Here is a 576,716-nt window from a genome sequence, read left to right as displayed (position 1 = left end):
CAAAACCATCTTAAGACAATAATTTAAATAAAATAGCTTAAAACAATCCCATGAGCTATGTGTGAATTCTACGTAAAATAGCAAACTCAATTGGACAAAAGGTAAACAAAATATCAACGGACAAAAAAACCATTGCTACTTTATATTATACTAGCGGCTGCGCCACTAGTATCTAGGGGCTGTACATTCAGAGGGCACTAAAATAGCTCAAAACCATACCCAGATTTATTTGAAAAAATCAAATAGCCTATAACCCTCTCAGAGCCTATAAGAGACTTCACTGTAAAGAAGTACCATATCGGTTCAGCGGTTAGCGAGATCCTTCGCTACAGACAAAAAAAGCTTATTACTTTATATTATAGGAGGATACTGATTTTATTTTTATATTTTGCTTAATCCTTTTTTATTTGTCATTATTTTAAAACTTTTTCCAGTATGGATTCGAAACCGATTAATATCCGCTGGGTCAGAACCTGTTCTCAGCTATACTAAAAAATCATGTATAGCGTTGTATTAGAGACAATTTTCCACGAATATTAAATTGAAATCATACAATCAATATCAGTTTTCGGGCCTTAGGCTCCTCGGGGCTAATTTAACAATTATGAGAAAAAACTTTAGCGTAGTTTTTAAAAGTGTATGAATGCATTTACAGTGTAAATATGTATATTTTGAATGTAAAATAAATTTCAACATTTGAGGATGTCAACAAATTTAAACAAATTAAAAACAAGGACAATAAAGTTTTATAGTAGCGAGTGAAGTTAATCTGATGTCTCAGTGGCAGGGGCGTCCAAGCTTTTTATTTTGGGGGGGGGTAAAAAATTTTTAGGGGGGGGGTAATTAGTGTTTGGGGGGGTAAAATGGCGCGCGAAGCGCGCCGCAAATTTTTTTTACCCCCCCCAAAATTTTTACCCCGGGGGTAAAATTTGCTTGGGGGGTAATTACCCCCCCTGAAATCTGTTGGCAGGGGTAAATTTAGTTTACCCCCCCCAAAATTTACCCCCGGGGTAAAATTTTTGGGGGGGGTAATTTAAATTTTATTAAATATATAGTATTAGAAATGCGCGCGCAGCGCGCAAAAATTTTTTTTATTAGAGATTTTTTATTTTGGGGGGGGTATTTACCCCCCCAAAATTGTTTGGGGGGGGTAAATACCCCCTCCTTAATGGTTGGGGGTGCCTACGGCACCCCCAGGGTAGGGGTAAATTTTGAATGGGGGGGGGTAAAATGAAAAAAATTTTGGGGGTGCCAATTGGCCCATTACCCCCCCCCCCCCCTTGGACGCCTATGCTCAGTGGGTTTATAATACTAATAATTGATTTTTTTTTTGGAAATTTGCTTTTGTGATTTTTTTATTGTAAGACGATTGTGCATCAGTGGGAGAGAGAGAAAAAAATAGCTTTAAACCATCCCAAAATGTAATTTATATAGCTTAAAATCATCGATTGTCTTAATTGGAAAAATTAAATAGCCTAAAACCATCACAGGGCCTTTATTACGCTTACTTAAAATAGAGAACCTAAATGGATAAGTAGTTATTGAGAGCATAAGCTTCAGACAAAAAAGGTACTACTTTATATAATACGATTTATTCTAAAAGAGTGTTTTAGATCCCTCTTTATTTTTGCTAGATACAAACCAGTTCTAAATAATAACAATCTTTATTGGTTTTAAGAAATAGCAAATACAAATTGTTGGCCCTTTGACTATTAAAAACTAGAAATGTGTATATTTATATTACGACGAAAAAGACATTTAAGAAAAAGCTATAAGGGGGGGGGGGGTTTTAATGCAACCATCTCGTAATCAGTGAGCAAATGGCACTTAGAATTTGAATATCGATCTAAACTTTTGCATGAGTAATCCTTGATAGGTCTATTTTCCCTAAATTGAACAAAAAGTTGAAAAAGTAATGGCTGGCGGCTCAGCCGTTTTTTGCCTATTTTCAGAGTAAATCCATCATCACTTACGTAGGAATCAACTTTTAAAAGCATATTTTTGGTTTAATTCATGTTAAATGATAGCAATAACCATTTTTGAAACTTCTAGCACCAACAGCTACCGTCTAGAACCGTTTAATAGAGTTTTGGAATGGAAACAAGTATTATGTAAAGATAGGTTTCGTGACTAATTTGTAAAATAGATATCCAAAAAATGGCAAAACAGCTAAGCCGCCAGCCGTTAGCCGTTACTTTTCCAACTTTTTTATTCGATTTAGGGAAAATAGACCTACCAAGGATTATTCATGCAAAATTTCAGTTGGAAATTCGAATTCTAAGTGCCATTTGCTCACTGATTACGAGATGGTTGCATTAACCCCCCCCCCCCCTCCCTTTAAAATAATTTACCTTCAACTTTTTTTTCATATATCTGTTCCTAACCCCAGTACAACTACTGTTGACAAATAGTTGACAAATTAAAAATATTTTAGATAACTTGCTTCAATTCAAACATTCATGGATTGGCCAATGGGAGAGGAAACAAACTTCCGCTTTTTAACTTAAAAAAAGAATTTGTTCTTAAAAATAGAATTGTGTAATTTTTTATCGTCCTTTGGGAGGGGAGATAATTTAGAATTAGAACCGGCTCTCAGCCATATGGAAAAATTATGTCTAGCATCGTATTATATCCAGTTTTCTACAAATATAAAAATGTAAAATCATTACATTAAAACCAGTTTTTTAACCCGTGCCTTCGGCATCTCGGGGCTAAAAAGACCTTTTTTCAATCTTATAATTGTATATTTTATTTCTGCGGAAAGCTGTTTATCATAACTATTCTCTATTTGCCTATCTCAGTTTCCCTACTTGAAATTGAAATAGATAGCTTAAATCTGGATTTTACTAGTTTTATGCTTTTTGCATTCTAAAGTGTGTAAAGGAATTTTATTTAGTTTTTAAATCTTATTTTGTTGTCATGATAGAGTAATCCAGTCGTTTTAGCTCGTAGCTCGTTTTGTATCATTTTCAAAACAAACCATGTCAAAACATTGTGTCGACAGCAGTATGTTAACTAAAGTAAGTCGTCATTATGTCAATAGTCTGTCGATATTGTGTGACCACTACTTTTAATAAAAGCATTATATTTGACGTAATTAATACCAAAACAGTTATTTTTATATCATGTTGATATTATATTAGCAACAGTCACTTTATATTAAAGATATGTCATCGACATAAACCCTTGCATAAAGATAGGATCTTAACAGTTTTGACAGGGAAGATATTTTCTATCAGTGGAGAACCTTATAAGCAGGAAGTAATACCAATCCCTATTAGAATAGTTACTAACTTACTACGTTTGTAGTCAAGTAAGTCCTCTCTGCTTTTGACATATTTATGAATTTCAATGGTTCTAAATGGAATAAAACAATAAACTTAACATTGGGTTATATGTATGTAATGTATTTTGTATCTTTTTAAAGGCGAAGCTTTTCTATAAATAGGGTCGGTCCGTCCGTCAGTACGTCCGTAACGGATAGCTTTTTCCGTTAATTTAGGCATGTTAAAATTGTCCTATCGATTTCAAATTTTGCATGGTGATTCCTTTAGTAGTTAGGTACGATTTAGAAAGCTTAGCAACTCTTTAATCATTACCAAAATGTCCGTACGTTCATTTTTTTCCTTTTTTAACAAATTTTTATGTGATCTAATCATCGGATTAATCTGATTTTTGGTATATTGATTCCTGGGACAACAAAGTATAATGTAATAAGCGAAGCAACTCTATAATCAAGTCCTAAAAATGTAAGTATGTCCATAAAAATTATCCTGTATCAAGCAGTTTTTCAACAAATTTACTTACAATTTTGCTTTGACTCTTATACATTCGCATTCTGATTATTCAGTTCTGACACTATACAAGTGTTAATGTCCGTTTGTCGTACCGTTTCAGAGCTTCGCTTTTATGGATGTTGTCATCCTTGTTTTTCATGAAAGCACTAGCTTGCTGGGTTTTTTTTTGCTGGGCTACTTTATGTTATGTGTGTTCTTGTTTTATTAAAAGGAGGAAAAAACTGTACAAATTCTTATAAAAACAATTATGCAACTTAATTAAAAGATTTTTCTCTGAATAAAATGTAAATGCTACAAGTTACACATTTTTAAATAGCGACACATTTTTGAATAAAGTCTGTAATTATATAAACAAAATCTTCTTTATATATTGGTATGATTTAAAATTTAAAAAGAAGGTTGACATTTTTATTTTAACGAATATTTCATACTTCATGATTTATTTAGGAAATCTTCCACAAAATTTTGTCTTTACACTTACTTCATCGTCTTTTAAAACATAAATTGCAAATTACTAAACTAAAATGTCGTTAGAACATCTCAGGTACATAAATATACTCGTGTTCTAAGTATTTGTACTTATTTCCATAATTATATTTAATTAGTCTATATTTTGGCTCTTTGTATTAATTTCTATTCAATTGATTTACCTTGATTGCTTTTTGTTTTATTTTGGTTGTAAAAAACAAAAAACAAAAATATTTAAATGTTATTACCTGAAGAAAAATTTGTCAAGTTGCTGATAACAAAGATACCACAAAAATAACTTTTATGTGTTATTGGTTAACATAAAATATCCTAATAAATTTAATTTATAGACTGGCTATTCTTATAAAATTGACGTCGCATACCAGAAAAATAATGAGCAAATAACATTGAGAAAAACAAGACAGTTTATCCTGTCAAGAAAAATATACAAGTATTATTCAAAACAATCTGGCAAATGTTCAAATAAAGAAATAGATTACTCTTTATAGTTCATGCTCCCTTAGCATCTATTTCTGCCCTGGTAGGGTAGGCAGAAAAAAGTGCCTCTGAAAGCCTCTAGGATCGTGGTCGCTAGTTTGTTATATTAAATTTGTTTAAAGTACTTTAAGGTCTTTTGTATCATATTTAATTCTCAGATCTAAAGAAGAGTGACAGTTAATAAGTTAGACTTAAAATTTACAGGAAATTAGCCTGGGTTTTGGTTTCTTTTACTTTTAAAAGTAATTGTCCCTATCCATGGGAAAGCAATAAACAAGATACTTAATTCTTTCACAAATAAACCATCAACATTGTTGTTCAGACTTTTTTTTGTAAATAGACGCGTGTATAGAGATTTTCATTGGGTGATAAGATAGTCACTTAATGGTAAAATAAGGGAATCTTCGATCATCTGCATTTTAAATAAATGTGATCACAGAATCAGCAGTTTTAATTTTGCTAGCTGTTTAAAACTATAATATGTTTTTTAGTTTAAAATCGAATTTAAACAATAGTTTCGACGAAAAAAAGGTGTAATTTAAACCTGAAGTACAGAAAAAAAATAATTAAATTTTAAGTACCCAATTTGGCTATCAAAGGTTTTAATTAGTGTATTATAGACTTCGACAAAGTGTTTGTTTGATAAAATAGCAAAAATTTTCTGAAATGTGTACCAATATACCTATAAACCAAAGTAACCCGCTTCATTAGCGTATCGCCTTGCTGTTATTGAGGTGTTTGGTTCAATTCTAGCCTATACTACACTGCATCACACTAGAGACTTTAAAAATGTTACCAGATACTGCTATGTCTGGCACATAAAAAGTGACTTGGATCTTGTCCCAGAAAATGGGTTGGTTGTCTGCTGGATATTATCCCGTGTGTTTGGCCAGAATAGGAGACATTGGTTCTCATAGTTACCCTGTCATTGGCAGCAGCCTTGCCCCTGGATATAATATCAAAAAAATTAAGTATACATACCCACATTTTTCATTATTTTAAAACACTTTCAAGCAATAAAAACTTGATTAAAAAAATGAATTGATAAAAAGATTAAATAGTGAATATTTAACTATGATTATTTTTCTTATAGGTTGATAAGTAACAATATTCTTAAATAAAATTGAGTTTGTTTTAATAGCATTTTTGTTTTTTAATATTTTGATATGTTACCTAAACTTTAATATTACATTATAAAAAATTTGTCGCCCATTACCATTTTTACAAATCATATAAATCATTTTTTAAAAAGAATAACATTTTTTTTATGTTTAACAGTGTAAAATTGCTTATTACAAAATAAAACAATGACTGTTCGTTTGTTGTTAACGTTTTATCTTAACTGGTTGGATTTTGTTTTTCAGGGAACATCCCATTTGGTTTTATGCTATTTCTCTTGTTAAGTGGAACTATTGATTTGTAGTTGTTATGCTAAAATTATTAACAATATCTATCCATAGTGATGGTTAAAAAGAACATAACATTTGCTAAATATGTAGGTGTAGATTTTTAGTGGCCAGGTTACTCTATAATTAATCGTGTCTGTCAGTGAAAAAAATTAACATTCACAAAACTGTATCTCTATCTTGCTCACTCTCTCTTTCTCTTTCTCTCTCTCTCTCTCTCTATCTCTCTCTCTCTCTCTCTCTCTCTCTCTCTCTTTCTCTCTCTCTCTCTCTCTCTCTTCCTTTCTCTTTCTCTTTCTCTTTCTCTTTCTCTTTCTCTAACTCGCTTAGTTTTTTCTTAATTGGATTCTATTTGATATTATCATCCTTGTTTATATTGAAATCAAATCTACTAATGTAGCTTTTTTTGTGATATTTACAACATTTTCTTTTCAGTTTAGGAAAAACGATTACGTAATTATGGATTCAACATATAGACCTTACAAAAATGTACTTTAAAAAATGATATTATCAAGATTTTTTTGATTTTTTTTTATCTTCTAGCGGTTGGCTTACGCACAACTTCACTTCCCGTTAAAAACCTACCATGGACCACTTGGGCCATTGTTGAATGTCCAACCTGCCCTTTAAAAGTTATTAAAACCTATATATATAATTATTAGATGCTGGTTTGCAACTCCAATTTAAAACTTTTAAAGGTTCACTCTTGCCCTGAAAGGGGCTTTGCTACAATAGGTTGTTATTTGATATTATTTCACCGGGGCTTCCAAGAGGGTGAAATATTGGCCTCCCTCCAAATAACCAGCGGTACACTTTTCTGAGAATGTTAAGACTATTTAGAGATCATACTGGGCACACAAACATACAACCTGCTAGGTTTTTGTATATATCATATAAGTCTAAATATATTAACAATCATTAGTTAAACATCCAATAATTAGTTTTCGTCTGTAAAAAAGAAATGTTTTGAGTAAATATTTCCTAGGCATTTTCTTAAAAATATTATATACTGTTCTCTAGGGGCACTTGAGATGGGGATGAAGAAATGGACCCCCCCCCCCCTCCATTATTTTCGATATTAGGTTTTTTTTGAGGGGGGGGGGGGGATTTTTTTAATGGGCGATTTCTCTTGGTTGGATGGTAGTACGCTTCCCAAAAATTGTTATAACCCTTTTCCAGGATCTATGAGAATCTACATTGTAGAGGAGAACCATTTTGGTTCAGTGGTTAGCAAGATTCTTCGGTACAGAGACACTCATAAACATCATTTAATTTTTATATCAGGATATATGAATTGTTGGTCTCTATGAGTAGACTTGTCCTTTATACTTAAACCTTGTAATTTCAAGCAAGCGAAGCTTTTCTATAATTAGGGTCGGTCCGTCCGTCCGTCCGTCCGTCCGTCCGTCCGTCCGTACGTCCGTCCGAGATAGATAGCTTTTATTCGTTAATTTAGGCATGTTAGAATTGTCCTATCGAATTCAAACTTTGCTTTATGATTCCTGTAGTAGTTGGGCACAGTTTAGAAAGCGTAGCAACTCTATAATCATTACAAGAATGTCCGTACGTCCATTTTAAACATGTTGATTTTTCTACTTTTTTAACAACTAATTTTTTGTGATCTAATTATCCGTTTGATCTGATTTTTGGTATATTGATTCCTGGGACAACAAAGTATAATGTAATTAGCGAAGCAACTCTATAATCAAGTCCTAAAAATGTAAGTATGTCCATAAACATTATCCTGTATCAAGCAGTTTTTCAACAAATTTACTTATAATTTTGCTCCGACTCTTTCGATACTTTTATATTCTGATTATTCAGTTCAGACACTATACAAGTGTTAATGTCCGTTTGTCCTACCGTTTCAGTGCTTCGCTTTTATGGATGTTGTCATCCTTGTAAAAATTAGAGATTTATAGTTTAATTTAAGTTCAATGTTAAGTAAATCATTACTGGACTAATTACACTAGCATAATCAATAGAATCTTTTCTTTAGTTTTTAAAACTACATATAAGTATATAAAATATTTTTTTTTTAACAAAACATATTAACCCTTTTTTACATTGATAGAAAAAATATTCTACTTAATTATGTACATAAATCTGTATAAATGATTGCTTATCTCATAGAGTATGGAGAATTTAAAAATTCCTAAAACATAAATGTTTTAATAATATTTTAATCTTTAATTGTGTAATACTAATATTTTAATAGTTATTTCTCGCATCGTATTATAAACGGCTTTCCACGGATATAGAATGTACAATTATGAGATTAAAACTGGCTAAAAAATCTGGTTTTAATCTTATGATTGTACATTTTTATATTCGTAGAAAGCTGGATATAATTCGATGCTAGACATAGTTTTTTCGTATGGATGAGAACCGGTTCCTATCCACCGGATTCGAATAAATACGAGAAATGTTTTTTTACGAAATATTCAAAATATTGTTAAATTGAGCGATATTAAAAAATCTACCAAAAATAAACATAAAATTTGAAGTCGTTTAAGCTAATGTCCTAAATCCTTATTCTGAAGGACAGACATTTTCAATTATACATTAGCTCAGCAACTAAAAATTGAAGATGAACATCCCTTGTCCCCGATACATACTAAGATAGTTCTGTTTTGACATGTTTATCCCATATTCCCATATACTATGTAAATAAATAACAAATATAATCAGTGCATCCATCTACATTTATGTATATTTATCTATCTTTTGAAATATATTAAAATTAATAACAAGCAAAGTCAATGCATTTTTCTTTCTATCTATTTATCTAACCATCTATCTATTTGTCCATCTATCTCTATTTAGTTATATATTTCTTTATCAGTGGCTGATTCTGGGGAAACTGTATTCTAAGGGGTGGGGGGGGGGGGGGATAGCTTAAAACCAACCCTAGAATTAATTCTAAAAATGAAGTCGCATTAAAACCATTCCAGGATCTTTATCAAGCCTACCGAAAATGGACGAACTCCATCGGTTAGCAAGATCTTATCTAAAAAAAAAAAAACCTTACTACTTAATTTAATAGGATTGGAGAAGGATTAATAGGAATAAGAAAATGGCCGATAAATTAATGTCCATCCCCAATGCTGATACACAAATTATAATTGTTGTTACGCTAATTTATAAAACTTTGGCGAATAGTGTAATTAACACCCCAATGTTCTTTTTCTCCCTGGATATTTGATCATAAAATATTATTTATTCAAACCCATTCAATTTTTTCCTAATATCTTTCTATAAAATAATTCAGGGCTTGTCTGCCGCCTGTTCACTTATAGGATATCAACCTTTTACAATCTTAAAAATTAGCTAAAAGTCTAAACCTGACCCAAATATGGCAATACCTCATTTAAAAAATATCAAAGCATTTTAATTTGAGGCTAAGTCACGGCTGACATAGGCCCTGAAAAACATTTTTATTATTATTACTTATGTTATTACTAATTATAGATTTCTTTTTATTACTTTCATAACACTTTCTCATCTTTTTACTAGGGTAAGGCGGGGGAAGTTTCGGTAAGGGGCTATTTTCGGTAATTTCGACCTACCTTCATTAAATGACCTTTTTCTTCATGTTCCTTTCAAATGACAGAAAAAAACATAAAAGCAAATTTGTTGCCTACAAAATGTGAGATGAATATTAAGGGTACTTATTGGATCTCAAAGTCGGACGAAAAATTTTTTTTTTCAAAAATTTTTTAGTAGGTGTGTAAAGATCGACGTACACAAAAATTGGTAAGGCCTAGAGCTGATCCGTAGAAACCTTTTGAACTAAGAATTGCCCGCTCTTTCCAAATCTGTTGAGAGCTTTAATATTGGGGTAATATTTTTCAAAAATGACCAAAGTTGGCGCTGGGGGAAATTTCGGTAATTTCAAATGAAATTAAAATTCAACTTTTAAGGTCATGTTTTCATGTTTTCTTTTGTAAAATCTATTATTCCATATGGACTTTTTAAGAATTAGGCCTAAAAATGAATAGAACAGATAAAAAACAAAAAAAAATTAATTTTATTTTTTGAAGCAAATTTTTGCGAGGAAAAAATCAAAATTTCTGGTCCTTTGAAAAAAAATATTTTTGACCTAGGAGGAATAGTCTGATCTTTATGAATTTTTTTGTGGTTAATCCCAATAACCTATACTAATTATGATATATTACGCTTGTTTGGTCGTTTGGCCTTTTTTCATCGATTATTTTAAGGTTAAAATGTAGTCAAGATTTTTTGCAAAGATGACACTTTTGCTTCAAATTCGATTATTGAGGTCAATTTTTAATCAATTTTCATGTTTTTTGGTCTAAATCTATAGTACAATGTGAGCTTTTTTAGGATCAGGCCTAAAAAGTAATAAAATACCTACGTTTTTTTCTTATATTAATTTAAGTTTTTGTAAAAAAAATTTTCGAAAAAAAAATAGAAAATTCGCGTCTTTCAAAAAAATTCATTTTTAACATAGAAGGAATAGTCCGATCATTTTGAAATTTTTAGTGGATAATCCCTATAACCTATACTAATTATGATTATTTATGTTCGACTGGCCGTTTGGCCGTTTTTCATCGATTTTTTTTAGGTTGAAAAAAATTACCGAAAATTCCCCCGCTGGTGGGGAATTTTCGGTAACTTTTTTGCGGTCAATTTCGGCAAACTTCTAAAAGTCCTAGGATAACGTCCTTTTAGGACCTGATAGTCCTTTCCATAAGCTTACTACCGGTCTTGGTTTTATTTGAAAATATTAATATTTACCCCATTTTTTTTCAAAAAAAAACGAAAAAATACCGAAATTTCCCCCCCCTTACCCTATTTGTTTGTGTATTTGTCAGAGAGGTTGAAAAATTCTGAATCATAACGAACATGGATGAAGGAATAGAAAAATAAAAAAAAATAATCCTTCTTTAATAATCATATCTGGATTTGGTAGATTAATTTAATATAATGTATTTTCTAAACTAACCTCTAGGGATATTACATAAGAGAACTACATAAGGCCTCCCTGAAAAGAAAAACAAAATTTGTTCCGTGGTTAGTGATATCTTCAACTAACTTTAAATCAGAACCATAAATATTTCCATTAGTGAAAATAAGCTTTAAAAATTCAAATTGTTTAATTTTAGAATAATTTAGAGCTCATATATTTTCCTTTTTATCTAACATAGTAAATAAATATTTATAATGAAGGGGAATAAGATGATAATAACACTTATAAGGGTTGTTATTTTGAGGGACATAGATTCAGCGGCCTGAAACTATTTTCTCGTATTCATTCGAATCCGGTGGATAGAAACCGGTTCTCATCCATACGAAAAAACTATGTCTAGCATCGTATTATATCCAGCTTTCTACGAATATAAAAATGTACAATCACAAGATTAAAACCAGTTTTTTTAGCCCGTGCCTTCGGCAGCTCGGGTCTAAAAAACTGGTTTTAATCTTATAATTGTACATTCTATATCCGCGGAAAGCCGTTTATAATACGATGAAAGAAATAAATATTCTATATATTAGAATATTGATTACGTACATAGTAATAAACAAATCATCATATCTATAGTCTTAATTGCAGTTTTAGTCTAGCTAGATTGTTCGTTTGTCTGTCGTTTTTTGTTGTTTTCGCTTTTAGGGATGTTGTCATCCTTGTGTTTTTTAAAAATGTTGTATTCATTTTTTCTAAGTTTTCAAATTTTAGATTTTTATATTCATGGTCCGCAAATATTTAAAATAAATATTTTATTTAATATTTATTATAAGGATCATTAAATACATTATTCAATAACATTTTTTGTGTATTATAGCTTTTTAAATTTAAAAACTATTTATACATTATTATACATACATTCATTATAATATTATAAAAAATTTTCTTTTTTGTTTCTGTTCTATATGTTTTGTATTTATGCCTAAAATAAAAAATGTTTACATATTTTCATCATATAATTAATACAAAAGGTCATTAATGTCAAAGCAATATAAAAATAAAATCCTATTATAAAAGTAACAGAATCTCTGTCTGTCTGTCTGTCTGTCTGTAAAGAAGAATCTCGCTAACCGCTGAACCGATATTGTCATCCTTTACAGCGTAGCTTTTCATACTGGGAAGGTTTATAGCCATTTTTGAGGACGGTACCACTTTCCCAAGAAAAATCGCCCTTAGAAAAAATACGATTCTCCTTTACAAAGTAGCTTCTCATAGGTCTGCTAGTACTTAATATTGTATGTAAAAGCAAATTCAAATTCTTTCAAAACAAACAAAATCACGAAACCTTTAAAAATAAAAAAATTATCCTCAAATTGTCAAAAATGAGTTCTTACCAAATCTTTTCTTCTTATTTCTCTAAGCCAACTTGACCTTAATATAAATCTTTGAATTAGATATACTTGCAAGTGTATATTATATGAATTAATATTGAGTGCAGGAATATAATCTTTATTGTATAGAATATGATTATATGTACATTAGCAAGTTAATAAAAATTAGATTAGAAAAGTTTCATAAGATTTTCTTTATTATTACTTTAAGTGATCATAAGTTCCTTACTCAAGTTTTTAATACCATAAAAAGTATATATATTATGATAATATTAGCTGCTGCACCCTTAACATCAAGGGGCACCTTTCCTATTTCAATTTAGAAATGAATTTAAGATAGTGGGGTGGGGACAATGGGCTGGTTGTTACAATAGTCCCCAAAATTCTATAATAACGCTTTCTTATTTGTTGGCTTAACAACTTTGGGTACTTTAGTGAATTTTGATTGGTCGGTTTAAATAATTGATTGTTTAAATGTTTTAATCACTAATTTCAATCTACAGATGGGATAATTGTATGTATCCTCAATGGAGATGTACAACAATTTATCGGCCATTGTCTTATCCCTCTAGACCCATGAATGAATTTATTGGTAATTATTGAAAATATCACCGTGCTGCACTGTAGGACGTTGTTGTCCTTATTTTCAGAAACTCTTATCATTTATAGGTTAAGTACTTATTTACTTTATTTCTTATAATTTATTACTTTTTATAAGTTGATATTTAATATGTTGATTGTTTTTAATACAGAGTGTATGCTAATGAACTTCTTAGTTTGTTGTGATTATCTTATATTACGAAAAATAAAGATTATGTATCATTTTCTAGTGCATAACCAAACTAACATACAATCAAATTCTAATGAGATGTAGACATTACACAAATTAATAGACCAAATCCTCTTAATAAGTAACACTTGAGGCTGTTACTGTAACAGGATCTGTGTGTGTCTGTGTGTCTCTCTTTCCGTACCAAAGGATCTCGCTAACCGCTGTACCGATATGGTTCTTTATTACAATGTAGCTTCTCATAGGTCAGGGGAAGGTTTAAAAATATTTGGGGGATGATACCTGCACCCTCTCAAGAGAAATCGCCCATACAAAAATGTTGTCCCACCAAAAAATATTTTTTTAAAACTCCCCCTCCCCCCCCCCTCCTTCAAGGGATACTAGAGGCCTCAAGGGACGTAGCCGTTTGTCATCAATAAAGAGTCAAATAAGTTGACAATACAAAATTTTCAAATAAATTCAGTAAAAAAAATAGTTTTAATGGGTCAAAAGAGCGTGAAAGTCGAACAATAACTTAAACACTAGTAATTATTTTTGTTGAAAAAAAGTACCTCAGGTTGTTGATATTAGATTTGATAGAAAGTGGTAGATTTCCATTCCCAGAGGTGTAGGATACAGAATTCGATGACTTCTTGGGGAATTTGCTGTGCCTATAAATTATAATATAAAAATACTAAAGTCTACGCTGCTGCCGAGCCCTGATGTATTTTAAGTGAAAACTTAGAAACTTTTGTGGTTTCCTGAGAATCTCCCCCCTCCCTTTATTTTGTTTATACGGTTTGTTTATTACTTTAAACCAGGTTAGGTTAGGTTATATTGGGTAATAGGTCAACAGTTACAGATCACGCAGGGTTGGGGCCTCCCGCATGGATAAGGCATAGGAGAACCCTCACCCCCTTTCAGTTTATTTTCCATTTATTTTAAAATTTAAAAAGCTTTTAACCATCAGAAAAAGATTGTGGGATGTATGAAGATTTATCTGTCAGTGCAATGTCATTTCAGATATCCTTACCTACCTAACTTGTACGTTGCATTTTAAACTTTGCTATTTTGGCTGAAGTAAGTACACTAATAAATTATACACATATCATCTATGATTTTGTAAATCGTTCCATCGCCCTGATTTTTCCCTCATTTACTTTCATGAACTTTATTGTTATTAGTAAAGCTAATCGTTCTTTGCAATTGGGAGAAAATTAAAATCTATGAAATACTAAATTAAAAGATTCTTCCTTTTATTTGGTGAGCTTCTTGTCTATCTTTACCTTGGAGTGGTAAATATAGGATACGCAATTTCTTCCCTTTTTCTTAGTCTGCTAGCATCAAACTTCTGGCCGCGATTCTAAAGAAAGGTAAATAAAACACAAGGTATCAAATGTTATAATATTTGTAAGCGTCCAACAAATGTTGAAGATTTGGTTTCAAATTGAAAAAAATCCTTGTTAAAATTTCCTTTTTTTTAAATTTGACAACAAACATGATTTTGGTTTCAAGTTTTAAGTTTCAGGTTTAAAATTTTTAACTATTTTTAATATTCTTAACATCAAATAAGATGAGTAATGATATAGTAATAAAGTATTGATATAGTCTGAATTTGAAATTTAAGTATTTATAAGGTTGTAGTATCATGATGAATTATCATATTATAAGACATCTTTTGACAAGAAACATTATATATTATAATCATCGTTTTTAAAATAATATTATTTCAAGATAACCTACCTGATTAATCCCAGGAAAATTTTCAAGGAAGACATGGTTGCTGATTTGAAAGGGATCATCTAAACAATGGATTTATCATCATATACTCTAATAAAGTGAAACTTGTAGCTGGCTAGAATAACAATCCCCCCCTCCATCCGCCCCATATACTCCATCCACTTCCCTCCTATTAGATGAATGAACTGACCAATAATTGATGTCCAAGTTTGCAACCTAAATTGACAACAATTTTTACCCTATCATAATATTCACGTATATTTTATATCCATTATCTAAATACAAATTATACAGTTTGTGGCGAAAGTAATGATGAAAATCAAAACTAGATTTTCACTCTGGAAGAAAAATAAAAAATAAGGCCACTTCAGAGTAGTATACAGTATACACAGTATTAAAAATTATTGTTAAAAGAGAAGCTTTTCTATAATTAGGGTTGGTCAGTCCGTCCGTCAGTAACGGATAGCTTTTTTAATAAATTTAGGCATGTTAGAATTGTCCTATCAATTTCAAACTTGTTGCTTAAGTAAAAATGAAGTGAAACTTTAAACAAAAAATTGCATAACCTTTTAAATATATCAGTGTCTTTAATAGAACGCTATTTAAGTTAAATTTAGAGTTATGAATGTTTAATCGCATTCAAGTACCTTTTTAAAAGCAAAGCTTTTCTTATAATTAGGGTAGATCCGTCCGTCCGGAACAGTTAGTTCTTTATTAATTTAGACTTGTTAGAATTGTCCTATTGATTTCAAACTTTACACGATGATTTCTGTAGTAGTTAGGTACGATTTAGAAAGCGTAGCGTACCAGAATTCTGTACGTCTATTTTAAACATGTTGATTTTTTTACTTTTTTAACAACAATTCTTTATGTGATAAAGTCATCCAATTGATCTTATTTTTGGATTACTGATTCCTATTACAATAAGGTAAAATATTTTTTGCGAAGCATCTTTATAATCAAGTCCTAAAAATGTCAGTATGTCCTTAAACAGAATTCTGTATTTAAGAAGTTTTGCAACAAATTTACATATAATTTTGTCAAAACTTATATATTCATATTTTGTATATTCAGTGCTGATTCTTTACAAGAGTTAATGTTTGGTTGTCATACAGTTTCAGAGCTTTGGTTTTATGGATGTTGTCATCCTTGTTAAGTTATATGTCACTAAGGATATCTAGTAAATATTGTGTACAAACAATTAAGTTAACCAATTCTTTCATAATTACTCCTAATTCCTTAATTAAAGATATAAAATCATACTAAGAAAAATATTAGGAGTGTTGTTGACATAAAGTGTAGCTTATCCCTCCAATTAACTTAGTTAACAAGAATAACCTGATGCAGAGATTGTTAAATGGTTTGTTTTATTTAAAATATTATCTATAATAGCCTAAGAAAATCTCTTGTAAAGTAGTAAGAATTTTTATTTTACCACTTAGTTTTGGATATTTTAGACTATAACAACATATTTTTAAATCCTTTAAAAAGGTTGGATGTGCTTTTGCTTGTTTAATATGTATGTATAATATGTAAACTTATATTGTTAATAATGATTTTCAGTTTTTTAATTCTGATTTTCAAAAACAATATTCATAGTAATAAAAGGGGGAGGGGATTAAGATCCCCACAATAGGGTTAAATGATTTGTTTAATGATTCTAATCTTCTTTAATTCCTTATCAAATATAATCTTTGTAGCATTTAATTCATTAATTAGAAATTGAAATGTTTTATTAATAGAAACAAATTTAACATAATGTATGAATATTTAATTCTAATAAATTGCTGTAAACTTTACAATTCCTTACAAAAATAAATATGTAGATAATCTAGGGTAACAAAAATAACAATTCAGCTTGAAAAAAAAGATGGTTTGTTTAGAAATATTAATATGGGAAGCAATGTATATCAATTCTTGTTCATCTACTCATCAACCTTCTCAAAGATATTTTAAATTATATTTTTGGAACTACAATTTTCTTAACACTTTTTTCTTAAGAAATTTTAAAATATCCTACAAATTTGATATTCTTTGGAAGCTTAAAAGCTTTATTTTCCAAGGGATTTGTAAAAGTAGACATTTGTTGCTTTCTAATTTTAATTAAAATTAAATTTGTATCAGTAATGTAAATTGGCTCGTTTAAAGATTTTAAAGACACATGCAAAATTGTTGCTTACCTATTAAAATGGCTTTAGGTTCATTCAAGTTGTCTTTTTGAACAATCCCTTCATTCTCAAAAACACCTATACAAAAATTATGAATTGTATTTTGATGTGTATCATCTCATAAATTCACTGAAGCCAAAAAGTAGAAATTAAGCTTAGTCTGTTTCTTTCTTCATTTTTAATGACTAATTTTTTTTTATAAATTTAAATTTCATCAATACTTGGAACAGTTTAAATCCAGTGAAAATACAATCACATTGGAGATACTGGAAAATTGAGAATTAATTGCTCAGAAAATATTTTTATCAAATAACTTAGGATAATATATATTATAATCCCAAAAATTCTATTTATTTACTTATTTGATGTATTAAATAATTGCATAAAATTTATAACATCAAAAACTCATCAAAATAGTGCAAACAAAAATGCAAAAATAGATGTACATTTCAAAGAAGACTTACCATTTGTATGTACAGGTTTTGTATCTGAATAATAGGGCATGGAAACATCTATGAATGAATTCAACAGAATATCATCAGATTCAGATTCCTAAAAGTTAAATTTGCCAATTATAGTTTTATAGTTTGTTTCAAAAAGAAATATGCATTAAGTTTGAATATTAGGTAATGTTTAAATCAACTGTATTCATGAAATATTAATTTGTGTGGAATATTTAATCAAGTGAACAATTTTTGACATGCAGAAATTTTTCAATAAAGAAATGATGATGAATAAAAAAGCAAGGTTCTTAAAAAAGATCCTAATATTTTTTAATACCAACTTAATGATAAAATGTTATATCCTTAATTTATCATAGGTAGTTTTGGTAGATATGTTAATGAAACTAATAAAAAACTTACAAAATGTGGAATAGCAATCAATGGTGTTATCAGTGCAATTGTCTGTACAAGATTAAAAAGACCAATCATTCCTGAAGAAAAAGCATTTCAGAGATTTTAATACAAATTTTAATATATTGTTTCTGTCAATATTAGAATTTATGATGTGCTATCAAAAATTATAACTTTGTTGAAGCAGCTTATGTTGCCAATTCAAATATATACTGGCCTATCATTGATCATTTGTATGAAGTCATTTTTTTATTGCCACTATAATTGCGGCTTCAACTTGCTTAAACTCAAAACAAAATACAAATAAAATTAAACAAAAAAAGTTTGAGCTACTAAATTTGAAAATAACACTACTGTGAAGTGTACACCAGCTTGTATAGAATATTAGGATATCAAAACTTGATACAAAGCCAAAAAGTTAAAGCACACTCTACACATATTACTATCCATTACAATCCTTCAAGAAGGAGTTTATTTTTTTAAAAAGAAATTTGAATAAAAATTTTTACATTGTCTAAGTCGCTGAAATACTATATATTCTGTATTTTATCATCTAAGATAATATTTCTAGCTTTAAATCTTTATAAAAAAAAAAATATTGACCAAAAAGATGTACACACTGTATATTACCTCCCAATAGAATAAGTATTAGTAAAGTGAGAATTGTAAGTTACATTTTCTCCTTAAATACACTTTACAAACTTACACACATAGTTGAGAGATTTTCTCTTACCAATGGTTTCTCTATTTATTTCTTGTACATAATAACTAACCTCTTCCTTTCCCCCCCCCCCCTCTCCTTACTTTATGTCTACCTATCTGAAAAAAGGACAGGTATTTGACACCGAAAAAAACTATTTCCCTTCCAAAATGTTTCCAAGTCAATAACATCAAATTTTATTACTGATAACAATTGTTGCATTGATGCATGTCATTGCAAACTGTAATGATATAGAAAATAAATAATTTTATTAAGTCATGTAAAAAAGAGAAAAAAAAATTACTAATACATTGATAGGCATGACTTTGATTGTACGACTTTCTTGTTTATTTACGGGGCGTTTTTTTTATTTCTGCAAAATTAATCATGAGCTATTTTAGAAGACTGGATATCTTGTGATTTCATTTGATAGCATGTCATTGCTGCGGTACTAAGCATATTAATAGTTCTTGTTTTAACTATCTGTCCATTTGTGAAATGTATAGAAATATGTTTTGGGAAAATACTAAATAATTCATAAATTGCAAATGCATTCATTTAAACTTGCAGAATCTTATTTTTATTACAAATATCTATAAAACTATGTTTGTCTGCATAAAAGACAATGGTATCCTGTCCATTGGTAGCGAAGCAATAATTGGTTTTATATTATAAATATATTAATTCGAAATCCTCATAGTAAATTAAAAGGATCTCAGTCAGTGTGGTGTGTATACCGAAGGATCTCGCTAACCGCTGTACCAATATGGTTCTCCTTTACACTGTAGCTTCTCATAGGTCCTGGGAAGATTTTTAAAAACTATTTTGGGGGAAGGTAACACCACCATACCAAGAGAAATCGCCTTAAATGTAAAAGAAATAACTAGCGCCGCTTAGCTGATGTTTTGTCATTTTTTGGTAAACCTGATAACATATTAACGAAAACCTCTAGTCAATTGTTATTGTCAATTTAATTTCTGCTACCAATTGATTTAATCTAGCAATACTATAATTTAATTTTTTAAAACAATTTTATGATTTTTTGTTTTATCCTTGTTTTAACTTTTCATGCAACTTTATCTTAAAATAATAATGAGCTATTATGAAACCATTAATTGATTGTTTTTTTTAATCATTAATAATTAATATGATTTTTCAGGTAAGCTTAAGAAATTAGCCAAATGAGTCAGACAGACAAGGTTATCTTGGAAAGTCCTGTTTAAATTGTTGATCTAATTTGTTGAAAATTTAAGTGATCTTTAATCAAATCTTTTGTTTGGGGGTGGGAGATATAAAGGAGGGATTGAATCGAGATTTGTTTAAAGAAAGGAATTTGATTTGTTTGTGAGAAAAACTGTGTCTTGGGGTTTTTGAGGACGGGAGGGGGGGGGGGGAGTAAACCCCAAACTTAAACTTTTCAGGGTAAATTTTTTTATTTGGTTGGTCATACTATTACCCCAATTTTTATTTGGGGGTGGGTGTTAAAGAGGTCTTTACCTAACCTTCCCCCATTGTACAATTATCATTGGAAAATGTATATTCAAAGAATCTTAAAAACTTGTAGCTTCACACAGGTACATGAATTAACAGAAGCTACTTTTATAATAATTTGTGTTTAAAACTGTAAATAAATTTATCGACCATTGTCCTATCCTTGTAGATCCCTGAATACATTGCTCCAATGTTGAGATATCTCAAAAAGATTACAGAATTAATATATCTGCTAAAATATGTCTCTGCGCCGGATGATTTATGCGCACTCAATATCTATAAGTTGTTCACAATTCATTCAAAAAGAAAGGGATTGCTATCCGCAGCTGCAAAAATAAAACAACATAATTATACTTTTTACAAATTTTCCAATCATCCTTTTCTGTTTACAGTCAAAATACAAATACATTTAATTTTCTATTTTTAATGTTTTTATTTTTATGTTTCCAGTCGTCTGACTTCCCTCCTGAAAAGACATGTTGTATATTTTGATTCTAAATAAGATAATAAACAAACATCCAAGTGAATAGATATGTTCTCCTACAAAATTGATTTTTTTTATTCTTTAAAATGATTTATTTCTACTTTAGGAAAAGATACCAAACATTTTACAATTAAAATCATGAACATTATACATAAACATATATTACTGTGTAATAATAATTACTATTTAATAAGACACAAAATATTAAGGAACACAGTAATAGTGTCTGACTGATTATGACGTAACAAAAAAAAATTAGCCAATGAGAGGCCATTATTGACCTATGGTAAAATTTATAGTGTCCTCTCATTGGCTATTTTTTTTTGTTACGTCATAATCAGTCAGACACTTTTACTGTGTTCAATATTAAGTAGCTAAATAGTTTTAATAATAAATTGTTATACAAGTTAATAGTTAATGACATGCATATGTCATTTAAGAAAGGATTAATACTTTCTCATTGTTTATAAATAGATAGAATTAAGAGATTAATTTTGAAGTAAAAAATTAAAAATAAGAATATAAAAATTTAAGGTATTTTTTTAACATATAAGTATCTGAATTTGTGTAAATGTCTGGGTAGTTTTAAGGCTATTTGTTGAATGTAAAAATAAAGAACCCTCCCAAAAATTGACTTTATCATTTAAAATCTTATCTATGGGAGGTTGCAAAATGCAAAAATAAAACCACTTGAAAATTGAATCATATTGGCATAAATTTTAAATTTCAATAGAAATAAATAAGAATAATAACAGAAGTTATGGTTCATTTTATAAGAAAAATAAGTGGATGTATGTTTGAATCTGTAGATCATAGTAATAACCTAGCCATTTGTATGTTTCTATTTTTTTGATAATTGTATAGGGTAGCATGTGTGACGTCATAAAAATACGTATAAAATGAAAGGTGACAGGAGCAGCGAGAAAGGAAACCTATAAAAGTGAGATGGATATAGATGAATTTTTATGACGTCACACATGACACTTTCTGTATCTCCTATGTCGATTGCCCTTACTAATCCACAAATTTTATTCTCAAATAAATAATGCACACTCTAGATTATTTGTATTGGTACTTGTTCATAAATATTCAGTGTCATGAACAATGACAAATATTCATTGATATCAATCAAAATTCAAAGGGGGGAGGCGGATGTGACACTTTTTGAAACCAAAAGTAAAACGTGCATTATCTCAGCCCATAAAAGAGTTACAGCTCTAAAATTCGGCACAGCAGTTGCTTTTGTGGAGAACAAAATGGAACTGTGAAGAAACGGCGGCGGAACAGCCGCTCCCTCCGAAAACCGCTGTTTCCTGCCGAAATTTCTTTTGCCTTGAATAAGATTTTACACTTTATGAGAAAAAAGTTTATCTCAGATGATTGAGAACTGACTAATTTGGCGAAAAAATGCAAAAAAAATCGGCGGGAGCGGCGGTTCTGCCGCCGTTTCTTCACAATTCAATATTGTTCTCCACAAAAGCAACTGCTGAGTTGAATTTTAGAGCTGTAACTCTTTTATGGGCTGAGATCATGCATGTTTTACTTTTGGTTTCAAAAAGTGGCACATCCGCCTCCCCCCTTTGTGATATATATTTTTTTTTCCTTTTTACTCATCTTTGCTCAAATTTTTCACATGGCTAATTTAGTAGGTAAAAACATTTGGTCAGGTATTGTTAGAGAATCAATATTAATTTACACATTACATACATTAGAATTATTCTTGAATGTCAATTAACAAAGATGCTATTGTCATTTTATCTAAAGTTTCGCTTTTTAGAATAGCTGTATATCTGTTCCTTTTCCATAAATTTATGACTGCATAGATTGAGAGCAAGCAGGGAATAAAGAAAATATAATGGAAGATAATTTTACACTGGTTAGTCTTAGTTAATAAAAATGTCAAAATTATTATGATATACTTAAAATTATTCTATACCTAATAATTCACTAGATCTAACTGATCTTGTTGACGTCATACCACATCGGTTTCAATTGTAGAAAAGTATCGCATATTGAAACTAAGAGGGCATAAGTTAAGTACAAGGGTAATAGAGTGGGGGGAGAGGACAGATTATCTGAATTTTAATTGAAACTAAACTAGAAATAAACAGGGAGGGAGGGGACATTGGGCTGTTTATTTCACTAATCCCTAAAACCTCACAATAACGTTTTCATATTCGTTGGCGCATGAACCTTGGGGACTTATATTGAATTTTAATTGGGTGGTTCATTTAGTTGAATGTCCAAACGTTTTAACCACTAATTTCAATCTACAGAAGGGGTCATGTGTATCATCATTAGGGATGTACATAAATTTATCGGCCATTTAGGGATCTCTTCGGACCCAAGAGAAATATATCTGGGTATACTCCTTTTCACGACATCCCTCCATATGGAGCGATGATTTTAATTGATCCCCTCTTATGACATGGGGCGATGTAATGGCTCCTTGAAAGGGGCGATTTAATAGCCCCATATAACAAGAGGCGATGTTATGACTCCTTGAAAGGAGCGATTTAATAGCCCCTTGCCCTAAGAGGCGATTAAATGATCCTTTATCGCTCCTTTATCGCCCCTTCTAAAGAGGAGATGATATGTCCTCTTATCCCAAGGGGCTATTTAATTAAATATCGCCTCTTCATGGCCCCTTCACTATTATATATATCTTAGTCCCTTGATGGCCCCTACATCGCTCCTACATCGCCCCTTCATCGCTCCTCCATCGCTCCTCCATCGCTCCTTCTCCAAATTTATATTACATTGTACTTTGATGGCCCCTACATCGCCCCTCCATCGCTCCTACATCGCCCCTTCATCGCTCCTTCTTCAAATTTATATTACATTGTACTTTGATGGCCCCTACATCGCCCCTCCATCGTTCCTACATCGCCCCTCCATCGCTCCTACATCGCCCCTTCATCGCTCCTTCAAATTTATATTACATTGTACTTTGATGGCCCCTACATCGCTCCTACATCGCCCCTTCATCGCTCCTTCTCCAAATTTATATTAAATTGCAACTTGATGGCCCCTACATCGCTGCTACATCGCTCCTTCATCGCTCCTACATCGCCCCTTCATCGCTCCTTCTACAAATTTATATTACATTGGAACTTGATGGCCCCTACATCGCTGCTACATCGCTCCTTCATCGCTCCTTCTCCAAATTTATATTACATTGCAACTTGATGGCCCCTACATCGCTCCTACATCGCTCCTACATCGCTCCTCCATCGCCCCTTCATCGCTCCTTCTCCAAATTTATATTACATTGCAACTTGATGGCCCCTACATCGCTCCTTCATCGCTCCTACATTGCCCCTTCATCGCTCCTTCTCCAAATTTATATTAAATTGTACTGTGATGGCCCCTACATTGCTCCTACATCGCTCCTTCATCGCTCCTCCATCGCCCCTTCATCGCTCCTTCTCCAAATTTATATTACATTGCAACTTGATGGCCCCTACATCGCTGCTACATCGCTCCTTCATCGCTCCTACATCGCCCCTTCATCGCTCCTTCTCCAAATTTATATTAAATTGTACTGTGATGGCCCCTACATAGCTCCTCCATCGCTCCTCCATCGCCCCTTAATAGCCCCTTACCTTAATTTATATAAAAAAGCCCCTACATAGCCTCTCCATCGCCCCTTAATAGCTCCTTACCTTAATTTATATAACATAGCCCCTACATAGCCTCTCCATCGCCCCTTAATAGCCCCTTACCTTAATTTATATAACAAAGCCCCTACATAGCCTCTCCATCGCCCCTAATAGCCCCTTACCTTTATTTATATAACAAAGCTCCTACATAGCCTCTCCATCGCCCCTTAATAGTCCCTTACCTTAATTTATATAACATAGCCCCTACATAGCCTCTCCATCGCCCCTTACCTTAATTTATATAACATAGCCCCTACATAGCCTATCCATCGCCCCTTAATAGCTCCTTACCTTAATTTATATAACATAGCCCCTACATAGCCTCTCCATCGCCCCTTAATAGCCCCTTACCTTAATTTATATAGCATAGCCCCTACATAGCCTCTCCATCGCCCTTTAATAGCCTCTTACCTTAATTTATACTAGCGGCTTCGCCCCTAGCCTCTAGGGGCTTTGCCCCAAGAGGTTTGATCAATCTAATTTTTAGTATTTTAGATTGAAAAAGAAAAAGTAAAAAAAAAAAATTTTTTGGGGGGGGGGTTAATTTTCATTTTTTTGGGGGGTTGGGGGTGTCCCACCCCCCAAAATAATAGCTTAAAATCATCACAGGACCAGTAGGTATATTCCCTGAAGAGTAGAGCCCAATCGGTTCAGTGGTTACTGATATCTTAAGCTTCAGACGGACAGACAGACGGACAGACAGACAGACAGACAGACATCGTTCTACTTTGTATTATAGATAATCCTTACCTTAATATATATAACATAGCCCCTACATAGCCTCTCCGTCGCCCCTAAATAGCCCCTTACCCTAATTTATATAACATAGCCCCTACATAGCCTCTCCATCGCCCCTTAATAGCCTCTTACCTTAATTTATATAACATAGGCCCTACAAAGCATCTCCATCGCCCCTTAATAGCCTCTTACCTTAATTATATAACATAGCCCCTACATAGCCTCTCCATCGCCCCTTAATAGCCTCTTACCTTAATTTATATAACATAGCCCCTTCATAGCCTCTTCATCGCCCCTTACCTTAATTTATACAACATAGGCCCTTTATGGCTCCTGTACAGCCTCTGTAATTGTATTGCCCCTTCATTATAGAAGGTAGGGCATTAAGGTAAGGAAGGAATGTGACCCTCTACAGTTTTAAATTTAAGTTTTAAAAGGATGACAAGGATGACAACATTTATAAAAGCAAAGCTCTGAAACGGTAGAAAAAAGTTTAATGAACATTAATAATGTAGAGTGTCAGAACTGAATAATCAGAACATAAATTTAAAATTCGAAACAAAATTGTAAGTAAATTTATTGAGAAATTGCTTACATGCAGGAAAATGCTTAAGGACGTACTCACATTTTTTGGACTTGATTATAGATATGATTCGCTTATAACATTCTATTTTGTTGTCCTAGGAATCAGTATCCCAGAAATCAGATTAATCGGATAATTTTGATACATAAAAAATTGTTGTAAGTTAATAATTAGTATGCTTAAAATGGACGTACGGATATTCTGAAAATGATTATAGACTTTCTAAATCGTACCTTTCTACTACAGGAATCACATGCCTAAATTAACGAAAATAGCTAACCGTTACGGACGTACGGACTGATCCTTAATATAGAAAAGCTTTGCTTTTAAAAAGTTAAAAAGATTTTTTGAGGGGATGGGGTAATATTTTTCTTGGGGTGAATTTTCTGGGAGGGTGGAGATACCCTCCCTTGAAATAATTATAAACCCTCTATGAACTTAAAAGAAGCTTCACTGTAAAGGAGAACCATATAGGTTCAGCGGTTAGCTTTTCTACAGACAAAAAAAGATTACTACTTTATATAATAGGTTATGAAAAAGGAAAAAAAGCAAGATAACAAGGATAACAACATTCACAAAAGCAAAGCTCTAAAATCAGGAGGTCAAACATAAATTTTGTTAAAATTGGCGTAAATCTATAATACAAAGTAGAATGATGTCTGTCCATCCGTCTGTCTGTCTGTCCGTCTGTCTGTCTGTCCGTCTGTCTGTCCGTCTGACAGTCCCTTAAGATCTCAGTAACCACTGAACCGATTATATTCTACTATTCAGGGAATATACCTACTGGTCCTGTGGTGGTTTTAGGCTATTTTCTTGGGGGGTGGGATACCCCCAACCCCCCCAAAAACAAAAAAATCCCCCCCCCATTTTTTTTTTGCTGAAGATTTTCTTGGTCCTATTACGAATTTCGCCAAAAAAAAATTTTATCACCTCTTGGGGCAAAGCCCCTAGAGGCTAGGGGCGAATCTGCTAGTATAGAATATAGTAAAAGGGCATAATTTTATTTTTAGTATTTGATTATAATACTAAACCTTGTTGTCCTAAGAAACATTACTCCAAAACCCAGATGAATGGGACAATGATATTATACAAAAAAATGGACGTACATACTTTCTAGTAATGAATATAGTATTGTACCCAACTGTTATAGAAATCATTCTGCAAAGTTTGAAATCGATAGGATATTTATAACATGTCTAAATTAAAGAAAATGTCGTCTAACCGTTTGGACGTACGGACAAACCAATCCTTACTGTAGAAAAGTTTCCCATTTAAAAAGGAAAATTATAATGAAAATATAATGAATTAATAAAATAAATATAAATAATAACATAATGAAATAAAGAAAAAAAAATAAACTAAGAGAATGAAATTTTTTAGTTAAATAGAATATTGAATAAGGATCATATAATGGACAAACAGACAAAGTAAGTTATAGAGCAGACTTTAAGAGAATATGCTATTACTCAAAGATTATCACGAAACCTAAGTCTTTTGAAGCATAATTGAGAGACAGACAAAATAATTTATAGACTGGATATACATATGTCGTGGGAATATTCACTAAAAATCTCAACAGTCTATCTTTAACAATAGCAGAGAAAACCACATGCTTAACTTAATGAGAAGAGCAATGACGAAAGGACTAACCCTAATTGTAGAAAAGTTTCTCTTTTAACAAAAAAAAGTATTTTTTTGGTCTGAAGCTTAAAAATTTCATAAACTGACTAAATTCTCCATTTAAGGGAAGCTTCACATAGGTCATGGGATGGTTTTTTGCTTTTTCATTTTCAGATTTAAGCCCCTAATTGGTTTAGGCTATTTTTCTGCCTCCTTACATTAAAATAAGCGCAGCTGCAAGTGAATAAGAAAAGAGAAATATAAAAGAAGAATACATATTATCCTATTATATAAAGTAGTAAAACATAAACAAACGTTGGAGTGGACAAACCTAGGAATGGGACAATCGTCGGAGTGGACATTGCTTATGTAAAACGCAGGAGTGTCTTTTATTTCATTTATAAGATAAAAATCTTTCAAAACAAAAACAAAAAATCTTGAATATCTTTTCTCACAGACTGAAATTTTAAAATCAGTCTGACAGTTTTCCAAAGTAGGTAAGTTCTATCGAAAGGCAAAGGTTTGAAACAGATAGAACATTTCATTAAACTAAAACATATTTTTTTCTCACATTGTTTACAACTGTCAAATATGTTTTTTTATATGCCTAACCCCTGCAGGGGGCTTATTTGTATATTTATATCTTAACCTAACCTAACCTGTGTAGAAATAACTAAACAAATGTTGTTGAAACCTAATTTTTAAGATATTATAGACACTTCTGCGTTTTACTTATATAATGTCCACTCCGACATTTGTCCGAAATATCCTGCGTTTGTCGACGTTAGTAAGGCTTTCTGTTCTGAAACTTAAGATCTCAATAACTACTAAACAGATTGGGCTTTCTATTTCAGGAAAGCTTAATATTTGTCTTGTAATGGCTTTAGGCTATTTTATTTTAAGTCGAGGGATGGTTTTAGGCTATTCTATTTTAAGTCCTGGGAAGGTTTTAGGCTTTTATTCATTCCCCTTTGAATACAGAGCCAATAGATGCTGGGGGCGTAGCCGCTAGTCAATATACAAAGTTTTTTTTGTCTGTAGCAAAGGATCTCGTTTGCTGCTAAACCGATATGATGTATGTCTGTCTGTCTATACCGTAGGATCTTGCTAACCGCTGAGTCCTGAGATGATTTTAAGATAGTTTATTTTTTTTCCTTATAATAAAATAACAGGATATTTGTCCATAAAAAGCGAAGCAATATCTTAATTTTTGTTGTTTGAACTGTTATTCAGTTGATTATACCAAGGATCTAAAGGAATAAGACAATGGCCGATAAATTTTTATCCATCCCTAATAACGATACACAAAATTGCAACACTACAACCAAAATATGACAAAAGTCCCCAAAGTTTTGAGCCAACGAATAAGAAAACTTCATTATAAAACTTTGGAGACTATTGTAAAAATTGCCTAATGTTTCCTTTCTCCCTGAGATTATACAGACTATCCTTAAACTAATATTTACATTAAAGTAACAGGATGTTTATCAGTATCAACTGAACCGATATGCTTCTCCTTTACATTGAAGCTTATTTTACTCGCAGGAAAAGTTTTCATTTTGGGGAGGGGACCAACACTTTCAGCCCCCGGAAGGTATCACTTCCCTTAAATTCTTAACCTTCCCCCTCCCCCCCCCCCCTCTCCACCACATCTATTCATTAAAGTACTCCTAGGGTCATCTATGGGATTAGCCGTTAGTGACTTATTAAAAATAATTCAAGTGCAATGATATATTTACCAAATTAATACGATAATTTTGTATACATTTTTTATGAAAAAAAATTATTTTGCCAAAGGCAGCCAAAAAATAAGCAGCAAATATTTCAAAAATGCTCTGATAATCAGAGATCTACAGGGATAAGACGATTGTCGATAAAATGATATATATACATATATACAGTGTGTTTTTTTATGAGAACTTTTTTGAAAGCAATTTTACCTTACTTATAGTTATCAGAATTTAATGATTAATGGCTTATTCTCTTCTTTTTTTATAACCTTTAATAGAAAAGCAAAAAATATTTCAGTTTTTATTCAAAAAGTACAGTAAATTAAAAAATTTAAAACTTAGGTGTCAACATCTAAAAATGGTTTTAGTGCATTTTTCTTATAATCTACATTTGCAAGAATGGCTGCAAAACGCTTCAAAGTTGAGATATAGAGCTAAAAATTTATATAGATACTATTTGTGACATGTACTAGAACATTTTAAAATTTGAAGGCCATATCTCAACCAGGAAGGGAATACTGGCCCCCCAATGTACTCCCTCCATTCTTGGAAAGGGTAGAAGATTTAAGCATAAGAAAAATGCGCCAAAACCATTTCTCGTATTCATTTGAATCCGGTGGATAGGAACCGGTTCTCATCCATACGAAAAAACTATGTCTAGCATCGTATTATATCCAGCTTTCTACGAATATAGATATGTACAATCATAAGATTAAACCCAGTTTTTTTAGCCGGTGCCTTAGGCACCTCGGGGCTAAAAAAACTAGTTTTAATCTCATAATTGTACTTTCTATATCCGCGGAAAGCCGTTTATAATACGATGCGAGAAATAACTATTTTAGATGTTGACACCCATGTTTTGAAATTTTGAATTTACTGTACTTTTTAAATAAAAACTGAAATATTTTTTTGCTTTTCTGTTAATGGTTATAAAAAACGAAGAGAATAAGCCATTAATCATTAAATTCTGATAACTATAAGTAGGGTAAAATTGCTTTCAAAAATGTTCTCATAAAAAAAACACTGTATATATATGTATGTTTATATATTAATTATTCCCATTAATGATTCACAAAATTACCCCTTCTTTAGTTTAGAATTAGTGGTTGAAACATTTAGACACTCAACTTAATGAACTAAACAATCACAAAACAATAAAAAGTCCTCAAGGTTGTTAATCTAACGAATAAGAAAACGGTATTATAAAACTTTGGAGACTAGACAGCACTCTTGGATAAGCCAACTTATAACACTTTGGGAACTATCCCAATCCTCCCTGGCTAAATGACAATGAGATTTTTTGGTAAATTTGTGGCAAACTTTATTCTTAATAAATTAGCACTTGCCAAAATTATACTGGAGAGATATTTCATTGAAGAATAAATCTTTTTTTTTGCCTAAACTTTTCGTCAGCCAATAATAACAGATAAGTTAAACATTGTAAAAATAATAAAGTAACTTAACTCGAGTTGTCAACGGCAGAAATTAGGTCCTGAGATGGTTTTAGGCCTGGAAAGGTTTATAACAATTTTATCTGTATTTCTTAAAATAAATTAACAGAATCTTTGTCTATATATGTATGAATGTCTGTCTGTACCGAAGGATCTTGCTAACCGCTGAACCAATATGGTTCTCCTTTACAGTGAAGATTCCTATAGGTCCTGAGATCGTTCTCCTTAATAGGGTAGCTTCTCATAGGTCCTGGGGAGGTTAATAACTATTTTATTTTAATTCTTATAATAAAGTAACAGGATCTTTGTCTGTATGTATGTCTGTCTGTACCTTGCTAACCACTAAACCGACATGGTTCTCCTTTACAGTGAAGCTTCCTATGGGTAATGAGATGGCTTTAGGCCATTTTATTTTTAATCCTTATAAAAAGTAACAGGATCATTGTCTGTATGTATCAAAGAAGATCGCTAACTGCAGAACCGATATGGTTCTCCTTTATAGGGTAGCTTCCAATAGATCCTGGGAAGGTGTATTAACTGTTTTGAAGGAGGATATAAGGGGCTATTAAGGGGCGATGTAGAGGCTATGTAGAGGCTATGTTATATAAATTAAGGTAAGGGGCTTTTAAGTGGCGATGGAGGGCTATTAAGGGGCGATGGAGAGGCTATGTTATATAAATTAAGGCAAGGAGCTATTAAGGGGCGAGGGAGAGGCTATGTAGCGGCTATGTTATATAAATTGGCTATTAAGGGGCGATGGAGAGGCTATATAGGGGCTATTTTATATAAATTAAGGTAAAGGACTATTAAGGGGCGATGGAGAGGCTATGTAGGGGCTATTTTATATAAATTAAGGTAAGGGGCTATTAAGGGGCGATGGAGAGGCTATTTAGGGGCTATGTTATATAAATTCGGGTAAGTGGCTATTAAGGGGCGATGGGGAGGCTATTTAGGGGCTATGTTATATAAATTCGGGTAAGGGGCTATTAAGGGGCGATGGGGAGGCTATGTAGGAGCTATGTTATATAATTAAGATAAGAGGCTATTAAGGGGCGATGGAGAGGCTATGTAGGGGCTAAGTTACATAATTAAGGTAAGAGGCTATTATGGGGCGATGGAGAGGCTATGTAGGAGCTTTGTTATATAGATTAAGGTAAGGGGCTATTAAGGGGCGATGGAGAGGCTTTGTAGGGGCTATGTTATATAGATTAGGGTAAGGGGCTATTAAGGGGCGATGGAGAGGCTATATAGGGGTTATGTTATATAAATTAAGGTAAGAGGCTATTAAGGGGCGATTGAGAAGCTATGTAGGGGCTATGTTATATAAATTAAGGTAAGGGGCTATTAAGGGGCGATGGAGAGGCTATATAGGAGCTTTGTTATATAAATTTAGGTAAGGGGCTATTAAGGGGCGATGGAGAGGCTATATAGGGGCAATGTTATATAATTAAATTAAGTGGCTATCAAGGGGCGATAAAGAGGCCATATAGGAGCTTTGTTATATAAATTAAGGTAAGGGGCTATTAAGGCGCGATGGAGGAGCGATGTAGGGGCCATCAAGTTGCAATGTAATATAAATTTGGAGAAGGAGCGATGAAGGGGCGATGTAGGAGCAATGAAGGAGCGATGGAGGAGCGATGTAGGAGCGATGTAGGGGCCATCAAGTTGCAATGTAATATAAATTTGGAGAAGGAGCGATGAAGGGGCGATGTAGGAGCGATGAAGGAGCGATGTAGGAGCGATGTAGGGGCCATCACAGTACAATTTAATATAAATTTGGAGAAGGAGCGATGAAGGGGCGATGTAGGAGCGATGAAGGAGCGATGTAGCAGCGATGTAGGGGCCATCAAGTTGCAATGTAATATAAATTTGGAGAAGGAGCGATGAAGGGGCGATGTAGGAGCGATGAAGGAGCAATGTAGGAGCGATGTAGGGGCCATCACAGTACAATTTAATATAAATTTGGAGAAGGAGCAATGAAGGAGCGATGTAGGAGCGATGGAGGGGCGATGTAGGAGCGATGGAGGGGCGATGTAGGGGCCATCAAAGTACAATGTAATATAAATTTGGAGAAGGAGCGATGAAGGGGCGATGTAGGAGCGATGAAGGAGCGATGTAGGAGCGATGTAGGGGCCATCACAGTACAATTTAATATAAATTTGGAGAAGGAGCGATGAAGGAGCGTTGTAGGAGCGATGGAGGGGCGATGTAGGAGCGATGGAGGGGCGGTGTAGGGGCCATCAAAGTATAATGTAATATAAATTTGGAGAAGGAGCGATGAAGGAGCGATGGAGGGGCGATGTAGGAGCGATGGAGGGGCGATGTAGGGGTCATCAAAGTACAATGTAATATAAATTTGGAGAAGGAGCGATGAAGGGGCGATGTAGGAGCGATGAAGGAGCGATGTAGGGGCCATCACAGTACAATTTAATATAAATTTGGAGAAGGAGCAATGTAGGAGCAATGTAGGAGCGATGTAGGAGCGATGTAGGAGCGATGAAGGAGCAATGTAGGAGCGATGTAGGGGCCATCACAGTACAATTTAATATAAATTTGGAGAAGGAGCGATGAAGGAGCGATGTAGGAGCGATGGAGGGGCGATGTAGGAGCGATGGAGGGGCGATGTAGGGGCCATCAAGTGGGTTGTTATATAAATTAAGGTAAGGGACTACGGAGGGGCGATGGAGAGGCTATAAAGGAGCCATCATGGGGCTATAGCATAGCCTCTTATCATAAGAGGCGATATGAACGCCCCTTTAAAGGAGCTATTAAGAGGCCATGAAGGAGCTATAGCATAGCCTCTTATCATAAGGGGCGATATGAACGCTCCTTAAAAGGGGCTTTCACATCGCTCCATATGATGAGAGGCTATGCTATAGCTCCTTGAAGGAGCTATAGAAAATCATCGCTCCATATGGAGGGATGTCGTGAAAAGGAGTATACCCATATATCTTTTTAGATCCTAAATCAAGATAAGAAATTTTGATGGAATAGTCAGTTGTTTTAAATAAACGGATTTATCAACCTAAATTTCTTAATGCATGTATATAATTCTGGTTGATTAAAAATTTATCTACATTGCTTATTTTGACAAGATCAACATAAACAGGGAACGATACATTGACACAGAGATTTTTATCGATTTTATTCTTGGTAGTTTTTTTTTAAATTTATTGATTATTAATTCTCTCTATAACTACAAATAGTTATTTAAGCCTTTTTGAAAAAAAAGAGTTGAAACATGTCTACATAACTCCCCCCCCCCCCCCCCTCCTCAATCGTAACAAATATTTCTTTTCAAAATAGATTTTTAGTTTAACATAACTTCATCTTAAGTAAAGGTACTATGAAATCCTAACATAAATTATGTCGATTAAAAGTCATCTTTTAAATTGTCTAAATACTCACGGTTCGTTTTTTATTACATGAATAAGTTAGGGTACAACGTTTGGCACTTTCGATATAAGTAAATGATAATAAAAAAAACCCATAGAATGCGATAATAACTTTAGAAAAATCAATGAAAATAGTTTTCATACTAAATTTTGTTTTTTTTTATTTTTTTTTGAAAAATGTAATAGCAGAAGATGAAAAATGTCATCTTAGTTTTTCTAAGGGATCTATATTCTCTGAAATCTAAATTATTAAAATATTTTTTGGTAAATGATTATACGATATATGTCAAACATTTTATCAGAAAAAAAATATTTTAAATTATAAAGTAGAAACCTTAATAATTTTTCTTGTGGAAATAGTTTTCTGCTAATGTTGATAAACATATGTCTGCTAGCATTAAGATTTTTGTACTGCCAATACATGTTGGGTTTTATATTTAAAGAATTTCTTCAAAATGTTGTCTTTTTTACCTCGTATACCAATAACGCAATATTTGCTGTCAGGAATTTAGGAACATTAAAAAAATCATATTATAAAGCATTTGAATTAACAAAGGTTATGCTAATATTTTTACCATTCAAGTTTATTTAGTGCCGAGCGCCACTTTTATGGACCGATCAAGCTGAAAATCTCAGGGAAGCTTTATAATGGTAAAAACGGAATTCCAATTTTTTTGTTTTGCTCTAGTGGCGTGCACAGGAAAGTTGCAAAAAAACCCGGTTCGGCCTGGCCATAAATACCAACCAGGCATTATTACCCGTTTTGGGCGGTTTCCGCCGGCATTAAAACCCGGTTTTGTAGTAAAAACCCGGTTATTTTGACCAAAAATTGAAAAATGCAATTTTTGAACCCCAAAGTGAGATGAACACTTTTTAGAACTTTGATACGATCCATAATTGAAAACTACACAACCTCATGTAATCTATAGAGCTACAAGTAATGTACGAAGCAATTTATTTCAAGTTTAGTGTTTCGGCTATAGGTGCCGCCTTTTTTGGGTAAAAAAACCCTGTTTTGTTGTTGTTGTCAAAAAAGATCTATTAGTAAAACTGGGTAATAAAAATTTCAGACTCCTGACTCCTGTGCCGAACCGGGCTTATATAGGGCATGAAAAAGCGATAAAAAAATCATATTAAAAATAATAATTTAAATAAAACGAATTCACAAATAGATGTAATTGTCAATAAACTTTAGATTTCACGAAAAAAGTCAGCGACTTTACTATAAAAACAAAAAAGTTAGATGGGGTATTTTGAATTTTCATGATTTTCAAACTTTGTTGAGCTATACCGGCAAACGGAAGTAAGCAAAACTGCCTGCTCCAGGGGGAAATGAAAGCCAGGGTAGTAGAGGGGGGATTCATACTGAGAATGATGCAATTATGAAGCTGGAAACCGTTTTTTTACATATTCTGGAACCGGGTTTTAATACCAGGTTCGTCACTAAAAAAAATAGCACAACCCTTCAAGTTGTGGCTACTTTTCCTGAACATATGATTTGAAGAATATGATGGATGTAATGTCATATAAGGAAATTATGATATTCATTAAAAAAATTGTTATTTTTGCATCCATGTTACATTTTACAATGTTTTGTGGCTCAAAAGAAAGACAATTAAAATTTATTTCATATTATATAGTTTAAATTACATAAGATAACCTAGAAATAGTAAAAAAATCCCTTTCTTTTTTTTGTCTCAAAAGAGAAATTAAAAAACACCTTAATGTAAAAATTAAAAAGTTTAAATATGGTCACAAAAAGATTCAATTAGTTTATTAAATGTTTCATTTTCATCAAATGACGATATATCTCTATTTCAAAGAATAAAGTGTAAAAAGATGTTCTTGTTTTAATTTTAAGTAACTTAAAATGCATTTTAATACCTTTTAATGATTTATTTTTTAAAACATCATTTTATAAAATGTTATTGATTTTTAAAGTTATATTATTATATTAGAATGTTTTAAAATTTTGTTAACATTATGTTATAAAAAATGATTATATTAAATTTTCATCACTTAAATTGCATGTTTGATGAAATTTTCAACTGATAATTCAAGAAAAATTGTTTAAGTTTTATTATATTTTACTTTGAATTGTTAAAAAAATATATTATTGTCAAAAAAGGAGAAGTTATACTTTCCTCAAAAAAAAGACCTAAAACATGAAAATTAACACATGTAATGAGATTTTTTTTCTTTCAGGCTTAATTTTAAGTAATTATTGATATTTTTTGTAAAAATTATTTTATATAAAAAGTTTTAAAACTCGATTTAAGTAGTGGTGCGAAAAAAGGTTGCAAACTTTTGCAATTTTCTTGCAAAAAAAATTTTCCTTGATTTTAAAAATAGCAAAGGGTGTTATTAGACGTACTTACAGATACAATTGCTAAGTCAATTTGGCCAAACACTAAAATAAAGTTCTTACATCTAAGGATGGAACAGTGTACTGTATATAAAGTGAACCGAATAATGATATGTCCGTAATATATAGGGATGTAAAAGGCACTACAGGATGAATTGATTTACACCTCCAATTATGATAAACAAAATTACCCATACTGTAGATTAAATTCATCTTTGAAAAACTTAAGACACCGCTAGTTTGTACCAACCAATCATGATAAGTTTCTTAAAATTGTAAAGCCAACTAATGAGATAATGTGTTTTTAGAATTTCAATTATCAGTAAACAGTCCAGTCTTAAAACATTACATCATTTATTCAATGTAATATAGTCGACAGAAACTCTTTACGTTAGTCAATAAATCCCAAACCATTATCATGCACAACTAGGACATGTTGAACAATGTTGAACAATCAAAGTGACCATTGTACAGTATTGTAGTAATCAAAGTTAAATTTTGCTGTGGTTTTCCTGACCTTCAAATTTATAAGATTTTTATGATTACATTTTTATGATCTCATTTATTAGTTCTTAAAGTTTTTTTTTATATTTATTTGTAAGACGTTAAATGTGATTATTTCAAATCTTTTGATTTTATTTATTTCCCTAATTTTAACAATACCATAGCGTTAAAATTCGTTGAATTGATTTAGGGGAGTAGATTTCACCCACCCCTCTAGCATATTATGTTATGTAAAAAAAAGCCGCTGGCCTCTGGAGGTTTGCCCCAAGAGGTGATGGACTGGGTGTGATCAGTTTCCCTGTAGCAAATCAAGTCACATTTAAAGATTTTTTGTGAATTCATTGTTTACCAAAAAGGCATTAGGAATTTACATCAGTCCTGAATTTTTATTTTGTTTTTCGCAAAAAAAACTTTAATCAAAAGTTATGAATTTAATGATGTATTTTTTATGTTGAGTGCCACAACACTAAAAAATTACGTTTTGACCCTTTTGTTGTTGAAAATTTGAGTATTAATTTTTAGAATCACTAGTGGCTTCGCTACCGAGATCTTAAGCATCAGACGGACGGACGGACAGACAGACAGACAGACAGCCAGACGGACGGACAGACACACATCAAGCTACTTTGTATTATAGATTATGAGATATTCTCTTTATTTATTATGAATCCAACATTAATTGCATATCCTCAAGACACTATCATTACACCTTTTGACATATTTATTCATCAAATAAGCTCCATAGCTGTTGATTAATTCGATCTTGTTTAATCATGAAAGCACAGCCAATCTAATAAAACTTAATAAATCAAAATTTAAATTAACTCATATGGGTGAATTTTGTATTTTATCAAATCTAATTTTTCCTAGAAATTTCTGCTTTTCACTAAATTTTTTAAATTTTCTATTAGAAAATAGTAGTTTATTTAGTATCTACTATAAAAATATTTGTACATGTCCTTCTGTCTGTTTCTCTGTCTTTCTGTAATGTAATTAAGGACATTGCTGATTTGTGTAGATAATTTACTTTTCTTTTCTCCCATATTACTTTTCCCTCCCATTTCCCATAGGGTTCGTTTATTGTCTAACTAACCCCTTACTTGCAACCTATAAATATTTATAAAGTGAAAGAAAGTTAAAGCACTAATGATTCATAATTTCAAACAGCTTTGCTACTATTGAATGCAATGTTCCTGGTTCTGAACTGTTTATCATTACAGACAATTATTAAAATAAAGAATTAAATAACATGCAAGAAATATATGATAAAATTACTATTTTAAATGGCATATAGGTTTGAAGCATATTATTGTATCCTTTGATCAGACTATTCATATTATTTCAGAGAACTATTGACCTACTTTCAAAGAGATAAGGTTTTTTATTAAATCAAAAGAAAAGCCCATTGCTAAAAAAAATTAATTGGTGATTCTATAATCAAATCTTTGCCTGTTTAGTTAAGTTCAATGCTTTTAAGTTTAAACAATATCATATTTGTTTTTAGTAGCGAAGCTACTCTATAATTCACAATGTCCGTCCGTCCGTCTGTCCGTCCGTCTGTCCGTCCGTCCGTCTGTCCGTAATTAATGAATTGGGGGAAACGTGATTTTCTCGGCTCCTATAAAAGATAGAGAGCTGAAATTTTTTGACAACATTCCCATCATTAAGGAGCACAATTAACTATAAAACATCAATGGCGGTCGGACTGCTTTATAGCAGGTTTTAGGCTATTTTTTATATTTTTCAAATTTTCCCCATATCTTTGGTGTTTATGGTCCGATTTTCAAAATTTTTTCAGTTAAAGATATCAAAATCAAATTTCCCGTCATTTGAAGAAAACAACAATGACGGTCAGACTGCCTTTTTGCAGGTTTTTGGCTATTTTTATATTTTTCACATTTTTCTCCATATCTTTGGTGTTTATGGTCCGATTTTCGAAATTTTTTCAGTTAAAGATATCAAAATTAAATTTCCTGTCGTTTGAAGAAAACAACAATGACAGTCAGACTGCCTTTTTGCAGGTTTTTGGCTATTTTTATATTTTTCACATTTTTACCCATATCTTTGGTGTTTATGGTTCAATTTTCATAAATTTTTCAGTTAAAGATATTAAAACTAAATTTCTGGCGTTTTATGAAAAGAAACAATGGCGGCCAAACTGCCTTTTAGCAGGTTTTTGGCTATTTTTATATGTTGATATATTTCCCCATATCTTTAGAATTTTTGGTCCAATTTTAAAACTTTTTTGCATTAACAGTTTCAAAATATTTTTTCCCATTGTTATGTGCATCTAGTATGTAATTTACTTTAACCATCTTCATCATACAAAATAAAACAAGGTTTCATGCTTATTTTCTCCAATAAATCTATTATTGATTTTAAATCTACTTCTACGTATTCCCATCCACAATTTTTGTGCTTCGCTACTTATGGATGTTGTCATCCTTGTTTATAATCAAAATACAATTAAATCTTTGAATGTGTATACCTGTAACCATATTTAGTACTTGTTTTTCTGGTTGTAAACAAATTTATTTGTCTCTACACTAAGTGGTAAGGGTTAGTTTCAGATTCAACAGGGAGGGATGGGCTATTGGACCCCAGATTATTCTCAACCCTAAATTTTACAAATACGTTCGAATATTGGTTGATTTAAAACCTTAGGCGTAAAGAAGTATCCAACCCCTTGGCAAAATTAAATGGGTGGGATTACTTCTTTAGGTATCCAATCCCTCTATACCCTTTCTTAAAACCTGATACACCCCCCTAAACCGGCAAGGAGGTATCTAGCTATAAAAACACCCCTCTTGTCTGCAATACAACTTTCTTTTTTTGTTAAAGGGGGGCGTCAAAATTTTCTTCTCTCTTGACAAAATCCTAAGCTCGCCACTGGTTAAATTCTTAAAGTATAAGTGTCCAAACTTCTCCATAAATAATCTTAATCTATAAACATAAGTGTTTAACTAATAACTATATCACACATTGTCCTATCCTTTTATATCCCTGAGATTCACAATCGTCAATGTTTTTTATCATGTATCCCAAATCATTCATATTGTCTACCAATAATAAAGGGGTCAGTATTTCTCTTCAAAGTAATAATAGTTATTTAGCGCAAAATTTTATGATTTTTATTTTAATATTCATGGAAAATTGTTTAATACAATGCTATATATGATTTTTCAGTATGGCTATGACCGGTTTTTATCCAGCGGATATTGGTAGGTTTCATAGCGATAGTGGAAAGTTTTTGTAAGCTATTCTTTGTCCTTATCATTAATGTTTTTTTTAAAAAAAGCTTTAGTTTTAATAGTGTCAAAACATTTGACCAATAATTTTAATCTTCATAAATGGAGAATTTGGTAATTATTTATTTTCCATTGTCTTATCCCTTAAGTTTCCCGGCTATGAGATTGTTTTTGACTTCAACAGATTATCTAGTTGACGTCACAGTTTGTTGTCTGATGGGTGTTACTTGGCCTCATAATCAATGAATATAATCATTTTTCATACGATTATTTAGGTCTTTGTTTGTAGCTATGTTTTGCCCTAGGAAAATAGGGATAGATGTTACAGCTTTTGACCTCCCTATTCTATTGACGTCATAGTTGAGGGAAAGAGAAAGGGAAGGGGGAAAAACCTAGAAAAGATATGTGACATAGAGTATTTTCTGACGTTATAGAATAGGAAGGCCAAAATCAGTGACATCTATCCCCTTTTTTTTAGGGCACTATAGACTGATACCTTTGTTTTGGTTATTGCACTGTTTCTTTATTCTTGTATTGAAAACATAATAGAGAAAATGCGTAAATAGGAATCATCTGTTTGTCTTACAATTAAAAGATTTAAGAAAATGCGTTTTTTGGTAATCTTTCTTTTAAAGATTTACGTTTTTTAACAGAGAATTATCTTCTTTTAATGCATAAAAAATTGTATTTTTTTACTTTTACCCATCAATTTAATTTAAATCAAGAGAATAAAAGAAAATGGCATATAAAGTTTCATGCACTTATTCTTGAATTGCAATGCAACATATAAGCTGAAAACATTTTTCAAAACAGTAAATTGTAATACAGATGAAATAAGAAACAAGTAAAACATGCAGACCTGTACAAAAAAGTTAAAAGAAATGCATACTCATGACATTGTGATGGTACTATATATGCGCTGTTTTAAAAGCTCTACTATCCTTGTACCATAAACTATTCTTACCTTATCCTATATTATTATCATAAATTGTTTATCGATAGTTAAATTAATGAAATACATACATACAAAAAAATAGCTCTGCTGATTGAAAAATAATATTCCAATGAAAATAATCAATAATTTACGATTTGTTTCAATTAGTTTTAAACTTTTCATATCATATACTTTTTATTAACTTCCTTTTTATAAGTAATCAAATGACTACAAAACAAACTAACAAGCATATTACTTCCACGATTATAGAAAATATTTGCTTCTATTGAAAAATCTATGAATAAATTTTTGTTGAAATCTAAAACCATTGAAAATCGTAGACAAATACCTTAGGCATGCCAGACATAGTTTTATCATGTTTAATTTTAAGATAATATAACAAACGTTAGTTTGATTTTTGAAAGATTTAAAAAAAAACTTATTCTTTAACTGCTAATACATTTATGCATTTTAAAAACTTTAAAAACTTCAGTAACATTTCATAAGAGCTCCCATGAAAACCATTAACACTATTTCAAAGTTTATATCTATTTATATCCATTAAAGCCTTCTATATCATCAAAAACTTTAGAAAATTGCAAACAAATCTTATTGGAATCCAGAACGTATCGAAAGACTTTTAAATATGTTTTATTTTACATTCTTAATTAGTGGTATAGGCAAAGTTTTTTTTAACCGTGAGGTATGTGAATCCACAATTGGGTTAAAAGGCAGGACTTACTAATTTAAATTTTAAGGGGGGGGGGGGGTAAACACCCCCATGCTCACATCTCCCTGTTGACCATGTTCTTATACAGTAGCGCAAGCCACTGGTTCTACATTTTTCTATGTATAGGAAGTATCCGTAAAAGGCAAAACTAACATTTATGTTCATTAATAACTGCAAATAATTATTTTCCACATTAGATGAGAAATGGAAGACAGTCAGACATCCTGGAACTTTTGTATTAGAATTCAAGAGTCATGTTTGAAATATTATGGACATCGCAGGATTCGGATCATGGAAAGAAAACGAAGTAGTGGGTTTCGTCGTATTTTCACAGTAGCTTTTCTCCAATTCAAGCTACTGCGCGGGGGCTCTAACCATGCGGGGCCTATTTTCTAACCCTGCGGGGCAATTATTTACATTTACCTAACCTAACCTATCAAAAGCTACTGTTAAAATGCGACTAAACCCACTACTTCGTTTTCTTATCATGATTCCACCATTCTAATGATATGATAACTTAATACTTATGTTAAATATACAATAATTTAACAGGGGCAGTAATAGCTACATATCAAATAAAAAAAGTTATGCTAAAATAAGCGCACACTTAAAATTAATGGACACCCAACACCACCACAAAGCCAACCTTCAAACTCTTTTTCGTCATTTGTACACCATTTTTTGACTTTTTATAACTTAGCATATCTAAGTCTTCTAGGGATTTTAACAAGAAGTTATTTTAATTCTCCTATAAAAAAATTAGTGCAATGTCTTCTCCCTACCTCTTGGAATCCACAGAGCAGTATAAATATTGAAAATAAAATTCAACAACCAAAAACCATTCTTATCCCACTTCCCCCTTTTTTACATTACCTATTTGTCATTCAACCATTTTTAAAAAGTGTTCAGAAAATTTTTAAAAAATTTAAAATAGCAAAATTTTAATAACAAAACTTTTAGCTACATTAGAATAGAATACACAATTATTGTTGTATAGGGAGATTAAAAAAGATTTCAATTTAAAAGACAAGTTAATATAATTAAACCTGAAAATCAAGTACTGAAACTTATTTTTCTCTTAAATTTTAGGTAAGGTTTAATTGTTTCTCAGCTGACAAAAAGGTAACCCTGTTTTATCCAATATAAATGATAATCTATTTGCCTGTATCTATATGTTTTTATATATATTTAAATTCAATTCTTTTTACAGAATTATTACATTGTGTTGTGAACAGTTTGAGTAAACGCCAATTATGTTTATTCCCTGGGAGGGAAGGGAGATTAAGCTGTTTATTACACTAGTCGTAATAACGTTTAATAACGTTTTCTTATTGGTTTACTTAACAACTCTTGGTACTTTTATTGAATTTGATTTGTTAGTACTTTAAGTAGAGTGTCCAAACGTATCAACCACTAATTATAATCTACAGAAGGGGGAATTTTGTGCGTCATCATTGAGAATGTCTTATACCTTTAGATCCCTGGTCTATTCCTACATCTCAACTATCAACCATTTCCCAATACATTTTTTAGCGTTGTTCCGCCCTAGGAGGGTGTGTTCTTCTGAATAAATAAATTGTAAATGAATGACAAGAACCCATGCTTACAAAAAGTAATCCAATAATTTGTAAAATAATTGTTTGAGTGTACTATTTTTTTTGGTTTGCTACAGTCCTAATAATTTCTGTTAATTGTCATTTCTATAGGAGTTAATAATTATTTATTTTTAAAAAGCCAATTAAACAATATTTTACTGATGCTTATAAAAAGGGGAGAGGAAGATATTCAGATTTTTAAAATCTCATCTTTGTCTTTTTTGACAGCTAAAATTATCAACTTTAAAAAGTTGGCTGTAGTTTTTTTGCATGGCGATGAAAAAAATTAAAAGTATAACTTTGAGTACCAATATCCTTGTCTAAAAAGTACAATGTTAAAAGTCTTTTTACACATTCATGTAAAAACAAGGATGACAACATCCATAAAAGCGAAGCTCTGAAACGGTAGGACAAACGAACATTAACACTTGTAGAGTGTCAGAACTTGATAATAAGAATATAAGTCAAAACAAGATATAAAGTAAATTTGTTAAAAAACTACTTAAATACAGGATAATGTTTAAGGACATACTTACATTTTTGACTCTTGATTATAGAGTTGATTCGCTTATAACATTATACTTTCTTGTCCTAGGAATTACAATTAGTATTCCAAAAATCAGATCAATCGGATAATTCTATCATAATCAACATTATTAAAATGAACGTATGGACATTCTGGTAACGATTATAGAGTTGCTGCGCTTTCTAAATTGTACCTAACTGTTCAAAAAACCATCATTCGATAGGACGAAAAGAACTAAAAGTTCCGGACGTACGGACCGACCATAATATATAAATTATTGCTTTTAAAAAGGTACTTGAATGCCATTAAACATTTGTAGCTAAAAGTTTTATTTAAATAGCATAATATTTTTGACACTGATATAATTAAAAGGTTTTATAGGTGCAAGTTTATGTAAAAGTATTACTTGATTTTTACTTAAGCAACAAAATGTACAAATATTAAAATCCAAGTTTTGGTCCTTATTTAACATTTTTAGTGACGAATCAAGTTTTATATTAAGGTGATGAATATTCAAAATATTATGTGCATACAGAACAACGAAAATGTATTTTTTTCTTGGGATTCAATTATTGTTTATTGCTTTCTTAAGAAGAATTGTAAATTTTTTTGGTTTTTTTTGTTGCTATTTTCCTGACTTTCTTTCCCCTCATCTTATAACTATGAATGAACTAACTAATTTGTATAAGAAACCATAAAACTTATTACATTGTACGAACGAATACAACTTAAATTTTATGTTTGTCATTCTTTAATTCATTTTAAGCATTTTTTGGACACTTTTGCTTAATTTGTTCAACAAGAATGTAATTTTTGATGACATAAAATTAAGGGTATATAAAAAGGACAAATATGATCGACCACAGCCAGTCATAATCTCAATAAGCTCTAGCCACCTAAAGCCACAGCCAGCCGCGACGTTGCATTTAGTTACAGCCACTCTCTGTCAGCTGTCGACAGACACGGCTGCCGATACATGTCTAGGACCATAACACCACGCCAGAAGCTAGACATTAAAAACAGTATCTTTGTAAGGTGCAAGAAAAGAGAAAATATTTGCTCTTAGCCAGACACATTACTAAAACATATAGAATTTTCAGAAAAAGATCGTGCAATTTATTGCATGCGGAGAGTAGTGTTTTTTATTTGAATTTACATAAAATAAGGTTACAACATTTTTGAGTAGCGAAGCTAAAATGTAAAGACTCTTACTATATCATCAAATTGTTTAACATTATAAACTAGATATCTAATTGTCATAGGCATCTACCTTTTTCATCACAACATAATTAAGTATGAATAAACAAAAAAGGGGGAATAGTGAACAAGATTCAAAATGGATATTGGTCATGAGAGTATTTGGAAACATTTCACGAGTATATCTTTAATAGAAGCCGAGAAAATGATGTAAGAACTTTTTTATTGTGTCTACCAGGCGTAAGAACTCCTTTCCAATATTTGTGGACACAGTTGTATTGTAAGAAATATTACACCATATAACTTTTCTTGTTCTAGTGCGGTTGTGTTGACTATTTTGTTGCCTATCATTATTTTGAAAAATTAACTTGTGTTTATAACCTGATGTTTCTAGGGCTTTTTGGTAGATATGTTTTAGAATCATACAGATGGTTGTTACATGACAGGTTACTAAGTCTCTTCCCTACCATACAGGGAAGATCTCGTTTAATGCTAGGTGGATGACACGATCTAATGTTGATATAATTTGGTTTGTTGTTGTCTTTTCTTTTTAAAAGGTTTGTATTCTTCAGTTTCTAGGTTTAAGTTAACGTCTAAAAAGTTTGTAGTTTTGATGTTCAAATATGTATATATTTATGCAATCACAAAAACTAGACTAATAATTCAAATAGAGGATACAGTATAATTTTTAAGGTTATAAGAAACATTTTAAGATTTGTACAGAGTGTTTAAACTATCTATTGTAGCTATCTCAGGTGTCTGACACGACACTTATAAGAGAGAGTCTTTAAACCAAGTAAAAATGGCCCTAATTAGAAAAATTGTGTTATTATCTAAGTTCTTGCTTATTTTTAAAGATCTACAAAGAAGGTGTATCAACTTTTTTTTTATGGCTAGCCGGTTCTTTTAGTAAGTAGTAGATGTAAAATTTTTCATAGAATTCAGATATGCAATCGGTTTTTTTGTAGACCTCTTATTTTTTAAGTAATTTAAGTTTTTTAAAAAAATAATTAAGTCGGTTTTAAGGTACTAAAACGCAACAAAATAAAAGAAGAAAATGGCCAGTAAGAACAAAAATAGTAAGATCTTTAATTTGACACCTTACTTTTAAAATTCTGTTGAGTAATTATTGAAAAAATCTATTTTTTTAACCTCGTTTTAATAAAAACTTTAGACCTAAATATTTTCTCAAACAGACATAAAAAACATGGGTTCATATATACCTTTAGAATCAGAAAAATATTACGAATCCATTGTAAGCAAAATTGTAAAAAAGTAAAAAAATAAAAATATATAAAAATGGCCAATTGTATTTTTTGTTCTGGCAACACTATCGTCCTCCCTTTTTTACCCCCTCTTTACCCCCTCTATACCCCCTTCCCATTTTTATACCCAATTCAAAAGTTAAGACGTTGCCTGTACAATATAATATGATATTTTCATATCATTCCTTTTATAGTTTATATACTATATTGTAAACTTTTTTTTCAATTTTGCTTACAATGGATTCGTAATATTTTTCTGATTCTAAAGGTATATATGAACCCATATTTTTTTACTTGTGAAATGATAAAATTGAGTTCAAAGTTTTTATTCTCGTAGGTTTAAAAAAATCGATTTTTTCAATAATTACCTGACAGAATTGAAAAAGTAAGGTGTCAAATTAAAGATCTTACTATTTTTGTTCATAATGGCTATTTTCTTTCTTTTTTTTGTTGCATTTTAGTACCTTAAAATCGACTTAATTTTTTTTTTGAAACTTAAATTACTTAAAAAATAAGAGGTCTACAAAAAAACCGATTGCATATCTGAATTCTACGAAAAATTTTACATCTACTACTTACTAAAAGGACCGGCTAGCTATAAAAAAAAAGTTGATACAACTTCTTTTATATTATTTAGTTGAGACAGATTTATCAGCTGTACAAAAGTTGGAAAACGAAAGCATGGACTATTTAGACATAAACTTAGAGTGAAATTACACTCAGACGTACAGAAGCAGAGATAAGGACAATCATTCTAAATATATTTTTATGGATAGGTCAGGGAGGATTATATAGATAAATTGACCAAAATTATTATTACCTAAACGAAGAAATCAAAGACTAATTGGTACTTCCGAAAAACAACCCCCCACCTTGTTTTATTATTTTCAATTTATTTCAAAATAAAATGGGGGGGGGGGTGTACAATTTTAAGGAGGTACATCCATGTAGAGTTTTTTGTAGAGAGGAAATATTTCATTGGCCTTTTCCAAGTGATATTGTTTTTTTTGTGTGTTTCTTTATTGTTACAGTTTTTACTTTAGCAAAATCGTTATCTGATTAAGATCATATTTTTTGTTTGTCCCAATGTATTTTTCATCCTAATTATTGCTAACGATTACCTCCTTGATTACAAGATCTTTGTCTTAAAATCAACATAATTAGCTTTTAGTTGCTCTATTAGTATTGTGCCCTTTGCTGTTTCAGGAAAACACTAATTTGTGGCAGGCTCATAAAACAAATATTGTGGCCAATAAAATTAAGTGCGTGCTTTGTATAATCATACTTACTAAAGTATCAGACTGCTTGTCTGTCTATGTGCTTTTTAAAATTACTAATGTCATAAATTTCAGTTATTCTAAGCACAAATACAATTATAAAAATATTTGAAGAAACATCAACAACAAAAATAAATATATTTTAAAAGAGCCACAGCAGAAACAAACTATGAAAAATGGAACAGTAAACTGTAAAGCCAACATTAGAGAAAATATTTTTTTATATATTAACTACTCTAAAAAAAAACATCTTATTAGCCACTTTCAAAAATAAGACGCCAAGAATCTTTTTACCTTTAGAATTTTTTAAAAAAATTTCATCTATCCTATGATTTGATTGTATTTTCTATTTTTGTAATGAAAAGTTCTTTATAAATGCAATTGCTTTATATTTAGACTATTATTTTAATAATGACACCCCTGAATTCATTTATCTCAAAGAAAATTTTTATCTTTTTAATGTTTGGTACCCTATATTTGCTAAAAATGAAATATTTTTTCAACTATCATTGCTAATTCTAATTGCCAAAGATCGCTCATTAAAAATTAGTAAAGATGAATGTTTATCAAGATGGACCATTTTAAACTGTTTCTCTCAATCATTGTTTGTTGTAAAATCTGCTTTATCAATTTTAAATAATATGGGTCTAAATTCTGATTTTCTTAATGATTTTCTTGAGTTTCTATTAAAACAAAAAAATAATATCTCATACTTCAAATGTACATGATTTATATTCCGTAATTCGTAATTTATCTATTAAAAATTATGGCGAAAATCGTAAAGGACCATAAAAATCTTCTTAAAAAAAAAAAAAAAAATTGGGGGGGGATTTTTTGATTTTTGGGGGGGTTGGGGGTGTCCCACCCCCCAAGAAAATAGCTTAAAACCACCACAGGACCAATAGGTAGATACCCTGAAGAGTAGAATCCGATCGGTTCAGTGGTTACCGAGATCTTAAGGGACAGACAGACAGACGGACAGACAGACAGACGGACAGACGGACAGACAGACATCGTTCTACTTTGTATTATAGATAAACATTTAAAAATACATAAATTCATAGTTTGTTTCATGTTTAACTCGAAATAAATTATATAAAAAAAAAAAAAAAAAAAAAAACCTTTAGAATTTTTTTAAAAAATTTCATCTATCCTATGATTTGATTGTATTTTCTATTTTTGTAATGGTAAAGGTACAGCTACGATTTTAAGAAATTATTCTAGTTCCATAATGAAAGCAACGCTACTTATGTTCATGAACACAATTATCCTTTATCCTACCTTCTTTATGGTAAAGATAAAAGATTGTAAAATGAATTAAAAAGATGATAACGGTTTTTATTATCAGATTATGAATTACAGATGAAATTTGCACAAAAAATATGGTAACCTTACAAATCATTTTGCTAATATGCATAACGTTTAAGGTACTGAAAGACTTTTAGATCTAAAGTTAATGATTGATTATTCCTTTATTTTAAAAAATACATAAGTTTTGACTTTTGAAGCAATAAAAAAAATGTATACCTTCTTTACCTCTAAAACAGTTTTTTCTAAACGTTGTATGTGTGTCTAACACATGCAGAAATTTGACAATTTTGCTAAAACTACAATTTTCAGTCGTTGTATGCAGTAATGGGATTACCATCCACCAAAGTAGTAGAATGTATATATGTGTTTGCAATATGAAATTTTACGTATCTTGTACATTTTTGTTGAAAAATTACATCAAACTTTAAAAAGCAAATGTATATTGTACACTATAGTTTCATTAAAATTATTTAATTTAAAAATATTTAAGGTAAAAAACAATATCATAATATGTTGATTTAAAGGCTTATAAAAAAGTAAATATTAGTAAAATTTGTGTAGGATCATAAAAAAAATTCTCTGTGTTTAGATCTTGCTCTGTTTGCACGCAGGGGATAGGATTAAAATTCTAAGAAAAAAATTTGGTTGATTAAAAAACTAGATTTTTGATGCATTTAACCCCCCACTTTAAATTTAAATTTTTGGGGAAGAGGGAAGGGTATTTTTTTCTGTGTCGAGCGGTTAGCAAGATCTTTTAGAACAAACTTCTACCAATTTACTTTTATCTAAAAATAATACCTAATAATTGACATTAACCCATTATTTAAAGTAGATTTTGTTTGTTTGTCTTGATCACTTACAAATTAACTGATTTAGTTTCTCTTTTTAAGGCTGCGTTACAATAACTATAGGTTATTTTTTTCCTCTCCTCCCCTCCCCACGATCCCCCTTCCAAAATAAAGCACCTAGTGTCAAAGTAAAATAAATTTCAATATTTGAATGTATGGTTTTGTCCAATTTTATTTCTTATTTGGTCACATTGTTGTCATTAACTTTAAAAAGCTTGACAACTTTTATCTTTTTTTAGCAAATATTTTATAATTTTCATCCCTTTCTTCTACATTTGCACGTTTCTATTATGCTTCATATTCAGAAGTAAAGCTGTTCGTAGATCTATTTAAATTGCTTGACAGTTTTTATAAAATGAATTTTAAGAAGCAAGACACAAAATAAATAAAAAATTATGCGGCTCGGCCGACACTTTTAAATACTGATTTATTAAAGGCTTTTTCTTAAGATTTAACATTTAATGGTTGCGGACCCGCGTTTGCTGAGCCCTCTTCTTTGATGATGTATTGCCCTTGTTTTTTTAACTACATTATTGTTATATGCCCAAATAGGTTCATAAAGTGGTTGTGCAGTTTAATTTTAGGATATATTGTGGGTGTAGGTATGTGTGTGTGTGTGTGCAGTGTCTTTTTGTGTATTTTTAGAAACACATTGTAAGAATGAAATTCTAAAGGTAAAATATTTTTTAGATTTTAATATGAAAGATTCATTTTATTTCTTCAGTTTAAGATGCCTGCTATTAATTTTCAATACCTACCTATTGTTTATACTAAAAGGTCTTCTAATCGCTTACAGATTTGGTAATCAATTTTAGGGATGCTTCTTATAGGTTCACCATTTATATGTATTTCATTTATTATTTTTATTTTATCTCAAAAATAACTTCCCTAAACTTTTAAATGTAAAATAATATCCAAAAGAATAAAATTTATCTTAATTTATAAAAAAAAATTCTTTGATAAAATACTATGAAAAAGAGGCTTACACTGAGATCCAAGTTTAGAAAAGCTGCGCTTATCAAGGAACAATGTATGATAAAGAATTTTATATGACAATAATTACTGCTCTTATAATGAAGTTTTAAATTGCCCATGTACTGTAGGCTGCGCGTATAGCCTAAATGGAGTTAGGTACGTTGTAGGGGCCTCTAGAGGAACTTGAGAGAAGAAATGTTAGTCAACCCTCCTTTTTAAATGAGCATTAATTAAAAAACCTATAATTTTTTTATTAGGTAGAACAGGATGAAATAATTATAATTCATTATTTTCATATTTTTAATTAAGGTATTAAAAATGTAAAATGAATGAAGCATGAGAACAAAAATACTTCTAAAGCGCCAAATGAACGTTAGTAAATGTTTTTTGGTGAACAGGCCTTAAGAATGCATTAGAGGTTTTAGTGTTGGGGTGTGTGAGGTAAGTGTTGTGTGTGTGTGTGTGTGTGTGTGTGTTTGTGTGTGAGTGTGTGTGTGTATGTGTAATGTTTACGCTAAGATGTTTGCGTCAAATGTTTATATAATGTAGACAATATTAAGCAGTTGTATAAGTATATAAGTTTGTATTTATTTCAAAAATCTAAAAAGTAATCAAAAGCCTGATGGCAAACAAACATGCTACATTACCGATTGACTTTTTGTCTTGTCTAAATTTAGCTATTTTTGGTTGTTATATTATAAAAACACTGAGTGCGTAAGCAGACGCTTCCTAAAAAGCCCTTACTTAATAGAGAAAGGGTCAAGTAAATTTGTTTTTATAAAATGAAATCAAAAATAGAAAAAGAATACGTATTTAATGAAAGATATTTCTTTGACTTTTGTACATGATACTAATTGCTTCACCCCAAGTGGGGATGTCAGAGAAATAGCCTAAAACCACCTCAAGACATTCAAAGCACTTCCACGAAAAGTATAACCCACTCGGTCCATCAATTTTACTATCTTTTATAAATTATCAGCGAAAGCCTCTAGGGGCTTTTTTCCCCAAGAGGTAATAAAAAAATAAGTACCTCTGGTGCTGCAACCACTTATTTTGAATTTACTGCAAAAAAATGGGGGGGGGGGGTTTTGGGGGGGTTGTGGGTGTCCCACCCCTTAAGATAAAAGCCTAAAACCACCACAGGACCAGTAGGTATATTCCCTGAAGAGTAGAATGCAATCGGTTCAGTGGTTACCGAGATCTTAAGGGACGGACAGACAGACATCAAGCTACTTTGTATTATAGATTTAATTTTAACGTCTGATTTTGAGGAGCTGCTAAAACCTTTTTCTCCAACAACCAGCGGACGTGTTGCTTTACATATTTCTACATCCCTAAAACATGTGCATGGTTTGGGCCTTTTCTTTGGTTGGCGAAGCGGGTAGCTTTTTTGCCACCCCTCTTCCCTCCAATAGTGCTTTGCATAGTTAGAGCGTAGCGTATTGCCTGGATGGGAATAAGATTTCTGAAAAAAACGAATACTCAAAAATCTCAGAATTTAACATGTTCCTTGGTTATGCTCTTTTCAGAATTGCAGCAATTCTATGTCAATAACGTCTCAGAAATTTATTTCTGTAAAGATTGTCTTTCCTCACTCTGTCTGTCTGTCCCTCTGAAATGTAAGTACCGCTGTTAATTTATTGTTACAAATTTGAATTTGATTTACGTTAATTTGATGGTTATTTATTTATTTTTCACCATGCTTGTCTCTAAGTTACAGCGCTGCTTAATTTAAGTTGAAGTAACTTATATTGATAAAGAAATATGCTGCGTCTCGGTAGCACAAAATATCTCCAAAACAGCTGAACTGACAATTATTTAACTTGACAATGGAATATTATGACAAACGTATTGACATACCTTGATTATAAGGTAGCGTATTCCTGTATTTAAATCATTTTGAAAGATTTGTTATTTATCAGCTAATGTGTTAGTTTGTCTTCCTTTATCGTTTGAATTTGGCGAGAGATATACATAAATTATTCTTTTTTTCTCTCCTATACTCTATCTCTCTCTCTCTCTCTCTCTCTCTCTCTCTCTCTCTCTCTCTCTCTCTCTCTCTCTCTCTCTCTCTTTCTCTCTCTCTCTCTCTCTCTCTCTCTCTCTCTCTCTCTCTCTCTCTCTTTCTCTCTCTTTCTCTTTCTCTCTCTCTATCTCTCAGACTCTCTCATCTCTCTCTCTCTTTGTTTCTTACTTTTTCTCTTTTGGGTATCTCTCTCTTTTTCTCTCTCTCTCCTTTTTTCTTTTATTTTATATCTCTATAACTTTATACCATAATAAATAGGTACGCTCAAAAATCTCCCCCCCCCCCTCCCCCCCTTTACCAATCATCCTTTTGACTCTCTTCTATATTTCTCTTTCTCTCTCTTGTCGTTAAAGTGTGCGTTCGCAAGTTTCTAAAATACCGCTAAAATTCCGTGTATAAAAAAATATCAAGAATTTTTTCTTAAAAGTAGGCTAAAATAATTTTGTTTTTCTGTGTGTTTTTTAAGATCTTATAAACTGCTTAGCTGCAGAAAATGTGTAAAGACTTTTATTCGATTTAGGCTCTCTATGGGCAAGAGGGTAAAATGGTATTTTTAAACATTCTTATCAAACGTGTCTAAAATATATAAATTTTGTATTAGAACACTATAAAATGTTTTTTTTTATTGTAATTCGCTAAAAGTTAAAATTTTTCTGTTTCATCATGTGGACACCGTGCGTATATATGTATGAGTTATGTGCTTACACATGCATATACGAGATATACGCTCTGTATATACATATACAGGCGCTACGTTTTGGGATGCTACGCGCCGCCTATATACGCCACCCCTATCTTTATATGTTTATATCTCAGTTCGGTTTTTATCATTGTTCCATTCAGTGTTGAAATAATCAATAAAAGGATTATTTTGTGGAATATTTGCGAAGGAAAATTATGATTTTGTTTAGTTTTAGAAATTAAGTTTTCCCTCTATTAGATTTGAGGTAATAGGTTCGAAATTATTATGAAGTGCATATTCAAAATATGGAAAGATATGGCCCTTTGAGATGGTGTGTGTAAAAAAAATTGTGTAATAAAATTGAAATAAAACCTTCCTACGTCTTTATTATCATGCATATAACAAATATTTACCCAGTAATTATTTTAAATTTTGGTTATTTATCATTTCCTTAAAACATTTAAAGCTTAAAAAGGGATAATTATAAAGTTGGGGGTCTGTTACAAAGCCCTCTTAATAATATTCACAGTACACGTCCTTACTTTTGAAATATAAAAAGCTAAAGTTCAATTGGTTCAGGCTTGGTTTTAGGTTTTAGGCTTTTTTCAGATGGGGGGTGTCTCTTTCATAGTCTATCCCCCCTCAAGGATATATTAAACACCTTTTTCTTGAGGCGAAACCACTAAAAATGATTACGATTTAAGTAACTATAATGTTTTAGACAAACCTAAATCATAAAAAAGCAATTTTCAAAACATTCAAAGCTTATTTTTATAAGTTACGTAATTTTGGTTTTATGGGGTAAATAAAATTTATCCTTTTCCAAAAAGTAAAAATAATTTCTGTCTTCTTTTTTTGTAGATTTTTAATCGTCAAGACTTTTTAATACTTTGTATAGGTTTTTTTTAATGTTCTAAAATGTTTATACAAAATCATAATTTACAAATTTAGAGTTTAAAACTAGAAAGAAATATCTTATTTATAGTGACTAAGTGATTTACACCCGCCTACATAAAACAAGATAAAAGTAATTAATCTGCTATAAACAAGTAATTAATTGGTAATAAAAGTGACAAATATTCAGTGAAGTTGGTTTAACAATTGTATATTTGAAGAAAAAACGTATTTGAGGTTTTTGTGTAAAGACTCTTTATGATTTTTATTTTTCATATCCCCTCGTTAAAAAAGAAAACTAAAAATATTTAATTAAGCTTGACAGCAGAATGCGGCACAACCGAATGAAAATGATTCTATAATTTTAATTCTAAACACCAACAACGTTTCTTGAGAATGATGTTATGGGATACAAATGAAATACTTCTTATTTTCTTCTATCCTAAAATACAATTAATGCTCTTTAAAATTGTATTGTCCCAATGTACTTTTAATTTCTTTGGTTGTTTTAAATTTGGATGATTCAAATATACCGCAAATTGTATAATCTATTTTTTAAAGTTTTTGAAAAAACATATAAATGAAAATCATAGAGTTTCTTTTCAAGTGAATTTATTGAAGTAAAAAACAAAATGGTGAATTTGGAAACTTTGGGAGTTATTCTTGAGGATATCCAGGAGGAGCATGCTCCAAGTCCAGGTATAGATTAATAGATAGATACCAGGACGTCCGGGGAGGGGGGGGGGAATGTTAGATTTATATCTCTCTCATTATTTTGGAATATAAAAGATTTTACCCCCAGTCATCCCCCAAAACAAAAATATTCCACAAAGTATGGGTGCCATCACCCAAAAAACTTCCAAGGCGTGGATACCCCCCCCCCCCTCTATGTGATGAACTTTTTTGAGAATGTAACGCATATTTCAAAAATATCAGCACGTTTTACTTACAAAAATAAAATAAACTTTTTCATTTCTTGGATAGAAAAATAGATAGATAGTCAATTAAGTATAGAGAAAAATTACAGTATGCTATCTCAACAATTAAGCCATTAAATTTAAAAAGCTCTCTTAATATTTGAAATGTAGATTATAATGTTCCAACATAGTACATATAAAATACACCTGTCATGAAAGAAAACATACGATAACTTTACCAAAATTGACATAAAAACATATTGTGCAATTTACATATCAGGGATTGTCAAAAATTAAGGGATAATTCAATAAAAGTTCAATTATTCTTTCAATTCATCTATTTATTTTTTTGCAGAAAATTATATAAATTTCTAAGTTAATATAATTAAATATTATTATTATTACCACATTTGAATATACCTATCTACTTCAAAGGTTTAACTAAATAAATAAGAGGTTACTAAACAGTATAGAAATGATTTTTAAGATAGGTATACCTACATATTTCTGAATTGTTTCCAGCTAATGATTTTTTCTCTCAACAAATTTTCATTAAAAGTATCGAAATATGTCAAACGGATAAACCCAAATCATATCTTTTTTAAATCTTAAAATTTGAGTTTTTAGAATGAAAAAATTGTTGTACATATTATAAAAACATCTACGTGAATCCCGCCAAAAATGATATTAAAAATTTTATCACTAAAAAATCTTTAATGAAATGACAAAATATTTTTTATATTATGATATTTCCTAATCAACTCTATATTATTATGTAAACGCCTAGTTTTAGGAGGTTATAGATAGTTATGAAATTTAAATTGTCAAAAATGTATATGTGTTTAATAATAGTTTATTCTTCATGATTGAACATGGTTTCATCACACGTTTAGTTTTTTTTTAATGCTTATCATCTGCTAATAAATGTAAGTTTTCAAAAGAGTAAAAATTGTATATAAAGTCACCCTGAAAAGAGAACTTAATTAACAGACAGACTATTTTCCTCTTTTTAAAAGAATTTACTTGGTTTAAAGTTATGATAGATAAGCTTCGCTTTAAATCGATTTATTTAAACAGATTTTTATCTTTTTGTCCTATTGTCAAACATTTCATTTTTTTAAAGACCTAAGATAATAATGTTTTATAAAATAGATTATCACACAGAAAATTACTAAATTTGGGCCTTTGGCAGATTTTAAAATGATTTTACTCATATATACTTCAATTTTGTATGTATATGTCTTTTATTTTGTCTCCATTTATGCTTTGTAGGCAATTTTCCGGCTTTAGGGGCAGTTATACAGATTCCTTTTACCAAAAATTAATCCCCAAAACAAAATTTGAAAGTTGACAAGTGAAAGAAATACTAAATGCTTGCGACGAATGTTAGTTCAACTATCAGTTAACAATGTATTGTTTGATAATTTTTTTGTCAAGTTAAGAAAAAGCAAACACAAGAACAAAAACAAACATTTTTAATGATTTTGTTTTCTTGAAAGTTTGATTATTTTCTTTGGTATTGTAAATCAGGGAGTAAGGGAGGGGACAATGGATCGAATATTCAACCTTTAGGAGTCTCAGACTTTGGGGACTGGCTTAAAGGGAATGTGCAAGAATTTAGCAGTTTCTGACTGAGTTTGGGGACTTGCGCAAGAAATGCCGTTACTCGCTATGTTAGTTTTGAATATATATAGTTTTGCAGACAGAGAGTAGTTCAAATATAAATACACGGCCCCCCTCCCATATTATATTTCACTCCCTTCATCCCCACCTCCTTTTTAAAAGTAGACAAGAAAGGGAAATGGAGAAGGGAGGTGGGGGAAATAAACAGGATAAAAAGGGGCAGGAAGGCATGCGGGTCATATACTTGCCCATCCAGCTACACGCCTGCCTGCCCCTTTTTTCCGTGTTTACATCACTTGCCCCCAAATCTCTTTTCTCTTTCCCTGTCTTCTGAAGAGATCCAGGGAGATATTTCTAGTAATTAATTACAGAATGGTTATGTCAGTCTGTAATACTGGTAATCTTATTTTCAAATGATTGCTTTTTTTCTTGGAACTTTTTTCTTAGTTTATGGTTTTCTAGATTTAATCAACAATCACTTTACAATTTCCACCATATTTTCGGGATTATTCTGGTTTTCATGGCCTTTCTTCAAAAACTCTTAAATTGAATTAATTGCCCATTGTCCCCTCCCTTACTCCCTGATTGTAAATAACATTGTAAAAAGTTACGATGTTTGTTTATGTCTTAGTGTAAGTTCCTGCAGTTATATTATAATGCTTTTATGGCGAAAAGATCAATTTGTATAAAAGCTACGCAACTAAAAATGTGCGTGACGTACAATATCCTTTCATGTTTTACCTACACTGGTTCATACAATACAGATAATATTGTATATTAGCAAATTTAATAGTTTGCCGTTCATGGACACCCAAGCGTTTTATTTATTGGGGGGCAAAATGAGGGATTTCAAAGGATTGAGGGGGGGTAATCTAATCTATTTTTAAAATGTTGATGGGAGTAAAATAATGGTTTAAAATGAGGGGTTTAAACAACCCTTGGATGTCTACGTTGCAATTCTTTAAGAAAACTCATATTATTCGATATCTTAATAATTTTATGATAAATGGGTTGCCTATATATGATTGTTCTAAGCTTTAGTAAGCTTTGATCTTATGGATGTAGGCATCCTTATTTATCTTTGTTGCCCTGTTATGAGAATAATTTTAATTTAAAAAATAAAGAGGAAATTGAAAATTGGAAAATTGAAGTAGAGGGGCGACATCTCCTTTCTCTTAAGTGCCCCTAGAGGTTTTAAGGGACGTATCATTTAAAAGATTGACAGATTGAGATATCTATTTTAGGGAAGCTTCACATATGTCCTTGGATAGTTTTAGAATATTTTTTTATCAAGACACAAGTTTTATGGTGGTTTTGTGAACCGCTTCTCCTTGGACTACAAAGCTCCTAGATGCTAGGGGCGCAGTCATAAGTAACAAATAAGACGATAAAATATCTGAGTTTTGAAATACTAATTACACTCATAATTGCAAGCATTTGATCAAAGTGCAATTACAATAGGATAGGTGTGTCTCAAAAGTAGCCACTTTTTGATTGATTTACATTGAGATATCTATATTATCAATTTTTAAAGCTTAGGATTTTATTTGTTTGATTACGGAATATTGAACAGACGGTCGTACGAATATACCTAAGCAAAAAGTTGCTAACCAATAAAATATTTACTTTTATATAAATTAGACATTTGAGATGTAATTTGTATGCAATTTTTTTTAATTGGCGGTTTTTGAGTTTAGCTGTTAATGTTGCGTATATATTACAATGCATGGTGAAGAAAGGGTTTTCATTACAATTACCATACCCCCCCCCCCCCTAAAACACAAGCATTTTTATAACTGTTATGTGCTAAACGATTATAGGCGGTATTTAGAGTGAGTATCACATCAAAATTAGTGTTCAGACTTGCCTGTAAAACTGAAGTTATTTTTCAAAAATACAAAAAGTAGTGCTGCAAAGATATAAATATTAGTAATGATAAATTGAATATTAATTCAAATATTTTGTTTTAGGTATGTTATTAATAACAAACTAATGCGCCACTGGAGGTCCCCCGCTTTCACTTATTTTCAAAAAAAAATTAAATTTGTTTTGTGGAGGTAGGTATTTTTTCCAGGGGCGATTTTTCAAAGATACTTTTTCTCAAAATAATTCTAAACTTTCCCTGGACACACAGACAGAAAGGTATCATGTTGCTTTAACTTATAATTTCAAGAACCTTGGTATTTTAGTAAGCTCTTTTATAATTTTACCTGTTATAGGACTTTATTTCTGTTTATTTGACGATTGATTTATTATTAATTTATTATATAGACGCCATCAATAACATTTCAGAAATAAAAAATTGTAAGAAATTGGTTATTAATTACAATAGGAAAAGAAATTTTTTTGAACTTCAATATTAGGCCCTAGCGACCCCTCTCCCTTATTTTAACCTAAGATAAGGGTAGGAGGTAGTTTTTCGTTTGTTAGTGACTTAGGTTAGGTACATTGTTTGTAGAGTAGCCTCGCAAGGTTAAGGTCCCCCGTAATGGTTATGCATAATTAAAAAATACGACTCAATTTGCTATGTTATGTTGTCTAGGTTTTTAAAAGCGAAGCTTTTCTATAATTAGGGTCGGTCCGTACGTCCGTCCGAGATAGATAGCTTTTATTCCTTAATTTAGGCATGTTAGAATTGTCCTATCGGTTTAAAACTTTGCATGATGATTCCTGTAGTAGTTGGGTACGATTTAGAAAGCGTAGCAACTCTATAATCATTACCAGAATGTCCGTACGTCCATTTTAAACATGTTGATTTTTCTACTTTTTTAACAACAAATTTTCAAGTGTTCTAATTATCCGTTTGATCTGATTTTTGGTATATTGATTCCTGGGACAACAAAGAACAATATTATAGGCGAAGCAACTCTATAATCAAGTCCAAAAATGTAAGTATGTCCATAAACATTATCCTGCTTCAAGCAGTTTTTCAACATATTTACTTACAATTTTGCTTCGACTCTTATACTTTTAAATTCTGATTATTCAGTTCAGATACTATACAAGTGTTAATGTCCGTTTATCCTACTGTTTCAGTGCTTCGCTTTTATGGATGTTGTCATCCTTGTTCATTTAAGAATTACAGCATATTATTCTAATTAAGTGTGAATTAAGACAAACGGACATATGCTTAAGAATTGTAGAATAGTCTAGCTACTAGCAACTAGAAATATGTTTTGTTCTTTAATTTTTAAACATAACGTTAGTTTTAAAATTTTGAAGATACAATAAATCAAAACATCAATCAAAACTAAATGTAGATAACGTTTATTTAAATTTTCAGTTATTTTTGTAATTGAAATGCTTTGTTTTTTTAGCTCTGACAAGTTTGTCTAAATGTGGCGCAGCAATAATTATTTGAAAATTGAACTGTAGGATTTTAATAGAAAATTAAATAAAGTATAAATTGTTATTCAAAGTAAAACTAATGAAGAAAAAACATAATTGGAATTGTTAAAACTGTTGTTTTTATTCAAGCATTAACATTGTCATTTTCTTTCTAACTAGCGGTTACGCCCCTAGATACCTCTATGGGCACTTTAGATCGTATCGCCGGAGGGTGGTATTACCCCTTCCCCCCCCCCCCCTTTAAAAAATAGTATAAAGCTTCCATGGACCTACAAGAAGCTACACTGTAAAGGTGAATCATATTGGTTTAGTGGTTAGCGAGATCCTTTGGTACAAATAGAAATAAAATTACTTTTATATATGAATGTTAATGTTAATTAAAGTGCAAAGAAAATTGATGGAAGGATGCAACTCGAATCCGCGTCATACCAAAGACGTTAAAAATGGTACCTACCTGCTCTGTACGGCACAGGACATCAAAGAGTTAGAGTAGGGGGAATGCCTTGGCCCCAAACAGGCGCAACTCATTACCATGCACAGGTAGGATCTCCAGACAAAGATCGTGCAATCAAAGTTGTCTGTAATGTACTGTACCACGGGTATGAGGTAAAGGACGAAGAGTCTGGCCTTGAGTTGACAAGTTGACTGTAAGTCCAGGTGCAACTCACCCACACAACATTAACATTTATATATGGATATTATTTGTGGAATATATTTTAAATTAAGAGGAAAAAGATATTTTAAAATGCGTTGAATAAATACATCTTAAACTTGGAAAGAATAATAATTACAAAATGTATAAAATTTAATGTTTAAGCTTAATAACCGGAGATTAAAAAGTATTTTAAAAAAATAAACAAATCTTAGAGATTAAAACTACAACTCATACTTCTAAAACTAAACGATATCTTTTTTACTGAAAATCTTATAAAATTTCCGTTAATTTCACATAAACCTATTCTAAAGTCTCAAGTTAAATCTAATGTTAGGTTTGATTTACCTTTTCCACCTTCATATTTTTCCAAATGCTATTAAAGATAGGTGGCAGTTTTTCATATAATTTATTTGGACAACAACGACTTAACACTCTAAAAATTCCTCTTTAAAAAAGCATCTATACTGTGTTTCACATAGTCCATCAGAAAATATTTTTAATTGAAAAAATTGAATATATCTAATGAACTTCTAAAATATGATAAATTCTTAAGAATAGATTTGAAAAGCCTTTGATTATGACCCTTCATCTTAGCATGACCCTTCTAATTTAAATTTTTGATATTAAGCATATTCTTTTATTCATGGAAATTCTCGTTCTTGACCTTGTTAAACTAAATAAATTATATTATTTAAAACTTGCTGCTTATAACATAAAATTAAAATTAAACTTATCAAATTTGGTGTTTCTTGACATACGCTTATTGATTTTGGTAATGTGTGATGGTACTCATTGAGTTTTGATTTTGCGAACTTATATTCATTGTTTAAGACATTTATTTCTCTTTTACATGAATAATCACGCATACAGAGAAAGTTATTAAATAACATAATTTGTTTGTCCTTTTCTTGTGCTTAAATTCCTGAAATAAAGATGTCTATTAAATCTTTTCCATGTTTTTATTGAAGAACAAGGATGACAACATCCATAAAAGCGAAGCACCTAAACGGTAAGACAAACGGACATTAACACTTATATAGTGTCAGAACTGAGTAATCAGAATATGAATGTATAAGAGTCGAAGCAAAATTGGAAGTAAATTTGTTGAAAAACTGCTACAGGATAATGTTTATGGACATACTTACATTTTTAGGACTTGATTATAGAGTTGTTTCGCTTATAAAATTCTATTTTGTTGTCACAGGAATCAATGTACCAAAAATCAGATCAATCGGAAAATTAGATCACATAAAAATTTGTTGTTAAAAAAGTAAAAAATCAACATGTTTAAGATGGACGTACGGACATTCTGGTAATGATTATAGAGTTGCTACGCTTTCTAAATCGTACTTAACTACTAAAGGAATCACTATGCAAAGTTTGAAATCTAACAATGCCTAAATTAGCGAAAAAAGCTATTTGTCACGGACGGACCGTCCCTAATTATAGAAAAGCTTCGCTTTTAAAAATATGTTTATGTTTATTTATAAATGGATACAGAGCAAAATAGTAAAGTGATGTAAAAAATTTATATGTAGATTGTAGACAGCAATCTTGCGTTAGCCCTTTTTAGTAAGATATTATGTATTAGGTTTACAGTAATTGGACATTTTTGGTAAAATTGTATGTCTACTTAAAATGATACTTTTCCGAATGAATATGGTAATACATAAAGTACTATAAGTTTGATTTATTCATAAAAATAATAGCACCAGAAGATTTACAAATTCATAATTATGTACGCTAAATACTGGGAAAATGAACTCAACAACAGTGTTGTCCGCGGTTACGTAAATTAAATTTAATTAGATTTTAAGAAACTTGAAAGTCGAATTGGTTTTGAAAAGTAATAGGGTTTTAAGACCTAAAAATCAATATTTGTCAAGATTTTGTGAATCCAATTGTTTTGAGGGGTTGTTTCAGTATTAATGACCAACTATAAACAAACATTTTGGTTGTACATTTCACTACCCCCCCCCCCCCTTTCTAAAAAAAACACATCTTTGAATAATTTAACGCATCCCATAATAATTGTACGTCCCTGATTAATACCTTGATTTTATTACCGAGAATATTAGTAAAATCCAAAAGGGTTGATACAAAAGTTTTTTTTTTAAACTCACGTATATCAAAAAGAATTTTTATTCAATAGAACATCATCTTGAAAATTTGCACAAAATAATATTTCAAAGTACAAAAAGGCCGACATCATCCTAACAGTGAGCTACAAACAATCACTTCTAAGGAAACAAAAAATATTTGTGAACTTAGTTTAGGTTACATCAGGAAAGCGCCGCTTAAGGGTTAGGAGCTTCTCTAATAGTTAAGATATAATCTTGCTAAAAGACAGGATTTTTTAAAAAGATTAAGTTATCAAGTATAAAACATGCATGGTCTCTGTATGTTGTTCCAGTGGCGTTAGTAGGGGGGGGGGGGGGGGTTGGCTAAATCTCCTCTTAAAATTTATATTGGAAGGTGTGCCTACCCCTGTTCACACCCCCCAATGGTTTCACACCTCTGATTTGTCTTTTTTACCTTATGATCCTTATTGAGACAAATTATGTAATTGTTAGAGAAAATAGAACCCTTGTTTTGAATTGATTGGGTTAAAATATTTTTTTTTCTTTCAGTGCAATATCCATGTCGTCGCTGTTTAAAAAATGAATAGTGTAAATTGAAATGAAATTTCAATTCTCAGAATTTTATTGACAACCATAATCATGCAATTTCAACAATGAAAAATTTGCTCATTTTTTTATATTTTCTACTTACGTGTCTTGTAAAGGCGGGGCTTTCGAAGCAGGTATAGTGCCTAATAAAAAAATGACGTCATACAATACAAATGACAAATTAAGGTCAGTATACATTTTGATTGACCAATGGTAAAAATGTATACTGGCCTATCATTGGTCATTTCATTGTATGGCGTCATCTTTTATTAGTCACCATAAGCTACTTCGGGACTCTCGTCGAAATTTTAACATAGTTGTAATTTCCTAGTTGGTTATCTGTTGGGTGTTACTTATCCAAATTGCATATTGTTTCCATTAATTTAAAGAAAAAATAAATTTTCAGAATCAAACTATCAAGCGGTTACTGTAAGAGATATTTAGACATTTAAATCATGTATTGTATGTTTTTAATAAATCATCATTGACATTGTTTTCGAACAATTGTCTTTTAAAAGATTTTAATTAATGAAAAAAAATTCAGAATGGTAGGAAATTATTGAAATTAGTTTAAGCTTATGAAATTGAAACAAACATTACTTGGTTCAAATCTCTGAATATCTAACCCATTATGTTTAAATCCTTTAACTATTAAGAAGACAATTACACATTTAATTTTGTTAGTTCGACTTCTTTTTAAAACCTAATTTGTTTTTCAAAGGAAACATTTTCCTCTTAATTTGAACATTACACAACATATCAACATTATTAAATTTTAGCTTAAACTTTTTTATCTCAAAGTAGTTTCTTTTGTAGCCTGTCTTATTCAAGGAGGGAGGGGACATTGGACTGTAAACAACACTGGTACCAATGATTTTTATAACCTCGTTATCAATGGTTCAAAACTTGGGGTACTTTTATTAAAATCTATTGATTAATGCATGAGGAGTGTCCAAACGTTTCAACTAAAATAATCTATCGTAGATTTTACAAAGAATTGAAGAAAGGATAATTAATATGTACTTAGATGTTCATAAGTTTTAAGAAATATTTGTTAAATATACCTATTGTCAAAAGAATCAAAACAGTAGCGAAGCTAAAAAATTATATAGATTAGATGGGCAAGGGTAATGGGAATCTTCAGCTGTCTATCTTGAATAGAAGCCGAGAAAATCACGTTTCTCCCATGGCGTTACAGACTAACTGACTGACTGACTAACGGATGGACAGCCAAAGTGAATCATAGAGTAGCTTCACTACTTAAAAGTTCACATCAAGAAAGGGTAAAACTATTACAACAAAATTTAAAACATCATCGTTTTGTTAGGTTTACAATTTCTTTAATATTGGGTACTCTTTTGTAATATGTCCTTTTTTATACCTCTAAAAATCTAAAATTAAAATTTTTTATGTTAAATATAAAATCGTAGTAACCCAACCCTTAACCCCTGTGAAATTCTTTAACTCAGTCCCTCTCCCTAATAAACCATTTTAAGGCCTTTTGCAGCAACCAACAATTACCCAAATTGTATAATCAGGAATTTAAAGATAAAAAAGTAGTAAATGTTAAAATATTTATTTTAATGATTGATTACTTTGTTATTGTAAAAATCATATATAATCATTATCTAAGGTTAGTTTATTGTCATGCAGCTGTTGACAAACTTTTCTTCTCAAATGCCTGAATTTACGAGTCTCCAGTAAGATCTTGTGAACAGCTGTACTACAATTTTCATAAAGGGGAGGTTCTGAGCTATTTGTCAGCCGAGTGAGTAGAATTTACTGAAACAAAATTTTCTATCTCTAATTATTCTTCTGATATTAAACCAATATACCTATCTTTGTATCCTTTAGTAAAAAAAAGGCTCATATGAGTATGGGTTTGTGTGTGTCTGTGTGTTGGTATAAGTGCTTATATTGCCTTAAAGGCAGTTGTGTTTTTTTTTCTCGGGGGTAAGGAAAATTAAAGAATAAGGGAGAGGATACTTAAACAGTGTTTTTACAAAAAAAAAGATAAAAATCAATTTCAAAATCGTCCAAATGGATGACGCCAACCATGTTAAATGGCAAACAAATTTAATCTATACTCTAATGTTTACTAAGGTACACACATCTAATTTTATTTTTATTCGAACCAAATTTTTTATGATCTTAAGTATGTTATCATGTTAAACAACAATTTGGTTACTTCTTATTTGTGCTGGCTAGGTTCTCGGCTATTTTTGGTAAGGAAGACCAACTTTCAAAGCAATAAAATACTAAAATCACCCCCATCCTCGGACATTTAGGAAAAATAAACTTGACTGGCTACAAGGAAGGAACACCCAGATAGATAACGGCCTTACGAGATTGAAATGCAATTACGGCTCTGGACCCAATTCAATATAGTTTGGGAAGCTAGGCTACTCTATATTATCAATTACGGCTCTGGACCCAATTCAATATAGTTTGGGAAGCTAGGCTACTCTATATTATCAATTACGGCTCTGGACCCAATTCAATATAGTTTGGGAAGCGAGGCTACTCTATATTATCAATTACGGCTCTGGACCCAATTCAATATAGTTTGGGAAGCTAGGCTACTCTATATTATCAATTACGGCTCTGGACCCAATTCAATATAGTTTGGGAAGCTAGGCTACTCTATATTATCAATTACGGCTCTGGACCCAATTCAATATAGTTTGGGAAGCTAGGCTACTCTATATTATCAATTACGGCTCTGGACCCAATTCAATATAGTTTGGGAAGCGGGGCTACTCTATATTATTAATTACGGCTCTGGACCCAATTCAATATAGTTTGGGAAGCTAGGCTACTCTATATTATCAATTACGGCTCTGGACCCAATTCAATATAGTTTGGGAAGCGGGGCTACTCTATATTATTAATTACGGCTCTGGACCCAATTCAATATAGTTTGGGAAGCGAGGCTACTCAATATTACTAATTACGGCTCTGGACCCAATTCAATATAGTTTGGGAAGCCAGGCTACTCTATACTAAAAAAATATATTATTAATCTAAAAATTGTTTATAAGAAAATGCTCAATTAAAGGACAAAGACAAAATAGCTACTATTTTTGTAGAATAATTAATAATGTTTAAATGTAAAAACCTTTAAAAATCTCAAAGGGAAACAATTTGTAAAATAATTTTAGTACCAAACTTAGTAAATTTGAAGAGGAAAAAATGACAATAATGTGCATCAATAACAAGCTAGATAACAAGCTAAATAAAAAAGAGAATATTTTATGATGTTTATTTGATAGCCTAAATATTAAACAATTTATGTTTTCAGAAAAAAAGGTTAAGAGTAGCTTTGCTACATAAAAGCTGCATAGCAACGGGTAGCTTTAAAACTTCCCCTTGGACTTTTTCATCCTTGTTTTACAATATAAAAGCGTTTTGCCATTTTTTCCGTCGCCCAAAACCACAGAATAAATGATAAAATAATTATGGATAAATAATTATAACATCATTTATTCTTTGTTAATTATGGTTAATAAGATATTTGGATAATAGTTGAATTAATTACAATACCTGCCATAATCAAGGGTCAATTAAGGGTTACAAGTAGCTCAGCAACAACTGAAATCTTCATTTTATTTGGTAAAGATGAGTAAAGTATTATACAGTAAAATAATTTCATTTGATTCTTTATTAAAATTTGTATGAATATTGATGTTTTTTTATCAGTTTTGTATTTTGGGACAATTTTAGTTTTTTAAGGTGTATTCACCATTTAAGAATTCCAATATCTATAAACAAAGATTTTTTTTTGTTTTGCTTGAATTTAAAATTGATTTAATATGCCTTTATATGGGCGGGTTAGTAAAAGTTCTGTAGTTATTTGCAATAGAAGAGTTACAGCTTAGTTTTAGGATAATTTTATTTAAAAACTTAGTGTGATTATACAACATTTCATTGTCTTGCATATTACCTTTAGTTTAATATCCTTTTGTTTGGACATTTTAGATTTGGAAGATAAAATATCCTTTCAAAGTTATGAAAGAGGGTACTCACAATAAATCAATTGGGACTGAAAAAGGGTAGATTCACAAAATTTATTTAAATTTAGTGATCCATAATTCTTTTCTTGTTCGGTGATATAATTTACATTTGTAAGGCATATAATAGTTATTTATAGCATCGTAACAGCTTTCCGCGGGAATTTAAATGAATTATAAAAGCAAAATTAGTTTTGTTATTCCCTGGGAATTAAAAAAATCTTTTTCAGTATGGCTAAGATCTAGTTCTAATCTAGCGGATAGTAATCGGTTTCAAAGCCACACTGGAGTATTTATTGAGGCATTCATTAACTTCGGCCATGCAGGATAATGTGAAAGAATAATAATGAATAATGAAATGCAATGTGTTTTAACAATATTAACGCTGTAGACAATTACATATTCTTTAAACTATTTTAGTCTACCTTTATATAAAACAATGTCCAATAAATGGTGTTGTGCCTTTTAAGGATAATGTAATGAATATGTTTTAAACATATGTGGTTTAATTGAAATTGCCATGATTAAATTTTCTATTTGTCAGATTGGCTATTTTGTAATAGCCATATCAGGAATACTACATAATTGTTGTTGTAGTTTCATGAAAAAGACTAAAAAGATAAATAGAAATTGTGATTAAAAGCTATTTTTTTTCTAAATTTAGGTCCGTCCGTTCGTAAAGGTTAGCTCTTATCTTTAATTTAGGCATGTTCGAATTGTCCTCTCGACTTTGAAAGGATAATTCAAGGTTTGTAGAGGTATATCGATTTTAAGCTTGATTTTTTAACGTTTTGAAAAAGCATTGTTTTAACTCCAATGTACCAATCCATCCTTTCAGTAGTTTTAAAATATATTTACTCTGAAAATTACACAAACTTCTAAATAATGTTAGATATTGTGTTGTTATTCTATATCTGTTTATGTTTGTTTGTCCAATGACAAACTTCTATGGATGTCGTCACCCTTGTTAATAATGCTTTTAATTAAGTTTATTTTAATCACACAGCTATGTTCTTAGCAATGTTGGGTGTGATAAGCCTCCTATTTGAAAGTCATATGCAATTAAAACTGTAATATAATAAAAAGAGTTCTCTGAATTAAATATCTTTTTGACCTTTCTGTCTATAAATCTAAATACATGAGATAGACAAGTACTATAAAAGTTATTTATTTCATCGTATTATAGACATGTTTCCACGGATATTAAAGGAATAATTATAATATAATTGGTTTCAATCTTATGGTTTTTATTTTATAATTCGTGGAAAATTTCTGTAATACAATGCTATACAATCATATGTTTTCAGTTTGGATGAGAACCGATTTAAATCCAGCGGTTATAAATCGCTTTCGAAGCCATAATGGAAAAAGATTTATTAGTCAAGACAAGCAATAAAAACAACATAGTTTTAACAATTATAAAAAGATAAATTCTAAAAAGTATTCATAATGTTCTTAAATTCTAATCAAGGCTTTGTATAACCTATCTCCTTCTCTGTCCCTATCTGATTCTTTTCAGGGAGGAAGGTTCATTAATCTGATACCCAAACTTTTATAGCCATGTTATCTTAATTGTTGGCTTAAAAACTTTTGGTTCTTGCATTGAATTTTGATTAGTTAGTTTCAGACTAGTAGTGTCAAAGCAATAATTTTAATCTATAGAAGGTTATAACTTGTTTATCATCATTGGGGATGGATATAAATTTATTATCCATTGGCATATCCCTTTAGATCACTAGATTCTTTTACTTAAAGAATTTTAATTTCATCTGCACGAAAATTACCAGACAAGAATGAAAATATGCATAACACTACAAAAAAAGAGCTGTATTTCACAAAATGTTACAAAATCTTTTAAAATTTACTTTAGTTGTCTAAAATTATTTAATCAAAAGGAATTGTATCAGTAAAGTTAGGTTACTTATTTAGTAGAAATGGGTGGACGTAAGGACACGCCAAAGTAAGAGAGTAGCTGCACAATTTAGAAACGAAAATCATCTAATAATAATGACAAACAGACAGACAAACATCAGTGATTTGCATAGAAGCCCGGCATCTAAAAAAATGTAAAGTTTATACACCTCTTAATCAGTGGCGTGCGAACCGAAGGGGGCATTTGGGGCAATCGCCCCCCCCTAGCGACATATCAGGTTAATTTTTGGTAAATTATTTCCAAAATGAGTGTTTTTATCTCCCCCCCCAAAAAATTTTTTTTTAATGGGGTTATTCATCCTTCCTGCTGAGATTTTATAACATCCCCTTCCACCCATAAAAAAATGTTTTGTGGTGGGGGGGGGGGGGGGGGGAAGGTTAAATTATCTAAGGTACTTTTTTTTCAAAGATGCTTTCTAGCTCCCTTCCATTCGGTCATTGCAGGGTGGGGAGAAGGGATAGGGGAGAAGAGATTGGGGATATAAATGGGAAATAGGGATGGGGGAAGGTATGGGGAAGAAGGGATAAGGACTAGAAGGCCCATAATCAAATAATCCCATCCTTAAAACGCCCTTTTTTAAAATTAGTATATATAATCAAAATGCCCCCCCTAGACAAAGTGCTTTGCACGCCATTGCTCTTAATCCTAATTTTCTGCTAGGTTAACCTTAACCTAAAAGTATTCCAATAAAACAACTGAATAAAACAGATTTTAGTCGCAGATACTCTTTGAGTTGGTCATGTCTGTACGTCCATTCATTCGTGATACACTGGCTATGTAAATTACAATAAATAACAATATATTTATTTGTTTCCTGGCGTTTGTTAAAATTAAAATTAGTGATTATTGATTGGCAGTACTTGCCCTATGATACTGTATAATTCTTAATTCGTCCATTTTTATGAGAAAAAAAATGTATACTTATTTATAATGCGCTACTTATAGACATTATTAACCTTGTTAATTGATTTCTTTGTATCTTAAAATCTTTATAAATAAGTTGTTAAATATTCAAAGAAAACTATTTTTGTTGTATTGTCAAAGCATATACAATGTATCTAAATCTTAGTGTTTTGATTCAAAACACTTAAACATGCGTGGTTTTTAAGGATATCTTACACAAATGAATTACAGTATATTTCCATTTAAGATACTGCTTTTGTGATGTTGAACAAATAATTCATACCTTTTTAGTAGCGAAGCTACTCTATAATTCCAAACTTCCGTCCATCTGTTCCTATTACAACAAGGTACAATGTTATAAGAAAAGCATCTCTATGATCAAGTCCTAAATTTTAAGTATGTCCCTAAACAATGTCCCGTATTTAAGCAGTTTTGTAATAAATATTTACAATTTTGTTTCGACAATTTTTCATTTATTATCTGCTTATTCAGTTCTGAGACTCTACAGGTGTTAATTTTCATTTGTCATACCGTTTCAGAGCTTAACTGTTTTACTGAGAATGGGGAAATAGCGAAGTATGAATAGTATTTTCTTTATTAAGAATCCAACTTTAAAGGTTGAACCTTTTTAAAGCAATATTTTTTAAGTATCTGACTTTTTTTTCTAGAATCAAAAAGGTATCTATTACAACTATATTTGAAGAATCACCATATTTGTCTAAGTTATATGGATACGCGAACATTTTTTGTTATTTTTTACAAGGATTGAGGAAAAGTAAAAAACATGAAAATTCTATGACTTACAAACTACATCTTATTTAACGCTTTGAGTCAATTGAAGTTTCTGTTTAGTACAGCATAATGAACATTAATGGCACAACTTTTATCTATAGGTCGCAAAACTTAATTAGATAATCATTTTAAATAACTTTACTGTTCATTTTTTCTTCGTATTTACATTTCATTAAACCTCTAAGTAACGCCAGCCATTTTTTGTTATTCCGTATTTGATTTTTTATCCTTATACGACTAAAAATGACTGTAATATGTCAGCTTGTAAAATTTGTAAGGCACAGTTAATCTGAAAATTTGGACTTTTATTCGGCGATTTTAAATTTTGTATTTGTTTTATAATATTTCTTTCTGAGATAAGATATTTTGAAATAATAATACTAACCTCTTAAGTTTAAGTTTCAAAACAGTAATAAAAACTACAAAAACAAAAATCTTCAGAATATTTTTGAGATACTTTTAACACTCAAGTGTTTCTTTTTGTTTTTTTTTACTTGCACTAGTCTTTTGTGTAATTTAATGTTATGTTAACATTTGTGTAATTTAAAATAAACTTTAATATTAAATAGTGACTTGTATTTTTGTCTAAATTTTCTATTTATTTTGCATTTTATTTGCATCTCTGAGAAAATCATATTAAATGTGTTTCAATTAAAAAAAAGATATACAAAAAATAGATTCTAGCGTTTAATTATTCTTAAATATGAAAAGTAAGGGGGGGGGGGAGATTAATCTAGCGTAAAAGCATCTCTGAATATTAATTTAAAAATTTTATATCAAAAAAAGGAAACGGGTATTTTTTCCCTATGCCTTCGATGTCTTTACCCCGTTGTGCTTCCCATCATCTTATGATAATATAACTTATCCTAACATGACATAAAGTTATTTTATGTGCTCGACTAGGCACTATGAAGGAAACCATCGTTAAGGTCGAAAATCTATTAAAAAGATCAAGCTTATGAAAGTCATTATGACACTTATTAACTAAGGTCTAATTGAATAAAATACATATCTAAATGTTAAACCCTTTTGTATTCCAAACATGCTTGTTTTTATAGCTGTATTAGATGTTTTGCAAAAAAATATGACTTGGGGTTGTCACAATATTAAATTTACGAAAAAAAGGGGATGAGTTTAAGTTTTGAGGTGTTGTTTAACGGGAGGGCGTAATTTCTTTGCCGATTTAGGGGTTTACGTCGTTTGTTCAATATAAATCTACGTGAAATATTTTTTAACATCTTTATGATACCATCGTTATAATTATCATTACTAAACACTAAACAGCTTTAAAGTTGGACAGTTTCATAATACTTCTTTATCTCTTCGTATTGAAGTCAATTTTTCGCGGAATGTAAAATAAAAAATATACGATGAATTAAAGGTTAGATGGCCGAGAGGTCCAAACCAACAAAACCAGGTATTGATCCAATAATTTCTATTTTATTTTATATTGAAAATTCTCTACAAAATGCTAAGATACATGGTTTTTAAGCACAGTTTAGAACTATTTTCAATCCAGGGGATGGATTCTTTTAGAGTCACACTGGAATAGTTATTTATCGCATCGCAAAATAGACAACTTTCCGCGGATATTAAGGTGAAAAATTTCGACCCCTCGGGTATGGGGACAAAGTGTCTCAAAAATCAGCCAAGTGACGTCATAAAAATGAGGGATATGAGAAGAGAAGTTGAAAAGAATACCCCTAAAAAAGAGATGGATAATCCCTCATTGTTATGACGTAACTTGGCTGATTTTTTAGACAACTTGTCCCCCTATGCTCCTTGGGGTTAACAAAACTGTTTTATCTATTGATGTTAATATTAGTACGGTGCTATAAATGATTTTTAGAACATTTTTAATCACGCGGATATAAACTGGTTACGAAGCTATACCGGAATAAATGTTATTAGATTCTGTGTGTATCAATTGCATATAACAGTATGAAGTCGCAATTAAGAATCATAAATATCAGTTTTACAAAAGTCATTACAAATCACGGTAGATTTTTTATTAAATGAATAAGTTAGGGTACAATGTTTGGCACTTTCAATATAAGTAAATGATAATAACAAAGCCACAGAATACGATAATACCTTCAGAAAAATCGATGAAAATAGTTTTCATACTAAATTTTGTTTTTTTTTATATTTTTTCTAAAATGTCATGACAGAAGATGTAAAATGTCGTCTTAGTTTTTTGAAAGGATTAATCTTCTCTGAAATCTAAATTATCAAAATATTTTTTTTGGTAAATGATTATACGATATATGTCAAACATTTTATCAAAAAGAAATATTTAAAATTGTGAGGTAGAAACCTGAATAATTTTTCTTGTGGAAATAGCTTTCTGCAAATGTTGATAAACATATGTCTGCTAGCATTAAGATGTTTGTACTGCCAATACACGTTGGGTTTTATTTAAATAATTTTTTTAAAATGTTCTTTTTTTTACCTCGTATACTAATAACGAAAATCTGATTCACTTATAGTCGGAAATTCATTATGAAACAGGGGACATGCACAAAATTTTTGAGCCCTGATCGAATAGGAGCTGAGATAATAGGGGGGCAGGCGCCCGACTGATAAGTGTTAAATAGAAGTTGATTGAATATTGGTTGGAAAAGGTGATCATTAACCACCCCCACCCCCCCCCCCCCCCCACCCCCCCAATCGACTAAGACTCGCCTACGGCCCGATCTTTTAGGATTGCTTTGTAATTCACATTTTTGAAAGTCTTTCAACAGTATACACAGCAAATTCTCTCTTTTTTAACTAACTTTCCGAATAATATACCTAAAGCATTTGAATTAACAAAGGCTATGCTAATATTTTTACCATTCAAGTTTATTTAATATTCTAATAAATAGCGCAACCCTCCAAGTTTATGACTACTTTTCATGAACATATGATCTAAAGAATAAGCTCTGACGCAATGTCATGTAAGGATATTATAATATTCATTAAAAAAATTGTTATTTTTGCATATATGTTACATTTTACAGTGTTTTGTGGCTCAAAAGAAAGACAATTAAAATTTATTTCATATTATATAGTTTAAATTGCATAAGATAACCTAGAAATAGTAAAAAAGTCCCTTTCTTTTTTTGTCGTAAAACAGAAATTAACAAAGATTTTTATTAAAAAACACCTTAGTGTAAAAATTAAAAATTCTAAATATGGTCACAAAAAGATTCAATTAGTTTATTAAATGTTTCATTTTCAGCAAATGACGATTAATCTCTATTACAAAGAATAAAGTGTAAAAAGATATTCTCGTTTTAATTTTAAGCAACTTAAAATGCATTTTAATACCTTTTAATGATTTATTTTTTAAAACATCATTTTATAAAATGTTATTGATTTTTAAAGTTTTATATTAGAATGTTTTTAAATTTTGTTAACATTTTGTTTTAAATGTAGAAAATTGGTAATTCTAAACATTCAAAAAATGATTTTATTAAATTTTCATCACTTAAATTGCATGTTTGATGAAATTTTCAACTGATAATACAAGAAAAATCGTTTAAGTTTTATTATATTTTACTTTGAAATGTTAAAAAATATAATTATTGTCAAAAATGTGGAAGTTATACTTTCCTCAAAAAAAGACCTAAAACATGCAAATTAACACGTGTAATGAGATTTTTTTTCTTTCAGGTTTAATTTTAAGTAATTATTGATATTTTTTGTAAAAAGGATTTTATATAAAAAGTTTTAAAACTCGAGTTATGTAGTGGTTCTAAAAAAGGTTGCGAATTTATGCAATTTTCTTGCAAAAAAAATTTTCTAGGATTTTAAAAATAGCATAGGGTGTTATTAGACGTACTTACAGATACAATTGCTAAGTCATTTTGGCCAAACACTAAAATAAAGTTTTGACATCTGAGGGACCATACGTGAAATACAAAAAGACACTGTCAAAACTACAAAAATCCGCAGGACTAGAACCAGTTCTCAGCCATATGCGACGATACCGATGCAATGAGCGTGTCATTCACAGAATGATAAATAAGAAACTTCTCAAAAAGCTTGGTAACATAAAACATTCGTTTGAGATTTCATATAAATAAAAAAATAAACTAAATTTTATTTTTTATTAAAGGTTTTTTTTCTAATTGTTTGTCATAGACACTTGTAAAATAATTTCTATTTATAAATTTGATAAAAAAAGTGTATACATAAAAATATTCAAAATATTATTGATAAATTTTTATTCATTCTAAAAGTACGTGTATGTATATATTTATAAAAACATTTATTGATTCTATTTTGAGGACAGAAAAATATTTGTTTTCTTAGATATTATCAGATTATTTATTTAAAATTTTTTGTATCAATTTGCAGAAGTTTTTTACACTAAATTACGCGAAGCAATTGTATAGCTACACGATTAGCATTTTCATTTTATTTTGCTAATTTAGTAATGATTTCTGTATTGTACAAACATACGCTGTAATCTAAGTTTTAATTATTAAACATGACACAAACAGTTAATAGAATTCAATTACTCAACATTTATTGACTCGTTAAAATATAAATAGTTATTTTTGTTTCAATTTTTGATAATTTTAAATGGAATATGCATTGTATATCAGGATTTAAAATATGTGCTACCCAGTACTCATCGATATTATTGTTCTTGTTCATCTACTAATAATTAATCATATTCTTTTTAATTTCAGGTATGATAAGTTTTCAGATATGGTGCACAGATTTGCACAGGGTAATTAGTGCATAATAAGCTACCTGGCTAATTATCAGCAATGTTGTTATCCTATTAAAAACGTAACACATTAACAAAAGCTGATCAATAAGCATTGACTATAGCACAACACGTAGCGCATGTCATTGGCGATGTTATGTGTTTTGATCAAGGCCAAAATCATAACAATAGACGTAAAAGGTTTTACTTACTGCTGCAATGTCAGAAAGATGAGCATTAGAAGTATGAGTACGGGGAATGCATTGATCCAAAATAGGCACAACTTATTACTATGCAAAGTTAGACAGTCCTGACAAAGGTCGTGTAATCGAAGGGTTAGATGTCTGAAAAAACTGAGGCCTGGCTATACGTTGTGATCAACCCCCCCCCCCCCCAAATAAAAAGGTATTAATCAGGTAATTTTATGTGTAATAGTAAATGTAAGATTTCTTTCTGTTATAAAGTACATTTTATAATCTACACAAAATTGAAAATTTATTTTGGTGCTTAAAATCAATCCAAAGCAAACAAGGAAAATTTTGAAGTTTTACGTAATGAACAAATTTTATAAATGGTTAAGATACTTTCCTTTTACTAATATATACTCATTGTTTGAAAACATCTTGGCGGCCATAGGAACGTCTGAAACACCAACATTTTTTTACAAAGCATTTTACAAGCAAATACCTAGCTCATGAAGTGTCAAAAAGTGTGTTATTTATATCTTCAAATAAAAAGTGTCTTTTTCCATTTGTTCCAAAAACAAGTTTCTATTTGATCAAAGAACTATATTCTTTAAACTTTGCATATATCATGGATATTTATAAAAAAAAAAGTTAGACGGTTGAATTGTATTCTGTCAAACATATCAGTAAATGTATAAAAATTATTTGTTTTGCAAGGCTAAATTTTGTATAAACATATTTTTCTCTTGAAATTAATCGCTTCTCAGGAACAACTTAAAAACACATTCATCCAATCTAAAATTAAACTTATGTAAAGATGAATAAATTGATACAATGCTGTTATTAAATGAATACTCAAAGCTCACCGAAAAAATGTTTCTAGAGTGACGAGAAAAAAATATCTTGTAGTTTAATATAAAATAAACACCACCTGAATTTTTTTTTCATTCAAAAATGTATATGGTATGACAGTTTAAAGTTAGCAGGACGATCCAGGTACTTCTGGTGCCAGGTATACCTGTTATTACTTTGGTCAAAAAGGCATTTAATAAGCTTATAATCAATGTTACTTTTAAACATACCTGGATTTTGGATGCCTTCTGCGGCCTTAAGGATTGAAAACAATTTCAAGGAAAGTTGCATAAAAGTAAGAAGATTTTGTACTTTTATCTTTTGTACTATTAAAATGAGAAGAAAAAAATTTTGGTTGGTAGGGGGCTATAACGCCCACCCTCCCTTAATTGGGTTAAAAAGAACTTAAAAACAAGGGAAGCAAAATTTGTGTTATCAAACAGGGGAACAAGAACAAAATTTGTAGCCTTCTCGCTATATCAACATCCTTACTACTCCCCTGAACCAATAAAAGTCTGGAAGGATTAAGGTTTAACAAACATTAAATGTAATTTTCATAAATAAGTTAAAATCCCTGAATATCTGTCCATGATTTAAATGGAGGGAGGGTAAAATCAAATAATAATCCTAAATTCCCCCCAGTTAAAGAATGCATATAAACAAAATGGATAAACTGTTAAGTATAATGGCTATTTAAGAAATAATTTAATCTTATTTAGTAGTCCAGATTCAGAAATAAATATGTTACAGTTTTTCATAGACTAAATTAGGGAAGATAAAATATAACTGATGGATTTCGAACATTTGAAAACATAAATTTGAAGAAATATGACAAAAAATTAGCCTTCATTAACATTAAACATCTAGTTTGCTTTTTAGATCAATGATTCTAACTTTTAATAATATGTATAACTTTATAAATTATCCTGTTATTCGTGAATAAAAGTGCATTACTTTATTTTATTTGCATTTCTCGATGAATTTGACTTGAAGGGACAAGGGAGAGAGAGAGGAAAGCAAAAAGAGACGAAGAAAAAGAATGAGAGAGATGAAAATAGAGAGATAAAATGAATAAAGGGTGCGGAGTAAAAATCTTTGTAACGGTTATGAGGATAGAATACCACAATTTCATAGATAAAATACCATAGCAAGTTTCATAGACAAACAAATTAAAACATTTTACCCTTTTAGGGGCAAACATTTTAAATCTTTTGAAATATATAAAACTTGTAAAATGGCAATTTTGAGTTTTTCTGATATTCTCTTTTTATGAATATTTTTGTATATATTTTAGCTTAGCTTATGTCATAATATCTATGGAGAAGCACATAAGTAAATAGCTTCAAAAATACTTATAATTCATACCGTCAACATAACTGTGGACATTATTAAAAAGAAAATATGTAAAAGTATGATGTCTATGACAACAAAGTAATGATATTTTTTTTTTGGGGGGGGGGGGAACAAAAGATAATAAATCATTATGTGAATTGGTGAATTATTAGCAAGATTTTGTAATGCTAAAAAATAAATCAATTGACGTATTTACCATCCCGTTTAATTATAGATTAGCTACGCTGACTTTTAATTATGCAGCATCATTAAAACAATCTTTCAGCGAAGTTTGATAAATATAGGAAGATTTTATCATATAATTATGAACAGACATAGAGACATTCCCCTTTTGAGTTTAAAAAAATAACCTACCTACCTTTTTATCCCTAAAAAAAAATTCGTAGTCCCAAAAATATGTATTTACATAGCGTAGTCTTGTTAAACGTTGTTGTAAGCCAATCCCATCAGTTCCAGGGATAATGACATATTTTAATGAAAATAAAAGTATAGTTATTTATCTCATCGTATAATAGTCAGCTTTCCGTGGATATTAAAATCAAAAATAATAAAATTTAAACCATTTTTAGCCCCGCGTGGCTGAAGGCCCGGACTAAAAAAATTGGTTTTAATTTTGTGATTTTTATTTTAATATTCGTGAAAATTATCTGTAATACGACGCTATACATAAATTTTCAGTATGAATGAGAACCGGTTCTAATCCATCGGATATTAATAGGTTTCGAAGCCATATTAGAAAAAAAACTTTACACCCTCCTATAATGAAAATTTGAGGGGTAGGAAGTTTCAAACCATTCTTTTAGGTAATTTGTCTTTAGTAACTAGAGGAGAAAGATACCGAAAATTGCATAAATCATTATAGTTCAAAAGCTCATTATATGTTATTTCTTCTTCTTAATTCAGAGATATTAAGTAACAGATGAGCAATAAGAAGCGAAAACATACAACTTGTTTACTGCTTAGTAAATAGTATTCTTGATGTTCAATTTATTTTTATGAATAATTCTCTATTTTCTTCTTGTTTGTAATTTATTTTTGACAAATGTAAGGTTGCATTATGCTCCCACAATACATCAAATATATCAAACCAGTTAGCTAATAACATTAGGATATAAATACTAAGTTTTACAATTTTAGTTGAACAATTAATTGTTTGATTTTGACAATTTTAGAGTGGTTTCTCTTTGGTGGGAAGAACCTTTAGTGTAAAGGAGAATCATATGAGCCAAGCAGTTAGCAAGAACTTTTGCTACAAACATACATCCTGTCATTTTAATATATTTAAGGATAGTTAATTAGTAATCAATAAGTCACAACAATATAACATCACTACAAAAATAAAAAAATGAAACAGTTCTAAATATCTTGTTGAAATGTTTGTATGTATGTCGTGCTATAGCAACCCAAAGATCCAACCCTAAAATTCAACAATTTAACTATGTTTTAAAGAAATTCAAACCTTTACAAGACAATTGTGATTTTTAAAGAAATTTCTTTTATTATTTCTGCACTACTTTTCTACAGAAGATGGATTAACACTTGATAAAAAGAATCGATTTTTTTATGTGTTATGTTCTTTAGATTAATAGAAAATTTACCTTTATTGATTTAAATCTTGTAATAGCCTTATTGGTTTTGATTATTTTCAGATTTTATCTTTTAACTAATTAACTGTTTCATTTTTCATGATAAGAAGTTGGGAGGTTAAAATTTATCTCTTCTCATTAAGATTTGCTTTCCTTTTTGGATGATTGCTGGTTTACTTCTTATCCTTCTAGAACTAACTACAAGTTTATAATATTACATACAATATGTTTGTCCGTTAAGATCTCGCTAACCTTTGAACCGGTAATTTCTTTATTTTAGGGAAGCCTCGCATAGGTCTTAAGATGGTTTAAAGTCTTTAGGGCTGTTTTAAATTTTTTGTTGTCCCATCAAAGAGCTAAGGTGCATCCACTAATTTATATTTTATCACCAAATATACAAAGGGTGGCTCAATTTTATTTTATTTTCGAATGGAAGGAAAACACAAATTATATTAGAGAACAAAATAATTTCCATATCCCAACTTTTAAAGTACACTGTGGTTAATAATTAATTAATGATGATAAACAAATTTTACCATCACTTTTTATTAAAGTAAACAGTAAATTAAGTCATTTTTTAAACAAAGAAATTATTGTGGATTTTTTAAAACAGAGCAAAGTTTTTCTATAGATTTTTCCTTTTCGAACATTTTGATGAATTTAATTATTTACATTCATTCACTTTGGTCTAAATAATAAATATATGCATTACATTTTTATCTAAGTAAATTTTAAATGCAAAATAATTGCAACTATGACAGTAAAAACATGCGTCATTTTAAAAAGTTTAGGGTCGTTCAAGGGGGAAGAGAACGGGTGTTTAACAAACAAAACAAACAAATAGCTAGTACGTTCTTGAACACTGGTTATGGATGTTGTCATTCTTGTTAGCGTGTATAAAAAGATTACATTGTTAAATGAAGTATGAAATTATTTAAGAATTGATCCCATTCAATTTAAATTATGTAATTGGTTTTTATCTTGTAAATATTATTTCGACAGCGGTTATTTAAAAGTTTTATCTGGTTTTTATCAAGTTTTTTTTAAATAACTGAAAATTATAAAAGATTTAAGTTCTATGAATATGACGTCTTAATAGCGGGTCTACTCTACAAATAACACACCCGTAAACAGAAAAATTCAATTAGCATCCAATTTTTGTACCTATATGTTAAAGTTTCAAAATATATCCAACGTGTTTTTTGTTGTATAATAATACAGTTTTTTCAAGTATTCCATATAGATTCCTTGATCTTTATTCGGGTATAGGTTAATTATTGTAGTATTTAATTGTATGCAATGTTTTTTGTAACAAGAAGTTGTATTCATATAAATGATCTAAGATGCGTTTTTTACGTTACCCCTTAGATTATTTTAGATATTGATTGGTAGATTATAGCTAGGATCAAATCAACTAAACAATGATTTCAACATCCACAAGGCTGATTTATTAGAATATAAATAACATGCAAAAAAATAAAGTTGAAATTTATCAAACCTATCTATCTCAAAGAAGCATATCTTATTCAATTTTCTGTAAAAACAAGGATGACAACATCCATAAAAGCGAAGCACTGAAACGGTAGGACAAACGGACATTAACACTTGTATAGTGTCTGAACTGAATAATCAGAATATAAAAGTATCGAAAGAGTCGAATCAAAATTGTAAGTAAATTTGTTGAAAAACTGCTTGATACAGGATAATGTTTTGGACATACTTACATTTTTAGGACTTGATTATAGAGTTGCTTTGCTTTTACTATTGTTCTTTGTTGTCCCAGGAATCAATGTACCAAAAATCAGATCAAACGGATAATTAGATCACATAAAAATTTGTTGTTAAAAATGGACATACGGACATTCTGGTAATGATTATAGAGTTGCTACGCTTTCTAAATCGTACCTAACTACTACAGGAATCATCATGCAAAGTTTGAAATCGATAGGACAATTCTAACGTGCCTAAATTAACGAATAAAAGCTATCTTTCTCGGACGGACGGACGGACGGACCGACCCTAATTATAGAAAAGCTTCACTTTTAAATATGACTTTGAAAAATCTATGAAATACTTAAAATCTTATTGTTATTAAAAGGTAGTGTAGGTACCAAATGCAATTAAAATATTTGATGTTACGCGGTATGGTAAAGCAAATCTACCAATTTAATTTTATTTTAGTTCTTAAATTTTTCAAAATGTCAATTTTGGAATCTTTAAATTTCCTATTCAGCTTAATTCTTCTTTGAATCACTATTTTAGGTGAAATAGGAATGGCTTAGCATAAAAAATTGTTTGGCTATTTCAAGTTTTTAGTTATATTGTAAGAACATAAGGATGATTCTAATAAGCGCTTTAAAATAATAATGTTTATGCTTTCCAACTAGTGGTATGCTCTGAAATTTTTTGTTAAGATACATTATATTTAACGAGCAAGAATAATACTTTTGTATACATAAATATTGGAGTTGCTTAGAATTGTATATTACTTATAAGCTGTGGGTGAAGATTTATGGCGTTAATTGTCAAAAATTAAGTCGACTATGGCCGGTCAAACTAAACACTGTTGTTGAAAATTATCTTTTATATTTTTAGCGCGTTTCACATTTCGTTTTATATTCTTTCCTATCAAATGAAGTAGTACGATTTTTTTTGTCTGTAGCTTAAGATTTTGATAAATATTCAACCGATTGAGTTCTCTTTTTAAGGGATGCTAACATTGGTCTCGGGATGGGATTAATCTTTTATTTTTATATTTAAGTCTTGTGTGGATTTAGGCTATTTTTCTGTCATTTTCTACCCCATCTAATACAAAGCCACTAGATACTAGTGGCACAATAATTTAGTAACCCATGATTTTGTAAGTATTGAATAAACATAAGCAAGGGCTATAAGGTTGAACATCCAACTATTAATCATTATGTGCTTATGTCTTCAAATCATTATAATTCCTTGCATTCAAGGGTTTTTATCAGGGAGGGAGGGAACATTGGGCTGTTTATTACACTAGTCCTCAAAATCATATAGTTTTCTTATTCGTTGTCCTAACAACCTTTGGGACTTATATTGAATTTTGATTTGTTGGTTCTTTGTGTTGAGTGTCCAAACGATTCAACCACTAAATGTAATATATAGAAGGGGTAATTTTGTGTATAGCAATTTATCAATTTATTGGCCATTGTCTTATCCCTTTAGATCCCTCGATTTTATACCTATCACGTAAGCGATGCTTTTATATATGAAAAGTATGTGTATTATTGTCTTATGTTTAAAATTGATTCAAAATGTAATAATAGTTATTTCTCGTATCGTATTATAAACGGCTTTTCGCGGATATAGAATGTACAATTATAAGATTAAAACTAGTTTTTTTTAGCCCCGAGGTCTCTTTACGTGTATGTTGTCATATACGTATTACTGTCACGTGTCTTGTCTGACATAGCAGCAGTAGATAACATTTGAATTTCTTTGGATCTAAACCATTCACCTCCAACCTAAACACATATGTAAAATTCTTTCTGTTATTATATGAACAAATATCCTTTTAAGCTTCAGGCAATTTGAGTATTGTTATTAGATTTGAATTATTTTTCAGTTAAAATTCCAAGGATTAATTTGTAATATTATCACACTTCCAGTATTAAATACTGTGCAATTTTAGTTTAAATTGAAATATATTTTTTATAGTTTTACTATTTATAATACATGTCATTTCATTGGTTAAAAACGCAGTAATCAAAAACCCCAAAGTTAATTTAACGCCTTAATTCTAATAAATAGGGCATTGTTTTTAGTAGCGAGGCTACTATTTAATTGATGCATTACAGTCTGTACGTAGGTATGTATTTCTGTTACATGCAATATCATCTACGGATGAGAGCTTTCTTTGATATCGAAGATTTAACATTTTCCCTTTTGTATAATTGTGTTCAGAGCTGGATCTTTAAATCATTTAAGTGGTGAGCCAGATCGGGGTGAGCCGAATTTCAGCCAATCACATCGCGGAATTTCATAAAATGCTGTGCTCTCATTAGTGGAAAGTTGGCTCACCCCGATCTGGCTCACCACTAAAATAATTTAAAGATCCAGCTCAGTTTATTAATTTTAAAAATGCGCTACTTATGGACGTAATTATCCTGATAATGAAGGAATTTGGCGATGTCATTATAAACGGGTTTTTTTTCTTCAAATTAATTACTCATAATAAAATTTTATCATAGGTGCGATACAATTTTAATTTCTATTGTTTGGACCTCTAACTTTGATTATTTTAAACCTACCTATGACCAATATAAAGCTTTCTAGAAAGTTTTGACATCTCGGTTCAATTGTTTTCAAGCTGTTGAATGTATTGCAGCCACAAGATTATTGTTTTTCTCCAGATTATAAATACAAATAAGTTGCGATAGATTAATTTTACTAACTCAAAATCCCTTTGAGTAAATTTCTTTATTGGCAGCTATTGTCTCGCGACTGACGTTGGGTAAGTGATGGGTTCTAAACTCGGCCCAAGCCGCATCATAACTAAAGACGTTGAAATTGTACCTGTTGCTATTTCAGATACGCGATATTGTTAGTTAGAGTGGGGGGAATGCTTTGGCCCAAAACAGCTAACTCATTAGCATTCACAGTTAGGACTTCAAAGTTCGTGCAATTAAAGATGGTTATCTGCAATAGTTTAAATGTTAGTGACTTTGAACCTACTCTTAAGGTCTGGCACTAAGTTGTTGGTAACCATCCCCAGAGATATTAATCAGCTATTGTCCTGTCCCTGCCTGGTTTTATCTAAAATAGATAACGATATGCAATAAAAAATATCTCATACATATATGTGAACAAAATTGATTTCAAAACCTACACAACTTTATTAGGATCGGTTTTTAAGAAAATTTTACATATTTTTAAATGCCAAGTTGATAGGTAGGAGAACAAGGACAGTTAAGTTCATAAAAACGGCAGCAAATAACATAAGACAATTTCAATTCCTTTGTAAATATACTAGACTTCCCTTCCCCAAAACCACAACAAAAGATATTAACTGTTAAAATTCAAATCAGTTGAATTTTTTATACCAACGTGTAGCCTACAAATAAAAAGCTTGAACATCCTTGAGTACATTAAAATAAATCCCAGTGCAATGGTAGGCAGGTAAACGTGAAGTGTATTCTGTTCCCCAAATATAAGGAAGCTATGCTACAAAAAGAAATATTGATAATATATTAATTAAATATATTTTTTTCAGGTAAATAAAGTTATCTCAAACTAAAAGTTGGAATCTGGAGTAAAAGGTAACATAATAAATTCACCATCTTATAATTTTGAAAACATTTTTAAAAACTGGATGCCTTTGAAGGAAGATAGATTTTAAGCAACAAATCAATTGTGTTTTAATATGGGAGCCCACCCAAATTCAATTATAGGTAGGCGTCAATACAATGCAGTCAAAATCTTTTAATTTAAAAAGTATGTGAATGTCTGTTTATGTGTTTCCTTGCTGACATTAAGATCTCATAAACTGCGCATCAGTCAATATTTAAAAAGTTACCCCAACCCCACATTAAAAAAAATACAGAGGTATTCGCTTATCTTCTTAAAACTTTACTTTATAAAATAAACATCTTATGATCATATGAATGTGTTAGATTATCCTATTATTCAACACTAACAAGGATGATAACATCTATAAAAACGAAGCTCAAAAAACTAGACGGACAGTTACACCAACAATAACAAATATAGAGTAACAATATAGATAGTACTAGCGGCTTCGCCCATAGTCTCTAGGGTCTTTGCCCCAAGATGTTTAATGAAACCAATTTTTCGTATTTTAGATTTAAAAGAAAATTTTTAAAAAATTGGGGGGGGAATTTTTTTTTGGGGGGGGGGATAGTCGACCCCACTTTTTAAATTTTAGTTTTGAAAAGAAAAAGAAAATTTGGTGGGGTATTTTTCATTTTTTGGTGGGGTTGGGTGTGTATAACTATTTTCTTGAGGAGTGGGTGTCCCACCCCTCAAGAAAATAGTTATAAACCTTCCCGGGACCTATGAGAAGCTACCCTGTAAAGGAGAACCCGATCGGTTCAGCGGTTAGCGAGATCCTTCGCTACAAACAAACAGACAGAGAAACAGACAAACAAACATCGTTCTACTTTGTATTATAGATATATAATTTCAATGTAAAAAAATGTATTCAAAAAATTCATCATACTAAAATGGACATATAGACTTTCTTGTAATGAATATAGAGTTGATAAGATTTCTAAATTGTATAATTGTACCTAACTGTTACAGGAATTATTATGCCATGTTTGAAAATTTCCTAGAATAATTCTAACATGCCTAAATTAGCTATCCGTTCCGGACAGCCCTACCCTAGATTCAGAAAAGATTTGCTCATAAAAATTTGGGGTATGTAAGGGATAAGTGTGTGAGTGTGTGTGTGTGTGTGTGTATGTAAGTTGTATAAGCGTGGGTGGGTGTGAGAATATTTAGCTACAGTTAAAGCAGGGGTAAAGTAATAGCTGTAAATAAATTCATTAAAAATTTGCCTCCTATTGCGATTATACTTGTCAGTTTTCTAATGTTTTGTCTCTTAAATCTTTATCCATATCCTATTCTATAAAGCAGTCTGGAGCTTAAGATTTCAATACCTACCGAAAGATTAAGTTCTCCTTTTCAGCAACCTACACAAAGGTCTCAGGATGGTTTTAGGCTAATGTTTTGTTCCCTTCTTACCACTTTAAATACAGATCCCCCAGAGGCTAGGGGTGTAGCCGCTTGTATTCCTTTAAGGGAGGAACCCTCATTAGTTGTCATTCTTGAATGTGTAATGATATATAGATACATCTAATAGAATTGTAGGCATTTACTTTTAAAAATAAATACTTAAAGGGGTTATTTATTAGGCTGTTGATACATGGACAAGGGAATAATAATCTTGCATTTTAAACTTATTTGTGTACTAAGAAAACGAAGTCTTTAAACATGAAATAATTAATTATTTTAATTAATAATTCTAAGCTATAATCGTAAGTTTAATAAAGTCGTCATAAGAGGATTCAAGGTTCAAAATGAAATGTATTATCAAATTTCAGTAAAATTCACTAAATATCTGTAAAAGCAAAGCTTTTCCACAATTAGAAATTCAAGTCTTCATGTAAAAATGTAATTTTTTATTAGAATAGTTATTTACGGTATCGTATCATAGACAGCTTTCCGGGGATATCAAAATGAAAAATTATAATATCCTTGGGTTTTAATTTTATGATTTTTATTTCATTATTCGTGGAAAATTGTCTTTATGCGATGCTTTACATGATTTTTTAGTATTGCTGTCTATTACTTTTGCACCATAAAAGAAATATTTTCTTTAAATCACTTTGCTTTTCATGTCTATTATCATCCTTGATTAAAAAGATTTTTAAAACTCTTAGAATTAAGACATAAAATGTAGCTTATACTGCCAGAAATACCAGATTTATGTCAAAAATTTTAAGATTTCCCACTTTTTAAAACAAAATTATATTTGCAAATATTTAGAGTTGTGGTAAAATAACTTTTGACACTAGTGTGGTAGACCCTCCCCACTACTTTCAAATTTTATGTTATCTTCAAATATTTTTATGCCTTTTTAGACCTAACCCTGCTTACTTTGCCTGCCCTATCTCAAAATAAATTGTTAAATCATAATAAGGATTTCATTTAATTTATTATGACTGATTGTAAGATATGTTAAAAATAGTAAAGTATATAATATATTTTCCTATTTGTTAGTAGCTTAGTTATGCATTTGTATTGCTCCCTAAGTAAATTGAAAGAAACAGTACATGCAAAAAGAATCAACATTAAAAAATCGAAAACTTTTAAAACCTAGTTTTTGTGCACTCAGGGAGTCAAGAGACAACATTGAAACAAAGTTTTGTAATCAAGCTCTCTCATTCCTTAAAACATGTGCACTTTAATTAGATCTTGACTGGGTGGTTCAAACTAGCAGCGTCCAAACTTTTCAACCAATATGATTTAATTCTTCAGATCATATATTATTGTATCGACCATTTTCTAACTCCTCTGTTCTGATTGAACATTTAATACTTAACAGCAAATAATAGGCATTTTTACATTTGATAAATCAATGAAAAAATAATAAAAGATTTATAATGAAAGGCCTTCTAAATGTTACATCACTTTGTATGTGATTATTTTTTGACCGATAATTTCAATTCACATGGCTTTTGTTTTAGGCCATTTTTTGCCTATCCTATACTCTTATCTGTTGCGTATCTTATTGGGCTAGGGGCGCTGACTTTGTTACAGTTATAACATTTAATAAATTAAAATGTTTTTAAGTTTAAAGATAAAATAAATTATTTTCCATGACGATTGACTTTGTATGTGTATTGAATTAACGCTACAAACATGTTTTTACACCCTCATACTGAAGTAAAATTTATTAGAACTTCTAAATATAATTTATTTTCAAAATCCTCCAAAAACGCTATATGTAAATATTTACTGACAAACCGACGGACTTTCTATTATAGGAAAAAGCTTCCTATTTGAGAAACTTTAATGTTAATATTCAATGTTTAACTTTTTGTGGTTGTTGAAAGTTGAAGGTTTTAACATGAGTTATGTTTCTGAATATTTCATGAATGGTTTTACAAGTTAAATACGTAAATATATTTAGAGGCGTGCACAGAAATTTGTCCAGGAAGGATAGGTTTAATATTAGTTGTCAGAATGGGTTTTGTAATTGTAATCTACAGAAGAGGTAGTTTTGTTGATCATCATTGGGGAAGTACACCAATTTATCAGCTATTGTCTTATCGCTTTAGATCTCGTTAAATCTGACTTTTGTAGCATTTATCTTTTTTATAAGTATAAGGATAAGAGCAATGGAAATTGGTAACAAGAGTTATATCCTATTATATAAAGTAGTAAGCTTTTTTGTCTGTAACGAAGGATCTCTCTAACCGCTGAACTGGCATGGTTCTTTTTTACGGTAAAGCTTCTTACAGGTCCTGAGATGGTTTAAGGCTATTCTTTTTATAAAAAAAAGTCTGGGTATGGATTTAGGCTTTTTATCTACCTTTGTATCTACATTATATTAAGGATCCCCTAGATGTCAGGGGCACAGCCACGGCCCACTAGTAACATTTAGAAACATAATTGCATGATTTTAATTTATTAAAAATGCTGTATAAATGTCCCTGTTCGATATGACACATATCCTTGTAGACGTATCTTAACATGTCACCACCTTTAGAAAGTTGACGGAAAATAAAGGGTAAATTCTTAAACAATAGATAGGTTTAGCTTCAAATTTTGATAACTTTCGAGCAACTCTTCTCTGAATCAATCATTTAAATCAATCTACAGCCCTTCCCCCCCCCAAAAAAAAAAAAAAATACTAAAAGATAATAAAGGTATTAGTAGTATATGTACATATATTATTTGGGGGGGGGGGGGAATATTTTATTTCTGTCAGATCAAAGAGTAAAAAAATATGTTTACGGAAACGTAAAGATGAATCAAACTGACGTATCTAAATATAAATTATGTAACTAAACCTTTTAAAATATTTATGATCTTACTTGTCATAATACGAAGATGGTTTTAGAGCTAGTTGTCAATTTTACATATTAGAGAATTGGGAATTGGATAGGTATTTAGCCTTTTTTTATATCAATTTGAGCCCATTTTTTTTATTATCATATACTTACTCTTTGGCTTTAAAAATGTTCAAAATAGTCAAAGAGTAAAATTTCAAATAAAACAAGCTTTAAATAGAATTAAAAACTTTTTTTTCCTTAAATAATATATTCTGCTTCAAGAGCTGATGTTACAAACAATAAAATAAACAATTTAACCAATATAAGATAAAACAATCTAATTTAATTAGCTGAGCCCTGTTATTTGAAGAAAAACATAGAGGGAAGAAAAAGGCATTAAAATAACTTATAATTCACATAATAGGATAACAACCAAAGCCTTTTGTTGATATAATAACAAGATGAAGGTTTAACAGGGTATAGTTGTCAACTCTGCATGAGGATTCCTGCTGGGATGTGTCGCATCTCTTTATACCCTGCCAGGCATTTGGAAATTTACAAGGAGGTAAGGGACAATGGATCTTAAATTATAGTGGTTTCAAAAAATTCATAAACATTTTCTATTATCAGTTGGCTTAATTTAAAACTTTGTAAACTTTTATCATATCTAGATTGTTTAGTACAATTTTCTAGGAGGTTTGAGTCAGTTTTTAAGATGCATATACTTCTCATTAGGAAGATAGATAATCGAAGGTTTTTAAATTTAGGTTTGGCTTGTTTTTATTTAAATTTTTAAGAACGATGCCATGTATGAATTTCGAACTGATTGTAAAAGGTTGATTTCCTTGAAAATCTCCTCTGGTCAGATTTATCGGCGTTTCCCTAAGAGTGCCTTATTGAGCAATGAAACCATTCCTCTTAAAAATAAAGGGAAGGGGGATAGTTTTCCGTCTGTATATTATTTGCGTTAAGTTAGGTTATATTGGATTAGGGGTGAGGGGAGAAAGTCGCTCAAAAAATCAACGTGTCATGTCATAAAAATGAGGGATTATCCATCCGTTTTTTATTGTTTTTTTCCTACTCATCCTATCCTCATCCTTTATTTTTATGATGTCAGAATTTTTTCAAGAGAGACTTTCTCCTCTTACGTATTGGGGCATCTCGCATGGGTTAGGCATGAGGTTGAATAACCTGTCTACAGGCGCTATATGGAAAAGAACCGATGTATCTTGATGTGTAGCCGTTTAATTTGAAGAAAACATTGTCCTCTCCCTGTCTTTTCTTTTGTATATCCTTACTTTCTCATGGCACTCAAATCTTAACTTTAATTGTGTCCCTTTAAAACAGCGAATTTTATTTGCATTAAAGAGAAAGTATTTTAACTTACATTTTTAATTTAAATGAAGAGTTTAAAACCAGTGCAGGAATCTAATAGTATAATACTATGGCCGATAAATTGACAACATTTCACTTCTGTAGCTTACAATTAGTGGTTGAAATGTTTAACCATACTTAATGAAACAATTAATTAAAATTCAGTAAAAGTTTCCAATGTGGTTTAGCCAAGTAATAAGAAAACGTTATAACGTTATTATAAAATTTCATATTTATATTGAATCTTCTCTTCATGGAATGTGAAATTGCAAAAACACCCCCCAAGGTTAATCTAGTTTTGGCACTCTTATAACACAATAGTATATTAGTACGATGGATTAAAATGGGCAAAAATATAAGTCTTTAATTAGGTTACTTATTAAAGCATGATGTCATATCAACACAAAGGACAGAAATGTCGAAAAGTGAATATTGTAAATGATAAATTTGTACAACAATTTATAAAGATGAATAAGGCTGATTTAAACGAGAATATTCACATTTTAAGAGAATATAGAGATGTATCGCTACTGATATGGTTCTCTAGGATTATATTCATAACAGACGGACCAACTCTAATTTTAATAATGCTTCGCATGGAAAAAATACAACTGCAGTTTTTTTTGTAAACGTTAGGTTGATTGTGAATCATGGGGTGAAAAGTGTGATATAAAGAGATGATAACTCATGATAAAAACTCATGAACTTCGCTACGCTTTTTTTAATGGCATTTGTACATTTCAACACATAACATTTGTTTGCAGTTTCAGAGATCTACTAAAAAACCCTCATCATTTAGTTTGTAAAAAGTATTTTATTTCTGAACATTTCTTTAAACTCAAATTAACTGTGTGCATTTGCAATTTTTTATAAAAAAAAACTTTTAAAACACAGTTAACATTTCAAAGAATTAAGCTTCTTTGATATTCAGGTTATCCTTAAACACAAATCAATTGTTTGCATCATCAAATTATACTTCCAAAATTCTCAAATATGTCAACATTTTACACCATGTAGTTTTCATTTCATGTTTCATCAAAAAAATGTACACATTTTTTCACTTTTTTGGTTAATTCAAAAGAACACCAATTCTTCCTCCATCCTAAAACCTAAACAAAGCAGGATATCATAAAGATTAAAATTTTTCCCATCTCAGGAATAACTCCACCCATTTTTTTAACAGTTTTCAAAATCCTAATCTCCACCCATGAACAACCAAGGACAAAGATAAATTCACAACCTTTTCATAAACCCCCCCCCCCCCACTCCTCCCACTTTTTTGTCTCCTCCCAGTTTCTTTCTGTCTCCGCCTTCAACCAAACTCACCATCCAAAACTCCGCCTATTTCCTAACCATCAAAAAAATTCCTTTAATAAAAACTATGCCCCGCCCCATAACTCAAACAAGGCCAAGAATTATTCCCTACTCCTCCTTTTTAAAAAAACTAATGTTTTAATCTTTTATTTCAAACTTTTTCAGTAGTCATCTGTATTCTATTGTGATACCTAAGATTCAAAATAATTTGTGACATTGTTCTATATAAATGTATGTTTAATATCTTTGATCATATTTGCTGTTATCTAATGTCTCATGCCTATATTTTTTTAGACAAAATGAATTGAAAATGATTGCTAAAATCGAAATATATCTTCATGTCTTAGAATAGTGTAATTTTTCTAAAATAGGTTGAAAAACATACTAACTTTAAAATATTTGTACATTATATATATTAAATATTTCATATACTTACATTAGAAGATCTGAAAAATGTTATATATAAATTAAAAATAAATCTTCTGAATTAAATGTATTTCTCCCCCCCCCCCCACTTTGATTCATCAGATAGGACGTTCTATATAAAAACAACTATTTTGTTAAACGACCTTTATTGTGTAGTTCTAAATTTGCAGGGTAATGGGTTACGTCTGTTTTTTTTATCCACTTTATTAGACTTAGATCTTTACTGTTTACTAAACAAAAATGTTTAGATCTCCAACCCATAAAAGTAAAATTCCGATCATACTTTGGGCTTGTGATATTAGACATAAAAAAATAGACTGATCGAGAACTTTTTGGCTTTATGGTTATGTTTTATTTTTCATATAAACTAAAATATTCTGAAGTGGATGTGCAAATGAAACTATGACTTTAAAGTTTTTTTTAACCAAATTATTATTGCTTAACTCTATTATGAAAATTTGTGATTTAAATTGATTAGATTTATTAAGCTATTTTATTGCTAAGAACCTTTTCAATACGATTGAAAGGGTGCTAATAAGGGAGAGGGACAAAAAAGGACATTAGTTTAAACTTGACTAAAATTGCTACTCAATAATCAGAAATCCGCCTAACGAAAATTAACAAACATATAAATATGTAAATTGAGCTCCTAGAGGCATCTAGGGGCAATTAAGGTGGGGGAGATGGCGACCCCTTCCTCTCCCATTTTCAAATTTACTTTTAAAAGGAAAGAAAATTTACCAATGAGAAGCTACATTGTTAAGGAAAACCATATGAGTTCAGCGGTTAGCAAGATTCTTCAGTACACACAGACAGACATCATGTTACTTTTATAAAGATGCTTCGCTCAAAAATCATGGATTGAAATCATAGAATCTTTAAATTAAAACTTTAAATATTATACAATTTGTTACACGGGTAGACATCAAAAGTAAAAACTTTAAATCAATTTGATTCATTTTTAGTGGCGCGAATATTTTTTAAAAATGAGATTTTGTCTGTCAGGGCTTTGACGGTTAGTTAAACAATAGATTTATATCTTACTTTAATATTTTTCTTGTTTATTGACAGATTTCAGTGATAAAATTAAATATACTATCGTAAGAAAAAAAATTTTTATTGACATAACCTGCCAAAATTCAATTTGCTTTGAATTTAATGAGATCTTAATTGATGCTTTTGTACAAAGTTAAAAATTTAAGTGCTAATTTATTATTAAAGAAAGAAGTGGCATTATTTAGTTTTCACTGATTCACACTGGAAAAAAAGCTTTAAACTAAATATTCATGGACATTTGTTAACCTGAATCTAATTTTTATATCATGCAAAAAAATGTGCCAAATGACGTCAATATTCGATGTAGGTTGCCATATATTTTACAGGCATTACCCTAGAGTAATTTACATTGAACACATTAACGTGGGATCAAAAAGCAGCTTTGAGTGCCTGACGTCAAGAAAACTTTTATTAAATGTAAATTTTATCCTCAAAATCACTCCTGGACTTACATAAAGCAACTCTACCTAGCCATTATTTTAATTTTTTTTTCTCGTATTCATTCGAATCCAGTGGATAGGAACCGGTTCTCATCCATACGAAAAAACTATGTCTAGCATCGTATTATATCCAGTTTTCTACGAATATAGAAATGTACAATTATAAGATTAAAACTAGTTTTTTTTGCCGGTGCCTTCGGCACGGGGCTAAAAAACTAGTTTTAATCTTATAATTGTACATTCTATATCCGCGGAAAGCCGTTTATAATACGATACGAGAAATAACTATTATTACTTTATGTCATAACTAGCGGCTTCGCCCCTAGCCTCTAGGGGCTTTGCCCCAAGAGGTTTGATCAAACCAATTTTTCGTATTTTAGATTTAAAATTTTAGTTTTAAAAGAAAAGAAAAAATTTTTTTTGGGGGGGGTATTTTTCATTTTTGGGGGGTTGGGGGTGTCCCACCCCCCTAGAAAATAGTTATAAACCTTCCCGGGACCTATGAGAAGCTACCCTGTAAAGGAGAACCCGATCGGTTCAGTGGTTAGCGAGATCCTTTGCTACAAACAAACAGACACACAGACAAACAGACAGACATCGTTCTACTTTGTATTATAGATTATAATTTTCAAACCTGTTCTCTATTTTTTTTCTTCATTTTTTTGCAGTGTGTTTACCCTTTTACTCATTTCCCTGTTGTTCTTTCTGCTTTCTAGGGCTCGTCAGCCGCGTGCAAACCGCTACCTAGCTTCAAATTTTAACGTGTTTTGATGCTTTGAATTTTTTTTTTTTAAAGGAATTGCCAATTTGGTTCAGTTCTAGATTCAAGTAATCTTTAAAATCGGAAAGGATTACTTTTTTCTTACAGGTTTCTAGGCGGCTGACGCCCAGATGCCGAGCCCTGCTACTTTCTTATTTGATTATTTGACATCCTGTGTAAACTTTTACCATCTTTGATAGGCAAAAGAAACAAAAAAGAAAATAGAATAAAGTTTTTTTAAACTAAAAACTCAATTATAATATTTTAAATGTCGTATTCCTTTAACTAAGATTTGTAAATGGATAATGATATATTACACCTGGATATTCTGTGAGATTCTCGAATACCATGATATAATATTTCTCACAGCTGAATACCCGCCCCCCCCTTATTTCTACCTCATCCCCTCCCCTTAACACAAGGAAACGTATCGACCAATATCTGAGGACTAAATTAGCAACCTTAATTGATGACAAAAATTCTCCTGTCACAATATCAACGTATTCTATACCTATCTTATGATTTCTAAAAACTAAAATAAGATATGTTTTTCAATGTTTTCAAACACAAAAATTAGTTTGTAACTTAGGATTTAAAAACAGCACTCTCATGCTGTCTCTCATGTTACTTTGCTTTTAAGGAAAGCAGGCATTGTATTATTTCTTTAAGATTAACTAACACTTGCAAAGATAAATTGTCTGAAATTATAATCTTTGCCCCCAAACTTCCTTTACTTTTATTTGCATATTTTATTAATATTTCTGCAATACTGCGAACTCTTATGAATTAGCCAGATGAATGATTCGATAATTTTAGAAGATTTAAGTAAAATACAGACTACTAAACGAGCTTAATGCTCTTAATATTTTTTTTCAGATTTAAAGTCCTTCAAAAATATTTTTAAAATAAGTTAGAAATAAAATTAACTAAAAAAATGGTATGGTATTCTTTTCATAACAAAACAGCTTTATTCTTAGAATCTTTCAATCATTAAGAAAGCAATTTTTTTAACAATAATGATTTTTTGGACTTATTAAATTGTTGGTCCTCTCCGATCAGTATATGTATGACCAATGACCCTTCACCTATAGCGCATTTGAAAATATTTAATTAATAATAAATAACCTACCTCTTCAATGCAAATAAACCATATAAATATTCAATCCTTTTATATTTTGCTAATCTAAAAATTGAGGAAAAATGGGTAATCTCATTTTTTTTATTTTCCTAGAGATGATTCCTGTAGTTGTTTGGACTAGTAATGTTACAGTAAAAACTTGCTTGGCAACGATACTACTATTATGTGACATCTCTGTAAGGGAAGGATAGAAGGAACAACACAAAATTGTTGCATTTTTTCGTTGTTTGTTTCCGTTGTTCAAATTTGCCATTAATTTAACCTTTTTTTACCCCGCCACACCCATTACGCAGAGACAAGAATTCAATAATTTTAATAATATAATTTTTAAAAGCAAAGCTTTTCTATAATTAGGGTCGGTCCGTCCGTACGTCCGTCCGTCCGTCACGGATAGCTTTTTTCGTTAATTTAGACATGTTAGAATTGTCCTATCGATTTCAAATTTTGCATGGTGATTCCTTTAGTAGTTAGGTACGATTTAGAAAGCGTAGCAACTCTATAATCATTACCAAAATGTCCGTACGTCCATTTTAAACATGTTGATTTTTTTACTTTTTTTAAATAGCTTTTTCGTTAATTTAGGCATGTTAGAATTGTCCTATTGATTTCAAATTTTGCATGGTGATTCCTAATTTCCTGTAATAGTTAGGTACGAGTTAGAAAGCGTAGCAACTCTATAATCATTACCAGAATGTCCGTACGTCCATTTTAAACATGTTGATTTTTTTTTACATTTTTAACAACAAATTTGCATGTGATCTAATTATCCGATTGGTCTGATTTTTGGTATACTGATTCCTAGGACAACAAAGTACAATATTATAAGCGAAGCAACTCTATAATCAAGTCCTAAAAAAGTAAGTATGTCCATAATCATTATCCTGTATCAAGCAGTTTTTCAACAAATTTACTTACAATTTTGCTTTAACTCTTTTACATTCACATTCTGATTATTCAGTTCTGACATTATACAAGTGTTAATGTCCGTTTGTCCTACCGTTTCAGTGCTTCGCTTTTATGGATGTTGTCATCCTTGTTTTTATAAGATTTATAGGGAATAGTTCCTTTCGTGGCAATGCCAATTAAGGGACGATTCGTCGTATTTTTAAATGGCTTTTGATAGGCTATTTTAGGTTAGGTTAGGTTATATTGGGTTAGGTAATTGCCCCACAGGGTTAGGCAATTGGCCCGGCAGTTTTAGAGCCCTCCGCAGAAGCTAGAAATAGGAGAAAAGCTACTGTGAAAAAAAACGAAGAAACGGCCCTTAAGGAGCGTTGCCACGAAAGGGACTATACCCGATTTGTGATATGTAGCTTGATATGATAGATTATTCTTAAAATGGAAGCAACTGGATCAAAACTAAAAATCCACCAAAACATTTTGAGAAAATTAATTAAAATCGTTGTATGGCAAAAATATTTTTCATAATGTTTGCCTTTTTTTCTTGACACGCCCAAAGGTTTTCCTTTTATCACAAAAAAAGTATTGGTAAATATAAAAATGTGATATAAATGTTCATCGTTCATTGTCTAAAACTGTAAACTTTTTTTAAATTTCTGAACTAAACACTTCAAACATATTATAAACTAAAACTTTTTTTTGTAAAACAATGAATAACCCTTTTAATTAAACACATACTCACTATTTTGAGAATTAACCCCTTCTTACATAGTTTTTTGTGCTTTGAGATACATTGTGCATATTTTAGGACCTTAACATACAAGGCATAAGCATTTCAAAAATGGTTTTAAAAATTTCCTACCTCAACCAGGGAACCAGAACCAGCTGGCTACTTTAATAGCCGATATGGAGAACTATGCTTCTTGGTATCACTTTTTAGCCAAAAAAATAGCCACTTATGTAAATGCTTAATAGGGGGAATTCCGGTCAATTTTTTTCTTCTTCCTAAAAAAAACATACTTCTAATAACTTTTTTACAGAATATTTTCGTTGCTAATTACACTTATGGCATTGAGGTTGATGCCTGTCTTGGTCCCATTAAGATCTTGCAACTAGAAGTTGGTCAAAAATCGGTCTAAAGAGAGGTGGGTGGCATAGACCGAAATTACCCCACTCTGGTCATTTGACTTTGGGGGGATGCTTCACCCCCTTAAAATAATTTTTATCAATATTTTAAACTATAAATGGAAAGCTTAGGTCATAAGCTTTCTAACAGTACTAGACGCATGCAGATCAGACAATTTTTTGACCGGTTTTTCCCCATTTGAAAAAAGTTGGTCAAATCACAAAAAAACTTAATTTTTTTTCAGGCAAACTTTTTTTAAAAATCATACATGAATATGTTTTTTTTAAGCTTTATACATATATTATAGGCAATTGCCAATTCACAGGTCTTGGATTTTTTTGAAAAAAGTGAAAACAGAATAAAAATGCATTATCAATTACTGAAAATTCAATAGCAGTATTTACATAAGTGGCTAATAAAGTGGTAAGGGAAAAAGTGTGTTCTCCATTAATGGCTATTTTTGTGAAAATTTGTGTTTGAGTAGATATAACTAAAAAAGTATTCACTGTATAAAAAAAACGAATCTATATACATAAAGAGCATCTAGTTATGATTATGTTTATTGTATTAACAATTCACTATTATGTATTTTTATCACTTTTTTAAGCATTTTTTTCAAGTTGGGTGAAAACACAATTTTACACCTTGCCTTCTTCAGACCACATAAATGACTGTAAATATTCCCCTTACACAGCTGAGCTCATACATATGATTAATTAACACATGGGCCAATACTCACATTGTTTAAAAACACTAAAAATGTGATAATAAGTGTACACTTTTCTGTAAGGAAAATTTTCTCTCGACCCTGGCTATTTTAATAGCCATAATGTAAGAAAGGGTTAATTACATATTAATAGATCTGCACAATGTACATGATTTAGGCTGCGACTGTAGCTGAGGCTTTTTTGCTCCATTGCTTATTATATGGATATTATTGTACCCTTTTAAAAACCCAACTTTTTTGGGATTAAATATTAATTTTGCAAAGCAGATTTGTTAGGCTTCTTTAAATATTGTTTATCTAACTATTTGAGTGCACAGATACTCTGATACTCTATATACACTAGTAAAATATAGGTTTTTTAGCCAAAAAGATGAATACTCTGGAAATTCGACCAGATATCATTTATTTAAGCCTATATAAAGAGCCCCACGTCTTTATTTAAATCATAAGTGCATGGCCTAATTTTTTTCATATTTTACAATAAAACCCTCTATTTTCCATAGATCTAACATCATTTCAACAAGTTTTACTCATTTATTTTATATTAAGTTCTTTTAAATCCACAATAAAATTAGTTTTTTTTGTATAGAAATACATTAATTAACTAAGATGGCATTCAAAATTTAAAATAAATTTCAAAGTTTATAAAGATTTTGAAAAGATTATTATAGCAATTCAGATTCTCATACTGGAATAGGTCACTAGGACGAACGAACATTAACACTTATAGAATAATCAAAATATATGTTCTAAATGTCAAAACAAAATTGGAGTAAATTTGTTGAAAAACTGAGTACGGACATTCTTGTAACGATTATACATTTGCCACGTTTTCTAAATCATAAATACTTAACTACTACAGGAATCACCATGCAAAGTTTAAAATCAATAAGACAAAACATGCCCAAGTTAACGGAAAAAACTATCTGGACGGACGAACGGACTGACACTATTTTCAGAAAAGTTTTGCTTTTAATAGACACATCACTTTGAATTTACAATTCATAATTAAAAATATGTTTATAATTATGTTTTACAAGTATTACAAAGACCTGTTAGTTCCTTAATTTGCACAAGATTTACAAGAACGAACAACGTTTCATTTTTCTCAATAACTTGGCAATTCTTGCCTTTTCTTTCACAAGCAACACAATTACTTTAAATGATCTATTGCAAACTATGGCATGTTTGTCATTTAAGAAACAATCACACAAAGAATTAATTTTATTACTAAAAAGCTTCACGGATTTTTAATTTTTCAACTTGCGGATTTTTTTTAATGAATTTTATAGTTTAAAAACATAATTTTACAGCTTTTTTTCAAGAAAAAAATACACTCAAGTTCAAATGCAATTTATTCTTTAGGCCATGCACTTATGATTTAAATAAAAACGTGGGGCTCTCTATATAGGTATAAATAAATGATATCTGGTCGAATTTCTAGAGTATTCATCTTTTTGGCTAAAAAACCTATATTTTACTAGTGATATATGAAGTATTGCCTTCAATATGTATTGGACAAGAACTTCAAAGATTTTTTTTTATTGTAATTTTTCAACATAATTACATATTTTATAATCCGATATCTAACAAAAATGTAATTTTTCTTGATATGTATATTGTATATGTCTGGTAAGCCGAGCGTTCTCGGCCCACAGGGTAACGAGTTCGAGTTCAACGAGCCCTAGCCTTTAATTATTCTACCAAAACAAACAAGCAGGATTCAATCATACAGAAATTATATATTTAAACTGAATAATATTTACAAGCAATGTTTACTATATATATACAACAGATTATAACAATGGTTAGGTTTGAAGGGGGTGTGGGACGCTAGGGCTTAGCTCCCGGCGGTAGACAGGCTGTGGGGGCAGCGGTGGTAAAAGGGGAGGCAGCGCCTCCCAGTTATATAAGCGCGTGAGGGACGCGTGATAGTTGCATGTTTGAGTCCCCTCCCCACATTTAGGCAGGCCAGTTTGACCGCTGGGTTGCGGGGTCAACAGCGGTCATGAGATAGATGGTGATATAATAAGATTAGTGCAGGGGGTTTGTTATCATAAGTCACAGCGAAGCAACTCTGTAAACTGCCTGTCCGTCTGGGTGTCGTATTACCACAACCTCCCCTTCAAGGGTTGCGTGGCTCCCGAGCCACCAGGCCTTGAACCTGGGGATACGACAGCCTATGCCTGCGCAGGACAGGCTCTTCTTGGGGCACAGCTCGATGGAGGACAGCTCGGGCTACACAGGCTCCCCGGGACACTCGTTGCTCGGTCTGACTGTGGTTGGATATCAGCATTGTCAGCTCCTGGTTGGCTTCTAGGCGTGGGTTGGCGACGGCCAAGCCCCGCCGCTGGAAATTTTGCCTCGTCTGCAGGATTAGCTCTGCCTCAGCTGGTAACTGGACACGGAGGCCTAGGCTGACTCTGGTGGTTCCTAAGGGGGGAATGACGATGGCAGAGGGCGCATAGAACTCCATGGGGGCGCCTGCTTGATTCAGGTTGCTTGGTCTCCTAGCTTCTACCCGGATGGGGATGGCTGTCATCAACAGGGGGCACATGGCTTCAGCTTCGTCTTCTGGGGCGGCCTCTTCCATCGCAGTGGCTGGTTCTTCTCCTACAGGCTCGCTGCTGGCTGGCAGGTTCTCCATGTCCGCGTCAGGATTCCAGATGGCATCTCTGGGTGGCTCTGGAGCGGGCGGCGGCGGCGGTGGTTCGTTGGGCTGCTCCTGCAGGTTCTCCTCTACTGGGTCACGATCCTGGCCGCTAGGCTGTGGGGCGGCTGCGGCTGGCTGGTGCACTGGGAGCTGTCCTGGGTCGCTAGCTGCGGGCGCCGCCGCTCCAACTGGCAGCTCGGTGGCATCCTCGTCGCCGTCCATATCAACTTGGATGTCTGCTGGGATCTGGTGGGCAGTCACATCTCCAGTGTATTTGCGCAGTCGGCCTACATGCGCGGTAACTTCTGAGATCCTGGCTACTGGAGAGGCAGGTTTGATGACATAATGTACTTCTGTAGCTTGCCTTACTACTTTCCAGGGGCCAGTCCATCTCTTGGTAATCTTGGCTGCCTTCCCTGGCACCAGGCGGGGGGCCAGGTACCAGACCAAGTCTCCAACCTCATACTTGGCCGTGCCTTCGTAAGCTGCCGCGCTCCTCCGGATGGCTCCCTCCTCCTTCTGCTGGATGGCATCATACACCGCATAGTAGCGCTGCAAGAGAGCTTGGACGTTGGCTGGAACTGAAGCATATTCAGTCTCTGGCAGCCGCAGTACCATGTCCACCGGAAGTTTGGCCTCTCTCCCAAAGAAGGCCAGGAACGGGGTCACGCCAGTGGATCTGCAGGCCTTGGTGTTGTAGGCGAAGGCAATGGCAGGCAAGTGGGGCTCCCAGTTGTTATCGTCTCTGTCTAGGAACAGACGCATGCCTGTATTGAGCGTCCGATGGAACCTCTCCACTCGGTTGGACTGCGGGTTGTAGGGTGGTGGATGTGTCAGGCCAATCTCAAGCCTGGAGGCCAGTTCCTGGAATACCTGGCCGGTAAACTCCATTCCATTGTCGGAATGGATCTTCAGGGGGCATCCGAACGTGGCCAGGTGGCGGTGCAGCAGGGTCTCAGCCACCGTGAGGGTGCGCTTGTTGGGGATGGCGTAGAGGCTGACAAACCGGCTGAACCCATCTTGACAGGTGAGGATATAGCGGTTCCCAGCTGGGGTCTCTGGCAGTGGCCCCACCAGGTCGATAAATAGGACTTGCTGTGGATACCCCTGGCGGGAGGGCACGTGTATCCCTTGCTTCAGTCTCTCCTTGGTAACCTTCTGGACACACTCAGGGCAAGTCTGAACCATCAGACGGACGTCACGGGCCAGGTTGGGCCACCAGAAGTGCATGGCCACGCGGGCGATAGTCGCGTCCATCCCAAAGTGCCCAGCCATGGGGGTCCCATGGGCTAGAAAGAACACGTCCTTCTGGAGGGCCGAAGGCAGCAGGTATCTTGTCCTCTCCCCTGTCAGGGTCTGGTCAGTGGTGGTGAGGCAGCCATGCTCGTCAAGCCCCAAGGCTGGGAAGCGGCTGGCGTACTGCTGCTCGTCTCGTTCCTTGCCACGCAGCTCAGCCTTAGTTGGGGCTTTGCCATCAGCCACCCATTGGCGGACACGGAGCAGGAGGGGGTCCTGTGTCTGGGCCTCCAATACTCTAGCTGGGTCCAATCGGGCGGCAGGGGGCCGGCTAGCTGTGGACTCCCCTAGCTGGCAAAGGTTGTGGATATACTCAGCCTGCTCTGCTAATTCTTCGGCGCTAGCCGTTGGCATGTTGGCGTCTTCCCGGCGGCTGAGGGCGTCGGCGTTGGTATTCTGGGTGCCGCTAGCTCCTCCTGCCAGCGGGCCACCATCCCTGTTGATGTGTTCAGTGATTTCATTTGCAGCAAGGCTGAGGAATCAGTGTTGATCTGGAAGCTGCGGTAGGACAAGATGCCGTGGAATTTTCGGATCCCATACATAATGGCGGCCATCTCTCCCTTCCAGGACGGGTAGCGCGTCTCAGGGTCGGTTGTCTTGCGCCCCACGGCGGCAATCAGCCTCTCCTTGCCATCCTGGCATTGACTCAGTATGGCAGAGATGGCGCGGCTGCTGAAATCTGTGGTGAGCTGGAATACCGCTGGCAAATCAAACCTGGGCGGCGCTCGGATGGGGGCCTTGCGGAACTTGTCCTTGAGTTGCAGCAGCTGGGCTTCCATCTCAGGCGTCCAGGTTAGGGTCTTGGCCGTCTTCTGCCGATTCATCTCGTAGGTGAGGTCTGCATACTCTGGGATGAACAGGCGGTAGTATCCAAAGAACCCCAGCAGCGCCAGCAAATCCTTGGGGGTGCTGGGGGCTGGCCAGTCCAGGATACGGTCAATATAGTCCTCCTGCATGGCTATCCCCTCACGGCTGAGGGTGTGGCCCAGATAATCCACCTTGGATCCAAACAGCTTGGTCTTGGCTGGCTTGAGGCGGATTCCTCCCCTGCGGTGGGCTTCCAAGACCTCTCGGAGCCTGGCCAGGTGGGCCCAGGTATCCTGGTGGAAGGTCAGGACGTCGTCAAGGTATGACTGGAGGTTGGCTGTGCCTAGTGGATTTAGGACCCCTGCAATAAACCTGGAATAGACAGACGGTGCCGTAGCCAGGCCAAAGGGCATCCTTTTCCATTGATACAAGCCCCTGGGGGTGGTGAAGGCGGTGCAGGGCCGGCTGTCCTCGGACACACGGATGGTGTAGTATGCGGCTACCGCGTCTAAGGCACTGTAGACACGGTGCCCTCCAGCTCGTTCTACCAACTGCTGGATCCTAGGCAGGGGGTAGCTGTCCAGCTCCAGGCACTTGTTGAGGGCTCTGTAGTCGACGGCCCAGCGGGTGCTCCCGTCCTTCTTCTTGATGTGCACCAGGGGGCTGCTCCAGGCGGAGTCTGACGGCTCTATAACTCCCTCCTGTAGCCAGGTGTCCAGTTGTTTCTCCAGTTCAGCCTCTTGCCGCGGGTTCAGATCCCTGAATCTCTGGCGGATCGGCTGGGTCCCTGGCTTGAGGCGCAGCTGCAGCTCGACCACGTCTGTGCAGCCGGGGGTAGAATTGGAGAAGACATCTCTGTATTCTGATAACATAGTCCAGACCTCCTTCTTGAGCAAGGGGTCCTTGCGCAGGAACTCGTTGTCTTCCATCTCCAGGGCCTCCCACAACTCCTGCATTTCTGGGGGCTCAGCAGGCTCTTGGAACGAGTGGAGGCGCGGGGGAGGCGTATCAGAGACCTCTAGTATGTCAGGCTTGACCAGCTCCCCAGCCACTGGGAGGCCAGCGTCCAGCAGGAGGGGCACCTCCCCTTCATTTACTACCAATACTCGAAACACAGTGGCGGAGCCAGGCCTGTGGGCAAACAGGCCTTCTGGGATGACAAGATCCTCCCCAAACCTCTGTTCTGGGGCAGCTAGTTGGATGGCATCCTTGGTGCGATGGCCTACTAGCTCAACAGGGACTGCCATGACCCCACGGCCAGGCAGGACCACCCGCTTGGCTGTGCGGAGCTGGGGTGGCTGGCCATCAGTTGGAGTGACAGCGCTTAGCCTATACGTGGCTGGTGCGGGGTCAGCTTTGGCTCCGGGGCCCACCGGCCGCGACTTGACGGGCTCGGCTTCTGGAGGGGCTGACGTGTCGGAGCCAGGGGTGGCTCCGAGGGCGTCCGGCCATGACTTGACGGGCTCGGTACTGGGAGAGGCCGAGGTGCTGGGTCCAGCCTTGGCTCCGTGGGCGTCCGGCCGCGACTTGACGGGCTCGGCGCCGGGAGAGGCTGAGGTGCTGGGTCCAGCCTTGGCTCCGTGGGCGTCCGGCCGCGACTTGACGGGCTCGGCGCCGGGAGAGGCTGATGCCTGGGAGTTGAGTGTGGCTCCGGGTGCCGCAGACCGCGACTTGACGGGTCTGGGCTCAGGCTGGGCTGGCTGACGGGCCGGGGGCCCCAGGTAGAGGGGGCCAGGTGGACACGGCTGGCCGTTGATAAAAGTGTCGGCGGAGAAGATGGGCTCTGGAGGGCTGGCAATCTCAGGGAACGTTGTTGGCAGGCTCTCCCTCGGCACCTTGGGCACTGGAGGCAACCCCATGGCTAGCAGGTTGGCCCCCTTGTGTGCGTTGAGCTCAGTGTCCACCCAGTGCGTGCCTTTCTCAACCACACGCGGCTGCTCTGGCAGGGGGCCTGGCAGAGGCCCCTCATAACTTAGCTCTCTCTCGGCTGTCTCCCGGTCAATGGGGACGCCACGGAGTGGGATAAACTCCCCACGCACCCACAAGCAAGGTGGTTGCATGTCGAAACAGAGCCTAGTTCCGAACTCCTTGAGAAAATACCCTCCTAGGTTCAGAGGGTGTGAGAGGTTCCGGACCACAGTCACGTGGTATAGATGGAGTATAAGGGTGTGTGAGACTGCCATATATAACTCTTTTAATTTTCCTATTACCTGGAGGGGCTGGCCTTCCTCGTTAGCAGTCAGGATTTGGGTGTTGTCCGGAATTAACATGCGTTGCACGCCCATCGCGTGCATGAGGTGTTCAGAAATTACAGCAGACCCTGGTACACGGTTGCCAGAATCGATCATGGCATCAACCTGTACATGCTGGGCAGGGTCAGGAGTAGGAAACCTCACCCTGACATGGCAGGGGAAGTGGAGGTCCTGCCCTTGAGACAAGGGGGCCTCTCGTTCGGCTGGGGTTGGCAGAAACTTCGGTGGTGGCCGAACCGCAGCTATGGTGGTATCGCTTACCATGGTGGCTTAGACTGTAGCTTCGAATCACTAGAGCTTATTAATTATCACTGGGTCAACAATTTTATATTTATTTTTATCACTTGGTTGACATTTATACACACTTATGTGTTGTTATCACTAGGAGCTCTAGGTGTGATTCTGGAAGCACTGGCAGCAGGGAATGTCCGTCCTGCAAGGTTCAGAGGGGTGACGGCGGTAGGGAATGACCCGTCCTACAGCGCCGCTGGTTCGAATCCCGAAAATGGCGGCAGGGAATGGCCCGTCCTGCAGCGCCTCGGGTTCGAATCCTGGAAGGCAGCGGCAGGGAATGTCCCGTCCTGCCGTGCCTGTGGCTCAAAATCTGCTATCCGTCGCAGTGGTAGGGCTTACTTGTGTGCTGAAGCTTCGCAGCCACACATTGCCTTCTTAGGGAGACCAGCACCCAGCTGTCTGTCTCGTAGGTTTGGCCTGGGTGTCCTGGGGCTTGTCCCAGCTACACTTGCCAATTTAGACTCAGTTCTGTAGCCGTCTGAGCTAAATTATCCGATTGCCGTGGCTGCGCATCTAGCGCTACTCCTACACGGCACGGAAAAAGCGTCTTAACTGGCGCTTTTAGCAGGCTAAATCTGCTTGCCGTAGGCCAGAGGCCCACATATTGCGTTCAAAATGATGGAAATTCGACCTAAAAAGGCCGTCTCACGGGTCAGTTGGCTTCTCAGTTGGCGGCTGATTGTCCCCTTACTTGCCAAAGGGTCCAATCAGAGGTAGAATAGGCTAGTTTCTGTAAGGCTCGATTGAAACACGCTGACACCAAGTTCTGGTAAGCCGAGCGTTCTCGGCCCACAGGGTAACGAGTTCGAGTTCAACGAGCCCTAGCCTTTAATTATTCTACCAAAACAAACAAGCAGGATTCAATCATACAGAAATTATATATTTAAACTGAATAATATTTACAAGCAATGTTTACTATATATATACAACAGATTATAACAATGGTTAGGTTTGAAGGGGGTGTGGGACGCTAGGGCTTAGCTCCCGGCGGTAGACAGGCTGTGGGGGCAGCGGTGGTAAAAGGGGAGGCAGCGCCTCCCGGTTATATAAGCGCGTGAGGGACGCGTGATAGTTGCATGTTTGAGTCCCCTCCCCACATTTAGGCAGGCCAGTTTGACCGCTGGGTTGCGGGGTCAACAGCGGTCATGAGATAGATGGTGATATAATAAGATTAGTGCAGGGGGTTTGTTATCATAAGTCACAGCGAAGCAACTCTGTAAACTGCCTGTCCGTCTGGGTGTCGTATTACCACATATGCACTTTTTGATATTTTTAGAAATAATAATTTAAATATTTTAGGTAAGTTACAGATATTTTTAACTTTAGATAAAAAGATTAAATAAAAAGGTTTGTTTAATTTTATATCCAATGTTAGAAGAATTTTTTATATTGTATTTATTATTTGTATTTCCTTATTTATGAATTATTATTATATATTATTAAGTAAATCTTAAATGAAAATATGTATAATACTCCTATTTTTTAAACAATATTTTTATTATTTTTAGTAATGTCCAAATATGTTTTTTATTGGCCTAAAATTGAGGTAGTAATACTACAAATTGTGACCTTAAATGAAAAGAAAAAAGTTGTCTGTCTGCATGTCTGTCTGTATGTCTGTCTGTGTCTGTTTGTGTGTCTGTTTGACTGACTGTAAGTGTGTCTGTATCGATAAACTCTAAGAAAGACCGATGGCTTTTCTTTCAGGTGAAGCAATTTATAGTCTATGACAAGTTTTTCCCTTTTGAAAGTGCACATAAGACTTCTAGGGTCTGTAGCCGTTAGTAGCTTCTAAGGCTAATAAGTCCTGCCGTTTTAGTGATTTTAAGAAGCACAAAATTAAACCACATAAAACCAATAACTTTTTTTGTTTCAAATTGGTTAATTTTACAATTTGTCCTTCACATACAGGTGTTCTATATAAAGTAATATTTTATGCATACCAAAATACCACAAACCTTGCCCACTTGCAGTGTTCATACAAAATAGTTTAAATCTTAAATTGTAATAGTGTTTTATATTAGTTTTAGTTTATATAATAAGTTTTTTTCTCATCTGCTGTTTCCGTCCATAACAATTTATTCTGTTGTTATCTTATCAACGTATTACGTTAGATTACATGTCCTAAAGTCCTAAAAAATATATTATACTAATATATTTAGTAGCAAGCTTTTCTTAAAAGCTTAAGATCTCAGTGACTACTGAATCAATTGGATTATCTACTTTGGGTAAGCCTCACATGGGCCCTAGGATGGTTTTAGGCTATTTTATTTTCTAATTTATGTCTTGAGATGGTTTGAAGCTTTTTTTGTAGTCCCTATCTGCCCTCTCGAATACAGAGCCCCTAAATGCTAGGGGCGTAACCGCGGGTGTTTAAGAAAAGTATTTAGTGTTGTGTAATAACAGCAAGTTTTAAGGATCTTACTCTTTTTGATTTTGTTCATAAATTAGTGGACTCAATTTTGCCTTAACTTGAATATACTAATTTTAAGAGAGATAGATATATATATATAACACTACTTACAAATAACTAGAGTAATATTACTATTTTTTGAATTAAAAATTTAAAAAGGAAAACTTTCACAATTATGTTTGAAAAAAACAATTATATTTTTTTTTCCAATGCTTTTTCGAGGTTAAATTAAAAAGAGAGCGAAATTGAAAGAGATTTTATTAGAGTGGGTGAGAGATAGAGAGAGAGAGAGAGAGAGAGAGACAGACAGAGAGAGAGAGAGAGAGAGAGAGAGAGAGAGAGAGAGAGAGAGAGAGAGAGAGAGAGAGAGAGAGAGAGAGAGAGAGAGAGAGAGAGAGAGAGAGAGAGAGAGAGAGAGAGAGAGAGAGAGAGAGAGAGACAGAAGGTAGGTTATCGGAGTAAATGTTATAGCTCCGTAATTGTTCATACAACATAGATAATATTACAAAATAGCAACGATAACTTCATCTATTATATAAAGTAACAGGATGTTTGTGTGTACTAAAGGATCTCGCTAACCGCTGAACCGATATGCTTTTCCTTAAGGTCCCATTCAAAAAAAAATAGGGGGGATTGTACTTTTTCTTTTTAACACTAAAACTAGGGGAGGTCATATTAAATTCACCCCCACATTAAGTGCCTCTAGAGGAGTCTAGAGGCGTAGCCGCTAGTAAAAAATAAAGAAACACTAATGGATAAGATTAAAATATTATGAAAATTAAACTCATTCATCCCCTACAACCTTAAATAAACAATGATGACAACATCCATAAAAGCGAAGCTCTGAAACGGTAGGACAAACGGACATTAACACTTGTATAATGTCAGAACTGAATAATCAGAATGCGAATGTATAAGAGTCAAAGCAAAATTGTAAGTAAATTTGTTGAAAACTGCTTGATGCAGGATAATGATTATGGACACACTTACATTTTTAGGACTTGATTATAGAGTTGCTTCGCTTATAATATTGTACTTTGTTGTCCCAGGAATCAGTATACCAAAAATCAGACCAATCGGATAATTAGGTCACATACAAATTTGTTGTTAAAAATGTAAAAAAAAATCAACATGTTTATAATGAACGTACGGGCATTCTGGTAATGATTATAGAGTACCTAACTATTACAGGAATCACCATGCAAAATTTGAACTCGATAGGACAATTCTAACATGCCTAAATTAACGAAAAAAGCTATTTAAAAAAGTAAAAAAATCAATATGTTTAAAATGGACTTACGGATATTTTGATAATAATTATAGAGTTGCTACGCTTTCTAAATCGTACCTAACTACTAAAGGAATCACCATGCAAAATTTAAAATCGATAGGACAATTCTAACATGTCTAAATTAACGAAAAAAGCTATCCGTGACGGACGTACGGACGGACGGACGAACGTACGGACAGACCGACCCTAATTATAGAAAAGCTTCGCTTTTAAAAAGTTTGTCGTAATAAATTCGTACGAAAGCAAAACAATCTTTAGAAAAAATTTTCTTTGTTCTGGTATAATTTAGAAATTCTGTAAACATACGGTTAATCATCATTTAAAGTTTGCTAGATAGCAGAAACACCTCTATAGCTCGCTGTTTCTACGGAGGTGGTTAAAAATATTCGGCCTTCTTTCGTCCATATATTTGAATTCATATATGTATTTATCATTTAGTTGGTTAGTTGGTAATTCCTTAGAGGGCTTTCTAAAGATAGGACCAACTAAAAGACCACCAGTAGGAGTAGAATCACAGAAGAGTTTAAGTCTAACCAACCTCAATATCATATTGTTATGTCTATTAATTTACAGACTTTAAACCCATTGATATTAAAACCCACATATATAAATACACTTGCTCTTTAGTATACACGCTAATTTTAAAGGTTAATATTGTTGTTTCAATAAATATGTTGTAATGTTAATTTAAATTTGTACTTTCACAATTTTTTGTTTTATTACATGTCAAGCTTTTTTCGGGTATAGTCCTTTCCACGACATCCCTCCATAAGGAGCGATTCTTTGTATTTTTAAAATGTCTTTTAATAGGTTATTTAGGTTAGGTTAGGTTATATTGTGTTAGGTGATTGCCCCACAGGGTTAGGTAATTGGCCCCGCAGGGTTAGAGCCCCCCGCAGGGGCTAGAAATAGGAGTAAAGCTACTGTGAAAAATACGAAGAATCGCTCCTTATGGAGGGATGTCGTGGAAAGGACTATACCCCTTTTTTCTTAAAATTATTAAGATAGGAACTAGATTCTTGGAGCATAGATATTTTATTGACCTTCACATCTCAGGCCAAAAATTTTAATTTTTTTATATTATATTTCATTTTAAGATAAGATTTAAATGGTCGAAATGTCATTATAGGGTAAAATAGGGTTCAAATATATTTTTTTAAATATATATAAAATTAAATATACTAGGACAATCTCGATAGCGCCCAACGTAGAACAGGAAAGTACATGAAGGAGGGGGGGGGGGGGTGCTACCAAAAAGGATTGTTATACCCTCAAAAAATTAGATACCCACCAAAAATTATTGTTTAAAGTTTATAGTTTTTATGAATCGGGTTAATTTGACATTTCATCCACCAAAATGAGGCTCACCCCCACTCTAATTTGAATTTTACCCCCATATTATATATTTTGGATGGTAGGGTAAAAAATTACCGACCCATTTTAATATAGGAATGTTTGAACATTAATTGATTTAGATTAACTAACATATTTGATTTTTGTAATTTGATAGGTAATATGTTTAAATTTCAGAAAAATTGTTCAGCTGTGAGGTTGGAAGGGTTTGGTACTAAGGTTTCGGTCTACATGGTCCAATATACATTTCTATCTTTCTATCTCTACTTGGTCCATTTTTCAATCTTTACTATTTCATTTTTAAAAGCATCTATCCCTTGTTCCTGGCAAAGGGGAAGCGCTAGAAAGTGTCATGTGTGACGTCATAAAATACGGCTAAATCCATCTCTTTATATGGGTTTCCTTACCCACTTCCCCTTATATCCTTTGTTTTTAGACGTATTTTTATGACGTCACACATGACACTTTCCAGCACTTCAGCAAAGGAACAGGGGAGAAACAATAATGATAGAACAGGCAGACAAAGATTTTAGTACAAATTCTATAATAATTATTTATCGCATCGTATTATAAACAGCTTTCCGCGGATATAAAAAAGAAAATATTAAACATTTTTATATTCTTAGAAAATTAGATATAATACGATGCTGTACATAATTTTTCATTGGGGCTGAGAACCAGTTCTAATCCACCGGATATTAATTGGTTTCGTAGCTGGAAAATGTTATTATTCTTGATTCTTATATATTACTTCTACATACAATCTTTTCTTCAACTTTAAATAAAAAATAATGAAATAATTCTCTGCCATGTTCTGTTATTATTTCATGATTTGTAGACCTTTCCCTGATTTCTACATGTTCTATTTTTGCCATGCATGCCCGTGCATATTTGGGATAGTCTTAGTTATGCTTTGTTTTTGTACATTTTATACTTGAAGTTTTCTTTTTGAATTAACTATTGAATTAGCTATGCTGAAACAAATTTTGGCTAAATTAAAAATATGATAGGAATTAACACTTAAAATAGCAGAAAATATCTCGGTAATAGCTTGTAAGTGGCCGGTTGAGCAATAACAGACATCCCCTACCTCTTTTTTTTAATTTGGTGAAAAAATTGAGAGGAGTAGTTTTCTTTCTAAACCCAATATGACCTAACCTAACATGAAAAGGCTCAGTGCTCAAGAGGGCAATTTGTGTTATTGCCTCACCTGCCTAATTATTTGTATTTTGTACAAAATCACATAACCCTAACAAATACAATATTCAATTTGGCTTTTGTTGTTTGAAAAGCTTTTAAAATTGTTCAGGCGTACAGTGAATATAAGCTACCATCTATAGTCCTACTAAAAGAAGTACAAAATGTACAATCACCAAAAATAAACAAAGTCTATCCTATATCACTGTTGTATATCTTAACAAAATCTTGATAACCTAGAATTACATTTTCTAAACTTAGCCGCAAGATATTATGTGCCTTTTTTAAGCAGTGTACCTACTCTATGGTTTAAATTTCTTTTAATGCAAGTATTCTAAATATTTTCTTTCAAAAAGAATTTATATTGAGCTAAAGTTAAATGAAAAAGAAAACAGTTTTAACATAGTAATTATGTTTGCAACGCTATTTATGAATTTTGTAATTCTTGATTATTTTTGCCTTGTACTGCTGTAGTTTCAAAAACTAAACATGCACATAAACATTATTAAATATAGGTATATTATTCTGAAAAATAAACTGTAGCACAGGACAATCAATTTTCGTATGAAATATAACACAAAATTATTTAGTAAACTTCTTTTATTATTTCCTCTATGCGTAATATAACAATTAACGCAGTATAGTTATTTATCGCATCGTTTACCGCAGATATTAAAATTTAAAACTATAAGATTAGAATTAGTTTTGCTGGCTGAAGGCCTGGACTAATAAAACTGGTATTAATTTTAAGAATTTCATTTTGATATTCGTGGGAAATTGTCTATAATACGATGCTATACATGATTTTTTGGGCTGAGAACAGGTTCTAATCCAGCGTATATTAATCGGTTTCAAGGCCATACTGGAAAATATTTTCCCCCTTAATGAAATGTGTGAAAATCTATCTTTGGACGTTGGTAATTTCTTTTGGAAGACGTTTTCTGGCATTTTCCGAACCTTATTTTTTTCTGTCCTATCTACAATTTTTTATAGAAATTTTGTACCTATCTCAACACAATTTACATGCAAAAAAAACATGCAAAATTTATGTTTAGTAAAATGCACCTTAAATTATGCTTTTAAAATCCATTCTTATCTTTAGAAAAAAGGAATGTTGCATATATAGATAAAAAGGACTTTTAAAATAGAATATTATCTATAAAAAAAATACTTGGCTTTTAATATATAAACAAATTCGTATTTTAGAGATTTTAGTGGGTAACATACTTTAAGTACAAAAATCCATTGCAGTCAATAGTCCATTGCCTGCTTTCAAATCAATTATTGGGCCTAATAATTCAAAAGTCTATTAAATTTTGATTGTTTAAAGAAAATGAACAATTTTACTAAAGTTTTATCTAAAATAGAACAGATTATATAAGTTATATTGCTAAGAAAAAAAGTTTTTTATGATAATACAAAAAAGCTAAATTAACTATATAAGATAAATCATGTATTTATGAACAGTTGTCCGTTTATAAGAAAATATGGCCCATTCTTATAATCTTTCTTTGGTTAGCCTAGAATTCGGGTTACCGATAATGCAAACCATTAAATTCGCTAATGTGTAATATTGTACCAACACCAGATTTCAAATATCAGCATGCAAAAAATTAAATGTCATATTCGCCAATGTAAGTGATGTTTATATAATCTAGACAATTAAAGGTATTACACTTAAACAAAATCAAATACAGTGGATAAGTAGATTTTCTTCCACTCCACACTGACTTGAAACCAACCCGCACACACGCTCGCAGTAGATAAGACTTCTAATTTAAACTAAAATTTTGTTCTTTGATTTCGAATATTTTTAGTTACTTTTGAAAAATATCTTGCGATAATACTTCGATAAATCTATTATTTAATTTTAACAAAAAATTGTTTAAAAATAGATTTGAAGAATTTGATAAAAAGTGTTTTTGTAAATTCGCTTTTAGACTTAGCAATGAAGCTATATTTACTTTAAACCTCTTTTAAAAGAAGTCTTGTACAATAAATAGATAGGTGTATAAATCTAAATCTAATAAATTTAACTCTTGTTGTGTTTTTTAAAGAAAATTTAATACATACTAAAAGGCTTCATTCATAACAGACTTTTTTGAGATGTAAAATATACTTTGTTAAACATACATGCTAATTTTCATCTACTTCAATGGTGTTCACATATTTACTTTTGTAATATGTACAATTTATTTCATTGTACCAGATTTTATAATACATTACTTTATAACATTGGACCAAATTATAAAGTTATTTGAAGTGAAATTATTCTTTTATTAAGATGAGTTCTGAGACAACTCCGTATATTTTATTCACCATCCAAATAGTGAAGAACTTAAGTATTCGTAGGCATCAGTATTCAGCAAAGATTTGTATTTTATTTAGTAGCACACAAAAATTCTTTATAATTATTTTTATATACTATTTCTCGGAGCTGTTTTCGAGATCATACTATACAAATATTTCTACCATCTTATGACTGAATATACTGAGTATTAGTATTATGAAAGTAGAATTATTGACATCCTTCTTATATTACTAGGTATTAAAATTTGCAAAATTTTCTCCTGTCAAAATATAACTTAGAATTTTAACTTAAATCTTAAGTGCCTCTTTATCCTAATATATATTTGGATATTTCCTATTATTTTTTTTTACCTCTCAGACAATTCTAGGTACATTAGCGCACCTTGTATAAAATATTTAACTTGGATATGTTTTCTCTGTAGTGGGATTTAAATATAAGCTTACCCATCTCATTTTTTGGTACTTGAACTTGGACTTTTTTTTCAACGAATATTTTTTTCCTAAGAAAAATAAATGTTATTTCAAAGGCTTAATTAAACTTAGAATAATTTGACTTTTCCTTTTCTTTCTTTTTGTGCACATATGTTTTCTTACAACAATTAACATAACAGCATAAAAGCTATTTTTAAATTCATAATTTTCATAAAAAAAAATTAATCTTTACTTTGCACAAAAGTAGAAATATTTCATAACTTATTAAAACTTAAAGGCATTAAAAGATTACTTAAATCATGCAAAGATATAAAAAAATGATTAAATATGATAGAAAAGTTTCTATATTGAATATCATTCTTCATGATAATAGCAGAAAGGAAAAGTTTTTGAACACTTAAGCTGCATAAGTTTAAATATATATAATGTAATTTTTTTATAAATATAGACCAGGATCATATTAGATTAAGAATTAATCTTATTTCTAAGAACTAAAGATAGACATTTTAAATGGGGAGTACTTGAATTATCTTATATAAACATATCTCTGTCTGTGGATTGAGACAGATTTTATTTTCTTTACTTCTGTGCAGACAGATGCAAACTTTCTCAGAAGGTAATGTTTCATGATAAAAGAATTTTTATATTTCACAGGAATATAGACAAATATTATATAATATTCTTCAATAGAGCCCTCAAATTGTTAATAAACATTTCACACATAATTTGGTTAAGGGGCTTCTTTTAGGTTAGGTTAAGTAAGTTATCCCAGTCCAATTTCTCTACAGTTTTGTTCAGTAATAGCTGAAAAGGCCATATCAAAAACTTTAATAGTAAGGTATGGTTGTTTTTATTGGTAAATTGCCAAATTAACTATGTTTACTAAACTTTTTGAGTTATGCTTAATGTTTAATCTTTTGGAATCTCTGTCCCTGCCATTAAGAAAAGTTATAAGCTTTTTATGTCTGAATATTCACAAGCCATTACCAAAAATATCTTAAATTCTAGGTAAAGATTATTTCATTTTCTTAAATATAATTTTCAATTTACATCTAATATTTCTTATTAAAATGACAGATGTAGTTTGAAAAAGAAGGTGTATCAACTATTTTTTTTATAGCTAGCCGGTTCTTTTAGTAAGTAGTAGATGTAAAATTTTTCATAGAATTCAGATATGCAATCGGTTTTTTTGTAGACCTCTTATTTTTTAAGTAATTTAAGTTTAAAAAAAAAAATTAAGTCGATTTTAAGGTACTAAAATGCAACAAAAAAAAGAAAGAAAATGGTCATTATGAACAAAAATAGTAAGATCTTTAATTTGACACCTTACTTTTTCAATTCTGTCAGGTAATTATTGAAAAAATCGATTTTTTTAAACCCACGAGAATAAAAACTTTGAACTTAATTTTATTATTTCACAAATAAAAAAATATGGGTTCATATATACCATTAGAATCAGAAAAATATTACGAATCCATTGTAAGCAAAATTGAAAAAAAAAGTTTACAATATAGTATATAAACTACAATAAAAGGAATTATATGAAAATATCATATTATGTTGTACAGGCAACGTCTTAATTCTTCAATTGAGTATAAAAATTGGAAGGGGGTAAAGAGGGGGTAAAGAGGGGGTAAAAAAGGGAAGACAATAGTGTTGTCTGAACAAAAAAAATAATTGGCCATTTCTGTAATTTTTTAATTTTTTAATTTTTTTCAATTTTGCTTACAATGGATTCGTAATATTTTTCTGATTCTAATGGTATATATGAACCCATGTTTTTTATGTCTGTTTGAGAAAATATTTAGGTCTAAAGTTTTTATTATACCGAGGTTAAAAAAATAGATTTTTTCAATAATTACTCAACAGAATTTTAAAAGTAAGGTGTCAAATTAAAGATCTTACTATTTTTGTTCTTACTGACCATTTTCTTCTTTTATTTTGTTGCGTTTTAGTACCTTAAAACCGACTTAATTATTTTTTTTAAAAACTTAAATTACTTTAAAAATAAGAGGTCTACAAAAAAACCGATTGCATATTTGAATTCTATGAAAAATTTTACATCTACTACTTACTAAAAGAACCGGCTAGCTATAAAAAAAAAAGTTGATACAACTTCTTTGGAAATTTTTGTTAATCTCTGTGGCAACCTTGTTAATTACTGAACATATATTGTGACTGTTAATCTACTTTATTTACCAGAATGAAGAGACTTAGTTTGCATGGAATCATACAATCATTAGTTCAGTTCGCATTTGCATGATCTGTTCATATGTTGTTCACATTATAATATATTAAGTATTATAGTTAGAACTAGAGACCTTTAGTAAGATAACCTAGAATCAAGAGTATTTGAGTATTTAATTTGAACTAATTACCATCATAAATTATTGTAAATTTTAGTGTTCACCTAGTGTACATTTTTGTTTCATGTGTTATTGTTCAACTATCAGTTCCTAAATGTTAACACACTTCTAATACTTGATGCTAGGTTATCTTACTTTACTAGAGACCAGACCCTAGTCCTTACATATTTATTTATTTGAAACAAAGTCCTTGATACACCTTCCTTCACCAGCATTGTCCTTGCTGACATCTGTGAGTGTGTCCTGCACCCACCTCATCAGCGCAACCCATCACTCACTCAAGACCTGTTTTCAAAGTCTTGTTGATTCTACAGCAGATAATAGGCTAGTAAAGGGATGTGTCTGCCATTTACATTTCGTGTTTTTTCTTACAACATAAAATATGCACTTTATTCAAATAATAATTCTACTTTAGTTGTTTAACACTTTTTTACATAACAGCACATCCCTTTTATGATAGGATTTAGAATGGACATGTTTACCATAAATTTGTGCATAGAAGAACCGCTGCATCCAAAGTGTAGCAGCATAATTGGTCATGGGAACAGAGCCTGCTGATCTTACAAGGGAGACTAAATATTCCTTGGTTAAGAATATCATCCCCGCTGCACTTAGTCCAACTAAAGTTTACAATGGAGATGCTATTGCCAGCCAATTTGAGTATGCTACTTTGATAACTGATGGAAGTACTCTTAATCTTATAACAAATCCTATTAGAGCAAAATCTGGAAGAGCCTCCTCACCAGCAAGTGAGTCAAGTCCAAGGCCAGATTCCTCTCTGACACCAGGAAGTGCTAGATCAAGAAATAGTCTTTCCTCTCACTTAGAACCCTCTGAAACTGAAAGCATCAGAAATTTTGGAGAAGAGGAAGAAAAAGATGAAAAATTGAGCATTACTTCTGCTAATGATGATGATGATGTGGTAATTGATGCTGAACCACTAGAGAGACCGGATTCTGTTACATCCTCTAAGTCAGAAAAAGAACTGGAAAATCTGTCTAGAACAAGTCCTGATAATCAGGAGGGTAGATCTAGACCTGGGTCTGGTATATCAAATAGAAGCCCTACCAGATATGTTTCAATTCCATCAATCAATTCAGGTGATATAGTTGAAGGACCTCAATTAAGGCCAGCTTCATATCAGACCGACCAATCTAGACCTAATTCATCTAATTCTAACAAATCAGGGGAAAAAGAATCGGAATCCAGACCTGACTCAGCTGGTTCAGCCCACTCTAAACAATCTGGTGAAATTTCAGATAACTCAAGGCCTGCATCTGCCAACTCTGACAAGTCAGATAAAGATTCAAAAGTATCAAGACCAGAGTCAGCTGCATCTAACAATCCAGAAAAAGAATCAACAGCAGGATCAAGACCAGATTCAGCTAAATCTAACAAATCTGGTGGTGAAACAGAAGGTTCAGCTGCCAACTCAAGACAACCATCAGCTAAATCAAGCTCTTCAGAAAAACAGGAAGAGTCAGAGAAAGAAGAAACTCCTCCTGCTTCTCCTGCTAAATCAAGTGCAAGTGGTGATCAAGGATCTAGGCCTGTATCAGCAAAATCCAATTCAAGCCAACAATCAAAAGCAAGTCAAGCTTCAAAGCCTGAATCTGCAAGTAAATCAGGACAAGAAACAGAAAGGTCTTTAAGTCATAAATCTGTTTCAAGACAAAACTCTAACATGTCTGATAAATCAGCTCCTGATACTGCTAGAAGTAATGCAAGTGATAAGAAAGATGAGGATGAAAATTCCAGAGCACAATCAGCTGACAGAGAAGGGTCAGATCATGAAGAAAAGGATGATGGTAGTGAGAAATCAGGTTCAAAGCATTCCTCAAGAGCAGGATCAGCAAAGTCTGGAAGCAACAATGGATCAAAACACTCCTCAAGAGCTGGATCTGCTAAGTCAGGTAGTGACAAGGGTTCTAAGGTATCTTCAAGAGCAGGTTCTGCCAAGTCTGGCAGTGACAAAGGTTCCAAGGAAAGTTCTCGTCCTGGGTCAGCTGCAAGCAACAAGTCTAGTGATGAAAAAGGAGAAGACAATGGCTCTAGTGCTGGTCAGGATTCTGCAAGATCTGTTGAAGGATCTGGTGCATCAAATAGAAGAGATTCTGAAGATAACTCTAGACCTGGTTCTGCTAAATCTGGGAAATCTGGAAATGATGATGACAAAGAAGAGTCAAGAAATGAATCTAGACAATCCAATGGATCTGGATCTCAAAAAGAAAATGGTTCTGCTCAAGGATCTAGAGTGTCCTCTGCTAAATCAAGAGTATCTTCAGCAAAGTCAGATAATAAGTCAAGACCAGGTTCATCAGTGTCCAATAAAGAAGCAGACTCTAAGCATACTAGCCCCTCTAGAAAAAGTAATGCATCAAACTCTAGAGCAGGTTCAGCTGTGTCTAATGCTAGTCATAAAGCTGGTTCAAAAAAGACCTCACGTCATTCTTCAGCTAAAACTATTTCAAGAAGAGTGTCTGTTGAGGTGTTGAGTGAAGTTGGAACACCCAGGGTAAATGAGGCAGATGATCATGAAAGTGATGAGGAGGATACTGTAAGGCCAGCATCTGCAGATCCTGCTCCTTCAGATAAGCAAAGTGAGAAGGATGAAAATGAAAGTAATAAATATGAATCTGATCATGAAGATGGCTCTGACAAAGAAAATAATGAGGAAGACCAAGCTAGCTCTAAACATTCATCAAGGAAATCTAGTGCAAAATCTTCAAGAGCTTCAAGCGCCAAGTCAAAAGCAGAATCTAGAGCATCTAGTGCTAAAAGTGGAACAAAAGCAGGTAGCACAAGAAATGCTTCAAGACAATCAACAAATAAAGAAGATGAATCTGAAAAAAATAGTCCCCGAGCAGACTCTGATAGTGGAACTAAGGAAGCCAGTGATAGGGAAGATGATAAGGAATCTGATAAGAATGATTCTGACAAAGAGGAGGCTGAGAATGATTCTAATGATGTTTCAACTATAGCACTAGGAAGCACTGCTGCTGCGTCAGTGATAGCTGCAGGAGGAACTGTTATTGCTACATCAAAAAAGAAGAGTAAGCTAATTTTTTTATTATTTTTTATTAAAATAACTTTTTTGAGTAGTGCAGCTACTTCATAACTAAGTCAAAAAAAAACCATGAATTTCATTTTACTTTTAAACAACAATTCTTTATCATAATTTGGCTTCACATTTTAAATATTTAAAATAGTAATTTATCTAATTTTGTTCTGGCCTACATTTGGAAACCTTAAAATAGTATTTCAAAAAGGTCGCAAGATGCCAGCACACCTAAAGAACGTGAGATCTAAGCTGTACAAGACTTTTCACGAGAATGAGAGATACCACATCACACTGAACAACAAAGGTGAATCAGATAAAGGTAACCCTGTTGTGTCCAGACCAAATTGTACCAACTGCTGCACCAAAATATCACAGTGTGAATGACTCAGAACCATGTTTCTTGAGCAGTTTTGGTTTGTAAACAATCACAACAAGGTTTGATCAGGGAGATAAAGTATATTCTGAAAACTAAAGTATTACTACCATTGAATTCAACTTTCTTACGGATCTTTTCTGTCCTGTTATTACAGATGTTCTTATTTTCAGAATATTTTTCATATCCCATAATTTTGAGCACTGAAAATACTTGCATGCTTCCTCTTTTTTTAACCTAGGGATAGATAAGGGCCAGGATCAATCTATAAAAATATGTGTTTAATTGTTATGTTTATATACTAAAAATTAAATAATAGTAAAATAAAGCTATCTCTTTTTAGTAGCAAATTTTATATACTATAGGTTTAACAATTAAAATAAATTGTGTATCAATTAAAAAGGGGTTAATAAACTTTTACCTAGTCACTCAATGTCAAAAAAACTATATATGATAAGATAATTGCCTTAAAGTTAATTAATATATGAACATAGATAACGATCATTAAAAGCTACTTTGTAAATATTTTGTAAGTGGTGGGATGATATTTGTCTGATGAAACGTAATGGCCCTCCTTTACAGTGAAGCTTTTTGTGTATCCTGGGAATTCTCTTTTTTTATCTATTTTGCAGGGAAGTAACCAAAGGTAGATCGAAACAAAAAAATTTTAAAAAATAGTTATTTAAATGAAAAGAACAAAAATTTTGAAATAAGTAACTTTTTTCTACAGTTGATTTCTATTTTGAGAATAAAGGTGCCTTTCCCCTAAATAGGTAAAAACAATCTGCAAGGCCTATTTCAAATCCTACTGAATATAAAGACTCATATTATCTAACTTTTAAACACTTTTTTCTGCTATGTTCTATCTCTATGATGTAAAATAATACTATTCTTGTGATTTTACTTATTTATTCATCACACAATCAAAATTCTTTAAATATTCTGCAGCTCTATAAATCACTCTGTCCGTCAGGCATAGATTTAAACCATTTTTATCTTAAAGATATTAGTCCTACAAACTATTAAAATAAAATACAACAGGCTATTCTGATAATATATTGTATAAGTCCTTTTGCCTTTCATGAGCTCGCAAACAGCTTGATCTAGGGAAATCCCAGAACGTTACCAATCCTCCAAAACGTTATTTTTAAAGAAACTATAATTAGAAATTATATTTAGCTTGGCTATGTTACTTACTACTTAATGTATATAATCATCCTTGTTTTCAATGATAATCGGGTAAATTCAAGTTTTTTCTAACATATTATTATAAAAAATTCATGAAAAAAACCATTAAATTTTCAACAAGGTCGAAAATCCGATGAAAAATTTTGAAGTAAAAAATAATTAAGTTTTGAATTTTTCATTCCTATATTAATAACTAGCGGCTACGGATCTAGAGGCCTCTAGGAGCCATGAGGTAGGAGGGGAGGAAGGGAAGGTAGGCCCACCATTTTTAGAAAAAAAATGTAAAAATTGCGAATTCTCTGGATGGCCGTACCCTCTTTTAAGATATTTATAAACCTTCCCAGGACCCATGAGAAGGTACACTGTAAAGGAGAAGCATATCAGTTCATCGGTTAGCAAAATTTCCTCGGTACAATCAGACAAAGAAACAAACATACTTTTACTTTATTATAAGTATTTTGATACTTTTATTATTAAAGTTTGTCGTGAAAGAAAACACTTACATACCTACATATATGAAATGCATGGAGTTTTTTTTTATTAGAATTAATTATTTATGCATAAATTTTACAAAACATTTTAGTTATTTTCTGCATATACTAAATTATTGTTAGAAAAAAATACAATATCAAATATTTTAAAATTCAAAAATAAGGATTACATGCAGGATTTGAAAATGGCTATAAAATATCATAAAATAAACCTTTGAAATGGATTGCTTAATTGTTGAATAACTTATACTGTTTTGTGGTCCATACTATTTGACTTTCCACTTAAAATTGGAAATTTGTGTTGTCAAAGTAGCAATGATAAACTTGTATAATACAACATACCTTTACATTGCAATTTTGTCAACAAGGATAGGGAATGTTATCCTGCCGCTTTAATCATGTCACACTACAGACTTGCTAAGGTTTTTATCGACAATTAGGCATTCAAAATTGGTATTAGTTAGGGGCCATATTGTCTGTAAATTACATTGACATTATATCCAATGTCAAACATTAATTAATACCATTTAACCATGATATAGCCTTATATATAAAAAAAAAAAACATCTAGCGGCTACACCCCTTAAGGCCTTTATGGACATTTTTCCTAGGGGTGATTTCTTTTGGGAGGGTGGAGATACCCTTACATAAATAATACAAACCTTCCCTGGACCTCTCGCTGAAGTTTCGCTGTAAAGGATAACCATATCAGTTCGGCAGTTAGCGAGATCCTTTGCTACAGACAAATATATAATATAACAGGATATGGCTTTATGTTGATAAATTTTTACACAAGAAAATTTGTTGAACAGATTATGTAAAGTGCATGAAATTTAAATGGAACTGATTACTATACACAAAGTTAAAAAGTCGGAGGGTTGTGTGTCTGATGGGTGTTTTAAGATTAAAATTCTTGCAATATTGATAGAAAAATATTTAGTAAAGGGAAAGCTAAGCTATGCTAAAAATAGAACATGACATTCAAAATAAATCAATATTATGAAGAAAAAATATTTTTTACATATATTTACAATTGCATTATTTTACGTATTAATATAAAAATGTTTCGTGGATTTTTGCATGGATTCTTTTTCCATATGGTCCAGATTTTTGTCTTAGGCTATTCAATTAAGGAAAGGGTAATCGTACCTGAAAAAAACTATTGTACAACTTATTAGCTACTCAAAACTAAAAAGATAACCTAATTTAATATATTATAAAATTGTACCAAAAAATGCAAAGAAGCAACATGATCAAAGTTTTAAAAAGCACTATTTTCATTCAATATCCTTATACCGTTCCGTGTATTAGACACATGGAAAAGAGACACTAAAGAAAAGATTTTCTTCTGTAATTTCTCGTATCGTATTATAAACAGTTTTCCGCGGATATAGAATGAACAATTATATGATTTAAACCAGTTTTTTTAGCCCCGAGGTGCCGAAGGCAACGGCTAAAAAAATGGTTTGAATCTTATGATTGTACATTTTTATATTCGTAGAAAGCTAGATATAATACGATGCTAGACATAGTTTTTTCGTATGGATGAGAACCGGTTCCTATCCGCCGGATTCGAATAAATACGAGAAAAAATGTTAATAACTTATCAATTGCGTGTTGTTACAAAAAAAATTATTTCTCAAATTTGGGGATAAATATTTTTTCGTCAAGTGGCATATCCCTTGTCCCTGACTAGACACTTGTTAAACAAACATAATTTCTAATTAATTACATTAATTATATAGTGCGAAAAATGTCAATTATTAAAAACAGCAAAAACTATTTTATGAAATAGCAGTTTTTATATTTGAGCCTAAACTGTTTGATTTAATGTAAAGTTCTTCTTTAGATTACAATCAATGGTTAAAACGTTTGGACACTCAACTTAATGAACCAAACTTTTAAATTCAATAAACGCCCCCAAATTCTTATAAAACTTTGGGGACTGAAGTTATAAACCAATTTCTCCTACCTACCTACATGAACAAAATTATATAGTTATTTATCCATTCTTTAATGAAAATCAAATTATAGGATAAATAGAATAAAACTTTGTCTATTTATTTTTATAACTGTTTTATATGATAACTAAAAGTAAATAAATTGATTTATTGGCTGTTATATAAAAATATATGATTATTAAGAATGAAAAATAACTTAAAATTGGATTTTTCTATTTTAAAGTATGTGTTTTATTTGTACATTATTATTAAAATATTTATAATTAATATGCAATACTTAATAATTTTTACTGTACAATATATATAAAGTATAATAGTTAGTGTTTATTAGAAAGCTTATTTTTCATATAAAAACATGTATATAACTTCATTGTATCACCATTATATATTTCTTTTATTGATTGTTAAGAACCTTTAGTAAAATATTGATCTTTACTTTTTCAACAACAACAAAATAATATTTCGTCTCTTTATTTTGTATGCATATTAAGAGCATTTTTATTCAAATTAGAAAAAAAAGTAATATTGAATAAAAATATTTTCTGGTGAAAAACTTAGAGACAAAAAAGTACTTCTACTGATAAATTTTACCTTAAAAAGATTCAAGTATTTTTCTTTAAATAAATGTTAAGACAAAGGCACACTGTAGCTTTAAATCTGCATGTATTAAAGTATATTATTTCAAAATTTAACAAGAACACTGTTATTCTAGATGGGGATGCTGATAGCGGAGTTGATGAGACTACACAGGGCAAGGATCCGGAGGCAGCTGTCAGAAAGGGAAGCAGGTAAATTTATGATCATTTCTTGTTGTAACTAAAACGGACAGTTAATGAAATGGTTTAAAACCAGGAAGGGAGGGAACATGGGACTGTAAATTAAACAGGAACCATATGTTTTATAGCCACGTTGTCTTATTTGTTGGCCAAAAAACTTTGAGTACTTTTATTGAATTCTGATTGATTTTGATCTAAAAAAAGTGGTAATTTTGTGGATGTATATAAAGGTATCGTCGTTTGTCCTATCCCTCAAGATACATTAAACTATTTTATAAGCACGTTAACTTTAGAGACACCCCAACATACTTGACTTATACAATAGCTTTGTTACTAAAAATGCAGAAGAAAAAACTGACAAATATGCGTATAGTATTTATTTGACCGTAATGCTGTTTTTCTGCATTTTTCTTAATTCTGAACAACTCATACAATCTTCACTGAAAAGTACAACATAAACTAAAAATTTCATTTTAATTATAATCCAGAGATAGTTTTATAAACATATTTTCATCTTTGTTGGCTAAAAAATGTTTGTTGCAATAACTATATATTGCTACAAGCTAGAAGTGTCGTAACTTTTAAACTTGTTTTAATCTACACAAGGGGTAATTTTGTTTTTCATAATTGGGTGTGTACATCAATTTTCTGCTAAGTTATAGCTTCGGCTAAAGTTTTTTTTTCAACAGCTGATTTACTGAGTTTACTTGAAGGGATTAAATGGCCGATCAATTAATATACATTTCCAATAATTTTACACAAGACTATCCCTTCTAAAGATTACAATAAGTGGTTGAAACTTTTGGACACTCAATTAAATGAACCAACCACTCGAAATCCAATAATAGTCCCCAAGGTTGATTAATCAACGATTAAGAAAACGTTATTACAAGACTTTGGGGACTAGTGTAATAAACAGACTAATACCCCGGCCACCCCCCCTCCCTCCCTAGGTTACTGGCTGCAGCTGAATATTTTCAAAATAAATTATAATGCTTTTGGCAGCCTTTTCTTAGCCAGTGTGTAATTAGAAATTTTGTATGATGTTAGTTATTAGTAAAATTTTTGTGTTATTCTCCAATTATTTCCATAAATCTACGCACTTTTTATTACGCAAATTTTACGCGAGATTAATCTTCAAACATTTAAAATGAAATGTAAGTTCTATAAGAAAATATGCAAATCCATTTGATCTATAGAATTTTTAAACAATATAAAAAGACTATTTATTTATGAAACGTCTATATGTCATTTCATTTATATCGTAATATGTTTGGCTGATGTGTTAAAAGCTTAAAAATTCTGGTCAGATCGAAAGTTCTTATTTAAAATTACCCAACTTCTATTAATAAAATTTTATGATTTTCTTGAAGCTATTGGTGTAATCATTCTTTTATTATAAGTATTAGTTTGAAAAAGGATGGCTTTCCATAAATTCCGCAAAATCTTTCAAATTATTGAGCAAATTATCACATATTTTTAAAACAGCACAAACTTTCTTTCCTAGTTGCTTTTATTTTTAGCGATTTAAAACTCTTGCTATTGTGTCGTTTTGCGAAATTGAAATAATTTGCAGATACATCAATATAAGGAGGTAATGACTCACCTATAAGTACACGATGGGTTGTAAATTCGGGATCCGATTTTGTACATATTTTATTTTTTGGAATTTTACAAGTATCACCTAAAAAGTTTCTTACTAAATTGCAAAAAAAATAGGTTTTTCAAAACAAATATTAAGCAATTTTTACAAGCGTTAGTTTAGTAATTTATGTCATTGTTCTTAAACTTGTACATAAACTTGGTCTACTGGGTGCCTTTCATTGAGAACACCTATGTTAGAAGCACGATTCATACATTATTAAACATATTAAAAGTCCACTCTAGAATTCAGTTTTATCAGATTTATTTTTCTTTATAAATCAACATGAAGTGTAATACTTTACATAAGAATATAGTTAGATGGTAGATATGGGTTTCCTATAGTAAATACTTGTGTATTTTTAGTTCAAGCATTAAATTAAAATCAATTTAAATACGGGACTATCCGATTAAAATAGCACAATTGTACAAGTATATTAGTAAGAGAGACAAATATTAGAAACAATGAAACAATTAGGGATCTAAAGGGATAAGACAATGGGCGATAAATTGATGTACATCCCCAAGTTGATGAGCCAATAACAAATAGTGTAATAAACAGCGCGATGTCTCTTTTTTCAACCTTCCCTGAAAGACAATACCTACATTTAATTTTAATAAAGAATTGTTGAAATAGAAATATTTGTAGTAACTAAAGAATTCATACTTTTAGCTTAAATTTTAAACATACCTACATTTTTATCAAACTATTCATTTTCCAAAATACTCTTCCCTTTGATTGGGAGCTCAAATTGAGTATATAGCATTTAAGTCGTAAAAGTATGGGCACTTGATGAAATATTACTTTTTCTATGCCTTTAAATTTATACTAATTTTATTCATATTCGCTTATAACACGCAAAAATATGTTCTAAGATAATCATACAATTTAAATAAAGTAATGGTATGTCTGATCAGTACTTAGAATTTGATAGGCTTTAACAGGAAGCTTCTTACTGGTTCTTTGGTAATTCAAAGCCTTGTTTAAAGGCAATAATTAAATTTAAATTTTCAAAATGTGATCTACTGTTAATCATTAAGTAAGATTATAGGTGTGTCTACATTAACATTACCTACTACCTTTAAATTTTATATTTCAGGGGGTCGTTAATGTTTTCTGTTCACATCCCCTGTAGGATCATATTTGAAATTATTTGAAAAAAGTAAGGGGGATAGTATTTTGTTTATTTGTTTATTATTTTAGGTCAGGTTAGGTTAGGTTATTTTGAGTACTGATTAGCCATGCAGGGTTTTGGCACCGCGGGGTTTAGGTGTAGGGGAAAAATGTTACCCCCCCACCTGCCCTCTTATTTTCAAGTTATATAAAAAAAGGGTTGGGGATTCAGTATCCGATAAACACTGTAAGTAAAAGCTCCCTTAACTGTTTTTGAATTTTAGAATCCCGAAGAAGACACCACCTGAATCTCCCCTGAAAAGATCTCGCCAGCTGAACCCACTCGACACAAGGAGAATGCCAAGGTACAAAACTTCATTTTTATAACTATTTTGCCTGCAACTTTTCCACAAGTGAAAATATCAGCGTTTAGTTCAATGTTATCACTAAAGTGAGTAATTACAGATGCAACTATCCTTTTCCTGGATAAAAATGTTGCAGGCAAAATAGTTTTCCTCAGATAAAACGTTCCTTCTTGTATTTAAAACCAATATTTTTTTAACTTAATCAAAAATACCAATAGTATTAAATAAAATCTAAAACCAATTTTAGGTGCTTTCCCTCATAGCTCTTAGCGAGCACAGAACCCCCCTCACTGATTTTAATTGAAATTATTCGGGGGGGGGGGGGGGGGGTTACTTTTTTATCATTATGCATATCCTATGTGAGGCTACCCTGTATCCAATATTCTAACCTAACCTAAAGTAATACACGAAGAACTAACACACTACTAATTTATTTTTTTTTTTAAGAGGGAAGGGGTCTATTATCGACTAGGCACTTTGATGGAAAGCACTAATTTTCTTATCAATAGTCTTGATTTGTTGTTTTTTTTCTAACCTCAATAAATAATTAAATAATGAAAATAATTTAAATATTTGTAAAACTAATACTAACAAAATTAAATTCTATAATATTTGAAGACATTTTAGGTCTAAGTCAGTGCCGAAGCCTCCATTCACAACTTTCTCGACGCCCCCTTCATCTACAGAAAGTACTAAGAAAGGTATATACAGCTAAATCCTGACACAAAAGTAACAGTATGTCTATCTATGTGTGTGATTCTGTCTGGTTTTCCTTTACAATGAAGCTTCCATATATATATTGAAATATATTGAAAGTGGGGGATTGACTTACCTCCCCCCCCCCCTACCCCCTATGAGGGCTATAGGGGCGTAGCCGCTAGAAGAGACTGACAGACAAGTAGTAGATAGATAGAGAAATAAAGATACAAAAAAAAACAGAAACGATGTTTTAAATTATATTCTTTCAATTGTCTACATATAAATAATACTTTTTATCAAAATATTTTTTTTTCATTTAGTAAATCAAATTTTAATTTCAAATAATCAAATATATGCATAAATTAAAATGAATCTTAAACTATTTACAACCTCCACTTGAATACATATCAGTAATGTAAAAAAGGTTTTAAGTACGTTCACATGTATAAATACCCTTAATACATATAATGGTTATAAATGTGTTTGCCAGGGCTCGGCAGCTGCGCGTCATCCGTCTCAGCCTCAGAGAAATCAACCTTTTACAATTTTAAAAATCAGCTTGAAGTCTAAACCTGAACCAAATATAGCATTACATCTTTTTAAAACTAAAATTTGAGCTTAGTTGTGGCTGCCGAGCCCTTGTTTTCGCTCGCACCCTTTAGTGTACATATCTGTCTATATATCTAGCTTTCATGTTCCAATTTCAAAGGTATTAATCAAATTGATTGATGATTATTTGATTTTCATTTAAATACCTTCACTTGACCATTATTTTAAACAGGAATATAAGAGACATCAAAAAAGGCCATCTTACAGTCTAAATTGACAAAAAAAATCTAAAGAAACCCAACTTAATTTTTCGCGATAAAATTCAAAATTAAAATCTCTTGATGCAGCTTATAGTGCCTAATAAAAATGACGTTATTAGGCAATGTAAGATGCTTCGTATCTCAATATTGATAAGTTTTTTCTTTTAATTATGAATTTGTATTTTTTTATACTATGATCCCTTTAATTTTGGTAATGATATATACAAAGAAAAATTAGTTAAATAATTGATGAAAAATCAATACCTAGTTTGCTGTCCATATTTTCAGACAACCTAATTTAAACATGCATTTATCGTACTTTGGGGGCGAAACTTGTCTTTTAATTTAACAAACCTTGGCTGGGTTTTAATTAAGAATAAGGATAATTACAAAATTGACTGCCCAAAAGGTTGTTTTAATTTAATCTGGGTATTTATATATAGTATCCATGGAGATTGATTTGGCTGTGTAAAAGATAGTTGTAACGGCGTCAGAAATAAAGTCTCATAATTATCTTAAGAAATTAAATTAAATCTTTTAATCTGGGCTTAAAAATGACGTAGGAATACAAAATGTTAAATACTATAGTTAATAATAGCTAATAACAATGTATTCATTAATTATAATTACCATTTTGTTGTTATATTAATAGATTTTTAATAAGTTAATGTCTGATTTACAACCTTATACCTAATTAATTATATAAGAAACATAATATTTAAAATTCTTACAAAACTTTGTACATTCAATACTAACTATTATTTATTTCAGTGCCCATGAACAAAATAGTGGTGGGTGCAACACCCTCTCCCAACCTGAAAGCGGTCAGATCAAAAATTGGGTCTATGTCGAACGCAAATCACCGGGTAAGAACTTTTATTTAAATGGGAATTAAATCAGAATTAAACAAGGAAGACATCATCCATAAAGCTATGCTGTAAAATCTGAAGGAAGGACAAACGAACAATAACTCTAGTAAAGTGTCAGTCTTAATAAGCAGAACATTAATATGAAAGTCTAAAGAAAATGTACATAGATTTGTTGTAAAATTAGGTAATTAGATACCGTAAAAGGACATACTTTCATTTGTAGGATTTGATTATTGAGTTGCTTCGAATATAATGTTTTTAGTTAAACTTAAGGACTTTCTGTTAAAAATTATACACATGCTACGCTTCCTAAATTATACCTAACTTTTATTGGAATCATCAAGCAAAGTTTAAAATCGATAGGACATTTCTAAAATGTCTAAATTGTAAAAGGAGCTACCCGTTATGGACGCTTATTTTAGAAAAAACTTCGCTTTAATAACCAACAAAAGGATATTGGTATAAAAGGCCACACAATTAGACCGACATCCTCTTACTTTTATAAAAAAAAGATTATAACTTTAATAAAAAAATATGAATATATGATGTAAGTAAGTGATTATATGACAACCTCTTTATCCCCCAGTGCGGGGTTAATTACCTAATTAATTTTAGATTACCACAATAAATATTTACTAATATATAATATAAAATGCCTTTTTAGTATATGTCACCTGAATGAAAACTTTTTTGAGATTTATATAGTTCTTTCAAATATTGACGTCAAATGTATCATAGAAAATGTATATGGCCTTTAATTGGTTAATTTAGGCTGTGTATTGGCCTATCATTAATCATTTGTATTGTATGACATCATTTTTATAGGCACTAGAAAGAGCTTCCGTTTTATTGATCAAAACTTATTTTATTGAGACAGAATTTATTCTTTTTCAGCCATTTTTAATACGATAACATGAACCAAATAGAAAAATAAGAAATATAGGATTTGGAAAATATGGAATTTTTATTGATATTTAAATAAAACTCCTGTAGGAGAAAGAAGTAAAGTAATCTTCTGATTTCATTACAATTCTATTCAAGTCTTATGACATTTTACTTTACAGAAGATTAGTTGAACAAAAAAGTAAAATAAAATGTTATGGATCTAATTTGTCGGTACAAGCAAAGGATTTTTCTTCTCATTTTTTGACAACTAATTCTACTTTTTAAGTAGCGCAACATCTATAATATTCAGCATAATTCAGAAAAATATAAATAATATTTTATTTTTGTACTGTACAGCAATATGACATTTATTTTATTGGTATTAAACATATATGTAGGTCATTTGTATATTTAACTTCTTTTATTTTCTTTAACCCTTTTGCGAGAGGGGGGGGGCCACTGATAATACTTATTTATGTGGGTGGTATTTTATTTAACCACCACCCCCTTGTCATCTAGAACACCATTTCAAATCAAATAAATTTTAAAAGGGTGCATAATTTGATAATCTTATCTTAATATCCTCAACTAACCAGCTTTAAAGTAGTTTTAAATATTATGTAAAAAAACGGCGGTTTGACATCGCCAAAGACGGGAAATCGGCTGACTAAATAACTGTTTTTCTTTCTGGATTTTTTATGTTATTTTCATGTATTTTCCTCAAAATAAAAAATTTGAATAAAATACTAATTTCAAAGAAAGCAAAACATATTTACTTGAAAAGCAAAAAATAATCGATAGAATAAAAGACAAACATACTTAATAAAATAAAATATATTGCTGAAAGGGAGGCTTGGTAGCCACCTGTAAGCCGCGATTCAGCTATTTGTTAGCTGCAGCGATAACGACGTTTCATGTATAAACTTAAAAACTATCTGGATGCCTATTTCTAATTTTGTAATCAGTTTCGTTCAGTAAAGTTACGTCCCTAAAATGGTTTTGATTGGCGGCTTCAAAGCCCTACTAAAAAGGCTATTGGTAAAGTGCAACGTTATTAATAGCAAACATACACGAAAAAAAAGTTTCATCCGCTAAAAAATAGTTATAACCAAAACGGCATAGCAATTTTTAGACAAAAGTACATTACTCTCTAAACAAATTATCCGTAAGTAGCACAGCAAATACCAGAATAAAACGTCTGATGAATAAAAACAGTAAATTTTTACACATAAACATTAGGAAAGGAAAGTTCAAGTGCATAATTGCTTCGTTTTTTCGGGTAGTGACAGTTAGACATACATACAGACAAACCCTAATTTCAAAGAAGCTGTGCTTCTGAGAACCTTTTTTCATAATTTATAGGAACTCTTTATTATAAAATTGCTTGATATTGGAAAACTTTAATTTTTGTCATTACAATGTTATTATTGCAATAATAACACAATAAATTAAATACTAGAGTATATATTAGTGAGTTTATATGTTATACTGCGTTGTATCAGTAAGTTTAACCATCTGTATATTAAAATTATTGGTTGAAACGTGTGGAACAACCGCTTAAAATTCAATAAAATTACACAAAGTTTTTTAAACCAACGAATAGGGTAACGTCGTTATAAAACTTTGGGTACCACTGTAGCTTACTTGCCAATACCCTCCCTCTTCTTGGATTTAATATTAGTTTTTAGATCTATTCGTATGCATTCAACCATTCTGTAAATTTCTTTGCTATGAAAGACATGGGATTTAATTGGCTTCCATTACAGATATTTGATATTTCATAAGGTTTTTTTTTAAAACAATCGTTATAAAATTTTGAAATTATTTTGTCTGGGTGTAGTTTAGATTTTCTTAGAATTTTTAAATTCTAGTGCTTCCCTTTTTTTATAGATTTTGTCATACCTATGCCCAATGATTATAGGGTGGCTTGGATTCTAAATACCTTTAAGGTGAGTAAATAAAGCATTGCTGTGTATGTTTTCAAAGTTATGGGTAAATCCAAACCACACATTGGTATGTCAATAGGTTTGACATTTTTACCGTGAAAAAAAGGTTGTCAATATCAGAGAATTTCGGATAAGGTTTATAACAACCAACCTCAACCTAACTTAAATCCAAACTAAAAAAAAATTATTTATAATGCATTAAGCGAAAACAAACTCTAAACCACTACCAACCTTTTTTTCTATTTAAAACAGAAATTTAAACTCATTGTAGGATAACTTGAAAGCTATGCGGTGAAGTGTCATAAATTTTTAAATATCAAATGATTTTCCAATAATTAGAATCTATTTACTTTATAATGCCACTACACACTAGTAGAGAAAAATGTGTCAAATTTTATTATTCATAGGTACGTGTTTTTCAAACTAGTCATGTTTATGTTATGTTGTTTAGCGCAGCTACTCTATCATTTAACTAGTATGGAAACATTTAAAGCCTAGATATAACATGAATAAGGATAGTTAAAGGGAAGATAAGTTGATCTTCCAAACATTTCAAAATTAACCTAGGCCTTTATTAATGAAAAAAATGCATTTGTTTTCAGTTTGCCTTAACCCCACAGGGCTACCCAGTAACTTTACTATAACCTCACCTTAACTCATCTAAAGTAATAAACAAACGAAAAAAAGTCGTATCCCTCCACTTATTTCCAATTTATTATAAATATAAAAGGTGTTCAGCAAGGTGTTTGACCAATAAGACAGTTCAAAATTCTTGTTAAGATTTCTAGTTTTTTAGGCATCTATTCTATATTCCTGTTTGGCTGTCCGTCTGTCTTTAACGCCATTGCGATAATGGTCTTCCTATGAAGAGAATTATAGCTACCATTGATGGATGGTCTTCTAGAATTTTATGTTCTTTGTCTACCTAAAATTTCAATAACCTTTTTTTAATTTATTAGTATCTGTCAAATAGCATACTGTGCTTCTTATCGACATAATTATAAATGTCAGTTAATACATAAGGAAAAAATTCAGGTTAACAGGGATAGATTAATAGCGTTCAAATAAAATTAATATATAAAAGGATGTTTAGTGTATAGTTTTCTTCATTGATAAATCAGGTTTTTGTTATAATTCTTTTATAATTGACTTTTCAAATTAAACAATTTATAAAAGAATTTTTTTTAAGTTTTATTTGTTGTAAAAAAATCTGAAAAAAATATTAAGTAATCCGTTAATCCATTTTAATCCAGCTATTTTAGAACTTTTCCATTATACAAAAAAAATACAAACTAATTTAATGATTTTATTATTTATTATATTAATAAATAAAAAAATTTAAAATAATTATTGCTCATTAAATAAAGTTTAATTAAAAATATTGACAAACCTATTTAAACCTCTTGAAAAAAGTCATTTTGTTTTTCCAGGCATGGTAAAATGCATATATATCCTTGAAAAATAAGTGTTTATATAATGTACACAATATATAATTCAAATTTAAAATAAATGTAGTATTTAAGTATATTAGAAGCTAAATAAATTAATCTGTCCTGATTACACACACCAGGAGATCAGGTTTCAGGCTATATAAAAGAGAACACTTTTGTGGAGAAAAAAAAATATTTATTCTGATGATAATTTGTTGGTTTTGTAAACTATTTTATGAAATATTTGACTGTAAAAAAAGAAAGCAGGTCTTTTATACATATATGCACGTGGTATACCTATCTATTTATATTTATATTACAGGGTTGTTTTCAATTTCATTCTTTAAAAAAAATTAAGGAAAGAAATGTTATTAAATTACTAAAGACACACATTTTTTGTTAGTTAATGCGTTTGATAAAAATGATCACGGCTGACACATATAATTTTCTTGTGTATAAGATGTTTACTTTGATAATAATACGATACTATGGACGATTTCACTTTGGAGGGTGGTGTTATCCTCTCCCAAAATAGTTATAAACCTTCCCAGGACCTAAGAAGAAGCTACCCTGTAAAGGAGACCCATATCGATTAGCGGTTAGCGAATCCTTTGGTACAAACAAACAGACAAATAGACAGACAATCATAGTTCTACTTTGTATTATAGATTGCTATAATACTTGACAACAACTGTTTAAATATGCCATTTAGTTTATTCTAACTCTTCTGTTTACAAGCACAAATAGGATTAATTTTTCTCAAAGTTACCAGTGAATTTTAAATTCTTTAGAGAAAATTAGCCCTGTATTTATGATATATGATACACGCTTATTAAATATAGAAATTTACTAACACTGTAAAAAGTAAATTGAAAAAAAATAAATGCAAATAAATAATTTTTTTATGCTACCTGTAAAGCATAAATTTTGTACAAAGTACGAAAAGTTTAACTTAAATGTTTTATTATTTTCATAGAAATAAAATAAAATTTTTCTCATGAAATAAATTGTTTTGTAATTTAGAATTTTTTACAGTGCCTATTTTTATATTTAATTTTTTATACGTCTGAAATTATGCACTTATACTACATAGAATAAAATACCAATAAAATGCCAACTTTCTGTTTTAGAATTAAGTGTAGCTAAGCAATAATTTTCCTTGGAAGTCGAACCAATTTAAATCTAAACTTTTGTGTTTATAATCTGAAGCAGCCTATAGTGCCTATAAGAAAATGACAATTGTCATACAATACAAATTAATAAGCAATGATGGGCCAGTATTTTACCATTGGTCAATTAAAATGTATACTGGACTATCACTGGTAATTTGTATTGTATAGCTTCATTTATTATAGGCACTATAAGCCGCTTCCTATAACCTTGCCAAGTAAATCTGAATTGGAATGCAACACCAAATTATTGTTTTATTTTATGATTAATTAATATGAAAATATTTGTCATTATCATAAAAGGTTTGTCTACAATTATAATAAACCATGATTTTTGATATTTTTGAAAAGATACTAATAAGTAAAATTAACCCACGATCGTGGCTCAACACGTAGCGCATCAGCTCGACACCGCGTTCTAGCTAAAGACGTTAAGAATAGTTCCTACTGCTGCTATGTCAGGAAAGAGTAGGTTGAATGCCTTGGACCATAAACAGACGCAACTCATTACCATACACAGTTAGGACTTCTCAGACAAAGGTCGTGCAATCAAAGGGTAGGTTGTCTTATAAATGTTACTTAACCTAATATCCTTGGGTGTTAGAGTATCGCATCCAATTACACGCGGATGATGCTCTGGATTCTCTAGATGAACACTTAAATCGAAGGAGAATCCCGCCCTTTCGAGGTAATGGTAAAATAAGTAAAATTAAAAGTAGCAAGGCACCTAATCAATTGGATACTAGAAGTTAAAATTTTGAACTTTAATTGGTTTTAATTTTGCTTTATGTGTAAATTAGTTTTAAGTTCAGTACGGATAAAAATGAAAGGAGAGTTATTGTCATTTAAAACATTTTTATCGTTTTAAACTGATTAAACTGTTAAAAATGACGATAAAGTTTAATAGTTTTAAAGCTGTTTAAAATTTAGGTAAGCTATAAATTCCAACTTAAGGAGAGTAAGATAAAGATGAAAGTCTGCTACTGTAAAAATAAAAAAAATGGGATCTCCACAACATTACAGATAGACAGAAGGACAGACAGACAAGATCACTTACAGATTAGCTTATATATAATTCCTATTTTAGCCTGGAGGAGGTGATGTTAAGATAGAGAGTAGAAAATTGGACTGGAAAACAACTGCCAGGTAAAAACTATTTATAAACCCTTGCTTGAACTATTTTCAATTTTAAACTGTTTAAAATTTTCAGAAGATAAATGGCAGATTGGTTTACATTTTATTTAAAATATTGTGCTGTAATTATTAATAAGAATCTCTATTAGTATAATAAAAACCTGTTTTAAACTGGTGTCTTTTTAAGGCACAAGTCATATAAATTAAAAGTTTGAATGACCATGATAAATTTTGTTTCAGAACCAACAATATAAATGACGGGTATGCTCCTGGAGGCGGAGATAAAAAGGTAGTAATGCTTGTAGTAAAAATGATAAAATATTCAAAATACATAACCATATTTGGAAAGCAAAATAAAATTATAAATTTTATATATGTATAAATAAAAAAAATATACTAGAGGTCATTGAACTAAATTATAATAATATTTTGCTGTTAAAAAAAATCACCTTACGTAAGATTTAATGATTATAAACTATTTTTGCAAAATGTATATTTTAGAGAAATATTTGATAACTATTTTTATCTTTAAATGTATGTTATATAAGACTCGTGTTCTGAAATGTACTTTTACTTTAAATGTCACTTGATTTGTTTAAAAATAACCTTTACTAACATAATAAGATTTTGCTTTTATAGAAACAATTGTTTAAAATTATCAGTTATGATTAAGCTCGAATTTGATAAAACACCATGCCTTTAGAGACGCTACTCACATTGCAGAATATTTGCTTTAAGAACATTTAGTAGTTTTTTGTTATGATTTTATTTTTGAATAATATTAACATCTAAAGGGAATTATTAGCTTATATTAAAAAGGTACACTAACATTAGACCTTTAATTATTTTCAACGACATTTTCTTTTTAATAATATTACCATGTGTAAAGTGCCATTTTAAAATGAGCTAACAATTCCTTTTATGTTTTAGACGCCGGTAAGTAACACATGGAGGGGTCTTGATCTGCTATATATCAGATAAAATATTAAAACTTTGGTAGTCATACAAAATAAGGGCTCAAATCTTCCAAAATATTTTATAAAATCAACCAAAAATTATATATGAAATTTTCAAATTTATATACTTACAAGCATGCAGTTTTCCCCTAAAGGTTTTATATCTTTGATTTATATAAAAACTTAATTGTATGACTATCAAACAAACCTTATTTTTGAGCAAAAAAAGATCATGAATTGTAAAACATATTTATAAGAACTTTCATCAATATAATCTTTTTTTTCTCAAAAACAAGTTAAAATGAATCAAAATAAAACTATTGAAAAAATTTTATGTATCTATATTGGAAATAATATTTAAAATATCAGCTAAATTATGAAAAAGGATACATAGAGTTTATTCATTTGCTTATTCTTATTTTAGTTTATTGTACAAAATGTTGTATTTGCAAAAGATATAAATTATCATTAAACTCCCCAGGCCAATTATATTTATGAATGATGTTAAGGTTTGGTTGGTTAAAAAACCACCCTGTATATGTAAGCGAAGATTTATATTGAAAATTTTAAATGCAATTGCTAGAAAAGAAAGGGGTATTTATTAATTTATATTTTATCAAATGTTATTCCAAAGTCTAACTGTATTCAATCGAGTTTTATAAAAAAAAATCTTATATTCTATATTTGATTAAAAGAGGTATTTTAAAATCGTTCTATCGATTTTTATCTTTGCTAAATCTGTAACAATTATTCATGATTTAGAAAGACTAACAACTATCTAATTATTATCGGAAAGTCCAAAAGTCTAGTCTCAACATGTTGACTTTAAAGATGTCTTTACAATAACTTTTATATGAATTAATGTCCTATTGCCTTATTGGAATTATTATTCGCAAAGCATATCTATAGACATTCTGGTTTAAGCTATTTTTCTACCATCGCGTTCGTTCCATGTTTGTTTTTTCTGTCTAATCTATTGAGCTACCCGTTTATGAATATTATTATCCTTGTTATCATTAAACTCTTCAATTGCTACACCATTTGAAACGCGAATTACCTAACCCTGTTTAAACTTGTGAATAAACAAACAAAAAAGTAAATAAATCAAATATAAAATTTGAAAATAAAAAGGATGTAATATTTAGTTACCATGGCGTATGAGAGATGAAAAATCGATATCTCCTTGACTGCTTGATATTATACATAAATTTTACATCCTCTAATTTATTGTTAAAATATAAATATGCTATTTTCCTAGTTTATTTCATTTGACTTAATTTATAATAAACCTTATCATATATTTTAACTTATATATTGAAGAATATGTAAACTTTTTAACTATTTTATTCAAAATAACGGCAACAAGGGTTCTCTCATAAAAGAGACAGTCAACGCAAACTCATAAAATAAAAGTTTTAGAGAAAAAAAAGCAACTTGTATAATAACGTTAGGAGACAGGCAAACACATATACATCTTTTTTCTATACCTAGTCAAAAATAAATCTAAAATAAAATTATTGGGGAAGATGAAAGGTCGTATAAGTTTTGGCCCCCAACAACAGCTGAAATAACGTATAGTTTTCATGCATTTTTTCGAATTAAATTCGTTGTTGGTATAAGCTGCCTAGTCATGTTTATTGTTTATATTAAAAGAAATTGGAAATTGGTCAGACTATTTTTACCAAATGATGTTATTTTTTTTGATTTGGGAGGGAGGGGTTAAAATAAGTCTTATTTCAGTTCCAAGGGAAACTTACAGAATTTTCAATTTGATGATGAGTAAGAATTAAACTCTGAAGTGTACTTAGCTATATTCATTTTATCAATAAAGTTGACCTTTATAAAATTGGATTATCATGTTGCTTTTTAAAATATTTATATATTCGAGTAGTAGTGTAGCAATAACAAACTAACATGACTATAGAAAAAAAATAAAAACAACTGTTTTTTAATGATATTATAAAAAGGTTGCATGATTAGCAAATTTAATTTTAAATGAAATTACATAGATAGAACTAATATCGTTTCCTTAATTTTCCTTTTAAACTAATATCACTTTTTTTTGTCTAACACAATCTTTTGCTGACTAAAATATAAACTACACATAGAGTAGCTGCATTACTGAAAACAATAATATGAAATTATCTGTCAACTATTATTACTTTATACTTCGTTATAGCATCGTGTTACAGACAATTTTCCACTAATATTGGATTAAACATAATAAAATTTATACCAGTTTTGTTAGCCCGGACATTTGGCCCGTCGGGACTAACAAGACTGGTTTTATTCTAACAATTGTGTTATTTAAAATCTTCGAAAAGCTGTCTATGATACGATGCTTTAAATTACTATTATTTCTTTTGCATGTTAATTTCTTTTAAGTTGCTTTATTTAATATGTATCTAAAATCAATTTTTCAATTATATACGTATCATGTACGTAAATGGCTATATATTTTTGCATTTTTCTTATTAGATTGAGGTAAAGAAATTGTCATGGAACGCTACTTCTAAAGTTGGATCTCTTGATAAAGTTACACATAAGCCAGGTGAGTTTAAGAGATTTTAAGTAGCGAAGCTACTCTACAAGTTAGGTATCGGCCAGTAATTTGGTTCTTGTATAGTTTTACTTTTTACTTAGTTGAATGGCCACCTTCGTCTTTTATACACACTAGATATAAATCCCCTAGAGGCTTAGAGTGGAGCTACTATTCTAATAAAATTAAGAATTATGATTTAATTTTAACATTAATAAAAAAAAGTGATGTAGCCGGACAAAGTGTCTAAAAAATCAGTCATGTGACGTCATAAAAATGAAGGAGATGAGAGGAGAAATGGGAAAGAAAACCCTTAGAAAAGAGATGGAAAATCCCTCATTTTATGACGTCACATGCCTGATTTTTTAGACACTTTGTCAAGTTATGTCAAATCACCTAGATGCTAAGAGTGATCCTCTACTTAAATAAAATAAAGTTATATTATGATTTAATTTTATTCCAATAAAAGAATCATTAATATATATTCATAACCTTTAGGCGGAGGAACAAGAAAAATAGAAAGCAGAAAGTTAGAATGGAATACAGACAGCAAGGTAATTTTTTTAGAAACATAGTTACTCTCTCTATTTAAAGTGATAAGACCATGGATGATAAATTGATAAACGACCCCGATGATAACAAATAAAAATTATTCCTTCTGTAGATTAACTACTAGTTTGGAAAATCATTCCAAAAACTCAAAGTTTTTGAGTCAATGAATAAAATAACGTTATTTTAAAACTTTGGGTACCATTGTAATTCTTAGTTCAATGTCCTCTCCCTGTTGGTTTATCTCTGTTGGTTTATCAGTAAAATAATTTGTTTTTCACTCTATATTGTATGCTCACTTTTAAAAGATACCTATTATATCACCATAAGTACATAAATATGTAGTCATTAGAACATTATATCAGTAATGGTCACTTAATAAAAAGCCATAGTGTCGACATTAACCATTTGCTTATAATATTACTAGCTTAATTTGAACTTTATTAATTTTTTTTTGTTTTTAAATTTTCATAGATATCAGTAAAGACATTATTAACACGTCATTTGCAAGTGTAAAAAAGGTTAACAATTAGATTTAAGAAAATTTTTAAATATTTTTACAATTCATATCAAACTGAAAAACTCATCAAATAGAAATTAATCATAAATTAGTTGCAAGCAATTTCAATCAATTTCTTGTATTTTTTAAAATTAATTGATTTTTCCAAGGACGATAAAATGATATGGGTTTTTAGTGTTCATACGAAAAAGTCATTTTGTGAAATCTACATTAGAAATCAAATAATAAAGCCTCTCTAAGTATTTTATATTAAACTTTGAGTACTCGTATGGAGGTTCCTTGTCCCTTCCCTTCAAGTGCAAGACTGTTGTTGTCTATGACACTATAATGTAAGATCAAATAGTCAACTTCATTGACAACAAATGGTAGAAGAGGCTCTTTTTCTGTCAAAACACAAGGATATTTGGCACAGTTTATACAATGACACCCAATAGACAACACATTCTTTGATTTTATTAATTTTTGTGTTATCCTGACAGTGTAAAGTTTTGAGTAGAGTGTATCTATCCTTATACTAAAGTAACAGGATGTTTGTCTGTTTGTCTGTGTGTACCGAAGGATCTTGCTAACCGCTGAACCGATCAAGTTCTCCTTAACAGGGTAGATTCTCATATGTCCCGGGAAGGTTTTTAACTATTTTGGGGGAGGGTACCACCACCCTCCCAAGAGAAATGACAAAAAAATGAAAATTTTCTTAATATCTGGGAGACTTCAACGTAACATAAAGAGGTATCCGTAACATAAAGAATTATCGTAAAGACTTTAACAAACAAACACATTTAAAGTGCCACTAGAGGCCTCTAGGGGCGTAGCCGCTAGTTGTTTATAAAGCAACACATTTCCCATCCTCTTATTATTGATTTAACGTACCGGCCATAGCAGCATTAAAATAATATCTATCATACAAAGTAGATTGATTTCTTTCCGTCCGTCCGTCTGAAGCTTAAGATCTCGGTAACTGCTTAACCGATTTGGCTTTACTCTTCGGTTTAAGTTTAAGTTTAAGTTTGTGCTATAAATTTTCACCTTCAAGACACATTTTACTTTAAAGTAAAAAAAAAAAAAAAAATTTATCGCAACTATTTAAAAACATATCAATTTGGGTTGAATTTGAAAAAAAAAACTGCCTTTGATATGATTTATAAACTATTTTAATAATTAATGAACCAAATACCTAAATTGTTAAATAGGCCATGAAGAGTAAAAGATAAATAGATAAGTACTTTAATTTAACTTTTGAGGAGATATAAAACTTAACTAATGCCTTAATCTTAACTTTTGAAGGGGTAGGTTTCTTCTGAGAGATTTCATTTTCATAAAGTTTAAGTTAAACTTCATATTATTTAGAATTTCTTCATATTTCTTCAATGAAAATATTCAAAGCCAGAAAAAGAGGGCTTAGAAATAGCCTAAACCCACCTAAATTTAAAATAGCTTAAAACCATCAAGTCATTATTTATCGAAATATTAAGCTTCAGACAAAACAAACTTACTTCTTTATATGAAAGTTTAGATTATATAAAAATGGATATGATAAAAAATAAAATATATATACCTCCGTCTATTCCTGTGAAAAATTATAATTTCATCCTATTAATATATTATCAGTAATTTTTCAACATTCCAAAGTAGGGGAGAGTATCCATTAAAACCAACTTAAGCATAGTATCTTCTCTTAAATTCGGCCCCTCGAGGCTAACAAAACTGGTTTTATCTTATGATTTTTTATTTTCCGCGGAAAGCTGTCCATAATACGACGGGATAAATTGCTATTATTACAATATAAAAAATCTAAGGTTAGCTATTTATCCCGTCGTATTATGGACAGCTTTCCGCGGAAAATGAAAAATCATAAGATAAAACCAGTTTTGTTAGCCTCGAGGGGTTTAATTGGTGAAAGAAGTAAAAACAATAAGATTTTTGTAAAAAGGCATAGCAAAAATTCAAACCAAATTTTATTTTGAAAACATGATTGTTTTAAAACTCAAAAATTTTTATATGAATTTAAAAGAAAAATAGCTAGTATAATAACAAAATTTTATTTCAGGTTGGCTCTAAGGACAACCTTAAACACAAACCAGGAGGCGGAAATGTACAGGTACACTATTCTATTTTACTATTTATATATCCATAAATGACGATAACGTCCAATAGCAGCGAAGTTTTAGTGAAAACCAAAGTTGATATATTAATTTAATATTTTTCAATATAATCCAATAATGGAGATGTCAAAAATTCATTTTTTAATTATAAACATTTTATATAATAATATGATATCAAATTGAAACCTGCAAATGACGAACAATAACACTTAGCAATATACACAAGGAGGGACTATCCAATATTTATACCAAACTATATATATACCTAAAATTAAAATTTATGCAACCTTCCGCCCCACTCTCTAGACTTGGACAGCCGAAACAAAACCTACATACAAAAACTGACAGCTTTTACCTAAAACAATTTGAATAAAAAGTGATTTAAATGTTAAATTTTAACCATAACTTTTCTAGCCGGGTTTAGCTGAGAGAGTAAGCGAGATTTGAAAAATGCATGAAATCAAAATAGTCAAATATGTTGTTTTAAAACTGATCATTATAAACTTATATTTTGAAACATTTCATAAGAAATAAAAATCAGAGATAATGAGATAATTTTATAATGATCAGTTTTGCAATATGAAAAGCACAATTGTTTTAAGCACTACGACATTTAAATTATTGACAAAAAAAGAATATTTTTGTCTAATTTTGTGTTAATAAGCACCTTTGTTAAATATATGACAAATATTGTATGACGAAAAAATTACAAGATTAAAAAAAACAATCTGAAGATTACTTTAAGATTAAATTATTTTTAAAATCTTGTACATTTTTTCAGTCTTATATAAATGTACATTTTTCCTAATTAGAAAAAAAGATTATTACGAAGGGAAAAATATACCTCTATATTATGCGCACACCATTGGCAGTAGCGCAGAAACTTTATAATTAACCCCTGATGACATGAGTCTCGTAATTGTACAGATCCACAGCCAGAAAGTAAAGATATCAACAGGAAGCCGGATAGGATCACTGCAGAATATTAAACATAAACCTGGCGGTGGCACTAAGAAGATTTTTGATGATAAGGTGAGGTTTTACTTTAGCTAAGCTATAATTTACTTTGTCTGTTAGTACGAATAATGAGGATGATGATATTCGAGATAGACAGTTGCTTTTTTGTGAAGATATACCTTATTATTTTACACAATTATCTTAGTCCGTCGGTCTGTAGGTTATGCTACAAAGATATACAGGTATTTCTTATTTTTTAAAAAAGTTATGGTATTATTATATCCTCCTCTCTCTTTCTTTTTTTATGATCAAAATCATTTTCTCTATTACTCGGTTTGTCCGTTTTTCTATCCATGATTTTTGCTTCACTTGTCATCCTTGTTTAAATTCATACAACTAACAGACAGACACAGAAAATTATCACCAAACGCGTTGTTGAAGTCAAACTGTATAATATTTTATGCAAAATAATTGCCTTATATTCAATGCAGAAATAAACCCATCTCTGTAATGATTCCTGAGAGGGTTTTAGGGGCGTAGTCACAAGTCTATAATGCAGAATAAAACTGTGTCTATCCTTGGTTTTAAGTTGTTTTATTGGAGGTTGTAACCCCTTGCATTGAAATTCAAATTCAAAACAAAATACATGCAATCTATTTTGAATATAATTGTAAGTAGCTCATTTGAAAAGATATACATTTTGTTTAGGATTATATGAGACAAGTGAGTGAGGGACAGAGTGGACCCGCCAGCCTTAATGGGTCCGTTGCAGGATCCAGCTCACAGGTACAAATACAGAACACATATCAATTTTCGGATCATGGAAAGAAAACGAAGTAGCGGGTTTAGTCGTATTTTCGCAGTAACCTTTCTTCTATTTCCAGCCCCTGCGGGCTAATTTCCTAATCCTTTAATCATTAACATTTACCTAACCTAATATAACCTATCAAAAACTATTGTGAAAATACGACGAAACCCGCTACTTTGTTTTCTTTCCATGATTTTCTTTAGTTTGTCCATTTTTTGTTAACGTTTATTTATTTTGTTTTTTGTTTTTGCATGTTTTATTTTTTGTTTTTATCTTTTTTTTATTTATATATTTTTTTTGTTAAAATGAAGTTAAGTGAAATGAGCGAGAGAAAATCGAGTTTGAAGATGAAAAAGCCACCTGTATCAGAGAACAATTATTCAAGTCAAATCATAAGAAAATTGGTAACATTCCCCCCACCACTTTTTTTAATTTTAGATTTTTAAGTAAAAATAAATCAAACTTTAAAGATTTCAAATCCTATTATATATAGGATTCAGAGCCCTAAGATGCTACTGGCGCATCATCCAGTATTTAAAAAAATGCTTACAATATTTATTAAGCTTCTTCTATCAAATATGATTTTTAATAAAGTACATTTTTTGTCTAAAATATTTTTATTTAATTTTTTTTTTAAATTTATTTATTTATTTTATTTTTTCTCTAAATTTTAGTCACCTATGAGCAGTGGATTCTAGAAAAACAAAAAATCAACATTTTATTTATTTTTAGTTATTTGGTAAGATTTTTTTATTCTGCATGCTTTTATCATTTTTTGTTTTGTTTTGTGTTATAATTTTGTACACTTATTTAAAATCAATATTTTAATGCTTAAGGTTAAGTGTCTATATTCGTTTCAGCCCAATTTCACTCCAAATTAATAACCCTCTTTAAATATAATTGGAAAAAAGAAAAAGATTATTTTTACAACAAATTTTGTAGAAGGGTAGCTACTGTATAACTTGATGTGTCTGTTCTTCCATTATAGTAACTTATAATGGCCTATAACTTTAGCTGCACCCTTTATCAATTGGATGATTATTGCATTAGATTTTAGAAATTGAAAATGTGTATACTAAATTGATATTACTATTTCTATTTCAGACCCCAGAACCACAAAGAATAACAGAACTTGGAGATATTTAATTTTTCCGCCAAATAGTCTGAGAACAAAGCTGCAGCCATCTGATTCTGCATGCCGCACTCAATTTTTTGCGCATCACAATTTTTACCACATTTTACAGTTACTGTACATTTCAACTCAGTGTGTTCTTTTTTATATATCTATAGAAGTTGTTTCATCACTTGATAATTCCACTCACAGTTTGTTATATTACTATATATACTAGATTATCTTATGATGTTTATAAAAAGGCATTTTATTAGTAATTTATCATATATTTATTAGCATATTAATGTTTATTATTAACCATCAATATTTATGTAAAAAGATATAGTACCAATTAACAATATTAAACAATGTGTTCATGGGTTTAGTTATATTTTTACAAAGTTTATAATCTTAAAGAGTTTAAAGAAAATTAGAAATTAGCAACTGAAGAAAAGTTTATAAAAGAATTTTAATCTAACATAGCTTTCACTTAGTCCTAGAATCCAAATGCCTAAAAATAAACGCAAATTTTCATCATTTCTACCTTTACAATTTAATTACTTGATAATGAAAGTTTTTATATTATTTAATTGTAATTAAATCACTAAATGTGCCAAATTATCCTTGTGATTTGCCCACCATGTGTCAAGAATGATATTTCTGCAGCTTATTGCACTGCTTTGCACTTGTCTATCCCTGTGCAAAATAACCTTTATATCTGTATACTTTTTTACATCTCAAACTGGGTGTAAAAAGTAGCTTTTAAATGCACTTTATACTGAAGAAAACATATTTTAGAGAAAAATTCTATTCTAGACCAGAGTAAATCATAAAAGCAAAATAATTTATTTTGAAATTTGTCCATAACAAAAAAGAGGCCTGTCTTTTAATGCTAAATTTGAAATTTTACAAATCTACTCCAAAATTTTGACTGTTATACTTCTATTTTTACGCTTTGGCAATAATTTCATAAGAAAAAACAAATTTGCAATTATTAGACTCGAGGCCGACGGTCATATGACAAACCCTGGAGGCGCACTACTTCAAAATCCTCAGCAAAATCTGGCGACGAAGCTGACAAATCGGGGGACAGCAGCAAAAAATCAACAGCAGAGGTCAGCCGACAAATTTCACAAAATGACGACGATGACAAAAAATCCACCAACAACGACAATCCAGAAGAAAATGGCGCCGACGAATCCGAAAATGGCGGGAAAAGTGGCCGGGAATCTGATGCTGGCAGTCCTGACAGAGAAAATGCGCCGTCGGCACCGCCCAGAGAGATTCTAGGTGATATTGATACAGACATACTGGGCGCAGATGATATTAGATCTATTTATGAATCATACAATAGCACGGCACAAGAGCAACAAGCAAACTAAGCACCTTAGCAGTTTTTAATGTTTTTTTAGCAACTTAAAGTATTTTTAAATTCAAATAAATGCCCTACTAAATATTAACAGAAAGTTTTTCTGTAATTTTGCATCAATAGTATTTAAAAATTATATGGTTTTAAAATATAATTACCTTTTACTTAAAATCATAATTGTTGCTTCTTTCTACGTATAAAACTTGAATATTTACTTAAATGAATTAAATAATTATGATGAAAATATCAATTATGAAAATACTTTCTATAAACTGGTGGTTAAATTAAATGTTCCTATATCAAATATAATCAAATGTTCAAAATTGAAACATAAAAGTTAGTCGTTTTTGTAAAACTTTAAAATAAGTCATTTTTTAGCTTTTTGATATTAAAAGAAGGTATTACAAAATATAATGTTAAAAAGTACCAGAAAACTTATTTTTCCCCCAAAAAAATATTATGTTCAATAATTTTTTCTGCATGGCTTTCAAATTGATTGATATCCGCTGGATTAAGACCGGTTCCAAGCCATTCTGAAAAATCTGGTATAGCATCGTATTACAGACAATTTTCTAGGAATATCAAATTAAGAATAATAATAATTAATATCAGTTTTGTTAGCCCGGGCCTTCGGCACCTCAGTGCCACATAAAATTGGTTTCAATTTTATAACTCTTCATTTTAATACCTGTGGTAAACTGTCTATAATAAGATGCGATAAATAACTAATCTTCTACAATTATTACCTACATATTTACACAATTTTCTTCATAAAATGATACAACAGTTAAGCACTTTTATATGAATAAAGTAATGTTTTGAATACATTATATAATGTACCATAAAAGGCAATCCCTAATTTGTACCCCTTGTAATTTCATATCAAAAAATCTTCCTAAAAAATATCATTAAAAATATGATGATGTAAAATTGTAAATTTATATAAACTTTTTCCTAGTCATAATAATTAAGCTTTTATATCTTTGTAAAAATAAAAATAATTATACCATTTTATTATTAAAGTATTTTAAATTCTAAACAAGAGTATTTAAATCCAAAGAAAGATAAACCCCCACCAATTAATTTCCATAGATTAAATTTATTTATTAAATGTATAATATATTAATAATTTAAATAAAACAATAAAGGATATATATATGATCATATTTTTGTATGAAAATCATTTATATTGTAATCACTTTTATTCATTAAAAATTTACCATAATGGTTTATCATTTTTATACAAAAATATGATCATCAGTTTATACCTAACTAAAAATAAATTGTTAAAATTGACAAAAAAAAATTTGTCGATTTTACTGGTTTATTTTTTTGTAGTCAACGCACATGAGTTCGATGTTTAATGATTTTGTAAATAAAAAGTTTGAAAAATACAGACTTACATTTTTTATAATTTTTTGTACTATTCCTTTTGTGGACATTGTAATCTAGAATACTTTTGCGCACGTTATCATTTAATGCACCCTCTTTTTTAGATCTTTTGGACAAGTTTTTTTTCTAAACCCTTAATCTGAAAACTTCCTTCCAAAAATGAGAAAATATTTTGAAAATTTAAACCATCTAAATCGAGATTAATATATAAATAAAAATTATTCTCCATTTTTGGGGGTTGGTGCAGTAAATTTGCTGTATAAATAGTCCTTAACGTTTGTCTGTCCTGGTTTATTTTCAAAGTAAACCTCAATTTCTTTTCTCCCTCTTTTATTAAATTATCTTGTTCAAAAGATCTACAGTCATGAATTTTAGGATGTTATAGTTTAGCATTTGTTTTCATATTTTTACATTTTTTCATTAGAAGTTTTTTTTCCTCAAAACAGCACATGTATATTTTTGTCAAATAACACTGCTTGAGCATTTATACATTTTATTTTTTTGTAAAAATGTTTTAAAAATGACGACATTTGCTATTATCATCCATAAGTTGCAGATTTTTATGTTGATAAATAATATAAAAAAAACATTATTCAAAGATATCATTATAGAAACAATATTCAATACTTTTTGTCAATTATTTAGGGAGGGTGAAAAATAAACATCATGTTTGTAAATGTATGTGTTGCCAACTTAAATACCTGCAACTTATAGATGGCTGGAGTAGGGACTAGGATAAATAATTTAGTTAGTTGTAAAACAAAAAAGAAAAATTCATGTACAGAATCAGATTTTTGATAACCATAGGTGAATTAAATATGGATATAAAGGGATATAATAATGGAGGATTATTTGATGTATAGTGTATAACCCAATAATGAAGAACAAAATTACCCCTTTTGTAGATTTAACGTATTTGGTAATATTTTGAACCCCGCTAGTTTGAACCAATCAATAAAGCTTTATGAAAGTTTTAAGCAAACAAATTATAAAAAATTTGGTAGTATTATGGTTAATTTCACCCTGTCTGAATCTTTAAAAAATAATTGTCTAGCATGTTCTACAACTATCAAAAATATTATTCCATGTTTCTACTGTGAGCCGCTAGCATCCTAAATATTCAGGTGGCTGCACGGAGGGCGGCGTATAAGCGAGCCTGGGCAGAACCCACCCCCAAGAAAAAGGACAAATCCCCCCAAGGAAAGTTATTAAATTATATAATGTCCACATTAAAAACTATAATATACAAAGTAGAAGGATGTTTGTATGCTGTTTCAGTTAAAAATTAATGATTAAAACTAAAATTTGATTAAACCAAGATTTGAAGGAGTTTAAGCGGAAATTTGAGCCATTAACCTAATTTGAAACAAGGATGACAACATCCATAAAAACGGTAGGACAAACAAATATATACACTTGTAGAGTGTCAGAACTAAATAATCAGAACATAAATGTATAAAAGTCGAAACAAAATTGTAAGTAAATTTGTTGAGAAACTGATTACATACAGCATAATGTCTATGGACATACTTACATTTTTAGGACTCGATTATAGAGTTGATTCGCTTATAACATTGTACTTTGTTGTTCTAGGAATCAGTATTCCAAAAATCAGATCAATCGGATAATTTTATCATATGAAAACTTATAGTTAAAAAAAGCCAAAAATCGTGATGTTTAAAACTACATAACTTTTCTGTCACTTTTGAGGAAGACGATTCCCTTTTCTACCATCTCTTTTGAAGAGATTATCTTCTCCCTTCCCTTTTTCTTTTCACTTTATATGACGTCATATAGGAATCGTCTTCCTCAAAAGTGACACAAAAGTTATGTAGTTTAGTCTTTCTCCATTCTGGTAATGATTATACAGTTGCTACGCTTTCTAAATCGCACCTAACTACTACAAGATTAACCATGCAACCATGCAAAGTTTAAAATCGTTAGGACAATTCTAACATGCCTAAATTAACGAAAAACGCTATCCGTTCCGGACGATGGACGGACCTACCCTAATTATAAAAAAGTTTTCGCTTTTAAAAAAAAACCTATGATATTTTGTGTTAATTAATGAAATCAAAAAATCAAGCAATAGTAAAACATATAATACTCGAATATCAAAAATAAAATCGTTTAAAGGAAGAAAATATTAAAATACAGTTGATACCATAGTTAACCCGCAACTGTGCCGTAATACGTAGTGTATCCGCTAGTTGTCGGTAAGGTGATAGGTTCGAATGTCGGCCTGACACTGCGTCATAACTAAAGATGTTATTTTCTTACTGCTACTATGGCAGGTGTGTAGTTAGAGTAGTAGTAGGGGGAATGCCTTGGCACAAAACAGGCGCAATTTATTACCTTGCACAGTTAGGACTTGTAGACAAAGGTCGTAAAATCAAAAAGGCGGTTGTCTAATGGGTGCAACTGCAATTCAAAACGTAGAGTATGTTCAAGGTGGAGGACTTGTACCCGAAGAGTCACCCTTGCTCTAATACAGGATACTGTTTAAGGACATACTTACATTATTATGATTTCTTTTATAAAGATGCTTTGCCATTGATATTGTTCTAAAAATCATTATTTCAAAAATTAGATAATTAGGAGAATTATATCATACAAACAATTGTCAAAATGTTCAAAATCAGCATGTTTAAATGTAAATACTGACTTTATGATGACGGTCACAGAGTTGCTACGCTTTGTAGTTACAAAAATCATCATACAAAGTTTTAAATAAATGTCTAAATTACCGATAAGCGCAGCTATCCGTCACAGACGGATGTACATTCGAACTGACACTAATTATAATAGAGCTTCGCCTTTTCACGTATAGAATCTTCTATTTGATAACTATCCTAAAATTAGATGAGGCTGCAGAAGAGAATGATGAATCTGGAGCAGGTGCAGGTAAAATTTAGTTTTAGGGGGGAGGGCTTTCACCCACAAAACAAAACCCTATTACGACAAACAAAATTTACCCTTTTGGAAACTGCAAGATCGACCAATAAAGATTTAATAAGCTAGATTTAATAAGCTAGGTACTAATCCTTATAATTAAGTAAACGGATCCCTCTCTGTCTTTCTATGTGTGTGTATCGAAGGATCTCGCTAACCACTGAACCGAAATAGTTCTCATTTACAGGGTAGATTCTCACAGGCCCTGGGAAAGTTATAACTATTTTGGGGGAGGGTACCACAACCCTACACATATAACATAGTAAATAATTAAAACGTTTTAATAAATAAAATGTAAGTAATATAAAGGAAATTCCATGGAAAGGATTCATCAAATAGAATTTAATATTAAAACAAGGACAAACACATCACAGTTGTTATTCATATTTCTACTTAAAATACAACCTTTTCATAAAACTAACTTATATCGCTATGATTTATTTTACGAAAGCAATAATTTTATTAAAAATTAATTTAAAAATTAATCATAATTACAAGACAAGTGCGAAAAAATGCAGAAAACTCAGACAAATAGAAGAGTGGCTATCCTACTAAAAAACAGCATGACGTAAATAGGTGAAAGGAAGGCTTTAAAACACTTGTTCAAATTAACATGCGTAATTAAAACATTAAGTATAAGGTGTGTTTAAAATTACAAGCTTCAAGGTAGCTTCTTTCTTAATGTTATATTGTTGTATAGAAGCCCCAGACGAGAATGCTTCTGAAAAAGATGATGCCAGTGATAATAATGATGGTAAAGGTATTGTTGACGAATATTATATTAATTGCTATATGAACAGACATTTCCTAATAAAAAAAAACTGCTATTTATATCAAGTTGAAAGAGATAATACCTTTCGAAAAAGCTAATTTGTCCTGAAAAATTACTTAATATCCCTAAAACTTCTTTATTTCCTATTTTTAAGCTTCTGAGCAGGTTTGACATGTTGATGTTTGCTTGGAAATTTTACCTGTAAAGATATCTTACCAGGGATCTAAAAGGATATGACAATTGCTGATTTATTGAAGTACATCCCCCATAATGATACACAAATTTATCCCATAAGTGGATGAAACGTTTGGACACCAACCAATAAAAATTCATTAACAGTCCTAAAGGTGTGTAACCAACGAAAAAGAAAACGTTATTATAAAACGTTGTGGGTTAGTGTAATAAACAGCCCAATTTTTCTTCCCTCCATGGGTATCTCCTCAATAACTCACTGTGTTTGTTTATCTGTCAATATCAGAAGGAGGAAGTGAAAAAATAAGATTTTCTTGTCTATTTTTTTTTAATTTCCTGTGAAAAATTCCCATGATGTTATGTTATATCCTATTATGTGAATCAGAAAGGTTGTTTTAAAATTTAAGTAAACACCGAACCGATTGATTGCTCCATTTTAGGAAAGCTTCACATAAATCAGGGCTAGTTTTAGGCTATTTTGTCTTTTCCTAGAGAGCTCTACAGCATTTTAAGTTTAAGATTTAAGTCTTTGTATAGTTTAATGCTATTTCTTGTCCTTTGAATGCAAATCCCCTAAATGCTAGGGCACAGCCGCTAGTATTCTATAAATTGACTTAATTGAAATTTGTAGACAAAAGTGATAATGAAGATAACCAAGAGGAAAACGAAGGGTCAGAAAAAGATGAGGAGGAAAAAAGTGAAAAAGATGATAAGGAAAAGATGTTTATATTAAAAAAAATAATATTTTATTTTCGAGGTTGCCTAATTCTTTTGTTTGACAATACCCTAATTTTTCAAAATTGAATACATTTTTTTTGTCTCAATTTTACGGTGTCTAATTTTAAGAATTTTAACATTTTCTTCTTACCAAAGTCTCCTTGTTCATAACCTAAATTCAAATTGGCAAAACTTAATTTTTTTCTCACCATTTTGATTTTCATATTAATTGCTTATGTTGCTACAGAAAATAAAAATAATGCATGAATTTAACCAGCATACACTAACAATAAAATTAATTCAAAAAGAATCACAAAACCTATACGTTTTTTTCAGCTGTCATCAGAAGAGAACACTAGAATTGACAAACCTTTTATCTGCCCCCCAAATATTATTTTATTTTATTCATTATTTACCCCAAATATTATTTTATATTTATTTTGCTTGTTGGTTATACCTTATTCCAGGATTTTAACATTATTCTCATCAATATTAGATGACAATTAAAGAATTATTTGCATATAAAAAACTGGTTAAACAAATAGATTTAAAAACTATAGAGAAATTTTTTATTCAAGCAATAAACATCTTGATGTGCAGAGTGAAAATGGTGAAGATGAGGAGGGGGAGGAGGAGGGGAATGAAGGGGATGACGAAGCCACTAAGGAAGAACACTCTTTTATTCTAACTTTCTCTCTGTACATTATTACCAATTGAAAAGATTGTCTGATGGTTGGTACCAAAAGATCTCACAAAGAGCATACGTTTTTAGAAAAGCTTCATATAGGTTCTTGAGATATTTTTATCTTTTTTGATTGTAGCTTGTCAAATTATTCCTTAATGTTCCCTTTTCAGAGATTTTTTTAAGTCAAACAAATATCAATTTTTGGATTCAACATCTTTTGAAGGGGAAAGTCCAAAGTCCAAATAAATAGGCTGGAATTCTGGTCGTTCTTAACAAACAGCCGAGAAATATTGAATTACAGGTTCTGTTTCTGTATGTACCGAAGGATTTCTGTAACCGCTGAACCGATATGGTTCTTCTTTCAATGTAGCTTCTCAAAGGTCCTAGAAGTGTCTATTTTGGAGAAGTGTATCAATACCCTCCTCAGAAAAATCGCCCCTACAAAAATCCCAAAAAAATGCTTTTTTTTTAAATTTTTTAAACTACAATTAAAATAGGGGGTCGACTCTCCCCCACCCCCTTTCTACACCAAGGGCCCCTAGAGGCTAAGCCGCTAGTAACAGAAAAAAAAATAACAATTGTATTGTACTTTAGCATTGCTATTAAAGAAAAAAGAATATTATCCCCCAAAGGATGCATCCGAGCATTCTGAACACAATTCTGACAATGAAGAGAAAGAATCCACCAAAGATGAATCAGAAAAAGAAGGTTCTGAAAAAGCAGAATCTGAAAAAGCAGAGTCTGAAAAACCAGGCAAAGTGATAGAAAAAAATAATAAGCAGATTTATTATAGGATTTCTGTTTGTCTATGGATTACCGAATAATTAAACTAACTTTAAAGTTGTTTTGGAGCTTCTTACAGGTCCATGGAAGGCAGGGGAGGATATCTCAACTATCACAAGAATAAATCGCTCTTAGAAAAAAATTGGGGTATAGTCCTTTCCACGACATCCCTCCATAAGGAGCGATTCTTCGTATTTTTCACAGTAGCTTTTCTCCTATTTCTAGCCCCTGCGGGGGGCTCTAACCCTGTGGGGCAATCACCTAACACAATATAACCTAACCTAACCTAAAATAACCTATAAAAAGCCATTTTGAAAATACGAAGAATCGCTCCTTAAAAAAAACTAATAAATTAAAAGAGTTTTAAAATTTTTATATTTTTTTTTTTAAAATAAAGAATCTGAGAAAGATGGATCTGAAAAAGAAAATTCTGATGCTGAAAGTCAGGGTGACAAGGTAAATACTTACATTTTATATAACAAATACTTATACAATACATATATTAAGAACCTTTAGCCTTGAGGACGGGATACGCCATAAGATCTTATTTTAGCCAAACTTTGTTTAATATGTGCATGGTTAAATGGTCATAAGTCCTTTAGACAGCAAGCCCTTTGATTGCACTACCTTTGTCTGAGAAGTCCTAACAGTTCTTGGTGATGAGTTGTACCTGTTTTGGGCCAAGGCATTTACACATCCCTATTAATGTCGCACATCTTATAAAGCAGCAGTAGGAACCATTTGAACGTCTTTAGTTATGACACGGTGTCGGGCTGAGATTCGAACCTATCACCTTCCCGACAAAAGTTTACTCAAGGTCCCATATCACAATATTTTCAAATGAAAAATGTAAAACATGTCATAATCTTTTAATAATCTTTTAATAATTTTGTAATTTAAGGAAAGTGAAAAAGGTGAAGAAAGCGAAAAAGAAACTGAGAGTGAAAAGGCGGAGGTAATTTGATTATTTTTTTCCAATGTGGCTCCAAATCCAAATAATTTTTCCTGGATTAGAACTGATTTTAAGAAACACTGAAAAATCATGTATAGCATCGTATTACAGACTATTTTCTACGCATATTAAAATAAAAGTCATAAAATAAAACTAGTTTTGTTAGCCTAACCTTTGGCCCCTTGGGGTAAAGAAAACTAGTTTTAATCTTATAATTTTCATTTCAATATCCGCAGAAAGCTGTCTATAATACAATGCGATAAAAATATATTTATGACACTTTGAACTTGACAAAGCGTTTGATATGATATTTTAGTTTCCACCCAAAATATGTATGTAATTTGAATGAAAGTAAATTAAAACAGTTTATATGACCGTATTTAAGCCTTTGTACAATTATATCCGTCCTTTGTAAAAAAAAAATAGCTTATTACTTAATTAGAGAAAGTTAGAATAGTCCTGTCGATTTCAAATTTTGCATTATGATTTGTGTAAAATTTTGAAAGCGTAACAAATCTTTGATAATTACAAAAAGTCCGTATTTTGTTCACGCCAATATTTCTAAAAATGATTCTTGTAATGATTAGACATAATCTTATCCATATTCTGTGCTTGGCAGCAATGTTCTTAACTCTAAAGTCTCAGCTACTAATAAATGTAATATTTATTGTTAAGGAGAATGAAGATGAGAACGAAGGGGAATCTGCTAGGAACAGTGTCACCCCATCCGCCCCACCAGCCGAATTAGTACAGGTTTATAAGCCCAGTTTTTTTTATACAGGATATATCCCCGTATTTGCTTGTTTTTTTAATGTAATTTTTTTATAACAATTACTTTAAAAACACTGACCTGCTGTTTTGTAAGTAAAACATAAAAAAAAATATGGAGAGAGACGGGGGGGGGGTTGGAGTAAATTTGTTCTCCCAACAAACTAGCTCAAAACGAATACGGGACTAGTAGGTATATTTATTAAAGGAATAGACAGGCCGTCAAATATCGTTATACTTTGTATTGAAAATATTTTTTATAATTTACTGTTCTTTCATAAAATAAGTAGCTGCGCCACTTAGGAACATACTGATTTTTGTTAGTTATTTAGAATTATTGTAGGACATTGAGGAGAACGACGGGGAGGAAGCACGCGCCATAGAAAAATTAGATGAGGATTCAGTCAGAGTTTTCATAAGGGGGAAACCTATTGTCCTACAGATTCCTAAACATTTGCAAGATTCTTACAGGTATACTCTAGCCTCTCAATTACATCTCTCAATATGTAGCAACAGAGCTTTAAAACAGCCAGACGGAAGGATTTCTACTTGCTAGAACTGTAATTAAGATCTTCTCTGAAATCATAAATAACAAAGCTCGTAGTTACAAAGGTACAACGCCTGTAGAAGGAAATCTATATTGTAGCCGTTGTCCTTTGTAGGGTCTTGTAACCCATATTAATTTATTGGAACTTCTTGCTTTCACCTTTTAAACAACCAACCCTTATTTCAGTAGCTGGCTTTGTAGTAGTGGAGCATATATTTAAAGTCTCTAGTCTATTACAACAAGCGACTTAAACCAATTACGCTAAGGGAAGGGAACCTTGCCTTATTCAATCTTATGATTTCCAAAAGGTCCCTAAATTGTTCAAACTGTAGAATATTAATTTTTAGCAATAATTTGGTGGGTCATCTGCAGAAATTCTAATGGGTAAAACTAACAAAAATCATTATAAAGTAATTATAGAATAGTTATTTCTCGCATCGTATTATTAACAGCTTTTTATGGATATAAAAGTTTTTCGTCCCCGAAGGCACGGGCTAATAAAACTGGTTTTAATTTATTGTTGTACATTATTATATTCGTAGAAAACTGGATATTATACAATTTTATTTTTTCGAATAAATGATAACAGGTTCTAATCCACCGGATATTAATCAGTTTCGAATGAATACGAGAATTGTTTTTAGAATTGAAGATGAGCAGGAAGCACCTGCTATTAAATCATCTCTCAACTGGGTTTATGGATACAGGGGCAAAGATACAAGGTAAAACATCATAAAGTATTGGGATGAATGTTTGTCGGTCTGTAAGCACAAGAACAGCTAAATGTTATGTGAATAATATTTGTATTTGTTCAGGTTATGTCGTCCTGGTGTCGTTTTCTTTTATAGAAAATTACCAACAGAGAAATTAATTAATCACATTTTGAATATTAACATTTTTGATAATAAATATATTTTACAATATGATGAATATCATATTTTCATCATTAATTTTGAATGCATAATGGGAATGTTATGCTTTTTTGGAGAAGTTTAGAGACACCCTAGAGTAATTTTTTTAATATCTACCGTTTTTCGTCATTATTCAAGTTATTTAATTCCTTTTTACGCAACGACTTACAACTAATCTTATAATGTAGGTCTAACCTGTGGCTACTACCTGGAACCGGAGAGCTGCTGTACTACACAGCCAGTGTAGTTGTCCTGTATGGTCCAGAATCACATGCACAGAGGCACTACAGGGGGCATACAGATGATATAGGTAAATATTTATTGTAATATGACTTGGTTAATTAAATAAAGCACAGAGAACCTTACAACCCTCCTTTTTGTTTTTGTACACTAGCCCTGTGGGACTCACTTATCTCCAACTTAATGTGACCTAATATAAGCAACAAAAATATGTTTTTAAAAAAACAAATTGTAAACCAAATTCAGTTTTAAATAATATTTACATCTAATTCAGCAAAATAACAGTTCATTTAATTTTGATAATCTGTATAATTTCTTGAGATTTTTGTCTAATTCGGTTAAAAAATAAGATCAGAGAATAATTAATGATTACCTTAAAACAATTGAATTCTACTTATTTTACCAAAAGTAATTTATTTTTATCCACCTAAATTGAAATACATTTAAAATTCTACATTTTCAGAGTGTATTGCTGTACATCCTCAGCTGTCACTGGTGGCCAGTGGACAAGCTAAGGGTAATGATGATGAGGTCGATGACAGTCATGTTCAGGTGATACCTCAAATCCTTATGAAACAAGGATTAAAACATTCTGGAAAATCAGACGGTAGGACAAGTCTAAACTGAATTTTGTATGTAAATGTGTTGCAAAATGCGTAAATGCATGATATAAGGACATATTTACTTTTTTTAGGAATTGATCATAGAAATGCATTGCCCTTATTGTCCTAGAAATCATTGTTCCAAAAATTAGGATAATTATATCATACCAAAATATGTTTTGTTAAGTTAAAAATCAGCATGTGCATGTTTAAAATGGACAATATGCCTAAATTAACGACAAGAGCTTTCCATCACATGCTGACGTATTAGAATTTAAATAAATGATAAAATTTTATTTTTCAGGTCTGGGATTATGAGACATTGGACCTAATCCACATCCTTGGTCTTGGGGAGTTCAATACTAGGGTAAATGATCATATTTCACTTGTTACCTGATTACAGATACCCTGTTAACAGAGAATATATGCAAATAACGAAGCTAGTAAAACAAGCTGACTCAGATCATGACGTCAAAAAAAATTAACCAATGAGAGGCCACTATAAATTTTACTATTGGTTAATTACAGTGTATACCAGACTATCATTGGTTAATTTTTTTGACATCATAATCTGAGTCAGCCACTTTTACTAGCTTCCAAATAACTAATACAACACTGCTACTGCTACGTGAAATTTATATTTCTGTATGATCTAGTATATAACTGTTTAAGCTTGAGTCCTCTAGGGGCGTAGACGCTAGTTAAATATATAATAACAAATTCTCAAAACTTAGGTTGCATGTTTGTCCTTCTCTGTGTTGAACTCAGATGGTAAATCCAAGCTGGCTGTTGTAGATGCTGCACAACAACCTAATATTACAGGTAAATTCAAGCTGGTTGTTGTAGATGCTACACAACAACCTAATATTACAGGTAAATTCAAGTTGGTTGTTGTAGATGCTGCACAACAACCTCATATTACAGGTAAATTCAAGTTGGTTGTTGTAGATGCTGCACAACAACCTAATATTACAGGTAAATTCAAGCTGGTTGTTGTAGATGCTACACAACAACCTAATATTACAGGTAAATTCAAGTTGGTTGTTGTAGATGCTGCACAACAACCTAATATTACAGGTAAATCCAAGCTGGCTGTTGCAGATGCTGCTCAACAACCTAATATTACAGGTAAATCCAAGCGGGTTGTTGTAAATGCTGCTCAACAACCTATACAGGTAAATACAAGCTGGTTGTTGTAGATACTGCACAACAACCTGATATTACGGGTAAATCCAGACACCTGATCTAACCAGTGGTGTGCACAGAGGATGTTAAGCCTTACGATGGTGAAAAAATAGGAGGGTAGTCCTAGAATCTTGTTTTAGGGGGGGGGGGGTATCTTGACAACTATATATTTTGGGAAGTAATGACTTAATGTTTAAGGAATTTATTTTGATAATATCAATCATATCTGCTGGTTGAGGACTGGTTCTGATCAGTACTAAAAAATCATGTATCGTAACAAATTACAGACAATTTTCTACGAATAATAAGATAAAATCATCATATGAATACCAGTTTTGTTAGGCCCCTACGATGCATTTCCATTAGATTTTACACGTTATTGGAGATATTAATCTAATGTTTCTCATGTTTTTTTTTCCCCAAAAAAGGTCAATAAAACTGATAAATGTATTTCTTTTAGTTTGGTCTGGATTTGAGACAACTGATGACACTCCAAAAAAGATTACTTCTTCCACAGCTTCCTCTGAAAAGGTAAAGTCAACTAAATATATTTGTTTTTTATTATGATCTTACTGTCATTTGTTTTCATAAAAAAAACCAAGAATGTAAACAAAGTTCTTATAAATAAGGGACTATGAACAAGTAAATGTGCACTATATACGTAAAAATTAAATGAATCAAATATTTCGAAAACTTTTTAAAAGTAGAGTACACTTAAATACATAAATTTACTTTAAAAAAAGTAAACTGTATAAGAACAAAGTTTTTACAGTGGAAAATGATTTTCTGATTAGACAACTTATCCAACATAAGTATTATACAGTAATTTTATTGATAAAGAAATCATTAACAAATCTTAACTCTCAACTTCTTTTAAAAAATAAAGAATCTTTGTTAATCAAATATTTTATCAAAAAAAAAGAATAAATCTATTGTTAATAAAACTATTTAGGTTTTAAGTGTAAAATTCTACGACAAACGATTAAATATTTTGGTCACTTCTGGAAAATCTCACTTGAATATTTGGTCTATAGAAGGTAAATATGAATAGGTAGAGGGACAAAGTGACTCGAAAATCAGCCATGTGACGTCATAGAATTGAGTGAGTTGGAGAAGTTGGAAAGAAAACCCCTAAAAAAGATATGGATAATCACTTAATTTTATGACGTCACATAGCTGAATTTGAGTCACATTGTCCCTTTATGAATTTAGTTTATAAAAATATCATTCGGGGCTCGGCAATTGGAATTTTGGGTGCTTGAATTAACCGTGAGCTTGGTATATTAGAAACAGGTTTAAACATCCAGCTGATTATTTTATCTATTGTATTTCAATATGACCCAAAAGTCAATATCTTTGCTGCTAATTTTAAAGATATTAAGGACGGTAATATACATACATTCTCTTTTTACGCCTCATCAAGGCCCACCCCCCCCCCCTCCCTATAGTAAATTCCTGTGCACGCTACTGTATACATAAAAGTCAATTGAATGTTGATGCTTAAATAATTCTTGTTAGACGATGAACTCCAATTTAGTTTCCGAAAGTGTACCTAGCGTCCGCGTCCTATCTCGAAATTTGCTATTAGCTAAAAAAGCTTCAAACTTCCAAAAAAAAATTAAAATTCTAAACATTAAAATTTTGAATGTATCCTTATACTAAAGTAACAGGATGTTTGTGTGTCTGTATGTGTGTTTGTTTGTACCGAAGGATCTCGCTAACCGCTGAACCGATCGGGTTCTCCTTAACAGGGTAGCTTCTCATAGGTCCCGGGAAGGTTTATAGCTATTTTCTTGGGGGGTGGGACACCCCCAACCCCCCCAAAAAATGAAAAATCCTCCCCGAAATTTTTTTTTTATTTTTTTAACTAAAATTAAAAATGAGGGGGGAGGCACCCCCCGCAAAAAAAAAATTTCGCCCCCCCCCCCAAATTTTTTTTTACTTTTTCTTTTAAAATCTAAAATAAGAAATTGGGTTATTAAATTCGACTCTCTCCTCCTCAAGTGCCCCTAGATGCCTCTAGGGGCGTAGCCGCTAGTATTGTATAAATCGCTTTGTTTTCACAAATTTCCGGAGTAGCTGAAAAAAAGGGTCTGCAATAATTGGGTTATCTGCTGTACACTTTAGGAAACTAGGGCTAGAATAGAAAATCCATTTGGAGCTGATCTGTTAGACATATTTATCAAGGATCTAAATGGATAAGACAATGGCCGATAAATTTATGTCATCCAATTGATGATACACAAAATATAACATTCTGTAGAGTACAATTAGTGGTTGAAACGTTTGATCACTTAACTAAATGAACCAACCAATCAAAATTCAATAAAAGTTCCCAAGCTTGTTAAGCCAGCGAATAAGAAAACCTTATTATAAGACTTTGGGGACTAGTTTAATAAACAGCCTAATGTCCACTCCCTCTCTGCATATTTATAGATAGACCATTGTATGTGTGTTTTTACAATATAGCAAGAAACATTTGCCCAATTATAACGATACTTATTAACAATTATAACCTAATTTTGGCTTGAATATGGAAAGTATCCACAATTTAATATCTTTTAATAATTCTTTTGTAATGTTTATATAGACTAGAACCATATTCCACTACGATTGTGCTAACAACTTACCTAAGAAAATTAAAAATTAATAGGAAACAACACAATTTTGGGGCTTTCCCTTAAGTGATTAACATGCACAGAACTCCCCCCCCCCCCACCTCTTTATTTTGATATGATTATTATCCTTTTCTAAAGTTAAAAAAAATCACGACCCCCCCCCTTCCCCTACACCCTTTTTTTATTTTATTTTTTCAATATAGGGGTAGAGAGTTTGCGCTATACTAGGCATTTTTTTTTAAATCGCCCAATTTTCTTTTAAAAGTTTTATTTTGTTTTGTTTGTATTAACATATAATTTAAAATTTTAGGAGACATACTTATGCGAAGACAAGGACTATTTACAAAGGAAACGAATCATATTTACAATTGTTTGATGTTTATTCTAAATATGTCTAGCATTTTTGGAAATGTTTATTTATAATTCAATTATTTTTCTTTTAAACGAAATTCTTTTAAAAGTAAAAAAAGAGCAGGTTTTATTCTTGTCCTAAGACGTGTTAAAACTAAAGATGTTAAAATATTTCTTCTGTTACCGTATGTAATTATTATTCCTTATCAAAAAATTATATCCTACAAAATAAAGTTATATGGTTTTTTGTCTGAAGCTAAAGATATCAAAACTTGCTGGTCCGAATGGATTGTACTTTTCAGAGAAGCTTTTTAAATGTCTTAGGGTGATTTAGACTAGCCTAGCTATTGTGACAATCAATTCTACAAAAAATCACGAAACCTTTGGAAGTTAGCTGTGGGTATATCTTGTTTTTTTATAAAACTTAAGAGGGGTGGGTAAGAAGGGGAGGAAAAGGGGAATGGGGTGTCAGGAAATTTTCCTTTAAAATTGTTTGTCAGTATATCATTCCCTTTTCCCTGGGGGCGAAGTAAGTAGAAGTAAATAAAACAGAAATGATTTCTTGGTTTGTGCAGAAGATAGAGAGACCAAAATATGTGATATGTGTTGGTTTTGCTTTATCAGGTAATAGAATAAATAGTTACCTAGATAGTTAATACTAAGATAGTCAATACTTAAAAAGTCAATACTTAGATAGTCAATACTTAGATAGCCAATACTTAGATAGTCAATACTTAGATAGTCAATACTTAGATAGTCAATACTTAGATAGTCATTATTTTCAAGTGTTTTAGTGTCCATATGACAACATTAAAGTAGAAAGTATATTTTAGGTGTTGGCTTTGCTTTATCTTGTAACATAATAATTAAATAAATAGTTAGTTAGATAGTCAATAATTAGATAGTAGTTTGGTGGCCATATGACAACATTAAAGTAGAAATTATGTTTTAGTTGTTGGTTTTGCTTTATCTTGTGACATAATAATTAAATAAATAGTTAGTTAGATAGTCAATATTTAGATAGTAGTTTGGTGGCCATATGACAAAATTAAAGTAGAAATTATGTTTTAGTTGTTGGTTTTGCTTTATCTTGTGACATAATAATTAAATAAATAGTTAGTTACATAGTCAATATTTAGATAGTAGTTTGGTGGCCATATGACAAAATTAAAGTAGAAATTATGTTTTAGTTGTTGGTTTTGCTTTATCTTGTGACATAATAATTAAATAAATAGTTAGTTACATAGTCAATATTTAGATAGTAGTTTGGTGGCCATATGACAACATTAAAGTAGAAAGTATGTTTTAGTTGTTGGTTTTGCTTTATCTTGTGACATAATAATTAAATAAATAGTTAGTTACATAGTCAATATTTAGATAGTAGTTTGGTGGCCATATGACAAAATTAAAGTAGAAATTATGTTTTAGTTGTTGGTTTTGCTTTATCTTGTAACATAATAAATAGTTAGTTAGATAGTCAATAATTAGATAGTAGTTTGGTGGCCATATGACAACATTAAAGTAGAAAGTATGTTTTAGTTGTTGGTTTTACTTTATTTTGTGACATAATGATTAAATAAATAGTTAGTTACATAGTCAATATCTAGAAGGTATTTTAAATGCTCAACAACCACATTAGAATAATAGAAATATGTTTAAGTTGTCTGTTTTACTTTATCTTGTAACATTTGAAAATAGCTAATTAGATAGTCAATATTTTATAATTATATTTTGGCCAAATAAACCAATAAGAGTTAAGAAAATAGTTAGGTTGATTAAACTTTTATTCACATGATAATAAGCTATTGAGAATATAAGAATAATGGCTACATATCAGTTTTAGCATTTCAAAAATTAACAGAATATCTATTTCATTACAAATACAAAAGAGGGTTTATATGTTTGTTCATTAGTATCTTCAAAATCAAACCATATCAGCCATGGTAAGAAAAAGATAAATAGGTAGTAAACCATAAATTAATATATATAATTGGCGCGATTAAGGTTGAAGTAGAGAGGAGATCAACATCCCCCCTAAAATCATAATTTTTTCAATCCCAAATGGTTTCTCAACCCCTGATGAATCACTGTGTACACCACTGATTGAACATCTATTAGTTATACTCGCTCAATTATATAAAAGCAATGATATGAATAGATCAACTGAATATGATTAACATATCAAGTAAAAGTAACTTATTTTATCACCATATAATATGTATATTTTATACTATTACTATGTATATATTGTATATAGAGCGTGTGTTTGCACAAATAAAGATATAGATTACGTTTTTTAAAGTAAGGAATCTACTCTATATTTCAATTTGTTGGTCGGTCTGTCTGTATTACCCTCTTGGATATAAATGCCTTGTTCTGTATTAAAGGGATCTTATGGGATCAGACAACTGACGAATGTTTTGTTCACCCCTAACTATGATAAGCTACCTAATTACCCCTTCTGTTAATGAAATTTATTAGAGGCAAGGATACTGCTATTATGTACCACCCAATTAAGATTTAATAGAAGTTCCAAAAGTTTTTAAGCCAACAAAGAATTGATCACGTTTATAAACATTTGGGACCAATAAGGGTTATAAGGGTTTGTATACAGAATATATAGTTTAATGCAAGAAATCATGTATGAAATTATTTTACTTTTCTTAAAATAGCCATTTACATGATATTTACGCTTACATTATGCCACATTTACTACAAATAACTTTTGTGTTTATTTTGATAATTGTGTTGTTAACCAGCTAATAATTTTCTTCAATGATTTTTGTTTAATGATTGGATATGGTTTCAAATATAGACCTATTTTTGCATTATTTACTTAAATATCCTTTTACCCCTAGAAATAGAGAGAGAAAGTGAGAGAAAATAGAAAATATTAGTTTATGTAATGATATATCATATTTAGAAAGAATGTTTTTTTCACAAAAACTATTGCAACATGATACTTGTTATTTTTAATTGTCTTTATTTTTTACTTGTAAAAATATGTTTTAGAATTATATTTATTTCACCCTTCAAATTCATTTTTTTAGTGCCTAAACAGTAAATATTGGAGAAATATAATGGAATGGAGGAATACTAATACTATTATTATAGGAGAAATACTAAGTGGTGATACTGAGGGAAATATAATAGTATAGAGGAATACTAATACTATTATTATAGGAGAAATACTAAGTGGTGATACTGAGGGAAATATAATAGTATAGAGGAATAATAATACTATTATTATAGGAGAAATACTAAGTGGTGATACTGAGGGAAATATAATAGTATAGAGGAATAATAAAACTATTATTATGGGAGAAATACTAAGTGGTGATACTGAGGGAAATATAATGGTATGGAGGAATAATAATACTATTATTATAGGAGAAATACTAAGTGGTGATACTGAGGGAAATATAATAGTATAGAGGAATAATAATACTATTATTATAGGAGAAATACTAAGTGGTGATACTGAGGGAAATATAATAGTATAGAGGAATAATAATACTATTATTATAGGAGAAATACTAAGTGGTGATACTGAGGGAAATATAATAGTATAGAGGAATACTAATACTATTATTATAGGAGAAATACTAAGTGGTGATACTGAGGGAAATATAATAGTATAGAGGAATAATAATACTATTATTATAGGAGAAATACTAAGTGGTGATACTGAGGGAAATATAATAGTATAGAGGAATAATAATACTATTATTATAGGAGAAATACTAAGTGGTGATACTGAGGGAAATATAATGGTATGGAGGAATAATAATACTATTATTATAGGAGAAATACTAAGTGGTGATACTGAGGGAAATATAATAGTATAGAGGAATAATAATACTATTATTATAGGAGAAATACTAAGTGGTGATACTGAGGAAAATATAATGGTATGGAGGAATAATAATACTATTATTATAGGAGAAATACTAAGTGGTGATACTGAGGGAAATATAATGGTATGGAGGAATAATAATACTATTATTATAGGAGAAATACTAAGTGGTGATACTGAGGGAAATATAATAGTATAGAGGAATACTAATACTATTATTATAGGAGAAATACTAAGTGGTGATACTGAGGGAAATATAATAGTATAGAGGAATAATAATACTATTATTATAGGAGAAATACTAAGTGGTGATACTGAGGGAAATATAATGGTATGGAGGAATACTAAAGTAGCAAGAGTATTAAAGGTAATTTTCATAAGTAGCACAGTTACTCAATAATTAGGGTTTATTCAAATGTCTGACTTATTTTCGACAGCCCAACTGAACTGAACATTAAAGACTTTGCTACTTAAGATGGTTTAGTTTCGTCTTTAGGAAAAGCCAATTTTAATAAAAAAGTCTTGATATTTTTTTATCATTTACTAGTCACTATGCACTTTAATATGTTAAAACATTATAAGATATGAAGAATTATTAATGTATATACAACTTTTATAAAACTTCTCTTATTCCCAGAGCAAAGTCTAATACTTTAAAAAATCAGCATTTAAATGTTGTCAACAATGTTATACTTTTGGATCTAAACCTTTGCTTCTATTATTTTTAATACAGATGTTATTTTTCATTGCACGTCTTTTAACAAACAAACAAAAAACCATTGTACATCTTCAGATGCAAATACAAAATAAAAAAAAAGTTTTTATCGATATTTTAAAAAGATTTTTGAATGTATTTTTTTTAGAGAAAAACTGTTGGCATGGCCAACCCCACGTAGGATGAATGTGCTCCCCGTAGAAATTAGGTTCAAATAGAAGGTCTATCTTCCCCCTAATTAGATTAGATTTTGTACCCCCAAAAATTGTAGTCATCCTTGTTGTCTTTGATAATTTTAAGGAATGTTGAAAATGTTTCCCAGAATGAGTTGTGTAAAATTTGTTAGTTGCCTGAACCAGATATAAAAATTAAGAAGCAGTTGCTAAAAAAAATTCTTCAAAAAAGAAACAACAGAATCCTAATTGTTTAAAATGGGGTATTCCTATTAAGTTTTTTGTTAAGAAATGAATATTTTTTGCCCGAGGGAATAAATGATGGAGCGATAGCTCATCATTTATTCACGATTTTTCATTAAATAGAGATATACTAACTTTTTTCGGGGGGGGGGGGGGAGAGGTTTTATGAGGGGTTTTAAAGTTTGAAGGGGGTAAACACCACTTAACTCCCCCCTTCCAACTTGGACGTCTATGGGACTAGCTAGTAACCATACCAGGTGTTTTCCAATTATTTACAACCCAAATAATTTCAAATAAATTGGTAAGAGAATAATAAAAAAAATTTGCAGACAATTATATAATGTCGTTTAAAACATTATCAGTTTTGATAACAAGCTTTCCTCCTATCATCCGTCTACTTCCGAGAACTTATTGGACAAGTACACATACAAGTTATACATAATTGTGGATGATATCCATGTTTTAAAGTTCTAATGTTGTAACTTAGCAGACAAAAAAAAGTTATAAAACAGCATTGAACTCATTTTACAATTATATACACACTTTTAGTAAACTTTAAATTCCAAAATTTAAATGAAAATTTTTCTATTAAGATAAACAATTTCTTTCACATTCTCAGTAGCGAAGTTAAACTGATATTATACTGTTTTGTCCGTCTGTTTATACTATAGAATTCCACTGACCAAGAAGAAACTACCCTATGACTCACTTTAAATTAAAGTTTTCATAATTATTGACTTTTAAATGATATTATAATCCAATCAATCTTATTTTTGGAAGAACAATTCCTAGAACCATAAGGTTTAATATTAACAATCAAAATCTAAGTGTATTCATTAACACTCAATATTACTCTACAGTGGTTAATTTTGGTTTGTCTCGCTTCGCTTTAATATTTGTATTCATCCTTGTTTGTATATTTAGGGAGCCCACACAGGACCTGTGTCTGATATTTGTGTCCTGGAGGATGGATCCTTTATATCTGGAGGACTCTCTGATGGAGCTATTTGTGTTTTTGATCAGAGCTACGCACTCATAGGTAAACATTGTTCTTGTAAAAATTATAAGGGTATCAGTCCATTTGTATATAATTGGACTCACTTTCCTTAAAATATAAGTTTATTAGAACACTAAAAGATTTTGTAAATGCTTTCAGATTTTTAAAATATTTTTTGTTTTCAGAAATAATAAAAAATATGAAGAAAAAAAATTGTGCGGTGGTGTACAACTCCCCTCACATCCCTAAAGCTCTTTCATAAAATAGTCTAAAACCGCTACTGAACAAGTAGTTATATTACCTTAGAAGCAAATCATAATCGGTTCAGCGAGATATTAAACTTACAAACAGACGTACTTAGATGGTACTTCTTAGGGTCGGTCAGTCCGTCCGTCCGTCAGTCCGTAACGGATAGCTTTTTTCGGTAATTTAGGCATATTAGAATTGTCCTCTCGATTTCAAACTTTGTATGGTGATCCCTGTAGTAGTTAGGTACAATTAGAAAGCGTAGCAACTCTATAATCGTTACTAGAATGTCCGTACGTCCATTTTAAACATGTTGATTTTTTTTTACTTTTTTAACAACAATTTTTGATGTGATAAAATCATCCAATTGATCTGATTTTTGGATTACTGATTCCTATTACAATAAGGTACAATGTTTTGAGCGAAGCATTTCTGTAATCAAGTCCTAAAAATTTCAGTATGTCCTTACATAGAATTCTGTATTTAAAAAGTTTTGCCAGAAATTTACGTATAATTTTAAGTATATTCATATTTTGTATATTCAGTTCTGACACTCTACTATTAATATTCGTCTGTCGTACAGTTTCAGAGCTTCGCTTTTATGGATGTTGTCATCCTTGTTTTTTATACAAATTATAATGTATATATCTAGGGACATATGTCTTACTGTCTTACTGTTAAGAATATAATCTAGGTTGTCATTAACATCATTAATTTTTCAGGGGCAGGAGCTACTTTGCCAGAAAATTTTGGAGGGGTAAGGAGAATTGTAAAGAAATCCTTCAAGAAGTCCCAGGGAGTTAGAACACTCCATTTATACATTGGAACTACAACTAATTCAATTGTTGAGGTAATCTTTATAAGAGTAACAGGATGTCTCTCTATTTATACCGAAGTTATAACCGCTTAACCTATATGGTTTCCTTTAACAATGTAGCTTTTCATATGTCCTGGGAAGGTCTATAACTATTTTTGGAGATAGTACCTCCCGCCTTCCAGGAGAAATCAGTCCAAGAAAAAAATATCTCCCCACCCCCCTATTTTATTATCATTTTTTCTTATAAATCAAAATTGAAATTGGGTTAGGCAACTCCTCAACAACACCCCCCCCTCCCCCAAAAAAAACTTCAGTGCCCCAAGAGGCCTCTAAGGGAAAACCTCTTCTACATTTCAGTCTGTGCATTTCCTAGGGTTAATTCTATGGTTATTTTTTTTCAACAGAATGCATTGTCGAATAAAATACAAACTTTATTGTGATGACAATAAAGATTTGTTGCAGAAAAAAGTTACATATAAACTAATGTATAAAGAAAGTTAGAAAAGAGGTTGTAATAACGAGACAGCGTAAAGTGCCTCCAAAAATGAGGTCATACGATAAAATTGACCAATGAGAGGCCAGTATAAATTTTACCATTGTTCAATTACTGTGTATACTGGCCTCTCATTGGTCAATTTTATCGTATCGTCATTTTTGGAGGCACTTTACGCTGTCTCTGTAATAACTTATACTAATAAATCAATAAATAATGTTGATGAAAAAATATTCAAAAACCCTAAGATATAACCATGCTTTTGTGATAGAGTAGTAAGGCTACCAAGAACAAATTTAGTATTTGACATATATTGGCAGGCAACCTTCCGACTGGAAGAGGGTGACTCGGGCATCCAGGATTGGGAGGTGGAACGTGTTGTTCTGGGACACTATCAAGATGTTTGGGGACTTGCTGCACATCCCTTCAGGTTCAACATTAAATTAATGGTCCACCCACGACTGTAGTGTAACAGCCGCAAGTTGTCGGGTAGTTGATTGGTTCTAATCTTAGCCAAACCCATATAAAAGATGTTTATCATAATACAGATATGATACAGAAAAAAACAAAAATTATGGTCTATTCATTAAATGTAAAAGATTGAAGATGGTAATCTCTTCTGAGAACGTTTTTAGTAAGTAAGTGTGAAGAAAAATTTAGAGAGGCTGTATAATGAATTGAATATATGTTTGGTTACGATGGCATACAGACTAACAAAGGACTCAACTTAGTTATAGAGTAGCTACGCTGCTTGATAAATTTATTATATGTACAGGGATGAGTTTCTTACCTGTGGTTATGACGGGTATGTGATCATGTGGGACGCGGTGGCTCATATTGATCTCTGGGCTGTTCATCTCAATGGCCAGGTAAATAAAATCAAGGTCAGAATCTACCCAAAACATAAGTACTTACCTCCGTGGGAAAAAAAATTTAAACAAGAAAAAAATAATGCTATGATTTTCATTTTGTATTCATTTTCTGCTGTACAACTGAAAGAATTGTTTTCCTTGGAGATTGCCATTGCCCAAAAGCTATAATGTAATTGTAATCGTCTGACTGTTCATTGAGAAGTGCCAATTGAATTTACTATATTGTTCTATAATGTGTAAACTTTTTGAAGAAAAAAAGGATTATTTTGCTTATATTAGCTTTAGTAGTGATTAAAAGTACGGCAGGTATGGGGCTCCATACTAAATTTGACTAAAATAAAGTTCGTTTTATCAAACATCTTATAATGTTTAGGGCATTAATTTAAAAAGCCCTAAATTTTGTTTTATTAAGGCCCAATGTGTTGATATATCAGCTGACGGAGAACTATATGCAGTAGGTACTACAGGTGGTGTCCTACATCTAGCTAAAGTTGAAACTAAGGTAGGACTTAATGATAAAGGTTCTAGTTATTAAATAGGTATAAAACAGGCATCTTTTATAATATTCTTATTTTGCCAATATTGCTTATTGTTGTTTGTAACCCCGACACTGCGTCATATCTAAAGACGTTAAACATGGCTCTATTGCTGCTATGTCAGGAGCGAAACATAAATATTTTAGATTGTAGGGAATGCCTTGGCCCAAAACATGCGCAAACCATTACCATGCACAGTTGGTACTTCTCAGACAAAGGTCGTTCAATTAAAGGGTTGGTTGTCTTGATGAAGTAAGGTTTAGTTCAGTAATGTCATTTGAAAACCATAAATTGTTTAACTGTTTGTCGACACAGCGTTTATCGCCATATTTTACAGGTAATATATTTTGATATTGAGATGATGTTGCAACCTTTGCACATTGTTAAACTATTCATATATATGTGCATATGTAATTTAAAGGACACACCAAAAACACTGTGTATTTTGGTGCTCTGTTGTTACTAATATGATATTTTAGGGCAGTTTCCCTTAAAGTTTCTAGTCCCAACTATACTAAAAATAAGGATGACAACATCCATAAGTAGCGAAGCACAAAAAAACGTGTATGGGAATATGTACAAGTAGATTTAAAGTGTATTTGTTAAATTTTAGAATATAATTATTGGAGAAAATAAACACAAAACCTTAATTTATTTTGTATGATAAGTGATAGACCGACGGTCAAAGTAAATTACATACTGGGTGCTAAGAAAAATGGGAATATTTTGTCATCCCAAAAAAAGTTTGAAATTCTGACCAAAAAACACCAAAGATATAGAAAAATATGTAAAAAAAAATGAAAATAGCCAAAAATCTGCTAAAAGACAGAATTACCGCAATGGATTTTTTTCATAAAAACGATGCCTTTAGTAGCGTAGCCACTCATTACCATGCACAGTTAGGACTGCCAGACAAGGACGTTTAATAAAAGGTTGGTTGTCTTTAGGACGTTTAGCCGAGTAATCAAAGACTTTTGTATCCCGTCCTCTATAGGTTACCAAGGCTAAAATAACAAGTGTAAATATAAGAGCATACCTTTAGAATTAAGTATAAAGTACATGATATCGGTAAATGAGAGAGTCAGTACTGAAATTTATTAATGCTCCAAGAAAGTTTTAATAGTAGAGATACAATATGATATTATATAGAGTATTCTCACTTAAGGGACGGACAGACAGACAGACGGACGGACAGAAATCAAGCTAATTTGTTTTATAGATATAGAGTATTCTCACTTAATACCAAATCGATTAAGTTCTTTTCTTATTTGTGTCTTTATATTGGTCCTGATTTGGTTTTAGGCTTAAATTGAAGTCTTGGTTTGGCTTTATGGCTAGCTGAGAGCCATAGACGTCCAAGAGGGGGGGGGAGGTAAAGGGGTGATTATCCCACCCCCCAAAAAAAATTTTGGACTTTCAATTTTTACCCCCCCCCCCCCCCCCAAATAAAAAAATGCCTCTATGAAATAAAGATTACCCCCCCCCCCCCAAATTTTTATTTTCAAAATTTTACCCCCCCCCCCCCAAAATAAAAAAGCTTGGACGCCCCTGCTGAGAGCTTTTAAATATGGAAAAACATAATATTTTTTGTTGTGGATTTTTTTTTATTTTGTAAAACCTTCTGAAAAGTTTACTTGGCTTTGAACCTTGTTGGCTTGCATACAATACTTTAAATTATCTTTCTATTATGATAGATAGAAATATAGATTTACAGATAGAAATATAGATGAATATAGCTTTTTAAAAGCGAAGCTTTTCTATAATTAGGGTCGGTCCGTCCGTACGTCCGTCCGAGATAGATAGCTTTTTTTCGTTAATTTAGGCATGTTAGAATTTTCCTATCGATTTCAAACTTTGCATGGTCATTCCTGTAGTAGTTTGGTGCGATTTAGAAAGCATAGCAACTCTATAATCATTACCAGAATGTCCGTACATCCATTTTAAACATGTTGATTTTTTCTACTTTTTTAACAACAAATTTTTATGTGATCTAATTATCCGTTTGATCTGATTTTTGGTATATAGATTCCTGGGACAACAAAGTACAATATTATAAGCGAAGCAACTCTATAATTAAGTTTAAAAATGTAAGTATGTCCTTAAACATTATTCTGTATCAAGCAGTTTTTCAACAAATTTACTTACAATTTTGCTTCGACTCTTATACTTTTATATTCTGATTATTCAGTTCTGACACTATACAAGTGTTAATGTCCGTTTGTCCTACCGTTTCAGTGCTTCGCTTTTATGGATGTTGTCATCCTTGTTATCTTTTAAGTTTACTTGAATATACAATCCTTATAATAAAGTAATAGGATGTCTGTTTGTCTGTACCAAAGGATCTCGCTAACCGGGTTCTCCTTAAAACAGGGTAGCTTAACATAGGTCCCGGGGAGGTTTATAACTATTTAGGGGTCTAAATTAAAATATAGGTATTGGGATTCAACTCCCCCCTTGCTAGTTTTATATATAGAGAGAGAAAAATAGATATAAACAAAGATAAATAGAAAAAACATATCTAAATATATAGATAAATGGTTAGATAGGAAAGTAGATAAATAGAAAGTTAGATAGATATATATGCAGATACCTAGTACCTACCTATCTTCCACCTCATGGAAGGATCTCCAGACAGCTCAAAATGCCGCCCTCCGTGTTGCTACTGGCTGTCATCTAATGACAGACATAGACCATCTTCATCACGAGACCAAAATAATGCGAGTACAGCCACACTGTGAGATGCTTAGTCAGCAATTTTTACTGTCTACACAGCAACCCAGCCACCCCAACAGAATAAACCTATCTGCCCCCCCACCCCCCCGCCAAATGAAAAATACACTGTCTTCAAAATTTGGCGAGAAAATCCAACAGATATCATACCCTGAATTGCCTCCTGATATCTACAAAAAACAGCTGAAGAATATCCATACCAGTTGCGTCCGAGAAGAAATAACCAGCATGGCAAAAAATAAGGTCCTAAATGCCACCCCCCCCCCCCCCCCCAAAGATCTCAGACTCTGCAAAGGCCCTACCCAGAGAAACAAGATCCACACTTGCCCAACTGAGATCTGGCTACAGTAATTATTTAAATAGTTACAAGGCCCGTATTAGCCAGAATCAACCTACACCAATACAAGATGTTTGTCCTCATTGCAATGACGCATCACACACCACTAAGCACCTTTTCAACTGTCGAGGCAATCCCACAACACTAAATGTCAGAGACCTCTGGTCTAAACCCTTGGAAGCAGCCAGGTTTTTAAACCTGGTCCGAAATGATGATGATCCAGGTTGGGATGACGAGGGCTAAACAAACAAACAAACCTACCTATCTATTAATTTATCTATGGTTATTGGCAAGCTGCGTATACAGGAAATATTGAAATTTCATGCATTTTCCAGTTTTTTCTCTCCTTTCTTTCTATCCTTTCCTCTCTCATTCTTCTATATATAGTTTAAATAGCTGCTGCGCCCTAGCATATAGGATTTTTGTAATTTTAATCTTCAGACCAAAAAACCATACTACTTTATATAATATTTTTTGTTTTGGTTATGAAGTAAATTCCATATTTCTATTTAAGAGGAAGATAGAATACTAACTCATAAACAGGCAGACACAAATTTCCCATGTGTATGTTATGCATTAATATTTCATATTTTAGGAAAAACTTTATACAGCACGAGTAATTAGATATAAAACCAAAAATAAGAGAAGTAGAAATTTTTTTTAGATGATATATTAGGCATTATATTATACGACTACGGTTTAATGTGTAATTCTGTATGGATGTACATTCAGAAGTTTTTAATAAAAATCCTTTACTAAAATAAAATAAAAACATTACATAACATTCATTCAATCTTAGCATCGTTAAATACATAGAATGATAATTTTCAATTGTAACACAAAAGTAAGGAATTACAAAGTCAACTAGGACCGTACAAATGCGTAAAACCTACCTATTTTCTTTTAAACATCAGATGTTACAGATGTTAAAAGTTGTAGGTAAAGAAAGAAAGAAAGAAAAAGAAAAGGATTATTTCATTATTATGCTATTTTATTTTAGGATCACGCAGTCCAGAAGCACGCAGAAGGAATTCAAACACTCAAGTTTAGTCCTAATAATCAGATGTTGGCAGTAGGTAAGGATTAATACATAGGGAATTTACTTAATTGATAGTTAATTATGCCGACATTAATATTCGTTAAATTTATAAATTGTTATTTATCGTATCGCAAGATAGACAGCTTTTTGCGGATAAAAAAAATTAATAGATTAGATTCGAGGGGACGATGGCCCTGGCTTACATGTTAAAAATGTTATTGATTTACTTATTTTTTTCTCAATATTCGTGGAAAATTGTCTGCAAATAAATTACCTGGTTCCAAAGACTTACTGGTTATATATTAAAAATATTCAAAAACATAAAAAGTAAGGTAGTCCTGTTAAAATCTCTTAATTTGTGTTTGTTTGACTTGAACATGGCCTTTGATAACATACCTTACTATAAGATACTTAGTAAATACCAGTGAAAATTAACACAGGATAGTTATTCGTCGATCTAATCAAATAGAAAATGTAAACTAAGATTTTTATTAAAAACGCATTCAATATTGTACCTTGCCTATTGTGTAAAAATGACCAAAAAATTGGATTGATTATTTGATTTTTTTCTGATAATTTAAATTATCTAGGTTGTCATGATCAGAAGATCTATGTATATACAGTTAATTCTGAACATCATGAAAATTATCAAAAGGTAACTTAATTTTTTTTGTCAATGATTTTAATGAATCGGTTTAAAAGAATCTCTAAGAATTTTCAGCAATCAAAAAGAATTATCCTTACAATGCTTAGAAGTATTAGAAGGGTTTGTGTCTGTGTGTCTGTACCGAAGTATCTCGCTAACCACTCAAGCAATATGGTTATCCTTTACAGGAGAGCTTCTCATAGGTTCTATAAAGGTTTATAACTGATATTTTGGGGAAGGATACCACTACCCTCCCAAGAAATAACGTCAAAAAATTACTAGGCAGAACAAGTGTCGTAAAAACATGAATAAGAAACAGCTGATCTTAACATAGATATTAGACATATTATTTCTCAAATTAGAAATTGAACTATACAGTAAATCTTATTTTTCCCTCCCCCAGGCCAATGTAAAAATTAGGTTAATATCCCAATTAATATTCGGAATTTTGTGATTATATTAATTTATATATGGAGCATTTGAGAAAGACAGGGCTGTTAAAAATGGTAATAATTTCATTTTTGATATACTTTCTCCCCTCTTTTTCGTATAAAAGGAGAGTAAGGAACATATATTCTGAAATATGAATCATGGAATAAAATGCGACGCTCTTAAAAAGAAAACATTAATTTGTAAGTCTAAACAAAAATTTCCATAAATTTGTTGCAAAATTACGTAAATAAATAGTATGGTAAAAGGACATGCTTTTATTTTTAGGATTTGATTATAGAGAAGCCTAGGTTATAATACTGTACCTTGTTGTCCTAGGAATAGGACCTATTAAAAAATCAGTTGGATAGGATAATTACAAAATTAAATGGACATGCGTTATTTCTGTTTATGGAGTTGCAACGCTTCATGAATCGTATATAACTGTTGTAGAAACCATTATGCAAAGTTTGAAATTAATAGGACAATTATAAAAGGTCCAAATGGTAATTTGATCACCATAAATCCCTATTTCTTGTGCTGTGTCATTTAAAACCAAGTTTTATCGCGGAGCACAATCCCTGATCTCTGTAAAAAATAAAGAGGAAAAATAAAATAAAGTTTGAATTTGACTACTTTGTAGTAGATCAAAGAATATTTATATCATAACGGCTTTGAATCCGATTCAAACATGCTGAATAAGAAACAAATCCTGAACCGTGAGGAGAACATAAAAAGAAACAAAACTGTCATTTTTATTTCCCAATCCGCAGACAACTGACTATAAAACCATAGATAATAAAATATCTTATTTTTTTATTAACTTTATCCTTTAATATAAAGTAGTAAGGTTTTTTATGTTTGAAGCTTAAGATTTCAATAGCTGCTGGACTGATTGAGTTCTCCTTTATAGAGAAGAATTACATAGGTTCCAGATTGTTTGTTTTTGGCAATTATTTTCTAACATTTAGACCTTGGGGTGGTTTTAGGCTATATATTTGCCTCATTCTTACCATGTTGAATAAGCTAGGGGGGGGGGGGGGGCAGCAGCTAGCTAGTTATATAGTAGTTAAGCAAATATTTACATTTTCCACCCCCTTTTGATAAAACTTAATGTATTTTCTGCATGTTATAAGTAAATGGGTTTTGAAAACTATCAATGAGAACTTATTTTCATTCATTGGTGGAATAGTGGGAGGCAAAATACTTTTTTTAAATACTTCAAAATCAAAATTTTTATTTTAGATTTCTGAGTGTACTGGACATTCAAGCTACATCAGATTTCTGGATTGGTCAGCTGATTCTTCAGTTATAAGGTAGTATTTAAAAGTAGAAATTTTCAAAGCAACAGGTCGTCTGTTTAATTATATGTAATCTGCTATTTCCAGAAAAGCTGTGAAAATAAAGATTTATTCTTTTATATAAAGCAGTCAAAGTTTTTTGTCTGAAGCTTATGATTTTAATAACTACTTAACTGATAGGGTTCTCTATTTAAGGTAAGCTTCACATAGGTCCCATATTGATTTAAGGCTTTTTCATTTTAATATTTAATTCTTGGGATGGTTTTAGGCTATTTTTCTAGCCCCTTTCTGCCCCCATGATTACAGAAACCATAGATGATATGGGCACAGCCTCTAGTGTTTTATGAAGGGCTGTTGTAGAAATGTTTCATAGTTAATCAAAACTCTGAAATCAAAAATAAATATTTAATGAAACATTTCCAACAGCCTTAATCCTTATAATAAAGTAACAGGATGTTTGTGTGTTTGTCTTTTTGTGTTTGTCTGTTAATCTGTTTGTGTGTTTGTCTGTTTGTGTGTTTGTATGTTTGTACCGAAGGATCTCGCTAACCGCTGAACCGATCGGGTTCTCCTTAACAAGGTAGCTTCTCATAGGTCCCGGGAAGGTTTATAACTATTTTCTTGGGGGGTGGGACACCCCAAACCCCCCCCCCAAAAAAAAATGAGGGGGGGGGGATACAAAATCTAAAATAAGAAATTGAATTTTTCTGTCTTTCTTTATCCAAAGACAAATAACATGTTTAAATTTTTATCTAAAGTTATTTTTGTAAAGTTGTTTTTGTCTCTTTGTCTACATGAATTTCACTATAAAATCATTGTAAGTCATAAATCATTTTGAATTTAGATCTAATTCTGGTGATCATGAATTGCTGTACTGGAAAGCAGAAACTGGCGATCAGATAGTTGAGCCGGAAACAGCTGACTTGGATTGGGCCTCGCAATCCTGTCCTGTCACATTCCAGAGTTTAGGTAATAGATAGATAAATACGCTGATATAGATTGGGCCTCGCAATCCTGTCCTGATACATTCCAGAGTTAGGTAATAGATAGATAAATACGCTGATATAGATTGGTCCTCGCAATCCTGTCCTGTTACATTCCAGAGTTTAGGTACTAGACAGATAATTACAGCTTACATAGGCCTCGAAATTCTGTCCTGTTACATTTTAGAGTTTGATATAGTGTTGGCATACAAATCACATATCGATTAATACTTATATCTAGGTGTCTGGTCTAACAGAGATGGAGACGGGACTGATGTGAATGCGTGTGCCAGGTCAGGCCAGGGCCAGGCTGCTCTTCTGGCCGCTGGAGATGACTTCGGTAAAGTTCAGGTAAAATTTACTTTTTAATATTTCCACTACAAAAAAAATACATAAAACAAAAATTAAAAGTTTAGGTAAAGTTTACAAATAGGACAAAGGCATAGGTAATATTGTAAATAGTTTTTGGGTATTATTTATTCAATTTAAAATGTTTATTTTTTAATTTGAAGGTGTATGAGTATCCAGCCATTCAGATGAAAATAGAAAGTGTGGAGCTAACCGGACACTCGTCTCATGTAACTAATGTTGCATTCACACAAGACGGGAACCTTATTTCCGTGGGTAAGTAAAAGGTCCAACCTTCCAGCCAACCATAAGGGAAAGATCATTTTACTATCCTTTGATCTGTTTAGCTTTGTATTATTTCTATCTTTCACACAGTTAAAAGAGGCTATAAAGTTTAGCGGGCATTCTACGACCCAACCACTTACCTCCCCGGGAATAGATTTAGCTAGAGAAACATTAATTATATTATTTGCTTTAGGTGGAAGAGAGGCGACGGTGCTACAATGGGAATTGTAGAATAGAACCTAGTAGATGAAATATTTATGGCTTAGAGCATATTATTTTGTTATATTCTAAATGTCAAAAATATTATAAAACACATTTTATTGATGATTTCAAATATAGAAACACAAAGAAATTAATAATTAGAATTTTTGGGTATAGTCCCTTTCGTGACAACGCCTCTTAAAGTGTGTTTCGTCGTACTTTCACAGTAGCATGTGATTTAGTTTAGGGTAGGTTAGGCTGTGTTAGGTTAGATGATTGTCCCGCAGGGTTAGAGCCCCACGCAGGGGCTAGAAATAGGAGAAAAACTACTGTAAAAGAACGACGAATTGCCCTTAAAAGGTGTTGACACGAAAGGTACTATACCCGAATTTTTTGTTCTTTCTTTCGGCCTAAGAGCCAGAAAATGTAAGGAAAATATAAAATTAAAATAGGTTTTCCAAATGTCAAGTCGAATACCCCCTCTTTTGAAATAAACTGAAATTGTTGTTGGTTATTCTTGTGTTTGTTTTTTACTTCAGGTTAGGTTAGGTTAGGTTATATTGGTTACAGGCAAATAAAATAAACTAGCCCAACCCCTTAATTTTAAAATCTTAAAAAATAGGTAGGGGGGGGGGGGGGGGGTACTGTGCTCGCTAGACGCTTTAGAGGAAAGCAAAGAAGAATTTTAAAAAAGTGATAATTTTTTTTGCTGTAGATTATGAAAATAGAATTTTAAAATTGTTTTAGATCTGTTTATTAACTCATTGGTGATAATTGTTTGATTTTTTTAATAAATATTTTAGCACTGTTTTACTTTGATTTAAACATGACTATGTTATAGCAGTAAATCTTTGCTTTCATCCCATTATACTAAGATAGATCATCGATTCATCCATCTAACCCCCTGCACCTCCTCCTAAATTATATTTTTTTAAAGAAAATGCACCGAAAATTAAGATAAAAAATATACCAAAATTTATAAGGCCTTCTTTAATTAACAATTTAAAATCTTAATCCCAACCCACCCTAATCCTACTGGTTGAACAAACTGACCCCAGTCATAATATCCACGTATATTTTACAGTCATTTGTACAACATAAGTTTGAAGGAAAATCTGAGGTTAAGAACTCATTTAAAGAAGTAAAAAGTAAAAAGATTCTTTTAAATTGGACTGGAATGGCTGAAAATTTAGTTGATATTGTTTGTTTTCCAATATAAACTGATCACAACATTATCACAGAAAAATTGCAGGCTAAAGTAAGAACTAGTTACTGTAACTTTGAGACATATTTATGACTTTTGAATTCCAATATTGTTTGGTATCCAAAGGTTTTGTTCTGTAAAGTTTTCAGTCTCAAATCTTAGATGAGATTTTCAACTGATGATGGTAGCCTTTGTTGTCAACTTAAGATTGTACAATTTGTACTTTTTTATTTTCTATACAACCATTATGAAGTTTGTTAAGAAGCATGATTTGCCAGAATCACAGTTCCTTGTCAAAATATGAAAAATAACAAAAATAACACCATCCATAAAAGCAAAGCTCTAAATTCAGACTAAAGAACAACTTAACATTAACACTTGAGTGTCAATAGGACAATATAAATTTATTCTTTTATGTGTAAATTTGTTGCAAAATTGCCTAAATTCAGGATACTCTTAAATGACATACTAGCATTTTAATACTTAATTAATGATTATAGATATGCGTCGCCTATAACAATGTACCTAGTTGTATTATTCCAAAAATAAATCAGATGAATATGATAAAAATCATTTCTTTAAGTTTTCAAAGATTTGAAAATTAGTTTTGAATGAACCAACGGACGTACATGTATTAATTATAGAGTTGCTCTGCTTTAAAGTTGTACCTAACGGTGAAGTGTCATTTTATATAATGCGATTTCGTATAATTTATTTCTTATAATTACAGTTCCTATCGTTACATTTTATCTAAGTCATGGACTAAAGACAGAAAAAGAAGAGCAACGGAGGTAATGGAACTGATGAATGCAAGAATATAATATTAGCTTCAGGTTACCATCACAGACCAAACAACTATATAATTGCAATTCTCAAAATTAGACAATAAAGATCAAGTATTACACCTATCCGAAAATCAAGATTTCTGTCTATAAGGAATCTGTGTTTTGCCAACTCACAATAGATTTATTGCCCTAGATGGGTTGTAAAACACAATAAACAGTGGTTAGCGAGATCTTTTGGTATAGACAGACATACACAAAAACATCATATTACTTTATTATGAGGATTTTAATAATAAAAACGAAATTTCTGTACAATATAATTATTAAAAAAATTAAACTATTTATATACGGATGAAAATAAGAGGGGGGGAAAGGGTAAGTTTTTTGTTTGTTTATTACGTTAGTTCAGGTTAGATCATGTAAATTAGGGCATTAAGGTAAAGCCCCGCAGGGTTAGAGCCTCCGCAGTAGTAAGGCATTGAAAAAAAAACCTGCCCTTTATTTCTAATTTATTTCAAAAGTAATGCTTGGGTTGAGTGCTTCATAGGCACTTCAAGGGAAAGCTCTGTTCTATTCCATTGACTACTACAAGGAAATGTGTATTTGTAGTTGAACCTGTTTAATAAATCACAAGTTTCTTTGGCAGTTAACTTTACTGCTCACAAGCTCAGGAACACAAAACATCAAATTTAAATACTTTAGATCAATATTAACATTTCACATTCTAAATTTTTCAAGATAAGGACAATTATGACCTTTAGTAGTGATGCATAAAACACTATATACCTAGTGCTTTTTATTGATAAAGAAACATTGTTGTATTATACGAATGTATATGTAATCGTTGATATATCGACAGAGGAAAAGTTGTCGTCAGTTTAGGTTGCTAATATGGACAGGACGCCATTTATTGGTTTTGGCTGGTTTTGTCATCAGATAACATTTAATATAACATTTTTTATGGATAGATTACTTAATGTTCAACAATTTACTTTTTAAAATGTACAACGAATAAGATTTAAATGAGATTCTTAAACATTTAAACATACATAGATTCAATTTTGAAAAAGCTATATGGATGCTTCACTCACAGATGCATGAAAATCATGTCAATTAGTGGCGCACCAACAAACAAAAAAAGGTGACAATAAATAGTATTAGATAACCCAGTGATCTAAAGGAAATAAGACAATTGCAAATATGTTTATGTAAATCCTAAATGATGATACACAAATTCACCCTTCTGTAGATTGCAATTAGTGGTTTAAACGTTTGGGACACTCAACTTTATAAACCAACCAATGAAAATTCAATAATAGTCACAAAAGTTTAAAAGGCAACGAATAAGAAAACATTATTATAAATCTTTGTTGGGGACTAGTGTAATAAACACCCCAATGTCCCCTCCCTCCCTTGAAAAACCTCACTAATTTACGAAAATAATAACAGAAAACAAATTTAGAAGCATAATTAAAAAGCAACAGAAGCAAGTAAGTAGACTTAAACATTATATTACTTGGTTTTTTTAATTGAAGCCCTTTAATTAAAATAGTTTAATTCAAGATTAGAATATTAATATTCAAGAGAGAACTATAATATTTTTATCTATCTAGGTTTACTACATAAATGGATTTATTATTACTTGGATCTTACACCTGATTATTATGTACTCTAATACAATGAAACTTGTAGCTGGCTAAAATAACGATCTAAACTTCAACCCATTTACCCAATCCCCTCTCCCCTTCTGCTGAATGAAACGTTACCAAGAAGTGATGTCTATATTAGCAGCCTAAATTGACGACAATTTTTCTCCTGTCATAATATCCACATACATTCTATATCCATTACTATGTACTGTACATACTCATACAAGAAGTATTTACTTATTTTAATCAACTTGTGTCAAATTTAACTTTAGAAAATGATACTAAAAAGGTTTTCGTGGAAGCGTAGAATAATATGTATATATACAGGGTGGGGCACATAAATCCGGACTTTTTTAAAACGGCCATAGCGTCAAAACTACTTGACCAATCAGGACGTTTGACCCCACTATAAAAAGCTTAGGTAATGACCTTTCAGCACAAAAAAAATATTTGGACGATTGGGGACGTGTACTCCGAGCTGGCCGCGAATATGTTCAACAAGGCAGATTCGAAATGCGCTGGTGGTTTAATCTTGATTCACGACTAGGGTCCACTATATCTGACCTCAGCCCAGCTGTAGGTGAGGTAGGGTTATAAAACTTGCTGGAGATACTTTTAGATACATAAGTAAGACACTAGAAAAGACTAGAGCTCTCTATCTGAAATGGCTTGGCCGTAGTACTCCAGCAAAGTGAAACGTGTCAGATTTTAAGATGTCAAAAACGTCAAAAATCGTGAAAAATTGTTAATATTTCTCGGTTCTCGATTTCAGCGACCCATATGGAACTTTAAAACTCATTTTAGACTATTGATTGCGCTGACAATCGTAGCTAAATTGTCATGCCATTTCTAAAAAGGTAAAGAACATCGTTCTAGCTCAACTGTGGTCCAAATAAGAGCCTCCGTGTCTAAGGGTAGCTTGAAAGTTGGGTTAATTTGGATCCTGCGGTTACTCACGATCCTAAGGAAATGTTGCCTCCCAGCAGCCTGATCTTAATTCAATGGAGTTTTGGACCTAAAGCTACTTTAAAGCATGCACCAATAGACGTGCCCATATCACAAAGACCTCCCGCATTGCCACTATCAAGGAGAACTTTGCCAGCTTAGACAGGTACATTTTGACCTGGGCCTGCCGGCGGTTGAGGAGGCGGGTAGGGGCGGCGAATGAGACTGGCGGCCATTTTTTTAATAATCTAATAGTCATATACCTATTTTGCCTCCCAGTTTTTAAAATTCAAAAAAATCTTTAAAATTGACGATTTTATGTTCATTTGTTTAAAAATTTGAAAAAGTCCGGATTTATGTGCCCCACCCTGTATTTAGATTCCATATTGTAAAATTTAAATAAATAAAATTTAAGTACATACACACAATTATGATTAACAAAATTATTCCTTATGTAGACTGACATTATTTGTAGAAAAGTTTGGACATTTCTGATGTGTACAACCAAATATAAGTTTATAAAAAGTCCCCAAAGATTTTAAGCAAATAATGAGATATCACGATTATAACACTTTCGGGACCTGAGCTGGATCTTTAAATCATTTCAATGGTGCGCCGAATTTCAGCCAATCACAGCGCGGCATTTCGTAAAATGCTATGCTCTCATTGGTGGAAGTTTGGCTCACCCCGATTTGGCGCACCATTGAAATGATTTAAAGATCCAGCTCAGTATAATTTGCAGTCTAATTCCCTCCATGTTTTGAAACATTTTTTACTTTCTCCTTATTTAAAGTTTATGAGGCGTTTTATGCTAATAATTATTATATTTTTGCATCAGTAGGTAGTTTTTGCCAGGGAGGGAGGGGACATAGTATGTTAATCATACTGGTACCTAAAGTTTTTTAACCATTTTATCTTATTCGCGGCTCAAAAACTGTATGTACCTTTATTGAATTTGGTTGAATCTAACTAGTTTTGTACCAACTTTTCAACCATTTACTTTAATCTACTGAAGGGTAATTTAGTTTATCATAATTGGGCATGTATATGAATTATTTTCCATTATCTTATCCCCTAAGATCCCTGAGTTTTGGCGGTTTAAAAAGTCCGTACAATACAGTTTTCATCATGAGAACTCCTTATCATAACTTTCTAAACCATGCATTGGTTAGCCTGCAAAACAACGAAATATTTTGTGTAAGAAAATAGTAACAATGTACTAAATGTAGATAATATTTATTTGTGAAGAAGTTAGGACCTTTATAGACTGTGAAAATCAATACATCAAATGTTTTAATTTAACGGACGAGAAAACGTTTTTTTTAAACTTGGGGACCAGTAGAATTTACACTAGATTTTTGGACCATAACATGTTTTATTATTAATTACAAATTTTTATGCAACTACAAATTCTGCGAAAGCGCCTAACTATTTTGACAAAATGGAAAATAGGCAACTTTGCGGGAACACCTTTTAATATTTACAATCCCATATAAAAGTCTGGCTAAAATGCAAAATATTATAACTAATGGGGAGTTTAAAGTCCCTAGATGCAAAAGAGAAAATGTAAAATACGCACAATGCGAATGACGTCATTCAAAAATAAAAATTTCTAACAAGTACAATACTGTTTAAAAGCTTCGCTTCTACAATAGCACCCAAAAAAAGTAAGAAAAACCAAATCATATCATGGGTAATGTTACTTATTTTTTGAGATAAACAACGACGAATTTTATTAAATAGTAGCGAAGCTGAAATTATACAAGCAAAATATGCGTTCAATTTAAAAAAAAAATAGATCAACAACCCTATCCCCCATCCAAGTGCCTCTAGAAGCCTCTAGGGGCATAGCCGCAAGTATGGGAATAAAATGGGATAATTAAAACCCTTCTGCACGCCCTTATATATATTGCAACAAATGGCAACGTCGCGACAGGAGCCAGTGAGATAAAAATTTTGATGTTTATTTTGGTTGAGTCACCTTGATTAAATAAATTTTACTACAATATCTACAAAGCTACTCTTATGCCTTGCGTTTATTTTGTCAATATATCAAGGCCTCGCTAACCACTGAACCGATTGGTTTCTCTATTTAAGGAAGATTCACATAGTTTCCGAATTAGAGCCCTTAAATGCTAAGATTGCAGTCGCTAGATAACATTAGGAAAATCGATATATTATTACTTGGATATTAGAGTAAAACACTAGAGCGAGAAAGAGTTAAATAAATGTATCGCATCAACCTTGTTCCACCTTTCTATTGGGTCATTGAAAATCAACCAATGGAGTCGCTTATATTAACACAGCTAAGTAGCCGAAAATAACTTAGAAGCAGACGAAAAAGGTCATTGAAAAATAAAGGGAGGTAGTTGTCTGTATATACTAAGAGATATAAGTTTTCCGGAATTTTAATGTAGGGAGTAGATTTGAAATCTGCATCAAATTTTAAGGATTTTTTATAAAATTCGTTTTTTGTAAAATTCTTTATCTAAAAGCGAAAATACATTTTAAGTTAATTAATTTTGACCAATAGGATAGGTGGATTTTAAACTACCTGCGCTCTAATTGGTTGAATGATGTACGACATCCAATCAGAGCGCAGATTTTTTAAATCCACCAATCACAGATGCCAAAATTAATTAACTTAATTTGTATTTCCGCTTTTAGATAAAGAATTATACAAAAAACCAATTTTATAAAAAATCCTTAAAATTTGATGCAGATTTCAAATCTACTCCCTACATTACAATTCCGGAAAACTTATATCTCTTAGTATATACATCTATACTATAGATCTGTTATTGAATGGTGCACCAAATTTCCATGTACCCTAATACTCCTACTGGATGAACTAACTGACCAATATATTAGCAACCAAAGCCATTCTGTTATATAAAAGATAGACTGCTAAAATTTTGTGTAAATGTTCATATTACTATTACTGTCTTTGAAGCCCCCAATTTCCGATCATTTGCTTAGTTGTTTCTTTTCATGGAAGAGCTTCGCTAATTTTAGATGTTGACATCCTTGTTTCAATAATTACTTTTAAAGATATAAGGCGAATTTTTATAAGACGATTTTAATGACATTAAAGCATATACTCTATATCTCACTTTGTCCGTATATATGTCAATAATGCCATTGAGTAGCTTTTAATGCTGTAGGAAAATGTTATTTTTCGCCTTTTTTATTGAATTGGATTATGAAATTTATTGTAAAAATCATAAGAATCTGGTTTTTTTTCTTTCTTGATATTTTGCTTAATGGTTTTATTTATCTGTGTTTCGCTACTTCGATGTTGTCATTCTTGTTTATTACGTTCTAAGATCGTTGGTCTGCCTTTAATTCTTTAAAATTGGTTTCCTCTCCATCTACTTATCAACTTACTTTTATGGCCTGTCTGTTTGGTTTTACGGACATGTTGTTATAATCAAATTATTTTAAAACTATGTTTTCTTAGATTTACTATATTATGAATTTAAATTTTCTGTTTTATAAATAGAAATTAAATACTTCAATTATAATTCAAATAGCAACATGATATAAAAGAAATTAATTTATTCTTCATGAAGTAAAATAATCATATAACGGGTCTTATTGTTCTGGCCAATGAGAGTTTATTATGGATTAGTGGAGCATCATGAGTTTTAAGCACTTGTCATTTGGAAAACTTGAGCTCATTTATAGACATTTATTTCCTATATAGATTAGGGTGGGTCGATTTTTGACATTTTTTTTCTGAGACCTAAGCCGGGATCTGCAAACGATTCTTATGATTATAATACACCTCTGTATGATTTGAAATTTATCTTAAGTCTTAAAACTGCTGACGACCAGACATACAATTGTATAGCTATTTGTAAATGGGAGTCAAAAATTTATTGAATCAGAACTATGGCTTCATTGTGCTCACAGGAAAGGCATTGAGTAGTAGAATCAGAAACTTTTGACCGTTTTAAAAAATCTTGTTCCTAGCCTGAGAAAATCTCGAAAAACCTCTACAAATTGGACAATTCTCAATAAACCTGGAAAAATGGTGGTTTTTTTTTAATTTCTAAGGCTAGGAACGAGATATTTTGAAACTGACAAAAGTTCCTGATTCTACTCCTCAATGCCTTTTCTGGAAGCACCATGAAGCCATAGTTCTGATTCAATTTTTTTTAATGTCGTCTTTGCATATCAATAAGTAATGAAATACATTTTTAAGTGGTAGCATTTTAAATATCAATTTTTTAAAATTCTTTTTCCGTCAGAATTTTTTTTAAAGTTAATTTTATCTGTTGCATATCCCCTCTTTGTCTAATTCCCATATGAACCCGCCCTAATATAGATCTATCATGGATCTTGAAGCAATTAAACAGGCCGTTCTGTAAATGTTAAAATTGGAAGATTCTATAAAACAAAAGTTGTTGCAAATATAAGAATTAAATAAATAATAACGACATAAATAAAAATGTTTAAAATTACGATACTTTTTATGCTAAAGTAGTGTTACGGACGGACGTACAGACTTACCCTAGTTATAGAGTAGCTGAGCTACTAAAGATTGTTAAGTTGAGATTGTAAATTACCAGAGAAGTGGCCCGGGTATAAATATGGGTCAAGTACTGCACAGCTATCAGTTGAACACTGACTGTCGGCAAGAAAACACACACACACAAGTAGAATCAAAATGGTTCCATGTAGGATCATCTTACTGATTTCAGCTTTTATTGCTGGGAGTCTGAGGTAATCTTTTTAATCCATTATATGATACTAGCGGCAAGGCCCCTAGAGGGCACTAGGGGATTTTAAGGGAGGGGGAGTCATTTTTTAGGGGCGATTTCTTATGGGAGGGTGTTGGTACTCTCCCATAAATAAACATTTCCACGACCTATGAGAAGCTACTTTGTAAAGGAAAACAATATAAGCTTGGACGCCCTTGTCCTGACCTCCTTCGCCCTCCCCTGGCGCCTAGGGACGAATCAACTAGTTACCATACCTATTTTTTTAAATAACTATTTTAGACTTACGATATGATTATTTTTAGTATTCCTTCTTGCAAGACTACTTCTGGTAAAAAATGTATCTTCCCATTTAAATACAATGGAACAACATACAAGTAAGTATTCATTTTAATTTAACAATAAATCTTTATTTTCTTTTTCATATCATGGAAAGAAAACTAAGTAACCCTTGCCATATTTTCACAGTAGCTTTTCTCCTATTTCCAGCCCCTACGGGGCCAATTTCCTACTCTCTGCGGGACAATAATTAAAATTAACCTAACCTAAAATAATCAAAAGCTCCTTTAAAAATACGACGGAACCTGCTACTTAATTTTCTTTCCATGATCCTCAGGACATTATATAAAATTGAAGTCTTGCTTTATCCTAAAGTTAAGATAAAGAAAAAAATTTACTTTTGCAGTAATGCTAGGCCGTAATAAGAAATCAAAGTATAAACCTAAGGCCCTTATAATAATAAATTTCCTTTTATGCTAGGTTAGGTTAGGTTTAGAAGAACTCTGTATGGATAAAACCCCGCATTTTATTTTTCAAATATAAGTATGATTGGTTTGGTGGTCAATTTATACGTTTGTGTAAAATTTGGTTGCTAACTTAGCACAATTCTATACAAGCAGCCGTATAATTCATATCAGCTGATGCTCAGATAGAATAATCTGCGTAGCTGTCCATAGTGCCCCAGAAAAATGGGGATAGCTGCCACTGCTTTTGGCCTACCTATTCTATTGACGTCATAAAATACCCCCTACCCATATATTTTCTATGGGGTTTCTTTCCCCCTTCCCTTTCTCTTTCCCTCTACTATGACTAGAATAGGTAGGCCAAAAGCTGTGACATCTATCCCTATTTTCCTAAGGCACTAAACACAGCTTCAAAATCTGCACTAGAAAGAAAATTTTTTAGATGTTTTATTCTGGTTAAAATATTTTAAACCCTTTTGGGTAGAATTTTAAATATTAATCATAATAAATTAAAAACTTGAAAAAGCAGGATAATATTAGAAAATTATATAAAAAAAATAATAATTGAATCAATGTTTTTTTCTTAGTTCCTGCACGATAGCTGACAGTCCTACTCATGTTGCCTGGTGTGCTTATCAGGTGTCTTCTGATAGAACTGCTATACCTGGCAAATGGGAGGGATGTAACACCAGAGGTATAATTAGATCAATATTATTCTAAATTTGACATTTGTATGTTGATTTTAATGTCCAAATATTAATACATCGAATTATATATAAATTTGATGTTTCTAACAACATTTTTTGTTAAATTGAAGTATCCATTTTATTGGTTTCAATACAACCTAATTTTGAGCTTCTCCACAAAGTGCCTGCTGAGCATTGAAACCTCTTTCTCTTTTTTTTGAAATGAATAGAAAATAATGCGATAGGGATAGTTTATTTCAGTACCTCTAACCCTGCGGTATATATACCTGCGGGACAACCAAGTACCCAATATAACCAAGCCTGACCTGTCCTAAAGTAAAAATGCATGTGTGTGTGTAGCCATAGTTTCTTAGTGTTTGGACCTAAGTAGTCATGGAGTAGGACGAGACACTTTTGTATGCTAGCAACAGGGCACCTGTCCTAAAGCAAAAATCAAACAAACAATAACTAAGCCCTCAATCCCCCCCGCTTAATTTCAATTTATTTTAAAAATGTAAGGGTAGGGGGGACGGAGTTTTATGCTCAACGGACACACACGCCCCAAATTTTTATTTTAATTTTGTTATACTCCATTAAAATAAGTTGGTAATGATCACTCCATTTTTCCAGCTCAAATAGTTGGAAATCTATTGAAAATGAGTAAAAATAATGTTCTTATAAATGATAATCAAATTTATATTAGTTTGTGCTGTCAACGAAAGAAATTCACGGCTGTTCAATGCATGTGAAACAGAATCCGGACCATCGGCTGGCAAACCATGTGTTTTTCCTTTCAAGTAAGAAAATAAAGTTATATTATTACTTTGAAACCAATTGATATCCGCTGTACTAGTACCGGTTCTCAGCTACAGAAAAATCATGTATAGTATTGTATATTTTCCACAATTATTGAAATTGTTATTCATTATATCCACGGAAAGTTTATCATACGATGTGACAAAACTATTATAATTACAAATATTCTAGCATTTCATGAATCCTTACTTTCAATAACTATGTATGCTTACTCTAATTGAGCTCCTGTAAGATCTGAAATGATTTAATATGATCATTTGACTTTTTTTAAATTAGGTTACTTTATGACTCTTTAAAAAAACCAAATAAATTCATACTAAATTTTAATATTTAAGGTTCGAAGGAAAAACTCATACATCCTGTACAAGATGGGAAAAGCATTTTGGTTTTTTTGATGAACACCATGGTAAGTTATTTAGTTTAGATTTTAAGTCACAAGATTTTTAGAAGATTAAATAGAAAAGGATTATATTCCTTGTCCAAATTGTTTTAGTAAACTGCAATATCATGACAACATTTATCAGTAGCAATGCACAAAAAAATCATGCATGGACAATGATTTTAAAAGCAGATGTTTAAATCAAGAACATGTTTGAAAAATCAAAAAAAAAACCTATACATGAAATATTTTTTAAAAATATTTATGTTTATTATTTGCCTGACAGACCGACAAAGCAAGTGTATTACAATCTTCATAAAATCACATTTCTCCCATGGTGTTACTAACTGACGGAGGGACGTAAAGACAGACTTAATTATAGAAGGGATTCACTACTAAGAAATAGTAAAGGATGCCGTCATTGATTTCAAATTTTTGGCACAATTGTAACAAATAAGCATACTTGCAATGCGCACCACACATCTTTCATTCTAAAAAATTTAGTTAATCCAAATAATTTTCAATCCTTTCATAATCATACATTTTTAAAGGAAAATTCTGGTGTTCAACCAAAGTGGACAGGTGGGGAAATCATATCAGTGGCAGGGGAAATTATGGATTCTGTGGATACTGTGACCAGAAGGCCTGTGGCTGCCACTGTGAAAACAATGAGAAAGCATCTGATGTGCCAGACATTGAGGCTTATGATCCTCTCAAATAATAAATTTCTCGTATTCATTCGAAACCGATTAATATCCGGTGGATTAGAACCGGTTCTCATCCATACGATAAACTATGTCTAGCATTGTATTACATCTAGTTTTCTACAAATATAAAAATGTACAATCATAAGATTGAAACCAGTTTTTTAGCATGTGCTTTTGGCCTCTCGGGGATGAAAATTATTTTAAACTTATAATTGTACACTTTATTTTTTGGAAAGCTGTTTATAAAACGATGCGAGAAATAACGATTTCAGTTTAATCACAAAAATAAGTTTAGAACATCTTAGTTCTTACTGATATAAATTTTGTTTTAGCTTTTGACTATAGAAAATCAACTTTTATTTTTGTTTTTGCTTGAATATTATATTATTCTGTTAATTTTTATGGTACATTTTTAATTTACAGTATAAAATTCCTGTTAAAATATTTGTATCTATTATAGTTGATTAATTGTACCTTAAAACTTATTGACTAGCAATGCAATATTAAAGTATATTTTTCTTTAATATTACATTTATATGGGTTAATTTGTTAGTAACTATTAATAAATCTAATCATTTCCAGTTTCTTTATAATTGTCTGTATTTAATGAATAAAGTTTGTGAGTGACAAATTTTATTCAAATTTCTTTTACATAAAGTATTCCAAATTAGAGTTAGTTTTGACAAAATTCTTCTAAACAGATTTGATTATAAATTATGATAAAAAATACAGAAACAAGTAAATAAACTATCAAACGAAAAAATACATGTACATTACAACCCTCATTATGATTAACATATCATTATTGAACTTAAGTTTTTGAAGACCATTTAAGTTCTCTTTTTTAGGCCGGTAAGCTTGGCATAGGTCCTGGTAAGGTTTTAGGCTGTTTCTTTGTTACAAAATTACATAATCCAAATATATTTATAATTGTTGAATGTCTCTATCTCTGTTCCAACTGAAAGAATGAATATTGGTGACAATCATTTTCCTCTTAGCAGCTCCTCAGGGAAAGAGAAAGTTTAGATTTTTTATCATCCATTAAAGAAAGCCTGCAATAAATACACAGCTTTAACTGCTGAAAGACTGTTACAAGTAGAACCATTACCTAAAATTTGAACCCTCCAGCTTCAATAATAAAAAAATTAAGGGCTGAAGGCTTCAAATTTTGGGTATTGGGTCTACTTGTGGCAGTCTTTCAGCAATTAGAGCGGTGTATTTCTTGCAGGCTTCCTATAATGTGGCCTAAGATGCGGCCACTTAAAAAGGTTCAAACTAAAAAAGATTTATACAATCAAAACATTATTATTAAATAAAATCATGTTACTTCTAAACTATTTAAATTGCAAATTTAGGACTTTCACACAAAAAATGGTTGTCTGATGGGCTATTTTTTAAGTAATCCAGTATAGGTTATGGAATGGATAGGAGTTAAGGAAGAATATCCCTAGTCCTATTATCTGTGCCCTTTGCCAGCTTTAGTTTTAAACCAGGTGTTTATACAAAATAGGCATTTCTTTTTTTTCTTGAAAAATACTTAAAATATAACAAGATCATTATTTTACCGTATCTAGTCCAAAGGCGTGTCAGATGGAAATCAATATATTATTACTTGGATGTTGCACCAGATTTTCATGTATTCTAGTAAAGTGAAGCTCGCAGCTAGCTAAAATAATTATACCCACATCCATCCCATTTACCCCATACCCTACCCTGCTACTGAATGAATGAACTTACCATTAAATGAGGTTCATATTAACAACCTAAATTGACGACAAATGTTCCCCTGTCAATATATCCATGATTTTATATCCATTGGGATGGAATGAATCATTTTTCATAATTTTGCTAAAATGAATATTGTTAATAATGTATAAAGATATATTAGAGTACCTTACTTCTTGGTAAAGCCTTTCAATCTATGTGTCCAAGCTCATTTTGGTACGTCGGTTCTAATCTTTGTAGCAAAGCTACTCTACAGGTTTTAGACTGATGGTATATTGATATCAGAGATATCAGATAGAGTGATAGAGATAAATAAGGAACTTATAACTGTGTAAGGCTCTTTATAGTGCCTACAAAAAAAATGACGTCATACAGTACAAATGACCAATAATAGGCCAATACACAGACTACATAACCAATGATAGGCCAATACATAGACTAAATTACCAATGGCAGGCCAGTATACATTATAATTGAACAATAGTAGGCTAGTATGACGTCATATTTTATAGGCACTACAAAAGTATATGTGAAGGGTATCTGGGTAATAAAAGTTAACAACCACTGGCGTGCACAGGGTTTTGCCGGGGGGTTGTATTTTTTTAATGAGCGAATAAAGGGGAGTTTTTCAATTTTCAGGAGAGTTTTTACACCATAATACACCCCCTTTCCGCAAGCTTATGGGTACAACCAAGATGAAAGGGAAGGGTTAAATTGCATGTAATTCCTGTAAGCGTTTCAGACTTACAGAGTTGCATCTCTACAAAAATTTACAGTGTATTTTTGAGCAAGCGCAGGGAGATCGATTATACATAGATAAATCATTCATTTTACTATTGTGTAAAAAACTGCATTTAGTAGCAAAAAATCATTTTGCGCGTCCTAGCAGGACTAATATCACACTATGAACCTTGCCATTTTATTCAATGTCACTTCCATGGTTGAATTTCTACTGAAAAGTGTGATTTTATATGACAGTTATATCAGAAAGATGTAAATATTCTTGGATGATTTCTTGGTGGCCCACTTTCTGTCCAATTTAATGTATATCTATCTATCTATCTTTAAAAAAAAACTATAGTACTTGGTATTTGAAACAAGGAAAACAACATCCATAAGTAGTGAAGCACTAAAAATTCATGGAAGGACAAACAGACAAAATGAATTAAAAAGAAGATGTTCAGTTGATAAATGTTCTATAATTATTAGAAATCACGAAACCTTTCTAAAATATTAATAAAGCATATTTTCAATGTCTATATCTATGACCGACAGACTGAAGGACAAAGTATATTAAACACTAGATGAACATTGATACAGGAAATCTAAAATTTACTAAAAATTTAAGTAGTCTATCTTCAATAGCAGCCGAGAGAATCGCATTTAGAGTTACGGACGGACAGACAAAATTAATTATAGAGTAGCTTCGCTACTAAAAAAATGTAAACAGATATTTATAAAACTATAAATAAATTACTTATATTCATAACATACACACATCTACAATAAAAGTTTTGACATTATGTCTTGTTTATCTAATTTTTTGTTTTATTTTCTACTTGATATTATTAAAAGTGCCGCTGCTTTTATTCACTAAAGTCTGTCTGTTCTTTCTAACCTTAAGATACTTACAAATAAATAAGTTATTTGATCTAGAAACTTTAATATGACTTCACAATTATAGTTTAACAAGTCATTACAAAATTATTTCTCCATCTGTTTTTTTTTGTTTATAAAAAACATATTTTAAACTTATTTCAGGTGCTGCGATACCAATGGACTAAATTGAATTTATTTATAGTGGCGAAGCTAATCTTTAATTTACTTTGTCTGTTCGTCCGACAACCCGTAACAGTGTTGAGTCGGTAGAAAATGATTCTAATCAAGATTGACTACAGATTTTTTGTGAAGATAACTCATATAAAAGAGCATCCAGTATACAACTTTCTTGGTCCGTCGGTCCATTAATCATGCTACAAAAAAAATATATATTCTTTTATGTAAAAAAGTTCTGTATTTTAAAATTGAATATCATATCAATCTTTCTTGCTTTTTATGGCCACTGAACATCTCCTGTATAACTTATTTTGGCCGTTTGTCTATTCATTACTTTTGTGCTTCGCTGCTTATTGGATGTTGTTATCCTTGTTTAGATATCATTCGAAATCTGAAAACTTTTCTGTATTTTGCTTCATTAGTTTCATTAACAAACAAAAAGATTTAAGATGAGGATGACAATATCCAAGGTACAGTTTCTAATAATAAAAAATAATTGAATTGACCTGCCGTTTTTCCATTATAACTAATATTAAGTATTGTATAAAAGTAATTAAATATTTGAAGGGTCATGGTGGAAAGACGAACTTACAGAAACCCTTTCTGTAGTGCAGTGGCGCTACTAAAAATTATTTCTTATTTCAGTATGCCTTACTTGTACCCATATGACAAATATAATTAGTATTGTAGCTATTGTCTAGGGTTGGGCCGGATAGTTTTTTGGCCGGATACCGGATACCGGATATCCGGTATCCGGCCGGATATCCGGCAAACGCCGGATATCCGGCAAACTACCGGATATCCGGCCAAATTGCCGGATATCCGGCCGGATAACCGGCCAAATTACTGGCATCTTATTATATAAAACTGGCGGCTACGCCCTTAGAGGCCTCTAGGGGCACTTGAGGGGGGGGGGGGTTGAATTTGATAACCATTTTTATTATTTCAGATTTAAGAAAGAAAGAAAAAATTTGGGGGGGTGGAATGTTTTTAGGGGGAGGGGCTGACGCCCCCTTATTTTTATATTTAGTTGAAAAATTAAATAAAAATATTTTTTTTTGAGGGGATATTTTTTTCTAGGGGCGATTTTTCTTGGGAGAGTGGTGGTACCCTCCCCCAAAATAGTTATAAACCTTCCCAGGGCCTATGAGAAGCTACCCTGTAAAGGAGTACCCAATCGGTTCAGCGGTTAGCAAGATCCTTCAGTACAGACAAACAGATAGACAGACATCCTATTACTTTATTATAAGGATTCAGGTTAAAACTTAAAAATTATGTAACTATTAAATGATCTTTCTTCTAAGCAATTAATCTAATAAACTATTACTACCCTCAATCTGTAATATTAACCCCTGTTGGAGGATGGGCGGGGAGGTGGCATTGTACGCATGACCCCCCCCCCCCCCCCCCCTGTGCATTGTGTATAAAAGGTCGAGGGCTATAACTAAGTGACTTTCGAAATATGGGTATGACACATAACAGAGAGTTGGAATTTTTTGAATACCTCATAGGCACATTTTTTTTACTTAAACAAAGCATTTCATGTTATCAAATACTTAAATATTCTAAAGTCGTACATCCTCATATGAAATATAGGTGTTCAAGTCGATTTCAGGTTCCAGGTATAGCCCTGCAAGTCCTGAACCTCCATATCTCCAGAAATCTTTAAATAGTTCCTGTGACAGCAATTATTGACTTGGAGACTTCAAATGTTAAACTTAGGCTTTTTATATGTCTTCATGACATATTACAATTTCATAAAATCAGTTGCTGTTTACCTGCCGACCGCCAGTTTGCAGCTGGCAGCTGCCAAGTACTGCTGCCCCCGCCAAAATTTATGTTTTGAGATTTCTAATAAAAAATTTACATAAAGATAAAACTATTCAGAAAAAATTGTTCTTCTAGCTTCAATAATGAAAAAATTACAGCCATTTATAATTAAAAAAGCAGAAATTTTGGATCATGTTACTTGTCGATGCAGCGCTGCACTTACAAGTAACATGTTTAACTTTGCTGCACTTACAAGTAACATGTTAAAGGGAGATAAGAAAAGGGACATAGGCAGACAATGTTAGTTATATTTTTATTGAAAATAAGCTTTAACCAACACACAGGCCATTGAGTCCTACTGGAATACCAAGAAGACTCATATAAAAGCAATGAGAGGTTGTCACAGAACCTTCTTACAACGTTATTTGGATGAATACATGTAGAGGGATCGCTATAATGATAATGTATTTTACAATTTGTGCAACCAGATTGCTATTCAATATCATGTGTAATTATTTAATAATATTTTTGCATATATTCAAAACCATTACTAATAAATGTTTAGCTAACAAATTAATTATAATTGTTTCTATTTATAATTATATTAGTATCTCTATAGGAAATGGAGGGGGGATATTGCTGCATCTACAAGTAACATGTATGAGTTTGCTGCATCTACAAGTAACATGTGATAAGCGCTGCATCGACAAGTAACATGATCCGAAATTTTTGTTGTAAAATATAAAATATTATATTGCCGGATATCCGGCCGGATAGTTTCAATATCCGGTATCCGGCCGGATATTCTAAATGGCCGGATATCCGGCCGGATATCCGGCCTCACCGGATATCCGGCCCAACCCTACTTTACAATAAGAGTATTCCTTCCGTCTGACGGTCAAAAAATGGTCTGAATGTTTGTTATTTTGCTTGACGGATCTTTAAATTAAATGTTCTTTTACAAGTAAGTCATTAAGTAATTTTGTACTTATATTTACTTCCAAGGGAAAATAGTGACAGAATAATTATGAAAAACTAATTACTTCAATATATATACACGTACTTATGTTTCTCATAACCAACTTGTACAAAGTTTTCTCCAATGCAATGGGTAGTTTTTCTATATTTAGATGTGTCCATCCCTATACTTCCTTAATGAAAACCTCTGACCTTGAATCTAGGTTAGAAAAGTACCAATCATGAGGATTAAGTAACAATAAACGATATTAAAGATATGAGCAGCATTATTATTATTACCAAAAAGCCTCTGTAGTAAATCTATCAGTATTGTATAAACACTTAAATTAACCTTGGAATATATAGGAAGTATAATATTATATTTTTTAGATTTTAAGAAAAAGGGTTTCTTATTAGCCAGACAGATTTTTTTTATTTCAATAACCTTTAAGATTGGATCTCAGTTTTGATTAAGCAATTGGGCTTTACTATAGAACCGCCCCTACACTGTAAAAACATTCTAACCCTGTAGTCTTACCCCATGAACTGTAGAATAACCCTACAGCTGAAATATCAGCCCACCACACTGTAGAACCTCTGCAACTTTAGAGTGATCTTACAGTAAAGCCACTAATTGTAAAATATGCTACATAAAATATTCCATCAGTGGCGTCCACAGCAATTCACCAGTGGGATGTCAAAGCTTGAGAGGTGGAAAAAATGGGAAGACTGTTCTTCCTAAAACCTTTTTCATTTGGGTTTCGACAAGCTACTACACCCACATCCCCACTCAGTTCCATCAAAGCTTTTATACAAATTATAGACAAATCCTCAGGTTCATATAAATCTATATCTTAAATTATTGTTTTAATTTCAGATGTTCGTATGTTCATAACTCTATATGAGTGTCGTTATTTTCTCGGCTACTATTAATGATAGGTGTAAAGATTTCATTTTTAAATAAAAAGATTTTTGTATTCATCAAGTATACTCTAAAGCAAACCTTGTCCGTCCCTCCGCTTTTCCTGTTATTTAAAAATATTAATATATTTGAGCTTCGCTATTAATATGATTTATTCATTGAATTTGTTATAAAACTATTATTTTTTAATGAACTAAAAAATCAAGAAAATACCCTAAAACATTTAGGACAAAAGGATATTTTCTGAAAAGCAGAACACGATAAAACAAGCATTTTATCCGGTTATAGACAGACCTTCAAACATACGTATAATAGACAAGAAAATGACCCATGAGTCAGAGTGTAATGATTCTATAAATTGTCATTGACGTTTGCTGCTTTTAAATATTTCATCAGATATAAGTTTTTTGAAGTAATATATTTTTAGGTTATTCATTATTTGCGCAAAGCATGACGGAATTTTTTTGAATTTATTATAGTCAGCTTTTTATATTCTTGAAAAATTCATTTCCTTTGAGTTTGAAATTTTTGTTCTTTAAAAAAAACTTTATTATATTTATTAGTTACAAAAGCTAGCTCTAGTATTTTTGTTAAAAAATATTCGCCTTTGTTTATAGTGTGACATGACGTCATAGTATGGCCTTACCAACTCGTTCTCTCATTGGCTATCGTGTCTATGACGCAAATATTCGCTTTTCTGATTGGTCCTGCGCTAACACAAGTTTAGCAGACAGTGTAAATAGGGTAGATTGAAAGATTCGTCATAATAATAGAATTTAGGAGTGTTTTCTAGTAATTCTTACTAGGCTAGTAGTGGGCTTGTTTGTGAACTTTAGGCGGATTTTGCACTGCTTTGCTATAAAGATAAGGTAATACAGGAAAACCGGCTTTAGTTATTCATTGCGTTTGTTAGTGTTATATTGAATTCCTTATTGCTAAATAACTAAAGATTTTTTTTAAACTTAAGAGTGAAATATTTGAATTAAAATGGCAGAAAGCAACCCAAGCCCTTATGCCGGCCTTGCAAGCCAAGTCCACAGTGAATTGGACAATTTAGCGGCCGACACCTCAAAGTACATTCCTAATAAGCCGGCCACCGAGCTGTTCCGGCTGGACGACAGTGTTCAGATATTTTTTGTGACGGCTGACGGTCATGTCAGCACCTTTTCTGCGCCGGAATCCTTGAGAATTTTTAAGTTTGACAATCTGGGAGAGGATGAAGAAGGAGCCGCCGTCTTTTTACAGGTAAATTAAAAAACTATTCAAATCATCAAATGTCATTTTTGACAAATTATTTTGTGATATATATGTTAAAAAACTGTGAATATCGGTTGTTTATTTAATTATGTTTTTATTTATTTATTAAAATTATTTCTCGTTTTAGGAGCTCTATTTTTTGTACTTTCTCTACAGGTGTTCAGCGAGCACCAAAACCCTTTCCCCTTATTTTGAAATACTTTGAAAATTGAGTTAGGGGGTTTTCGTAGTGCCAAACTTCTTCATGGGAACTCAAACCCTGCAAGGCCTAATTATTCTCTAACCCTGTAGTGCTGCCCCGTATCCAATATAACCTAACCTTATCTTACCTTAAATTGAAATAATAAAGGAAAACTACTCTCCTCTCTTTCCCGTTTATTTCAACCTTATTTCAAATTATTAAGAGGGGAGGGGGATTCTGTGCTCGAATAAACACCTTGCGGGAAACTGCTAATTCTTTTCTTTCTGTGTCCTTTATGTTATTGCTATCTTTCAAATGATTACCGATCCTTTTGTCACCAACAATTTTATATATTATCTAACTCTTTAAATTATTGTAAGTAATATAATATTTTAACCACCCATTATTTAATTTTATGATAATTTTACGAAATTTTTGTCAGGTTGGAGGATGGACCCACCCCCTCATACCAGATGCTTCTCCTTGCTTGTTGGTAAGTTTTTTTTTATTTCAGGAGCTCAACCACTCCAGAATTTACTTTGCCTGCCTGTCTGTTCAGATAATTATGTTATACAGAAGAAAGTCTTTTATATTTATTAGGTGTTTGATATTTGAGACCGAAAAATTATTATATTGCAAGAATCATTTTTAAGTTCGTCTTAAAGTATGTCCTATTCAAAAGATTTTTTAAAAAGATTTTTAGAAAGCTCTTATCAATGAGCTACCAAAGAGAGAATTTAAAAATAGATGGGGTACCTATTATTAATATTAATGTCCATTTATTTGTTCCTTTACTTGACTTTTCTTCAAATTGTTAGTTGATTTCCCCATATTAAAAATCTTTGGGTATAGTTCCTTTCGTGACAACGCCTCTTAAGGGGCGATTCTTCGTATTTTTCACAGTAGCTTTTCTCCTATTTCTAGCCCCTGCGGGGGGCTCTAACCCTGCCAAACCCTGTGGGGCAATCACCTAACCCAATATAACCTAACCTAAATACGACAAATCACCCCTTAAGGGGCGTTGCCACGAAAGGGACTATTCCCAAATCTTTTCTATAACTTGAAACGATCAAGTTATTCACAATACACATTATTTTAAGCATGCCAAAACAGCTGCGGGGGCTTTTTAAGATCTTTAATACCTATGACGCTATTTCAAAGAAGTTTTATTATTAATTACCAGCTAGCTAAACATATATTTTGGCACTAAATCTAATAGAAAAAAAGGGAAACGGCCAAAGTTTCAATCTTCCTGTATTCATTTCTAAAGAATAACTTTTTGATCAGGATACCACAAAATTATTGGAAGCCATATTATAACAGTACAGCCAATATGCAAGATCAAGCTGAAATTCTATTGTGATTCTAGAGTATGAGACACTTGCAGGAATGTAGTTTAGTTTTGATGCATTTACGGTGTTTAATCTGCCATGTTTCCATGATGCAAAACTTTTTAGTCAGCACAGTTTATCAGGGATAAGAGATGAGACAATGGCCGATAAATTGATGTACATCCCCATTGATGATACACAAAATTCCTCTTCTGTAGAATAAAATTAGTGGTTGAAACATTTGAACACTCAACTTAATAAATCACCGTAGCAGAACTTACTAAAGTCTCCAAAGTTGTTAAGCCAACGAATAAGAAAAGGTTCTTATAAACTTTAGGGACTAGTGTAATAAACAGCCCTCTCTCTCTCTAACAGTTTATACAGGAGTTTAGTGATAACTTTATGGGTAACAAGAAATCCTTTGTTATTAAGCAGCGCAGCAATAACAAAATTATTAATAAATAAAAAACATATACCTTACCACTATGCTTAATTGTCGGCTTGGAATGATCATATAAACAGACGTAATAACATACGCCTTAGTAATATATTAGCTTCGCTCTTAAAAATTAATCTTTGTTTAAAAATAAAATTTGGTTGATTCTATCAGCTTAAATATTCATAACTAAAATTATTAGAATTAATATGTTTGTCCTAAACTAATAATTCAAATATTCAGATTCCTTGATTTTAAGTCTTAGCTTATGATAGAAGAGTTTCATAATATAAATATCAAATAGGAATATTAGATTATTATGCATATCATAAAACAGATTTGTGCAATCAGAAAAAAAACGGACTGGCTAAGATTTAAATGAAATTCTGGAAAAATATGAAGAAAATACAAGATTCAAACCATATTGAAGGGCAAGGGATATTTACAGTATAAACTTAAACTAAAGTCCTGATATTATTATTATTTATAAAACTTCCATAGTAATAGTAAGTAAAAGTATGGCAGGTGTCTTACTTTTATAGATTTTTCTGAGTAATTAATGCCTTTACTTTCTACATTAATTTTTCTCAGAAGATATATCCTTTCGTGTTATTTGAAAAATTAGCAACTCTTGTATTTACATTTTGCACAGTTTTCAGTTTCATTTTTATTTACTTTTTTATTAGATAATTTTTATGTTGCATAATGTATTTATACTTTTATTAATGTAATTATATACATCCTTAAATATTTTGATTTTAGTTTGAATATGAATAAGATATTTAAAGTAAAATATTTTAAATAAGAGGAATTAATTTCTTAAGAGTAGAATGGATATATTATTACTTGAATCTTACACCAGATTTTCATGTTCTCCAATAAAGTGAAGCACAAAGCGGGCTAAATTAACAATTCTCCCCTAACACCACTTAACCCCATCCCATCCCCTCAGACGAGCTGACCAATAAACGAGTTCCATGTTAGCACGATAAATTGATAACAATTTTCCCTCTCTAATAATACCCACGTATATTTTATAGCCATTACTCGAATCAAAAATAAACGAAGTGATCGCTACATTTGGATGAATTCATCTTATTTTCATCTTTATTATTTTGAAGTCAATAACAAAATGCCTTAAGAAAAGTATTATGCATAAAACTAGACACTTTATCTCTATGAATTATATAAATGATATAAGGACAGGTTTTCAGAAATTTTTATTATTAATTTAATAGCGTAAATTAAATATCAAATCCATAAAGTGAAGCTTAACAAATCAGTCAGACAAACGAACATTAACAAATATAATGTAAGAGCTCAATTAATATCCAACATTATTTAGAAGATTGAACAAAAAATCCATTAAAATTCTAACATACCAATTTTTCCTAACTGATACAGGAATCATTATGCCAATACTAACATGCTTAAATAAACGGTAAGACCTGTCTGTTAGGGACATACGGACCGAACAAAATAATAGAAAGCTTCGCTTTTAAAAATGCTTATAGAGCACGTACTACACCTCTGACTTGCGACATAAATATATTTTTTATTTATTCTAATATGATATAATGATCCATTAACATTTCCTTATCAGGCAAGATTAAACATTAATGTTGTCATAGCATCACAAATAGTCCAGGAATAAATACAAGAATAATATATTTCACAATAGCAAAGCTGACTATATGTATATTGTATATAAACTAATTTTTACACCATATATTTTGCTCTGGGAAGGGAAAATATATTTGGAGAAAAAGTTTACTTCCACTACCTATATAAAAATGGTTAGTTGAATATTTTTATGCAAACAGACAGACAAACATCATGTTCCCTATATATATATATCGGCCATTTTTATCATATCCCTTTAAATCCCTGAAATTCAATATATATATATTGAATTTCAGGGATTTAAAGGGATATGATAAAAATGGCCGATAAGTTGATGTAAATCCCCAATGATGATACACAAAATTACCCCTACTGTTGATTACAATTAGTTGTTGAATCGTTTGGACACTCAACTTCACGAACCAACCAATCAAAATTCACTAAAAGTCCCAAACGTTGTTAAGCCCACGAATAAGAAAACGTTAGGTACTATAAAACTTTGGGAACTAGTGCAATAAACAACCCATTGTCCCCTATGTCTCTGTTTGACTTTTTATTTCAGGCTGAAAACGGAGCCCTGATGTTCCCAGATATTTACTCAGACTCACCACAAAGTTCTGTTGGTCTTGTCTTCACAGAATCTGTCCCTGTGGACACCAGGTAACTAGCGGATACCAAGCAACTAGCGGATAATACATACATTTTGTAAGGTTTAAAAGCTTTGAATTGTACCTATTATTTTTTTATGAAAAAATTAAGTTTAGGCAATAATAGCAATAAAAAAAATATTTTTTAATTGTTTTATTATTTTTTTTACTAAAATAAATCGGCCAATTTGAATTAAACTCTTTAAAAAATACCTACCTAATTGTTATTAAGCTATTGTAAAATGCATAAAATATTAAAATAAATTATAAATAATTTTTAATTTTAGAAACCAACTGTTGGAGCAAATCAAGCTCTACACCGCCTACAAGGCAGAACCCCAGACGGCTGAGTACGAGCTAGGCAAGCTGGGCGGAGCTCTTGTAAAAGGGGCGGAGCTTATATCCAAAGGTATCGCGACTGGGGCGGATAAGGCGGGTGGACTCATTGAATATGTGACGGATAAAACCCAACAATCTCTACAGAAGGCTGAAGGCGATGCCAAGGTAATATATTTTATGTGCTTTTTTACATGTCTTCCTTGGAATTCCAGAACCCCCCCCCCTCCCCCCCCTGTTTTGTTCAAGATAAATTGAAATAAGGGGAGCGGGTAGTTTTTTTTGTTTGGGTACTGGGTAGCCTCACTGGGGAATGGCACCTTAGGTGTAGGCCCTGCACAGTTTCAAAACCATTGTAGGTTATTTTATGTAAGTTACAATATTGTTATCCATTTTCAACTTTGCAAGGACTATTTTATATTGTAAATCTTTTCTTCATAGTATGTGGCTTCTTCTTTTTTTTGTTTAGAAAATAATGATCATTTTAGAGTAGCTCATCTAAAAATTAAGCACGATCTACGCATGATTTTTTTAATAGAAAGTTATTATAAAATTCATTAAAAAAAATTGTACTTATGCTCTTCGTTTTGCACTTCAATGTGTATTTTCTTTTATTCAATACAAACTTTTGTTTCAAGTAAATGTTTTTGGTCTTTATGCATTTTATTGAGTGTAAAACTTATCATATTCATATACTTTATGAAGAAACAAACAGCAAGGAATAATCTTAAGAAGAAACAATTCATAAATAAGAACATAAAAATGTTTTCTTGCTTTTTAGATTTCTAAATTTTGCAAAATTCATAAAATTGTTTTGTCTGGCCGTTAGATAGTAGGAAGGCCAGGGAGGGGATGGGGTAAGAGAGGGTGATGGGTGAGATCGGTATTTTAGCCCGCTTCTTAGTTCACTTTATTATAGAACATGAAAATCTGGTGTAAGATCCAGGTAGGCAATAATATATCCATTTTACGAGGTTAATTGCCCAAAAATTCTAGTAAAATGATCTTTTCAGAAAAAAAAGAAATATCAAGTAAAGGTATTAAGTAAAGGTATTAAGTGTGGTCTATTGACAATGGATTTGTTATTACTTGGAACCCCCCATCCCCTTCCATCCTACTTGATAAACGGCCTGACCAATAAATGCAAGGGAAAATTGCATCCTAAATTGACGACAATTTTTCCCCTGTCATAATATCCACGTATATTCTACACTACATCCATTTTTGAACACATGTCTCTGTTCAAATGTTTGTAACATAAATCAATAGAGTGCATTGCTATTATTTAGTATACATACTAAACTCAAGGTTAAGATAAAAGTGCAGGTTTTTACTTTATTTATGCATTTTTATTTTATCAAATAACAAATTCACGTAAAACTTTCCAATGCAAAGACATCCTTAACATTAATACAGGCATATGGTTAGGCTATTGAGTACTGGGTAGTCAAGCTGGGTTAGGACACCTCAGGCCTTACAGGGTTAGGGCCCCCCGCAGGTGTCATTCATAGGAAAAAAGCTTCCCCTACTCCTATTTTTTAAATCTATTAATAAACTTAAGAGGGATTTAGTTAACGATTGTTTTACCTTGAAATAATCTTAGTAAATCATCTTTTAATAAGTTTTCTTAAAATTATAATTTTGTTTAGGTTGGTTCTATAACCCGTGCTTCAGTCACAGTTGCCAAACACACCACAAATGCCACAGTCAAAGTGTCTGGCTATGTTGCCGACCGCGTTGGCAATCTGACAAAATCTCTTGCCAATTATCTTGGTAACGCTGCTGCTCCTCCTAAAAACAAAGATGGCGTCGCTGTGGCCAAAAAGCCCGGTGCACGCGCGTACCTGGCGGATTTGGCGCGTGGAGGCATTGTAGCTTATGGCACTGTGTACAATAATCTGGAAGATAGCGCAAAAACCTTGGGAAATCAAATGAAAACCAACTCAGTGAAGATAATGCAGCACAAGTAAGTTGGTTTAAATGTCGTCTTTTCTATAGAATTTCGCGCCAATTTAATTCTATATGTATAGTTTTCTTATGACTTTCAATTTTTAAAAAATATTTTATCATTTTATTTATATTTGTCTGTAAATTTATCAACCTGTTTAATAGTTAATCTATAAACTATGAATTATCTCTCTAGGAATAATGGAATATTAGGTTTTGTCTTGGAAAATCTCATGACAGCAATAAAGTCATGACTTATATATTACCTATCTATCTGTCTAGGTATAGAGTAGAGGCTGGTAGTATCTGGGGAGATGCCATGACAGTAATAAAGTCATGACTTCTATATTATCTATCTATCTGTCTAGGTATAGAATATAGGATGGTAGTATCTGGGGAGATGCCATGACAGTAATAAAGTCATGACTTCTATATTATCTATCTATCTGTCTAGATATGGAGAAGAGGCTGGTAGTGTCTAGGGAGATGCCATGACAGCTGCTGGTAATGGAGCCATGACATATATATTATCTATCTATCTGTCTAGGTATGGAGAAGAGGCTGGTAGTGTCTGGGGAGATGCCATGACATTAATAAAGTCATGACTTATAAATTATCTATCTATCTCTCTAGATATGGAGAAGAGGCTGGTAGTGTCTGGGAAGATGCCATGACAGCTGCTGGTAATGGAGCCATGACTTATATATTATCTATCTTTCTGTCTAGGTATGGAGAAGAGGCTGGTAGTGTCTGGGGAGATGCCATGACAGCTGCTAGTAATGGAGCCATGACTTATATATTATCTATCTTTCTGTCTAGGTATGGAGAAGAGGCTGGTAGTGTCTGGGGAGATGCCATGACAGCTGCTGGTAATGGAGCCATGACTTATATGAACATTCAGAGCTTAGGGGCAAAAGGTAAAATAGAAAAATCTTTTTTTCAATTTTTTTTTCAATGTTAAAATAATTCTTACAGAACATAATATAACGACGATGACAACATCCTTAAGCAGCAGTGAGGCACAATTGAATATGGAAGAAAAAAAGAACGAATTGAATTATGAACAGAAAGCTAAAGTATTATGCTATAATTCAATGAAATTTACAAAACCATTATAAAGAGCTTTTTTAGAGCATGACTGACAGACCGACGGACAAAATATATCAAATACTGGATGCTCATTGGCACAAAGAATCTTCACCAAAAATTCCAGATCCTATATGATTTTTTTTTATTTCTAGGTTTGATAAAGAAGACAGCTAAGCAAACTGGCAAAAATGTTGCCCTGAACATCATTGGTTCTCAATCAACTAAAAAACAATAATATTTATCAAATGTAAATTATAGATAGGTGTACAATAATCATGCACATTGGCTTTAATGTAATTTATAAGTTTTTTTCTATACATTGCCCAAAAAAAATATAATGGCTTCCAATCCAAACCGAATAATATCCGCTGATTAGAACATGTTCTCAACCATACTGAAAAAGCATGTATAGCATCGTATTTCAGATAATTTTCCACGAATATTGAAATAAAAATCTCAAAATCAATACCAGTTTTGTAAACCTGGGCCTTCGGCCCCTTGGGGCTAAAAAACTGGTTGTTAAATCTTAATATTTTTCATTTAAATAGCTGCGAAAAGTTGTGTATAACTATAATAAGAATATATTTTTTCAATATAGTCATAAACTTGTTCTAGACCAGTGTTAAAATAAAAAAAAATCTAAATGTCTTTCTTTGAATTATCCTTTCAAAACGAAAATCTAAAAAGGGGGACTCCAATTTACACATCCAGCAAAATTATACATGTATTTATGGCAAACTGAATTTTAGCTTTATAAATGTCAATAATATTGAAACTCTTGAAACAGTTGCATCTAGCATATTATTATAATGTCAATAATACATACACGACTGGCAAATATACATCTGCCAAATCTAAACACATGTCTAATTTACATCCAACACAAGCATTCAAATAGTGTTGGATGTATTTTTGACATGTAATTAAGGTATGGATGTGTAAATCCAGTGTCAGATATATTTTTGAGATATGTTTAGAATATTGGATTTATTTATGACATGAGAAAACGAAGAATACATTTTGCCAAAAATACATCCACCGTAGATTTGCTAGATGTGTAAGTGCTATAGACCCTCTAAATATTATCTATGTCTGTGAAATCATCACAGTTTTAACATTGTACCAAAATTGATATTAAAATTTGTTATTCAATCTTTTTGCTATGCCATTTTAAAATACTGTCCTTTTGCCTTAGCTTTAAAAAGTTTACATTTACATGTATTTATATATTATTATACTGACAATGCTCTAACAAATGTTAAAAAATCTTCCATTGTTTTTAACTTTATATGTATTATTGTTTACTTGTTATTTTATAAGAATTTTTAATAAATAAACAGTATTTACATATTTTTGATTTTTGAAGAGATTAGTATTAAAAATCCCAACCCTACAAAAGCCTCATTTAAAGATTTGCGTGAAATACAATTTAAAGTTTATATTCCAAATTTCCAAATTTTTTATGAGTGAAAGTTTGCACGCACCAGAACCAAGGGAAAGTGATTCAGACAAACAATTCTAATTTCCCCCAGGGAGTAAGGGAGGGGACACTGGATCGAATTTTCAATTTTTAAGAGTCTCGGACTTTGGGTACTGGCTTAAAGGGAATGTGCAAGAATTTAGCGGGTTCTGCCTGACTTTGGGTACTAGCGCATCAATGCCCCGCTAACTGGCTGAGTTAGTTTTGAATATAGCAGACAGAAAATTTGTTATCAGATGGCTGGTTTTAACAAATATTTTTCCCAAGAAAATGTCATTTCATGTATAGAAACTCTACTGTGATATTTATGTATTAAACAATCTAAGAACCCCTTGAATTTAGGTGGCATTTAAAAATATATGAGAAGGGTTGACGAAGTTCTAAACACGATTTTTCTAGTGATTAATTACAGAATATTACTACATTGTGATTACTACTTGTAATTTAATTTTCAAGTCAATGATTTTTTTCTTAGAACTAATTTTGTTCTGAATTATATTAAACCATGATCCCTTTACAATTTTGGTCAAATTTTCTGGATAAATCTGGTTTTCATTGCTTTTCAGCAAAACCTCTTATATTGAATTAATTGCCCATTGTCCCCTCCCTTACTCCCTGAATTTCCCCACAACTCTCATACCTCATTTCTCCCCCTTCCTACCCATTTCCCTTCAGTTGCATAAAAAACAAGCCCCTGGCACGCACGATTGAATGTAAGCCCGTTTCTTAAATTATAAACAGATGAAAACATAATATCCGATATCACGTAGCGCATCCGCTTGTCGTCGGGAAGGTGAGGGGTTCGATTCTCGGCTAAACACCTCGTAATAATTTAAGACGTTAGGTAAAAACTGTTCCACTTCTGTTCTTCGGTATTAATAGACAGAGTAGGGGGGAAATGCTTCAGACTAAAACAGGCGCAACTCATTACCATGCACAGTTAGGACATCCAGACAAAGATCGTGCAATCAAAACATTGGTTGAATGTTTTGTGTTACTTGACCTAATACCTCTGGTGTTTGGATTGACAGAAAGGATAGATATCGCTCACCTGCATAGTTATCCTTGGTTGTCGAATCTGACTTTAAAGTGTCATGTTGTTGTTGTAGCCATGATTCTCTAAAGTTAGGACTCAGATGCACACGGAGACTGGAAGTGAGAATCCTTTGGCCAATCTTAGATTGGTAAGCTTCGCGCACAGCTGATTGTATTCTATGTTACATTACAATCTGAACCGCAATTCTCGTGGAAGCTACTCAATTATTACATCACCCTGGCCTAGAGTTTTGGCAGGTGTTCCATATTAAGCCACCCTAATTAATGGCACTCTCATACGAGGAGCATGGATGAGGGAAAGCATGGTTAGAGCTGCTTGATTTGTAGAATCCTAACTTCCTACAAATTTCCCCCCTTACAACCCTAGGGCATCTTAGGGAAGGTTGCGTGATCATAATCTGACAATTTGCGACAGCATTTGTCAACCAAGTGCAAAGTCTATGTGGGGACTTGAACTCGGTTTCTCCCAACCACAGCGTAGTGCGTTAACCACTACAGTATGGAACAACCTTAAAGTGTCATGGGCACCAGTTATGAGGTTATTAATAGGAAAACACAATTTATTGTATCTATTAGAAACTTATTTCTAGTTGTTACAGGAATCCCTTGCAGCTTACAATATAAATAAAACTTTCCCTGTAAGGATGGGGTTTTAATTTTGGGAAAAGTTTTCACATCTATTATTTTACAAGGTTCACGGAATTAAATATTTATATGTGCTACGCAACTAAATTAAAAAATCTCATTGATAGACTAAATAATTATCTCTCTAAAGAATACTTGTTTTTTTTTGTTAGGAAATTTTTATTTCATAATCAAATTAATTATAGTGATGAAATTCATAGGGCTTAGGATGAGGGTGGCTGAATTTACCTTCTAGCCGGCTAGCTTTCTTGAACCCGATTGGTTTGTTACGGCTGCTACTTCACTTTTGGTTAAGCTGTTCAAATGAGTGTTACATTTGAATTGACTGCTAAAAGCTGTTTTGTTAAATGAGGGGGGGGGGTGCCTTACGTTGGCTTAGACTTTGGACGGCTGAATGAAAATTTTTGTGGCTGAGAAAGCCGCACGGCTGATAGTGAGCCTTACTTGGTGGCTTGGACAGCTGAATGAAAATTTGGTGGCTGAGTGAGTAAGCCACGCGGCTGAAGTGAGGCTTATATGGTTGCTTACGAAGTCGCGCGGCTTATGGTGAAGCTTCAGTAAGCCATGTGGCTAATGGTGGCTTGGGCTGTTAAACTCTGCATAGAGTAGTTTAACTCCCTAAAAAATTAGTTGGTTTTAATAAGAAATATTGACATATAATAAACCAATTTTATGGTATTTTCTTTGAATCATCCGATTTAGGTAATAAAACACTGAACAAAGACAAAGACAAATATCCTATATACTAAAGTAGTTGGATTTTTTATTTTAATATACAAAAAGGGTTATTTTGTTTATCATACTAAGGGGTGTAAATAACCATTAGTGTGGCCCAAATGAAGGTCTAAATCGCTTTTCAGTGTAATGTAAAAATAGGTTATGTATTGTTAAAAGGTCTACATTTGAGCCGGTAACAACTTCAAGGTATGCGCAAATTGATATGGTAAAGATTTAAAAATTCATGTTTTTTTGGGCCAGTCTAATAACCATAATATATCCATTAGGTCCATCTGACCCCAAAATTCGTCAAACTTAAAAAAAAACTTAGCAGACATTTAATTGTTTATACTTTGCAATATATGATCCATTTAGATAATAAAAGCGACGAAATTTGTCAATGATATAATTTCTAGAAAGCTAACTTTATCTCAGGGAATTCAACGATTCATAGCTAACTTACTATATGTCATGTGCTTCACACCTATACTAGGAAATAAATCTGTACGCAATATAATTTACTCAAGAAATTCTTTATTTAAGAAATGCGATTATTTATATTATGTCCTTTCATACCAAAATCTGTACACAATTTCAACCAATATTTTTTTTACATATTATCCTATTGGCTGATTTTGAGAATGTGTATCTAGATTATCTCTATTGTGGTGTATTATCAATTTTCTTAACAAGAGCAATTATATCCATAAGTAGCACAGTATTGGACGTTTACCTTGTGACATACTGAAGGACTAACCCTTATTGTAGAGTAGCTGTGCTACTAAATAGGAAATAATGGACATAATGATCAAATTTTTATTATTCAAAATCTTTATCTTTCACTGGCAATAAACCAAGAAGAAAAAGTTGGGGCATACTTAGAAATTTTATTTGTACACATGGCATGAAAAAAAGTGGTCATAATTTAATTTATGAAATTATTCATATCGACATAACAGGACGTCTGTCTGTTTGTTTATTTGTACCGAAGGATCTCGCTAACCACTGTACCGATATGGTTCTCCTTTACATGGTAGCTTCTCGAAGGTCATGTGAAGGTTTATAACTATTTATAACACCACTCTCCCAAGAGAAGTTCCGCCCACCCCCCCAAAAAAATTACCTTTTCTTGGGTTATTAAATTCAACTCCTCTCTACTCAAGTGCCCCTAGAGGCCTATATGTCTGTCTGTACGAAAGAAGCTTCATTCATCGCTGAACTGCTGGGCTGATCTGTGTCTTCTTTCAGAGAACATCCCTACTTGCTACTCGGCAGAACAAGGTTTAAGGCTATTTTTTTTAAATAAAAGTTTAGAATTATTGAAGGAGCTCATCTACAAGGGCTAGGGGCAAAGCAACTAATTGTTGATGTAACTTATTTTTATTTAAACCCCTCCCCCGTTCCACAAACCCCCTCAAAATACGCCGTTTAAGGAAATTTAGAAATTCAGGAATTACCATCTATTCAAAATATACGCACACACACACAGACGCGCCGTTGATTTTATTTCAAAAGGCAATTCCAAGTATGTTTCTACAATCATATAAAATTTCTATAATAGCAAAAAAAAATTAAAAACATAACTTTGCTATAAAATGAATTGTTAGAATGGCAGCATTTTAGACCTTTTTTGAGAGTTTAATATTAAATCTTAACCTCGATATTGTTCTACCAAATGCAAGTGAATGTTTCCTTGAAAAGCACAACCAGATCTCATACAGGAATAAGGTATAACCAACAAGCGAAACAAATCTAAAATAATATTTGAGGGGCAAATGTAAAGGACGTTAATTCTACTATGTGTTGACCCTCAACGACAGCTGAAAATTACGTATAATTTAGTGATTTCTTTCCGAATTATTTTCGTTGTTGGTGTAAGCTGGATCTTTTACAGGAATAAGGTATAAGATATTTAAAGAAAAACATCGTGTATAGAGAAAGAAAAAAGTGCCTGTAAAATCGTCTAAAAAACCTTCAACTACATCACCCTCCCTCCACCCCCCCCCCAAAAAAAAATGAAAGGGCTAGGACCTCCTTGTATGTGTGTAAAATTATCTGTATTGTATAAACACCTTTGTCCGTCAAGCGCATATAAAAATCAAGATTTCCACACAAGATTTCAGTTTTGAATAAACCATTCAACAGACAAGAAAAAATCTTTTCATTAACCAAGATAAAATGGTTGACTACAGCGGCATCGTCTGCGCATTATTGGTCAGTGCTGTTTGTGTTCATTCTCAAAGGTAACAGCTAACTAATAACTATAAATTTTAAGGAAATAGCGAATCTACTCTGGCCAGTTCTATTCAATATATCTTAAAAATATTTTTTTTGCTGACAATATATTTTTTGATGGATTATGGTACTTCCTTTTTAATAATTTTTTTCTTAAATTAAAAATACTTTCTGATATAAAGCTGTACCTGTATTTCAGGCCAAATTATGAAATAGCCGCAGCAGCCCCCAGACCAGAGTGTGAGACTATTAAGGGACAAAGATGTGTCTTTCCTTTCACATACAAAGGAAAAACTTACAAGTAAGTAGAATAAACTTTCCGGTAAGGTTTCGAAACCGATAAACATCCGCGGGATAGGAAACGGTTCTCATCCATACTGAATTATCATATTTAGCATCGTATTACAGACAATTTTCCACAAAAATTAAAATAAAAATCATAAGATTATTACAATATTTGCTAGCCCAGGCCTTCGGTCCCTCGGGGTTTACAAAACTGGCTTTAATCTTATGATTTTTCATCTTAGTATCTTAGTTGGAAAGCTGTCCATAATACGAAAAAAAAACTATTTTATGGTAATTATTTATTAAATTTTAAGCTAACAAAAACAAGAATAATAAGATCCATCAGTGAGATCTGCTTAAAATCAGGAAAAGCCAAATAGATAAAATTACACAAAATCAAATTCGCATTACTAATGATAATATTCACAAAAATTCAAAGTAGATGCGTACGTGTTGGATATTATCTTATTTAATCAATAAGTATTCAATAAACTTTTGAAAAAAGACTATTATTGAATTGCGTAAGGTTTTTCATAAAAATATCCAATATTGTTTAACACGTACAAATATAAGCAGTACCATGAAGCCTTTAATATAAGTTTGTCTGTCTGTCTACTGTTAGAAAATATAAATGAAAATTTGCTCTAATAAGTAAGTATTTTAATATATGTATTTTCTTTAAATTATAGTTCATGCACCAACGATGGAACTGTGAACGGAAAGGCCTGGTGTGCATATGAGACCAGTAGGGATGGAACAGCTATACCTGGCAAGTGGGAGGACTGTGATACTTCAGGTATAGTTGGATAGATAGATACTGGTGTGCTTATGAGACCAGTAGGGATGGAACAGCTATACCTGGCAAGTGGGAGGACTGTGATACTTCAGGTATAGTTGGATAGATAGATACTGGTGTGCTTATGAGACCAGTAGGGATGGAACATCTATACCTGGCAAGTGGGAGGACTGTGATACTTCAGGTATAGTTGGATAGATAGATACTGGTGTGCTTATGAGACCAGTAGGGATGGAACATCTATACCTGGCAAGTGGGAGGACTGTGATACTTCAGGTATAGTTGGATAGATAGATACTGGTGTGCTTATGAGACCAGTAGGGATGGAACATATATACCTGGCAAGTGGGAGGACTGTGATACTTCAGGTATAGTTGGATAGATAGATACTGCTGTGCTTATGAGACCAGTAGGGATGGAACAGCTATACCTGGCAAGTGGGAGGACTGTGATACTTCAGGTATAGTTGGATAGATAGATACTGGTGTGCTTATGAGACCAGTAGGGATGGAACAGCTGTACCTTGCAAGTGGGAGGACTGTGATACTTCAGGTATAGTTGGATAGATAGATACTGGTGTGCTTATGAGACCAGTAGGGATGGAACAGCTGTACCTGGCAAGTTGGAGGACTGTGATACTTCAGGGATAGTTGGATAGATAGATACTGGTGTGCTTATGAGACCAGTAGGGATGGAACAGCTGTACCTGGCAAGTGGGAGGACTGTGATACTTCAGGTATAGTTGGATAGATAGATACTGGTGTGCTTATGAGACCAGTAGGGATGGAACAGCTGTACCTGGCAAGTGGGAGGACTGTGATACTTCAGGTATAGTTAGATAGATAGATACTGGAGTGAGCCTCTACTACATTACAAAACGACCACAAACTCCTTTTACTAAACCCTACAAGATTATGTTTAAATGTTTTGAAATTAGCTTAAAATGAAAAAAAAGGTAAATGAAATTAACTTTCACTTTCTAAATTTCATACTGAAATGAATATTTTCAATTTCAGTATGCTTGGTGCCAGAAGTGTGCAAAACAGAGTCAGGTCCAGATTCTGGAAACTCCTGCAAATTCCCTTTCAGGTAATGTAACAATAGGAGGATGTTAAAAATTTAAATTACATATAAGGCTATTAGGTCGTTGCACCGCCAAATTTTTTTTTATACAAGTCTTTCTTTGGATTTCAAAAAGACATTGGACTGTAAGTTATTCTGGTACCCAAAGTTTTATAAACACAATATCTTATTTGCTGTCTAAAACCTTAAATTGTATTTTGATTTTTTGTTTCGAAATTTTGATAATCACAATTGAGTAAGTGTATTAATTTATCATTTAATGTCCTATCCCTTAAGGTTGATAACAAAAGGTATTAATAAATTTTTGAATATTTAAAAATAGTTTTGGAAGATTCTATTGGTTAGACAGACAGACAGAAAGTTATCTCCTTATTCATATTAATATTAGGATTATTTTTGTTTTAGATTTAATGGGCAGACCTACAACTCCTGTGCTAGATGGAATTGGTCAGGGGATAACTATGGTTAGTTTCTTAGTTTTTACCAGTCCATAAACTAGTTTCTAGTATAACCTCAAATCTGGATAATATCCGCTGTATCAGAACCGGCTCCAAGCCATACTGAAATATCATGTATCATATCTTATTATAACCAGAATTCTACAAATATAAAAGGATGAATTTTAATTATAAACTCAGTTTTGTCGGCCCCGAGATGCCGATGGCACGGGTGGAAAGATGTTTATAATACGATGCAATAAATAACTATTCTAGTATGGTATCGAATCCTGTTAATATCCACTTAATCTTAATTAGAACTGGTTTCCAGCCATACTAAAAATTCATGGTACAGGCCGGTGATATGAAACTATTCTATTAGCTTGATTTTTAGTTTATTGATTCTTATGGCGATTAGCCACAATATGATATGCGAAAAATCTCTAAACTCAAGTATTAAAATGTAAGTATGTATGTCAATTTAAAGCATCCTGTAATAAACGGATCTTGAAATATATCTATAAGGACTTTAAGTGCATTATTTTTATTTCTAATTGTTTGTGTTTTGTGCCAATTTAATGGGCTTCGCTTTTATGCATGCTGTCATCCTTGTTTTCAACTTGGCTTTGATATTTTTTAACATAATCATCCTTATGTTTTTTTTCCAGGTAAATACTGGTGCTCAACTAAGACAGACAGATACGGCAACCATGTTAACGGCCAGGGAAATTATGGATTCTGTGGTTTCTGCGACAACCCTGTTTGCGGCTGCGGTTGCGGTATAGACGCCCGCAAAAATTTTGCGCAGTCCGCATCTGTTGGTGCTGGGGATAGTATTAGTTTTGGTGCTGCTAGCGGTAATTCGCCTGCTTAAAAAAAAATTTTAAAATTAAGCGATGATAAAATAATATTTCTCGTATTATTTTAAGATTATATTTATGATGAAAGCTTTTTAATTGAATATTTTCTTTATGTCATCATGATGTTATAAGTTTTATATTTCTGTGATTAAATAAATTATAATTTGTGTATATTCTTCTATTGGACATTATCGTTCTTGTTCAGCTTCTTTTGTGTTACCAAACAATTGCAGTGGTTCATGTCTACTACATTCAACAAGTTGCATCTGATCGGAAAAAAGGGTTAGGCCACCATTAGAGGAAAACACTAGAGAGGGAACACTGCCGACTCTCAATTGGGTCTTTGAAAATAAACCATTGCTGCATTGTTGTCGTTATTATTAACACAGCCATGTAGCAGAAAACAATTTGCCAGCCGACGAAAAAGGTCATTGGGAAATAGGGGGGAGGGGAGATATTTATCTGTATATACATCTATACTATAGATATGTTAAGCCACCAAAAACATTTTAAAGCTTCCCTGGAGAGTACAGCAATTTCTGAGATCTTAAGCTTTATATAATAAAAAGTTTCCACTTTATATTATAGGTTAAAAAAAGTTCTGGACTTAGATATTGTGGATATACTTTTTAAAAGCGAAGCTTATATATGATTAGGGTCGGTCCGTCCGTCCGTCCGAGATAGATAGCTTTATTCGTTAATTTAGGCATCTTATAATTGTCCTATCGATTTCAAACTTGCATGATGATTCCTGTAGTAGTTGGGTACGATTTAGAAAGCATAGCAACTCTATAATCATTACCAGTTTGTCCGTACGTCCATTTTAAATATGTTTATTTGTTTTACTTTTTTAACAACAAATTTTTATGTGATCTAATCATCCGATTGATCTGATTTTTGATAAGTTGATTCCTGGGACAACAAAGTATAACGTTATAAGCAAAGCAACTCTATAATCAAGTCCTAAAAATGTCAGTATGTCCATAAACATTATCCTGTATCAAGTAGTTTACCAACAAATTTACTTACAATTTTGCTCCGATTCTTATACATTTATATTCTGATTATTCAGTTCTGACACTATACAAGTGTTAATGTCCGTTTGTCCTACCGTTTCAGTGCTTCGCTTTTATGGATGTTGTCATCCTTGTTTTTATGTAGTTATTTTGTCCGATATTTACTTTGACATTGTCCTTATACAAAGTAACAGGATGCCTGTGTTTCTGTCTGTAACAAAGGATTTCGCTAACAGCTGAATTTATATGGTTCTTTTTTTTTACAGTGAAGCTTATTATAGGCCCAGGGAAATAGCTTGTCGATAACATATATATAAAACTTTAAACACTGTTAGTTATTGACATATAGTCTACTTAATAAAATAAAATCGACGAGTTGGTAAAAGTTTGGAAGGGTTTAACAAGGAAAATAGTTTGCATACACTCACAACTTTTGTCAAGAGGTTGAACGCCCTTGCTTGCCCCCTACTTCAAGGTGTAATTATCTATAGGTCAAAAAATACTTGTCCTACTGATGTTTTCAATGTGTAACACTATATTTATGATATTGGGTAAAATGCTATAAAAATTTCTCAGGTTTTTATATCTATTTAAAGATTAGGAAACCCTAACTAATGAAATATTATATGATTTGGGTCAATCACTGCTGTAAAGGACGGCTCGTAACATGTTTTGAGTGATGGAGGAATATCTTGGCTTTTTATAGGTGTTTACAGAGAAAGGGTTGTGCAATCAAACAAGTTGATTGTCTGTTACTTCTTGATTGATCTAATTCATTGAGTGTTTAGAATGGAAAAAACTCTTAGAATTTCTCAATAAAGCTCCTTATTGTGCATATAAAAAAAATGACGTCATCATATTAGAATAGCCGATTATACTAATATAACGTGATTTGGGATTTTTCGGCCAAAACTTTTTAAATTTATACCTTTTTATGGACAAACATTTTGGCCGAAAAATCCCGAATTACGTCATATTGGAATAATGGACTATTCTTATATGACGTCATTTTTATACACTATGAAGAGTTTATTTCTTAATTTTAAAGAACATTAATAATAATATAATAATGATGTACAAGAAAAAATTGCAAGTGCAGTCACGCTCTTCCATTGGAATATGGGCGGTCAAATTATCATTATATCTCATTTTTTCATATTTTTGTGTCGAATCAAAATGCTTTTAAGCCTATATTAGTTGCGAGAAAGTCATATTTTTTTAACATGTTTTATAAACCACAAAAAATGTTTGGAGTGCCTGCCTATTGAGGTATATTTTATGGAATGGAGAAGGGGGGGTTCCTATTATATAAAGTAGAAAGATATAACTAAGTATAACCACTGATCTGATTGAGTTCTCCATTGTAAGTAATCTTTACAAATGTCCCGGAGTGGTTTTAGGCTAATTTTAAAAAATATACAGAGCCCCTACATCCTAAGGGCTTCACATGGGTCCTGGGATGGTTTACGCTATTTTATGCTTTTAAACCTTAAAAGACAGAGTCCCTGGATGCTAAGGGCGAAGCCGCTAGTAGTTTAATAAAGCATTAAAATCTTAAGGTGCACACGGGATCCCAAAATTTGTTTACTTCACTTAATTATAACGTATCTACTCTATAATATCCAGTCTGTAGGTATGATATCTTTATTACAACACAACAATATGTAAATACTTATACTCAGTGTTTATACATTGTACACAATACAGACAACATACTACTTTGTTGCTAATGTCGTATGGGTGAGTTGCACCTGGACTGAACAGTCAACTTGTCCACTCAAGGCCAGACTCTTGGTCCTTCACCTCATACCCGTGTACATTACAGAAAACCAACTCTCTGTGATGCACGACCTTTGTGTGAGAAGTCCTAACTGTGCATGGTAACGAGTTGCGCCTGTTTTGGGCCAAGGCGATCCCCCCACTCTAACTATTTACGTCGCGCATCTGACATAGTAGTAGTGGGAACCATTTTTAACGTCTTTAGTTATGACGCGGTGTCGGACCGATTTGAACCTAACACCTTCCCGACGACGAGCGGATGCGCTACGTTTTGAGCCACGGTCGCGGGTTCAAACAAACATACTACTTTAGCAAATTTTTTTAATTTTAAATTTGTGATTTTTTATAACAAAATAAGTATGCTTATTCTATAAGTATTACAGACATAGACATAGATTAATACACTAGTCAAATTTTTGAATAACGTATTCTTATTCGTTGGCTTAACTACTTTGGGGACTTCAATGAGTTTTGATTGGATGGTTCATTAAGTTGAGTGTTTAAACGTTTCAACAACTAAATTTAATCTACAGAAAGAGTGAAATGTGTATTATAATTGGGGATGTAAATCATTTTATCGGACATCGACTTATCCTTTTATATCCCTGGGTGTTAAACCCCCTTCAAACTTCATTTTACGCCCCTAAAAATAAATAAAGCTTAAAGTCCTACAAGGTAATAAGTATACTTTTACTGACCGACTTTCTTATACGTTTTGTTGAAAACCTTGCTATTAACATTTTAAGTTTGTTTTATATAAATACTTGTAATGTAAAATTTTATCAAATTATCAATTTCACAAAACTTTAAACTCAAGTGTCTGGTCCCAAACATGGAATAAGGCAGTCTAGCCAAAATGTTATACTTTTGTGCTGTTCTTATATCAACATATTACTGTAGTCAGAAAAATGGCATAATTTGTCACCTATGACCTATTTTGCAAATGTCAAACAGTCGACACTTTAAATTATTTGTTTATGTCGAAAAGAGAAACAATTCTAATTGATTATGTCGCGTCGAATTTGATTATTAATATATCACTGAAATTCCATTACAAATATCACTAAACTTTACATTGTATAACTTTGATAAGACTACTCTTGTAATGTTTACTCCAAGTAAGACCCCTAGACTTTACATTGTATAACTTTGTTAATACCATTTACTTACTCTTGTAATGTTTACTCCAAGGAATACCCCTAGACTTTGCATTGTATATCTTTGTTAAGACTTGACATTTTAACTACTCTTGTAATGTTTACTCCAAGGAAGACCACTAGACTTTACACTTTGTTAAGATTAGACATCTTAACTACTCTTGTAATTTATACTCCAAGATATACCACTAGACTTTATATTGTATAACTTTGCTAAGACTAGACATTTTAACTACGCTTGTATTTTTTACTCCAAGGAATACCCCTAGGTATTGTATAGCTTTGTTAAGACTAGACATTTTAACTACTCTTGTAATGTTTACTCCAAGGAAGACCACTAGACTTTACATTGTATAACTTTGTTAAGACTAGACATTTTAACTACTCTTGTAATGTTTATTCAAAGGATGACCCCTAGACTTTGCATTGTATAACTTTGTTGAGACTAGCCATTTTACATATTCTTAAGGAAGACCCCTAGACTTTACATTGCATTGTATAACTTTGTTATGAATAAATATTTTAACTTCTCTTGTAATGTTTACTCCAAGGAACACCCCTAGACTATGAATTGTATAACTTTGTTAAGAATAGATATTATAACTACTCTTGTATTGTTTACTCCATGGAAGACCCCTGGACTTTACATTGTATAACTTTGTTGAGATTAAACATTATAACTACTCTTGTAATGTTTACTCCAAGGAATACCCCTAGACTTTACATTGTATAACTTTGTTAAGACTAGACATTTTATCTATTCTTGTAATGTTTACTCCAAGAAAGACCCCTTCACTTTACATCGTATAACTTTGTTAAGACTAGACATTTTAAAACTTCATCAATATTAATTTTAGGGAAAATGTTTATTATCTCAATTTTGTTAACTATCCTCCTATAAATTAGGTATAATGTTTGCTTATTATAGAAGCTTTATATTAGTCATATTAGTAAGAGGATCTTTTTTTATGAACTAAATTAATACAGGCATTTTTTTTACTAAAATACCACCAATAAAGTTCTTGTTCAAAATATTTTTGAATAAAGTTTAAATTTTAAGGACAAATAAACGTACCTTGACTTTTGCAAAGCATGTGTTTAAAAATTAAATCTCTATTTTGATTTTTATATAGAAAGTATATATCTCTTAGTTATTTTATGCTTTTTTATACTTACGTTTAATATAAAAAAATTTTAATATCTCACTACCCACTGCATTGATCCGATTGAGTACTCTTTTTAGTGTGACTTTAGCAGGTTCCCGGGGTGATTTTAAAAATTTTCTATATATTTAGAAATGCTTTCTTCTTCCATTTCGAGATGCTAGGGTTGAAGCCGTTTGTTAGCATAAAAATTAACTTGCTAACACGCCCCCCGTAAAGCCTCTAGGGGCACTTAATGAGGGGGAAAGTTCCCCCTCCCCCATTTTCAAAAAGAAAAAATACAAAAAATAGAACAATATCGTTTTAGCGGTTAGTTAGCTACTACGCTATAGACAATAAATATAAGAAATATAAAAAGCTAACGTTTTAAAATTTTGTAGCATATTATTTCACATAAAAAGGTTGTTGAATAAAATTCAGGAAACTCATCAACAAAACTTTCTTCATTCCAAATTTCCAAAAACCTAAAGCCCAAACCTTAAGAGATAGTGTCTATAAAAAATGACGTCACACTTGCCTACCATTGGTCAATTAAAATGTATACTGGCCTGCCATTGGCAATTTAGTCTGTGTATTGGCCTCTCATTGGTCATTTGTATTGTATGGCATTATTTTTTTATAGGCACTATAAGAGCTGCTTATAGTTTGTTAAATGTCTATAGTATTAAAACTTTTTCTAAACAGTTTAATCAAAACTAAAATAAGTAATAAAAGTTTTAAAGTTTGATTTTTTAGTTTTGCAAAATTTTAATAAATGAATTTTAAGGTTTAGGCATACAATTTTTTGGCTACAATCTTAATATGTAGCCTATTTATTTTTCGTAAGGCTCTATTTTGAAATAGGATGGTACTAAGGCTTGGTTGAAAGTGTAAGGAAGTCTGCAGGAAATACACCGCTCTAACTGCTAAAAGACTACCACAATACACCAAATTTTAAGCCTCCAGCTTTATCAACAAAAATTAGTTGACAATCTTCGCAATTTCAATATTAAATTACACCAGCTTTAAGTTTTATTTTATTTGAGAATTTTGAGAATAAGTCTAATTTTATGGTTTAAACTTTTTCCTGTGTTGGAATGGGATGAAAATTTTTAAGGTTTAACCTTTAGGGTCTGAATATAAAAGCCCAAATCTAATTGTGTTGCCTCGATTATTTTTAAACCTGAACTCAGCAAAGGATATATACAAATTCAAAATTTTGTCTTTTTAATCTGATTTTTAGGGTTTGATTAAGATTTAATATTATTAGGCCTAATTTGAAAGGTTAGACCTTAAAATTTCTTTAATTTTTAAGGCCTGAGCTTGGCAAAGGTTGACACTAAGCCTTGGTTTAGGCCTTCTAAATGCATTCCAGCGAACTTGAAAATCTTATTTTCCGTAGAAAATCAAAGTTTTGAGATTATAAATATCTTTTACCGGAAAAGATATTAAGGATTTTCATTTTTTAGATTATTAATATGGGTACACCGACAAACGTCCTACCGCGACAAACGTCCTACTACGACAAACGTCCTACGCGACAAACGTCCTAAGCGACAAACGTCCTACTGCGACATCTCTTAAGTAAAACGTCCTAAAAATTTAAAGGTCGAATTTTGTAATGCAAGGATGTATCGGGTTCGAAACCATACCATTTGATAGCCAACACAGACTTTGGGAAAACTGTCGGACAGATTTTTAAAATTTAGCCTATGGTTAAAGTTATTCAAAAAATAAATTTCATTTAAAGATTATTTTCCTGTGTTTTATCGCCATTTTGAATTTTATATTGATAAGTATTCTTACAATTAGAGGATTTTGTCCTTAAATTTGGAAGATTTTTTTATTTCATAATTTTTGAAAATTTTTAGGACGTTTTACTAAAGAGATGTCGCAGTAGGACGTTTGTCGCGGTAGGACGTTTGTCGCTTAGGAGGTTTGTCGTTTAGGACGTTTGTCGCATTAGGACGTTTGTCGTATTAGGACGTTTGTCGGTGTACCTTAATATGTGTTATAAAATATGGAAATTATTTTAGCTACAGGAAAGGATAAAATATGCACCAAAAAAGTTTTATTTCGTGTTAAACTATTTCTTTACCACAAAAGAAATGAACAATTGTGTCATTCATAGAATGGTGTCTAATATAGATGTAACAGGATGTCTATATGTGTATGTATGTAGTGAAGGATTGATTATCGTTAATCCGATATGATTCTCCTTTTACAGTGAAGCTTCTCGTAGGTCCAGTATAGCTAATTGGTGGAGTGAATGCACAAGAAATCAGTCCCTTTTATATTTAATATATTTTTTAATTAAAAAAGAATATTGGAAGATTAGTGTCGTCTTCGTTGCCTTAATACATCTTGATGCCTCTAGAAGCGTTGCTGATTAGTCTATAGAAGTTACTATTAACACTACTATACAAAATGTCAGTTAGGATTAAATATCTGTTTAGTGTAAGTTTGTATTATAAGATCTTGATGACTGTTTTGGTTTTTCTTTTCAGGAAAGTCGTATTTTTCTTTCTAATCAGGTTTTGCATATCTTTTTGGGGCGTCATTTCCTCTAAGGAGGATAAGGACATTGGGCTGTTTATTACACTAGTCCCCAAAGCTTTATTATAACGTTTTCTTGTTTGTTGGTTTAAAAACTTTGGGGACTTTTACTGATATTTAATTGGTTGGTTCATTAAGTTAACTGTCCAAACGTTTTAACCACTAATTGTAGCCTACAGAAGGAGTAATTTTGTGTATCATCATTGGAGATGTACATCAATTTATCGGTCATTGTCTTATCCCTTTAGATCCCTGGGTACCAGTACATAAAATGAAAAGTTGAACTGTTGTGATAGTTGTAAACAAAGAGAGAAACAAACCAGGGATCTAAAGGGATAAGACAATGGCCGATAAATTGATGTACATCCACAATGATGATACACAAAATAACTCCTTCTGTAGATCAAAATTAGTGGTTAAAACATTTGAACACTCAACAATCAACCAATCAAAATTCACTAAAGTCCCCAAAGTTTTTAAGGCAACGGATAAGAAAATATTATTATAATGAGGACTAGTGTAATAACAGCCCATTGTCCCCTATCTCTCTGGAAACAAATATTTAAATATTTCATTATTATAAACTAAAATTGTAAATCCTTTGTCATCAGAGATAAATCAGCTCAAACTTCTCAATTTGTATATTAACAGTTAGGTGCTTCAACATTCCCGGGTTTAATTTGTGCTTGTAGGCAAAAATAAAAAAATATTAGGATCGTACTATTAATTATATCCAGTTTTTTTAATAAGATTAAAACCCGCGATGCAGGGACTAAAAAACTGGTTTTTATCATATGATTGTATATGTATATATTCGTAGAAAACTGGATATAATACGATCCTATACACAATTTTTCAGTTTGGCTGGGAACCGGTTCTAATCCACCGGATATTAATCGGTTTCAAAGCGATACTAGAAAAGACTTAAGTTTAAATTATTACACTCCTGGGCTGGATCTTTAAATCATTTAGTGGTGCGCTAAATCAGGGCGATCCAGTTCGGCGCACCTAAATATTATTAGATTTCAATCTTTAAATCAAAATGGAACGGGCGAACCAGTGCGCCCAGTGGCGCGGTACTGGTGCGGCAATGGCACTCAACGAGTGTCATTGCCGCGCCAAACCGAGGCGAACTAGTCGCCCCGATCTAGCGCACCACTAAAACAATTTAAAGATCCAGCTCTGTCCTGAATAGGAAAATAGTTTTTAAAAACATGCGCATTTTTCTGAAAGATTTTGTCTTCCGACAGAGTGAAAAAGAACAGTTATAGAGAATCTTCACCACTAATTATATTTTAGAATTCCTAACTGGCCTTCGTATGGTTTAGAAACGTATGAATTTGTTTGATAGTTAGAAGGTTGCTTAGTTTACTTACTCCTGTCACAGATTTGTGTTATTATTATATCAAGGAAATTGATTTTATATCGTTCATTATTTATGATGATTCATATATTCAAAACCTTAAAGTCGAGGTAAAAAAATGCAAGACTCTAAATTATGTCTGAATATATCTACATATTATTGTCTATTAATGAAACTATTATAATAAGTGCCCAAATTGTGTTCTTATTTACAAGCTTCTTTTAAATAGGCATTTAAACCATAATTACACAAAAAAGTAAAATAATGTAGCCAACGTTCAGTCCCGTGTTGCTCAATTTATACAAACTATTTCATAGGATAACCTTTGTCTAAAAGCCCTAGTATTGTATAATAAATTGTTTCATTTGTATATGGGCTTAACCTTTCTCTTTCTGTCATACTAATTCGTCTGACAAAGCAGCAGTAAGAATCATTTAAATGCTTTCGATTGTTTTGACCGATATTATTTCATCTGTAATACTAAACAAATAACTGACGCGTTAAAATGCAGGGATTTAAAGGGATAAGACAATGGTCTAAAAATTGATGTAATGATAATAAACAAAGTGGTTACAATTAGTGGTTGAAACGTGTTGACCCTCAACTTAATACTAACCAATCATAAAAGTCCCAAAAGTTGGTTAGCTAACAAATATATATTGTAAAGCTTTGAGAATTTTTGTAAGAACACTTTGTGTTGCATCTGTCAAAATTTAAATTTAGAAGATTTCCTTGATTTTTAATAGAAAAAGTATGACAGTAGAATATTAGTCCTAGCAATATTGCTAATATACTGTCATATAACAGAAAATTATTTCATTAGAATTAACAATAAGGTTGCATTTAATCTACCAAATTTTGGGGCTTATGTCCTTATTTTACTACTAACTTTGCTGTTATTAAATCAACGTCTTAAAAGAAAAAAAAATAGGTTATTTACTAAGTATATTTGCGATAACTTTTATTTAATGGAATCTTTCAATTTTTAACCTGTACAAAACGGCCTGCTTAATTGCTTCAAGATCCATGTCAGATCTATATAGGACATAAATGTCTATAAACGAGCTCAAGTTTTCCAAGAAATAAATGTTTAAAACTCATAGTGCTCCAATTCATTTTTTTCATTTCATGTTGCTATTTACATTATAATGAAGTATTTAATTTCTAATCATAAAAAAGAAAATTTAAATTTATGATATAATAAATTTAAGAAAACTCTGTTTTAAAAGAATTCGATTGTGGCGACACTTTGTGTGTTCAAATATTGAACTAAAATTGTAATCATATAATAAACCCTTTGGTGATGGTAATGTAAAGAAAAAAATATAATTTAAAAGATCTTTTTAAGATCATTTAAATTATTAAATATTTACTTCCGTTTAAATAGTAATGCCGGGTGAGGAAAATAGATTTATTGAGAAATTTATATGCATATAGAAAACTAGCCAATAGGGAGATGGTTATATCGAGCCAACTCTAGTATAAAATATGAAGAACAGGCTAATATTATAACATACTTATGGTTATAGAGTATTTGTTTAAGCTTTTTATCTTAGAGAAATTTGCATGTTCGTTGGGACTTCTTGCGGCTTAGACGTTTACCTTAACCTCTATTTTATCAGGGAATAAAGGATGTGACAATTGCAGGTTAATAATCATAATAAATTTATTGCCAATTCCAGTCCTTCCACTTCTACCAAGTCCAACAGGGTACTATCCTAGCGAGGCTCTTCTAACCTCTGTATAATAACCTAAGCTAAAATTAACGTTAAAAATACGGGTTTTGGTCCATTTACGAAATGAGGGAAAATACTTCGATTTATATTTTTCGTATTAAGTTGTTTTAAATTGAGATTTCCTCGGCCAATCAAATTTATATTTAATTGATCCAGGTATAAGACAATGGCCGATAAATTGATCTTTATCCCTTACAAAATTACCTCTTCTGTGTAAATTGTAATTAGAGGTTGAAAAGTCTGTACACTCAACTTAATAAACAAACCAATTATAATTCAATACAAGTCCCCGAAGTTGTTAAACGAATAATAAAACGTTACCATTAAACTTTGGGTACTATTAAATAACAGTCCAATGGCCCCTTTCCTCCCTGAATTGACCTATAAACATAGACAAATAAATGCCTATACCTGCTTTCCTGATATTTTTGCTAAGAAACAAAGCGTTGAAAATGCAGTGTGTTAATTTGTTAAAATAGAAGTTTGTAAATTCTTTTAATGAAACTAAAAATTCTTAACTTAAAATCATGTACCTATAATATTTCCAAAAACCTGGAACATCTATACTACAAAGTACAACGGTTTATACCCGTATAAAGCTTAGGTTTTGGGTAACCGCTGAACTAATTGGGCTCTACTATCCAAGGAATATTATATAGTCTGAATCCCCCTTAATAAAATATTATTTATTAGAGGCTAGTGGCGAAGCCGGTAATATATAAAGACATAAGAATTTTCTAATTAAAATTAGCTAACCACTGAACCTATAAAGTTCTCATTTAGTTGAAACTTAGGTTTAGGATGGTTTTAGGCTATCATCCACCCCTTCCCTCTTCGAAAAACAGAGCACTTTGGTAGCGAATCCAATAGTAAATTTATAATTATCTAAATGACGTATTGACGTTTGGACAACCCCTATTTAATAGTTTCGATACAAAAAAAAATGGAATAATACATTTAACAATTTATTCTCAACTTTGAGAAATGACAAAAAAAAACATTTTTATCGACAAAATTTTGGTAAACAAACTTTTTGTACTAAATTCAATTTAATAATTCAACTATTACAAATATCTAATAAAAAAAACAAATGCCACAAAAAAACCTAAAAATTTCCAACCTGTAGATTATAATTTTTCTTAAAATATATTTTTTAAAGAATAAAAACATAACTTTAAATTGAGCAAACTTCAAGAGATACGTTTAGAGCACCATTTTATGAACATTTTAAATAAAAACTTTGTCAAGAAAATAAAGGTTAAAGGGGGAGAGGGGTAGTTTAATTAGCGAATCAGTGTAAAGGCATAATACGTTAGATCGTTCCTTCCTATATTTTTGAAAAATATGTCAATAATTGCGGAAATTTTCTAAACAATATGTTTTTTAAAGTTTAATTACATTAAGTGCTTTATTTTTGTCAAAAAGACAGAAAATGTGAAATTTTTCAATATGGCAGAATGGAAAAAATGTCTTTTACTATTAAAACAGAATTATTACACTAAAATTATCTTTAATTACTAGGCATTATGGTTTTAAAAATTATAACAATTTATATAATGATACTATTTACATTATTGACATTAACACAAAATTGCGGGTTTTTAAAAATATAATATTATCACAGCCGTTAATAGAATGCTTTTTAAAACAAGTCATATATACTTTTTTACAATATTATTTAAGTTTTCAAAACAATTCAACTATTAAAAGTATTCCCTCTTATAAGACTTTAAAAAAACATTTTTGGGTTTGAAGTTTATTTGAGCTTCTAGTACAAAAAATTCAGTATATTGATCTTTAAAAAAATTTAAAATTGTGATAAAAGTTTTATATAAGGGAATACATTCAACAGTGTCGTAAGAAAGGTTAAAATGGGATTTAATAGCTAAAGCTTTTGATATTCATAGTTCAATAAAAATTATTTTATTTTTTAAAGAAGCTAAATGAAAAGGGATTAAAAAATACTCGGATCATGGAAAGAAAAAAATTACCGGGTTTCGTCGTTTATTCACCGTAGCTTTTGACCGAACCTGAAATAACCTAAGTAAATGTTAATGATTGCCCCGCAGGGTTAGGAAATAGACAGAGGCTGAAAATAGGAGAAAGGCTACAGTGAAAATATGACGAAACTTCGTTTTCTTTCCATGATCCAACATATAATTCTGTTTTCTTGACCTAACACTTAAAGTGAATATACTTAACAAATGCTTATAAAATAATATAATCTTTTTTTAAAAAGTGATTTTATCATTATTTAAACTGAACAAGGGCACTGGCTTTCAAGAAAAAAAGTATAAAAACAAAAATAAATGAAATTATAATTATAGAAATTAGTTGTATATGAGATCTTTTTTGTCAGAAATATGCTATACACTGTTACTGGCAGTAAAATAAGAGGCAAATAAGTTATTTAAAGTTATAAATTAAGATATGTTATGGAATGTTTAGAATATTAATAGTTTAAGGTTTATTTTGCTATATTTTAATTTTTACATTGTAAAAAATCACATATATGAAACTCTAATTCTTATTGTAGATACTTTTATAAACAGATCTTTAGTATAAATGTATATACAGACAACTACCTTCCTTCCTTTTTCAACGACCTTCTTCGTCTGCTTTTTATGCTACTTGGCTGTTTTAATATAAGCGACACCATTGGTTGATTTTCAATGACCCAATAGAAAGGTTGCACAAGGTGGGTTGCGATGGGGAGATGCTGTTACTTAACCCTTTCTCCCTCTAGTGTTTTACTCTAATCTTCTATAAGAAAAATGTTTCATATGATATTTTTTACAGTGTAAAAATCTGTCGAACAATAACTTTATAAGCTCTCTTTTCATTAAAATGTTTTTCTTATTATAAGATATTACATTAAAAGTCAAAACTAATTCTTCAAACTTTTAATTTAAAAATGTTCTATATTATTGAGCTATCAAAATTTTGGTTTAAAAATAAACAAGGGCGAGTTTAAACAAAGGATGAAAATCCGGGAAGCGGAGCTCGCGACCTCGCCTTATTATTCATCACTAGCTGAGTGCCGTTTAAGCTGACTACGGCGGAATTACCGTCCTGATCCGAGGACTCGGTAAAACTCGAGTAGCCTCTGGCGGCGGGGTTTGTTATCCCGCCATTGCGATCCGTTGTCCGCGGTATAGCCCCGCCGTTGCTTGCACTAGTTGACGGTCCCGCCTTGGACTGCGACGTTTTGGCGGGACTTAGTAGGGTTGATGCCGCCGTGCTCGTCCCAGCGGCGTGGATTGGCTTTTGCCGCTTCCACGACTGGCGGAAGGTGTTGTTTACGTTGGCGTAATGGTTGACAAATGAGTGAGGATCTGAGGATTCCCGGCTATCCTGCTCGCTGCCAGTATCCTATAAAAACAAAATAATAAAGTTAAATGATTGGGTGGTTTAATTAACCTGACTAATTTGACTAGTAAAGCCTTACTTTTTGTAGTTTATGTCTAGGTATGTGTATGATTCGCGGATTAATATAGTTATCCCAAAAATAATGTAAAAGAAAAAATGAACGGCTTTAGTTATGACGCGGTATTTGGACGAGCAAATGCGATAAACTACTAAAGAAAAACATACCTGAGAATCCGTTGACGAAATTTCCGACGGCTTTTCCGTCAGTGAGTCAGAATCGTCCGGATTTTCGTCGTAACCCTTCGCCGAATCCTCGTCCGAGTAATTGACCATGCTCGGCGTGGGGCGGGGCGGCGCCCGCGTGTTTATCATCGCCAGATTGCTGGACCGACGGGTCGTTGTTGACCGCATAGTGCCGCGTTTGGACGCCAGTGTACCGCGGCGTGATTGGCGCATCTCAAACGTTGAAAATCCATCCTCCAAGGATGCGTTTTCTGTTAAAGCCTGTTCTTTTGCTTGTTCTAAAAAATTAAAAATATTTTTTAGTTAAATATATAAAAAAAAAATTAAAATGGTGATTTATATGCAAAAACAAGAATCCATAATATATAGAATGTTTTATGTAAGATTTCTAGACCTTTTCTTCGGTTAATATGTTTAGATTTTCTGTTGTATTGATAAAAATCACCAAAATATCTTTAAAATATACTAGGGTTTCAAAACTATTAAGCATCTACCTACTTAAAATATATTTGTCTTTTCAATTTGTTAAAAACTATTATTTTTTTATTTAAACAAAGCGATGTGTGTTTAAAAGCGATAGATATTCATGCATTTATAACTTTTTTTATTATATTACACTTTATATTATTTAATATTATAGTACTTACTGAATCTACTCTCATTCGTTACGAGAACTTTTTGAGAAGGGTAAGCAGAAATGAAAAAAAAGGCACCAAAATGTTACATAAGTCCTAATAACGGCTCCGCTTTAATAATAGCTATTTTCACACCGTATTATATAACAGCTTTTAGGTGATATTAAAATGAAAAATTAAAAGATTTAAACATTTTTTGTTAACCTCGAGGGGCCTAAGGGGTATAAAAATTGTCTTAAACGATATTATTTCATTTAAGTTATCTCTATATATTTTAATACATACCAGTTTAAATTCTTTAAAAGGGATTTAACTAACAAAAAGGATGATTACTAAATTTAAAAAAATAGGTATATTTAATTTTTAAGAAGGGTAAGGAGAGATTATGACAAAAATAAAATAAAATACTTATTTGTTGGGCGTTTAAAAAGATCATTGATATATTATGTAAATGTATAAAAAGTGAAAATGTGTAAAAATATGAATAATATCTAAAACTTTATGTAAGATTTAACCATGGATTAGGATATAAAAATATTAAAATCTTTTTTCATTAAAACTTCCAATCTTTAATAGTAAATAAAAATTTGTCCAAATTAGTTATTTATCGCATTATAAACAGCTTTCCGCGGAAATTAAAATTTAAAATTTATGATTAAAACCAGTTTTGTTAGCCCTCAAGGGGCTGAAGACCTAGGCTTACAAAAATGGTATTAATTAAATCATATTTATATTAATATTCTTGGAAAAATGTCTGTAATACTATGGTATACATGATTTTTCAGTATGGCTGAGAACCAGTTCTAATACAGCGGATCCATAATGGAAAAAAAATAATATCAAAAAGAGAAATTCTCCTTTCTATTCCAACTTTTTTTATGAACATTTGATCCTTTCTTGCGTTTGGCGCAGTCATTTAAAGTAAAATTTGGACAATTGACCATTTTTGTGTAGACCCATTTTTTTTATTTACGTAATTTTCTCTTTAAGATCTCCAAAACGGGTGGAAAATCCCCTAAATCCTCATTCGGTTTGAAATCAATATATTGTCACATATATTGGAGAATGGGTTTTATGAAAAAAGTGAAACAAAAAAAGGGGGATGGGGTTTGCGCTGTATTAATAATTCCAGGTTTTGATCTATTCAGCAGAAGGTATGGTACTTCATATTTAAGTAAAATCTTCAAATTCAGATATTGTTTAAAAATTCTTGAGAAACAGAATAGTAAATACAGAGTAAAATCAACTATCACATTGTGACATGATTCAAACTAACTACAATAGTTCAGTAATATCTGTCGCTAGTCATTCTATGTTAGCTCTAATATCAAGACCATCCATTTACATTTTAAATTCATCATTTTATTTGTCTTTGAATACATAAATTTTAAATTAACAAAATATTAGACAGTTGGAAAACTCACGAAACCTTTGTAAAAGAGAAATATAATTTTAATGGATTTGAAACGTGTTATTTTTGTATTTATTTCCCTATCCTAGGACGTCCAAGCTTTTTATTGAGGGGTGTAATAAAATGTGCTTTTTTTATTTGTAGGGGTGTAAAATGTGGCGTTTTAAAGTGTGGTAAACAACTATTTGCTCCCGCCCCCCCCCCCCAATTGGACGTCTATGTCCCTATCATACATATTTTTCCAATTCCTAACTGGTTTTGTATTTTTTCTATATCTTTATAGTCCGTATAGAAAAGTAGCAGAGTGTTTGTCTGTCAATAGCTTAAGATCTTGCTAACCGCTTAAACCGTAGCTCAGTGGTAACGCACTGAGTTACGGTGGTGAGAGTTCGAGTTCAAGTCCCCAGTGGCAACTTGAATTTTTCAGCCGCAATTCATTCACGCAACTTTCCCTTGGTTGTGTAAGAAGGGTGATGGGTAGTTTGGATACTCAATAGTCACGTATTAATATCAGTGCAACCCTTACCCAAGTGTTTATAATATCTATACCTTTCCCTGGGCGTAATTAAGAAACATTAAAAATAATAAGGAAGAGGAAAAGGGGGAGATTAATACCACTCTAATGAGAACATTAACTAGAGATATAAAAGGAAAGTCACTATTTCTTTTATTTGATCATTTTTGGGATATATTATAGGATATTATATTATGGATGATAAAGAGTAAACACCCACGATTATGATAAACAAATTATAAAATTAAGGTCGAATAGACTGGACACTGCCGGTTTACAATATGATAAATAATTTATTAGCCCAAAGTTTTAAGCAAACCTAAAACTTAGAGGATCAATCCAATGTCCTCTTCCTCCAAAAGAAGAATGTGAGAATTTTGAAAGGAAAATTAAGGCATTTTTTATCTATTACTAAAAAAAGTAGAAAAAATGCAAACCACAAAGGAAAAATAAATAATTTAACTAATAAAAATTATTTTTATTTGTAATTAATAAGTTAAAATCATGAAGTGTACTTTAAAAAGGATTTAATTTTATATCGGAGTATGGTCTTGAATTTTGATTAAACTTAATTTTTTTTCAAGATACTTTCTCCTTTTAAACCAATGTAAAGCCCTTTAATTACACGACTTTTGAGTAAAATAGAAACGAAATAAAACAAAAATTTCGCTTCCCAATAAATAATTTTCTAATAAAACTTAAATATGGGTGATAGTGAGAATATGAAAAGTTGAAATATGCTAATTATTTCAAACTTTTCAACAAGTTTTTAGTATTACAAGATTTTCTTAAAAATACATGCAATTCTTTTTAGTTATTTTTTATCTGTATTTACATTTATTTTAGCTTTTAAGATTACAATTTATTTAGGATATAATCATTAATCTTTTTATCTATATACAGGATAACTTTTAAATAGGAAACTTTCAATAATGTATTCTTTATAGAAAATTTGTCTTTTTATCACTTCTAAACAAAGAAATGCTCTAATAAATGAAAAGATAGCTATTACGAAAATTTATCCGGCTATAAAACCCCGTTTTTAGCGGCTGTATGGCGGCTGCCAATCCCTTTACATGAGTTTTTACTCCATTATTTATCTTTCAAGCGTTGCATCAAAATATTAGAGCAAGTCTTCAATTTATCATGTAATCAAAAAGGGATAATTAATCTTAAGAAAAAATAATTTTGCCTTTAGTGCTTAATTTTTAATATTTGTTGATGATCACTAAAACAAAATATTGTATAATAGCATATATGTAAACAATAATTGTCGTCTCAATCATGATTATTTTCCACAGGGGGGGGAGGGGGTTGTATTATGGATATCCAAGGCAAAATAAATTTTCTTGAGATAAAAGATCCTTCTCCAATATGTAAGCAAGGTTGGGTAATTTCTGGGTTTAGTTTTATAACAAGAATGTTTTCATTCATAAGTGGCACAGCAAAAAAATACTTCAAAATAAAACATGTTAAATATAATGCTTTTATAAGTAAAAAGTTTTAGAAAAAGAGAATTTTTAATCAATTTTAATATTGCATTGTATATTTTGTTTTAAATTATCATTAAAATCAATCTCTTTAAAAATCGGATTTCTTATGAAAAATTAGGATACGTACGAACAGAGCTAACCCTAGAGTAGCTTTGCTACTGATTATAGATTGTGTATATATGTTATAAAGGGGTGTGATATTAAGGCTAGGATTTCTTATAAACAAATAGACCGTTTATATTTTGATACACAAATTTAAGCCAAAATTTATAATAACTATAATTAAAACTTAGCTAAAAACTGCCGTGGTAAATCATGATATAAAAGATCTATTTGCTTCAAACTGTAAGTGTCTTTTTTTGATATATAACTGAAATTTTTAAGGGATTTTGATGTCTTTGATTGTATTTTATTTCTTACCAGATCTAAGACGTATTACTTTTACAACTAAATAAAATATATTATCAGTTGTTTAAAAATTAAATATTTTAAGCTGTTCGTTTTTAGAGCGGCTTGTTGCAGCTTAGATTGACAATACAACGACGCAGCGGCAGAGAACAAATATAGTTCGACAGCTTATCAAAGTTATTGTTCAAATTATTGGGGCAAGCGTTTTTATGAATAATTTTTAGAAGAAATAATCCAAAACACCAGAGATCTAAAGGGATAAAACAATAGCCGATAAATTGCTTTACATGCCCAATGATGATACACAAAATTACCCCTTCTATCGATTATAATTAGTAGTTGAAACGTTTGAACACTGAACTTAATGAAACAACCAATAAAAATTCCCTTAAGTCCCCAAAATTGTAAAATCAACGAATAAGAAAATGTTATTACAAAACTTTGGGGACTAGTGTAATTAACAGCCCATTGTCTCCTCTATGTTAAAACAGGCAGACAAACGGACAAAGCAAGTTGTAAAGCATTGACGCAATTGTGAAATTTACCAATAAAAGTCGCACACAAAGATTTCATCAAATTTCAATCAGTTTTACGTCAAAATTATGAATAATTTAGATAAATAGATGGAAGGAATACAAATTGTTTGAAAATTGGTGTTTTTATATTGTTGTTAAAATAAAGTTTAGAAATAGCAAAATATGCGGGTGTGTAAATAATGCAAAAATATTGACTATTATAATATATTACGAAAGGTACGTTATTCTATGACATTGAAGACTTTAAATGGATTTTTTTCTTATTTTTAATGTATTTGAATTGTGCGAGAGAAATTGAATTGTCAATCTTTATATTTTGCTAATATGTAATATTGTCTGTATTGTATAAACAAGATTAGATTATTTCATAGGTGTGTATCCACCCAAAAAAATAGTGAATTACGCTCCAATCATTTACAAATAAAATACCAATTTTCAAACATATTGGAGAGAAATTTTAAATTTTATAACTTTTTGTGACGCAGCTACTCTATATACATTCTTAATGCGTCTGTCAATAAATTATAGAAAAGTAATATAAGTCAAAATATATATTGTTAGCGGTTACGAACGAAGAAGCCGAAGGAAGTGGGGGATAATTCGACCATCCACTTGTCCAAAAATTGTGGAGGGGGGGGGAACAATTTCTTTAGGGAGGATTGAGGTAACATCCCCAAACAGAAGAAGTTTCACTATAAAAGAGAACAATATCAGTTCAGACAAACAATCATCTTATTACTTTTAAATAAGGATTGCAATACTTCTACAAAACTACGATCATTATTAAATATCCTCAACAAATGAAGACGTTTTGAAACAGGCAATTATAAATCCTCTTAATCAAAGTTTCCATTTAAGGTAAATTATGCATTTGAGTTAAATTAGGCCAAGTTTATGTCACACATAACTATTTTTCTCTTCATTTTACAAAAAAAGAAAAACACAAAAAAAAAGTTGCTAAAACTTCAAAGGCCTTGTGTAATACATGTTTAAATATATATATAAAGTTATATACATTTAGTAAATATAATTGATATAGCTAGCAAAATACATTCTGCTTTTACCTAGTTATACAATTTAAATACATGTATACTAAAACCTTATATACGCTTATAGGATGTCCAAAGTAAATGAAAATAATGGCATGGCTTAGAAATATAGTCAAACAGCCCAAAACATACAATTCTGTTGCACTTTAGAAAAACTTTCTTTTGAACACCTTTGAGTTTACATATAGGAATACTTGTTATTAAGTTCATGATTAGTTCATAGCCGAAAACATGGTGCCTTATTTTCTAACCATGTGATTAAATTTTGAGCTTTTTGCCCAATAAAAATATAACTTTATTACCTTAGTAAGTTTTATATCGTGAACTAAAAGCTTAAAACATGTAATTACTTAATGAAATTCGTGTTTAAAAGGCACCCTTTATAGTTTTATTAAACATTTTGTAGGACACCCTGTAAATTTACAATAATTAACACGGAAAAGATTGTTAAATCTTAATAAGAATTGGCTTAAATTACAAATTTTAAGCCAATAAATTTTGTTTAGACACCCTGTTAGTCTAATAATAATTGGTATAACTTGTTATAATAAATGCTGTTTTAGAGAATGCTGTACCAACTTTTTAGGGTAATTTTTTTTTGTTGTACACCCAGTAAATGTTCAAGTTGTAACATGGCTAGGCTAGAAAGTTTAAACTTATTAGTTAATAGTCTGAACATTTGAACAAAGTTTGTGTTGAAATTGTAGAACAACCTACAGGGGTAATAGCAGGGATATTAAGGAATAAGACAATTAATGTACATCCCCAATTATAAAAATAATATTGCCCCTCTGTAGATTAAAATTATTGGTTGAAAAAGTGCAAGCTATATAAGATTTAATAAGAGTAACCAAAACTTTTGAATCTACGAATGTGATACCTTGTGTACTAAATTTTCAGTATTAGTATAATTTTTAGTCAAATGTCCACTCCCTCCAAGGGAAATATAATGGCAAACAGTGTTTCATCTTAGTGCTATAGGCACTACAACTACTTATATTATAAGTTTTATTTTTAAATATCCTACTTTGCTACATATGAATGTTGTCATCCTTGTTTTTTCGATACAAACCTTAATTTTCGTTTTAATTAAAAATTGCTATATTATATAAAATTAGCCAAAAAATAACTATTTGCAAAATTTACGAAATATATAAAAGTTAACTAAAAAACCTACATTATGTTCAATAGATTCATAAAAATACTAATTTAAAAAAAACAGTTTTACATTAATTTGTTATTAATATTTTAAAAAAGCAACAAAAGTAAATCGATGGAAAAAATCCTTAGAAAAATTCGAAAAGAAGAGGGGGGGGGGGGGGGGGGATTTTTCCTCCATCTTTCTACCCCTAAATATTTTTTTAAGACAAAAAAAAATATAAAAAAACCTTACCTTTATATTTATAAGTTTTTGACTGTACGCAAAGAACGGCGACAACAGTTATAATGATAACTATGGATGTAGCGGCCAACGCAACTACAAACCAGGTCTCACGGTGGAAAGGCTTTTCTTTAGAGTAGCCGTACTCCAAGTATTCTTTCCCAGGGGTTGTCACCTAAAATTTGAAAAAATTTTAAAAAGTTTTTTAGAAATTATCTTAGCAATTTTTTTTACAAGTAATTAATAATTAATAATCGCAGACAGTTTTCTGCGGAGAGTAAATAAAAATTTCTTCATTTCTGGATTAATGTAAGTATGTCCTGAAACGGTATTCTCGATTTAAACAGTTTTGCAACACAGTTCTGATACTCTACAAGTGTTTACGTTAGTTTGTCCCACTGTTTCAGAGATTCACTTTTATGGATTTTGTCATTCTTGTTAAAATTTGGCTTTTGATGAATTTTTTTATGTCTTATTTTATTTATATTTCTAGTTGTAGAGTAGTATCGCTTAACATGCGTTGTACCCATATAAAATTATTATGTCCAGAGGGGTGTAAAAAGGTTCTGCTATTATTATTTAAAATGAAAAGTCATATCTTCGTGATGCTAAACATGAATTTAGATGTTCAAAAAGTGTTAGTATCTCATGGTGATTCCTGAAGTCAGCTAAATTTAGGTATATTGCAAATAGCAAATTTTCTTTTATAATATAGGCAAAATTTAAAATCAAACCATCTTATTTTACAACCTAAAGTTGTAAAAATTTTAGTTTGTCTGTAAAAAATAACCACTCAACCAATTGAGTTCGCTTTTTTAGGGAAGTTTAGTTTTACAAAGATCCTGTGATGGTTTTAAGCTATTTTATTTTTTAATTTCATTGCATAAACACTTTGAAATATCATCTTTGCAAAGAGAGTAAAAGGCAAAAAAAGCATTCGACCAAAATTATTGTTCAGTTTTTAAATAAATTCTTAAACTGATTTCACGAAAAAAAATTAACATTCCACCTACAAGAATAACTTTTTTTAAAGAAAATAATTTAGTGAACAAAATATATAAAAATAAACCATATTATCAAAATTAGAAGAAAAAAAATGTTTTAAAACCGTTTATCTATGTAGATGAATATTTGCTTTTAATAAAAGGTCTTTTAGTGATTTAAGATTGGACAAAATAAATGTTTTTGTTAAAGTTGTAAGTATTACAAAATATATAGAGTTTTACCACAAACTGTATGGTATATGGATTTATGTTTTGACAATGTATTGTAAAGAGGTTTGGGGAATAGTCCCTTTCGTAACATCGCCCCATAAGGGGCGATTCGTCGTATTTTTAAAATGGCTATTTATAGGTTATTTTAGGTTAGGTTAAGTAATATTGGTTTAGGTGATTGCCCCACAGGGTTAGGTTATTGGCCCCTCAGGGTTAGAGCCCCCCGCAGGGGCTAGAAATAGGAGAAAAGCTACTATGAAAAATACGAAGAATCGCCCCATAAGGTGCGATGTTACGAAAGGGACTATACCCGAGGTTTGTACAATCCAATCAAGATTTAATATAGGTCCCAAAAGTTTTAAAACTAACATATGTGTTTGGGGATCATTTTGACTTATAATCCAATGTCCCCTCTAGCCCTGTTTAAAAATAGATGAAGGGTAGTTGGTTATTGAGAAGTAATTACAAACATTTTACGCATAAAAAAACATATTTTGTCCCATACTAGACATTTGTGTATTAAGATAGATAAGTTGTTCTAAAAGATTTCTAAAGGATTTCAGCCATGAAATCGATCAACGCCTTTGCCTTTACATTTTGGGCGTTTACCAAAATTTCCCAGATTAATTCATCCATAGATTGGCATCTTTGACGAAACATCTCATAGACAAATTAAAAAATGGAGCAATGATTTTGTAATTCAAAATTAAGAAGCTTCTAAGCATATTTCCTCCTTATTAAATTAAGACAATAAAGGCATGTGGTTATAGATTTCGGGGTCAACAAAAAAGAAATAAATCCTATAGCATAAATGTAAATTTTAGTCAAATTAATACAGAAAGATTAAAATCTGTTTCTTTCTCCTTAATTTATACTTGTTATACTTCAGCAACAAAAAGCAAAAAGGGGGGGGGGGATAAAAAAAAAAGATTGCTTAGTAGTTGCTTTAATGTAGTACAATGTGGAACTTTGAAACTGCCATTACAGCATTAAATATATTGACATTTGTTGCAAGAAGATATTAGTTTCCGGCCGTTTTTTCGCCTTTACAAATTATGTAACATTAAAACAACTGCCATAAAAAGCCTCAATGCTGTAATTAGATTTAAAAAGTGCTACTTCCACTCTCTTAAAAAAACTATAATTACCTCTTCCTGTGTAAATGCTGGAGGAGAGATACCAAATTCATTGTATGCAGTGACCCTGAAGTGGTAAGATGTCTCGTGCTGCAGGTTCTGGAAGGGGATGGTGTACTCCTGGATTCCCCCACCATCAGTACGGCGGTACAGCTTCCATTTGTCTTCATCTTAATAAAAAATATTTTTAATTCAAAGAAACGAGGTTTGGGTTTTTAAACTAAAAAATAGCTATGTAAAAAACTGTTAATTATACAAAAATTAAAACATTCAAAAAATTAAGAATTAAGAATTACACAAAAACAAAACTTAATAAGTACCTATCAATAAAGCTTTAAATTAAAACAACTATAAAAAAAACTCCAAAGCTAATAACTCAAACAAACACAAACCACAAAAAAAAACTTGCAGGATTTAATCTTAGACCATAAAGAAGTTAAATAATCCGTTAATATCCTGAACTTTGCCCCTCTTTAATAGCCATTACAAAGATATGCTCTGCCTATTATGGGATTCGGATATTTATTCAGAGATTTTATTGTTAAGTTATGTTTTAGTAAAAAAATTCCCAAATAAAAATTTAGTATAAAATTAGAACAAACAAACAGTTTTATTCATACTTATTTATTGTAAAACGATACATGATATAAACGGATTAAAATTGCTGAAGATTTGTCTCTTTTTGTGAATACCTTAGATAAACCTTATTCAATAAAAACACGAAAATAAAAGGCAAATGTGAGGAATAATATGGTAACATTAATCAGAGCTCAGCCGCCGTTTGGCTGACTGCCTAACAAGCAGCATCTTAAAACATATACTCAATTATGGGTGTAAAAACTATATGAATATTCTAAATAATGTTAGTTTTCAAAACAAAAATGTAAAAATTAACATTTACATAAAGAAAATTCCATAAAATTATTCCAAAACAGGATAAACAAATTTTAAAAAAGAGGCTTGGGAAAATAAAAAATATATCTGATATGTAGACATACAGATACAACAAAATAGTAGCAGCGTTTAAACTAAAAGCATATCTTTTAATCACTGTATCGTAAAAGTATTTAGTTAAAAACAAGTTTCTACCACAAAAAGTGAAAAATTTCGACATATAGATTGAATAGGATAGAATATGTTTTTCAATCCTTTAGAAGTAACACAGAACTTACAAATTTACAATCAAAATAGATAAATAATCCAGGAATCTAAAGGGATAAGACAATGGATGATAAATTTAAGATGATATACAAAATTAACCCTTCCATAGATTATTAATATTGGTTAAACGTTTTGAAAAGTTTAAAACAACCAATAAAGATTTTATGAACTTATTTATGAAACTTTGGGTACCAGATAAAACATAGATGACAGCTGATACCGAGACTAACAGTAAAGGAATGAATCATTCAATTTTCATATACCACTTTGTGTACAAATTCTATTAAAATATTGGAAGAACTGAGTTTTAAGAGTTTGAAACTGGTTTAATTTCGATGTAAAAAAAGGCAGTCTATGACTAAAAATGTTTATTGAAAACATATAAGTAAAACTATTGTATATTAACCAGAAGTATATTATACATGATAGAACCTAGCTGCAAGAAATTTGATACAAACAGGTAATAAAGGAAACATGTGAATGACAAATTAATTCGCCAAAATTATGATATAAAGTTGCTTTTAATTTGTCTCAAGCTTAAGACTTCAAATTTTACTGGTTCGAAAGTATTGTACTTTTCAGCCTCAGGGAAGAGTTATAAATGTCTTGAGGGTAGTTTGGTTTTTTTTTCCGGACATCTTGTAAAAAGTACCTCAGATTGTCATTCCCGTTTCAACCATCCCTTAGATTCGTGCAAAATTTGAGGCGAAAAAAACTGAAAACACTTAAATTCATATTATTGAATTATGTATCTGGTTTTAAAATGGGGTTTTAAACAACAACTTTTGCTCATTTTTTTCTGCCTTTTTGATATAACCATTCACTTTTACTTTTTCATTCCAGAATTCCGCCTTAAAAATCCCTTGCAGGGTGGACAGCCCTTCTTTGATCTAAAGGATCGCCGCATTAGGTTAGCAATCTTTAGAATAGCTTAACCTAACCAAATAGCAAATATTCAGTTCAGTAGGGTTGGAATCCCGTGAAGGTGCAAATCTGTGTTAACCTGCTGGGCTTGCTAGCCGTTTAAAAAAGACCAATTAAAATTGCGCAAAAAATGAAAGAAATAAAACTTTTTAAAACTGTTCAAAGTAAGTATGGATGTACATTATACCATTTGCATATAACCATTTTTGGTAAAATACTTTTTAATTTGAGTAAAGCACTTGTATCCCCATATCCCCCAATTTTTACTGTTTCTAGCCCCTGTGGGAAGCCCTATCTTTCTGAATGAACCCTAACCATATAGAGCCTTTTGAAATTAAACTTAACCTCATGGCATTGCTAATAAGTAAACAAAAGTAAAAATAAATACGTGTTATGGTTGCGGTGGGATAAAGGAAACTAAATATCTTTAAAAAATTAACAACGAAGGCGATTTAATTTAATTAAATCACATAATGTTTAATGTTTAAAAAAGAGGAAAACGGTTTTATTGATATAAAATATATGTATAACTGATATTTATATGTAGATATATGTACCTAATATGCAAAAAAGGAAAATTGAAAAAAAACTAAACGTGCATTTATATACAATATAAGTACAGGGTGTTTTTTAAACAAATATTTTGAAATAAAATATTTATATCAAATATGGTTTAAAAATCTCCAATAAAAAAACCATAAGTTAAAAATGAATTTTAATGAATTTTTTTAGAGCCCATTTATTGTTGTCCCTTGTAGAAGATTGCAACATGCATAAAATTAAAAATCCAACAGTGCAGTTTATCTGACCAAACAACCATTTCATTGCCCGATAATTTTTTTATAATTAAAAAAAACGTTCGAAGGGATATTTCAACGGAAAAACTATTTTGCCTCCAACATTAATAATCAAGTTCTGTATGATTTTCTTTGTTGATAGCAATAACAGCATATCATTGTACATTTTAATTACTGAATAAAGATAAGAGACAAAAAATGGATTTCTTCAAAACAAAAATAACTCATGAAAAATCTAAGTTAATAAGAACAAAAAAAAACAGAAAAATATAAAAAAAAACACACCCACAAAAAGACAATACAAATTAGATAGTATATAAAGTAGGAAATAAAATCCGGTATTCAGTTAATTTTCATTATCAACTTTGCGTGATTTAATTGTCTCATGCAAAAGTGTATGATTTTACTACCCCATATACTATCTAATATGTATTTGTTTGACTTACATATTTGCCAATTTTCCTCAGCTGCGCGCGTGTAACAACAAGAATGTGAGTATCCTTGACAGGAAAATCAATCAAATAAATCTCTATTGTATCTCAGTATACTATATGACTGGGCTTTTCATACTATGTTCCTCTATGTGTGTTTTTGTCCTTCAATGTGTTTTAATTACTGTTTCAAAATCTGTCTGCAATGACTATATGGTGTAGATAGTTCAACTCATTTCCCTAATTTTCAAAGATTATAATTTTAAGATTCACCACTTATGAACATTGTTCCTTGTTTTTTAAACTCTGTTCTTGTTTCTTACTTAAGTATTACTTTTTTCAACGAGTAAATTTATCATACAATTCTTTCATTCTTTCATTTTTTCATAATTTATTATTTAATTGTACTACTTTTCCTTTACAATTTCTCTATTTTTAAATGGAATATTGATTTAATATAAAGATTAATCATTTCTGTATTTTTACACCTTTTGGACGACCTACATATTTATTTTGCTTTATTTTGAATTTGAAAAATTACCTTTCTTTCTAGTTTCAATGTAGTATCCCAAGATGGGCCCCCGGCCAGAATTTCCATTGGACCAGCTCAACCTTACCGCTGACCACGTTTTGGCCAGCTGCAGGTTCACCACGCGTCCCGGACTGCCGGGCTGCGGTCCAGTCGTCACATTGCCGACGGCCGCCGGTCCGTCGCCGATGGTCTGCGCCTTGACCGAAAAGGTGTAAGTGATACGCTCTTCCAGGTTTTGCACGTACAGGAAGTTTTCTGTGATTCGCTGCTTTACTTGCTTCGAAAAACCTAAAATAAAAATAAACATTAGAATAAAGAAAATAAAACCATTTTCTCGTATTCATTCGAATCCGGTGGATAGGAACCGGTTCTCATCCATACGAAAAAACTATGTCTAGCATCGTATTATATCCAGCTTTCTACGAATATAAAAATGTACAATCATAAGATTAAAACCAGTTTTTAGCCCGTGCCTACAGCACCTCTGGGCTAAAAAAAACTGGTTTTAATCTTATAATTGTACATTCTATATCCGCGGAAAGCTGTTTATAATACGATGCGAGAAATAAATAATAATCACTGCAAAATAAAAATAAAATTAAGAACTGTCATGTCCATAAATAGAGCAGGAATTTTAAATTATTGTAATCACAAAAGACTAATTATTATAGAAATAAATTTCGACAAAACGCAATACACAAAAAAATATTAGTCATTTCTGAATACAAGTAAAACAGTTGTAGTAGGAAATTTCTAAAACATTAAAATTGTGTCCAATTTTATTTGATGACTTTTCTAATATTTATAAAAGAGTAATTTGTTAAGCAGTGCTTCAAATAAAGGCCAATTTCAAGATTGAGACAATTGATAAAATATAAACAAGAATAAATGTATCCATGACAAGATAAAAAGAGGTAATTATGTAGATAACGCAGACATATAAGTACACAGAATAAAAAGCTAAAACATATATTGAGCTTTACGTTAAAGAACTATTAGTATCATGGAGGGACGGGTCATTAGACTTTAAGTCGTAATAGTCTTCAAAGTTTAAAAAAAAATGTTCTCTTATTAGATGGATAAAAACTTATTAAATATTGATTAGTTGGTGCTATCTAGCAATGTTTAAACTTTTCCATCATTAACTTTAATCTGCAGTAATTATGTTCACCATAATTGGGACTGTTCATTGTCATATCATTTGAAATCACTGATTATTAGTTTTTTTTTAAATCATCTATTATAGAGCAGCTCTGCTCTTAGAGAATATTTTCAACGGACAGATTTTCAGTTGTTTTTCTCGCTGAATCATTGTTTAACATTGCACATAGGGGCAAGAAGGGGCATCAATTCACCACCCCCAAATCAAGTTTTAAACATTCTATGAGTATTATCATACCCAATGTACATCAGATTTCAAAGAAATCGTAAAAATACGCTTTTCAAGTAAGCATTCTAATGCATGGAAGTCAAGAAATGCAAAAATTTTCTTACAGAAAAAGGCATACTTTTTGTGTTTCACCAACAATTTTAAAAGTATTATAAAATCTCTTAGAATTAACGTAATTAGACAAAATAACTTTTGATGAGTCATGCATTACATATATTTTGACACTATAAAAGAAAAAAACACAAACTGAAGAAATTAGTCCTAAATAATTCTAGTTGAAGTCAAGATTTTAGTTTTTTTTTGTTTGTTTTTTAATCAACTTTTAAGATCACAGTAAGAGGAAACATGTTTTCGCCGGGTGTCGCCGGCTAAAAAAACGATATTTGATTACCCAAAGACATATTTTAATCGCCAGTACTGGTTTCACTTACCCCCCTGCGCCCCCGTAGGGGTTTTTAGTCCGTTTTCTGAACGTAAGTGCACGAAAAGTTTGTAAGAAAAAGCGTTCAAATGCACTTTTAAAGTCAAAACTTAAGATATAATTCAAATAAATAAAAGACACAAAAACATAGACATATTGGGAAATATTTATTCTGACTTAGAATTAAAGTTAATAATAAGTATTTTCAAGTTCTATTCCACTAAATGATGGGAAGGAGAGGGGGGGGGGGGCTAAACCTAAATCTAAACTTCTTTATGTTTGATGTTTTAATGTAACTAAATAATCGTTTCTATAGATTATTACATATATCAGGGATCTAAAGGGATAAGACAAAGGTCAATAAATTGTTGTACATCCCCAATGATAATACACAAAACTACCCCTTGTGTAGATTAAAGTAGTTAAAACGTTTGAACACACAACTGTAAAACTTTTGGGACTAGTGTTATAAACAGCCCAATGTCCCCTACCTCACTGCGGAAAAGTAAAGTAAATATGCAAATAACGTGAGGTTCTTATAATCATTCTAAATTGGAATTAGCAAGTAGTCTATCTGTCTGTCTATTGGTAATGCTTTGTTTTTAAATTATGTAGTTACATGGTATTCATGTTTTATGTCAGCAGTTTTATTTAGAAAGGGAGGGGACTGTTAATTACACTAGTCCCCAACCTTCAAAGTTTTATAATAACGTTTTTATATTCGTTAGCATAAGAACTTCAGGAAATTTAATTGATTTTTTATTGGTTGGTTCATTAAGATAAGTGTCAAAACTTTTCAACCACTAATTGTCATCTACAGACAAATAATTTTGTAATATAATTTATTAAATATGTATCAATATTGGGGATGTACATATTAATCGGTTATTGTTTTGTTCCTTAGATCCCTAGGTGTTAATATATAATACAAAGTATCTTGATGTCTGTTTGTCTGTCCGCCCATCTCTTAAGATCTCGCTAACCACTAAACAGATTGAATTCTACTCTTCAGGTAATATATCTACTGGTCCTGGGGTTGTTTAAAGCTCTTTTTCAAAAATAAAAATCCTCCTCAATTTTTTCATATTTCTATAATTAGGGTCGGTCCGTCCGTACGTCTGGTACAGATAGCTCTTTTACTTAACTTAAACAGGCTAGAACAGTCCTATCGATCTCAAACTTTTCATGCTGATTTCTACAACAGTTAGGTACGACTTAGAAAGCACAGCAACTCGTTACCAGAAAGTCCGTACATCCATTTTACTGATTTTTACTTTTTTGACAACAAATAATGGTTTTGAATGTTACAAATATCCTATTCATCTGATTTTTTAAATTCTGATTCCTATTTCAATAAGGTGTAATGTTATAAGCGAAGCAACTCTATAATCAAGTCCTAAAAACGTCAGTATGTCCTTAAACAGTAACATGTATTTAATCAGTTTTAATTACAATTTTGTATAGACATGCATTAATATTCAGTTCTGACACTTCACAAGTGTTAATGTTTGTTTGTCCTTCCATTTCAGAGCTTCGCTTCTTTCATGGATGTTGTCATCCTTGTTTAATTACCTCTTGGGGCAAATCCCCTAGAGGCTAGGAGCGAAGCCGCTAGTATTCATATGAACAGTAAACAAGAATCATAATATCATTATAAATATAGATATTAGTTAATAAAAATTTATGTTAATCATGCCCACATTTATAATGGCTTATTAAACATAAAAATAAAGTGAAACTTGTAGCTTGCTAAAATAAGGATCCCCATCCACCCCCTTTACACCATCCCCTCCCCTCCTACTGAAATGAATTACATGACCCCAAATTTGACACTTTGAACACTAAAATCGGACTACAATTGACATAGTTACACTTTTAAGTGCCCAAAAAGCTAGTGATAGGGTAGCTTCGCTACTAAAAAATTCTCATATTGCTCTGATAACCAAAACCCCTAATTAGACGATTTAAACACGAAATTCAAGATAGTTGATGGATAGATAGATGGATAGATAGACGGATGGATAGATAGATGGATAGATAGATGGATAGATAGATGGATAGATAGATGGATAGATAGATGAATAGATATATGGATAGATAGATGGATAAGTAAGTGGATAGACAGATGGATAGATAGAGGGATAGATTGATGGATGGATAAATTGATAGTTGATGGATAAAGAGATGAATAGTTGATGGATAGATAGATGGATCGATATATAGATGAATAGACAGATGGATAGATAGATGGATAGATAGATGGATAGATAGATGGATAGATAGATGGAAAGATAGATGGATAGATAGATGGATAGATAGATGGATAGATAGATGGATAGATAGATGGATAGATAGATGGATAGATAGATAGATGGATAGATAGATGGATAGATAGATGGATAGATAGATGGATAGATAGATGGATAGATAGATGGATAGATAGATGGATAGATAGATGGATAGATAGATTGATAGATAGATGGATAGATATATGGATAGATAGATGGATAGGTAGATGGATAGATAGATGGATAGATAGATGGATATATAGATGGATAGATAGATGGATAGATAGATGGATAGATAGATGGATAGATAGATGGATAGATAGATGGATAGATAGATGGATAGATAGATGGATAGATAGATGGATAGATAGATGGATAGGTAGATGGATAGATAGATGGATAGGTAGATGGATAGATAGATGGATAGGTAGATGGATAGATATATGGATAGATAGATGGATATATTGATGGATAGATAGATGGATAGGGTAAGGGGGGGCTATTTTCGGGAGGGGTTAATCTGGTAATTTTCTATCTACCTTCATAAAATGACCTTTATCTCCATGTTTCTTTCAAATTACAGAAAAAAACATAAAAGCAAATTTGTTTGTTGTTAAATTACCTACAAAAAAGTGTAAAATGAAATTTTTGTGAGATAAATTTTAAGGGTACTAAATAATTAAATCCCCTTTTTAGTTGATTTGCCCCAATGTGCATTGGTAAGAAAAGAGAATAATTTTCACACATTTTAACCTATTTGAATTATGTTGTATTCGTGTAAATAAAGTACTGAGGAACAAAAAAAAATTGGGTTAAATGTTTATAACATAAAATCAAAATAAAGGGGGGAGGCGGGTGAGCTACCTCTTAAAAAAGCTACCGACACGCCAAATTTCAGTGCTGCAACTCTTTTATTTAGTTATGTTCCATTGACTTTTAGTTTTGGTTTCAAAAAGTGTCATACCCACCTTTAAATTTCTGAATATCTAACCCTTTTCCTGAAAAGAAAATTACTTAATTTCATATACAAAATTTTCTACTTTCATTGATATAAAAAAAACCAAGGATGACAACATACATAAGTAATAAAAGCAAAAGCATGATGGTTTATTGCCATTTTCTGTAAAAAAAAGTATTAATAAAATAAACTTATTTAATGTTTGACAACAGCCAAAAAAAGTGAAGAATTTTACTAGCCATTTACAAGTTAAACATGATACTTTTTTCTACCACTTATACCGTTTTTGTTTCAGCCAAAATGACCAATTTAGGTTGTCTTCACCTAATATACAATTTCCTTTGAATTGAAAATAAACCATGACAACTCCCCCCCCCCCCCCATGAAAATCGTGTAAAAGATCAAGGTTATATGTAGATGAGTAAAAAATTTGTTGCTCCTTTTCGAGGTCTTTAAGCAATTTATTATAATATTTTTGACGTATTTAAAAACAACAAAAATCTACGAAATTATTGAAGTACACAAAACTTTATTAATTAGTTCGCCCGCACAAATTAAAGAACTATACTTTTACTATCTTACAAGTGGGACAAAAATAACATTGAAAGGAAATTGTAACCTGATATTTTTATCAATGAAAAAAATCAAATGGGTTCCTATTTAGATATAGTCTGCTTATAACAAGCTCAAAAGGTTGAGAACATATTTTTTTTCAATTTATTTTTTATTATAAAGTTTTCTCTTATTACCAACACAGAATTTTAATTTTTAACATTTTCTAATAAATATTTATTTTAGAGAAACTAGGTATGCTATTTTAATTATTATTTTAGCTGTTTTTTTCGGAATACGGTTTAATTTTAACTTGTCATATCTAAAGATCAGAACATTTTTTAGCAGCTCAAACATCCAATTTAGAAGATTTTTTTTAATGTGCAAACATTGTTTTAACTAGCAAAAGTACCGTAGAGTAAGTTAAATTGAGACACACAGTTTAATATCATCAAGTTTCTTAAATAGAACAACTTTTCAATGATAAGATTAACACGATATTTAGTGGAAATACAAAAAAAACATAAGGACTTAGCTTCACATGGGAATAGTTATAGACTTTTTCATTATTAGATTTAAATCTTTGGGTGGTTTTAGGATATTTTCATGCTATCTTACTTACTCCTTTGGATACAGATCCCTTACATGTTAGGGGCACGATCACTTGTATGCAAAAGGGGCTTTTCAGATTTTAAGTCTTAATGCCTATTCTTAATTCTGTTATTTAAGCGGCCTCGTTTGTGACTCCATATATAGACAATTTACGATTATTTACGATTGTTTGCTTATTTGGTGCTATGTTGTTAGTTTCATTCGTTAAAAGTTAAAACGTAGTCTTATTTTGTATTTTAACTTTATGATCCTATAACAAGAATGACAGCACCAAAAAAAAGAAATAAAAAAACAGAAAAAGCTAATTCTGTATTTGTATATTTCTGGTTTAAGAGTAGCAGGACAATTCTACCATATACAGCATTTGATTAAGCAAATAAAAATACCAGTGAATTGAAAGAAATAGAAATTGTTTTATTTTGTTGAGTAGATGTTCTCAGTTTTTATTTATTGTGTTGCCGCAATTTAGCAATATTTGTACTTGTTTTATATCACAACAATACAAGCGCAGCTTTTTTTTATAATTAAACTAGAGGCTGTGTCCCTCACATCTAATAGATCTGTATAAAAGGGATAGGAAAGTAAATCAATAGCCTAAAACTAGCCTAAGACTTAAATCTAAAACTTTGTTTTATTATTTTTATCGCAGCTTCCTTATGACTAGAATCTGTCTGTACGTCCTGAAGAAGTCACATGCCCTTTTTGCCTATTTTTGTTTATTGTCGAAATTCTGATTTTTTACTGCACACTTGTCTTTTTTTACATTTTCCCTTTCCCTCAAATTTTTTGTATCTTCTAATGGATAATATTGTCCTTGTTTTGCTGTAAAAAAAAAACAAGCGAAATTGTAGTCACATCCCACAATGTTTAATTATCCAGAGGGTTCAAGATGAGAAGTAATTAATTTCAAGATTTTTTTAATGATAATGATTTAATTACATTCTTTCAATTTTCTACTCAGCCTTCAAGGTTTTAGAAAAGGTACATTTTTTTTAGTTATTATGTAGTTTGGGCGATGTTCGAACCTATCACCCTACCCCTGTTAAACATTCGACAATGTTCATTTTCTTTATTGCTACAAAATTTGAAAAGATGTAATGACACATAAATGGAAGATAAATTGATCTCCCCCCAAAAAATGTTTGTGAGAAATTTTGCAATATCCATTTCTTTTTATGTACTTTAAATAGAAAACATACAATTAACCAAATATTTAAAACAATAGGATTTTATTCTTTAGTTGTTAGGTATTTATTTAGTTTAATTCTCGTAAGGTTTAAGCAATGATAGCGAGGATAGATAACGTATTTTTTAATACTAAACTGCGTTTAAAAACCTTGAAATCTAAAACCAACATTTCTTTCAAACCCCAACTCTAACCCATTCGTATTCTTAGTTTAAATTGTGTTTGTTTAAAGGCTAAATAGTTAATTAAAGAATAGATATGTTAAAGTAGCAGGATATCTGTTTGTAAAAAAAGTAAAAAGTGTAGATTTTATGAGGGATCGAAAGGGATAAGACAATGGCTGATAAATTGATGATACTGAAAATTACCCCTTCTTTAGATTAAAATTAGTGGTTGAAAAGTTTAAACACTCAGCTTAATGGGCCAACCAATAAGAATTCACTAAATTTAGAAGCCAACGAATGAGAAACCCTTTTAGCCTGTAAGTAATGCGCAGTTACTCTATAACTAAAGCATAATCAAATGTATGTATGTCAAAGTGACGTTACCAATAGAAATTAAGAACTATGACTTACATACACCCGAGGGATCCTAAGGGATAAGACAATGGGAAATAATTGATATATGTACATCCCCAAATTAACTAATCTGTAGATTAAATTATTGGTTAAAAAGTTTGGACATTAAGGTAATTAACAAACAAAAAAAAACTGTACTACTTTATATAATAGGATTGTCCCACTAGTAAATACCCTATCTGCATACGAGTACATGATAATGTCAAGCTTAATATTGGTAATAAAGTTGATTCTAATCGGGATGGCAAATTGTTATAGCATTGTTTGAATACCTTACACTATAAACATATATTTTATCACAGCTAGCATTTAAATTCAGGTAGGAAAAGGATATTGGACTTTAAATTAAAATGGTACCCAAAGTTTTGTGGTTATCTTACTTAATAGTTAGCTCAAAACTTCAGGTACTTTCACATGAATTGAAGTTTATTTTGTTACTTTCAAACTTTCCAACGAAAAACATTAAAATACAGAGGGGAAACTTTGTCTTTCATCATTGGGAATACATATTAATTTATCGCCCATTGACATATCCCTGACGATTCCTGATTTAAATTAGATTCAATGAAATCTTTTCAATGGCATTAGTTTTATTTTGTAAATTATAGATAGGGCAATGATAGATTATTTTAACTTTTGTTTAAGAGTATTTAATGGATTAATTTTGATATCTTTAACAAAATCCCCCTTCAATTTATTACATAATAAATGGTTTTGTTAGTTTAAATTGACCTGAGGTGGATTCTTAAAAAAAATTTGCCCCACTAATCAGTTAGTGGGGCAAAATGGTTTTCGAGAAAAATCCTCTAAAGTCACATTAAAAATCTCCAAAAATTAAATAAAATCTTATGTGTGAATTGTGAGTCGCCTTTATATGATTTTATTCAATTTTTGTAGATTTTTAATGTGATTTTAGAGAATTTTTCTCAAAAACGATTTTGCCTCACTAACCGATTAGTGGGGCAAATTTTTTTAAAGAATCCACCTCTGCTTAAATACAATTTAATTATCTTAAATATTAGATTAGAATAAATTAACACACAATAATATATTAATAGATCATCAGATAAGCTATTATAGTTAAGAATAAAAAAAAGTACAATAAACTAATGCCATACTTAGTAAATGGAAACTTTAAACGATGGAACCAAGCCAAATCAAATTGTAAAACATCTTTGCTTTATAATCCAGGAACTCTACGTCACAGAGACTGTACGGACGCAAGGACATACACATAGAAAAAGAGTAGCTCCGCTACTTAATAAAACTGACTTACTTTCATCTTGTTTCGTGGTATTGTAAGCTACAACATATCCCAGAATTTCACCATTTGGTTTTTCCGGCATCTTCCAGGAAACCTTCAGCGTTGTCATGGTAATTTCAGAGAAGGTTAGGTTCGCGGGGGGCCCGGGCAGACCCTGCAGGGTTCGTACGTGAACACTCTCAGAGCGAGGACCCTCGCCCGCAGGGTTAAAGGCCAGTATGTTGATTGTGTAGTTCGTGTACATGTCCAAAAAGATGAGGGAGTGAGAATTGTGAGTCGCAGAAACCACCTCTATGTCCTCTTTATTTTCAGGCACATTTATAGGCCGGTAGAAAATCTTGTAGCCTAAAAGGTCGCCGTTTTGCAGGTCAGTGCTTGGGGGCAGCCAGCTGATTCGCACCTCGGTCGGTGAAATAGCCCGGGCCTCGATCCTTTGCGGTGCCCCGGTTGGCACGGCTTCGCCGACATACACCTTTTCGGGGCGGCTTGAGGGCCCGTAGCCTTGGGAGTTAAAGGCGATCACTGTGATTTCATAATTTTTATCCTTGTTCAGATTTTCAAGGACCACTTTGCTGACAGAAACACCTTTCAGCTCAACTTGAGGCGGGGAACTGAGGGGCGATGGAAAGTCGGTAACCTCGCGGTATTCGACAATATAGCCGCCGGTCTCTACGTCACCGTTGAAGTCAGCGATGTCTAGCGGGGTCCAAGTTACTCTGAAATTAATAAATATTTCAATAAAACATTTTTATTACAACTTATGTAATAGAATCATTGTTTAAATTCCTCTAAAGTTTACAAAAGAGAGACAATAACGTGCTTTTTTAATATCCAATGAGCACTTAAATTGAATTGAAATGCTTTAATAGCTGTTTATAAGAAGAAAAATATGTAGGTCTTAATCAAAATTCCTACCTGACGTCTGTTCTGGTGATTGGGGTGACCTTGACCTTCGTAACCATAGTACTCGGTGATGAGGGCAGGGTCCTGGTAGAGTTTGACGGGTCCGACCAACCACTAGGACCTATATCATTGACCGCCTGAATCCTAAACCTGTACTCTGTGTACGGCCGTAGATTGTAGACAGTATAAAATGTGACGCTAGGATCCAACCTGTCGTTGACCATCTGCCAGGGCCCGAAATTTTCAGAAAATTGGATGGTATAGTATCTCAACGGGGCATACCCGTCAGATCCAGGATTCCAATTGAAGGTAATCTGACGATCCTGGATTTGGCTGGGCGAAATTTGCGGCGCGGATGGCGCCTGCGGCGCCTCTCTATTATTCGTCGTGTAAACAACGCCTTTTGAGGAGTATCCCCAACCGAGGGCTGTTTTTGCGGCCACAGAAAATTCATAGTAAGACATGGGATCAAGCCCAACTGCCCTAAAGGTCCTATCACTGGGCAGAAATTCACGGGTGTAATTTTCTGAAGAGTTATCCAGTAGATGATAGTTGAGGCGGTAGGCTTTGATTTCGCCGTTAGGTTCGGCGGGCACGTCCCAAATTATTCTTGCAGTTGTATAGGAGACATCTACAGATTTTGGTGTTTATTTTTATTTTGTTTAAAATTAGATTTTCATCAAAACAAATAGTATAACAAAGTTTTAATTATTTAGAAGATGTGAATCCAATCCTAAAGTAATTTTTTGTTGATTTTAATCTTTTCTATTATATATAATATAGAATTGTAGTCCCTGTTTATAACCTACAAAAGTTTTAAAAAGAATGTTCAAATCAAATAATAATATTTAAAGTAAACACTTTTAATTATTGATATTATTTGTGTTTCACAGAACTATTTTTCAACAATTTTAAATATTTATCAAAGTTTACTTATTTACCAGACAAATTTCACACGAATTTAAACTTTTTAGGCAATTTCTTTTAGTTTGGTATTGCAGCTTTTTTTATTTGGTGAAGAGGAAACAATATTCTAAATTTTTATACCCCCCCCCCCCCCCTAATCTTAGCTCGACTACCTAGTCATATAACCTAGCCTAACCTAAAAATTACGGACGGGGGAGGAGAAAAGGCCTTCTTTTAGTTGAAACGTAATGAAATGTGTAAAAATATTGATTAGGTTTTCTATGTAGACTTTACAAAATGAAAATATACACCCCTGGAAAACTAATATTTGATGGAGGGCCAGGTACATCCTCAAAAGTTGTGACTTGGATGGGGGGTGTGCTCAGTTTACCATCCCCAATCCTGGTGTACGCCAAAACCTGAATTAAAAGAAAATATTAAAATCTATCATGTGTTTAGTTTCTTTATAAGCATCCGCTTATCTTAATAGAAATTTATTATAAAAGCATAGTTGTTAAAAAATCAACAAAAAACATCTCACCTGTATAGAATATCTGGTGTACTTTTTCAGCTCAGTCAAAGTAGTTTGTCTTGTGATATTATTCTTAATATTCTGATACTTGAAGGGTACATCCTTGGCCCCGTAGTACACCTTGTACCCTTCAATAATACCATTCCGTTGGATTTTTGCAATTTCCCCCCATGTGACCAAAATGGTCGTTGATGACGTCACAGTAGCGTTAACAACACGTGGTCCGCTACCCGGAGTTGCCTCGTTTGTCCGCTCTACCACTGTGGCGCTAGCGTCACTGGTGCCGATGTCATTATAAGCTTGTAGTATAACTTCATACATTGTATATTCTTCCAGATCGTCAAGAACAAAAGAATTGGCAGTAGGATCTTCAATTGATACAGAATGAAGTTTAGATGAATCGCCCAAAATTCTGTAAGAAATGTTGTAGCCTCTGGCAACTCCATGCCAATCTTGTTGAGACAAAGGCGTCCAGCGGACGTTCAGCTTTGTAAATTCAAAGGCACGAATGGTAACATTCATTGGGGCATGCTTGGGCTTGGCCTGAATTGTCTGGAAGTTCTTAGTAGGATCCGAGGGCAGAGAACGTCCAACAACATTGCTAGCAACTAATCTTAACTGATATTCCATGTATGGTACAAGATTCTTAACAGTTATAGTTGAAGCGTCAGGATCAGAAATTTCATAAACAGTTGCCCATGACGCGTTGCGAGCACTGCTAGCTTCAACAATCCATTTTGTAATGGAGGAATTTCCGTCAAATCCTGGCGTGAATTGTAGAACAGCCGAAAAAGCTTCGATATTTGATACGGCTAGTCTTGTTGGTGGGTCGGGCAGCACAGGTTCCACTCCCGATTGAATTGTGGCAAAGCTGGCCTCTCCTTTACCAACCTCAGTCCAGGCAAAAACCTCCAGGGTATAGTGAGTGGTGGGTTTCAGCTGGGTTAGATAAAAATCTGTTTCTTCTGCAGTTAAATTCTTCTCCATAAGGGTGTGTATCTGTTCTTTAACCATATATCTGACGGTATATCCAAGAATAATACCGTTTGGCTTTTCAGGGGGACCCCACAAGACTTTGACGCCCCTATCTGTAATATCTTCAAATTTAAGGCCCTTGACGGGTCCGGGATAGTCTTGCTGGGTACGAACAAGCTCACCAACAGATCTTGCTCCGTCACCTTAATTAGTGTAATATTAGTATTTATTAAAGAAATATACATTATTTTTGGTATTTTTTATTGGTGAAATAATTTTTATTTTTACATTTTTTTGATAATTACAATAAAATCAATAAAAAAAGGAAAGGACAAACCCAGAAAAGAATCCTACACCAATTTTGTCTAGAAAACAGTTGAAGAATTTTGCAATTTAATCGTAGGGATAGAACAATGGACAATAATTATGTTCTTCCCATATAAGTAAGAATTATGAGTTAGGTAGCTGGCAAACTTAAGAGAGAAAGAAGGAATATAAATTTATTTAACTAAAATTGTCCATTTCTTCTTTGGAGAATTCAGTTTATCCTAAATTGTCCTATATGAGAATCAATTCTATTGAATAGCAAATCTATTACTAAAGCTGTAAACTTTCGTACCTGGGCTGGTAAAACAGAGCACAGTCATATTATAAGCTGTCCACGGGATTAAATCCTCAACTACGGCACTTTGTTCACTGAGTGGGGACAACAGGTTAGGATGAACGGTGACTGTTTTGTCTGGACGGTCCTGTGTATCTGGATCCCCTTGCCATGCCTGCAGCTTGTACCCCTGGTTAATTCCATTGATCTTCTGTGGATCAGGCGGCAACCACCATACCTGAATATTCATTTAGTAAAATAAATCAAAATTAGACAGCAAACAAGAAACAAAAACGTCGCAAAAAAAATTTAAATTGATTAAAACACATTGTTAGTATTTTTTATCTGTGAGGTTTTTGGATATTTTTTCAATAAGGAAAATTGATCAAAAATGCATCTTCTACATTTTTAATTAACTAGTGGCTTCGCCCTGAAATGGATAGGGGTAAAACACCCTTTCCTATTTTTTTGTGTTGTATATCTTAAGACAAGGAAAAATAAAAATTTTCTTCACACGCAAAATGTTTTATTGCAGAAAATTAAAATTAAAAAATAATCATGTAAAAGTTTAAAATTTGACATAAGTAGAGCAATAATGTACAATAATGTTTTATAACTTTCTTTTATGTTTCCCTTCCTTGCCATAAAAACAATTGTAAACGGCTATAAATGTTGATTATTGCATTATTTTTCATTAATAAATCATGTTTACACTTTTCTCTGACCAAAGTTAGCATTTTTATATAGAAATTTGTTTTTTTAATTAAATATTTCCTGATATTTTTATCAATATTATTGGACAATATTGGATAAGTAACAAAGAAACATGAATTTTTATGAAGTAACATATTTTTTATTATCAACGTATTTCCAGAAGAGACCAGGGTTGTCATTTTGGGCGAGCGCTTTTGGGCGGGCAGTTTTGGGCGGGCGGTTTTGGGCCGCCCAATATAAGGTCATTTTGGGCAGTTTTAGGCACCCCCCCCCTTTTGGGGGGAAAGAAAAAAGGGAGGGGGTTAAAAAAGAGGGGGGAGGGCATATTTATACTAAAGTAACAGGATGTGTGTCTGTTTGTTTGTGTGTCTGTGTGTTTGTACCGAAGGATCTCGCTTACCGCTGAACCGATCGGGTTCTCCTTAACAGGGTAGCTTCTCATAGGTTCTGGGAAGGTTTATAACTATTTTGGGGGAAATTGCTCCTAGAAAAAAATTACACTCCCCCAAAAACTTTTTTTTTAATTTTTTAAACTAAAAATAAAAATGGGGGGAGGAAACCCCCCCCAAAAAAAAAAATTATTCCCCCCCAAAAATTTTTTTTTACTTTTTCTTTTCAAAGCTAATATAATAATTGGATTATCAAATTTTACTCTCATCTCCTCAAGTGCCCTCAAGAGGCCTCTAGGGCCGTAGCCGCTTGTTAACTATATAAATTAGTAAGCTTTTTTGTATCAAGAGAAGGATTTTGCTAACTGCTGAACCGATATGGTTCTCCTTTCCAGTGGAGCAATATCAAAAAAAGTGCCCAATTCGACAACCCTGGAAGAGACTGTACAAAAGAAAATATTTTTACCTTAATCTTTCTAGAACCCACGGCCTCAGCCCTAACTCTGGTTGGTGGGGCACTTGGCACTCCCTCTCGGGTTTTTATCTTGATAGGTTCAGTATATACCCCCGAGCCCTTCCTATTATAGGCTGCAATCTGTACTTCATAATCTTTCCAAGTAATCAATTCAGTGATCAGATAGTTGCGCTGCGTTGGTTGAGATATGTTCCTGTAGGACCATGGTGAGTCGTGATAGCCAAACAGGCGGTAACGGACCATATAGCCCATAACCTCGCCGTTTTGAGCGTCTTCCGGCGGCGGTTGCCACTGAATCATAATCTCCGACTCTGACCGGGCGGATCCGACAAAACCGTGGGGTGGCGCAGATGGCGGCTCTTGTGGCAGGACTACGCGGTTGGAGGACAAGGAGGCGGGTCCCTCGCCGACACTGTTGACCGCGGAAACGCGGAAGGTATATGCGGCGGATGATCGCATTGTGTCCATTACAACAGATCTGTAAGTATTTTGATTGATAATTTAATGAAAAAGTAGATGTATAGATGAAAATTGGCAAAGTTAGGGGCAAAACTGAAATATACCCAGGGATCTTAAGTAATAAGACAATAAATTGATGTATATCCCCAATGATGATAAAATTTAAGTTTTGATTTAAAAGCCTGGACCAAGATGTATAAAGGTGTATACAGGTATTTTTACACACCAATGTCCCCTCCCTCCCTTAACATATGTTACGTGGTTTAATATTAAAAATCTTTCCTAGAGGCTGAGCTAATGTTTGACAAAGCCGTAATCCAGCTAAAACTATCTTCAGGTATGGGTCCCTCCTCGGGTACAGTCTGGTATTGCACTATGTACTTAATAATTGGACTGTTGCCGTCAAATCCTGGCGTCCAGCTTACATTGACCGCTCGGTGCTTCGAGCTGACGCGCTCGGCGGTCACGCTAAGCGGAGCGTAGGGCAGCTCAATAACATCCAGACGAGCAGTACGTTTGTCGTTTCCACCTTAACATAGAAAGGTATTTTAAACTAGATAACCCAAACTTTTTAATTACGAAGAATGTGTTTTATATTAATGACAGAATTATTGTTTTTTGTTAATAGAACAAACAAAGCTTGATTATAAATTTCTTTTAAATGCGTTTTGGGAGTAACCACCCTCCTTTAAGAAGAATAGTTTTCATAAAAACTGATGTCTTTTTTAAATGAGAAAAAATATTTCTGTACTTTATGTATGGAACCTTAATAAAATCCCTCTAAAATCCCCTCAATATTTCTAAAAAACTAACCAAAAAAAAAACATTGTTCTATCCCTAATATAGCCAAGGTATAAAAAATAGGTATCCTGACCTGAGCTGCTAACCTCGCAAGTATACTTGCCAGCATCGCTGGCCCGAGCCTCTGCCACCTGCAGCGTCCCGTCACTGTCCAGGTTGATCCGGTGAGTGGTCTTGTCCTGGATCAGTTGTCCCTCGTGATACCAGGATACCTATTTTTTTGTTATATTGCAATATTTCAAAAGAATTTATTATTTCATCACATAAGTCTAAGTATGGAGGATTTAATTTAACAATAAACTGCAATAAATGTATTTTTGTCATACCCCTTAAAAATATAGGTGTTAATTGACAACAAAACTGTAAATGCCAATAGGTTGACTGTATTTTTGCTTGTCGTAAAATTATTATGCACCCTTCGGAACAGTATTTTCATGAAGGGTAGAGGAAAAATCGTAGTAAAATGGTGCTTTTTTCAATATTGAACATAAGTTGTTTCATTAGCTTTTAAAAAGTTAATGATGTAAAAACAGGACGTTTTATTACGTTTTAATGAATAAACTTTTACTTAACTTTCTAACATAATGACGTTTTTGCTGCATTTTATGAATTTTTAAATAACATTAATAATATCAGGAAATGCTAATGTACATTTAAACTATTATATAAATACAAGACAAAAAAATTAGATAAATATGACTCTTTTCAGTAAGGCTTCGAAACCGATTCATATCCGCTGGATTAGCACCGATTCTAAGCCATACTGAAAAATTATGTATAGCAACGTATTACAATTTCCAGGAATATTAGAATAAAAATCATAGAATTAATACCAGTTTTGTTTACCTAGGCCTACGGCTCCTCGGGGCTGACAAAACTAGTTTTAATCTTATAAATTTTCATTTTAATATCCGTGGAAAGCTGTCTATGATTAAAACGGTGGGATAACTATTCCTATTAACTGTCCAGCAAAATGGCCTAAAACCTGAATAGGAGGTTTAGACAATTTTTTTTTGAGATCATAAAGTACACATCCAGCTACATTAGTATATAGAACATACAAAACTGTACCAAGTTTCTAGAAATGCCAAGCGACCAAAAAAAGTTTGGACAGAATATATCATCTCATGTTACACTTCTTTTTTCCACCTTGAGGTAAGGAAAAAGTTTGAAAGTTATGCAAGGGTAAATTTGTTAAAATATGAAGTTATATTAACACACACACATACACACACACATACACACACACACACACACACACACACACACACACACACACACACACATACTCACACACACATACACAGACTTACTGAGATAAACACATATAAACAGACACAAACAAAACTTTATTCTGTGGCTAAAAGAATGGCCACTAAAATATTTAACTTTATTTTATTGCAGGATGTCCTTTAAAAATGTTGTGATGTTTAGACACAAAAATTCAGATTGAAATCTTTAATAACTCATTAAATTCGCTAAAATTAAATTGAATAAATAATCACCCTTTTTACTTTGATTTAAACAATTGATAGTTGTTTTGATTCAAAAGTAAAAAAAATATTTTTTTCTATTAGAGGCCATATGCTAATTTATATGTATAATAATCCATTTTTTTCTGTTTCTCTAATAGAAATGAATAAAAACTAATAAAGAAAAGTGTACTCTAATGAAAGTTTAATTAGACCTTGCAACATCAAGTGTTTTATCACCCAGAAACATGAATATCAATACTTAATTAATCTATATTTAATTTTTCGGGTATAGTCCTTTCCACGACATCCCTCCATAAGGAGCGATTCTTCGTATTTTTAAAATGGCTTTTTATAGGTTGTTTTAGGTTAGGTTAGGTTATATTGTGTTAGGTGATTGCCCCACGGGGTTAGGTAATTGGCCCTGCAGGGTTAGAGCCCCCCGCAGGGGGTAGAAATAGGAGAAAAGCTACTGTGAAAAATACGAAGAATCGCTCCTTATGGAGGGATGTCGTGGAAAGGACTATACCCAATTTTTCTAGGTACATTAACACAGGACAGATATCTAATTTGTATAAGCTTACATTAGAGTAAAACAATCTGTGCCGGCTTTCAATTGGGTCTTTGAATATCAACCAATAACATCGTAAATAATTACATAACCAAATCCTACGAAAGGTCAGAAAGAAAATTTGCTAGCAGACGAAAAAGGTACGACACTGGTAGTTGTCAGGATTTTACATCTATTATTAGTACATTTATAATCCTTACAATTTCCTGTCAAAAATCAATTGTACTATAAAAATGAAAAAGGGGTCATAAATTAATAGCACAAAACCTATACATCAGATCCACATTAAAGAATATTATTATATCTAAAATAAAAACTTTGGTTACTGTAATATTACTTACTTAGGTATATTTATTAGAGTTAGATAAGAATTAAATAAAATGTTTTATATAACCTGAAATAATTTAAAAACTAAATGTTTTAATTTATGTTTGTATAGTACTGACAAAGGTAAAGTAAATTACACAAATAAAAATTCTATTTTGTTACAAGACGTAGGTACTATAATAAGTGGTAGGGTACATCAAAATATTTTAAAAATCTGACATCCCTAATTTGTTTTAGTTTAGTAATTTAGTATATACATCTAGAGGCCTAGAAGGGGTATGGTTTTTTCCAAGTGGGTTTTCTCTTGAAAAATTGGTGGTACCATCCCCAACGTAGTTATAAACCTTTCCAAGACCTATGAGAAGCTACACTGTCAAGGAGAATCTTATCAGTTCAGCGGTTTATCAGATCCTCTATTACACAAAAACATCCTGTTAGTTTTATATAAGGATGATATTATTACCCATTATCTTGAAATATTAGGGTTTATCAAATCAACAAATAAAGCAGTGGACAACCAGGGCTGTGCAAAACCCGGGTTTTTTTAAAAATACCCCGGGGTCGTGGAAAATAGGGGTTTTACCCGGGTTTTAGGGGTTTCTTGGGTTTTTTTTTTGTTTTTTTTGGGGTATTTTGGGTTTTTATAGTTTTTATACTGTAAAAGCTTGAATAATATATTATATATAATTATATAATATGTAATAGACGATTCTTTCTATGGCGCAGCGAGTTTCATAGTATTTTCACAGTAGCTTTTCTCTTATTTCTACCCCTGCGGGGCAATCATTACCCCTTAACTAACCTAACCTAAAATAAGTAATAACCTATTAATAGCTACTATAAAAATACAAAGAAAACCACTGTGCCATGAAACCAATTAGGTCCATTCTTTTAATATTTAAAAACAGGCTAGGACATAAGCAAGATGAAAAGTTGGCTGCTATTTACAGGAAAAACAGAAAAAAATGCAAAAATCTAAAGATCTAAAGATCCTAAAACTGTACGTGCTTTTCTTGCTGGTATATCTCTTCCTGAGCCCGTTACAATGGCAAAATCAAGCACAGCAGTCTATTCCTTTGTTAAATACATGTAAGGGGTCAATGAAAAACATATTTTTTTTATATAAACAATGAAAAATAAACTTATTTTTGAAACAATTTTATTTTTTTTTAATAAAACCCCAAAAACCTAAAACCCTATTGTTTTTTTTAAGGTGGGTTAAAGGGCAAAAAACAGGGTGGGTTTTGGGGTGGGTTTTTTATCTGCCAACCCTGTGGACAACCCTAATTAATCCTTCTGTATTCTGTTATATATGTAGATGAAGTGTAACTGAATAAATTATTTGTGTGAGTGTAATCCTCACCCAATGAATGGATTAAAGAGATTATAAGTCATAGAGCATCCATCTACTGCTTTTGGAATTAGAAAGGTTAAAATTTACTCAATGCACGGCTTTAACTTTAAGATAAAGATTGCTAAATCAAAGAACCACCCATATTTTAAAAGATATTAAACATGTGTTTACTGCAGATTCAGAACTCGGACAGCTGCAGTTTCTATGTTATAAGAATCTGCAACTGCTTTCACTATTCGCAGTTTAAAGCCATTTTTTTAAACCGCAGCCGTTTCTCGAGGCTGATTCAGAAGTAAATTTATAATTCAGCTGAGGTCAAGCTGCTTTTTTACAAAAAAAAATTTGCAAGAGCTGTTTTGAGTATTGACTCTCTAAATTCTATAATCCCTTTAACATTATATTCGTGTCTATATAACTAAACATCATCACATTGAAAATAGAAAATTAATAAGGTTTTTACACTGAATAGCACACAATATCATAGTAATTCTTTTTACCATGAAAGCTAAACAATTCAAAACATTCTGTGGAAAAAATAAATTGTTGTGTCGAATGTTGTTATAAAGTCGGGTACACAGGATTATAATTGTATTTTTAGTTACTAGAGGTACCATCAAGGAAGGGCAGAAAAATAGCTTAAAACCATACCCGGACTTTTTATAAAAATAATACAGCCTAAAACCATGCCGGAACCTATGAGAAGCTTTGCTGTGAAGGAGAACCATATCGGTTCAGCGGTTAGCGAGATCCTTCGCTACAGACAAAAAATCTTACTTCTTTATATAATAGGATTTAACCTAGGAAAAAAAAATATTTTGATATTTAGGCTAATATAAAAAGTAAGTTGGTAAATTCTGTGATTTCTTAAAATATTAATAGTTATTTCTCGCATCGTATTATAAACGGCTTTCCGCGGATATAGAAAGTACAATTATGAGATTAAAACTAGTTTTTTTTAGCCCCGAGGTGCCGGAGGCACCGGCTAAAAAAACTGGTTTTAATCTTATGATTGTACATTTCTATATTCGTAGAAAGCTGGATATAAAACGATGCTAGACATAGTTTTTTCGTATGGATGAGAACCGGTTCCTATCCACCGGATTCGAATGGATACGAGAAACATAATTATAAAAATTTGATTTAAAAATTTAATCATTCTGTCTAAAAATTTAAAGAAGTTTGAACAATATTTAATAGTATATGCAGCAGGGATGATTATAAATTCTAAGTCCATGGTTGAGGTCATTTCATGTAATTTTACGCTCCTTAGTCTTTATAATTCAGTAAGTGTTTTTATAAGAGCGAAGCTTTATATCAAATTCTAACACATATGTATTTATACAGCAAAAACAATCTTCTACAATACAAAGTAGTAGATCTCGGTAACCACTGAACCGATCGGTTTCTTCTCTACTATTGGTCCTGTGGTGGTTTAAAGCTATTTTCTTGGGGGGTGGGACACCCCCAACCCCCCAAAAATGAAATTCACCCCCCTAAAAAAAAATTGGGGGGGGGGGGAGAAGTATGTTTCGGAGCACCAGAATTTTTTTTATATTTTTTTTTTAAAACTACCTCATGGGGCAAAGCCCCTAGAGGCTAGGGGCTAAGCCGCTAGTATTGTATAAAGTAGTAAGGTTTTTTGTTTGTCAAATTAGATCTTGCTAACCACTAATCCAGTCTGGGGCTATTTTCTTCTCCCCCCCTACAAGTGTAACTGCTATTGATGGAAAATTAAACTTAATACTTCACTACTTCGAAAAAGTAAAAATATCTATTTAGCTATTGTTGAATAAGCCATCATTGTTTTTAGTAGCCAAGCTACTCTATAATTCACAATGTCCGTCCGTCCGTCCGTCCGTAATTAATGAATTGGGAGAAACGTGATTTTCTCGGCTCCTATAAAAGATAGAAATTTTTTGATAACATTTCCATCATTAAGGGGCCCAATTAACTATAAAACATCAATGGCGGTCAGACTGCTTTTTAGCAGGTTTTAGGCTATTTTTTATATTTTCCAAATTTTCCCCATATCTTTGGTGTTTATGGTCCGATTTTCAAAATTTTTTCAGTTAAAGATATCAAAATTAAATTTCCCGTCATTTGAAGAAACAACAATCTACTTCTAAATCTACGTATTCCCATCCACAATTTTTTGTGCTTCGCTACTTATGGATGTTGTCATCCTTGTTTAAAAGAAAATTCTTGGAAATTTAAGCTAGTGCGAAAATGTTACAAAAATGAAGGTTATTTTTTTTGCAACAATTAAAATCTTTATGCAAAAATTTAAACATTCAGACATAGCCAAAACCATCATAAGGCCTAATCTGAAAATTGAATATCCTAAACCCATCACAGGACCTATATGAATCTAACTAAAAACTTGAAAATTATTGAAAACTTAAGCTTCAGGCAAAAAAACTATGATAAAAATATATGAATGAGTGACCTTTTAGACTTTGCCCCATGCTTAAATCATCCTAAATTGAATATTATCGTCTAAGTGGTTTAATTATTTATGGTACTTACATCCTCCTATCATAACCCTTACTTAAGCATTTTGTACAGTGGAATTTTTCTGGAATTAAAAAAAAATATTGATAAGTTTATCTAATCATTTTTATACTTCAATAATCCTTTTTAATATCATTGACAAAAGGCAGAAGTTAAATCCCGAGTTTTAAATGATTCAATTCAGAGAGAATCTAGCTTGAAACCATTTTCATTTAAATAAATATTTAAAATGGCAGTTTTTTTTATCTCTAGTGCAATAAACTGGCCTAAAGCCTAAAGATTGTGTGCAATCAATTCCACATGATTACATTATTAGCTTATCAAAATCGCAAATGATTACTAACCTCTATGCTTCAAGGGCCATAAATTACCCTTTCTATAGATTAAAATTATTGGTTAAAGAACATTAGTACAGAACAAGCCAATCCAAATTTTAAAAATGTACCCAACGATTACGATAACGTGAATATAATACTTTGGGTACCAGTGTAGTTTACAGCCTAACGTCCTCTCCCTCCCTGCAACCCGTGGAAGTGATAACACACCTCCAAAGCCTACATGGTGCAACAACTCAGTTTCATTATGATTCTCAATGAGTCTATCAACCGCAGGGATACAAGAAGGGAACAATAGAGGGTAAATTATTCCTCCAATAACTACAATATATTAGCCAGATGTATTATAGAATGCAATGCTTTGTACTCAGTAGGTTGGGGAGGGGAGTGCCATTAAGAAAAATCGTCCAAACAGTATTAGAAACACTTTAACCTGGAATATTTGCAAATTTTAAGACAAATCTTGTAATAAGATGCTTTGTTATCAGGATATCTAATGTCCTAACGCAGGATTGGTTATCAACCTGATTATTTAGCTGTTTATAAAATGATATCTACAATGAAAGAACACCTTGATATTGGAGGTCTGATCATCATACAAATTATGTTCTTTATAGCCTAAGATTACATACAGTATGTAGCAAGTATAGTCAGGTATATCAAGTTAACCCAATATTTTTTAAGGGTGATAATACTCCACCTCCTATAATATACATAACTAGCGGCTAAGCCCCTAGAGGCATCTAGCAGAACGTAAAAGAATTGCTTTTAGAACAACTGTTTGCCAAATTATTTTCTCAGTCGCTCGATGAGGTTAGTTATGTTTTTCTTGCGATTTCTCTTAAAAGGGTGTTGGTACCCTCCCCCCACACAGTTATAAACCTTCTCAGGACATATTAGAAACTACCCTGTAAAAAAAACATATAGGTACAGCGGTTAGCGAGATCCTTAGGTACTAACAAGCAAACAGATAAGACACCCTGTTACTTTATTGTAAGGATATTATGTTGCTCTATTACACACCCCTGTGGAATTCCTTTAATCTCATCAATGACCTAACCGAAACTTTTTTTTTACTTTTTTTCCACCTCTACTCAACCCTTTGATTGCACAACCTTTGCCTGAAAGTCTGGTGCATAGTAATAACAATACATTCTCCCTTCACTTAAAACTAATGTTATGTGCCATACACAGCAGCAATGAGAACAATTTTTATGAACTTGGTTATGATGCAGTTAGTCTTAAACCTTTAACTTTAACCTTATTACTTTTTATTAAAGAGAGCTCTACTCATTATTTGTAGTATGGTAAAATACACTTCTAACAGATGATATTATCCTAAATTGTCTATCATCATAAAGTTAACGTCCAACTACTGGCTATTATTCAAAGTGGTCCCACAAAAATAATAAAAATATTCAAAAAGTAGCAAAATTTTCTATTGAAATTAGCTACAAAATTTTCCTTTTTTACTAGATTTTTACTATTATGTCATGTTTTGTAATAAATTATAATAAATAATCTAATGCTAATTCAAATAATATTATCCATTTCGTATGGATACTTATAATTCAGACTATAGACCCTATTCTCTAAACAACTAACATTTTTAACAAAGTATGAGCAAAATTTATAATTTTGTAAAAGATAATCCAACAAAATATATACTTATAAATTAATGCAATAAAATGTTCAGTGAAATACAGCACCTAATATGTATTTTAAAGCCAAAATATGTAAATAAGACAATTTATCAATCAAATGCGGTATTTTTTAAAACTTAAAAACTAACATTAAATTAATTTAATTCTAGAATTCAACCTCACCCTACTTATTCCAAATATATGACCTAAAAATTAGTATCTTTAACTACATCATTATCTTGTAAATCAAGGTTAAATATTTAAGTTTGTACCAAAATGAACACAGCGGAAAAATATATCTTGATTGAAAATGAAATAATCAAATATGTTTTTAAATAGGATGAAAATTTGAAAACATTGTTTATTATATACTTTACCTTTTAAGAATTAACCAAAAAAATCTATAAAATTTAGAACCCTTAAATAACCTTTTTTAAAGGTATTAATTATACTTGATTTTATGTATGACATAAATTATTTATGATAATAATAATAATAGAATATTGTTAAATTATTTCAAAATTTGAATGAAATATTGCATAAATAAATTCCTGATAGTCGACATTGTTATCAGAGCTCACTTTACAGTACAGCTTCGCTATGTGGCCAAGAATAACCTGAAATAAACCAACATTTTCGCTTTGGATTTTGGTAAAAAATATTTGTTTATATATTTTGGTATAAGGACTTGTATATTTGTAACATGTTCTTTATTTCCTGAAAAAAAAACTTTGGGGACTTATATTAATTAGGTTATACAATTGCTTCTCAACTGTAATCTGTAATAATTGTAATTTGCAGAAAGAGTAATTTTAATTGGTAGTTTAGTTTTATCAAACAGACAGACTGACAGATCAACTACGCCACCAAAATGGGTGTAACACAAATTGTGTAAATGTCTGAGGGTGTAATTTAATAGTCAAATAATATGCCGGAAATATGTTTGCCATTTTTTTGCAACCTTTAAATTTTCAAAATAAGAGTAGAATATACACATATTAGTGAATGGTGTTCAGATAATGTATCGAAAGATATTAAAAAACTTTAAACAAAGAACAGATCTATAGTATAGATGTATCTACAGACAACTACCTCCCTTCCTTTTTCTAAGACCTCTTTCTTCTGCCTCTAAATTATTTTCTGCTACTTGACTGTGTTTTTATAAGCGACACAATTGGTTGATTTTTAATGACACAATAGAAGGGTTGCACAAGGTGGTTGCGATGGTTAGATAGAGTTATTTAATCCTTTCTCCATCTAGCGTTTTACTCTAATAAACAGAGTTTAAAAGTCCAATCTAAACTACGAGGGAACTCCCCCCCCCCCCCAAAGATAACATGACAATTCCTAGATTTTAGTTGGCATATCAACACAACTAATTAAGAATATAGAATAGCCATAGCCTAGGCAACAAGCGCAACACATTACACAAATAAAATAACTTTAAATGGCGGATTTTTTTGCTAATTTTGAAAGATTTTTTTGCTAAATTGGTTGAGCAAGGATGTTTGAGTTTAGAGGTTATCCAGCAAAGTTTATCTAAATTTGAAACTGTGCATAAAGGTCTGAAACTTGTGGGTTAAAAATCTGCTTTGTGCAGAATTGTTATACAATACATAACAAACACAAGGACATTTATTAATAAACTGCAAAAGTATGTTCGTTTTTTATGTTCTTTAAGACCTCGAAACTACTAGACAGTTCAGGTTTCTCCTTTAGGGATGGTTTATACTAATGTTATTGAACTCGGGAAGGAAAGGGGACATTAGTTGTTTATTACACTAGTCCCCAAAGTTTTTCATAATGTTTTCTTATTCGTTGCCTTAACATACTTGGGGTCTTTTAATGAATTTTGATTAGTTGATTCATTAAGTTGCGTGTCCAAACGTTTCAACAAATAATTGTTTTCTACAGGAGAGGGGATTTTGTGTATTATCATTAGGGATGTACATCAATTTATATGCCAGTGTCTTATTACTTTAGGTCCCTGTATCAAACTACAATCTAATGTGAATGGGGGATTAAATCTTTCTTCTCCCTTTAAGAAAGTGCCTTAAAGGATTACAAAAAGTATACAACAACAAAATGAAATAATAAAAATAATAAATGTTATAATTTTCAATTAAGAGGGAAAATTAGAAATCCTACGCATTTTCCTATACAACTATTATGACTCTAAATTTTCTCCAGAAATTTTTTTCTTTAAAATTTATAATATTGTCTGTTCTTATTATTATAAACAGTTAAATGATATTGTTCCTTACATGCAAAAAAAGATATCCATTATACATGGGTTATTTTTGCAATAGAATTGGCGTTAACAAAAATATGATAGTTCATACATACATTTTTTTCAAGGTTTCAAGGGGGGGAAAGATTTCCTAAAAAGATTTTGGAAATTGCCTGAATTGTTATGCAATAAATGATTAATGAAACAATAGATTGATACTAAAATACTGTCTGATACTTTCACGGATATTGTGATACATAAATTTAAAGTGTAAATTGTAGAAAATCAGGGATCTAAAGGGATAGGGCAATGGCCGATCAATTAATGTGTTCAAAAACTAACAAAGGCAGTATAATATTCTGATTTAAAAATTTGATGCCAAAAGCTGTATTTTTGTTTCCCAACAAAGACCTATTTACGTGAATTGTTTGTTAAATATTGCTTCGCTACTTATGAGCATACTTCAATTGTTTTAAGAGACTCTTTCCTTTATCCATGCCATTAAAGATAGAACGAGAGGGAAATATAAATTATCTAAGTAGCAGGTATGAAAGTGTACATCCAGGGGAGGGCACATATAATTATTACTCACAAAAAAGTATTGTTTAAATGGGTAGACCTACCTATAGAATATACGTGGATATAATGACAGGGGAAAATTTGTCGTCAATTTAGGCTGTTTTAGGGCCTTTTTTGTTTTATTTTGGTGTCCGTGGTCAACTGTTTTTAAATTAGGTTCGAAACTCCCTTCCCTCTGATGAAAGATATAATTAGAACTGATACTACAACAAAATATATCAGGAAGTAAAAATTTACAGAAGAAAGTTCGGCAAACAAAAAGTTACAAAGTAGGAAAGCCATTTAATTTTTTTTTTGGCGCGAAATTCTGAGTTTTAAAAATGCGCGAAAATCCATAGCGAAAATGCCGCGTTCCTTTGTGTCCGCCGGTGGCTGGATGATCTGTGTGCGCACGAGTACGGATAACCAGGCCGACCCCTTGATCTCGCCGGCCTCGTTGCTACGCTCACACGTATACTCGCCGCCGTCCGTTGGCCGGACGCTGGCTATCAACAAGCTGCCATCCTCCAGAATCTGAATTCGGCCGGAAAAACTCACTTGACCACCTGAAAAAATTATATGAGAATAAACAATTTCACTTTTAATTTACCTAGAATTTGCATCATTTTGTAAAAATTTTCTATACAAGAAAAATAAGTTTTTTTGTCTGTAACAAACCAGAAGATTTTTGTGGAAATAAATCTACTTCAGTACAAGTTTAAGGTTAATAGGAAAATATAAAAAAATATTGTTTTTAACAAAAGAAGTTTTTATCTGCAAAATACACTATTATTATCTTTTATTTCTTATTTTATTTGTTACTAGCAAGTTATAACATTTAACGCCGATTGTAAAACATTTCTCGTACTGTTATCAAATATTAACCATTTATTTTCATGATCATTTTTTAAAATTAGGTTGTCTGTCTGTAACGAAACTATTCTATATTTCCTAGGAATTTTTTTTATCTAATTATGGGAAAGGGTACCTCCAATCTCCATGAAGCCACTTATAATGCCTTGGCTAAAAACAGCCGCATCTCATATTGGAATTGCAGTTAGAACTTTTAGAGAAATGATAGTATTATAGAAAGATAAGGTTCTTTAGAACGAAGGTCTATCAAACAACCCCCTCACCATCAAGATTAGAAACGTGCCTTCAGAAAACCTACTCATATCCTATTATATAAAGTAGTAAGTCTGTTGCATAGAAAAGTTTTAAAACTATTTTGGGGAAGGGAATCTTCACTCTCCCTAAAGAAATAGCCTCTAGAAAAAATAATCCCCCCCCCCCCCCGTAAAAAAACATATTTTTCCTTTACCTTATAAAAACAAATATTGAAAGTTAAGGGCCGACTTTTTCCCATTCCCATTACCTTAAGTGTCACTAGAGGCCTCTAGGGGCGTTGCCTCTATTATCATAAATAGCTGTAATACCCCTTTTAAAAAGTTGTAAGCCAGTTTTGGCCCAGTTATGCCACAAGAGTATGGAAACTTTTCACTTACAGGAAGCAAAACTTATGGAAATATTTTTTATGCAGGAAAGTTACTCTATAAATTATAAGTGAAGCTTGTTAGAAGGTCTTGTTTCACTAATATAGATTATTTCAAGAAAAAGTAATATTATAACTGAACCTTATTTTTTTTTATCTAATTTTGGGTAATAGTTAACTCTAGGTATCTATATAATGGATAATAAAAAAGGCATCTCTATAAAATTATTTACTTTTTAAGAAGGTTTACCGCCCCCAAAAATCTAGTCTAGTCTAGAAGCATACTGATAATGAGATAGATAGACATTTCGCTATCTAGTATTAGGATAGAAAGACATAAATTATCTATCTTTCCCGTATAAAATGTGACGTATATTAGAATGTACGATATTGCATTATACCCGCTGAGTTAGCTTTACATGAAATAGGCACATTTTTGGAGTTAAGCTACTCCGAAACTTTCATAGATAATAGAGAGAGATAATAGTTATTTACCGCATCGTATTATAAACAGCTTTCCGCGGATATAAAAATTCGGCAGCCTCTGTAGCGTTCAGCCGTAATTGTAAGTTCAGCCGTATCTGTAGCCGCCTGTCAAAATTTGCACAATTTTTTCCCAATCAAAAAATTCGCAGCAAATTTTTTGTTGTTTGCAGTTCTATTTTTAAAAACAAACCACATGAAATTTTAAAGGGGGGAGGCGGATGTGCCACTTTTTGAAACCGAAAGTAAAACGTGCATGATCTCAGCCCATAAAAGAGTTACAGCTCTAAAATTCGGCACAGCAGTTGCTTAAGTGAAGAATAATATGGAACTGAGAAGAAACGGCGGCGGAACCGCCGCTCCCGCCGAAAAACCGCCGTTTTCCACCGAATTCGTTTTTGCCTTTTTTCGCCAAATTAGACAGTTCTCAATCATCTGAGATAAACTTTTTTCTCATAAAAATTTCCCTTATATTTTCACGTGACGCTTATAATATAACACTTATAACATGTCAATATTAAAAATAAGTGTAAAATCTTACAAAAAAAAATTCGTCGCAAAACGGCGATTTTCGGCGGTTACGCCGCCGTTTCTTCACAGTTCCATATTGTTTTCCACAAAAGCAACTGCTGTGCCGAATTTTAGAGCTGTAACTCTTTTATGGGCTAAGATCATGCGCGTTTTACTTTTGGTTTCAAAAAGTGGCACATCCGTCTCCCCCCTTTAAAAAAAAATCTACATTGCTATGAATATTTTCGTTATTGCGGATTTTTTTGCCTGCATACTTGCAATATGAATTGAAACATTGCATTTTTTTTAGCCAGGGAGAGAGATGGATATTCTACGATTTTAATCAATTTAAATCCTGTAATATGTTCAATAGTCTGAAAATCAAGTTCTCAATAACTACTAAACTGATTGGGTTCTCTATTTTAGGTAAGCTTTACATAGCTTTTTCATTATTAGATTTAAGACTTGGGATGGTTTTAATATATTTTTATTGGGGGGGGGGGGAGGGGGTAGACCACCTCCCCACCTTTTTAATTTAATTATAAAAAATAAAAATTGGGGGAGGATGTACTTTTTGTCTTACCTCCCCCAAAAAAGTTATAAACATTTCCATTTTTCATAGGTTATCAAGTTTTCTAACCTAACAAATACAAACTCATAAGATTAAATTTAATAAAATTTTTCCTCATCCAAATGCAGAATAGTTTAATAATATGGCGGTATTTTTCTTAAAATCTGACGTCCATACACAAAAGAGAAACCAAAATTTCTCTTTTTTTAATCACTAGCAACCACGCACCTAGATGCCTCTAGATGCTCTTGAGATAGGTTTAAAAAAGAAATTGTTGGGTTGGAGGTGGGGTTATTTTTTTTTCTAGTGCTAAATTTTCTTCTTCTGAGGGTGGTTGTATCCTCCCCCAAAATAGTTAAAAACCTTCCCAGTATCAATGAAATTCTACATTGTAAAGGAGAACTATATCGGGTTCAGTGGTTAGCTACATCCTTCGGTACACACATAGACAATGACATCCTGTTACTTTATTGAAGGACTATAAAACAACTTGTTATTAATGGTATTGCTATTTCTGTTTATTCAACCTTATGCTACTTTTTATAGTAAGTTTGTCAGTGTATAAACACCCCAAATTCTTGCTCGATTATTTTAAAACATTCCCTTGACCCAGAAAAAACGACAGACTTTAAAATTTTGCATAGGAATCGCACAAAATGAAACGTAAGGTATAATTTTTGCATGGTTAAACCTTGCTATTTTCTTTTGCTTAGATTTTCATATTTTTTAATGTTTTTCTTTTTTATTTAAAAAGAATGAACTTAAATAGACTGTTATATCCATTAGTAGTGGAGCTTTAGAAGCCAGCAAAATTTAGGTAAAAAATTAACAGTAATGTATTATACACTAGCTTAAATATCAAAATAGAATGGCTTTAAACCATCAAATGTAAAGCTTACATAAAAAAATAACTTTATCGCTTCAGTAATCATTAAGAATCTAAGCTTCAGACAAAAGCCCTTACTACTTTATATAATACGATATAATATCAATAAAAAGGTAAAAAACGAATGGATTCTTTATACAAAGCCATTGCACTAGTAAACGAGGATGACAACATCCATGAGTAGTAAAGCACTATAAATTCATGGAAGGACAAACAGACAAAATGAATTATATAGAAGATGTTCATTTAATAAATATGTAATAATTCATAGAAATCACGAAACCTTTCTGGAAAAAAAAATATTTTTTTATGTCTTTTTATGCATGACCGACAGACTGACGGACAAAGTAAATCATACACGTCATGCTCATTGTTATTGGGAATCTTCACCAAAAATTCAGCAGTCAGCCTGCAGACAGACAAAGTGAATTATAAAGTAGCTTAGCTACTGAAAAAGGTAACTATTAACATTTAGTTGAAATCCTTTTTGGCATGTTACACATGTAAGATATTAATCTAATGGAGAAAAATCATAAAAAAAACATTTTCTTGGTTTTTCGTTACATAAATGTTTATTTGGCCAATAGTTATTTTGTATAGGTATCTATTTTGTAAAAAAATGGAAAATAGGTCATTATCGTAAATTATACATTAATAGTAGGTATAAACGCTGAATAGACAAGATTAGTTTTCAGGAAAACTGATGCCTTTTCAATAGAAAATGTTATTCTTCAACCATTTCTCGTTTTGTCTTTGTCTAAGCAAATCCAGAGACACAAACGGACGTAGAACATGGTTTTGGAGGACCAAAGGGCCATCCAAATGACGAGAAAACTATAAATGAATTGGTGGAAAATTGAAAACGATAAGCCTTTTTTCCGGGTCGAATAACTAACCCTGCAGGGCAATCATTACATCATTACCATTTACCTAACCTAACATATAATAACCTATCAAAGCTACTGTGAAAATAAGACGAATTCCGCTACTTCGTTTTCTTTTCATAATCCCTTTTTAAATAAAAACACTTACCATTAAAGTACCAAGTGACGTTTGGAGCGGGGGCACCCTCGGCATGACACACAAGAGTGGCGTCTTTACCATCCAGGGCTGTTTGGTTCACTGGCGGAGATATAAACACGGGTACAGATGCTGAAAAAGATAGATAGATAGTATTAATAAGATATAAAATAGGTCAGATAGTTAGATATGAGGTAAGATAGAGATAGATATACAATAATATTGATATACCATCGGGGTAAAATTGGATTTGGGATGACACCAAAGGGAAGTGGGTACGAGAGGGATAAAATGACGAAGGTAAATTGAAAGAATTTCTTTAAGGGGGGGGGTGGGATTTTTTAATGGGCGATTTCTCTTGGGGGGGGGGGGGGGTATCCGCCGCCAAAATTAGTTATAAACCTTCTGGGCCTTTTCATGAGAATCTACACTGTACAGAAGAACTATATGGATTCAGTGGTTAGCGAGATCCTTCAGTACAAAATAAACATTGACATAGATCTTGTTACTTTTGTATAAGGATAAAATACCAACGCTTTATAGACTTTAGGTCGGTTAGTTGTCATTTAATCATATGTATTACGTTTTATAGAATATTATTATTTGTTTTTGAATAGAAAGTTGTAAGTAAAATTATTAAACTATCAAAATCATGAATACAAAAACATATCATAACTAACTTTGACATATTTTATCAAAGTTTTTTATTGTAGAAAATAGGACATTTATTTAACAATATACAAAAAAACGCCCTACATATTTTTTTTTGTAAAGGCATTAAGTAGGGTTACATATACTGTAAAAAATATCAAAATATCATAGCTTTGTAAATTCAGTGGCTCGGTATCTGGGTTATTTTCACCCCCACCCCCCCCCCCCCCCAACATTGTAGTAGTTTTTTTCGGGGGGACAACACAACTTTACTAGTTTATCCCCCCCCCCCCCTCGAAAAAAAAGCCTATAATATAAACAGAAATAGTTGTCACCCTGTTTTACAATTTAGAAAACAAAAACAGCATAAAAGAAAAGATGGAATATTTTTAAGAGTGTGCACTGTTGGCTCTGACTGACTAGCGTGACCAATTTTCAAGACCTGAAATTGAAAACGACCCTAACAAAGCAGCAAGATAGGGAATAAACAGGGGTCTAATTTTTGGCGATTTAAACCAATTTGAATTATGGAAGTTTGCGGAAAATGCGCTATACAATTTATTGTTATTTTTTGTAAACCTTATCTTTTTAACTAAAGAAGGTTTAAAATGGTTAAATCTGTTCTATTTAGCCGCAACAAAAAAAGCTTTAAACAATTTCATGTAAGGTATTATGCTAAGGAGACTTATTCTTATAAAATATGTCTCTCTTAAATTTTGATTTCCATAGTTGTATGAATTTTTATAAGACATAAGTATACATATTATATTGGTGTTTCTACACATCAAGCCAATAGAAGATAGCAACAGATAGATAAAAGTAATGATGTAAAAGCTAATACCTATCCTATCCTATTTTTTTGTAAGTTTTGTTTGTCTGTCCGTTAAGATCTCACTCACTAATGAACCATTATTTGTAAGCTTCACATAGGGCTTAGGATGATTTTTAACAATTTCATTTGGAATCATCAGTGATAAGGAGATTTTAGGCTACTTTTCTGCCCCTTGTCTCCTATTCCCTAAGAATACAAAGCCCCTAGTAAATGCACTAACACAACACAAATATATACATGGTCATTACATGCAGTAGCCGTTTTAATATTTGTTCAGAGATAGGACATTGGGAAATAAAATTTATCTTAACCAAAACCTTATCATGTATGGAAATGGCAATCACGGTTAGAATAATCAAACTTCACATATACAATAAGAAAAACAAATTATGCCAGTTTGTATGAAACTTTGATAAAAGATATTCAATAGATGACTTTTGAAAATAATTTTTACATCGGAGTAATAAAATTCGTCACCCGATGTCTTTTGGGGTCTTAAAAAGGTTGTAGAATTTTGTAAAGTTTAATTACGCTTTTCTAAAGAAATTGCAAGTTACAACTTGAATTGGTAATTGGACAGTGCTTTTTAGGGAAGCACCGTCTTAGCAAAGAACAGCAGAGAAGCAAATAAAGATAAACAAGTTGATTTATCTGTAACTTCTAAAAGGTTCCCTATCCCCCCTAAAAAAGGAAACATATTAATGGATAAGTCCCAACTTATTATGAATTTTATTCTTGTTAAAAAAACTCTAAAAAAACTAACTTACTTTTTACTCTAAGCCAGGTGTAGCCAGTCACGTGCCCCGCAGGGTTAATTCCTTCGCATTGAAACATTCCAGAATCCTCACGTCTCATGTAACTGAAATAAAACAATAACTGTTAATTTACAAGTTGCTACGCTTTATTTGTACGGTCCTTATTGACTTTGAGATTCCAACCATGCTAAAGTTGAATAAATGTTATGTATGTTATGATATATTGTGAAATCTATTTTGAAATCTATGATTTTTAAAAAAAATATTCTGCAAAATCAAACCTATTGGTGTATTTATGTAACAAAGTTAAAGAACAAGGAAAGGAATGAAATAAAATTTATGAATGTAGAGAGTTTTAAGAAAACAGTAGGTAAATTTTCATAAAATAGCCAAACAAAAATTATGGCATACATAAGTATCAAGGATTTTTAAATGTGTCAATTTACAAGTTGTATTTTTTAACCAACACCCTTTATTAGCTTTCCAATAAACTGTTTAAAAAAATAAAAATTACGCGATAAATGCAAATGTTTATTGTGATGAATAAACACAAGAGCAGCCTAGTGCAAAGTGGAATGCGAAAAGTTTTCGAAATGTGTCAAAACTCTGCCCAAAGTTCACAACAAAATTATGTCCAAACAATGTTACTATTAGTAAAAGGTAAGGTTATTAATTCTTTAATGAAAAAAAATATATTGGGATAAGATTTGTGATTTTAAGGGACTGTGTTTACTACAGATTGGTGGATTGGAAAAATAGCCTAAAACCATTTTTGGTTATTATAGGAAAGCTTTCATTACAAAATAAGGGGGGGGGGGGGGTTAATGCAACCATCTCGTAATCAATGATTAAATGGCACTTAGAATTCGAATTTCGATCTGAAATTTTGCATGAGTAATCCTTGGTAGGTCTATTTTCCCTAAATCAAACAAAAAGTTGGAAAAGTAACGGCTGGCGGCTCAGCCGTTTAGCCGTTTTTTGTCTTTTTTCAGGGCAAATTCATCATTAATTCCGTAATCAACTTTTTAAGGCATATTTTTTGTTTACTTCATGTTAAAGGATAGCAATAACCATTTTTTAGATTTCTAGTACCAACAGCTACCGGCTAGAACCGTTTGATAACGTTTTGGAGCGACACAAAGTATTATATGGAGATTATTTGCTCTTAAGATGGCTAAAAAATGACGAAACAGCTGAGCCGCCAGCCGTTAGCCGTCACTTTTTCAACTTTTTGTTCGATTTAGGGAAAATAGACCTACCAATGAATATTAATGCAAAATTTCAGATCGAAATTCTAATTTTAAGTGCCATTTAATCATTGATTACGAGATGGTTGCATTAACCCCCCCCCCCCCTTATACCAAATTCTTCAAACGAATTACTATATTATAACTTATTCTTACAATTGGAATTAGCTCGGCTAACAATAATAAGATGTATATTTTAGTGATGGGAATCCGGATCCGGAATCCGAATCCGGAATCCGCCCAATTTTCGGCCAATTTTGGAATCCGAATCCGGATCCGGAATCCGTTTTTTATAGCGGATTCCGGATTCTAAATTGGTAGGCTAAAATTACCGTCTTTTTTCTTACAACTCCCTCTGTTTGAAGGCAAAGATCAAAAAAAATTCTTCTACATAACAAATTTTAATAATCACTAATGTGATGTAAATGTTTTAGTTATGCTGGAAGTCAACACTTTAAACAAATCAAGGCTTCAACCAAGTAACATAGTGATAAATTAACGAAAAAAGCTATCCCTCTGTGACGGACGGCCTTTTAAAATACTGCTAGAATCCGGAATCCGAATCCGGAATCCGCCAAAAATAAGAATCCGGAATCCGCAAGAATCCGTCACTTTTTTTGACGGATTCCTTCAGAATCCGGAATCCGAATCCGGCCCAAAAATTCGACGGATTCCCATCCCTAGTATATTTGCTATTGTTTAATATTGTCTATATTGTATAAACATACAGATATAAATATTCATTTGAAACAGATTTCTCTAATTTCATCTCAAGATTTCATTATACAATTAAATATTAATTAGTAGCGCAGCTACTCTATGATTGTCTTGTCTGTCAGTTTATGTGTGTAAACATAACACTTACCAATCTTATGTTAATAGAAACAAGAATTTGAATTTGAAATATTATTGATTAATGATTTATATTGGAAATAGTTACCATTAAATAGTATTTAACTTAATAAAGCTTACTAAGAAATACGTATACCAAATATTGAATACTTAAACAAACTTTATAATTAATGGAATATAGGTTTTAATGGAATAAAAAATAACATTACTCCAATATTAGATGTTTGCTTATAGGTTATCAATTATAGACAAGTATGCTTTATATTTTTTAATACCGAAAATATATAAAATATTTTTTGTCGAGTTTGCAAAAAAAATTAAAAATAATATCCTTTTACAAAGTAACAGGATATTTGTCTGTCTGTGTGTACCGAAGGATCTCGCTAACCGCTGAACCGATTTGATTCTCCTTTCTACAATGTAGCTTTTCATAGGTCCTGGGAAGATTTATAACTATTTTAGGGGAGAGTATCATCTTCTCCTAAAAGAAATCGCCCAAAGAAAAAATTCCCTCCCCCCTAAATATTTTTTGCTTCTTCTTTTAAAAATATGGGGGATGTAAACTTCCCCCATTTCCACCTTAAATGTCCATAGAGGCCTCTAGGATCAGAGCGTATAATATAGTAGTGAAATAAGACAGTAATTGAAATTGTAAAATTTTTTTCAATTTCTATCTTTCATGCGAATATTTATAGTTTTTTTTCTAGATCTGTTACAGATGTTAATAATGCTTATACAATACAGAAAATAGTACAAATTAGCAAATCTAAATTTGAGGTATTGATAGGTATACAAATAGCTCCATAGACCATTTAGACTAATGTCAAGATTACAGATTCATTAAATAACATTTAAGTTAAACAGACAAACAAATTCTACTTTTTCAACTGCAAAACTATTAATCCACATTTCAAATAACTAAAACAGAAATTTGAAATTTTTCCGTTTTTTAGGAACGCCTTTTTAAGATCTAATCTATTGCAAAATTAGAAATTGGCCAAAAATGGTAAATATATTTCTACTTCAAAAATTGCTTTTAAAGAAGCATGTTTCAAATTGAGCTATTTAAGATGAACCTACGTTCTATTACTGAGATGATTTTAGGTGATAAAAATTCTTGCTTCAAGTATTAGTTTCTTCAAATATAATACTTTTTTCCATCAGCATATGAATTATTCGGAAATTCTGTATTTATTTATTTATTTAATAGAACTTTATCCTTTTATTAGGTATAGTATTAAGTTTTATAATATTCTGTGTCTGAAGCTTAAGATCTCAATAGCTACTGAACTAATTGAGTTCTCTATTTTAATTAAGCTTTACATAGGTCCTATGATGGTTCCAGTATTTTCATGTTCGCCCCTTTCTGCCCCTTTGAATACAGTGCTCCTAGATGCTACGAGAGCAACCGCTAGTTAGGTGCAGTGTTTTTAATGTTTAAGTTCCGTAGTATGGATGTTGTGATACTTTTTTAGTTTTAGTAAAGTGTAGATTGTATCATCCTATTTTAATATTTTGAATTTATGAAAAGTGACATAACACGAAACTCACACGAACTGAGATAAGCATTCGTCGACAATTAATGAAAGTTGTCAAAACTGACTTAATATCGACATGGCTAATAACAATGGCCGAAAAATTGAAGTAATCCCAAATAATGATACAGAAAAAAAATACCCCATCTGTAGATTGCAATTAGTGCAGTGGTTGAAATGTTTGAAAACTACTCAATCAAATTAAAATTGAACCAACAAATTAAAATTGAAATAAATCCCAAAGTTGTTTAGCCAACGAATGAGAAAATATTATTATAAAACTAGACTAGTGTAATAAACAGCCCAATCTCCTCTCCCTCCTTGCTAATCTCATTTTTTTCAATTAGGTCAATTTGAATTTGTAAAATACAATATAGTCAAACCAAAAAAGGAAGTTTTATGAGTTATAATTTAAGTGTATTGTTAAGAACTACCGACAAATGAGCAAAAAAAATCAAGGATTACCTTATAATCAAGTAGCAGCGCAATAACAGAATACAAAATTGAAAACATAGTGCAATTTTAACTATACCCCCAATGATTTCAAGCTTAGAAAGGGCAGATTTAAAAATTACTTGGTGAAAAGGATTTTTTTTTTATCTTCAAATGACCTCTCCCCAAATGAACCCCACTACAAAAAAAACTTCTCTAAAATGATTACTAGAAAGCAATAAACTAATTTTATGCTTCAAGGTCCAAATCCTTTGTGAGTTGAGTGTTCATGTAATATAGAAACTTTGTAAAATTAGCTGAAAATGATACTTCTATGAATAGGATTCAAATACAATTACTTATAAGTATTATTAGTAGATATCCTCAAAAGAATTTCTTTATAAGCTTATGGTAAATTAGTAAACTGAGTTCAAAAATTTACAAATGTTTTGCTATTTTAATGTTCTGCAGCTGTTTTATATCAACACTAATTTTACGTTAAAAACATGGCTGTAAAAAAGCTCATGCCGTTTGTTTGAAATAAGAGAACCTTTTTTAGGTTAAATATATTTAACTTAATGATTTTCTTCAGCTAATTAGATTTTAAGTGGAGTAGTTTCTCTATAACTAAGTTATTTCAGTAAGTACGTCCATCACTTGATTTTCTGATTGTTGTACACAACTATTAGTTCAAAAAGCTTTGCTATTTCGTGACTATTATTGTTTCTTTTTTAGCTTTTCAGGGAAGCTACACACTTTAAAGGTACTAGATAGATATTTTAGACATTACAAAAACAAACCATGTTTAATTTCAATAAATATTGAAAATTGAATTTGATACCCAATTATTTTTAAGACCCATTGGGTTTGGAAAGGAAAAAACATTAACAAGAATGAACTTATTCAAAGTATAACAGATAAAAACCAGTAAAATATTGCATAATTGCAGTGCAGTATTCAATATGAACTTATTGCATAAGAACCAAACTTTTGAGAGAAAAAAAAACCTTTTTAAGATGCTAATTTTAGGCCCTGCAAGTTTAGAGCTCCCAACAGGGATAGACTTTTTTTCTCTTAAAAATATATTTAGATGATGGGGAGGGGGGGGAGGGAACTTCGTTGGTCCAAGAATAAGTTTGACAGAAATCGCCAGTTAGATGTAGCTGATATTTATTAGAAGAAAAGCAAACATACAGACGGAATAATCAATCAATAGAGTAACTACTCTACTTTAAAAAAAAAAGGCAATATACACCATGCGTTACTAATTCCTAGGTCGTGAACCCTATTTCTGGAAAAATAAAAAAGCTTTCCAACACAATTTTCAATCAACAAATCATAACATAATTTTAAGTTACAGAAGACTAAAATTTGGCTGTAAAGTATCGAGAAACACGTCTCCAAAAATCACTGAAAATTTCTAGAACTGTTCTTCAAATAACACTTAGGATTTTAGAGTGTGTAAAAAAACCAACAAAATATGGCCAAATTTTTTTTACATTTTTTAACAAGCCATCTTATTTGGGTATATCCATTGGTATACTTTGTAGATATCTATAAAAGGTATGTTTACAAATTTGAAACATAATATAATATTTCAGAAATAAATCTGAAAAATCAAATAGCATTTATTTAGCTTTTCAAGACACATTTTCTAAACTGTTTTGTGTTGACAACTTGACTATAGACTTGTAGATTAAAATCTCAGTGTAGCCTAAACTCAAGCCATTGTGGAATAAAAAAGGTTTAGTATTTGTCAATATAAAGGCATTTTTTTGGGGGGGGGGGGGGGGGTAGGAATGTTATTTTGTAGGAGGGTTGGTTACAATTACTGAATAATGTTGTACACTATGAGTGATCTTAAGGGATTAGTCAATAGAAGATAAATTGATATACATACCCGATGTAAATTTTAAAAGTTTGGACACAGCTCGTTTTGAACCAATCAATCAAGATTTGATATAAGGACCCAAAGTTCTTAGGACATAAAATGGGGGAAGGTGTTTATGAAATTTTTGTATCAGATTAATTTAATGTCAATTTTCCCTTTTACTTTAATCACATTTAACATTTATTTGTATTTTTTTGCTGCCTTAAAAATATTTTAATCAAAGTCTTATGCTTAATAAGGGAAAATGTAAATAAAGCAATATTTTATTCTCTTTTTAACATGCAAAAAGAAAATATCTAATTTAAGGATAACACAATAGATTTACTAATTTGTTTTTTAACGCTATTTTAGTTTTTTTTATAGACTACCTACTAGATTAGTATTTAGGGGCGTTGTTTTAAAAGGGGGATTCGAGGAAAACAACTATCCCCAAGACTAAATATAAAACTAAGATGAGCTATAGCCTTTCCAGGACCTATACATATAAAGACACTTTTAGATGGAAAGCTCAATCCTTACAGTGGTTATTGAGATCTTAATGGACAAACAAACAAAATTTCATATTAAAGGATGGATAGAAAAAATATAAAGTGACTTGTAGACAATTAAACTAAGTTAACTCAAATTTAGAAGAGTACATAAAACTAAAGTTTGTGTGTTACAATCTTGATTTTGAATAAATGAAAAGGGAAAAAGAAGGAGTATACAGGAAGATTGGTAGTGATCTAATACAACAACCATTATTTTTATCCGTATTCAAAGCAATTCATTCATTTATTGAACATTTTTTAAAAGGATTTATAACATGATCTCATGAATTGATTTAAACGTATTTACTTATAAGAACAAAGAGTAGGTATAGTATCACTATTTAAAATATCTAAAATATTAGCGGTAATATGGAAACATTTGGAATTGATTTCCATTTGTAAAACTGCATTCAATAATAAGAACAAAGCATACATTTTTAAGCTAAAACATTTGTTTTTTTTTGTCCTAGGTATTTGAAAGTAATCCTTAAAGTTCTTTTGGACTGAATAAGTATTTTAAAAGTTTAAGTAAACTTTTGCTTTTTTTTACAAATGGGCCATCTTTTTTTAATTCAATAATATAACGTGTTTGTGTGTATGCCCTAAGATTTCGTAAACTAACGAAACTAATTAACAAATCTTCAGGGAAGTTAAGTATCAGTCCTGGAGGTCGGGTCATCTGACCTAAGAGATATGGCCCAAAGAAAAATGAATCTCAGGCCCCAAACTAAAATTTGCATGACCTTTCTTGTGGTGATGTTTATATTCCTTTATCCAGGATGATATATATACAGTGAATTATTAAACATCAATAGGGAAAAGGGCATTTGTTCTGCACATCCTTCATATCTATCTATCTATATTTTTAGTAGCGCAGCTACTTTATAAAGAGAAAATGTCAGTTCATTCGTTAAGCTTAGATAAGAAATTATTAGGCAAAAAATTATCTTTTTCATTACTTGTTAGTTAGATATTATTTCAAATTTTTAATGCATTTATTTTACTGCAGTTCTATTTTTGGACATAAATATAACCTATCGTTTTTTCCCTTTTTATATGCAAATAAATTTTTATATTTATTTATCTTAGCTTTAGGGGCAGATTTTTAACTTTTGCAATTCTTAGGTAAGCAGTTCCTTTTTAATATTGCGTTATTTTTTTCATTGATAACAGCCCCTTTTAAATAAAAAATAAACAATACCTACAGTTTTTTCCTTGATTTATAACAAAATCTTAAAATAATTATTACAATATCTTAAAATAAGAGCTGTGAATGCTTGTTACTTGAAATACCTTTTGAATTAAAATTATGCATATCTTAACATGTTGAGAAACCCTTGTTAATAATGTTTAAATAATACTACAAAAAAATGCTCTAGAATAGCAAAACATACACAATTTATTTGGTTACGAAAATAGCATAACTGTTTTATTAGGTAAGTAACTTTAAGAATTTAAGATTTTTTTTACACAAATATATCATTTTAATTCAACTTATCATTTAATCAATTTTATTTCAAGACTAATTGCTCATACTAAATATTTTTTTTATTTTGTATGCACACCCCTTGTTAGAGGCTTACATACCCTTTTCAATACAATGTTTACCTAACATTTATAACATTTGTTGAAAGAGTGTGGATACAAAACAGAAACAACAATAGTTTTCATGAAAACTGTTGCCTTTTTGAACAGAAATAATAATGTTTATGTCTTTTTAAGCAGGACCAACAGAACATTATAAAGTGGGTGAAAAGTTTGGACACTCAACTTACTAAACCAACCAATCAATATTCATTAAAAGTCCCCAAAGTTGTTAAGAAACCGATATTATAAACCTTTGGAGACTAGCGTCATAAACAGCCCATTGTCTCCTCTCACTCTGCTTTATTTACCTCAGATATTTAGCAGCAAAGATACAATAAAAAGTATATAATCCTAAGTTTTCAACAGTCAAAATAATAATCAATGAATATTTTGTTTATAAATAAAAAGGTCGTAAATTTTATATGTGTTGCCCCCCAACGACAGCTGAAAATCATGTATAGGTCTAGTGATTTTTTTCGAATTAATTTCGTTGTTGGTATAAGCTTAATATTTCTAATATTTACTTTCAATATAATTTTTGTTGAAATGAGAAAACCCTGAAATTTGTCTGACTTTAGTTCCTATAGTTTTGTTTGTTTTTAGTTTGAGGTAAAATATTACTAATATATCTTTTACAGTTCAGGATTAGGATGTTTGTCTGACTGTCTGTCTATTATATTGAATGTGAATTTATCAAAATCGAAATATATCTAGATTAATGTACAAAACAGTCTTCTAAAAAAAATCTTTTATTGTTCAGGATTTTCTGTAACCAGGTCTTAATTAAAAAAGTATGATTTCAGTGAGACAATGGAAAATATGGATATAGATCAACAACTCTTTCTTTCCCAAATATTTACAAAGGCAAAATTATTTTCAATGAGCTAAATTTTCGCAAATTCTTTTTCATTAATCATGAAGTTGTAGAACTTTGAAGTCGTATTTTTTTGCTGAAGCTTAAGATTTCAATAACAACTATAGGGAAGCTTCACAAAGGTCCTAGAATGGTTTTAGGCTATTTTCTGCCTCCTATCTAACCCTTTGAATTTAGAGCACTCTAGATGCTGGTGCACACCCGCTCTTACTAATAAATAAAAATAACAAGTACCTAGGTAATTTATCATTTATGCAAAAAAAAAACTATTTTTCAACAGTTCTATAAAAGGTTTCACTTAAAAAACAAGGATGACAACATTATCAAAAAGCGCAACTAAGATGAAATGTTTATCATATAACGAATATTACAAAAAAAACAAGTAACTTATTTTTTTCAATAGACTTAAAAGCTCCTTATTTTAATAATGTAATATTGAAATTAAGACTATTAGAAAAGATGACACAAACTTTTCTGTCTGTTTGTACTGACGGACATACAGTTTCTGTATGGTAGCTTTGCTACTATAAAAATAAACATAGAACGACTACTTACATATATGGATAGTGGTAGATGAAAATTTTTCTAGCTACAAATAAACTTTCATAGCAATAAAAAATAATGTATAACAGTAGGTTTACTGTCTAAATTATCAGGCTACTGTGCTGTTAAAATACTGTGACAAAAATTCTTGAAATTCTGACTTTTTGGTTACTTGACATATATCATGATAACATAGAAAGATATGTATACATACAATTCACAGATTTAAAGGGATAACCATGTTAGAAATGTTTTTAAAAAGTTAATTTTAGGTGGGGCGATTCCGTTTGGAGTATTGATATTCCCACTACGAAAAAAAACTCAAAACTACAAAAAAATTAAAATCATTATAATTTCCTCGAGTGACCAATCCCCTAGCCCCTGATTTAACTCCTTACATTTACAATGGACAATTTCTCTTTTAATTCATGTAATTTTTTATATATGTATGCATCTAAAAAGGTATTAAAAAGTTCACAGATGCGAAGCAAGCGAAGCAAATCTAAAGAAAAAATAGGAAAAAGACAGAACTCTATTGATTTTATAGGATTTCCAATCCAAAGACACTTTCAAACTGGACACGTTAGCCATTACTTCTCCCTAAGTTACCGAATCATTTTGCCCATACCAACATTATTTTATTAGTCAAAGGAGTTGAACCTTGGAAACCTGCTATGATGAATAGTTTTAAATTATAGAGATTCTACGCATATAAATTTGTAAAAACATTTAAATTTACAGCTACTCTAGGTGTCATTTATTTGATAAATAACTACTTTATCTGATAACTAATATTTATAGTCCTTAGGTTATGTATTTTAATTTTAAACTTATCCGTATATAAAGTTACATTATGGGTATAGTGTGTGTGTATGTTTAGCAAAGGAGCGCGATAACTACTGAACCGATATGGTTTTCGTTTACGTTGAAGCTTATCATAGGTCCAAGAAAGGTTTATAAATATGTTGGCAGAGGTTTTCTCGAAAGAAAAAGCGCTCCTTGGAATTTTTTATTTTCTCATTTAAAAACTTAAAAGACTTCGTGGAGAATCGACTTTGGGAGGATACCTCAACCCACACAAGTGAAAAAAATATCTCCTTAAGGGTCTCTAAAGGCATCTGGAAGCAAGGAAGGAAATGGGGCGGGGAGAGGATATACCCCAATTTTGATTAAACAAACTCTAGGGGCGCAGAACCTGTTATTTTTAGGGGAAAAGGGGAGGAAGGTTAAATTAATTCTGTTAAACAAGATTTGCATTTAATTCACACACAGAGATTATACAAACTCTATAGAACACCAGGGATAAGACAATGGATGATAATTTAATTCACAGAGAGATTATACAAACTCTATAGAACACTAGGGATAAGACAATGGATGATAATTTAATTCACAGAGATTATACAAACTCTATAGAACACCAGAGATAAGACAATGGATGATAATTTAATTCACACAGAGAGATTATACAAACTCTATAGAACACCAGGGATAAGACAATGGATGATAATTTAATTCACACAGAGAGATTATACAAACTCTATAGAACACCAGAGATAAGACAATGGATGATAATTTAATTCACAGAGATTATACAAACTCTATAGTACACCAGGGATAAGACAATGGATGATAATTTAATTCACAGAGATTATACAAACTCTATAGAACACCAGAGATAAGACAATGGATGATAATTTAATTCACACAGAGAGATTATACAAACTCTATAGAACACCAGGGATAAGACAATGGATGATAATTTAATTCACAGAGATTATACAAACTCTATAGAACACTAGGGATAAGACAATGGATGATAATTTAATTCACAGAGATTATACAAACTCTATAGAACACCAGAGATAAGACAATGGATGATAATTTAATTCACACACAGAGATTATACAAACTCTATAGAACACCTGAGATAAGACAATGGATGATAATTTAATTCACACAGAGATTATACAAACTCTATAGAACACCAGAGATAAGACAATGGATGATAATTTAATTCACACACAGAGATTATACAAACTCTATAGAACACCAGAGATAAGACAATGGATGATAATTTAATTCACACACAGAGAGATTATACAAACTCTATAGAACACCAGGGATAAGACAATGGATGATAATTTAATTCACACAGAGATTATACAAACTCTATAGAACACCAGAGATAAGACAATGGATGATAATTTAATTCACAGAGATTATACAAACTCTATAGAACACCAGGGATAAGACAATGGATGATAATTTAATTCACACACAGAGATTATACAAACTCTATAGAACACCTGAGATAAGACAATGGATGATAATTTAATTCACACAGAGAGATTATACAAACTCTATAGAACACCAGGGATAAGACAATGGATGATAATTTAATTCACAGAGATTATACAAACTCTATAGAACACTAGGGATAAGACAATGGATGATAATTTAATTCACAGAGATTATACAAACTCTATAGAACACCAGAGATAAGACAATGGATGATAATTTAATTCACAGAGATTATACAAACTCTATAGAACACCAGAGATAAGACAATGGATGATAATTTAATTCACACAGAGAGATTATACAAACTCTATAGAACACCAGGGATAAGACAATGGATGATAATTTAATTCACAGAGATTATACAAACTCTATAGAACACTAGGGATAAGACAATGGATGATAATTTAATTCACAGAGATTATACAAACTCTATAGAACACCAGAGATAAGACAATGGATGATAATTTAATTCACAGAGATTATACAAACTCTATAGAACACCAGAGATAAGACAATGGATGATAATTTAATTCACACACAGAGATTATACAAACTCTATAGAACACCAGGGATAAGACAATGGATGATAATTTAATTCACAGAGATTATACAAACTCTATAGAACACCAGAGATAAGACAATGGATGATAATTTAATTCACACACAGAGATTATACAAACTCTATAGAACACCAGGGATAAGACAATGGATGATAATTTAATTCACAGAGATTATACAAACTCTATAGTACACCAGAGATAAGACAATGGATGATAATTTAATTCACACAGAGATTATACAAACTACATAAAACATGGAACACATGACTCAAAATCTATTTCCACTCAACAGGTTTTGAATAGCCTAAAAGTTGAAGGCAATATAATTATCTTTATCACTTTCTATTAGTCTAATGTATATAAATCCTTTATTACACATGTAAAAGAGAAATTCTTCGATTTCAAACCATTTGAATTATGTATCATTTTCCACTATTCATTTTTGTAAGTAAAAAATCTTACTCCCAATAAAAAAAAAGTGAAAAAAAAATACGGGAGTGGAGGCGTTGGGGAGTGTAATTGGATAAGCTTTTACATGATCTAAATAGATTAAAATGTTAGAATATCTATCCCTCTCTGAGAATGTATGTAAGTGAGTGTTAAAGTGAGTTTAATTTAAGTACCACATACATATAAGTACTAAGGGTTGAAAACCAGCTAATAGAATTACAGGTGCATAGAATGATAATATACCTTTTGATGAAGGGAGGGAACATTGCACCCCCATAACATTGAATTAAAAGCTTTGGGGACTTAATTAGCAGTGTTCAAACTTTTCCAACAAAAATAACTAAAGAAGGGGTTATCTATTTATTATAATTGGGGGTATACAATATACATCCATCAATTAATCTACACTGTCCTATCGCATAAAGTAGAAATAGGTTTTAAATTTCTATTAACTTTAAAATTAAACATTAAAAGCGTAGCAAATCTATAATAAAATAAAAAGTGTAACCTTATATTAACCCGTTGAAAAGTTTCTTAAAATATATACTTATCTTTTGGCTTTTCTAAGCTACTAATATCTGTTTTCCAGTTAACTAAGGGTGAATATGGTAATTTTAAACATTTTTGCCTCGAATAAACAACCAAATTTTAATTTAATTTCAGGAAAAGTATAAAACTTAGGCTTAAAATAACACATTTAAAAAATTAGAATTCACCTTTTTATCATTATGATTTTCATTTTCTAAAAATTCTTACCTGATGTACAAAGACCCGTTTTCATGAACAGTATATCTCAAGGCCGGCAGTTCACTGAGCGGCTTCGCATCCCTATACCATGTTATATTCGGCTTCGGCTCCCCCACTATACTACAAGGAATCTCGATTGATTTCCCAATTTCTCCCAACGACTCGAACTTCATGCGATCCGTGAAGTTGGGCTTTTCAATCACTTTCACTTCGGCAGATGCTGTTAACGTTGGACCGCCGGTTCGCATGCGAACACGGCACGTATACACGCCGTTGTGCACAAAATCGGCGGAGAGTAGAGACAGCGTGCGATTCCACAGGTCGTTGAACGAGTAGGGGATTCCGGTTTCCTCGACGGGTCGGCCGTCTTTGAACCATGTTAACTCAAGCTCATATAAGGGGCGGGCGTTGGCGATACACTGCAGCTCCGTTACCGGCGTGTGCCGAACGATTGTGATGTTATCCGGCGGTACAATAATTTCTGGCGCAACATCTGTAGCCTCCGAAGTATCAACGACGAGCTGGATAAACTCGGAATTTTCTTCCTGCCCCAGCTGCGTGTTAGTCGCACGAGCGCGGTACATTTTTTCATCCGACGAATCGACGCTCAAAATAACCAGGCGGTTGTCGCTTGTGACGGCGTACTTTGTTCCGTACAGCAGGCTGTGGTCGTCGCTTTGCCAGCTGACGCTCGGCGCCGGTTCACTGGAGATGGCGGGAAAGCTGAATATGGCGGCGTGCCCCGATTTGGCGATGATTTTGTTGGAGGCGTTGTCTTCAAACGGTGACATGTCTACAATAAAAATAAAAATATTAGTACATTATTTTGAAACAAGCATTATTATCTCATTAGGTAACAAATAGACAACTCATTTTTTTTATAAAAGTTAGATGGTTTTAAACTATTTTTTAATTATAGAAAATTAGCTCTTGCGATGAACAGCACAGCTTGTAGGGGCTAGGGACGAAGCCTATATTTTTGACTACACAATTATGTAAAAGATAAAATCTATCTATCAACGAATAATAATACATCTACCCTTACTATCGAATAATAAATTATTGACATGTTGCCATTTCTTTTGTTTGAAAAATGACATCTTCTTTGAGTTGAAATGATCAAAAAGTATTTTGATGATAATTTTCTTGTTTCAGCAGTTAAATTGACCCTAAAAATTTTTTGGGGGGGTGTTTCAATATATTTAAAAACGTACCAAAATTTGAAGAAAGTTTATGAATTTTTAGATTGTGATTATTATGATAATTAGGTACAGCAAAAAAGCATAGCATCTACATTTAAAAGCCATTAAAAGACTAGTAGGTCAATTTTTTGTCTGATTTGTTAAGTAAATTTGTTATAGTAAATTTTGAAACCCCCCCAAAATTGTTAAAGATGTCGTCTAACGATGCAAAAATAGCCAGAGGAATCAAACTATAATCATTTAAGTGTTTATACAATACAGACAATATTATATATTATAAAAATAGCCAGGGGTAACAAACTATAATCATAAGTACATATGTTTGCACAAAACAGACAATAAAAAATCATTTCTATATAGACATCTTAACTTAACCGGTTAAGATGTCAAAAAAATATATATTTCATTACTTCTTCTAGAATTCTTTTTTTGATTTTTTTAGGAAATACTCAAACATTTTTTTAAAAAGATTAAATTTTGTTTATTGTCTTCTGACTATAACGACCAAAAGCATGGAAAGGTTTTAAGCTATTTAATAGTTATTTATCATATTTTCGTAATATTGTGAATGCTAGAAAGGATATTAAAATTATTTCAACAATTTTGGTCATGTGATCAAAATTTGAATTTTCCTTCTACTATTGCCCCCTCTGGGGGCGAAGTAGGTGGAAATTTAAATTTTTGTCACTTGACCTTAATATTGGTGAAATAACTTTGAATGACCTTTCTTGTATAAGCAATATTAATAAAATATGATACTTGGTTTTGTCTCATTCTCTATCTTTTTCTTAAATTCAAAAAAGTCTATCAAAAAATTTACATCATCTAAGGGTGAACAATAAATATCTCTGTCTATTTTTCTCTAAATTTCTTCCCCCTCCCCCCTCCCTCACTTTTCTGTCTATTTCCTTCTCTCTCTCCTCCTCTTTTGTACGTTCATTTATACAATAGAGATAACCTAGAGACAGCACAAGGGAATTTTGTTTACATTATGTATCAGCTATAAATTGTTGAATATCTTAGGTTAAAGCTTTCCTTGGGTGAAATATTTGAAGAAAATATTTCTTCCATCATATAATGTGAAGCGTATGACACAACATATAATAAGTTAGTCATAAATAATTTAATTTCTTATAATAAAGTTATCTTTCTAAAAATTATATCATTGCGTAATTTAGTTGCAAATAATGTTGCCTATAGGGCTGTATTTCATATACAACAAAAAGTGAACAAAGGTTTCTTTTTAAGAAAAAAATGGGGTCAGATTGACCATCTATGTCTAATGTTTATACCCACATCAAATATTAAATTATAACAATGTACAGTAGAGTGGATCAATTTTGGACATTGAATTTGTAATCAACATCTACAGTTTAAACGTCATATAAGAAACCTAAATATAAAAAATTGATTTTGTCCTTGAGGGGAAATGGGGGGAAGGTGTTTCCATGCATTAAAAATTTTAGAAGTTTATTCTGGAGGTGCAACTTTTTTTCTTTCAAAGTATTGCTTTATGCATCTTTTTGAATTTGTCTTGTTGATTAATATAAGAATATCAAATTGGTTTTAAAAAATATTCATCCAAGCATGAAAAATCTTAAATTAAATGTAAAATCTCTTGTTTTTTAAATTTATTTATGGATTTTTCTTGCTAGGATCAATAGTTTTAAAAACAGATTTTTTATTCTTATTCTACTCTTCAAGACAAAATTGGGAAGGTGCATAAAGATATACTTTGAAAGAAAAATATTTGCCCCCCCCCCCAAAAAAAAAAAAAAAAATTCTCCCCACAAGTGTCTTTCTAAAAGTTTACATGCATCAGCGAGCCTCCCCATTATTCAAAATATTTTCTTTTCATTTTTTGGTCTCTTATATGATGTTCAGACAGAAAGTGTATGTAGCACATTTAAAATTAGAAAATCATTGAAAATCAAGCCACTCTAATGTACAGCATTTATTTCTTCAATTCCACAGTACAAAATTATTCCTGTATTTAAATTTAACATATCATATAGGAAAAAATATTCTTGTATTTAAAATTAAAAATCATGTTGGAATTTTTTTTACAATTTTACAATTTTTTAATAATGTACAGCAAATTATTTCCTTTTTATCTCATGTTTTGAAATTTATAAGATAGTTAGAATAAATTACAGAAATAATGAAAGATTTAAAGAAGAGAGCGTCAGGGGGGGGGTCGAGGGGGGTTTCCCCCCTCAGGAGAGGGGGGGTTGAGGGGGGTCTCCCCCCTCAGAAAAAGCTTGGGCTTAAATCTTCAACAAATAAAGAAAACAAAATTATTTTAAAAATTTCTTTTTTATGTTAAATATTATTATTTTTGTGACACTTGATTTTGAATGACAAAAAATGTTGAAATAAATATTACCCACTGTATGAAATGTTAAATTAGAAATCAATAATAATGTTGGAAAATTTATTCTCATTTTATACTCTGAAAAAAGGAATTGACAAAAAATAATAATTTTTATTCCAAACTTTTAAAACAGCATGCCTATTTCTTATTGGTTGACACTCGAATTAAAATAAAATAATGAATATTATTTCAAGACCAGAAATAAATTTGAAATAAATAATTTTCTTTCCCCTATATTTTTTATTCCAAAATGCCAAGAATTAATTTTGAAATAAAATAATTTTCTTTCCAATATTTTTATTCCTTTTTCTTATTGTACGTCATTTTTTGTCCAATGAGAGACTAGTGTTTAAATATTTTAAAGCTTATTACAGCATTTATTTTGAATATGATAATAGCAACATTCTCACATTAAATGTGATAAAACAAATAATGTCATGTTTTTATAAATTTTAACTCATTTAACTATTTGCGACATTTATCCAAAGAACAATTCTATAGAACTTAAAAATAGTACCTACTATGTCAGGTGCATCACATTAATAGTTGGAATAGGGGGAATTCCTTGGCAAATAAATAGGCACATGGTGATAATAAAAATAATTTCATGATCTTTTGTTGTTATATATATGAATTGTAATTTAATATTGGAATAATTATGGATGTTGTTATCCTTGATTTAATAGGTTTAATTATACAGAAAAAAAAACTTTTTCAACTATAACCTACCTGTTTTAGAGCTCTATAATGTAATTTTGGTAAGGGACGCATTTTTAAATCTGTTGGTTCATTTTTCAACTCAGTAGGGGTTGTAGGAAGTTAGTGGGGAGGGGGTGTTTGTTCTCCTTTACTAGAGGAAAAAACAAAGAGATACCAAAAAGTAAGTTTGCTTTTTTTTAAATAGCACAACTACTCTAAAATTAGAGTGTTCCATTCATAATTCTGTAACTCCCCTATTTGTTTATTAACAGGTTGTAAAAATTTAGCGTTTTATTCAGGAAAGTATTAAAATATTTGAAAAATATAATGATCATATTCAAAATGTTATTATTGCTATGCTACTTAAAAACACAATTGTCTTTGTTCTTTATCAGATTTAAAAAGAAACTATACTTTGTTTTACATGATGTATATAAGCAAAGCTTCTAGTCTTGAGTATGTTTTTGAGACAAAGCCTTTTTAACCTCTCAAAATTGGGTATTATTCGTCCAATAATGAGGTTAATTTTACAAATATACCATGTTGAGCAAGGAATATTTTTTCCAAAATAATAAAATATTTTTAATGAAAAAAGAGCAGTATAGTAATATGCAGGAAAACCTTTTGTTGGAAAGGCAATTTAATATCGTTATACTTTAATTCTTAGAATTACGTTAAATGGTAAACAACTTGTAACTAAGCATACAAATAAGTTTTAAAATCCTGTTAGCAGACATATGTACATACAGACAAACAAACTACAATAATAGCTGCACTACTAAAAAATGACCAAACTATGTTAGCCAATAAAGAGTTAATGTGTAAAATATGTAAAAATACAAAATTTAACATGGATAGATTTATTTTTGAAACACAGAGACAAAGGTTCTGATAATCAAAGTGCAAAATATTTTTCTTGGCAATTTTTTTTGTATTCAGACAATATATACCTATTGTTTTTGTATCATGCAGTATAGTGAAAATATAAATTTTTTTTTAGATTATATTTCTAACCACTTAAAAAATCTCACTTATATTTTGAACATATTTCATTTCAAATTCTCAAGATACATGGCGCTATGTTTATACAATATTACACATTAAAAATAGCTAAATTTTATAATAGATATTTATCGCATCGTACTGTAGACAGCTGTCCGCGGATATTAAAAAAACAATCACAGCTATCCTCAACAGTTTAGCGGATTTATAAGCAACACGCTCCAAGCGGTCAATGGATCCTAAAAATAGACATACTTGCTGAATCATACCTGATTTTACCTAATTTATATCTGCTCCTTCTTCGGGACTATAGGCTTTTAAAGATTTTCACTTAAATTACCCTATTATTTGACTTAAAAATAGCGTTCGACAAGACATCCTGCGCTGTTTATAAGTTTTATTACAAAAAAGGAGTCATTTGTATTTAATATATTGATAAAATTGTTAACAGCGTTTACTTCTACCATTATTTACAGTGTTTGTTTTTATACAAAATTACCATTAAAATATCAGAATGTTAATTCATACATTCACAAAACTTACTACTTAACATTATAAGATTACTAATTGGTCAACCTGATCCTCTAGGGAAGGCGGGGGAGGAGGAAAATAGCCTAAAATAACTTTAAAAAATTATTGTGCTTTCTTGAAAAGTACAACCTAACAACTTTTCAGATCTTAGGCTTTATAAAAAAAACTGGCTAATGTGAAGGAAACAAAGTTGCAGTTTTCATTATATTTTCACATTAGCTTTTATCCTATTTCTAGCTCCTGCTGTTGCTTTAACCCCGCGGGGCCAATTGCCTAATCTTGCGGGGCAATCGCCTAATAACCTTTCAAAAGCTACTGTTAAAATACGACGAAACCCGCAACTTCGTTTCCTTCACATGACCAAAAAAAACTTACTACTTTATAAAGTAGGATTGGTGACATTATAACTACAGTTTTAAGCTGAAATAGATACCAAAACAAAATATGAAATGTAATTAATAAATTACAGGGGAGTAAGAAAAAAATATTATCAGAAAATGATCTAGTGTGCGTTTAAATCTCCAGCTAGTCAAGAATAGCGGTTCCTAAAAAATAATTATATTGCCTAAGATTACAGTATGATATACTAACATGAATTTAGGATCAATTTTTTTTATTGGCACAAATGTAAAATGTATTTTATACTTATTCTATTTTTAAGTTTTAAGGGTTTTTTGTTTGTTTGTAGCTAGCTTAAGATTTCAATAACTAATGAATTGATTGAATTCTCGAAATAATGCAAAATTTAAATCGGTCTCAGAATGGTATTTTTCTGCCTTTTCCTTCCATTTTGAATACAAATCCCCTGGATGTTAAAGGGCAACCATATGTTTATTTATAGTAATAAAAGACATGTAACAATTTATGGAAAACAAAAGTAGCAGCATGTTTATCACAGGGTGATTTTTATTTTTTGAGGAATAAAAGTAGTGCTTAGCTTAACCCACTAACCTCTGTTCGCCGGTTTTTTGTGCTGTGAACTACCATCTAATACATATTTAATATTATTTCATAAATCTAAAGACTGTTGACCTGCTATTTATATACTTACTGATAACTGCATCAAATATTTTTGGTATATAACGCCCAACACCAATGATAAAAATAGAAAATTAAATTTTGCATTACTTTTTATCATATCAAAAGATAAAAATGATAATTGTGAAACTTGACACTTGACAAGAAAGGGGGATGTGGAAAATAACCATTTGGGCAGGGGGGGGGGGTTTACTCGAGAACCCTTAGAGCTAGAGGGAGCTAATTTTGGATTTAAGCTTCTATGGGGCCAAAGTTACTTTTAAAATTATCGTCGACCCCCCACCCCCCCCCCAAAAATTTTTTTTGGGGGGGGGGGTAAAAATTTTTTTTATTGCATTTCTCGCCGAATTAGGCAATTTGGAATCATTTGAGACCATGTTATTTTTTTCAAAAATTTTTCGCCTTACAAGCAACCCTGCGGGGGGACTTAGTCATTTTTTTCAAATTCTCGTTTATGAAGGTATATCTTAAATACAGTATGCTACTCTCTTAGTTTTAAAGATAATTGGATGAAATCTTTTTGATTGTGTCACTAATTACCCCAAGTTTTGGTATCTTAAAAAAAAAACGGCGGCGGGACCGCCGCTCCCGCCGTCCGCCGCCGTTTTCCGGCGCCACCAAAAAAGAAATTTTTTATTGCATTTCTCGCCGAATTAGGCAATTTGGAATCATTTGAGACCATGTTATTTTTTCAAAAATTTTTCCCCTAACAAGCAACCCTGCGGGGGGGACTTAGTCATTTTTTTCAAATTCTCGTTTATGAAGGTATATCTTAAATACTGTATGCTACTCTCTTAGTTTTAAAGATAATTGGATGAAATCTTTTTGATTGTGTCACTAATTACCCCAAGTTTTGATTCAGTTATGTTAAAAAGTATTATTTAAAAAAATCAGGTTGATATCTTTAAAAATAAGCTCAGAACTCATATTTTTAGCGTTTGGGGGGTTTTTGTGCTCCACAAGCCCTAAGAAGGAAAGTCCCAAAATGAATCTGTAATGGTTCGTTGATTCAGTTATGTTAAAAAAGTATTATTTAAAAAAAATCAGGTTGATATCTTTAAAAATAAGCTCAGAACTCATATTTTTAGCGTTTGGGGGGTTTTTGTGCTCCACAAGCCCTAAGAAGGAAAGTGCCGAAATTCAATTTTCAAAGTTTTATGTGTACATCCAGTCGTATAAGAGAGCCTACAAAAAGAATTAGGTTGATAACTATAAAAATAAGCCCACACGGCCTTCCCAAACTTGGGTAAGGTTGATATCTTTAAAAATAAGCTCAGAACTCATATTTTTAGCGTTTGGGGGGTTTTTGTGCTCCACAAGCCCTAAGAAGGAAAGTGCCGAAATTCAATTTTCAAAGTTTTATGTGTACATCCAGTCGTATAAGAGAGCCTACAAAAAGAATTAGGTTGATAACTATAAAAATAAGCCCACACGGCCTTCCCAAACTTGGGGTAAGGGGGGGGGGGAAGTTTGTACAGTTATAGGAAATGAAATTCAGTACTAAAGTTTGGGAGGGCCGTGTGGGTTTGTTTTTAGAGTTATCAACCTAATTCTTTTTGTGAGCTCTCTTATATGACTGGATCTACACATAAAACTTTGAAAATTGAATTTTGGGACTTTCCCTCTAGGGGCTAGTGGAGCAAAAGACCCCCCAAAACACTAAAAATTTAAGTTCTGAGCTTATTTTTAGAGATATTGAGATTATTTTTTTTTCAGAATTTGGAATCATTTGAGACCATGTTATTTTTTTCAAAAATTTTTCGCCTTACAAGCAACCCTGCGGGGGGACTTAGTCATTTTTTTCAAATTCTCGTTTATGAAGGTATATCTTAAATACAGTATGCTACTCTCTTAGTTTTAAAGATAATTGGATGAAATCTTTTTGATTGTGTCACTAATTACCCCAAGTTTTGGTATCTTTAAAAAAAAACGGCGGCGGGACCGCCACTCCCGCCGTCCGCCGCCGTTTTCCGCCGCCACCAAAAAAGAAATTTTTTATTGCATTTCTCGCCGAATTAGGCAATTTGGAATCATTTGAGACCATGTTATTTTTTCAAAAATTTTTCCCCTAACAAGCAACCCTGCGGGGGGGACTTAGTCATTTTTTTCAAATTCTCGTTTATGAAGGTATATCTTAAATACTGTATGCTACTCTCTTAGTTTTAAAGATAATTGGATGAAATCTTTTTGATTGTGTCACTAATTACCCCAAGTTTTGATTCAGTTATGTTAAAAAGTATTATTTAAAAAAATCAGGTTGATATCTTTAAAAATAAGCTCAGAACTCATATTTTTAGCGTTTGGGGGGTTTTTGTGCTCCACAAGCCCTAAGAAGGAAAGTCCCAAAATGAATCTGTAATGGTTCGTTGATTCAGTTATGTTAAAAAAGTATTATTTAAAAAAAATCAGGTTGATATCTTTAAAAATAAGCTCAGAACTCATATTTTTAGCGTTTGGGGGGTTTTTGTGCTCCACAAGCCCTAAGAAGGAAAGTGCCGAAATTCAATTTTCAAAGTTTTATGTGTACATCCAGTCGTATAAGAGAGCCTACAAGAAGAATTAGGTTGATAACTATAAAAATAAGCCCACACGGCCTTCCCAAACTTGGGTAAGGTTGATATCTTTAAAAATAAGCTCAGAACTCATATTTTTAGCGTTTGGGGGGTTTTTGTGCTCCACAAGCCCTAAAAAGGAAAGTGCCGAAATTCAATTTTCAAAGTTTTATGTGTACATCCAGTCGTATAAGAGAGCCTACAAAAAGAATTAGGTTGATAACTATAAAAATAAGCCCACACGGCCTTCCCAAACTTGGGGTAAGGGGGGGGGGGAAGTTTGTACAGTTATAGGAAATGAAATTCAGTATAAAAGTTTGGGAAGGCCGTGTGGGCTTATTTTTATAGTTATCAACCTAATTCTTTTTGTAGGCTCTCTTATACGACTGGATGTACACATAAAACTTTGAAAATTGAACTTTGGCACTTTCCCTCTAGGGGCTAGTGGAGCAAATGATTACTTAGTTTGGTTATGTAATAAAAGGTTTCTAAAAAAAATCATCCCAATATCTCTAAAAATAAGCTCAGAACTTAAATTTTTAGTGTTTGGGGGGGTCTTTTGCTCCACTAGCCCCTAGAAGGAAAGTTCCAAAATGAAATCTGTAATAGTTCGTTGATTCAGTTATGTTAAAAAAGTATTATTTAAAAAGAATCAGGTTGATATCTTTAAAAATAAGCTCAGAACGCATATTTTTAGTGTTTTTGGGGGTCTGTTGCTCCACAAGCCCCTAGAAGGAAAGTCCCAAAATGAAATCTCCAATGATTACTTAGTTTGGTTATGTTAAAAAAGGTTTCTGACAAAAAAAATCATCTCAATATCTCTAAAAATAAGCTCAGAACTTAAATTTTTAGTGTTTGGGGGGGGTCTTTTGCTCCACTAGCCCCTAGAAGGAAAGTCCCAAAATGAAATCTGTAATGGTTCGTTGATCTAGTTATGTTAAAAAAGTTTTATTTAAAAAAAATCAGGTTGATATCTTTAAAAATAAGCTCAGAACGCATATTTTTAGTGTTTTTGGGGGTCTGTTGCTCCACAAGCCCCTAGAAGGAAAGTCAAAAAATGAAATCTCCAATGATTACTTAGTTTGGTTTTGTTAAAAAAGGTTTCTGAAAAAAAAATAATCTCAATATCTCTAAAAATAAGCTCAGAACTTAAATTTTTAGTGTTTGGGGGGGGTCTTTTGCTCCACTAGCCCCTAGAGGGAAAGTGCCGAAGTTCAATTTTTAAAGTTTTATGTGTACATCCAGTCGTATAAGAGAGCCTACAAAAAGAATTAGGTTGATAACTATAAAAATAAGCCCACACGGCCTTCCCAAACTTTTATACTGAATTTCATTTCCTATAACTGTACAAACTTCCCCCCCCCCCTTACCCCAAGTTTGGGAAGGCCGTGTGGGCTTATTTTTATAGTTATCAACCTAATTCTTTTTGTAGGCTCTCTTATACGACTGGATGTACACATAAAACTTTGAAAATTGAATTTCGGCACTTTCCTTTTTAGGGCTTGTGGAGCACAAAAACCCCCCAAACGCTAAAAATATGAGTTCTGAGCTTATTTTTAAAGATATCAACCTTACCCAAGTTTGGGAAGGCCGTGTGGGCTTATTTTTATAGTTATCAACCTAATTCTTTTTGTAGGCTCTCTTATACGACTGGATGTACACATAAAACTTTGAAAATTGAATTTCGGCACTTTCCTTCTTAGGGCTTGTGGAGCACAAAAACCCCCCAAACGCTAAAAATATGAGTTCTGAGCTTATTTTTAAAGATATCAACCTGATTTTTTTTAAATAACACTTTTTTAACATAACTGAATCAACGAACCATTACAGATTCATTTTGGGACTTTCCTTCTTAGGGCTTGTGGAGCACAAAAACCCCCCAAACGCTAAAAATATGAGTTCTGAGCTTATTTTTAAAGATATCAACCTGATTTTTTTAAATAATACTTTTTTAACATAACTGAATCAACGAACCATTACAGATTTCATTTTGGGACTTTCCTTCTTGGGGCTTGTGGAGCACAAAACCCCCCAAACACTAAAAATATGAGTTCTGAGCTTATTTTTAAAGATATCAACCTGATTTTTTAAAAATAATACTTTTTTAACATAATCGAATCAACAAACCATTACAGATTTCATATTGGGACTTTCCTTCTAGGGGCTTGTGGAGCAAAAGATCCCCCCAAAAAACTAAAAATATGAGTTCTAAGCTTATTTTAAAAGATATCAACCTGATTTTTTTAAATAATACTTTTTTAACATAACTGAATCAACGAACCATTACAGATTTCATTTGGGACTTTCCTTTTAGGAGCTTGTTGAGCAAAAGACCCCCAATACACTAAAAATAAGAGTTATAAGCTTATTTTTAAAGATATCAACCTGATTTTTTTTAATAATACTTTTTTAACATAACCGAATCAACAAACCATTACAAATTTCATTTTGATATCTTTAAAAATAAGCTCAGAACTCATATTTTTAGCGTTTGGGGGGTTTTTGTGCTCCACAAGCCCTAAAAAGGAAAGTGCCGAAATTCAATTTTCAAAGTTTTATGTGTACATCCAGTCGTATAAGAGAGCCTACAAAAAGAATTAGGTTGATAACTATAAAAATAAGCCCACACGGCCTTCCCAAACTTGGGGTAAGGGGGGGGGGGGAAGTTTGTACAGTTATAGGAAATGAAATTCAGTATAAAAGTTTGGGAAGGCCGTGTGGGCTTATTTTTATAGTTATCAACCTAATTCTTTTTGTAGGCTCTCTTATACGACTGGATGTACACATAAAACTTTGAAAATTGAATTTCGGCACTTTCCTTCTTAGGGCTTGTGGAGCACAAAAACCCCCCAAACGCTAAAAATGTGAGTTCTGAGCTTATTTTTAAAGATATCAACCTGATTTTTTTTAAATAACACTTTTTTAACATAACTGAATCAACGAACCATTACAGATTCATTTTGGGACTTTCCTTCTTAGGGCTTGTGGAGCACAAAAACCCCCCAAACGCTAAAAATATGAGTTCTGAGCTTATTTTTAAAGATATCAACCTGATTTTTTTAAATAATACTTTTTTAACATAACTGAATCAACGAACCATTACAGATTTCATTTTGGGACTTTCCTTCTTGGGGCTTGTGGAGCACAAAACCCCCCAAACACTAAAAATATGAGTTCTGAGCTTATTTTTAAAGATATCAACCTGATTTTTTAAAAATAATACTTTTTTAACATAATCGAATCAACAAACCATTACAGATTTCATATTGGGACTTTCCTTCTAGGGGCTTGTGGAGCAAAAGATCCCCCCAAAAAACTAAAAATATGAGTTCTAAGCTTATTTTAAAAGATATCAACCTGATTTTTTTAAATAATACTTTTTTAACATAACCGAATCAACGAACCATTACAGATTTCATTTGGGACTTTCCTTTTAGGAGCTTGTTGAGCAAAAGACCCCCAATACACTAAAAATAAGAGTTATAAGCTTATTTTTAAAGATATCAACCTGATTTTTTTTAATAATACTTTTTTAACATAACCGAATCAACAAACCATTACAAATTTCATTTTGGGACTATCCTTCTAGGGGCTTGTGGAGCAAACGACCCTTAAACCACTAAAAATATGAGTTCTGAGCTTATTTTTAAAGATATCAACCTGATTTTTTAAAAATAATACTTTTTTAACATAACCGAACCAACGAACTATTACAGATTTCATTTTGGGACTTTTATTCTTGTGATTTGTGGAGCAAAAGACCCCCAAAAACACTAAAAGTATGAGTTCTGAGCTTATTTTTAAAGATATCAACCTGATTTTTTTTAAATAATACTTTTTTAACATAATCGAATGAAACCTGTAAAAGTTACTAAGTTCGATTATGTTAAAAAAGTGTTCTTAAAAAAATCAGGTTGATATCTTTAAAAATAAGGTCAGAACTAATATTTTTAGTGTTTTGTGGTTCTTTTGCTCCACAAGCCCCTAGAAGGAAAGTCCCAATATTTTTAGTGTTTTGGGGGTCTTTTGCTCCAGTAGACCCTAGAAGGAAAGTCCGAAAATGAAATCTGTAATGGTTTATTAGTTTGGTTATGTTAAAGAAGTATTATTTTTTAAAAATCAGGTTGATGTCTCTAAAAAAAAGCTCAGAACTAATATTTTTAGTGTTTTGTGGTTCTTTTGCTCCAAAATCACCTAGAAGGAAAGTCCTAAATTAAAATATGTAATTGTTCCCTAGTTTGGTTATGTTCAAAAAGTTTCCTTAAAAAAATCATGTTGATATCTTTAAAAATAAGATCAGAACTCATATTTTTAGTGTTTTTGGGGTCTTTTGCCCCACAAGCCCCTAGAAGGAAAGTCCCAAAATGAAATCTGCAATGGTTCGTTGATTCAGTTATGTTAAAAAATGTATTATTTAAAAAAAATCAGGTTGGTATCTTTAAAAATAAACTCAGAACGCATATTTTTAGTGTTTTTGGGGTCTTTTGCTCCACAAGGCCCTAGAAGGAAAGTCCCAAAATGAAATCTGTAAAGGTTCGTTGATTCAGTTATGTTAAAAAGTATTATTTTAAAAAAATCAGGTTGATATCTTTAAAAATAAGCTCAGAACGCATATTTTTAGTTTTTGGGGGTCTTTTGCTCCACAAGCCCCTAGAAGGAAAGTCCCAAAATGAAATCTGTAATGATTCGTTGATTCAGTTATGTTAAAAAAGTATTATTTAAAAAAATCAGGTTGATATCTTTAAAAATAAGCTCAGAACTCATATTTTTAGCGTTTGGGGGGTTTTTGTGCTCCACAAGCCCCAAGAAGGAAAGTGCCGAAATTCAATTTTCAAAGTTTTATGTGTACATCCAATCATATAAGAGAGCCTACAAAAAGAATTAGGTTGATAACTATAAAAACAAGCCCACACGGCCCTCCCAAACTTTTATACTGAATTTCATTTCCTATAACTGTACAAACTTCCCCCCCCCCCCCCTTAGTGACACAATCAAAAAGATTTCATCCAATTATCTTTAAAACTAAGAGAGTAGCATACTGTATTTAAGATATACCTTCATAAACGAGAATTTGAAAAAAATGACTAAGTCCCCCCGCAGGGTTGCTTGTAAGGCGAAAAATTTTTGAAAAAAATAACATGGTCTCAAATGATTCCAAATTCTGAAAAAAAAATAATCTCAATATCTCTAAAAATAAGCTCAGAACTTAAATTTTTAGTGTTTGGGGGGGTCTTTTGCTCCACTAGCCCCTAGAGGGAAAGTCCCAAAATTCAATTTTCAAAGTTTTATGTGTAGATCCAGTCATATAAGAGAGCTCACAAAAAGAATTAGGTTGATAACTCTAAAAACAAACCCACACGGCCCTCCCAAACTTTAGTACTGAATTTCATTTCCTATAACTGTACAAACTTCCCCCCCCCCCCTTACCCCAAGTTTGGGAAGGCCGTGTGGGCTTATTTTTATAGTTATCAACCTAATTCTTTTTGTAGGCTCTCTTATACGACTGGATGTACACATAAAACTTTGAAAATTGAATTTCGGCACTTTCCTTCTTAGGGCTTGTGGAGCACAAAAACCCCCCAAACGCTAAAAATATGAGTTCTGAGCTTATTTTTAAAGATATCAACCTGATTTTTTTTAAATAATACTTTTTTAACATAACTGAATCAACGAACCATTACAGATTCATTTTGGGACTTTCCTTCTTAGGGCTTGTGGAGCACAAAAACCCCCCAAACGCTAAAAATATGAGTTCTGAGCTTATTTTTAAAGATATCAACCTGATTTTTTTAAATAATACTTTTTAACATAACTGAATCAAAACTTGGGGTAATTAGTGACACAATCAAAAAGATTTCATCCAATTATCTTTAAAACTAAGAGAGTAGCATACAGTATTTAAGATATACCTTCATAAACGAGAATTTGAAAAAAATGACTAAGTCCCCCCCGCAGGGTTGCTTGTTAGGGGAAAAATTTTTGAAAAAATAACATGGTCTCAAATGATTCCAAATTGCCTAATTCGGCGAGAAATGCAATAAAAAATTTCTTTTTTGGTGGCGGCGGAAAACGGCGGCGGACGGCGGGAGCGGCGGTCCCGCCGCCGTTTTTTTTTAAAGATACCAAAACTTGGGGTAATTAGTGACACAATCAAAAAGATTTCATCCAATTATCTTTAAAACTAAGAGAGTAGCATACTGTATTTAAGATATACCTTCATAAACGAGAATTTGAAAAAAATGACTAAGTCCCCCCGCAGGGTTGCTTGTAAGGCGAAAAATTTTTGAAAAAAATAACATGGTCTCAAATGATTCCAAATTGCCTAATTCGGCGAGAAATGCAATAAAAAAAATTTTTACCCCCCCCCCAAAAAAAAAAAAAAATTTTGGGGGGGGGTGGGGGGTCGACGATAATTTTAAAAGTAACTTTGGCCCCATAGAAGCTTAAATCCAAAATTAGCTCCCTCTAGCTCTAAGGGTTCTCGAGTAAACCCCCCCCCCCTGCCCAAATGGTTATTTTCCACATCCCCCTTTATCTTTTGCATACCGATTTTCAATAGTATGCTATAATCAATAGCAAAGAAATTTACAATCATCTTAAAGATTTACTGTATTTTTATCTTGAGGAAAAGTTATAGGCTAGAGTACTAACCTATATAATTGAAGTTTTACTCCAGGCATAATATAAGAAAGTAGATGGTATAAATATGATCAGCTTATTTGACTTCAAATTAAGTTAGCAGAGTATACCATAAATACCTAATTGGGGTGGGTTTATCCTTCGATTTCAAAATCCGCGCGCTTGTCATGGGAGCTCTACCGCCCACTATTGGATATTCATTTAAGTAACATTCAACAGACAACCAACATTTTGTCTGAGAAGGGAAAGGGGACATTGGGCTGTAGCAAAAGTTTTAATATAGTGTTTTCTTATTTGTTAGCTTACAACTTTGGAGACTTTTATTAAGTTTTGATTGATTGGTATTTAAGTTGAGTTTCCAAGCTTTTCAACCACTTAGTGTAAGCTAAATAAGGGGTAAATTTGTGTATCATCATTGGGGATTTACATCACTTTATAAGTCATTGTCTTATCCCTTTAGATCCCTGTCTCCCTACTCTAACTATTTATGCCGCGCACCGTATATACTAACAGTAGGAACAATTTTTAACTTCTTTAATTGTACCGCGAACCTATCACATCCCCAACGAAGAGCGGATGCGCTACATGACGAGCAATAGTTGCGGTTAGTAGCAGAACTACTTTATAATTTATCTTGTCTGTCAGTCCATAACAATATGGTAAAATTTAATTTTAACCAATACTAATTCAGATAGATAAGTTAATTTTTGTGAAGATATCCCTTAACAAAAAGTAACAGCATACAACTTACTTTGTCTGTCAGTCTGTTGGTCATGCTACATTTTTTATATTGATAATTAAGGGTTTCTCGGTTTTCTTATATATTCTCCTATCATTCTTTTCTTTTATTTCTATTCCTCTATTTTCTATTTATTAAGACAACTTAACTGATCATTTACTTTATGATTTACTTTGTCCCACCATTATATTTACAATTTTCTTGAGGTTAACCTTGTTAAACCTTATATTAGATACAATTACTTTAGTCTTAATACTATACCTCTATCATTAACTTAGTTTTTACTTATCCTCTCAACACTTTTCTTATTTTCTTGTCAACTCTTTCTCATGGTTTTAATTTCATGAAATATGGATAGAAACGGCAGAGGGAACCAATAACAATTATATCGGTTAAATTTAAATCTAATAAATAATAACATCTTTTTTTGTATTAAAACTTATAAACAGCGACAGGATGTCTTGTCGAACACTATTTTTAAGTCAAATAATAGGGTAATTTAAGTGAAAATCTTGAAAAAGCCTATAGTCCCGAAGAAGGAGCAGATATAATTTAGGTAAAACCAGGAATGATTCAGCAAGTATGTCTATTTTTAGGATCCATTGACCGCTTAGAGCGTGTTGTTTATAAATCCGCTAAACTGTTGAGGATAGCTGTGCAATGCTAGTATTATAATTCTTTTTATATTCGTGAAAAATCATACGTAATAGGTATGATGTCATACATGATTTTTCAATATGGATGAGAATCCAGCATATATTAATCGGTTTCGAAGTACTTTAATAAATATGTTTTTTTTGCACAGCTATCTAAAGTAATAAATATACGTTCGTCATATCGGTAAAATGAAAATGTCACTTTACAAAATGACATAATAATTTCTTTTTTTTTCATTTTCTTATGCCCAAATCTTTTTTTTAAATAAGAAAAAGTGTTTTAAATTGTTATAATCCGCTTCTTGCGAACATACTTATTTTTACAATTTTGGGCATTTTTTTGGTATAAATACAAGCTAACTTTTTATATATTATCCTCTGCGTATTTGAATCAAAATTGTATACATCTAAAATTAGACTTACACATGCAATCAAACAATTTTGTCATACAAAAATGTTAAAAAGACAAAATATAAAATAAAATTTTTAAAATAGATTCAAATAACTGAAGATTAAGAATAGTTATTTATCGCATTGTATTGTGGGCAGCTTTCCGCGTATACTAAAATGAAAACCAATTTTTATTGGCCGAAAGTCCTTGCTTGGTTCAATCAGCCGGAAATTGATCGGTTCCTAAGCCATATTGAAACAATTTTTCTCATTTAGAAACTTATCTATGTGTTTAAAGTTTTTTTTTGAAGAAAAAAACACCTATATCACTCATATCATAATTATTGTATATTATATTAGCTAATTTTGGTAACTTTTAAGAAACATACATACTGTAAGAATTTAATAGTTAAGATTTGTAATCTATCTTTATTCCCATATATGAAAATAAAAATACTTTTAATCCAATTTTAATACATGATTTTTAAAATGAAATCGAAAACAATTTCATCCATTTTTAAGGGATAAGACAATGGACGATGAATTGATTTACAATCCCATTGATGATAAACAAAATTACCACTTACCTAATAGATTAAAATTATTGGTTGAAAAGTTTGGACACTACTGATTTGGAACGTGATTACAAAACTTAGGGTAGCAGAGTAATTCCGTACAGCGGAAATTCCCTAATCATAGAGTAGCTTCGCTCATAAAAATAATTTCTATCAATATTTTATAAAATATACAGGTAGCTAAATAGAGTATGAGAAACTAAATAAAAATTTTCTCTAAAAAATCAGGGTAAGCTATAATTAGGAGAAGGAAGATTTTAATCGAATTTGATAATGTAGCGTGCACAGGATTTTGCCAGGGGGTGTAAAACTGTTAGGAGGTAAAGAAGGGAAATATAAAATTTCAGTACTAAAGGGAAGTGTTGACATCCTTCTATACCCCCCTACCGCAGGCGTATAATTTGAGTTGGTTTCTCAAGTTTTGATAAAAGGAATTGTACGTTAAACCAATATAAAACTTGTCTGTTACTAAAAAAACTGTTACGTTAAAAAGGTTGAGAAAAACGTTATTGTTCATTGTCTTATCACTATATCCCTTTCATTTAACATTACTTTTATTTTTAAGAACACATACATTACCCAATTTAAACTAATCAAATTCCTTGAATAATAGTCCCTATACCTGGGTATAAGGGGGGGGGGGGGGGGAAGTTTGTACACTTATAGGAAATGAAATTCAGTACCAAAGTTTGGGAGGGTCGTATAGGCTTGTTTTTAAAGTTATCAACCTAATTCTTTTTGTAGGCTCTCTTATATGACTTGATATACACGGAAAACTTTGAAAATTGAATTTCGGTACTTTCCTTCTAGGGGCTTGTGGAGCAAAAGACCCCCCAAAACACTAAAAATATGAGTTCTGACCTTATTTTTAAATATATCGACCTGATTTTTTCTTTATAATACTTTTTTAACATACCCGAATCAACGAACCATTACAGATTTCATTTTGGGACTTTCCTTCTAGGGGCTTGTGGAGCAAGAGACCCCCTAAAACACAAAATATGAGTACTGGGCTTATTTTTGAAGATATCGACCTGATTTTTTTTATAATACTTTTTTAACTTAACTGAATTAACGAACCATTACAGATTTCATTTTGGGACTTACCTCTTAGGGGCTTTTGGAGCAAGAGACCCCCAAAACACAAAAATATGAAATCTGGGCTTATTTTTGAAGATATCAACCTGCTTTTTTATAAAAAAAATAATATTTAAACATAACCGAATCTACGAACCATTACAGATTTCATTTTGTGACTTTCCTTCTAGGGGCTTGTGGAGCAAGAGACCTTCAAAAATCATAAAAATATGAGTTGTGGGCTTCTCTTTTAAGATATCAACCTTATTTTTTTATATAATAAAAAATACTATTTTAACATAACCGAATCTACGAACCATTACAGATTTCATTTTGGGACTTTCCTTCTACGGGCTTGTGGAGCAAAAGACCCCAAAAACACTAAAAATATGAGTTCTGAGCTTATTTTTAAAGATATCAACCTGATTTTTTATATAAAAATACTATTTTAACATAACCGAATCTACGAACCATTACAGATTTCATTTTGGGACTTTCCTTCTAGGGGCTTGTGGAGCAAAAGACCCCAAAAACACTAAAAATATGAGTTCTGACCTTATTTTTAAGTATATCAACCTGATTTTTTTAGGAACACTTTTTTTAACATAACCGAACTAAGAAACCATTACAGGTTTCATTTTGGGACTTTCCTTCTAGAAGCTAGTGGGGCAAAAGACCCCCAAAAAATATTTTTAGAGATATTGAGCTGATTTTTTTCATGAAAACTTTTTTCACATGTTTGAACTAGGTAGCCACTAATAATTTCATTTTGGCACTTTCCTTTTAGGGGAAAATAGGGTAAAACACCTCCAAAACAAAATAAATTGAGTTCTCAGGTTATCTTAAAAAATAAGCTCAGAACTCATATTTTTAGTGTTTTGGGGGTCTTTTGCTCTTCAAGCCCCTAGAAGGAAAGTCCCAAAATGAAATCCTTAATGGTTTCTTAGTTCGGTTATGTTAAAAAAGTATTATTTTAAAAAGATCAGGTTGATATCTTTAAAAATAAGCTCAGAACTCATATTTTTAGTGGTTTTGGAATCTTTGCTCCACTAGCCCCTAGAAGGAAAGTCCCAAAATGAAATCTGTAATGTTTTCTTAATTTGGTTATGTTAAAACAGTATTATTTTTTAAAAATCAGGTTGATTTCTTAAAAATAAGCCCAGAACTCATATTTTTAGTGTTTTTGGGGTCTTTTGCTCCACAAGCCCGTAGAAGGAAAGTCCCAAAATGAAATCTGTAATGGTTCGTAGATTCGGTTATGTTAGAATAGTATTTTTATATAAAAAATCAGGTTGATATCTTAAAAAAGAAGCCCACAACTCATATTTTTATGATTTTTGGGAGTCTCTTGCTCCACAAGCCCCTAGAAGGAAAGTCCCAAAATGAAATCTGTAATGGTTCGTAGATTTGGTTATGTTTAAAAATTATTTTTATATAAAAAAAAGCAGGTTGATATCTTCAAAAATAAGCCCAGTACTCATATTTTTAGTGTTTTTGGGGTCTTTTGCTCCACAAGCCCGTAGAAGGAAAGTCCCAAAATGAAATCTGTAATGGTTCGTAGATTCGGTTATGTTAAAATAGTATTTTTATATAAAAAATCAGGTTGATATCTTAAAAAAGAAGCCCACAACTCATATTTTTATGATTTTTGGGGGTCTCTTGCTCCACAAGCCCCCAGAAGGAAAGTCCCAAAATGAAATCTGTAATGGTTCGTAGATTCGGTTATGTTTAAATATTATTTTTATATAAAAAAGCAGGTTGATATCTTCAAAAATAAGCCCAGTACTCATATTTTTGTGTTTTGGGGGTCTCTTGCTCCACAAGCCCCTAGAAGGAAAGTCCCAAAATGAAATCTGTAATGGTTCGTTGATTCGGGTATGTTAAAAAAGTATTATAAAGAAAAAATCAGGTCGATATCTTTAAAAATAAGGTCAGAACTCATATTTTTAGTGTTTTGGGGGGTCTTTTGCTCCACAAGCTCCTAGAAGGAAAGTACAGAAATTCAATTTTCAAAGTTTTCCGTGTATATCAAGTCATATAAGAGAGCCTACAAAAAGAATTAGGTTGGTAACTTTAAAAACAAGCCCATACGACCCTCCCAAACTTTGGTACTGAATTTCATTTCCTATAAGTGTACAAACTTCCCCCCCCCCCCCTTATTAATAAATATAAAATTAGAAAACTAACAATTAGAAAACAATTAAGTATACCTAATCGAACAAGAATGAAATAGCAAAGAAAAGTTATGTTAAAATATAACACATACTGTCATGGCAGTTAAAATTAAAAATCTAGACAAAGTAGTTGGCTCAAATGAGGAATAACTTTAATCTATAGATAAATTACGAATTAAGGAATATAAATCATGTACATTTGAAGTATGAGATATTATTTTTTTGTTTTAATAGAAACTCAAAAAAATCATTTAGAAAATCAGAATTTTGACCCATATTATTTAAAATTGTTAAAGCAGATTTTACAACGAACAATGATTGAGAGAAACAGTTTAAAATGATCAGTAGTTATGTTTATCATAATTTGGGATGTAGATCAATTTATCATCTATTGTCCTACCCTCCCTAATTTACATGTCTCATGATTCAGAGGCTAATTGGTTCGACATTGGCCTTTTATTTGCCCCTTGCCTCATTCCTATAGTGGGTTTCAGAGTCGCTATGCCACACTTTAATACAGTATTTACTGTGAAATAAGACAAGCAAAATCGTTGTGTGATTCTTTATGTTCAAAGGCACCTTTGGAATAGCCGCTAGTCAAATATTTTACAATTTCTGAGGGGAATTGGAAATTAGACAATCGATGGATTAGATAAATGGATTGATAGATAAATGTTTAAATAGATTTACAAACAAATGAATGGATTGTTGTACAGAAGTAGCTTTGATGGTGGGTAGATGGATAGATTGACGGAATGGATGGATAGATTAATAGATGAACATGTCTTATTTAAGTAAAATTCTTTGTGTAATTCTTAAGACAACAATTTAAACTTTGAATACCAATTCATAGACGCATAGAATTTAAATCAATTTAGGGTTGTAACATTGGATATGACAGTTTTAAGTATTAGGTACTACATTTTATCTGATATTAAATTTTTTCTATTTTATGTCTAAATTCCCTAAAGAAGCCTCTAGATGCTAGAGGCAAAAAATGAGAATGAGATGGAAGGTGAACAAAGAAAGTTTTAGTGAAAAAAGGATCTTGTACAAATAGGACCACCGGTTTGCGAAATCTTTTGGCATTTCTTTCAATTATGTCTATATGACTAGTTTAGAAAGCAATATAGCAAACATAAATCGTTTTTTTTTCTGCTGCCGGTTGAGCATTGTTAACTTCTCCCCCCAACAACTAATTTTTAAAATAAATTGAAAATAAAAGGAAATAGTTTTTTCCCCTATGCTTTGCCTGGCTTGCCTATCCCTGCCGTTCCCTAACCCTGCGGAGCAACCCAGTAACCATTATAACACCCTGCATAACACCGTGTATAACCAACCTACATATATGTGTTAACCTTAATTATTTTCATATCAAGGCATCAAGTAATCAATTTACACAATAACAACAAGGTTATGTAATATTCATGGGTATAAAGAAAGGACTATGGACTATAAATAATCATCCTCGATTTCTTAAGTGGGAAATTCTACTGATAACTATTATCACAAGACTCAAATCTGACAACTAAAGGATATCTAAAACTTTATTCTAGGGTGCTGTCATGATTCTATGATATAAAGGACTGCGGAATCTGCTTTAATTTAACTATTTGAGAGGGTAATCTTCATATGAACTACGAAACAAGGCCTAGGATTTAAATAACCTTATGTTTTTACATTACAGTCAATTTAATACATTTTTAACAAATTATTTATCAAAATTTTAGGTAAATTAATCTGAAATTAGTTACCTACTTTACAATCTATCCATTGTATTAAATATAAAATAAGAAAAGTAACTTGTTAAGCTCTTTGGAGGAGGTGTTTGTTTGTTAGGTCAGGTTAATTATTTATATACTGGAGAGCTTAAGAGGGCTAGAGCCCCGCAGGCATTGGCACGCAGGGTTAAAGCTAGTTTATGATAGTGAACAATGTGTACATTATTAAATGAAAAAGTATTGCGTTTATTTTAATTAAAAAACAGTTTTTTTTAATAAAAAAAACAAAGAAAAAAGAAATTAGTGGTCAATTCTGTAATACAATTTGTTACAAATGCAAATTCAAATATATGCAAGAGATAGCTATATTTAAATTGAATTGTCTATTTTGTAAGAACACCTGTAAAGCAGCCAATTATAGAAAACTAAAGGATATGTAGGTTAACTTTGTCTTTAGAATTATGCCTTGTATTTCCTCAAAACAACAAAGAAAATTTTCAAACAGCAAAAATACTTTTTTTGGTATTTTATAACTCATATACTCCCAAAATTTGCAATATTAGTATAAGAAAATAAAAAGCAGGTACAAATCAAGCAAGTTTTTGATTTAAATCATTTGTGTTATTGGGTCATCTAAAAAAAACGTTTATCTCAGATACAATACAGGTTTATGTATAATACAAAATACAACGGTATCTGTACGTCCGTTTGTCCCTCGTTAACCTAAGAACCTATAATAAGATTGTTCTTTTCAGGGAATATACTGCTCATTTAATTTTAAATAGATACTTACAAGTTACAACAATTATTAATTTTGGCGGTTTATTTCAAAATTCTCATTGGGCTTCGACCCTGGAGGCTAGGGGAGAAACCAATAGTTAATAACGAATTATTGCACCCAGGTAATTCCCCCTAAAATATTGGTTGTTATAAAGAAACTCTTTGGCAAGATAATTTGGTTTTGGTTTGCGTACAGCAAACATTTCTTAATCAAGTGAATTTAGGTGATATACTCTTAAAAATTATTTTCCTAATTCAATTTCAATCTGAGTAAATTAAATTTTTTTTGTTCTCAAAAGGGTAGGTATTTTCTTTAAAAATCCTTTGGATCCAAATTGATTACATTTCAATTATATATAGAAATACGTCTCTTATAATTCTAAGTTCAATAGATCACTAAAAAATAGCTTAAAAACTACCAGTTAAAAATCTCTGAATAAATAACACATTACTATTTTACAGTTTCTTTTACCTTTATATTTTCTTTATTCTTTTAAATTATCTTAAAATTTATATTTTTAGATTCTTTAGAAACCATATTTTAAAAAATATATTAGCTATTTTACTACCAGGTTGTATGCCTGCAATGATGCTTAGAATTTTTAGTTTTTAAAGCGGGCTTTGGCTACAAATTTAAAGGAGGTAGTGAAACTACTCCAATTCAACCTCCCAACCCCCCCCCCAAAAAAAAAAATAAAATGACCTAAAACATGATATTCATATATATTTATTCATATACCTTTTTTAATAGGATGAAAGAAGCGAAAAGTATAATTTAGAAAATGAATTTTCAATTTTTCTTATCATAAATTATTGGCCAGATTTTTATTACAAGGTTAAAGACAAATATTCTAAAAAAAGATTAACTGTGAAGAAAAAGATTATTTTATCATTCATTGTCTTATCACTGTATCTATTTAAGGTTTTTTTTTAATGCAACCATCTCGTAATGGCACTTAGAATTTGAATTTTGATCTGAAATTTTGCATGAGTAATCCTTGGTAGGTCTATTTTCCCTAAATCGAACAAAAAATTGGAAAAGTAGCGGCTAACGGTTTGCGGCTCAGCAGTTTAGCCATTTTTTGGGTATTTTAAAGGGAAATCCATCACGAAAACTCTCCCCACATAATACTCTTTTCCACTCCAAAACTTTTCAAACGGTTCTAGCTGGTAGTTGCTGGTACTAGAAATTTAAAAAATGGTTTTTTTGTATCATTTCACATGATTTCAAGCAAAAAAAGGTTTCAAAAAGTTGATTCCTACGTAGTTTATGTCAGATTTGCCCTAAAAATAGCAAAAAAAAACGGCTGAACGGCTGAGCCGTTAGCCGTTACTTTTTCAACTTTTTGTTCGATTTAGGGAAAATAGACCTACCAAGGATTACTTATGCAAAATTTCCAATCAAAATTCGAATTCTAAGTGCCATTTATACATTGATTACGAGATGGTTGCATTAACCCCCCCCCCCTTACTTCATATTAAACTTGCCTTGCTTAACTTTTTGTTTTGTTTTTCAGAATATTTTTTCCTTCAAGGCCGAATCTATTTTGAATATTCTCCAAGCAATATTCAATATCTAAAACAAGGACAATCAAGCCCATAAGAAGTGCAGCTAATTTAGGGATGACAATCTGAATCCGCTCAATTTTTGGACCCAGAATTCAAATCCGCAATTCACAATTCAAATTGCGGATTCGGATTGTTAATTTTTATGACTTTTGTAGCACTTAAAAATTTTTAAATTTAGACATAACAAAAAAAATTATTTTATTGTTTCTTAACTCTAGGTAGAATGGTGGGTAGCCTCCAAAGTCTTTTTTGTAATTTATTTTCATAGTAGCTTTTCATGCTTATTTTATGTTACGTTAGGTTAAGTAAGGGTTAGAAAATGGGCGCCCTAGAGATTAGAATCTTTTTAATATCTAAAAAGACCTTTAAAAATATTGCTAGAATCCGCTTTTTTTGGCGGATTGCTATCCCCATTAATTTCGTGATTTTTAAAAACTAATTCTAATGTTTTGAGTACTCTAATTGTTCTTGCAGTTTTGTAGGTAGAAGATTTAAAAAAAAAATAGGCATTAATTTCTATTTCCCTAATAATTGCCTTCAATTATATGTAAAAGGCCGCGAATTTGTATATTTTTTGTATATTTATTCCGACTATTCACCTTTAAAATTGTAATATATTCAAAATTGCCAATATCCTAATTGTTACCATGTCCCCCGTGCCCCCCCCCCACCCCCTTTTTATCTCTTATTTCAAAATATGTCTAAACCATTCTTTGGTTGGAGTCATAACTTTACATGCTTTTACAGGAGCTGTTTTTTTTACCTGATACTTCCACTAACATTAGGTACAAAAGTATCTCCTTTTATATTTTAAATTAAAACTTAGATGTAAAGAGAGAGAAAAAATTACCAAACCTAACAAAACATACCAAAGTTTTTACAGGGGGGTTCTGCATGGTTCAATTCAAGTTGCTTAGAATTTGGTTAAAACTTTAGGTTCTGTAATTCAATATAATATGTTTGAATAATAAGCATAAAGAATACATTTGGAATAATAAAAGCTAGAATTTATGTTTTTGTTAACCAACAAAAATAAATATAATAAAGAACAGTTTTTTTTAAAATGTTAGTAACCCACACCTAATTAAACTACCAACCACCCCCAACAAAGATTCAAGCTCTCAAAGACAAAATTTCTTTAAAATAATTAATTATATTTATATGGTTAACCCAGTATATTCTAAGCTACCAAAATACGATTTTCACATACTGATAATTGGAAGGAAGGTTAATTCTATGTTCTCAAACTTTTTTTGGATACGGTTATAACTTACATATACTATTGAAATCGGCATATTCAAATATTGCTATGGAGTATTGAGTAATATTGTTTGTAATGTATGACCACCCCTAGATGCTAAGGGTCAAAGTAGTTTGAATTCAACAAAGCTTTTAAAATATGTTACTTCAATATCGTAAATTACAAAAAAAATATAGCAAAAATGTCCAAATAATAAGATATTATATCTAATTTACTTAAATCATTTTAGTTTAAAACCAACTATACTTCATTTTATTTTCCCTTAAATATAGGTAGACCATTTGACTACAACTTAAGTATCATAACAAATAGATAGCTATTTGGTTAAATTACCAATAATACAGAAACACCAATATTTATGCTTACTGTATGAAATATTTTAACTTTTAGCCTTTAGTATTTTATTAGTTTGTAGCTGAATTTTTGGATAACACATTAAATGTATTTTCAATTGTAGATAAAAATCTGTTGTTAAATTTGACAAATCGAAGTTTCTTCCATGCATTAGTGACGTATAGACATGGCAAAATAGAAGAGTAGCTGCGCTGCTAACAAGAATACTTACGTGCAACCGAGAGCGGGATGAACTCGCTGATAATACTGCCAACACTGTTCTCCGCTATACACTGATACTTTCCGCCGTCCGACCGTTTGACCGACTGGATCTTGTAGAAATGTTCCGAGGAAAAATCGGAAAGGTAGTCGCCGTCTTTCAGCCAGCGATACTGCGGCTGAGGATGTCCTGCAATAAAAATACAAAGTTAGTTTAATCCTTATATGTATAAAAGTAACAGGATGTATGTCCATCTGTGTGTCTGTGTGTTGCGAAGAATCTCGCTAACCGCTAGACTGATATAGTTCCCCATTACAGTGAAGCTTTCTTCTTATAGGTCCAGGTAAGGTTAATAACTACAGTATGACCTCTAAAAAAATAAACACAGCTGAATAGTCAGACGCCTTCGCCATTAATAATTTACAGCTACAGCTTCAAACCGTAAACAAAGCAGTTTAATTATCGCTTTAATGCCTGACCCTTTCTATTCCTGTTCTAGATTGCAAAAATAAACTTCTTTGCGATAAGCGGGTTAAAAACTAATTCAATTATTTAGAAGATTACGCCCTACGTTCGTTTTGACAGGTGTCCAAACATTATACCTAGTAAAAAAAGATATTTCGGACAGTCCCTTTCGTAACATCGCTCCTTATGGGGCGATTCTTCACAGTATTTTTTTTCTATTTCTAGCCCCTACGGGGGGCTCTAACCCAATGGGGCAATCACCTAACCCAATATAACCTAACCTAACCTATAAAAAGCCATTTTAAAAATACGACGAATAGCCCCTTATGGGGCGATGTTACGAAAGGGACTATTCCCGATATTTCTATTTTGCGGATTCGTAGTAATGACAACAAGGATGAGAAGATTTACAATTGGCGATATATTATTATGTTAACCCGAAAATATTTGTATTTAGGTAATTAAAAAATATTTCACATTATTAGCTAAAAACTCAACAGCAACTGAGAAAATCACATTTCATCAATAGGTTTTATTTGATAACCGATATTATATTTAAATATTATTCTATAAGAGAATTTAAATATTTTTTCTACAATATAATATTGCATGTATTGTGTAAACGTTAGCTAATCTTTTTCCAACGAGTTACGATTATAAATGATAAATGGAATAATGGTCAAGCGCTTTTTCATCAAAATAAATTTATTTTACATAACCTAACTATACATTAATTTTTATTTAATTTAATAATATATTGTTTGGGTTTGATCATAGGGGACTTTTGATTGGTTGTTGTATTAAGTTGAGTGTTCAAAGTTTTAACTACTACTTTTTTATTTACAGAAGTGATAATTTTGTGTATCATGATTGGATATGTACATCAATTTATCGTCCATTGTCTTATCCTTTTATATACCAAATTCATTAAACTGAAACTGTCAACATAAAAGAAAATGGTTAACAGGATTAATGCCAGAAATGTTAAGAGGTCTTGATAGATCTCTCAAACAGTTCAGACGAATTGGGTGAAAAAAGCCCCTAGAAGCTGAAGGTACAGCCGCAAGTTGCAAATAAATCCCCCAACAAAAAGTATCAATTAAATGGTAGAAAAGGATTGATTGTGACATACAATCTTATACAGGGTTAATTACAACTTTTTTTGGTTAGTAGCGATGCTACTCTATAACTCACTTTGTCCATCCGTTTCATTTTATAGCCTTATTGCATAAACATAAATCAGTCTGTCCATAATACTATTTTGTTTCTTTAGGACATTTAATATAAAATATACCTCTACGTCTCTAAAATATATTTTAGTATTATCCTAATTAATGGGCATCAACTCTGTATGTAACGCAATTTATTCGTCTTTTAATATCATATTTTTTATTTTGCAAAATAAGTTAACAGCTTATAGATGCTGTCATCCTTGTTGTGGTATAAAATATCTCTCCAAGTGCATTTTAGAGGTTATACTATTGAAATAATTGTCTGTTTATGTAAGAAAACAAGGACTAAAACATCCATTGTGGAACAGCTTTAAAACAAAAAAAATATTCGGGAAATATTCGTGGCAACTCTCCTTAAGGGGCGATTCGTCGCATTTTTAAAATGGCTTTTTATAGGTTATTTTAGGTTACGTTATATTGGGTTAGGTGATTGCCCCACAGGGTTGGGCAATTGACCCCGCAGGATTAGAGCCCCCCGCAGTGGCTAGAAATAGGAGAAAAGCTACTGTGAAAAAATACGAGAAGGTGCGTTGCCACGAAAGGGACTATACCCAAATATTCTTTCCCTCTTTTCTAAAAAAATATTTAAAATAACAAAACTTCTTTTGTATTTCTATACCAGTACTAGTAGAGTATGCCGAAGAGTAGCTACGCTACTAATAAAAAAGGTATGTACGTCCCATAGTTGAAGTAGATGCATCATTATGCAATAACTTTACAAAGGTCCTTAATATTTATATGAAGATGTTTTCAAGTCTTTGTTTAAAATAATTATTTTCCTCCCACTCATTCTATAAGATGAAATGTTTGTACAATAAAGACAATATTATGCATTAGCATAATTCTTTGATTTCCTATTTCTTAAAGTAGTAAGTATTTTTTTGTCAGTAGCGAAGTATCTCGCTAACCGCTGAACCGATATGATTCTCCTTTGCAATGAAGCTTCTTATAGGTCCAGGGAAGGTTTATAGTTAATTTTGGGGACGGTACAATCACCCTCCTAAGAGAAATCGCTACCTATCATTTTTTTTACTTTTTAAAACTAAAATAAAAAATTGAGGGGTCAAATTCAACTCCCCACCACATCAATTGCACCTAAAGGCCTCTAGGTATGTAGCCGCTAGTATCATATAAGGCACTGTTCATTTCATTAATGTAGTGAATCTGACATAGTAGCAGTAGGTGTAGTTAAGACATTAAAGATTAAAACTCAATACCTACCCTATAAATACAAAACTATTTCTGAAAACTTAGTTGGTTATTAAAAACTCCCCATACCTATATTTGATAAGTGCAACCTGTCTAAATTGACCAATTAAACTTTAAATTAACCCCATCCTGGCTAATTGGCCCTCACTAATGAGAATCAACCCATACTCATAATATTATTTGGCCTTAACTGATTGTTTTTTTTACATTAATTATGACGAAGGCATGACTATATTTGAAATTTTCATTACCAAAAATAGGCTAAGATTGGCAGTTAAAATAATTTTTTTTTTAAATATGCGTACCATTTATGTAATACTAAAAGAGACACGTTGCATGTAGCTAAAAGCTAAATATTTTATTTGAATCTCTTTAATTTTTGTATTCTTTTTATGAGTGTAAGAATTTCAGATTACTTCTCAAAAACGGCTAAACTAACCCTTCCTCAATTTAAGATATGTTTTACTTTGGACAGATAAGGTTTTCAGCTATTTCAAAGGGTGGAGGTGATGGAGGGCACTATACCAAAGGTTGAAGACATAGCATGGCACCGAGAAAATATCCCCCACCAAGTAAAAATAATATTTTTTAGTAACAAAAGCCCCTTCTTCGGGCAAAGACACTAGAGACTATGGAAGAATTCACTAGAAGTCACTAGTTTAAACGACTGTTTTTAGGTTTTTTTCTGGAGAGGGAGGGGGGGGGGGGGGTTAAAAGAACTTTACCTATACAAAACTTGTGATTTTCGAAAAGTTCCTGGAGAAATTCACCGGATACTTTTGATAAGTAGGACAATATACAATATAGGTGTATTATATTATGCAAGGATCTAAAGGGCCTATAAACAATGGCCAATAAATGTACGTCCCTTATGATGATACACAAAATTACCCCTTATATAGCTTACAATTAGTGGTTGAAACGTTTGGACACTCAACTAAATGGACCAACCAATCAAAATTCAATAATAGTTCCCAAACAAATAGGTCAACAAATAAGAAAACGTTAATAAAAGTTTGGAGACTAGTGTAATAAACAGGCCACTGTCCCCTCCCTCCCAGATATTATATGTTGTATATAATATCTTATTAGCATTACCTTTCTCAAAACTTTCTGATCAGAGGTCAGAAAGATAATTTATGATTTGCCCTTGATAAACAGTGCAGACAATATAATACAGCAAATAAATATCGTTAGCTCATTAAAATCTCTTATACGGACAGTTTGCCATTTATTTTGTCTGCTCTGTGTTTATTAAGAACTTTAAACCGCTGATTTGCACTAGGGGCGTCGTAGCTCAGTGGTAACGCACTGAGTTACGGTGATGAGAGTTCGAGTTCTAGTCCCCATGTGGCAACTCGAATTTACTTACTTACTTGGGTATACTTGTGTTCTTTATCTTCTAGCTCCTCATCTAAAGGAATGGTTGAAGATTTCTGCTCGTTTCAATGTTGATTCATCCAGGCAATTAGTTTTTTCTTGAATTTATCTGTTGAAGTAGAATGTTTTATTTCCGATGGTACAGAATTCCATGATTCGACAATCCTGTTGGTGAAGAAGTTCTTTCTAACCTCAAGTCTTGAATTTTGCTTTACTAAATTAAGTGGTTCACTTTGATTTCTGGTAATGTTTCTGGTTGTACTATCTCGCTGGAACTTTAAACTCAAACTTATTTCTCCAATGTTGTTTGCCACTTTAAACATTTGAACTAGGTCAAACATTTTTCTTCTTTTTTCTAAGCTCCACAAGTTTAGCTCGTTAAGCCTGTAAGGGTATTCATTTGAACTTAGGCCAGATATCATTTTTACAGCTTTTATTTGTACATTTTCTAAAGCATCTATGTCCGCTGTTGTCCATGGTGACCATACTGAACTGCTGAACTCTAAATGTGGCCTCACATACTGTTTATAGAGTTGTAAAAATACACGTCTATCCCTGTAATGAAAACATCTAGTTATTTTACCAAGGACTTCTCTAGCTTGCCCTACAGCTTCATTTACATGTTTAGATGGTTTTAAATTTTGTGTAATACAGATTCCAACATCTCTTTCAGCTTCCACTTCAGTTAATTCTTCTCCATTCATAGTATATTTGTATCCAGGATTATTTCTGCCTACATGCATGATTTTACACTTTTTAGTATTGAAGTCCATACTCCAAGTTTTACTCCAGTTAAAAAGGTTGTTTAAAGTATCTTGCATTTGATTGGCGTCATTTTGGCTTCTGATTTTTTTGGCTCCTTTTGTATCATCAGCAAACTTCTTGAGTACATTTAGATTTTCAACTTGCTCATCAAGGTCATTGATATAAATTATGAACAAAATAGGTCCCAATACACTTCCTTGAGGTACTCCAGATATAACAAAGATCATGTTTGATTCAGCTCCTTTGACAAAAACAAATTGTTTTCGGTCTTTCAGCCATTCTTTAATCCATCCAGCAACTTTTCCAGAAATACCATGAGCCTCAAGTTTGATTAAAAGCTTAGAGTGGGATATTTTATCGAATGCTTTACTGAAGTCCAAGTATACAATATCAACAGGTTCACCATTATCCACATATTCAGTTATCTTGTCCATAAATTCTAATAGATTTGTTTGACAAGATCGGTTTTTCATAAAGCCATGTTGGGTTTTGTTTAGGAGGTTATTATTGTTGAGGTGTTCTGATATTTTTTCTCTTATTATGCTTTCTAACATTTTACAAACAGAACTGGTTAGAGAGACAGGTCTATGATTTTCAGGTTTCCCTTTGGCTCCTTTTTTGAATATTGGTATGACTTTGGCATTTTTCCAATCTTCGGGTAGTGTACTTGTGTCCAAGGATTGTTGAAAGATTAGCATTAAGGGATACAAAAGAGCAGGTTTTAAATTTTTCAGCAAACTAGTATTTATATTATCAGGTCCAGGAGATTTGCCAGGTTTCAACTCATCTATTTTCCTTTCGATATCTTTCATAGTTATTTTGATATCATTGAGTTCACTGTTAACATTGGCTTTATTTATATTCGGTTTTGTTCCATCATCTTCAACAAAAACACTTCCAAAATAGTTGTTTAACATATCTGCCATAGCTTTTGGGTCAGTAACAGTATTTTTTTGGGTATCAATCAAGGGGCCAATGCCAGTGTTCTTACCAAGTTTTGATTTCAGGTAGGAATTGAACTTTCTCTTCCCATCATTTCCAGTTTTCTTAGCAATGTTGACTTCGATTTTTCTCTTAGCTCTTTGAATAGCTTTTTTTGTTTCTTTGGCTATGACGTCATATTTCTTACAGTCCTCTTCTCTCCCAGTTTTTTTTTTTAGCTTGTAATATCTTGTTTTTTTGTTTAGTAGACGTTTAATGTAACTATTAAACCAGATTGGTTTAGAAGGATTTCTGGTAGCATTTATTTTAGGAACATTTTTGTTTATAGATTGATTGATAGAAGTTTTTAATTCTTGCCAATTTTTTTCTATATTGCCATTCAGTTTTTCTGTCCAATTAACTTTTGAAAGTTCCTCGTTCATAGCTCTATAGTCTGCTTTTCTCCAGTCAAATTTTGTGTAGCTTGTTTCTTCTTCATCTAAACCATGATTAGTTGTAATTAGAAGCATGACGTGGTCACTGTTTCCTAGTGGGCCAAGATTTTCAACATTTAAAATGTTCTCATTATTTGATAACACAAGATCAAGTATATTATTTCTGGAGTGGGTAGCAAAGGTAACATATTGGTGGAAACCCTTGTCAAGACATGTATTTAAAAAGTCTTTACCTTGGCCTTCACAAGACAGGTTCTTCCAATCTATTGCAGGATAATTTATATCGCCAACAATCACACTATCAGTAGGGGCATTTTTGATAATGTCTAAAAGTTTATCACAATTTTGTTTATTTGAGCTTGGTGGTCGATAGATTAAAATAACATTAGTAGTAAAATTGTTTGTCAAAACTTTAAAATTAACAAATTGATTAAAATCACTTTTTTCGTCACTTGGTAAAATTACAAGTCCTTTTCTTGCATATACTAATAAGCCTCCGCCAAAACCATTATTGGTATCACATCTGTCCTTTCTCAGATCACTATTTAGTTCGTAGCCACATACTTTTAATACATTATCATTTATTTCACTGTTGCACCAAGATTCTGTAATCAAAATTAAATCTGGCTTAATGTTCGTTGAAGTTGCATTTAGTTCATTTATTTTACTTAAAATGCTGCGTGCATTTAAGTACAGGATATTTAGTCCCGGCTGGTCATTTCTTCCTCCTCCTCTGCTCTGTCCTCCTCCGACATCTCCGCCCCTGTCTCCTCCTCCACCTCTGACTGTCTTGTCTTTTTTTTGCTTTTCTCTGTCTCTGGTGTTCTCACTCTTTTTTTGCTCTGTGAAGTCTCCCTCTCTGGAATAAATTTCTCAATTGAATAAATTCACGCAACTTCCCCTGGTTGTGTAAGAAGGGGATTATTGAGTAAGTTTGGATACTTAATAGTCACGTACATAATATCAGTACTACCCTTATCCCAAGCTCCTCTGCGGATAGCGTCATTCATTACGGTGACTTAATTTGGGACACCTGCCATACTCGGCGAGGGTGAGGTAATAATGAGTAGCTCTCATGAGATAGCGGGTCAAGTCATAATGTGCTTGAACGTGGAGCTTGATAGCCCTTGTGGCTATACAAAAGTGTCTCAGCCTACTCCATGACGACTTAGGTCCAAACCCTAAGAGACTATGGCTAATCAATCAATCAACTAGTGCAAAAATATCACTCAATAAATGATCGATGTTGGTTAAGATATCAAAAACACCATTTTTTTTAAATAAAAAAATGGTGGTGTGGACCTCCAATTCTCCACTTTAAAGGCCCCTAGAGGCTTCTAGGTGCGTAACCGCTAGTATATGTTTGTATTACATGAACATATGTGAAGCAAAAGGAACTTTTGGTAGAGATGAAACTTTTTAACAGCAATATTATGGCGAGGATTAATTTCCTCAAAAATGGATATGGTCTGAAATAAATTATCTTACCAACCAAAAAATACAAAATATGTCTTTTGTAGCCTGAAATTAGGGGTGGGGGGGGGGGGGAGAAAGGACAATCAGGATATATTTTCAGATTTCATAGACGTGCAAGGGAGTGGGTAAAGGGTGTTTTCCCTCAACCCCCCAAACTCTAAAACCCTTATTTTACTCAAATTTAAATGCATTAGATTACCCTCCTCAAACCATTGAAACTGTAATTTTACCACCCCTAACCCACAAAAAAATTTTAACCCTGGACGTTTCTGTTAGCATTTTATCTTATGTACCTAACAATTGAATTGCAGATAAATGTTTAGGTACAATCTAAAAAGTAAAAAAATTTTAAGGCCAGCAAAACTGGAAATAAAATCTGTATAAAATTGATTAAAGGATCCCACCCCGTACTGAATTTTTTCACTGCTCATGTAATTTATAAATTTAAGGGAAAATTACATAAGTAGGTATTTAAACTGATAGAAAAATTGACGAATAGGATGGGGGTGGGATAGAGTATCTTCAGTTATCACATCCCTTCCTGGCCGTGAACTAATGTGTACTTAATTCCGTATTTAATCGGATATTCAATATTAACTGTCATAATCAGGAAGCCCTTGTATTGGTATAATATACACACAGTGTTCCTGTATTATGAAAAAAAATGAAAAGGGATAAGACAGTGGCCGATAAATTGATGTATATGACCAATGATGATACACAAAACTACCCATTCTGCAGATTACAATTGGTGGTTGAAATGTTTGGATTATCAACTTGATGAGCCAACCAATCAAAATTGAGTAAGAGTCCCCAAAGTTGTTTAAACATCAAATGAGAAAACATTCTTTGGGGACTAGTGTATTCAACAGCCTATTGTCCTCTCCCTCTTTGGTATTGAGAGCTCATTAATGATCACTTAATAGTTAATTGAAGTTTTTCATTTATCTTATAAGATACCTCAATGGAGTTATACTCATAGCTGTGACCCCTTCATTAATTGAAAAGTTACTAAACCAATAGTTTGAACCAACCAACCAATTAAGGTTCAATAAAATTTCCCAAAGGTCAAGAGTCGAATGAGAATTGATTGTCCGATACCAAATATCTTCCCCTCTGCTAATATTTTTTTTGCTTTTGAAAAACATTCCCAGAAATGAATGAACGTTTTATTTAAGGAATTCTAACAATCTTCTGTGTGTATAATGTATGTATATAAACAAATATGCTTATTATGAATAAAGTGTTATTACAGTAATTTTATTGATTTTTTATTCAGTATTCATGTTATTTGTTGAAAAACCTTATTCTATTACATAAAGTAGTAAGCTTTTTTGTCTGTAGCGAAGGATCTCGCTAACCGGTATGATTCTCCTTTAAAGTAAAGCTTCTTTTAGGTCCAGGGAAGGTTTTTTTTAACTATTTTTGGGAAGGGTATGTTCACCCTCTTAAGATAAATCTCCCCTACAAAAGACGCCTCCAAAAAAAATAATTTAACCACTTATTTTCCTTTCCCTTTTCTGAAACAAAACTATTTCATGTGTCACTAGAGGCCTCAAGGGGCCAAAGCCGCTAGATATTCAATAATTCAAAATTATATCTTTTTTCCTAGAAATCAACTGTAGATATATGATAATAAATAAGATAAGTTTTTATATTATATAATGATATCTCCTACCAGATGTCTCTCTCAAGTTCAGGGACTAAACTTTTGACATTTATTCAAAACAACTAAATTATGTTTGATATTTAGGTAGATCTATAAAAAGCATAACACAAATATTAATAACCAAAAGGTTCACTTTGGGTGAGTTGAAGTGAAGTAAAGGTTAAATTACCCCCAAAACCTCTTAATAGTTACCAGATACTTAAGGATTCTATGCATAAAAATATATGGCAATATATACAAATCAAAATTATTGATAGATTACGTAGTTTTTTAGTAAATAAAAAATGCCTAATTTCAGTTATTTTTTTATCAAATTTGTTTATGCTTAAACTATCTTTGAGAAGCCACGTAAAGATGAAACATATCGGTTCAGCGGTTAGCAGGATCCTTCGGTACAAACAAACATCCATTTACTTTATTATAAGGATTTTTTTGTAAAATTATTATTTTTTTTGGTAGAAATGTGATAACACTGTAAAGTTTATATTGCAGAAATACAGGCAAAGTTGACCTATTCTTATACTTCCATTTTTTATTCAGATATCTTTTTATTACAAAATAGCTTGAACCATTTTTTCTTTATTTTGTGATTTCTCGTTTTGTGAAAAGAGCTTTCGCAATATTAAATGAATTGAACGCATTGCAATAACTGTAAGGGCAAAAAAGCCTGCATTGTGAAAAAAAATTATACTTTACTAGGGCTTACCTAGGGCTTGGCATTGCAGGATTTTAGTTCGTCCCTCCGCTACTATGGAACCAGAGGCACTTGGCTGAGTGATAAATCTTGGAGCTTGCAACGTATCTGAAATAAAAATAATAATTAATGTGTGTGTGTGTGATAAGTCACGTAACCCGAAACGTCAAAAAATATTTGAAATATTGCACCTTACAGGAGCGCCTTACACTTTTTTTATAAAAAAAAGTTAAGAAAAAACAAAAGTGGTTCTGACAGGGAAGTTGTAGATAAGCTTTGAAACAAAACAAAAAAAAATATTCACACGAATTATTTAAATATAAATAGAGAGAAATCGCAAAATTATACATTTTCCCATCTTTTGTTTTACATTTCCCTTTCCGTAATTTGACATAATTGATATTTTAAGTTGCGTAATTTTTATATTATTTTCCCCCCCTAGTAGAAGCAATTTTCTACATTTAGGATGTTTTCGTGAGTCCATGTGGTGTGTAAAATAATTTCTTTGTGCATATAAGAATCAGCAACTCTCTATGACTATTTTTTTAAAAATTTTCACTAGGTAATGAATAATTTTTGTTTTTTTTATTTAGTAAAATATTTTTTTTTATATTATACACATATTTCGACATTAATAATAACATATAAGATAAAATACCCGAAATATCTGAAATAAATCGAGTTTAAACTAATTCAAATCATATAATATCTGTAAAATAGTTATTTAGCAAATCCTATGAAAGACAGCTTTACGCAGCTTGTAAAATAAAAACTTATTGTTTTATGGTTGGCATTTTATTATTTGAGTAAAGTTGTCTAAAGTACGATAAGCTACATGATTTTTTAGTATGGCTCATAACTAGTTTTAATCCACCGTATATTAATAAGTTTCCAGGCAAAACTGAAAGTAATCTTCTTTTAGAGGTCAATTTGTACTGACTGGCTTTTGGAAATAACGAAAGATTAATTTTTTCATTGTACTTTCCTTCTATCCTTGACATCGACAAGGAAAGGGAAACAAAAAGATTATAATATCAACATTTTTTTTCAATTCAATTTTAAAACGAAGTTTTTACAAACTAGTTAATTATCTAAAATAGCAAAATGTCAAAAATAAAAGTGTCCCAACTCCCCGCGTAATTGATTGACATGCAGAGATGAAGAGGGGACAATAAACTGTTTATTACACTAGTCCCCAAAGTTTTATAATAATTCAATTCGTGGGAGTAACAACTTTTGGATCTTTTATGAAGTTTAATTGTTAGATTTATTAATTTGAGTGTACAAACGTTTCGAACACTAAGTTTAATCTTCAGAAGGGGTTATTTTAATATATTATTATTATTTTAATTCTTTTAATATATTTAAGGCATAATTTTTGGAAAAAATAGTCATGTAATGTTTTAAAAAATATTTGTGTTTATTGTATAAACATATCATTGGAATATCTTACATTCATATTACTCCCCATGTTGATTTCAATTTACACAATTTACAATTTTGTACCACAATAACTGGATGAGATATTTGACAATATAAATCGTGTACTGTTTATTATAGGGATACATGCTTACAATTACAAATTACAATAGTGTTTTTAGGAAAGAAAGGGTTTTAGCAGAGTTTTAAAGAAAAAAATATCTTACTTCTAGTTCAAAAACGCTTTTTCAATGTTTGTTTGTTTTTATAATGGATCTAGAATATACGTGGATATTAGGACAAGAGAAAATTGTCGTCAATTTAGTTTTCTACTTCCCTGTCATTTATTGGTCAGTTCATTCATCCAGTAGGAGGGAAGGGGATAAGGTAAAGAAGTTTCCTTGTATAAAAATACATGATAATCTGATGCGAGATCCAATTAATAATAAGTCTTTTGTTTGGATGGCACTGTACTACAATAGCAAAACTTCTCTGTAAAGTGTAAGTGCGTCAATCGTATTCCTTAATTGCCTGATTACCCTCTAAATCGATTTCAAATGGCACTGAAATTGTTTTAAAATGGGGCCTTGACGCACAGCGGAACGAAGCTGCTCGTAAATTTTATTTGTCCTTGAATATAGATGAAGAACTTAGTACACAGTGCGTATGAAGGTGCTTTGACTTCTGTGTCAAAACCTAAATTGGGACATAGTGCATTTCATTACCCTAGGTAAGGTAACTTCATTTCACTTTTCAATAAAATCTAAAATGCCGCCGTTTTTGAGAAAATTAGATTTGAAAATTTCAAGTTCAATTTACATCCACTAGAAGTTACCGCATAATTATGACAAGAAAAGCAAATATTGTTTATTTAAAATTTTGAACAAGTTTGCTTTTATAAAGTTCTTCAAGCTACATGTTACGTAATCTATAACCTAGCTTCTATGATGTGCTCTGCGGACAGATGGACAGACACACCCTAATTTTATAGATGCTGCAATTTTGAAAATCCTATTTATTAGGAAAGGTTAATGTTTTTACTAATGATTTTTATATTAACTTATTTGGCAGTAGATTTTAAAAACCTTACTTCCTTTTTTCTTTAAATGGATTTTTAAATCAAATAATGATATTTATATTTCTGATCCTTCCTTAAAACAAGGACAATTATGTTTAAAGGTCAAAAGGAAGTGGAGCATTGCAAAACAATATCTTCATAAATATCTGGTAAACTCCAGCTTATACCAATAACGAAATTAATTCGGGAAAAAATCACAAAACCTATACATGTTTTTCAGCTGTCGTTGGGGGGCAACACATCGTAAAATTGACGACCGCTCCATTTGCCCCCCAAATATTATTTTATATTTATTTTGCTTGTTGGGTATACCTATTCCTGGGTAAACTCTTTTTCAAGATTTTAAGATTTGCAACTTTTTAAAAATCAAACAATATATTTGTTTATAAGAGTCTCGGTTCCCAGAGATCTAAAGGGATAAGACAATAGGGGATAAATTGATGTACATCCCTAGTAATGCTACACAAAATTACCTCCCACCCTGCTAGTTTCCATAAATAATTGACAATGGGACATACCGTAGTTATTGAGTAACTACGCTACTTAAAGACAGACCTCCCCCCCCCCCCGGCCCCCCATTTAGAACGACCCCCACCGAATACGATTAAATCAATGGATCATGTTGGTATTTTTGACCCACATAATTCTAACCTCAAATTTAAGTGTGTGCCATCCCTCACGCCAATTTTATATATAATAAAATCGTGCCTAGGGCTTCGCCCCTAACATCTATGAGCTTTGTATTCGAAGGAGAAATAAAGGGACATGCAAGTAGCCTAAAATCATTCAAGGAGTTCTGTTAAGTTTCTTCAGAAAGAGAACCCAATCGGTTCAGTGTCCCACACGTATTTTTTTTAGTTAAAATTTTTTTTACAAAAAGAATTTTTTTTTTTTGGGGGGGGGGGTGGAAATTTTTTTCTAGGGGCGATTTTTCTTGGGAGGGTGGTGGTACCCTCCCCGAAAATAGTTATAACCCTTCCCGGGACCTATGAGACATCCTGTTACTTTAGTATAAAGATAGGATTACAACACAACAAACGGATAACATCTAATTTTTCTGCTATTGTGTATTTTATGCGGAATTGACAGCATATGCCAATTAGAGTGGTCAAAACAATTGGGTTTCGTGTCATTTATGTTCATACAAAACAGATAATATTATACATAAGCAAAAAATAATCTTATCTATATACAAGTTAATTTTACACCATTAATAAATAGTGCAACAATAAGAAGCTTTCTTCATATAAAATGAATAAAAGTTAATACAATGCTTAATTAAAAGTGAGTCTATTAATATAAAAATATAGATTATTTATGCCGTAAGAGTGTCTTTGTGTAACACCATTAATAACGATAAACATAAGTATCCCTTATGGAGGTTAAATTTATTGGTAGAAATGATTAGACACTGAAGGTTTGTACTACACTACATTCTAAATACAATAAATGTCCCTAAAGTTTTTATGTCGACGATGAGAAATTTTTCTTACAATACTTTAGGAACCATTATAATAAACAGTCCTATGTCCCCTTTATACATGATTTTTACCGATTTTGTAATATATGTTCTTTAAAAAAAATATTTTTCACCTCTATACAGAAAAAATAACTTTTTATGTGAACATTTGAACAAAATCTTCTTCCTGTTTATTTAAGTGGTTTATAATTGTTTTTAATTTGACCAACTTTTAGAAGGAATACAGATATAGGTCAATGTAAGATGATTTTGGTAACCTTTAAAGAATTAGTTTTAGTCCTCATATAAAAGTAACAGGGTGTTTTTGTGTTTCTCCGTGTAACAAAGGGTCTTGACCACTGAACCAATATGGTTCTCCTTTACAATGTCTTGTGGACTTCACACCCCACATAAAGTGCTGCTTGAGACCTCTAAGGGAGTAACCGCTAGAATGGAATAATGAAGCAACAAAATAGAAATACAACTATTTTATGGTAAAAATGTCATTTTTTAAATCCTCTGTAAATGAATCAGGTTCGGGGCAATACTAGAATATAATCCTTTTAAATAAAGTAGTAAGGGTTTTGTCTGTTGCTATGGATCTCACTAACCACTAAACCGATACTGTTTTCCTTTACAGTGTAGCTTCTCACCAACCCCCCAAAAAAATCTCCCCTAATTTTTTTTTACTTTTTCTTTTTGAAACCAAAATGAAAAATGTGGGGGAAGGGTTGAATTCAAGTCCCCACTACCTCAAGTGCCCCTAGAGGCCACTAGGGGCGTACTATGTCAATAAGAATATATTCATCAGCCACTATTCCTTGCTTGTTATGCAAACTAATCAACAATAAATCTGATTTCAAAAGATGTTCAATAATATTTGAGAAGCTCTTGAAAACAAAATTTATGAAAAGTTTGGATGAAATATTTATTCTCTTTCTCTATTCCCTTTGTTAAGGAAGATTTAAGGAGCTTTTGTGGCCAGGGAGGGAGGGGACACTGGGCTGATTATTACATTAGTCCCAAATGTTCATAATTCTAATTCGTTGGCTTAACAACTTTGGGACTTTTCTTAAATTTTGATTGGTTGGTTCAGTAAGTTGTGTCCAAACTAATCAACCACTAATTGTAATTGTAAGTCAGAAGGGGTAACTTTGTGCATCATCATTGGGATGTACATAAATTTTTATGGCTATTGTCTTATCCCTTTAGATCCCTGTTTTGTGGCATTATCCTCTCTATGACAAGTAAAGCACCCAAAACCGCACCCTCCCCTTGTTCCAGTTTTTTCAAAGGCGTATATTTGTGGCTTCATAAGTATATTATATTATCACTATCGGGTTCTGATTTAGGAAAGGGGGATGTTGTATGGACTACTTAATAATTAAACTTTTTTCTTTTCACGATAAGAAAATAATTTAACTACTTAACTAATAAAAATTAATACAGACAAATTAATAAAGACAAATTCGTTCTCAAAGCTTTTTAATTATTGATGAAACGAAGGAGATTATTTTAAGTACCATTCACATTATCTAGCTGACCTATCATTTAAAGGTATCTGCCTGTTTTATTTACTAATTCTAAAATTTAGCTGGATAAAAAATTTTGGAGTCTTAAAGGTTTAAAAATGCAAAGCGAGTATAATGCACAAAATAGTTTGAAAACTTCTTCTCACAAGAATGTTCTTGTATGCAGTAGCAAAGCTGCTCTATATTTTAGTTTGTCTGTAAGTACGTCGTTAAAAATTATTATGGATAGATTTGATCTTATAGTATTAGGAAGTTAAATATTATATTTTCTGCATTATTTTAAATTTTATATAAATAATAATATGATAATGGAATCTAAGACTATATTGAATAGGTATGTTCATAATATGCAGACAATATTAAAAATTTGCAAAATTTATTGATTAGCCTCAATTATGATTTTTAAGTATCATTTTATTATCCAAAAACATTAAAATTTAATTAACATGTTTTATTTTATTTTCCACTTTTTGAAAACATATTATAAAGAATAAGATGATTGAACTTCAGTTTTGGGTCTCAAAATCTTATTTCTTTTATTTGTACATATTAAAAGATGCACTCTTAGAACGTTTTCTACAAAAATCATGAATTAAATACCCTAACTTTCAAACGACTTGTAGACTTAAATGTAGCTAAGTCAGAACGTATCATCCAGCCAGAATTTAACAGACAACCAACCCTTCGATTACTCGACCTTTGTTCAGCGTATGAATTTTTTTCGTTTGTTTATAAATAAAAGCATTTACTTGGACTGAGCCTTGAACAACTAACCTTCAAACAATGAGCTAAAGTTACAAAAAAAAAGTACATAGTGTACAAACTGTACAACCAATTGTCTACAATAAAGTTTTCAATTCAAATCCCATTCCAAGTTTTGAGCGATGTGATGATTTCAACTCAAATTCTGTTCAATGACGTGCACACAATACCGGGAACATTTGACAGATTTTAATCTACAAATAAATTCGAGAAAATTAAAAAGCGAGAAAAGAGTAATAGATTACTATATTTGACATAGCCTTATTCCATTCTGTATATTGTTAGACAAAATAAATTGAAAATGATTGTTAAAATCAAAATATATCTTCATGTCTGGGGAGAATAATGCTTATTTTCAATAAAAATCGGTTGAAAACATTAAATCTTCAAAATAAAATCATATTAAATTTAATTTTTAAAACTATTGTTGTAAAATAAATGTTAGTTAAGAATCAATGTAATGGATGTCCTGATAATTTTTGGCGAAATAGTACGGACACCTCAAATTTCACGGGTTAAGTGCTACATAAAAGTTGGTATGTCATTCTCATGTGTGTTAGGACAATATCACACATGAAGGGTAAAGGGGTGGAAGGTGGATATCATTATTTTAGCCCGCTGCGTGTTTCACTTTATTAGAGAACATGAAAATCTGGTGTGTAAGATCCAAGTAACAATATTATATCCATTATTATGAATTATCATATGGACTTTTTATAGTAAGCTGTGTGCGTGTTTAAAATGCATACAACGATCGTAAAGCCGTCTAATTAAGATGTAGCCGTGATTAATTTTCATCTTGAAGCAAACAGATTAAAATGCGCGAAAAATGGAAAATTATGCTAAAATGCAAAATTTTCTGAATTGTTTAAACATAATTTCATCTGTTCTTAAGATGGGTTAAGGACAGAATATAATAAAATAAAGAGTTAGAGAGTTAGAATAATCAAGTCCAGAAATAGCGAAGATTATTTGGGGAAAAAATTCAAATCTCTCAAAAGTTATCGGTAATGCATTACCGAAAGACAGACTTACCGCAGCTATGTCTAGAAGAGTAGCCTCCCTAGTTTTTTTTTGGCTTTTTAGCTTTGTATATAATTTAAAATTTGATTGGTTGGTTTCAAAACGACTATACTTCTCATTAAATAATTTTAATCTACAAAAGGGGTAAATTTGGGATGTATATCAATTTATCGTCTATTTTCCTATCCTGATTAGTTGTTTTAGATTCAGGTGATATACAATTTAAATATTATGTTGCGATTGGTCTACATGTCATATGTCTATGCTGACACATTTGAACTCCAATTTTAGATGGATTTGAATGTCATTTCTTTTTACCATCAACATTCAAATAATTTAGACCAGTTTTATTACACCAATATTTCAAAGAAATGACTAATTTTTCAGTGTCGCTTTGAAACCGAGTAATATCCCGTGGATAAGAACCGGTTCTCAGCCACATTGAAAAATTATGTATAGCATCATATTAAAGCCAGTTTTCTACAAATATAAAAACTGATTTTAATCTAATAATTGTACATTTTATATCCGCGGAAAGTTGTTTATAATACGATGCTAGCTTTTATTCCCTTTATCAAGCCCTTTGTGCAAAGGCAAAAACTGCTTTTTTTTTATTTTTGAGTTTTGTGTTAATTAAAATTGTTGTTGTTTTTATATAATTTATTTCGAGTTAAACATGAAACAAACTATGAATTTATGTATTTTTAAATGTTTATAATAGATAAATTACGAATTACGGAATATAAATCATGTACATTTGAAGTATGAGATATTATTTTTTTGTTTTAATAGAAACTCAAGAAAATCATTAAGAAAATCAGAATTTAGACCCATATTATTTAAAATTGATAAAGCAGATTTTACAACAAACAATGATTGAGAGAAACAGTTTAGAATGGTCCATCTTGATAAACATTCATCTTTACTAATTTTTAATGAGCGATCTTTGGCAATTAGAATTAGCAATGATAGTTGAAAAAATATTTCATTTTTAGCAAATATAGGGTACCAAACATTAAAAAGATAAAAATTTTCTTTGAGATAAATGAATTCAGGGGTATCATTATTAAAATAATAGTCTAAATATAAAGCAAGTGCATTTATGAAGAATTTTGGGTAAAGGCAAAAAAATAATGAATGTTCTATACTACTTTCTACATTACATAGATTACATTTGGTAGAGTCACTATGACCAAAAAGACCTAGTTTTCGTTTTGATACAAGAGTGCGGCATATTTGTTCAAAAAAGAAACTTTTAAAATATAGGGGTAGAGGAAGAGAGAATAATTTATTGAAACTCAATTCAAAAGACTCAGTGTCAGGAAAAAATAGACCATCTCTCAAACGAGTTTTTATTGCAGGATGTTGTTTTTTGAATTTATTTCTTAACATGATTTTGAAGTGTAGAGAAAATATTTGTGGATTAAAATTGTTTAGGTTAATGAGGGGTTTTCCTAAATTCATAAACTCTTTTTTGGTGACTACTGGAAAGTGGGATGCAATAGATTTCAAAACATTTAATTTATTAACTAGAGTAGTACATGCAGGGTTATTTGTTATTTTAGTATGTAGAGTAGGAAGTATGATAATTCTATCTCCAATTATTCTGTGGTCAAAAATATTTGCAACTGTAATGATATTATTTTGTTTAAGAAGGGAAATTTCATTTGATGATAATTTGTGTTTAAGCATAGAAGTAGAGGTTAATGAAATTTTTAAACAAGTGTTTTTATTAGTTTCCAAATCTTTTAAAAATGATATAATTTGATTAAAATATCTATCATTACAGTTAGGGTATATCGATTTAATGGAGTTCTTATTTTGAAGAAAAGTAGAGTAACCAAAGTTACTTAAAAGGTTATTTAAATCTACATGTTTGTGACGAAAAATAATTCCTAGAATTGAATTTGGATAAATAAAAGCATGATGTAGAGTGTTAAGTAAACTGGGAATAAAAATAGATAAACTTTGATTTTCTGGTTTTAAAAATTTTAATCCTCCATTGACAAAATCAAGTTCAATTCTTTTTTCTGAGACTTTGAAACGATGTGATATACCATCCATAGATTTATTAGACCACAAGAATTTAGAAATGATATTCCATAGTTTTTTTATTTGTTCAATATTAGGACAGTAAACACGAAAAATATGGAAACACATTGAATTAAGTAAAGACATGCAAAGATTACGTCGTTTGAAGATATTGTATCTATTTCTAAGGGGAAGAAACTTTGCTTTTTTGTTCAAATTATTCAATAATTCATCATAAGTGATTTGGGCAGCATTTTTCATATCAAATGATAAATGGATACCCAAATGTTTAAGGCTAGATTGAATAGTTCCTATTTTGCTAAGATTTGGTGGGATTGTACCATGGACGAGAATTTTAGTTTTAGAGAAGTTTATTTTTAAACCAGTACTATTTTCTAATTCATTTAGCATGCAATATAGTTTTTCAATATCCCTCGAGAATCGAATACAATAAAACCTCCAAGTATCGTCAGCAAATGCTAAAGATTTTAAAATTTTTTTACTTATTTTCAAAGAGATATGATGAAAAACTATAGAATCAAGTACAGAAGGAAATATATGATGTAAAATATTAAATAGAGTAGCGGCGCTTGGGCCTCCTTGTGGTGTTCCAAGGATAATGTTAATAAATTCAGAATAGCAATTTTCTACTTTAGCTCTAAAACGGCCTTTAGAAGTAAGGTTTATCCATGTCTGAGCAAAATTTCCATTAGGAAATATATGTTTAATTATTTTATGTAACACTTCGGGTATAATACGATCAAATGCACGCTGAATGTCAAAGCTGATAAGTTGGCTGTCTAAATTATGGGATTGAATGTAATTCATTGTTGCAATAGTAGAAACACTTGCAGAGTGCATATGACGTTTAGGGGTAAAGCCAAATTGATCATTTGAAATTATTTTGCTCAAATATGGAATCACCTTTTTGTTTAAAGATTTAGATTGTATTTTATATAGTGTTTCCATAGACGAAATAGGTCGTTTATTTTGTCCTAGTGAGGGATCAGTTCCTTTTTTATCTATGAAAACAATATTCCTATCCTTAATCCATGCAAAAGGAGAATTATCAATGTTTTTAACTAGATGAAGTTGATTTAGAGCTCGTGTCATGAAATTAGGCAATAAATCAAACAAGTATTGAAATATGCTGATTTGATTTCAAAAAGTAAAGGTGTTGAGTTTTATTTAAATAACCCAAATTTAATCGAATTTGATCTATCATTTTTAAACACTGTATATGAAGAAACTTCTGTTCTGTTTGTTTTGTTGAAACATTTAAAATTACATCATGACAAATTTTATTCCAATTTTCGTCTTAAAAGTTATCGTAAAACCAAAAAATTTGATGAATCTATCTCCCAAATCTTAGAAAAATTAAAAGCTTCAACAATCAACAATACAGAAGAAATCGATATTTTATATAAACAGCAAAAAGAATATTTTCTAAATCTCACACATTCTCGCTCTGAAACTATTTTTATGAGAAACTTGCTACTAGATGGAAAATCAAATTCTTATACTTTTAGCCATTGTCGACGTAAATTTAATCAAAAACATTGCATAATGATTAATGACCAATTAAACAATGACCCCCAAGAAATAGCTAATCATTTGAGTAAATTGCATGCAAAAACAGTTTCACCCAATTCTATACTTAACTATGATTTAGATAGTTTCTTACAGAAATTTCACCTGTCAATTGATCAAATTTATCCTCAGATCTATAATCTAACTTCCCCTATTTGTACTGTCAATGAATATAAGGATGTTATCAAATCTATGAGTAATAATAGTTCTCCTGGGTTGTCCTCTGAACCAAAAATTTTATTTCAATACTTGTGTTAATTAAAATTAATCTCCTAATACTTCTTATGCTCCTAATGAGTTTTTGAATGTAAAAAAACACCTTTTTACGTAATATCTAAGTGCTATTTGTCTAAAAAGCTTAGACCTAAAATTAAGGTCTTTTAAAGGAAGCTTCGTTTATTAGTAATTAACAAAAAAATACTAGGAAAAATGATGAATATACCGTCTACACATTTAAAGATGTTGTATACCTAGATATTTGAAAGTATGAAAACTTAGTTTTTTTTTGGCGGTTCTTAAAGACAATTTAAAAACATTTTACAGCAAATTATCATTTTGAAAGTTTGAATTTCTTCAAGATTATGTATAAAGGATGTCTGTGTGTGTAGCGAAGGATCTCTTTTGCAGTGACGCCTCTTATTGGTCCTTTGATGGTTTATAACTATTATAATCGGGGTTGGGTAAATAAATTACTCTAGAAAAATGACCTACTAATTTTTTTACATTTTATTTCTAAAATAAAATAATTACTCTGATGCCCAAAGAGAAAAGAACCCTTCCTATCATTTATTATTGTAATTGTAATGTATAAAATGGAGCAAGAATCTGTTTTTATCTCTATATCAAGGTAATGAGGAGAAACAAATTTTAAAAAATGTCAGACAAACGTAAAGAAGGATAGGATGCAGTGACAACAATAAGGACAATAACTCCTATTAGTAGCGCAGCAATATCAAGATCATATAATTTAGTTTAAAACATAAGCAGCGAATTATAATACTAAAATAGTATATAATGTATACTATAATTTTGGGATAATGGAAATAAAACGAAGTAGCGGGTTTTGTCGTATTTCCATAGAAGCTCTTCTCTTCTTCTGCGTGGTTTATTCCCCCCCCCCCCCCTCCATCCATTCCCCCAAGTGACCCTAGAGGCCTCTTAGGTCGGGGGGTAGCCGCTGATAATAAATATAGTATAGCTAAGCTACTACAAAAATATTTTTTAATGCTAGTAACACATCCCTGACAAAAGATAAAATGTAAATTTGAATAATTTAGATTCTTATGTTTGAAGTCTTTAGATTCTAAATTTTTTCACATTTTATAATAAAAAGAGACTCCATATACAATAGGAGTTGGAGTTTTCAATGTTTCTTCTCAAAACAAGAATGACAACATTCATCAAAGCGAAGCTTAACAAATCAGAAAGTCAAGCAGACGAACATTAACAAATATAGAGTAGGAATAGTTATTTCTCGCATCGTATTATAAACGGCTTTCCGCGGATATAGAAAGTACAATTATGAGATTAAAACTAGTTTTTTTAGCCCCGAGGCACCTCGGGGCTAAAAAAAACTAGTTTTAATCTTATGATTGTACATTTCTATATTCGTAGAAAGCTGGATATAATACGATGCTAGACATAGTTTTTTCGTATGGATGAGAACCGGTTCCTATCCACCGGATTCGAATGAATACGAGAAACGCATTTAACACTTATACACTACGTTTTTCAAATTGTACCTAACTATTACAGAAATCATCTTACCAAGTTTGAAATTGATAGGACAATTCTAACATGCCTATATTAACAATAAGGGCTATCATCTGATATGGACGTATGTATGTACGGACAGACCGAAATTGGAATGATGCTTCGTTTTTTAAAACAGCAAAGCAACTTTGTTTCTGAGTAACATTTACCTGAAAAAAAAGAACAAAATGTAAGAATCGAAAACATATTTAAATTAGAAAATTGATTGTTTCTTGATAAAAATAAACAGGTTTATAAATGGAATTGTCCTAGTTTTCTAAAACTTCCAAGGTCACTTCCATTATTTTATTCAAAAATCTACAAAGAAGAAAAAAGAAGTGTAGTAAGAAAAATAAACAAGGATAACAACAACCATAATTAGCGTAGCACATAAGAAAAATAAACAATATTGAAACAGTGCTCTTTTGACAGAAGAATTTCTTGTCGACTGTAACATTACCCATGGATTGACATACCAAAGGACTAAAATACTGAGTATAGCCCATAGTTAAGACTCTAGGGGGCTAGGTGTCGCTTCGGGTACTAGACCTCTCTCTACGCACCTTGAAACATACATACAATACTTATGATTGCGGTGTAAAGCGTCCATTTACCCATTAGACAACCAACTCTCTAAGATGCACGACCTTTGTCTGAGAAGTCCCAACTGTGCATGGTAGCGAGTTGCGCCTGTTTTGGGCCAAGGCATTCCCCCCACTGCACTCTAACTATTTACGTCGCGCATTTAATATAGTAGCAGTGGGAACCATTTTTAACGTCTATAGTTATGACGCGGTGTCGGACCGAGATTCGAACCTATCACCTTCCCGACGACAAGCGGATGCGCTACGTGTTGAGCTACGGTCGCGGGTTAATAAATCAGGGATAGTCACACAAAAAATCAAACGTCTACCTTAAATAGCAGCCGAAAAAATATATACCATCAGTTACATACGCACTTTTCGAATTATAGAGTAGCTTCGCTCATAAGAAAGGAGAGAAAACAAGAAGAAGATAAACTTTTATCCTATTTGACTTTTAAATAAAAGTTTAGGCCAGGTCCTTTTTGTGAAATGGCCCATGAAAGAGAAAAATAGGACATCTATATGAATTACGTAGTTTGTGTCCAAATTTCTTACGAATTAATTTTGGACAATAAAGGTGGTGCTTTCCATCAAAAAGCCTAGCGAGCAAAGAAACCTCTTATTTGAAAATAGGGAAGTAGTTTTTCTTATGTTTAACACCTGCGGTGGCTTTTAACCCTGCAGGGCCTATGCATGCGGTACCCTAACACGAAATTCAGCCTACTTAATTTCAATGTATATAAAAATAGGAGGAGAGGGGGGGGAAAGGTTCCGTGCTTTATATATATCTAATTCATCTTATTACTTGCATTCTAAAAGGAACCTGGCCTATTGAATATTGAAGTTAATAGTTAAGAAGTACAGAACTTATCAAGTAGTTTAGCGTTAACTAAAATCATTTCTCCTAGTTTTCAGAAGCGCAACTTCTCTTAAATTTCAAATGAACGTCTGTATGTACAGTATGTTTATTTCAAACATGTTGATTTCATGATATAACATCGAAAATTTTATGATAGAATCAATTCATTATATACTCATTAATTTGGGGTGATGATTTCTATAAAGATTAAGTACAAAGTTATGATCATAGCATATATTACATCTTTAATCAAATGTAAGTACGTACAAATCTGTTTGAATATGTGAAAATTGAAATCTAAATATTTTTTATCTTATACTATTCTTTTGTCTGTAAGTATCACTATGTAATTATCTATTTCTGACTGCCTGTCTATCTTTATAAAATAGCAAGCTATTAATCTAGCTAAATAGTTTATTTCCTATCTAATTGAATGTCTGTCTATCCATCTACCTATCCAACCAAGATCATGTTTATGATATTTACCATAACACTTGACGTTGAATTATACTTATTACTGCGACTATCCTCAAATATTATCTTGTTTATTTCATTTTTCTGTTCCTTCACTTCCGTACGGAGCCACAATGCACAACCCTATTATATCCTAAGAAGTAAGTTTTTTTGTAATAAGATTTCAATAATACCTAACTAAAATGATTGGAATCTCCTTTTTATGGAAGCTTCACATAAGTCATGGGATGTTTTATAACAGTTTTGGAATGTTTTAAAACAATTTTTCTGTCCCAATTTTAAACTTTGCATACAGATGCTAGGGGTGCAGGCGCTAGTAGCAAAATTAGAGACGACGATGGTTTATTATAAGAATAAATCATTTAGTGCTGCTAACAACATTCATTTTTAGTTAAATAGTTATTATAAAAAGGCTGTGCAATCAATGGGCTAGTAGTCTGAAGGGTACCTAGTACCTAACCTCACCCTGCATATAGACTTGGCAATAGCAACACTTATGGAGGTGTTTACCCTATATGACTTAAAGACAAAGGTTGACTTTAAAGCGACTAAATAATCAAACATGAATCTTTGTCAATCTTACATAATTTTAAGCCAACTCCATTGACAAATTGATAGGACAATAGAAGATAAATATTCTTCCATTTTGGCAAATTTAATATTAACATTTTTTTCTTGGGGTGGTGAGTACCTATTAGAAACAAAGATATAATTTAGATGGCAAAGATTAATTTATCCGCCATTACCCTATCCCTAAATCCCTGGGTAAATCTGACAAACAAACAAATTTTGTCGCATCCTCTTTATTCTATTACCTACCTAGCCTACCAGGGGCTGGGACAGGTATTAGGCCATTTTTATCTATTTTATTTATGTGATGTTCGTGTTTACATCTTTTTCGAATTACCAATCCCCCAAATTTTCGTATTCTCCCCTTTATTATAATCCTGAGACAAAATACAACGGATATTCTCTAGGTATATTTAGAGTATGTCCAAAAAATCCATCTACACCGTCAATCAAGGTAAAAACCTCATTCTCGCTTTGTAAGTTGCTTTCAAAGTACATCACTCTAAAATCAAATGCATTCCCATAATTTTAACTAATATTTAATATATTTGATCAGCTTAATGTTGCTAACTTGCTGCGTTACTAATGGATTTAAATATTCTTGTTTTATACATTTAATGATTAAAGTTAGTTAGCTTATGGTATATATCATTTTTATGAATATTTGTCATTTTAATACACACACATACACACAAAATAGGCATTGTAAACAAGGTCATATAAGGCCTTTTATAGGCCTATTTTAACTTTATTTTATTTCATTGTGTATTATCTAATCTTAAAAGCATCTTAACAGAACTTGAATTAAATTGTATTATAATACTATTTAGGTAAAGATAAAAGAGTTGACTAGATACTGTTTTGATTCCTATAACGATTGAGTATCATATAAAAGCAACCATTATTTCAAGTTTTAAATGCATAAGACTATTCTATAAATAGTTGAAATGCATGTAAATAGTAAAAGTTTTGAATTCTGCATCTATTACAGTATTTTTTTTTAGGGGAAAGGAAAGATCACTGGCAAAATAAATCACTTCCGTTCAAACATTTGATTTCCAATAATCATTGCATGATTCAAGCTATCACAATTGCTGAATCTCTAACCCTCCCCCAAATAAAAGTGTAAAATTTTTGGTAATGTCAAGTCCAATGTAAAATCATGGTCAAAATTTAAAATAGCACAAAAGAGTTTCCATAAAACTGTTTCTTAAAATCATCAATTAATAGCTAGAGCGGTAGAATCTTATTTTTTAAACATTATATAAACGGAAAAAATTCATGTGTGTTTTAAAACAACTTTAGCTGTTTAGCATAGTGATCAGAAAACTTAACTTTTACCACGTAGTTTTTGAGAATTAATGTGTATTAGGAAAATAACCATTACAAAAAGTCTACAGACGCATAATTGCAAGAGATTTTGATTAATTTCTATATGTTAAAAGTTTATGAAAACTTGATGCATTTATGTCTTTTACTAAAATAAAGTTTGTCCGTAATGTGTAAACATAATCTAAAATAGGCTAAAATTGTCTTATTCAAAGGATTTCAAATGGTGATGCAACAAAAATCACCGTCAGGGACAAGCATTATGAAAACAAATTTTGCCCTTGGTTATATTGGTAGAAGAAAGGGTTGTTGGCTCAATTAACTTGGTTTGTATTCTCGCTCTTTCGTAACTTAGATTTCCTTGTTAACGTTTTCGGGTATAAATGTCATGCAATCCTCATATAAAAGTAACAGGATGTCTATGTGTGCATGTGTCTGTCTGTACAAAAGGATCTTGCTAACCGCTGAACCTATATCATTCTCCTTTACAATGTAGCTTCTTATAGGTTCTGGGAAGGTTTTATAACTATTTTTGGAAAAGGTACTACCAACCTCCCATGACTTGATATAAACTGTTATGATTCCTATAACAATTATCATGTTTCATTGTACATATAAAAACAACCATTATTACAAGTTTTAAATGCATAAGACTCCCAAAAGAAAGCATCAAAAGAAAAATGACCCCGGTTTTCTTTTTCTCTTTTAAAAAACTAAAATAGCAGCTAGTATGAAAAATAGAATTATGTAAGAATATTATGGAAATAACATTATATTATATTTTGTAGAAACATTGAATTTGGGCTTAAAATCAAAATATTTTTCTTTTGGGTTCCTTTAACTTTTATGTAATATAACTTTTTCAATTTAGAATAAAATATCTAACTGGCAAAGCCCCTAGAGGCTAGTGGCGATGCCGCTAGTATAATAAAAAGTAGTTAGTTTTTTTGTCTGAATTTAGATGGAATTGGCTGTACTTTTTAAGTAATCTATTTAAATATCTTGTGGTCTTTTTAGACTATTTTCTAGAGTCCCAGCGGTTCCATACAGGCTAGTGGCGAAGAAAAAAAAAGACAAATAGCAAGACGTAAAACTTATATAGTAGTTGCGCTTGTAAAGTGTAGTTTTAGGTTAAAATGATGACCGTTTGTAAAGTTGTTCTCAAGTTTGGCCAATTTTAAGCTACATGATCAGAATATATTTCTGCAAGGGTGTGTAGACAATGCAGCACTTTTTAAAAAGTGAATCTTTTCTATAATTAGGGTCGGTTCGTCCGTAACTGTTAGCTTTTTTCGTTAATTTAGTCATGTTGAATTTTCCTATCGATTTTAAACTTTGCATGATGATTCATGTAGTAGTTAATTTCAATTTAGAAAGCGTAGCAACTCTAGAATCGTTACCAGAATGTCCGCCCATCCATTTTAAACATGTTGATTTTTAACTTTTTTAACAACAAATTTTTATGTGATATAATTATCCGTTTGATCTGATTTTTATAGTACTGATTCATATTACAATAAGATACAATATTCTAAGTGAAGCATCTCCATAATCACGTCATAAACATATCAGTATATCCTTAGGTACATTAGTAGTATTTTGATTGCTTGATTCCAAACTAGTAGTTTCAAATACTTTTAATCTACTAAAAGGGAATTACGTTTATCATCATTGGGGATGTATATCAATTTATCGTTATTTTCTCCTTTTAAAGCCTAAGTTTTTGATATTGTGATTTTGGCAGGTAATGTAAAAATCATTTCCAAATATCAAATTTCGTTAGATATGAAATGCATATAGGTTTTCAAATTTTTTAAATAGATCAATCAACAAAGAAAATGAACTAGTTTTTTTTACTCTTTTGCATTACAGGTGTATTCTTATTGAAACAAAGAGTAGCTGTTAAGGAATATCAATATTGCTAGAATTAAATATTTGCTGTTTCGTATGGGCAAGTAATTTCTCCCTTTACTTTTCTCAATCTACCCTCTGCTTTTATAAATGACAAGGGTGCCAGATTTTAAGAAGTGATTTAACAGATTTTTCCGTAGGTATATTAAATATTTCTAACAGACAAACAGACAAGTAAGGTATATGCAATAATCAGTATTTGACATTACCGGCATTTAGCCAAATTACAAAAATGTATTTTATGAGGAAATCACAATTTATTTGAAGAATTGAAGAAAAACAGAAAATGTGCGGTATTTTTCACCCTTTTTAAAGCTTATTACTTTAATAGGCTTTCTTAATAATACAAATAATGTTCTAAAACTGTGGTAAAAATAGGCAAATGACACCCTTACTTAGATAACTACACTGTCTAGTATGAACTAATGTTGTAGTTTTCAGTTGAGGGTTCTTATAATAAAGATAAAAATAAAATATATACATCAAAATATAGCCATATGTAAACATTAAATGAATATGTAAAATAGTGGATGGGGGGAGGGAGGGATTTTACTATAGTTCTCGTAAATAGGAAGCAAAGGCACTACATCACAGACTACTAAAGCATAGCACCTATAACCAGGAAAGTTTTTTTTCTCTAAATTTACATTTTTATAAAATTGTTAATCCCAATCCCTTGCTTATTTCAGAAAAAAGGACTAAAAATGCCATAAATGGTAATGTAATAATAATTTCTAATTTTGTCAATATTGAATAAACCTTTTAGAACTAGTGTTCATTGGTTCATACCTAGTTAAACAACCAAACTTTGAAAGAGATATATATACCATACATAAGTTTATGTTTATACGTTGCAGGCAATATTTATATTATCATTAGCGAAGCTACTCTACAATTAACAATGAACGTCCTTCTCGACAGGAGACACATAATTTTCAAGATTGAGAGCTGAATTTTATTGAGAAGATTTCCTATGCCAATAATATAATTTACTTGGTCTATAACTCTGCTACAGACATAAACACATTCATATAAAAAGGTTTCGTAAAGACCTATTTTTTTTATACATTTTCTTTAGATCACTGAAAATCTGCTCTGTAACTTACTTTGTCCTTTTATCATTATTTCCTGCTTTTTCTTAATAGTGGATGTTTTCATCCTTATAAAGACCAAATGTTTACGATTTTGTATGACAATTATAAAGGTTGGGTAAAATGAATTCGACCAAATATAATGTTATTCACATAGAACATGTGCTAAAATTTTATTCTTATTAATAATTTTAAAATTTCTATTTATATGTTCATTTTATTGATTTTTAAGTATTACATTAACTTTTTTCTACAAATAGGTAGGGCATATAATAAATGATGAAATTTAACATATTTTGTAATAAAAAGTAATATTTTTTCCTTCAAAGCTTAAGAACTTAAAACTGGAGGACCAATTTAGTTTGGCTTCATAGGTAAACTTTATGCCTCTAGTATTTAATATTTAAAAACCTATTTGCTTGTAAAAACTATATAAATATTAATTTAAAAAAACATAATAAAATCTATAATGTAAAATATACAGCAAATAGAAAGGCAATAGGTAAAGATTAATATTATTAGGTACAAAACAGCCCTTTTCCTCATAGAATTTAACTAATCAGAAGTTTTATAACAAAGTTTTAAATCAATGTAATCGCCAACTCCCCCCCCCCCTCCCTCAAATGATTAAATGTAGGTTAAAATTTATAAAGCAAGAACTAATTTTACAACAAAATACTGTAAAAAACAAACTATGTAGGTATACATTAATACGTTATTTTTATGTCATACACAAAAAAAATATTGAAAAAAAATTTACAGTTTCAGTATAAAGCCAATTTTATAAATTAACAAATATTGAAATAAAGAAAAAATGTAATAATAATGTTAAAGAAATATACATATCTTATTAGATACAAGCCTATAAAATACTGAAATATGAAGTGCAATCACCCTTTATAAACTAGAATAAGGTATAGGTAGCCAATAAGCGAAATAAATCTAACATCATTTTTTGGGGGGCAAATAAAAAGGTCAAGTGTTGCCCCCCAACGACAGCTAATAGGTTTCGTGATTTGTTCCCGAAATGGTATTAGCTGAAACTAGATGCTTTTTTTCAAAGAGGCATAATAGTTATTTCTCGCATCGTATTATAAACAGATTTCCGCGGATATAGAATGTACAATTATGAGATTCAAACCAGTTTTTATAGCCCCGAGGTGCCGAAGGCACGGGGTAAAAAACTGGTTTTAATCTTATGATTGTACATTTTTATATTTGTAGAAAGCTGGATATAATACGATGCTAGACATAGATTTTTCGTATGGATGAGAACCGGTTCCTATCCACCGGATTCGAATAAATACGAGAAAAATCTTTAATTATTTCTATTTTTTTAGAGTGACAGGCTGGACTGGTTTGCATCTTGATTGATGAAGAAACTGTTGCACTTTGTCAAGGACAGGGACATTTTTATTTTAATCCTGTAATATTTTATTATTAAGGGAGGGGTAGGACATTGGCCCTTTATTATAATACTGCCCAAAGTGTTTTAATAACGTTTTATTATTCATTGACTTAACAACTTTGGAGACTTTCATTGAATTTTGATTGCTAGATTCATTAAGTTCGGTCCAGTATGAGAATACATCTTTTTATATTTTTGTACAAACTCATCTATAGAGGAAAAGAACGGGGTTAATTGTTTCTTCAACTTTGAAACAAGGTCTGGTTTCATAAATCAATCTGTCACAGCATGGTCACATATTCAACTTTGAAACAAGGCCTGGTTTCATAAATCAATCTGTCACAGCATGGTCACATCGGATTAACATGCTAGCGAATGCAGAATTTATGATGTGATGCACTAGTTGATATTTGAATTATAGAAATCTAAAAACACCTAAAAAGGGAACAAGGAAATGAAATTTTAAAATTTATTTTGGAAAGACAAATGATATTGAAAAGGTCAGAAAGACAAGGACGGTCATTCATTAAGTGATATAGCAGCTACGCTACTTCTGTAAGCTTTCCACAAGTCATATTCATAAGAAATTCTTTTTTTTTAAATCAAATTCTTAAATTTTCTTTTTCCCAAATGTGGAATTTAAATTTTTCATTTGAGGATAGTTTTTAACTAAATTTTGCTTTGATATTATGATGAAAAGGAGTTAGATTATGTTGATTTAGATGTTTATTTTACATAATCATGGTTAGCTTCATTTTTAAGTTTCAAAAGGAATGAAAAAATCCATGAAAGCGAAGCCAAGAGTAATAGATGATAATGTCCAAAGATGCATAAATACTTAGGTATTTTATAGTTTAGAAGCAGTGGCGTGCGGTGGGGGTGTAAACACCCCCTTAAAAATCAGGAAGGATTTACTTCCCATTTTTTCCAATGAATTCAAACAACTCTGGTGAATCACTGACCACGCCATTATTTGGCTGACGTATTGACGTAAACTGATTTGGTATAAAACATGTGCATTAGTAAATGTGAAGAAAAAAAAACTATTTCATTGAAAATCCCCCCAACCCCACTTCCCTAGCGGCTTATATCTTAGAAAGCTATTTCACCTTATGTAAAGTTTATATTTCATATTATCACTATGCTAAAATAATATATTTAACCTCTTTTAATCATTTTCTTAACCCTTTTCACAGGGACTCGTGTAGGGGGGAAGGGGGGGGGGAGAGGAAGTTTAAATAGTTAAATGATTTGTTAAAATTCAAAATATGTTGAAATTTTTGTTTAGAAACACTTTTTGAAATTAAATATCGAAATATAAATAGGTATTATATATAAATATTATTTATAAGTAACAATTTAAAGTATTTTTTCACTACAAAAAATTTCTTCGTTTCTTTTAATGGTAAATTTCTCGTGGACTTTTGACATACCTAAAAAATATAAAAATATACAGAATTTATAAATTTCTATAAACAAAATTATGATTAACAAAATTGCCACTTGAGTAGATAAAAAATCGGTTAGTCGGACGCCCAAGCGAACGAATCACCCATACTTTGGAAAAGCTTTGCTTTTAAGGTATTTACACCCATTTCTTGATCTTTTATCTAAGCATCCTTTGAAAATTGGGGAATAAAATAAAATAGCATTCTTATGTTCATAAAATGCAGATATTATTATACATTAGCAAAATTAAAAACTTGCCTTTTTAAGATTTATTAATATTCATAAAATTGTGTTCTAGTAAAGTGTGGCTTGCAATCCCATTTTAGTTTAATCTTTTTTATTACGTATAAAAATTTTAACACACCATGCACTGAGTATTATTAAATCATTGGTATTAAAATATCTTTTTAAGGCCTAGTACCTAGTGTCTAGCGACATGATTAGATTTTTCAGGTTTTGCTAAGGTAAAGAAACATTTTCTAACGTTTAGATGATTTTTTTGCTGTTTTTGAGGGACACCTATTTAACAGTAATTATCTAATACTGTGACACTTAATGATAAAGATTTTGGCATCTAGCAACACAAATACCTTACTATCTACCCTGCTTTGAAAATAAAAGGAGAATGCAGGGGGGGGGGGGGAAGGGGTAACAATATCCCATCCCTAACTCTTAAAACAAAATAAGATGATATTTTAACACATATATGATAAAACTGAAAAGATTTACATTGATTTAAGTCCTGCATTGCAATATTTGGGGATTTATTTTAATCAATCCTTCCCCTTCTTGGACTTTGGTTCAGGAAAAGAGGGAGTATACAGGTTGGGTTATCATGTTAATCATTAGAACTAAAGTTATAGATAAATACATCGTTCTTATACCTTGAGATCCCTTATAATACTTTGCTGCGCTTCGTAATAACCATATTATCCCTGTTAAGATTCTCCTTATGTATTACAATTCAGAAACTATACCCAGATATTAGAAGTAGGAAATAGTATGGTAAAACTTTATAGTAAGACAAGTTTTAGGAAAAATAAATGGGTTTACTTACACGTTCTAACATTTTGGCCATTTTTACTAAAATTAATTTACAATCAATATATACCTATATACCTACTTTAGCAACCCCCCCCTAAAAAAAGATTTATCAGAGAGAGAGGGTACATTGAGCTGTTTATTGCACTAGTCCCCATAGTTTTAAATTATTGTTTTCTTATTCGTTTGCTTAACAACTTTGGAACCTTTTATTGTATTTTGATTTGTTGGTTCATTAAGTTGAGTCTCCAAACGTTTCAACCATTAATTATAATATAGAGAAGGGGTAATTTTTATATCATAATTGGAGATGTACATCAATTTATCGGTCATTATCTTATCCCTTTAGATCCCTGAAGATTTGTTTGTAGAAGGCTTGTCACAAGTCCTTGATAGGTTGGTAAAAGTTTGAGTAGATGCACTCTAGGAATTAATCAGTTCCTTATTATTACAACCAGCCACACGGATAATTAATCGTATTCGTTGGCTCAAAAACTTTGGGTACTTTGATTGAATTTTGATTTCTTAGTTTCGGATAATTAATCGTCCCCAAAAATAAAACAGTAAAAAGTCACATTGAAAAGCACTTCGTACAGGTCCTCAGTTATAAACACGATATCTCATTAAACAGCAAAAATTTTTATCTACAGCAAGGATAATCTTGTTTAGGTATCATCATTGTTAATGTAAATAATTTTTTCCTCAAATGTCTTATCCCTTAAAATCCCTGAATCTTAAGGGGCTTAAAAACGTCCACTAGTTGTCGGGTAAACAATCAGTTTAGAAACTAAACAAGTGTAAATTGTAAAAGAAATATTTAACTATTACTAGGGTAATAGCCTTGGCCAATTAAAGGGTGCAAATGCAACTGCTATACTTATGACTTCCAAACAATGATCAGGCAATCAAAGGGTCATTTTCCTTTGCATGTCCTGTATAAGTACTTGATTTTTAAGAATATTTTTCTTTCCCCTGATTACTAGGTAATCAAATCCTATTCTTACTTTCATTTCTATCCCTTCTTTTCTTTATTACAGAATCATTTTTTGTGAAAAAAATACTCATTTTATTGGGTGACTTTTTTGTGATGCTTAAAATCTCTCACTCATATAGGGTATAGAATAGAATAGAATTTATTAACTAATGCAATACATTTAAATTATTAAATATACATATAAAATCATATTTTAAAAATTGCATAGCAAGGAGTAATTAAGCCTTGGAGTAGGCCGTAAATTTACCCCTTTAATTGATTTCATTTATCATTTTATTTATAGCCAGAAATTACAAAAATTATTTATTATATAAAGATATTTACACGAATTTAATAGATCAATAATTAAGTGGGTTGACTAAATAACTATTTACAGTTACAGAAGTTGGTACAGATTTTATTTCTTACAGGAAAAGCATTTTCTTTTGTTGCAATGAAATGATTTATAATTTAAAAGATAATCTTTTTTAATCATGGACAATGATTTCTTTACAGAGTCTGAAAGCCTTATTTCATTTCTCAAGTTATTCCAAAGTTTTGGAAATGACACTGCTGGAAAATATTCAAGATGTTTTGTTTTAGGTATACTTATCAGTAACTTTTTTGATCTCTGAGAAGAAAGAACTTTAAACATGTTATCAAAGCTTTCTGGGAGTTTCTTATGAAAAAATTTACTTATAAAATTTAAAATGTTTAAATTTACCAAATCATCAAATTTTAAGATTTTAGATTGTCCAAACAAAATTTCAGTGTGTGCATTATAATTAGCACCTACAATAATCCTTATTGCCCTTTTTTGGTGTTTTCTTATTTGATCAATATCTTTACTTTTAGAGAGACCCCATGTGATATTAGAATAATTTAAGTGAGGCAAAATCATTGAGGAATAAATCGTTTTCAAAGTTTTTGATGGGAGAACATTTTTTATTTGATTTAATGCATATAGAGAACTAGAAACTTTGTTTTTTACCATTTTTGTATGCTCATTCCAATTGAGAAATTCATCAAGATGTACCCCAACAAATTTAAAAGACTTTGTTTCATTTTCATTGCTGATTCTCTCAACTTCCTCCCCATTAATGAAGATTCTAAAGTTATTATTGACAGGTTGCATACTGCTAAGTCTGAAGACCATGTATTTTGTTTTAGATACATTTAAAGAAAGTTTATTTGCCCTAAACCATACTGATGCCTTATCTAATTCTTCATTTAATGATGTTTTTATGGTTTCTAAATTACTTGAGGTTTTACAAAATATTGTGTCATCTGCAAAAAGGCTACAAAATAAGGTTGTTGAATTTGGAAGGTCGTTTATATACAACAAGAACAAAATTGGTCCAATGACAGAGCCCTGTGGTACTCCATGGGTTAATACTTTTTCTTTGGACTTTACACCATTTATTTCAACATACTGTTTTCTATTAGTTAGATAATTTTCAAACCATTTTGCAGATACACCTTTAAAACCATAGTGTTTTAGTTTGGATAGTAAAATTGGTATATCACACGTGTCAAATGCCTTTTTAAGGTCAAGAAACACACAGGCACTGTATTCTGATTGGGGCTTATTCAGTCCGTCATAAACTTTGTTGATTAAATGTATCAGTGGTTGTTGTGTGTCTCTTGACCTTCTGAAGCCATATTGATGTTGATATAACATTTTGTTTCCCTCAAGATATCTAATCATTTGAAAAGCAACAATTTTCTCAAGTAATTTAGAGAGGGCTGGAAGTATGGAAATAGGACGATAATTGTCAAATCTATCTCTTTCACCAGCTTTGTAAATAGGTATAATTTTTGCACATTTATAGTTATCAGGAATATATAGGGTGCATACTGCATATTAAGGAAACTTTATATTGGTTAGAGAGGGCTATATAATGATGGATAATTTAATTTTTAAATGTTGACCAATAAGACAAAAATATTTTTCAAATAAGATTTTCGTTTAATATTGATTAAAAATAAGTTTTAAGTAAATGAAAAGAAAAAAAGTTAAAGATGCATTGAATAAATATTAAGTATACTATTAGATTACTTTCTTTTAAAAATTAAAGGGAGTACCTTAAGAATAAGGTCGATATTTTACTAGAATAACTAAGTCGAAACTCAAAATTTAGTTAAGAAATAAAAATACCAAACATTTTTGTTTTTAGACGGATTTAAAAATAGGTATTAAGCTTTTAAACGATTATTTTTCATTTACTTACAAACATTTAAAGCATGGGCGTTTTTTATTTTTCAACTCATTTTTTTTATTGATGGAAGTCCAATCCTTTAAACTGCCTGACTGTTGATCTCTGAAGATTTCCAACTTGCCATTTTCTAAAGTATTGGCCATTAAACAGGAAAAGAGAAAGAAAGATAGTTTTCAGCAATAAAAGAGAAAGAGATTTAAGAGAGAGAAGGAGAGAATGAGAGAAAAAGGTGTTCTCGGTATTGGCACATTTGTTTACATTTATTGGTGTTAAAACAAACCTCCAAAAAGCACTGAAAAAATGCATACCATAAAAAGAGGTTAAAAATATGTAAAAAAAAAACAGTGAAAAAAAGCATCGTATTATAAACGGCTTTCCGCGGATATAGAAAGTACAATTATGATATGAAAACTAGTTTTTTTAGCCCCGTGGTGCCGAAGGCACCGGCTAAAAAAACTGGTTTTAATATTATGATTGTACATTTCTATATTCGTAGAAAGCTGGATATAATACGATGCTAAACATAGTTTTTTCATATGGATGAGAACCGGTTCCTATCCACCGGATTCGAATGAATACGAGAAAAGATAAGATATCAGCATGTTGCTTCCAGTCAATGAACAAACTGACCAATATATGAGTCCAGGGTTAGCAACCTAAATCGACGCGACGAATATCATTTCCCTGTCATATTATCCACGTATACCTATTTCATATCCATTCTTATAAAAAGACTAACATCTTCCCTAAAAATGTAACCTTAATGAAAAATTTAAAATGACAAGTAAACATTTGAAATATTATCTGTATTGTATAAACATATTGACATTTATTCTGTGCAGGTTGGGAAGATTACTATTTCTTTGCAGGGCATAGTGTTCTTACAATGTCTACAAGATTAGGAAATAAATATACAAGAAATATGGATGAAAATATCTAATGAAGAAAAGGCATAATGGACAATTTTATTATTTAATAGTTTGGATGAACTTCTATCATAATGCCAAATCGTGTAAGGAATCTTATTAATTCCTAACAATGTTTTGCTAAAACAGATGAAAACTGGTAGTTTTAGATAAACACTTAAATTGTGTTCTTTAATGAAGAAAACAAGTAGAATTTATTGTAGTAAGTATGCAAACATATATTTTTATTCATTTGTAAGTGCAAGATATCAATTTGTTTAGTAGAAGGAAAGATTTTTTATAATTTACATTTAAGGATAAATACATATATTCATTAAAATTAAGAAATATTTGAAAATACATAAATTTATTGTCCCCTTTTCTTTCTCTTTCCCAACGTTTTAAGGATTGTATTCGAACGACTTCACCTTTCAATTTGATAATTTTTTTTTTCAATGATGGCATCTTTTTTCATGTTTAATAGACAAATATATGAAATCATACCTAGCAAAAGAAGCATTCTTGTATTAAAAGCTAAATTTCAAATTCTGCATCTTTTAATATCCTATTCTTTTTAAAAATAATGCAAAATAGATTTTTGCCGTTTAAAAATCAAAATAGAATTATAGAAATAAAACCTAGAAAAATAGATATTTTTTTTAAAGGATATTATTTTTTTACGTTATTTAACAAACAGAAAATTAATTTACTTTGGTTTATAAAATCACCAGCAAATGTCTTGGACAATAATAATTCAAAGTTAAAATGACTTTGAAATCTATAGCAGAATTTAAACTATTCATGGTTAGAAAAGGTAAGAAAAAGTAATCTTTCCCTTCCCTAATTCTATTCAATAGAGCTGAGAGGGATAAAGGAATGTAGATTAATCTAAGTGCCCTTGTCCCCACCATCCCTGATAAATTTCAAGTCCCACATCAAATGTCTAAGTTACAAGTCAATATATTATCATTTATAACTTTCAAACTACTAGAGTTTAGTTAGTAGATTGATCAAACCCAAAAAAAATTTTTTTACATTTCCCAAAAGTAGATTCCAAAGATTATATTACAACATAATTTTACCTTTTTAAAGCATGCTACAGTAATGTCATACTTTTAAGACTAATTGTCCTAGGAATATCCTCAAGTGCAAAATAAAATGATGAGAATAAAAGTGTATTCATAGGGTGTCAATACCTTTACTCAAATTAAAATACATGCCATTATTTTTAAGCAAGAATTTATTTCAATATTCCATAAAAAAAAACATATTTTTCAATAATTTTGTAGGTATGATTCTAAGCCTTGACTAAATCAAATTAGGAATCATTTTTATAGAGGCGATTTTTATCTCTGTTTGTTTGAACATCTTGTTTATGAGTGTGTTAAGAGTGTGGGAGGAGTTTTTATTCACTCACCATAATAAAAGTGTTCTTGTTATTTAGAAAATTTTAGATTTTAGAAAATATTTCACCATATAAAAAATATTCCTTTTAACGTGTTAATAAAAAACTATGTTTTTGAATTATCATTACTTTCAAATATGATGGATTAACAGTTAACGTGCGTATAAAGCCCAAACATTTGAAGTATTTGTTAAAATTTAGTTGTTTTCAAAGGACACTCTCTACTTATACTTGTATGAAAGTGCATAAACATTATCATAACTTCAAGAGACACTACATATTTACCCTTCTTTAGTAACTTAAGGTTTAGTTACGAGATTTTCACATATTTATAAGGTAAAAAAATAATACCCCTTTTTATCGCCTCCTTCACACTGCCCCATGAACCAAGTAAAAAGTGAAATGAAAGGCTTCTTTTAAAACCCCTTTAACACATGTTCACCATTTTTTATTCATTGTCATTACTTAACACGAACTACATTTCGGTGCATAGATAGATGTACTGATAGTAGATAGCTATCTACCATTAAGATGCTTGGATACCTAGCCATATACATCAAGGTGAATAGATATCTAACTACATTTAGATAGATAGACATCTAGATAGATATCTTAAGGCTTATGAATAAATGAGATTGCTTTTTATTGCAGCCTTGGATATGTACTTTTTAGTAGATGAAAAACAACGTAGACAATCTAGCCTAAAACTATAAGTACATTTAAAAAGCTTACTTGAAAAAATAATTAGGATCAGCATTTTCCAAGAACTTATGCTTCTTACAAAAAAAATCTTACTACTTTCTAGTTAAGAATCCACACATATAAATATAGACTGACAAATCCTCCAGAAACACTCGACTGTAAATTAAAAACTAAAAGGTATATTCATATCGTTGAGGTGTCAATTTTCTATCAGTATCTATCAATCCATGCTAGATTGCACAATATATGTTTATTCAAAACAATGAATTTTACACAACAGCAAAACTTTTAATATGTAGTTTAACCCCATATAACTATTACTGTATTACAGTACACTGTTTTTATTACTTTGTTTTGCTGCGTAACTTATTGAATTAATGCTCTTGATAATTTTGCTAAATAAGCAAATAAAAATTATGTAACTTTGTGTAAACATAACGTATGGCTAAAAAGGAGGGGACAGATAAGAATTTGAAATTAATCCTCTAGTAATGAATACGGTTTGCAATTATAAATAGCGCAGGCTCCTTTACTAAATGGATTGTCTGTACGTTCATTAGTCCGTCAGGATGTAATAATTTTTGTAGATTTAAATAACCATTGTTAATTCGATTGTGTTATAGAATGCTCTACTTATGGACAATACCATCCTTGTTTATTTCAAAAGCAAGTTTTTTGCAAGTTGTAAGTTATATTTAATATTTATACATTGAGTTTGTGAAACATTATAAATGTATTAAAGTAATATATTATAAGATTTTTTTTATGGTGATCAAAATTCTATTAACATAAACATTTCTTCAAGCCAACAAATATTAATAAACAATACTTTTTGTTAAAACTTACGGGCGAAGATTTCTAGATATATTCAGCTTGAAACTTGTAACTTTTAAATCTTTTATGAAGATTCCTGTTACAATTAGGCATAATCCATAAAGGTTAGGAACTCAATACTATCCTATTATATAAGTAAGGTTTCTTTGTCTGTAGTTTAAGATTTCTTTAACTACTAAACCAATTCAGTTCTCCATTTTATGAAAGCTTCCTATAGGTTCCTAATAGTTTAAGGCTATATAATTTTTATATCTTTATGTTTTTTTATAGGCTATTTACCTAATTTCCTTACTACTTCGAAATAAAGAGCTCCTAAATACTAGGAGCGCAGCTGCTAGTTATTATATAAACATGGATGATTTTGATTTTTGTCATGATTTAAAAAATAATGTTTCATATAATATGCAGTATATACCAGAAACGAATTAAATAGTGTTTCTGTAATTGACATATTTATGAAGCTCTTATGCATGTATCCTTTTAAACTACATATATGTATAGTAGGTAGTTATACTAAAAATACTTAGTAGTCTTAATCTTAAAATCAACGGCATTTTATCAAACGCCAATAAACAAGAAAGCTATTTGTCTATCTCAAGATATTAATCAAATACAAATTCAAAAACATAATAAAAGTTTTAAATAAGCAGGTTTTGTTTTCAGATGAGCTATTAATTGAAAATATGTAGGTAATCTTTTTTTTAATCTTGATTCGTTGGTTCAGCCTGGAAGTGTCCAAACAACTAATAATTATAAACTACAACGGGGTAAATTTGTTTATCATCATAGGGGATGGATGTAAATCAATTTATCATCCATTGTCTTATCCCTTAAAACCCCTGACTTTAACTAATATGAATATATTAAACAATTTCTAATCAATTTTAGTGTCGACGTTTCGATCAATAATAACGAGTTAAGGGAAAGTCATTTGGATTTTTTTTGTAAAATGCAAAGAGAGAAAAAAAACTATGAAGAAAATGTGTAAAAACACCCTAAAAAGCTAAAAAATATGATATAGCTTCATATAAACATGCATGTTTTATGAGAATATTAAAAAGTTTTTCGGGGGTTTTTCATACATTCCACCAATTTAAACTTTAGTCTAGTTTGTGTAAGACAAAGGACGACAAATTAAACTTCACACAATATATTCCGCCTTTGGTAGCCTGTAATAATATAAATGAGGGAGGATAATGAAAGTAAGGGACTATGTGAAAAACATGACGGGAGTATAAAAGGAAAACAAACTAGTTTATAAATATTGATTTGTTTTTAGAGTCATTACTATGTGGTCAGTAGAAATATTCAAAATAAATCTAAACAATGTTCATTCAAACCAACTAATTATGATTGAAAAAAAGCAAAACATTTATATAAACATTTATACAATTTTAGTCAAAATTACACATTTTAAAAGCACTTTTAAGTTAGGTAAAAAATCTGGGAATTGTCGGTTTCATGACATCGTCTCTAAAGGGCGTTTCGTCGTATTTTCACAGTAGTTTTTGATAGGTTATTTTAAGTTATGTTAATGTAAATGTTAATGAATGACCCGCAGGGTCTAGAAAAAGGAGAAAAGCTATTGTGAAATTACAATCCTTATACTAAAGCAACAAGGTGTTTGTGTGTTTGTTTGTACCGAAGGATCTCGCTAACCGATCGGGTTCTTCTTAATAGGGTAGCTTCTCATAGGTCCCAGGAAATTTATAACTATTTTCCAGGGATAAGGGATAGGAAACCTGGCCATAAATTAGGTCTCGGCCTGGTTTTGAAAGGGATCATGCAACTTTTACCATTTGCCTAATTTAATGACCTTACTGGCGGACGGCTCATATTGGCTACCGCTCTAAACCAATAGTGTTCTGTGATTTGGGCTTATTTTGTATCAACCAATCACCAATTGGCGGAGCCAATTGGTGATTGGTTGATACAAAACAAGCTTAAATCACAGATGGCGGAAATTTTAGAAGCAGACAATTCTGGAAAAGATAATGATTTCGTCTGCTACGAAAAAATAAATATAAATGGTGTTAGATCACATTAGTTTAATTATTAAATCTGCTTAGAGTTAAACATTAAAAAAGGGCCACATAGAAAAAACAAAAATAACGGGATTATTTTTTTGGAAAGAAGGTAGCTACGAATTTTCATTTGGTAGTTTATAAATTAGATATTATTTTTGAATTTTAAAAATTTAGTACGGAGTTGATACAACACCTTCACCCTAATTTTTGTACAATACAACACAGTACAGATATATCATTACATTATATCCAGTATAGTATCCAAAGAACTTGATAGAATGTTACCCAAGTGCATATTTATTTATTTATTTTGAATTTTAATTAGCAATGAAATTTTCAAATATAATTTTTACTCATTAATAAAAATGCAAATAATACAAACTAAAATCTGTCTGAGGGAAACCCAACGATAGCTTTCTGACAGTTCAAATTACCAAAGTAAAAGATAAAAAAATTTTGGGAGAGAAAAAACTTCTTTTTAACAAAAGCCATTAATATATAGGTTTATAAAAAGTTATGTTTTTTACTTTAAACTAGCTACCTGAATTTGATTCTATACTTTATCTACACACACACACACAGCTTTTTCATTAGCATTTTATACGAACCACTGCGCTATCCCAAAACTGGTTTATTAGGCTAGAAATAGGCCTAGGCTTGAAATAGGCCTGAAATAATATTTTCCTACGTTTCCCATCCCTTATCCCTGCTATTTTCTAGGGGGGGTGGGACACCCCCAACCCCCCCCCCCCCAAAAAAAAATGAGAAAACCCCCATACAAAAAAATTAAAATTTTTTAACTAAAAAAATCAAGGAGGGGGGGCACCCCCCCCCAAAAAATATAAAAAAATTACACCCCCCAAATCTTTTTTAAAATCTAAAATAAGAAATTGGGTTATTAAATTCGACTTCCCTCTCCTCAAGTGCCCCTAGAGGCCTCAAGGGTCGTAGCCGCTAATGAAAGCTACTTTATATAACGTTTTCTTTCCATGGTTCTGTTTTTAAGTGCTATTAAACTATTGTAGTTTTGTATAAACATACGAGGTGTAATTAATCTTTACTTTTATAATGTTGACTACATCCATCAATAATTGGTATCATTTAACCACGGAGGGAGGGAAAATTAAACCCCCAAAGTTTTATAAACATGTTCACTTATTCGTTAGCTTAAAAAATTTTTGCAACTCTATTCTTAAACAAACCCGCAGAATCCAAACTTTTCAACCAATAATTTTAATTGTCCATTTTCTTCTACTGTAGGAAGGTAGAGGCGCTTCAAGTTATATACCCCTCTTCAGCGCCCATGATTTTATATAAAAAAAAATACAGCAATAAGAATTGAAAGGAAGATCATTTTCTCGACAATTGTCCTAACCCTGTATCATTGCAATATTTAACCAATAATATTACTTTAATATAGGTAAGGAATATTTATGAAAAACAACTTCTTTTGCAAGTAAATCCTTTGATTTGTAATGGGAATTTAAGGAATGAGACAATAAATACCCCAATTATAAATAACAAAATTACCCCTCTGTGGATTGATATACTATATACCCATAAGTTACTTACAGTACCCAAAGTGTTTCAAAAAAAAAAAAAAAAGAGTGTGTTTATAAAATTTTGGTTACCAATCCAATGGCCCCTCCCTCAAAGGTAACCTAATACTTTTTCTAGAATATTTCTAATTTCTCCTAGTGTCAACTTCCAGAAATACTTCTTATTTATAGGTGATGTGCTTCGCTTTTATGGATGTTATCATCCTAATTCTCACTTAAATAAGCAGATAAACAGATAAGCAAAGCCAACGTGACATGTGTCAAAAATTGGAAAAATTATTTCGTCCCGTCTTGAATTTCTTAGATATTCGATACAAAGACAGATAAAGGAACATATGTAGTGGAATTTTTGTAAACTTTGCCCATTTATATTTGCAAAATATTGATTATTATAATAAAATCAAAAATAAAGTTTTTCAATGAAAATAAGTATTAGAGGAATAATGTTGGGCGCCTATTATAGGTCATTTCTGATTTGTATGTTAAAAACTATTTGGGTCATCATAATGAATCGAAGTAGCGGGTTTCGTCCTATTTTCACATTAGCTTTTCTTCTATTCCTAGCCAATGACGGAGCCTATTTCATAACCCTGTTGGGCAATCATCAACATTTACCTGATCTAACCTAAAATAGACTATCAAAAGCTTCTTTTGAAAATACGACAAAACTAGCACCTTAACAGATGTTTTATTTAGTAACGCAGCAAGTATCTTATGAAAAACCAAAAGCTGTATGATATGATTATAGTAAGATTCTTAAAATCTGTCAATAAATAAGGACGAACAGAGACTAGTTACAGAGAAGATCTGCTATTTAAAATTGGAACAACTTCTAATCCATCTTTGCAAGCATTTGTTTTAGACAGGGGTTTCAAAATTATTGATTAATTCATTTCAACAGAAAAAAAAATGTTATAGATTAAATATATAAAACACAAGAATAGAAAGATAAATAAATGAGCTAAAATTATTTTAGGTTAGGTTAATGTTAATTATTGCCCCGCAGTGTTAGAGCCCCCCGCAATGGCTAGAAAAACGAGATATATAGTATATACTGTGAAAATACGACGAAACCCGCTACTTCGTTTTCTTTCCATGATTCAAAATAGTTAACACAAACTAGTTTATTATATCATCTAATGAATAGTTAGGTAAGGTTAGCCCCAGTGCAGTGGTTAGGCTTTTAAACATGTTGATAGCCCCCTGCAGGGGCTTATTACTGGCTCAAAATTATAAGCCTATTTAAATATCTATTCATACCATATAAATATAGGATATATATATAGAACATATATCTTATATTTATATCTGGAAACCATAGTTTATTTTGCACATTGAAAATATAACATGCATGTTTGATTGCTTTTTATAGGCTTTTTTGGTATCTTTTTATTCAACTATATTTTCCTTAAACACTTCGGCATCTCGGGGCTAGAAAAACTGGTTTTAAGCTTATGATTGTACATTTTTATATCTGTGGAAAGCTGTTTATAATACGTTGCGTTATACATCTAACTATTCTTTCTTTTTAAGACAGATTAAAAAAGGTCCAGAGAAGCTAAAAATTTAATCTATAGTAAGAAGAAAGGTAAAAAAGGGTAGGGGCGAGAGGGAGGGGGGGCTGTAAGAATAGATTATCAAAACCTGCATGTTTAAGATTGTCCCTAAAACTTTCTGCCATATAAACCACTCTCGGACTAATCCCCTCTCCTAGTGGGAAAAATATAAATACGGGTCAGCTAGTTTTTCATTCTTTAATTTTCATCAAAAACAAAAAACTGATCGCTTACAGAGGTATTCCCCTTATTTTTGGTAACGCAGCTACTCTATAAGTAAGTAATATTATTGCACAATTAAACAATTAAAAAAACACACATTTACACTTAGAGAGAGGCTTAAAGCTTAGTTATTCTTGACTTCAGTAGCTTGGGTATTTCTCATGATTGTCCGCTAGGATCTTGCAAACCACTCAACGTTCCATTTAAGGTTAGATTGATAAAAGCCGCGGGATTGTTTTTAAAAGCCCCCTAGATGCTAGATGGTCTTCTTTTTATGTTATCTTAATATTAAATATTAACATAACTAATACCTAACCTATCTTTATCTCTTTCTTAATGAAGCTTTTCCCTTTTACTTTCATTAACAAACTAAATAATAAAATATTCATCAATGATACAAAATATATGATTAATCTGACTTTGGTTCAATTTTTGTGAGAAAATGGATTTATTATTACTTAGATCTTAAACCAGATTACCATGTAAAACTTGTAGCTGGCTTATACCCCAATCCACCCCATTTATCCCATCCCCTCCCATCCAACTGGATGAACGAACTGAACAATAAATTATACTTATGTTAGCAACCTAAATTGATGACAATTTTCCCCAGTCATATCATCCACGAATATTCTATATCCATTAAAGTAAATTAGTTTTTTTTATACCTAGATGAAAACAAAAAACCTTACCTGATGAAACAAAATTGGACATCCATAACAGAAAAACAAAATGAAGCATGGTAAAACCAAAGGCGGTATTGCTACCCGCCATTTTGAAGCGGCGGCTTATCATGACCGCCATTTCACGCCTGACTTTTCTCTATTAATATAGTTAAAATCACCATACTATTTTGTCACTTTTTTATATCACTTTAGAATAAGAAAAAAAGGCAGTTTCTTTGTATTTTGTATTTTCTCTTTCACATTGTTGAGACTGCTTGCCTGAAATAAATATTAATTTATTAGTAAAACTATAAATATCGGATCTTTCACTATAAAACAACAAATAAAGGAATAGGAGAAAAAGTTAGGAATTTTAAAAATAAAATATTTAAGGTATTAAAGTATCAGGACGATTAGATAAACAAAATTACCCCTTCTTTAAATTAATCAGTTTGGATACTTTTAGTTTGGAACTAACGAATCAAAATAAATATAATTACCCAAAGTTTTTAAGCAAACAAATAAGATTATTCGACAAGAAAACTTTGGAAACAAGCGTAATTTTTCTATTCCTTTCCCCGGCCCAATCGTAATAAAATATTTACTAAGAAAATGTGTAGTTTAGTTATATAAAGATTTCCTTTTTAGGTGCAACTGTATTTTTTAAATGTAACAAGGACGATTACGCCTGATAAAAACAAAGCTATTTGAACAAGTCCTCTTAAATAAAGTAGAAATGTTTTCATGTTTGTTAACCGATTGGGTTTTCCAATTTTATGGAAAATTTACATATTTACATAGATTTAAGGAATGTTTTTTTTATGGCTGTTTTAATTTAAAATTCTTGGGAAGTCTTCTCTTACAGTTCAGAAGTGAATAAATCAAGTAAATATTTTTTCAAACGATGATGTCCTTGTTTTTTAATCGTTAGCTTAATAAGAAAATTAAAATATGATTGCTAATTAAAGAACCTTTTTAATTACGAGTGCAGATTGCCGTTTAAGATTTGCCCATAGCCACAAAAATGTTTAACCCTTTATTGCAGACTTCTTTTAAAATACGAAATGTTCTCTAAATTTAGAACTTCGTCGGTTTATTGCTAAACGAGATCTGAACGGGAAAAAAAACTTACTACTTTATATTAGAGGTTTTTCTAAAGATTCAGTTTTGATTGCTTTGAAAAACTCGTTTTTCCCGCATTTCGATAGTGTGGAAAAAACCAACTCATTTGAGATCAGATTATGTACGGTTTTTTTTAGGATCGAAGAAAATTTAGTTTAGGTTAGATAAATGTTCATGATAGCCCAGCAGGGTTAGAGCCCCCTGCAGGTGCTAGGAATAAGTATCAGTCATTAAACAAGGATTTCAATTTATATTTTTGTTATTCAAGGAGGAACGTACAAACAGACCATAATTCTAGAGTAGCCACGCAACTGAAAGCGTATCTAAATAATGGACAAAAAGAGAAATGAACTGAATGATAGAAAGTTAAGTTTCTTTAATGTCTAACTTTTCCTAATGGGTTAACAAAATAAATAAATAAGGTTTATACAAAACAGACAATATTATATTTTAGCGAATTCAGTAAAAAGATAAATAAGAGGAGCGTTTTTCTTGAGAAAACATCATGATATATACTGAAATGGTTTTAGGCTATTTTTGGTTTAGGGGGTGCAGTGGTCGAAAATAGCTGTACTTTTTGCTGTTTGCTAACGTGTAATATTGACTGAAATGTAAAAACATATTTTTCAATAAAATCATAGGCTGTAAAAATGTAATCTTTCTCTCATTGGGGTCACAAAAACTAGCCTAACTTCTATTTGGATGTTCATATAAAAATATTAAAATCAAGCAATTAAAAAAAATATCATAGAAAAAAGAGCGTACTTAGGTATATCATATTTTTAAAGGGCCTTAAAATCGTCTAAAACTAATAAATAAATTGTAAACTTGTATTAACATACAAAGGCTTTAAAATATTGATCTTTTTTTTCGTAATCTATAAATTAACTTTTTAACAACATCCATAAAAGCGAAGATCTGAAACGGTAGGACAAACAAACTTGTATAGTGTCAACACCGAATAAGCAACAAAAAAATCTACTAAGCTGATACTCGTCTGCAATGTAAAAACATAGGCAACGTTTTTAAAAGATTTCCACCCAAAAACCTATGGCCATTTGAATAAATCTTTGCTTTGATGTTCTTGTTATTAAAAAAAAGCGTTAGGACGACTTAAAAAAGAGTTTCAATTTTAAAAATTTATCTCAAATTTAAAATAAAAAATTAACAAGCAAAATGATTCTTTAAAAATAGCTTTCTGTGAAATTACAATTAATTCTAAAAAGTATTTACGAATAGCCTAAGCTTTGACCCTTTGGCCATATTCTATAAAATAGTTTTACTTTGAGAACCCTCCCACAATTCCTATTAGAAAATCCCCTTGAAACTATTATATTGGCGAAGTCTCTTATCGAAGTAAAGTCATTTAAAACCTATATCATTACATTAATGTTGTGTTCCCGTTTCCTATAAAATTTAAAAGTTTAATTGAAGCAAAGACTTACATTGAGAGAAACAGTGACTATATATATATTGCTGTACATCACTGATCAAGAAAAACTTCTGTAGGTCAAAATTATCAGTGGAAAAGTTTGGACACTGAAGTTTTGTACAACCCAATCAAGATTTAATAAAAGTAACCAAAACTTTGGGTACCAGTATAATTTACAGTCCAATGTCACCTCCCCCCTCTACTCACAGCTACTATGTAAATGACATTTTCATGAAAATATAGGTAGTACTTTTTGTGATAACATGTCAAAAAAAAGCAAAACATCGTGCAATCAAACGCACTGTTATCTATTGGCCATCGAGGAACCAAATGGGTGAAGAATAATATAGCCGCAATGTTCCTCTCCCTCTCTGTTATTCTTTCTAATAATCTCTTGTCCTAAATTTAAAACAAGACTCAATTATTTTCAAAAGTTTAAAATTAGTTGGGAAGTATCAAATTGATTACAACGTTTGTACAGTAAAGAAAAATAAAGCAACGAAACATTTAAGTTTAAGAATAACACAATATGTTTCATAATGTTAATTTAACATAATTAATGAAATAATATTCACTTAGAATCAGAGTTTCGGATCCGGATCCGCAAGGATCCGCATATTTTTGAGTCCAAGGATCCGGATCCGCAAAAAAATGCGGATCCGGATCCTTGGACCCAAAAAAATGCGGAAAAAATGGAAAAATCTACCTAAATTTATATAAAATCTCAAACATTCTTTTGATGAGAGCCAATCTTTAAGGTTTAGGTTCAGACTTGAAAATTAAAAGTATTTTTGACTTCGAATTAAAGAAAAAATTTTTTTTGAAAAATTTGGTGATTTTATTTTTATTGTCAAGGATCCGGATCCGGATCCGCATACAATCAATGCGGATCCGAAACTCTGCTTAAAATGAATAAACCTTTAAATAATCCAGTAATAAAATGTGTATAAATATTACAACCAAACATAGGCGACCAAAATTTTAGCCCAAATTATGGTATCAATTAAGCGAGGTAGAAATTATCAAGACAATTATACTTTTAAACAAGATTAGTCTTTATGAAAACTGCTGCCTTTTTAAACCAAAGAAAAAAAGATTATTGACCTTTAATGTAGAGGCATACAAATGCCAACGAACGAATTTAGCATGTAATGTCATTAAAAGGTGTAATTTTAAAACTGCATCTTTAAACATCTGTCTTTCTGAGAAAAAAGTGAAAAGGGACTTTAGCTTAAACAAGGATGACAACATCCATAAAAGCATATAATAATGTTATTTGTTGTCCTAGGAATCAGTATTCCAAAAATGAGATCAATCATATAATTATATCACAAAAAAAATATGTTGATAAAAAAGTTAAAACCAACATGTTTAAATTGGACGTTCTGGAAATGATTATAGAATTGCTACGCCTTCTAAATCGTACTTAACTACTACAGGAATTGCCATGCAAAGTTTGAAATCGACCGACCCTATTTTTAGAAAAGCTTCGCCTTAAATAATCATAAAATTAAACTTATTTTACATTTATCATAATACATATATAATAACGGAGTTTAATTGCTTAATTTGACGAAATTTTAAACCAGACTCGCCCAATAGGAGACAACGATAATTTAAAATATAAAGAAATCACAATTTTTAACTTTATCCAAATATAAGAGGAAATATTTAAATACAATCGATAACACCTTATAAATGTTTGGTAAACTGTCCATACGAGGCCTATAATACTTTAACTAAACTTAGAATAAACATCAAAGACATTCTCTTTAAAAAGATTCAATCTAAAATTGTATAAAATCGACCCAACCTAAGGAAGGTGCTCATTAAGCGACTAAACTACGGAAATTAGAGCAATGGGAGACACATAGATATAAGAAGGTGTTCAATGAAATAATAATTTATATTTTAGCATAAATGAATCTTTAAGTCAAGAGTCATCAGCTAGCAATAACTTTAGGATAAAAATTAATACAGCAAAAACGCAAATGAAATTTATTCTACTTGTTATTTGAAAAAAAAACATTAATTAGCCAAAAAAAAAGTTATGCAAGGTTTATTTTAGTTAGTTAGGACAGCGGCCCCGTAGAGATTGCAGTGATAAATCATTACAAATAAAAGCTTAGTATAAAGAAAATTTGACTTTTTTTACTCTTGAAGAGAGAATAAAACTTAATTAAACTGTAATGTAAGCACACCAAAGCGTTGCCCTATTTTCTTTTCTACGCCAAACCATTTCTTTATTTTACTCCTTTAGTTGTCTTACAATGTAACTAAAACTTTCCACGTGTTCTCTCATTTTTTAGCTTAAAACTTGGTTACTTTTATATGTTTTGATTAGTTGATTCAAATAAATAATACCCAAACATTTCAACCAATAATTAAAAATAACAAATATGGGTAGTTTTGTTTGTCTTAATTGGGAATTTATTATCCGTTGTCTTATCCCTTGAGATCCATGTATTTAACAGGAAGATAGTTTGTTGTTGTTCCCAAAGCATATATATATATGTACCTAGTTACTTTGGGCATGTCCATACAGGACAGTTAGAAGTTATTTAATAGCAAAATAAATAGTATTTGATCCGAACGGGAGATATAAAGTGAGTATAAAATATTTATTATAAACATTATTACTTGACCAATATTCTACTTGTTACTTTTCCTTTTGATAATAAACTCAGTGAGGGAGGGGACACTGGGCTGTTTATTACACTAGTACCCATTATAACGTAATTTTCTCTATCACCATTGAGGATGTACATGAATTTATCACCCATTGTCTTGTCCATTTAGATCCCTGTACTAAACTGCTCTTAAAGTATCTTATAATAATCAACATAAAAGTTTAGCTATTTAAAAATAAGTAGACATTAAAGGACAACCCCCTGTGGTATAATCACTGTTAAAACCATGAGAAGTTAACCTCACCTTATATCTAGGAACATGGGCTGATATTCACCGATTTTAATCCAGTTAAATCATGCACTTTGTATATGTCATTTTGATTTTAACTATTATTTTATGCCCCCACAGTCTACCTTACTATTGGCAAGAAAATCCCCTAAAATCCTTGTGCACGTCTTTTATAGCATGACCGAAAGGCAAAGTAAATGATGCAATGGGTCTGGATGCTTAATGTTTATCGTTATTGGGAATCTTCACCCAAAATTTCAGCTGTCTATCTTGAAAAGCAGACGAGAAATTCACTAATTCCCCATACCATACATTTTAAATGATAGAGTAGCTTATTTCTAAAACCATCAAGGCAACACAGCTAAGGTTTAATCACCCAAAGTAAATGTTGACTCTTGTGGTTCCTAAAAACTACAATAGAACAGTAAAAATTCAGTATAAATTGTCCTGTTACAATACAAATATTTAACTGAACTTTCTTTTTTAGAAACTGCCTCTGCAATGTTGTTTTTTTTTAGGTTCTTTGTTTCACATGTCCTGTAATTAGTGTTTCTGGGATTTTAGTAAGTGTTATACAAAAAAAATAGTAAGTTTTTTTTTTGTCTGAAGCTTAAGATTACAATGACTACCTACTAAACTGATTGAGTTCTACTTTTTAAGAAAGATTTACATTGGTCGTGGAATGGTTTGTTACTTATTTTTAGATTGACAATTGAATTTAAATTACACTTGTACCCAAAGCTTTATAACACAATTTTATTCGTTTGCTCAAAAACTTTGGGTACACATATACTGCTCATTGAGTAAATCAACAGAGTTGACGTATAAAACTTTATCGGCCATTCTCCTATCCCTTTTAATTCACTGCTACTAGGTCAGACGTGTTTTATAGACGCTTACCTAAAATTATAAGAACTTGATAAGATTTAAAGTATTAGTAATCTACGATTAGTTGGAAACAAATGACTAAGATTTTAATGTATTAAAACAATAATCCCTAAAAGTTGTATGTAAATCTATAGTTTTAAAGCGAAATTTCTCTACAATTAAAGTCTATATTTAAGTACTTATTTTTATTTATAAATGTGTTGATTCATGATTGCTATAAAAGTCAAATTTTGATAGGAAAAATATTTCTTTTAATTATATCTATTATAAAAATAGTTATTCCTGTAACGAATAGGTATAATATATTTAGTTTCTTAAATTCAAAAAATATCAAAAGGAATAGTTATTTCTCGCATCGTATTATAAACAGATTTCCGCGGATATAGAATGTACAATTATAAGATTAAAACCAGTTTTTCGGGGATTGTACATTTTTATATTCGTAGAAAGCTGTATATAATACGATGCTAGACATGGTTTTTTCATATGGATGAGAACCGGTTCCTATCCACCGAAATCGAATGAATACGAGAAATTTGTTTCTTGTGATTGTGCCTTCTCAAAATATTGATTTTTTTCGTCTTGTTTGTTTTCGTTCTAGTTTTAATCTTTATATATGCTCCATTTGCAGTTTTTATAAAATTCATAGATTTAGCAGGGAAAGGGAAATGATTGTACAAAAAAATTATTAGGTAATATTTCTTCATAATATTAAAGTGACAAGATGAATGTGTGTCTGTCTGTAGCTTAAGATCTTGTTTACCATTGAATCGAATGGTTCACCTTTACATTGAAGCTTCTTGCAGGTCCAGGGAAGGTTTTTAACAATATTGAGGGAAGAAAAAGGAATCCCCCAGAATTTTTTTATTTATAGGTAAAACTATAATCGAATGATGAGGGTCGGCTTCCCCTCCCCCCTTCCTGAAGTGCCCCTAGAGAGGACTCTAGGGGCATAGCTGTTAATAAACTATAATGGCAACTAGGCAACCATCGTTTTTTTGGTTTAAATTTTTAACTTATGAATTTGCATTAAATAGTATTAGGTTGAAACTTGAGATTTTTGGATGCGTTGGTTTTGATAATTCTTATAAGAGATCTACCAAAAAGGGGGGGAGGAGATTAAAAAGGTGTTTGAACCATACAGACAAAATTACACATTAGCAGAGTTAAAAGTGTAAAATGTTACTTAAAATATCTAAAATAGCTGAACACCATGTTTATACGAAAGGTTTGGCTATTCAATGACAGTTTTTTTTGCTATTTTTGAGGTGTTATCACAAGAAATATGGAAATTAGATAACAGCAAACTTGTTTTTTTTATTGTATGAACATCGAATTATAAGAGAAGTCAATAATTTATTTAAATCCGTAAAGTTGTCGGGGGGGATATTAAGCTTAATCATGTTATGTTTGAGTAAAAGAATGGTGCTATATCAAGAAAGTGGACTGTAATTTTTTTTTCTCGTATTCATTCGAATCCGGTGGATAAGAACCGGTTCTCATCCATACGAAAAAACTATGTCTAGCATCGTATTATATCCAGTTTTCTACGAATATAAAAATGTACAATCATAAGAATAAAACTAGTTTTTTTAGCCGGTGCCTTCGGCACCACGGGGCTAAAAAAAACTAGTTTTAATCTTATAATTGTACATTCTATATCCGCGGAAAGCCGTTTATAATACGATGCGAGAAATAACTATTCTGATACCTTAAAAACACGTTGGTACTTAATAAAATCTTTATGGTTGATTCAAACTAGCATCGTTTAATTTACAGCAGGGATAATCTTGTTTGTCATCATCGGGGATAATTTTGTGTCCATTGTCTTATCTTTAGGATCCCTGAACTATATCAGCGCATTCAAAATACTTTTTTTATAATATTTTATTTAATTAAGACTCCTAAACTATTACAAAAATATTTTTAAAAAAATCTAAAATGGATTTTTTGTTATTGCTAGATAATTTCATTGGCGATAAAATGTTTTATATACACGAAGCCATATAAGTTATAGTGTTTATGATTTTATACTTTATATATTAAATATTTATACATTTATGATTTCATTGGAATATTTTTAACATGCAAATAATTTTTATATAAATCCACCATTTAAAATTTTTGTAAATTTTTTAATTGTGCTTTTTTATTCGTAATACGTTGCTATACATGATTCTTCATTATGGCTAAGAGCTGGTTCTAATCCAGCGGATATTAATCGGTTTCGAAGCCATACTGGAATAGTATTTTTAACTGTCATTTGATAATTTTTCTAATAATTACATCTAAAAGCATAAAAAATCAGCTATTTTACCAGAATTTATTCAATGCTAATAAAAGAATGTACATACAAAAAACTTATGTTGCATAAGATAGCAAGAATTAAATTCATCATATAAGAATGATTTTATCCATAATAACCTATCCTCTGAGTTCAAAGATAAAGCCTATACTCACTGCTTACGCAAATGTGTCAAAACTCCCCCCCCCCCTAAAACATATGTGCTTAAAGTGTAATTTTGTCTGTATCGCAACAACACTAGCACAAAAAAAAACTATTCTCTTTTGTTGGTAAATCAATCATTGATTCGCTATTCCTATCATAACCGGGGGGAGGGGGGGGGGCGGTGTTCGAACCTAGTGGCGTTTTTTTTGGGTTTATTAATACTTTAGGTTAGGTTATATAATAGTACTGGATATCCGCAGGGTTTATGCATTAAAAAAATATCTCCCCCCCCCCCCTCTTTATCTGTCCCTTCACAAGAGATATATCAAGCATTCTTATGCCAAAATTACAATTTTGCTCTTTTTGGAAATTTTTAATTTTCTGCATTGTAAGAACATACCTAATCGATTATCATAATAAAGAAATACAATGACTAAATATTGTATAAAATAACAAATAACATATTTATTTTGTGTTTTAGTTGCAAAGGTACTCTAGGTTGCAAATTTCGGTACGTCTGTGTCTGTCCGTTTTATTTAAAAATTCAGTTTTCTAAAGTGTTAATTCTTTATAGACTATAGTGTTATAATTCCTTTATATCTATGTGAAATAATTCTATCTAAAAGAAGCAAGAACTGCATGAAGATTAATGAAACCGCCATTGAAAACTCCTTCCCTTCATGATTTATTTTCTTAATAATTATCCCTAACTAAATTGGCGAATGAATCCGGGAAGGAGGGGTACATAGTCCCCGAAGTTTTATAATGCCGTTTTCTTATCCGTTAGCTTAACAATTTTGGGAACTTATATTGAATTTTGATTGGTTGTTGTGTCCAAACGTTACAACTACATTTTAATCTACAGAAAGGTTGATTTAGTTTTTCATCATTGGGGATGTACATCAGGCAATGTCTTATCCCTTTAGATCCCTGCGAATGAATAGTATTTGCGACAATACAAGCCCAATCAAGCAGAGTTTCATACCTCCAGGGTGGTTAAGGTGTTACCAAATTCTAACAAACATTGCAGGATTAAAATCACTGGATAACTACCTTTTCTTCACGGGAAATCATTATTTGTGTATACATTTCAACTACTGTTTAAGAAGGTATAATTTTGTCTCTTTTAATTCTAATAGAAATTAATTTAGTATCTAGTATTTTCATTCTGTATACCTGCAAGAAAAAATGTTGTTTTGTAAAATGTCCTTCGCAAAAAAAAGTACTAGCTTACTTTATCATTTCTTTATAGCGTATGTTTATAAAAGGGTATATATATATCATTGAACAAAAGGCTCTAGGCTAATCTACATCCTATTTGCTAGCTGAAGTAGTTGGAAGTTTGTTTTGTGTGCATATTAGTTCAGTAAAATATTAAGACAACTCGAAAATTTATATTAAAGGGATAGTTGCATTAAGTGCATTTAACGAGTTTGATTGCAAGCATAAGTTACAAAAATACCATCTAACATTTGTATTACAATAAATAGGAAACAATTAGGCAACACCAAAATAGTCATCATGCTGTTTTTGTGAAAACAGGACAGCCATTTAAATTGCATATATCCATAAAATATGATTTTCAAGTCGTGAGGGGGATTTAGTTTCAAATACCTTAATAATTTATAACATTCCTAAATACAAATGTCGTACAGACCCTAATTATAGAATAGCGTTGCTCAGGAACATAAATAGAATGTGCATTGTATAAAGTTTAGTCATTGCTATTAATCAAACCAACAAGGACCAAAAGTTGCGTAGCAATAATAATCTATCAGCATTTTACAGAGTAGTAAATTACTTTAAACAAGGAAGATAAATAAAAACTAAATCTGACCGAATGACCTACAGACATGCCCTTTATGTAAAGTAGCTTCGCTACTAAATAAAGATAAAGGATGGCGTCTTTTTGTATTTGAAAAAGTAAAATAGCAAAAGGACCCTTTCCCCGCATATTGGAGGGAGTTAAGTTTATGTGGGAGACTTTTTGCTACTCTAGTTATAAAGGGGGGAGGCGAAAGTGACACTTTTTGAAACCAAAACTAAAAGTAAACAAAGGAACTCAACTAAAAAAAGAGTTACAGGTCTGAGATTTTGCATGGCAGTTGCTTTATAGGGGTAAAATATGGAACTGCGAAGAAACGGCGGCGCAACCGCCAAAAAACGCCGTTTCCCGCCGAATTTTTTTTTGCCTTTTCTCGGCGGTTTTCGGCGGTTGCGACGCCGTTTTTTTACAGTTCCATATTGTACCCCTAAAAAGCAACTGCCATGCAAAATGTCAGACCTGTAACTCTTTTTTTAGTTGAGTTCCTTTAACTTTTAGTTTTGGTTTCAAAAAGTGTCACTTTCGCCCCCTCCCTTTGCAGCATAGATTTTTGCCCATTATCTGCTTACGGATTTGAAGAATAAAAAAAAAGTCTTTTTGTAGTTTAATTTAAACATAAAAAAGATACAAGCAAAGGTCTTAGGATCGCTTATACTTTTTGTTAGCGCAGCAACTCTTTAAAAAGTTTGTCCGTGTGTCCCAGCATTTCATTATTTCTAAACCTAACATTTGTGTTAGCATGATCAATTTGTATCTTTAATATAAATCTAATAAGGAGCGAAAAAATGTCTAATTTAGCCTAGCGGTTTTTTTCGAGTTGTGCTTTTGTGGATGCTGTCATCCTTGTCTACCTATTATTTTAAACAATGTAAAATTAATGGTTAATTTGTTATCCTTTCATTAAGCGAAGATATTTCAGATACCTATCTTTAAGAAGCCTTGATCTTTGCTATGGTTAGGGGTGCAACTATTCTACATTCACCAATCAGCCGTCATTGTTTTTGACGGATTTTTTATAAATTTGAAAATAAAAGCATACCAAAATGTCAACGAAAGCCAAACTTATTTTTTTCAACGATTTATTGACAATAGCCACCAAAGGGGAGATTAATTAAACTTCCATCGTTCTTTTCATGAAAATATCTCTTTTATGTGTGCCATCATAAGTTCCACATTGTTTGAATCGTTAAAGCAAGTTTTTGGCTATCCTACCCCCTCCCCCCCCCCCTAAATTGTTATCAAATAAATTAAAAGGGATATTAAGATTTTAGAAAAGGCTTGGGGCAGATTTAGTTGTAGCAATAATTTGCGATAAATCATAAAGAAATAAATTTTGGGAAGTGATAGCCAACCCCTCATTATTCCCCTTATTCATTCACCCTTTCTTATACGCTATCTATTTCTCTTCTATTATTTAGTATGTTTTCACAATCCAGACAAATTTTTACATTAACAAAATTAAAATATTTCAATATATCCTAAACAACTTTTAATTCTTATTTTATGTTAGGTTAGGTCAATAAGGGTTAGTAAGGGATGGAACCCTACTTGAGCTTTAAACTTGTTCAATTAAAAATTAAAAATATGGAATTATCGTATGAACGTTTTGCATAGCATCTATATTATAAACCCTCATTCCTTATTCATTTTCAATATAAATCTTAATCCGATGTGAAATTTATTTTAACAAAACTATCTAATCATGAATGCACGCCCATTTTAATCACGGAGGTTTATAATAACAAGGACAAGTATACCCATTAGTATGGCAGCAATAACAAGCTAACAACATTTTAGATTTTTAAAGAATATTAAACCCTAACAATCGATATTATTGGATTTGAACCAGATTTTCGTCTACACTGATAAATGGTAGTTCCCATCCCCTTTACCCCGTCCTCTCCCCTCCTACTGGAGGAACTTACTGACCAATAAATGAACACTATACTAGCAACCCAAATTGACGCCAAAATTTCCCCTGGCATAAGATCCGCGTATTATATATCCATTACCATAACACAATATTAAATGTAAAGAAATATTATGAAATATTCAGTAAATGTACTGAAAATGAGAAAAAAATATTTGATTCCTACTGCAAGGGTTTTGGCGTGTGGTGGGGGTTAAAGAGAGATAGATGGTCCGATGAACGAACATTTTATTTGTAAAGTATATGCGATTCCTAAATCGATCTATGATACAATTAGGTATATCTACTGGTTGGTCTATGAAAATATGTAAAAATATATATTTATAAGGAATATTTTCAATTTCTAGAGTGAAAGATAGCGAAACTAATCAAATTAAACGTCCAAATTTCTCCCAGGTTAATATCTTAACACTACCCCCCCCCCCTCCCCCATTAATAAAAAATATATAAACCCCCTCCCCCAACATATAATGGGAAAGGGTAACTCATCCTCATTGGTTTGGCATACAAAACAGTTAAAATAAAATTTAATAACATATGATAAATCAGGTAGGGAGGGGACATTGGATCTTAAATTAAACTGGTGCCCAAAGTTTTAAAATGTTATCTTATTCGTTGGCTCACAAACATTCGGTACTTTTAATGAATTTATATGGTTATTTCCAAACTAGTAGGCAATGTTTAAACTTTTCAACCAATAATTCAATCTTTATAAGGGAAGATTTTGTCCATAATCATTGGTGATGTTTATCAATTTACTGTCCATTTTCTTATCCCTTAAAATTCAAGTTAAAAGTTCCAAGTTGTAGGTATGTTTTTCTATTTCTAAAAAAAACATCATAGCTAACATAATTAACAATTGCTAAAAACGTGACTTTTGCTGAATTGTAAGAGCACCGTCTATCAAAATTCACCTTACATCTCTTAATTGTGAGTTTATCTCACCATAATACCTAGACATGTTTCTACAATACCACACAATTTTTAACATTAGCTAAAACATCCTATTATATAAATTAGTAAGCGTTTTTTGTCTGTCCCGACGGATCTCGCTAACCGCTGAACCGATATTGTTCTTCTTTACAGTGAAGCTTCTTATACGTCCTGGAAAGGTTTTAAACTATTTTTGGAGAGGGTGTCTTCATTCCCCCCCCCCCAAAAAATATTTTTTTAGCTCTTTTGAAACTAAAATTTAAAATTGGATTAGGTCGACTTTTCCTATCCTACCAGTGCCCCTAGAGGCTTCTAGGGGCGTAGCCGCTAGTACATACATAAATTAGGATGTTTACTACACATATCCCAAAGTTTTATAATAATGTATTCTTATTCGTTAGCTTAACAACTTTGGGGCCTTTCATTGAATTTTGATTGTTTGGCTCATTAAATTGAGTTTCCAAACGTTTCAACCACTAATTGTAATCTACAGAAGTCATAGTTTTGTGTATCATCATTGGGGATAAACATCAATTTATTTGCCATTGTCTTATACCTTAAATCCCTGATTATATAATAAATAATTTTGTTACAAATTAAATTGACTGTTTTTGTATAAACATAAAATATAATAATACTTTCCTTTCTAAAGCATAAATGTTGTTTACAAGTGTAAAACATAACATAAAATTCTATACTTAATCCTAGGTTATATGATGTTTACTTGCTTGTTGCTGCTTAAAATCTCTTAAACGGGAAACATCGTACTAGTTACAGATATATAAACTTTATGGGAGGATTCATGACCCCAACACCCATTTTTTGCATGTATTTCTAACTGTTGGGTTACTACCTACCTCCCATCCTTAAAATGAAGACCAAAGTAATGTGTAATTTAGAGTTAATTAAGTGGTTATAATTGAACAAAATTCTAAATCATTTATGGTTTAATTATCTTTTATAATTACAATTAATAATTCCACATTAAGATTAACATTGTCGTTTAAAAGTGAAGTTCATATTTAGTTACATTAATTCGGCTCCTCATTTGCTGACTACTTTTGGGTACTTTTATTTGGTGACCTAAGTATTCAACCAATAATTTAAATCCAGAGATAGGGTAATTTTGTTTATTATCATTGGGGATGTACAATGTACATGAATTTATCGTCAGCATTGTCTTATCCCTAAAGATCCCTGACTAAATCGATTCGAATCCAGATTTTGGAAGATTTTTATTTGGACAAAATAGCAATGCCAAAAAAATTTTGGTTATGCAATTGCAGATATATAATATGTTAAAGTATGTAAGTAGGTGTTGCCAACATTGATATTTTCTTTTTTCCAGATTAAGGATCTGTTTTTAAAATGGATGGCAATCCGAGGCAATTTATAAAATCGGATAATTTATAAAAAAAAATATTTTCAAATTAATCTGATACGGATTCCAGATGAACCCTAGAAATACAATAGACTTTGGATTAGGACTCTAAATTTTTATCTTAACAAAATACGCATTCAGATTGCCATATCTGGTTTTTAATGCAAGATATATCTTTAGTCGAAAATCTATCTTGCAAAATAAAGTTAGGATAGGTTAAGTCAGATTATTTATAGTTATTTTTTAGTTTAGACTGATGCTGAAACTCTGGCCATAGCCTTTTTTTCAGCAGTAAAGTTACTCTAAAATTCTATCCGTCCGTCCGTAACGCAATAGGGGAAATATGCTATTTAAGATGGACAACTGAATGTTTTGTGAAGATTCCTTGTACCAAAGGCTTCCACAATATACAACTTACTCGTTCTTCAGTCTGCCCTTTACTCTATAGAAGATATGTAGCAGTATATGTTATTTATTTGTTCTTCCTTTATATGATTGTTGTCATCCTTGTTTAAATAGAAGATCCGAACCACTGGATTTTGTGAATATTGGATAATTTTAGATTCACTTACTAACAGCCAAGCCAAGATCAAATTGCATGATCCTGAAAATTATTGAAGTTCTTGAAAATTATTGAAAATCTTTACAGTGATTGCATAAATAACAAGGATTAGAAAATCTATAAAATAAGTAAATAAACAAGTAATAATATATCCTGAGCTGGATCTTTAAATGTGTAGCCGTTGCCGTAGCCGTGGCCGTAGTCGTAGCTGTCGCCACTGCCAGTGCTGCCAATAAAACATGGATTTATACATGTTTGAAGTTTTTACGTATTATTATTATTTTTTCTTCTTCATATTTTTACTGAAAATTCAAAAAGTGGATGTGATTTAAAGATCGCATATAGCCTTGGCCACGCGTAGCCAATTTGATTTAAAGATCGCTATTAGACTAGTGGCTGTACCTCTGGCCACGGCTACGGCAATAGCTACACATTTAAAGATCCAGCTCTGGAGTAGTAGAGCAAAGTTAATATAGGGTCCAATAAATAACCAAAAATGTAAGTTGGATTCAAAAATATGATTTTTATTCAATTATCATAAAAAGATCAGTTCTTCTGATATTGTTAACTCGGCGGTATCCAAACTTTTCCATTAATAATTTTCATTTAAAGAAGGGGTAAATTGTTTATCATCAATAGGGGTGTACTTTAATTGATCTTCCATCTTCTCTTGCAGCACAAACATTTCATAACTAAACATACAAATAAGCTTGGACAGGCGCGGCGTTTAAAAGAGTTGCTTTGCTACCAATATTGGGTATAGATCACTTTATTCGCAAATGCAGTAATTTTTGCATAAATCAAATATTTTATTGGCAGGATATTTTGTTAGATAGAAAATGTTTATACAATCCATAATATGTTTTGAATAGCTAAATCATTTCCGTAATAAGACTAAATGCAATTTGGGTAATATTTCTTAGGTGAGTAAAACTACAATCCTACTAAAATCTGCCCAGAACTAAAACTGGGCTTTCCTAAAAATAGCAAAACCTTTAAGATATCTTACAGGATAGCCATATACTAAAACATCAAATTTCAATATATAAAAAAGAGCTTTTTACTTTGAGATAAAAATTCTTATACTTTTATAAAATGATAAATAAAACAAACATCAAAAGGCAGACCAAATTCATAAGTAGCTAAGTTATTATAAGCTTACACAACTTCGCATTCTTGAAAAAAAGGTAATTAACAGTAATACACCAAACGGCAAATGCGTAAATCCGTAAAATGAGTGACCTGATCCTTTATCTTCAGTGTAATATGTTTATTTAGCATATATGAGACAAATTTCACAAATTCATATTAACAATGTTGCACTGTAATTCCTAATTCTAAGAGACATGCGGAAGTTGTTTGATCTGTGCATGCATGACTTTGTTATTTAAGACCTCTAAAACGGCAAGATGAAGAGGACTATGATAATATTAGTACTATATTCATAAGTTTATTTGGCTAGCAAGGGCAGAGTTAAGTCTATTTTGTGGGGGGACGGTGGGATATCAAACCTCTGAAGAATAATGGCCCTTAGGAAAATTCAACCATTTTTTTTTATTTCTTTAGGTATTCTATTTTAAACCAAAATTGAAAGTACGGGAACCCCTCCCCCTCTTTTCCAAGATGAGAAGGCACTAGTAAATAACAGAAAATCTAAGATCTACAACTGAACTAAGAAACTAAATATACATTTGGCACGACCCATAACTGTTAATTAAATCAGATACATTAATATTAAACAATGTTAATAATCCAACTATAAAAGTAGTTGGTCTTTTTTGTCTAAAGCTTAAGATCTCAATAACTGCTGAACTGATTAACTTATTCTTTTTAGGGAAGCTTCACTTAGGTCCTAGGATGGTTTTAGACCGTTTAATTTTCAGAATTCATTCTTTGGATGATTTTAGACCATTTTATGCCAATTATATACCCATTTGAATAGGTACAGATACCCTAAATACTAGGTGCGCAACCGCTTATTATAAGGATATTTTCAAGGAAAATACTATAATATATTGTAAGTAGGTAGTAAGTCCCTTGTAAGAAGCAAGCGAATGGACTGGTTTTGTTGTACAAGCTCTAATAAATCTGGTGATGGTTTTAGGCTTTTTTTCTGTAAGGGTAAGGCTGCATTGTATGGACATTGTTGTAACTGCCTAACCAAGAAATATGTTTGTAGGTATTTCCTTCCAACTAGTATAGTCTTCAACAAACATTGTGGAATGTCAAAAATTTATATAACATTTCAACAGCAAAAAAGCATAATACAATAGTAACAAATATATATTTCCAGCGCAGCAATAACAAGCTAAGCACAGTCAAGATATATACAGCAAATATTAAAATTATTTTTTTATTTTTCTATGACCCATAAATAATATTAATCAAGGATATTTTTATTGAATGACAAACGGACGGACAAACAGAAAGACATACTCCTGTAAATTAGCAGCTGTGCATTTACTGTGAATTATTTTTTTTTCTAATATTTATTTTTGCTTTTGTGTAACATCGCCTTTAATGTATAAACATTAAATTACTTTAAATGAGATACAAATTGGTTTTCTTAAGAATGCTGAGAATTGTTATTTTTGGACCTGTATGAAAAATTATTATTTAATATTTTGAATTCATCCCACGGGGAAATTTCAGAAGTCTATCTCATATCAGCTGGATGAATCATATTTATCCACAAAAATATTTTTTTCTTCATATCATTTGGAACAGACGGCATAAGTAGCAAAATACATGTGGATTTTGGGAGTATCTTTACTATTATAAATGAGCCTTCTTTAATAGCACAGATACAGATATTTTATATAACTGTAAATATAAATTAAGTATGAAACGCCCTATTAAGACATTTAATAAAAGGGGGTTTCTACCCTCCTTATCCACAATTAAAATTATTGAAACTTACACAATGATATCTAATAACAAAAAATTTATTACAAAGTATTTTAGGTCCAGTATAGTTCACAGTAGTTAAAAAAGGTTGAAATACATGGAAAATGTCAGTTTTTAAATTAAACATCTTTTCTTGGGTGTAAAATGGAACCATTCTCCCACAAAAAAAGAACAAAATACGCCCTTACTATCGGCGCTATTATCATGCGGGTTAAGTGACATACAACTATAATCAAATCACGATTAAACAAAAGAGGGACAGGGAAATTCTCTTCTGAAAAAACGAACAGTAGAAAAATGAGGACAATTTTTGGGGGGGTTGGTTGATAACATACTCCCATACCAACCCTTTGATTTACCTTACTTAGTCTTACGCACTAATTAAGCAAAGTGATAAATTTTGCCTGTTTATAAGTTAAGGAATCCTTTATTCAAATCAACAAGATAACATTTTAAAGTCTTGAACTATGACAAGGATTAGACCAAGATTAGAACTCATTTTCTTCCTAGCATTAAGCAAGACATGTTTTATCTTCAGATTGCATATCCTTGTCTTTGAGATGCTTCTTATACTAACATCCTTTTTTCAAAGACAGATACAAATATTCTCAGATTATTTCTAAATAATCGATTAGGTAATATTTTGCAAATATTTTTTTTATATTTTTATATCTTATTGCTACCTAACCTTATTTTAAGTCCATTCCAAGTTCTTATTTATAAGACACAAATGTTACAAGATTAAAATAGATCAAAATATTTATTTTTATAATTGTCTCTTTATTTTACCCATTCTATCTTATATTAGGGAGGGAGGGGACATTGGGCTGTAGACCCCAAAGTTTTAGAATTACATTTTCGTTGGTCTTATCCCTTTAGATCCCTGACTTTATACAAAGATAGAAACAAGGATGACAACGTCCATGATCCATAAGTAGGTAATATCAACACAATAAACAAGAATGAAATAATCTGTATATAAAGCAACGAAGCACATACCTAAAATAATAAAAGTTATTAAGAATAGAACCTTCAAATTCAACACATATTTGCCTGGTCGTCCTAGGAATGAATTAAACAAAATTTGAAAATAAAATAAAAATGGATACAAAGACTTTCCGGTAATAAAAATAGATATGATGCTTCTCTGACAAAATCATACTACCAAATACACATAAAAATCAACAAAGTAAAATTGACGAGCAGACTTTGTGGAAATAACAATATAGATGCTTCTTTTTCAATATCATACCCAATTATTGCATGAATCTTCATGAGGAGAAATATATCCGTTGAACAAACGTTTACTTAAGTCTATAGTTATATCTTTGTTCATTTTTTGTGCATAAGCATTCATAGAATATTAGCATATGCATCAAATCTTTTATTCAGTCAATATTAAGACTTTGGGATAACAAGGATATGTTGACATAAAAAATATTTTTTTCTATTATTTAATAATTGTCTTATTACTTAAGTACACTACCCCCCTAGAGAACATTGAAGAGGGGGAGGCTGTCATATTTTTGGTACTTAGGATTTTGATTTATAAATCATTTTGAATACCTAATCTTGAATATAGTGTTTTAGTAAATAAAAAAATATAATATTAAAAAATCTTGAGTTTACGACAATTTTTGTGTTTATTTTAAAGAAATTCTATTCTTTTATAGACATGAAACTTATGTTTATATTACATATGAAAGGATTTTTTATATTCATATGTACTTTATAATGGTGATATGAAAAAGTCTCAGTATTATCAATACTTCCAGTCAATGAGCAGGCAACCAAAGACTTATTTATCAAGTTATTTTAGTTGTCATATTTTGTATGTACAGATTCTCCGTATAAAAATACCTATTGTAAGAAAAAATAAAACAAATATGCATACTGCAAGATAAAGTCATAATAATATTAATGCACAGTAATTCTCTATATTTATACAATATATCTATTGTAAGAATAAATAAGATAACAATGCCTTCTGCAAGATAGTCATAATAATATTAATGTATAATAGTTCTCTGTGTTTAATCAATATATCTATTGTAATAAAAAATAAGAGAAGTATGTTTACTAGGGTTGGCAATCCGAATCCGGAATCCGCCCAATTTTTGGCCAATTTTGAATCCGAATCCAGATCCGGAATCAGTTTTTTAATAGCGGTTTCCGGATTCTTATTTGGTAGGCTAAAATTAGAGTCTTTAGTTTTTTCTTTCAACTCCTCCTCTTTGAAGGCAAAGATTTTCATCATTATATATAATATCTTTTAAAATCTGGTTCGATTCTCGGAAGTGAATTATAGAGAACACCAAGAACATTGATTTTTAGGACATATGTAGCACTTAATTTTAAATTTTTTTAAAATTCTTTTAAAATATTGATAGAATCCGGAATCCGAAATCCGCCAAAAATAAGTATCCGGAATCCACAAGGAATCCGCCACTTTTTTTAACGAATTCTTTAAGAATCTGGAATCCAAATCCGGCCCAAAAATTCGACGGATTGCCATCACTAATTGCAAGATAAAATAAGAAAGTTATAGTAATTCTCTATATTTAATCAAAATATCTATTGTAAGAATACAAATGATAGATATGCCAACTATAAGATAGTCAATTTTATTTATGCATAGTAGTTTTCTGTATTTAATCAATATATCTATTGTGAGAATAAAAATGATAAATATGTTTACTGCAGTTATTATAGTCAATCATTTATTTGACACTGAACATATTCAGACACATGGACAAATTCTAAGCAGTTTATTGTACAAAAGCATGCTTTATTAGTTATCAATAAAGAAATATAAACATTATTCAAATAGATATTTCTTTATATAATCTTATTAAATATTAAAAAAGAGGTGGTCTGTAACGAAAAATACTCACAAATATAAAATGATTCAAAATATGAATACTTATCCCAATTCTTAATAAATCTGTGTTATTTGGTATCTTTGGTTATTGCTAATATTGTAAAACAAAACAATAACATGTATGTCTAAAAGTAGATTTTTAAAAAATGTCCTAGTAGATCCTTAAAAAACATTAGGATGTTATGTCTGTCTGTACGGAAAAATCTCGCTAACCGCTGCGCATAGAATCTTACACATAATATTATGGATGTTGTCATCCTTGTTTTGGCTTCGCAATCAAAGCTTTATTCAACTGAATTATCTTTAAAAAGGCGTGACTTTCGGAAAAATGACAAACCAGCCAACCATAAGAATTATAGAGAAGCCTCGTTGCTAAATTTTCTTTTTCAAGAGACAAAACAGAACTATATTTTCTACAGAGCAAAGAAATAATAAAACACAAGAAAGCCAAGACATAAGATTCTTCTAAATAATATCTGAAAACTTAATCTAACAGTTCAATTACAACCTGGTTTCACTGACATAGTTCAGTGATATTGAAGCTAAAAATATCTTTTGAAATGTTGGATCTGATAAAATTGTCAGGGTACCAGCAATTTTTATACACAGACTAAGATTCATTCAAGTAGTGTTTGTGTCAAAGATAACCTATAACCCTTTACTTCTTACTAGTTACTTCGCCCCAAGCCTCTAGGGAAGGGTGGAAGAGGTCAGAAAAATAGCTTAAAACCACCCCAAGACATTTAAAAAGCTTCCCTAGAAATTAAAACCAATTAGGGTCTTTTTTCCCTAGATCTTTAGCTTCAGACAAAAGGGCCAAATGCAGAAAAAAAATATGAAGTAATAATTTAACTTTTTTTAAAGGAAAAGCAAGGCAAATTATGAGATTGATGTATACTTGTTAATATTTTATTACAAAAGCCTGATGATTGGTGTTTTTACAGGTCGGCAAATTTTAATTTTACTAAAATAACTATATTTATCCCTAAATTCTTAAATTTACCAATCGCTTCACTTCCCTCCCTCAACCGAAGATTAAAAATATTTTTCCCCTATTAATTCAAATTCGATTAATATCCAGTGGATAAGAACCGGTTCTCATCCATACGAAAAAACTATGTGTAGCATCAAATTATATTCAGTTTTCTACGAATATAAAAATGTACAATAACAATTTTAAAACCAGTCTTCAGTCCGTGCCTTGCGCATCTCAGGGCTAAAAAACTGGTTTTAATATTGTGTACATTTCATATCCGCGGAAAGATGTTTATAATACGATGCGAGAAATAACTATTCAAACAATTTTGAACGGACACCCCAATAAGGTATATTTCTATTTCCTTTGCAATCACCCAGAGGCTAAAACTACCATTTTTAAACCAAATATTTCAAACACTGTGGGATATACAAGTAGTTGTTAATCCCAAAAAGAAATAATATAAAAATAGTTTTAAATTTACCAAAATTTGAACAAGAATAGTTTTAAAAATGAGCTAGTAGTTCAATCATGCACATTAGTTTCGACAAGGAACCGATTAAGTTCTCTATTGTAAGAAGGTTCAAGTGTCCTAAGATGTTTTAAGGCTATTCTATTTTTATAGTTTAATGGATGGTTTAAGGCTATTTTTCTACATCTTTCCCCCCTACAGAGCCCCTAGATGCTAAGGACACAGCCTCCAATAATGCAAAAAAATATTAAAACTTGCAATTTTGCTAATTTTATCCCCTAGTGCATAAAGGAAAAGGAAATACCACACGTACAAGTGGTATAACTCATTTCTATAAAAATCAACTCATTAACTTTTCAAAAAAAATTTACGCTGGGCGTGAGAAATCTTTTTTGAAAGCAAAAGTTTTTATTACTCATTGGCTGATCGTGCGTCTTGCAAAATCAATATTTATAAATAAGTTATATGCAAATATTATCAAACAAATTGTCCACTTTTCTAATTAAGAACGATTCTCATACATTATCCCACCTCACCACAAAAAAATCTCTGAACAAAGATATTTTGGCTCTTATACACTAACATTAGATGATTAATTTTGCTGAATTCTGTAGCAAAAAAATCACTCCTATCAAAAGTTTAGCGGCTTTAAGCATTTTTATCACAAGAAACAATGTTTATACAATTTTAACACACAAAAAAAATGTAATAAAAAGATGAGCAATGTCTGTCTGTCCGTCTGTCTGAAACTGAACCAACTGATATTTGCTTATTAGGGAAAATACCCATGGAAATTTAATGGTTTTAGGCTATTTTCTTGGGAAAAGAATAAAGAAATTGAAAGAATACAGAAAAAAAGCAGTGCGTTTCTTTATTCTTATTGAGGGAACGTTTGAAAGGGTTTTTATTCAAAAGTGAAAGTGTATAAAATGCCTATTTTAATTATACGCTAAAATATACCTAAAGCGTATTAGATACAGTATCTTTAAATCTTGAAATGTTAAGCATATATAAATATATACATCCAGTTAAAAACAGGGATGACAACATCTCTAAAAGCGAAGCTTAAAACCGAATAAACAAATAACAAAAATAGGTTGATGTCACTTTAAAAATGGAAAAAGAAGTTCTTCTTGAAAAGATGAATTTATAGAAATGCTACGTATCGTGTCTTATGGCCCCAGGAATCTCCATAACAAAATCATATTGGACATTCATCTTATTGATACGAGATAGCGCCAGGTTTTAAATTGATAGGAATACTCTATTTGAGCCATCCTATACATACAAATGTCGAAAAGCGTCGTTAAAAAACGAATGAAAAAAGAAACTTTAATTAAGGTGGAGAAAGAAAGTGTTTTTACTTAAATTTACTAAAACAAAATGTGTTAAAAAAAATAAAATCACGATTTTCTAAAAAAGATTTCAGTTGAATAAAGCTTTGATTGCGAAGAAAAAAACAAGGATGACAAAATCCATGAAATTATGTGGATAATATATTTGTTACCTAGGTAGTTAAGATTTTAGTATCAGCTTTATGAGCTACTTTTTACTGGATGTGAGGTCTCGTAACCCCCCCAAAATACCCTAAAACATAGCCCAATAAATCCAGAGGTTTGTGAGATCTTAATCTTAAAATCTACACTCGTTCGAACAAACGAACAGACATCATTCTTCTTTTTATTACCTATAAGAAGCTACGCTCTTAAAAAGTCTTAAAATTGTCACGATTAAAGTTGTATGTATTGTTCCAAACTTTTTTACATGACATACGTGTTCTATATTTCCTAGGTTTCCCTCAAATAAGGGGAGTAGTAAGAGTAATAGTAAGTGAAAAAAAGAGAGAAGAATAAACAGAGCAAAAGAAAATAAGAGTAAAGAAAATAAAAAATGGAAAAAAAATAAAAGAGGGTAGAAAATATACGGGGTTAGGAATTGATTTCTTTCTAACTTCTAGCTCGTGCTATGGATGCATACAACCTTGTTTTATTTTTACTGGTTAAAGCCGAGCTTTTTACAACTAAAATTCAACCCTCGATACCTTTTACATTTTAACGCGTATCTTAATGCTTAATTTTTCTTTGAAATAATGAACAAGTGCAACATTTTACGTAATTAACGCAAACATCATAAAAGAGAACTGAACAGTCGGGTTTTTAAATATGATAACTTATTGGTATACTAGCGGTTGTGCCCCTAGTTTCTAGGGGATCAGAATTTGAAAGGTTAGGATAAGACAGAAAAATGGCCTAAAACCATCCATAACACTTAAATCTTAAATAAAATAGCCTAAAACTATGTATGTATTACATGGACCAATCAATCGGTTTAGTAGTTATCGAAATCTTACGCTACTAACAAAAAACCTTACTACATTATATTATAGGATATTATCTATGTATATTATTTATAATTTCAAAGAACAAGAAAGAAAAAATCCATAGTAAAGCTTTTAATGTCTATCCAAAAAGAAAATAGGTTTAATATTGAATGACAAATGTACATAATTACCAAGGGAGGGAGGAGACCTTGGAACTCTATAAATAATACTTGTCCCCAAAGTTTTAAATATAATCAATCAATATTTGAGACATTTCTTAATCTTGATTTGTGTCCAAACCTTTCTATAATTCTGACAATTTCAATTTACAGAAGAGGTGATTAAATTGTACTTGGAAGTGTATATTTTATCTACATTGTCTTATCCTTTCAAAGCTTAGGTATTCGATCTACATTTAAATCAATTTAAAAATGATGTGAACAAATAATTCCAAACATAAAAAATACCTCTAACTAATCCAAATAAAAAATTCCTTTTTTAATAATCCTTAGTCACGACATTGTGTGTTTACATCGAGAAAAAAAACTTATTTAAAAATTACTTTTTTTTTCGTTTTAGAGGGGAAGGGAGAGTTTTAATGAAGATAATAAGTTTAATAAGGTAGAGACAGACATTTTAGACCAGACTGAAAATTATTCTGAATATAAAAACACACTTTCTCATTGGCAAGCGAACATTAGGTAGTCACCTAAAAAGGGTATTTTGTTATCATCATTGAGGATGTTTGTCCATTTATCGTCAATTGTCTTATCCCTGCAGGTCCCTGGCATCCGCCTAAAGTCACAAATCTAACATAGCAGCAGCAGGCACATTTTTAAGTTAAAGAATAAGTTTTAACAACATAATTTTTCAAATGGTCAATAAAACCAATATAAAAATATTTCCAACTCATCATTGAAATTAAAAGCTGCGTGAAATCAGCTGAAATTTATAAAACTTTAATGATAATCAAAATTTTTATAAATGCCAAAGATTTTTAAAAGTTCAAGGGGAGCTGTGTCCCTTTAAAAATGCCAAAAATTACTTTCATTTTTTCTTTCTTACATACCTAAAATCATAAAAAAATACATTATTTCTATCTACAATTGCAGTAACGATAAGCTAAATTAACAAAAATAACAGTAGACAGTGTTACACTAAAACTTAAGATAAACCTTCTTGCAAAATCAGAATACAATTGTAAAATTGTTTTTGGATTTTGTAAGTAGGTACAAACGCAAATTGCTTTTATTCTTAACATAGGTAAAAATGTTTAAACACTGATTTTATGTATGTGTTTGTTTGTTTAAGGGGCGTATTGCGTCATGATCTCCCCCCTAAAACGCCCTAAATGCGTTGATTAATCTCCCCACATATTTGTGGAAAGGGGGGCAGCCAATTCACTACCCCCCCCCGTCTAGTAAATTAAAATACCACCCAAATTTTGAATCGATGAATTTTGTTTTTTCCTATTTTCTTTCGGCGTGGCTTAAAAATAGCATTTTTTTGCGATAATTAAATCTTAACGTTGATAAATACTGGAATAGGAAGAGATAATCAAAACCTACATCATTCTGTTTTATTAAATTCTGACTTTGATAGATCACAGCCCCATAGACATGTAAAAAATGATGAATTGCAAAAAATCTCTACATGGTTTCGATCCAATCAGCTCTCTCTACATCCTGATAAAACTAAATTTACAGTGTTCCATTCTAACTTAGGATCAATACAATGGGATGATATTCATTTATATATCAATGAGAATAACTCTAGTGCAAGTAATCCTAATCCTGACCTTATTAAACCTATTGAATATGTCAACAATGCATCTGAAATTCCAGCCATAAAATTTCTAGGTGTTTACTTTGACCCTAACCTTAATTTTAAGTATCATATACAGAAATTAAATGAAAAGCTCTCAAGAGCTCTCTTTATATTGAGACAATGTAAAAAAATTCTAACTAGGAGCGCACTTAAAACCTTATACTATTCTATATTTCATTGTCATTTAATCTATGGAATTTTGATTTATTCAAGCTCGTATGAAAGTAACTTAAAATCTATTGAAATCAAGCAAAAAATGGCAATCAGAGCAATTACAGACTCTCATTATATAGCCCATACTGGTCCTCTATTTAAAACAATGAAAATTCTACCATTTGAATTGTTAGTGCAATACTTTAGAGTTAAATTCATGTATGAATTTTAACTTAACATAGCCCCTCGCTCATTTTTTAACATGTGGAAAACACGAGGACATATGTCCCAGGGTAATATTAGGCTTAGAAACCAAGAAGATTATAGCATCCCATTTGCCAGATTAAACTTGGTTAACAATCTTCCACTTTGTACTCTTCCAGCCACCTGGAATGCGTTTTTCATTAACAATAGCTTTATAGTGGAACAGGCAACTTCTAGATTTAAATTTTATAAAAAATTGAAAAGAAAGCTTTTAGACAGTATTGTAGTTGCCTGTGAAAGGCTATTGTGTCCCTCCTGTGACCTTAACATTAATCTATGATTGTTCAAGTCAACCTGTAGCTTACCTTTTGATTGCTTAAAATATATACATTTTGTATAATCGCACAGAGACCCCATTCTTTCTCCACTTTCCTATTCCCCCCCCCCCCCCCCTACTTTTCCTAAACATTCTTCCTTGCATATTGCTGTATATAGTGTACATATATTACTTATATAAAAGACCGCTTAAAAAAAACATTTAAATCGAAGTCTAAAACTAAAAGGCTGTCAACACCGCCCTCAGGCGTTTTTCAGTCCTTGGATACTTGTATTATATTGTGTTAATCCTATAGTATTATACATTGTTTATATAAAAAATAGTTTATTAATAAATTCTTAATGCAATGTAATTACCATTTATGAATGTTGAATATTAAATGTATATGTTGTTTTGTCCCAATAAATATTTTAATTTGATTTGAAATTTGAAACCTTCAATTTTGGGGGAAAATAACTATTTCTTAGAAAAAATAGCTTGCTAACAGAAAGCAACACTCAGAGCTCAAAAATATTCAATGTTAAAAGTTACAACCTAAACGATGCTCGCAGTTGGGGATAGATATTCAGAAAATGAAAACATTAAGGAGGAAAAAGAATGAATATTTGACAGTAATAAAATGAAACAAGGTTGACAAAATCCATGAAAAAAGAGAAATATAAATACTAAAATAGTGTACAAAGTTAAGTAAAATCAGTCACAAAAATCTCTTAAAATACGTTACATACAGGAGAAAAGACAGACTAACAAAGTCAAATAAATAGTTTTTTTATTGACAACAATTATAGCATGCTCATGATTAATGTGATGCAGAATATATCTCCCTATCCATAAGCGTACCGCAATGATGTATTGGTTTAAGATTATGATTGCGTTTAGATAAAAGTCTTCATACAAAACCACCTAAGTTTGTAAACAAAAATGAGCTAATTTGGACAATTATCTCACATATCAATTAAAAAATTGCTATTTTTGTCGGACTTTTATGTTCCAGTAATGAAGTAGGTGATGTTTTTTTTGCGTTGAAGGATTAATAAAAAGATTTATATTAAAAATTGTCTGTAGTGTATAAACATATAACCATTTCGCAATATTAATATATTTTCCTTGTACATTTTGAGATATGAGGTTTCTCTACAAGTCAGCGATGTCCGTCTGTCCTTATTATAGCCTTCGCTACGTTCACGAGGTAATCGTCCTTGTTTAGCATGTAAAGTGAGTTATGAGAGAAAAAGAATATGAGTGAAAACTCATGCCATAAATGATAAATCATACCAACCTCTATATACCATTTTTAGAAAAGAAACTTTCAATCCCCTCTATGAGGGAGCTCTAACCCTAAAAGACCCTTTTACTACTTGAGAGCTCTTAACCATTAATTTACCCAATATTAACACCCTTTAAAAAGATTGTTTATGGTCCATATACAATATAAGAGAAATTACCAAAAAATATTTTTTAAAATTAGCATTACAAATTGATTTAAGCAAACTAGTGTCAAAATTAATCAGCGGGTTAGATGTCAGAAAATTGAGTAGATAAGAAAAATGTCCCTAAAATTTCCTAGCGAGATCAGAATTCCCTCCCCCCCCTAAATAAATAAATCGAAAATAAATGGAGGGTTTTTTTTCTTTAGGTATTCTTACCCTTTCAGAGTGCCCTAACCCTGTTGGGCTAGCCTGTAGCTATTATAACCAAACACAAAAGGTAAAACTCTAACACACTAATAACCTTCAAACCAATTTTTCGTAGTTTAGATTTAAAAGAAATTTTTTTTTTAATTTCTTTGGGGGGGGTAAATTTTTTTTTTTTTTGGGGGGGGGGGTAGTCGACCCCACTATTTTAATTCTAGTTAAAAAGAAAAAAATGTTTTTTTGTTCGGAAGGGTATTTTTCATTTTTGGGGGGGTTGGGGGTGTCCCACCCCCAAAGAAAATAGTTATAAACCTTCCTGGGAACTATGAGAAGCTACCCTGTAAAGGAGAACTTGATCGGTTCAGCGGTTAGCGAGATCCTTAGCTACAAACAAACAAACAGACAAACAGACATCGTTCTACTTTGTATTATAGATAAAGAGAAATCTTAAGAAAAGGATATCAAATTCCCACCCACTACACTCCTCTTGAGACTCTTCCTAAATTGAAGAGTTTTACATTTTATCTCTAGTTTTCCTATCCCTGCATCCTGTCAAAAAAGGTTGGTGGTATATCTATGACAGATCTAAATGGTTAAAAATTGTTTTTGTATGATCAGCATTTCACAATTCATGATTCCTTAACTAATTCAAATATTTCATCCAGGATTAATATGTGCAATTATGGTTTGTATGTCTGTTAGAACGGTCAGCTGTTAGTTTCACCCATTTAGGAGAAATTAAATAATAATAATCAGTTAACATATTTTTTGGTTCTGGACAGGTTTAAGGCTATTTTACTACAGAGAGTGGGGCAGAAATGGTAATTAAGATATAGCTACCCTCAAAAAAAGTTAATAATTTTCAAGGGGATTTGAGGGACGTAACCCTACATTTTTCCTCTTTAGCAAATAGCTGTAACTATTTACTATTAAAATAGTTAAAATGCATTTAATTAATGTTTAAGTAAAAGTTATCAATAAGTAATGGGATAATAAAACTTCAAGATAATACATAAAAGGACAAAACAAGAATATGAAGGTGCAAAAAAAACTACGAAAAGTACATTTGTATACTTCTTTTTTAAGGGGGAAGGGAGATATAAAGTTTTGTACCATAAGGGCATTAAAAGAAGCAAGGTGTTATCTCTACATTGTCAACTCAACCCCCCCCCCCCCCCCCCCACCCCTCCAATTTGACAAGCCAAAAGTAAGTTATTGAGGCACTTTAAAGTTTCAAATGTAAACTTTGCAACAGGACAATAAAACAAGAAACCTGTCCTTTTTAATTAGCATAATTTATCCATCTATCATTCTATCTATCTATATTAATCTATTTTTAAGGGTACAGCATAAAAACAAGTGCATTTAACCATATTTGGGTATTCTGAATATAATACTGTTTATTTTTTTGAAGCGCTGCTTCTCATTAAGCATTTCTTTAAAGGGTGCTTAGTCTTTCATGTAAGTCACTTAATGAGTTCAGATAGAAACGAAAATTTTAGGGACCTAGAGGCCCAAGGCAAGGTGACTAAATTATATTAGTTATTTATCGCATCGTATCATAAACAGCTTTCCGCTGATATAAAATTGTACTATTATAAGAATTAAACCATTTTTTTAGCTATGAGATGCTAAAGGCACGGGCTAATCAACAGGATATTAATCGGTTTCGATGCAATACGCGATCACTTTACGTATTTACATCTTTAACCCTTTATGCCTGAAACATTTTAAACTGCACTAATTTGGGTGTAAGGACTGCATAGCCACACCTAGTAATTCAAAGAAATCTTCCAATTCACAGAAATACAGTACAGTTTTCATCTAACAAACCATGTTACAGTATTGTTACTCCTTAAAATGTTTATTTTAAAAAATCAGAAAAAGTTATCTTTAGAATACAACCTTTATACAAAAAAAAGACAGTATTACACATAAGAAAATATTAATTTACCTTCATTCAGAATTTGTTGAGAAAAAAACTGCTATTTTTTTATTTAAAATAACTATATATTTGCAATTTTTGTAGTAAAAGATATGCTATTTTTCTACTTTCAAATAATGTTGCTTTTTTGTAGCAACATCAAATTCAGAATCACTGCCAAAAACCGCTTGCTAACAAAATGCGTTTCTTTTCTGCGGGGGTAAGACAAATATTTTTAAATACTTAAATAGAATAGGACAAAATAAGATTAAATATATCATGGAGGCTGTAAACACTTCTTCATACTAGAGACGTTAAAAAGTTAGGCTACGCTGCAGTTAAGACATCTAGTCAATGGTTTAACAATCCAATGGTATGTGCACTTTTTTTATGTTATTCCATGTTAATTTAAATTAATTTTTGTGCATTTTTATCTCATTTTTAATTAAATAGGATATAAATAATTTCTATAGGTCATTAATTTTTTTTCTTCAGATAATCACATTCTAAGTAAAGGAGATTTCTGTTTATAGTTAGCGCAGCAACTACATTTTAATATTATAGCCTTTAATCAAGGAAGAAAATAAATATAATTTGTAATAGCTTCGTTACAAAATAGGTAGATTTCATACCTTACAGAAACAAAGAAGACCGGTTTCAATTAAAAATATCAGGGTCACTTGGGATAAGTTTATGGATTTTCAATCTTTCTATAAATCATGCTGTTTAACTTTTCAGGGATAGAACTATGAAAGATAAATAAATATCCCAACCTAATAAGTACATTATCCATTTCCTTCCTGAATTTAACAAGCCTTAAATTATTTCAAGGACAGATAGGTAGACGACAAAGATAATGAAATAAGATTTGATACAATTAATTAAAACTTAAGAATCAAAAAGAAATTGGATTTTTTTTTCTCATTCGTTTTCTCAACTTTAGGAACCTTAATGAGTTTTGAATGGTTGATTCATTTAGTTGGGTGTTCGAACGTTTTAACCACAAAGTTTAATTTACCAAAGGGGTAATTTTTGTATGTACATGTATGTTGGGGATGTACATCAATTTATCGGCCATTGTCTTATCCCTTGAGATCCCTGATTAATATGACAGACGCGTGAATTAACTGAGCAATAAACAAAGGCTTGGAAAGAGCTTTCGGACAAAGTTTGTGCTATCAAATGGTTTGTTCAAGGTTGTCCGATGATATATTTAATTTTTTTTCAAGAATTTTAGTCTACATCTCAATTTTGCAAAACGCAAGTAAGCTATCGCAAGCAATTATACCTTTTATATCTATAGATTAAATCTATCTTTATGCTTTTAAAACAATTATCTTATTTTAATTAGCTAAACCTCTTTGTTTAGAATTTAAAAGGATATTAACAAAAATAGGGATATCGCATTTTAAGAAGTCTATATTTGCCTCTGTTTTTCTGTCGTTAAAAGAAAAATCTTTTAGCTGAAAAGCTAGATTAGTAAAAAATCTAGTAGGCCTTATCTAAAACAATAAGATCATTTAAAGCTCATTTTTCAATACCATATAAAAATATTTGCTACTTGTCTTTAAAACAATGCATTCTAAAATATTTACATCTATAAAAAGGATTAATAATAGACGTAGGAAACTAGATTATTTTATCTTATCTAAAGAGGGAGGTAATATTGAATTATAAATCAAACTAGTACTCCAACTTTTATAAATCAAAGTTATCTCGTTGGCTAAAAAACTTTGGGGACTTTAATCAAATTTTGATTGTGTCTAAACAAACCAAAAACGTCTGAACTCTTGGACCAATAATAAATTATTTTGATTTTAATTCCACACATACTTAAAATGTTAAAACAAATTACAATTCCTTATTAACACAATAACATGTATACATGTATTTTATTATTTATGCATCACTGTACCAAATTTTGTACGCAGCCAATGGCCCTACAGCCAACCCTTTGATTGCACGACCTTCATATGGAAGTAATAACTATGCATGGTAATAAGTTGCGCCTGTTTTGTGCTTAGGAATAGGCATACCACAAAACTAATAGTGACGCAACTGACATAGCAGCAGGTGACGAAGTTAATTAAAATACATACTGTATAATAAAAAGCATATACATATCTATTCTAAAACTCTATTTTATCAACTTGTATTGACAAAATCTACGATGACTTCTTTTTTTATTCTTTCTGGGATTGCAAAAAGGAAAAGGATGGCAATGCGAAAATTTATGCAAAAACCGGATAGGCATATTTTCTTTCAGAGTTATTAAAAAGAAAAACTAATTGATAATTTTAATATTTTTGTATTTCTAATTTATTTCCCCTAAATATTTTTATAGCTGTCTATGTAATTAGTACAAATAACTGAACTTTATTCACAAAAAAAAAATATTTTATTTCCAAATCCATTTTTTTCTGATGAAAAATTTGCACATTGGCATGCATACAACCCTTTTGAGGGGTGGGTGGAGGGTTGAGAGAATTGATAAAGAACAAGAACAAAGTTGATAGAAGTAACGCAAGCAAATGTATTACAAATAGGCTTAAATGTATTATCGAAGGGATAAATATCTACATAAAACAGTTATAGAAAAATTGTCTAGTGCAAGTAGTCACTTGAATTTGCACATGCACAGCAGTAAGATACAAAAGTATTAACATTGGAGCCAGGATAAGGTTGCTTAAACTACATACTGAATGATATTATAGAGTAGGTTTGCTATTAAAACAAGTATCATAACATCCATAAGTAGCGAAACTCAAAAATTAGGAATGGATATCATGAAAAACTAACTATAGAGCAGTAAAAATAATCATGAAACTTTTAAAATTACGAAAACTTAAAAAATCTAGAAATCGATCTAGCACCTCAATTATTGGGCAAATCTTGATAAAACTTGGTTGGAATATGTAGAATGTGAACTTGTTTAATCCCTAAATATTTCAGCTGTCTATTTTGAATAGGAGCTGATAAAATACGTTTCCCCTATAGCATAACGGACTGACTGACGGACAGACAGAGTAAACTATATAAGAGCTTCGCTAAAAAAAAGGCAAGAACAATGGTAAAGAAAAAGGGTAAGGAAAGGAAAGACATCCTTTTACCTTTCTGTCAATATGTGCACAGCCATGCACAGGGCTTAAGACAATGGACAATAATTCACGTTTTCCAAATGTACATGTTAAACCAAAGTTACTTGACTGTGATTATAGAAGGGAAGAGAAGGGGATTATACTCTAAATTAAAATCTAAATATCAATGTTAAGGTTTTCAGTAAAAATATTTTTTCTTTATCTTAAAATCTTTAAACGGGAGGCTCCTATAAGGTTATTTGTTTTAAATCAAGATGAAATGTTTTCTAAAAAAGCAACTTATTTAAAAATTAAATATTTGAAACAGATTTAAAGCAGTAAAGCTTCTTTTAACAAAGCGATCAGAAAAGGCTTGAAATTTTGACCATATTAGGCAGCTAAAAGTGTTAAGTTCGTTACCCCCCACAGAAAATTTTGTTTAAAAAGTGTTTTTTCAAAAAAACGAATTTATTTTGCTATATTTTATCCTTGTATAGAAGTTATAGGATGTTTTTCTGTATGTGATTTCTCTAACTGCTAAACAGATAAGGTTCTCTCCTTTAAACTTTAAAGCTTTTATAGGTCCAGGGAAGGATTTTAACTATTTTGATAGAAGATGCATTCACATCCATTTTGCTGTTTCATAGGATTACCTGACACCTGGGTTTAAAGTCCAACAGAAAATTAAGCTTTTAAATATTATGCACATTTTTACGGTTATAGTGAAATTTTTTTTTCTGTTTAAAACTTCAATATGGAAAACGAGTTACGGCGCCCTTAGACCCTAAGAAATAAATGAAAACTTTTTGATGGGGGGGGGGGGGGGGGGGCGGCAAATTGTATTCACTTTTTTTTCATGGGTGTAAACATACTCCAAAAGGAGAAATATTGAATTCGATGGGAGCTTTTTTACTTTAATTATACAAATAGCCCTTTTTATGTTTGTTATTTTAGCAATTTTGAACCGAAAAATGACCGTTCCAAAATCTTTATTTGTATATTTTTAGCTTTGGATTTAGGAAGGAAAAGGGGTTGCTGTTCAATGTTTATACAATACAGACAAAATTACACATTGACAAATTAGCTAATTTTTTGTTATTTTATTGGGACATAGTTTCTTCTAATTTAATTGTGTAATAATTGAAAGAAAACTTTAAATTAAAACTAGAAATATACACTAACAATTCATTTTTCAAATGAAATAAATTTATTGATATTATGCTATTCCTACAACTCGTTTTTAACTGAATGAAATAAACTCCCTGGAAGGGTTGTGAAATATATTTAGAACGTTAGTCTGTCTTGCTGGGAATAGAATTACTATATTCTAGGGTAAGTTTGGACACTTCACAATCTGCTGGTTAGTCTGTCTGTACCTAATATTTTGTTGTTTATATGTAGAAGAAATATGCGGATTTTTTTTAATTTTCCGCAGTATAATAATCAGTTCTAAACCGTGTAAACAAACACATGTATCGCATAGTTTCATTATAATATCCATAAAAAAATACAAATCATAGAATCAATCCATCCTTCGGCCTCGTGGTCAATACAAAGTTTCATTTTCGTATCCACAGATAACTGTCTACAAAACTGTACTAAAATTACACTTTTCCGAAGTGATTCGACTCAAGAAACAAAATCTACTTTAGAAACCTGAAATAGCCGTTTTTAAAAGGGTGTTAGCGTAATAGCAATTTAGACATAGGAGTGCCTCCAAAACGGCCAACTTAAATGTACAGGGTAGCTACATTTGTAATAACATGACAAAAATACTGAAACGTTTTAAAGTTTTTAATCAATCGTACAATTCTATTTCTTGTGATTGTAATCCGCTATTCTAAAAAAAATTGGTTTTTTTTTACGAACGTAATAATAAAGGGGAAAAAAAGGAGATATTATAACAAACGAGACGGGGGGAAAAGGGGGCGAAAGGAGGAAAATATTAGGGAACGTATGTTAAATTAATCTTAATTCTAAAAGGGGTATTTTTAGGCTATTTATATTGTGTTAATATGTTGTAAAATTAAAAATTATATGCTTTAATTTAAGTTATTATTAATATACTAAATACTAGACCATTTCTAAAGTAAGTTTTTAAATAAATGCTACCCTATAAATGTCCGTCTGTCGTTAGTCCATTCGTCTATATTGCTATGTTTTTTTTATCCTTCTATATATAGTATGTCTCAAATGCTATGCTACATTACTTATGTGTGTTTTCTTCCTTGATCTATGGGTATTTTATTATCTATAAAATAGGTTATAGCAAAAATTTTAAACATCTAATATAGGGTAGGAAGTATAATAATATAGTAAAATATAAAACAAACAAGAAAAGTTTTATCCATAGATGCAATAGCTGATCCTTAAATAACAGCCCAGCTGATACATGTGTCCTCTGTGAGGAGTAGGTTGGAAGACTTTGCTGAAGATCTGATGGTGTTGACCTCCAGGTAGTTGCACTTCTGACAAGCTCTTCCGCGACAACCACCGGACATTAATAAAGAAGAACAAACTCTTTCTAGACATGTCAGATCTCAACTCTCTCAATTGAGATCTGGCTTCAGCCGCAGACTAAACAGTTATTTACAAAAAATTGACGAAAATATTGATGACAAATGCCCTAGCTGTAAAAACTCACCACATGACACAAGACACCTGTTTAACTGCCCAGACAACCCGACTAATTTAGATGTTTTATCACTTTGGACAAAGCCAAGATTGGCAGCAGATTTTCTTAAACTTGGCGAGGGTTCTACATGGCCTGATTAAATTTGCAATGAAATATATGAAGCTAATACATGTGCGTTAGCAGATACATGTGACCGTCCTCTGGAGGCTAACCAACCAACCAAATAACAGCCCATTATTTGGGAAGCTTTAATAAGTATATAGTTTCAATGGGAAAAAAAATTTTCTTTTAATTAAAAGGTTTTAATCCCCTAAAAATTAGACAATAAATTTATCCCTCCAACTATATTAAACAATGACGAACTTACAATGTAAAAGCAAAGAGTAGCTGCGCTACTAGTCTAGCATAAAAACAGAACACCCGCTAATTTTACTGAAATTTAACAGGAAGGGCAAAATCAAACCTTCATATCTTTAAAAGCACCTCATAAGCAGTTAGAATTTCGAAAGTAAATTCTTCAGTATTTTTCTGAACTAATAAGTATTTTCTATATAATTCATTTAACCCGCCTGTCTGTTTTATTTTATTTCATATTTAAGTGCTTTAATGCTTTAGGATGTGTTACTTGGATCTTACACCAGATTTTCATTTTTCTATTAAGTGAAACATGCAGTGGACTAAAATAACGATTCCACCCTTCCCTACTTGATGAACGAACTAGCCAATAAATGAATTCCATGTTAACAAGCTAATTTGACAACAATTTTACTGTCATAATATATTCTACATCCATTGTTGTTACCCTTGTGATTATTCGTTTAGAATGAATTAGTCCTTCAAACCCCTAACTAAAAAGCTAGGGGGGGAAATCGCATTATAAAAATTGAGATAGATAGGGTGGGGCTGAAAGGCAATATATTTGATAGCTTATCACAATATGACTAAAATTTACTTAGGTTATTACTTAATTAGAAATGCTAGATGTATATTCGTTTGTCAAATAATGTATGTCTGTACATACTTCTGTACCCCTCTCCTATCTGCCTAGTCTGTCTGTTTGTCTATCAATTGTCATAGAGTTATTAATAGGACCATTTGGTATTTTTTCATCATCCTATCAAATATTTTTTGAACTGTAAATCTTACTTTCTATCTATCTGTCTTTCATTCTCTCATTTTTAACCCTAAAAGGGGGTTTAGGGGGTAAAACAGTCCCCTTCAAGTTGAAATGGGGAAGGTCTGACGTCATATTTTTCACCTACTCAAGAAATACACATCCCTGGCAAAACCCTGTACATGCCACTGTTTTATATAAAATTTAAAAATGTACAGTATTTTTGTAATAACATGTATATTATATTTTTAAGATCTAAAAGAAAATATCGGAAAAAATTTACACTTCAATTTTTACCTTTTTATATCAAAGAAAGAGAAAAGTTTTTTGAAAATACCTGAAAAAAAGAATATTCATTAGATTTTAAGATTATAAGGTATAAATTGGTCTCTGTAGATTGTTTTTTTTGCCTATTAAAAAGCTTTTACGATTTTACAAATTGTGTTATAGGCTATTTAATAGAAAAATTGGAAAAATACCCACAAGAAAACAAATTAAAAGTTAAATTAGTAAAATTACGGAATATCTATCCAAATTCATGAAAAAAATGTCCCTTACTTTTAAAAATATATGTCTTGCTTAAATCATGAATATAGCTTGAAATAAAAGGAACTAAAGTGTGGCTCGTAAACTGCCAAGAAAAACGTAATCAACCTATTTCATACAAAAAGCACAACCTTATAGGCATCTTAAGTCAATTTAAAGGGGTAGTTGCACGAAGTGCATTTAAACTTGAATTTAGTGAACTGCATATTTTTTTCTGTTCAATAGTTTAAAATACTTCTATAGGACTTGAAAAATATCGAGACTTCGCTACTAAGAATAAAAAAATCATTAATGATGATATTAAAAATCATGCTTTTTATGAGCAACACTTCATGAAAAGCTGAAAAAAGTTTTGGAGAAAGGGGAGAATTTACAATATCATTACATATTCAATTCCATAGCAAATAAAAGGGGTTTATACAAACAAACAAAACCAAAAGTTTTAACGTGGACAAAGATTCCTGTAACAATAAAGTATGCTCTAGTTTAACAGGTTAATATCATTCTATTTATTGTATTCTTAAATGGTGATTCATAGGACGATAATGCAATTTTTTCAAAGCAAAGAATCATTATAATTAAAATAAGGTAAATGTAAGACACTCTAGAATAAACAATTATAAATATAAACAGTTATTCGTTTTAGTTTATTGATTTCCTTGTTTATTGGCTAATGTTTGAAATTGTCTGAATTGTATAAATGTAAAAGTATACATATTTGAATTAGGAAAATGTTCAATTTATTTGAAAGTAAAATAAAAAGAGGGGAGAGAAAAGACTTATTTGGACTCAATAATCTAACAAGAATAATTTTGTTCAAAAGTAGCGCAGCAACAATATGCTAGGAAATATAAAGAAAATTTTATGTCGTAATAAGGTGTTTTGTTTATCGTTAAGATCTTTCTAACCACTGAACAGATTGATTTCTCTATTTTAGAGAAGCTTCACATAGGTCCCAGGATGGTTTTATGCTAGAAGTACAGGGATATACTTTTATTGTGCTGCTATTGCCTAAATTTATTCTTATTCCTTCTAATTTGATTGAATAGGACTAGAATATCATGAAGGGATAAATATTCTTTCAAATAATTTAAATTGTGTGATATTTTTTGTAATATTTATGTTTAACAAGACTTGATTTTCATTTATTAATTACGAAACAGGTTTAGGTTGTTTTCCTCAAAGTGCCAAGTCAAGCACATAACCCGATAAGCACTTTGAGGGAAAGCAATGCTTTTTAAAACTAAATAGAAACTTTTCTTCTTGAAACCAGAAGTTATATCATGCACAATTTTACTAAAGTGAATAAGTGTCACAAGTGACTGCGTTATTAGCCTTGAGCCGGCCATAAGGACACCTCACTATGGGTCCTTCATGGCTACATAGGTAAGGTAGGCAAATTACGATAGAAAAGGAACTATAACACATTTAAAAGTTAAATAAGCACCTATTTTATCAGGGTACAGGGGGGTTACAATGGACTATATTTAATACTATCCTCAGCTTATATTAAACTCGTTCTGTCATTTGTCAGATCAAAAACCTTTCGGAGGGAGTTAACTTGTTGCACAAGGGAAAACTGTCTCATCTTTTACACTAATAATTCTAACACAAAAATGGGTGATTTTGTATATTGTCCCATACCATAAAATTCATTCATACCAAACATAATATAACACTTTCTTAGGTCCATCTAATTAAAGTTTTATACCGCGAGTTAACTACCCCACCTTATTTGAAAACTTTGAAATCTATGGAAACTTGGGATATGTTCCAAAAACGTTTGTCACGACCCCTTGTTTTTTTTCGGGGGTAAATGTTATGTTTTTAAAGTATATTTATACAATACAGTCAATATTAACAGAGAGAGGGTATAATGGGTATATTACAATAGTCCCCAAAGTTTTATAAGGACATTTTCATACTCGTTGGCTTGACAACTTTGGGAACATATATGAATTTTGATTGTTTGGTGCAATAAGTTGAGTGTTCAAACGTTACAACCACTAATTCTAATCCAAAGAAGGGGAAATTTTGTGCATCATCATTAGTGATGTACATTAACCGGCCTTTGTCTTATCCCTTTAGATCCCTGCAATATTACACATAAGAAAATATGTGCTTGGACAATATTTTGAATGACCAATATAAAGTTTTCCTAAAATTAGAATAGAAGATTGAGAGATTAAAGCAACATCTAAATCTACAAGTTAGGCTGTTGTTATTTCTTAAGCTTGATTTGCAAGAACACTCTATTCTATGATCTGTTGGTCTGTATGCATTTTGTCCGTAATCAATCAAGTTTAGGCACAGTTCGTGTTGTTTACCATGGATATGGGGATAGATCATTAGAAAACAATTTAAAAAATATCCTATTATATAAAGTACTAGCGGCTACGCCCCTAGAGGCCTCTAGTGGCACTTTGAATGTTTTTTTTTATTTAAAATATCTAATTACAAAAATAATTGGTTTATGTTTCGTTGGAGTCTCTTTTTCGGGAGGGGTAATTTTTTTCTAGGGGTGATTTCTCCTGATAGGGTGGTGGTACCCTCCCCCAAAATAGTTAAAAACCTTCCCGGGACTTATGAGAAGCTACCCTGTTAAGGAGAACCCGATCGGTTCAGCGGTAAGCGAGATCCTTCGGTACAAACACACAAACACACAGACATCCTGTTACTTTAGTATAAGGATTAAGCTTTTTTATCTGTAGCTTAGGATTTCGATAAATACTGAACCGATATGGTTCTCCTTTACAGTGAAGCTTCTTATAGGTCATGAAATGGATTAGGCTATTTTTCTGCCTTTTCATATCCCTTCGAATACAGGGCCCCTAGATCCTGGGGGCACAGTCGCACCACTAGTAGTAAGTTTCTGTAGCTTAAGATTGCGACAAAAACTGAACCGATAGAGTTCTCCATTATATGGAAGCTTATAGATCCTTGCATGATTTTTAGCAATTTAATTTTCTTAAGGTTAGTTTAGGCTATTCTTATTTTCATTGGCGCAGCCGCTAATTGTATATAAAATTCATTTGGGTATCTACATCGTTTAGAAGTCCAAACACAAGTTTATTTAAGTTGTTTGAAACCTAACTTTATCAAATAACTAAAGAGATGCAACGCTTATGCTCAAGTTGATAGATTAATCAAATCAAGAAATTTGGGCGTTAAAAGAGACCAATAAATATAAATTCCAAACAGAAACATAGACGGACATACCATAACTTTAAAAAACTACATTTTCGAAAATATTTTACAATGTAAAAAATACTTTCACCCCTTTTTGCCAACCTGGTACTATCAAGATAAAAATTTTAATTGTTCTAAGCATTCAAAAAGGTGTTTGAATATGATTTTAAATGCTTCATACAAAACATAAAATATCAAACAATAGCTAAAGTAATTTAAATTCTTTTGAACCATGAAAAAAAACAATTATCAATTTTTTGATTTCTCTAAACCCTAATTAATCGTTGTAAATATTATCTTTATGCTAAGATTGATTTATCTTCCATTAACCTATACAAGCTATCAACCAATTTTGGTTTATATCACCTATACGAGATCAAGCCTAAACTTTTCTGCTTATTAAGTCTTTTTTAAATGTGAGAAATTCCGTGTGGTTGGAATTCTAAATTCACAACATTGCTATTTTATGTTAAGGGGGGGGGAAGTTTTGCCACTTTCGCTTACTCCGTGATTATTGGGCTAGGTATTAAAGTTAGACTATAGGTTATTTGGGATAAAAGTTTACTTTTGGGTAGTAGCTCACGTATTTTTTATCATTTTTTGGATAACCCCACCCCCTAGCCCCCCGGGGCTCAAAAAACCCCTAAAAATGAACCTAACCTTAATTTTCTCAGGAACAATTTGACCAATTGAGATGATTTTTTAAACTTAAGCTTTTATGCTTATAAACTAACTTCTAGTTTAGAAGTCACCCCCCTGCCGCCAACCCCTAGCCCTCCGGGGCTCCAAAAAACCTAAAAATGAACCTAACCTTAATTTTCTCAGGAACCATTTGACCAATAGAGATGATTTTTTAAACTTAAGCTTTTATGCTTATAAACTAACTTCTAGTTTAGAAGTCATCCCCCTGCCGCCAACCCCCAGCCCTCCGGGACTCCAAAAAACCCTAAAAATGAACCTAACCTTAATTTTCTCAGGAACCATTTGACTAATAGACATGATTTTTAAACTTAAGCTTTTATGCTTATAAGCTAACTTCTAGTTAAGAAGTCACCCCCCTGCCACCAACCCTTAGTCCTCCGGGGCTCCAAAAAACCTAAATATGAACCTAACCTTAATTTTCTCAGGAACCATTTGACCAATAGAGATGATTTTTAAAACTTAAGCTTTTATGCTTATAAACTAACTTCTAGTTTATAAGTCATCCCCCTGCCGCCAACCCCTAGCCCTCCAGGGCTCCAAAAAAACCCTAAAAATGAACCTAACCTTAATTTTCTCAGGAACCACTTGACTAATAGAGATGATTTCTTAAACTTAAGCTTTTATGGTTATAAACTAACTTAAAGTTTAGAAGACACCCCCTGCCACCAACCTCTAGCCCCCCGGGGCTCAAAAAACCTAAAAATGAACCTAACCTTAATTAAAATTTCTTATTTGAAGAGTTAGAGGTACATTTATTAAACCAAATATGCTTATTTTTGGATGTTATTGACATATTCGCTGAAAAAATTAGAATCGGCTTCCAGGTTCAGGTACTGCAGGCCTCCAGGTCCACTCTGGAGACAGGTAAAATTAAAATTTCTTATTTGAAGAGTTAGGGGTACACTTATTAAACCAAATATGCATCTTTTTGGATGTTATTGACATATCTGCTGAAAAAATTAGAATCGGCCTCCAGGTTCAGGTGCTGCAGGCCTCCAGGTCCCCTCTGGAGACAGGTACGTAAAAATTAAAATTTCTTATTTGAAGAGTTAGAGGTACACTTATTTAACCAAATATTCTTCTTTTTGGATGTTATTGACATATCTGCTGAAAAAATTAAAATCGGCCTCCAGGTTTTGGTCCTACAGGCCTCCAGGTGGACACTGGATAGGTAAAAATAAATTTTCTTATTTGGAGAGTTAGAGGTTAACTTATAAAACAAACTATGCATTGTTTTTGATGTTGATAACATACTTGAAGATAAAATTTAAATCAGCCTCCAAGTTCAGGTGCTGCAGGCCTCCAGTTCAACTCTAGACATGAAAAAATTTAGATTCTTAATTTAAGAGTTAGAGGTCAATTCACAAGAAAATAAGCATCTTGTTGGATAATATTACAATATTTAAAGAAAAAATAAAATCGGCCTCCAGGTACTGCAGGCTTCCAGATGGCTTTTTGGGGGTATTTTCAGATATTTTCGCCGTTTTTTTCTCAGTTTTTCAAAACATTTTAGGTATCATATTCATTGATACTTTTTGATATGGACACTTTTACCTGCGTCTTGGTGACCGCTGGTTGCAGATCCATATTCTGTTTTATAAGTTGCCCTCTAACTCTTCAAATAAGAAATTTTAATTTTTACTTGTCTCAGGAGTGGACCTGGAGACCTGCAGCACCTGAACTTAATAAATTTTATCTTCAAGTATGTTATTAACATCAAAAACAATGCATAGTTTGTTTTATAAGTTAACCTTTAACTCTCCAAATAAGAAATTTTATTTTTACCTATCCAGTGTCCACCTGGAGGCCTGTAGGACCCGAACCTGGAGGCCGATTTAAAATTTTTTCAGCAGATATGTCAATAACACCAAAAGAAGCATGTTTGGTTAAATAAGTGTACCTCTAACTCTTCAAATAAGAAATTTTAATTTTCACCTGTCGAGAGTGGACCTGGAGGCCTGCAGCACCTGAACCTGAAGGCCGATTCTAATTTTTTCATCAGATATGTCTATAAAATCCAAAAAGTAGCATATTTGTTTTAATAAGTGTACCTCTAACTCTTCAAATAAGAAATTTTAATTTTTACCTGTCTCCAGAGTGGACCTGGAGGCCTGCAGCATCTGAACCAGGAGGCCGATTCTCATTTTTTCAGCAGATATGTCAATAACATCCAAAAAGATGCATATTTGTTTTAATAAGTGTACCTCTAACTCTTCAAATAAGAATAAGACCTGGAGGCCTGCAGCACCTGAACCTGGAGGCCGATTCTAATTTTTTCAGCAAACATGTCAATAACATTCAAAAATAAGCATATTTGGTTTAATAAATGTACCTCTAACTCTTCAAATAAGAAATTTTAATTAAGGTTAGGTTCATTTTTAGGGTTTTTTTTGAGCCCCGGGGAGCTATAGGTTGGCGGCGACTTCTAACTTAAAGTTAGTTTATAACCATAAAAGCTTAAGTTTAAGAAATAATCTCTATTAGTCAAGTGGTTCCTGAGAAAATTAAGGTTAGGTTCATTTTTAGGGTTTTTTGGAGCCCCGGAGGGCTAGGGGTTGGCGGCAGGGGGATGACTTCTAAACTAGAAGTTAGTTTATAAGCATAAAAGCTTAAGTTTTAAAAATCATCTCTATTGGTCAAATGGTTCCTGAGAAAATTAAGGTTAGGTTCATATTTAGGGTTTTTTGGAGCCCCGGAGTCCTAGGAGTTGGCGGCAGGGGGTGACTTCTAAACTAGAAGTTAGTTTATAAGCATAAAAGCTTAAGTTTAAAAAATCATGTCTATTGGTCAAATGGTTTCTGAGAAATTAAGGTTAGGTTCATTTTTAGGGTTTTTTGGAGCCCCGGAGGGCTAGGTGTTGGCGGCAGGGGGGTGACTTCTAAACTAGAAGTTAGTTTATAAGCATAAAAGCTTAAGTTTAAAAAATCATGTCTATTGGTCAAATGGTTTCTGAGAAATTAAGGTTAGGTTCATTTTTAGGGTTTTTTTTGAGCCCCGGGGAGCTATAGGTTGGCGGCGACTTCTAACTTAAAGTTAGTTTATAACCATAAAAGCTTAAGTTTAAGAAATAATCTCTATTAGTCAAGTGGTTCCTGAGAAAATTAAGGTTAGGTTCATTTTTAGGGTTTTTTGGAGCCCCGGAGGGCTAGGGGTTGGCGGCAGGGGGATGACTTCTAAACTAGAAGTTAGTTTATAAGCATAAAAGCTTAAGTTTTAAAAATCATCTCTATTGGTCAAATGGTTCCTGAGAAAATTAAGGTTAGGTTCATATTTAGGGTTTTTTGGAGCCCCGGAGTCCTAGGAGTTGGCGGCAGGGGGTGACTTCTAAACTAGAAGTTAGTTTATAAGCATAAAAGCTTAAGTTTAAAAAATCATGTCTATTGGTCAAATGGTTTCTGAGAAATTAAGGTTAGGTTCATTTTTAGGGTTTTTTGGAGCCCCGGAGGGCTAGGTGTTGGCGGCAGGGGGGTGACTTCTAAACTAGAAGTTAGTTATTAAGCATAAAAGCTTAAGTTTAAAAAATCATCTCAATTGGTCAAATTGTTCCTGAGAAAATTAAGGTTAGGTTCATTTTTAGGGGGTTTTTGAGCCCCGGGGGGCTAGGGGGTGGGGTTATCCAAAAAATGATTAAAAATACGTGAGCTACTACCCAAAAGTAAACTTTTATCCCAAATAACCTATAGTCTAACTTTAATACCTAGCCCAATAATCACGGAGTAAGCGAAAGTGGCAAAACTTCCCCCCCCCCCTTATTAAATGCGGGAATGCAAAAGCACCTTAGGGTTATGATTAACGACCCATCTTCTTAGTTTGAGATAGATATGAACATTCAACTAACTATACACGCCTCTCTTACTTAAGCAGTGTTTACACAATACAGATAAAATTACACATTAGTAAAATTTACACAAAAAGTCCATAGTTTCAAAGTCATCAAAGATTATATCATGAAAAAAAGTATAATAAGTAAAATAATGGATTTATTATTACTTGGATCTTAAATCCGGTACTTGAAACTTGCAGCCGGCTAAAATAACAATCCCCACCCCCCAATTCACCCACTTTTTCCTAATTCCCTCCCATTTTACTGGATGAACGAACAGACCAATAAACGATGTCCATGTTAGTAATCTCAACTTTTTTCCCTGTCAAAATATCCACGTATATTCTATATCGATTCTTAAAATCTACTGTGCATTTTGTTTTTCAAAAATTAATAGTTTATTATCATAATAAGCTCCTCTGGATATTTTATAATTAACAGACAACCTAATACCTAGTGTCTGTAATCAAAGGATATGTAATGCAAACAAAAAAAATTGTGCTGGATTTCATGCACGCTTCGCGCTAAAGTGGTTTTGAAAATGAAATGAAGGGTTTGCATGTCCTAGCAAAATATGGTGTTATTACAAAATGGCGTAAAATAAACCAAAGGAGGGGACTGTAAATTATTCAGGTCTCCAAAGCTTTAAAAATACGATTTATACTAGTTGACTTTAGAAACTTCGGGTACTTATCGATCTTATCTTATCTAGATTGGGTTGTACAAACTAGAAGTGTCAATACTTATAACTTTTGAGGAGAATAATTGGACATACGTCCTAAATGTATAAAAATCTAATGGTAAAGACAGAAAGTCAGAGAGAGACGGACACCCTATCACTTTATCTCAGAGTACAAAAAGCTGATTTCTTTAGAAGTAAGTAGTAACCAATATTTGCTAATCTTTAATATTATCTGTTTTGTATAAACAATTAATAAACCAATAATCAAGAAAAGTTTCAATATTTTGAGAAAAAATACTCAGTTGATTTAGTTATTTTTATCTGTTTTAAGTCATACCTACAGAGATGCTTATTTAAAAAGACACACAAACATGAATTTAACAGAAAAAAAAGTACAACTATGATGAAAGAAATAAAGTGTAGGGCAAGAAAAAAAAACAATAATTATTCAACTTTTTATATTTGTACATAACCATATAGTTATTGAATAGCTGCACTACCACACTATGTTTTTCAGAACCCATATCCATGTTTGCCCCCCCCCACCCTCCCCATAGTAAAGGTTAGTTTCATGATTGAGCCATACAAAATAATTATCTCTTCTTTATTTTCCCATCCTTTCTCACTAGGTTCTAACAAACCAGCCAATATAGCTTGGCGATATGTGGGACGCGCCCTTTTTGCTAGCTCGAGGAGATGTGTTAAGTTTTACTCAGCCAAATCTGCGTTGTACTCAAGATTTTAAAAACAACATTTATACCTATTTTATGAGGGGTGAATGTTTTGGTTCAAAATCAAGAAAAACTGTCTGTCTTTGGTAATATGAAATAGGACGGGGGAGAAAGAGTTGAAGATCAATTTACACACAATTGTACAGCCCCTACATAAAGATTGTTTCATTTTGAGCTTAAAAATAAGTTAGCTTTTTTGTCATATTGTCTGTTTTGTATAATAGCACTAAAATATAACCCCTTATTTTGTGAAGGGGGTGTGGGGGGGGAGGAGGTCACAACTACGCAAATAAAGAGATAGAAAAGGTCAAAAAGGGGGCCGAGTTTTCATAGGAAATTAACATAAAGAAAGGTTACCAAAACTCAAAATGCGGCAATGCGAAATTATTATTTATTCAATATTTGTTTTAACGGTTTTATTCAATTCTTACACGAAATTTGCAAAAACGAACTGAAATTAAAAAAAAATGCTTATGAATCTCTAAAATATTTTTAAGCTTCTAAATATTTGAAATCTGTTAATAAACAAGTAATATCTGTACAGACATCTTGATATTCATATTAAGCCCTACTTTTCAGAAACCTTTTTCATTATTATCAGGCCGAAATAAAAAAGGAGCTTAACCAAAAAAAGTCACAGCACTTTAATGTAGGATGGCAAAACCGCCACTGCAGCCGAAAAACGTAATATCCCGCCATTTTTTTGTTGCTATTTCTTGTCAAATGTGACAATTTTGAATCATTTTGAGGCAAATTTATTTTTCTTGAATTCCCTTTACTTTTCCACCTAACCAGGGATCTAAAGGGATAAGATAATGGCCGATAAATTAATGTACATCCCCAATGATGACAGGGATGGCAAAATAAAAACCACGTGGTTTTAATCAAGTGGTTTAAACCAAAAAAAAAAAGCTAAAAAAAACAAAAAAAAACAAGGTGGGATGGTTTAAATGGTTTTTTTAATACAAAGGCCTATCTTTCCAGTTATATCCTTATAATAAAGTAACAGGATGTTTGTATGTGTGTTTGTATGTTTGTACCAAAGGATCTCGCTAACCGCTGAACCGATTGGGTTCTCCTTAACAGGGTAGCTTCTCATAGGTCCCGGGAAGGTTTATAACTATTTTCTTTGGGGGTGAGACACCCCCAACCCCCCCTCCGAAAAAAATTTTTTTTAAACTTTTGAACTAAATTTAAAAATGAGGGGGGGGGGCAACCCCCCCCCCAAAAAAAAATGTTTGCCACCCCCAAAAAAATTTTTTTTTACTTTTTCTTACAAAATATAAAAAAAAAATTCAATGATTAAATTCGACTCTCTCCTCCTCAAGTGCCCCTAGAGGCCTCTAGGGGCCTAGTCGCTAGTCTTTTTATAATGTAAAAAATACAGTCAAAAAAATAAATACCTAATTCAAAATTCTTTTAATAGTTTAAATCTTTATACTAAAGGGGTAGTTTCACGAAATGCATTTGAACTTAATTTAGTGAACCGCATATTTTTCCTTAGTTAATGGGGTAAACTACATTTAAATAGCATATATTTGAAATAAATTCAATTTTCTACCACGTAGTTTTTAAAATATCAAGACCTGAAAATTGTCTTTTTGTGATGCAATTCAAAAAGACGATTTTCAAGTCTTGATATTTCAAAAACTATGTGGTAGAAAATTGAAATTTTTTCAAATATATGCCATATAAATGTAGTTTAACCATTTAACCAGGATAAAATATGCGGTTCACTAAATTAAGTTCAAATGCATTTCGTGAAACTACCCCTTTATACTAAATTAGAATACTTTAATTTGGATATTATTAAAAAAAAACAAGAAAATTATTAAAAAAACCAAAAAAACCTGGTTTTTATTAATAAAAACCAATAAAAACCGGTTTAAACCAAATAAACCACACTGGTTTGATCTTTTTTTAAAAAAACCTGGTTTTTTCCCATCTCTGAATGATGACACTCAAAATCACCCCTTCTGAATATTAAAATTAGCGGTTAAAACGTGTGAACACTCAACTCAATGAAACAACAGATCAAAATTAACTGAAGTACCCAAAATTGTTAAGCCAACGAATAAGAAAACGTTATTTTAAAACTTTAGAGACAAAGGCCGGTTATATACAGTGCATAGTCCCCGTTCTCACTTAAACACTATTTGTTTGCCTTTAATAAATGACAATTTCCGTAATTTAGGCCCAGGCGGCCTTGTTAATTCTTGCCTTATAAGCGACAACAAATGGCGGAAAAAGGCCTTATTAAAGATGCAATCTAATAAGCAAGCGGGGAAAAGGTGCATAGGTCTTTCTATATTTATACAATACGGACAATATTAAGAGTTAGCAAAAGTATCGTCTATAAAAAGCCTATAAATTTTAATTTTGAATGTTAAATAAGGATAGTCAGAATACAAGAAAGAAAAAAAGCCTAAAACCTGCCAGCTTCCTGTTTTAGACGGGTAGACAAACATACTATCTCTTTAAAATTTACACTGTTAAAATTATTAAATACAGCGGGTAGGGGTATTTTTAACAAATATGATAAATAAACCTTAAAATAGGCATAGAAATAAGGAGTAATAAGAAGGAAATCGAAGTATTGTCGAATCCAATTAAAACCAACTTTGGTTTTCTTTAGACTATTGCTGTTTTTTTTATATTTTGTAGGAACGTCTCATGGTTAAAATCAAAAGGAAGGAAAAAGGGGAATTTGTATTTGTTTTAAGGAAAGGGGAATGATAAGTTGATTATGGGGGGGGGGTAGAAGATAATTAAAATGGAAGGAAACCACAAAAGTTAACTATTAACCCCGCGAACACTTTCAAGCGGTTTCTGGAGATGCTTAAATGTCCTATTGTCACAATATAACTATAATATATGCCAGTTTTTCGGGTGGTGAGGGGACATTGGGCTATTAATTACACCGGTACCCAAAGTTTTATGTGTGCATATTTTCTAATTCGTGGGTTCCAAAACCTATGGTATTTTTATTGAATATTGACCCGTTGGTTTCACATCTTTTCAACTTAAAATTTTAATTCACTGATGTGGTTATTTTGTTTATACCCATTGGCGAGGTATATCATTTTCTTATTCCTTAAGATACCGGCATTTTTAAGCGGAGCTACTCTGAACTTCAGAAGGTTTTGTCATGTACGTTATTCTTACTCTTACAGCCCAAACCTAGCATATTATGGATGGTATTGTCACTAAAACACATATTAAAACATACCTAAAATTAAAAAAAAAATAATTTAATACGGATCATATAATTTTAAAACATACTAGGTAGGTAATGTATTTGTGATGATTTCAAACACACATTTAAAAAGTGGGTCATGAGTTCTTTTTCATAAGAAGGTCATTTTAGTGTTAGCATATAATATACCTAGTGACTAATTGAGGGACAAAACGAATTATATTATTATACAATCGTAGAAAAAAAATAAAATAAAAATAGTAAAAAATGAAAATGTAAATCAAATAAATAATATGCTTACTTCAAAAGAATATTACTGATACCAATTTTGAAGGGTGTACAATTTTAGATTGTTGTGAAAAAATCCCTCAATTTACATTTGTTTTTATACTTCTCAATAATTCTGAATGTTCGTTTGTCCGTTTACTGCAAGAGAGGGGAGACGTATCTTTTAGCAGCTGCTATGAAAGTGTTTTAGAATTTCTGGTAAAGAATAACATGACCATTGAACATCTGCTCAATATTTTTGTCCGTCTTATTAGCTGGATTAGAAATTTTAGTAAAGGCCCATGCACATGCTTCGCTACCAATAGTTGTTGTCATCCTTGTTTTGTATTGATAATTTAACATTTAACGATGCTAACCCCTTCTTACTGAAATATACAAAAATTGTACTACAATAATAATAAAATTTACATTTTTCAAATTACAAATAAAAGTAAATAATTTGAGTTTTTCATGTTTTATTTTTAGATATAAATAAACATTAACAACCTTAACCTAAGGAAGGAAATGCCCAGGGAGGGAGGGGGACATTTGGACTGTTTTAAAAACGAATAAAAATCTCTCAGTATACTACAAGGTCTTTTTTAGTGTACCTAAACCAAATCTTGACAAATACTAATTACTAATCAACCTATTTGATTGTACGACTTTTTTAAGGTATGTAAGTTAATAATTTATGTTTTTTATGGGGCAGTACTCTTCTATACTATTAATATCACTCGCTTGACATTGCAGCAGTAGAAACGGTTTTGAATGTCTTAACTGTAATGGGGTTTATAAAACTAAAATTTTGTATGGCAAAAACCTGCAGGATCTATCAAAGAATTATCCTACAAATGAAAAAGAGTTTTAAAACTTGCTAAAAACTTAAACCTTCCAACAATAGAGTTTAATCTAGAGGATTTTTTTAAAGTTTTATCATACTCAATCCTTATAGGATGTCTCTGTATGTTTGTCTGTCTGTACCGATGAACAATATTTTTCTCTTTTACAGTGAAGCTTCTCAAAGCTCATGGGAAGGTTTAAAACTATTTTGGAGGAGGGTACTAACACCCTGAAAAGAGAAAACTACCAATGAAACCACTCCCCCAATTTTTTTGCTTTTTCTTTTCAAAAATATGATTGGAAGTGGGGGATTCGACCTCCCTTTTTAAAATCTTTTAGAGTGGAGAACCGTCAAAGAGGACTATCCACGAACGAGAGCACACGATTCTAAGTACCTTCCAGCATTGACCCTAAGTATTTTCTTTCAGAATATAATAGTTCTCCATATATTATTGATATATTGACGAGAAAATTTATGTTTCACCATGTTTTTTTTAGGTATTTTAATTGATTTTGAAAACTTTTATGAAGCTAATTCTTTTAATAAAATGGATATTTGATGAAACATATGTTAATACTCGTATTATATAGATTGTAAATTAATCCATAATAGCATTAATTTAAACAAACATTTGAGATATAGTAAATGTGCTTTTGACTTTTTTTAATTTTTTTCATTTGACAACATGGACAATTAAAGACACCCCGAACTCAACAAAACGTTTGATAAAATTTTAACTAAAAATGGTGGACATTTTTTTACTTTTTTTCAACTTGAAGTGGTGAAACATAAATTTTCTCGTCAATATATTAATTATTGATAGTGACCTATTATATTCTGAAAGAAAATACTCAGGATCAATGCTGGAAGGTACTTAGAATCACGTGCTCTTGTTCGTGGATAGTCCTCTTTTAAAGATACACCTAAATACTAAATTTATCAACACTTATATAAACTGAAAATGTTAGCTCTAAATGTATTTGATCTATAATAAATCTCTTCTCCCCTTGTCTAAACCTACAGACAGACATTAGAAATCAAACAATCTTTTAGACTTTTTTTCTAATTCTAGGTTATAAACTTTTATTTCAGATTTATCAACTTGATAAAATAAATAGCGCAGCTATTGAAAATCATAAAAAAAATAGAATGAATAGGTATGAATGAAACAAAAATGATTGGTATCATGCAGTGTTTGTGCTAATTTTATATTGCAATCCGCAGACAACTTTCTCTACTAAGATTCAAAGAAATGAAATGAACTAAAAATTAATCTACACTCCTTATTATTATATAAAAAGATCTTTAAAGTAGCTTGTAAACATTGGGGGGAAGTAAAGGTTGTATATTAATGTACCTTCATTTTCTCCTCTGCAACAAAAAAAAACATGAATCTACCAAAGTTGTGGCTTAAATTATGAGTTACTACACCCCAATATTTCTCTCATAATATGTTTATACAATAATGACAATATTACAGGTAAACACATATCAAACAGGTTAAAAAGAGTAAAAGAATAAACCTACTACACGGGATCGAATCCAATTTTACAAAATAGCCAATAATTGATAAGGATAGCTATGATTTAATCATAGTGCTTTGCTTGGAAAATTTAATTTTAGGGTATATTTCAATTAACATAACGCTGTCCCTCCCCCCCCCCCCCATTCATTAAAGGTGAAATGATAATAGGCGATGAAATGATGTACACTCCTAATTACGATAATCAAAATCACTCCATATGTATTATAAAATTATTAGTAGAAAAGTTTGCAAAGTGTAGGTTTTGCATCCCTTTTAAGTTTTGTTTTAAAGTTTTAAGCTAACCAAAATAAGAGATCATATTCTAAAAACTTTGGGCACCAGTGTAATTTTAGGTCTAATTTTCTATAGCTCTCTGAAAACCCAAAATCCACTATCAAAATCTAGGAAAACCATTTTCTTGTAGCGGGAGGGTGCGAACACCCCCCTTCTAAACACATATTAGAAAGTATTACAAAGTTTTATGTGCTACCTCCTACAGAATAAAAATGGAATTATTCCAGATTTTTCCATTTGTATTTGGACCATTTTCCAACCCCTCCATGAAAAAAGTTGTCGATTCAGTATCATTTTATGTTCAATAATATGATTAGATTTATCGAGGTGACTTTTTAATTAAGGCAACCGTACATTAACAAACCAACCATTTGATTTATCTGCCTTTACCTTTAAGTCCTAGCTGTGTATAGAGCGAAGTGGCACATCTTTATGTACCAAGATATTCCGGTACCAAAATTATTTATACTTAAAAGTAAGATTAAAGATGGGGGGGGGGGGTCACAAGTATTTATTTTGTAAGTTTTTGTACAATGTACATTAACCATAAAATAATATAATATTGTCTTATTACACTCACAAAATACACTTGCTAGAATAGGTCAGACAAACAAATCTTTCAGTAATTTTCCTTTTAATAGGAAAAGTGTAATCTTGAAAATTATACTCGATGTTTCTTGCCTTACCTAAAAAATAAAAACACATTAATTTTGCATATCAATAATTTAGATTTTTACAATTGGCGGTTACACCAATTTATATTACATATCTTTAGATTCCTATATATTTTTATCAAATATTTAGGCATATTTAAAAAATTATATGCTCTTTGATATCAACTTAATTGTTAAATAGTTGTACAATTTATTTTTCACGATACTTTTCCCAATTGATGAATTCAAAATGAAATGAAAATTCCTGTGTCAAAAATCGGTCAATAAAAAATGCATTTCAATAGTGAAGAATATAAAAAAAACAATAGACATTTAAATGCAAGAAATTATACCAAGACGTTTCCACAATAAAGAATGATAAGAAAATTATCTATAACTTTTTAAGGGTGGGGACAATTATGTCTAATCATATTATATAAAATGGTAAGGCTATTTTGTTTGTCCGTTAAAATCTCGCTAACCACTAGTTTTAAATTTTGGGGAGGCCTCACATCGACCCATGGATGGTTATATGCTATTTTCTAGAGAGGCGCAGCTACTAGTAAAGAAGGGTCAATGAAAGTATGTCTAAACTGACAAAATTCAAATAAGAAAATCCTTTAAATATCCGTTCTTGCTTTAAACAAAAAGTTAAAAAACACAAGTTATTTTTTTGCGCAATAACACGAACACCAAAATTGCATAGCAAAAGAAAGTGTAAAATTTTCACATGAAAATTGATTTTTTCGCGAAATGCCTTGGCTTAGAGTATATGTGAGAGTCCTAGTAATTAAGTGCGTTTCACAGTTTATTAGTCATTCTAAAATTTTACATTTTTGGTGCTTTCCCTCATGTACATATAAAGAACATAACTCCTCATCTATTAAATAAATTGAAAAAAGGGAATAGAAATACATAACAAGAAAGTGATATATCCAAGGAGAGTAAATAATAAGTAAATTTAGTTAAACTTTGTATCTAAAATTGCTGCGCTACTTATAAAAAATTATTATCCTTGTTTAATATCTAGGTGTAATTTTTAAATAATTGAAAATTAGAAAATCATAAAATAATGGATTTTTGCGAAATCCTTTTGCTACGGCTGTCCTAATGAACCAGTCCAATATTTGCGTGTATAAATCCTATCAAATACAGTGTGAAACCGTATTATTTTTTTAAGTCCTAAGCTAAAACTAAATGATAGCCAAAGGGTCAAATTAAAGACAACAAGAACGATGACGTCCAATTATTTTTTTTGTTCTCATAACCAAAGTAAAATGATATATTTTTGTGGTATGCTTGTATAGACAGTTAACCGTGGTTACGTAAATAAAAATATTGAATATGATTGAGAGACTAAATCATTTACTGTACAGTTGGCAATTCCTAGAAAAACTAGGTATAAAGGTTTTTCTTCACGAAATAAAACATTATGTTTAACAGTCTTAATAAAATTCAACATAGCAATAAAAATTTACAATTTTAATTTCTTATTCCAATAGATTTAATTGTATCTTTCATCAGATTTTAGTGTTCTCTTAGAAAAGGGAACAAAGCAGCGGGCTAAAATAACGATCTCTCCCATCCCCTCCCTTTCTACTGGATAAACGTCCGACCAATAAATGAGAGGGGAAATTGCAAAATAAATTGACAATTTTCCCTTTTCATAATATCAACGTATTTTCTACAATTACATCCATTCTTATTCCTTTATCCTCAATCTAGCGGCTACGCCCATAGAGGCCTCTAGGGGCACTTGAGGAGGAAAGAGTCGAATTTGTTAACTCAATTTCTTATTTTAGATGTTAAAAGAAAAAGAAAAAAAAATTTTGGGGGGGCCAAAAATATTTTTTCATTTTTTGGAGGGGTTGGGGGTGTCCCACCCCCCCAAGAAAATAGTTATAAACCTATGAGAAGCTACCCTGTAAAGGAGAACCCGATCGGTTCAGCGGTTAGCGAGATCATTCGGTACAGACACACAGACACACAGATGTCAGACACACAGATACACAGACACACAGACAAACATCCTGTTACTTTAGTATAAGGATTTTCTTGGGGCATTTTTGTAATATATAATGTTACTAATAGCATGTCTGTTAGTGTGTATTTAGTAGATATTAATTAAAGTAAAAGACCCAAATTAGAGCTGTTTTGTCTTTAGATCATTTTAAATATTCGGTATTCGTATAATGTCGAAGATATTTAGGCTAAAGCCTAAAATTATTAAAGGTGGTAAAAGCCAAAGATTTGGTTTGAAATCTTAATACGAAAAAGAGCGAAGCTGTAAAACAGTTTTTTTATGGTGGTAAAATCTGATATAGTTTTCATCTTTTTTTTGGGTGGTGAAAGGGTGATTATCCCTTTACACCCCCCCCCCCCCCTCCCTTATTTTAGTTCCTTGCTCTTTTGTTCTACTCATTAAATTTGACTAAAGTAGAGCACCAGCCATAATTAGAATAGAATTACCCTTTAATAAAATTGAGAAAGATTCGATTTTCTAAGGTTGTTTCTCATCCAAATACATTATAACAAGTAACACAACATTTTAGAGAAACAATATTTTTCAATTTGTTAAAGAAACACTGTTTTTAAATAGTTATGATAATAACACATATTTTAGTAGCTACTTTTGACTTGTGGTTACAAAGGAACACTACAAAACTTACTTTTATTTTTAAAAGAGAAAACTCTGGTTAATGAGGAAAAAAAAGTTTAAAAATTATAAAAGAAAAAGTATTTCTTAAGATCTAATTGAATTAATCCCAGAGTTCTTGAGAGATAGGACAATGGCCGTTAAACTGATGTACTTTCCCTATAATGGTAAACGTGATTTTCCCTTCTATAGATTACGTTAATTGATGAAAAAATTGGACACTGCTTTTCAAGATTTGACAAAAGTCACCCCCCCCCCCCCCCCCGGTATAGAAGCAAACGAATGTGAGAACGTTGGGTACCAGTATAATTTACAGTCCAATGTTCAGATTCCCAAACATAAATAAGTGTAATACCGTCCCTTGAAGGGTAAAATGGTAATTAAAAGGCCTGGCCTAACCCTATGTAAAAAGAATCGTAAAAAGTAATAAGAAAATGCCTCATAAACATTACATTCTTTGCAAGATTAAAAATTATTTTAGGTGTATGTTAAAACATTTTTTGATTTAAACAATATTTGAGTTTTAAATTAACAAGTATGACAACATCCACAAAAGCGAAGCTCTAAAACGGTAGGACGAACGAATAGTAACACTTGTTGATTGTCAGAACTGAGTAAGCAGAATATTAATGCATAAGTCTAAACAAAATTAAAAGTAAATTTGTTGCAAAACTTCATAAATAATTTTAATGTTTTGAAATCTTAAACTGTGTATAAGCTCAATTGTACTAAATTAAAAATTCTACTTATTTTAAACTAACATAGCATGATTCGAATGTATTAAATTCCCAGATACATGTGATAACCCAAATTGGAATAATGACCTAGGGGTAGATGTGCCAAGTTATTGCTTTTAAAACTAATTAGCGAGGACCATATCTTATCATTATTAGTCCATCAAAATAGGTTATCTATAAAAACTGCAAAATTATTCAAGAAAAAGAAAATAAGACAGGGTTTAATCCATCATAATTTGATATTAGTTATTTATCACATCGTATTATAGACAGCTTTCCGCGGATAGTAAAATAAAAATTATAATATTTGCGGTTTAGTTGTCCCCGCGAGGTGGTCTATTTATGTGTACATAATAGTTCTTATTAATATTTTGCTCGAGACTTCCCTTATATCCTTCCCCCATACAGTAAGAATTTTTTGTTACGGCTAGCCAATGTAGCATTATCTTATATCTGTAATGTATCAACACCCATCATATATTGATACGTCATAATTACATATGTTCAACATAAACCAATGAATATTCTTGGAACATTTTAAATCTAGGATTTTTGAATGTTATAAATATCGTTATTTGGGATTTATCTAAAGTTTATATTGAAGTAACAGGATGTTAGTCTGTGTTGTGTGGGAGTATTGCCAACCACTGGACCGATATGGATATCCTTTAAAACTAAACTTAAAAGAGGCACTAGTCAGTGAAAAAGTAATCTTAATTTAGATTTTTAAATGACCTGTAATAAAAGATTACTAAGATTATTTTTAAAATCCATGAATCAAAATTTAAAAAATATTCAAAATCTGAAAACTTTTGATATAGCAAAGATTATTTAGGGAAATTTTTGGGCTTTATTTGTGTTGGGGAAAGTAGCGTAAAAGATTGTATAGATAGATAAGCATATTAATCATATTTTGACGTTTTTACAATTCAGAAAATATTTCATGTTAGCAAAATTGTAAAGCAGAAAAATCTATTTTAGACGAAATATTAGCCAAATATTTGGATTAGTTTTTCTTCAGGAAAAAAATCTTAAAATTAACTCTTTTTGAAGGAAAGTATTACTGTACTTTTTTACTGTCTACATTCTTTGGTATGAAAGCTGTTATTCCCCTAAAATTGCTGGTTTTAGAAAACACTTGAATGTATAATAGATTAATAGATAGAGAATAGAGATTATGATTAAAACCCATAGATAACAAAACTTTAATGAATTAGATTTTTTAAAAATAATGCAGACAATTGATGTATAAGTATATATGTATAAACCAGACAACTACCTGGTGGGGACCTTTTTCGACTACCAGCAAATTGCTTTCTGCTCTTTTGAAGCAATTTTTTTGTATCTGTATTGATATTTCCGACGCTAATGACTGATATTTAAGAACCCTGCACTCTATACTTTTTCTTAAATATGCATTTTGATAATTTTAAGAATGGGGCAATAAAAAAAACATTCAAAGCTGAAGGCATTGAGCTTATTAGCGTTTTCAAAGGTTCATGGCATTAATTTTTGGAAGTGGTCATCGCTGACAAAATGTATTTATGTAAGCCCTTTGATGATTAATTGGAATAGGGAAATAAAAATCGTGGTAAATGGGTTAAAATTGAAAGCACCTTTGCAAACATTACACAATTTAGGTGTATAGATTAAAATTACTGAATATATTGATTTAAGTAGAAGATTATAAATTAGGCCGCTTAATACTCCAAAAACAACATAACGAACATAAGAAGATTAAGTTCTTGGAGCATAAGATCTCTGAAACGGCAAAAGACACCTAACTAACACTTACAAAAATAACAGTAAAATTCAGTAAAAAGTCAAGCAAACTTTTTTAAGATATAACAGCAACAATATTAGATTATCAATGACAAGCGACTACGCCTCTAAGAGTTTTTATGAGAAAGAGGGATTATTTTTTTTAGGGGTGATTTCTCTTGGAGGTACTTTTCCCACACAACAGGTTTAAACATATGGACCTATGAGAAGCTACACATATCGATTCAGCGGTTATCGAGATCCTTCGGTATACACACACAGACATAGGTATGTGCTTTTACTTTTATAGATTTCTATAGACTGTATAAAAGTATAACAAAACTAACGTACTGCACACCCTTGTATAGGAGAGCTAAACTTCTAAAAAAAGAGGCACAAACCATATTGCTTTCTACTTTTTTTGAATAGAATATTTTGACCACATGATATTCTATTATAATCAAATGCCAAGCTATAATTAAATATTAAAAAGGAAACTCCTTCACTTCAATATATGAGAGGGAGAGATCAAGAGATAGAGATAGAAAGAGGGAGAGAGAAAGGAAACTCCTTTACTACAATATATGAGAAGGAGAAAGAGAGAAAGCGAGGGAGAGAGAGAGGGGGGGGGGGGAGAGAGAAAGGAAAAAAGAAGGGGGGTCGGAGAGAGAGAGAGAAAAGGAGAGAAAGATAGGAAGAAGAGCAGAAGAGCTTTCCATAATATAATCTGCTAATAGCAATTTTTGTGTTAAAAAACTAATACAGAGAATCCTTTTGAAATATATGGTATCTTTAAGAATCCCTCCCCCAAATATTTATATGAAACAAGATCAAAAGCGCCCTTAGATTCGTAGGTATGTAGAGTAAAAAGTACTATAAAATAATAATGAAAAAAGGCATCAAGGCACTTGTCAGGATTCGAACCTTCAAGATACAAATATGGCTGATAAACATCTAAATGTAAGAGAATCCAGATAATGGTAAATCAGAGAAAGGGACAATTATATAGAAATGCTACGCATCTTCGGGAAAGATAGGAAGGGGATGGGGTAAGAAATATACATTCTCTTAACAAAAGAAGTCAAGATGTTTAACAATAGATGTAGGGGGCATTGGGAGGGGGGTTATAATCCGCAGTTTATAAGATAGACATGTTTATACAACAAAGATGATATTACACATTTGCCAATATTACTTTCAAAATTTATCATTGATTTAACAAAGCCATTCGTAGGTTAGGTTAAGTATGGTTTATGAATCTTAAACGGGGACTAGAAGGGAGGAGGGCAGTGACATTAAGAAACATTGTCAAATAAGCTTCGCTAATAATGCATAAATTTTTTAGCAGTAATTATGAAACACCGCCACCTATAATATATGTATAGAGAGAGGGATGCGCTTATATTTTGTATTCACTTCTTTATGTTAGATAAAATATATAGGTACAGGGATAATATACCTTTTGGGAAGCTAAGATAGTTAAGTTTACATGAATTAGAACAGTTTAGTCCTATGTTACGCACCATTAAATAAGTAACAATATTCTAAGTGATAGAAGAGATTTTTCTGTTATTTTCGGCAGGTACTGTCAATAAATGGATAATAAAAGATTTTTTAATTGCAATTTATTTTGATCTGTACTTTTATAAAGTAGTTTCACTGAAGTCTGCAGAAGGTTTTTAAGGGGGGTGTCACCCCCTCCCCCCCTAAACAAAGAAATTGTGTGTGGACTGACTTTTATTTTAATCCCCACTAGGCTTCACACCCTGGCTAATCTCAGTGCAAGCCAGTCTAGTGTTGTCTGCATAAAAGGGCCCTATTCCCGACATAAAAAGCGCACTTTTTTTGGCTAAGGAACTTATTCTTTGCAATAGGTTCTTAAATCTTCTTTTTGAATAGTTTCAATACCAAGGCGCATCCACAAGACAAGTATATCTAAATAACATGTATTAAGCTATCATTATTTATCATTAACCATCTCAAAGCTACTCTATAATTTACGCCAGTACGTTCTTACAGGTTCCATTTGTGTGAGAGATACTCATTAATGGGGGACATTGAAATGTAAATTGTAATGGTTTTGTAAACCCTATCTCTTATTCGTTGGCTTAAAAACGTTAATTAAATTCCGGGTTGGAATGTACAAACCACCAGTGCTCAAACTTTTCAACTGAATATTAAATTATCCATTATGACCCATCCTCTTAATCCAAAGTTTAAGGTAAGGGTGTTACGTATTTCTAAAATTATTTTTGGATGAATGGAAGGATGTAATTTAGTCATCCTTGTTTTCAGATACAGAAATAGCATTAGACTTGCCTTACAATCTTTTTTTGAAAGCCAAAAAATTATTTTATGTGTATTTCTATGAAATTGATATGGAGATTTTAAATTCTTTTTTGTAGTTTGAAAAAAAATAAGAGCAATTAAACCATAATTTGCAAACTTTTTGCATTAACAAGAAATCTAAAACAAACAAAAAATTTTAAAACATTTCTTTACACACTATTTTGTCCTAAAATCAAACTATTTTACATCGAATCTACTGTATAATTAAAGTTTTTGTGGAAGGGAAACGATAACATTTAAAACAAACTTACATATGAAAAACTTTAATTGGGTGAAATTTAAAAAAATTAGATCGCTAATTAGCCCTTTTAAGATAACATACAAAAAGTAAGATATCCTTATACTAAAGTAACAGGATGTTTGTGTTTCTGTGTGTTTGTATGTTTGTTTGTACCGAAGGATCTCGCTAACCGCTGAATCGATCGGGTTCTCCTTAACAGGGTAGCTTCTCATAGGTCCCGGGAAGGTTTATAACTATTTTCTTTAGGGGTGGGACACTCCCAACCCCCCCCCCAAAAAAAAATTTTTTTTTTTACTTTTTCGTTTAAAATCTAAAATAAGAAATTGGGTTATCAAATTCGACTCTCCCCTCCTCAAGTGCCTCTAGAGGCCTCTAGGGGCGTAGCCGCTAGTATCAATGAATTCACTAAACCAATCAAACTGTGTTTGAAGCCTTTGCGGAGGGCTGTAATCCCAAAAGGCTCTTTTGACTAGTATTAGCTTACCATAACCTAGAAGAAGTGCCAATCGCCATAAAATGTTATTCGTTTTACTATTAAAACCGCCTTATTACCAAACTTTGAGTAAACAAACAAAATTGCATGACACAAAAGAGACATTTTTTCCCTAACCCAAGGGGAAATAAAAACACGGGAAGCGATTTTTTGTCCTTTCGACTAATTGAACACTTTTGCGTAACCCAGATGTAGGAATAAATTTTCAAATATTTTAATCAATTTAAATTATGAATTTTTTGATGTTTTCGTGGTATTTTTAAATCTTATAAATACCCCTTTCACTTTCCTAATTCTATCCTATACCTAAAGAACAATATCAAGAAAACGTCACGTAACTTACATGTATTAAAATCCTTTAATTATAATTTTTGGAACCCTTTTTTCAACTAATGGGAAGCCAAAAAAAAGGAATTAAGATTCGTGCGTTGAGACAAACAAGGATAATTACTTTCATAAGAACAGAAATAACTGTCAAAAAATATGACATTATAACATTACCGTTTTAGCACAAGCAAAAAACACTTCATGAGATTTTATCTATCAATATTTTCAGGCCTTACCTACAAAAAAGAAAAAAATATTAGTATTGTTCATATAAAGCGAAGCATTTCTATATTTGGGGTAGATCCGTCTTTATATGTAAGTATGTACAAAATACGAAACGGTAGTAATTCCCCTTTAAACCTAATAATACATAACAATACTCTTATTCTTAGAGTACAAATAGTATAAGAGGGTTGAATGCAGGGATCAAAAGGGATAAGACAATGGCCGATAAATTAATATACATCCCCCAATGATGATACACAAAACTCCCTCTTCTGTACATTACAATTATTGGTTGAAACTTTTGAACATTCAACTTAATGAATCAACCTCTCAACATTCAATAAAGTCCCCAAAGTTGTTATGTCAATAATAATAAAAAGGTATTATAAAAATTTTGAGGACTAGTGGAATAAACAGCCCATTGTCCCCTCTCTCGCTGGTTAAATGTTTTAAAATTGAACACATACCAAAACTACCACTGTTCATACAATATTGCACATTAAATGCTTTTTGAATAGTATAATGTGGGTGTGGATTCAACTTACCCCCCTTCCCCCCCCCCCCCCCCCGAAAAAACAAACCACAGGCTTTACATTCAGAAAATCTATCCCTCTTTCAATGAAAAAAATCTGTTTTGAAGATTTTTTTTATGAACACTGACTAAAGTTAAGAATCTCTACGGAAAGTCAACAAGAAATGTCGGCAAAATAACTTATATTGTCACTAGATCAGTTAATAATAGATCTGTAATTCAAAATATATTTGTGAGGTTTCCTTTCTTGGGATAGGTTAGGTTAGTCGTGATGGGATTAGTCCCACATGGTTAGAGCCCTTTAGGGTTAAGGCAACCAGTTTAGACTAAAAACAGTAGGGGTAGCAATCCGTCCAATTTTTGGACCAGATTCAGGTTCTTACAAGAATCCGTTCAAAAAATCGCGGATTCACACGGATTCCGGATTTTTAATTTTGGCGGATTCCTGATACGGATTCTAGCAATATTTTAAAAGGCTTTTTTTAAATTTAAGTGCTACAAATGTCCTAAAATTGACGATTAATGTACACCACCATTTATGATAAACAAAATTAACAGTTCTGTAGAATAAACTTTGGACACTGAAAGATTGCACAACCTTATCAAGATATAATGAAAACTTCCATATTTGTTTCAGCCAACAAATGAGAGATTGTTTTTATATAACTTTGGATACTATAATAATTTACAGTCAAACATCTCCTTATTTCCGGTGGGAGAGGTTTACTTTAGGTCCAATTGCGATTCAAGTTATTTTACCAAAATGTCAAATTAAACAACAGAATGTACAAGTTACAAGGGATATTTTCTCTAAATAACTTTTTATGAAAACTTTAGTAGGCATAATGTATAAGTGCAATTAAACCTTAATATTTCAGATTTTTTGCCCGTTATTGGTGTATTTAATTTTATGTATTAACAATAATAATAAATAAAATGTTAGATATTTTTGTTAAAAGGCTAAAATTCAGTTTGCCATAAACTTTTGCTGGATGTACAAATGACAGCCCCCCCTTGTCGATAATATCAACGTAAAATCAAAAAATTTCCAATAAAGAAAAGTATCTAAGTAGAATTTAAACTTGAAATAAATTACAAGGTTAAAATTGTTGTATACAAATACCTATCCACATAAAGAAGGGGGAAAAACCTAATATGCATTCTGTTAATGCTAAAGAATCATAGAAGATTTCAAAGTGGTTTTTAGTATTAAAGCTGAAGTCCCAAATGCCAGTAGGTTTATAATTTACTACATTTTTAATTTTATCATATAATACATTTTAAAGAAAATGCTTTGTTACTTACCTACTATTTGACGTTGCCATCCTTTTTAAAAAAAATCAACATCATTAAAAAATTATCATAAATAGGGGAAAGATTCGAATCGCAGAGAGAGAGAGGGATAATGGACTGTTCATTAAACTGGTCTCTCAAAGTCTTTTATTGACGTTTTCTTATTCGTTGGCTCAATAACTTTGGGGACTTTAATTAAATTGTGATTGGTTGGTTTATTCAGTGGAATGTTAAAACGTTTCAACCACTAATTTTACTACAGAAGGAATAATTTGTGTCTAATCGTTGGGGATGTACCCCAATTAATCGGCCATTGTTCTATCCCTTAATCGTGTAATATAAACAAAAATTTGTTGCTTCTTTTATGTTAGGAAGTCCCCCAAAACTTATCTCCAAGAAAACATTAAACTATAAAGACAATTTAAGCAATCATTCAAATAAACTAAATTGTAAAGCAGCTACGCTCTTGAAAAGAAAAGTTAGCACGTCCCACATACTTTTACAAACAAGATTCTTTACCAATTTAATGACGTAAGAAGTGGAGGGGAGACTTTCTACTATAGTTGTCAGATTTATCCATGTAAATTGTAAATAAATAATCTTATTTCTCGTATTCATTCGAAACCGATTAATATCCGGTGGATTAGAACCGGTTATCATCAATTAGGAAAGATTATGTCTAGCATCGTTTTATTTCAGGTTTTCTACGACATTAAAAATTAAAAAGATTAAAACCAGTTTTCAAGCCTGTGCCTTCGATGCGAGAAATAACTAATCTTAACCCTCTTAAATGACTATCCTTGTTTAAGTAAGCAAAATCTGCCCCTTAGGGGGAAAAACTAAAATATTGCACAAAAAATGAAAAACCAATTTGATTTTAGGAAAAAATTGGATATATAAATTATTAGTTATGTAAATTAGAAAATATTATTACTGCCTTATACTCCGAAATATAGGGATATATTAATGGGAAATAAAATAATATTTATACAAATACTTAAATTATATACTTTTAGAAGCATGTAACATAGACGCGACGTATAAATTCTTATGTACATTCTCTTAATCATGTGTTCTAATTTGACTAAATAAATACCTGATCATATTTTGTCATTGCTTCGATATTTATAATCAGATTGCAATCCTATACAAAATTGTTCGATTCCTTTATCCATATAAAAGCTACTACCAAAAAAATGGTAGTAAGAATTTTAGTAACGAGTAGGTGGACTTGAAAATTGGTATTTTTTAAATATTGCCAATTAAAAAAAACATTTCATATTAATTTTTTATAAGCCATAGTATCTTAATATGCTTTATACTTATTGTAATTACTTAGACTAACCCAAACAAAATTAGCTACCTGCAACTTTATCTATACATGTAATTGCTGTATTTTAAAAACATCAAAGCTCAAAAATCAATTTGCAGTTATTTGCATATTTTCTACTCTACTTTTTTTGGTGGCAAAACGGTTACTTTCCCTTTATGTGTACAATTTTAAAAAATAATCGAACATAATCAAAAGGCTAATTTTGCTCTAGTTCGTATTATCAAAACATGATAATATTAAGACTGGTCCCAAAGTTCTTTATTATGTTTAATATCTAGAAAAGATATCAATATTTTCACAAAAACATTTTTCCATTTTTCCCTAGTAATTTTGGGTCTACCAAGCGCAATGAATTTTGTATATCATAATTGGGGGAGAGGATTAATTTGTCGTCTATTTTCCTTTCCTATCCCTTCGGACAATATCACTTTTTCTTACAGGTAAAGTTTTGTGTAACAACCAATTTTTTGCATAAATAATCACATATGCATATATTAAGTAGTTAAAAAGACATTCGAAATTTCAATATTATAAACGCAGATCTCTCAAACAAGTTGACCAATTAGGTTGTTCTTTTTAAGGAAGTTTTATAAATGCTTTGTTGGTTTTAGGCTTTTTTGCTCCTTATAAGATAGAGGCTAAGCAGCTAGTATATAGAAGCAAACATACAAAATTATTGTAGTGCCTGAATTCTTTAGGATTTTAAAATAGAGGTTAAGCAGCTAGTATATAGAAGCAAACAGACAAATTATTGTAGTGCCTGAATTCTTTAGGATTTTAAAATGGCTTTGTCACATCTTAAATATCTATTTTATCAAAAATAAGGCGAACAAGATATAATTGAAGAGTTACCTTTTATTTTTAAACATTTTAACCTACTTAAATATATTAATATACTAAAAAGTTATCCGAATCTGTAAGTCTGCATGTTAACTAATTCTTTCAGTAATTTAAGCTTGCCTAGTAATTTAGAAATAAAGCATCTAACTATATAAACTATCCTACATGCCAAAGGTTTAATTTCTAAATATATTTTTATTTCATTTTAAAGCAAACATTGATGACGTCAATTACAGAATAAAGGAAACTATTGGAGACAAAAAGTTTTTCTTTTAGTGTCATATCTCTGTTAGTAATCCAACGAAGTGCATGTTAGAATAACCTTTAAACCCTTTAGTATGCATACATTAGAGATACTAAATTTTTGTCTTCATACAATCAAACAAAAATAGAAAAAATAGCGAATTAGTTTGTTTAAATTCTGGGTATAGATCCTTTCGTGGCACGCCACTTGTGGTGCGTTTTGCCGTTTTTTCACAGTAGCTTTTCCCCTATTTCTAGCCCCTGCGGGGGGCTCTAACCCTCCGGGGCAATCACCTAACCTAACCTAAAATAACCAATTAAAAGCTACTGTGAATATACGACGAAACGCCCCTTAAGAGACGTTGCCACGAAAAGGATTATACCCAAATACGTCTTTGAAACACCGGACATAATGAATGGCTAAGTATTATTACAGTTTCTGTGCAATTTAAAAGGTCTTAAAAAAAGATTTGTGAACAAAAAGGTAGTTATATTATAAAGGTTTTTTTTAAAAGTAATGCACTATATGATGAAAAAGACTTATTTTTAACAAATTCAAAAGTCTATAAAATTAAGTTTTTATCATTTTCCGAAATGGCGAAATTGTCAGTATTTTATAAACATTACTACAAAATGACAACGGATTTTCTCAGAACTCAAATAGAAATTATTCTTTTATTTGTACGGGTGTCAATACAAAATTACAAAATTTAAAGAAAATTAAATCTTCGGCGATTAAAATCAATTAAGAATCTATAATGTTTGTTTATTTTAAGCTTTCAATCGACTTTAATCACTTTTTAGATAAAGTTTAAAGGAAAGAAACACATTATAAAGTTAGATCTTACACAAATATAAAAAAAAACTTTTAACGGATGCTAAATTAAATATCCTTAGATAAAAGAGACAGGATGTATGTCTGTCTGTCTGATAATTTACACATAAGTCTCGCTAAATGCTGGACCGATACAGCTCTTCTTCACGGTGAAGCTTGTAATAGGTCCCGGTTAAGTTTTTTTTAACATTCAAAAAGTTACCTAACTTTTTCATATAGTATTGTGACACTATAGGTACCCTACTTGGTATTAATCTTTGCTAGTATGGTATAACACGTTTCAATGACGCATCTACAATATTTACTACAATCCATAAACCCAGTGTTTACACAATACTGAAAAAATCCTATAATATAAAGTATTAAGATTTTTTTTTGTCTGAAGCGAATATCTTGAAGAATAAGATTGATAGTCTAAATGGGGTGTACTTATCAGAGAAGCTTTAGATAAGGCTATGGATAGTTATAGGCTATTTTTTTTATCTTTACTGCCTTCCCTAGCGGCTAGGAGTGAAGCAACTAGTTACCTATAAATTAGCAAAACAGAATGATTTTTTCAATTAGAGAGAGCAGCTAACTGAAATTAAATCATTTATAAATCAGATTTTATACCTAGCCTTAGACAAGTGTTATTTTCTTAGGGCATTGCTATTTCTCATGAATACAGTATTATAAAAACGTGCATGATATTTTCAACATAACCCAATCTATTGAACCCAAACATGACTCAAGTCCATGAGGGTTGTTCACCCCCTCGAAGAATTTTTAGAGTCTAAGTTGGTCAAAAATGACGTAATTATAAAGTCGTTTCATGTACATTTAATACCTCAAAAACGGCAAGGAGGCTTAGTCAAAGCTTTTCTAAGGTGCCTTGAAATTTTATACTTCAAAATGGAGGTAGTCGGTTGTATACCTATCTGTCATTCCATAAACTACTCAAGGCTAAAACTATTATTTGAATTTAATGAAAGCTTTTTATAAGTCTTATAAATATTTCTATAAATAGAATATTTATTAACGCCATTAACAGTACATAACCTGTTACTTAGGCAACTTTAAACACGGCTAACTTAGGGAAATTCTAAAGAACTTTCCACTAGTCATTTCACCATCTATTCTTCTATGCAATATTGCCCATAGCTTATATGTATATGTATCTTTAATAAGTTTAAATTTAAGTAAGGTACTTCATAAATGGAATTTTTAAACAAACAAGAATTATTCATTCCAAAAGATATGAAAGAAGGAACTTTAAATTATACTTTAGACACGTTCTTGCATTCAATAACTTAAAAACTTTGGGGACTTTTCTTAACTCTTGATTGTTTAGTACAATCTAACAGTATCAAAACTTTACAACAACAAAAAACAACCTAAAGATGCTTTTAATTGGTCGGTTTTCAGTTTTTTTCTTTTACATAACGTTGATTAGTACGTAATGAGTCAGAAAATAGAGCAGTGTCGCTTAAAATAAAGTTTTAGTCTAGATATTTAATCTTTATTGTCCATCAAAACTGGACAGATCATCTATAGGCGATAAAGAAACATCAATTTTAGTCTAATCATTCAAAAACTGAAATAAAAAGTATTTGGATCATAATGTTTATGAAGAATCAATCTTAAGAAGAATGTTTATGTAGAATCAATCAATGTAGAATTTATGATTTTAAAATGGGTTGGGGGCAGCTAATCTCCCAAAATAGTTATAAATATGACAAATATAACTATAAGAAGCTTCACTGTAAAGGAGAAACATATAGGTTCAACGGTTAGCAAGATTCTGTTCTACATACACACACACAGATATTTTGTTACTATTATATAAAGGATTGATAACAGTAAATTCAATCCTATTATATAAAGTAGTAAGCTCTTTTATGTCTGTAGCGAGGGATCTCGCTAACCACTGAACTTGTTCTTCTTTACAGTGAAGCTTCTTATAGGTACAGGGAATGTTTATAACTATTTGGAGGGAGGTTATTTCAACTCTCCCAAGAAAAATCGTCCCTTAAAGAAAAAATTACCCTCCCCCCTCGAATTTTTTAGACTTTAAAAAAAATTAAATTAAAAATAGGGACGGGGCCGACTTACCAACCCCCCACCTTAGGTAGCCCGAGAGACTTCTAGGGGCATAGCTGATAGTATTAGATAACATAATAAATATTTAGGTTACAGGTCCCTATCTATTTATCTACCATTAATGAAATAAAACTATTTTAAAACCCAAAGCAGACGCGACAATATATAGGTAGGTATTATTATAATAGAATAGCATTTTGGTTTGAAACCTGCAACCCCTTAATGACACCCCATCCTACCCACCTCCCCCTCGTTCATAACCCTTCCCAGGAAATGCCATTAGTGGGATTTGGTAAATCTGTGAAAGGTATTTACATAATGTAGTCAATATAATAAATTAGCAAATTAGTATGAAAGGGATAATTCAATGAAAAGAATTTATGATTTACCAAAAGAGGCAGATAGTTTCATAGTATACCTAGTATATAATAAAGACGCTTAAAACATCTCAAAGAGGTTTCAAAAAGCATATAACTTACAAAACACATAGATAAGTTTATCTATTTTATTGTATTATTGTAATTTTGCTTTAGTACACATATTTTTGGCTTATTAGTGTTGATCTAAATGTAGTATTTACTTCGATTACGAGATAGCTGCATTGCATATATCATACCTCCCTTTTGTTTATAAAAGATAAAAACATTATTATTTTATTAAATTAAAGGGGTAAATATCATAATCTAAATCATGAAACGCATATTTTAGCTTTTCTAAAATTGATAATATTGGTTGTTTCAATAGAAAACCAAAACTGTGAGAACTAGCTTCACAAAGAAAGGTTTAGTTTTAAGCAGGGACAGCTAATTTAAAAACAAATAAAAACAGGAGGGGGAGGAGGTGTGAATTTTCACTAAATGAACCAATTTTCAGGGACTTCAAGGGCTGATAATTGATCTACATCCCCAATGATGATACACAAAATTATCCCCTCTGTTAATTACAACTAGAAGTTGAAACCTTCGGAGACTCAACTTAATGAACCAACAAATCAAAATACAATTAAAGTCCCCAAAGTTGTTGAGCCAACGAATGAAAAACATAATTATAAAACTTTGGGGACTAGTGTAATAAACAGCCTGAAAATATTGCATTTGGCGGTAATAGCTGATTTCTAAGGGCCTTATTAAATCTTATTTTCATACTTTTTCTTCCTGAATTGCATGTAAATCTTAGGTTTAATTTCAATGCATAGAACACTATAGTAATTTTGTTATATATTATCTCTCTGTTTAAGGTGTCGCTTAAAGGCTTAATATAAAAATAATGTCCATTAAAGGTGTGTTTGTACTTAGTTTCCAGTTTTTAAGAGGGAAGCTTTTCAACATGTTTAGTATATGTCTGTATGTACGGCCCATATACAGTTTATTTGTATGTAAAGGCATCTTTTTCTATCAATTTCAAACTTCGCATGCAGATTCCTGTAAACATACCTAAGCTATGGTATAAAAATCGTAGCAACTCTATAATAATTGTGATGAGATCAGTAAGTCCATTCAAAACACACTTATTTTTAGCTTTTTTTTAAATACTTACATAATACTGATAAAATTATTTTACTGATAATTAGTTAAAATGACGATTCTTATAGCAATAGGTCATGATGCAGATGTTATTAGCTTAGCTGGACTCTAATGGATGTTGTCCTACTTGTTGGATTCTAGTTATGTTCAGTATAGTTCAGAAAAAAAACTTAGCCAATGAAAAATGTTAATTGTAACTTAATCGTATATTAGGCAGTTTTAATCGAATTTAATCCATGTTTTTTGTTTTCAAAGTTAATACTATAGTATAATATGTACAATTTATTTTCAAGTTTAGGTATACACTGGCATTACTTAATATTTTCAAAATATATCAATATCAACCCGTAATCATATAAATTCTATATCGTATAAAAAGAATTTAAATGAATGAATGATTTAAAGAAAAATATTTTTTTAATACAAAAATATTTGTAAAGGCACTCCCTACAGCAGTTGCAAAAAATATTTGAATTCCTAGGATTTAATTGATTTTTAGAACCATGTTATTGTTGGGTTTAATTCTATTCTTTGTTGGGTTTCTTAATTTTTCGTCAAAACAATGCAATAAAAATTATATTTATTGCATTGTTTTGCTAAGTACCTAGTAAAGTAAAATCAACACTATCCTCCTACAATATAAGGTTTTTTTTTTGTCTGAAGCTAAATATCTCAGAATCTGCTGGTCCGAATTAGTTCAGTTTTAATGAGGCTTTATAAATATCAAAGGGTGGTTTTAGGCTATTTTCTTGACATTCTTCACAGTCCCCTTGAGTCTATAAACGAAGCAACTAGTTACATTTATAAAAACTATAACATAAAAATGTTATGGTTAATAAGCTTAAGACCTTCAACAAATATTTAAGTACTTCTTGTGGTTTTATTTTAATGAATTTAACAAGTGTAGTGTGACCATAAGATTCTAAATAGTTTTTCTTTGATTTTTCATTTACATTTATTTATTACTTTTATTTCTGAAAAAAAGCAATTTGAAAGTTAGTAATCTTGTTTGATTAGAAGAATGTGAATCAATAGGTACCTATATACTTAGTTTTTATATAATAAGGGTTTTGTTCAAGCTATTCATAGTTCATAATAGATTTTCTATCTCCTATTATATAAAGTAGTAAGGTTTTTGTCTGGAGCTTAAGATATTTATAAAAAACTAAACCGATTGAGTTCTCCAATTAAGGGACGCTTCACATAAGTCCTGAGATGGTTTTAATTCATCCTTCCCCTTAGATTGAGCGCAGGCAATAGTTCCTCATATATAAAGGGGGGGGGGGCGAAAGTGACACTTTTTTAAACCAAAACTAAAAGTCAACAAAGGAACTCAACTAAAAAAAGAGTTACAGGTCTGAGATTTTGCATGGCAGTTGCTTTACAGGGGTTAAATATGGAACTGTGAAGAAACGGCGGCGCAACCGCCGAAAACCGCCGTTTCCCGCCGAAATTTTTTTTGCCTTTTCTCGGCGGTTTTCGGCGGTTGCAACGCCGTTTCATCACAGTTCCATATTGTACCCCTATAAAGCAACTGCCATGCAAAATGTCAGACCTGTAACTCTTTTTTTAGTTGAGTTCCTTTGACTTTTTAGTTTTGGTTTCAAAAAGTGTCACTTTCGCCCCCCCCCTCTATAAATAGTTGCTCTACTGAAGAAACTCGCACAAAAACACATCTGAACGTATAAACAGATCAATTTGTTGAAAATTTATTGCTATGACTGTAAAATTGGAGAGATTAAGGAATATTTGTTGTCGGGGGAGGGCTTTTTTTCTAAACATTTTCCTACTTTAACAAAAATACCCCCCCCCCCCTTCCCCGGTCCGATTTCGCGAACTTTTAAGATTAAACTGTCACAAAATCAACCCCGTGAAGCAATGACACTTTTGGTATTTAGTATATTTTTTATAACAAACAAAGAAATTGTCATAAAAACGCATTATTATGCCAAATACCTCATATGACATACAACTTTTAAATAGCTGGCCAACATTCTAAAAGATTAATTTATATCTCAGCCAAAGATTTTGTTTTTATTGTCCTTTAATCACTTAACACTTATTTAATTTAAAAAAGCATTGGATGGGGGTTTGAAACAAGGGTAGTTTGAATTGCATAGGATAATTCCATGGAGAATCTAGTCTAGCATTTCAATTTTGAACTCTTCTTTCTGATCTAAATTTACATTTTTCCGTCTGACAATTACTTCCATACGTCTTTTTAGAGATACATATGAAAAAAAAAGATACTTCAAAAAGGGATTTAATCATCAAATTGATATTAGCAATTATGAAAAGCCTCATATTTTTACCAGGTAGTTTTAAAACTCCAAAAATAGTTAAACTTGTAATAATAAAGTTAATCTAGAAACAAACTATTTTACTATTAGTATTTCAAGAATATGAACTTGTCATTTATCTTGTAATGCATTAAAAAGTTCATTTGAATTTATGACTTTCAATACCACCTAAATCTTTATATTAAAAAGTATTGATATAAACCTTAAATTTTTTTGCCTGCTTTTATGTTTTCAATAAAAAATGAAACAGAGGTAAATGTTAAAATAAAAAATCTTAAAACAAATAGTAAAATGTTGTAATTTGAACTAGCAGCTGTGCCTACAGCATATTTTTGAAGGAATAGGGAAGTACACAAAATATCCTCAAACCATCCTGAGAGATAAAAATTAAATGGACTAAAACCACCCCAGGACATATATGAAGCTTTCCTTTACTAAAACTTAATCAGTTCAGCAGTTTATGAAATTTTAAGCTACAGAAAAAAAACTTACTACTTTATATAATAATTAAGATTAAGATATACCTACCTATATAATTAACCCATTAAGTTGTTTTATATTATACATTAAAATCTACTCTACAATGAAGTATGTACGTTAGCGCAATACTTCAAGTAGATATATACACTGGCATGCACAGGGTTTTTTTACCAGTAGGTGTAAACTTAACGAAAAAAGGGAACAGCTTTACCTCCTAAGTTTTAATATCTTGTGTTGGGAGTGTAAACAACCCCCTTCGGCAAACGTACTATTGGTATACCCCATTTTTAATGATGACAGTAGTTCGAAATCTCGGATTTTTTAAAACTTGTTTTGTTCCCCCCCCCTTATTTTTGTGCATTAACTGGTGTTTATACAAATGCGCCAATTTCAAATCCCCTACCTAAAATTTTTTCATAATATTTTTTATTAAAACTCATATTAAAAAGTAGAAAGGCGGTTGACTTATCCCCCTCCCACTTTAATAATACCTAAAGGCTTCTAGGGGGCGTTGCCCCTAGTCTATCTTATAATAAAAGCTATATCTTGCATTATTTTTTTCAATTAGGTGTTTGAACACGAATTGCATATAGTAAAAATATTTTTCTTTTTTAATTGTTATCCTAATAAGATAAAAGTTATACTTAAAAATTGTTTTAATAGTTATGATTATATTTTGCATTTTAAAAAAAACACCAAAATTGACCAAAATATGCGTATATATTTTGTACTCACTTGCGTATTCTATATTTCAGATTTTATTTACCCGTCATCATTTTTAATATTAAAAACAAATTAAAGCTTTGATTTAACGCCTGTCTTGTTTTTAAGAATAATTATGAAATTTGTTTAAAACTAAGAATGTATGTCAAGGAGTTAAATTGAAATATGAAACTAGTTTTTTTAAAGTGAGCGTTTTCTATCATTTATGTCTGTCCGTCCGTATGTAACGAAGGAATATATTTATATCAATATATCTTGTACCTAATATGATTCCTGTAACAATATGTTATAGTTTTTTAAAAAGCACCACAACTCTTTTTACCCTATAATTTTCAGTAAGTAACTCTTTTTTATAATTGTTAACGATCGTTTGTCTATTTGTCTGATTTGTCGAGCTGCGCTTTTATGGATGTAGTCATCCTTATCTTATTTAACTTTTACTATAGATTTAAAATCAAAACATATTTTTAATAAAAAGTCTGCTTTAAAACAAGGACAATAATATAAAATACAGCAATTTAAGCTAAAGAAGAAAATCCTTCTTATACTTTTAATGTTTTTTATATTGGCTACTTGCATCATAGATTATAGATTTAAAATAGCCTAAAACCATTGTATTAACAACAACAAAAACTTACTACCTACTTAATTTTATAGATCTAAAAATCTAGGTAACTTTTTTGAAAGATTTTGGCCCATAACAATTTTACTAACCGCAAAATCAATTGAGTTCAACATTTCAGATAAGCTTAACAAAGGTCGTCCCATGATGTTTTAAAACTATAATATTAAGTAAATTTTAAAATTTGTAAAGGTTTTAGCCTATTTTTCTAATACAGAGGTCCTAGATTCTAGGAGCTCAATTGTTAAATTTAAGATATGTATTTAGGTGCAAACTGCTTTTAAGATTTATAATGAAAGATATTATTATCCCTCTAATAAAAATGATAAAAATATACCTTAAGGGGTTTATAAATACCCAATTTTTGTTTCTCCCCTTTCCCAGCGATGGGATCACTTATCAGCCACTTTAGAGGGGCTTCTCACAAATATTTTAAACGCTACCCATTTTAACTTTGGGTAAAGAAGGGGTTAGGTACCAATTTTTTTTATCACTTTGATTCAAATTTTTGTTATGTTAACAGAATTTTTTCGATGTTAATTATTTAAAACTCTTTATTTGTATGTATGTATGTTTCTTATATATTTTTATTTTCACGTTTGCAGGGTAAAATCACTTTTATTAAATAAATAAATGAGCGATTAACACTCCTATGCCAATGGTTAAAGATCAACTAAATAAATGCGGCTACCTACAAGGGCGTGCCGGTACGTTTTATCAAAATGGGGGAACAGAAGAAATAGTAGAAATAACCCCCAAGGAGGGGATGATTTATTTATTTACCTGGACTTTAGGGCAGTGCGGTCAGGCGAGACAGTACGGAAATCTTGGACGGAAGAGTTGCGGTGCGGTACGGCAATCTTGCAATAAAAGCCGGTACGCGCCACCAATTTCCTACTTCCCGCCCGATCCTTCTCTCTTTGTGTGTGTGTGAGCTAAGATCTTTGGGTTGTAGATAAAGTATATCTGACATGAAAAATATATCTTCTAACCGGTTCATGATAATAACAATAATAAAAGGAAAATCTCATTATTCGCTCTTTTTTTAAGTGCAACTACAAATCCTAGCGATTTTAAAAGACTAAAAATGATAAAAAGATTTTAGAATAAAATAAGCATAATATTTGAATTGTAACATATATATTTAATTACATCCAAGAAAAGCCACAAGGCAAATAAATTAAAGAGTAACTGCACTGTTGATCAACAATTTTTTGGCTGGAAATCCATAGTTTGAAATTTATAGGACAATTCTAACATGCTTAAATTAATCAATTTATCGCATCATATTATAGACAGCTTTCCACGGTTATTTAGAATGAAAACATATACAAATAAAACCAGTTTTGTGGGCCCTGAGGTGCCTAAGGCCCATGGTAAAAAAATTAGCATTAATTTGATGATTTTTATTTTAATAATTGTGGAAATTTGATTGTTATACCAAGCTAAACATTATTTTTCAGTATTGCATAGAGCCGGTTCTAATCCAGCGGATATAAATCGGTTTGGAAGCCATACTGGAATAGGTATTTATTGCATTGTATTATAGACAGCTTTCCGCGGTAATTTAGAATGAAAAAATATACAAATAAAACCAGTTTTGTGGGCCCTGAGGTGCCTAAGGCCCATGCTAAAAAATTTAACATTAATTTTATGATTTTTATTTTAATAATTGTGGAAATTTGACTGTAATACCAAGCTAAACATTATTTTTCAGTATTGCATAGAGCCGGTTCTAATCCAGCGGATATAAATCGATTTGGAAGCCATACTGGAATAGGTATTTATAGGTATTATAGACAGCTTTACGCAGTTATTTAGAATAAAAAAAATATACAAATAAAACCAGTTTTGTTTGCCCTGAGGTGCCTAAGACCAATGCTAAAAAATTAAACATTATTTTATGATTTCTATTTTAATAATTGGAAATTTGACTGTAAAACGAAGCTAAACATGATTTTTCAGTATTGCATAGAGCCAGTTCTAATCCATCGGATATAAATCAGTTTGAAGCCATACTGGAATAGTTATTTATTGCATTGTATTATAGACAGCTGTCTGCGGATATTAAAATGGAAAATTATAAGATCAAAACCAGTTTTGTAATAAAGGCCTGTGATAAAAAAAACTGACATTATTATTTATGATTTTTATTTTAGTAATTGTGGGAAGATGTGGAAATTTGACTTTAATACGAAGCTAAACATGATTTTTCAGTATGGCTTAGAACCGGTTCTTATCCAGCGAAAATAAATTGGTTTGGAAGTCATACTGGAATAGTTATTTATTGCATTGTATTATAGACAGCTGTCCACGGATATTAAAAGTATACAATTAAAACCAGTTTTGTGGGCTCCAAATGGCCGGAGGCCTGTGCTAAAAAAACTGACATTATTCTTTAGGATTTTTATTTTAGTAATTGTGGGAAAATGTCTGTAATACAATGCTATACATGACTTTTTCAATATGGCTTAGAACAGTTTCTTATCCAGCGGATATAAATCGGTTTGGAAGCCTTACTGGAATAGATATTTATCACATCGTATTATGGACAGCTGTCTGCAGATATTAAAATAGAAATACAAGAGTTAAAAACTTAAAAACGAAGTGAAAAACGTTATTCTATAGCCATTAAATTACTAACAATATTTGTTAAAAAGTATCGTTAAATTGGATGGTTTGTAACGTAAAAACAACGTAAAAAATTGATTAAAATAACAGTTATTCTATAGCCATTATATTGCTAACAATATTTGTTAAAAAGTATTGCTAAATTGGACGGTTTTAACGTAAACATGATGTAAAAAACTATTTAAAAAAACCGTTATACTATAGTTATTAAATTACTAAAAATATTTTTATAAAAAGTATCGTTAAATTGGACGGTTTTAACATAAAGACCATGTAAAAAAGGATTAAAAGACGTTATTCTATAGCCATTAAATTACTAATAATATTTGTTGAAAAGTATTGTTAAATTGGACGATTTTTAACATAAAAACAACGTGAAAACGATTCTAAAGCCATTAAATTACTTACAATATTTGTGCCAAATTGTCTGTAATATGATGCATTTCAGTATGGCATGGAACCAGTTATAATCTAGCGGATATAGCCATATAGGTTTATAAAACTTTGGGTACCAAATGTAATTTACAGTCCAATGTTTACTAAAGGTTATGAAACTTTGGGTACCGAGTGTAATTTACAGTCCAATGTTTACAAATGGTTATAAAACTTTGGGTACCAAATGTAATTTACAAACCAATTTTTACTAATGGTTATAAAAGTTTGGGTACCAATTAGTCCTGATTTAATATTGTTTGCCTTATTTATTATATGTTTATTAATAGAGAGAAAATTGCCTGTAATATGATGCTTTTCAGTATGGCTGAGAACTGATTTTAATCTAGCGGATATTTATCGGTTGCAAAGCTGTACTGAAAAAATAAAAGATCCCTCATTCATGGAAATATTTACAAGGTAGAACATGTTGTATAGTTAGGTTGTTTAAATTTCGGATCAATTATTTTTTCCTTTCACAAAATTAACGTTAACTTTTCGTGCAAAAAAAAACCACTTAAAATAAAGATAGGAGTCTGAAACTTTTTGTGTAGATTCTTTAGACAAATGACAATCTCAGTTCTTTTATGCTTCATGATCGATTTTTACGTTTAAATCCCTTTAATTATGCAATCTTTGTCCGTAGGTACTACATTTAAAAAAGTCTTTTTTTATACTATTAAATAAAAAATGTTGATTGTCTCTGAGTGTCATTATCTCATTGGCCTTTCAATGTAGATCGATGAAATTTTAAACATAGCTAGTTAAAGTAGTTGGTAGTCTCTGTATGAAATTTCATTAATATCACATGAATACAAAAAAACTTATTACAATCGTAAAAAACGACACTAAAAACCATAAACCCCAAATGAAAATAAAAAAACATTTTTAAAATAAATTATTTAAGACTGTTCACGTTATCGTCAGCTAAGGGGTTAATACGAGCCCACTTATTGAAACCATTTTTAAGATTTTTCATGAAAGTGAAAGTGTTCCCCATTTTCAGGCCATAAAGGGGGAGAGGGAAATGGCCACAAACCGGTTTCAACATATCCAACACAATATAGAATTAATCTATACTCAATCGATCTTTGGTTAGGAGGAAGAGAGAGTGAGAGAATACAAATGGGGTTATACTAGCCTGCGGCCCTGTAGCTTACCATCTCACCGTTGGATTGGAAGATTTTCTTCTCTTTCCTAGATTTTTTCTACCTGCGGCCCTCTTAGATATTATCAACTCCATACCATTTTCCTCTACACCGCCTTCCCCCGACGAATGTAAACAATCTCTCATTTTGTAAAGAAAACAAGCCCGTGAACAAGGCGTTCCCCATTTTTGTAAGGTACCATGAGTTTTTATGAGTTCGTTGAAGTCACCAACCTTTTCTGATTTAAAGGTGGATTCCAAAGACGGAATATCACAGCATTGTTCAAGTTCAAAATGTATTGTAAACCCCAAAGGATAAGAATTTTAGTCCCATCCCATGGACAAAACATGGCTTTCAAAGGAAATAGACTCAAATAAAGAAAGGGGAAGAAAGATTTTAAAGTTGTTACAATTTTCTTTTTACGTCCGTTGCCCTAGAATTGTATAACACTGAAGGCAATACATTTTTGCATAAAATAAGAACAAAAAATTAGTAGGTATCATATTTGTTAAAAAGACAATAAAATTGAAGCTAAGTTTTAAAAGAATTGATAAAATGTTAAATATAATGATTTCTCAATATTTTTTAATTTATCCAAAGGTTTCGTGAATTTAGTTTAAACAAATTAAATATCTATAATACAAAGTAGAACGATGTCTGTCTGTCTCCTTTAGAGGGTAGCTTCTCATAGGTCCCGGGAAGGTTTATAACTATTTTCTTGGGGGGTGGGACAACCCCAACCCCCCCAAAGTTTTTTTTAAATTTTTCTTTTAAATCTAAAATACGAAAAATTGGCTTGATCAAACCTCTTGGGGCAAAGCCCCTAGAGGCTAGGGGCGAAGCCGCTAATATATTCAAAAGGATGACAACATCCATTAAGGGAAGCTCTGAAACGGTTAAAAATTTTGCCAGGGCCAAAGCTTCCCTGAAAAGGAAAACTTAATCGATTCAGCTGCCATTGAGTAATCATAACGGAATGAGAAATACCTTACTACTTTATATACGGTTTTTTTGTTGTGTATTTTTAAGGAAGCTTTAAAATTCATAGTTTTTATAAGCGAAGCTTTTCTATAATTAGGGTTGGTCCGTCCAACTGTCCAGAACGGATGGCTTTTCTCGATAATTTAGGCATGTTAGAATTGTCCTATCGATTTCAAACTTTGCAAGGTGATTCCTTTGGTAATTAGGTACGATTTAGAAAGCGTAGCTACTCTATAATCTTTACCAGAATGTCCGTACGTCCATTTTAAATATGTTAATTTTTTACTTTTTAACAATAAAATTTTTATGCGATATTATTATCCGATTTTTGGTACAACAATCTTATAAGCGAAACAACTCTACAGTTAAGTCCTAAAAATGTAAGTATGTCCTTATCCTGTTATCATTATTATCCTGTATCAAGCAGTTTTTTAACAAATTTACTTACAATTTTGCTTCGACTCTTATACACTTATATTCTAATTATTCAATTCTGACACTATACAAGTTATTAATGTCCGTTTGTCCTACCTTTTCAGTGCTTCGCTTTTATGGATGTTGTTATCCTTGTTGTCTAAGGTATTAAGAAATCAAAGCAGTTACTATACATAGTTTTTAAAGAGATCAATAAAAAAATTATTGCAAAAATTCTTTAGGAAATTTTGCATAATATAAAGAAAGTATTAAATTGTTATGAATATTTTGAAAACATAAAGTATATAAATTACAAGGATATCAACATCCTAAAGTAAGCGAAAAAAATTTTATTGGGCTCTAATATTAAACATTTTTCATAGCCAAAGAATGTGATTGGCCAATCCTTATACTAAAGTAAAAGGAAGTTTGTCTGTCTGTCTGTTTGTCTGTGTGTTTGTAGCGAAGTATCTCTCTAACCGCTGAGCCGATCAGGTTCTCCTTAACAGAGTAGCTTCTCATAGGTCTCAGGAAGGTTTATAACTATTTTAGGGTATCACATTCACCACCCTCCAAAGAGAAATCACAAAAAATATTTTTTTTTACGCTAAGAGATTCCAACGCAACATTGGTAGGTAGTTATCGTAGAGACTTGAAAGTAACATTTATAGGTATCGTAGAGACTTGAACCAAAAAAACCAACAAGTTCTGTGCGTAGCCGCTAGTAGATTATAATGATATAAATGTGTGGTTGTTTTTTTAATCCTTATACTAAAGTAACAGGATGTCTGTGTGTTTGTGTGTTTGTCTGTGTGTTTGTACCGAAGGATCTCGCTAACCGCTGAACCGATCGGGTTCTCCTTAACAGGGTAGCTTCTCATAGGTCCCGGGAAGGTTTATAACTATTTTGGGGGAGGGTACCACCACCCTCCCAAGAGAAATCGCCCCTAGAAAAAAATTACCCCTCCCGAAAAAGAGACTTGAACGAAACATAAACCAATTATTTATCTAATTAGATATTTTAAATAAAAAAAACATTCAAAGTGCCACTAGAGGGGCCTCTAGGGGCGTAGCCGCTAGTTTATGATAAAATAATTACAATGTATGGGTATGTCTGTCTGTTGGTTTGTCTGTCTGTGTGTTTGTATACTGATTGATTCTCCTTATTGCTATTCTTTACAATCAAGCTTCTTATTGGTTCCAGGGCGGTTAATTGAATCTATTTTGAAGGAGGTAAAAACGCCCCTAAAATATCAACCCCCTCATCAACAATTAAAACATTTATTTTTAAATTTTAAATCTGACTTGATTTGAACCTTGATTTGAACTGAAATGTTTGCGATTAATTTTAAATGTATAAAGCCGGACAGACTTGTTATAGAGTAGCTTCTCTATAAATATGATACATATTACATGGATTCTTTTGATATGCTTAAATTGAAATTTGTTTAAAGTTTTACGGGAATAGAGAAGAAAATTGTTAAAAAAAAGAATACTAGTTTCTTAATCTAACAAGGATGACAACACCCATAAAAGCTAAGCACTGAAACGGTAGGACAAACGAACATGAACACTTATATAGTGCCAGAACAGAATATAAATGTATAAGAGTCGAAGCAAAATTGTAAGTAAATTTGTTGAAAAACTGCTTTATACAGGATAATGTTTATGGACATACTTACATATTTATGACTTGATTATAGAGTTACTTCGCTTATAACATTATACTTTGTTGTCCCAGAAATCAATATACCAAAAACCAGATCAATCGGATGATTAGATCACATTTAGATTTGTTGTTAAAAAAGTAAAAAAATCAACATGTTTAAAATGGACGTACGGAAATTTTGGTAATGATTTTAGAGTTGCTACGCTTTCTAAATCGTACCTAACTACTAAAGGAATCACCCAGCAAAATTTGAAATCGATAGGACAATTCTAACATGCCAAAATTAACGAAAAAAGCTATCCGTTACGGAGGGACGTACGGACGGACCGACCCTAATTATAGAAAAGCTTCGCTTTTAAAAAGAAAATAGAAATATAAAAAATTTAAATGGTAAAGTAATACTCTTAATAAAACCACCTATTTGATTGCAACACCTTTATCCGAAATTCTTTACATTTGTTTTTGTTCATGGACACATTTATTCTTGTTACAATGATAATAGGCCAATGGCATATCCAGTTGGCACTTCCAGACAAAGAATGTACAATGAAATGGTTGATGATCTGTGTGATTTTGTTGCCTGGTAATTTGGCTTTGGGGTGGAGGGTAATCTAATATAGGCCTTTGGGTTATAGCCATATTTTGATTGTTCAAATTTAATCATAATTTTCATTATGTTAATCTGTAGTACTATTTTTAAAAGCAAAGCTTTACTATAATTAGGTTCTATCCATACGTTCGTCTATCTGTAATATCTAATCGTTAATTTAAGCATTTTAGAATTGTCCTATTGACTTTAACCTTTGCATGATGATTTCTGTAAGAGTTAGGTACGACTTAGAAAACGTATGTTCGCTATAATCGTTACCAGAAAGTCCGTTCGTCCATATAAAACTTGCTGATTTTGATCTTTTTTGACAACATTTTTTTGTATGATATCTTTTTCCCATTCATATCCTTTTTGGATTATTGATTCCTTGAAGAACAAGGTACAATATTATAAGGAAAAGCATCTCCATATTCAAGGTTTAAAATTGTTAGCAAGTTATTTTTCATCATATTTTATACCTTTTTGTTTAGACTTAAAAATTGATATTCTGCTCATTAAGTTCTTCATTCTACATGCAAATTTTAGAGCTTCGCTTTTATGGGTGTTGTCATCCTTGTTTTTTATTAATATTGGCCATGTTTGTGAAGTTGAACAACTTTTATAAAAATGCTTTGTTGTCTGGTGGGTAAAGTCTACAAGTGCGTGCACATATTCTGAGCAAGACGGAGGCGGGGATGAAGGGGGGGGGGGGGTAAACATACCTCCTTCAAACCTCCAAAGCATGACATGATATTGATCGGCCAACAGTACTAAAATACAACCTGAATAAACTATACGGATAAGATTTCACCACGATATCTCAATTTTAAAATCTTGATTATGCGGCAACCTTTGTTCAACTGTGCATGGTAATGATTTGCGTTGCTTTGTGTCTTTGCATTCATCCTTCTCTAACTATTTATTTCGCTAAACTGATCACTAGAGGCCTCTAGGGGCGTAGCCGCTAGTTCATATATAAATCATCAAAGATAACTAGCTTTTATTGTAAAGGCAAAACATAATTGTCTAGCTTAAACATTTATACAAAATTTTTATCTATCTATATTTTTTATATCTTCATAATAAAACCATATTAAATGTCATTTAATTTGATTTTTCAACCACGAAAAACTTGCGTCAACTGCGTTGCTAAAGTCTCAGATGCACGATAAGATTTAAATATTTATAAAAATTCAAGCAATCTATAGTTTTGGATTTTATCATAAATTGCTTACTCGAATAGACTTGGCGCACGTTTTATTGTCACTGTGTTGGCAGAGTAGCCGTGCTACTTTAAAAAGCTTGCATTTTGTTATAGTTAGATTTTGTCATATATGAGGTTGAGTTCTCAATTTTAGAGAAGCTTTGCATAGGTCCTGGGATGATTTTAGGATATTTTATTTCTTATTTAATTTTTGTGATTATTTTAGGCTATTTTTCGTATTTAAGCATTGGGATGGTATAAGGCTATTTTTCTGCCTTTTATAATAAAGTTAGGGGCGTAGCCACAAGTGTACTTAATAATCTTTTATAATAATGTTTATTGTTTATCTGTAAGTTATTTACAGGAGAGATTGGTAATTAAGAACAGAGACAAATATCTAGATGGTGGAATCATTTGATATGTGTATAAATATTTAGTTATAACCTCTTTTATTTTTTACTAAATGTTTCCCCCCCCCCCCCCCCCCCCTAGAGGCCTCTAGGGGCACTTGAGAAGGGTAAAGTTGAATTCTATAACCCTTTTTGGGGAGGGGGGGGGGGTTTAATTTTTTTTCTATATGGGCAAATTCTCTTGGGAAAGTGGTGGTACTCTCCCCCAAAAATAGTTATAAACCTTCCCAGGACCTATGAGAAGCTACCATGTCGGTTCATCAGTTAGCGAAATCCTTCGGTAAATGCAGACAAACTCTCTTTAATTATTTAACAAGGATGACAACATTCATAACTAGCGAGAAAAAATGGGCAAATAGACAAAGTGAGATATAGAGTAAATGAAAAGAGAGAGAGATGGGATGAAAAATATTATCAAATTGCAAATAAACCTAATCTTGTGATCACCGACAGACGAACGGACCAAGTAATTTATATACTTTTCATATTGGTGCGACGAATCTTCACAAAAAATAAGACTCCTATCCTAAAAAACATCTGAGATGGTCCCATAAAAGTTATGGATATAAAAATTTAAAAAGTTAATTAACTTTTGATTATAATTCTGAAGGTTTATTTCTATACAAACAAATATGATTTATTTTATTAAAATCTTTCCTTATCTATGAATATAAGAAGGAAAAATATTGTTTACTGTCATGTAACAAGAAATGTATAGGTCGTTTAATCCTTCCCACTTAATTCCCCACAAAATCAGCAAATTTTCACGCCCTCCTTCCTCATAACTACCAAAATAATCTACTAAAAGCGTAGAAATCATCATTTAAGCAGGGAAAATATTAGAACAAGACCAACAACAAGGATGACAACATAAATAAGTAGTGAAGAATAACACACTTATGGATGGGAATACTGGCAAGGAGATTTAAAGAGCATTTGTTAAAACCAAGAATATAAATAAATTAGAGGGGGGGAAAATCACGAAACCTTTATGTTTTTTTTTTAATATTTATTTATGTAAAATGACTGACAGGCTGCGGACAAAGTAAATTACATACTGAATGCTCATTTGTGAGGGGAAACTTTACAGAAATATTCAGCGGTCTATCCTGAATAGAAGCTGAGAAAATTACATTTTTTCACGGACTTACAGACTGTCGGACAGACAAAGTGAATTGTGTAGTAGCTTTAGAAATAAAAGGAAAGTGCAAAAAGATTCGTTATTAGATTGTATATTAGCAATATGAAAACATAAATAACAGCTACAAGACTATAGATTATAGAGATTCTACGCTTCCTAAATCGTACCTAACTGTTAAATTAATAATCATACAAAGTTTCAAAATAGGACAATTATAAATTGTATAAATAAATAAAAAGAGCTATCCGTTCTGGACGGACGGACGTACAGACAGGCGGTCGAATTATCGAGTAGTGTCGCTCATAAAATTACAATGATTTTTTTATCTAGATTTCTTTGACTAACAGGCGTATGAGTGTGAAAGTGTTTAATTTAATCAACTAGGGATATTACCAATATTACAATCTCGGTATGTTCCCAGGGAGGGAGAGGACAATGGAATTAAAACCAATCTATAAAATTTTCGGATCTACTGCAGTTCACGGTAAAATATTGCTGGTAACGAATATTGCCAAAAATCTATGAATTTTAAAGGCTGCTAGCTGCCAAACGGCTGAACGTACAGATAATGCCGCACACTATTTTAAGCGGCATAAATAGCCATAAATCAATACTACATAATTATCTCGCAGTGCAGAGAAATGCGCGAAAAAGGCCTATTTTACGCGTTTTTTCTTCAGTGAAGCTTTCCCTATGCATTATAGGATCTTGGCTATTCCAGATTATTTGTAGGCCTTCTTATTTCGCTTAAAATGGTGTGCAAAGAAGATAAAGTATAGAATAGAATCCAGGTAGAAGATTCTGCCTAGCTAGCCTGAAGTAAAATTGGAACATTTGAAAGACCAAAACGGCTATAAGGCTGTTAGTAAATAACATGATTTCAGTAATTATTCAGAAAAAATATTCAAAATAAATTCCTTTTGCAATAATTTACTAAAAGCCATGTAGCCAAGCTTCCACCTTTCTCTTCCCTATTCACAATGGATTAAAAATGAATTTGATGTGCATTTTAAGCCTTAAAAAATTTAATTATGTAAAATATTTACAAAAAATATTGGTCTCAGTATTTATATTACAAAACTAGGTTGCGCTCTTATGTATGTTTTTAAACAGCTGATGTTAATTTTGTCCAACTAGTCATTGTGATTTGTACTTTAGCATTATTGTCATTACTGCGCAAGTCAAAGATTCCTTCTAATTTCCCAGAAATTTTTAGGGTTTTCACTTCTATTCCTCCTTATTCTATGATGGTGTGCGGGTATGATCTGTACGTTCAGTCGTTTGGCAGCTAGCAGCCTTTAAAATTCATAGATTTTTAGAAAAATATTGCTTACCAGCAATATTCTACCGTGAACTGCAGTAGATCCAAATTTTCTTCTTTAAGAAAGTAAGCAAAGGAATAATTTTAATCATAAGCATTTTCCAGTATAGCCTCGAAACCGATTAATATCCATTGGACAAAGATTGGTTCTCCGCCACACTGAAAAAATCATTTATCGTATTGGATCCAGTTTTCTACGAATATAAAAATGTACAATTATAATTGTACATTTTATATTCGCGGAAAGCTGTTTTTTATACGATGCAAGAAATAACTATTCTTTCATTAATTGTGCTCTCCCTGTATTGTTGTGGATGTGAAGACTAAGCAAGCATAATTAGGATAGATAAGTGCAACAATCTGTAACATAAGTGACAGTTAAGTGCTGAGGGGAGGTGCTTAACTCTTTATTAGGCTGGCCCAGTTTGCAACAATCATTAGGATTGTTCAATATTTATAGATTTCTTATATTACCTAGAAAAGTTAAGTTTTAAAAGATTTATGCAATAAATAAATAAAAATTAAGTAACATTTAGTGCTAGGGTTATGTGGCTAAGTCTCAAATTTGAAGAAAAAAAGGGAAGTGGTATTTTTTTGCAATGCCACAGCCTTACGGAAGCCTTAACCATAAGAGGCCTATACCTGCAGTTCACTAGCCCTTCGAGGCTACCTGTTTTATAAAAAATGACGTCATACAATACAAATGACCAATAATAGACCAGTATACATTTTAATTGACCAAGGTAAAATGTATAATGGCCTTTCACTGGTCACTTGTGTTGTATAAGGTAACTTTTTTATAGGCACTATAGACTGCTTCCTTAGAATATGTCACAATTCCTGAATTTCTCAAGTCCATTTTGGTCTCTCATTTAGAGTTTGGAAACGAGGTCTATATGTTATGTTATGTTATGTTAAATATATTTAGACTTTTTACAATGTAGCCATATCTATTATTATTTCAGTGGCACAGTTTCTATTCAACTAGGGTATGTCAGGCCAACCACCGAGCATCAAGTAAAAAGATTCAGGGAGGGATGGGATATTGGGTTGTTTATTACACTAGTCCCCAAAGTTTTATGATAACCATATTCGTTTTCTTCACAGCTTTGGTTACTATTATTGAATTTTGATTGGTAAGTTCATTAAGTTGAGTGTCCAAAAGATTCAACCACTAATTGTCATCTAAAGAAGGGGTATTGTGTATCATAATTTGGGATGTACGTACATCAATTTATCGTCCTTAGTCTTATCCCTTTAGATCACTGTCTTCTGTAAAAAGATTTCTCTAAAATTTGGTGATTATTTTTACTACAAGTCACAAGAGTGCAGCTACTTTAAAAATAGAAGAAAAATCATAATTCATAATAAAGAATAATAATTTTGCAATTCATTTATTTTATATTTTACAACGTTCAAATATTTTGAATTGATAAAACATTTGAAAGCTATGTTTTCATTGGACAAAAACGTCCTTGTTTTTCATGTAGTTTTGAAATGTAGAAACCCTAAATATTGAGCATATGTAAAATATGAAAAGTTGTTCCTATTCAAGTAAAGTATAAAGTAGGTGATGGAACTAAGTTTTATATATTTTAAAAACTTTACCTACTATTTTGTTATATTTAAGTCAAGTGGCTGCGCTTCTTACCTCTCTAGGATATGTCAATAACAAGGATGATGAAATGACAGAATCTATAAAAGCGAAGCTTTGAAAAGATAGGACAAACTAATATTAACAATTGAAGATTCTCAGAACTGAATAAGCAAAGCAACTAAAAGTAAATTTGTTGCAAAACTTCTTAGATACAGGATACTGTTTAAGGACAAAATTATATTATTATAACTTGAATTATATAAATAGAATAATTATATCACATAAAGAATTTTTATCAATAAACTTAAAAATCAATATTTTGAAATGAATGAAGGACCAAGTTTGACCAACTCGCCTAAATTAACAATAACAAATATCTATTACCAACTGACGGACTGACCCTATTCAAAGAAAAGCTTCACTGAAAAAATAATGAAAACATTTTACACTAATTTTCCTTAAACATATCTTAACAAATCAAGTTTTTTTTTAACATTTTGCACTCTAAAAAAATATAATCTTAAAATATAAAAAAATTTATTTGTAAGGTTTGGTGATTTTTCCTTCTTATGCAATAACAATCAAAATAAATATATATATATCTTGTTGACAAATAATCTTTATTGGTTGTTCAGCGTTATAATTATACAGAGGGTGAGGGTTGCAAAAATTTTCTGAGTAAGTGAAAAGTGAGAACATTTTTTTTAATGGAGGGAACATTTGCCTGCAAATTATACTGCTATTATTATGCTATTGGAAGGAAATGAGGTGACTTTGAGCTGTTAAAACATTAGTCCCCAAGGTTTTATAATGATGTTTTCTTATTCGTTGGCTTAACAACTTTGGAGGATTTGATTGAAATTTGATTGGATGGTTAACAAAGTTGGGTGTTAAAATTGTAACATAAGAGGTAATTTTGTGTACTATCATTATACCCTTAAACCCCTGGCTTTTGGTCAGCTTAAAAATTCTTCCTTATTTTATTTTTTCTTTATTGGGTTCTACAAATTGATCGCGTTTAAACCTTTCAACCAATAAACTTTACTACATATTGTTTATGAAGTATTTAATGTTTAAGAATAGAATAATCTTTTTAGTTACAACCGGCAACCCCCCACCCCTGAACTAAATTTAAGAAACACTTTTTAATTTAATCCAAACATTATATTACTAATTAATAAAAATAGCTGCGCTGCCAAAAAAACTTTATTATTCTTGTTTTCTTTCATCTACTCAAAGCATCTAAAAGTTTTGATCATGTTAGCAAAGATATAATTCTTGATAATAAGGTTAATTTTTACCTAAAACTACTTCAAAATTGGAGAAAAAATTGTAAAATTCCAAATTCTATGCAGGGAGTGTGGGGGGGATATTAGGCTGTTTATTATACTAGTCCCAAAATTTTGTCTTATTCCTGACTATATGTAAATTAAGATAGCAGCAAAATTGATATTCTACATCTTCCTATTGTTTGGTTTAAGAAATGATTCCAACTATTTTTATCTGACTATTTTTTCTCATTGTAATTAATTTTAAGAGAATCCAAAATCATCTTTTAAGATCTTTGGTTAGGTTTGTAAAGAAACGCCGCTCTACATCTACCATTAAAGAGTGTTCCTAAAATGAAGCTGAAATTACCAACTTGCATTTTTGTGCGTGCATTTACGGATAGGAAAGGTCAGTGGTGATTAAATCATTCTACAACCACTTCTCCCCCCTCCACTATGAACAATTCAGATCATTGTCCTATCTCTGTATCACTGGTGTTATTTGGTCATCTTAAGATCTTGAAAACGGCTCTTTTTATGAAAAGTTTTTGTATTGGTTTTAGTCAGATTTTAAATGCTTTAGTAAATAATCTCGTTAAACAATAAAGACTCTTAAAATTAAGGTATTAGATAGTTATCATCTCCCCTTTTACATCAAAGACCTTAAAAGCTAGGGTGTAATCTCTTGAAGATTTATGGGCATTTTAAGCTTTTAAATTTAGCAAAAAAGTTTGTACAAATTGGCTAGTTCAAATTTTTACATGTTTGTATGGACATACCGCTAATTATTTAATTGCGAACATATCATCAAAAGTTTCAAAGCAGAATTAGATTTTAAGAGTTTACATTTTTGTACAACATGTTAGCCGTATAAAATATCACTTGTAAGATACTTTGTCTGTTTGTACTTTAGTTTGTAGTTTTATTATATTTTCTAAAGGTGTTTAGTAAATAAAATATGCAACTTATCAGAGATGTTAAGGGATAAGATAATGGACTGTTATTTGATATAAATTCCCAATTAAGAAAAATTTATAAACTATTGGATGGAAAGTTTACACAGTTGTAGTTTTGAATCAACCAATCAAAATTCAATAAAAGTACCCATAGTTTTTAGTCTAAAGAATAAGATAACGATGTTATAAAATTTTATGTTACAGTTTAATTTTCACGACATTGTCCCATGTTTGTTGTCTGAAAATGAAAAAAATACAGGTTCAAATACTACAAAAAAAAATATTACCATATTGATATATGAGCATGACTTACTGAAACATGATAGGATTTTTGTAATTGTGTCTAGCATTCGGACAGAATATATAGAAAATTGCACATTTTGGTAAATTCTGACTGTTAAAATGTTAAAACAACAACTTTTTTATTGCCACAACGTGCGAATTACTAATTTAGATATGGGATAAAGTAATACGTAAGTTGATGGGATAAATGGTAAAAACATAATGTACAAATTCTGTGAAATTGGATTTGGCCCATTATGGTATATTTTAGTTTTGGGATTTTAGTGTGATCGTTATCATACGTTTTTAATTTTTCTTTAACTTTCACTGAAAATTTTATGACTGATTATTTTTTTTGGGAAGCTTTATTTTATAAGGAATCATTTATATATCATTATCTAACTCTAATATTTCTAATAATAAAGGATTATTCTGCATATTGTGTGAACATATTTAGTCATAGAAATCTTTGTTACACAAGTATTCATATATCTCTGATTTTACATAATTTATTTAAAGATTTGATGAAATAAACAGGCAAAGTTTTCATGGATTTCATGGGAAAACTAAAATTTGATTATTTTTAACTTATTTAATAGAGAATATATATAAAAGTTGATAAAACCTATATAGCAAACAATGAAAAGTTTAAATTAAATCAAAATAATCCTCTAAGTAATAGGCAAGGACAAAAACAGCTATGAAAAGGGACAAAGGCCAAGGCTAGATGTGAATAGAAACATAAATTGCCCTAGGCTCTATTTTTTTATTCCTCTTATTTTTTAATTAAAAGGATTTTTCTGTTTAAATCATCGAAACGTCAATTTTGTTATTAATTAAAGAAAATATGTCCAAAACATTCAGAGTGTTTAAAAAATTTAATTAAAGTTTTTATTAGCTATTAAACTATTGATGTCAATACCAAATAAAGCAAGCACAATAATGTTCAATAGTAGTGCAACCATAATGTGATATAATACATAAGATTTAACAGAAGCCCCATGTGTTTTAAGCCAACGAATGAGGTTGAATTGAAACCTGGTTATAAAAGAAAATTAAATAAAGACTTCTTTGCAAGCTTTGAAAAATTTTGAAATGTTTTATGTGATAAATATTCCTTTAATTATAAACAAATTGAAGTAGCACGTACTTTTACAGATAAAGTAAATTTCAGAAAATCCATAAAATAAAAATGTTTGAAATGTTAAAAATGTTGTTAACTAACATTTAATCACATCCTTTAAAACAAATAAAGAAAAGTAATTAATTTTTGGCATCACAGCATCTCTATAAATTCCAAGATCTCATACGAATTATTTATTTTTTTATTTTTTTGAGCTGGATCTTTAAATCAAATCAACGCCTCTAATTAGCCGATTTTGAAAGCGGATCACCTAAAAGCTATCTTAAAGTCAAAATGCAGTGTTGAGCCAGGATACACTTAGGAAACGCCCACCGGCTCACTGGCATCGCATAACGATTGGTTGGTTAATTAAGTTGAGTGTTCAAACTTTTTCACTACTAATTTTAGTCTAAAGTAGGGATAATTTTGTTAATTACTGTACATCAATATATCGGCCATTGTCTTATCCCTTTAGATCCCTGCAAAGTGATCAGTGATCAAACTTTTCCACTATTATGTATTCATTTTAAAACAGTGCAGTGGTAAGTTTTTTGTCTAATCCTTGAAAATTGGAGATTTATCAATGGAAAAAATATCAAAAATCAGCGTTTCTATGTCGAAGCTGAAGCCGCAGACAGAGCTGGAACTGCTTTTTGCAAAATGGCCGGCTCCATATAACTTTTTTTTATTCAATGAAGTGTATTTTTGAATTCTTATGACAAGAACTCAACACCTTTTCCAAGTTTTTTCTTCACAATTTTCAGCTTTTGCATTAATTATTCTTGTTTTATTTTACATTTTTTGTTAAGAAAACTAAACAATACAAAAAATTTAATAAACAAATTTTCTAATAGATTTTGAAATAATTATTGTTATTGAAGTAAAGTGATTGGTACTTAAAAAAATGTTTTTAATTTTTTTTATACCTATAAAAAATATTTTTTATTAATTTGATTAGATATCTCAGAGAGGTACAATCAAAAAGTTTTTGCTTTACCTTCGGCATCTCGGGGCTAACAAAACTGGTTTTAATCTTATAATTGTACATTTTTATAACCACGGAAAGCTATTTATAATATGATGCAATAAATAACTATTCTCGTATTTATTCGAATCCGGTAGAAAAGAACCGGTTCTCGTCCATACGAAAAAACTATGTCTAGCTTTCTACCTCGGGGAAAAAAAACTGGTTTTAATCTAATAATTGTACATTCTATATCCGCGGAAAGCGGTTTATAATGCGATGAAAGAAATAATTATTCCAGTATAAGTTCGAAACCTATTATAATATCCGCTGAATTAGAACCAGTTCTCAGCTATAGTGAAAGACAATTTTCTACAAATATTAAAATGAGTAATCACAAAACTGTTACCAGTTTTTGTAAGCCCGTGACTTCGGCCCCTCAGGGCTAACAAAACTGGATATAAACGTATAATTTTTCATTTAATATCCGCGGAAAGCTGTCTATAATACGATGCGATAAACAATTAAACTTTTTTTTTCTTTATAGTCATCATATCCTTATACTAAAGTAACAGGATGTCTGTGTGTCTGTGTGTCTGTGTATCTGTGTATCTGTGTGTCTGTGTGTCTGTACCGAAGGATCTCGCTAACCGCTGAACCGATCGGGTTTTCCTTAACAGGGTAGCTTCTCATAGGTCCCGGGAAGGTTTATAACTAATTTTTTGGGGGGTGGGACACCCCCAACCCCCCCAGAAAAGGAAAAATCCCCCCCCAAAAAAAATTTTTTTTTACTTTTTCTTTAAAAATTTAAAATAAGAAATTGGGTTATTAAATTTGACTCTCTCCTCCTCAAGTGCCCCTAGAGGCCTCTAGGGGCGTAGCCGCTAGTACAGAATAAAATAATAAAACACAGAAAAAAACGTAATTATTCACATATAAAAATCTGTATAAAATAATTAAAAACACCTATACATACAATCATCATGATCTCCAGATATTTACTAAAACTACCATAAAGAAAATATTATATTGAGGTATACTTAGAGAGAATATATGAGATAGCTGACAGAACAAATCTATAAAAACCCCAAAACAATAAGATTTAATAGTTATTTCTCGTATCGTATTATAAACGGCTTTCCGCGGATATAGAATGTACAATTATAAGATTAAAACTAGTTTTAATCTTATGATTGTACATTTCTATATTCGTAGAAAGCTGGATATAATACGATGCTAGACATAGTTTTTTCGTATGGATGAGAACCGGTTCCTATCCACCGGATTCAAATGAATACGAGAAATTAAATTAAATCTCTCCATATGGGAAGGGAAGCAAAAACTCAGATGTTTGTTTCAAAGAGCAGCTGAAAATTCCTATTTTTGTCAAACATATAGATGGCGGAATAACCTAAATTAAAGAAAAGGTTTGCAATTTTACCATTTTCCCTTTTTTTGTATCAGTGCGTGAGAGATTCAATTAGTTTACAAAATAAATCTAATAAACTCTGGAATACTCAAAATTCGCGAACTAATGAAAAGCGTGATATTTCTTTTTAGTTTTGGCATAAAATATTTAGCCGCGACAGTTGCATATAAAGCGCCAATATTTTCTTTTTTTCTAGGGTCGATTTATCTTAGGATGGTGATGGTACCCTCCCCCAAAATAGGTATAAACCGTCCCTGAATCTATGGGAAGACAAATTGTAAAGAAGAACAATATCGGTCCAAGGGTTAAGGTTATCCTTTGGTACAGACTGGCATCCAGTAACTTTTATATAAGGATTAGGATATATAAGTTGGAAGGGATTTTAATGTTAGGGGGAGATTTGAAATCTGCATCAAATTTTAAGGATTTCTTATAAAATTCATTTTTTGTATAATTCTTTATCTAAAAGCGGAAATACAATTTACATTAATTAATTTTGACCAATAGGATAGGTGGATTAGAAACTACCTGCGCTCTAACTGGGTGAATGATGTACGACACTTAAGCTTCTCCAATCAGGGCGCAGATAGTTTTCAATCCACCAATAACAGATGTCAAAATTAATTAACTTAAATTTGTCTTAACCTCTTTTTCGAGGAAGCTTTGTGTTTATCAAGTTCGAAATTAAATTCCTTATCATTAACCAAAAACTAAGCGCAAATGTCGTCTTCTTTGGCTTTCCTTTCATAATGTGGCGCGGCATAGATTGTTTGTTTATTTTGAAGCGCACGTTCTTTACTTTTGAATGAGATATGAGAGTGTGAAGATTTCGGAGAACAAAATTGGGCCTATCATTGGTCTCATTGTGTGTGAACGACCCTAGTATATCAGGGATTTGAAACCATAAGAGCTTCAGGTAGAATTTGTTATTTTTATTAAGAAGTATGGTGTATAGGACGATTATATGTAGAATAAAGAGGCTTTAGCCAGCTAAGCATGAAACTTAATTATGATTAATATATGTTTTAGTAATTTTTATGTGCCTTATTGTTGCATTTAACAATGATTTATTAAACCAAATAATTTTCCTTTAAAGCCAAAGTTTCCAAAGATTTTTACCGTAGAGAAAAATGATTTTTAAAAAGCAAATAAGATTACGTGGTTATAAATAACTGGAATTATGAACTAATTGATATTGTAATTTCAGGTCTTTGAAATAATTTCATCAATAAATCTATATTCAAACCTGCTGTTGAAACTTGATGGTTCCTGGTATTGGGGGTTTGTATGTTCGCCAACTGATCTCGTGAACTTCCCGCTAATTCGGAAGTCAAGCTCAACCAAAGTGTCATGGTTGAGACAATTTCAAAGTATCTGATGAATAGGCGTTAGCATTCATCAAGAGATCAATAGCATCCAGTGAATTATTGATGCAATAAACTGTGACAATTTTTCTGTGAAATAAGTACCTAGTGAATCAATATGCCACTAACCAAAAAGCAGAAAATTGAGCGAGCTATCGCTATTGGCAGTGAAAGGCTAGAAGTTTTTGACGAACAGTTAAAAGTGTTTTATGACAATCTAAAAGCCTGCCAAAGTTTTAGTTCATGTGAAAATGTGACTGTAAAATCAATTCGTGACATTTTTAGTGAGGTCAAGGACCAATCTGACCTAATAAAAAGTCTAAAACCTGCCGTGGAGACTAGTGAGCTGCGCGAGTTCAAGCGTGATTTGGATGAAGCTAGTGAGCAGAAAACTGTTGCAGATAAAGTTTATGCGTCGTTGGAGCAGTGTACAAAAATTCTGTACTGGCTTGACAATGATTCAGACGACGCGAGGTCAAGCACTGTCGCCAGGAACCTCGATGTCATTGAGAAAGTGAAGATGGACATGGGAGTGCTTAAAATTTCCGTGGAGTTGCGCCAAGAAGTACGTGATATGTACAGAAGGCTTAGAGAGATGGAACGTCGTTCATCTAACCTGGATGAGAGTGGGACACCTGCCATGCTCTCCAGAAGTATGTCTGCCGTGGATATTCGGAGTTCCAACCCGCAGTATGGGCGCTGGGACAACAGTTTGTTGCCGTCGTTCGACGGTACTGACACGGATTACCCAAACTTTAAACAGGTCTTTAAAGATCTATGTTCTGGTTATGGATTTGCTGACCAGAGGTTAAGTCTGATGTTGTGTATGGAGAAGGTGATAACCAACCCGGAACTACGCAAGCAAGTGTCAGCGATTAGAGATCATAATGAACAATGGGCGTTTCTTGATCAGATGTTTTTATCAAACACTCGCCGGTTCATGAGGATTTTAACTAAGTTGAACAAGATGAAACCTGTGGATAAACCTGGGGACGTGGTTAGCGCAATTGCTACCTTCAAGAGCATGATGCAGGAGGTAGAAGCCATCGTTGGTTCTGCAGCTAAGGATTACAACCACCTAACTCTTATTCATATTTTTAAAGACAAGTGCCCTGAAAATTTGAGAGACAAAATTATGATGGAGCTAGGTAGCATGAACCAACCAAACATCCCGAAGATTGTAGAACTGCTGGAGAGGACCAGGGGTGCCATGTTGGCCGGTGATATGTCCTATGACAGTGGCGCCGGCAAGAGAAATCGTGATAGAGCTGCCGCCGCGCAAGTATCTGGCCGCAGCGACAATAAGAATGGAAAGGCTGGGAAGGACAAGACTTCCAAGTGGAACAGTGCATGTCCTGTGGAGAGCTGCAAGGAGAAACACCCGATTTTCCGTTGCCTCACGTTTAAGAAGATGGATGTGGTTGACCGAAAGAAAGTTGTCCAGCAGAAGAAATTATGTGAACTTTGCTTGTGTGACGGCCATACTGCTGACAAGTGTAATAAATCTGATAAGCTTGGTGTTTGTGGTACCAATAATTGTGACAGATACCATTCAAGGTTACTCCATGAGGCTAGTGCTGGTGTGAATACAGTCTACAAGTCAAGTTCTGCACCCAGCCCCTGTACCTTCTTACTTCAGTTAGTTCCTGTTGTAGCACCTGGCGGCGGCACCTGCCACGCCACGGTAATGTTTGACTCCGGGGCAAATTTGCCACTTGTGTCTGAGAAATTATCCAACAAGTTGAAGCTGAAATCTACTGGCAGATATACAACTATTTCTGTAGCTGATGGCAGTGAGTCTTCCTGCCGCAATGTTGTGTTTTATCTGAAGGATAGGGACGGCAATTTGAGGGAGTTTGAGGCAGCTGTCATGCCTACCCTCGGCGGGGCCAACGAGATGCGCTCGGTCCACCCCGAAACTGCCGCCGAGATATTTAAAATGCCGCCAGAAAGGTTTACATATATTAGTGGAGGCTTAGATATCATCATTGGAAATACACATCCTGACGTGTTTCCTTCAACCTACCAGAAAGTGGGCCAGTCTATGTTGTGGCGAACCATTTTTGGTAGTGGTTTTATCTGTACGAGTGCTGATGGTGGAGCTGGAGATCAAAAGTCAGCTTATAAGGCTGTCAGTGTCAGTGGAGGCACTTTGCCAGACTTTCTGACGTCTGAATCGTTTGGCATACAGCCGCAGGCACTTTGTCCAGGATGTACTGCTTGTCAAGAGTGCAAGGCTATGGCCGACGGCACTACCTGGGACCAGCGTGAGAGGCAGAGGATAATTGAGGCAGGTTTAACACTAGACTTGCAGTCCAACAAGTGGACAGGTCAATATGCTTATATTGAAGATCCTCACACTTTACCCTACAATGAAAGTTTAGCCCGCAAAATTGCTGAAAAGGATCGTGCCAGGATGGTCAAGGAAGGTACCTATGGAATGTATGTGGAGGTATTCAACGACGCCATAAGAAGAGGCGTTTTTCAAAAAGCCACGCCTGAAGAATTGCAGTATGAAGGGCCTAAGTCTTGTTCATCAATAGTGGTTGCTTTCAAGGAGGATTCAAGTTCCACACCCATGCGATTGTGTGCAAATAGTTCTCTGACGTTCAAGGGTACCAGTTTTAATAACATAATGCTGGGAGGCCCGCCGCCAATGCAGAAGATTTTTTATCATTTGATGCTTTTCCGCGGTTACAAGGTTGGTATAACCGCGGATATCTCCAAGTTTTATAACTCCATCCTGGCCACAGAGTTCGACAGCCAGATGAAGAGAGTTTTATTTTCCCCGACGCCAGATGGTCCTCTTGAAATTTACCTGACTAAAGTTGTGAATTTCGGCGAGTTAGCCGCGGGAAATTTGGCAGTTACAGCCCTGAAGTTGACGTCCCGCCTGTTCGGCGGAAAGAGTGAAGCAGAGGTCAAGGAGATGTATGGAGAGGGGCAGATAAACGGTAGTGAAATTGTTGCTAAACCTGAATTATGGAAGGAGCCACAAATACCTACCTACCCTGATGAGGAATTCAAGTTACCTCAGATTCCAGTTGCAGTCAAGCTTGAGAAGCACAGCTTCATAGATGACGTTATTTCGGGAGCAGGATCGAAGCCAGAAGCCAAGGAGATGATGAAAGAGGCCGACAGAATTATTGGCAAAGGTAGTTTTTCCTTCAAGCAAGTTATTTATTCTGGAGATGATTGCCAGCCTACCAAGGTTCTCGGGCTGATATGGAAGCCAGCCACCGATGTGTTGTCCATTGCCACAAGAGTCAACCAAGATGGTAAAGTCAAGGGAAGGAAGGTGAAAGAGGATGCTGATTTGTACAACCTCCAGGACGCCTTGGACGAGAATCTGACGAAGAAGATGGTCCACAGGTTCGCCGCCCAAACCTTCGACCCGATCGGGCTTTGCAGCCCTATTCTGTTGAGAATTAAACTTGTCCTGCGGAAAACATGTTTGCTGAATTTGGGCTGGCAAAATTTCATTCCAAAAAGTCTACGGGATGAACTTGTTCAGTCGCTGGAGGACAGAGCTGAGGTCGCTAAATTGGAGTTTGACCGTTGTGTGGTCCCGGATGAACCAACTGGCCTTCCATCCTTGATGATGTTTTCGGATGGGTCATCAGAGGCTTATGCATCTAATGCATATTTGAGGTGGCCAACTAGACAAGGTTTTGAAACGTTTCTGCTAGCCACCAAGTCAAGAGTTGCGCCGGTCAAGTGTGAATCAATTCCACGCCTTGAGTTGATGGGGTGCTAGATGTCCACAAGGTTGGCAAAGTCCGTCAGAGATGCCCTGCCCTTTGATGTTATCAGAGTGATGTACTTTACTGATTCATCGTGTGTTTTATCACAAATAGTTTCCAACAGTGCTATGTTGAACACATTTAATTCTCATCGTATTGGAGAAATTCAATCTGCAACCAACAAGGATGACTGGAGGTGGGTCCCGGGGACGCACAACGTTGCAGATTTGGGCACCAGAAGCACCTGCAAGGTATCAGATTTGGGACCAGGTTCCAGGTACAGATTGGGCCCAGAATGGTTGCGCCAGGATGAAAGTGCGTGGCCGGTGAAAATTGCCGAAGAAGTCAAGCAGGTTTTACCCCCAGAGGAGTTGAATACCAAAATGGTTAAGTTATGTTCAATGAAAGTTGCCGGAGAAGCCGCTGAAGATGTCTTTAGGTTTAAGCACAGGAGATCATTTGGACAGGCCAAGCGTATTATGGCAGCTGTCCTGCAAGTTGCGAACACCTGGTTGAAGAAGCTAAAGAGCAGACAAGAAGGTAAGACTACAGCCGCTGGTAGTCATGTAGCAGCCGCAGATTCTGTGTACAAGCCGTCTTTGTACAATTTTATGGCGGCGGCGGAACTTTTCATTGTGTCACGAAGCCAAGAGGATGAGTGGATAAATGATGCTAAAGGCAATTATGCGTCATTAAATCCATTAGTGCATGAAGTATCATTGACCTGGCCTGTCGTTGGTCCCGGAGGAAATTATGTGACCAGGGAGATGAGGATTCTTAAAATGGTTGGTCGTGGAAAGCCAGTCATTGACGCCATTACTGGTGGCCGTAAAATGATATTTGAAGACATGCCAGGTTTAATAATTTTGGAGCCTGGTAATTGGTTAGCTGCTGTTTTTATGAGAGAAGCGCATGTTGAGCTTCACTCTGGTGTCCGTGGAACTTTAGCTGAGAGCCGCCGTTGGTGCTGGATTGTGAAGGCAAGGAGGTTGGCCATCATGGAAGTGAAGAAGTGTTGGCCCTGCAGTGTTGAGAGGGCTAAGGAATGTCGTGCTACCATGAAGGACGTGTTACCTGACAAGTTGGTCCCGAGCAGGCCTTTTGAAGCTGTGCAAGTCGACCTGATGGGTCCGCTGGTTACGAGGAGAGCTGCCGCCAAGACGAGGAGTCAGACAGCAACAAAGAAGGTGTGGGTGTTCGTGGTGGTCTGCAGATTCTCAGGGGCGTTGTGGTTAGATGCCTTGGAAAAGTATGATACCAGCAGTATCCTGTTGTCCCTGCGCAAGTTGGAAGCTGTTCATTGTCTGCCGAAGATCATAGTAAGCGACATGGGCACACAATTATCCGGTGCTCGCAAGGTTTTAGAGCAGAAGTTGGGCAGCCAGGTAGAGTTTTCTTGGTCTCAGATCCCGGCCCGAGCCCACCATTATATTGGGCAAGCTGAGAAAATGGTGGGATTAACCAAGAGATTGCTGTCCAAGAAGTTGGTGAATAGTTCTGTTAATTTCAACGAGCTCCTGGTGCTGTTGGCGGAGGTTAGCAAGTTGATGAATAGCAGACCATTGACGATTGAAGCTGCGAACGACGTGGAGAATTGGCGGCTGATTACCCCTGGCCAGCTGCTGGGAAATGTTGACCGCCAGCCGTTGTGCAATGTGGCGATGAAACCGGAGGACCAAATTACCTCCAGGTTGAAGTTGTTGGAAGATTTGTCTGCCCAGTTTTGGACTGCCTACCGCCAGGAGATCCTACCGAAGATATTACGGATGTCCAAGTGGAAGGATGAGATGGCGGAGCCACTAGCTGACGGAGATATAGTTCTGGTTACGAGTACCAATCCGCTGATGAGATGTTTGAGGATGGGCCGAGTGACGAGAATTGAGGATGGAAGAAAGACGGCAAGAGTCTTGTTCAGACTGACAGATAAATCTCCCCTAGAAGAACATGCTGTATCAGTCAGGCAGTTGTTAAAAATTATGATTAATAATTGATTCTTATTTTATGGAAATTGAGTTTTTTTTTTAGTAAAAAGCCACATTTTTCATATGCCTATTTTTATGCCTAAAATAAGAATCAAATGAAATGCGATTAAATATTCTTCTATTTCATATGCTCAAATTTAATTTTATTGAGTTTAATTTCTTTTCAAGAGTACAATTCATTTTAAAACTTACCTGAAAAGTTTAACAAAAAGGAATAAATGTGTCGAGGTTGCGTGATTCGATATTTATTCTAAGAAAAAATCAAGTATTTTTTTTTAGCAGATTTTTTTAAAAAAATTATATATGAATTTCAATCAAGTAAAACATTTTTATTCAGATCAAGGAATGATTGAAAATTCATATTTAAAGTCTCATATTTTTTACAAAGAAAAATTGGTATTTTTTTCATAATTTCAATGAAAATTCTAACGAAGATATTATTATTTTGCTATTCTTTAAGTATTAAAAAAGTTTTATTGTTGATTAAGATATTACAGTTCTTATTCATTAGGTTTGAAAAACTTTCTGCCCAAGGATTTTGAAAAATTTTTTCTTACTACTCTTTTTGATGCTTAACAAATTTAGTTTTAAGTACCTATAAATCTTAATTTTCTTGTCTAAGATTTATTTCGTTTTATTTTTACCATTATTTGTTTACATTTACATTTCAACCTGATTTCGTAGGTACTTATTGATTTATTAATAATGATTTATTACCTATTGATTATGAAATGATTATTATTTAGTATAGTTGTTATATTACAACGTCATGATTAATAGGATTATCTATTTTAGGATTTGTGTATGTGATTTGTGATTGTCATGTGCATGGAATGTTGTATGGTACAAACCAATCCCCATCCTTCTATCCTAAAATGTGAGGTATTATGAGTCCTAGTGAGGAGTATAATATTGTGTATGCATTTCACGGGGTTTCATTTAGTTAGGAGCAAAATTGTCACGTTTTCGGGATGTGGCCATTCTCATGTGATTATGGTGAGTTGAGTTTAGTGAGAAATGTTGCTAGTGCTCAGCGCGAAAAAAACCTTGAATCTCGTTAAGGAAGTTAATTTGACTTTCAAACGGGGGGTGTGTCTTAACCTCTTTTTCGAGGAAGCTTTGTGTTTATCAAGTTCGAAATTAAATTCCTTATCATTAACCAAAAACTAAGCGCAAATGTCGTCTTCTTTGGCTTTCCTTTCATAATGTGGCGCGGCATAGATTGTTTGTTTATTTTGAAGCGCACGTTCTTTACTTTTGAATGAGATATGAGAGTGTGAAGATTTCGGAGAACAAAATTGGGCCTATCATTGGTCTCATTGTGTGTGAACGACCCTAGTATATCAGGGATTTGAAACCATAAGAGCTTCAGGTAGAATTTGTTATTTTTATTAAGAAGTATGGTGTATAGGACGATTATATGTAGAATAAAGAGGCTTTAGCCAGCTAAGCATGAAACTTAATTATGATTAATATATGTTTTAGTAATTTTTATGTGCCTTATTGTTGCATTTAACAATGATTTATTAAACCAAATAATTTTCCTTTAAAGCCAAAGTTTCCAAAGATTTTTACCGTAGAGAAAAATGATTTTTAAAAAGCAAATAAGATTACGTGGTTATAAATAACTGGAATTATGAACTAATTGATATTGTAATTTCAGGTCTTTGAAATAATTTCATCAATAAATCTATATTCAAACCTGCTGTTGAAACTTGATGGTTCCTGGTATTGGGGGTTTGTATGTTCGCCAACTGATCTCGTGAACTTCCCGCTAATTCGGAAGTCAAGCTCAACCAAAGTGTCATGGTTGAGACAAAATTGTATTTCCGCTTTTAGATAAAGAATTATACAAAAAACGAATTTTATAAAAAATCCTTAAAATTTGATGCAGTTTTCAAATCTCCCCCTATCATTAAAATTCCTTCCAACTTATATATCCTAATAAGAATATCTCAAAAATGATTCTTGTCTTAATTAATTGACTAATTATGTATATGAATAAATATTCCTTCTTATTTTATGCCGCAAAATTTTAGATACACCAAAAACTTCTGTTGTAATGCAACTGCATCAAATATTTATGGCGCCAACAATATTTCAGCCAATTTTAAGATATACACCATATACTAAAATTCCCCTTTCTTGTCCTAATTATTAGGATTCTTTGACTAATTGATTAATGAGACATGGTTATTGTGTGGATTTAATAATCTCAGTGTTTTTATATTACCAACAATATTTTTTTCATCTGAACTGTTAAAAATCTGTCTTCAAATAATTACAAAAAAACTTAACTCCACAATTTTTCAACCGTCAAAAACTATGCCCTCTTTTAGATTTATTCATTGGTTGTAAAGTTTGGACACTACTAGCTTGCACTAATCAATCAAAATTTATTGAATGTATTCGAAGTTTCAAACCCAATTAATTAGTGAGTTTGTTTATTAACTACATCTTCTTTCCTCCAAATTTAAGTCAACGTGTAATTATTGGTGATAATTTATAAACACAGAATTTGTGTGTATATAAGAATCTATTATCATAGTGTGTCACCAAGTTATCACCTAGGGCAGTGGGGAATTTGTAATGGTTTCGGATAGTATTGAGTCGATATTTAAATTTTTTTGGGGAATCTTAGATTTGAAAAATGGAAGTTTCTATTTTAACAAGAATGAAAACATCCAGCGGAGCACTGAAACGGTAGGACAAACGGACAATAACACTTGTATAGTGTCAGAACTAAATAATCAGAATATAAAAGTATAAGAGACGAAGCAAAATTGTAAGTAAATTTGTTGAAAAACTAATTAATACAGGATAATGTTTATGGACATACTTACAATTTTAGGACTTGATCATAGAGTTGCTTCGCTTATAATATTGTACTTTGTTGTCCCAGAAATCCATATAACAAAAATCAGATATAACGGATAATTAGAACACATAAAAATTTGTTGTTAAAAAAGTAGAAAAATCAACATGTTTAAAATGGACGTACGGACATTCTGGTAATCTATCTATCTCAGACGGACGTACGGACGGACCGACCGACCCTAATAGAAAAGCTTCGCTTTAAAAAAAACCCACATGTGTAGATTTTTCTCAACCCAAGGCTTCTTTATAAAAGGCCATATATTTAAAAGATTAATATTCATTCTTATCATCCTGTACAGAAAAAAATACAAATCATTAAATAACGCATTTAAATCTTTTTTTTAATCCAATGTTTTGTTTCCTAAATAATGCATCTAAATCACAATTATTAAAATCAATATCTTCAGTGAAAACACATGCCTTTAAAAATATTAACTTTATTTGAAAGTAGTTAAAATTTCTTTTTACTTGTGCAGTGGAAAATAAATTTACAATTTTAATTACCATAAACCCTAAGAATTTTTTTAGGAAATTGATTTAAATTTAAAGTTCTACAAATCGCACATACCATAGTACATTTCTCTACATATTTGGTATCGTATAGAATTCTAACAGGGTGACCGGCTGTGAACCCTGTTAAGGCGCGAGTAAAAGATGGAAACCGCTACAGTATAGTTGGGCTGCAAAACAATAGACAGATGAAGGTTGGAAAGCAGCTATATTTGAGAATAACGATATGTTTAGATAATAGATAACCAGCTAATGTGAACTGTTATTGTAATGTGACTAAGTGTCTTTAGGAATATTTTTTTCCTTAATATACTACAACAATTACTTACAGAAGAATTTAGGGCACATTTTTAGAAGCGAAGCTACTCGAGTATAAGTCTTTATACTTACTTGATACTTGGCTTCTTATGTTGAAGATGTTGATACTGATAATTTTGTTTTTCTTTGCTGGTTCATGTTTTTTTCCAGTTTTTATCTAAAACTGGACACCACTGATGTGACATGTTTAATTTCACTAAATTGGTAAACTGGTAAACCAAGAAAAAGAAGTTTAGTCTGACGTCAGAATTAGCCCTTCTTTTCTTTAGGTTTAGAATAGCAGAAGTTGGTGTTCGGTAATTTATGTTTGTCCGATAGGTTCATAAACTTTTCTTCATTCGTTGGTTTTGATCTTTTTAAAATCTCGTAATGTTGGTACAAATTAGACGTGTAAAAACTTTGTCACCAATAAATTGAATTTTCATAGCAAGATAATTTTGAAGGTGTACATCAATCTCATAACTAAAGATATCTCTCAGGAATAGAGTGTTTTACTAGATTTCCCAAATGAGATTGCACTTACAGAATATTTTACATATATTTCTTAAAGTGATAGATGACATTAATTTAAGATAAAATTATAATCTATAATAATGTTTATTAAAATAATGGTCAATTAATTATTTACATAAATAAAGAATTCTTATCTTAAAATATCATAAAAATACAAAAAATAGTTTATTGGAAAAATATATTGAAAAAATACACAAAAAAGTGCTTCAATATTTGATAAATATATTTGCTATTAACTTTAGAACTAGCTAGAATATTTAACTTAAAGTTATGATTTATATTAGAGGTAAACTGTGGTTGTTTGATTTTATTAAATGTGCATTGATTTTTACGCTACTAAGAAGGATATGGAAGAACCTTTTTTTTTAATTTAAAAAAAATCTTAATAATCTTAATCTTAATTAGAAAAAAACTCAGTCGAACAAGTAATTATATTTTTGTATTTATATTAAGAACTATTTAATTTAAAGACAAACTAATTCGCTATTAAAATTTTTACTTGTATTTTCAAATACTTTTTATTTTGCTCGGAAAACTTTTACTGTAGTTGTTATCAACAAAGTAAATATACAACATACAACAAAGGATAGAAAAATTGCTTGCAAAATAGTTTAAATAGATTTAAATATACAAATATTGTAAGCGCTGCTACTCTATGTAAATGTATCCAAGGGTAGGAGTATTCCAGCAATGCAGGCAGTCATAAAACAGGCAACAGACCCTAAAATTATTTTCAATAATCAATTATTATCTTAACATAAAAAAGGATAGTGTCTTTCCGTCTGTCTTTTTTAGATTCAATTTCGACGGTTCTACGATTTTCAAATGAGATTCGTTTATGTTCTGGGCAGATTTCAGTCCTCTTTACATGGCAATGTAGTAAAAAGTTTTTTTTATTTCTTTGTATTTGATTTTTCTAAATGTAAAAAATATATAATCCTATATGATAGGATCCAAATCATAGTACCCCGCCCCCCGGCCCCCCCCCCTCAAAAAAGCTTTGACGTCCATTATAAGATTGAAATTAAAAAAATGAATCCTTCATTCTGATAAATCATCAGACAAAAAATCACAATACGTTTGATTTAATAAGAATACCTGCAATAAAAGCTCTAAAAGCTACTGCAGAAATATCCCCTCGTCTTGTTGGAGCCATATAGCTTAATGCTGCTATTTGTATACCTAAAGAATTATTTTTTTTTATAAATAACTAATTTTTGTAAATTTTAAATATAATTAGGCCTTAAAAGTTTATTGATTATTCCTCATTAAAAATAGTAGTCATTTATCGCATTGAATTATTGTCCGGGAATTCATCCCCTCGAGGCTAACAAAACTGGTTTTAATTTTATTATTTTTATTTTAATATTTGTGTAAAATTTTCTGGAATACGATGCTATACAAAATTTGTCAGTATGGCTGAGAACTGGTTCTGACCCACCATTAATTAATTGATTTCGAAGTGATACCGGGAAAAGCTAAAATACATATTTAAATGAGTACACAAGGACAAACTTACCCATAGAAGCAGGATTAGAGAAGCCACACAAAGCAAAGGTTGATATAGCTTGAGATCTTGCGGATAACACACCAGCCTTCGTAAAATCAATCAACTGAAAAGTATAAATATTGTTAGCAAAAATATATGGGTATAGTCCCTTTCGTAACATCGCACCTTATGGGGCGATTCTTCGTATTTTTCACAGTAGCTTTTCTCCTATTTCTAGACCCTGCGGGGGGCTCTAACCCTGAGGGGCCAATTACCTAACCCTGTGGTGCAATCACCTAACCCAATATAACCTAACCGAACCTAAAATAACCTATAAAAGGCCATTTTAAAAATACGAAGAATCGCCCCTTATGGGGCGATGTTACGAAAGGGACTATTCTTAAATATATTTAGCAAACTATTCCTTAAAAGTCTAGGTATTGTCGTTTTGGCGTACTGATCCTTATTGTAGAAAAGATTTAATTTTGTCCAATGAAAGTAAGTGTTTGACAAGTCTTCATTGATCAGTTTCTCAACAAAATAAAGAATAAAATTTGAAAACCTGTTCATAAGCGGCGAATTCGTTGACAATTGTTTTGAATCCAACCAACACTGCTACTGCTTGACACTAAAAACAAGAAAAAAAAATTTTAATGGATAGTTCGCGGCTATCATTAAAGCGGACAGCTTAAAGTTAGGGGAGCAGGGGGAAGGGGGGTTCGACCAACCGCCACAAATTTTAGAATTGGGAAAAAATGAATAACAAATTATTGTTTTTTGGAGGGGTTGATGGATAGTTTTTTTCTTGGGGGAGTTGGAGGGTAACCTCCCCCAAATTTTACATATTTAAAATCTTTCCTGGCATATAGGAAGCTTCACATAAAAGGACAGCTATATCTGACCAGAGTTTAGCGAGATATTTCGTTACAAACACACACAGAAGGATAAAGGTCTTAATTTCTGTCCTTTAGACTTGAACAAAGCATTTGATAGAATGCTAATATCACTTAAAGGTATCCAGAGAAATGTTAAGAATAAAGTATCTTAATCTGTCTACCATCTTGCGAGACAAACGGTCAACCTGTTTTTGAATTTAGGATGAATCTAGGACAATTTCGTCCTTATATAGAATAGAATTGAAAGATAATATAAAGACTAAAAAACCTAAATTATAACCAAGATTAATTTTGATGAAAATTTTCAAAAAATATAAACATGCAAACCCAGTGATCTTAAAAAATAAGCCAATGAACGATCATAATTATAACCATTATCCTCTCAACTTTTGATGATACTTTGAATGCCCAAATTAAAAAACGACGAAAAAAGCAAAATTTCAGACCGACAGACAGACATCCAACATGGTAAGTTGAGAGACACTAGCTTACAAAGTCTCCGTAATGAATGACACTCTCCACAGAGGAGCTTGGGATAAGGGTTGTACAGATATTATGCACGTGACTATTAAGTATCCATATCACTTAATAATCTCTCTTCTTACACAACCAGGGGAAGTTGCGTGAATGTTGCCACATGGGGACTTGAAGTCGAACTCTCACCACCGTAACTCAGTGCATTACCACTGAGCAACGACGCCCCTGGAGCTGCCTCTACAATACATACCTGATTACATATGAATCCATCTGGACAAGTACCCACTTCACAACACTCATTTTCTGATTCACATTGCACCCCCATCAACACGCTCACTGGGTAAAATACTAAAACAAATTAAAAATATTTCAAACTCCCTCGTGAATAGAAGCGCTAAGAAACTATGGTTAAAGCCACTAAAAACCAAAGTAATTCAACAATTTCTACAATACACCCCCCCCCCCCTCCCCCCATATAAGGTCAAAATGGAATCAAAAATTAAAACTACTTTACATTCCAAAAGTATATTGAAATTTGAAGTATGCAGTCAGAAACAAACATCCAAGCAAACTTAGTCATTTATGTTAGAGAAGAAATGTATAATAGTTCGAAATATAAAGCTTCCTAACTGACACCCCAAATTAAAAACTACTTACGTATTCCCAAAATATATTGAAAAGTAATATAAGGAGCCCCAACTAAACCGCCAAACCAGCTGAGTAATCCATTCAGAAATCCAACAAATGCTAAAACAAATATAATTTTTACCATACAATTTAATAAAAGATAAGTTTATGTTCAAATATTAAAGTAAAACATTTGCTTGCTTAAATTTTAAATAATTAAATTAATAAAGTAATAAAAATAACAATTCTGAATTTAAGAATTATTAAAATTTAAATTACCTAAAACAGAGACTAAAGAAGCAGCAATGTTTCCAACCAAAAATACAGCCTTAACAAACAAGCAATATAATTGATATTTTACTATTAGATTTAAAAAAAACAAGAATATGTACTATCGAAGGAAGCAAATAAATTTTAAAAAATGAAAAAAAAATTTTTTTTTTTAAAAGGAAATTTTCTGCAACTAAGAAAATATGGAGTGTTTCAGATAAGTTTCTCTTTTCTTTGAACAAAGCTACTCTGTAATTGATACATGTCCTTATGTATGTACATTTTTTTTACCTCCATCGCTCCAGTAGCTGCAGCATCCAATAGATTTGAAGAATCACCTATAAACATAAATTAATTTAGATTTGGAATATTATACATTGATACTTTTAAAGTAGAACCAGTAAAATGAGAAAACCTATTTTGTAATTTGATGAAAAAGAAACAGACATTTGAAAAAAGGATGGGTAATTTTTTTCTTTTTTCTCTGTGGGACCATCTAGTACCCGAATTAAACTAACCTATAATAATAAACAAACAAAAGACAAGACTACCCCTCTCAATTCATTCAATTTATTTAAAATAAGAGAATTTTCTTTGCTCGACTAGGCACTTTAAGAGCCCGGACATAAGTATACACAAAGGATAATTAAAGAGTGGTTACACCACTACTATAAAACTATTTTTACTTACTTGGAGGAGGAGCGAGGCTATCAGATGTCGTCTTAGATACTCTTGTCTCTAGAAAATATTTATATCATTATACAAACGGTTATAATATTGAGGCAAAACAAGAACATAAATACCCAAAGTCATGAAATGCATGTAAAGAAAACATTTAACACTCTACTTTAAATTGTTGCTCTCATACCAGGGATAACTCAATTAACGAGAAATTCATCATGATACAAAAAACTACATCTTTTAAAAATTAAAGTGGTTAAAAAGATTAGGTTCTCCTATTTCAATGTCAATATTTTATAAGAGTACTGAACGTTTTTAACCCAACTAATGAGAGAACATGTTTCTTTAGAAACCAATACAATGCACAGTCTAGTGTCCCCCTTCTAAATTACACTAATAACATAATATTAATAAAAGCATGTGAAAAGCTGGCTTTGATATGTCTATAAAAACCATAATAACCTTCAAGATTACCTGGATAGAATAACTTTGCAAAAGCCAGAGCAGCCGGTGCTGACATTACACTGGCTGTAAGCAGGTGAGATGCAGATATTCCAAAACTAAAATAAACAAGATTAGTTTTCATGAGAACTTATGCCTATACAAAATATAAAAAATACTGCCCATTCGTGTACAGACATGGCAACTCATTAAAATGCCTGGAAGCTCTTAATCTACCATCAATTTAATAGTCTATTAATCCATTAATCCATATTTGTTTAGAAATATAAATTTATAAATTCAAATTATAGTATTCTATTGATCTACTAGTTATAAATCTATCTGCAAATATACCTGATATAAGCCGCAAGGACAGAACCAGCGATGGTAGCGAAGCCACCCGTCATAACTGCATGGATTTCAGACCTATAAATAGAATAATCTTAGTGGTATAAACTTTTTGACCCATGAAAACAAGAAAAAGTTTTTTTTTCTAATTTATCTTTTAGTTTTTAGAGAATTCCTTTTAATTCTCTTTTCTCCATCTTTTACATGTTACATTTATTTGGTTATTTACATGATTTTATTTTGGATCCTAAGGTTCTTCAAGAAAATTATTTCAAGAAGCGAAAATAATCTATTCTTCAAAATGTCCGTCCGTCAATCAATATGAAATAGGAGTCAAACATTTCAAGTTGCTAGACGGCTGAAAATTTTGAAGAAGATTTCCCAAGAATCCAGTAAATCTGTCTGTCGTCTATGCTAAAGACATTTATGTATGTATCATCCTATATAAAGGTTTCTCGATTTTCTCTTTATTTATCATCTTTCTTCGTTTCTTTTTCAATGTTTTCCCCTTTCTATTTATGATCACTTAACACCTGCTCTACCCCATCTGTAAACCCAATATCATCTTGTGCTCTGCAACTTTTTGATTTTGTCATACTTGTTTCACATTTTAGTACCCATCTTGATACTATTGGCCTGAATTAAACTATTGTTAATTATACTTAGTCATATCAGGGAGGTAAGGTTTGATCATTAGTGGAGCTTCAGATTGTCCCAGGAAAATATTTGCCGCGGCATTCAGAGACTCACATGCTGTTGTTCCAACTGTTATCTGAAAAATGTATATATTGATTCATTAATACATATCAAACAAAGGTACCCAAAGTTTTATAAACATGATCTTACATTTTTTGGCTTAAGAACTTTCATTAAATCTTGATTTTTTGGTTCACTACCTACATTTTCAAGAAATGCTTTTAATCAACAGAAGGGGTCGTATTTAGGTTTATCATCATTTGGATTGTACATTAATTTTTTGTCTATGTCATATCCCTTACGATCCCTAAAAAAATCTGACTTTACAATTAATTCTTGAGAAACAACCTTCCCTTCAATATAAAATGTATAAGGGATTAGTAAGTCTGTACGTTGAAATCCTGCTAATACTTGAAGTAAGATGTGTATGACCTCTAGTGGCCCCGCCGCTAGAGGCCTTTAGTGGAATTGAAATTGACCCTTCACTTTCAATATCCTTATACTAAAGTAACAGGATGTCTGTTAGGATGTCTGTTTGTGTGTCTGTGTGTTTGTACTGAAGGATCTCGCTAACCACTGAACCGATCGGGTTCTCCTTAACAGGGTAGTTTCTCATAGGTCCCGGGAAGGTTTATAACTATTTTGGGGGAGGGTACCACCACCCTTCCAAGAGAAATCATAATAAATCGAATTTTTTTCCCCCTCGAATAGAGACTCCTACGTAACATTGCAAAGTATCGTAGCAATTTGATAGAGACTCCTTCGCAACATTGCAAGGTATCGTATTATTTTTCTAAAACAACAAACATTTAAAGTGCCACTTTAGGCCTCTAGGGGCGTAGCCGCTATTAGTTTAAAAAAGAGAAAGGAATAAAATTGCGTAGGAACCCTACCCCTATAATAACCCGGACCAATATGAAGCTATAAAGGAAAACAATACCGGTTCAGCTGTTACTGAGATGCTATGACACACACTGTCAGAAGGATACACAGACAACCTGTTACTTTTAAAGCACAACAAGAGGAGAATTTCTGAACCTCTTTTTTTTAAATAAGATATTATTTAGGTACAAACCTGAAGTAACCATCCTAATTTGACCACAATCCACTGCATAGTTCCGAGGTAGAACAACATGGACACCATGAAGTTGAAGAAGTAGATGATGGACAAAACTTTGAACATAAACACAAAGTTCATTCTCTTCCCAGCATTGATCTAAACAAAACATTTGATATTCCAATAACAGAAATTAATAGCTTTTGTGATAATAATTATATGAATATGCCTACTGTGAACCTAGTAAAAGTGTCTGACTCTGATTATGACGTAAAAAAAATTAGCCAATGAGAGGCCAGTATACACTGTAATTGACAAATGGTAAAATTTATAGTGGCCTCTCATTGGCTATTTTTTACGTCATAATCAGAGTCAGACAATTTAACTAGGTTCCCTACTATAAAATTTTATTTTTCTTATTTAGTTTTAATTATATTTTACTATACATATTACATTCATATGATCAAACTCTCTGAGAAACAATACATTACATTTTCTTATACGAGGTTGCGTAAATTTAAAATAACAAATATCGTCTTACCTCTGTCATGATATCTATAACTTGTTGTGAAGTATCGTTACTGGGGTAGGTAGCGAATGGCTGCTGGTTCACCAAATATCCGAAAACAAATCCAGATCCTTCGTCAGTGTAACCCAGGAAGGTGGAAACCTTTAATATTACATTGGTAATTGCTTAAAATAAAAAAATAAAAGCTCTAACCATGGCGGCAAATAACCCCCCCCCCCCCCCCCCCAATAAGTTCGTGGTTAAATAAGCATTAGATGTATATATTATATGTGGATATATTGAAAGGGAACAATTTGTCGTCAATTTAGGTTGCTACTATAGTCTTTATTTATTAGTCAGTTCGTTTCTACAGTAGGATGAGTAGATGATAGGATAAAGAGGGTGGATTGGGGTAATTGTTAATTGAAGCATCACTTTAATAGAGTTCATAGAAATCTGGTGCAACATCCAAGTAATAATATTTCGATTAAAACAGCTAAATTTAACAACAGTATCACAAGAGAACTGGAATTTTCAGGGATTAATTTTGTTGACAGTTTTCATATTTCACCAAGTTTTATTAAGATTCGTCAGTTGGTTGGGCCTGGGGTGCTAGATCGATTCCTACATTTTTAAGTTTTCATGATTTTCTCAACTCCTATTCAACATAGACGGCTGAAATTTTCGGGATTGAATACTTTCATATTCTGCAAACCTTTATTAAGTTTCATCAAGATTTGCTTATTGGTTGGGGTGCTGTTTCGATTCCTAGATTTTTAGGTTTTCTTGATTTTTCTGATATTTTCGGTATTAAATAGGTTCATAATTTACATATCCCCACAAAGTTTCATTAAGATTTGCTAATTTGCTGATGTGCTAGATCGATTCCAATATTTTCACGTTATAAATCTTACAAGGTTTCGTGGTTTTTTAGTTTAATGTTTTTTTATGAGCTGCAATAAAGTTCATTTTTTACGGATATCTATCCATAATTTTTGAGCTTCGCTACTTATGGATGTTGTCATCCTTGTTTCTCTTCTTTAAGTTTTATATGAGATTTTTCTTAATTTTTTTTTTAGGAAACGAAATTAAAGTTTTTCTTGATATTCTAAAAATCTAATTAAAAGTTTATTTTGCATTGCAGACACATAATATATATGTATCTTAAGGAAAATTCTATGTTTTTAGTAGCGAAGCTACTCTATAATTCACAATGTCCGTCCGTCTGTCCGTCCGTCCGTAATTAATGAATTGGGGGAAACGTGATTTTCTCGGCTCCTTGAAAGATAGCTAAATTTTTTGACAACATTCCCATGATTAAGGAGCACAATTAACTATAAAACATTAATGGCGGTCGGACTGCTTTTTAGCAGGTTTTAGGCTATTTTTTATATTTTCCAAATTTTCCCAATATCTTTGGTGTTTATGGTCCGATTTTCGAAATTTTTTCAGTTAAAGATATCAAAATTAAATTTCCTGTCGTTTGAAGTAAACAACAATGACAGTCAGACTGCCTTTTTGCAGGTTTTTGGCTATTTTTATATTTTTCACATTTTTACCTATATCTTTGGTGTTTATAATCCAATTAAAGTTAAAGATACTAAAATTAAATTTCTGGCGTTTTAAGAAAAGTAACAATGGCGGCCAAACTGCCTTTTAGCAGGTTTTTGGCTATTTTTATATGTTGATATATTTCCCCATATCTTTGGCATTTTTGGTCCAATTTTCAAACTTTGTTGCATTAACAGTTTCAAAATATTTTTCCCATTGTTATGTGCATCTAGTATGTAATTTACTTTAACCATCTTCATCATACAAAATAAAACAAGGTTTCATGTTTATTTTCTTCTTATAAATCTATTATTTATTTTAATAAATACACTTTAAATCTACTTCTACGTATTCCCATCCACAATTTTTGTGCTTCGCTACTTATGGATGTTGTCATCCTTGTTTTTCATTGAAACGTAGAATGACCAAATTTTGAGATGAGATGTATTGTGGAATCATGTTTTTAAAAATGTAATAACTTAAAAGGAATAAGACAATGGCCGATAAATTAATGTATATCTCCAATGATGATACAGAAAATTACTACTTCTGTAGATTACAATAAGTGTTTGAAATTTTTGAACACTCCAATTATTAAACCAACCAATCAAAATTCATTAAAAGTCCCCAAAGCTGTTGTGCCAAAGAATAAGAAAACGTAATTATAAATTTTGGAGACTGGAGTAATAAACAGCCAAATGTCCCCTCCCTCATTTGATTTTAATCATTATGATTGGTTAAGTGTCAAATCAGGCATCAGAACACACATAGATGCAGAGGCGAATTATACTATCCACAACTTTCCGCAAGAATCCGCAAAGTGTGGCGATAAAATTAAGGCCTATATTTCATGTTTTCATTTACAGTTAAATCCTTCTTTCCCCTTCTTCAGAGATATTTAGTTTTTTAAAAAAATTAAAATCCTTATCATGAAAATCACTAAGACGACTTTCAATTTTTAGGATTAATATATTGCCTATCAAAAATATATTATATTGAAATACGATTATTGACAATTAATTAGATTATCTTTCAAAATGAAAAAAATTCTAAACTTATTTTTTATATCCCTGAAAATTTTACCTTTGTAAATTTGAAATAAAAAATTGTCTGCTAATATGTTCATAACATTCACATAAACAACTCCCAGTGGTAAAAAAAAATAATATTAATTTGTTGTAATTTATAATAGATTTTTAATGTAATAGCGTTCGTATTTGATTTTATAAGATATAATCATTTATAAAAAAAGTGTTATTAGGCAATTAGCATTGGAGTTTTTTTTTTTATTACAGTCATAGCAGTGCCGCATTATTGCGGTAACCAAGACGAAATTTAAATTATCTCCCGCAAACATGTATTCAATTTGCAAATGAAAAAATAGGGCCCAGATGCAGTAGTCAGAAAGGATAGTTTGAATTATCTAGGTTAAATGTTAAAATTTTTAAATGGGGGGGGGGGGGAGTTCTAACACTTTTACGTAAACAGTGATTATAGGCTTTGTCTTTGGAGTGAGAGGATAAATTATTTCACAAAAAAGTTTCCTTTTGGGATGAAGTTTTCCTATTCAAAAAAATTAGGATTTGCCTCCAGGTCCAGGTACTGCAGGCCTCCAGGTGGATTCTGGACAGGTAAAAAAAGTTCAAGTCAGAACAAAACTTATTTAACAAAAGTTGCTACTTTATGGGCAGTATGAACTTATTTGAAGAAAATTTTGAAATCATGCTCCAGGTTCAGGTACTGCAGGCCTCTAGGTGGATCCTGGACAGGTAAAAACTGAAAATTTTTACTTTTGAAGTCAGAATAAAACTTATTTAACAAAAGTTGCTACTTTATGGGCAGTATGAACTAATTTGAAGAAAGTTTTTAAATCAGGCTCCATGTAAAGGTACTGCAAGCCTCCAGGTGGACCCTGGACAGTTAAAAACTTAAAAGAAGTTGTATCAACTTTTTTGCTTTTTATTTAAGATAGCTAGCCGGTTCTTTCAGTAAGTAGTAGATGTAAAATTTTTCATAGAATTCAGATATGCAATCGGTTTTTTTGTAGACCTCTTATTTTTTAAGTAATTTAAGTTTTTTAAAAAAATAATAAAGTCGGTTTTAAGGTACTAAAACGCAACAAAATAAAAGAAGAAAATGGCTAGTATGAACAAAAATAGTAAGATCTTTAATTTGACACCTTACTTTTAAAATTCTGTTGAGTAATTATTGAAAAAATCTATGTTTTTAACCTCGGTTTAATAAAAACTTTAGACCTAAATATTTTCTCAAACAGACATAAAAACATGGGTTCATATATACCTTTAGAATCAGAAAAATATTACGAATCTATTCTAAGCAAAATTGAAAAAGTTTTATAAAACTATAATAAAAAAATAAGTTTATTTTAAGAATCATAATTTTCGGCTTTAAAGGGTTAGCTAGAACCAAACCTGAACAGAACCAAAACAAAAGACAATGCAATGTAGCAGATATTTTTTAAACACAAGAAACAATAATGTATTTCTAACTGCATTGTTTTGAAGTTTATAAACAGACTGATGCATATTTGTTCATAATTTTTCATTCTTTACATGTTCTTTAATATCACTATATTTATTGTAGTATCTATTATATATATTGTATGAACGTTCTCCTTTTTTTCTGGCAATTCTATAGGTTGATTTTATAGGTTAAGCTTCCCAATTCGTCAATTTTTGCGATTTGTGATTGGCTAGTTTAGTAGTTACAATTCTTAAAATAAACTTTTTATTTTTTCTATTTTTTATTACAATTTTTTTTAACTTTTTCAATTTTGCTTAGAATGGATTCATATTATTTTTCTCATTCTAATGGTATATATGAACCCATATTTTTTATTTCTGTATGAGAAAATATTTAGGTTTAATGTTTTGATTAAACCGAGGTTAAAAAAATAGATTTTTTCAACAATTACTCAACAGAATTTTAAAAGTAAGGTGTCAAATTAAAGATTTTACTATTTTTGTTCATACTGGCTATTTTCTTCTTTTATTTTGTTGCGTTTTAGTACCTTAAAACCGACTTAATTATTTTTTTAAAAACTTAAATTACTTAAAAAATAAGAGGTCTACAAAAAAACCGATTGCATATCTGAATTCTATGAAAAATTTTACATCTACAACTTACTGAAAGAACCGGCTAGCTATCTTAAATAAAAAGCAAAAAAGTTGATACAACTTCTTTTCACTATTTAAGCTAGAAAAAAACTTTTTTAACAAAAGTTGTTACTTTATGGATGGTATGAACTAACTTGAAGAAAATCTTGAAATCAGGCTTAAAATTTGTTCATACCATACATAAAGTAGCAACTTTTGTTAAATAAGTTTTGTTCTGACTTCATTCAAAAGTAAAAATTTTCAGTTTTTACCTGTCCAGGATCCACCTGGAGCCCTGTAGTACCTGAAACTGGTTTTAATTTTTTTTTCAAATCAGTTCATACTATCCATAAAGTAAGTTTTTTTCTAACTAGAATTTTTTTACCTGTCTAAAATCCACCTGGAGGCTAGCAGTATCTAAACCTGGAGGCCAAATAAATTATTTTTTTAGAATAGGAAAACTACATCCCAAAAGGATTTTTTTTGTGAAATAATCTCTCCTCTCACTCTAAAGACAAAGCTTATAATCACTGTTTACGCAAAAGTGTCAGCAGAACTTCCCTCCACCCCCCCCCCCTCTTAACACTAATTGAAAGGCCATAATCTATTGAATTAAAATGTGATTATCTTCCTATCAAATAAAGTAGTAAGCGTTTTTTGTCTGTCCCGAAGGATCTTGCGAACCGCTGAACCTATATTGTTCTCCTTTACAGTGAAGCTTCTTATAAGTTCTGGGAAGGTTTTAAACTATTTTTGGAGAGGGTGTCTTCACCCCACTCCCCCCCAAAAATATTTTTTTATTCTTTTGAAACTCAAATTTAATATGGGATGAGGTCGACTTTTCCCCCTCCTAAATTAAGTGCTCCTAGAGGCTTCTAGGGGCGTAGCCGCTAGTATTATTTAAAGTAGTAAGCTTTTTTTGTCTGTAGCGAAGGATCTTGCTAATCGCTGACCCGATATGGTTCTTCTTTACACTGAAGCTTCCTATAGGTCCTGACATGGTTTTAGGCTATTCTATTTTATAGATAAAGTCTGGGTATGGTGTAAGGCTATTTTCTGCCCTTATTTATCCTTTAGAATAGAGCTTCTAGATGCTAGGGGAGCAGCCGCTTGTATATATCAAAGAGCGAAGCTTTTTTATCATTATTAAAAGCAAGTTTTTCTATAATTAGGGTTGGTCAGTCTGTTCGTCCGGAACGGATAGCTCATTTCGTTAATTATGGCATGTTAGAGTTGTCCTATCAATTTGAAACTTCATATGTTGATTCCTTTCATAGTAAGGTACAATTTAGAAAGCGTAACAACACTATATTCAATACCAGAATGTCTGTATGTCCATTTTATACATGTCGTTTTTTTACTTTTTCAACAACAAATTTGTATGTGATGTTATTATCCGATTGATCTGATTTTTGGAATACTGATTCCTAGGACAACAAAGTACAATTCCATAAGTGAAGCATCTCTATAATCACCTCCTAAAAATGTATGTATGTCCTTAATTATTATCCTGTATTTCAGCAGTTTTTAACAAATTTACTTACTATTTTTTTGTCTTTTATATATTGATTAATGAGTTCTGACAATCTACAGGTGTTAAACTTCGTTTTTCAACTGTTTCAGAGCTTTGCTTTTATGGATGTTGTCATTCTTGTTTTTTAATGTCTATTTTTGGGGCGTCCAAATAATTACTGTTTGGAGGGAACAGGGGGCATAACTTCATTTTTCACACAATTGAAATGAGAGTGCGATCTAAATTTATGATCCAAGTATGTTAGTGCAATTTTCAAACTTAATCTTATTAATATAAATATAGTTTTTAATTGAAATAACAGGGTTTAGAAGCTGCGGGTAAGCATCAGTGAAATCGTCATATTATAACTTTAGAATTAAGCTGGATATCTAAAAATGTTTCTTAACAGCCATTCTCCTTATTAAAATCTTTATTTTGCACACCTGCGGAATTTGAGGCTTGTGTGCGGCTGTCGATCCCTTGAAATTACTATTCTTAGCCCAACATAAGAAAACTGTATATTCTTTGATAACAGCTGATTTAGTAAACAAAACTTCCTTTTAATGAAAAATTATCTATTTTTGCAAAAATCGTGTTATGATTTTTTTTAAAAAGTTAGACAGCTTAAAAAATAAAAATAAATTATTTTTATTTTACACCTTTTTTTATTTTGCTGCCTTAATAAGGAAATATTTAATATATTTGAATCGGCTTAATGCAATTTTTTCTTTTTTTTTATGATTATTCAATACGTATGAAAAAGTAACATTTAAAAATCTCGCCACAAGAAGATCTAACAAACAAAATATTGATTTTGAGTACAATTTGATTTTTAAGTTTTAGAAAAAGTATAGAAATATTCATAGTTAAGTGTATGTTTACATTTTGAAAAAATTATTTTGCCCTGTTCTATTTAATTAGAACTTTTCAAAAAAACTTCATTTAATAAAAGATTAATATTTTTTAATGTTTTTTAAAACATATTACTTTAGATTGGTTAAAAGTTTATTTTTCTATGTGATTTAGGGGTTGCAATTTTTTTGCAAATTACGTTTTTTGGCTTTTCATTCAAATAAGTTGCACAATTCTGGTTTTTACTGTATAAATTTATTAAATGACTTCAGAAAAACATATTATAATCCTTACATTTACTTTTTTTTCTAACAATCTATTTTTTAGGAGACTTTTTATATCGCTGACAAAAATGGCATTATTCTGCAAAAAAATATTTTTTTTTTGCAAATTTAAAGATATGAAAGTATTTGATAAATGGTTAACTTTAATTTTTGTTTTAGCAAAATAGATTATTATTTCTTATAAGATGAAAATAAGGTATCGCAAATATTTGTTGCAATTTTAATGCGATTTTATTGCAAATAGGAAGACATAGGATTTTAGTTTTAACAGATTATGATTCTGGACCCAAAATTACATAGGACTGAAGTTTTCGTTTGTTGATTGCTGAAAGTTAAAGTTTCTTGCTCTAGAATCGCTATGTGAACAGTGTTATATGATTTTGGAGAAACTGGTGAATTCAGCTTCTTAATTTTGTTTACAGAATAGTTTTCCCTCCCAGGGAGATATCGGCAATAAAAAAATATACTAAAATGTTAAAAGTAGAAATCTCGACAAAATAAATAAACGAGTAAATAAAAGTAAAAATAGAATAAAATGTATAAGAAAAGTTAAAAATAATTCAAATAAACAGAAAAAATGAATTATTGTACGCCCATTTATCGTCATTCCTTTGGACATTCTTGGAGTGAACGGACGCAACTAAATAAGCGTCTCTCTAGTGAAAAATGTTGGGCATATTATAGGTATGTTGATTTAAATAAATAACATTTACATTTAATTTAAAGATAATTTCATGTTGAATAGTTAAAACGAATGTTGTCAAAATTCTAGATAAAAGTAGACTACAAATCCTTTTTTTTATGTCTTCTCCTTTTCCTTGGACATAAAAGTATTAAGTTAATAATAGAAAAATATTTATTCAGAGTGGACCTGTTATGCTGTCGCATAGACCCTAGTTCATAGAACCCCTGCTAAAGACTGGTTTAAAGGTAGGAATTACCCTCTCTAAGCCATTCTAAAGCTATCGTAGTCATTAGTCATAATTATAGTAAATAGAAAAGGAAAGTCTGTACTAAATTATGTAAAAGTTTTACACCAATGAATTACTGAATTGAAATACATAGATTAAAAGCGCACAGTTATAGGCTTTTTAGAATAATCCAACTTTAATGCTGGAGTTGAGATTTATAATATAGGAGTGTCCTTTTAACTTTGCTCCTATTTTTAGATTAATCGTGTTGTATCCATGCAAATGTCGCGTGATGAATTATATGGACTTGTGTGCCTGCTGCCGTGTGCCCTAGAAGCTGCCGATAGACCAGTTGTGTGCCGCGCCGCCCCCCCCCCTCAGATGAATCTACCAGTCACAGGATAATAGAATAATTTAAATAAATAATAGAATAATATTTAAGACATCATAAATAGTCTTATTACTTAGTTTAATATTGCATATATTAAACATTATTAGAATAGTTGCGCTGCTTATTATTTGCAGATAGATAATTAGGTTAAAGTTAAAACACAATCTAATTAAAACATAGTGAATAGTTCTGGTTCTTTAGTCTAATATTCATATATTAGAAATTAATAGAGTAGTTTCACTACTAATAACCAACACATAGGTATAAGTAACAAATAAAAAGTTAAATTGCATAACCAGATCCGGTAAAAAGTATACCATGTCACCCTTGTACTCCCCACCAACCATCTGCAGAAGTGTTCCTGCCCTTAGATGTTCGGTTGGCTGTTTGTGAGACCTTAAGCTGCAATTTCCGGTAAGAATCTATTCTTTATTTGCCGGGGTTGTCTCTATTTTCATTTAATTGCAGTTAAAAAGAGGTATTAGAATATAGAGGGATAATTGTAAATGAAACCTCTGGGACATTTTCCTTGTCTTAGCTTTGATATATGGAATCATTCCATGTTAAATGAAATAGTACTAGTTGATCACTGACCCTCTATACAATCTAGTAACTTTATTCTTTTGTTTAGATTCAATTTAACCTGTATCCAAGGAGACCTTCCATTGAATCTATTGCATATTAAGACGAATTTCCACACAGTTCTTCATAGTTTATTTTATCGTTAGTTGTTATATCCTTGTATTAAATGTGTTTCCTGTATAAATTTTACTACAGTTACATTATTATTCTTGATTATTTCGTCGTCAATAGTGTTCCTTGTATAGGAGTAGAACAGATGGTTTCTAGATTAACCATTTCATAGAATAATCTAACAAACAGTGATAAACGCCATTAAAATATGAATTTTTTTTGGCCCAGAAACGTCGACAGGAAAGACCGTTGCCACCCCCCCCCCCCCAAAAAAAAACGACGTAACTAAAACTATGGAGACTCTGGAAACCAGCAGTTTTTTATCTTTTATTTTAATTATTTAAGAAGGGATACCTTTGTTTATCATATTTGTATGTGTAAACCAATTTATCTTACATTTATTTACCCTGTGTGAGTCTTACCTTATCGCCTAGACACTGGAAGACATTTTTCCCCACCTCCCATCTCAAGATAAACCATCCAAATATAAACTGTAGACACACACCCCAAACTACGTGTCTCCACACTACATAGCCTGGAAAAAATATAATTAAAAAAAAATGTTAATTTAATTATATAACTGTCAATATATCCATATAATAATATAAATCTATTTATCTAAAACCTTTCATTTAAGTATTTTTCAATCTATTAATCAATATAAAATCTATTTATTGATCTATTTGAATAAAACTCTATCAATCAATTCATCTATCATCTATTTAGAAATGTATCAATCTACTTATCAATAAATACAACTGTTGGTCTGTCTAGTAACATAAATCAATCTATTTATCAATCATTAAATCCATTTTTTCTATGTATCTATCTAAATTTATCCATCTATCAATATGTGTGTCAATATATTTTTACTTTAATCTATTTATCAATGAACCTTTGAATTTACCTAACAAACTCACTATCTTTTCTAGCAGTATATCTAATCTATCTATCAAACTTCCTATCAATCTATCTATAAGTCTCAAAATCTATCATTTACTCTACAAATCTATTGAAAATCTATTTACCTGGATGTTTAGAAAATATGAAACCTAGAACAAGGAAGACATATAATCCAAGAGCGGAGTATAGTCTGACTGGCTCATACCAACAGTCAGCAACGATGTAGATATTTAGGGCGCTGAGAACAACTTAAATACAGAGAATAATTTAATAACTGACTAACATGACAAAATATAAAAATACCTTTCCAGGACATATAAGAAGCGTCACTGAATAGGAAAGGCACGTCGGTCTTGGGGTTAAAGAGCTATTAAGGCAAAAACACATATTTTTTTTTGTTTATAACATTGAAAAATCATTAACTCTGAAAACCTCTTATTCCTGACCTACTATAATACAAGGCTTTAATTATAGAAACGCTTTGCTAATAAAAAAAAAGTAATAAAGCTTACCTAAGTAGAAAACAAAATCTGGAATCTTCTGCCGTATATTTTCTGAAAAAATTCAATTATTTTTTATTTAAGAAAATTATTTTCATAAAATCATAAATTGTCTTAAAAAACAATGTTTTTTTTATTATTATAATTGTCTTTGTGTGTTTAATTATTCCATTTCTATAGCTCTTTAAAGATTGCTATGCGTCTAATAGAAGATGATTAAAGTCCCTCCACAGATTATGACGTCATACTATATAATAACCAATGGCCAGCATAAATTTTACCATTTGTCAATTACAGTGTATACTGGCCTCTCATTGGCTATTCTATCGTATGACGTCATAATCTGTGGAGGGACTTTAATCTTCTTCTGACTAATATGAAAATATCCTTGTTTGACTCACCATAATTTTCAGAAATAATTTTGACAACTGTTCTTGGGAAGTAAGGTTTTACCAACTGGAAATATATCAATCCTAAAAATATAAAATTTAATAGAGGATTTTTTGCGCGTGTTACTTGCCCCCTCGGGAACAGTAATGAAGAGCGCCATAAATTTTGACATTTAAGATACAAAGTTCACTGCGTTGTGCTACTAAAACTTTAAAATTGGAGCTCTCACGCAAATGTCCGGTTGAGCACTTTAAACCACCCCTTTTTAATTGCAAATAATCGGAGTCTGAGTCCTAGCCCTACAAATGCAGGGGGGGGGGGGGGTCAAACCAACAAGCACAAGGATACAAACATGATTTATGCAACTAAGCTGAGATAGGTGTCTGTGTGATTGTATGCGTTTACATTGAGTTAGGGTTTAAAAGCTAAGTATGACGTCTAGGCTTGTTGGTCAAAAAGCTTCAATAATTCTTGTCTTATATAAATCCCTGGATGAATATAAGCTTATTTTGAGCTCATTATAAAATATTAAGACTTTGATGATTTAAATTTATAGAACATAGTTCAATACAAAAGTTCTTTTTTAAGTTTTGCTACCTAAAATTGGTTAGAATAAAGATTAAAAAGTCAAAAACAGTTATTAGATTTCATGGAACATGGGTTTAATCTTATATTGTTCTTTCAAGTTTACATTTTATGGGTACCATCCAGGATTAACCAACAAGCATTAAGATTTTTTAAAACTAGGGTCTTAAAAGAATAATCTTTTTTAAAATTGTTGTTGATGTTATACATTTCCTTTTCATTCATTTTAATCTTTTTTTCATCTTTTATTACAAACCCAAATTTTTTTTCAAATTAAATCGCTTGTTACCTAAAACTGGTACCAACCAAGGGCATTCATTAAGCCATTTATAATAATTTGTAAAACTAAACTTTTAAATGTAAATTCAAATGGATGTCCTACATTATATTTGATCTATATACAGATAAGAATTCTAATAGACAATATTAAAATTTATCAGTTTAGTTCAAAAATTAAAATTTATTAAATTCCTTTCACTAACAATGTTGTTAGAACTAGGATGACAACATTCATGAGCAGAAAATCTTTATTTCATCAATAAGTCGAAGCATGCCAAATCCAAAAAAATCAAACGAATGGCAAAAATCGAACACAGTAAAAGTGTCTGATTGATTATGACGTAACAAAAAAATAGCCAATGAGAGGCCACTATAAATTTTACCATTGGTCAATAAAGGCCTCTCATTGGCTAATTTTTTTTGTTACGTCATAATCAGTCAGACACTTTTACTGTGTTCCAAAAATCTTATATCAAAAAGAAGGGAGGTTTCATTAACTGTGTGTATGTTTAGTAAGATCTCTTAGAATATGGTATTGTTCATATATTGGTTATATTCTTAATTGTAACGAGTGGGGGTGGGAGGGGGGAGGGGGCAAATGTATCCCCTCCTTCCATCTCTAAATGCTGAGGTTGAAGCTCCTAAAGAATTATAAAGCGGCTCCGCTTACAAAAATGAGGAAAGTAAAATATTAAAATTTAATATCTGGCGTTGAAAGCGATGGAATTAAAGTCTTTTCAACTATTATTTTCACAGAAATATTATTTGTAAGTTTACTCAAAATGTAAAAATGTTAACTTCTTTAAAATATCTGTCAAAAATTCTGGAGAAGAAAATCTTTCTGTCAAAAGTGGAAGAGCATTTTAAATATTTTTGCCATTAACCAAAAAAGTTTTGAAGAGCAGCTTTTCTGATTTTTTCATAATGTTATCTTGAACTAAATAGCTTATTTCGACAGAATCTAATAAAGATTGAAGGGTGATTTAAAAAAACTAACAAGTTTTAATGATTAATGATTGTATTAAATGGCGTGCAGAGCGATTCTTTAATGGGGATGTGAAATCATTGGGGATGAAAAAACGGAAAAGGCTGCCACTACCAATTTTTAATTTAAGGGGGTGTCTGTTTACACTCCTATATACCCCCCTATGGCATGCCACGGATTGTAGTAATGTTTTTAATTGTTTTAGTTATAAATGTTCCTTTATTCCTGGCTTTTTCATTATTACCAAGATTATCATGTATTCTTCATATTTACATATTTTATGAAAATAAGAATGATAACATCTATAAGTAGTGGAGCACAAATAAATCATGAATGGACAAACGGACTAAGTGAGTTAATTATCAGATGTACAGTGTGGTTGAAAAAAACAAGGGATAGGCAAAGATAAAAAATTGACAATCACGAAACATTGCATATTGAAATATACATTTTTTGTAGCGTAACCGACACACTGTCAGAAAAAGTAAGTTGTATAATGGATGCTTAATTAGCCCAAAGGTACAGGGAATCTTGACCTAAAATATAAACTGTCTATTAAAAAGCAGCCAATAAATCACATTTTTCATTACGCAATCACATATAGATTGTCAAACGGAAATATATAGATCTTCGCAAAAATATTAAACAAAATATATTATTTCATAAATTAATGTAGATAGCGTAACTTCTTTTATTATCTGTAAAGGGCGACGAAGACAGGCGGGGGGAGGGAATGGAGGAATCATTGATAAAAAACAAAAAAGGAAATATAGGCCTACAAATTTCAATATCAAGGAAGGTGTTGACAACCCCTTCCGCACGTCAATGCTTTTTAAGGATTGGCCATTAAAAATAAACAACATCTAGCTGAAAGAACAGCCATTATACAACTTATCATCATATCTGTATAGGTTTCTTTAACTATCAATGTCTAAACTTTTCTACAAATAATTTCATAAGTTAATGTTCATTAAGATCCCTAAATAACAGAAATAGGTATAACCAACAAGCAAAATAAATCTAAAATAATATTTGGGGGGCAAATGGAGATATCGTCAATTTTACGATGTGTTGCCCCCCAACGACAGCTGAAAAATACGTATAGGTTTCGTGATTTTTTTTCCGAATTAATTTCGTTATTGGTAGGAGCTGCCTAAATAAGCCTAAAATAAGGTGTAACTAACCTGAGTATACAATGACTGTGAGTATTATTAGAAATCCAACATCATCACACCATTCTATATTTAATCAAGTCTTCAAGAGTTAAAATAATCTTTACCAAAAGCGGTTCTAAGTCATATTGAAAACTCATATATCGCATGCTATTATAAAATATTTTCTCAAATAAAAAAATTTGCTGGCTTTTGCTTTTGGTCTCTTTGGGGCCAATAAAACTGGAATTAATCTTATAATTCTTCTTTTTTACTATCTATAGAGAGCTTTCTATAATATGATGCGAAAAATAACTATTCTAAAAGTAAGGTTTTCACTTCTTTATATCAAAACCAAGCAACATCGCCTTTATATTGTATGGACGTTGAAAATAAAAAGGAAGACAACAAAAATAAGTAGAGAAGCATGTATATTAGGATATATAAGTTGGAAGGAATTTTAATGTTAGAGGGAGATTTGAAATCTGTATTAAATTTCAAGGATTTTTTATGAAATTCGTTTTTTGTATAGTTATTTATCTAAAAGCGGAAATACAATTTAAGTTTATAAATTTTAAACAATATGATAGGTGAATTAGAAACTACCTGCGCTCTAATTGGTTGAATGATGTGCGACACTTAAGCTTCTCATATTAGAGCGAAGATAATTTTCAATCCACCAATTACAGATTTTAAAATTAATTAACTTAAATTGTATTTCCGCTTTTAGATAAAGAATTATACAAAAAACGAATTTTATAAAAAATCCTTAAAATTTGATGCAGATTTCAAATCTCCCTCTAACATTAAAATTCTTTCCAACTTATATATCTTAATGTATATACGGAAAAAGTCTGTTATCAGTAATCTATCTTAAATAGCAGCTGAGAAAATCACTGTGTCACTTCGACTATTATTGTCCTTGTTTTATTTGAAGTAGCGCAGCAACGCTAGGATTTAAAAAAACTTTTGAAGACTTTCCTAGAGGTGTGTTTAGATATGTAGTTTTATATACAATTGCTGATATAAAATATGCATTGTACAGGATAAATAGAATTAATAACACTAAAAACATTATTTAGCTTTAATTGTTAGCTTTTAAACAATAAATTTTTATCTTTAGATATAGGTTAAAGAAAATAGTTAAATCTGTTTAATTATTATTTGATACTCAAAATCAGTAGTATCATTTTTGAATTTGGTGAAAGAATAGCTTCCATTTACATGTACCTGAATCTGTAGGACTGGTTGGTTGTCTGGTCCGGCAGTAGGTAATGTAATCTTCAATATATATCTTCCATATGAAAGAACAAAATAATTATCAAAGTGTTGTTAAAGGAGGTACTTAAAATGAAAAAAATACATATTTATTCTGAAGAATTCGCTACTATAGAATAGAATCAACCCTGCAATTTGAAATCTTTAGGATATTCTAAAAGATAAACATGAAAATTGAAAATATGTACTATTTATTCTTTAGAAAATAATAATATTTCTTATCCTAAATAATCCGTTTAAAGCTAAATAATCTTCCTGCATAGTTAAATTGCTTTTTATAATTCTGGAAATTTTATAATTTTCTTTTTAATATTTTGTTGGAAGCGAGCATAAGTTAAACCTGAAGAAAAAACTAAATTGTTTCTAAGTTTATGTCATTAAAAAATAACACTTCCTAAAGTATAGAATATAGCGGCTACGTCCCTAGAAACCTCTAGGCGCACTGGTAGGAGGGGGAAAAGTCGACCTCATCCCATATTAAATTTGAGTTTCAAAATGGTTAAAAAATATTTTTTTTTTTGGGGGGGGGGGTGAAGACACTCTCTGAAAATAGTTTAAAACCTTCCCAGGAAATATAAGAAGCTTCACTGTAAAGGAGAACAATATCGGTTCAGTGGTTAGCGAGATCCTTCGGGACAGACAAAAAACGTTTACTACTATATATAATAGGAGGATGATAGAAATAAGGAGAAACAGTTGACTTAAAATCATAATGACAGCCAAACCTCTTTAATTGGGTAAAAATTCTTTGGGTTGTACAAACCATTAGTGTCAAAACTTTTCCACCATTAATTAAAACCTACAGAAAGGGTAAACTTTTATCATAATTTGAAATTTACACCAATTTATTGTTCCTTTATATCTCTGGGATTCCTAATTTTTGCAAAGGTGGACATTCGTTCTCTTAATTACCTCATGCGGGCGAGGATGCTGTCCATGACAATCAATCGCCATGGTCCAAACACCCAGGATAACCAAGGGGAGCCAAATGTCTCCTTTTTAGGTTAAGTAACATCCATCAAACAACCAACTCTTTGAATGCACGACCTTTGTCTGAAAGGTACTAATTATGCATAGTAATAAGTTGCGCCTGTTTTGGGCCTGTTTACTCAAGCTATTAATGTTGCTACGTGTTGAGCCACGCGGGTTTAAGTAAGGATAAATACCGAAAAAATGTAATTTTGCTTAAAAGAAGGTGTATCAACTTTTTTTTTTAGAGCTAGCCGGTTCTTTTAGTAAGTAGTAGATGTAAAATTTTTCATAGAATTCAGATATGCAATCGTTTTTTTTGTAGACCTCTTATTTTTTAAGTAATTTAAGTTTTTTTAAAAAATAATTAAGTCGGTTTTAAGGTACTAAAACGCAACAAAATAAAAGAAGAAAATGGCCAGTAAGAACAAAAATAGTAAGATCTTTAATTTGACACCTTACTTTTAAAATTCTGTTGAGTAATTATTGAAAAAATCTATTTTTTTAACCTCAGTTTAATAAAAACTTTAGACCTAAATATTTTCTCAAACAGACATAAAAAACATGGGTTCATATATACCTTTAGAATCAGAAAAAAATTACGAATCCATTGTAAGCAAAATTGAAAAAAAGTAAAAAAATAAAAAAATATACAAATGGCCAATTGTATTTTTTGTTCAGGCAACACTATTGTCTTCCCTTTTTTACCCCCTCTTTACCCCCTCTATACCCCCTTCCCATTTTTATACTCAATTCAAGAATTAAGACGTTGCCTGTACAATATAATATGATATTTTCATATAATTCCTTTTATTGTAGTTTATATACTATATTGTAAACTTTTTTTTTCAATTTTGCTTACAATGGATTCGTAATATTTTTCTGATTCTAAAGGTATATATGAACCCATATTTTTTTACTTGTGAAATGATAAAATTGAGTTCAAAGTTTTTATTCTCGTGGGTTTTAAAAAATCGATTTTTTCAATAATTACCTGACAGAATTGAAAAAGTAAGGTGTCAAATTAAAGATCTTACTATTTTTGTTCATAATGGCCATTTTCTTTCTTTTTTTTTGTTGCATTTTAGTACCTTAAAATCGACTTAATTTTTTTTTTAAACTTAAATTACTTAAAAAATAAGAGGTCTACAAAAAAAACCGATTGCATATCTGAATTCTATGAAAAATTTTACATCTACTACTTACTAAAAGAACCGGCTAGCTATAAAAAAAAAGTTGATACACCTTCTTTAATAAAAATTTTGTGTTATTGTTCAATGTTCATTCATAAAATTCATTTAATAATTTCTAATGCGCATTATTTATCAGTGATAAAGACAAAAATTTCTGAAAAGTTTTTAAATAATTCTCGTTTCTTGTAAAAAAAAATGAAACGGAGGGTGGAGGTACCCAACCCCAAAATAAAGTTTCCCTGAATGTATAAGAAAAACCATATTGATCCCTTTTCTACACCTAAACAGATGGACAAACATCCTGTTACTTTTATACAATCATAATCCCTAAACTTAATTTTAATAATGAAATTCTGATATTTAATGAAAAGCGTATGATGAATTTTAGATTTTTAACAATTGAATTCAATGATTTTACATTATTCTAGCAGCTTAGCTAACCTGCTAAATTTATGCTGTAATTTTATTAACAATAAAAAACAATATCTAGTTATTATGATATCATAAGAATAGCGTCAGAAGTCAAAGCTTTTCTTAGGGGGGGGGGGGGGTTTATTCTGGATAATTAATTAATTGTCTAACCTAAAGTATTTAACCCGCAGATATGGCTCAGAGTGGTTTAACTTCCGCCTATCTGTTGGGGAGGTGTCGGGTTCGAGTCCCCAGACCGCATCAATACTAAAGATGTAAAATTAGTACCTACTGCTGCTCTTTCAGGCGTTAGAGATTGGAGTAAGAGTAGGGGGGAAGCCTTAGCCCTAAATCAGGTATGCATGGGTGGTCCTTGGCATGGTGCACTATTGATCGAAAAACGCTGTAAGGTCATAGGTTGATTGAAAAGTCCTTGTGGACTAGCATTGTGTAGTAGCTCACTAGTGTATTAGTGGCGTTAGTTAGTTCAACGACTAGGAGTCATGTTAGATCCTAGGTTGCATTGAAAAGTCCCTAGGATTTGATGTGGCTTCAGTCATTGCTGATACAGCGTCACGTTCATGCTTTGGTTGCATTAATTGTCGCAATAACACCGTGACCAAAAAATCACGAAACCTTAACTCTCCACCCTTAAGTTTGACTTGTAAATTACCCACAGGTTCTAATTAAAGTGTCAAGGAAACTGTTGGGAAGGATGCAACTCGAATCCGCGTCATACCAAAGACGTTAATAATGGTACCTACCTGCATTGTTCGGCACAGGACATATAAAAATGCAGAGTAGGGGGAATGCCTTGGCCCCAAACAGGCGCAACTCATTACCATGCACAGTTAGGATCTCCAGACAAAGATCGTGCAATCAAAGGGTTGGTTGTCTGTAATGTACTGTACTACGGGTATGAGGTGAAGGACCAAGAGTCTGGCCTTGAGTTGACAAGTTGACTGTTCAGTCCAGGTGCAACTCACCCACACGACATTAACATTAACATTAACCTAAAGTATTTAAAACTATGGGGATGGGGGAGGGGAGTGTTTTTCTCTGATTGATTCTTTATTTCTGCTGTGCTACTTCTGGACAAAATTGTTTTTGTTACTAATGTTGAAACAAAATGACATCTGCAAGATTTATGAAAGTGGGTTACTGTAAAATCTCTCTAAAATATTAATCCCTACGGCAAAATTATTCTAAATATTCTTCAAAAGTTTTACATTATTATACATAATGTTATGTATAATTTTATATTTCTGACAGCAAAGCATTTATATATTTCAGCTTGAGAATTATAAATTGAAGCATGTTAGAGTTATCCTAAATATTTGAAACTTAAAGGTATAGTCTACTGCAATAATGATTTATATTTCTGGCCCAATTCAGTATATTATACACTAACTACACTATCTTTGCTGTTTCTCTCCGTTTTATATTTTTATTTATGTTAATATGGTGCAGTTTTTTGTTTGCTTTAAAAGAAGTTATGTTGTTTCATTGAAAAGGCGCTTAAAATCTAAAATTGTGTTTTTAATAGGGCTAGGTAACCGCATTTAGCCGCACCGCTTAAATTAACCACTGCCTCGCTCAAAGCCGCATGGTTTAGAAAAAAATGAGCCTAAACAACACACCACTCCAGCTACAAAATTTTAATTCTTTGTACTATTTGTTTTCAAAACTATTTCATCCAATTTGTCCTTCTATTCTCTTAAGTAATTGAACACAGTTAGCAGGGTTCTAATGGGATAAGACAATATACGATAATTTGGTAATTGAAGCAAAATTACTCCACCTTTAGATAAGAATCATTGGTTAAAAAGTTTGACACTACTAGTCTGGAACCAACCAATCACAATTCAATAAAAGTACCAAATGTTTTTATTCGAAGAATAAGATACCGTGGTTAATAAATTTTGGGTACCAGTATAATTTAGAGTCCAATATCCCCTTCCTAACAGAAAATAGAAGCATGGATAGTTAGAGATCTAAAGGATAAGACAATGGTCAATAAATTGATGTAAATTTCCAATGATAATACAGAATATTATCCCTTCTGTAGATTATAATTAACGGTTGAAATATTTGAACACTCAACTTTTGAACCAACCATTCAAAATTCCATAAAAGTCCTCAAAGTGGTTATGCCAACGAATAAGGAAACGTTAATATACAGGGTGCGCCACATAAATCCGGACTTTTTCTTATCTTTAAACAAATAAACATAAAATCGTCAATTTTAAATATTTTATTGAATTTTAAAAACTGGTAAGCAAACTTTGTATATGACTATTAGATTATTCAATAAAATCGCCGCAAGCCTTAATCACCGCCTCTACCCGCCCCCTGAACCGCCCGCCGACCCTGAGCTTGATCTTTAAATCGTTTTTATGGTGCGCTGAATCGGGGCGATTCAGAGGTGAACCGTAGGTGCGCTGGTGGTAAGCCACAGCGCACCTGATTTTTAAAAGATTTTCGGCGCGGTGTTGTTAAATCGCTTGCGCACTCACTAAAATATCGATCCGCGCCAGTACAACTTTATTACTTAAGCAGTGTCAGTAAGGTATTTTATATAAAATGCCGTGTCAGTAAGGTATTTTATATAAAACATTAATATATAATTTATTTTAAAAATAACTATAAAAATGTTTTCACGATAGTTTTGCAATAAAATATTAAAGTAATTAAAAAAAAATATTTATTTATTAAATAAATCACCCCGATTTGGTTCGGCAATGCCACTCGGTGAGTGGCATTGCCGCGCCGGTCCCGCGCCACTGGACGCGCCAAATCGCCCATGCAAATTCGATTTAAAGATTGGTATTTAATCATTTGATGGTGCGCTGAATGAATCGCCCCAGTTTAAATCACCTATAAACGATTTAAAGATCAAGCTCAGGTCACCATGTCCCTGTCCAAGCAGGCGAAGTTCTCCACAATAGGAGCAATGAGAGAGGTCTTTTTGGTATGGGCGCGTCTATTGGTCCATTGGATTTAGATCGGGGCTGCTGGGAGGCCACATCTCCTTAAAGGAAGCCTGCAAGAAATACCACGCTTTAACTGCTGAAAGACTGCCACAAGTAGACCCAATACCCCAAATTCAAAGCCTTCAGCTTCTATAACAAAAAAGTTCTAGGCATTTTAAAATGACATTTTATGTACAATGAAAATTTTGAAAGAATTTTAATGCTAATGTTAGAAAGAAGGTGTATCAACTTTTTCACTTTTTATTTAAGATAGCTAGCCGGTTCTTTTAGTAAGTAGTAGATGTAAAATTTTTCATAGAATTCAGATATGCAATCGGTTTTTTTGTAGACCTCTTATTTTTTAAAGTAATTTAAGTTTTTTTTAAAAATAATTAAGTCGGTTTTAAGGTACTAAAACGCAACAAAATGAAAGAAGAAAATGGCCAGTATGAACAAAAATAGTAAGATCTTTAATTTGACACCTTACTTTTAAAATTCTGTTGAGTAATTATTGAAAAAAACCAATTTTTTTAACCTCGGTTTAATCAAAACTTTGAAGTAAAATATAATCTTCCACAGGCATAAAAAATATGGGTTCATATATAACTTTAGAATCAGAAAAATATTATGAATCCATTGTAAGCTAAATTGAAAAAGTTTTATAAAACTATAATAAAAAATATAAGTTTATTTTAAGAATCATAATTTTTGGCTTTAAAGGGTTGAACAACTTGAAAACTTGAAACTTGAAATAAACCTAAATAAATATACATACAATGTAACAGATATTTTTTAAACACAAGAAACAATAAAGCATTTTTAACTGCATTGTTTTGAAGTTTATAAACAGATTGAAGCATATTTGTTCATAATTTTTCGTTCTTTACATGTTATGTAAGTATCACTATTTTCATTGTAGTATCTATTGTATATATTCTATGAACATTATCCTTTTTTTTGTCAATTCTATTGGTTGAGGTTTTGAGGTTAAGCTTCCCGATTAGTCAATTTTTGAGACTTGTGATTGGCTAGTTTAATAGTTACAATTAAGTGTTACCTGTAAAAATAAACGTTAGGCCATTTTTATTATTTTTATTTTTTTACTTTTTTCAATTTTGCTTACAATGGATTCGTAATATTTTTCTGATTCTAAAGGTATATATGAACCCATATTTTTTATGCCTGTGGGAGATTATATTTTACTTCAAAGTTTTGATTAAACCGAGGTTAAAAAAATTGATTTCTTCAATACTTACTCAACAGAATTTTAAAAGTAAGGTGTCAAATTAAAGATCTTACTATTTTTGTTCATACTGGCCATTTTCTTCTTTTATTTTGTTGCGTTTTAGTACCTTAAAACCGACTTAATTATTTTTTAAAAAAACTTAAATTACTTAAAAAATAAGAGGTCTACAAAAAAACCGATTGCATATCTGAATTCTATCAAAAATTTTACATCTACTACTTACTAAAAGAACCGGCTAGCTATCTTAAATAAAAAGTGAAAAAGTTGATACGCCTTCTTTTGAAATTAAACTACGTGGTCTAGAAACAAAATTATAAGCTTATTTTTGTCATAAATTTAGATTGCCAGTAACTAATTATATTTTTACAATAAAAATACCCATTTTTATAGTCAAAATCATTAAAAAAAATTAAGTTTAACTTGCGTTGTACCGAGTGTACTGTAGCCAATCAGAAGGCTGAATCAGCTAAGCAACCAATCACAGCTGAGCTTGTATTAGTTTACCCCTTTGTTTCCGCTATGATTTTCGTTTACAAATGCAATTTAAATCGAATTTTTTCATAGATTTTGAGTATGAAATGTGGTGTTTTTATTATAAAAATGTAATCAGTTACAGGCAATCTAAGTTTCTGACAAAGATAAGGTTATAATTTTGTGTCTAGGCGACGTAATTTAATATTGTTTTTTTTATGAGCATTGGAAATCTTTTAAAAATTTCATTGTACATAAAAAACTGCTTTGAAATGCCTAGAACTTTTTTGTTATTGAAGCTGAAGGCTTTAAATTTTTGGGTATTGGGTCTACTTGTGGCAGTCTTTCAGCAGTTAAAGCGTGGTATTTCTTTCAGGCGTCCTTTAAGGACGTGAGTAACCGCAGGATCCAAATTAACCCATCTTTCAAGTTACCCTTTGACACGGCGGCTCTCATTTGGGCCACAGTTGAGCTAGAACAACGTTTAATACCTTGTTAAAAATGGCATGAAGATTAAGATAGGATTATCAGCGCAACACATAGTCTAAAACGAGTTTCAAGGTTCCATATGGGCCCCTGAAGTCAAGAACCGAGAAATTTTCAAGATTTTTGACGTTTTGATAAATTATACGGAAGTTATGAAACACTAGAAGTTGTCTGAAGTCTATTTACTCAAAAGGGGGGGGGCGGAAGTGACACTTTTTGAAACCAAAACTAAATGTCAAAGGAACTCAACTAAAAAAAGAGTTACAGGTCTGACATTTTGCATGGCAGTTGCTTTATAGGGGTACAATATGGAACTGTGAAGAAACGGCGGCGCAACCGCCGAAAACCGCCGAGAAAAGGCAACAAAAATTACGGCGGGAAACGGCGGTTTTCGGCGGTTGCGCCGCCGTTTCTTCACAGTTCCATATTGTACCCCTATAAAGCAACTGCCATGCAAAATCTCAGACCTGTAACCCTTTTTTTAGTTGAGTTCCTTTGTTGACTCTTAGTTTTGGTTTCAAAAAGTGTCACTTTCGCCCCCCCCCTTTTTAAAAATCTGAGGGCATATTTTATAATTCTGCTAAACTTTTCTTGGACAACACGAGTTTTATAATTTATGAGGCTTTCTGAAAATTAATTATATAAGAACTCTAATCAACAATTGAATAATCTTTAATGGTAGATATTAGTTTTTAGTACCCTTTTTAGTTGTATTTAATTCATACTAGCATCTACATGACAAAAGAGAGGGAGGAAGAAGTCAACACTCTAATATTTTATTTTGTAGAAATTTTTGTATTTTTTCTAGCGATTAATTTTGGGAGATTGGAGGTGATCTCTCTCGAAATATTTATAAACCTTCACTGTAAAAAAAAGAACCATATCGGTTCAGTAGTCAGCGAGATACTTAACAGACACACAAAGAGACATGTTTTTTTTATATGTCTGCCGTGACGACTTTAAAACATCCATGATGTCAATATTGTATGTCACCTGAATACTTCTAGGTTGAACAGGATCTTATTCGATTTATCATTTTATAAACAACAATTTGTATTTTTATGTAACACCACTTCTTCAAATATTTGTTAAAAAGAAAATTTTCCTTGATCGCGCTTCCAATTGAATTCCAAAAATTTTCAATCTTCACTCCAATAAAGGTTCCTTTGAAGGACAGTTTCCATTTTAATTGACACATGGGAATCTAACACCCTCCTTCCCCTCCTGTAACTGTAAAATTTAGCTTTCATTAATAACAAAATAATTAAAAAATCCAATATAAGAAAATTTTGAATTTTGGTGTCATTAATGTCATTCGCCTGATATGCTAAAATTCAACACAACTACAACACTAAGCAGACTGAAGTGGTAAGGGGGGGGGGGGGGAGAGAGAGTCTAAAATATTTAATGTTAAATATAATGGAAACTGTTCATTCCTTCCATGTCCTTTTTCTGGAACCTATTAGGGCTGTTGTCAGGTACTTGGGATGCGGGCACATATTCACTGAAATATTATACATACTAGCGGCTTCGCCTCTAGAGACACTTGAGGGAAGGGAAGAGGGGAGTAAGTTCCACTTCCCAGTTTAGTTTTAAAGACATTTTTTCTGACGGGGCAATTTTTTTCTGGGTTGATTTATCATAGCAGGGTAAATGTACCCTTCTTCAATTAGTTAAAAACCTTTCCTTTGTTGGACTTTTATGGAGCTTCACTGTAAAGGAGAACCATATAGATACATAGACACACAGACATATAATAGATAAAATATGTAGGTGTATTAATAGATAAGTAGATAAATTTATGGATGATTAAATTGATAGATAGATTGATAGTATGGCTTTAACCCTGCTGGGCATTCCTAATATTGCTGAACCTAAACTAAGCCTGACCAATACCTTTATTTCTCCTTAAAGTTTGCCAGTGGCCATAGACAAATTTCAAACTTTACCTTGTATCAACTGATAACTTTCTTCTTTTTGTTAATGTTCCATCTACCTCATCTGTAAATGCAGGGTTTCGAACCCCCAACTCTGAGTCACTTGGATTTGATTCTCCTTTGCTATTCATTTTGTCTGTAAAACAAGAACAAGTATGACAAAAAAAACTACTCATCAATGACAAGCTAGCAAAATTATTAAACAAAACTTTCCATTTCACTATAAACGACATTTCCAATATCTCAATTACCTTAAACCAATTTGTATTTTAAGTAGAAAAGATACCCTTTTTTATTTGTCCATTCGTCAGTCAGTCCGTTTTGTTACGTGCGGACAGTTGTATGGATTGGACAATCTATACAAAAATTAATATTATTTAGGAGATATTAAAAACAAGATATATGTACAATACATTTAGACCTTTTCCTGCAAATCCGAAAAAACTTTTAGAATTTCAAGTTTAAAGTTTTAAAACATGCAACAGAATTCTCATAAACTATGACGATTTTCAACAAATATTCATTTACATTAATCAAGGACGTTATTCTGATAAGTAGCGTAACATATTTATAGGTAAATAAGTTATGCTTGTATTAAAAATCTTCATTTAGAAAAATAAAGGTACTAAGAAAGAGAGGTAATGTCTGATTGAGCCAATAAATGAATCGCATCGGAGCATACACGAAATCTCATTGGTTGAATTAAACTGAAGTTTTCTAGTTTTTTCATTAGAGTTAACTAGAGCTGTTCTTTCAACTTTTACTCGAATCAAGTCCATCACATGAAGTACTGCCTTCATATTGTTGTTTCACATCTATGTTTTATCTGTGCATTAATAATAAATATGCTTTATCTATTGCAATCGTTGTAAAATAATAAAAATCCCTTTATAAATTCAAGTTAATAAAATTATATTTTTTTCTTGAGTTTCTATTAAAACAAAAAAATAATATCTCAGACTTCAAATGTACATGATTTATAATCTTTAATTCGTAATTCGTATCTATTATAAACATTTAAAATACATAAATTCATAATTTGTTTGATGATTACCTCGAAATAAATTATATAAAAACAAGGATGACAACATCCATAAGTAGCGAAGCTGAAAAATTATGAATGGATATCAGGAAAAATTACTATAAAGCAGTGTCATACAATAAACATTAATCTTGATAAAATAAAGAAATCAAAAAACCGTAAAAATCACGCAACCTTAAAAATCACAAAAATTTAAAAATCTAGGAATCGATCTAGCACCGCAATTTATAGACAAATCTTAATGAAACTTGATAAAAATATGTAGAATATGAGCATATTCAATCCCTGATAATTTAAGCCGCCAATCCTGAATAGGAATCGAAAAAACCATAGAAAACCTAAAAATCTAGGAATCGATCTAGCACCCCAATTAATATATAAATCGCAATAAAGCTTAAGGAACTTATGTAGAATGTAATTCTAAGCAATCCCTGAAAATTTCAGCCCATTATCTTAGAAAGGAGTGGAGAAAATCAAGAAAACATGAAAATCTAGGAATCGATCTAGCACCCCAAATAATAGACAGGTGGACAAAACAATGTATAGATTAGATGGGCATATGTTATGAGAATCTTCACTAAAATTTTTAGCTGTCTATCTTTTATAGGAGCCGAGAAAATCACGTTTCCCCCACTTTGTCTCAGACGGACGGACAGACGGACGGACAGACGGACAGACGGACGGACATTTCGAATTATAGAGTAGCTTCGCTACTAATAAAATAACAACAAATAGCAATACAACAGTACGTTCATTACGTTTTCAACAGGACCTAGCGTTGTACTGTGTATACACTGTACACACATGTGTAAGAGGAAAGGGCATATTTTTTTCATTTTGTTCATATAACGAGTCAGCTGTAAATAGTCGCATTTCTTAAGATAAAGCTTTTCTCACGTAAATTATATCGTGTTAAAATTTATTTTCTAGTATAGTGTAAAGCATATTACAAATGTCTTAACCTCTTTTCGAGGAAGCTTTGTGTTTATCAAGATCGAAATTAATTCCTTATTCAAAATTCAAATTCAGCGCAAATGTCTTTGTCTTTGTCTTTGTTTGACTTTCCTTTTCTAAAGAGACGCGGCATGAATGTTGTTTATGTTTTGATGTGTCCACGTTCTTTACTTTTGAATGATATGTGAGTGGATGAAGATTTCGGAGAACAAATTTGGGCCTATCATTGGTCTCATAGTGCGTGAACAACCCTAGTATACCAGGGGCTTTAAACCATAAGAACATCAGGTAGATTTTGTTCATTTTATTTAAATTGAATGGCGTATAGGACGAATTTATTAAGTTTAAAAGGCTTTAGCCAGCTAAACATGAAACTTTATTATGATTCAATTATTATGTTTTAGTAATTTATTTGTGCCTTTATTTTTGCATTTAACAATGATCTATTAAACCAAATAATTTTCCTTTAAAGCCAAAGTACCCAAAGATTCTTAACAGTAGAAAAAAAGATTTTAAAAAACAAATAATATTACGTGGTTATAAAAACTGGAATTTTGTATTAATTGATTTTGTAATTTCAGGACTTTGAAATAGTTTGTATCAATAAATCTATACTCAAACCTGCTGTTGAAACTTGATGGTTCCTGGTATTGGGGGTTTTTGTCCGTCAAACTAAGATCTCTAGAACTTCCCGCAAATTCGGAAGTCATACTTAACCAAAGTGTCATGGTTAAGACAACAAATCCTTTAATAAGTTAGCTATGAATTGTTGAATTCCTTAATATAAAGTTAGCTTTCTAGAAATTATATATTTTAAAGTTTTTTGTCAGCTGGAGGAGTTCCTTTGTCAGATTTACGAAAAAGGGGTTCACACTATAGTTCTTCTCTCCTATTTCTATTTTTAGAAACATACACGGTTTATGTCAAAATTTTTTCATTACATAAATGAGGTTACTTATAGCAACAAAAAAATGGAGTAGTAGTTTTCGTGATTTTTGTTTGTAGTTCAGGGTAGCCCCGATGTGTTAGGGCATCGCAGGTAAAGGCCCAGCAGGGTTCAGTAACCTCGACAGATGTTAAGTGTAAAGAAAAACACACCCTTAATAAAAATTAAAAAGAAATAAAAAAAGATTTTGACATTTTGAACATTTATCCGAAACAATTAGAAAGTTGCTGCGCTTATAATACTACAACATTGATAAACAATAAGAAATTAGACAATGTAAAAATTTATGCCTCATTACATAACCAATAAAATTTAGGGATTGGACATTTGAGAAAAATTTGCATCTTAAATTTTTTTCTTTCAAACATAAAATTAGTTTTTGTTGACAACAATTAAAGCAGGAGAATATATATTATTCTTTGATAAATTAGAAATAATTTAAATATCTATTTTTTAATGCCATAATCCTTACATTCTAAACTTAAGTAGACAAAACTAGTATTAAACAATACAAAATAATATGGGTGTGCGGTCATTTCCGCTTATTTCAAAATCCAAATTTATTTCTAAATTCGCAAAAAGCCACAATAGAAAACAGAATTAATCGGGGTGCCTGCTCGTGCTCATTGTTTAATGATGAAACAAATAAATAGACTTTGATAACTACTGAACCGATTGAATTCTCCATTTTATTGAAGCTTTACATAGGATCTAAGATGGTTTTATAAGGCGGTACAGGAAATTAAATGTTGTGAAACATGTGAAGGTTCACCATAATAGTAGGTATAGCACTTTGACCACCAAGCCTGTTTGACATAGATTTCTACATTTTAGAGCAAAGCAGCTCTATGTATATCTTTTGCGGTGATACCAAAAAATTAACTTTAAACTAACATGATTCCTAAGATAAAGCTGTGTGTATGTCAAGTAAGATATCTAAAATGAAAGAACCGATCAGTTGAAAATTTTCATGGAAGTTTATTGAAGCATGGGTCCGGGGCAGGTTTTAATCTTTGTCATTTGGTGAAGGAAGGGGCAAGCTCAACCCCATGTCAGATAAAAAATTCTTTTGAATATACACCAAACAAGTAATTTTTCTTATTTTAATTTGAAATAAGAATTCGGCATATCCACTAAGAGATATAAGTTTTCCGGAATTGTAATGTAGGGAGTAGATTTGAAATCTGCATCAAATTTTAAGGATTTTTTATAAATTTCGTTTTTTCTATAATTCTTTATCTAAAAGCGGAAATACAAATTAAGTTAATTAATTTTGGCATCCGTGATTGGTGGATTTAAAAAATCTGCGCTCTGATTGGATGTCGTACATCATTCAACCAATTAGAGCGCAGGTAGTTTAAAATCCACCAATCCTATTGGTCAAAATTAATTAACTTAAAATGTATTTCCGCTTTTAGATAAAGAATTTTACAAAAAACGAATTTTATAATTAGGTACTTGCTTACATGTGGTAGACTGGAGCACCGAAACCCCCCCCCCCCCCGCTTAGTTTTGACAAAAATCAAAAATAAGGGGGGGTAGTTTTTTATGTCTGGAAAACGGCAAGGAGGAAAAAAGCAAGGCAAGGCAAAGACTTAACCCCCCCTTAATTTTGAAGAAAATCAAAAATAAGGGGGGGGGGGGGTAGTTTTTTCACTGTACAACACGCCAGAAAGTTGAGTGAGGTAAATCAAGTAAATCCAGTATACCAGAGGGGAAACCTTATAACAGGGATATTCATGTTTTGGAGCATAATTTCCTTATTTATTGACTGATTTTAGTAATTGATGTATCCCTGAACAGGTAGTCTTAAGGAGAATATATCAGAAGTGTTTTCATGGGGACATAACGGTGCTCCGGTCTTCACATGTAAGCAAGCACCAAAAAATCCTTAAAATTTGATGCAGATTTCAAATCTACTCCCTACATTAAAATTCCGGAAAACTTATATCCCTTAATATCCACTTAAACTGCTATTTGTAGAATAAATCTTTATTTTTAAAAGCGAAGCTTTTCTATAATTAGGGTCGGTCCGTCCGTACTTCCGTAACGGACAGCTTTTTTCGTTCATTTAGGCATGTTAGAATTGTCCTATCGATTTCAAATTTTGCATGGTGATTCCTTTAGTAGTTAGGTACGACTTAGAAAGCGTAGCAACTCTATAATCATCACCAAAATGTCCGTACGTCCATTTTAAACATGTTGATTTTTTTACTTTTTTAACAACAAATTTTTTTGTGATCTAATCATCCGATTGATCTGATTTTTGGTATATTGATTCCTGAGACAACAAAGTATAATGTAATCAGCGAAGCAACTCTATAATTAAGTTCTAAAAATGTTCGTATGTCCATAAACATTATCCTGAATCAAGCAGTTTTTCAACAAATTTACTTACAATTTTGCTTTGACTCTTATACATTTATATTATGATTATTCAGTTCTGACACTGTACAAGTGTTAATGTCCGTTTGTCGTACCGTTTAGTGCTTCGCTTTTATGGATGTTGTCATCCTTGTTTAATTATTATTTTAGAGCAGTTTATGTTGGGTTATATATAGAACTGGGAAGCACCGGAGGAGTTATGCCCACCTCCCGCAGAAAAAATAGGAACTTTTAACAGAAAGCACCAAATTTTCATGGCGTAGGTATCCAACTCTCTCCTGGGGTAAATCAACTTGTCTTGATAAGTATTAACTTGAAAAATGGCCCTGTGATTATAAATATTAAATAATAGGCAATAAACTGTATACAAAGGACAACTTGCACCTTGAATGCATTTTAACAAGGACAAATATATGCATGAATAGAGCAGCTATAGCTGCTTAAATTTTTGGTGAAAAAGAACGGTTATGTGTAATAAAGTAAAGTTAAAAACTTTAAAATCAAACATATTGGCTTCGAAAGCGAAATATAATGGAAATTAATGGAAAATAGACATCTCTCTGCGGATATTATAAAGAAAACTTATAAGATTAAAACTAGTTTCTAAAACTTTTTGTTAGACCATACATTAGGCCCTATGGGGCGAACAAACGGTACAGGACCTATCGAAGGAAAAAAGGATTACCTATTTTTTAACCAACGTAGGAATGAGCATCTTAATAAAGTTATACTTTGGGTATAAAAATAATTTACAATCCAATGTTCCCATCCCTCTCTCTCTGGAAGCTACATAATTAGAATTTTTATTGTGTTGATTAAAATTAAAATTGTTTAGGAAAAATTTAAATATTTTCAATAACATTTTCTTTCCTTGACACCATTAGAATATAATTAATTGTCAGCGTGTCTGCTCTATATACGTGGTCTGTCTGTTGATTAGCTTGTCGGTTATGCCCTAGTCATGGAAAACAGAAATTAGTATACAAATTATACAAGAAGTAAAATATTTTACCATTCAAGATATGTTAACATATTTGTTATTCAAAAATACATATATAAAAACTATACACCAAAATTTTCATCATATGGTTTTTATCAAATTGTGCATATTCGTACCTGATATTTTCTGAAGAAAAGTTAAAATTCTTCAGTAAAAATTTTGTAACTAAACATTTTCCTTTTCTACTAGTGGTAGCGAGAAGATAAATTTAATAATTTGGTAATTTACAAATATAACTTTAATCCTTAAAACTATAACAATGGTTATGAAAACTTTTGGTACAGACAGAAAGGACGTCGATTGGGGAATGGGATTCTCCCCCCCCCCCACCTCAAAAAAAAAATAAAAAAAGCATGGACGTCGTTGACAGACAGACTCTATCATTAAAAAACATACATCCTTATATCTTTTGTAGTATTTACAAAAAAATACTCATTTCCTTTAATTAATTTACATTTAGAATATAAAATTTGCCTATACAAATATCTCTTCACAGTTAAATTGCACATACATTTTGAGAAAAAATCACCTTTAAAATTAATAAAAGCAATTTAACTTTATTTCAAGCATTATAGCTCTACTTATTCACTTTGAAAACAGTAAAATAACTAAATTTTGTAGACCACATAAATTAAGCATGTTTTCAATGATAAATAAAAGGTAAAACTGAGAGGTGCGTACAATGTTTACAATGCTTCTACAGTAATAGTTGGTTGTGCCTAGAGGCACCATATTTAAAATAGCACATGAGAAACTCATGACATAAAATACTAATATCCTGCTGTGATTTTGATAATTTAAACAGTTGTGGAATATCTTAGAATGTTGTTGTTGTTGTGCTGTCGTTGGTTGTGGGTGATCTTACAAGGCGGTTAATATTATATAATAGCTAAAGTAGTTTTATGTCCTTATTTAAATAATAAATATTCTAATTTTTCTACCATAGAAAGCTTTGCTTGACTTTGACTATTATTGCTTTTTTTATATCCCCACCCCCACTGGTTACATTGAGTAGACATGTTTTGTCAGTTATCAGTTATCAAAGCAAATAATTAAATTTATTAGATTTTTATTAAACAAAACAAAATATGATGTAGAAAAATAAGCTTTTATATAAAAAATTTATGTAAATCATATTTAATCAGCTGATTACCCCTCTCCCCATCCCCTTTTCTGTTACCCCTTTTATAAGCATTTTCTAAAGTAAAATCACCATATTGCCAGAGAAATATTCTTATCAATTTAGTACTGATATTGCGGTGTTACTTAATGTTAAGATTAATTATAGGAATTGCTACGTAAGTCCTGTCTGCATATTTGTATCTATCTACCTACGCGTTCATATCTCTTTTGGAAAGCCCTTGTCTATCCTTTAAAACAGCAAGTATTACGCTTTTTCTATTTAAAGACATATTTGTAAAAACTAAAGGCTTCAAGCCCTTGAAAAATTGGGGGAAGGGGTAATAACGCCCTTACCCCTCTCTCCCCTTGGTCGTCCTTCCTTAATCTAGGTGAAATTTTATTTCTTACCCTCCTAAATGAGGTAGAAGCTACACACCCCCTAAGAATATTTTGTTTAAAATGCATACTGATTTTACTAATATCCAAAGAAACAAGGATGACAACATCCATAAAAGCGAAGCACTGAAACGTAACAAACGGACATTAACACTTGTCTAGTGTCTAGTATCGAAAGAGTCGAATCAAAATTGTAAAACTGAAAAAGTGTTGAAAAACTGCTTGATACAGGATAATGTTTTGGACATACTTACATTTTTAGGACTTGATTGTAGAGTTGCTTTGCTTATACTATTGTTCTTTGTTGTCCCAGGAATCAATATACCAAAAATCAGATCAAACGGATAATTAGATGACATAAAAATTTGTTGCTAAAAAATTAGAAAAATCAACATGTTTAAAATGTACATACGTAGATTATAGAGTTGCTACGCTTTCTAAATCGTACCTAACTATACAGGAATCATCATGCAAAGTTTGAAATCGATAGGACAATTCTAACATGCCTAAATTAATGAATAAAAGCTATCTATCTCGGACGGACGTACGGACCGACCCAAATTATAGAAAAGCTTCGCTTTTAAAAAAGAATTAGAATGGAGGTGGGAGGGAGAAGGGAAGGAGTTAATTTCAATCTAATTCTGATGTTGAATGTTTATATTAAAATCAGAAAACTCTAACTTATTGAAGAGAAGCTATTTAAACATTATATATCATGTAATAAATTTTTACTTCACTGTGGTGAAATTTTTTTGGTCTAAAATATTTCTTTATTCTGATTGTAAGAACACTATTTCAAATTTTCTTTCTGTAAATCACGTCAAACATTTTAAACTAGAAATTTGAAAGTTTCACTAATGACGCAAATCTAATTAAAATCTAGCTGTAATGGCGGTTTCCATAAAAACAACCCATTTTTAAAAAAGTATCATGGAAAGAAAACACAGTAGGTTAGGTTTGGTTAGGTAAATGTTGATGATTAACCGCAGGGTTAGAGCCCACCGCAGGGGCAAGAAATATGAGAAAAGATACCGTGAAAATACGACGAAACCCGCTTCTACGTTTTCTTCTCATGATTCAAAATGAATTGTAAAATAATGGGGTAGGGGGGGGGGGGGGGTGGAGGTGTAGTTTTCCGTTTTTTTATTAGATCAGGTTAGAATATTTTGGGTACTGCGTAGCCCCTCGTGGTTATGGCCACCGCATGGGTTAGGCATAGGAAAAAAACTACCATTTCAATTTATATATTTAAAAAATAAGAGGGAAGGGATTTCAGTGCTCATTAGACACTTTGAGGGAAAGTACTACTTTAATTGAAAATCGATAAAGTACAATGTTATAAGCGAAAAATTTCTATAATAAAGACAATGTAAGTTTGTCTTGTATTTAAACAATTTTGTATTATATTTTTTTGTTTTGACTTCTAAATAATGTTCTACAAGTGAAGACATGTTATAAATATTGATGTTAGATTGTCCAACAATATGATTTGTTGTGCCGCGATTTAATGAGCAACGCCTTCCTTGTTCTAACACGGATTTTAATCTCTAAATGTATTTCACACTTTGTTTTTAAGTTTTATTGATTTACAATTATCATAAATATTTCGAAGACTGTTTGCTTAAAATAAAATGTAAAAACATAAATTGTATTGTTAAATATATTTTGCTTAAAATGAAAGGTAAAAAATTACAGAATGTATGTATCATATATTTTTATTTTCCTATCTGCAGAAAACTATCTATATGAATTAAGATTAATTATATTAAGTATCCTAAATAAAAATTTCTTATCCTTCTTATTAATTGTATTTAAATACAAGGAGGAAAACATCAATAAGAAGCGAAGCTCAAAAATTATAAATGGATATTGGGAAAAAAATAACTGTAGAGCAGTGTCATACATTAATTATTAAACTTGATTAAATAGGGAAATCACGAACCCTTTAAAACCACGCAACCTTTAAATCACGAAAACTTAAAAATCTAGGAATCGATCTAGCACCGCAATTAATAGACAGATCTTAATGAAACTTGATGGAAATATGTAGAATAGGAGCATATTCAATCAGCCGTCAATCCTGAATGGGAATAGAGAAAATCACGAAAAGTTAAAAATCTAGGGATCGATCTAGCACTCAAATTAATAAACAAATCTTACTAACTTGGTGAAAATATGTAGAAGGTAATGTAAATTACTCTCTGAAAGTTTCAGCCTTCCATCTTGAATAGGAATTGAGATAATCACGAAAACTAGAAAATCTAGGAATCGATCTAGCACCCCAAATAGCAGACAGATGGGCAAAACAATGTATATATAAGATGGTCATAGAAATCTTTACTATAAATTTCAGCTTTCTTTCTTGAATAGGCGCCGAGAAAATAACGTTTCCACTATAGCGTTACGGACTGATTGACATACAAAGTGAATTATAGAGTGGCTTTGCTACTAAAAAGAGTCATAACATTGCTTTAAAAATATTATAAAAGTCTGAGTGTAGGAAATATTTATGAAAGTGGCCAACAAAACAGGAGTAAGTAGTAAAACGATTTATTTTCTTTTCTGCAGACAACTGTCCTTGATAATTTTTAAAAAAAGAAATGGGAATTTAATCTTTACTTTATCAACGTCCATACAATTTTATTGTTTGAAAAACTTAGATATTTTTTTTTATCATGAACATTTCATGTAATAAATATGAATTATGATACAATGGATTTATTACTTGGATCTTACATCAGATTTTCATGCTGTATAATAAAGTGTAAAGTGTAGCGGGCTAAAACAACGATCTTCCCTTACCCCATACTTTCTCCTCCTATTTGATAAACGGCATGACCAATAAATGCGAGGGGAATTTTCAACCTAAATTGACAACAATTTTTCTCTGTCATAATATCCATGTATATTCTACATCCAGGAACAATAGTTTTATAGGCGTAGCTACTCTACAAGTCTTGGTATTATCCTCTTAGGAAATTTTTTATCAATTTTGAAAACTTGAGTACACTCCCCCCCCCCCCCCCCCCGACAGCGAACTATGAACTCTGGCCGCCGCACTCGGCTCCCTAGCCTGCCTAGCCGCAGCCCTTGCCTGCCTAGGGGTACTCAAATTTTCAAAATTGAAAAAAAAATTTTTAAGAGGATAACTCCCAAGTCTTATATGCTTCTCTTTATTTGAAAATAGAAAAAAATTAGGAAATCCTTTTTAAAAAGTAGCTATTTGTGTCTGTATGTCTGTCTGTCTGAACTAAAGGATCTTTCTAACCCCTGAACCGATATGGTTCTCTTTTGTATCGTCTCATTGGCCTTGGGAAGGATTATAACTATTTTGGGGAAAGGTACCACCACTCTTACAAGAGAAATCGCCAAAAATACCCCAAAAATTGAAAAAAAAATTCCCGCAGTGTCGGAAAAACATTAAATAAGAAACAACTCATTTTATCATGGAGAATTTATTTCCTAAATTAGATTTCAGGCTATTTTCAAGATTTAATAAGCCTTGAGATGGATTTAGGCCACTTAAACTTTTATACTCCCCCCCCGTTTGTGGTATAGGAAGTATATTTAGAAGTTCGAATATAATTTTGAGATTAACGACGACATTTCAAAAAGTTTTTTTTTCAAGGATAAAATAATACTACTACAATGAGTAAATGGCTGTGTTAGTTTAAGTCTAATAAAAAACATGTATCATTTTGACCAAATTTGACCTGTGCATTTTAGACATTAATAACGATAAAAATTGTTTATTTTTTACTTATATTTATTACTATATTGATATTTAATGCAACTTGGTGCAATAAAACTAATTAAGTTGTATATAGTTATCAGCCTTTTAGGTAGCGAAGCTACTATATAATTCACTGTGAATACCACCCTAAAGCTATTTTATGTGAAGATACCTCTTATCAGAGAGCCTTGTCTATCCCCTATCTGGTCTTCTGCTTGCTCTTAAAAAGATTAAAACCAGAATGTAGATGAAAAACTTTTAATTTCAGATTTAACATGCTATTGAAATATTTTCTGTTGCATTAAAACCTGCTATGAGCCATGCTGAAAGATCATATATCGCATATGGTATTTTTTACGTTGGTAATGTAACATCATCGAATTAACTTACTATTATCAACCAGACAAAATATTTTGAAGATATCACTGAAAAAAATGCTTTTAAATAAGGATGACAACATCTATAAGTAGCGAAGCACAAAATCTATTATAAAGTAAACAAACGGACAAAGTGAGTTATAGAGCAGATTATCTGTTATCATAACGAGAAAAAGAAAGAGAGAGAATATACAAAAAACTTTAAATCACGAAACCTTAAACAAAAAGCAGTCAGACTACCATATACTTTTACGCCTAATTATCGTGCATAATGAAGGGAATATTGGCAAGAAGTTTTAGCTTTGTATCTTTTGTAGGAGCTGAGAAAACCTGTTGTAAAAAGCAAACGCGGCTAAAAAGCTGCTTAAAAGCAGTCCGATCGCAATGGATGTTTTACAGTTAATTATGCTCCATATTGATAGGAATGTTGACTAGAAGTTTCAGCCTTTTATCTTTCACAAGAGATAAGAAAATCAGTTGTGAAAAATAAAAGCGGCTTAAAAGCAGTCCGACAGTTGTGGATGTAGTATAGTTAATTGAGCTCCTTAATGTTGGGAATTTTCACAAAAAGTTTCAGCCTTGTATCTTGAATAGGAGCCGAGAAAGTCGCATTTCCCTTAGAAAATTAGACACCTCGCTTTGAAATTGTAACTCGATACATTATCACAAATAAATGGGATAATTATATCTTATAATGTATTTGTCAAAAATGTAACATGTAATTGTACCAAATGGAAGTTCTGATATTGATTATAGAGTTGCAATGCTTTCCAAGTGACATTATAGGAATTATCATTTGAAAATCTACAGGAAAATTCTACATTCCTAAATTAATGAAAAGAGCTATCCATTATAGACGTCTGAAAAGACACTAATTTTAGAAAAGCTTCGCCTTTAAAGATATAATAGCCCCGCTAAAAAACAAGTAATTTATGAGGGTTCCACTTTTATTCATTTGAATTCAAGTTTTTATGGCTTTACATTTTATAGAGGTCATAGAATACAAAATTTCTATGCAAACCCTTCTTTTAAGAATTGAATAATTTAAATATCTTATTGGGAAGATGATTAAAGTCTCTCTACAGATTATGACGTCATACGATAGAATAGCAAATGAGAGGCCAGCATAAAGTTTACCATAAGTCAATTACAGTTTATACTGGCCTCCCATAGGCTATTCTATCCTATGACGTCATAATCTGTGGACGGACTTTAATCATCTTCCAAAATAGAAGTTTGATTTTTTGTGTTAAGATTGGTTGTTTTCCAAGGTGTCTTTTCTTTCTTAATAAAATCAGAGTAGAGAAGCTTCGTTAATAATCTTGATAATGCATTTGAAAATAAATTTAAAAAGTAAAAGGCCAGAATTATATCAGGGCATTAACATGTGACTTAGAATAACCTGCTTAGATAGCATTAGAATGACACAATTAATTTGGTGCATAGAATTTTAGAGATTACAGTTCTAAAAAATGGTATCCTTACATTAATGTAACAGGTTGTCTGTTTGTTTGTACCGGAGAATCTTGCTAACCGCTGAACCATTTTGGTTCTTCTTTTAGATGTGGCTTCTCATAGGTTCTAGGAAGGTCTAAAACTATTTTCAGGGAGAGCACCACCACCCTCCCAAGAGAAATCGCTCCTAGAAAAAACCTTACATCCCCTCCTCCAAAAGTAATATCTTTATTAATTTTTACAACTAAAATTTAAAAAGGAGGGGCGAGATACCCCTCTCTCCAATTTTTACTAAAATAAACAATTGGGTAGTCGATTTAAACCTCCCCGCCTCAAGTGTCTCTACAGGCTTCTAGGGGTCATAGGCGCTAGTCTTTTAATATTGTCTTAAATGTGCCTTTTTATTTGTTCCATTTGTATTTTATTACGCAGAGATAAGACAATGGACAACAAATTATAAATCCCTCATCTAATTTGTCAAAATCTTCCATTATCGTCTTCTTCTCTGATAGAAATGGAAAGTGATAAGTGTAATTTATGTGTATCAATGGATATATTATTACTTGGATATTACACCAAAATTCATGTTCATAAAAATCTACAAAAATTAAATAAAATTAAAAAAGGGTTATTAACATAAGATTTTTGTAGATCTTTAATGCGAATTTAGGAGGATTCTGATCAGGAGATGTAATTCAGCCAATTTATTTCATTTGAAATTGCCTAGGATTAAATATTTTGTTGGCATAGAACTTGTTTTTTGATGTAGCTGAAGGGAAGTGTAGAAATAATGGAAGAGGGTTGTGGGGAAATTTGCACATAGAGTTGTTTGTCTGAATCACTTTCCTTAGTCCCCGATTCTGATCAAATAATCTTTATGATTTTTTCTATCGAATTGCCTTACTAATGTAAACACTTAAAGTGATCGCGAATTTAATTTTTCAAAATGCATTTTCGTTTACCTTTTCGTATTTTTAAAGTAATTTTCAAAGTATAATGCCTTAAAAGTTCAACTAAGTTAGAAAAAAATCAGTTTAAAATGCAAAGAGTATTTCCACATGAGAATAATGTTAAAATCTGTGCAAGAATTAAATTATGAAATAATAAGCTATTTCTTTGCTCACAGATAAAAACAAAAAAAACAATACTTAGGAAATATTTTTATAATACATCTCTAATAATATTTGTCTTCGAACTTTCTTTAAAATGTAATGAAAAAGTTTGGTTTATTTTATAAAATTATTGACCGAATTTCGGTATGTTTGAACTGGTATAAAGACAATAGAAAAAGTGTTTAAATCTATAGAAAGAATGATATTTAAGAATTAAATTGTTTAAAAAGTAAAAATGTATTATATTTGCTATATACTTCAGCAAAAAATTCAATCATTTTATTAAAGTTTTTCCATAAAAACAAACATTATTTTTTTTGTTCCAATGAAAAGTTATTGTAATTTGTCACACACACACACACACACACACACATGCACACACACACACATACCTTACCTATCTTGCCACACACACGCACACACACACTATCGTAGTATAACACACACACACACTTAACGCACCACCCACGAACCCACTTGCTACATAAATAACCAGGGAATTAGAGGCATAAGACAATGGCCGATAAATTAATGGATATTTTCAATGAAAATATACACAAAATTACCCATTTTGTAAACAATATTTGGTGGTTTAAACATTTGGACACTCAAAGTAATAAACCAACCAATTAAAATTCTATGAAAGTCCCCAAAGTTAATTAGCCAACTAACAAAATGTCATTAACTTTGGGAACTAATGTAATAAAAGCCAAATATCCATTTCCTCCCTGCATACAATTACGTACAGAAGGGTTGTACAGAAGGGTAGTTTTAAATGAAAAGATTTAACAATATCCTAATTTATAAAGTTGTAAGCTTTTTTTATCTGTAGAGAAGGGACCGCTGAAATGATATGGTTCACTTTTACAGTGAAACTTCTTATAGTTTTTGGGAAAGGTTTTAGGCTATTTTATTTTTATTAAAAAAGTCGTTTGTTGGTTTTAAGCTATTTTTCTGCCCTTTTATAGAAAAATATAAATTTATATTTGGTTTCTTTTTATACATTAAATAATATTTATTTAACAACTAACCCCCCAGGTAAAAATCTGAATGTGTGAGAAAGAAAAACAGAGAGAGAGGGAGAGAGAGAGAGAGAGAGAGAGAGAGAGAGAGAGAGAGAGAGAGAGAGAGAGAGAGAGAGAGAGAGAGAGAGTGAGAGAGAGAGAGAGAGGGGTTATACTCAACAAATGCCTATCTTAGAAAACGCTTATAATAAAAACTTTGGTTCATGGAAAGGATACAAATACAACAAAACCTGCAAACTTGTTTCCTTTCCATGACCTAAAACTTATAAATTATTTTGTGTTTTAAAGCTTATTTTGAATATCTACTATAAGTAGCCCTCTTTCTGTTTAAGTTAATAAATTAATAAATTTTTAAGTAATCACACATCCTAAATATAAATTGTTAAAATAATGTAACAGGATGTCTGTATGTTTGTCTGTTCTAAAGGATCTTGCTAACAGCTGAACCAGTATGGTTCTCCTTTACAGGGTAGCTCGTCATAAGTTCTTGAAATGTTTATAACTATTTTGGAGGAGAATACCACCACCCTCCAAAACGATTTATACATTATACATTAAAAATTTTAATTTTTAAAATTTAAATTTTTTATGGAAGTTTGAAGCTTTTTTAGCAAGTAGTAATTATTGAGATAGGATGAGGATGCTATGTTACAATCGACAACTATAAATCAGCTGACCTTATATCCATATTTAGTAATATCTTTTTGATTATCCGTAAAAATCGTTTAATCTCCCCGTAAAAAGAAATTATAAACCTTTTTGGTTAGTTTGATATGTATGTAACAAAAGAATTTATTCTACTCTAAATTTGCAAGTAAACCTTAACAAAAAGATTGTTATTTGTCGATTTTGATAGGTTTTAAGATATGTATAATAAAACACAAAATACATTAATGTTTTCAAGGGAATAAATTCGTTTTTTTAAAGTTTGATTTATTTTAAAATGGGAAGTAATTAAGACTTAATTCTCAAAATAGTACTCTTAAAAAACATTAATCAGTGACATATATCAACTTTTTCCCAGCTTCGTGAACACTTTAAATTACTGGGCTACTATGAATTACTAAACATTAATTTTTTTGTGATGATTCCAAAAACTGATAATCATCTACTCGATCCATAAGGCGCTTTTATCTTTTGTCTGTTTATAATGCTACGTAATTTCTATTATAATTTATTGACAATTTTATGTGTCCTTAAACCCCTAACAAATTCTAGTAAAATTTAGACTAATTTATATATGATTTTAAAAAGTTAACAGCATGAATCCAATCTAAAATGTGTAGGTATCCAAATTTAAAGTATCTTTGAATATTTTTTGGGATGTTTTTATATAAAAAGAAAATTTGTGTTTCTGTTTTAGCAATTTTTCAAAGAGCACATTTCAGAATTATATATAGGGGTTGTGTCAGGTTCCAGCTTGGACCACATCAAGTCATACTAGAGACGTTAAAATTTATACATATTGCTTCTATGTCAGACGCTTGCAAAGTGCCTTGTCATAAACACAGGCGCAACTCATTACCGTGTACTAAGGACTTCCAGACAAATGTCTTGCAATTAAAGGTTTAGCTTATGTTTGGTGTTCCTGTACCTAGTACCCCTTATCTTATATTTTACCAGAAATCTTAAAAAATGTCTAGAAATGTATAAAATGTGTCTATAGAAATATAATGAAATCTCCCATTTATTGGCCCAATAATGGATTCATTTTTACTTTGATCTTACACCACATTATCGTGTACTCTAATCAAGAGAAACATTAAAACCACCACAGGACCAGTATGTATATTCCCTGAAGAGTAGAATCCGATCAGTTCAGTGGTTACTGAGTGTCTTAAGCTTCAGACAGACAGACAAATAGATAATAAAATTTAATAACTATTAACATGACCTTTCACACTGTGAGAACACCTCTTAAAGGCAAAAAAACGATGTACTGAATTTTACTTTCTGAAAGTGTACCTAGCTTCCGCGTCCTATCTCAATATTTACTATTAGCTAAAAAAGCTTCAAACTTCCAAAAAAAATCAAAAGAAGGTGTATCAACTTTTTTTTTATAGCTAGCCGGTTCTTTTAGTAAGTAGTAGATGTAAAATTTTTCATAAAATTCAGATATGCAATCGTTTTTTTTTGTAGACCTCTTATTTTTTAAGTAATTTAAGTTTAAAAAAAAAAAATTAGGTCGATTTTAAGGTACTAAAATGCAACAAAAAAAAGAAAGAAAATGGCCATTATGAACAAAAATAGTAAGATCTTTAATTTGACACTTTACTTTTTCAATTCTGTCAGGTAATTATTGAAAAAATCGATTTTTTTAAACCCACGAGAATAAAAACTTTGAACTTAATTTTATCATTTCACAGGTAAAAAAATATGGGTTCATATATACCTTTAGAATCAGAAAAATATTACAAATCCATTGTAAGCAAAATTGAAAAAAAAGTTTACAATATAGTATATAAACTACAATAAAAGGAATTATATGAAAATATCATATTATATTATACAGGCAACGTCTTAATTCTTGAATTGAGTATAAAAATGCAAAGGGGGTAAAGAGGGGGGTAAAGAGGGGTAAAAAAGGGAAGACGAAAGTGTTGCCTGAACAAAAAATATAATTGGCCATTTGTTTATTTTTTATTTTTTTACTTTTTTTCAATTTTGCTTACAATGGATTCGTAATATTTTTCTGATTCTAAAGGTATATATGAACCCATATTTTTTTACCTGTGAAATGATAAAATTAAGTTCAAAGTTTTTATTCTCGTGGGTTTAAAAAATCAATTTTTTAAATGATTACCTGACAAAATTCAAAAAGTAAGGTGTCAAATTAAAGATCTTACTATTTTTGTACATAATGGACATTTTCTTCCATTTTTTTGTTGCGTTTTTACTTAAAAAATAAGAGGTCTACAAAAAAACCGATTGCATATCTGAATTCTATGAAAAATTTTACATCTACTACTTACTAAAAGAACCGGCTAGCTATAAAAAAAAGTTGATACACCTTCTTTGAAAAATTAAAATTTTGAATGTATAATGTATAAATCGTTTATATATTTATATCGCTTTTCCCTTTGACCGGAGTAGCTGAAAATAGCATTTGCAATAATTGGGTTATCTGCTGTACAACTTTGGAAATTATAGAAGAAAAAGGCAATCCATTTTCAGCACACCAAAAAACAAAATGGTTAGGAATGTTGTTGGATTACAGGAATTTTCATGGCTTGAGTTGTCTTCTATTTTAATCTTATTCTATTTTCACTTGGATTTTGAAATGGATCTAACTTATCAATGTTGATTATCCCCCTAATATATATAATTTCCTAAATAAAGCCTCAGGGGTAGGGGAGGGGGCAGAGGTTGTTGGCTTCCCTATTATAAAGAATATGAACATTGAATTGCTGTATGAATGTACTAGCGGCTACTTTTTCTTGGGAGGGTGGTAGTTATAAAATAGTTATAGACCTATATGCGAAGCTACCCTGTAAAGGAGAAACATAGCGGTTCAGCGGTTAGCGAGATGCGTCGGTACAGACAGCCAAACATACAAACATCCTGTTACTTTATTGTAAGGATACATATCTTTAATCCTGATAACATTAACGAGTTCAATTTTTCCACAAGAATAAAAGATAAATAACTAGATCTAGAAAAACTTTTAAGTGACTTTTTATACTTACATACAAAATTATAAATATTATTTATTACTTGCGGATGCGCTTTAAGAATCTAAGGGGAAGGAATGAGGCAAAATAGCCTAAAACCATGTCTAAACCTATATCTAAGAATAAATAGCCTAGAAAAACTCAATTGGGTTTTAGTTATCGAGATTTTAACAAAAAAAATAAACCTTACAGCTATAAAAAAGAGTATAAAAAAGCAACATTTTGAAGGAATTAGGTATGTAGTTTTGGAAAATAATGTAATTAATACAATTTCAGTTTTATTTGCACATTTCTCTTCGATCCCACACAATAATATTCTTTTACTTTTATTAATTCTGTGAATTAAAAGGGATGCTCTTATTTTTTATATCTGTTTGTAGTTAAGAATCACGCTAACCACTAGAACCATATGGTTTTTCTTATATGTGGAGCTTTTACTGGGAAGGTTTATATATATCTGTATATTATTCTTCCACCTTTCTAAGAGAAATCGACCCTGTGAAATAGTGGAAATATTTCCCAAATCCTAATTTTTTGCCTTTTCTTTTAAAACTATAAACTTGAAAGTGTAGGGTTGACTGACCCTCCTTCCCTCCCCCCTTTTTCTGAAATGCCCAGTGATTAATATTTGATCTAAATTATTGTAATATATTGTATATATACAGCAACAAAAAAGCGCAAAAACTGATCCAATTTTCAATCATGAATGTGTTATAAATATACAGGTTTCTAATGTGGACAGGTTGACCTCTGGTAATGGATGTAGAATATATGTGGATATATTGACAGAAGAAAATTTGTTGTCAATTTAGGTTGCTAACATGGACATTGGTCAGTTTGTTCATCAAGTAGGAGGGGAGGGGATAGTATAAATGGGGTGATAGGGGGGTATCGATATTTTGGTCAGCAGCGAGTATCACTTTATTAGAGTACATGAAAATCTGGTGCAACATCCAAGTAAAAATATATCGATTCCTCTGTTAGATATTAATCTTAAACCATAAAGAAGGAAAGGGTTACAGAATACAGAGCGTTAAGAAATGAATAAAATTTATTGTCGAATTCACGTTCATTTCTTCTTGCTACGCGTCACATATGCATTACACGGCCTTTTATTTGAAGGGGATGGTTAGGAAATATCGTAAAACAGGCCCTTGTACCATTTATTCAGAAATAAAATGCCGATACCCTTCTAGGTATTTTATTCAAGCAGGTTTTAGCACTAACTATTTTGATATTACTACTGGCAGCTACGCCTTTGGAGGCCTCTAGGGGACCTTGTAGTAAGTAGGGGAGTAAGTCAATCCTTCACTTTTCCATTTGATTTTGATAGAGGAAAAATTAAAGATATCATTTTTGTGCGGGATGGTATTTATTCCAGTGGCGATTTTTATTAACAGGTTGTAGATTGTCATTTTTTGCAGTGTTAAAAATTGCATGTCATTGAAACGAAGAAAAGACAATTCTTAATTCTAACTGGTATGTCTATAAGTATAAACCAACAAGGATGAAAACATCCAACAAAGCGAAGCTTAATTTATCAGAAGTTCAAAAAAGGAACATAACCAAATAAAGAGTCAAAAACAAAAAGGCCGTTTTAATCTTAGTCAAAATTACTGAAATTACAGATTGCTTAAAATTTAGACAAACTTACATTTTAAGACTAAAGACTAAAAAATTTGCCTAAATGTACTAGGAATCAAAATAACAAGTAAATAAATTTTGTTAATTAAAAAATTGTGTACAAAAAGCTTTAAAGAATCATTCCATTGCAAAAAAGGCGATATTTGGTTTAAGTCAATATTCTTTTATTCAAACATTGTAATTTAAATGATACATATGATTATCAATTAATTCATATTTCAAAAGCTTTTCTGACATGCATAAATGAAGAGCTAACCGGTACGAAGGATGGTTGGAATCATGTACGTTCAGACGTACTGGTGGAGCGAATTAATTGCATACAAGCTTTGCTTTTAAAATCTACAAACCTCATTAAATATTTCCACACTGACGCTTTACTTTTTTTATTGCTCTTTATTGTGTGTGTGTGTGTGTGTGTGGGGGGGGGGGGTTGTGACTTTATTAACCTGATACCCCTCTTTGCTATTTTAGGAGGGGTGTATCTTGGGGGTGTATATACCTTGGGCAATGGGGGTGTAAAGAGGTGTAAGAGGCTCGACACCTAGGGGGTGTATCCAACCTCTTAATTTTGCAAGGGGGTTGGATACATCCCCCTTATGCACGCCTCTGCTGATAGTGATACAACTTGTGCCAATTAAATGAGTAAAGTTATCTTAATTAATCTTAAATAAGAGAACGATTTTTGTGTTTGATTGCGTGGGTCGAGTTCTTCCGTTGATTTGCCAACCAGTGATCCTCAAATATCTGGACAGCTTACATCAAAACCAATTCTGATATGGGTGACACTAGCCATAGAATTGGTTTGTCTATCAAGCTAATAGCTTTTGGTAAAATTTTATTTCTTACTAAGGGTTTGAGTGAAAATTAAGGAGGACAATGTACATAAAAGCAAAGCTCAAATACGTTAGGACAAACGAACTTTTAACTTGTAGAACTTATAATCAGAGCTGGATCTTTAAATGTGTAGCCGTTGCCGTAGCCGTTGCCGTTGCCGCTGCCAGAGGTACTGTACAGCCACTAACCTAATAGCGATCTTTAAATCATATTAGCTACGCGTGGCCACGGCTTTAAATCTTTAAATCACAACCACTAATAATAATAATAATAATATGTAAAAACTTCAAACATTAAAAAATCCATGTTTTATTGGCAGCACTGGCAGTGGCGACGGTTACGGTTACGGCTATGACTACGGCCACGGCCATGGCTACGGCCACGGCTACGGCTACGGCAACGGCTACACATTAAAAGATCCAGCTCAGAACAATCATAATATAAATGTAAAAGTCTAAATAATATTGCATGTACATTTGCTGCATTATTGCTTAATTACAGGCTACTATTTAAGTACATACATATATACCTAGAGGCCAATAGAGATAGGAGCCCCGCAGGGGATAAGATATTATTTAAACTCCAAAAATAGAAAACGGGGAAAGGGGTTGGGGGTGGAGAACTTCTATTTTTTTTAAATTTATATTATTATTCATATCTACCTAGTATTGCCTGTATGTTTGTGTGTACAAGTAGAAAATCCGTCAAACCCTGACTATAGACTACGCTCATCTTGGGGGTATAGTTCATCAAACGGTAAGAATTCTTACATTATAACTTCCGATAATTTCCACAGGATTAGAACCAGTGCTGAGACATACTAAAAAACCATGTATCATATTATAGACAATTTTGCACGAAAAATAAAACTGAAATCATTAATTAATTTTTTACTGGCTCAGAAATTCGGCCTCTCTGGACCTAAAAACAAAAATTGTTCATTCAATTGTAATTTTACGAGTTTTTTAATCGGTCGGGAAATCCAAAGTTTTTTTTTGTAATTTATGAATGAACAGTTCTGTAGTTAATTTAGGCATGTTAGAAATATCCTATCGATTTGAAACTTTACACGATGATTCCTAACACAGGAAAAACTGATTCAAAAAGCGTAGTATCTCAATAAGCATGTTTAAAAGTCCATTTTGAATGAAGATATGTTTAAATGATAAAATTTTCTTTTCATCCTGATTTTTAAAAATGATAAGATAATGCATCTGTAACAAGCGAAGCATCTTTATAATCAAGCATAAATAAAAGTAAGTAAGACTATGCTAAACACCATAATCATTAGCTATTTTACAATATATGTGTAAGTCTATTATTTCTTTAGATTTCAACATTTTTTTTTTAAATTGAAGCGCTGTCTTTCTATGTTTGTTAATGTTCGTTTTTCCGTCTAGATATTTGTATTTCATACCATTCTTGTTTGTAAAATTCCCTAGAGTAAGGCAGTAATAAATCAAAAGGATCAAAAAGTACAAGATTTTATCTCAAAATAAATCAAGGAAAATTTAATGATAAATTTATATTATTTACAAGGCCAAAAATGACAACCCCCCGTTGGGAACTTATTCATGGGAAGAAGGAATATGGAATAAAACTTAAAAAAAAAACTTGCAAGATACATTGAATTTTTAAAAACTTAACTACAAATGTAGGTTTGTCGGTACGTTTGCGGTTTCTAGGCTATAGTCTATTATTTTAGAATTATGAAGAAGAAAAAAGTTCTACTAAAACTAAATAAATTTCTTAATGAAACAAATTTGAAAATCAGGACAACAAACAGAAAATTAAATACAAAAAGTGAACTAAAAAAACAGACAAACACAATGTGGAAACTATAAAAAGCAATAAAAATGCTTAATTAGAACACCAAAAAAATTTGCCTACACAAAATCTGAGAAAAATAGGTTATCAGGGAGTTAGTTATACAGTAAGTGGGGGAAACAGTTGCGCTTGGAGATGATACGCATCCAAACTAGGATGACAACATCAATAAAAGCGAAGCTCTGAAATCAAACGGTAGAACAAACGAAAATGAATAATTGTAGATTTTCGAAACTTAATAAGCTGAATACTAATTTATAAAAGTCTAAACAAAATTTTAGGACGTACTTTCATTTTTAGGACTTTGTTGTAATTGTAAAGTTGCTTCGCCTAAAATATTGTACCTTGTTTTCCAAAAAATCAATATTCAAAAAATCTAATAAATAGGATGATTATATTAATACACAAAAAGTTGAAAATGAATATGTTTTAATTGGACGTACTTAAGTACGGGCGGACGTACAGACGTTATTATAGAAAAAAGCACCTTTTAAAAATGTCCTCACTCTCTTAAATTGATAAGTATCAACAAATAAAAATTCAAGTTTTAAACTTCTTAATATCACACAAAAATTTTATAGCAGAAACGTCATGGCTTGATTTGGGAAATATTTTTGTTTCATTGATGTCGATGGATATTCTATAGAGGATTTAAAGGGGGCGTTACCAACATTCCTAAATATATTTCTGAGGATTTTTAAGAGGTAGGGTAAGTCCCCCAAACCAAAAGAAACTTTGAACCTTAATAGATTGTTACCAAAGCATTATCTTTTATTCTCATATTTTATCTTGGGAGGATAACAAGAGCTATCTTTTTAAAAATCTCTGGTATGTCACAACGTGTTAAGTTTCTTTCGAATTATAGTCGCTTAAAAATTGCTATCTTATAATTTTGTAATATTGTAAAAACAAAAAAACTTTCCTTTTTAAGATATGCTGTGAACAAAAAGTGGTTTTAAAATTGAATGAAGTACAATTTTGTTTTTGACAGCTGTAATTAGTCTTTGTTTAGCAAAAAGAAATTGTTAGCAATATAATATAATAAAATTGCAAGATTTATATTTTTCCTGTTGTGAAATACAATATATACATATGTACTAGCGGCTAAGCCACTTGAGGCTTCTAAGGGACATTTGATGGGAGGGGGGGGGGGGGAGGGGTGGTTGAGTAAGTCAACTTCGGTTTAAAAATTTTTTTTTGGGAGGAGCATTTTTTTGTAGTGTTTATTTTTCTTGTGAGGTTGGAGATATTCTACTCCAAAATAGTTATAAACCTTCCCCGGACCTGTAAGAAACTTCACTGTAAAGAAGAACCATATAACGGTCAGGGGATTAGCGAGATCTAAAGCTACAGACAAAAAGACCTTACTGCTTTATAATAGGACTAGCGGCTGCACCTCTAGGGTCACTTGAGGAGGTTTGAATCCCATAACCCATTTTTTAAAACTTAGATTTCAAAGAAATTATATTTTTTTTTTTGGGGGGGGGATTTCTTTTGGGAGGGTGGTGCTATCCTTTCCTTATAATAGTTATAAAACTTTTTGGCACATATGAGAAGCTACCCTGTTAAGAAGAACCCAATCATATCAGCGGTTAGCGAGATCCTTCGGTACAAACAAACAAACAGACAGACATTGTTCTACTTTGTATTATAGATATATTATTATTTATAAATTGCCCACCTCAATAATTTTTTTATTGAATTAAAAAAAGGAGGGAATGTCCCAATCCCCTATAGAGTCTAGGGTCGAAGCCGCTAGTATAATATATATAGAAATAGCGCTCCTACTAACAAACTGTCCTAGGACCGTCAACATGGTCAAGTACGTACTCAACGTGTGGTGGAAGCAACCAGTCACCAATCAACATTGTGCCAAGTTCTGCAAAAACTGAAAGATTGAGCAGCTTTAAACAGACAGGTACAAACAGATTTTTGGCGGTTGCTTGACCTGCTTATGATGAATATATATCTTAAAAACTTACATTTGTTTTTTTGATTGGAAAAGCTTTATCTGAAAGTAAAAATGTATATTATGGTAATCATAAATTATATTTATTTCCTTGAAAAGCACAGATAAATACATAACAAAGTAAAGTGTATTATAGTAAGAAAAAAGAAATGCATCACCGATTGCAAAAACTACGAATTTAGTGGTGAATGAGGGCCGATTAGACAGGCTAAATTACAAGAGTAGATGCGAATCTGTTTGCGCTTAAACCCTAGGGATGGAAGGGACTAGGCTTTTTTTTTACACTAGACCCAAATGTTTTATAATAACGTTTTTTAATTCTTTAACCCAACAACTTTGGGATTTTTTATTGATTTTTGATTTGTTGGATAATTAAGTTGAGTGTTAAAACGTTTTAACCACTAATTGTAGTCTACAGAATAAGTAATTTGATGTATCATCATTGAGGTGGGAAAGTACATCAATTTATCGGCCATTTTCTTATCCTTTAGGAACCCTGCTAGAACCACATTAAAAATTGAATGTGTATATGTGTGAATTCTAGGCTATGATTCTGGAGTGAGTGGCACCCTAAAGAATACAGGATCCTCTGGGTATTCTTTAAAGTTTACCATCAGCTCCAGTTCCACTGCTCCAACTATTACTGGCGGCAGACTAGGGGATGATACGTAGGTTTTTTAGTATTACATGCACTGCAATAGTATGTAGCTGTCTTTAGTGCCCTAGGAAAATTGTGGATAGATGTCACCGCAATTGGCCTACCTGTTCTATTGACGTCATAATAGAGGGAAAGTGAAAGGGAAGGAGGAAAGAAACCCCCTAGAAAAGAGATGACGCATAGGGTATTTCCTGACGTCAATAAAATAGGTAGGCCAAAAGCAATGACAGCTATCCCCATTTTCCTAGGTCACTATAGACAGCTACCAATTGTATACATATAAGTAGCGCAGCCATAACAATGAAACAATCCGAATTAATCATAAAAAATAATGAATGCTTGGTTTCACAATGTTAGACATGTTAGAATTGTCCTAATGACTTCAAACCTACAGTACGTCCATTTAAAATATGCTGATTTAAATATTTTTAAAACAATCATTCTTGTGATATAATTATTTTATTCATCTGATTATTGGAATAATGATTGCAATGACAACAAGGTACAATATGATATGCTAGGCATCTGTATAGTCAAATCTTAAAAAAATAAGTATGCCCTTTAACTGTATCCTGTATTAAGTTTTCCTAGTACTAAAATCTTCAGATAGACAAACGGACGGACATGTGGAAAGATAGAATATCATCGCAAATGATTCTTCTAATTTCCAACTGTTAATTTGTGAAGCAAAAGATATAAATATATTAGTAGCGAAGGTACCCTGTAGGTAAAGAATGTCTGTTCGTCCACTTGTATTTCACAAAACAAAAGTAATTTATGTCACAAGGTTTCGTGATTTTAATTATTATTATTAAGGTTTGAGTTTGCCCAGTTTCATTGGCATTGGGGGAGTAAAAACTCTCAAGGCTCAGAGCATACCCTCAATGGAAAGGAATGGTAGCCATTGAATTTATACACATCCAAAATATACATAAATGTTTTAAACTTTGCGTTAACCTTTAGAGAGGCTGTCATTTCAAGTTCAATAAAATGCAACAACCATAAGTAGCGAAGGGGTTAAAAAAAAGGAGAAAGTAAGTTATGAGCAGATGTCCATTTGTCATCAGAAATAAAGAATATGCTATAATTCAAAGTTACTCCGAAACTTATCGAGATATTTATGTTGTTGAAGCATGGTTGGCAGGAAATATTCACCAAACTTATCTGATGTCTGTCTTAAATGTCAGCCAAAAATAAATTAATCTCTCCCCGAAAGCATAACGGAGGGACTGACTGACAGACAAAGTGAATGATAGAGTAGCTCCGCTACTGAGAATCCAGTGGTTACCTAGCGAGCGTGTACAGGAGTATCCGGCTGAAATTCATTTTGTTCATTACAACCAGAAATATGGTTCCCTGACATCAGCTGCTAGCAAGAGTGACGGTCTTGCAGTTCTAGGATTTTTCTATCAGGTAAAATCTTCCTGTGATATCCCACAAAACGTATGAAGCACTGATTTTAAAGATTATGAAGGTCTAAAACTAAGGAGGAGAAGGATCATAAGGTATCAGACAATGGACAATAAAATGATATACAATACATGCGGCCACAGTAAAAGTGTCTGACTATGACGTCAGAAAAAATTAACAACTAACCAATGAGAGGCCGCTATATATTTTACCATTGTGAATACTGGCTTTTCATTGGTTAATTGTTAATTTTTTCTGACGTCATAGTCAGACACTTTTACTGTGGCCAATACATGCCCAATGATTACAAAATCATTTTGGTTAAAAGTTAGGACACTTCTAGTTTAAAAGAAACCACAAGTTTATTGAGGGAGGTCGAGGGGACAAATCATAATGGTCCCCAAGTTTAAGAACATGTTCTCTAATTTGTTGGCTTAAAAATTTTTCGGGATATTCACTAAATCTTGATCGGGTGGTACAAACCAGCAGTGTTTAATCTTTTCAACTAACAATTTTAATCTAATGAGGTGGTACTATTTATCAAAAGCATATAATAAAATTATTGTCTAGTGGTTTATCCCTTAAAACTCGTGATAAAATCTAAATCTGTAAAATGTACTAGAAATGATAAATGGTTCTCTATAATCTTGATTTATACCAACATGCAGTCAACACCCAGGGACCTTGGATAAGACAATGGCCAATAATACATGTACATACCAATGATTATAAAAATCATCACTTATCTAGAATAAACGGGTATAGTCCCTTTCGTAACATCGCCCCTAATAGGGCGATTCTTCGCATTTTTCACAGTAACTTTTCTCCTATTTCTAGCCCCTGCGGTGCCAATTACATAACATTGTGAGGCAATCACCTAACCCAATATAACCCAACCTAACCTAAAATAACCTATAAAAAGCCATTTTAAAAATACGAAGAATCGACCCTTATGGGGCGATGTTACGAAAGGGACTATTCCCGAATAAACTTATTGGTTGATAAGTTTTGATACTTCCAATCTGGAACCACCAATAACAATTTAATTAAAGTACCCAAAGTTTTTGTTTCAACGAATACGATAACCTAGTTACAAAACACTATGTGCCAGCTTAATTTACAGTCCAATGTCCACCCCCTGAGTTAACTCGAAATATACATTTAGATTTCAGTATCAACATTAATGTTCAAATTTTGCATGAGTTTTTAACATATGCAAAAAAAATATTTTTCCCGTATATTAAATCATGCAATGTTCTCCTTAATTTTCACTTAATAAGGATAATGATGTCCTCAAGCAAAAACTATGTATTAATATAATTAAAGAAATTGTTTTGTAGCAAAAAGTTGTTAATATACATATATTAATGACCCTCGAAAAAGTATTTTTTAGCATCTGCAGCCCTTATTTCTCAATGAATTATTAAAAAATGTATATGTCCTTGTTCTCTATAGATTTCCACATAAGTAGATATAAAAATATTTTTTTACCTTCATTAACACCGGAGATTTTTAGAGCTAAAGTTTTGAAAAAGTGACTGAGGAAAAAGTAACTTTTAACATGAAACAACTTTTTTAGCAAAATTAAGGTAGAAGTCCTTTTATTTTTGTTACTAGCAGAAACTTTATACAAAAATGAAATAAAAAATTTAGGCTTTGAGTAAAAAGCATTTTTTTACACATATTTTTTGAGTCTTTTTAGTTTAAAGATATTTTGAAAAACTTACTTATTAGGCAAATTTGTTTTAGATTAAAAAACCAAATAAATCTTTATGAATATAGCAGGAAAATTGTTTTTGTTTCATAATCCTAACTTTAATAACAAAAAAGTTATAAAGAAAATAAGATTAGAACATAATGATTTTTTAGTCTAAAAAACTTAATTAACCCCCTATTAAATGATTGAGATGTCAGAAAAGGGGGCGGAGCAACTGTCATAATTAATCTTTTTCATAAATAAGGGTAAATAAATAACCTAAAATTTGCAAATAATCAATTTCGAGGGTCATACTGTAGATGTAATGTTAAAAAAAATATCTTTGAAACATTTATTTTTATTCACATAAAAGGAAGAGAAATTCAAGAAAAAGATTGTTATTTTGTTACAGGTTAGCTCCTCAGACAACTGTGAGCTATATTAATATTTTGTTACAGGTTAGCTCCTCAGACAACAGTGAGCTATATTAATATTTTGTTACAGGTTAGCTCCTCAGACAACAGTGAGCTATATTAATATTTTGTTACAGGTTAGCTCCTCAGACAACAGTGAGCTATATTAATATTTTGTTACAGGTTAGCTCCTCAGACAACAGTGAGCTATATTAATATTTTGTTACAGGTTAGCTCCTCAGACAACAGTGAGCTATATTAATATTTTGTTTCAGGCTAGCTCCTCAGACAACAGTGAGCTATATTAATATTTTGTTACAGGTTAGCTCCTCAGACAACAGTGAGCTATATTAATATTTTGTTACAGGTTAGCTCCTCAGACAACAGTGAGCTATATTAATATTTTGTTACAGGTTAGCTCCTCAGACAACAGTGAGCTATATTAATATTTTGTTACAGGTTAGCTTCTCAGACAACAGTGAGCTATATTAATATTTTGTTACAGGTTAGCTCCTCAGACAACAGTGAGCTATATTAATATTTTGTTACAGGTTAGCTCCTCAGACAACAGTGAGCTATATTAATATTTTGTTACAGGTTAGCTCCTCAGACAACAGTGAGCTATATTAATATTTTGTTACAGGTTAGCTCCTCAGACAACAGTGAGCTATATTAATATTTTGTTACAGGTTAGCTTCTCAGACAACAGTGAGCTATATTAATATTTTGTTACAGGTTAGCTCCTCAGACAACAGTGAGCTATATTAATATTTTGTTACAGGTTAGCTCCTCAGACAACAGTGAGCTATATTAATATTTTATTACAGGTTAGCTTCTCAGACAACAGTGAGCTATATTAATATTTTGTTACAGGTTAGCTCCTCAGACAACTGTGAGCTATATTAATATTTTGTTACAGGTTAGCTCCTCAGACAACTGTGAGCTATATTAATATATTGTTACAGGTTAGCTCCTCAGACAACAGTGAGCTATATTAATATTTTGTTACAGGTTAGCTCCTCAGACAACTGTGAGCTATATTAATATTTGTTACAGGTTAGCTCCTCAGACAACAGTGAGCTATATTAATATTTTGTTACAGGTTAGCTCCTCAGACAACTGTGAGCTATATTAATATATTGTTACAGGTTAGCTCCTCAGACAACAGTGAGCTCTCCACTTTCCTCAATCAAGTTTCATCTGTAAGTAAACTCAATTAAACTTGTCTCTTCATTAAAAATGTAAAATTTAGCTATATTATCATATTGATATCTCACAATTTTGCCAGGGGTCTAAATTAATAAGACAATGGCCAATAAATTGATAAACATCCCAAATGATAAAATTCCAAATCACTCCTTCTGTAGTTTACAATAAGTGGTTAAAACATTTGGACTATGACTTAATGTACCAACCAATCAAAATTCATGAAAGTCCCCAAAAGTTCGCCCTATAACAACACAATAATACCTTTCTCTCTGCTTTTTATTTATTTGTCAGATATAAATGTCTATATTGTTTCAAAAAAAACTTTGCTACAAAAACCGACCATGAACCATACACTAAGATATATAAGTTTTCCGGAATTTTAATGTTAGGGGGAGATTTGAAATCTGCATCAAATTATACGGATTTTTTTTTTATAAAATTCGTTTTTTGTATAATTCTTTATCTAAAAGCGGAAATGCATTTTAAGTTAATTAATTTTGACCAATAGGATAGGTGGATTTTAAACTACCTGCGCTCTAATTGGTTGAATGATGTACGCCATCCAATCAGAGCGCAGATTTTTTAAATCCACCAATCACAGATGCCAAAATTAATTAACTTAAATTGCATTTCCGCTTTTAGATAAAGAATTATAGAAAAAACGAATTTTATAAAAAATCCTCAAAATTTGATGCAGATTTCAAATCTCTCCCTAACTTTAAAATTCCGGAAGACTTATATATCTTACCATACACCCATTACGTCACCTTATACCCGAACTCAATATCAGTTTAGGTTATTCCATCACATTTTCCTCAAACGATAAAGGCATTATTATTGTATTTCATTTGATCCAACTCTTGATTGAATACTTTTATTGAATTTTAGAGATGTGGTACTTTAAATTTTTATTAATTTGATCTATACATGGAATTATAAGATAAAAGTGCATCATCTGATGTCATGAATCAAGCTTTAAAAGGACACTTTACAATTTTGATTTTTATAATTTTAATGACTACTGTTTTAAATAAAATTATACTCCTCATTAGTTTTAATGTCCTTGAAGAAACCTATTGTTTTAATTAGAAATATTTATTTAAAAAACATAAAAAAGCACCGAGAAAGCATTCTTTGAACCTTGACATTTAAGGTTCAAATATCAGCAAAATGCATGAGATAATCTACTGCTTAAGTCCCTGTTATCATTCTTTGGCTTAGATACATGGCTTAACCTTTTTAATCTTTCATCTAAAACCTTCATGGTTTTAGTATTAATATTCTAAACTGTCCTGCCATCTTAAATATGTTTTGTTGAATAATAGGCAAACATGAATGTTTATATTTTGAGTCTTGTAGGTTTTTGATTTGCACTGTATTTACTTTTTCATAATTGTGTTATAGCTGTACTAGTACTTGTTTTTCTAAACATATCTAGCTGATTGGTAAAAACAGTAAAGCTTCGTTATCGATTAATATTAATAAAAACGGCCACACTGAATTGTATGAAATAGAATTTTCCAAGAATATTACAAACCATAAAATAATACCAGTTTTGTTAGCCCGTTGAGGCTAACAAACTGGTTTTATTATTATAATTATTCATCTACTTTCCGCGGAAAGCTGTCTTTAATACGCTGTGATAAATAACTATTGTGATCGAGAATTAAAATTATTTAAAATAAAATTAATCACAAAATATTTCCTATTTCAGATAACTAGCAAGAGAAAGAGAAATCTAGAGTTCAATGCAGATTTACTTAACGCAAACTATACTAAAACATGGCTACAAGAGATTACAGAAGATCTTGCTGAGGCCGCTGCGGGAATTAATAATGATATTGAATTTATTGATCAAGAAGACGAGGTAAACTTTTTCAGTCTTCTCTCTTTCAAACAAGTAATAACACTGATCTTTGGAATTTATTTTGTAAGGGAATCTTAAGCCACATTGATGCACATCCCCATTAATGATAAACAAAACTCCCTGTTAATTTGATTGGCTTAAAAGTTTGGACACTGCTAGTTTGAACCAAACAATCTCGATGTAATAAAGGTATCCGAAACATTTTACAAAAAACTTGGGTACAAGTACAATTTACCAAGGATCTAAAGGAATAAGACTGGCTGAAAATTTGATATACATCATCAATGAGGCACAGTGGTCCTCAAGGCAAAAGAAGTTTGACAAAACCTACCATAAAAACGGACTATATGGCCATCAAATATACACATTGGAGGGCCAGGAACTGATTTTCTTAAATTCATAGCTGTTCCTTCTTGGGGTTTATTCCATTTTAAAGTTAACAGACCAAATTCCCTAAAAAATCAAGGTTGTTTGTTGCGATTATGTTGCTTTGGATTCAAACCTTTATAACTTTGGCTGTATGAAAGACTCATGAAAGCTAAACCTACCATTGGAAAGCCTATTGAATGACAATTTCAGACATAGCTTTAAATTTTTTGTAGCTTTCTTACTTTTTGCCCTACAAGGAAAATTGTAACCAAAGGGAGAAAATTTATTGATAAATCTATTCTCAGAAAGGCTTTCACTAGGGTATTTTGATGTAAATTTTTCAGGATTTTTCTTATGTTCAGTGATTCTTTTGATGACAAATGCAAAAAATACACTTTCATACATTTAATTTGGTATATTTGCATTTTTTCTACCTTGAGCCAAAAATTTTTTATAAAAATTATAAGTTAGTGTATATTTTTTTGTCCAAAATTGTACATAAATTTCAGGAATAAATATTAAGAACCATCAATTGCTACATTTTACATGTGTAGTTTTAAATTTCCTATATTTATGGTTGTGTAGGAGCCTCAAAAATGCTAAACCTACCATTGTAAAGCTTGTTGAACACTCTATCCAAATAAATCTACGACTTAAAAAAAAAATTGACTTAAAAGGCTTGCACAGGATTTATGTTAGGTGTAATAAATTTCACCAAAAATGTTTTCTTTCCTACAAAATTTGGAGTAGAAGGGAGGTTACAAAGCAGTAATAGTTATCACATGTCCTGTTTCAACACCAATCTATGGAGGGGGTGTGCCCCCCCCCAAAAAAAAAATGGTGCAGGGCTTAGGTGCCCCCCCCCTTTCCCCCCCTAAAAAGGAGGGGGGTAACTTTTTGATAGTTGAAAATAATGCAAAATTTAAAAATTTAAAAAAATATTTTTTTCAAAACTCAACAAGATATAATATACCCCCCCTCTGGACCCCCTCCCCTATCCCATATCTATGGGGAATAATTCACAGTTGGGGGAGAGGGGGGGTGTAAAAAGTGCATGAAGAGTCATCATCATTGCCTCTTAGTTCTTGGCAGAACTTAGGCCATGCACAATGGTTCTCCACTCTTCCTTTGTTTGGGCATGTTTTGAGGCAATGCTGAAAGATGGAATTTTTAAATCTTTTAGTTCACTTAAAGGGACTGTAAACGTAAATTTTTCTCATCTTAATATCAAATCTTAACATAATCTCATTCATAATATCTCACAGATAGAGCAAAATGTGCTTTTGTTTGGTTAAGAAACGGCTTTTTCTGACGATTATTATAAGTTACAGGGAAAGGAAGAAATTTTACGTATTATATAAAATGTGCATTAAATTCTTTTTTTCTCCCATTATAGCTAAAATTAAACTTTTTCACATAGGTCTTGATTTTTCCTAACGGTTAAGCTAACTTTTAACATAATCCTTGCTTTAAACCAATGTATAGTTACTTAGAATTTGATAAAATAAGCAATATTTTTTATTGAAAACCAAATACAATAACAAAGCTAGAAACTGTTTTTTTTAGTATCCAATTAACTTTAGATGGCCCATCTCTCGCCCACCTTTAATTATAAAATTTGTAAATAATAAAGATGCAATATTTCTTTATAAACAGTCTGATAAAAGTGTAAACTAATTCTCCAAAGTGGGTTGTTTATAGTCCAACACAATAAAAAAGGATATTATCACTTTAAATAATCTCTGAGATTCAACCCTTTGTAAACAGTAAGGTATTTGTTTGTCAATAATACGAACTTAAAATAAATCTTTAATACTTAATTTCTACGTTATTACAGCATGAATTACCAATTTTATATCATAAAATAAATGCTTAACAGTAAGTAAATAGTTTAAAATATATGTGTTAAATATCCCTACAAACATTTTAATAAAGAAAAAAGTTCAGATTTTCCCTGTTTTTCCAGTTTTCCCTCCCAAAATACCAAAAAATCAAGGCTTAAATCCTTGATTTTTTTGTTAATACGACGTTTTTAGTTGATCAGTTTATTGAAAGGTGCTTAAAAATGTTAAGATTTGATAATATGATGAGAAATTTTTACCTTTACACTCCCTTTAAGTGTTCCCTCCTCCAGGTTGTTTTTGGTCTACCTGGATTCCTCTTTCCTAATTGGGGGTTCCAAGTCAAGGCCTGGATTTATCATCATGCCCTTTCCTTAGTGTGTGCCCCAACTATCACCATTTCCTCTGTTTTATTGTCAGTTTAATGTCTGACATGTCACTGCGCTCTAGAAGCTCAGCATTAGTGATCTTATTTGGCCAAAAGATCTAGTGGATTCTCCTGAGACGTTTATTGATATATGTCTGTAGCTTGGAGACCACTGCTGTGTTTAGGAACCAAGTTTCAGCCCCATACAGCAAAACAGAGAGAACATCTTAACTTGGTCTTTATGGAGATGTTGTTGGAATTCCAAATTTTGTTCAGGCTGGCAAAGGCTTTCCTAGATATGTTAATTCTAGCTTTAACATCTGTTAAAGTGCCTCCAGCTTCATCAATTTTACTTCCAAGATACTCAAAACAATCTACATCCTCAAGAATTTGGTCTCCAATAGTAATTGGTTCTTGAGAATTTGCATTTAATTTGAGTATTTTGGTTTTAGGAACATTAATTTCTAGTCCAATTTTCTTGGAAGTTTCAGCTATCATGTTAGTCCTTCTTTGCATTTGACTTCTATTGCTTGTTAACAAAGCAATATCATCAGCAAAGTCCAAAACTCCTAAATATTTTGGATTGCCAAATAGCTCCCAGCAAATGCCATCATTACTTTCACAGTTCTTCATGATCCAGTCGATGGCAAGGAGGAAAAGGAAGGGAGAAAGAAGGCATCCTTGTCTGACGCCTGTTACAATCTCAAAAAAGGTTGATAGTTTACCTTTATACATTACATTTCCACCTCCTTTATGAAAGATAGCTTTAATGATATTGATTATCTTTTCTGGAATGCCATAGTGTCGGCAGATTTTCCAGAGAGATCTTCTGTCTAAAGAATCAAATGCTTTTTTGTAGTCAATAAAGTTTACAAAGAGCTCAGAGTTCCATTCCTTGGATTGCTCTATGATGATTCTTAGAGAGGTTACCTGATCAATATTGGAACGGTTTAGTCTAAATCCAGCCTGATTAGGTCTTAGCTTTTCATTAACCTTTTTCTTTATTCTATTAAGAAGAATCTTACTAAGGATACAGCTAGGTACTGAAAGAAGCATTATCCCTCTGTAGTTTCCACATTGGGTCAAGTGTCCTTTTTGGGCTAATAATGAGATATGTCTATTCTTCCAGTCCTCTGGGCATAACTCATCATTCCATATCTTTGTGATCAAAGGTAGGAATGCCTCAGCTGATGTATCTAGGTCTGCTTTTATGACCTCAGCTGGTATGTTATCAGGTCCAGTGGCCTTGTTATTTTTCAAATTTTTAATGGCCTCTTTGATTTCCAATAGATTTAGCGCTTGACAGTCAATGTCAAGTGCATCTGAGGGTGGAATCTCAGTTTCTTCCTCTGGAACTGGAAGATTTAGCAGTTCAGTGAAGTGCTCTGCCCATCTATTTGGAATATCTTCATCAGTTTTAAGGAGTGAACCATCCTTGTCCCTGATGTGTGATCCTGATTTGTGTACTTTACCTGCAATGCTCTTAGTAATCTCATAGACATCTTTCATTCTATTTTGATTAGCAGCATTTTCTGCTCGCATAGCAAGGTTTTCCAAGTTTTCTTTTTTGTCAATTCTGACACTTCTTTGGATTTCCCTGCTGAGCATCTTATACAGGTCTTTATCTTCTGGAAAGTTTCTAGAAAGTGTCTTTTGTCTTACATCTCTTCTTTGATCCATGAGATCAATGGATCTTTTAGTGATCCACGGCTTTTGGTTAGCCTTTTTGAAACCTAATTATTCTTGGCTAGTATCATTATAAACTTTTTTGATACTTTGCCCAATATCTTCAACTCCATCTTTCTCTTGAAGAGTCAACAACTCAAATCTGTTCTTTTGAGTGAGCTTAAACTCTTGTAGCTTTTCAGAGTTTTGGAGGGTTGTTAAATTATATTTCTTCCTGGGGTTAGGGTTTGAGTCCTGCTTTTTAAATCTAAGCCAAACTTTAGAAGATAGAAAATAATAGTCTGAATGGTCCTCTTTCAACCCTGACATCAAGGAGAGAACCTTTTATACATCTAGATATACAGATGTGGTCTATCTGTTTAAAGGTTCTTTGATCTGGTGGCATATGCTTGTTCTGTAAGAGCATATGCTACTATAATTCTCAGATTGATGTTTATATCTGAGGATTTGATGTAAGCCTCCATGATTCTTGGACCATGGGATTGGTAACTGATCATGGCCTGCTCTGCTTGCTTGGTCAGCATAAGAGCCACCCCTTGCTTATGTCCTAGATTCTCATTCATATGGCCTGAGTAAAGTATTTTCAAGCCAGAATGATGTTTAAACTCTCCATTATTTGTCCACCTTGATTCGGTAGCCAGGATATCAACCCTGGCTTTAAGCATTTCTCAGCAAATGTTTTCTTTCTGGCCTGACTGAAACATTGTCCAAACATTCCAGGTGCAAATTTTTGCTGGTCTGCGGGAATTTAGAATCATCTGCCTGACTAGTCCTTTAGCGGTTTCCCAGCCAAACATCATATTGTTGTTTCCAACCTCTACTTCGTTCCTGAGCCCAAAATTAAATTGGTCTTTACTTTGTGCAGATTGAACGTGAGCAGGTTTTTTTCTAAGGAAGGATTGTTAGCCCCACCCAAACCCCCTGAACTGGGGGAAGTTACCAGAATTTAGAAGGGGAAGAGTTAAAAAAGATGACAAAAATTCCCAGAGATGTCTAAGGAGGTGGGGAGAGGTGTTGAAATCACCCCCCCACCCTAATTTTTTTAAAAAGATATATAGCAGATAATACCCCCCCACCCCATAAAAGTGTTACCCCTGGGGTAAATATATTTTAGGAAAATAAAATAAATTTCAGCACTTTTCATGCACTTTTTACACCCCCCCCCCTCTCCCCCAACTGTGAATTATTCTCCATAGATATGGGGTAGGGGAGGGGGGCCGGGGGGGGGGGAGGAATGTTATATCTTGTTGATTTTTGAAAAAAATTATTTTTTTAAATTTTGCATTATTTTCAACTATCAAAATGTTACCCCCCTCCCTTTGTAGGGGGGGAAAGGGGGGAGCACCTAAGCCCTGTACCATTTTTTTTTTGGGGGGGGGGTTTGAAATTTATTACACCTAACATAAATCCTGTGCAAGCCTTTTAAGTCAATTTTCTTTTTAAAGTCGTAGATTTATTTGGATAAAGTGTTCAACATGCTTTACAATGGTATGTTTAGCATTTTTGAGGCTCCTACACAACCATAAATATAGGAAATTTAAAACTACACATGTAAAATGTAGCAATTGATGGTTCTTAATATTTATTCCTGAAATTTATGTACAATTTTGGACAAAAAAATATACACCAACTTATAATTTTTATAAAAAATTTTTGGCTCAAGGTAGAAAAAATGCAAATATACCAATGTAAATGTATGAAAGTGTATTTTTTGCATTTGTCATCAAAAGAATCACTGAACATAAGAAAAATCCTGAAAAATTTACATCAAAATACCCTAGTGAAAGCCTTTCTGAGAATAGATTTATCAATAAATTTTCTCCCTTTGGTTACAATTTTCCTTGTAGAGCAAAAAGTAAGAAAGCTACAAAAAATTTAAAGCTATGTCTGAAATTGTCATTCAATAGGCTTTCCAATGGTAGGTTTAGCTTTCATGAGTCTTTCATACAGCCAAAGTTATAAAGGTTTGAATCCAAAGCAACAAAATTGCGACAAACAACCTTGATTTTTTAGGGAATTTGGTCTGTTAACTTTTAAATGGAATAAACCCCAAGAAGGAACAGCTATGAATTTAAGAAAATCAGTTCCTGGCCCTCCAATGTGTATATTTGATGGCCATATAGTCCGTTTTTATGGTAGGTTTTGTCAAACTTCTTTTGCCTTGAGGACCACTGTGGAGGATACACAAAATTACACCTTATGTAGATTATAATTAGTGGTTTAAAATTTAGTCACTTAACTTAACGAACCAACCAACCAAATTCAATAAAAGTCCCCAAAGTTGTTGAGCCAACGAACAAGAAAATGTTTTTATAAAACTTTGGGGACTAGTGCAATAAACAGTCCAATGCCCCCTAACTAAATGTTAACTTACAGTCCCATACCTCCCTACTTTTGTATATTACTTGAAATATGTTAATACATTTTAATTTAGGATGATTTAAAGGGAAGAAAGTATCGGTACAGAGGACAGTATAAGAAAAAGAATAAAATCCAGCCCCAACCTGAACCTGCAAGACAAGCAAGGGCGAGTAGTGTTACACTATCCAGGTAAAGTTTTCATTGGAATATTTTCATTGATGAGGTATTTTGACCACCTCTTTATATATTTTAATATATTATTTTCTACCATTGAATTTAGCATAAAATGTATCTTAACACCAGGTGACGGAACGTAAGCTCTACATTTTGTTCAGCTTAGTAATTTTTGTCATAATATTACTTTTCATAAAAACATTTCTCATAAAGGTATAGTTGTCATAAAAGTACACTTGTCAAAAAGGTATAATTGTCAAATTTTTGTTGTTGTCATAAATGACTTTTTAGAAATAGGTGTTTTAGGGTTAAAAAGGTGAAAAATACTCGAATCTTTGCAATTGGACAGACCTAACCTTCTTTTAAAAAGTTGTCGGACTTATTTTTAAAATTCTGCCTGTGAAAATCCCGACGGGCATTAAAGAAAACTTTTTTTCTTTTCTTTATTTTAATCAAAACTGTCATAATATTGTCTTATAGCAAACAACATTTTTACACATATTTTTTTTTCTTGGTGGTTTGATTATTTAATCAAATATTAAACACAAATATAACATTATATTTAACATGTAACAAAATTAAGGACAACTAATTAATGAAGACTAAACATTTTAGTACTACTATTTTTCTAGATTTTTATAGAAATCAATCTTTAAGAAGTAACAAAGTACATAAATTTTACATAAAAAACATATGAAAATATAAAGCTCTATAAAAGTTTCTTTTTGCGAATAAGTTAATATTAAAAAGAACAATATTTCTTTCAACAAATTACAACACTGGCCTATGGAGCCATAGTATGCGCCATTAGCTTTGGCTGATGACCTGGTTACAGCAACTAGTGTTCGCATCCACGTCCCTTCCTAAGTAGTTTGAATAGACTAATCGCTTTGTCTCAGATTCTGCTTTGACAAAAAATCTACGAATTGTGCTTGCCAAAATTTCGGGTGCTTGCCAACCTTAATAATAAATTTGAATTTATGGATATATCATTTTGGAAATTCTGTATTTTTTCTGTAAAACATTCTAAATTGTAAAAAGATCACAAAAAATGTTTATTTTCCTAACAGAAATTTTTTATTTTGCACCATTTTGATTATATAATTAATAATATGGATTAGAATTGTTACGAATACAACATTTTTTTTTAAATGGGAGAGGAGTTGGTTGGAGATTATCACCAATTTACCCGCTTGGATAATTTTCAATAATTAAAGAGTTGTTAAGAAATATAAAATTAGACTAATTGCATTAACTAACAAAAATTCATTCAGTTAGAAATTTTTTCTTAACCCAATTTAAAGATATTTTTCAGTTAAAAAATACTTATTATCAATCGCATCTCTTGTAGAAGTGAATCAAGCAATATGAGTTTTATCTTCAACAATTTTAAATTCATCCTTTTACTAAACTAACCTGTCTCTGTCTCTCCCTCTTTAGAAGTTGTCTCATAGCTCCTTCACTCCTTAGACTGTAAACTAGAGAAGGACCAGGCATTTGCTAAAATAATGACAATTCATAAATTTATATGTAAATAATTTATTTTCATTAAACATATTATTTGATACCATAATTTGGGCTCAGCAGCCGCTCGTCAGTTGCCTGTAAGCTTCAGGGAAATCAACCTTTCACAATTTTTTAAAATTAGATGTAAGTTTAAACCTGACCAAAATATGAAAATCCCTCTTTTCTAAAATTTTTTCGAAGCATACAAATGTGTTTTAATAGAAAAAGCTTAGTTACGATGGACGCTCAACTGCCGAGCCCTATTGAAAATTCTTTGATTTTGTAATATTATGTTGTTTAAAACCTATTTTTATACAGAATCTGCATATGATAGTTTGCTAATATGTACTAATGATTTAAAATAAATTTGATTTACCTCGACTTTGGAGCGAATCTCTGCCAGGACTTGTTTGAGCTGAACTCCAGCCACTGGTGCCATTCGCTTCACAACCGCCTTCTCTATCTCTTCAGCTGTCCGTTTAATAGCCTTGTTGCCAAAGTGGCAATGTTCCTCTATAGGTAGCTCTCCAACCAACTTGTAATCAGGAGTCGTCTTTATTCTGGCTTTGCAATGTTTTTGGGAACATTTCCAAGATATGTGTTTATATCCAGGCTTATAGTTGTTCTTGTGGTATACAAAGTTAAACTTGTCCACAATACAATCATTTCCTTTTGATGTTTGCGATATTCTTATTTTCTTACCCTCCATCTTTTTTGCAAGTGAGTGGGAAAATGAAAATTTGTTTTTAATTTTTGGAAGATTTTTCTCAAAAAAATTTGCGGATTTTATTTTGGAAAAAATATATTTGTCATATTCTTGGATTATGACAAGCGTACTTTTATGACAAACGTACCTTTTATGGCAATTGTTTATGACAAATGTACATTTAATGAAAAATGTTTTTATGACAAGTCTTTTATGACAAGTGATATTATGAAAAAAACTACTGAGCCTTATTCATCTGATATCATGATGTGGAGCTCATATTATAAACATTTTCTAAAACCATTTAGTTTATTCTCAATTTCAATACTTATATATACAAAATAGTCAACATAAAATAACGCATATTTTATTATTATTTAATACTTTTTGTATTTTAGTGTAACTTTAAGCAAGCTGTTCCCAAATGAGAAGTTACCTGACAACTATTATTATTACAAGGCAAGATATTTTGAGAAGCAAACCTATTTCAAAACTGTCTGTGCGTCTAATGTATGTTGTTGCTAACCGCAAAATCGATGTTCTCCTTTACAATGTACACCACAAATATTATTACTTTTTTTAAAACTAAAAATTAATGGAGATGGAATGGGAGGGGGGGTTGACTTCGCCACAACCTTTAAGTGCCCCTAGAACCTCCAGGGGCTTAGCCAATTGTCAATAATATTTTTGTTTGTTTGAAGCAAAAGATCTCTGAAATTACTAAGTGGGTAAAGTTGTGATTTTCTCTCATTGTCTTAAATAAATAATATTTAAGCTGCTTTTGTTATTTTAAACACATGTAATGTTGAATTTAATTTGATCTATCTGTCCTAGGGATCTTTGACAACTCCAACCTGTGATGAATCAGTGTTGTGGACTGTATTTGACACACCAGTTTCCATCTCAGAAAGCCAGCTTACAACCCTGAGGTAATATACATAGTTGTCAAAAATATTTTATAAATATCTAGGTTATGGCAGGTTCAAAATGTAAGAGAATTTCTACAGGGGGTTAGTTTTTTTCTTGTTAATCTTTGCAGAGCTTAGTTTTAAAATAATAATTGTTAATGTAGATGATCAAATTGCCCAAAAACATTTTGTTGTATTATTTTTTAGAACCCTATCTACAAGTGGTACAAGCCTAAGTGATAACTATAGACCACCGCAGCCTCTTAACGGAAGAACAGTTTATTACAGGTAATGAATGTTTGAATAATAAGAAGGATAACATCCATAAAAGTGAAGCGCTGAAATAAAACGGTAAAACAAAAGAACATAAACACTTGTAGAGTGTCAAAACTCAGAATAGAATATTAATTTAAGTGTATGAACAAAATTGTATATAAACTTGTTGCAAAATTGAGTAAATACAGGATTCTGTTCAAGGACATACTTACATTTATCCGCAGGATAAAAACCGATACTCTGCCATGCTGTAAAATCATGTATAACATCGTATTACAGACAATATTCCGCAAATACTAAAAATTATAAACAAAATATTAATACCAATTATTTAATCCCGGGCCCTTGGCTCCTCAGTGCTAACAAAACTAGTTTTAATCTTATAATTTTTCATTTAATTATCCGCGGATAGCTACCTATAATATGTTTTATATTTTTTTTAGGGCTGTTTTACTAACACCTGTGGAGGCAACATTATCAATTGCAGGTTCAACATCTGTCTTTGCAAGCATGACAATTCTATCAATTGTATTTGCAGCAAGTAAGTTGGTATAAAACTTGGTTATTATGGCAACATGGAAGCACCTTATAGTGCCTAATTAAAATGACGTCATACAATACAAATGACCAATGATAAGCCAGCATACATAATACCATTGGTCAAGTATAATTTGTACTGGCCTATCATTGTTCATTTGTATTGTATGACGTCATTTTTTAATTCATTGGTCATTTGTATTGTATGACGTCATTTTTTAATAATATAAAGCTGCTTCGTCAAAATGACATACGTTTGTAGTAAAGTTATTGGACTGTCCCGATATGTTGACAATATATTAGCCATGACTTTCTATGAGAGCCATACAGTCGCAGTAATTTTTAGAAATTTATTTAAAAATAGCATGTCGATATTATGTCAGCTACTACTAATTTTTAGTAAAGCCATAAACTCTATAATTTGAATATCCATAAAATATCATCAACATAGAGAGCAAATGCCACTTCTAGTTTGTCGCACTTTAAAAATTTTACCGTTTGTAGCGAATTTGAAAATTCTAGTGTTTGTCGTAGTCTGGGGTTTGTCGCATCTACTATTTGTCTGTCTAGCGTTTGTCGCATCAACTTTTTGACATATATGTTTGCTGTAGTACCATTCAATGTTGTAAAATATAATTGCTAAAACATAGACGTCAAAGGGGGGGGGGTAAAGTGGGGATTACCACCCCCAAAATTTTTTTCATTTTACCCCCCCCCCCTATTTAAAATTTACCCCTACCCATTTAGGAGGGGTTATTTACCCCCCCAAACAATTTAGAGGGGTAAATTACTAAACACCCCCCCAAAAAAAAATCGGTAACCAAAAAAATTTTTTAATACTTAATATTTCCCCCCCCCAAAAAAAAAACCGAATTACCCCCCCCCCCCATAAAAGATTTTTACCCCCCCCCAAAAAAAAAAGCTTGGACGCCCCTGTGCTAAAAGCCAAAATTTCTAAATGTCTCCTAAAAAAATATTAGGACAGTAATGAGAACATATCCTTCCATCGGAAATATATGAGAAAAACACTTGCAGTAGTACGGCTTTTAGGCTTGCTATTCTATTTCTCAATGTTTCATATACTTAGAATGTCTTATAATCTATTTATTTTTCTATTTTAATTAAAAAAATGTTAGTTAGTAGCAAATCAATTCTATTATTATATATAAATCGACTTATTTTGCCTATTTTAAAACGTTCCTTTGTTTTTGTTTAATTTTCCTTTAGAACAACTTAACTGAGCCCTGAACCTTCCGTTTCCAAATTTTATAGTTCTTTTTTTGATCAGTCTTCTACGATGATTATAAACATAATTATCCTTTTTTTTTATTTAGGATTGGGACTCCCCTTACCGCTGCCAGTGTCAAATGTTTTGAATAACATCAGCAATGCAAGAAGAGACAAACAAACTGATCAATTCATAATTGACAAAATTCAAGCTTTAAGACAAATAGCAAATAGATTTGAAATGATCTAAGGAAAGTATAAAGAAAAACATTTTTTGCAACCTTAAAAGCTACCAATAAATGATCTGAAATAGCCGATGCCAAAAAAGGCACGTTCTTATAGCTCTCTTTTTGTTAGACAGATATACCTAAATATTCTAATGTGATTCCAGAAATTAAGAATCTCTAAACTGATGTGATTAAAAATAATATAATTATCTAATATTTATTTATTATGTACATTTTTTTCTTCTTAAAATAAATCTTTGAAACGTTAAAATTAAAAAAACAACTGTATTTCATCTTTAAGAATGTTTTTTTTCTGGCCCCTTGCAACTCTTTTAAAGGGGTATACAGTAAACGTATTGCAATAGACTTCTTTAGTCACGTTAAATAAAAATCAACACAAATGAAACAGTAACATATTTATTAACAAACAATAAAAATAAATAACAACTAACTGAGATTCAAAACTATAAATTCAACTATATAGAGTGAATAAAATTAGAAAAAGATGACACCCTGTAATCATTATTGCAATGCTTTTACTTTTCAAACAATTAAGCATTGAGAGTAGAAATATAAATTTACCATGTAATGCTTGAATAGTTTCGTGTTGATATAAGAAAAGCAAAAATTTAACAGAGTAGATTTAGTTACAAAGTTATTTATAAAACAGGTTCAGAAAACAAATATTCTAATAGTTATTTCTCGCATCGTATTATAAACAGTTTTCCACAGATATAAAATGTACAATTTTAAGGTTTAAATCAGTTTTTTAGCCCTGAGATACCAAAGGCCCGGGCTATAAAAAATTGGTTTTAATCTTATTATTGTACCTTTTTATATTCATAAAAAAATGGATATAATACGATGCTAGACATAGTGTAAAAGATTATCACATTTTTGTTGAAATTCCATTTAAAAAGAAATAAATGAAATAAAATAATATTTTGAACCATGCTTTAAAAAATAAAAAAAACTCAAAAATATTTGAAAAACTATAAGATTTTTATATTTAGATAGTTTTAATAATGGTTTTGTCTGTATTTATTTGAGTATCTTCGTAGCACAGCATTCTCATTTAGTAGTTCTGGGTTGAAATTAGCCGGGAAGATCAAGTCTGTAAATTTTCTTGCGTTTGCAGATAGAACTGCTCCAAAAGCGCCTAAAATAATATATTGTTAGACAGTTTTAAGTTATTAATTAAAACAATAAGGCATGAAATTCATCTATAGAAAGGAGAACTAAATACAACAGAATACATTGTTTATTGTAAATTAAATTACCTTGCATAGCCATAACTGCTAAAGCTCCGGCAACTGTTCCAACAATAAGAGTTCCAAGCATAGTAGCGCCTAGTTCAGCATTAGTAGCAGGAGCAACTCTAGATATATAGATAGATATAGTTCCAGGTATAGTAACTCCTATTTCAGCATTGGTAACATGAGCAACTTTAGATAGATATAGTTCCAGGTATAGTAGCTACTAGTTCAGCATTAGTAGCAGGAGCAACTCTAGATAGATATAGTTCCAGGTATAGTAGCTCCTAGTTCAGCATTGGTAGTAGGAGCAACTCTAGATAGATAGATAGATATATTTCCAGGTATAGTAGCTCCTAGTTCAGCATTGGTAACAGGAGCAACTCTAGATAGATAGAAATAGTTCCAGGTATAGTAGCTTCTAGTTCAGCATTAGTAGCAGGAGCAACTCTAGATAGATAGATAGATATAGTTCCAGGTATGGTAGCTCCTAGTTTAGCAATGGTAGTAGGAGTAACTCTAGATAGATAGATACAGTTCCAGGTATATTAGCTATTACCTGTAATTGACAGTTCTGCCATTCAGGGGTTGTGGAGGTCTGTAGTTGTCGTTCAAAGTAACTCCTCCGCTTGTCAGCTTTCTAAAATAAAAAAAAGAATATACTTCCTCTTATAAAATACTTTAAAAACTTGTTTCTAGCTATTCCAGAATAATGGGGGACTGTGAGGGAAATTGCCGGCCAAACTTGATTTATATGAATTGAAATAAAAAGTCAACAACCTTTTGTTCACTTTTGACATATTTGTTCATTTGTGTCAATACATGCTAAATGTATTTACCAAGCATTTATTGGCGTTTTCCCTCAAAGTGTTTGTTGAGCATTGAGTCCTACCCTTAACCTTGTGGGTCCTACACCTGTGGTACTCTTACCTTATAGGGCTATCCAGTACTAAATATAACCTAATATGAATTAATTTTTAGAGCTTTGCTTATGAATGTTGTCATCTTTGTTTTAAAGTAAATTGGGGTTAAAAAATTATTTTGTTATGTAACTAAAGTAAAGTGGGTAAGAAGTTGACTAAAGTAGGCTTGAGGAAAAACTTTTACTCAGTATTGTTTGTAAGAATTCTGGTCCATGTGTTCAAAATTAATCTTCAAAATTTACCTTAGAGTTATGAGCTGATTTTCTGAGATAGTGACCATTTTATCAAAGACAGTCCACTGAACTGATTCATCACAAGTTGGTGTTGTGAGAGAGCCAGAGTAATAGTAGTAGTTACCAGGCAGACCACCAACAGGGAATAGGGAGGAGAGGTGGATACTAAATATATAGATAGTTAGACAGAGTAGTAGTAGTAGTTACCAGGCAGACCACAGGGAATAGGTAGGAGAGTTGGATACTAAAAATATAGATAATTTTTTATAATTGATGAACAAATAGGGCTAAATTATCTACTAATTCAATCACATTATCTATTCATAATAGTTATGATATGAATCAATATAATGAAGAAATGAACTTAAGCTATTGAGTAACTTTGCCGGTATGGATCAAGTGAAGCAGAGTGTGCCAAATATTATAATACTTACGTTCCAGAAACAGCAACAGAAGTAGAGGCCCTGCTGGAAGATTTCTTGGATTTGGTAGATTTTCCTCTCTAAAAATTAAATTAATGTATAAGTAGGATGTAGCTATTTTGTCTGCTTAAATGGATTTATATTTGCTTGAATCTTATACCAGATTATCATGTACTTTAATCAATTGAAACTTATATCTGGCTAAAATAGCAATCCTCCATCCACCCCATTTGGCCAATTCGTTACTGGATGAACGAATAGACCAAAAAGTGATGTCCATGTAAGAATTTCTGCATGTCTGTCTGTTTGTCTTAATAACTTCTAGAATGATAGAATTCTTCTTTGCAGAAAAGCGTTGCATTTACAAAAAAATGCTGTTGAGCACCGAAACCCCCTTTCTTATTTCTAAAATTCACAACAACAACCCTAAACTAAAAACAATTGTTTAAATCAATAATTACAAATTTAGATATTGCTCAACTTTACTTGTTTTTTTCTTGTTCAGCTTTGATAATTTTAGACATTATTGTCCTTGTTTTTATAAGTATTTTTGACATTGTCTCTTTGAAAAAAATACATTAGTATAGAAATAAAAAGTGTTGTAAGGTTATTTCCTTCTTTCATGTTATCATTTCCTGCACAAAGTAGAATTTTACACGGATAGGAGAATACCGACAATGGCCAATAAATTGATGTGTTTCCCCAATGATGATACACAAAATTCCCCTTCTGTAGATTACAATTACTGGTTGAACCGTTTGGATATCATCCTAATTAACCGAGGAATCAAAAATTAATAAAAGTTCCCAAAATCCTTAAGCAAACGAATTAGGAAAATGTTACTAGAAAACTTTGGGGACTAATTTAATAAACAATCCAATGTTCCTTCCTCCTTCCCGCTATTTATTAAGGTAGCTAGGTTTTCATGTGTCACATAAGATCTCATAAACAGTTAATTACTATAAACGGTATGGTAATTTATTTCACAAATGATGAATTTTATTGTCCCCAAAAGTTTTTTTAATTCGTTCTGGCATTCGTTAGATTAAGCACTAATGAGGTTAAGATTAAAGTTTAATAGGGGCGGACAAAATAACATTATATAAACTTTTTATCTACATTAAGAGAATTATTAAGTCAAATATTTATCTTCCATTGCACCTTCCCTTATCCCTGGGCTAAAACATTCATTAGAATCAAAGCTTCTCATAGCCTATCTTATCAGTTGGACACTCTTTATGTTAGAATTTTAAACTTGATTTAATTCAAATTCTCTTTCATGATAAAATTTTCATAAAATTAATATGTTAATCTATTGATAAAGCCGAACACACATTTTACCAATGACACTTTATTACATTAACTTTTAATTTAAGGTGTTTCTTTTATTGTAGCACTGAAAATGATAATAGCCTAAAACCTGCCTTTTAACACTATCAATTTCCCTGAAAAGGGTGGTCATTTTGAACCAGTCGTTTTTGATATCTTACTTGATCAGGGATAAGGGATGGGAAACCTGACCGAAAATTAGGTCTCAGCCTCCTTTTTAAAGTGATGGGGCAACTTTTCTTTTTTGCCTATAAAATCAACTCATTTTCGCCAGTTCATTATTGGCTGTAGGCTAATATCCAATAGCCTGAAACTTGCTTTTAGCATTAACCAATTAATTAATAACCAACGCTTCCCCCAGTTCCTAATTGGCTAAATTAATTCAAGCAAACATAAATTTCTGCTATTAGAATGACAACAATGGAAATTTTCTGCTATCAGAATGACAACAATATATATGATGTTCAATCACATCAACTTATTATTAAATCTACACATTAATAAATGTCCATATAGCAAAACACAAACAGAGAGATCGTTTTTTGAAGACTGAGTAGGATTCAACATTTTATACTTCAGAATATGTGAAAAACTCATGTCTTTAGACAATTTAAAAGTTATATTTCATGTGGAATTGATAACCCACCTAAATGATTACAAATACAAAACTAGTTCAATATGTAAATAAAAAGTGTACTGTGTTTTGTTAAAAAAAATTTTCATTAATTTTGGTAAAAATTATTGCACACTTAATTAAACTTTTCTGTTAATTTTTAACGTAAAATTATTTTTTTTTAAATTCTTAATTTATATGTATGCTATGGAACAATTAGTTGATAGAATGTTACCCATGTACTTATTCAATTCTACTTAATTTATTTATTAAAGCTGGGGGGCTAAAGCGGTGTTTATTTCTATATACACATTTTGGGGTGAAGTAGATCCCCCCTTAAAATGTTTGAAAATAAATCAGATTTAACCATCTCAAAAAAAACTTTTTTTTAAATGAGGGGGGGGGGGTGGCGAAGTAATGACAATCTTAACGGGATTCTACTTAAACCCACTAACATATTGGTTCTTTGAAAAGTTTTTATTATATTTTATGCTTGGTGGAATCAACTACCTGAATTCTATTCTATACTTTTTTTCTTTGCGTTCATATAATAGCTATTTCATCATTGTTCATAGTTTTCAAATCTAACTACTGCGTCATCCCAAAACTAGTTTTTTAGGCCTAGTTGGAAAATAGGCCTGGAATAATTTTTTCTTACGTTTCCCATCCCTTATCCCTGTACTTGATACACAAACAAACATCCAACTACTCTAGTTGCTACAAAGAAATAATATTGGAAAAAACCTTTATATTTGAAATGCTATTCAAGATAGACAACTGAAATTTTTGGGTGAAGATCCTCTCTACCAATGACCTCCCAGTAGATAATTTACTTGTTTCGTCAGTCTGACAGTCATGTTACAAAATACATGTATGTATAATTCTTTATATAAGGATTCGTGATTTTTTTTTACTTTATTTTACCCCCTTTCTTTTTTATGCTATATAACTCACTTTGTCCGTTTTTCATTCCATGATATTTTGTTACGAAGTTATGTTGTTATCCTTAATTTCATAACAATTTGGATTTTTTCTTATAAATGTTAATTATATTTCACCTTAAAAGATCTGTCCTCTCCTTCATATTCCTCTGTAACATTAAATCCTCTACCCTCATCCAGGCTTCTTCTTTTAGTTACCAGCTAGATACATAAATAGATTTATAGACAGATAGGTACATAGATAGATAGATATTGAATCCTCTACCCTCATCTAGGCTTCTTCTTTTAGTTACCAGCTAGATACATAAATAGATTTATAGACAGATAGGTACATAGATAGATAGATATTGAATCCTTTACCCTCATCCAGGCTTCTTCTTTTTGTTACCAGCTAGATACATAAATAGATTTATAGACAAATATGTACATAGATAGATAGATATTGAATCCTTTACCCTCATCCAAGCTTCTTCTTTTTGTTACCAGCTAGATACATAAATAGATTTATAGACAGATAGGTACATAGATAGATAGATATTGAATCCTTTACCCTTATCCAGGCTTCTCCTTTTAGTTACCAGCTAGATACATAAATAGATTTATAGACAGATAGGTACATAGATAGATAGATATTGAATCCTTTACCCTCATCTAGGCTTCTTCTTTTTGTTACCAGCTAGATACATAAATAGATAGTGATATGAATAGCTAACAAAATAAACTGATAGATGAAGTGAAAAATGGTTTGATTTATTTCTGGACCGCTGAACTCTATTCAACTGTTTAGAAAAAAGGCATAATTCATATTTTATATGCTGTATGAAGTAAACTGCCTTTATCACTATATAACCACTGGACCGATTTGGTCCTACTTGATAAAGAAGCCCTTTATTGTTCCTTTTATGTTTTACTTTTGGGGAGGGTAAAAAATTAATTGGCACCCTCATAATTTCTCGTTGCTGCACCACTAGTTTGATCAATGAAAAAAAACTTACACTATCAACTTGTTGGATGAAGGGATCCAAATTTCCATTGTCCAAAGAGCTGACCTAAAACAATTGTAAAATTTATATCTAGCAGTGCACCTATACTTCAATTGGGATCAGCTAGTACATCTTCCGTCCGTTGCCTGCAGTAGCCACTTAGCGTAATATCATATCTAACATCATATATGTAACATTTTTATATTATGGCAATTTTGTTTAACGAATTATGTGAGTGAAAATCTTTGTTAACCATCTCAATGATCTAAAGGGACAAGACAATGATTAATGTGATACACAATTATAAAAACAAAGAAATCCAATAGATTAAAATTATTGGTTGAAAAGTTCTAATACTTTTTGTGTGTACCAATAAATCAAAATTCTAATGAAGTGTTTAACGCATTTAACAGACTAATAAACCTTTGGGATACAGCCTAATACCCCCCCACTCTTTGGTGAACCAATATATTTACCTCATAAAAGAAGCCTAGAACGGCCAAGCCATCAGATTTGGAAACGGCAGTACTAATATCACCGTATTTCTTGTTAAAATGTACAAAATGAATCTCAGCTGGATATTCCTTGCCGTCAATGGTGTGCTCGGACCCTTGGGTGCTCACACTTCCCCAATGCCAGTGAAATTGAGCAAATTCATACCTAAACAAAGATTAATAGATTAATAATATAAAGAATTTCATAATGAACAACAGTCAATTTATTGGTATTCACGAATTTCTCCAAAATAATAGATATTATTTCAACTTTATGATAATAATATAAAACAAAACGATATAATTGGGATAAATAAAAATAGATTTGAATAAAGGTTTCATAAAAATTTACAAAAGTTAGATATATATCTAAATGTATTTATGGTTAAAATATTATGCTATAAGGTTTATAAAATTGAGTCTAATCTTACTAGAAATCACCATTTTAAACATCAATATTGTATTCGGTTTCAAAATAGTAGCTAAAAAATCAAAAATATGTCTATAGCATTGTCGACCTATTGTATTTTTATGAGATGTTTCAATTAAGTAGAACGCTCTTATTATTATTAAATTTTAAATATAAATTAGTAAGGTTTCTTTTTTGGTAGCCTAAGATTTCGGCAACTTCTGAACCAATTAAGTTTGGAGTAAGCTTGACATATATCCCGGGTGGTTTTAGGACATTTTATTTTTATATTTAAGTCTTGGGATGGGTTTAGGCTATTTTGCCCTTTTGCTTTTTCTTAGTTCTTCAAATACAGAGCCCTTAAATGCTAGGGCGCCTCCGCTATATAGTAATGATAAAACTTACACATCTTTGCCCAATCTGCCACCGGTGACTGTGGGCGCAGTACCAGAAGAAAAGGAAAATTTTATTCCATGTCCATTATTTTCCAGGGTTCCGGCCATTGGAGTGTCGTAATCTAGATAAATACATGGTTAGATTAGTTATTTATTGCAACGTATTATAGTCAGCTTTCCGCAGATATCAAAATGAAAATTTGTAAGATAAAACCAGTTTCTAATCCAGCGGATATTAATCGGTTTTGAAGCCATATTGGAAAGAAATATATATGGTTAGATAGACTATTGGTAGATGGTTGATACACAGATAAATAGATGGATTTATAGAAAGATAGATAACCAAATAGGATCTACAACCTTTATTTCCAGAGTTTTTTTTTGTTGTTGATAAATTTATGAGACAAAAAAATTAAAGGTTAAAAGAGATAAATTTTCCTAAAAATGTTATTTATTTGGACATTTTTAGAAAGTTTTTACAAATCTAAAATATTTTGTACTGCTTGATTATCTTTATGATAATCATTTCTATGGCGTTTTATTCTTTATAAACGCATAGCTTTTCTGTAATGAAGGTCTAGCAATACAGAGAAGGGGTAATTTTGTTAATCTTAATTTGGGGGTGTACATTTCTTTATCGTCCATTGTCGTATCCCTTAAAATCGCAGTGAATAGGAGACTAGCTGCTCTATAATTTCTAACATGGATCCTAACTTACTTGTCAAAGTGAATTCTGCCAGGTTCGAGGCTACTCTTGTTGTAGTACTCAAGTCAATGGGGGATTGGCTGCTTCCCCCGCAGGTGGCAAAATTTGTGGGCCAAGTCGCGGGACCTTACAAAAAAAATGACAACATCCATAAAAGTTAAGCACTTAAAAAACTATGGATATGCAATGATGCATAGATAAAAAGACAAAGAGTGTAAAGAAGCAGATATTCAGTTGTCAAATAAAAGGGATATGCAAAATACCAAAGAAAATCACACTGGATTCGCACACACAGACCATATGAATCTTCAGCTGTTTATCTTAAATAGCAGCTGAGAAAACCACAATTGTATCGCCGTTAAAACAGCCAAAATTAAAAGTGGCCATGGCTGACATAATATTAACTCAAAGAATTCAAAATAATATTATGACTACTTATTCTTGCTTATATAATAATGAAACGAAATTTTGAGTTAACTTTTAGTTAAAAAAAAATTGGATTAACATACAATCATTCCCTAGTAAAAGAATAGTATCGTAAATAAAACTAGATAAGAACAACTCACCATCCGCGGCAGTGTAACCCCAAGATGTTCTGGGTTTATGGTCTGGATTCTCAACATTGGGTATGTGAACACCAGCCGCAAACGGCAAAAATACTAAAATAGAAATGCTATTATTAAAAATTGCTGAATAACTAAAAGAATTTCTATATTTAGTTCAAACAATTAATGCTTAGGTTAGGTAAATGCTAATGATTGCCCCGCAGGGTTAGATTAACCGCAGGGGCTAGAATTAGGAGAAAATACAGTAAAAATGCAAACAAAATTCGCTACTTCGTTTTCTTTCCATGATCCAAAAATTCGATAATTTGATACAATTTTTTTTTTATTTAAGTCAGTAATTATTCATAGATTGCTAATTAAATCAAACTTACTACATCTATCAGAATCAACTTAAATCACTGAAAATATTTTATAATAAAACAGTTTGCTATAAAAATAATAGCAAAACCTTTAAAAACCTTGATATTTTCTTTTTCTTAAAAAAACGTGTTTGTGTGAATCTCAAAAATTGTGTTTTCATATTTTTCATGCGTAAGTGACCTTGCTTTAGATAAAAATGCATTTCATGGCTGTTTATAAATATAGCAAATTCCATTTAATAGCTAGTTAAACACAAAAAATAGCACCAATTTTTAATAAAAACAAACGTAGGAAAACAAACAATTTTAAAATTTAAAAAAATTAAGGGGTTCCCCTTCACATCCCTGGGCGAAGTCTAAAGAGGCTAGTTTAGGTTAGAAATAAGGTATAACCAACAAGCGAAATAAATCTAAAATAATTTTTTGGGGGCAAATGGAGAGGTCGTCAATTTACGTCAACGACAGCTGAAAAACACATATAGGTTTAGTGATATTTTTCCGAATTAATTTCGTTATTGGTATAAGCTGAGTTTAGGTATTGTGACAAATTTTTTAAGAAAATATTTTTATTTCCTGACACCTGTTGTGTATTAAATATTTTTTGGATATCTATAATATGTATACTTTTTAAAATGGACATGAACATTGAACAAGGAAAAAACATTAATCTTTTATGTTAGAACATTCCTAAGGATTTAAAACTTTTTATATGATTCCTAAATCGATTAGATACAATTGCTTGAGTATTAGTTTGAAGTTATTATTAATGTATAATTAACAAAAAAAAATTTCTTTGCGTAAAAATAAAAAAAAAATGGTAAATGTTTGACAGTAAACCAAACTAGGATCAATGGTTTTATAAACAAGCTTTTTTTTGGAGGGGGGGGGTAAAATTTTTAAAGGCGGGGGTAATTTTTTTTTGTGGGGGGGGGGGAATGGCGCGCGTAGCGCGCGGCAAATTTTGTTTAAACCCCTCCAAATTTTTACCCTTGGTGTAAAATTTGTTTGGAGGGGGGGGGGGGGGTGATTAGTAATTACCCCCACTGAAATTTGTTGGCAGGGGTAAATTTTTTAACTCAACCCAAAATCACCAATTTACCCCCCCCCCCTTGGACAATGACATCCTTGTTTTCCACCAATATCTTAGTGTACAGAAGAGGTACTTTTATCATGAATTTATTTCTCGGTTTCTTATCCCTTAAGATCAATAAATTTTATCAACCTAAAGGAGTAGTTGCACGAAATACATTTAAACTTGAATTTAGTGAACTATTTACTCCTGTTCAATGGTTTAAACTACATATATAGGGCATATATTTGAAAGAATTTCAATTTTCCACCACGTAGTTATACGATATAAAGACTTGATGTATTACAAAATCACACATATTAGACGGTATTCTTGTAACTTATGCTTGCAATCATTTTTCTGAAATGCACTTCGTGCAACTATCCCTCTCGCATAAATTTTTCTTTTTGTTCTAAGTTAATAAAATGACAATAATGGCAGTTAAAGTAGAAAAGTTAATGAACAGAAGAAATATAAAAACGAAATATGTTCCCTAGCTATTTTTATTAATTTATTTCTTATGTATGACATGTTTAAATTATTATTTATCAATAAAGACATACTGACCACTTAACTATTTGAAGAGGGATATAAATTTATAAGTATGTCTAAGTGATATCTAAATTTAATTAATTTTCTATATTCATGTTATTCCTTACTTGAAATCTAAGAATATCATTTCTGTCCCCGCTTCCATTATTTTGTTCCCGTATTAGCGACCATAATATGACAATTGTCTGTATAGAATTGCCCAACGATTTGCCTATTAATCATTTGAAAAATTACACGCAGATGGGCCATAACCAGGGTTCGGAAGCCGCGCGTAAGCCGCGTGTAAGCCTCAGTGAAATCTTCATTTTATCACTATAAAATTCAGCTGGATGTATAAAAATGCATTTAGCAGACAATCCTTCTTTCTGCAATTTTTTTTCTGCTCACAACCAGGTTTAAAACTGAGGCTTATACGCGGCTGAGGCGCGGCTTCCGAACCCTGGCCATAACCTATAGATTCTATCCGTATAATATGGGGGTAGTGAACAATAATTATATTAAGAACACAGTGTCAAAATCATGTCATTTGGGTAAAATTTTTTATATATTAAATTATTTTAGACTCTCTAGCCTTGTAATTAATACAGGGCTACAATTTCACATAGCGCCCTGTACTGCATACATAGGCGTCCAAGGGGGGGGGGTAATGGGGCGATTACTCCCCCCAAACGAATTTGGGGGTGCCGTAGGCACCCTCAAAATTTTTTTCATTTTACCCCCCCCCCATTTAAAATTTACCCCTACCCTGGGGGTGCCGTAGGCACCCCCAACCATTTAGGAGGGGGTATTTACCCCCCCCCCAAACAATTTTGGGGGGGGGTAAATACCCCCTCCAAAATACAAAATCTCTAACCAAAAAAATTTTTGCGCGCTTCGCGCGCATTTCTAATACTAAATTTTTTATAAAATTTAAAATCCCCCCCCAAAAATTTTACCCCCTGGGGTAAATTTTTGGGGGGGGTAAACAATTTTTACCCCTGCCAACAGATTTCAGGGGGGGTAATTACCCCCCCCAAGCAAATTTTACCCCCGGGCTAAAAATTTTGGGGGGGGTAAGAAAAATTTGCGGCGCGCTTCGCGCGCCATTTTACCCCCCCCTTAACAAAATTTTACCCCCCCCATTTAAAATTTACCCCTACCCTGGGGGTGCCGTAGGCACCCCCAACCATTTAGGAGGGGGTATTTACCCCCCCCCCAAACAATTTTGGGGGGGGGTAAATACCCCCTCCAAAATACAAAATCTCTAACCAAAAAAATTTTTGCGCGCTTCGCGCGCATTTCTAATACTAAATTTTTTATAAAATTTAAAATCCCCCCCCAAAAATTTTACCCCCTGGGGTAAATTTTTGGGGGGGGTAAACAATTTTTACCCCTGCCAACAGATTTCAGGGGGGGTAATTACCCCCCCCAAGCAAATTTTACCCCCGGGCTAAAAATTTTGGGGGGGGTAAGAAAAATTTGCGGCGCGCTTCGCGCGCCATTTTACCCCCCCCTTAACAAAATTTTACCCCCCCCAAAATAAAAAGCTTGGACGCCCCTGACTGCATATTCTATCAGAATGGAATAGGTATATTATTTATTCAATTTATACGGAAAATAAAAAAATAAGAAATGTTTTCCTTGATTTTTCCATTTAATAATTTGTTTGTGAAAAAATTTTTTCTTGAAGCTAAGGCTTTCTTCTTATTTTATTCAATTTTAGGACAATAATGATTTGTGCATGGAAAAATGTCTGTATGTTGCTCAAATCCACACTCCTAAGGAAATAGCTTAAAACCGTGTTAGTACATGAGGCAGCGTCAGCTAAGTTCAGCGGTTACCGAGATCTTAGGCTTTAACTTATTATCAAATTTTACATAGTAAACGTAGAACTTACTTAATAAAGAATATGGCCTCATTATATTTGCAAATACTTTCTGGTGCCAAGTAAATGTTTATATATATGTGACCTAACCCAAGCGCAAACTAAAACTGTTTGCTTGGTTTTGTCTCATTATGAGTAAAAATGATTTTTAGAAGCAAGGTCGGGTCTAACAAAGATAGATGGACACACACACCCCAAAACTTTTCTCTTCTTGCTGCCACCTCTCACCCCGGCCCTCTCCCCCCAAAAATCGTATAGAATTCAAACGTGTACTCTTTTCAAATTTTCAGTACGCTTTTTTGGTATTTTGTCAGCACACATGGATTAAATAAGGAATGAGTTTAAACTTACTTTTCAGCAAGAACAAAGATTGTGAAAATAAACTTGTTATATAACTGAAAAACTCTTTTCGGAAAAGTTTTTAAAACCAGCCATACTGAAAAATCATGTATAGCATTATAATACAGACAACTTCTCAGGAATATTGGAACCAGCCATACTGTAAAATCATGTATAGCATCATATTAAAGACAACTTCCCAGGAATATCAAAGTAGAAATCATAAATCTTTTATTGTTTTATTTTAATATCTGCAGGAATCTGTCTAAAATATAATGTAACAAATATGTAAATATGTATTCCAGGGGAGGGGGGTAAAATTTGAATGCCTCTCTTCATCTAGAAACTACAAGAGATATTATGATACACTAAAAGCAAACTTGATTAATATTAAATTCAGGAAAATTAAAATCAACCTTAAAAGTAGAATAGGTACATAATTTGATAATGTTTACATAAATTTTATCAATTAACCAACTTTGTATTTGTTTTTAATATAATTTTTTATTAAAATATCAAAAATGGCAGTCTGTCTTTGCCAACACTGGAAAATCAAAATGGTTTTAGTGTAACAGGTAAGATATGTGACAGAAATATATATAAAATGAACATTTTCTGATAGTTTGGATACTTTTCACTAAAATTCTAAATTTTTTTGGCTATTTAAAGTTAGAAGGATGCTCAAGTACCATTTACTTTTGACATTCTTAGGTCCAAAAATGACATTGAATGATTCAATTTAATATTTGAAAATTTGTTTGATAAAAATTAAAGATATTCAATGAATTGTACTAGTTCACAATTCTCTGCTTGAGGCGAAGCAATCCTACAAGATTTTTCAGTTTAACAAAGCTCACCCCATTTGCTTTATGCTTTACCTCTTGGTTGCATGCCACAATAATTGTATAAAACAATTTAAAGTATGAAATGTAATTAAACCTTTTTTTATATATAAAACTACATTACATTCTCATACGATAAAAACCATTTCTTATCTCTCAGAAAGATTTGTTTCTGTGAAAAAATGGATTTGTAATCCTATCTAATGTTCATCTTGAGATGTCTGGTGCATTTGGCAAATATTTTATTGGTATGTCATTAATCATCAAAATCCATGAAAAATTGGATCCATGAAAAATGATGTTTGTTTCAAATAGTTAAGGTCAATTAAAAAGATTTATCATATCAATTGAATGGTCTCATTTTGAATGAAAAAATAGTATAAAAACTATACAACTTCTTTTGGTCTGAAAATTGTCTTCTTGATTTTGATGCGGCTCGAAGGTTAATTGTACTTCTAAGCACAATAAAACCTAAATCAAGTTGTATCCAGGTGTGCGCGCAAGCTCACGTAATGTAAAGTGTCCACACACACAAACTAAAATACAAATTAAGATTTTAAAAAATATTTCTATTAATCATTTAGTTGGTTAGACTATCTATACATGTTAAAAAATATTTGCAACAAAATAAAAACAACTAAATTGAAATTTAACATTAGCAACATTGTAAGTTAACCTTTCCACAAGAACCCAACCAAGCTTTATTTTGTATCTTTTATCTTTTTGTACTACGTAACCTTTTAAAGGGAGGTAAGTTAGCTAGGTCAAAGTAGGGCGCTCCAGTTAACCTAGTTCTCCATTTTAGGGAAGCTTCTAATTTTTCATGTAAAGGTTTTAGGCCATTTGATTGAATAGCTATTTTCTTTAATGATATTAGGCTATTTTTCTACACTCTCTCTCCTCTTCGAATACTGAGCCCGTCCACGAAACAAACATTTTTTTACAATGTGTCATTCCCTATCAAATATATCTCCGACTTTTTTGTTGGGGGGGGGGGGGGGGAAGGGTTACACACTTGCTGTTTAAACCTATTGAATGAACGTCCACGTTACCCCTTTATAAAACCTGCTTGTTTTAGTACAATAATTTGAATTAATGAGATACTTCCTTCTTTTAGTATGCTAGGCTGAGGCTAAACATAAGAAAAAATAAAATTTTGCATTACAAAAGAGTTATCACCCACCAGAAAATTAACTGAGAAATTAAAACTGCATTTATAGCTGCTTATTGTAAGTATGGGTTTTCGAATGTGGCTCGGGGGGGGGGGGGGTGAGTTGGATGAAGAAGTTGTATCAAATTTTTCATGTAATTTATAGGTTAATATCCCTAGATTAGTAGATATCCTTATTTCTGTCGCTGAATTATAAGTGAAAAGTTTTAAAAACAAGCTTTTCTACAGTCTGTAATATATATTTACAACGAGATCTTATATTTTATTTTCTAAAATTGTTTAAAGATTTTATAATATTTTTGTTCATTTAATATTTAAAATCTTTATACTGGATTTTCTAGTCCCCAAACCTTAAAATTGCATTTCTTATTCGTTGACGTAATAACTTTAATGACTTTAGTGAATTTTGATTGGTTGGTTTATTATGTTGAGTGTTCAAACGTTTCAACCAATAATTGTAATCTACAAAAGAGGTAATTTTGTGTATCATCATCAATTTATCAGCCGTTGTCTTATCGCTTTAAATCCCTGAAAGAAAAAATAATGTGTTTAAATTTCACAAATTAATGTTTATTTTGTTCGTTTAATGTGCTAAAAAGTACCTGAAAATTTTGTTTTATCTTTTTGCATCCTGTATTTGATTGTCCCTGTGACATTTTTTCTCTGAAAATATTCCATGAGTAAGTCCCAACATTGGACACAACACTTGTGCACTTGTTGCTTCACCCCTAGGGAAGTATGAAGCTGGGGATTGATGAGGAGTACAGTTAAATAGTATAAAACCACTCCGACACAGTCATAAAGATTCCTTGAAAAGTACAACCAATTCAGACCAACAAATTCCGAAATCTTGAGCGTCAAACTAACAAAAAACTTACTACTTTATAACCCCCGCCAATTAACTAATTATATAATATTAGCTAGATACACTGCTTGTGCTTATTGCCCTTTTGTTTTAAAATAATGTACAAAAATATAAATATCACTTTTGTTCTCATTTTTGTAGTATCATTAAAGTGGGACAGTGAAACATTTATCATTATTGTTGGCTAGGTTCCTCAATATTAAGGTGTACACCCACAGAAGAAAATATAAATATTATATCAACTTTTGGGAGCTAAAGGGATAAGACAATTTCAGATAGATTGTTGTAATTACTAAATCCCCAATGATGATACACAGAATTCCCTTTTCTGTAAATTAAAATTATTGGTTGAAACTTTGGACACTCAACTATATGAATCAACTTATGAAAATTCATTAAAAGTTCCCAAAGTTGTTGAGCCAACAAATAAGAAAACGTTAATGAAAACTTTGGTGACTAGTGTAATAAACAGCCTATTGCCCCCTTCCTTCCTGGATTAATTTAGCCTTAAAGTCTAAAGAATTATTAATCATAGTTTCAAATAATTATAATATTTCTTATATTCAGTGTAACTTAAAATTAATATCTTTAAAAGGAAAGTATCCTCCCCCTTTACGTTCAAACTAATACAGGTTTCTTCACCCCTAGAGGAGTTTAGAGGTAGGATTCAACACTTTTTTGTTTTAAATTGGGATTAGTTTTATTTACCTTGAAACCAACACTAAGCTTACCTTTTAGGAAAGCTCGACATGGGTCCCGGGATTGATTTTTTTAGATTTAAGACTTGAGGTTGATATATGACATTTTTTGAGGCCTCCAACCCCCACCCTTTATTGAACGCTTGGTTTCGGGGAGGAATGGGACAATAGGTGGCGCCCAAAGTTTTATAAACACGCTCTCCCAAATGTTGACTTAATTTTTTTTTATAAAACATGATTGGTTGGTTTAACTACAATTTAAACTTTTCAAGAAATTTTTTCAATTACAGCAGGGGTGATTTTGTTTATTATCATTGGTGATGTACAATAATTCATCGCCTATTGTATTATATTATCCTTAGCTTAGTATTACATAAATTCAGCCTTATGTTTCAGTATACAAAGTCTTTAAATGACAAAAATACAAAACTTTGTCTGTTTTGAAAATCTAAATCTGCTACGCTACTTATTAAAGAAGTATCCTTGGGCTGCATTTAAATTCAACATTTGAATCTCTTTAAGTTGTCAAGAAAAGAATAACGAGTGTTCTATACTACTTTCTACATTACATAGATTACATTTAGTAGAATCACTATGACCAAAAAGACCAAGTTTTCGTTTTGGTACAAGGGTCCGGAATATATTATCAAAAAGAAACTTTTAAAATACAGAGGTAAGGGAAGAGAGAATAATCTATTAAAGCTCAATTATTATACAAAAACAAAAATTATGCACACAAAATAATTTACTAAAAAGGTTGGAAAAATTGGTTAATTTCGACCATTAAGAGTGTTATAGTAAGTAGTTATTAGTTAACTTACTACATATTCAGTTTTCTCAGGGCTCGGCAGCTGTGTATCAGCCGCATGTAAGCCTCGGAATATTCGGGGCTGACGCGCAGCTGCCGAGCCCTGGTTTTTATAGAGTATAAAAATTATTTTTAAAAATTTTGATTACTAACATGAAAAATGGGAGAGCTTTTTGATACCAAACATTAAATGACTTTTAGAAGAAATATTTTAGTGGTTATTTGTCATTGTATTTTTAAACTTTAATACATTTTCGGAATGCTGATTAACTGCCTTATTTTGAGAAAAGGAAAAATTTTAAAGAGAAGTGGTTGTCCAAATAAATTTTCCATTCTATCAATTAACTCATTTCCATCAATTAACTCATTTCACGGTTTTGCTATAATCATAATTTTCAAACTCCAAACACATTTTCCTTGAAATATTCTTTGGTGGGGTTGTTAACTTTTTATGGTCATAAAAAACTTCTAGGTCATTTTCAAAATTTGTAATTTCGTTTTATTGTTTATTATATACAGGACCTCTATTTAAAAAAAAATCACTTAAATAAATTAGTTCTGTTCAACCGTTTTATGTAAGTACGGATATGAGGTGAACAAGTTTTGAAATACGATTTGGGTGACAAAAAATAAAATTTAATGCATCTGTTCACAGTAATATGCATCGCAAATATATCAATCATAAATTCAAAAGTACCATGATGTGTGTATGCGTGTGTGTGAGTGTATTGGAGGTAAGTTGAAACCAAAGATTAGATTTGACCAAATATTAAGCGAAGCTTTGTTTTTGACAACTCAACCCCTTAAGAATAATTTTGATAATTCACTGACCCCATGTGCATATTTAATGTTGTAATAATTTCTAATTCTTCTTAAGTGACGAATAATTTTGAGGCTATGGACGAAATAACTAGTAGGCATGTACAAAAAATTAAAGATAGATAAAATAAACAAGATTAAAAAACGTCCATAACACGCAAAGACTGCAATGAATAGTTTTGAATATTAATATAAAGTAGCTTTGCTGTACATAATGATGGAAGTCGCATTAAAAACATTTTTTAATCATTTTAATAAGTTTATTGTTTTAAAATATATATACAACAAGAATGATAACATCCATAAAAGCAAAGATCTGAATCAAACGAACACTTAATAGCGTAAATACTTAATAAGCAGAATATCAATTTACGAAAAGTGACGAACGAACGGACGTACAGACTATAATTAAAGAAAAGATTCGATTTTAAAAAGACTGAACTTCCCATTAAGCAAAGGATGTATCAAACAAAGATGACAACAATCATTAGATCCATTACATTAGATTATCATATATTTCTAGATAGACTTTCTACGTTAAAAACCAGTTTAATTCTTTGTAAGGATTTGAGTTGCGAAGGAAACCATTTTTTGAGAGATGCTTTGTATCTAAAAGTGAAAGTGTAAGCATATATTTGAAGAAACAGGTATCTGAGTTTGGATGGAAAGAAAGGTCACATTTTTTGCTCGCCCTTTTTTACAGTGTTTTTCATTAGCAACATATTTTTTTATTCACAATAAATTAGCATAAGCGATATTTTTTTTGGTTTTGGGAAGAGGGGAGTAAAAAGTCATAATAGTATGGCAAAATCCTTGGATACGCCACATATTTAAAGCAACTTCGCCAAATGTGACTTTTTGTTTTTTGAAATCTTCTTTTTGATTAAGGTGATTTTCTAAAGAACGTGTCCTAATTTTGTTTTTTTAATCCATTCGTGACGAGCTCCCAAAGTTTAAAGTTTTGATTAAACGGGCTTCAACAAAATAGATTTTTCAATAATTACTCAACAGAATTTAAAAAGTAAGGTGTCAAATTAAAGATCTTACTAATTTTGTTCATAATAGCATTTTTCTTGGATCATTTTACATTTACTACTTATAAAATATTGACTAGCTATTAAAAACAATCACAAAAATTAGGACACCTTCTTTGATAGTTTATCTAAGAAATCCAGATACCAATGAAGGAGGGGACATTGGGCTGTTTATTACTATAGTCCCCAAAGTTTTATAAAACCTTTTTCTTATTCGTCGGCTTACAACTTTGAGGAAATGTATACTTATATATATTTTTATGTAGATTACTTTGTTTTGGTTTCAGTTTTGGAATGTTATTACATATTTTTATTTTTTATCTTTAAAAGCTTTATTTTTAATAAAGGTCTGTATATTGAAAACCCCCAATTTTACTCAAAACAAGGATGACAACATCCATAAAAGCGAAGCACTGAAACGGTAGGACAAACGGACATTAATATTTGTATAGCGTCAGAACTGAATAATCAGAATACTAATGTACAAGAGTCGAACCAAAATTGTAAGTAAATTTGTTGAAAAACTGCTTGATACAGGATAATGTTTATGGACATACTTACATTTTTAGGACTTGATTATAGAGTTGCTTCGCTTATAATATTGTACTTTGTTGTCCCAGGAATCAGTATACCAAAAATCAGACCAATCGGATAATTAGTTCACATACAAATTTGTTGTTAAAAATGTTTTAAAAATCAACATGTTTAAAATGGACGTACGGACATTCTGGTAATGATTAAAGAGTTGCTACGCTTTCTAACTCGTACCTAACTATTACAGGAATCACCATGCAAAATTTGAAATCGATAGGACAATTCTAACATGCCTAAATTAACGAAAAAAGCTATTTAAAACGGTAAAAAAATCAACATGTTTGAAATAGACGTACGGACATTTTGGTAATGATTATAGAGTTGCTACGCTTTCTAAATCGTACCTAACTACTAAAAGAATCACCATGCAAAATTTGAAATCGATAGGACAATTCTAACATGCCTAAATTAACGAAAAAAGCTATTTAAAAAAGTAAAAAAAATCAACATGTTTAAAATGGACGTACGGACATTCTGGTAACGATTATAGAGTTGCTACGCTTTCTAAATCGTACCTAACTACTAAAGGAATCATCATGCAAAGTTTGAAATCGATAGGACAATTCTAACATGCCTAAATTAACGAATAAAAGCTATCTATCTCGGACGGACGTACGGACGGACGTACGGACGGACGTACGGACGGACCGACCCTAATTATAGAAAAGCTTCGCTTTTAAAAATAATAGTACACAAACTAACAAACTCACAGACTTAAAAACAGACACAAATCAGTTAGACTCGTGATTTAAAAGGACTCCTGCCCTCTAATTTTGGATGTTTTTTTCCCCTGGGCAAAATTAATTAGACATAATTTCTCAAACAAAATTAATCTATACACAAACTATTAGAATTAAAGAAAAATAAGTTTGTCTTTACAGTAGGATTAGATTTAAAATTGTTAGGTTAGAGTAATATTAAATAATCATTATTTTTGAAATATTTAAATTTTTTAAAAACTTTTTTTTTGTAGTTTTTTTAGCTGTTCTGTATAAATTTCTTAGGAATAAATCAAAAATCGCGAAATTGCTTGAATGGTATGACCCTATGTGGAACTTCAATAAATAGAGAATTCAATCAGTTTATTCCGTAGTAAGCGAGATCTTAACGAGCGCCAAAACGAAGAATTCTTGCTACGCGAAGCAACATGGAAGGTTGTTAATTAAATTATAATAATGATATTTATTCATAAGTAACGCATAAATTACAGGCTGAGATTTGAAAAAAACTTTTACCATATATTGTTTTCAATTATGGCTTCAAAACCGCTTAATATTCGGTGGATACCTGCCACACTGAAAAATCATGCATCGTATTATATACAGTTTACAATCATACAGTTTTGTTAGTCCGTGCCTTTGACATCTGGGGACTAACAGAACTGATTTTAATCATATAATTGTACATTTTCATAACCACGGAAAGCTGTTTTTGATACGTTGCAATAATTAACTATTATCGCATTTCATTAATTATGGACAGCTTTTCGCAGAAACAACCCAAATCTGGTATTAATTTCATGATTTTTATTTTATCATTCGTAAAAATTGATAGGATACATTATTTTTCAGTATGACCGAAATCCAGTAGATATTAACCAATTTCGAAGTCATAGTGGAGAAAATTATCTCACTTAGCTTTTTATAGCTTATCAAATACAACCATAAAATAAATGAATTCTATGGACCATTATATTTTACGTATAACTATGTCTATGATGGTAATATAATCTTGCACTATAAAGAACCGAAACCTAGGTTGATATTGAGAACACTGATTTTACTACCATCGAGTGGTCTTGAAATCAAGGAAAATCCCCAAGAAAATACGCTTTGGTGCAACTGCAATTCAACAGATTTTGAAAAATTTACTGGAAGTAAATTGTAAATAAATTTGAAGAAAAAATTTAAATGAATTAATTCAATTCAATTTAGAATAGATAGACAATGATTCTATGGCTCTAACAAAAACTATTAATTGATATATTTAGCAATTGAGTTATTTTTTTTTGTGGATTGTATAAACATAATTGTACGGTCTTAAAATCCAAGCGTCTTTTTTTTCTTGTGGATGATACGACATTAAATTTCTGAATATAGTAATTGCCGCCAAAATATTCTCTTTGGTAAAAGACTACTAATAATACTCTGATTTTCCCCCATTGCAATGGAGGTGTTTAGTTAAAAATAGCGGCAAATTCGGAAATATAAAGTTGTTTCACCCTACCCGTGGTTGTTATGTTCCTTAAAAACAGCTAAAATATACAAAGGAATAAACAAACAAAACAAGGATGACAGAATACATTAAAAAATGTACCTCATAGTTTATAAAAGAGGCATGCAGAAGTTTATTGGGGGTTGTATCCATCATTTTGGGAAAATTAAGGGGAGCTTGGATACACCCCCAAAACCTATTTATACACCCCTTGATAAGATCTACACATCTTATACACCCTTTCATACAGCCAAGGAGGTTGTTAAGAAAAAATCAAATCCCTTAAATTTGGGTGTATACAAAAATTAAAAGATATGATATTATGTTTTTTTTTTTACATATATCTCAACTTTATAAGCTAAAAATACTTTTATCAATGAAAAGTATTATAAATGACGAAAAATTGATGAAACAAAATAGTTCGGCTTCATGCAAATTGCTGATTTGAATCCAAAAGTTTAGCTTTATTAATATATTTTGGTGGTTTTGTTAGAACAAGAACATACGTGGCTAAGGGAGGTCAAAATTTAGGTCAAGAACGCGGAAGCAAATCAACCTAGGCAGACTTTACAAATCACTCCGTTTAACGAAAATCAATGACAAAGTGGTTGATATTTTTTGGCTCAGAGGTTAGATCTAACAATAAAGAATTGGGAAGGGGGATAATTAAACATTTTTTTCACTCCTCTCTACCAATTATCAAACATTATGTGTATGTTTTTTGAAATGCAAGA

General features: G+C 31.6%; 10 protein-coding genes and 1 long non-coding RNA gene across 15 annotated transcripts; 6 read left to right on the top strand and 5 right to left on the bottom strand.

Annotated features, from left to right (window-relative positions):
* Positions 1–11,909: 11,909 nt before the first annotated feature.
* LOC145329585 (uncharacterized) lies at positions 11,910–18,684 on the bottom strand. Its single transcript, XM_080173865.1, has 9 exons — positions 18,652–18,684; positions 18,031–18,101; positions 17,632–17,719; positions 17,180–17,245; positions 15,003–15,061; positions 14,546–14,622; positions 13,832–13,930; positions 12,494–12,530; positions 11,910–12,081 (listed from the first exon to the last, which is right to left on the bottom strand). Exons 2-9 carry the CDS (start codon positions 18,097–18,099, stop codon positions 12,076–12,078), a joined length of 501 nt encoding a protein of 166 aa, XP_080029991.1. The 5' UTR covers positions 18,100–18,101; positions 18,652–18,684; the 3' UTR covers positions 11,910–12,075.
* Positions 18,685–111,121: 92,437 nt separating this feature from the next.
* LOC145330462 (uncharacterized) lies at positions 111,122–181,800 on the top strand. The gene is made up of 45 exons (XM_080175095.1): positions 111,122–111,170; positions 117,756–120,309; positions 120,526–120,636; positions 125,043–125,118; positions 128,146–128,226; positions 128,845–128,927; positions 130,506–130,600; positions 137,121–137,179; positions 137,408–137,456; positions 140,602–140,674; positions 141,161–141,216; positions 143,779–143,829; positions 144,248–144,265; positions 150,595–150,670; positions 152,333–152,374; positions 153,123–153,182; positions 154,018–154,108; positions 154,704–154,713; positions 155,397–155,541; positions 155,969–156,027; positions 156,473–156,526; positions 157,199–157,276; positions 157,635–157,762; positions 158,483–158,560; positions 158,938–159,059; positions 159,453–159,541; positions 159,896–159,958; positions 160,326–160,413; positions 161,237–161,307; positions 161,729–161,813; positions 163,705–163,742; positions 164,321–164,369; positions 167,895–167,968; positions 169,657–169,771; positions 170,698–170,825; positions 171,606–171,715; positions 172,061–172,154; positions 172,570–172,659; positions 176,761–176,836; positions 177,390–177,454; positions 179,120–179,190; positions 180,020–180,144; positions 180,400–180,509; positions 180,671–180,782; positions 180,985–181,800. Exons 2-45 carry the CDS (start codon positions 117,795–117,797, stop codon positions 181,020–181,022), a joined length of 5,901 nt encoding a protein of 1,966 aa, XP_080031221.1. The 5' UTR covers positions 111,122–111,170; positions 117,756–117,794; the 3' UTR covers positions 181,023–181,800.
* Positions 181,801–190,192: 8,392 nt separating this feature from the next.
* Positions 190,193–194,559, top strand: LOC145329583 (matrix metalloproteinase-9-like). The gene is made up of 6 exons (XM_080173862.1): positions 190,193–190,303; positions 190,605–190,676; positions 191,630–191,736; positions 192,432–192,525; positions 192,880–192,950; positions 193,475–194,559. Exons 1-6 carry the CDS (start codon positions 190,248–190,250, stop codon positions 193,642–193,644), a joined length of 570 nt encoding a protein of 189 aa, XP_080029988.1. The 5' UTR covers positions 190,193–190,247; the 3' UTR covers positions 193,645–194,559.
* Positions 194,560–201,469: 6,910 nt separating this feature from the next.
* LOC145329581 (protein spartin-like) lies at positions 201,470–210,721 on the top strand. Of its 3 annotated transcripts, XM_080173859.1 has the most exons (7): positions 201,470–202,025; positions 202,661–202,711; positions 206,171–206,268; positions 206,543–206,759; positions 208,241–208,557; positions 209,358–209,455; positions 209,780–210,721. In XM_080173859.1, exons 1-7 carry the CDS (start codon positions 201,768–201,770, stop codon positions 209,860–209,862), a joined length of 1,122 nt encoding a protein of 373 aa, XP_080029985.1. In that variant the 5' UTR covers positions 201,470–201,767; the 3' UTR covers positions 209,863–210,721. The 3 variants fall into 3 exon arrangements, with proteins under 3 accessions (XP_080029985.1, XP_080029986.1, XP_080029987.1); XM_080173860.1 differs by lacking the exons at positions 209,358–209,455; positions 209,780–210,721 and adding an exon at positions 209,086–209,158 and having other exon boundaries at positions 201,496–202,025; XM_080173861.1 differs by lacking the exons at positions 209,358–209,455; positions 209,780–210,721 and adding an exon at positions 208,993–209,106 and having other exon boundaries at positions 201,496–202,025.
* A 4,014-nt stretch (positions 210,722–214,735) lies between these two features.
* Positions 214,736–357,149, top strand: LOC145329580 (matrix metalloproteinase-9-like). Of its 2 annotated transcripts, XM_080173858.1 has the most exons (7): positions 215,619–215,768; positions 215,960–216,061; positions 216,735–216,841; positions 217,858–217,930; positions 218,330–218,388; positions 219,030–219,242; positions 357,140–357,149. In XM_080173858.1, the coding sequence occupies exons 1-6, from the start codon at positions 215,704–215,706 to the stop codon at positions 219,233–219,235; spliced, it is 612 nt and encodes a 203-aa protein (XP_080029984.1). In that variant the 5' UTR covers positions 215,619–215,703; the 3' UTR covers positions 219,236–219,242; positions 357,140–357,149. The 2 variants fall into 2 exon arrangements, with proteins under 2 accessions (XP_080029983.1, XP_080029984.1); XM_080173857.1 differs by lacking the exon at positions 357,140–357,149 and having other exon boundaries at positions 214,736–215,768; positions 219,030–219,392.
* Positions 230,923–445,857, bottom strand: sdk (sidekick cell adhesion molecule). 2 transcript variants are annotated; one of them, XR_013882967.1, is made up of 23 exons: positions 445,472–445,857; positions 369,216–369,467; positions 332,772–332,867; positions 322,506–322,682; positions 294,971–295,754; positions 281,422–281,513; positions 279,184–279,303; positions 274,587–274,775; positions 271,975–272,040; positions 263,282–263,422; positions 262,692–262,936; positions 261,940–262,428; positions 260,389–260,608; positions 258,804–259,972; positions 258,578–258,681; positions 257,369–257,989; positions 256,466–257,169; positions 247,214–247,492; positions 243,372–243,529; positions 241,022–241,184; positions 233,565–233,860; positions 232,788–233,342; positions 230,923–232,445 (listed from the first exon to the last, which is right to left on the bottom strand). XR_013882967.1 is itself a non-coding variant. In XM_080173856.1 (22 exons), exons 2-22 carry the CDS (start codon positions 369,325–369,327, stop codon positions 232,941–232,943), a joined length of 6,627 nt encoding a protein of 2,208 aa, XP_080029982.1. In that variant the 5' UTR covers positions 369,328–369,467; positions 445,472–445,857; the 3' UTR covers positions 230,923–232,940. The 2 variants fall into 2 exon arrangements, 1 of the variants encoding a protein (XP_080029982.1); XM_080173856.1 differs by having other exon boundaries at positions 230,923–233,342.
* Positions 445,858–476,077: 30,220 nt separating this feature from the next.
* On the bottom strand, positions 476,078–549,468 carry LOC145329578 (putative transporter HI_0519). The gene is given in 25 exon segments (XM_080173855.1): positions 476,078–476,721; positions 477,099–477,182; positions 477,520–477,613; positions 478,052–478,117; positions 479,113–479,210; positions 479,520–479,609; positions 479,769–479,817; positions 480,051–480,097; positions 480,450–480,497; positions 480,915–481,000; positions 481,236–481,307; positions 481,892–482,001; positions 483,001–483,141; positions 483,524–483,652; positions 493,224–493,336; positions 493,830–493,952; positions 494,217–494,258; positions 494,606–494,677; positions 497,628–497,704; positions 498,602–498,661; positions 499,130–499,157; positions 507,728–507,787; positions 508,060–508,124; positions 508,570–508,695; positions 549,445–549,468. Coding segments are annotated over 24 exon segments (1,941 nt in total). The 5' UTR covers positions 508,689–508,695; positions 549,445–549,468; the 3' UTR covers positions 476,078–476,653.
* On the top strand, positions 491,349–492,888 carry LOC145330560 (uncharacterized). The gene is made up of 4 exons (XR_013883460.1): positions 491,349–491,490; positions 491,671–491,736; positions 491,976–492,522; positions 492,740–492,888. It is a non-coding gene; the product is annotated as an uncharacterized LOC145330560 (long non-coding RNA).
* On the top strand, positions 530,124–553,767 carry LOC145330461 (carbonic anhydrase 1-like). The gene is made up of 14 exons (XM_080175094.1): positions 530,124–530,246; positions 530,920–531,009; positions 533,885–533,998; positions 534,594–534,717; positions 535,524–535,604; positions 536,000–536,120; positions 539,375–539,428; positions 541,150–541,302; positions 548,000–548,115; positions 550,711–550,771; positions 551,147–551,241; positions 551,428–551,508; positions 551,940–552,037; positions 553,368–553,767. The coding sequence occupies exons 1-14, from the start codon at positions 530,195–530,197 to the stop codon at positions 553,508–553,510; spliced, it is 1,383 nt and encodes a 460-aa protein (XP_080031220.1). The 5' UTR covers positions 530,124–530,194; the 3' UTR covers positions 553,511–553,767.
* Positions 548,530–550,376, bottom strand: LOC145329577 (uncharacterized). The gene is made up of 3 exons (XM_080173853.1): positions 549,983–550,376; positions 549,517–549,600; positions 548,530–549,059 (listed from the first exon to the last, which is right to left on the bottom strand). The coding sequence occupies exons 1-3, from the start codon at positions 550,313–550,315 to the stop codon at positions 548,982–548,984; spliced, it is 495 nt and encodes a 164-aa protein (XP_080029979.1). The 5' UTR covers positions 550,316–550,376; the 3' UTR covers positions 548,530–548,981.
* Positions 553,768–553,888: 121 nt separating the features above from the next.
* LOC145329576 (carbonic anhydrase 2-like) lies at positions 553,889–566,730 on the bottom strand. Its single transcript, XM_080173852.1, has 12 exons — positions 566,611–566,730; positions 562,755–562,847; positions 562,201–562,314; positions 561,493–561,604; positions 560,661–560,844; positions 560,197–560,250; positions 559,319–559,402; positions 556,331–556,398; positions 555,906–556,061; positions 555,300–555,380; positions 554,768–554,865; positions 553,889–554,646 (listed from the first exon to the last, which is right to left on the bottom strand). The coding sequence occupies exons 1-12, from the start codon at positions 566,630–566,632 to the stop codon at positions 554,507–554,509; spliced, it is 1,206 nt and encodes a 401-aa protein (XP_080029978.1). The 5' UTR covers positions 566,633–566,730; the 3' UTR covers positions 553,889–554,506.
* Positions 566,731–576,716: the final 9,986 nt, after the last annotated feature.

The sequence above is a fragment of the Acartia tonsa genome, chromosome 10 (assembly GCF_053477335.1).
Source record: "Acartia tonsa isolate MP-2025a chromosome 10, ASM5347733v1, whole genome shotgun sequence".
In the NCBI taxonomy this organism is placed as follows: Eukaryota; Metazoa; Arthropoda; class Copepoda; order Calanoida; family Acartiidae; genus Acartia; species Acartia tonsa.
The sequence above is the reverse complement of the archived record's forward strand: the minus strand, read 5'-3'. Positions and strand labels throughout refer to the sequence as shown.

Coding starts and splice junctions, on each gene's coding strand:
- LOC145329581 (XM_080173859.1), top strand. CDS start 201,768: ATGGCAGAAAGCAACCCAAGCCCTTATGCCGGCCTTGCAAGCCAAGTC. Junction 202,712..206,170: donor ATGCTTCTCCTTGCTTGTTG/GTAAGTTTTTTT, acceptor TTTTTATTTCAG/GCTGAAAACGGAGCCCTGAT. Junction 208,558..209,357: donor GTGAAGATAATGCAGCACAA/GTAAGTTGGTTT, acceptor CTTTCTGTCTAG/GTATGGAGAAGAGGCTGGTA.
- LOC145330461 (XM_080175094.1), top strand. CDS start 530,195: ATGGGTGACACTAGCCATAGAATTGGTTTGTCTATCAAGCTAATAGCT. Junction 530,247..530,919: donor TATCAAGCTAATAGCTTTTG/GTAAAATTTTAT, acceptor ATATCTACCTAG/TATTGCCTGTATGTTTGTGT. Junction 533,999..534,593: donor GAGCAGCTTTAAACAGACAG/GTACAAACAGAT, acceptor TGTGAATTCTAG/GCTATGATTCTGGAGTGAGT.
- LOC145330462 (XM_080175095.1), top strand. CDS start 117,795: ATGGGAACAGAGCCTGCTGATCTTACAAGGGAGACTAAATATTCCTTG. Junction 155,542..155,968: donor AGCAGAGTCTGAAAAACCAG/GCAAAGTGATAG, acceptor TTTAAAATAAAG/AATCTGAGAAAGATGGATCT. Junction 180,783..180,984: donor CGGGAACCTTATTTCCGTGG/GTAAGTAAAAGG, acceptor TATTTGCTTTAG/GTGGAAGAGAGGCGACGGTG.
- LOC145329576 (XM_080173852.1), bottom strand. CDS start 566,632: ATGAGGCCATATTCTTTATTAA. Junction 560,845..561,492: donor GGCAGATTGGGCAAAGATGT/GTAAGTTTTATC, acceptor ATCTTTGTTTAG/GTATGAATTTGCTCAATTTC. Junction 554,647..554,767: donor AGCAGTTATGGCTATGCAAG/GTAATTTAATTT, acceptor ATATTATTTTAG/GCGCTTTTGGAGCAGTTCTA.
- sdk (XM_080173856.1), bottom strand. CDS start 369,327: ATGGCGGTCATGATAAGCCGCCGCTTCAAAATGGCGGGTAGCAATACC. Junction 281,514..294,970: donor AACGGGTCTTTGTACATCAG/GTAAGAATTTTT, acceptor GTTTTATTTCAG/TTACATGAGACGTGAGGATT. Junction 263,423..271,974: donor TGATAACAATGTCGACTATC/AGGAATTTATTT, acceptor TAACAAAAAAAT/AGGTATCCTGGTATCACGAG.
- LOC145329577 (XM_080173853.1), bottom strand. CDS start 550,315: ATGGAGGGTAAGAAAATAAGAATATCGCAAACATCAAAAGGAAATGAT. Junction 549,601..549,982: donor AGATTCGCTCCAAAGTCGAG/GTAAATCAAATT, acceptor TCATTATTTTAG/CAAATGCCTGGTCCTTCTCT. Junction 549,060..549,516: donor AGAGGGAGAGACAGAGACAG/GTTAGTTTAGTA, acceptor TTTATTATTAAG/GTTGGCAAGCACCCGAAATT.
- LOC145329580 (XM_080173858.1), top strand. CDS start 215,704: ATGGTTGACTACAGCGGCATCGTCTGCGCATTATTGGTCAGTGCTGTT. Junction 215,769..215,959: donor GTTTGTGTTCATTCTCAAAG/GTAACAGCTAAC, acceptor CCTGTATTTCAG/GCCAAATTATGAAATAGCCG. Junction 216,062..216,734: donor TACAAAGGAAAAACTTACAA/GTAAGTAGAATA, acceptor TTTAAATTATAG/TTCATGCACCAACGATGGAA.
- LOC145329585 (XM_080173865.1), bottom strand. CDS start 18,099: ATGATTGGTCTTTTTAATCTTGTACAGACAATTGCACTGATAACACCA. Junction 17,720..18,030: donor TGATTGCTATTCCACATTTT/GTAAGTTTTTTA, acceptor TTTAACTTTTAG/GAATCTGAATCTGATGATAT. Junction 12,531..13,831: donor TCTAATATCAACAACCTGAG/GTACTTTTTTTC, acceptor ATTTATATTAAG/GTCAAGTTGGCTTAGAGAAA.
- LOC145329583 (XM_080173862.1), top strand. CDS start 190,248: ATGGTTCCATGTAGGATCATCTTACTGATTTCAGCTTTTATTGCTGGG. Junction 192,526..192,879: donor CCATGTGTTTTTCCTTTCAA/GTAAGAAAATAA, acceptor TTAATATTTAAG/GTTCGAAGGAAAAACTCATA. Junction 192,951..193,474: donor TTTTTTTGATGAACACCATG/GTAAGTTATTTA, acceptor ACATTTTTAAAG/GAAAATTCTGGTGTTCAACC.